Genomic DNA, 576,716 nt, shown 5'->3' with positions numbered 1-576,716 from the left:
CGTTTATACTGAAGGGTGCAAAATGACCATAAGTGGCAACGCACCCAAAAAATTAAAATCAATCAATCTCACGTGACAGATAACGATATATTATGGCACCAAAAATTGGCATTATCTTTTCTTTAACTTGTTAGTGTTACGTTTCCCAAAATTCGCGTTTTTTTAGAACATTTATCTGCCAAATATACCGAAACGTAATACTATTAAACTATTATTTTAAATTGTAGGTCACATGGTCTACGTATTTTCGTGACAGTTTGATATGTTGGAACAGATTTTTGAGGAAGTAAAAGTAGAGTGCTCCCCTGCACTTTTCCATGAAGGTGTATAGGGGTGTGGAGTTAGGGCCCCAAAATTTACTTGATCACAGCTGAAGGTAGGGGTGATGTGATTAGCACCACGCTCCTGGCTATCTTTATCCCTCAAAGTTTCCTCAAGGTACCAGCTTCATATGATGCTGGGTGGGCGCCGGAGCAGTTTGAATAGGTGGATAACATCCCTGTTCTCCCCCGCAGGGATCGACCCCGGGTCTCTCGCATAGTAGTCAGACGCCCTAACGACTGAGCTCCATTATTACTCGCTCGACAAATGCCGATGGTGCGCACTTAGCTTGATAATTCAAAATATATCTCGTGCGAAAAATACGAAGATGTGGCTCCCGTGTGACGGTAGATAAGCACTTGATCTCCTGTTAGAACCCTGCCACTTTGCTCTGTGATGGAAATGGTTTTGATAGAACTTGAAAAAATCTTGGGAAATACATAATTTAATGTGGCTGTCGGAATTATTTCATGTACGTATGACTCTATAGTTTACTCTTGAGTAAAATGTTGGAAAACTTGCATGTTCTATGTACACAAACATGGCCTAGAAAAGACAAGAATGTTGGATGTCATGGAATTTTTCTTTGTTTTAGGACATTTCTTTTTAAAAAATCACTAAAAATGCCAACAATTCGCATATTCGCATTATTTCGATATTTAGCAGGGCTGGCAGAGAAAAGTCAATTCTTGAAGAAAGATATTTGCTTTTATGATTGAATGATTCGAGTAAATATGATATTAAAATATTTACGTATTTATTATTAGTATTTTATTTCATAATATTGAACATTAACCTTACTCAGTGAGAGATTAATGACCATCTCTCATGAGTTTAAAACAGACAGGACAGTGAGTGGCGTTAATTTCATTGCAATACTAGTGTTGCAGTAAATTTGAGGTTGGGAGCATGCACTTGTCAATTTTTATAACGTTCACCAATGCAGATTTATGTTTCACTTTTTCGTGATAGTATTCAATATATATCCCATTTGGTTGGATTCTTCTTGATATCTAAGAATAGTGCAATAAGATATCTAAGAATAGTGCAATGTCATTGTAAACGTATGTTAACTTGTGCGAAACCAGTAATACGTCAGGATGATGAAAGAAAACCTTCGTAAGCACTGCTACATTAAATAAGGTGAAGTGAGCCAGAAGAGTAATAAAATTCCAGCAGTATATTTGCAGTATAAAGCTCTTCTTGTTTATGCATTCGATTTTTGTTGGATGTTGTAGTCCATGCAATTTCTGTCGCATATTGTAGTGAGATACTTTGTCGGGTGGCGATATTCAACAAAAACCGTATGTATAAATGGAACCTATTTGTTTCCATGTTCCTTCAGTTTGCCCAACAAAATGCCTTACTATGACGTACGACAACTATCTGACAGCGCAACCCGCTCTTATCCCGTCCATCTGTTGACAAGTCCCCTTACTACTCCCATACGGACAAGAAAAAAATGATAATTCAATGCATTTTCCACGTAATATTTAGAGGCTTAACCTTTACTTCCCCGATGATACCATATGGTATCATCAAAGTAAGGTCGTACTGGCCCAATGATACCATATGGTATCATGGTGCTGATTACGAAATGAATGTGCTTTTGGACCTTCATACTCTTATGTTTGGGTGGAAACTCTGACACAGGTCTGGAGCAAGCCTGGGAAATTTATATTGATGAACAACCTCTCCCCCTGTCCCCCCCCCCTCTCCGCAACATATCTATGCCACATTTCCGAACAGAGTTTCACATTTTGGCTCATTATTCAACTTGTATGGCACCCAGGAACATGAAACATGTTTCAATCTCTTTCAAAACGTCCATTCTTTGAAGAATACTAAGGCTTGTGCCTTCTCCCCAAAATAGCGGGAGAAGAGGGGGCAAACTCCAGATTTTTATGGTTTTTCCATTGAAATTCGGGGGTCGCCCCCCCCCCAAAGCCCCCTTCCTCGTTTCGGCGTTCTGAATTGTACATGGTTGCATTTTCTGATGTTTTAGCTGCAAAACAAAACTTATCCGAAGTAGATTTCTCCCATAGTGGCCGAGTTATAACAATTGTCTGAGCAATATGCAAATTACCTATTTTTCGTAAAAACAGTGTTTCACATTTTGGTCTATTATTCAACTTGTATGACACCCAAAAACATGAAACATTTTTCATTCTCTTTGTAAACGTCCATTCTTTGAAGAGAATACTAAGGTTTGTGCCTTCTCCCCAAAATAGCGGGAGAAGAAGGGGCAAACTCCAGATTTTTATATTTTTTTCATTGAAATTCGGAAGTCACACCCCCCAAGACCCTCTTCTTCGGGTCAGGCGTTCTGAATTATACACAGTTGCATGCTCTGATGTTCTAGCTGCAAAACAAAACTTATCCGAAGTAAATTGCTCCCATAGTACCAGAGTTATAACAATTTATATCCAAAAATGCAAATTACCTATTTTTCGTAAAAAAAATAATCAGATTTTGGCTAATTATTCAACTTGTATTGCACCCAAGAACATGAAACATGTTACGTTCTCTTGAGAAATTTCCATTCTTTGAAAAGAATACTAAAGTTCGCGCCCTCTCCCCAAAATAGCGGGGGAAGAAGGGGAAACCTCCAGATTTTTGTTTTTTTCCATTGGAATTCGGCGGTCGTGCCCCCAAGCCCTCTTCCTCGGTCCGGCGTTCTGAATTGTACACTGTTGCATGCTATGCTGTTTTAGCTGCAAAACAAAACTTATCCGAAGTAGATTGCTCCCATAGCGCCCGAGTTATAACAATTTTCCTCCAAAAATGCAAATTACCTATTTTTCGTAAAAAAATATCACATTTTGGAATATTATTCTATTCAACTTGTATGGAACCCAAGAACATGAAACATGTTTCATTCTCTTCAGAAATATCTATTCTTTGAAAAGAATACTGAAGTTCTCGACTTCTCCCCAAAATAGTGGGAGAAGAGGGGGCAAACTCCAGATTTTTGTATTTTTTTCATTGAAATTCGGGGGTTGCGCCCCTCAAACCCCTTCCTCGGTTTGGTGTACTGAATTGTACGCGGTTGCATGCTCCGATGTTTTAGCTCCAAAACAAAACTTATCCGAAGTAGATTCTTCCCATAGTGCCAGAGTTATAACAATTTTCCTCCAAAAATGGAAATTACCTATTTTTCTATTTTTCGTTAAAAAAATCACATTTTGGCTTAATATTCAACTTGTATGGCACCCAAGAACATGAAACATGTTTCATTCTATTGAGAAATGTCCATTATTTGATAAGAATACTAAAGGTCGTGGCTTCTCCCCAAAATAGCTGGAGAAGAGGGGGCAAACTACGGATTTTTATGTGTTTTCCATTGAAATTCGGGGGACGTGCCCCCCCAAGCCCCCCTTCCTCGGTCCGGTGTTCTGAATTGTACACGATTGCATGCGCTGATGTTTTAGCTGGAAAAAAATATCCGAAGTAGATTGCTCCCATAGTGCCCGAGTTATAACAATTTTCCTCCAAAGAGTGTTCGAATTTAAAATTCCCGCCGAGAAGCCCGGGCGAGAGAAATTTCTCTCTCTCTCCTCCAGCCATCACTGGTTTCTGGCGCCATGGTTGTGCGCGCGTAAAAGGGGCCTAAAAGTTGAGGCCGCAACGTACGAACGAGATTTCCTGTTCCCGTGCAGTGTTCCATAACGATATCTTTAAATAAATAAAATAAAATAAAATAAAAATTTTAAAAAAAGTCAATGAAGACGAAATTCCCTGACATTTCCCTGACTTTGTTTGACACCTCAAATTCCCTGACTTTTCCCGGTTTTCCAGGTTTTCCAGGTCCCCTGTCCCCCTGTGGTTGCGCCACTGCTCAAGTCACTACTTGCGCAGGGGATTGTTCTTTGTTCACTTGCTGCACACACTCCTCAGACAGAAAATACATGAAAACAGTAAGAGAACAATTGCTCATCCACGCCATATGAGAGCATACAGAAGTTAACTAATGGCGTAGTTACGATGTAATTGTTTCTACTCTACACAAATTAATTGAAAAGTATGTATAAGAATTATATTAGTTGTGCGATCCAAAGGCTGTGTGTGTACTCACGAAAAACTGCGGACGAAAGAAACCTGCGATTTCAAATAAACGTGAAGACTATTTCAGAAAGTGTTGGAGAAAATTTCATCTTTCTTATTGAACTTATAGAGATATCGATAGCCGGCAGAAACGGAAGGACATAGCATTAATATTTTTTACAGCTTTCCTAATTTGTTCTCTAAGAATCAGCAATATCATACTTTCACCATGTACAGTGGGATCCACTAGTATTGCTCGGCAAATTGTCTATGACTATTTTCATTAATTTTTCTCAAGCATCTTCAGACGGCTCGTGTCTTTATCTGTCAGTGCTGATGTCCGCTTCTGATGGGTCCCTAGTCACGTTGGCATACAAGGGGACGAAGCAGCCGATGCTGCTGCCAAGTCTGCTGATGGAGATGGCAACGTTCTCGTCCAGCTTCTGCCACCTAGTGACCTGCAAAATGTGTTTCGTTGTAGCCTTCTTGACAATTGGCAGGAAGAGTGGGATGCGGTCACCGGGAACAAGCTTCACGCTGTTAAGCCTACCATAGGTGCTTGGCGTTCCTCGTCCCGTCCCTCACGTCAAGAAGAAGTTATTCTTACCCGACTTCGCATTGGACACAGCCGTCTAACTCATCGTCACTTGTTGTAAGAGCACGACCCTCCGTTGTATCGTGTTTGTAATGTAGTTTTAAGTTTTTGGCATATTCTTGTTGAATGTGCCGATCTTGCTTACCTCCGGCAGACTTTTATCCTTTCCGGCTGTTTGTCGTCCCTGTTGGACGATGATAACATTATTATATAAAATGTTATAAGGTTTATGCGAAGAACTGGTCTCTTCCACCGTCTGTGAGGAGGCTTTTAGTTTCCTTCTGACTTTTTAATGTGTTGTGTTTGTCTGGTGCAGGTCTTTTACAACCTTGCACTTTTAAGTTTTTCCCAAGGGGCTTTTTACACCCCTTGTTTTAATCTCTTAAGGCTCGGCTGGACCTTTAGCATGTGAATGGGCGATTTTTTTCAAATTTTCCTCTCCATTCGAAAAACTTCTTGGATATTTCAAAATATGAAACATTACATCAGCTTAGAATTCCTTCTAGAGTATGGACGTGAATTTTCATGTAGTTTTCTTTCATTGTTGTCTAGATATTATCAATAGTTTAATAGACCTATGTAATCACAAAACTATTGATAATATCTAGACAACATTGAAAGAAAACTACACGAAAATTCACGTCAATGCTCTAGAAGGAATTCTAAGCTGATGTAATGTTTCATATTTTGAAATTTCCAAGAAGTTTTTCGAATGGAGAGGAAAATTTGAAAAAAAATCGCCCATTTGCATGCCAAAGGTCCAACAGAGCCTTTAAGGGGATATTTGCCCGAATATATTGAAGGGTGAAAAATGGCCTGAAGTGCCGACACATACAAAAAAATTCATTCATTCATTCTCTCACATACTATGTCTTTAAGCGATGGATTTTTATGCATGTTGGTGCAGATGTTGTCAACAACTTGTATTGAGTTTTTTTATAATTTTTGAAGCTCTTATTGGGTCCAATAAAGTGCACGAACATGGTGATAGACAATTTGCACGGTAATACTCATGGATCCCACTGTACAGCATATATTCTCTGAAGACTGTGATGTGTTAAAGGAGGGTCATTGAAATGAGCTCCCTTCGAAATAGCCTGACCCCATTACCTAAACATATTATGCTTACTTCTAGAGAGCGAATTCATACTTTCCAGCAGCCCTCACCAACAGCGTAGACGTAACGCTGTTGGCTTGTAATCGCGGGGTTCCGTTTTCGATTCCTGGTGGAGGTCCATTGCCGAATGGGCCATTTTAAATTCTAAATCCCATTCCCAATTAGCCTACTTGAGCATGAAAGTAGACGATAAAAAAAGTTAAACAAACCAACTCTCATATTCACTATAATGCTAAAAAAATAAGCATAAAATTCTCGAAAATTTTGCGCAGCAACTTTTCAAAGCATATTTTCAAAATATTTCTTATCTGTCGACAAATGACTCTTAAAATAATAGCATATACTGCGAAGATAATAATGATGATGATAATAATAATACATTATTATTTATGTATGATTATACGCGCAATTTATCCATGATAATAGGTAACGTTATAGAAAACTTAACTTGTACACACTCAGAAACAATACCGCCGTATACCCTCGACTACAGCTCTGTGCATCGTTTTCGACAACAATTTACCCGTGAATGAAAATAACAACAAAGCACATCCTAGTTCCAAGTTTTTCTCCATCGTGTTTACCGCCAATCCGTCTGCTGGAGCGCCGCCAATACATGAATCGCAGACCGCTGAATAATGCATTAATAACCAGCCATCTGTTACCATCGGATTCATGCAACCGCAAAGAAAGGATTATGGGATTGTTTCGTTTCCTGTTATTGTTTACATTCCCTAATAACGTAGTTATTAATATTTACCAATCTCCCCTCTCGGTTTAAACGTACTTGGGATGGAATCAATTTTTTTTAAAAAAGGGTCTATGGATATCATTTGACGTTCCTCTCTTCCAGTTCGTCGATATCGTTCTATTAAAATTTTATCAAAGCCGCAACTGCAGCGTACCAATGAGATTATTTATATTCGGGTTCATTCCGGAGTTCAAAAGCCAATCCGTTGGAGGTTTATTGTTGTACAAGTTATAATGGTCAGCACCGTCTGTTGACTGCGTTTATGTAATTGCGTCTTCGTAACGATTCACGTCAACAGCAACGAGTTTTGGCTAAGTCAGTTTCCAACTATCGTAAAGAAATTGACCTTGACTGTTTTTAAAGTATAAGGGTCGTTCAAGGTTGACCGAGACATTTGTGAATACAAAAAGTGGTAAATAGGTGGAGCACGATAAAACTGTCAGAGGATGTATAGTTGTCGTCCGCTTCTCAACGCCACTTTACTTCAAAGAAAGTTCCGAAAGATCAGTTTTCCCTCTAACAACCATGTGTCAAGTCCACGTGGAGTCCAGTAAATCGTCCCCTCAAACGTTTCCCACCAATTCGCGATTAACACTACCACCTGAGCGCTAGTTTCGCTTCCAATATGGCCGCTCTACGTAGGATAGATCTTTGTTTAGATTCAGTAGTATTAAGTAATAGCAGCGTGTTGTCATTCCTGGTATGGAAGAAACGTTTAAATTACGCGTTATATTTAAATATTGCGAATGCGATGTGAATTCCAGGAACTATAACGAAGGTGAAGCTGTGTTGAGAGCGAAGCATTTAATTATGATAATAAAAATAACACGGAAAACGCTCACGAAACTAATGTATACGCACTGCTTTTTTAAAGCGGTGCTGTTTCATCTGCACTGCACCTCGGTTGTAACTGCCTAACTGGGGCTCTCAGAAATGATTTGATAATAAAGCAATTCACCTGTATTGCAAAGCTTTTGCAGGAAAAAAATGAAAACATGCTGTTGCAGTTTTTCCCCAAAGAGGCAGGCTGGTTTAATAACAACACCGAATAATGATGATAATAATAATAACAATAACAACAATTTCATTGAGGCTATCTTCAGTCTTCACTGAAAATTAAGGTACTGAATGAAACAGCAACATTAGCATGTCAATTATGTTTTTCTGACTTACCTTTATGATTACGGACATTAATTCATTCTCAAAACTATTTTCATCTTTGCACTTAATCGACTTGCACCTGTTCCAAATTACATACATAATACATTGTTTTCGAAAAAAATGTTATATTCATAAAGAACAATTTAAAACTTACTATCATGGCAATAAAATCATCTTTCCGAAAGATTATTTCGAAAATAGAGTGAACAGACTGGTACATTCTTCGTAATTTCCTTGCCGCATTTCAGTTATGCCAATGTTGCCAATCAGTTGTTTTCTCTGATTTCTTTAAACATATCATTTTGTTGATTCCACGGGGTGGAAAACACATGTAAGCTTTTCACTTGTCCTGAACCACAAAACGATTTAGAGCAAAAAACTGAACAGTATACGCTACATTTTCGCATGTTCCCCATGCTTTGAACGGCTTCAACTTGGCGAAGTGAAGCGAGGTGTCGTACGTGGAGTGGTTCCTGAAAATCTCACCAGATGGCATATCGGATAATTTTAATCGCGAATAGCGTCCGTCCAAGAAATGACTTGTCGTCCACGTGGAGTAAATTCGATGTTGCCAATTCAGTATCATTAGAAATTTCTGAACGTGAGGTTGCGATTGCGGAATATAACGTCGCAGTGAATAAATGGATGTCTAGACACTGCGGGCAAAAGTGACCAGAACGCTTTTCCAGAAAACAGGTGGTGGCTCGAAGCCAGATACGTGTCCGGTCGGCTTCCTCTGGGGTTGTGTCAAAGAGACCGAACTGGCGCTGCCCCGATGTAGTTGGCGCATGCGCAGTAGTGTTAGCAACGATGGCGGCAAGCAGTGTTAGCAACAATGGCGGTAAGTAGTGTGTCTGTAGCTGTGGAGCAGCGGTGTATGATCAAATTCGTTGTGAAGCCAGCTGAAATTTTGAGAAGATTGCAAGCACAGTGTGGGACAAACGATGCACGGGCAAGAGTGTATGAACGATGTGAAGAGTTTGGCGAAGAACGCTAGTTGCTGACGAATGAACCGCATCGACACATTTGTCCGACTGGGACATGCAAGGTGTTCTTTATGTGGATATTTTTGGGAAAGAGTTATGATTAATGCCCAGTATTCCTAAACATCGATCAAGGCTGACGTACGCAATGCCATTCGAAAGAAAAAACCGGGAATATTGTCTGAAAATGTCATTCTTCACCATGACAATGCACGGCCCCACATGGTCAATTTGATAGCAACAACTCTACACTCCTGACTTAGCTTCAGTGATTATCAGATTTATTTGAACCGCTTAAAGAGCATATGAGAGGAAATAAATTGAAGACAGATGATGCACTGACAAAATATGTCCTGCAGCGTCTACGACAGCAGTCAACTTCCTTCTACACCAAAGGACTCAGAGAACTGACACAATGATGGCAGTGGTGCCTTGATGCTCAAGGGGATTCCTTTGAAAAATTCACATACTTTGGTGCTTGTAGGACTTTCCAATGTTTTCCTAGAAATATAAGTCTCGGTCAACCTTGAACGACCCTTGTATTAACGACTATTAGACAGATAACAGTAATTAAACGAACTTAAGGATTCAGTTGTTTTTTTTAATATGTTTACTTATTTTGCCAACCTCCATGACGGAGTGGTTACCACAGCGCACTATGACGTCAGGGGTCCCGGGTTCGAATCCCAGTCTCCGCATGGGTGCTTCTTGCGAATGTCCCTTCATCAATTTCACCATATCATCACTCATGCTCATCGTAGCGACACATAGGTTGGTTAATTCTAAACAATTTATGGTAAATATATGTTTTCTCTCTAGCATAAGTTTGTGGTGTACCAGTACAATCAGAATCACTGAAAAAACTTAAGCAAGTACATTTCATAAATGCTGATAAATGCATTGACTTTCTAGTATAAGTTACCAAACAGAATATTTGAAGAATTCAGCAACTCTGAAGTGTAAAACAAAGTGCAAATAGAATAGAAGCGATGATAACCAAAACATTCCCCGGTTTGAGCTGTCATCCATGGAATCGATGATAATGGAAGAACGAAAACAAATAACAATCGCAATAGCCCTCCAATACAATATAACATCTGCTCCACAGCGAACTCGCAGGCTATATCGTAATATAAAACTGTAATCCCGCACGAATTTCACACCTGGTTTCCTGAATAATGGAGTGTGGGGGAGAAAAAATTAAACACTTCACGAAAGACCGCGGGCCACGTTTCGTTTATTTCGGATTTCACAATGGAACATATGTAAACAGGCACATGGGAGCAATTATTCCACAAAATGAAATGTAAACATGCATCGAGGATTCGTTTCTCTTCGTGCTTCATGCATAACAACCTTAAATATGTTACGTAATGACGTACCACCAATATAACTGGAACCAACTGGTGCATTACTGAGTCTTGAATATTGTTCAAGATTCAAAACTAACATTTCTGCTTTAATGTTCACGGTGCACACAAAGTATTGGTAGATGTTGTAAGACTATATTTTCACCAATAATGGACAGAAATACATGATATTAGCACCATTTGAAAGAGGAATATTTGCAGTTGCACACAGACCTTAAATCCTTCGATGCGCGTGTCCAACATGTGGTAAGATAGATGTCCATGTCGTACTCCCATTATCGCCAAACCTTCTCAAGCATGTCTTGTGCGAAGTTTCCAAAGGCGGTATCAATGTACCTTCTCAATTCTGTCAGTGTCTGTGCGAGTTGAGGAACGTGAACATTGTCTTTGATGAAACCCCATAGGAAGAAATCACACACTGTGAGGGCCGGTCACCGGGGTGACCATGTGTTTTATCAGTCCCCCAAAACCTGCTGCATAAAAGTCTTTTGGCTGCTGTCCCAGACAGAGTCACACCTAACGTTCAACATCGTCATCATCCGAGAAACATTTGCTACCACCGTGAGCACACTTTTCGGAAATTGAAACGATCATGCGTTATGCTGTAGGCTAAACCATGAGAACACCCTGTCAACTCGAATCATCTTCTCCACCCGTATCATCAAACTGGATTGTGCTGCAACCTACTTACACCTTTAGAAACTGCTCACTAGTATTTTCAGCTATCGCACATCAGTTTGTGATTAATTTTACTGACTTCACCTCGTATGTTTGTGATTGTCTCTTCAGCCATTTTATCACCATTCATTCTCATATTCGCGATTAGCCAGAGTGGAAAAGCAAAGTAAAATAAAGCAAATTAATCAATATTCCTCATTATTTTTGATATGTCTAAAATGTCCTTCTAAACCGTACGTTTGGCTTACGGTCCAAGGTTTGAACCGTACGTCCGTATAGAACATGATTATTCCGCCCAAATACAACAGGCAAAAACGCTCATTTTCAATACAGGTGAACAAAAAATGGCTGAAAATGACTCTGCTTATCTATTTCGAACGACATTAAAGTGAGAGCGAAAACATAGAAGAACGCGCTGTTAACAATGTTACCAGTCTTGTGATGGAAGAAACGCATCAGCAGAGAAGGGGGAGAAACACGAAATGCCTCTTCTAAGCAAAGATCTTCCATTATCTTACATTGAGTGCGCAAGAGAGGATGCAGTCGTAAAGAGATAGTGCCTCAAGATGACATCACCTTGCATTAGCACATACGATGCGTTTCATGAAGTTGGTACAGACCAGAAATTCACAAGAAGCTGCTCTTCGAAGTAAACCGCCGTGTTCTTCTTTCCTTCCTATCCTCGTCACCACGAGTAGGTCACGGACACTGCCGGCTCGTAACGATTCAATTGAAAGTCAATGCATTCATTACAAGCTGGCGGTGTCCGTGACTGTGTAAACGTCTAGAGTATGCCGTTGTGGCTTGAGTTTTCTCCAGACCAAAGTTCAATTGTACATTTATATAGCTTGTACTTGCTCTTGTTTATGAGTCATTAAATGCGAAATCAACACAGCCTTTGACCTGACCATCTCCGATTTTCATGAAATTTGGGGAGTTGAAACTATGCATGGAACTTAGTAAATATGAAAATTTTTAGTCTCGTGCGTCTTGTAATTGTTAAATTATTCAAGGTCAAAGTTAGCATAAATTGCCCTTTTTGAGCCCGCTTAGCTATACTAAATCTGCTGTAACTCCGCCACTATTTTGCCTAGGAAGCTAAAATAAAGCTTACTGTACATGGAATTGAACAAGCTTTCCAGTGATATATAACAAGCCTACCTTTGGATAAAAATATAATTTTGTCACGTGACCTTGACCTTTGACCTTGAATATCTCAAAACATGTCATCACCAAAAATCGTGAAAAAAATATATTTGGTCCCTCATTCCATACTATAAAACATATCAAAAAATCATTCTGGGACTGCAATGGGATCAGAAGATACAAAATAATATGTGTAACTATGTGACTGATAAAAGCCCCATTACATGAACTATGAAGAGTCAAATGTCCCTTAACACCCCCTACAAAATGTGAAGGAGTTATCCTGGGTATAATTGGTCATGAAACAAATAGGTTAGGCACAGGGAGATCCCTAGCCGTGTGTGTCAAGCGCAGGTCCGGCATATTGTTGACCGCCATATTGAATTCAACGCAAAAATTTCAAAGGAAAGGGGGTGATGTGATATATCAAATGAGGCTAGAATTTCACGAGAAATGAAGTGACGAAGGATTTTCCAACGTATCTTACGCCAGCAAAAAGTTATTCACATATCTTTCACTTACGATATATGCACATTATAATGTTGTCAATGTTCCTGTGAGCACACTCGTTGACGTCTCTCACACTCGCATAGAACATTTGGTAATGTAGCATGTGCAACAACATCGCAAGCAGCAACTATGCCTTCTCTCAGATGGTCAATATCAGGGACTTTTAGTGCATGCACCATTCTCTTCAAATGTTTCTGAAGGTAAAAGTCCTCCTAAGATGTTAGATCTGGGGAATGTGCAGGCCTTTTAATACGAGATCCCCGTGTGCCCATCAATCTACCTAGAAAATTACCATGAAGAAATTGCGAAAATGTCTACATAGTGTGGTCACACTCTGTCCTGTTTCAAAACTCTCGAAAAGTGCAATATCCCGTAAGCAAGGGTGAAAAAACCTGTTCACTTAACAAGTCCAAGAACCATTTAAGGTTCCGTTGTTGAACATGGACCAACCATTTCCGTTCGCCATACATTATACCACATAATTAGCTTACCAGAAACAACCATTCGACTGAGCAAATCACAGGTATTGCATATTATTTTTATTAACTTCACCGTGAACATAAAAATTAGCCTCGTCACTGAAGAATTTTTCATTCCAAAGGAAGTGTCACGTAATTGTTTGAGATACTTTTTCCAATATTCTTCACTATTCAACTATTTGGTGAATATAGCTGATTAAAATCATATGCAATGGTGCGTATACTTCTTTCTCTCCCAAGATGTCAGCGTGATCTCGATGAGTTCCTAACACGTTAGGGGCATTCCAATGCTTTGTTTTCAGTCACATAGTTACACATATTATTTTGTATCTTCTGATCCCATTGCAGTCCCAGAATGATTTTTTGATATGTTTTATAGTATGGAATGAGGGACCAAATATATTTTTTTCACGATTTTTGGTGATGACATGTTTTGAGATATTCAAGGGCAAAGGTCAAGGTCACGTGACAAAATTATATTTTTATCCAAAGGTAGGCTTGTTATATATCACTGGAAAGCTTGTTCAATTCCATGTACAGTAAGCTTTATTTGAGCTTCCTAGGCAAAATAGTGGCGGAGTTACAGCAGATTTAGTATAGATAAGCGGGCTCAAAAAGGGTAATTTATGCTAACTTTGACCTTGAATAATTTAACAATTACAAGACGCACGAGACTAAAAATTTTCATAGTTACTAAGTTCTATGCAAAGTTTCAACTCCCCAAATTTCATGAAAATCGGAGATGGTCAGGTTAAAAATTGCACATATCTGTGTTGATTTGGCATGGAATGACTCTTATGTCAAATTCTACAGTTTTGAACTTCGCACGAAGAATGAGTTAGCACTGTACAGATGCTAGAAAAAGTTGGCCGCAGTTAAGGTACTGGGTGACCACAATTAATGTGGTGAACATTTGAACTATTGTTTTCGTCACCATTCGCTTTCCCATGGTCTCTATATACTCTCTACCAAGTTTCGCCACAATCCGATGTTTCAAATGGGCTCGAGAGGGGTCTGAATAGGGCAACTTTAATTCTGGCCACATCGTATAAAGAAATTCTGAACTTTGAATTGCCTGGCACACCCTTATAGTCAGGCAACTTGCATCACACAAAGCATTTGCACATTGCATACCGTGCCAGGATAACAGTTTTCATGCTCGAGGGTAATTCAAAAGTATTCTGAAGAATATCAAGATAGACTCTTTAAGAAAGTGCATGTGCTGAGCGTGCTATTTTAAGCGTTGCACAACGAAATATGGTTTCTTTTGAATTCGGATTATCTAATTATTTTTAAAAGTTGAAAAGGATAAAGAATACGTTAAGAATGTCGTAAATGAATGCAGATAATAAGTTTGAGGTTTGCATAAACTGATATGTACATCTCTTAAGACCGTAATGAGTATTTGTGGAAACTTATGTCGTGAAAAGATTATATCTGTTGTCAGAAGCGTTTTTTTTCTGCTCGTTTTTCTTGCACGGAAAATTTACTATGCACGTGCACGATAAAGAAAAGCGCGGAAATAAAAATATTAAGTCTAGCAAATCATAGCCTATTCAAAACATACAAATATTAACACACTAAGCATGGAGGTACGGTACAGAAAGCCAGAAAATAGCGGCGATGGGACTCGAAAAGCTGACTACGCATCACTCAATAAAAAGTCACTTTGGCAGGCGTTGATTCTCCAAAGACTGTTGCGCCACTGAGTTTAGTGAGCACGCAGGAAGGTAATTATAATGTTAGGACCAAAACCTAACCTCTGCAATCATTCATTTAACTATACAGAAGAAAACACAATTTATTAATAAGACATTCATATGCCCGTGTCAGGGCATATATGAGAAGATTCTTTATTATACGTAAGTGCAAGTCTTTTACATATTTTTGTGATTCTTTATGTCTTAAAAGTCCCATCCCTACTTATCTCCATGGTCTCTAATTTCCTTTCTGCTTCCAAGTGTCTACACTTGTTTTAGACTATTTATTAAAGCCGGACCCTGTGGCCGAGTGGTTAGCACATCGCGCTGCGACGCCAAGGGTCCCGGATTCGAATCCAGCTCGGGTTTGGTGGATGTTTGTGAATGTTCATTCATCAATTTCATCATTTCATCACTCATCCCCATCTTCGCAAATTAGAGGCACAAAACGCGAAGTCAAATAAACTAAATCAATCAATCAATAAATTTATTATATCTTCAATTCTCTTATCAGTACGATACTCAAATACCGGGTGGCGCAAAAGTCAATTTACCCATACACAAATTTCAAGTAGCTATACATACAAAATACAAGTAGATACACAAAATTCCAGTTTCAGTGGTTTTGTTCAAAATGTCCTCCATTGTTTGCAATACATTGTGTGCAACGATCAACAACAGAATTGCAAATACGATGCAGTAAACTTGTATCATTGTTGACGACATGAAAGGCATTGATATAATTGAGTCTTTCAGTGCATCCAAATCTGCCGGTGATGATGAGTATACCATATCCTTAACAATTCCCCACAAAGCAAATCGCATGGCATCAAATCACAAGAACGCGCAAGCCAATCAATGGTACCACGGCGTCCACTCTTCACATGTGTCATCTGACAACAAACAACCACACTACAAAAAGCCAGACTCTGAACTGTCGACAAAAGAATAACGAGTGCACTGTTGGCAGTGTCACACGACAATGTTACCAACCGTATACCTAAAAAATATTACTTAGCACAAGAAGCACATACACTATCGTAAAACTATTATCAATGTGCTCTTTGGCAAACTGACTTTTGCGCCACCCTGTACTTATTCGCCTGCCTTATTTCATATTTTGCATCCGCTTCAGAAATATGAAACAAGGAAGAAATTATTAAAGTTGAGACCATAGTTAGATATTCTAATTCGAATTATTCAGTGTACACGTATTTTCACAAGAAAGTGACTCTTTTGTCATTTATGAAAAGTTCGAGGCCATGTTTCAAAAATTTTGAGGTCTCTTTCTTATAATTTTAAGATCATTCTCTAGGCCATTGAAAAGTTTCAGGTCATCAATTTCCGAGCCCTACAGATGAGTTTGACCCCTCTCCTCTCGATCACACCCTCACCCCAACCATCCTACTAACGTTCGTTGTTCCCAAACAACCGCCCCATCGCCTTGCAGGCATAGTGCCGATCTACGAGCGTTAATTCGGAAGGTTTTTATATGCATATATATTGAAGAAAGGTAGCAAAAAAGATCAGACGAAGAAAAAGGAAGGAAGTAAAGATATGCTTCGTCAACGCAACTATCCAAGCTCTTTCAGGCGCCTTGCATACGTCTTTACAGCCTCCGGTGTAATTCTCTGCCTCCACGCAAGAGGGCAGCGCCATCGTGAAAACTCTCAGCGAGATATCAAGGAGAATATGCGAGTCCTCGGAAGAGACGAGTGGAACAGTGTGAAGGCTCCGAAACAAGTCGGATGCGGTTGCAACCATGCACGGAAATTTGGGAAAGTTTCCCAACTCGATAGAGTGCATTGCAAGTCGCTGTGGAACACCTTCAAGCACACGACCTGTGAACTGAGAACATGGAGGAACGTTAGAGGAATCTTTTTGGGTAACCTGGTGATAAGAGAATTTGCAGGAAGGACAAGACGACGATGGAATGACAATATGCGGAGATGCCTGGTCTGAAGTGCATTGATGTAGCCAGGAAAAGCTTTTTTGAGTATAGGCTAATCGGAAATGGACCTACATATTAAAGTGGGATCCGAACCACTATGTAGCTCCACCGAGTATCGATCCCGGGACACCTTGGTTACAAGGCAATAACGTTACCACTACGTCATCGGGGAAGTCCTTTGCCAGGGGAAGGAACAGATTGAAGACTCATATTGGTGCGGGAATCAAGGATTGCCAGAGAATTAGTTACTTCAAACGGAGAACAGTGATTTATTACAGCCCATCAAAAAATTCCCAACACCTCATAACATTCCTCACAAATTCGCATTTATGGTCCATTTGTCCATAAATTTACGCTCACACCCTGCTAATAACGAACTTACATTGACTGATTGATTGAATTACGTTCTTTTACATCGCCTTTCTGCCACTTTTGACTAATCGCGAAGATGAAGATGGGTGATGATAAAATGAAACTGATGAAGGAACACTTACAAATAACACACATGCACAATCCGAGATTCAAACACAGAACCCTTGGCGTCGCGGCCACTCCGCTACGGATATTAGCGAGAGAGAGAGACAGACAGTCAGGCACGCGGCAATCCAGTCTGTAGGAAGTAGGAACATAATTTAACATGTTGTCCCAAGTATAAAATCTTATTCAGTTTTAAGTGTTGTAAAGAAACAAAAATATGCCATTTAAAGTTCTTGTTAAAAAAAATAATGATTAAAGCATTGGTTGATTTCTATCATAGTGCGTTAGGAGGAATACATAGTAATTGGTCCCGAACACTGAAGAAACTGCAAAGATTTTAGACTTGGGACAACATGTTAAATTATATTAAACAAAAGGTAATGTCATATCCAATTTGTCAGAAGGCAAAATACACTAACATATCTCCTGCAAATGTATTAACTTCTGAAGTTATTAAGAAGCCTTTACAACGTATTTGCTGTGATATTGTGGGAGTTTTGCCTCAATCACATGGGTATAAATACATTCTAGTAGTTGTAGATTACGTAACCGATTCTATTGACCTCTGGTGGCAAAATTAACAATGATTCCATCAATCAGGCACAAATGAAACAGAAATATAACAAAATGACGGCTCCGTGTGCACTACTGTCCATACAGTGCAAAGTGGGAGATCCGGATTCGATTCCTTGGGCGGGTGACTTCAGTCTGGAATTCTTCCAGAAGGTAATCGGACCGTGGTGCTGACTACATCACCACTACACATGACCGAGATTATGAATGTGTGGGACCCTACCTCCACATCCCCCATATGGCACCATGTGCAGAGGGTAGCTTTACCTATATGTGTGTGCTTTTATCGTTACTCAGCATATGTAGAATCACCAATATCGTATCAAAAATATAGTGTATTTTCTTACAGGAAGATACACTAAAATTCGGTACTGCCTGAACTTGTGACAGGAATTAAGAACCTCTGCTCTACTCACGCTTTTTCCCTTCGTGTAAAAAGCGAGGCAAGACTTCGGAAAGACCACTGATTCCTCAACCTCTATCCAAGTCACGTCCCGCCTCTCTCGATCGAATTCTCGTTAACACCAAAGCGAAGGCAAAATACATTTTCCGTTCTCCTTAGCATAAGAGGCAAGGGAGAATTCACTTGACATCGAACTGGAAATCCCTATAAAAGAATTCTACATGAATTTTTAGGACAAAAATGCATATCGTTTTCATCAACTTCCGGTTCGTAAAGACCGTGGAAATTACTCCCACCTTCTTTTCTTCTTTCATTCCTGATCCTTTATTCTCTGAAAGCAGACGTGGGCTGAAACTGCAAGGTAAGTTGAGCCAGCTTCCACTCGCACTGAGCTTAACTCTAAAGTAAGTATAAAAAATGACAAATTTGTCGGATTTAGATCGCGTTTCTGCCACTTTTGGTTTGCGAAGATGAGGATGAATGGCGATAAGATAAAATACAGTAAACCCTTGTTAACACGAATCCCAAGGGACCGAAAAATCAAGAGTTCGTGTTTAAAAAAATTCGTGCTAACCGGGGACTCAATTTTTTTTTGTTGCAATACAGTTCTTTCTACACATTAACCATTTACAATACGTATTATGTATTTAAGTATTGCAGATAATGTAGATTTGGCAATTCCATACTGTTCAGCAATTGCCGTTTGCTCAATGCACCACGGTCTACTTCCTCTAGGATTCTCAGTTTTGTTTGCAGATCTACGCCTGTCTGCTTCCTCTTGGCCATGGCTCCCGTCCTACTGCTTGCAACTTGATGTTACAAGTACTGGCTACGTTTTAAAGAATAGAAAAACACATCTGAACACATTGTTGATCTGAATCTGTTGGCTACAATACTGTATAAGTTGATTGTTGACAAGATGATAGAGATTCTTGAGCGATTTCTTACATACCTAGCAGAGGAACGACAGAGGAACAGAAAAAAATATGAAAAAACTTTGAAAGTTCGTGTTAAATGAGATCTAATGACGCAAAGTCTTAGGCGAGTTTGTGTTATCGAGGGTTTACTGTAGATGAAATGAACAGAACACAAACACCAAAAAAGATTATACTGGCTGTAAGTCCAGATGCTAGTCGTTGGCCTCACAAATGCAGTCCAGAGTGTATGTAATGTACTACGTGGAAGCGAGGTGCACATTTTGGTGTCCAGGCTTAGATGAGACTGAGTTCAATCGTGTCAGGCAGATATCTATGGCTGTATGATACGGAGAAAAGCCGCTGAGGTTCCTATCATTGGTACGGTTAAGCGTATCGCTTATATTTGCCTCATCAAGTACTTTACCAGTTCGTCTTTCATCCTCATAGTCGCGATTAATCTAGAGAGGTAAAAGACGTGTTGATGACTGAGTGATCGTCTCACAATCCCACCATCGAAGATTCCGGATTAGAGTCCCTCCCTGGACATGGGTGTTACTTTGTGAATACCTCTGCATTAATTTCCTCTGATCTTCATTCATCCTAATCGTTGCGATTTAAAAAAAATGTCGAAATGAATTGAAGAAAATTGACGGTAAGTCTAATTTGTTAATAACCTTGCCATCTTATCATATGAATGGACAAATTCTGATCAGATATGAACGTCTAATCAGCAATACACTACTGTACTTAGCATCTAAAAGTAGTGTGGTGGTGCGGAAACCATTAAACACGCCTGAATGGTTCGCAAACCCGCAATACTCCACTGTTGTGCAGTGAAGAAGGAGTGCCAGGCTGAAGAAACATTCCTTCACATCCACTACAGTAAATTCAATACCAACTGAATAAACAAAATATTTACCTCCTCCGAGAATAAGTACTATTATGGTTTAATTAATGATTTTTTTTATTTATTTTACTTCGCTTTTCTGCCAATTTTAGCTAATTCCGAAGATGGGGATGAGTGATGATATGATGTAATTGATGAATGGACACTCACAAACACCCAACCCAAACCCGCACCGAAGGTGAGGACGCTAACAATTTCACTACGCGGGAGGAAAATTATAATTTTTATTGTTATCATTGGCTACTACTTGTAAGATTTCATACTGTGTCTCATTGGTGTGCGCAGAGAGGGAGCTGACGGGCCTACAGCCCCTCCAGAAAGTTTGATAAAATCAAAACTTTCAAATGTAAATCCATTACAAACTAGGAAAAAACGAGAGGTGTAAATCCAAATCCCCTTAAAATGACCTCAGATTACTAATTTTGTCTTCTAGTATAACTTTAATAGAGTGAAAAGCTCCAAACATACGGAAAAATTATTGTGTATCCCGCCCCCCTTGAAAGAAGCCACGTATCTACCTTTACAATTCCAGCCCTCCTCAAAAAAAGAAAAAAAAATTGTGTTCGGGCCGTGGTTTGACCTTGGGACAAAAAGCGAGAGCACTTCGGACACAAATTCACTGAATGATCAATTCGAAGGATACCATCTCTCAAGAGGAAGCACACATAACAATACTCGAGCTTTACTTAACCCTCTCAGGCAGTTAAAAGATTCCCACGGATGGAAAAAAAAGGCCAGCGAGAAGAATGAGATGTTCCCCCTCTGGCTGACCTTTTGTCTCCGCCGCTAAAAGCGCAAGACAAAACGGAGCCTCAGCAACCGGAAGTCCTTTTCTCCTCCTTCCCTCTCACGCCCTTCCAGGATAACTTACTCAATAGATGGAGAACTTGGGGCCAAAGAAGAGGAAGAAGTGGGAGCCGAAATGGAGGACAAAGACCGCGCATAAATCTCGCTTGCAGCCTTCGAAGACGGCGCGTGAACGCTCCGACAGTGTTTCCAGCACCGAATACGAGAAAAGCGCTAAAAAAATGTATTTCCGTGATTGATTGATTTCACTTCGCCTTTATTCCACTCTTGGCTAATCGAGAAGATGAGGATGAAACACACAAGGACAGCACTCAACAAGAGCCTCACTGAGGATTAGCCGGCTCCCGTGGCGGAGTGGTTAGCACATTGCGCTACGACGCCAGTGGTACCGGGTTCGAATCATGGTTTGGGCATGGATGTTTGTGTTCATCAATTTCATCACATCATCACTCATCCCCATCTTCGCAAATTAGCCAAAAGTTGCACAAAAAGCGAAGTAAAATAAAGCAAATCAACAAAAATAAATAAAACTCACGGAGGATTATGCTGACCGTCAGTCCACATAATGCGCAAAATCTGTATCCACCGAGCTTTAACAACACTACTGCTAAAATAATGAAGCCACTCACTGGTGCCTCAATGTGGGCACTGAATAATAGCAAATGAACTAAAAATTATAATATTTTAACCAAAAAAGCAAAATCTATACTAACTACATAACTATACTAACTATGTAACTCTACTATAATGATCCTAGTGTTGCTGTTGAATTTGGAGGAACAATTTGTCATTTACATGATTATAAGAGTGTATATAAACATTTCAAATCTTAACAAATATATTCATGTCAAAGTAAATAACTTATATTAGTACTTATTTAATTAAGTATGTACATAAATATAACTTAATATACTATTTAGTACAAAATACCAATTAAAAGAGGGAAACAAGCAAATAATGTACAAAAAATGAAATATACTCCAGCCTGCACCCGACGTCAGGGCCTCGCCAGTCTGCCAAATGCAGTCCAGGGTATGCTACGTGGAAGGAGGTTGACACTTTCATGGCTTCGGAAAGGGTCAGTCACCACCTACACCCCAACTGTATTTTGTACTTGAATTGTTCTTATCTAGCGTCGTCTTTCTGCTACATTTTCGCGGTGATGAGGATGAGTAATGATTATATGAAGTCCTAAACCCAGGCCGGGACTCGGTGGTGAGATCGAAACTGGGCTCAGCTAACAACAACCGAGGCAGCCATATTGAGATTACGAGCATGCAGAAGATAGCATGCTGACCACCATCCACAGGATAGCCTCTGTGACGTCAGTGTGACTGAAGCAAACACATTGGTTCATCAGACCACTCCATGCCCAGCATTCCTAATTATGTCAGTGTACGAACAGGCGCACTGTTATGTTCTTTCCCGTCGTTTCCTGTGCCATCAAAATCGTCCGAATCGAGATGCTGCCTTGCAGTACAGTTGCCACTTTTCCCGTCAGGTGTCAGTTCGAGCGTCACACGCCGCGCTCTGGGGCACAGGCGCACAGTACGGAAGCAGATTGTAGATGCCAACCAAAGATCATAATATTTTGCACCTATTTACCACTCAAAACGAAAATGTGGCATGTGATTTCTTTCCTTTTTAATTTCTACAATTTTCTAAAAACAATAAAACACTAGAAATGCTGACTGATTATAATAACACACTATAAACCAGCGTTTCCACCCTCTAACAGGGTCTTCTTCAGGCAAGGATTCAAACTAAAAAGCTTTACTTTTATAGTAGGTTATCTATCTATCTATATATATATATATATATATATATATATATATATATATATATATATATAAAATGGATGTATGTGTGTATGTGTGTGTGTTTATTTGTTCAGCAATAACTCTCGAACGCCTGGAGCGATTTCAACCAAACTTGGTACGCGTATCACTTGCAACCTGAGAAAAAATACTGTGGGGGTAAGACACCCCTGGCACCCCTAGAGGTGGAGGTGGAAAGGGGTGACATGTAAGAATAATCGAGAACCACCAATATTAAATTCCGCTCAAACAGACATCCGTGACTCTATGCAATCCGCACAACGATTGTGTTTCTCGGGTTGTCTAACATTCAGGTTGTGTTGCGAATGGAATCCATAGTTTTCGTGACAATCCCAATGCGGTTCAACTCCAAGTTCATCACCTATCGGCATGGGGGGTGAGAGGGGGTGAAAAATAAAATGCCACAAATGACCTAGATTAGTGTCGAATCCATAATTTTCGGAGTCGCTTAGCTAGTTGGTGACATTCACGATCACATTCAAAGTTAGTTACATTTTACACTATAGTTAGAATTCATTATTTTCCTGTCTAATACAAGATTGGGATAAATAAATACCCGGGCAACGCCGGCTAATCAGCTAGTTATGTAATAAAGACGGCTTTCATTTTTAGTGTTTTACTAAACACGGAAACAAGGCTTAATATAGTTACCATTCTAAAAACAGTGTTATCGATAAAATGCCCAAGTAGAATCGAGATTTAGGTCGTCTATTCATTAGATGCTGACTCTAGACAGTGAAAGTTGCAATATGGTTGCCGAGCAGAGCTACAGCGATTTGAAGTGTGCACTGGTCGAGCCTTCCACCCCTCCCGTCTCCACCTATACCGCAGATTCGAACTGTAACGTAAGGCTGATTCTGAGGGCGGAACGATGCTTTAGGTGACAGCATACGCGGCCTTTGTACGCTGACCAGAGTGCAAGAAGCCGATATCTGGTTACAAAACACAGCAGTTGGAAACATCAACGGATGAAACGCTGACTCCGTGGAATATGTTCGAGGCAAGGAATTTAAGAAGGGGAGAAAAAGCTAAGCACTTTTATCCGCAAAATGTGAATAAGTATGGAAATAGTTGCCGCATACCCCGAGAAACCACTATCCCTCTAACTTCCTCTCATATTTCACAATTTGCCTGGATTTTTTTTTCTGTTCACGGCATACTTTTACTTAAAGAATTTCCGGAATGTGACCGGTAATAATAAAACAGACGAAAGTTTCAAATTACGCCATGAATCTGCTACGGATCGAAGTAGGGAAGACAGCAGATAAATAGCACTACGTTAAGCATCGATTCCAGATATTTTTTTAAGAAACCAGAGCATATTTTCAACGTCCTTTTGTATTCTAAACGATTCTGCAAACCACACGGTTCTTATATAGAGCAAATGTGTAAGAAGATGCACACGGAGAGCTTGACGATAAGAGACCGATACTTACTGTCTGAGAGTCTCATCTAGTTCGAGGTTTAGTAAACTGGTTGGGAAATTACATGTAAATGTCTGTCAAATCACAATTGCTTCCCTGTACGTATTATTATAGACGTACCAAGGAAGAGTCTACCAAGGTACATCAGTGATTCTCAAACTGTGGTACGCGTAGCCCCAGGGGTGCATTATAGACTTGAAGGGGGTACGCGATCAACTCGGAAGAGAAATGTTGAGATTACCCATACGACAACATTTTTGCGGCAGGTGTGCATAGCAGACTTCATTGTTTCATACTGCATAGCTTTAAGACTCAATAGGAAAATAAGGCTGATTTTGTCACTGTTTCATATGTTTTGAAATAAAATACTAGTCCGAAATCTATAATAGACTAAATGTGGAGCCGAATCTCCGCTTGATAGTTTCAAGTACATAACAAGACATCAAGAAACTGCGTCAGAACATCCTTCTCACAAGAAACTCTGAGGATTTACAATAAAAACTTCAAAATTGTGCTTGACAGTTTGTTTACAAACTTATTTTTCTTCTTCACTTTTTTTAATAACTCTGGAAAAATATATCAAAATTAAAGTTTTTAATATACTTCTTAGCATTCACGTGTTTCACGTCTTTATTTTTGTAACTAATCATAATCATAAATATTGAATAAGTAGGAATACCCAATAAAATAATCAACATAGGATTCTAATGTTTGTTTAGCATCATTCCACATACAGCCCGAATACTATTTTGCTCTCTTGCAGATACACGCCTCCAACATATCAAAAATACCCCCCAATCAGGGAGCCAAAAAAAATCCCCAAAAACCACAATTTGGAGAAAACCTATGGTGGGGGTATATTAGACGTTTAGTTACGACTAAAGGGTACAATTGGAAAAAGTTTGAGAACCGTGAATCTACATGATTTTATGGGATAGGTTCTGTTTACTGTGCAGAAAGTTGTGTCTTAAGTTTGATTTGCTGAGTCTTTCTAAAGAAATATATTTGTATCTATTACTTGGAGACGAGAACGAAACGGGCATTCGTAGCCTGAAACGAGATTTAAAAAAACAACAGATATGACATCAGGTAATGTATGACATCAGGGTACAAACTATTTGAAAAACAATATATCATTTGCGTCATGTCCCCATTGAGGGGCAATTCGCACCTTAACAAACATACAAGAATGTTTCGTGAAAGCCTCAGGAGTGACACAAATACTAGCAACGCTCCATGTACTGTTGAACTTAACAGGAAGACTAGAGATTCGAGAAAGGGAAATAAAAGGTACGATTCTCGAAGGCGTCTCTTCTCTTGGATCTTTGGTTTCGGTCTGCAGGTTTGGACCGAGAGGCAATATTGGATATTGCCGGAAGATCGAAGGCAGTCAGGGCCCTCACAAGCAAAGTTACTATTGCCCGAGGAGCCTGCCACCAACCAACTGTGAACGCCGCCACCTGGCCGCCACCGCTATAGCTGCAGCCTGAGATCTTCACACGACGCCTCCTCAAGGTACTTCCCCCAATTTGAGAAAAGAATCTCTTTTGGTGGGCAACAGCACGAGTTTCAACAAATACAACAATTACAATATATTTTGATTAAGAATTACCCGTATATATCTTGCAAGCATCCATCAACTAGCACTTTCAACGTCAAATGCCCATCACTCTTCCGTAGTTTCAAATGTCAGAGTAAGCTGACCCATATGGCGGAGTGGTTAGCACAGCGTTCTACGACGCCAAGTATCTCGGGTACGAATTGCAACCTAGGCATTGCTGTTTGTGAGTGTCCCTCTATCAATTTTATATCATCATCACTCATCCTCATCGTCGCGATTAGCCAAAAGTGGCAGAGAAACGACGCTAAATAATACAAATCAAAGCAAATGCCAGTCGTGGGTGTCTGCGAATAATGGGCAAGGGACAAACCCTCTTGGATAGTGAAGAACATGCGAAACTTATACACTTCATAAAAGTCATCGAACATCAGTGGGCATACATTGTTAACAATAAGCAAAATAAGGAAAGATGCATTGCCGGAAAGCCAGAATTCGCTCCTTGGAAAATATCCTGTGGGCTGAGTTGAAGCTAGGATTTACGCGGTACTACTAGTATGAGGAAAGCCTTCGGTATCTTTGCAACTGGTAGTCGCTGTCACAAAAAAATGTAGCTGTTCGGCATGCAATTTGTTCAACGAATCGCACGAATCGATCTATGGCCCCTGTACCCAAGGCTGAAGACTAAACAATCGTAATCACCTGCGATTATCTATAATGCAGTGAGGAAAGAAAGAAAAGTAGCAATATTTCATCCGGGGACAGAAAGCTCGGACAAAAGACTGTCGGCCTAATGGCTCTAGTCACCATTTTGCCAGCAAAAGAGCAATAAGTTTCCTCTTCTCGGAAGAAAGAGAAAAGAATATTAAAGGAGCGATAGTGACAAATGACTCGAGAGAGAGATAAACCTTCATCTTGTCTGAGGCGAGGAGGAGCCGTGACAAATGAAGCGAAGTGTGGAAGGCCGTCACGTAGTGTGGAAAAATGGCATCGTTTTGTGGAGGAGTGGAAGGAGGGAACCTGAAACAATGAATTTCTCGGTGAAATTGTGGATCACCTAAAGAAAAACACAAATGGAGCTCACGTGCATGGTGCGGAGAGTTATGTGGCACCTTAAACTGTAGGAGGCTGCAGGTTTGGGTACCTCAAATTTCAACGAACGTCAAGTGGCAACGATACTGGTCTTGTACCCCTCCCTTAACACATAACGAAATAAAGAGCCCTGTATACAGTACATGAATCGAGTTTCGTAACTTTCCTTGCAGTTTCCAGTATGTAAGGTTTTTACACGTAAAAATCTAACGAGAATTCAATGATTAAAAAATCACATATATTACTGTGAATTTTGTTATATTTGTCTCCGATTGTACAAGTTCCTGTTTTTAAGAATAATAAATTCCAACTGGAATGATATTTTTAAAGACGTCGATACTTTAACTATTTCTATTTCGCTTTTCACTGAAAAAAAAATAATAACTCTACTGAGCAAGACCCATGTTTACAGGCCAAAGGTTCAAATCAGTGGAAGCTCTGATCAGACTGGTGCGTAAATTAGAATATACGTAAATGAAACCTACTTTGCCGAGAGTTCGCCGAATGATTAGACAGGTTCGTAAATTTGAATATAAATTAACCAAAGGTTGCACAGAGTTTGTCGAACAGCGTTCAAGTTCTGATTTGACTGGTGCGTTAATTTGAATATAAATTAACCAAACGTTACCCGAGTTCGCACACGATTAGACCGGTGCGTAAACTTGAATATAAATGAACATTGCACAAGGTTCTCCGACGATTACACCGGTTCGTAAATTTGAAATAAATGAACCACACATTGCACAGAGTTCGTCAAACGTTAAAGTTACAATTACACTCGTGCGTAAACTTGAATAAAAATGAACCACACATTGCACAGAGTTCGTCAAATGTTAGGTGAGCAAACCTGAATACAAATTATCTAAACTTTGCACAGTGTTCGTCGAACGATTAAGTTACGGTGCGTAAATTTGAATATAAATGAACCAAACTTTGCACAGAGTGTGCCAAATGTTAGAGTCACAGTTAGACTGGTGCGTAAATCTGAATATCAATGCAACACACTTTGTAGAACAGACCGTGGCAGAGAGATCGCGTTGATTAAAAAAGGAAAACTCCACGCTGCATACATGAATGCGAGCGATGAAAGGTGCTTCTCGTGATTGAAAACCAAAGAGATGGAAGAGAAGTGAAGGGAAACTATTTGTCTCTCTATGATGGTTTCCATGGCAATAAAGCATGGCACGTCGACCATTTATAGAGCGTTTGCCTCTGGGAGACCGAAGGATGTCCCGTGAAGAGGAGGGTATAACTGGAGACGCAGTTGATTGCGACGGAACAAGGGCAGAACAACGGAAAGAGAAATTGAGAGGAGATGAGAGTTTCACTGCCGGAGCTTGCCACGTCCCCCACTTCCTCTCTTCCACAACCGTCCCTAAAGCATCCGGTCTCTTAACATCTCTCTCTTCTTTTGATCAATACATCGTTCAAGGATCTTGTCCTTCTATCTCTTCTCCCACTTGCTCCCCGACAAATCACTTGACGCGTCCGTGTATTGAAAAATAGGATCAATCTCCTCTGGGTTGCATCTTTCGCAATTTACATATCGATGGATCACTCAGAAATTCGTGGGCACGAACGTTACTGTTGCTTGCACACGTTTGCCTGATTCATTTTTATATGCTCCGACCTGACTTTTGGGCGACAAAGATGGTTCCCCATTTAAAGACGTTTTATTTTATTATTTTTCTTAAATATGTTTCATTCATGAGTGAATATTTCTAAACGGAGACAAGGCACGAAACTTTCCATTCTAAGCAAAAAAACGGCGAAATTCAAAGTTAAAAACGTTTTACAGGATTCAAAACATTTAAAGAGATTGGTAGAGTAAAGAGTACAATTTCAGAGATAATTTAATTTGCGAAATCCATCATAATTCTGCACCTTGCAGCTTATATTTATGAATGGTATACTTTATCTTTCCTTTATTTCTCTCCGCATACATACACTCACACACACACAACCTTTCTGATTATCTTTCTCTGTCATTTTCAATCTCGTATTCTTTATTCTCTCTCTCTCTCACTTACATACACACATCATATCTGTTAATTTTATCTTACTCTCCCGCTGTCACGGCATCATCTCTGTTATTACCTCCCTCTTTCTCTCTGTCATCTGCTCTCTTTCTCTCCGCATGCATATATACGAGGACTGGGGCATAAGTCATGGTAACTATATGTTTTTTTTTTTTTTTCAAAATTAAACGGTGGTATCACAATATGATAGTATGTCACGGAAAACATGGCATCCGTAGTATGTGGACAGTGTGATGAATGGTTACCGTACAGAGGGCAGTGCTAATTCATTGTTGAGTCAACCGTCGTGCCACGGTGTGAACAGCGTGGATCAAAGTAGCCGTTCTTTGATGAATAAATGCCACAAAATGCCACAGGGAGCTTATGGAAGCTGTGGGGAATAGTGTCCTACCGTAGTATGGGCCTCTTTTGTTCCTGTAATGCTAATGTATGGTTTCTGACTTGTAAGCACATGTGGCACGATGCTATCTGTAAGGATGTTTGCTCGCTTCCCTATCCTGCACCTGGTACACATGATCTGTTGTACATACATTCCACAATACCACACATTCCCCCTGCTATTTGTATATTTCGGATTTTCGTGCCGGTCCCGCATTTTCACGAAAAAAATAGTTCACTTGATTTATGCCCCAACTCTCGTAGCATACCTATATCTATTACACTTCCATATTCCCTCTCTCTTCGATATTCCTTCCCATATATATATATATATATATATATATATATATATATATATATATATATATATATATATATATATATATCCATGAGAGTGAGTGAGTGAGTGAGTGAGTGTGTGTGTGAGAGAGAGAGAGGGAGAGCGAGAGAAGTTCTTCTCTCTGTCTTCTGGCATTCTCTCTGACCTCAACATCGTTCTCTTTTTTTCGCTCTCCAAGATGCGAAACGTAAATTCATTTATGGTTCATTCCATCTACGTCTACTCCTGAACATCACTTCTTCTTCTTCTGGTTATTAAAAATATAGGCGTTTACGCGATTCTCCCTGAATATATTTTTTTTCATCCGAAGCAAAGTGATGCGAAATCTACACAAAAACGTTTAAAAGTACACCGTTAGAGAAATTGGTTTCGGTATCCTCTTGCCGCATCTACGTACCTCTACGTCACTGGTGACGCACAAACATTACCTCCTCCACAATCCTGGAAGAGAACCGAAACCTACCCGGCCGGGGAAGAATACTCCCACAAACGATAAATTCCAAGTGACAGTTGTTCCACTTCAGAGGATATGGAAACAGACCAGAACTTACAAGGCTGCCATGGGGATCTTGAAGATGAATCACAAGGGAATGAATGGCGCTCAGCCACTCCCTGCTGCTCCATTGACTCTCTTCCCATATTTTCATGGATGGAGTGCTTCAAGGCAGTCCTGGAGAAGAACGGTTTCATGCAAGATTACTTACTCTGCGACCACCTGTAATTTCTCTCTATTCTCTGACACTGTTGTTGTAGTGTTCTTCTTCGTCCTGATGAAGGGGTATACTCTATAGATATAGAGCAACGGCAGTTTCTAGACAACAGATTGTCGGCTGTTTATATTGCAATCATATTTCAAGTGTTATGTTGTCCCCCATTCGCCAGAAGAAATGGATTCATAGCAATTGTAATGCACAGAGTTTGGTGTTAGTGCATCTCGTTGTGCCTTTTTTTTCATGTGGAAGACCTCTTCCAATTTACCTCTGTCCTGGTCCATGTCAGGAGTCACCGATATCAGAAGGAACGACGTCAATGCTGGAGCTCTATTGTTTGTGAAATGTTGATTATTCCCTTCTCTAAGTGGGTCTGATCAGTGAGGGGCGAAGAAGTTCCCAGAATTAGAAAAATCCAAGAACGTTTCACGAGAAAGAACACAGTGTCCAACAGGCGGTCTCAAATTTGTTTTCTTTCCAACAATTCTTTCATCCAAAAGTTTGATTAACTAGTAGATTCTTAATTAAATATGAAAATTTTCTTGTGTTCGTCTTCATCAATTTGACAACATTATAGCCCGAATAGTTACAAGAGGTATGTAGCAAGTGAAAAATTAATGTGACGTCATATAATTACACTGTACATTTTCGTGTCCAGAGGATACGTAATGGAAATAAGAAAGACCAATATACAGATTTGACTGCAAATTCGATTTGCAGGATTACGTAATTGAAAAAGCGTTTGAAAGACCCTACTGCAGCGATAATTCCGAAATGAACGACCATCAACGGCATTGATTCAGAAAAATACAAAGAAAGAAGTTTGGAAATAAGCTCCCTATGACAACGAGAAGGATTAAAATAAGGATTGAAACAGATTTCTCGCTTCAAAAATTATTCACTACATTCAAAACGCAGTATTTGTCAATGTACTTTACTGAATTGTGTGTGGAGAAAAAGTTGTAATTTCATGTCAGAAATAAATTTCGAAATCTCAATATTCATCACAGTTAGGAATACTCAATCAGTGACAATAAACCGTAAATGGGTATGCCATTTTTTTTTTTAGATATGGAAGTGAGTCTCTTTGGTTCTTGTTTCAACAATCGCCTTGTAATCAAGGGATGCAAAGTAGACTGACCACAGAAGTTTGAATACCACTTTGAACTGCAGATTCTGCCTCAGCGAACATCCAGCTTGACAAAAATTGGTTCTTAAAGTTCTTGGGCGAGCCAGTGATGTATATTTTGGAATAATAAAAGACCCAAATTTCGGCTATGTGGATTCCTCTAGTGATGTTAACTCAGGGATTAATATTTCAAAATAACACATCCCTCGAAATGTGCTTTCACTTGTACCAACTCAGTATCCAAAAAAGGCTTTTAGCCCTCCGCTGCTAGTCGATGTACATCGAATGCTATGTTGAAGTCTATCAACAAAATTGCTCGCATACTCTTCAAACTCCACTATGGTAGTAAGAAGTATGATGAGTTAATAGTTTTCACTGAAAGTGCCCTTGTCGTGAAAGCTTCTGGATATTGGGTGCAAGCAAACCTCACCGATGAAAAAGAATGTAAGCTACCCGCATTTTGTCCTCAGTAGCGACCAAAACATCCAGGGTGGCATGATCCGGCAAAATGCACGGTATGGTCATGCCTGGAAGCAAGAAAATGCTATTTGAATGCAGATTTTCGCACGAGGTAATGCTGATGGAGCATGTGTGCTTCCGTTCTGCATACCTGACGCACTGGTCTAGTTTGGCTCGATAAACTCCTGCCGCGTGAAGAGTGACACAGGCATTCCTCTCTCGGCTGTGGATGAGCTTTCCACAACCTGCCCTGAAGGATCAGAGGCGTTAATTGCGCAGACATCCTGCAAAAAATTGCAGGTTGGTGTTTGTGGTCAGCTGGGCATGGTGATTCTCTGAGTACTCTGTGGGAATATCCCCAGTGGCTAGGGAGAACGAGCGGGAGAAAGAATAGGCAAAAGAGAGTGAAGGATAGAAACACAGCCCGTGAGAGTCGTAGATTCCACGTTTGTTTCCAATTTTCTGAAAGTGCTCTAAAGGAAATTGCATGGTCATCTACGGTTCTAGATTACCTCGGTGGCCCAGGTTATGCCTAATAAACCTGTGGATACATCAGGCAACCATTCAATTTTGAATTGGGCATACGAATATCGTTCATTAATCGTATATTACTTCCACTGGAACCCACATATGCCCTATATCTGAGTACTACCACGAAATAACAAAATGCATGGAAAAAGAGAGAATAATAATGCAAAAGTACAATTCAGTAAAACTAACAAATAATATTTACATGGTACTTGTTTCATTAACGTCTCTTTTCTCCCACGGTGTACTATATGGAAGAGAGATTGATGCTTAAGTGTCTTCTCCAAAGGTGACCACTTACGCCCAAAATAATTTGATTTATTTACATATTTGTTATGCTGTACACAACAGACGTCTCCCTATTTTACAGTCATAATTCCATCTTACACTCATCTCATGTGAAAACATTGGCGTCATTTTCTACACTCGCAGTGGTCCAGTCGGTAGCCGATCTCTGTGTGTTAGTGACCAGTGCAGAGTGCTATGGAAAAAGGGTTCCGGGTTCGAATCATGGGAAATGCGTGGATGTTTGTCTTTGTCTGTCCTGTTGAAAATTAAGAAGGAAAAAGAGTAAAAATTGAAAACAAGAAATGATAAGACATGAAAAAGTCTGACTGATACACGGGAAATACAGGTCTGGTTTCCAAGGGTGGGTGATTTCAGGTAATGTCCTTTGCATGGAGCGCCTCTGGGGTTCACGCAGTCTAATAATAAATAGGTACCTCGAGGCAAACCTTGGCTGAAGTGGGGTAAAAGCAGTTGGACCGTGGTGCTGATCACATCACCTCCACAAATGACCAAGATTGTGAATGCGTACGGCCCCACCCACTCATCCCATGATATATTTTCACGGCACGTTGCAATGCTTTACCTTATTTTTTTTCGTACATGCGGGTACACCCTTGTACATTTGCGTAACGTTTAAGCATTCATAAAAATGCATAATACAAAATGTGTCTTAGATGGGTCTTAATTTGTTCTGTAGCTATGTAAATCACTGATGGAGACATGGTGGCAATAATTTATTCTTGTTGTTTGTTAATAATGAAATTTACATGTGTTTCTGATATTTTGCCATGCTTGTCTGTTATATAATAGAATGATTTTGATGTGTTTCTTTGATGTGTTATCGTGATAAAATGGGAGGGGTACGATATTAAAGGATACAGAAAAGACCTCCAACAGAAAGAAAGATGGCTAATATTCTTGTTACAGTTACTCTGGTGTAACTAAATGCAGTGCGTCCATTTCCTTCCGAGGTCGAGAGATCAGGAGAAGTGTGGAGGGCGGCGCTAGCGGAGATGCCGACATTTTCGACCAGTAACGTCCCGCTTATTTTTATGGACATATCTTTAGCATGCAGATATCTATATTAATATTGCAAAACGAGCACTAACCTGTGTTATAAGAGTTGTTGAAAGTGATGTCCACCTACATTCGCCTCACTTACACACGACACAAGCACTGCAATTACACAATGAAGTAGCACGGCAAGTGACCAAAAATCACACTCTTTCACACAGTACGAAATTAACACGCTCTTGGTTCAAGGTCTGTTCCTCACTCCATTCGCAGCTCTTTCCAGGGCACCTGTAGTCGCGAAGGAAAGAACAACTCAAGCTCGGAGCTTTCAGATTACAAACAATGCTTACGAAAACAATTGACTTTTAACGGTTTAGTCTGCAACTTAATCTTGATACAGTGTTGAACATTCGAAACCTCCAAACGATTCCGAGCGAGGCAAAACTCTTTCGAGGGTAAACTTAAGCGGGACATTGCTGGTCGAAAATGTCGGCATCTTCGCTAGGGCCGCCCGCAACACTTCTCCCGATCTCTCGGCCTAGCAAGGAAATGGACGCACGGTACTAAAGAAAGTAAACGTTTTTCAAACTGATATCTTCAAAGTTTGAATCTTTTCGCTCCCTTCCCCGAGAAGTCTTCATTGTACGCCAAGTAACTGAACTCGACAAGAATCGTAGCAACGCATATTATTGACACAATACATGTTCATATCTCGCAATGTTACTATCTTCGAGTAATTTCAGGTTTTTCCTTATAACCTTCACACAACTTAACTCTTGCTGTATCCGTTACACTCCTTCCACCCATCCCTTCACCCTGCGTCTACTAAAGTTTTCCCTTCGCGATTCTCGGCAAGTTTTCGAAACCCCATGCATGAATTATGATCTGGCACACTCTATTATTCACGCTAATCTCTAGTTTCACATCTTCCGTTTCATTTAAAATGGCTAATCCCTCCTCCGTTTCGGGTGCACGTGTCTGAGCAGAAATCTTCATGACGTCACAGGGGATTAGCGGGCAAGAACACGGAGGGGGATTATCTTCCTCGTCTGGTGGTGCGAATCGTCCGCGAGCAACTTAATGGATGTTAACATTTCGCTGCGTGTCCCATTACTACCGTTAATGGGACAAGATGCGGCATATTTGCATCGATCTACGTCACGACGCTAATGATCTGTATTCTGGTGGTGTTCCTCACTGAAGGTCAAAATTCGACACTGCAGGGAGTGTAAACGGGTGATGTCTACACTCTAAGGAGAATGAGCAATTAAGTGGCGGTAACCTAGTAGGCTCCACAACTAGCGGATTATAACTAAGACTGGGATTTATAAGCACTAAAAACTTGCGATATGGGCTGGCAAATAGACACCAAAAATATGAAAATAGCAACTTAGAAGGTACCAAAACAGGTGGTGTACATTAACGTATTTGTCATGTTCTTAGTCAGTTGCACATATTGACTACAATTTTCAGTAATGTACAATATTCTCCACACTTTTGTGCTGCTTTTCTGTTAATTTGGATAATCTCGATCATCATGAATGATGATAGCAGTGGCGAACACTCCCTTTGAAACAGGGGTAGCGTGAGCTTTGATTGATTCATTTTACTTCGCTTTTCTTCCACTTTTGGCTAATCGCGAAGATGAGGATGGATGGTGATAAGATGAAACTGGTGAAAGAACAAACAAAACACATACGGACAGCACAAAGAAAAACAAGTCAAACAGGAGATTATGCTGTCTGTGAATCCAGACGTCAGAGCCTCTGTACTATGTGGTAGAGAGGTTGACATTTGGGTGTTTTCTGAAAAGGTCCACCCATATCTTGCCACTGGACTCGTCCAGTCAGCGCATGCGCACTTGTGCCGATGGTCTCGACTAAAGCAGACGGACTGTAGCAAGCGGTAAAGCACAACAAATTGTTCTATACTTTCTGAAAATCTCATAAATGTCCACATAACGTTCAATATTTTTGGATATCCAATAAAACTCTTGAAATTATGCCTGTGTTAGAAGGACTGAAATTAATTTCGATGGAGGAAAATGACCGATATCTTCCATTTAAACTTTACGTGAAAATTGGTTGTATTTTGTCTCCTGTACTCTCTCGTGTTATTCACAGCGGGATCCTTTCTATCGTCTCGACATGCAAAGACACACCGCTGATCTTTAAGTTGCCGCAACGTAAATTAATTACGAAGGAGTCCCGGGTTCGAATCCCGGCCTGGGCATAGGTGTTCTATGTGGGTGTCCCTTCATCAATTTCATTCTATCATCACTCACCGCCATCGTCGCGATTAGCCAAAAAGGGAGAAACGCGACTCTAAATAACAAAAAACAAACTAATTTCGACTATGATGGCACAGATGAGAGAAACAAATACACTGAAGCATTCGTGTCTTCGTCAAGTTTCGAACCTAGGACGTCTGGCTTCATAGGATCGATACCAACCACTAAATCACGAAAGGCTGGAATTGTGAATTGTCACTCCTTAATAATTCGAAATGTAAGTGAACTCACAACACCCACACGCAAAAATTCGAAACTGAATTTCCGATGGCGCGGTTGTGGGGGGGAGGGGTGGTCCTCTGAGGCATTTGCCGTGTCGGTATCGCATCGAAGAAGCAGGCCGCAAGCATTACGCACAATGCTCCAAATTTGCGACTACATGCAAAAACCATTAAGCAACCGATTAGATTTTTTTTTCAATTACTTCTGCGTACTGTAGGCGTTAAAATGTAGTAATTCCTATCGAAGCTCCAAAAGGGTTAAATTCTCAAGGATGTAGGAAGCTTCATATATACGGTGTTATTTTCATGAGCTTAATGTTTTGTTTATAATTAACTCATTTTTATTAATAATTTTTATTTATTCTAAGTTCACTTAAATTTGTCTACACTTTTTTCTTCTAATTTGATTTGCTCTATTTTACTTCGCTTTTTGTGCCATTTTTGGCTAATTTGCGAAGATGGGGATGAGTGATGAAATGATGAAATGTATGAATGGACACTAACAAACATCCATGCCCATGCCAGGATTCGAACCCGAGACCCCTGGCATCGTAGCGCGATCTGCTAACTACTCCGCCACAGGAGCCGGCAAAATTTGTCTACACATTCCACAATTGCAGGCCCGTACCCCCCCCCCCCCCCATTTCCCTCGAACCCTGAAATATTAATGAACCTATAAAAAAAACTACAAAAATAACATGGTTGATTTTCCAAATTTGTAAAAATTTCAATTTTGTTCTTACATAAATTAATGTGTTTCTTGTGGAGAAGTCTCCAGTCTACAATATTGGGTAGTTCTAGTTTTATAATCATTGATGCAAGGCTACCAGACGTCCGATTCACCGATTTACTCAGGATCGTGTTTTCTTTTTTAATCCCTGTCCCGACTTTTTCGAACTGCAGTCGTGATGCGAAAATGTCTCTTTATTAATTTTTCTTCTAAACTAACATTTAGACATGTTATGGTAATAATAATTGCTAATACGCAACATTTATTTTATAAATATATTATTTTCTAGAATTAGCATGGATTTTCAATGGCACTCTCTTAAGAAAATGAAGGAAATTTGAAAACATTGTTTTGGTAATTTGCAGAACACAAAACTATTTGAACTATTTTGTAATCTCTCTTTCTCTCTCTCTCTCTCTCTCTCTCTCTCTATATATATATATATATATATATATATATATATATATATATATATATATATATATATATAATAATAATAATAATAACCCATAGCTCTACAGCCCATGAGGGCCTTGGCTTACCTACCGACTGCTGGTCTCCCTCCAACACTGTTCCTCCGTCACCTGTTGTAGCGTGGAGATCTTAGACCAGTATTGGAGTGTCGGGGGATCAGCCCGACGAGCCCCCAGCCGTTGCAGGTCTTCTCGATCGGGTTACGGTCACTCACTCGGAGCTTCCCAATTTCCTCACGATGGTGGGTTGCCACCGGCCCTATACGTAGGCTGAATAAATTCCGACCAGAGCCGTATTCGAACCTACGCCGTCCCGCAGCGAACGATCTCAAGACGAGTGAACGCCTTAACCCGCTCGACTACGGAGGAGGACATATATATATATAATTTCGTTTCTGGCCCCTCCCTCAAAAAAATCCTGGGTACGCGATTCATCAAAAATATATGATGAATATAATACTATTTTGTCTGAGCACATCTAGTTGACTGATTGACTTAGCTTATTTGACTTCAATTTTATGCCACTTTTGGCTAATTGCGAAGATGAGGATAAGTTATATGATAAAATTGATGAAGGGGCACTCTCAAGGAACATCCATGTCCAGGCCGGGATTCGAACCCGGGACATCTGCGCTACAGAGGTCGACTTTGGGCACCTTTGGAGAAGGCACTGAAGCTCAGACCAATTTCTCCATTTACTCGTCAACGTAAACAGCTGCTAAACTGAAGTTGTGAGGCCTTATATTATCAGCTGTACAGCTACGACAAGGGCAAAATAACACCAGAACTAACAGAAGGAATAAACTACTTTTCAGAAGTCGCGTGGGTTATGTTTACATTAACCTCGTTCTTGCAGTGAATGGAGAATTGTTTAGTGAGATATGGATGGATTTGAATATTTGAAAATTAAATCCCAAAAGATTCGAATATCGTATACAGGATTCACGTATCGGATACAAGATTTGCGACTCCTGGTGGCAATAGTAGCTATAGGGGTTGCCTTGTAATCAAATGGTCTGTGGTTCTATATCTGGTGGGGGCATATTGCAAAATGGTTCGGATCTCAATTTAAACTTTAGATGCAGTTTCGATTAGCTTATAGAGCATAAAATGGATTTACAAGCAGACAGACCTTTGGTTCAAAATTCGGATATTTGGATTCGAGTATTGGATCCAGAAGGATTCGGTATTCGTATATTGAATCCAGTAAGATTCGGGATTCGAATATTGGATACTGAAAGATTCGAGATTACAATATTGGATCTAGTTTTCGAGATCTGGATATGGATACTGAATCCAGTAATCAGGATTTGAATCCTTGGAGCACCATCAATCGTGAGAAGCACTGGCCGGTACAAGAAACTTCCAAGGAGGACTACCGTGGTCTGCTAGAACTCGATTCGTGAGTACTCGCTCCTCCCCTTCTTTCTTCCTTCTTTCTCTCCACCGAGTAAGACGTTTTCCAAGAACTCTCCGCCCATGTCCTTTCAATTCGGAAGAAAAAGTTTTGGCAACTTCTCGCCCTAAACGTAACGCGATTTCGTCCTTTCATCTTCATTTTCCCCTCAACATTTTTGCTCGGCAGGAGCTTGCTTACATTTCCGTTTCAAAGAGGGCGCTGTTTGATTTATGGAAAGGCTGAGTACAGCTTTCTTTTCATATCAATGGAAGTTAGAAATTTCTCACAAAGGAAAAGTTCACTAAATATTTGTCTTCCAACGTGGTCTCCGTCATGAATTGTCCTATCCGGTTGCAAAGGATTGCACCAGAGTTTGTTCTGACTTTCGAGGAAATTTAATATGGTAATGATCATAAAATCTCTATACTCCACAAATGTTACATGCATCTCTTGTTATCGCCTAATGTGTATCCTTGTTCCTAGGCTTTCGGAAGAATGAGCCTCGCTTGAAAGGATGTAACCAGTGATGTGCCGTAGACTATAAGTTTACGTCTACATGCGTTGTCTACACGTAATCTACGCGTAGATTACATAGGGTTGTAGTTTACATAGACTACGTAGACAATCTAAAGTGCATTAAAATTAATTTTCAAGGCTTTCATGAAAGGAAAGTGACATTTTCAACTATATTGGTTCCTAACGAAATGAAAAGAACCCTATTTACAACAAAATTTATCTTCTCTTCTATTACCAACTATGGAAGAAGATAAATAGTATGCAAAAAACAACAACAGATGGCAGTCGTGAGGCAAGAGTGGTCTTTTCCCCATAAAACACTAGAATATTTCCTATATTAGGTTTCTTCTTAGGTGAGAAATTGTTCGAATTTGGAAGAAATAGTATGAAAAGTTCTCCTCACACATCAACAACTGATACGCAGTATATTTTTTTTTATTCCGGCGCCCTTTGCTAAGTTATCACCTTTCCCCATTCTGTTTACATAGATTACGTAATCTACGTGTATAAAATAGTCTACGTGTAGAATGTAGACTATCGTTGTTTAAGCGTAGACGCACATCACTGTATGTAACTTATAATTATGTTACTCGTATATCAGCATTATTGTTATTTAACCAGGTCACAGTTAAGCAATATGTTAATATTTACTTTTAATGTGCGTTAAACTGTCCGTGAATGTGAAACGAACGAATATGGTCGTTCTTTTCTTTAAAAAAAAATAAAAAAATAAAGTGGATCTTCTCTTAAGATATTCGTGCAATGGAGCAATGAGAATCAGATCCTCCCACCCATCACCTTGTACCTAATTTTCCTTTTAAAAAATCAAGTTGATGAATACATGACTGGCAGTTATACTCTACTTTTTGGTCATACGCCCTTGCGAAATTCATGCACACACACTATTGGATAAAATCAGCAGGTTATGTCCGATCGTGAAGCGTTACTTCTTTTTAGAAGTAACTGGCTTCCACTTACTAAAGAAAAGAAGGAATTTCACTGTTGACTGCAGCGTCTCATCCTTCCGTCCGCGCCCACCGTGGTGGAATGGTTACCACAGCGCTACGTCGTCAGGGGTCTCAGGTTCGAATCGTGACTTCGGCATGGGTGTTCTTTGTGAGTGTACCTTCATTAATTCCATCATATCATACTCATTCTCATATTCCCGATTAACCAAATGTGAAAGAAAATAAACTATGGCTGAGCCGATACCGATGCCGATGTATCGGTATCGGTTCCGATACCAGCCGATACCTTTCCTGCATTTTAGTGTTTCATGGGGTCCAGAAAAGGGCCGTGGGGAGTCTAATTATCCTGGAAATTATGCAAAATTGAAACTTTCATTTTATTTTGCACAAATTATTGACGAATACTGAAAAATGATGCAAAAAAATTGGAGGATAATATTTACAGACCAATATTGATCAATATTTTGAACCAATTTCATTTATTGCAATTCCGGGTATCGGTGAAAGTATAGGCATCGGTATCGGCATCGGTTCAAAGTGGTATCGGCTCAGCCCTAAAATAAACCATATCATATCATATGATTTCGCTTTGCTGCCACTTTTGACTAATCGCGAAGATGAGGATGAGTGATGATGGTATGAGGAAAATGATCGCCAATAACACACACACACGGACAGGATACAACACAAGCGTCACAGAGGATTATACTAACTGTGAGTCCAGACGCCAGTGTCGTTAGTCTGCAAAATGCAGTCCTGGGTTGGAAGGGAGGGTGCCATTTGGGTGTCTACCAAAAGGTCATCCTATCGGATCCCGCTTTAGGTTGTAGGATCAGCTTCGATTAACCTATCTGAGCATAAAGTGAACGTGCCTGGAATGGGGTTAAAAAGAAAAGGAAACTTCGCCGCATCCATTCGTCAACCAACCCAGAAGACATGTTCACAACGAAACGCCACGAACAAGAAGGCGAACACAATCTCAAGATGAAACCGCCAGCGTTACCCCCTCCTTAACCTCCAAATGAGAAGCAAAAATAAGGCCTTCCGCGCAATTTCCATTTGCAGCGGAATTACGCGGTTCCAGGGTTGCCCGCCCCAATATCGCATTGCCGTACGGAAACCGTGGAGAGACTTGGGGCATCTGCGGTGGGGGACTGCAGCAGGACAGGGGGAGGGGAGTGTAATTTCTGGGTTTGTGATGTTGCGGCTTCCTCGGGGGTTGGATTAGATGTCTCCGTGCGGCAGAAATGTGAGGGGAAATTACGATCTCAAGGCAATCCTTACCAGAACACTCATATCCAAGACATTACTAACGATTGTATAATTAGAAGGGCAATGTTGTTTTGGCATTCCTCAAGTCGAACAGTTCGTGATTTAAGCGAATGTTTTTTCGTTTCCTACACTAACTTCCAAACGTATACAACCATAAGGAATCTTGCAGACCGAAGTGGCAAGCGACACCACGTGTCACTTGGAAACGAACCTTCAGGAAAGCAACCTTTCGCACTGAAGTAATATGAGAAACTAGCTACCAGTGTACTGCATTTGGCCACTTTCGCTCGCTCGAACTCGTTCAAGTCCCCTACCCTCGAGCGTAACGATGGAGTATAATTTTAATGTGACAATAATCGTAGACACCTTGGTAGTTTCAGCCCACAATCATCTACAGGTTGATTCAAAAGTCCCTTAACGCCCTCTATAAAATGTAAAGGAGTTAGGCTGGGTATAATTGGTCATGATAGAAACAGATAGGCCTAGGGGTGACCATATTGGCGTGTTCCAACTGGATGGCCGCCATATTGAATTCAACTCAATTTTTTTTAAACGTGAAGGGGTTGATATGTTATATCATATCAGGTTAGAATTTCGAGAGAAATTCAATGGTGAGAGATGTTTAACTTTTCTTTAATCAGAAAAAGTTATGACTGCATGATTGATTAACAAATTTCCCATTTTCCATTATCTCAAATGCATGTAGCCTTCGAGATATTTCCCATTATCCAGGATCTTGTAGCGAAAGAATCCCACTGTATATAACAGTAAGACGGTTATAATTTATCTTTCCGTTCGCGCACTGCCGTAGGTAGTTGACAGGAGCACATTAGTGATAAAATTTCCTGCATATTATTTTGTTTTTTGCTGCCTCTCCTCCTCAACACTAAGAAAAAAATGTATTTTCCATCTATCTTCTCGTGGCTGTCTTCTTCTCTTATCTTTCGCCGTCCTTTCCAGGAGTTCCGACGTAGAAAAATTAATTGCGAGCGGCCTCTTTCACTTGTTGAAGACTCTGAAAGAAATGTCCCTTGGGCATTTCCTTTTGCGGTAGGAAAAGTTAAGGAGCTAAAACTTCTGATCTTCTGTACCGCTTCTGCCAACATCCTAACATGAAAGACGCCGATGGAATATTACCGCACTCTTTTTACCGTTAACGTTGCTTGTAATTCTTTTTAAAAATCATCAAATAAAAGTGGTATCCCAAGAAAAATGAAAGTAACACCTCTTCAGTAAACTGTCGCTAAAAGTTCATAATTTTCATCGATATTACCACAAGATTTCGGTTAAAATAAGACACTTCATTAGTTCATTGTAACGAATATTGAAGGCAAAAACTAGGCTTATATCTCAAAAGGTGAAAGGGAGATTAATAATATAGTGGAACCACACGCAAAAGAGCCTGCGCAGACCCGCGACTCCTGTGCATCGTCCTCCCGCATCCTGCACCAAATCTTAAATGGCATCACTTATGAACATTTTTTGAGGAACGGGTTGGCAATATTGTTGGAGGATGTGCCTCTAGGTACATGACGTGACATGATTTACCAGCATGATGGCTGCCAAGCTCGATTCCCCGATCGATTTGACGCCTTGCGACTTTTACATTTCAAGCCACATGAAAGACTTAGTTTACAAGACACAGGTAAACTCGCAAGAAGAGCTCAGGGAAAGGATCTTAACAGCTGGTCAACACACCAAGGGCACCAACAAATCATGAGTTAAGAGAACAAATGTCCGTAAAAACCTGCGTGTCTGCATTCGTAACGGAGGTGCCCACTTTGAGCAAGACATATAATGTTCTTGAATTGTATTGTTCATTGATTCCATTCACATGAAGATGAATGAGGTATTATTTCTTGTACCCAAATGTGAATGTCAGCAACATTTGTACCTTGTTAGATAGCAGATGACACAAGGAAGTAATTTAAGTAATTTGTACGCTTCGTGTCATACCATTCTTGTTATTAATACGTTACCAAGTAAACTAAGATTGCATTTTTTATCATCACTTGTAAGTTTAGACCCACCCGTTACTTACATGTGATTGTTATTTGGGACAAACTTTTTTCCAACCATCCACTTATTTCTTAGTTATCAGGAAACACTGATATATATGCCATACAATGAGCTGTTTTCTCAATTCGTATTTTTATGTGGAAATTGTCATTTAAAAAGAAAAAACAATAGAAATTCGATTATCTCGAAAACTACTAATTTTCGGACGGGATATCATATGGTCAAATTTATCTACTTTAACCCCTTTCAGGGAATACATCTAATTACAGGTCACCCTGTATATACATAATGTGCGATGTCAAAATGTTGTATTGTATTTTATAATCTATGTACATCCACCAATGCTCCTCAGGGGTACTTTCGGTGTAAAAATTTCTCAAAAATCTCAAACACATATTGTGTGTTTCTACAGAAATAAAAATTTATAATTCTTTTGTAGAAAACCGATTGAAATGTTGTCGTTGAAATGGGATTTCATTTTGGAATATGTAGTTTTCACACAACATTCACTGCCTATACAATAATGATGTCATTATAGTATATTGATATTCCGCAAATACCTCCCACAATTTCTGGGGACGTGGCTCCACCTGGCCTCCTTCAAAATCGTCGCCAACCGACGAAACAAATCAAATATACCAACGAGACGCACCCATTCGACGATGAAGCAAAATTCGAAATAGCTTTTCCTCCAACCCGTATCGTGCCTACCTCGCTATCTCTTCGGTTTCATTGCTGGAAGCTTCACGAAATCCACGTTGGATGGCAGCACTGGCGTTGCGCCAAATTGAAGAGCGGGTGCATATAAATCGCAGACTGCGGACCCTGTTCCCGACAAAATGCGACTGGAAACTGTAGCAAGGGGTTTTTTTTATGTAAAGAGAAAATGAAGGAGGAGGGAAAGAGAGTTAGGATTTCAAGCTACATCTGCAAGGAACGTGCAGGTTACAATACCTTCAGAAAAAATGCCATTGATTGATTGATTGATCGATTTGCTTTATTTTACTTCGCTTTTTGTGCCACTTTTGGCTAATTCGCGAAGATGGGGATAAGTGATGATATGATGAATGGACACTCACAAACATCCATGCCCAGGCCGGGATTCGAACTCGGGACCCTGGCGTCGTAGCGCTATGTGCTAACCACTCCGCCACGGAGAGTGGCTGAAAAAATCCTACTCATTAAATTTAGCTCAACTTGAATCCATTTCTGAGCATGAGCTCCATATCACAATGCCCTACTTGCCACAAAACCGAAACAGTTATATATAGTATATACATATGCAAAGAAGGTTAACAGAAGTTCTTCAAAAAGTTATGATGTATGCGTAGAAGAGGCAATGCCTGTGCGTAACAGAGCTGCGGTACACAGCTGCATATAAATGTGACATTTTCGACTATAACGAACACGTGTTAAAACTGTTATGTGCAGGAACGAGGTGTAATCTCATAAGATTATGCAAACTAGTGACCTCTGGGGAGCGAAAATGTAATTTAAAGCATTTTTCCCAAACCAATTATTAAAGGTGACGATACAGGTTGTAGCATCGACGGATTTAGAGGGAGGGTCGCGAGGGTACGTGCCCATCCGAAAACAGATGACTAAAGTCGGAATCACGAACCTTACAACCCTCTGTAAAGAAACTGTCTCACTTAAAGTAACGTATCACTGCGCGTGAGCTGTTCGTGAATGGCGCAGCCATCATATGCTGTTCACTCGCACTTCACCTGACCTTGAATTTTACGTAACATGGAAAAACGTATTCCTATTTTAACTGATATATCTACACATTGAAGTATAATATAATATATTTTCGATAAGTGAATAAATACGTGTTCTTGTTGAAGAATGAACATATTTTTCTACGCCAAAAGTTCCATTTATCTGGTTAACACATCCCCTTCCCCCTCCTTTTTCAGTATGACTCTTTCAGTGAGAGAATAGTTTCAGTAAATTCAAGCCTTTTGGTTTTGTTGTTATTTTAAAAAAGTATAGATAGCATTATACAGGGTGTCCATAAATTAAGTATCTATTTTGTTGAAGTAGTGATTTTACTCGCAATGTTTTTCATGGAATATGTTCATTACACGTTACTTTTAGCATGTGCACCATCAACACCACGACAACCTTGCCATGTGCCGGCAGTGGTGCGAAAGACGTTCTGGAGCATAGCAGGTGTTACAGCGGCAGCAGCTTGTGTAATGCGGTTTTGGATCTGCTCCAATGTGGTAATGGGTTCGGTGAACACACGTCTTTTGGTAAATCCCCACACAAAGGCGTGAGGTTAGGGGAACGTGCTGTCCACGTCAGGGGTCCCCAACGGCCAATCCATCTTCCAGAAAAGTGAGTTCATCCGACCCATTATCACAATGGAGAAGATTCGAAACAGCATTACATAAGCTACTGCCGCTATAACACAGTTATACACAGTTGAAAGTAATGTGTAACGATCATATACAATGAAAAACATTGCGAGTAAAATCACTATTTCAACTAAATAGATACTTAATTTATGGACATCCTGTATAACAACGAACAAAAAATGTGCAAGCACTTTTCCTTGTAGTAAAATAATAAAACAAAGTCTAGCACCGAAACGTTAATCGGGACTAGATTTATTAGAAACTTACATAAGTTAATACCGAAAATCGAAACCGGAACTTGTTGATTACGATGCATAGGCTAACGTTTAACTGGTTTACTTATACCCCGCGACAAGTTAAGTTTGCAGCAGGTTTTATGTATTAAACCGCGCGAGAACGACGATCAGCATCTCCCGTGCGAGTCTTGCCTCAACCGCCGAGCCGTTCATATCACAGACATTGAGAAAATCGGCAGTATTGCAGCGGAACTATATTCTGCACACACGTTTGGGTCTACACTGGCGAAAAGTTGCTGCAAACTTAACTTGTCGCGGGGCTTAGATGGTTTCTCCTGAGGAAATAAATTAATCATTGGTAATAAAAATAATATAGAACTCCTATTTCACAAAAATGCACTATGCGCTGCTCCAGACTCCTTGAACAGTCTGTACAGTGCGATTTTTTGAATGCACCTCGTACATATCCAACAGGTCAGACGTGAACAGAATTGCACACAAAATGAAGTACTTTCCCAAAGACAAAATATTGACGCTGTCGCTCCATTTCATCTCCCGAGTAACTGCAGCAAAGAAAGACGTCAGTTCACGTGGCAGAAATCGCGCGTGAAGAAACATCCAGCATACTCAAATTCTCATTTCTCCGCGCCGAACCATCGCGGCGACAGGACTGCAACTTGTCACGCGGGGACGAGAGAACATGACAGGGGAGATTTGACTTTCAAAACAGGAAAGGATCACCGCCTGGCACGTCTCCCGCGGGGCGGCAAATCAGCTGTCATCTGTCTTCACTAGGCTCGCAGGTACGTAGAAGCGTTACGTTTCATCCCCTCCCTTTTGCAGGAAATTCAATGGAGGCACGCGATAAAAGATGTGATATTTGAAGCGGTTTGCTTTCGTTAAGTGATGAACATCAGGCCTACACGATTTATTTCCCTGGAATAATGGGGTAAAGATTGAAAAACCATAGGTGGAGAGAAATGTGCCTCAAAATCGGGAATTAACTCAATGCAAGGACACGCGTTAGGATTGAATATGTTTGTTAAGGTTGCGATTTTGATACGTCGGCTATTTCATACCGTTTTTCCATTTGTTGAGGTTGATCGTGACGAACAACGGTAAATATTTATTTATTTAATAGGCCGAGTCAAATTATAGTGCTCTAATTACATAGTAATTACTAAGGCTAGGATTTTTATGACCAAAAAATCACCAAAATATGCCAAATAAAATATGCTCTTATGACCTAAAATTTTACAAAATATGCACTATAATTTGAAAAATATGCCCTTATAACTGCTCTGTTTCAAACATCAATACCTAACTTATGTTGAAATATTTTCATATACAAACTATTTTCAGTTCACTTTATGTGCCCTGATGAGTTGAAATGCACAATGAATACTTTCTGTAAATTTTCAATTAAAAATGAAAAAGATTTTGCTGCAGTCCAAAAAAAAAAAACCTCGAGTGAAGATGGGAGTAAGAACGAATCCACTTGGAAAATGACTGTATATTTCTTGAAAAAACGAAAATATGCTGAATACGACCGAAAATCCAACAAAATATGCTTTATCACATAGAAATGGACAAATATGCCAAAATATGCCCTTGAAAAGCACCTTAATTCAATTAGTTTCTTCACAATATGAATTTCTATATATTCAGGTAACACATCACCCTTATCAAAAAAATATGCTGTCATAAAAATCATAGATTGACTGCAATTTTTTCCAGTAATTTGTTTTCAAGTTTGTACAAACCCATACCATAATGTTATTTTCACTTTCAAACGTATTGAAAGAGTTGAACTGACGTTTCCGCTCTCTGGCAAAGAAATGTCTTGTATTTATGGCGGGTTAGAATCCTGGTCTGGACATGGCTGTTATTTGTGAGTTTCCTTCATCAATTGTATCACATCATCACTCTAAGAGATGACCTTCCATGTAATACACCCAATTGTCAACCTCACTTCCACGTAGTACACCCTGGATTGCATTTTCCAGACGAACGAGGCTCTGGCGACTGGCCCTGGCCAGTATAATTCTATGTGTTGTCCTGTGTCTTTCCTTATGTGTGCTGAGTGCCTCTTTACAGCCTCAGCTTTTAACCGAAGTCAGAATATTGTAATATTTCAGTTACGACAAGACATTACAGTTACGTTTATTTTAGTTCTGTTAACATAAGTCAGAATATTTTAGTCTTCCAACGTTACAGTTATGTTATTAGTTACATCTTAGTTCAGGTAAAGGGCTGGATCCCGTATAAAGTGACGGATGCAAAATAGCCTAAGTCCTGACGCACCCAAAATTTTAAATTCAAAATTCAAAAAACCTCATCCTCATATGCATTCGCGATTAGCCAAAAGTGGCAGAAAAGCAAAGTAAAATAAACTAAATCAATCAATGTATTTGGGGCGCGTTTTAAAAACGGGAACATTAAATGTAACCGCTAATCACTGGCCAACAAGGGTTCGGTAACATGGATGAAAGTAGCTGATTCTTATTGTATTTTTTGCGCTCAATTCAGATATGTAGGTGAACATTTTCCACCACGTACCAGTTGTCTGTTATTTTGTCTTAAGAGGTTCCGAATGAGTGATGTTTGTGGCTTATGGAGAATATTTTGCTTGCACGTTGGCAACACTGTAAACGTCCCACAATGCCTTGACCAGTAGTTTTGGCAGGTAAACAGTTGGTGCTGTGCTGGGGCCACATCTCACAACCAAAATTGAAGGTGTTTCTAAGAAGAAACAAGTAAAATAGAATATTCAAATTGCAACTGTCCCCAGTGTGGAGCAGTGTGTTGCAATAATTAAATAAAATAATTTTTCAAAATGTCACTTAACACATAAGTAATATTAATCAGTCTTTTACAGTCACCATAGTAACGAATAATAAAACAAAATAACATCAACATTGAATAAAGTTACAACAGATTTTTCTTTGTTCTCTCCAGATTAAAACAAAACCAAATAACAAATTATAATTGCAAAATTGTCTTTGAATTAAAGAACTGTTGCAATAGCCTCCTCCTCCGGTTGAAAACCTTGACATCATACTTTGATGTAGAAAATATATTCTTCAAACTTAACATCTTCAATGTATCTTCTTCACTACTTTTACTACCTCATTGACAGCAACCTCATTCCTTTCATATCTTCTTTACAGCATCTTCAGTAGATTTCTTCTTTATTGTAATCTCTTCATTATCATTATTATTTCAAAACCGTCTTATACCCATTTAAAGGGTTATATTCTTCATGAGTGCACTTCTTCCCTTTGGAGCTATATGTGCAAATGAAGTCCTTCATTATAATGGTATACCATATTACATTCATCTTACATACATTACTTCTTATCATTCTTCCCGCGAAGCACTGTATGTTCTTCCTGGCGCTTTCCGCTTTTATTCGTGCCTTTGATACATTGAAATGTCAGACAAATAAAATACATTGCTTATGAGAGGAGACGCCAAACATAAGTTCTTCCATAAAAGACAATATAATGATTAATAGTAAATAAACAGAACAAAAATAATAAATTCATGATGTTTTACACATGATAATAAAATACACAATGTAAGCAATGAACTTTCTTGTAACAGCAATGATCAACTCACTGTTGAAATAAACTCACCTAACCTTTCAGGTGAAACAGGATTATCCGTTCTAGCATCAAAGTAATTTATCGAATTACAAGAATTATTACAAACACTGTCACTATTCTGATTAGTATTACAATTAAGTGAGTAGATAAAAAATGTGCATCCCACAACAACTTTGATTTCTTGACCAAACGACCACAAAAAGTTGAAAAACTCACTTTCTCTCCCCGTTCCGCGCCTTATTTATTGCGCTGACGATATTTCACGGGCGCAAAAAGGCAGTGATGAGTGAAAGATGAGCTCTCATCCTCTCATCCTTCTCATCTCTCTCATTCTTCTCTTATTCTCTCATCTTCCTCTCATTCTCCTCTCATCCTCTCATCTTTTTCTCATTCTCTCATTTTCTTATTCTCTTATTTTCTTATTTTTTGAAAGATGAGTGCACCTTATCGTAATTTTCCAAGTCTGGGACCAAATGTTTATATATCGTGACCTTCGTAAACCTCTCCTCTCATCTTCTCATCTTCTCATCTTCTCATTTTCTTATTTTCTTATTTTTTGAAGAATGAGTGCATCTTATCGTAATTTTCCAAGTCCGGGACCAAATGTTTATATATCGTAACCTTTGTAAACCTTTCTTCTCATTCTCTCATTCTCTCATTCTCTTATTTTTTTATTTTCTTATTCTCTCATTCTCTTATTCTCTCATTCTCTCATTCTCTTATTTTCTCATTCTCTCTACCTTTAGAATATTGTCGTCAACATTAGAAATGAAGTTGGAGTGCTGGAATCAACGGGGCCAAATGTTTATATATCGTGACCTTCGTAAACCTCTCTCTCGGGGAGGGAACGATGTACCACACATACACACACACACACACACAAACACACACACACACACACACACACACACGCGCGCGTATGTATTGTGACGCAAGCAAACAAATAATAATTGTTGTTTTTTTAGGATACCTGGCCCCTATAACCTCGCCAGGGTGCGTGGTGCCCAGCCAAGAAGTAAAAGTTTTCTAATGGCTGCGGTTATAGATTACCGCACCTCTGTAGAGTTTCACGTGTTTTATTTTTTTCCCCAAACTTCCATGAAACCCTACAGAGGACCTCCGTAATGCATGCAACGTGTACTAACGACTCTAGTGTTATTTGATGTTGTGATATTTTTGGATATAGAGTTTTATTGTGAGATATAGATAAAAATAATTATGTTTATTATAATATTTTCTTGATGAAGATGGAGAATATGTGTGTGTTACAAATAAAGTTGCATGCTTTTTTTTCTAGTGTGTGTATGTGTTTTTGATGTTTCGACAGCATCTGAAACGATAAAAAAGAAATTTTATTGTTAATTTTCACGTGTAAAAACAACAACAAATTTTTTGTGCAAATTTTCTGATTGTCTCGTGCTATAGTGCAAAAAAGATATTGTAACTGATAACTAATGAAATTGACATTTGTAACTGATCTGAACTAGTGAAGTTCGTATTGTGCTATTGTAACTGATTGTGCTAGTACAAAAAATTTCTTATTTGTGCAAGAAAAGATGTTAAAAACTTGTTAAAACTGCTCTGTGACCCTCTCATTCTTCACGTCGTAGGCGAAGGACTTCTCTGCAATCAGGATGACACTGCATAGGGTATCCTCGGGCAAGGCATCGTGGAACTCGCAGACGACCTTGATGTTGGTTCGATCGTTGACCACAACCTTCTTTCTCTTAGATGTGTTGATGACGGTCATGGGTCTCCGTGCTTTAAACTCGCTGGGCGTGTAGTACATGTCCACGCTTCCCTCGGTCACGCGTTTGTAAGCCGAGAACGCTTCGTAAAGTTTGAGGTAATCGTTTTTGGTCACGTCGAGGTTGTAATTCTCGCGCGGGAACACTTCGTTCCTACCGTTCTTCAGATAAACGTTCTTGATCTTGCAGTCGTCGAACTTGCTGGAATCTTTTTCCTGATTCTTGTCCCTCCCGGTCTGAAAAAGCACTACGACGAAATCTGGCATGTCGAACTGTATGTTGTTGAACTGTGTCGTCACGTCGAATTCCATGTGACTTCCCGACGCTATTTTCTGCACGCACTGGTAACCGTGAAAGTGAATCGGCACCTGCGGACTTTTCAAGATCTCCGCTTTGTACTTGAGGGCGTAATTCGTTTCGTATTCCACCACCGGCATTCTCAATTCCATGCTCCGGATGACGCATTTCGCAGCTTCGGGTAAAGTGTTGGCTATCGGCGTGGTGCCGTCCGGACCCAAAGTAGCGTATCGCATGAGTGCGTCGTTGTCGTTGGCCGCTCTTCGAAACGTGATCCTCAGTCCTCCCTTCCACATGATCTCCTTGTAGTCCGAGAAGAAACCCGGCAGCAGACGCATGGGAAAGAGCACCGTGTGACTTTTCGTCGATATTTTGGTCCCGGCTTCGAATCCTCCCGCCTGATAGTATGCTGCGTCCGTTTTGGATAATTTCAACGTTCCCACTGCCGTCGACGTGATGCCTGGATAATCTATTCTGTCGATAACGGTGTTATGTTTCCTCACCTCCACCTGCGAGAACAGGTGAGGCACGAAGTTGTCCACGAGTATCAAGTTTGCTGCTGCGGGAAATGCGTCTCCGTTTTCCTTCTTCACCACGTCGAATTGAAGGTAGAGGTCCGCTCTGTGAGGATGAATGAACCCGTCGCCTACGTCCAGGTCGTATTCGATCTCCCTGTTCGCTTCGTTGAGATTGGCGAACGTGCGACGGTTGGGAGGGAAAGATTGCAATTCGTAACTTTCGATTTGCTCCATTTTACATGTATGGTTATTTATTATACGTTGATCTCCACGATGGCCGTCGTAGTGGCACCTGCGAAATCCACCACGTCTATTTTCTCGTTCGTCACCACCAACTCTATGTCGTCTATGCGGTTGCGACATACTGGAAAATAGATCGGCGAAGAGGGCGTGTAGATGATCGGTTCCATGAACTCGGAACTTGGTTTGAAAGTGGCTATGATTCCCGTCTGCTTGTGACTTCCTAATAATCCGTCCGAGGATTTCGTGATCATACCTTCCGCCACGTTGCAGTGTACGTTCAGAGTCTCTATGGCCAAGAATTTAGGAATGTTGGTTGCTGTGTGCTTGATGCCAGCTTCGAGTTTTGTGTCATTCTCGAAACCTAAAAGTTCTCCCATGGTGCCCAGGTCCACGGTCTCCGTCGCGGATAGGATTTCCACTCTGTGCGTGACCGAATTTTGAGAAAGGTATGTGCCTTTGGGTAACTGAGCTTGCAAAGTGGAAAGATTGTATTGGCCTGGCGTGACGACGATGTGTTCGCTTCCGACGCTAATTTTGTTGTTGTGCTGCGTGACGTTAGGTATGAGGTACATGCTGTAGAATGCACGCAGAGCCACGGATTTAGGATAGACGATGTCGTCGTGCAGCGTGAGTTTCAAGATTGAAGATTCGCTCGTGAGATGGAACACGCCCATCCTAGTGATGCTGTTTGAGGTTCCACAATGCTTTCTGGAAATCCTCGATCGTAGGGTTATTTATTTTAGAGAGAAAGACAAGCACAGAGAGGCAGAGATGACCGCAGTTCACGTCTCCGAAATTTTGAATGCGTTCGTCGTTGTAGTATATAGAGGTTTTGTTTGTTTTCAGATAATGAATTAAATTTGTAGGTGGAACACCTCCGAAAGAATCGAAAACAAATGCTTTGTTATTGTCATCGTTTTTGTGGTAACATATCCAATGCGTGCCTGGATTTTTTTGATTGTCCAAGTTAACTACTCCACATTCTCTTCTTTTAACGCTTGAAGGTAACGAGTCGGACATGAAAACTCCTCTGAAGTATTTGATTCGTAACGGTTCGATCAGAGATTCAATGTCTCGGTTGGTGAGTGCTTCTGTTTCTTTTTTTAAACTTTCTCATTACGCCTTTTCCTCCTTTCTTCTCCATGGCCAGGTTGTGACGTTTCTGTTCCTCCAACTCGGCCTTGTTCTTCTTCGAGTCGATGACGGTTTTCGCGATGGCGGCACTTCCGCCGGCCAAACTTCCAACGGCCCCCAATGCTGCCAGGATGGCCGGGATGCTGAATATGAAACCTCCGATCTTTTGCTGTTTCCGCGAACGCTGTAATCTTTTTAATTGAGGTGTGCTGAGCAGCAATTTCATTCCATGTCCTTTCGACAAGCAAGAACGTTTCTTCTCGCGTTGTTTCTTGGTGAGTAACCCATCAAGAGCACCTAGATTTTTCAGATTGGAGTATGGTATCTGGTACACGACACCCTTGGGCTTCATGTTGATGCTCTATGGGTTATTTTTGCGGTATGTTATTTATATATATTTTGATATTTTTTCTTGTGTAGTTTTTTTACGGTATGTTATTTATATATAAATATTCTGAGATTTTTTTTTTTCACGGCCCCGCAGTCGCTACACAAATTCTATTACGTGCTTTGTTTTCTTGCCAAAAAGTTCCTTTGTCCCCTTGTACACGATTCGAGTTTTGTTCTCGATTAAAATAGATAGCTTCTCGTCCGATAACATGTTAGCGTATCGATCTGGTAAAAATAGACTGTATTGTGCGTTGAGCAACAGGCGTACCTTGGGACCATACTGGGTAGAAACGATTGAACCGGAAGTTATCGTTTAAGATTTGTCGACTTCCAATTCCCGAATTTTTACATACTCGACTGACAAATTTAGCATTTGTTTTAATGCTTGGAGCTCACTCATTTTTTCAGTTGTCATATCGAAGAAGAGAAATTTTCAGTGTGTGTTAGAGAAATTTAATTTTTTTTTCACGATGTGTGTTACTTATATATACCGAAGATTATTTTTTTTCACGATGTGTGTTATTTATATATTTTTTTTCATGATTTGTAACGAAGATTTTTTTAACAGAGGAAGAAAGTTCGTGCTTCGGAGAACGCGATGATTTGCGTGATGATTTCTTCAGTTTCCTGTTTGGACTTACGCCAATCATCAGTATATCGTCTTCTTCCCTGCCTCGCCTCGTGCAGTTCGTCCAACCTTTCGTTCAATTTCTCCCCCGCGGCCGACAGAAGAGTGTCGAGATCACCGCACCTCATTCCACTGATCTCCCGAAGACGGTCCTTGAGAACTATTTCGCATCCCATGTGAAATGCCGGCGTCGTTTTAGCTACGATCACAAGTTTATTAACATCTCCGTTAACTACCTTTTTGAATATTTTAGATAGTAGTTCGTGCGGCAAATCAGTTATGCAAGCCATGTTGTTTTTTTTTACTGGATGTTATTTATATACCCCACCCCAATTTTTGTTTTGTGTTCATGGCAATGGTGGTACCCAGTGCGGCGACCCGTTCACCCAACGATGCGTCTCTGCTCACGAATCTTTCGAAAGCTGCGTGCTCTAACTTTCTGTCTGCTTCGTGACGTGCATCCAGATCCGTCTGCGTGGTGTTGTAAGCAATGTCGTGATCTTTGCATGCCGCGTCCAACAGATTCACACCCTTGTCTCCTCTCTCCAATCTTTTCTCGAGTTTGGTACCCGGTCCGCAGTACTGGTAGCCAGGTAGATGCATCTCGAAAGGTAACTTGTTGATGATGTCGTTCACAAGGCCCTTTCCTTCGGCCACGTTCCAAAATTTAGGAGGCAGCGTGTTGATGATTTTGATGAGGTAACCTATGCCCTTGTCGTTGTTCACAATGAAGTTGGAAAGTTTCGTGCTGATCATGTCCACGATGCCAACCTTCTCGTTGTAGAAATTACGGTTGCCTGCATTCTCTTCGCCGGCTATCACCAACAATCGGTCCACGAGCTTCCTCACGTCGTCCACCCAAACGAATTCTTTGGGTAACGTGTTGTAGCGTTTGACGCCGCTGCCTGTTTTGACCTGGTTCCAAATCGGTTTGATGATATTCTTGTACTTCTCGCCGCTGCTCGATTTCACCCTATTCTGCGAGGCGTCGTTGTTCTGGTACAAGGCATCCGTCATGATCAGAATTTCCTTGTAACTTTGGTAATCTTCGTCGGTGTAATCTTTCGGCTGCTTTTTGGCGACGAGTTCCCACAGTCCCACCGTACCCGGATACCTGTTCCAACTATCCTTGTCGCCTAAATTGACTTTAATGTCGTTGCCTTCGAAGGTCACCTTCGATTTCCCAATCTTCCACACCACACCGCCGCCTTCGCTGGTTTCCATGCTGGGATACAATCCGAACACTTCATCCTTGTCGAATTTCCCCGTACTCAGGTAGTCTCGTGCCAAAGGTCCCAACTCGATTTTATCCGAAGACGTGCTGCCTATGGCTCGACGTCGTGCCGGTGCATCCTTCAGTTCGAACGGTGTCGAAGGAATGCTCGAAATAGGCGTGGGTACGGCGTAACTTTTAGCTGCGAGCGGCACTAGTTCGTTGATCAAATTTTTATTTTGTTCCGTGACACTTTTAATTTCTTTACCTAGACCACTGATGGCATCGATCACAGGTTGATCCTGACGTTTTTTCTCTTCGTAGAATCCACGATTCTCGGATTTCCAACCTTTGAAGCGTTTCGCGAGGTAATCGCGAAGCTTGAGATTTTCGTCTTCGATTTTTCGTTTCGTCATGACGTTATTTATACACGTTGTTTCTCACAACGTTGCAACGTTTAGAAAGTTGTTGATTTTGTTTCTGTATTTTCCGTCGTTGGGTTTCCTCGTCATGTCGATCGTAGCGAATCCGAAATCGTCACTGTTCCAGCAAGAAGAGCAGCGTTCCGAAAATTGATTGTAGTTCATGTCTCCGCCTACGTAGTCATCGTACGCGTGCTTGAGGTTGGTGTGATCTTGACGAAACAAACATATGAAATTAGCGTTGTCGCCTAGTAACTGTTTTGGAATTTTGGAAAACGTTTGAGCTAGGTAAAAGCAATCCATTTCTTTGTGACGACCTTGCGTGAAAAAGTTGCGAATTTCATTTTGATTTTCCAGGATGGCGTCGTCGAACACAACGACTGAATTTTCACGACAATCGTCGAGTGGTTTTATTTCCGAGGCGAACGTTGCAATGTCCAGACCATCGTACAGTTTCATCAGTTGCTGGTATTTGGATTGCTCTAAACTTTTCGAGAACACGTACAGGTGCCTATTCTTCCAATCTAACCAATTCGGTGCGAGGAGAAAATTGTCCACGAGCAGTGTCGTTTTTCCACACCCCGAAGGTCCTACGATCAGACAGCGGATGCTGTCGGGGAGCAATTCACCGTTTTTTTTCTTCCTTCCACTTTCCGAATTAGGTAAACGTTTCATAACATTCCACGTACTCATAGAATCACTTCGTTTGAATCGATCCAACTTGTTTCCGGAAGTCCCAGCCATTTCACCAAAAGTTTGTTGCCTCTCTTGCGCAAAACTTTTTCGATAAGGTACGTGTCGGGGTATTTAGTTTTAGAGAGTTCCTCCTCGTAGAAGCGCCCCAATAAAATTTCACCGCCACTGTCTTTTATTATATACGTGTGACGGTTCCCGGGTAGAACTCGAACCACGGTAAAAAGTTCAGTGCTCCAGTTTTGTGTGAAACCCCTGTCGAACGTTCGCTTCAATTTACTGACCCTCACCTGGTCTCCAATTTTGTATTTAGCTTTTTTTGTCGTGGGCGTGTACTTTGGACAGTAAACGCTAGAAATTAAACGTTGCTCGTCAGACTTGGTAACGTCAGCTGGCTTCATGCCTATCGTTCCGTGCCGTGTGTGATTATAGTTGTTAACAAGTTCCGGAAGAATGGTGACCCACTTGTAGCTTCCCTGAAGCGTGAAGCGTGACCACATGCGCGATTTCAGAGTGCGATTGAATCTTTCCACGATGCTGGCCTTGACGTCACTGAAGGTCGAGTAATGTTGAACGTTGTGTTTCCGAATAAACTTTTGGAATACGGCATTGTAAAATTCCTTCCCTTTGTCCGTGTGCAGAAACCGAGGTCGTCTGCCGCCGCTTTCGCGAAAAATTGTCTTGAATGCTTCCGTGACACACGTTCCCGTTTTCGCCTTCAAAGGTAGAGCCCATGCGAATTTCGAAAATGTGTCTATGACGGTGAGGAGGTACTTGTTGCCCTTGTTCAATTTATGTAGGTTTTTTAACTTGCCGCTACTCATTTCGACGAGGTCGCTTTCCCAGAGGTCGTCGATTCCCTTGGTTACCACAGCCAAACGTTTGTAGTTGCGGCGTGCAGGTTTATGCAATTCTTGGACGATGGCTTGCCTTGACATTCTATTTAGAGATTACGTTTGAAGAGAAGCACCAGCGTGATGGGATTCAAAGAGGGTGGCACCTCGCTCGTGTTTTGAACGATCAGCTTATCGCCGGCACTCACGTCGAAAACGGTAAGGTCTTCGTCTTCCTGTATTTCATATATGTTGCGCGTTTCGTTCCAACGCGCCAGAGGAATGTTTCCTGCTTTCTGGACACCACGATTCGATATCAAAGTCATGGTGGGAACACTAGCTTTTCTGCCGTGAGACCAGTACGAAAATTCGTTTACCTGAATCGTGCCATCGAGGAGAAACTTGTAGTACGGATGATAAGGATGCAGCATGTACAGTTTGTTACCTTCGACGAACGTGGAGATTCTCTGTTGATTGGGTACGCTGTTAATTTCGATGGCTTGCAGAGAATGGAGTTTAGCGAATTTAGTATCGATGCTAACGAGGTTGCTGTGAAGCTGACCCAGTGTGTTTTGTACGGGCACCAAATGCTCGACTATGGTATCCGTTACGGTAGAAAATGAGGGTTTGATTTTTACTTCCACGTTCAACTGCTTGTAGCTTTCGTTGAGTTCTTGCAACTTGGCACCGAAAGAGGCCAGCGTCGATTCCTGCGTTGATTCCAGCACTCCAACTTGATCTCTGATGTTGACCACAATGTTCTGAAGGTTCTCGATTTGATTCAATTTCGAGCTCTTCTCGGTAAGATCGTTCACGTTGATTCGCATCTCTGTAAACTGCGTGTGAAGGTTGGCGACGCTCTGCGAAGTGGGCAGCGTCGACACCAGCGAAGCAAGTTCGTCTCGAATCTGTTCCACGTTCGCCGTTTCCGTTTCCAATCGTTTCAGCATACGTGATATGTTCCTTTTCAAAGCGTGTAATTCTTTGGAGGTGGGGAGATTGGCCACCCTACTCTCGAGATCGCTCAACGAACTTTTGATGTCACTCGAATCTGATAGTGCCGTCACCGCCGTTTTCAATTTTTCCAAATCTTCGCTCGAAGGCACGCTCGTTCGTAACGATTCCAAGTCACCCTGTATGTTGTCCAGTACGTGATGAAAATGAGTAAGATTGGATTCGACGTTCAAGTTTTCCAAATATTGGATCTTCTGCTGAACCGTGCTTAACGTGTCCTGAATACTCGTCAACACACTTGCTTCAGCGTGAATATTTTTAATTTCTTCGTTGATCAACTCCAGAGACGCCTGAAGCGTAGCGATGGTGGTTTGAATGTGTTCGAAATCTTGATAAGCCTCCAGTTGAATTTTTATGTTCGCGACGCTTTTACCGATGACCTGCAGTTCGTCCGACGATGGTAGGTTCGTCATTGTATCTTCCAAAGTCTGCAACTTGGATTTGATTTCTTCCAACGTGCCGGTGAATTCTTCTTGTAATTTAGAAACAACAACCTGCAAGCGTTCTACATCAATATCATTCACGACGGTTTGAAGTTCAGAGAAATTCTTTTCTATTGCGGAAGTTCGCTCTTCGATTTCGAGTTTCAATTTTTCCAAATCTTCATTTTTCGATTGAAATTGCTGTAATTTGGCCAAATCATTTTGAAGCGAATCCATGCTCAACTGTATATTTTGAATGTTGTCGTAAGAAGGTACGTCGACATAATTTTTTATCAGTGTTTTCAGTTCGGAATCGATTTTCAGAATAGGATCGAGACATTGCGTTTGGAGCGTAGCGATCTCAGACTCTAAACTTTTGTTTAAGGTCTCCTGCAAAGCGATCAAATCGGTCCTCAACTTCTTAACTCGAACGTCCAGCATGAGAATCTCTTCTGCATGGTCTACACGCTTGGTGTTGCCGAAAATGTCGTTAGGCATTTTTGGTTAATGGTTATTTATAATAGAATAGACGATTCGTAATTCTACGAAGAGAGGAACGAGTTTGTCGTAATCTCCTAGGAGTTCCACGTAAAGATAATCTCCTGCAGACACATCGTACGACATGTTAGAAAGTACCTTGTCGTGCTTCATTCGAAAAATGTTTTTGCCGGTAGAAATTTTGATTTCGCCTGTGTTCTCCGGATTCACGGTGATTTGAAGTTTCCCATCGATCGGAATTTCATAGAAATGTAAATTGTTATTAAAAACATAAAACATCTTGCCCACATCGTCATTTATTTTTGTCCATATACTATTAAGATGTACAATTAGTAGACCATTGAGTTTAGATAACATGGAAGGTAAGAGGTTATTGGAATTTAGTGATGGAGTGTCCATGTTGCTTTGTTTGCGGAAACCAAAGAGATTCATTGTCCTTGTTAGTTATTTAACACGTTGTGCCTTTGCCATTCTTCAAAACAGACGGAGGAAAAGAGGGGCCCTCGGGCGATGAAAAATAAGAGTTGAATTTAATGAGCCTCGGTTTGGAGCGGGCTTAACAACATAATAACATAATAACAGCTTGCAACGTTTCATCGCCCGAGGGCCCCTCTTTTCCTCCGTCTGTTTTTTTGAAGAATAGCAAAAAACACAGCGGACTTCATGGCTATGGGGGGTTACAGTTAACACACGTCACATTTATCGCTTTTATTGTAGTGGCCCCACTCTCTCGTGTGGATTTTACAATCGAGAACACGTAACTTGTTGTCTGTTGCATCCAATGCTATTTTGGTTACGCGCGTCGTGTACAAATCATGCAATTTACTTGTAATGCGATGATCGGCGCTGAGTTGCCTTTTACTATGAAAAAGGCATTCCTTGTAGTCTTGCATGCTAAATTTGCTGGTACTTATTTTTCCCACACCCTTCGCTTTCTTGATCTCTTTTTCTTCTGCAATCTTTACACAGTACATTTTGGCACGAAGCCCCGCAAATTCGCTGATGTACTTCCCGCCAACTTCATCTTTGTATTTTCCAATCGTCATTTTGTTTTCTGCCGAATGCAAGTGATGGCCTGATGGTAAGTTGCTAAAATCAAACAGATGCTTCATCTTAGTCAGATCATGTTCGAGGCTTGGTGTTTGGATTAGAAAAATGAAGCTATCCGTGTCAATGTAACATATTTGGATGTTATCTCCATAAAAGGGTTGAAACTGATCGTAGTACGATTGGTACATGTGCAATTTTGATAGTTCAAGAACGGTGGCACCTATGGCAATCGGCTTGTTGAGCATCACTTGCTTCTTGTTCCTCTCGACGAATACTAGATTCTCGTCGAAATTGATGAAGTTTTTGAAGTAGGGGGACGCGACGATCTTTTCAAATTTCTTTTCGTCCGTGACCAACGTTGCATCGATGTAATTACGCACGTTCTCCATCGTCTTGCCGTAGATGGCGTTATTGAACAGTTTGTACAGATCCTTGTCTGCAGGCGATGTCGATTGCGCTCTGCGGCGCGTGTTCTCGGTTATGTAGGGTTCCAGCCACCTGCTCTGTCGGAACTTCAATCCTCTATGAACTTTCTTCAACTGCAAGCCGTGACTTATGTAAAATTGGAGGAGTCGGTAGTGCAGAACGTAATTCCGCTTGTTCTCCATGCTTAGTATGAGTTTTGGCTCCGATGATCCTCCAGGTGGCTTCTTTTTGGTGAGGGCTAGGGCCAATCCGTGATGTTTCTCGTGAAGCGTTTCGGGATAATCGAGATCCACTTCCAAGAAACAGCCCCATTCATTATCTTCGCTCCAGTTGAGAAAATCTTCGCAGGAGAGTTCCTCTTCGGTCATCCACGCGTAGTCGCTGATGGGAAGACACTGGGACATGGAGTGGCCGTACAGGTTGTTGACATCCCAGTAGACAATATAGGTGTTGGGCTTCGATGCATCGTAACCAGGCGTATGAGGATTGTTTGCCTGAGCATGGCGTCGGGGACATTGGACGATGCCACCGCGTATCGCACTCTCCATGAAAGCATACTGTTCCTTCTCTGCGATGAGGCCCAGTTCCACGTTGGTGTATTTCATCATCGATTCCCAAGTCAATCCCGGCGTGGTGAAGAAATACGCAGGATCCAACTTGTATATCGCGATGCATCTCTTACGAAACGATTCGAAAATATCCATCAGAAGTGTCACGTCCAATTTTAGATAAAGATCGTGATAATCGCGAAAAGTTTGGCAATTGAATGCCGTCCACACACTACGAGCGTGTTCGTAGTCCTCTTCGGAACAGACGTCCTCCGTGAGATGAGAATAAAATACCTCCCGGGGTGGAAGTTCCGTCCCGTCAAATTTCTCGAAATCGTTGACGTACTCGTAGGGGTAGACGCCCTTGCGACGCAACAGATTCAAATTCTCATCTCTCCCCGAAAAACACATTTGCTTGGTGGCCACAAGATCTTCGTCGCCAAGTTGAGATGCAAGGCTTGCGAGGCTGGAGGACAGGAAATTGTAAGAGTCCAGGATTCGCACTTCCACACTTCCTCCTTCTTGGAGAGGGATCCAAATTCTTACCGCAATATACTTCTCACTCGTTCTCGGAATGATGCTGATTCGAGAAGTTATGTTGTAGAGCTCTTTGACGAAGAGATGCGTGTCGTACTTCTCCGTGTAGTGCAGAAACACGGCAACGAAATGCGACTCCTTAATTTTAAGATTGCACGAATTACAGATGGTGCTCAGAAATAATCCATTCTGGTGGTCATGGTGGACGACCTTGTAATTTTCGGGGGTGAAAGCCTGGTTACACTCCTCGCATCTTGTCGCCGCGTCATGTCTCCGTTGTTGTTCCGTCGTGAGAGCAGGTGGAGAAACGTAAGAGCCTTTCAGGCTGGGTGCAAGTTCTCTCGCGCATTCCGCTATCTTCGTAACAAAATGTTTTGCCGCATCGGGTCCGCAATACAAGATGACATCATTTAATTTTTCTCCGTAGATGGAGAAACTGCAAGGTTCGTGGTGAAAAATTTGGATCGTGCTTGAGGTAGAGGGATCAGGGTCGCAAGACGTCATGGGAACTTGGAAGCTTTCAAAGTCGGCATAAAGGACGACGGGATGGTGGAGAAGAGCCTGGTGTTTCTGAAATTTCATCTTGGTTCCGGGTTCCGGCATGACATCTTCGGGTTCTACATTCACAGAGCCAAAACACTTGTGCTGTTCTCTCATCTTTTTACCCCCGCGAAAAATTCTCAAACACCGATCGCAAATTTCGATCTTATCGTGATTCTTGCTGATCTGTCTTCCTACTAATCCTGAGAAATTCCGTATCAAACTGTAACGGCCATCTACAAGCAAGAGTCGAATTACATTATTCTGCCTTCTCGCAGGTCTTAACACACGAATATTGCCGGAATCGTCAACCCCAAAAACAGAAATATCGATATCTTCTCCTTTTTCCTCTCTATAGTTTTTTAAAATTTGATTGATCTTATTCAGGGGCACAGGATAGGAAATTCCTCTCATCATATTCTCGTATCTTCCCTCGTATCCTCTGTAATTGGACAGGCGTTGGGGGTTAACATTATTAGCTGGGTGTAATGCGGCGATGACAGACCATAGGAAACTCTTCTGATCATTACTTTGTATGTTCAACACTGCATTTTGCTTTTTTTTTGTTTTTTGTTTTTTTTGAGCGCTGCGTAATGGTTTGAAATTGCAGACTCTAAGTTCTAACATGTGGCTGCGACCGCAAAGACTCCATCCACTTCCTCTACCTTCAAACTCTTCTTGTTTTTGTGTCAGGTGATCAAATAGCCGTGTCACTATCTCGTCAAGATCCTCGTTATTGTCATCGTGTAAGGCTTCACACCCTACGTAAAAACTAAAAGTGCTTGACTCGGACGAGACAACTTTCTCATACAGCAGGGTCAAGACGAGATGAATTTTAATTGCAACATTGACGAGGCAATCACGTAATTTATCGACTACCAGAGATTTCACATTGTTGAGGAAGATGCTCGAGTCACACTTTTCATCGCTTCCAGATTTATACGTCATGATGCGTGCACTTTTATTCAAAGCACCCTCTTCATGCGCATCATTCATGCGAGATTTTTTTGCCGGCGGGGCTACGACATCATGATCCGGTAGACGACATTTTTTCAAATGCCTAGCAATATTAGGTTTAGAAATCAAATTCCCACAGTTGCGACATGCCACTTTCCCGCAAAAACCGGAGGGACCTGGTTGCAGTTCCATTTTTTCTCTCTGTTATTTATATATTTATATACAGAGAAATTTTTTTGGGGGGGGTTGTGGTGGTGGTAGTGGAAAGCGCACTGAAACAGAAGAAAAAAAATTGAAAAAATGCTAGACATTTTTTCCTTCCACATATATATTAGACGCGAACAGTATGTATGTATGTATGTATGTATGTATGTATGTGTGTGTGCACTGTTGTAGGAGGTTAAAAATATACGACATGTAAGTGTGTGTCAATTTTTTATGACTCCTCTGAATATGTGTGTGTCAGACGTAAAACAAAAAATATTAATATATCATGAAAAAATAAAAACTTACCTTTCAAGAGAGATAGAGAGAAACTTCAAAATAAAAAACTTGTAGCTCACTAAAACTTCCACGATGATATATATGTATATATATACTGCCAGACAAACAATTAAGAATACTGAACTGTCACGATTGACGTTCACCTTTCAAGAGAGATAGAAAAACTTCAAAATAAAAACTTGTAGCTCACTAAAACTTCCACGATGATATATATGTATACTGCCAGATAAACAAATTAAAAAATACTGAACTGCCACGATTGACGTTCACTATGATAATGATGTACAAAAAAACTGGTAGGTTATATAGGAACTCCTCTCCTTTTTCTCCTTCTCTCCTTCCTACTCCACGCGACTCTCTTTGGTGAAAACACAATGAGGGCTATGGTCAATGTCCTAGCAAATAAAACCCTTGTCGACTGATTCATTCATGCTATATTTTTTTCAACAAAAAACTTTTGTGATACGCACAATATCCTGTGGGGGACAAATAACAATAAACAGGACGTTGACAGTTCCACCCATGCATGTATTGTCGATCATTTCCCCCTCGGCCTCTATTCCACGCCCCGTCAGGGTGTGGTGTGTGAAACAAACGATCCCCAGCACAAACTCAAAAAGCGGAAGATGCTGCTGTGTTTGCTTCCGCCGCATCCGCTTCTGATTCTATTGTTATCGGGGATGTGATGGATTCTTTATTCAGGACCGTGGGAAAGCTGAAAAAAATAGAATCTCTTCGGGCGGAAGAGGATGCAAGGTGAATGGGTTCGGGGAGGGGTTGCTGTGGATAGTTTGGTCCGTGATGAAAATATTACATTGAGCGACGAAACACAATTTCTCCACAGGGACAGGAAAAATTCTACCGAGCATCGCTATCCACGCGAACATTAGAAATTGCCTGAATGCCTTGGGGGCTTGGCATAGGATTATCGATTTTCGTTTTTAGAGAATAATCTATGTAAGATTCTAGCATCGAGAATAAACAACATTGATTAAATTTTTGACAACATTCGCAGTACAAATCTAAACTCGTGATGATTTCGCCGCCACCACGCACCCTTGGCGAGGTTATAGGGGCCAGGTATCCTAAAAAACAACAATTATTATTTGTTTGCTTGCGTCACAATACGGAAAATAATGAGAGGCATACGCACGCGTGTGTGTGTGTGTGTGTGTGTGTGTGTGTGTGTGTGTGTGTGTGTGTGTGTGTGTGTGTGTGTGTGTGTGTGTGTGTGTGTGTATGTGTGGTACATCGTTCCCTCCCCGAGAGAGAGGTTTACGAAGGTCACGATATATAAACATTTGGCCCCGTTGATTCCAGCACTCCAACTTCATTTCTAATGTTGACGACAATATTCTAAAGGTAGAGAGAATGAGAAAATAAGAGAATGAGAGAATGAGAGAATAAGAGAATGAGAGAATAAGAAAATAAAAAAATAAGAGAATGAGAGAATGAGAAGAAAGGTTTACAAAGGTTACGATATATAAACATTTGGTCCCGGACTTGGAAAATTACGATAAGATGCACTCATTCTTCAAAAAATAAGAAAATAAGAAAATGAGAAGATGAGAAGATGAGAAGATGAGAGGAGAGGTTTACGAAGGTCACGATATATAAACATTTGGTCCCAGACTTGGAAAATTACGATAAGGTGCACTCATCTTTCAAAAAATAAGAAAATAAGAGAATAAGAAAATGAGAGAATGAGAGAAAGATGAGAGGATGAGAGGAGAATGAGAGGAAGATGAGAGGAAGATGAGAGAATAAGAGAATAAGAGAATAAGAGAAGAATGAGAGAGATGAGAAGGATGAGAGGATGAGAACTCATCTTTCACTCATCACTGCCTTTTTGCGCCCGTGAAATATCGTCAGCGCAATAAATAAGGCGCGGAACGGGGAGAGAAAGTGAGTTTTTCAACTTTTTGTGGTCGTTTGGTCAAGAAATCAAAGTTGTTGTGGGATGCACATTTTTTATCTACTTAAGTGGATACTGACCACTATTATAAGATGAATGTTCATCAACATTTGTATTTCTTCTTGCACTAACATTTCCATTGTTATTATATCTGGATGAATAATTTTCACTCCTGAAGTTAGATCTTACAAACTGCTTTCTTAAAGGATTACGTTCAAATCTTCTGGGAGACGGGCGATGATTTACATTGATTCCTGCATTTTCAGTCTGTGTTGTAGAATCATAAGAATTGCGCTCAACATTTACTTGCCTGACGAGTATTTTGGTTTCTCGAAACTTCTCTTCTATTAGCCCTGTCATCAGAATGTGTATTATCACCGGGCAAAGATAAACTTTTATTCTTATCACTCAAATACAAATCAATAGTCCTTAATTTCTGTGTCAGTTGCTTAAGATCTGTAATGTTATGGCAGTCCACGTTCTTTGAAATTGACTCAGGTAGCTGTATGAAAATCATTCCTATTACTTCAACTTTGTTTGGAATTTCCATAAGATTGCAATAAACAGAGTACACTTTTAAAGCGTATGCTTCCAATGATAAACCTGAAGCTGGGTTGTATTTTCTAGATCGTAACAATGTCAACTGACTTTCTAATAATTCATTAGATGCAAACTGGTCCCCAGTGTGGAGCAGTTTGTTGCAATAATTAAATAAAATAATTTTTCAAAATGTCACTTAACACATGAGTATATTAATCAGTATTTTACAGTCACCATAGTAACGAATAATAAAACAAAATAACATCAACAGTCACCATAGTAACGAATAATAAAACAAAATAACATCAACATTGAATAAAGTTACAACAGATTTTTCTTTGTTCTTCTCAGATTAAAACAAAACCAAATAACAAAATATAATTGCAAAATTGTCTTTGAATTAAAGAACTGTTGCAAAATGTTCCATCAGATGTGCGACCGGTTCCGCATGGTGAACATCTACCAGTTCCTACATCCCCACGTGAATGGACAACATTTCCAACCAAAGACGAGAATTCTGACCACAGTGAAAGTGCTGAATCGGTTATGTGTGATCCTACTTATGACCCTGGGATGAACAGTGTGCCACATCTCATTAAGAAACAGGAACTAAATGACCTCTGCCTGTCCAAAGAAAAAGCTGAACTTTTAGCATCGCGTTTGCAAGAATGGCATCTACTGGCTGAAATCACTAAAGTGTCAGTTTTTAGGAAGAGAAATGAAATGTTGTCGTCACACTTTAGCATGGAATATTCTCTATGCTATTGTAATGATATTAATATTCTTATGAAAGACTTGGGACTCGCATATGATCCAAATGAATGGAGTCTATTGATTCGTCGAAGTTCATTTTGAAGGCCGTGCTATTACACAATGGAAACAAAAACAGTCAATTCCCGTAGCACATTCTGTAGGCCTACGAGAATCTTATTAAAGTATGGAAAGAATTCTCACAAGCATACAGTATGAGAAACACAAATGGCAGATATATGCAGATTTTAAGGTAATAGCATTGTTACTTGGTGTCCAAGGGGGATTCACGAAATACTCCTACTTTCTCTGTATGTTAGACAGCAGAGCAAGAGAGAGGCACTACGAAATGAAAGATTGGCCACAGAGGACAGGTGAAGATAATATCAAGTCGAAGCCATTGGTTGACCCTCAAAAAATTCTGTTGCCCCCACTTCACATTAAACTGGGACTAATGAAAAATTCCGTCAAAGCAATAGTCAAGGAAGAAGAAGGATTCAAATATCTGAGGTTGAGGGGAATTTTTCCGAAACTTAGTTAAAGGAAGGAATTTTCGGTGGGCCTGAAATCCGAAAACTGTTGAACGATACACATTTTGAAACAAGACTTTCGGCTAAGGAACTCGCAGCATGGAAATATTTTGTATCTGTGGTGAAAGGTTTCCTTGGAAAGCAACTGGTAGTTATTAGTGGAGATCCTTCTGCAAAATTACAGACATTTTGGAGGTCAAATGTCACTGAAAATCCATTCTCTCCATTCGCATCTGAACTTCTTCCCAGAAAACTTGGGCTACGTCAGTGATGAGCAAGGAGAGAGATTTCACCAGGACATTCGAGTGAAGGAAGAACGCTACCAGGGAAGATGAGATCCAGGGATGATGGAAGATTACTGCTGGTTTCTGCAGAAGGGTGACCTTACACCACACAAAAGAAAGAAGTAAAATCCCAAAAAGACGTTTGGACTTCTGTCGTCATTTCCTGTGTGACTATTCACTTTTATGTTAACTTATAAAATTATAATTATATTTATTATTTCGTATTAGTGTTTAACTGTTTTTGTATATTATCTTTTTGCATACGCTAGATGTAGAGATCAAAGAAAACAATGTAAAATGATTACTGAATGGTGTTTGTAACAGGTCAAATCTACACATAAATTATATGGCAAAGAGAAAAATGCAGATTACCGTAACAAAAAACCTTACGTACTAGGTTTTTTCCTAGTTCATATCTGCAATCAGCGTCCCAAAATTAGTATAAAACAGTACTTGCTGTCCACGATACCGAAAATTGTTTAAAATTTGTTGGCCAGTGTAATATGCACATGTTAGAATTGACTATTGCATCTTTGCTGAGAAAGAGCAAATCATTTACATGTCGGAGCGGTACAATTGAAGTTGTGCTGTGAGAGTTGATTAAGAATGGATCGAATGTTGGATATAGGTTACATGACTGCATGCTTTAAGTAATAATCAGTCTAATATTATTTTATTGTATTTAGACGTCTTTCCAGTGATGTGCGTCTACGCGTAAACAACGATTGTCTACATTCTACGTGTAGACAATGTAGACTATGTAAACTATGTAATCTACGTAATCAACGTAGACAACATGGCGCTCAGCGTTCTCCGTGCAAGACACTCGCATCATTCTAGAATCAGCAACCAGCGCAGGTGGACATAGAGAGAGTCAAGTATTAAACTGTCCAGAAATAAGTGTTTTTAAGTATTTATTTGCGTTCAATCAATTTACTAGGTATTAATTGAACTGCAAAATAAACTTGACCTGACATACCCCAAAAAATGCGATGTACATAGAATGATAAGATTTGTTTTACTTCTATTACCACCATTTTACGCGTGGAAAAATCTACTTTAAAGACAAATGCACTTTCCTATGCAGTAATAAGAGAAAAATATTTTTAGTCTTCCCTTTGGTCAGTGTAAAAATAATGTCAGTTCTCACTATGGCTGTCATGTTTTTCTTCCCGGAGTCCCTTTTCCTCGTTAGTGAAAATTCAAAAATTTTGATTACGTCCGATGGTCTTAAGTTGGTTATAGGCCCAGATTATCGACATATTTGAAGAAAAAAATACTTTCTCTTTCAAAGACTACTGTGATGTCTTTTTTCCCCTGTTGTTTGCATTGTCTACAGTAGACTATGTAAACAATAAGCCAATGTAATCTTCGTGTAGATTACGCGTAGACAACGCATGTAGACGTAAACTTATAGTCTACGGCACATCACTGCGTCTCTCTCTAACTCACTTTCTTGGGGATGAGCAGGAGGCATGCGTAAACAATAGCAATCAGTCCTGCTTTGACATCATGAATTTTCATGTCAAATCATAACTGAACTGGACTATCCTCAAATTTTATTTCCGGGTAGATAAATTTGTGTCCACTTATAAGGGCAATTACGCTGATGTACACTGGAGCTTCTCTCTCGTGATAAAATCCAGGAATTCTTTAACTAAAGGCAAGTGATAACCGAAGTGCCAACCGATTCCTTGAAGATCCCAGAGACTGGGAATAGCTAACCAAGGTGCTGCGAGGCCGATGGGAACGGCTCGGAAATTAAATAAAGGTACTCCTCGTAGGCGGCCAATCTAATTGCCAGGAAAGAGAGATAAGACCATTAAGAGATGCTTTCAAGACGAGAGGTTGGGGCGTCGCAGCCGCTGAACAGCGTGAACCGTGACGGAGTGGTTAGCACAGCGCGCTACGACCCCAGGGGTCTCTGGTTTGAATCCAGGCCTGTGCATGGGTGTTCCTTGTGTTCCTTCATCAACATCATATCACCACTCGTCCTCGGGTGTACGAGGCGACCTTCTGGTAAGGTGGCCCAAAGTCAACATCATTTCTACGTAGTACAGCCCGGTTAGTTCTTGCAGGTTAACAAGTGTCTGGCGTCTGGACTTACGGGCAGTATAATCCTCTGTAAGGTTGTGTTTTGTCCTTATACTATGCGCTGAGTGCCCCTTTACAGCCTCAGCTTTTAATGCAAGTAAGGAGACTTTAGTCCTGAGAGATAGTATAGTATAGTTTTAGTTCTTGGTTAGTAATAAAAAAAAGTAGGGAATAGTTACACATTATGTATCTGTCCTCAATTTTGTATTAGTTAAGGGGTTTATCCCCGGATTGCGTGATGGGCCAAAATATCACCCATCATCATCATCGCTGCCATTACACACAGTGGCAGAGCCGGTCCCTGTGGCGGAGTGGTTAGCACATCGCGCTACGACGCCAGGGATCGCGGGTTCGAATCCTGGCCTGGGCATGGATATTTGTGAGTGTCCATTCATGAATTTCATCATATCATCACTCATCCTCATCTTCGCAATTTAGCCAAAAGTGGCACAAAAAGCCAAGTAAAATAAAGCAAATCAAATCACAAATTGGCAGAGAAGCGACGCTGAATAACAAAAATCGAAAATAGTTTCCTGTACACAAGTGCCTTTCGGGTGTGTAATAGTATACGTCAACCTAGGGTTGTAGGGTTACCAACAACTATAGCTGGTTCCGTTCTGTCTCGAAGTAAAATCGATAAATCAGATCAATGGTACTTCTCGGTCATTTTAACAAGTGGATCTATCTGTTAGTGGTATCCGAACCAGTGAAATGTGCCCCAACCAGGAATCGAACTCGAGGTAGAGGCAAATAACGTGGAAGGGAATTTCGAAATGAAAGGAATATGACCGTAAATGGGGTATGTGAATCCGTTTTTTGGTTAACCAGGACAATATTTCTCCAGTCTTTTCACACGTTTCACCTATTTTTATTTCTAGAAAACTTTAGGCCTGTCCGGGATTTAGCCCCGTCAACCCTCTTAGTAACAAAAGCGACTCAAAATTACGGCATGTGAATTGTCAAGGCCAGACTTCGAGAAATGATTTCCGGATTTTTCTGGATCCAGTCGATTGATTGAGTTGGTGTTTTAAGTCCACTTAGTAAGGCTAACTGGGTCTTAACCTACAGTTTAAAGTGGGATCCGAAATACTATGTGCCTCCACCGGGTATCGAATCCGGGATTCCTTGATTACAAGGCGACGACACTATCACAGCAGCATCGTGGAGCACCCCCGAACAGTCGAGGAATTCCAAAGGATCGTTTCAAAAAGTACCGGTAGTTACTTCTTGGTATTCTTTGCACGTTAAGCGCTTGGAATTTCTTGAAATTAACAATTTGTTATCCAAACTGCAAAAGGAATCACTTGAGGAAAAAAAACATGTAGAATTCGAGATTATAACCGCGTGAAATTTCCAAAATTCCCGTCCCGAAAATATTCCCACCCGCGCACTCCTAATCACGGTAGTGAACATGATACTAAAGTATCTGATGAAAACGTTCTCTCGTCATTTTGTTGCACATAACATTCAATTGCTCTAACTTACAGCTTGTAATCACAGAAAACAATATTTTCACCATTCGCATTGCATGAACTTTTAAGATATCTCAAGTGAGCCAAGCGTCCCCACCCCCCTCTGCACGCGCCGTTTGCCATAGTTTGCTGATTAGTGCCCCTATAAAAAAGAGGGCACTGAACTTAGAGCGTCAGCATCCAATCTATCTTTTGCGGTTACCCTGTCTAATGTCTTGCCTTCCTTTCACCTCGTCATGAAGTGATTGGTAGAGAAAAAACTCTATCTCAGTAATGGAACCATCAACCCTGAGAGATATTGAAGCCGGCATCATCATTAGCTGCGAGGCAGAGGCGCATTAATCGTTATACTCTCCTAATCTCGTATCGCTCACTGGGTGACATCTTAGGATTCGCTGTCTCTTCTCAGGGTGATTAGATCGTAGAGTGATTACCGATCCATCACCCTTCTGCCTGCAAGAAAGGGGGCTCAAGAAATTGCTGAGGCAGGGGGAAACACTGACGGGGGAGGGGGAGTAAGCCACAGAAAAGAAAAGAAAATTGGAGAAATAAAAAGGACATGAACGACAAGATACATTTCTTGTGATAGTCTTGCATTTTGACACTTTTTTAACGTAAGTACAGGGTGCCTACAAAAACCTTCACCATTTTGACAGTGAACTTACAGTCTCTCCCAGGAGTCTAACGGCAGAGAAAGGGAGAAAGCGAGGACGAGCCCTCTCCAGTCATTACTTGCGCAGAGAACTTATTTTCGTTCGATTTCTCCACAGAGTATAAATGTAAAACTTTCGGGCAACATATAACATTTACCTATACTGCCTAGAAGGTGAGAGAAACAGAATTCATACAAATTCAGTGGCCGAGCGCGTTGAGTGGTCGGCTTTCAAAGTTCCCGGGTTCGAACCTTGGCCTGGGTATGGATGTTCTTTGTGTCAATTCGTCAATTCCATCTAGTCGCCTCATCGTTACGATTAGCAAATACTGGAAGAGAAGCGGCGCTAAATAACAAAAATACAAGTACCAACGCAGTAGACCAGCGATGGCATCTTCAAGTTCAAACCCCTATCAACAGGGCGCACAAAAGAATAAAAGGGCACTTTTCACATCAAATAGTCATTGAAACCGTTCACTGAGAGAACAAAAGATGTCATGTCACGAAACATATTAGCCCCGTCTACTTTCCTGAACTTTTTGACACTAAGTGTAGTGCAGGTGTACCCCGGTGTCAGTCTGGTGCAAGGAAATGACGTTCAACCGTGTAGACAACTAGCGGTGTTCCAGTTCAGAAGATTCAACAAATGCCCGTCTGCTGGTTTAAACGTTCTTTCGATTAGTTAACCTGTGGTAGCGTCGTCGCCTTGTAATGAAGGGGGTCCGGGTTCGATACCCGGTGGAGGCACATAGTGGTTCGGATCCCAATTTAAACTGTAGGTCTAGTCCCAATTAGCCAATCTTTGATTAAAGTGGACTTTAAACAAAAACCTGAAAACCCGAAAACTGATTAGTTAGCACGCACCACGTGACCATACACCACACATTACACCACTCCAGAACGGAGTGCAAACTGTACGGACACCAAATACACTACTTGACACCTAACCAACGAAGTAGACGAGTAGGTGTTGCACCGTGTAACCAACTAGGCAACCTCGACAATTACAAAGAGGCATGCTTGCACGGGATTCGAACCCGGAGCCCATTATTACCTTTTAGAAACTTTAAACACGTTACAAAGTATTATTTCTCAAAATGAGAGCATATTCCTTTGTTAATATAAAATCATGCTAAAAGGGGGAAGGGGTTGGTGGAGGTTATAACCTCCCTTTCGCCTAGCATTGTTTTAAAAAAAGGGGGCTCCCGAAGTAAGCTCGCCTCCACCCGCATACATTCGTGGGTATGCGCTTAATTTCCTGGTACCTTTAAATCAACCAGGACGTCAGTTTCCTGAATTTAACGGTTTTATTCTCCTTCTATTAATCTTTATGTTCAATTTAATACATAACAATAATAAGCAAAATTTTTAAAAAACTAGAGTATTCTATACATACCTTCAAATTTGTATTATTGTATTGACCCGTTTTGATGTCCTGAACAGCTCTTTTAAAAAGTATTGTTTATTTCTTTAAGGATTTTTAGTTTATTTAGTAATTAGTTTAACTGTTAATAGTGTTGAGTTACTTCTATGATAGTTTATTGTTAGTTTTACTTATCGAAGTGTTGTTATTTTTGGTATGTTATAAATAGGTAGTACAACCATTCTGGAATCCAGAATAGTTAATGGTCTGAGTAGTTAGAAAGGTAGGTTTGTGAAAGGATAGGTCTAGAGGAGGTGAAATATTGGAACTTCGTTGGGCTGTTGACCTAGCTTAAAAATAAATCTCTGTATATGTATATATAAAAATGGATGTATGTGTGTGTGTGTGTATATATATATATATATATATATATATATATATATATATATATATATATGTGTGTGTGTGTGTGTGTGTGTGTGTGTGTGTGTGTGTGTTCCGGCATAACTCTCGAACGCCTGGAGCAATTTCGACCAAACTTGGTACACACATCACTTACAATCTGGAAATAAATACTGTGAGGGTAAGACACCCCTGGCACCCCTGGGGGGGTGGGGGGTGGGAAGGGGACATGAAATTGCATTCTGTTGCGTGGCATTTTCGTGTCATGTCCTGCAAGTTATACTTCCCGCTACACAGCACGGCGAAGTCGGTTGCCTACAGAGAAGGTGCGATATTGCTATCCTGGAGCGATTTCAACCAAACTTGGTACACATATGACTTACAATCTGGAAAGAAATACTGTAGGGGTAAGACACCCCTGACACCCCGAGAGGTGGAGTTGTGAAAGGGGGTGACATGTAAAAATAATCGAAAACGACCGATATTAGTGTGGAATACATAGTTCTCGGGGTGACACTTCCAATGCCGCTCAACTCCAAGTTCATTTACGCTATAGTTAGAATTCATTATTTTCCTGTCTAATAGGAGATTGGGATAAATAAATACCCGGGCAACGCCGGGCAATCAGCTAGTCAATAAATAAAATCAAAACAGGAACGTCAAATGCAGGAACAGACGGCATATCCCCTTACGAAAATCCTCCGCACGCCACTGTGTACTCGTATAACCGTAATGAAGACGAAATCTGTCACTTTCCAATGCACCCAACTACGACATCCTTCTCCCATCCAGATACCTCGACCCGCAAATGCCTCTCCTCCCTCCCCGTGACGTCACGAAATGCGAGTATTAATATCCTGCCTTTGCACGTGAGTTTAATTGGTTGTGCAGAGGGTCCGCGGTGACGCGAGAAACCACGTGACTGAGTGAGTAATTAGCAAAAGGGAATCTGATAGGTTTGTTTGCCAGTTGCTGAAGCCGCGACGAAGACGTCGTTGTCAGCTGAGAGGAAAGGGGTATAGAGGGGGGAGGCATAATGTTATTTCAACATAGGAGACTATATCACATTTCCATCGCTGTGTTAACTTTGCGTGGACATGTCAGCACGCACCGGTGATGGCGATTTTTTTTCTCTTCCGTCGTCACGCATTCGTAATTAATGGAAGTTCATTGATTAATTGTTAGATGGCGCCAGGGTACATACAAAACCTCTTCGTTACTGTCGGCGAGGAAAACTTCAAGTAAAGTTTCTGTTTTCTTTTCCAATATTAACACCATTTTGCAAAATTGCAGACGTATAGCTCAGTTGTGATTTCATGGTCATTTGGTACATTTTGCAACGTGCCACCACTCGTAACTCCAGGGTATGGAGATCCGAATTGGAAACACACTGCTCCTTGCTCCGGCTGGTCAGTTGGAAGCACCAGTTCTCACCCAGGGATCGGGATTAAGACGATGCACATTCCTCCAGGAAGGAAACCACCGAATTGCTACACGTGACAGTAAATAAAATTCAAATACTTTATAATTAAAATGTCCAAAATCTTTAATCACGATCGATACTGATTCGCACAAGTTAAAATTATATTTTGTTGGGTCATGCACGCTCGTTGGCAGTGATAAGCAACTTATTTAACACGAGAGTCCGCGCACTGCCTTCACAGTTAATAGCAAGACCTCAACTCCCTACCTCAAGCGCGAGGCGCAGCATAACAGATTGTTTTATCTTTCAATAATGCAAACTCATAACATAAAATAACACAAAAAAACTGATAACTTATATAACACATCAATGTTAATTAGCGATAGTAAGCTAAAGTTCAGGTTGGCAACAATTAAAAATGCCAACGTGGAAGTTTCTACATCGCCAAAAACACGTAGCGTGGTTCCGCCACTCCTAACATAAACAGCCAATATGAAAACGAGGGAGAATACTTTGCTATAATATTACAATATCAAACTATATAGAGATAACTAAACTGATTTTATCAAATAATTCATATTTGCCCCTGCACATATAAATGATTAAATAAAGATTTAGTTTATAACGAAGACAAATTACTTCAATCTTGTACATTGTTGAACAAAAATCGATATTAAGAAGAAATGTATTCAATTTGTGCTTAAACAACAAAATTTGCGTAATAATCCTAGCCATTTTGGATTTGAAAAACAATGAAAACGTTGCATATATTATTTGGGATAATTATTAGCCTATAAATTCTGAATAAATGTTGCAAAAATACGCGAATAATATTATAACGTAAGATAAAACGTAAATATATACATGAATAATGAAAACAATTAAGTATAAATAATTTAATACAAGTTCTTAACTTAAAAGTATACGAATAAGATAAATGTCAATATACAACTAAAGTCTGCCTAACATGGCGGTCGTTACAATTTTATATTTTAAACTAAACTAAATTCAACCATATACAGGGTGGCGCACGATATGATCCACCATTTGTTTTTAAGTTTTTTCATTTCTTAGATGAGGAATGACGTCATGTGTGCCAACAGTAGTTGCAGTAGTCATTGGAAATACCGTGTGATGAAAACTGAAGCGTAGTGCATCCACCTGTCCCCAGGGGGCTAGAGTATACAACATGGCGGACAAAGGAAGACTTACGACGGAACAGCGATCAGCAACTGTGCTATTTTTCGCCGAAACAAAGAGCATTGTGTGGACTCAGAGGCGCTTTCGTGCACATTTCCAAACTCGGTGGTCCCCCTCTAGTAAAACGATTCACAAACTGCATGAAAAGTTTCTAGTGGAAGGAACAGTACTGGAATCAAAGCGTGATCGTCGTAAACCTGTGCGTTCGCCTGAGAATATTGAAGCCGTCCGCGTCGCTGTGCAGAAAAGTCCTGGCAAATCGACCAGAAAAGCAGCAACACAACTTGGATATCAAGACGTTCTGTTCAATGGATTCTTAAAAGTGATCTCCTCGTGTATCCGTACAAGATTACCGTGGTGCAAAAACTCACAAATGAACAGAAACAGAAGAGATTGACCTTCGCTAATTGGGCCGAGGGTAACAATGCAACACTGTACAGCGTGTGGTTTTCTGACGAGGCGCACTTCCATTTGGATGGTGTGGTTAACAAACAAAATGTGGGCTTTTGGCCAGCTGAGAATCCACGAGTGCTTCATGAAAAAGTTAGCAATGCACCGAAGGTTACGGTCTGGGCCGCTATCTCCGTAGGGTAATTGGAAATATTAGTGTTCGCTTGACTGTGGTTAAAAGTCAAAACGGTGGCCAGATTGAACATGTATTGCAGTAGTACGTTTTTCCAAAGTGTAACCTTTGTGTCATTTATGTTTCACTGGGAGATTCTTTATAATATAGCTTTTATTCAACAACAAAATGGTGGATCATTTCGTGCGCCACCCTGTATATTAATATGCAGTTACTCACAATGTTGCTCGTACAGGGCAAACGTATCGACAATTTGCTAAAGAGCATTTACATAAGGATCACGAGGTTTGGGACAACGTGATCTTGCCCGATTGAACCAAAATAAACTTGTGGCCAAACTGTGAAGGAAGGCAAATACGCAGGACAATGTTGCCAATACAACGCCTACGATAAAACATGGTGGAGGATCTATTATGATCTGGACCTGTATGTCGACTAAAGGAGTTTGGAAAATGCAAGTCATTGGTGGAATCATGGACAAACATGTCTGTAATAATATCCTGAAGAATAACGTGAAAAAAAATTGCCCAGCAAATGGGGTTGCCACGTGTGTTCACGTTCCAGCAGGATAGCGAGAGCAAACATACTGCTCAACTCAACAGGGACTGGTGATTTCGAATGTACCAAAGCAGTTGAAAACACTAGTTCAAAGTTCAGATCTGAATCCGATTGAGCATTTATGGGCATTTTAGAAGAAACGTGTCAATGAAAATGAGTGCAAGTTAAAAGACGATCTGAAGAGGACGGTAGTTTTAGAGTGGGAAGGAAGCAGCCCAGATAGTTGCAACACCTTGGTCGCTTCTATGCACAGGAAATGTCAAGCAGTTATTAAGGCCAAAGGTTATGCATCTGGCTTTTAAATGTCTCATTTTGTAATATTTTTATATTTGTTTTTCTGTTTTCATTGCAACTGTACGAACAGAAATGTAGGAACAAACGGTTGTAAATAAATCGCCATGTATGTTATAACTACATGTAGGGAGAAAATCTAATGTACTAATGCTTATTGTAATTTTTGCTTTCGTTTACTTCTCACACTTCATCCGTACGAACAACATTGTGAGTAACTGTGTAAGTAAACACTGATTTAATTCGATTAGTACTTGAACTGCCAAACCTAGCAATTTTCCATTTAGTGTGGGTAGTTGGGATGGAACAAGCTATATCCTTCTCTCATTCTCACCCATCGGGTCGACAGGTGCCTGGACTTGCCTAGTGTTTGTGGCTTCCCGGAGAATGAGACCTGCTTACAAATCGATTTCATCATATCATCACTCATCGTGATTAGCCAAAAGTGACAGAAAAGCGAAGCAAAATAAACCAAGTCAATCAACAATCATTTTCAACTTGAGTTTAAAAAGGTGACTTGGTTCTTGTCTCGGTAACGTAGTACGAAACAGATACATTCAACAAGCGTTTGGTCTAAACTTGACAACGTTGTGAGAGGTAAGGCGTGGAAACTAAAACCATCCACTGTACTTTCGAGTCACCCTGTATTCAAACAGTTTAACAAAGATGTGCATCTAGTAATGTAATTTATCCCCACGAAACGTTACACTTTATCTCCCCACTTGAATTCAGCATCTAAGTTCCGGAATCGTTTCCATAATGCACTTAAGCCTAACAGGTAATTCCATTGGGCTCTCATTCCGATAATTTATGTAGAAGATCAGAGGCACGGCGCAATTTGGCGTCGTTCACCACCAATAAATAATCAAGGAGTAATGGGGGCGCAATCTGGCACGCGGTTAATGAAGTAGGCTTCTGACTGTGAAGCCGCAGGAGTTCAAGGTATTCAAAGCTTGCACTGAGAGAGTGTGCGAAAGAAATTTAATTTCGAATAAAGGTCTTTAGTAATCCCCTAATGCATTGGCAGAATTGCTTTGATTTGCAATTCATTTGATGTTTTTAAGTCCACTTTATGCACAGACAGGCTAATCGGAGCTGGACCTACAGTTTAAAGTGGGATCAAAACCACTATGCCATGTGCCTCCACCGGGTCTCGAACCCGGAACCCCTTGATTACAAGGCGACGACGTTACCACGACAGAATTGTTATTATTATGTAACGAACCTGAGCGTTTAAGGTTTTATATTTGTAAGTTAAGATTTTTAAAATGTTTGTTGCTTCAAATAATGTGCAAGTTGTCACAGACAACTATAGTCAGATTGATACAGTTGTGGTTGGAACGTGTATATATGTTTATAAATACGTCATAATCTGTTCGTGTTGACGTCACTTTCTCATCTCAGCAGAGGAAGTGAACCCACCTGAATGTTTCTCACCTGACGACAGACTGAGTTTGGAAAACAGGTGAAGATGAAGAATCAATAAGAACTTGGAAACGGGGAGATTTCAAGAATAGATTTTCGGTTTTCGAGTTTTTTTCTTCCCGATAAGTTGAAAGTAAGCAATTAATTATGTAATTAGACTTTCGCCATATGTGAGTGAATTGCCCAACGTTAGTATTGAATGTTCTAGTGTTTTATTGGTAAGTGATTAGGAAATATAAGTGATTATAAAACTACGTTTAACTTGGAAAACAACGTTGTGTTTCTTTTCTACCCAGCAAGCCCTGATGATTTGCAAAGACTCTCATGTTCCCGACTAAAGAAGTAGCGGAATAACTTTCTGACGACTGGTGTACAACCGGGGGACGTTGCATTTATCATCATACGTTCTTTCTTCTCACTTCAGCCGACCACCGTGGTGGAGTGGTTAGCACAGCGCACTACGACGCCAGGAGTCCCGGGTTCGAATCCCAGCCTGGGCATGAGTGTTCTTTGTGAGTGTCCCTTCATGAATTTATCACATGATCACTCATGTTCGCGACTAGCCGGTAGTGGCAGGAAAGCGAAGTAAAATATATCAAATCAACCAATCAATGCTATTATAATAAATTTTATTAGGCGTTCTTTCTTGCCGCTTGTATATTTCATGTAGTAGGGGGAGTCTTGATTCTGTAGGAAAGGTTATAAGCAGGACTGGGATTTTCATGACCTTGATTTTTCTTTTTGTTAAGATCTTCATGTTATGTAATAACTAATTAAATCAAGTTTCTTCGTTAGGACGTATGCACATTGGGACAACACACAACGTAAGTCTCACAGAGCATAGTATTGGCTGTGAGTCCGTATACCAGAGCCTAGTGAAGGCTGGTTTACATTGGTCGAGTGAGCGGAAGAGTTACTGGCCTGTCTGCTCGACTCGACCTTCTGTGGCGAGTAGCTGTTTACACACTTGTTACTCGATTCCAGCAAAGTGCGATAGTAGCTGCAGCTGTTTGGTGCTCTTTTCACAGAATGAACCATCGACGTCGTTGGCGATTTCTTTTTAAAAAGTTCTGAAACAGTTCACACACTTTTTTTTTACGAGAAATGAATATATAATTCACCAGGACATGTCTGAAAAGAAAACCAATTTCCTTGATTTTCTATTCTTGATCTTTCTTGGTCGTGTAGAACGTAAATTACTTATTTTTCATTTTACTTCTACGTCAAATACATCAAGTCTCATTTCCTACACTTATAGCCTCATACGGCCGTAGTTTATTTTGTTCCATGGCATGGACATTGTACACTCACACAATACAGACTCTATACTGTTCTCAGAAAGCGTTTACATTGACCGAGTGGTTTGTCCTCTCGATGGGCTGTCCTCCGTGGACAGCCACTCGACTGTCCTGACTACTGGAGGCTCCATTGCTCTCCCCAGTTGTTTACACGGGGAGAGTAGCTCGCTCCAGCTACTCTCCCGTCTACTCGACCAATGAAAACCAGGCTTTAGTCTGCAAAATGACGTCTAGGTCGTATCTGGCCTCCTAACCTGATAACGTAGGCTTTATTAGAATTCAAACTATGAAAGAAATGCATGTAAGTTGATTAGGAGGGTTAAGTTTGGTGTCATCAGCTTTTTTGAGAAACCGATTTTCGGGATGTTTTATACACGACGCATTTCTAGCTGGCGGCTGACCTTCATGGCTATTTCTGTCCTCCAATCATCTTCGGGGGGTGTGCGGCTCGGTGGGTGGCAACAAACTCAGTTGCGAAGTGAAGGCTGTAGGGGTAACATCGGCAACATACGCTCTCCCGAAGCAACGTTGTTGCCAAGCGCGCTTCTGTTGCCAGTTGCATGCTGACCTGCGAGTGGTCGTTCTGGAAACTTCATTGCGCACGACCACGTGTGCAGTTGTGCCATTAACGCTCGTTCATGCCTGGTGCTGCCGATATCGTTGTCGGAGAACGCTCTCGTTTTGCGGCACGTTTGGCAACATGTGGTGTATCGGACGCTCATTGATTCCGTCACGCTAACAGAGATCGGTGGCTTGTGACTCGAAATTGCTCGATGTCGGTCGAAGGAAAATCAACTGATCGCTAATCCGCTGTTTCGCAGCCGCCGGCTGCAAATGTGACTAGCTCCAGGAGCTGGAAACCCACTGCGTGGAAGAGAAGTTGGCATTTGTTTTCTGGCCGGTATATCACCCCTTACACGCCGTGTGTGAGAGAGAGATAATGTGTGTATGCATATATGATATTCTTGAAGTGAACTTTATACCCCCTGAAAGCAAAAACTTTCTGTGTCATCGCTAACAATACCATATTATAATATAGTACCCTTTAAACGTATCAAAGTGTGACAGATTGTAATAAACTAAGGATTTTAAGGTGCAAAATTATGCTCTGGAAAAGGAAAAAAAAAGATACTGAAAATGTTTTCAAAAAGGTGCAAGAAGATCCTGATAAAATGCCTTTATTCAGTGCTCTCTTTCTGCGCTTTCTATATAATGCGCGAGGACCGCATAGAGAACTGTGGTTCTGCCGAATAGGTTCTGTTGAAGTTTGTGTCTTCTCTCACTGGTTTTGCTACATTATCTTGAGCACTACTTGGGATGCAATGATTATATTATATAATTTTATAGCTCTCGTTCTGCTCTACAAAATGAGACTATAGGATTTTGTGTAGCTGCTCAAGAAGAGTGAAAATCATTTATTTTTCTGTACAGTTTTTAAGAAAACATGAAAGGAAAGGAAGGAAAAAGGTGCTAAATGTGTTAATCTCACGAAAAGTGCAAATAGGTGCAACAAAGTGTGTTCACTTTACTTGATTTTATGTCCTAAAATATATGTCTCAAACGACCGGTATCAAAACACCTACATTTAAAAACCGTTTCCTAGTAATAACTAGTAAGACTCACAAGATAGAACACTTGACTGAAAAATTGATTTCCCTTTCACTGTCTTCTTTCCATTTCGCGCATACCCTGACAGCCTAACAAGACTTGGGATTTGTACTCGACTCCGCCCCCCTCACCCCATCCCCCTCCCGAAGGAGAGAAGCGGCCACTCGCAGCTGGGGGTATTACATAAATCTTCATATGGAAAACTTCAGTCGTCAATACTTGAAAACACTTACAAGTAAAGAACTGGAAAATTTTATTCAGAACATGTGTTCTCTCTGGTCTTCGCCTGGAGACTGACCCAAATGTTAAGGTAATCTATTTATTGCTTCGGGGACCCCGCCGTGCATCTTCCGACCCCCTGGAAAAGCGGAGAAGGCGCCATCCATCCAAGTGAGAGCCATCTCCCACGCAAAGTGACATTTTATTTCCTGCTAAGAGATTTATGGCCGCTCGGAAAGACGTCTTGGCTGTGTTAAGGCGCGAATCTCTCTCTCTCTCTTTCCCTCCCCCTCTGTGTGTGTGTGTGTTTATATATATATATATATATATATATATATATATATATATATATATATATATATATATATATATATATAGCAAAGAAGGAGAAAGGAAACACTCACCAGACAGTGAAAAAAATATAATTTTTGCAGACTATCCAACTTCTGGTTTTCTGGTTCAGTCTTTTTTTCTTACACCGAAGATGCAGCGATAGTCCGCGAAAATTCTAATTTTTTCACTGTCTGGTGAGTGTTTCTTTTCTCCTTCTTTGCTTTTTATTTAGCCCTTTTGGCCCTCCTTCCATTTATCCATATATATTATTCATGCCTGTTATTCAATCTATCTTTCTCGCTTCGTCCTCCCTCCGTTCTCTCTGTGCGCGTGGTCCCTTTCCCTTGGCTAATCGCGACGATGAGGATGCGTGATGAGTAGATGAAATTGATGTAGGGACTCCTATAAAGGGTCACTAACGACCAAGCCTGGAGGACTCGAATCTGGAATCTTTAGTGGACAGAACGTGAGTCGTATGCTCAAAGTGGGATTGGAATTTGTCCCGCAATGTTCCTACATAAAGTGGCCTCTAACAATTCTAGAGATAGAGACGGAGGGTGGTGCTGATCACGTCACCTCCACTAAAGATGGAGGAAATGTGGAGCCCAAGCTTCACACCCTCTATGGAACAGTGCAATGGTGTACTTTAAGTTTTTCCTTTATGAACACACGCAGAGTAGGAAAATAGTCACGTGAAGAGAATGGCTAAAATACACGTAGCCAAAACAGTAGAGTGGAGTCCTCAAAATCGGATCGACCTGCAAACCGAATCGCCCTAAGGTTTACTGTCTCCAGCGCTGAACAAATCACGTGGTGATGCATTTTACCATTCTTACTGAGTGGCCACATACCTTGTGCACACCGTACCGGACGGGTACAGTGTTCACTCTGTATTCATTGTGACAAAGCGATTCGAAACATACCGTTGACGTGAGCCATTGTGTGTGTTTACTGCTGTGAAATATTTCTGCAGTACTTGGTTAAGCTCATAAGGTAAGCATTGTTGTAATAGGTGTTGATGTTTGTGTGTTATAAATAGGAGGAATACTACATAAATACGATGTCATTGACTTGTTCATGGCCATTGTTGCTGTTGCTCGTGTAAGCGGTACTTTGCAGTTCGTATACTAGTCCTTTAAATCGAATCATAAAAAGTAGTGCAAATCGGATCACCACACAATAGCACAATATGTAAACAGAATGTATGATTAGATGTTAGAGAACAGGAAAACACGGATATATAACACACAGACACACCCCCACACACACACACACAGTATTAATAACATATAAAAGATAGATCTATAACTAGTAAAGTCGGGAATAGAAATAATAGCATTAATGGAATTCATGAAAATAACAGTGTAACAATTTTGAGCACACTAAGGTATTGTTTTATTTTTACTTGCAGGGAATCATGGCAAGGAAAAAGAACAAACCACACTTCCCTAGACCTACAAAGCAGTGGTCTGAAGTTGCAATGGCTGAGGCAGTACGTGCATGCAAGGAGAAAGACCTGCCGCTCCGAAAGGCTGTTGGTTTGTACAGTGTCCCTTATACAACACTTCAACGACGAATTTCTTCAGAGGAAGTGAAGGGATCACGGGCATCCACCCACTCTGAGCAAAGAACAAGAAAAGGAGTTGGCGGATCGGTTAATTTATCTTTCTAAACGAGGTTTTGGGCTTACCAGAAAACAAGTGAGAAAAGTTGCTTTTGAATATGCGGAACTCAATAACTTAAAACATACGTTCAACAGGGAAAAATGTGTTGCAGGAAAGAACTGGTACTATGGTTTTATGAAGAGACATAACACTTTAAAACTGAAAAAACCTCAAGGGCTGTCAAAGGCTCGTGCCATGAGCTGTTCAGAAAAGGTAGTAGGAGACTTTTACGACTTTTGAAGTGACGTGTTGCAACAGCTTAACTTGACTTCAAATCCGCAATGTATCTACAATGTGGACGAAATAGACTGCCCTTTAAATAATGTACAATCAAAAATTGTAACAGAAGCAAGTACGTGCAAGTACTTACAAGCAAGATGTAGTGTACTTTTGTGTAGTGAAAGGTGTTAGTGAAAATTTGGACAAATATGTTTGTCACTACAGTTAAATTTCAGCTACCCTATGATCCGATTTCAAGGACACGTGATCCGGTTTGCAGGCAATTTTTACAAAAAATTATTGTGTAGTTCCTTTAGTATTCAATATGTAACTTTACTAACATGCAAATGTAAAAAACAGCGTTTCGGGAACATGTGTAGCAATGATGTACCTCTCGGATGCTGTTCAGTTCGTGTCGAAATAAATGACCACTTTCGATTTTATGTGTGTTTCATTTGAAAGTGATCCGATTTTTAGGACTCCACTCTATATGGTGTAAAAATACAGGGGACAAGACCAAAAGGAAAATATAGAAATATGATGGGTGATATAATGTGGAAGTAAGAGGCAAACATTAAAAGAAGTTCCCGTCGTACCAAATAAAAACAATGTAAATTTGAAAAAGATTCTCAGGTACAATATCTCACCGTCCTAAATCCACACTTTTGAGTGCCTGTTCTGAAAGGACACCGCACCCCTTACAACCCTCCTCGCGCTACAATGAACAAAAATTCAGTATGAATTCCTTCTTAGCGAGTAGAAGACAACGTATCTGCAGCTGCTGCCATCTACACGACGTTCGAGGAAGCTCTCTCCGTGCTGCATGGTCTTAAGTTTTTCCGTCTCCGTCGCAATACGTGTCGGACGCAGATGCTCCCCCGGTCAATTGCGGAATGAATTCTTTTTCCCCGGAATCCCTCCCCCTACGTTTCCGCAAACATGTACGTGCGAGTGGCGGTGAAAGGAAGAAGACGGGAAATCGATTTTGGCAGAACTTAAGCCCCTCCTGATCACCAAACCGTGTCACGTCCTTCGGTAACTGGTAAGGGTTAATCTGAGAGTGATGCTGGAATCAGCTGTTTGACGGTGGCGGGTATTTCGGAAGTTATCCAGACGAAGAGAGGAGGATTCTGTATCAATGCCATTGTCTTATCATTCCTGCTGCGAAGAGCTCTAAGCCTATTTATCTACTTCAAGTTTCAAAAGCGCAGACTCTGTGGGGAGCAGTGGAGCAAGGCACTATCAGCCCCCACAAATTGCATCCGGGAGTGGGTGGGGGGTAGAGAACACCTTTTGTCCCGTCCCAGTAAATACTATGAGTTAGTAAGTTTTATTTTAAATTCTGTGCATGTATGTATTTGTATGTGAGAGAGAGAGAGTGAGTGAGTGTGAGAGTTAGTGGGTAAGTGTGAGAGTTAGTGAGTGAGTGTGAAAGTTCTGATTGGTTGATTTGGTGTATTTTACTTCGCTTTTCTGCCACTTCTGGCTGTAGTGCGCTGTGCTAACCACTCCGCCACGGAAGTTGGCATATAACAACATAGAATGAAGGCATATAGCAGGGTGTGGAGGTAGGGCCCTACAGAATCACAATCACATCCATTTATGAAGGTGATGTGATCAGCACCATGTTTCTGCTACCCGTACCGTATTGTAATACAATTTATTACAATATTCATATTTTTATAGCAATAATAATAAAGCTGAAGAGTGATTCACAGCATAATATTATTTTAGTGGTTAGGCTGGTGTTGGATTCTGAGATCTAACTCTACGTTTACCAAACTGTTTTTGTAATGTTATACATTATCTGGAATCACAAATTGCAGTCCGAGAAAAAAGCCACCAATTGTTTTGCCTTTTTTATCGTGTTGTTTGTGTGTTCTGTATTGTATCTGAACAAATTAATGTTATTTACCTCGGTTGCCTAATCATATGTTGGGTGTTTAACGTCGCTTTTCTGTCACTTTTAGCTTATCTCGAGTACGAGGATGCGCGTTGACATGATGAAATTAGTGAAGGGACAATCACAATGAAAAAAGAAAGGACACCTATGCTCAGGCTGGGACTCCAACCCGGAAACTTCGATGGAGAGTTCGAAAATCGATCACTTAAGGTGCTCGCCACCCAGCCGGCGAGAAGAAATCATCATATCAAGGTTTGTTTGAAGTCCACTTTATGCACAAATAGGCTAATCGGGATATGACCTACAGTTCAAAGTGGGATCCGAAGCACCGTGCAATGTGCCTCCACCGGGTATCGAACCAAGAACCCCTTGATTACAAGGCGAGGATGTTACCACTACTACATCGGCGGGGGAAAGACATAGCGATGTAACAAGCTGCAACGCCATGCTGAGAGTCTCCGGTGCGAGTCCCGTTCTGGGTCCTTTCCGTTACTCGCTTTCCCGTGACACCGAGCTTCGGAACGGCGACCACAACGAGGCAGTCACTCAGGCAAAACAATCAAGCCACTTGAAGCTCAGTTGGCACAAACTGAGGGTACAATGGGACCAGACAGGAATTTGGCGGCAAGTAATTCTGGCTTAGTGTAATTGTTCCTCCTTTTTTTTATATATGCCTTCCTCCCTACCTCTACTCGTTGCTGGCTCCCTGGCTTCAATCCATGTCCTTTATCTATGCCAATCCTGTTGTCGGGTCGGGGTAAAATAAAAGCGAGAGAGAAGAATTTTCTTGGCTAGGCGAAAAACAGGAAAACTATGACAGTTTGTGCTTGTCTTGCGTTGAAGCGCTTTTGTTTTGTTTTCCTTGGATAAATGGCCTGTTGAAACGTGCTTCTGCAGATATTTTTCATGTTGGGTACGAAAAAGGACTGGGTTTCCTCTCATAGTAACATGTCGTCATGTAGATGTTTATTTCGTTATAAACTGCAAATAATGCAATAGCGCCTTTTATTGTTTTATTATTTTCTTGCATGAGCGTTTTATACAGCTGGTCATGTATTAAACATATATTTGGCTTCGTTTCCTGGCACAGCACATTAAAAAACTTTGCAATTTCTTGGATAGAGGAAAAGGTCTAAATATGGGCCCTCCTTTTTATTTTGTCATTTTCGGAGGAAAAAATTAATATATCAAGCACCTGCCTTTAAAATGCATATCTATGAAATATATACTTAAATGTAATAGCATGCTAAAGTATAGGTCGTCTCCATTTTTTTTTAAAAAAAAAAAAGAAAGCAATTTTCAAAATACGGTAAAACAATGTATTTCAAAATTGTGGTCTAAATATGGGCTACTAGTGGCAATATAACAAAAAGCAATTAAAATTTTTAAAAACAGTCATTTATCGCTCAAACATTATAAAATTCATATTTATGAATAACCTGTTGTTTTGAAAATCATGCAGAATGGGCAAACTCGAAATTAAGAAAAACATTAAAATATTTGGTGAAAATGTGATCTCAACATTAGACCTCATGTCATAGCCCATATTTAGACCATCACGCTATTTTTTTTCATCAATTTATTTTCGCTCTCTGTGGTACATACTCTATGTGATCAGAAGTATCCGGACACAAACCTGAAAATAAAGTACAAGTTTGGGCAACCCTCCATCGGGAACACTGGCAGTCAATACAGTGTTGGCCCACCCTTGATGACAGCGTTCACTCTCACAGGCATACTTTCAATCAGGTGCCGGAAGGTTTCCTGAGGAATGGCAGCCCATTCCTCGCAGAGCGCCAAAATGAGAAGAGGTATTGATGTGGATCGGTGTGGTCTAGCACGAAGTCGGCATTCCAAAACATCCCAGAGATGTTCTATGGGTTTCAAATCAGGACTCTGAACAGGCCAGTCCATTAGTGGGACGTTGTTGTCGTCAAACAACTCCCCCATAAGCCCTGCAGTATGGACGGGTGCTCGGTCGTGTTGAAAGACACAATGGTCATCCCCCAACTGGTCTTTTACGGTAGGCAGCATGAAAGATGTTAAAATGTCAATGTAAGCTTGTGCCGTGACAATGCCATGTAAAGCAACAAGGGGGCCAAGCCCCCTCCAGGAGAAACATGACCACACTGTAACCCCGCCACCTCCAAATTTTACTGTCGGCACTATACAGGCTGGTAGATGTCGTTCACCAGGCATTCGCCACATCCACACCCTAGCATCGGATCGCCACATTATATACTGTTATTCATCACTCCCCACAACGATTTTCCACTGTTCTATGGTCCAGTTTCGACGCTTCTTGCACCACACGAGGCGGCGTTTGGCATTTGTCTGTGTGTGTTTGACTTATGGGCAGCTGCTCGGCCATGGAAACCAAGTTGCCGCACCTTGCGCCAAACAGTAATAGTGCTTGGAGCAGATCCTGATGCAGTTCGGAATTCCTGTGTGATGGTGGCGATGGATGATTGACGATAATGCTCTACGACCCTCTTCAACACTCGATGGTCTCTGGAGGTCAACATGAGAGGTTGGCCTGCAAGCTTTTGGGTTGTACACATCCCTTCACTATAACATTGGAAACAGTGGACAGAGGGATGTTTAGGAGGGTGGAAATCTCACACACAGACTTCCTACACAAGTGGCACCCAACCAACTGACCACGTTGAAAGTCTGCAAGTTCCTCAGGCCATCCCATACTGCTGTCTCACACTGTCTGCAGACTACTGAGTTCCCTGACTATGTGTTCCACGTGGTAGATGGCAGTACTGTGTCGCCCTCTATGATAAACACACGTTTCGCGGTGTGTCCGGATACTTTTGATCACATAGAGTATTTCACAAATAAATCATGGCATTATAAAAGCCCACATTTGTTTTGTGTACCGCTAATATCATAACCTATACAAAGCAGATGAGAATTCAGAAAACGCTGAGTTAAAACATACCTGCAAAAAGTTTTCGGAGGCCGCAATTCTATAATAGCGTCCAAGGCCGAAACTAACCACCACTTTCTCTTGCGAATTGGCGCCACAACCTTTGTCCTTGACAGATAACCAGTTCCCATAGCCTCTGCCAGGCTGCAAGATCCGGGAGCGCTGATAACTCCAAAATCCATATTTAAACCTTCGCCCATATTTAGACCTTCTCCTCTAGTAATTCCTAAGTTATCTGCCATTAGGATACAAAGGTGACAATCTGCAGTTTGGAATAAAAGCACGATATAGGAGATAAATGTAATTGATTGATTTGCTTTCCTTACTTCGTATTTCTGCCACTTTTGGCTAACCACGACGATGAGGATGAGTGATAATATGGTAAAATTGATGAAGGGACACTCTCACACGGAACACCCATACCCGGACCGGGAATCGAACCTGGGACCCGCGCTGTGCTTACCACTCTGCTCGTTATCAAATCGTTCCATGTATATGTGCCTACATTTTATACACCAATTAATGTTTGATTTGTGATTCCAGGCGCCAGAGACTCGCTAGTATGCAAAATGCAGTCCAGGATGCACTGCGTGGAAGAGAGATTGACATTTGTGTGTCTTAACAAAGGGTCGACCCTTACGCTCCAAATGAATAGGTTTGTCTGAGTTGGTTTGAGTTTTTGTTTTACGAGCTCGTAAGTTCACTTCATGCGCATTAAAGCTAATCGGGACTGGACCTACAGTTTAAAGTTGGATCCGAATCACCATGTGCCACCACCAGATATCGAACCCGAAATAAGTGTAAGGATCGAAAGGGGAGAGAGAATACAGCAGATAAAACAAAATGGAAGAGAAAAGAAGATGAAAGAATTAATCGACAAGATGGAGAACAAGAAAGACGAAATGCATTGGGAAGGCAAGCGACTCCTTGATTCTCACTGTGGACCACTACGATGCATTATTTTTGCCAATATACAGTCACGGACACTTCTGGGTTACGACGAGTCCATTGAAAGTCAATAGGGTTGTTACACCCGAGAAGTGTCCGTGACTGTACCGTTTATAAATAATAATAATTCGAATATACCACTTGCAAATTGCTCCTTTGGGTTTTGGCCTGGTTTCTAGGGTTTTGGAAGCACTGTCTATAATAGTGTACGGGCATTTCCTCTATACCACCATTGGCAAATCCAATGCTATCAAAGACAGACACAAGAGTAAAGTGTTCACAACAATCAAGAAACCGTACCACAAGAGAGACACAGATAACTTAGCAAATTGTTACCGCGTAGTCGATTCTTTACCTTAACGCCAATCAACTCGCCTTTGAAAGTAGTTAATTGAATGTTTCAGAAATTGTGTTTTGCCCTGCTATGTTCGTTTAGCGGAGCGTAGTACCGTAGGGCGAAGATCGCGCTGGGATAAAGGATACGAGGGAAGACACGGCGTGGAGAAATCTGTCAGAACCAAGACGTCGGCTAAAATTAAGTTTCCATCTCAAGAACGGGATTCGTGCTGACGGGGTAATTGTCTCTTGTATGCAAAACATGTTATCGTTTCGACTCGCGGCATTTCCTGGAGGGAAACTGGGAGATTTCAAACCTTTGAGGGCTTGCTTGCCTTTAGGAATAGTGTGTAGACGAAACGAGAATCTGCACAGAGATTTGTCTCGTTCTCGTTTCAACGCTACGAATAGGGCAAATGAGGTTATGACCTCCTCGAACTATGATTTTTTCTAATGTAAGCGTATATAAAAAAACCTACCAACATAACTGATGATTTTTCATATTTTCCAAGAATTTCAACTGTGTCCTAACACAAATGAATGGGTTGTTAGTGGAGAGAGGCGGGCTCAAGAAGCCTGCAGTCGGTAATATTTGGTAATTTTAGTTTTATAACCATTGTTGCAAGGTTCCCAGACGTCGAGATAGTATATTCTTTTTAATCTCTGTCCCGACTTTCTTCAAACTATACTCGTGATGCGTAAATATCAGAGATTTATTTTCTGTTGTTTTCGTTAACTTATTTTCTGTTGTTTTCGTTAACTTACATTTAGACGTGTTCTTCATTATACGAAACGTTGCTAATTATGTATGTATGTTTGTGGTATCAGTATGATGTGTATATATGTAGTATCTTATTACTATGTATATGTATCTGTATGAATGACATTCCATGTAAGCTTTCCTGTAAGTAGAGAATTGTTTGTTGGAGGTAAATTAATAAATAGGCCAAATACCCCTTTAAAGCCTCATTAGATTATATACATTAAAATATAGAACACTAGTAACATATATATAATATATATAATAAGTATTTTCATGTTCATTATGCTTGTTTACTTTTCGCCTTACATGTTGCCAACTCTTAACGATAATTTGTCCTTTCTTGCATATTAAGAACATTTGTTTTTACACATAAAATTAATATTAATTTGTATTATTCTTAACCATATCACACCAAGCACAATTGTGTCAATTAATTTGTGTATCCTTGTGTATTTGTTTTCAATCTTTTTATTATTATTATTATTTTTAGTGTGTAGACGAGCCTTTGTTCTCAATTTTGTATTTGTTCTTTTTGTGTCTTCTTTATCTTTATCTCTTTCTTCTTTGTTTGTTATTGTACAAACATTTAGTAGGTAGAATGTATTTAGTATGTACAGTATATGTATCCATCGGGGTTAGAACAGCCGCAGGCTGAACTTGGCCCTTTAATAAAGGAAAATTGAATTGAATTGAATTGAAATAATATTAACAGTGCCTTACATTTTATCATTTAAGCAATAAACTACGAAATATGTAAGTAGTTGCGTCTAAATTTCATTTCAGTATTTTAGTTACCCCAATCATCGCAACAGACTGAGTTTCTAGTGTTTTTTTTGAAAATCTGGACCACCAACCTCTCTTTCTCTCTCTCGTCGTTCCCGAAACCCATTTTCACTTAATTTGTTGCTCTCTGTCCACCCCTAGTAATATGTACACTGTTCGTGACCTCAAAGTTAGAAAGAGTTTTACTGAATTCTGGCCGCTCATGTCCACGGCTGGGCTCAAATACTTGCGGTATTTTGGCTACTGTGTCTGGCCAAGCGATAGTAAAAATAGTCCAACCCGGCCGGGATCTCTCTATCTTTTCCTCTCTCTCTCTCTCGCTCTCCTCTCTCTCTTTCTCTCTCTCTCTCTCTCTGCCTGTGTCATACACAGACTACTCTCTCTCTCTATTATCTCAGTTGCCATCACAATGAGAATTGAGTACCCCCTCCCCCCTTAGGGCCTTGCGTCCACCTTTCATCGTGGCATTCCAAGGGGAACAGCTCGTGAGCATTTTCGCTTCATCTCTCATTCAGAGGGGGTTGAGAGATAAGGTCCAAATTGACCATCTTAACCCTTGGCAGGTGGACCCCGAGTTCGGCGACAAATCATGATAATAGTGGCTACTTCATGCCAATCTCTTAATAGAACGGAGGTGACCAGAACGAATACCAACGGACATTTACCAAGGAGATATATAGAACACTCTAAGTACAGTTCCGTAGGGGAGGCGGCAGATCCAAAAATATGGAAAAAGGAGATCCGAGATGCTGCTGTTGGAGTATTATATGTGGCCACAAATGTTATGGTAATATTACAGCTACACCTACAATTGTAGAGTTGCAATATTATGGTAGAAAGTAACGGAAAAATTCAACTCACGGATAGACCCCTTCCTCCGTGACAAACAGCAACACAGTCGCTTACAGACAAAGGCTGTCACACGGTACACAGCTTGGTGTTTATTGTTTACATTCATACATTCATTTCTCAGAAGTATTCGAATAGTACTGAATTCCGCTAATTAACAGTGTTTTCAAATTTCCTTATACCAGCGCCACTGAATAGTGACGATTCATCTATCTTTAGAAAATAATATATATTTGTAAACTAAATGAAAAGTACTAGCAATAAATCTTAAAATGAATATGTCTGAATGTGGATTGATCAAAAAAGGGATATTTTCGCATCACGACTGCAGTTCGAAAAAAGTCGCGAAAAATCTTAATCAATGTTTAGAAAAACTAAAATTACTGAATATTGGAGACTTCTGAAGCCTGCATCTCTCCACAAACAAGCCATTTAATTATGCAAGGACAAGATCGTCAATGTTATTTTCGTAAGCTTTTACAGGATCGCATTAAAATATTTCATAGTTCAAGGGGAGCCATGGCCCCGTGCCCTTCTCCCTTGAGTACAGGCCACATCCGCAGCCCAAGGTTTAAGTGGCCCTCAAGTCGTGACGGTAACACCGAGGTACAGAGTGGTTTCGTACCACAGTCATTAAAGAACTTTTATTATAACCATTGTTATGATTTGTAATAGTCAAAAGATATGATACGGAAGAAACTGTGCACTGTTCATGTTAATAACAAAAACCATGCTGTAAGACTACGTTGTCTCGGAGCATAATAATTCACAATATAGTGGCGCCTCGCATAACGAACGCTTCGCACAACAAACGTCCCGCATTACGAACCGCACGTGATATCGTCACGGGCTTCATTATCTTGCACGAGCAAGCTAGTGGGGTACTGTACTTTAGACACAAGCAGCGACCTGGCTACAATTAATGTAAAAATCGATTGTTATAAATGCGCTAAAAGAAAGACTGGCCAGAGCGTAGAAAACAGAAATAACAATAAACTGAGACTCTGTACATACATAGGGCTATTGTAGTACACGTACTGTCTTTCTATACTTATAAGTGAGTAAATGCCTAGCATTTCTAACATCTGTGATGTTTTTTATATTCCCTGCAATTGTTTTTTGCGATGTTTCGCGATTCTGGACCGGGCTCGGGTTACTGACTAAAATTATTCCCGTAGTAACCTAATTCCCCATGTTCCATCAACAAAACAGCAAGAAATAATGGTTCGCGTGTAAATGAGAGAAGAAGTAATCTCTTCAAATGCAATGTTAAATGAGGAGAGGAGTAACATTAATATTACAAATTGCTCATGTTTGGGAGAAGACTAAACAATTTATGTTGCTTAATCTAATACATTTCTACTCAGCGTGCTTCACAACAAACCTCAAGGAGGGGGGTTTGTAGCGGTATCAGTGACACTTGCATTATGCAAATCGCGACATACGCATGGAGTTTATTAATCCGGTTGCATTGTTCCGGGTTTGTATAGCGCAGTACACAACACATGCGCTGTTGGTTGCATTCTTGTTTCAGTTGGGTGAATTGAAATTTCTTTTGTTATTCATATTTTTTTAGACTTCACTGGCAAATGATGCGAATGTTGTTGAGCAGTCCTGTGTAGAAATGACTGCAGTTTTCGAGTTGGCTCATCTACATCTCAGGAAGGCGCATAGGCGTCTTGAAGGATGAATGGGGTTAGTAGTCTCTAAAACAGAATCCCTGTACATTGCACCAAGCTATGAAGGCATGCTTCTTAAAAACGAAACAAAAATGTAGCTATATTTGAGGTAAAAGTGCATTCGTTTATATAATATTTCTTATTTGCATCCTTGTCAGGAGGGGTACATACAGACCACATTCCTGCATAAAATAGTCAATGGCAACCTCAGAAAATTTACTTTCGAGTGCTGTCTCGCACAACAAGAAACACTCAACTTCTTGCTTCTCAGAAGCTAAGATTATGTCCCCTGTTCTACAGGCTGCCCAGCCAATACAACAATTTAAAAAACCGAGCAGACATTTTTGAAAATCAAACACGTATAGAAGTCTGTTCAGTAAAAATATGTAAATCACTTTAACACATGTAATTTTAGTTTATGTTGTTAGTACATTCCAATGTAAAATGGCTAACAATGAATTTGAAATCTTCTGTTAAATAAATAAATGCATCAAATCTATTTGATGAACCAGAATCGTATCGACTGATGCACTAAAGTGTTTTCTTCTTACTTAGCCTTTGCCAAGAATCAGGTTTACAGTGTGACGCATATTTATATATAGTACAGGTAACGTTCAAGTTCATCAAACGATGCATTTCTTTCTATGTCGATCTGTATTTTAATGCGTCAATATTTGCGTTTTTTGATGCACCTTCCTGTATCTTTCTCGATGATGAGCTTAAACATTTGGCCTGAGATACAGACTTTATACAATTTTTGATTAAACTGATGCATATATTTTCTGTGTGTACGTTGGTCGATCTTGAAGGGGGAGCGTGCTCCCATGCCCCCTATCCAGCACCATCATTGTTGAGTGTAGAGTAAAGGTGCATAAAATCTCGAAGTCACTGGAGCTCATCCCTGCTCATATAAATTGTCTATCTTATTTTTCGTCTTTAAATATTTGGTGAGTTGAAACCTCTTGCAAAAAAACACTTTAAATTGAAATAAGGATCAGGAGAACCTTGTCGTTGTAGGAAACTTAATGAAGAAGGCGTTGAAATTCATGAAACTTACAGCCTAAAAAAACTCGTTTTTAAGCCTTTATCTTCACCAAAATGAATATAAATATTAAGAATTTTAGGATTGGTTTTAATAATTTATTAACAAAGTCAGTCTGCTTCTGACTGACTTACAAGGGTGTAAATCATGCCTAGCGTAACTCCGCCAAATTTACTCACCACCTATTAAAAACATATTACGTACTCAAATTCCTCTCGCTCAGAAACAAAAATACTTAAATACGGTAGCAAGAAGCTGTAAACATCATCAAAATTTTATTCAATGTGCTTTTAAAAAGCATATTTTTTTTAAAAAAAAAAAAGAAGTTCATACCACCTATATTTTCTACCAAAGGTCAATAATCTTTAGTTAATTTTATATTTTTTGGAAATAGAAACTGAACTCAGCTAAATGAAAATAACGATTGCCACCTTTGGATGAAAGTTATAAACTGCCTAAGTGTTGACATATCTACTGATTTCTTTTCCTTTATATAGTTTTGTTTAGTAGTATGCTGTTAAATAGGAAATTCTTCCCCTTACATTTGTTTTATCAAATACACTAATATGCTGTAGGTTATGTTTACTCCAAAATTTGGTGGGAGAAATTAGGAAACTAGAATCTTTGTTCCAATTTTTAGAATAGCTATCGTTATTGATATTTTAGAATAATAGAACAATAAATCAAATTAAATGTTTATTTATTTATTTTTATTTAATTGCTTTTCATATTATTTTGAATAATTGTAACCAGTAATTACACTGTAACATTTAAAATTGTATTTTTACAAAATAATTCCCCTTCCCCCCTTTGTGACTCCCAACTCATTCCCAATCCATTGTTTCGAGAGTGCGAAAATTTTCGAAAAATGCCACACTCTGTGGGTGTAATCGAAATAGGCCCCACTAACATTGATTGCCTCCTCCTTAAAAAAAGATCTATGGTACGCCACTACCTCGCCGAGCTTGAAACCGCTGATCTCACTTGCTTCGATGGGGCAAATCTCGACGTTTGAACAAGCCCGACGCATTGTGGGCGTTATTCTCATTTAGCTAATTGTTTCCAGCCCACCGCACGGACGGTGGTTTTCCGAATAAGCTTAAAGATTGGTGTCCGCGTTAATTGCGAAGCTACATCTCATATCCTCGCCTCCATCTCTTCGCACCGTAGCATCACAAACCATTTAACCATCCACCTCTTCCCTTTTTTATCATTTCCCTCTCTTGCCACCGTGTATTAAAATATGCGCTAAAGCGGTGGAGATATTTCCACAGAGAGAACCCACTGGAGACAAAAAGTTGGCTGAGGTCCAGCGGGGGAACGCTCTGGAAAGCTGGAGAACAAAGTAGCAACGCACTGCGCATCGCTTTACCATTGATCAAGTGGTCGGACCGCAGCCTGCTTGTGCGACCATGTGTTCAGGAAAGGATGAAACTCAGGGAAAATCAGTGTGACAACTGGTTCACCGAAAATGTTTTCTTGCCTTGCCTCTATTTAGATGCAAATTTAGCCCAGTGGAGTGCATTAATCAAATTAGCACTCGTTTATTAAACACAATAACGGTGCATAATACTTATCCGAAAAAAAAAACGTAATAAAAGGTATTCGCAAAACATGCATTGTAACTATGTACAATATCCTGTATCTCAGGAAAAGTATACTTTTCAACCCTCACAGTTTCATTTATCGTTACTTGAAAGGTTCAGTCTTAAAGTTTAAAGTACCGTTTTAAAATTTCCGTGAATCATTTTAAAGCTTTACCACATGTATCCTGAATTGTTCAACAAGAGAAACTCAGATATAATACAACGAAACAGTGTAATTTGCTAATGACTATATATATGACTATAAAACTTCCATATCAGGAGGCGAAGGCCACTAATCAAATTACCTCAATTCGCAATTGTAAGCGAAAATAGTTCTCTATCTCAGGTATTCATCATGACCAATGACAATGTTTACTTCTATTGTCTTCCCGCCAAATTATTTGCACATGCGCGAGTCAAGCAAACAATCAGCTTCAGATACCCGTTGCTGAGGTGTAACGTGATTTGTCTATCCGTTGGCGCGCTTTCCGGTGAAGTGAGAATTTGGCGGGAACAGACAAATTACACCGCACTGGCTGTAACGTTTGAGCGGGAGTCATTCCGGTAACTCACTTATCGAAATAGCGCCTGAGAAAATTCAATGTCTAAATAACCATTTAAAACAGAGAAATCAGTGCAGAAATTGAAAATGTGTGTGCTTCATCATCAATATTGCATTGCATTGCTTTTAAATGCATGTAAATATTTCACTTACCTTTCTTAATTGGTACGGCAGTCAACAAGAAGGAGTAACCTTTTTAGAACACATCACTTTTCATCCTAAGACTAACACCACCATCAGCTCCATCTATGGTGCAACTTCGGTTGTTGCCTAATAGTCCTGAAACGATAATATGAAACCAAATAAAATTAAGGATTTAAGCAAGTCATTTTTCCCCCCGGGGGACAAACGAAACTTATCTCTCCCATAATAGTGCTGCCCCCTCATAAAACACTCCTACAGTTTGAACTTGCCCTGTAACGCCCTCATAATAATCAACATGAATTATTGTGACTGAAATAAAATCATATGTGTGAAATATATATTTTAGGTTCATATTCATTTGTAAGAGAAAACAATATCCTTAGTAAACTATGTTTGTTGTAAGAAAATTCTCATCTTGTTGTTGCAACAAAAAAACTCGGGTTCACCCGGAAAACTTTGGATTTTTTAAAAGGATAATATAGTTCTAAATCTCAGTGTATTTCACTCTGACCTGCATGAGCAACAATTCTAGACTGTTCGGGATAAAGCACTTAAGTAAAAAAAAATATACAGTTTACATCAGACAGATATTTATGTTTATTCTTTTAACAGCAAACATTACAGACATGATCATCTCTGTTTAGATTGCACATGACCAATATAAAATTATACTTATAATAACATTTTCTTTAATTAATTTAATTAATTAGATGAAAGCAACAGAAAATTGCAGTTTGTGAGTTGTGTGTCTATTCCCGAACACCCTGGATTTAATCTAAATAACTTTGAAGGTTTAATGTTGCAGTTGGCAATACTGTAACGAGTCGTACAGTGTTGGTCGCTGCAGAACGCAATTTTGGCAAAAGTTCAGCAATATGTCAAGCGTATTGGGAAACTGAAAAGTGATCTACAAGCTTTGCAATCCGGGACGTCATGTTACAGGTTCGAAAGGGAGGAAGTACTAGCTTGTAGGAGAGATCAGTTACCTTTCTCTCCCCTTCCTCTCATCGTCAAAGAGTGAATGGATGGCTGGGCCGAGTTGGCGATGAATTGACAAGTGGAAATTACGAACGAGGCACGACTCAGCAGGGTGAATGATGGGCAAAAAAAGGGGCACGTCAGAAATTGCGTTTTGGCGTTCATTCTCTTTATAACAAATCCCATTTAAAGAAAACGAGTCGCTCTGCGATATCCTAATGCTGAGATTGGGTATAATTAGTGTGGTGTTTGAAAATTCTTCAATGTGGAGGAGAATCAGTGCCTTTCGAAGCATTGGGATAATATGGAGCTACCTATAGCATCCCTATGGGCGTCGGGGGGGAGGGGGGTGTTCGAACGGGTCCGTCGACTCCCCCTTTGAAATTAGCATCGTTCATTTCAAGTTACAAAAAAGCAGAAAGCTTGTTATTTAATTGTTAATAACATAAATAAAATAAATAAATCGGAGGGGGACACATGGGTCAGATCCCCGCGTCAATTTGTCTTCATCTTGACATTTGAGGGGAGGGGGTTGCCCCCTAAAACCGTTTGTTTTTTTTAGCTGAAACACAAAAACACGTATTTCTTCCTTTGGGCCCTCTCTATACACCTGCCAAGTTTCATGGAAATCGGAGGGGACACTTAGATACCTCCCTTGTCAGTACAAGACTGGGTGCTTCGCTCGATCCAGTCGACCTTCGTGGCGGAGTGATATGCACAGCGCACTACGACACCAGGGGTCCCGGGTTCAAATTCCTGCCTGGGCATGGATGTTCTATGTGAGTGTCCCTTCAACAATGTAATCATATCGTCACTCATTCTCATCTTCGCGATCAGCCAACAGTGGCAGAAAAGCGACGCTATGTAACAAAAATCATATCAAATCAAGTTTCGTTCGTTTCGTCACTTAATCAAGATTCATCCCTATTGTCGCGATTAACATGTCGAGATAGAAAACCGAAGTTAAACAAGCAAATACAAAAAATCGCACATACAGACATGTAGAGAAACATAGCACGTATATGCATCCATAGAGTGTATTTAAAAATACATTTCCTGGCCAGGCCTCGAAATCACAACTTTCACCCCCACAAGTAACAATCTTATATATATAGGAAAAATACTGTCTTTGCCCCCCCCCCCCCGCCTCTGGTTTTGGAACTCAATCGCCGCCACTGACTATGGCAATAGGGAAAAAGCAATGCTGGAACACTAAGCATAACGGTAAATCGTGTGGAAAAAATACTACTGATGATAACGATAGGAATAAAAGTAAAATAAGAACATGGAATGCACTGAGAATTTCGCACATGAATTTTATTCTCACTCCATGGAGAAATCCTTGTTCCTTCGTTTCGCAGAATATTCTGGGTTGTGTATGTTTTCCTTCTTATCTTCAGAAACATTGACCGCATTTCGCAACTGCGCTAAAACAAAACATACAACTTCCAAACATGGGTGAATTGTAAGAACCGGGTCTTCTTTGATAACTCAAGCTTAGAACAAATCTACCCTTAAGGTAAAATGAAGAGAGATCTCCCCATTCTCCACCTTCACGTTTAAATTAAGCCAGAAACTTTCCTGACCTCTCCAACTATCAACAAATCTTCACGAATATTAGTTGGGAAAGAGATTTAATAAAACCTCTCTTTCCCCAAAGAACTTTGTTAGTGTGCCAAAAGTTGAAACAAAACAGAACTTGTGAAAGTTTTTTTTATGGAACGGTTATCATCACCTGCTTTCATGCCAAGTAAAACAACGCCTTTCATGGTGGCATGGTATAGATAATTCCACGTTTTCAATGCAATTTTAGTAGCCAACCATTGCATACCACACTGTAAATTTGGTTGTAAAATAATCAGAACCCTTATCCAGCGAAACGACATTTTACCAGTTCTTGAAAGTGGATTCAGGAGACTCATCGGGGGAAGGAAGTTATCAGACTTGAGTCCCTTCGAAAATATATAATGATTTTCATAACTTACAAATTCTAATTTTGTAAATACGACACTTACATAAAAAAGTATCCAAGCTCCGAAGTGTCACATAGTCTAGAAATCTACATTTAAAGTATTTTTCCTACGCTATTTCATAGATATACTGTACTAGCGCCAAGATATCTGAAATCTTGGAAAATATTCTAACTCTTTCTTTCATCGGCGATGTTCACTCTGGCGCTGTGAAAGAAACGGCCTTACCACCCTGGTGACTTAATTAAATTGGATTTGATTGATTTGGTGTTTTAAGTCAACTTTATGCACAGTAAGGCTAATCGGGACTGGACCTAGAGTTTAAAGTTCGAAAAAATATGTGCCTCCATCGGGAATCGAACCCGGGACCCCTTGATTACAAGGCTACGAAGATACCACTGCGCCATCGGGGAACACTTGACTTCATTAAACAGAGACACTAGCGACACTGTTTCCATGCCAGGGTTTCAAATACGGTGGTGGATCTTTACTATCATATGCAATGAAGTATGAACTATTGCTGTAGAAAATGCGTTTTAAATTGTATGAGAAGTAAACAATATGCATATAAACAAAAGGCATATTAATATCCAAACTTGTCTAACAAATTAGAAAATTTCCTGCCTCTATCACTTTCTTCATTAGTAAATCCGATTTCCGGTAAATTTCTAGTATCGGACAAACGGCTCAAATTTGCTAGTTGATTTAATTTGAATATTCGTACTTACATATTCTGCATTAAGAAACATTGCTGAAGGTGGCATTTCGATTATTTCACGGAAATAAGCTCTATTTGCGACATATCGAGTAAGTTTTCTTAGTTTCTTTTTGCCTTCGGTAACACGCAAAATGGAGGTCACAGTTTCACTATCGTACTCGGCATGCAGTGTTTCCACCCCACTGCACCCAAAAATACCTACGTAGCCCCACAAACCATTGACGCATAGCCCCACGAACCATTCATACATAGCCCCACGAAACATGTCCGGTAAGGTTAGGTTAGGTAGGGTCACGTAAAGGTTACAATATTTAAAAATTTGTTTCGAAAAAAAATATGCGTAGCCCCACGAACCATTGACACATAGCCCCACAAACCATTGACATATAGCCCCACAAACCATTTGCAGAAACATGCCTTCTTCAGTTACAAAAACACGTGCTTGGAAACACTGACATGGATTACGTCATCACACACAGACTACATCCACCTGGAAGTAAATGGATGCAAGAGCTTTCGTGCATCGGTCACACATTTAAATCGAAAAATAGATGATTTACCGGTAAAATTCAATGAACGATGCGAGAAAACACTTCCCCGAACTTCCACAAGTATAAAGAAACTGCATTCGGTAAGTAATTTCTCCTGTAAATTTGAAGAAATCCGTTTGTCCGATACGAGAAATTTACCATGATTTCCTTAAATTAATAAGATATTCACGATCAATGAGAACATTGATATTATTTTATACTTTAACGATAGCAACACTCGTTATTTTATACGTAGCTAATATCTGTACAAAATATTAGATTTCACATTTTAAAGTTACAGATATACTCCTTCACTTCCCACTGTAAGCTATGAGCTAGATCTCTTAAGATAAATCACAAAATGGTTACACCAAACTTGTGCAACAACTTCTGATCGATTTTGATTAGGTTGCATATTTCAGAAATACATCGAATACGACATTTACGGAGAGGCGAACGAAAGGAATACTACTTGTCTCTAATTGTACGTACGTGGTGTTTTATGTAGTAACTGTACAGAATGTAAATTAACATGATCAAAGTTAAATATGCTTAATGGTGCAATTGTTATGTAATACAAGTACAATAAAAAGTTATTCTTGCAGTTTGTAACAACTAATTGTACACAAAGCTCAATGCTCACACAGGTTATTATCTTACCTGGAATCTACACTTAAATTTCATATCAGACAATCGTTTTAGTTTTATAGGTTACGGTCTCGAAAGAAGAGTTTAGGCTGGTACTTTTCCATTGATTTATTTATCTTGAACTGCTTTCTGTCACTTCGCGCCACGGTTAATATACCTGCACTTACACAAAGCTTTTACGTTTAGTTCCCACGCCGTGAATTTATGTGACCTCATGATCACAATGCATCACAACAACAAAAACAAAAAACAACTAAATGCTGTCTAAACACGATTCATTTTTCCGCTACTATAAGCATTAAATATTATATAATTCTCATAACCTTGTTAAATATCATTGATTCACAGTCGCATGCAGTGTAGCCAGATGCGATTTATGTTTTAATTCTATTCTAATCAATTCATAACACTAAAATGGCGGGATCGAAATAACTTCCCTCGAACTTAAAAAAAGTTTAAATTACCTATCTTCTTGCTCTTACTGTGTTTTATAAATTGAATCATGATTATGCCCAAAGAAAATAGTTTTATAAGAATACATTTCAGGTTTAAATTCTTAAGCTACGAATATTTAAATATTACATCAGACTGTTTAAACATTTTATCCTTGAATTCACTTACGCATACTGGACTATGTAGGGGGAAACGACAATATATTTAGTCACTCTTTTTATATATAAATTTATTAGTGCTTCTTAGCTTCTTGTCATACGTCCAACATTGTAGCAAGATTTTGAATTTTGGAAGAGAAGATATAACGGTAAAGGAAGGTCATAATTTACCTATTTTGGCAGTCAGTTATATCTTCGTGTCTTTTAATGCATACAATGTTGAATTGTTTCCAGGAAAGTTGAGACAACGACATATAACTCTGATTCGAGCACGATACTGAATCTGACGTAATTCAATGATGTAAAATTGAATAAAATTTCATGTATGTTAATTATTACTTTGACTTGGGCCTACTAAACAAACCTTTGGTTTGGAAATAGATATTGAAAGAAATGTATTTCAAGTTAAACTGACAAAACTGTTATTTTTTTCTGTATTTTGCACCCTGTATAGGCTAATCGTGACAATGAAGATAAATTATGATTAAATGAAAATGATGAACTGAAACTCATAAAGGAATGCCCATGACCAGGACTGGAACCTTCGGTGGAAGGGACTCCCCGATGGGGTTGGGGTCCCGCATTGGATACCCGGTGGAGGGAGGCATAGTGGTTCGGATACCACTTTAAACAATAAGGCCAGTCCCAATTAGCCTGCCTGTGAATAAAGTGGACTTAACAATTCAACAACATCAACCTTCGGTGGCGAGATGGTGAATCGACCACTTGGGGGGGGGATATTTTAAAGAATATATTTAAATAAAAACTATATTTTAATAATTACCTTACTATCCTCATCCCTTTAATCTCCTGCATTTAATATTATTACAACCTTCTATTAATATTAGTTATTCAACTATCCACGAATTAAACTCCTGAATACGACCTTGTTGTACGGTCTACATCCAGTTACCTTCCCCTGCGCTACTTTCTTGGTATTTGCATTGAAAGTATTTCACAGTGAGCATAGTATTATTCGTTTGAAGTTGGCAGGAGGCAGGATGTTCGGTGCTCGTTCATGCGCTTCAGCCTTTCATCATTGCAATGCTCCTGGCAACAATATTTACTACAAGGCGAGTAGCAGTTCCTGGCAACATTGTAACTGCCTTTGATAAATGATTGCATACTTCCTCCTGTATTGAATGGAATTCACTGTCGCAGAGAAATACTGTTCTTTGTGCCAGTTACTGGTTCATTTTAAAGCGGTGCTGCACCGAGAAAATCGCAATGGATAAAAATATTTTTTGAATATACATTAATATTTGTAGTTTTTCTATTTTCGCTTCTTAGGGTACAACTCAGTTCTTTGAAGGATGATCATATACCCAAGTTTTTCCCTGATCATTTACAGAGCATTCGTGTATTTTGTTTCTTGTAATTGCAAAGTTATTTCATTAGTGGCAACTGTAAACCTGTGAGGCGTGGTTGCATACTTGCAGGATGACAAATTTACTTTTCGAGAATCATAGTGTTGAAATCAGACGTCAAACAGAAAAATGTTGTCAAGGAAAACTATTTTATATATACACTGCAAACGTTTGTGCAATGACAAGCTGTATGTTACAGTGGCGACTTAGGGGCCGGAGCAACATGGGGGACTCCCGGGGCGCCGCCCTCGGGGCTGTTTGTTTTAGAAAGAGTTGGGTTTGTGTACATGATTGATTGAATTGTTGTTTTAAGTCCCTTTATGCACAGAAAGGCTAATCGGGACTGGACCTACAGTCCAAAGTGAGATCTGAACCGCTGTGCCTCCACCTGATCGAACCCGGGACTTCCTTTATTATAACGCGATATATACCAATACACCATCGGAAAGATCCAATTGTCTCGTCTCGGTACCAATTCTATCGACGGGCACCCCTGTATGCATTCTACCTTGGCTACCAATCACGCACCAGTGCTGCCATCTCGTGGGAAAGCAAGCGAAGTGAGTGTTCCAGAGAGATTGCAAAGAATTGAAGACCCCCTTCACCTTGCGCATGCAAAGAGTCGTGTCTACGGTTTGTCCGTGACCCAGAGTGCTGGTGCGCAAGTCCCCCCCGGCCGGGGTCGAGGTGGCGTCCGTCCAATGTCGACCCTGGGATACTGCCCAGGCAGGGCGCCAGAAAAACAACAGCCCGCAGAAAATAAACACAGGAATACTTTAAGAAGCCTTTTCGCAGGTATGTTGAGAATACTGGCCTCTCTCCTCCAAATAAAAAGCCTCCAACCCAAAATGCATCGAGGCAGGCGACCTACATTTTCTGCTCTGGAAAACACAACAAAGTAACCAACTAGAAACAGAATGCCTGTTAGCGTCACAGTGGCGAAGGTTTGCAATAACTTGCGCAGGTGATGAAGCTTCAAGTGGGCGATGGTCCTGAATCATCAATCAATTAAGCAATTACTCCTCTCCCCGACTTAAAAATTTGCAATGCAGACTGAAGCAAACATTTTTGGCACTTGCGTTTGAATGGAAGTAGTAATACAAATTCTTGGACTTGGTTGCTCCGTTTTCACATAGGGCTATAGTACTACGAACCTATGGCGAATTAAGGTACACGGGACAGGGGAAAGTAAATGAGATATTTATGTATTGAAACTTCTATGAATCTCAACCATGACTTTGGGGAAGGGGGGTAAGAGATAGAAGTTGAGAAGGGCTCATAGACGCCAACTTTGGGGTTGGGGGCAGGCACGTATCCAGAGGGGGGCTTAGGGGGCTCGAGCCCCCCCCGAAAGTTTTAGGTTTACACTAGATAAAAAGAGGTTTTTTTGATTTCTTGTGGTGTGAAATAAAATAATGTGACAATAATTTAAGGAGAGAAATAATTATCGAGGCAAGACGGAGAATGGTCCGTAACCCTGTTATTGATAATAGCACGTATCCAAGATGGGGCACAGGGGGCTAGACCCTCTACCCAGGAAATTTTTCAGTTTACGTTAGATAAAATTAGGTTTTTGGCTTCTTAAATAATGTGAAAATAATGTAAGGAGAGAAATAATTATCGAGGCAACACGGAGCATGTTTTATACCCCTGTTATAGTTAATGGCTCGAACCCCCCCCCCCTCCCTCAGGAAATTTTTCAATTTACACTAGAAAAAATTAGATTTTTGGCGTCTTGAATAATGTGAAGATAATAAATTTATAAATCTGAGAGAAATAATTATCGAGACAAAACGGAGAGTATTCTATAACCCTATTATTGTCAATAACACGTATCCAAGGTGGGAATCAGGAGGCTCGAGCACCCCTTCAGGATTTTTTTTCTGTTTACACTAGATAAAACTAGGATTTATTCTTCTTGAATAATGTGATGATAATTTAGGAGAAATAATTATCGAGACAAAATGGAGAATGTTCTATAACCCTGTTATTGTGAATAGCATGTATCCAAGCTGGGTTTGAGGTGGCTCGAGCCTCCCCCACCAAGATTTTTTTATTATTTTACTCTAGATAAAATCAGGTTTTTGGCTTTTTGAATAATGTGACGATGATTTAAGGAGATAGACAATTATCGAGGCAAGACGGAGAATGTTCTATAACCCTGTTGTTGATAATATTGCACGTACACTTTTCTTTTGCTTTCGGTGTTGTCGCAGCGCACTTGAGCACTATGTAGATACTTGTCAGCATTTGGAAGCTGCACAACAAAGGTAGCGCCACACTTAGGGCGATTCGTTGTAATTTCTAATCTCTGGAAGGCGGAAAGGGGTACGTTCTTGAATGAGAGAAGGAGTCAACTACTGGCGATATTAACGAATCGTTTTATCTGCGGAACGTTCTAGAATATAATGAGGATATAAATACGCGGATTCAATTTTTCGGTTGATCTGTACAAAGAATCGGTTAATGAGATTTCAGAGGTAAGTGTGACAATTCATACAGTCGTTAGTGATCAGATCAGTCAGCGTCCTCTGATTGCTTTATAAGATATAGTGATTCGAAAATGAAGACATTGACGACAGCAGAATTTCCGGGGCCTCAGTGTAGTGCTAGTTCGGTTCGAGGGCCGAAGAGATCAAAGGTCTCTCTCTAAAGTGAATATTTCAGCAGTATCGGATATTGGAGTGGTTTATTAAAACAGAAATAAACTGCATAGATCAACTGAAAAGCAAAGTTTTGAGTGATGATTTAGTTTTGCCAGAACTAAATTTCGTATATGCAGTCCGAGAATTTCATGATATAAAAAATACTTTTGTTTAAGCCTACTGGGTTAGAAACACATTCAAACACTTAACTACCATAAAGAGACAGCCGAAAATTTTATGAATGTCGAGAAGAGAAAGCAAGAAGATGTTGCATATGTAGACATTTTAGGCGGAAATTGCAGGCTCTACCAGGACCCAAATCAGGGCTCTACCTACTGAGCCACCTAGCCATCCTTGACGTCAACCGATTTTTCGTTAAAATGTCTACATAGTACATGTCCTGTGTATATCAAATCGTAACAAGCACAGAAAATATAGGAGAGAGAAGAAAACTGAGGAGCATTATCACCGGTTGAGGATAATTTTTTCTGTGGTCAACAAGAGCTACTGCTTCTAGGTGACAATGACAGTGGCCTAATAAGGGAGATTTCACACCCTGTCGCCTGAGGATTTCATAAATCGAAATTAGGTTTGTGCGGCCTTTTGTGTCGCTACGGTGTGAAACGTTGCTGTTGATTGGCCCATTCCAATCGACATGTATCGCGTGTCCCTTCGGTCTGAAACCTTCCTAAGTCTTGAAAATCCAAGTCACAAGGATGGAAAATTAGGGTCTTGTTAAGGTTAGCTGTGAAGGCAGGCAGACGACAGCACCCTAAAGGATCATATCCAAACCTGCAGGAAGAACGCATCTTACTTCAATCTCCAACACGATGATAAAAACTTCTGGTGAGTTGATTTTAAAAAAAATGTCCGAGATAAAGAGAGGCGTGCCCAGGATTTTCGGAAGGGAGAGGGGGAATACTGGGTCAAATGGGGTTATTACCTCACCAAACCTCCCTTGGGCACTTCACTGAAGATAAATGAGTAAGCATTTCATCATACTGGGAGACGAAACATTAGATGTGTTGGGAACGGAGGGGTTTTCACTGTGCATTAATTATGAAAAACTAAATATGCTGACCAAGGCAGTAATTTATTTTATTATAAAACATAAACTAACTTAACGTTTCAACCTTCTAGCAAGGTCTTCTTCAGACTCTGTATCAAGTACAAAAGTACAAGACTTTTGTACTTGATACAGAGTCTGAAGAAGACCTTGCTAGAAGGTTGAAACGTTAAGTTAGTTTATGTTTTATAATAAAATAAATTACTGCCTTGGTCAGCATATTTAGTTTTTCATAATCATGGAAACAAGGCTTAATGGAGTTATAATTGTGCATTAATTGTTTCGTGATCCACCTGTATTCGAGAAGACTTCCTTTGTTTCGTGCCGATATATGACAAGACAGCGGAAACTGTGACAGGCATTTTTGAACACTTGTGAGCGCTAAGGCCTGAATCTGAACAATTTGGTGGGTTTCGGCTTTTATAAGAGCTGAAAAATGGGAGGACAAGACACGTTAGTGGTGTTCAGGCTCGAATCAGAGAGAAATATTCGAGAGCTGTCTGCGTCCAGTTCGCAGCCCACAATTTGAATCTCGCGTTGTCGAGTGGATTGTCCATCCCGGGCATGTGTAACAGCTTCGTAAAAACACTCAAAGACACCATAGATGTTTTTATGCCTGATGAGAAGAAATGGACAAACCCACATACTGAGATGGTTCCGGCACACAATATTAATGCATGGAAACATAGGAGTCGAGAGGTAAAAAATGTTCCGATTTCACGTTCTGATTAAAATGATAGCCTTACAGTGGCAACGATTTAAGGGATAGTTGCTCCCCATTTTTTATTTTTTTTGTCTCAACATTATGACCTCTTAATGTTAAGCCTTGGCTACCAAGAGAAAGTAAACTTTCCTTGCAACGCCCTCCGCACCCCCCCCCCCCCCCGTTTTGGAACCCAATTGCCACCTCTGGTCTTAAACACACAATTATGAGGTTCTTACTATACCCCTTAAAAAATTGTGTTGAGCCCCCCCCCCGAAAGGATTTCCTGGATACGTGCCTGGTTGGGGGCAAGGCACTTTCTGCTCCCCCTCAAATTCACGTAGAGGGACAGATTTACACACATAAAATATTGCCAACCTTGCCCTTCCCCTAAAATTTATCTTAATTTGGCGCCTCTGGAAGAGCTCCACGGAAATCCTTCCAATTAGTATTTCTTTACTGTACAGTCAACGAATCTACTAGCACTGTGTAATTTATACAGCGCAATTTTGATTTATTAATATCAATTTTTCCAAAAATAGAAAAGTTTTCACTAAGAAGAAATAAAAACTAATTACACGGAGTAATGGAGAATTCTACTTAAAAACAATCGAATGATGTACTCGAATTGAACTTGGACAAAAAATGCTGTACAAAGAAGCTAATTACGACACTATACTCGAATGTAGAAACTCAAATCAATGCAAATAATTGGGAATTAACAACACGAAAATATCGGTTACTGTTGAAAGAAAACAAAAAACTACCTGCAGTCTGTTTAACTTTGACATAATTTTCTTTTTCAAAATGAATTATGTGGAAAATGGATTTCGAAATATATATTCCTTTATGTACGGGATAATTTAAGTGAGATTAATTTCGCGTACATACAAAGCGAAAGCTAAACTCAGCTTCATAACGGGCTATGGGACCGAACTATTGAATCGCCCTGTATTTCTAAGAACTTGCTGTATAAATATCAGCTTCATTATGTTAATTCAAATAATATTGTATTTATATTTAGTTTTCATTTCTGTTAGACTTTTACTTTTGAATTTCAGGAATTTATCTATCAAAATATGCTATCAACCTAGGTAAATCTAACATAACTCCGGATCCCATTTTCAAATTTTGTACAGTTATAATGGCCCAATATGGCATATGAGTCATTTCATACGAAATCAACACAGCCCACAACCTGACCATTTCAGATTATCGTGAAATTTGGGGAGTTGAAAGTATACATGAAACTTCTAACTGTGAAAATTTTGAGACTCGTTTGTCTTGTAATTGTCAAATTATTAAAGGTCAAAATTCTCATAAATTGTCCTTTTTGAGCCCGCTTAGCTATACTACATGTGCTGTAACTCCGCCCCTATTTACCCTAGGAAGCTCAAATAAAGCTTATTGTACATTGAATTGAGCAAGCTTTCCAGTGATGTATAACAAGCCTACCTTTGGATAAAAATGAAATTTTGTCACGTGAGCTTGACCTTTAACCTTGAATATCTCAAAACATGTCATAACCAAAAATCGTGAAAAAAATATATCTAGTCCGTCATGCCATACTCTAAAACATATCAAAAAATTGTTCTGGGACTGCAATGGGATCAGAAGATACAAAATAATATGTGTAACTATGTGACTGATAAAAGCCTCATTACATGAACTATGAAGAGTCAAATGTCCCATAACACCCCCTACAAAATGTAAAGGAGTTATCCTGGGTATAATTGGTCATGAAAGAAATAGGTTAGGCACAGAGCGATCCCTGGCTGTGTGTGTCAAGCGCAGGTCCGGCATATTGTTGGACGCCATATTGAATTCAATGCGAAACATTTTCAAAGGAAAGGGGGTGATGTGATATATCAAATCAGGCTAGAATTTCACGAGAAATTAAGTGACGAAGGTTTTTCCAACATATCTTTAACCAGCAAAAAGTTATTACTAGGGTCAACTGGGGCGAATAGGGCCACTTTTAAGAAAATCACCTAGAACTACTGTATTGAATGTTTTAATGTAGGATATTTTTACACAAATATAATGAACCATATGTCTACTACAGAGCCCACATCAAATTTTGCATTTCAAAAATATTATAATGTTATAACAAATAAAAAAAGAAAGACATGATTTGGCCCTATTCACCCTAACATGTCCGGCTGAATAGGGTCACTTGTAAGGTGAATAGGGCCACATATATAGTTTATGCATATAAACGGCACCAACCATACAAAATTATACATAATTTGGAAAATCACACAAAGTACAATATTTCAGAAAAGAATATTATAGAATGGCAAGATTTGCATGCTCTTATGTTAAGTTCTAATTTTTGGAACATTCCTTTTCATATGTTTCAGGATTGTTGAGACAACGTCCGCAAGTAAACATTCCTGCTATCAATGCCTGTTCTGCTTTCGTTACGTCATCTTCACTCCATTTCTGCTGTTTTTTACGATTATATTTCCACATCTGAAATAAAAAAAGAACGAGAAAAAATAATATTACTTTTATTTATCAACGTCAGGCCAATTACGTACGTTTCACATTTTAATCAGAAAAGTGGCCCTATTCACCCTGATTGGTAATATATAGAAAAATGAGTTGGCAACCCAGCTTTGGTTCATTTCCGATAAAGAAGGAATTCGTGACAAGTTGTTTCGGTCTTTGTTGAAGTTAAGTAAATTAAAGTTCTAAACTTTCAACAAAACAACAACGCCTAACCTGGCCTCCCTGATGGCGCAGTGGTAGCGTCGCCGCCTTGTAATCAAGGGGTCCCGGGTTCGATTCCCGGTGGAGGCACATAATGGTTCGGATCCCACTTTAAAACTGTAGGTCCAGTCCCGATTAGCCTTACTGTGCATAAAGTGGACTTAAAACAACAAATCAATCCAATCAATCCAATCCAACAACGCCTAACAAGAATGAATACATTACAGAAATATTAACAATAGGCCATATTTCATAACACTTAACTTCGATTGTTGATGAAAACTGCTGCCCAAGATAATCAGCATTCAACGTTTTTTTCAAAAAGTGCGCAGTTTTTGAAAATGCAATAACTCAGCCAAAATTGCATGAAAGCTGACATTTTTTTTTATTATTATTTTACACATTCATTACGATTTAATAATTTGAAAGTGAAAAGTGTTCGCCATATGCCCGTATGAGATTTTAAGAGTGAAAAATGATGTCTGGCATATGTCCACCTCCGTTTTGTAAGCAGGCAGTAACTCGATCTGTGAATTTCACCATGACTCTTGTGCAGACGTCTCTGTCGATTGAACCTATTACCCGTTGGATTTCCCTCTTCAATTCGGGGATTCTTTGAGGTTTGTTCATGTACACTTGTGACTTCACATAACCCCATAAAAAGAAATCACATGGGGTGAGGTCACAAGACCTCGGAGGTCACTCCTGGTCACCACGAAGTGAGATCACACGACCAGGAAACTTTTCTTGCAGTAAGGTTATTGCCTCGTTGGATGTGTGACAGGAAGCCCCGTCCTGCTGAAACCACATACTCACGGTATCCATTCATCCAGAGCAGGCCACACAAAATTTCTGATCATGTCCCGATAACGAGGACCGTTTACCGTAACTGCATTTTCGTTCCCATCTTCAAAAAAGAAGGGGCCAATCACACCTCCTGACCAAAATCTCAAACTATCCCCGAATTGAAGATGGAAATCCAACAGGTAATTGGTTCAATCGACAGAGACGTCTGCACGAGAGTCATGGTGAACTTCACAGATCGAGTTACTGCCTGCTTACAAAACGGAGGTGGACATATGCCAGACATCATTTTTCACTTTTAAATCGCATAAGAGCATATGCCGGACACTTTTAACTTTTAAATTATTAAATCGTAGTAAATGTGTAAAAAAATTTAAAAAAACAAAATGTCAACTTTCATGCAATTTTGGCTGAGTTATTGCATTTTCAAAAACTGCGCACTTTATGAAACACCCTTTATAACATGTAAGACTGATTTATGTTGTGAGTGGCCCGATTCATCTGACGGCCCTATTCGCCCCAGTTTACCCTACATGCTCGTAACCATTTTCTCCTTTTCTAGGTGTTAAAAAACAACGCCTTAGAATGTTCCTAACATGTTAAAATCACACTGACATCTCGGGAGAGACGTTTAAGCACCATTGCATATGATTTTAATCAGCGACTTCTACAAATAGTTGAATAGTGAAGAATATTGGGAAAGGTGTCTCAAACAATTTCGTGACACTTCCTTTGGAATTTTTATGTTCACGGTAAAAATGTAAAGGTAAAGTGTTCCCCTGTGCTTAGCACCACGCCATGTAGGCGTATTGAAGGCACTTTCTTGATCCGGTCGTGAGTGGGGGTGATGTGATCAGTACCACGCACCTGACCGCCTTTACCCCCCAGGGACCCATGTCATTCGACGCTGGGTGGGCGCCGGGGCCGCTTCCAACGTTAGAAAACTTCCCGGATTGACCCGCTCGAGGATCGAACCCGGGACCTTTAGCATGGTAGTCAGACGCGTTACCGACTTTTTTTTTAAAGGAAATACCCCCTACATGGAGATATCCCCCACCATTCACACTTTTTCTCACTTTTACACTTTTCAACTGTTACAGTTTCTCAGTTTCTTATAATCTGGACAAACACAAATACGAGGGTCACTATTTATATTTTGAGCCTAACAATGAAAAAACAGGAATTTGGCATTGAAAACTGCTTTATTGTTTTTCGAAGTATTCTCCTTTATGGTCAATACACTTTTGCATTCGTTCGAACCATTTGTCAAAGCAGTTTTTCCAATCTTCTTGAGACACCTCCATAATATGGTTTTTGAACGCATCAACGGCGTCTTCCGCCGACGAAAATCGTTGTCCACGCAATTTATTCTTGACATTCGGGAACAAGAAGAAGTCATTGGGTGCCAAATCAGGACTGTACGGCGGATGACCCATCAATTCGATTTTTTGACTGTTCATAAAGTCGGTTGTTGGACGAGATGTGACAGCTGGCATTGTCTTGATGAATACTGATCCGACGGCGTTTGTTTGTTTTCCGTATTTGACCGAAGACCTCTGGCAAACAAATTGTTGTGTACCATTCAGAGTTGACCGTTCTACGTTCCTCTAAAGGCACAGTTGCCACATGACCAGTTTTTCCGAAAAAACAGGCGACCATTTGTTTCGATGTGCTTCGAGCGCGAACAACTTTTGTTGGATTGAGTTCATCTTGAAACACCCATACAGTCGACTGCTGTTTACGTTCCGGCTCATATGCATATATCCATAATTCGTCACCTGTTACAATCTTATATACGTCTTTTGAAGCACCACGATTGTATTTATTGAGCATTTGTTTGCACCAATTGACGCGAGCGTCTTTTTGAGTTTTTGTCAAATTGTGTGGGATCCAACGAGAACATACCTTTCTCACAGCTAAATGATCATGTAATATTTTATATATGCTGGTGGAACTAATGCCTATGGTTGCCTCAATCTCACAGTATGTCACATGACGATCTTGCAGTATTAGGTTTTGCACAGCATCAATGTTTTCTTTAACAACAACTGATTTTGGACGACCTTCGCGAATCTCGTCGGTGAGCGAATGACGGCCACGATTAAATTCGTTATACCAGCGTTTCACAGTGGCAAAGGAAGGGGCTTCATCGCCAATTTTTGGAAGTAAGTTGATCGATGCACTCTTGTCTTGATAATCCACGTCGAAAATCGTAAAAAATCATCGCACGAAAATGTTCACGAGTTAATTCCATTTTATTGTTGTCGCGCAATCTCCAAGGCAACATAAACAACACAAATGAAGCTATTGACAAAACATTTGAAGTACGTTATGGTCAATAATGCCAGACGATTCCGTGCAAACGTCAAATCGCGCCTAACTTCAATCAGTGTTGCCAAGGCTCAAAATATAAATAGTGACCCTCGTACCCATGCCTTACCCGGGACTCGAACCCGGAACTCCTGGCGTTGTAGCGCGCTCTGCTAACCACTCCGCCACGGAGGTCGACAGACTGAGCCACCGCGGCCACGGTGAAGTTAATAAAAAGAATATGCAATACATGCGATTTGATAATCTACAGTAGACAGATCCCAGCCGAATGGTTGTTGCTGGTAAGCTAATGATGTGGTATGGTGTATGGAGAACGGGAATGGTTGCTCCATATTCAACAACGGAACCTTAAATGAGGAGGGCTTCTTGGATTTGTTAAGTGACCAGGTTTTTCATCCTTGCTTATGGGATATAGCACTTTCCAGAGTTTTGAAACAGAACAGTGTGTGACCACACTATGGGAACATTGTGGCAATTTCTTCATGTAAATTTCTAGGTACACTGATTGGCAGACGGGTATCTATTAAAAGGCTTGTACGTTCTCCAGATCTAACACCTAAGGAGGACTTTTAACTTCAGAAATATTTGAAGACAATGGAGCATGCACTAAAAGTCCGTAATATTGACCATCTCAAAGAAGGCATAGTTGCTGCTTTGCCATGATGTTGCACCTGCTACATTGCAAAATGTTCTATGTGAGTGTGAGAGACGTCAAAGACTGTGTACACAGGAACATTGACAACATATCGTAAGTGAAAGATATGCGCATATTGACACACACAGCAAGGGATCTCCCTGTACCTAACCTATTTCTTTCATAACCAGGATAACTCCTTTACATTTTGTAGGAGGTGTCTTATGTATTCCCATGAACAGAGCTCGAAATGGTGAGGGGTGCGTGGTATGGACCCCAACCCGATAGGAAAATTTTGCGCAAAGCAGTCCTCCATGTTGAACATAGGACCACCGGTGTTTAAGACTAAGAAAGTAAGATTTCTTGAATTCATCTGAAAATTTGAGTTACAGATCCCGCACCTACCTAGAACCGGCCCTGCCTGTGAACTTGTTGCATTCAATTTATTAATGTACGTAACATCCGTATTATTATTTTAAAAGACAAATAGTAACAAATACTAGGGACGTTCAATATACAAGTTTCCCTGTGCTATAAAATATTGTATAAAGCAATGCCATTAAAAAGAAGCACATGGTTGACAAGCGCCATCCTTTGTCTACAAGCAACAACAATCGATTCGTTATCAGACGTGAAGGCGCATGCGCTCAAGGGCGAAAAGTAAATGCTTGTTCGGAAAACACGGGCTCGCGTCATAAGGAGTTCAGAAGCATGGATGCTAAGGGTGTTCTGCTGATGGACTTTTTGGAGCGAGGAAGAACAATTAATGCTGACCGTTATTGTCAAACATTGGATAAACTGAAAAACGCAATTCGACATAAGCGACCAGGTCTCCTGTCAGCTGGTGTCATTCTTCTTGACGATAACGCTCGCCCCCACTCAGCAGTGCAAACACAACACAAAATTGAAGAATTGGGGTGGGAACAGCTGCCCCACCCTCCATACAGCCCCGATTTAACGAAGAGTGATTTCCATCTTTTTCCGGTGTTAAAGTCTGAATTGCAAGGTTACCGTTTCGAAACAGATGAAGAAGTGAAGCGTAATGTGAGAATAGTGCTCAATAGCCAGAGCCCTGATTTTCTTGCAAAGGGTATGAACAAATTGGTGTAACGGTGGGACAAATGCTTCAATCTCTATGGGGATTATGTGGAGAAGTGAGGAAGGATCCTCCTACACATGTATGTATAGTTTTCTAATGTATCTTAAAAATAAAAAAAATTACAGCATACGGAAACTTATATATTGAACGACCCACGTACTTAAAATACTCAAGTACTTCATGATAATAAAACACAATAGTCATATGAGCCTACGTTTTCGAGAATTGCACTTGTATTGAACACGTTTACACTTGAAAATCTCATTTGAATTGTTTTACAAATGTGACTATTGGTAAAGAGAGAGATAAAATCTTCTTTGGCGGGGATGAAATTTTACTTTTGATGTTAGGAATACGTGTGTCTATTGGCCCCGATTATTATTATTAAGCACTGGTGGAGATACAGGTTTTGGGGAACCATGATGAACTGAATAAGGTTCTTGTAAAACGTGCGTTGTAACTATTTATCGTAGTAACCTAATGTTGTTGCATGTAAAAAATCCAGCGAGAATTCAACGATCAGAAGACCACAGTTAATATTCAAGAAAAACCTAATAATAATATGGTTACATCTTGCCTAAATTGCGATGAATACTACAGAAACAGTCACGTAGAGGTTATTTTTGTAAATACGCTAGAATATTGGATTGTGACTCTACCTCGAACACTATCTGCTACGGAAGGGAGATTCTTGCAACTCCTCTGGTTAGTGGTTACGAAGATCGTTTTGCAAAATATTGTACGCATTTTTAAAATGGAGTTAATTTTATCTTATTGGTCAAAAATGTTTGTTTAATGCTCGACACATAGCAACTCCTTGATTAATCAACCACTTCTTCAATTACAAGATTACTGCCGCTGTAGCTCAGTCGTTGCCAACGGACATGGAACGCTGAATATATCGGTTCTCGTCCGATCACCGAAGTCAAGCAGTGTCTGGCTTGGTCAGTCCTTGGATGGGAGACCGCCTGCCTGGGAACACCAGGTGCAGTTGGCATTCTTCAAGTCGACTTCCGTGGATAGCACAGCGCGCTGCAATGCCAGAGGTCCCGGGTTCGAATCCCGGATAGGACTTGGATGTTTGTGTTCGTCTGAACTGATGAGAATTGAGAGAAATTAATATGTATGAATTGCATGTGTGGGGGGAAGTCTGCCGCGTAGGGGTCTTACTTTTAATTAGAGAAAAAAGTCGTTAGGGCGTCTGACTACCATGCGAAAGACCCGGGTTCGATCCCGGCGGGGGGAGAACCGGGATTTTTTCCACTTCTTCAAGCTGCTCCGGCGTCCACGAAGCGTCGTACAAAGTGGGTACCAGGAGGAAACTCTGGGGGGTTAAGGCGGCCAGGGGCGTGGTGCTGAGGGGTTAAGGCGGCCAGGGGCGTGGTGCTGATCACATCAGCCCCACCTTCGGCTGTGATCAAGAAAGTGTGGGGCCCTAACTCCACATCCCCTATATGCCTTCATGGCGTGGTGTAAAGCACAGGGTAGCACTTTACATTTACTTTTTTACTTTAAAAGATTAATGATGTTTCACGTTGACGGACCGGTTCGACACCCCTTTCCAACGGCCATTGTAAATTATCGTGTCGAAGCGATATTTGGAAGAACTCTGGCCAAGTATTCGAAAAGATCAATATCCAAAGTACATCTATTTTGAGTTTCCATGCATTATCTTCATCCCGGTAGTTTTATGATGGTGCGTCTCTTTATAGGGAGATTTGCATATAGAAAATGGCATTAGTGGACCAACTTTTGGCTTCTGCCACATGCAACTATTGGTTGTGAAAATCGATTTTGTGTTACGTAGCACTACACGAAAAACTTTTGTTAGTGAAATCAAAATATTCATTCTCTTAGTGCGCATTGATTCAGCTTAAATCTTAGGATTTTTAATGTTTTAAATTATTCCTCGTATTTTGAGAGCAGAATCTATGGTTCTTTTCTTTTTTCATGTTGCCCCGCAAGTGGGTCAGCTAGCCAAAAATGGCAGGACAAACCTTTTCTCACAGTATGCCGCCGTTGGAGCCTTGTACAAGTCGAAGACAACCGCCTGTCACTTCCACCCATCCATAATTATTATCTGTGCAGTGCATCTCATACAACAACTGCTCACGCTATACATTTCGGGAACTAAGTGGTGATGTTGGCAGCCCTGCCTTCAAGCTTCACTTAGTCCCTATTTTTGTTTAGTGTCGGCCAATTTGGCACTAGCATTGTGTGACCTTCCTTCTCGCCTTCTCCTCTTCCCCCTCCTCACTCGCTTACGTCAGCAGGTCCTAGTCTTAAGTCAACATTGGCAACGAAACACAACAAAAGTAACTCCCGTGGACACGTTAACAACAAACTATTGTCCATTCAGGGCTACCACACACGCACAACGCTGCGAAAAAGCTATTTTTGTTTGCGTCTTCTTGTAATGTTACAAGCCCCCTGCTACAGGTGAATCCCGAGTTGTCGTGGCGTGGCCAAAAGGAGGGGAAGGGGGCGGGTTTGAGGTTCCCAGATAAGGATAAAATCTGACTGCACTCGTATATCATGAAATTATAGGTGATTATCAATGTGAATTTAAACGTAACAGATCAACTACAGATCAAAATTTTCACATCAGACAGACACTTGAAAAAAAGTGGGAATATAATCAAAATGTCCATCAGCTATTCATTGACTTCAAAAAAGCATATGATTCGGTCAAAAGAGATAAATTATATAATATATTAGTCGAGTTTGGAATACCTAAGAAGCTTGTTAGTATGATAAAAGTATGCACCAGTGAAACAGAAAGTAAAATTCGTGTGGGTATTAATGTGTCTGACAAATATACAATTCATGATGGGTTAAAACAAGGAGATGCATTATCTCCAGTGCTCTTTAATTTTGCCTTAGAATATGCTGTTAGGAAGGTAAAAGAAACTAACGAAGGACTAAAATTAAATGGTATGACTCAGTTGTTAGCATATGCAGATGATGTAGGCTTATTAGGGGATGATATAAATACAATTAAGAAAAATGCTAAAATATTTTTTAAAACTGCTGAAGAGATAGGTTTGGAAGTTAACAAAGAGAAAACTAAATATATGCTTACAGGCCGAAACCAAGTGTTAGGTAATAACCAAAATCTAATTATTGATAACAACTCGTATGAACCAGTTTCCAAATTCAAATACTTAGGAGTAATATTAACAAATGAAAATGATATTAAAGAGGAAATAAAAAGTAGGCTTAATTCAGGAAATGCATGTTACTTCTCTCTTCATAAACTTTTGTCTTCTCGTTTAATATCTAAGAAACTAAAAGTTAAAATATACAAAACAGTAATTTTGCCTGTAGTATTATATGGATGTGAAACTTGGTCCCTTACATTGAAAGAGGAACACAAATTGAGAGTATTTGAAAATGAGATCCTTAGGAAAATATTTGGACCTAAAAGGGATGAGGAGACAGGTGAGTGGAGGTTACATAATTTAGAACTACATAATTTGTATTCATGTCCAGATATTATTAGAATAAGACTTAGGTGGGCAGGCTACGCGGCACGAATGGGAGAGGAAAGAGGAGTTCACAGGATTCTTGTTGGAAAACCTGATGGTAAGAGACCTATAGGAAGACCAAGACGAAGATGGAGGGACAACGTTGAGATGGACCTAAAGGAAATCGGTAGGGATGGAAAAGCGTATATAGATCTTGCTCAAGATAGGGACAGATGGAAGGCCTGTGTTGCTGCAGCCATGAACCTTCGGGTTTAAGAAGGCTAGAGAGTTAGTTAGTTAGTTGTACTCGTATATAGACATGATTCATAAATATGCTATACTTTTTCTTCTTTAAATTAACTTTTGGTATTAAGATAAAAGTTTGCCCTAGTGAGTGTTTTCAACACTTTGTAATTTAGAACTTAACCCTAGCTTGCCAATGCTACACATGAAACTAGCTTACCTAAAGGAAAATATTGGGGGGGGGGGGTCAAAGGATCATACATTTTTTTAATCACTAAAATCCAAGAAACCATTTTCTTATTGAATCACTGCTTTCCTTGTTGTTTACATAGAAGCAGTTATAATCATTACAAAAATTACCATTATTAATAATAGATAGGAACCAATTATTCCATGAGGTCGCACACATATATCTAAAAGAACATATTCAAGCCACTATCACACGGAACTGGATTTGTAGTAGGAATGCCCTAGTTGACAAGCCCCGGGACAGGTTAAGTTTGCAGCAGGTTTCGTGTTTTAATCCACGTGAAAACGGTGCTCAGCATATCCCGTGCTAGTCTTGCCTCAACCGCCGAGCTGTTCACATCACAGACAGTGAGAAATTCGGCAGCATTGCAGCGGAGCTATATTCTGCACACACTTTTGGGTCCATATATGAGAAAAGTTGCTGCCTGTCGCGGGGCTTAAAGGACATTCTTTGTACGTGTTCCAGACACTTTATTATTAGGGTAAATCAAAAAGTAAAGGCGATTTTCACATAACATCTTTATTTCCACACAAGAAGAAGAACTACACATATCACTTTTTCACATATGCCCCCTGCACGGCAATGCACTTTTCGTATCGTGCAATCAGCTTCTGCATCCCATCCGCGAAGAAGGTTTTTGGTTGGTCACGAAGCCACGTCTGCTGGACCTTGTCATCTGACCTGAACCGACGACCACACAGCTTTAAAGCCATCCATCCACTCATACACTTTTCGTTGAGTCATGGTGCTTGCTCCATACTGCGCTAACAGCTGAAGGTGGATGTCGGCCGGTTTGACTCCCACCGACCACAGAAAGCGCAATACGGCACGCTGTTCCTCGATGGTGCATTCGTGGAGTGGTGCGTCCATACGTGCAACCTTTTTGCTCCGCAACACTCGACTGAATGGGGCAGTGATGGATACTCCTACTTCCACGTCACTCCAAGTATACACGTGGTGACGTCAGACACACTCTCTCTTTGCTTATTCTTGCGAAAACACAAAATTGCCTTGCTTTTGATTTACCTAGTATTTGGGCTTTAATATATAACAGGAAATCAGGTACATTTATTTGCTTCTTCTTATTCATTTATTTCTTGTCTTTTTCGGATAATCTCCGTCCCAAAAATTCTGAGTCAATTCTCATCTCTCATGCTGAGTCCAACTTTCAGCTAATACATCACTACAGGACTTTCAAAATGTTTTTTGTTTAATAATTTTGAATTTCAAAGTTTACTTGAATAGTATGATCGGTTCCCTTCTCTATCTCATAATTTAATTTATTCTGCATTATTCATACAGAGAACCTAAACAGTTAAAATTTTCAACTTTTTAAAAGGAGTAATTTCTGTTCTCACACATATAGTTAGTATTTATTAATTTACCTTTAATCCCATTTCCAATGCCCTTCTCTATTAACTACAATTTTCCACAAGAGCTTTAAATGCCCATGCAACAATAGTAATATTGACTGCATATGTCATAATGCAGGATGGCTTGAAGCCTGCTAATTTCCTAATTACAGATTCAATAATGAAATAAAATTGATGATAGTGGATCCTCTTCAACATATATTTGATGAACTAGTGGATTTGTGACAATTATTCGTCTTGCATAAATTGAGTAGTTATTTATACAAGTCTTGGTTTATTTCGAACATCCAGATTTAGTCTTTCAATTCATTTGCTTTGAATCAATTTATCAAATGCTTGTGTAATCTATGGAGAATATATGAAGTTCAATGTACATTCATAACGTTTTTCTTGTCTCATAGTGTCTGTACTTTATCTATTATTTTACTGATGCCATTTTGTATATAATATTGAGTAAAGATATGCCTCTATGATTACTACATTCATTCTCTCCTTTTTCATACACGGGGCTCATTAATGCCACACTTCTGTGTATTGTTTCTTGTGACCATATTTCATTGTTTTTCTTATCCTTTCTATAATTAGCAGTCCAGCATTTCATATTAGCTCAACATTTATAAAATGCATTCTTGGTGCATCATCAAAATTGTTTAACATTGTAACTCTATTCCTAGATTGCAAAAGAATTGGAATCAGATTGTGTGCTAGTAGTTAGTATTTTGTTTCTTTTTTGGGAAGTATTACATCACGTGTCATGTGACCGTGGGAAAGGAAGTCTCTCGCTTTGAGTGCAGGACTCTCTTTCTCTCTTACTCTGGCAGCCTCACGCTATTCTACCTTGGATTGGTGGAATCGGTGTTTTCTGAAGTGATCGTCTCTGGACTGGTAGAATTAATAACACCTAGTCGTGCCGTAAGTTCTGTTCCCCATTCCAATAGGTGTAAATAACACAAAATGTTGTAGTACACTAAATCCTTTATTGCCAAGTGTACATTAGGGACACAGGAACGAAACAAACCATAGTCTATTCAAAGTGGCCTCCTTTGGCCTGCACACACATCTTCAATCGTTGAGGCCATGCATCAATCACAGCACGCACCACATCTTGGGGTATGGAAGCGGCTGCTTTCACTAAATCGGCCTTAAGCGACTCAATATTGCGGTGAGATTTCTTGCAGGCCTTCTCCTCTAAGTAGTCCCAAAGGCGGTAGTCCAGTGGGTTGAGATCCGGGCTTCCAGAGGGCCAATCCTCTTGCGGCTATGAAGTTGGGAACATTGTTGGCCAACCACTGCTGGTTCATCTTCGCCCTGTGTGCCGGCACGGAGTCTTGCTGGAATGTCAAATCTTCTCCAAAACATCGTTCTGGTAATTTGCAGCCTTGGTCTTGACTCCCTGTTCGCAAAAGTGCAGCTGGGTGACACCGTCGTACGACACGCCCCACCAAACCGTGACTGAAGCTGGGTGGTGGCCTCGTTGGACCCTAGGAAGTTTGTCGGCAGCTTCCCGAGAACTGTGGGCATAAATCCTGTCATTTTGCCGGTTGAATTTTTCTTGTACAGTGAAAATTTTTTCATCGGTGAAAAGGATTCGCCTGTGTTTCCCGTCCGCGTACCGCTGGAGTAACCTCTTAGCTCTTGTGGTTCGTATCTTCTTCAGAGCAGGTGTCAGCAGTTGTCCTGTGGTTCTTTTGTAAGCCCCAAGTTTAAGGTCCTCTTTGAAGATGCGGGACATCGTCCTCTTCGGTATATCCATCTCCCGTGCCGTAAGTTTCTGCTTTCGAAGAGGATTTCGACGAATTCGAGCAGCTACGGCTTTCACAGCTGCTGGCGTCCGTGAAATGCGCGGACAGCCACTTCTAGCTCTGTCATCGAGAGAGATGTCGTTGAACCGGTTGATGCACCGATACACAAATTTTTGCGTAAATTGTAATAGCTTTAGAAGACTGAAAATCTCCACCGGTGACTTGTTGCACTTATGCAATGCGATCACAGCGATCCGATTCTCCTTGCTGCCCCACTCCATGTTAACTGGACAAGTGAACGCCACAAACTAGGGACTGGTTTACGCTACAGGATGTGCACGACGTATTGGAAACACAGCTGGTCGCGGACGTCAGTCGAATGGGCCGTGTGGAGCTCGTGCACTTAGGGACAGAACTTATGGCACGACTGGGTATAATTAAGTTTAATTTAAAGATTAATTTATTCATATTACATGCATTAGTTAATTATTTTTCTTTTGAGCACTATTTGTTCATTGTGTGTTTAATACTATCATTACTCAGATGGTTATTTCCGATTTAACAGATATCTGCTAATCATGTCCCTCCGCGTTCATTTAGGTTTACAATTTCCCCCTTGCAAATTAGTAATTGACAAGATATTTTCAATATAAAAATAAAACTTAAAGCATTGAACCAACCAACCTCAAAACAAGAAAAGAACCACAATCTGATTCTGGTACACATGTTTTTAGCCTGTATAAAGTCTCGTAATTAGAATTATTAATGTTAATCAGATTTATATATGATATGTCATATAATTGATGAATCGAAATGTTCTGTGGAAATTTCCTGTTGGTAAAAGTTAAAATGTTATATATAACCAAAAGTTTTATTTGTCGAGTTCAATCAATAAACTTCTGAAAATAACATTTATTTTTCATAGGTCCCACATAAGGTCTCTAACTCTGCTAAAATATCATATATTATTATTGTCAACCCTTATCATATATAATTGTGGAGGACTCTTTTTAGATCAAATCTAAATTATATGTGATAATACTGAGGATGGTGACAACGTTTTGTTTGTTATTCCTTCATGTAATTGTAGTATGCCGATTGAACTTGAACGCCAGACCTGGTTATTGAACGTTGTTTGTTATCAGTCTGTGCATTGCTTCTCTCATGTATGTCTCAAAATCATAGCCGTTCTTCGTGACGAGACATCTTTCATTTATACCAATATGTAAGTTGTTGTGCTTGTTCTGTTATTGTGTTCCTGAATTATACACTTTTGCTTGTGTTACTAATTCTGTCTTATTCTTAACTCCATTTCTTGGATAATCGAAGAACTGAAAGAACCCGAAACTCAAAAATGTGATTTTGGTGATCTCATCGATTCAATGTGTCGCGACGTATTTATTCTTGAAGGTACTTGTGGAAGTATTTGACTGCACAGACTAATGCAAGTGATTCCCTTTCCAATTGAGTGTAGTTCCTTTCCGCAGCGGATAAAGTACCGGCCATACACATGATAGGCTTTAGCACTCCGTTTATCTTGTGTAATCTTCGAATGAACATCAGACAAAATAGAACTGATACAAGGAATGTTGGTAACAAATCAAACAATGATTCTGGTAAACCGTGTGGTAATTGTAATTCTTTTCATCCTAATGGAAAATGTCCAGCTTTCGGAGCTACTTGCAGATACTGTAAAAAGAATAATCATTTCTTAACAGCCTGCAAGAAGAGAGAATATAACAATTCTAACAAAAACAAATTGGTTTCTAGCACAAACATTGTGCTTAACACACGTATCAATGAAAGATCTATCAACGTTCCAGCTAATTCAAAACCTACGATTGTACAGTGGTATCCATGAGTATTACCGTGCAAATTGTCCATCATCATGTTCGTGCACTTTATTTGACCCACTAAGAGCTTCAAGAATTAAAAGAAAACTCAAAACAAGCTGTTGATAACTTCTGCACCAGCATACATAGAAATCCATCGCTTAAAAACACACAGGATGTACGAGAAAAATTAATGAAAATAGTAATGGACAATTTGCACGGTAATACTAATGGATCCCACTGTACCTAACAATCACAGCAATTTCAAACATATAATCCGAGAATCATCCATTGATTATTCAGATTTTAATGTGCCGTGCATTTCCATAGATCACAAATTTGCAGATATTCAAGAAGAAAAATCTAAGAGCGAATTTGTTGATTACAGCGCCGCTGGTATCCAATGTAACGCTCAGTGTCCAGAAATTTTCACTACTTTCGTTACTAAAGTAAGTGAATCTGTTTGGCATACACAGGGATCGTTGTTTATCGACTTACAGGTCAACAATTCTAAGATTCCATTCCTAGTGGATACAGGTTCTGTTATACTTTAATTGACAGTAGACAATTTGAGTCTTCATTGCGAGGTTGCACTGTCAACGTTGAAGTTATATTTCAAGGAATGAAACATAACTTAGATATGATTGTTGTAAAGACAAAATTGAATCGTTCGATTATGGGTTTGTCTTGGATTGATATTTTCATGCCTGAATGGCGAAACATTTTTGTTTCACATGTTCCTCAGATGGTTGCGACTGCTGTTGAATCATCAGCAATAAAAGAACTGGTTGCGAATCTAAGGAAAGATTTTCCTATACCTTTTGATGGTGACATGTCCAAGTCAATCAAGCGCTTCGAGATAGACTTGCCATTGAAAGACGATGCTACACCAGTGTTCAAGAGATATTACGACGTCCCGTACTCACTTAAGGAACCAGTCAAGGACGAATTACAGAAGTTGGTTAGTGACGGAGTCATTGAACCGATCAAATCATCATCGTGGGCTTCTCCTCTTGTTGTTGTTCGTAAGAAAAACGGTGAATTAAGGCTATGTGTGTCCTACAAGAACACTGTAAATCCGCAACTTAGGAAGATGGGACATCCGTTGAAGGGCTTACCTTCAGTTACGCCTATCTCTACAGGCTCAGAAGGTCCTTGTCTTCAACACGGAATTCGGGTTATTCAGACAGTTGAAGCTTCCCTTCGGAGTAAACTCTGTCAGTGTCATTTTCCAAGCCACGATGGAGCAGATATTGATGGGTGTAGACAAGGTTTCCATTTTCCAAGACGACATTTTAGTAGGAGGAGTTACTCTTGAGGAGTGCAATGATAACGCACGAAAGGTGCTGAATCTTTTCTCCGATTATGGCGTCCGCATAAATGAACAAAAGTCTGTGTTCTTTGTGCAAAATGTGAAGTATCTGGGCCATTCTCTTTCACAGGAGGGAATTCGTCCTCTGAAAGAAAACATTGATAAAATAATTCAGTGTAAGCCACCCACTAATGTTGGCGAATTGAAGTCATTTCTTGGTATGGTCACGTATTACGCTTCGTACCTGCCAAACCTAGCTGACTGTGTTGCCAGTTTATATGATTTGTTGAAGAATGGGGTGCGCTGGTCATGGACAGATGTTCATCAGAAGGAATTCCAGGATGTCAAGGATCTGCTATCTAAGGACTTAGTACGTACTGTGTATGATCCTTACAAAGACTTATACCTCATGTCGGATGCATCTCCTACCGCTACGGGAGCAGCCATAATGCACAAGATAAACGGAGTCCTAAAGCCTATCATGTGTACGGCCGGTACTTTATCCGCTGCGGAAAGGAACTACACTCAATTGGAAAGGGAATCATTTGCATTAGTCCGTGGAGTCAAATACTTTCACAAGTATCTCATTGGACGACATTTTGTTGCGTTCACCGACTCGAAACCTTTATCTCACCTGCTGGATCCTAGAAGTAACCTGCCTGCTTTAGCCATCAGCAGAATCAACAGATGGAAGTTAGTATTGGAAGAATATGACTTCAAAACTGTTTACATGCCTCATGTTGAGTTGGCTGATGCATTGTCTAGAATTTGTGTTGCAGACGATCCAGTTCATGATTATTATGATGATTTCGCATGTCAGTTGACAGCTGAGCCGGTTGTCCTTAATCTTATTGAATCTTCGGTGTTGACGCGCATATCGCAGGAATCACAACGTGATCCTGAGCTTTCTAAAGTCTTCGAATATGTTCAAGGGAGATGGCCACCATTCATCGGGAGAACAAAAGGTCATCCTCTCAGAAAAATATTCGACAGGCGATATGATGTCCACATACAGAAGGGATGTATTTTCGTGGGCAAAAGACTGGTCATACCTGAATCTTGTATCCAAAGTGTCCTAACTCTGTTGCACAAATTCCACCAGGGAACATGCAAAATGAAGGAAATAGCTCGTTCATCGTTCTTCTGGAACACGATGAACGAAGATATTGAGAGGGTTACGTCTTTGTGTGACACATGTTTGCGATACAATAACAGGTCCAACGTACCGGGTACCGCATTCGAAACGTGGCCTATTGCATCGCAGCCTTTTGAGCGTGTTCATCTTGATTTCTTCCATTTCTCAGACATGAATTTCCTGTTGCTAGTTGACGCTTATTCTCATTGGATATCGGTATGGAGAGTGAAGAATATGCAATTTGACACCATGATTGGTCATTTAGATGAATTTTCTTCATGCTTTGGATATCCGAAAACCTATGTAACTGACAATGGCCAACCATTTGCATCTTCAGAGTTCAACTCTTATTGCTCAAAGAGGAATATCAAGCTTCTTCACTCAGCTCCGTACACCCCCCAATCAAATAGTCTAGCTGAAAGGAATGTTGGGGTGGTGAAGAACTTACTCGAAAAGAACTTTTCAAATCGTTCATGCATCACGTTGAGAGAGATGGACAAGTTCGTTCTTGAGCTTTTAGGCAGATTAAGGAATACTCCAGTGCACGGGTATGGTCCAGCAGAACGTTTGCTTAAGTTCCGGCCAAGAACAGACATTTCCGCTTTTGACACGTCTAATGGTTCCCAGAATCAGCCTATTAGTCCCGTTCCGTTTATGCCGGGGGAAAAGGTACTTGTGGAACGTCACAAGAAACAATTCAGCCATGGGTCCAAGTACAAAATCGGCGAAATTGTTAAATTGATAGGCCGGAAGATGGCGAAGGTGATTGTGGATAATGACCTGATTGTTGTTCATCTCCCGAGGATCAAGAGGTATCCCGACAAGGTTGGAGAATACACCTTTGTCCGAAATCAAGGTCGACCGCGCAGAAACAACCCAATGCTTGTTAGAGAGGAGGACTATCTTCCAGTATCTGCTACTGAAGATCAAGGGGAGCCTCCAAATGCGACCTGCGACACTCAACCGGTTAGGAGGTCACAGAGACCAAGACGACCGCCTGACCGCTATGGGCAAACTCGATGAAACGGGAGTCAATTCAGCCGAAGGGGGGGGAGAGTGTCGTATGCCGATTGAACTTGAACGCCAGACCTGGTTATTGAACGTTGTTTGTTATCAGTCTGTGCATTGCTTCTCTCATGTATGTCTCAAAATCATAGCCGTTCTTCGTGACGAGACTTCTTTCATTTATACCAATATGTAAGTTATTGTGCTTGTTCTGTTATTGTGTTCCTGAATTATACACTTTTGCTTGTGTTACTAATTCTGTCTTATTCTTAACTCCATTTCTTGGATAATCGAAGAACTGAAAGAACCCGAAACTCAACAGTAGTGGTTCATCTGTTTGTGGACTCTTCTCTGTCTGTATGTTCCAACTGAATTTCTTCACTCTGAAAGAATTCTGTCAATCTTTCAAAGATTTAATTTTCTCTACCAACAATGATCCTTCATTGGATTTTATTTCTATTTCTTGGTTTGTATCTTGTGTTAAATATTTTATGTGCTTGTAAAATTTTCTACAAACCATTTTTTAAAATTTTTGTAGATATTCTATTTCATTCCTTAGTATTTGTCTTTTCTTCTTTTGGCATAACTCTATTGCTATTTTCCTCTTGTTGCTCATATAGTTCTGTTTAATTTTCTGTTCCTAAGGAGGAATTTACTTCCAGCTTCAATTGTTCTTTAATTGCATTAACTTTCTAGAAACTCTGTGAAAGGGCAATTTTACCAGGAATTAAACAGTCTCTGGAATGCTGTGCATAGCTTTACCAACTGCCGAGTCGGCTCCGCTGATTCTCTATTTATGCTGTTTACCTGTGTCAGAATTGTTCCAACCAGTGATGATAAAAACAGACCTGTTGCTTTGGAATTACAGGGGATGTCAAAGGTGGAAAGTTGTTGTCCAGCATAGAGCAAACTATGGTGCGTTTTAAACATAGATTTATTATTGTCGAAATTAGCAAAAAAATGCTAGTTCAATCAGGGTTCAAATTAATCTAATCTATATTTTATTGTTTGAAAGATGGCCAATCTGATAAACAATTTAGAACTTTTTACAGGTATTACAAGGCTCAAAACAACACTAACAAATACTATACAGTAATTCACTATCATCTCTGTTCTAGGTGCTGTAACTTTTGTTGATGAAGGCAGTGGGCCTTTGAATTGGAAAACCAATTACAATTTCAATGTGGAAATACAGAACTTCACCTGTGCACCACTATGCTGGTGCGAGACCAAAATATACATATGAATAGCAAGCATATTTTCAACTTATCTTAAACTGTCACCTCATGCTTGCCTGAACACACAAGCAGATACATGTCTACACGTGTGTTCCAAATTTGGCACATTCTTATCTTTATGTTGCTTTCTTTTCCCTTGGTTATATTATAAGAGGCAGTCAAATGAAAACGGGTCAGCCACCAAAAACGTTTATTTGAAAATGTATTACCTCAATATAGTCAATTCTGGAGAAGTCTAGTCGGCTGGTGAAGGATCCACAACTGTATCCAGTCTCACACGTCACAAGTAATTTCACTTCCCGAAATTCTTGCAGGGCAATACCAATTTCTCATAGAGCTCCATTTGAAAGCCTATTGGCACTGCATAAGACTTATAAATATCTTGACATGAGTTACAGCAGCAACTTCAACTGTAAACACTATTTAAGTCCTGCAGTTTCAAGTTATGACATTTTGAGTGTAATGCTAGTTATTAAAGTAAGACTGCTGTTACTGTATGACAGGCAAACCATTGATCCTACTCAAAATAGAAGCAGCATTTACTTTCCTGTACTGCTGGCAGTCTCTACAAAGTTAAGTGATTGTTGTCTTTCTTTTGCCAGCATTGTTGTTAAGTATTGTTTTTGTTTTTTGTGGGCTGCTTGTGGTTTTCGATAATGCCTGCTCTCTCAGCTTTGAATTGGAGATAGACATCTCACACACATCATCATTTGCTGCAAGGGCTGGGCCAGACCCGCCATTGTGCCGTGCCTGCAATGTAGTTTTAAATGTCCAGTACACCCTTCTCGAATATGTCAATATTAATTTCCTAAGTCAGAATTTTAAGCTTCCCAGTGATTCGCCATCCATGTTGGGAGATGATGACAGTGTTTTAACTAATGCTTTTTACCTTTGTGAGAACAGGGCCTTTTCCCCGGTCTCAGAGTTTTTTTAAGGGTGTCCTGAGCTTTTTAGCATATCATGCATGTCCTGTGAAGTCTCTTTAGAACCTGTATTTTTAACCTTTCTCAAGAGGCTCCTCATACCGTTTTTTTACTCAGGTAAGGATTTTAGATAAGGTGATTTCCCCCCCACATATATTGAAGGGTGGAAAATGGTGCATATGAGCCGATTCATCCTACACCTCAGTGCGAGTTGTTTTATTTGTTTTTATCAGTGCTCATAGGAATGGTTTTAATTTCTGCTTACTTTTGCTTCCTCTTTTCTCAAAGTTGCAATACAACCAAAATTTCACTTGATTCAAGATATCATCACTTTGTGCTTGAGAAATTTATTTAACACAAGTTGTGTCATGATGGGAAGCTTTTTCTTTGGAAGATAGTGTAACAGACAGCAATTTTAAATAAAAAAAAAATTTCTGTTCGGTTCGAGTTTCCTCCTGTATTGAGTCAATGAACGAATACAACATACAATGGAATATCATTTTAACCTGACAATAATCGTAGAAACATGTATGTAAATATTTATCTTGCTCATCTATTTCATTTTCATATATCACTGTGCAGTGGCGTACGCAAGGGGGGGTTTAACCCCCCCCTTGAGTTTGTGAAATATTATGAAAATTGATTTGGGGAAAAAAATTAAATGGCCAATTTATCACAGAAAAAGATCTGGGACAATACTATTACTATTATTATTACTACTACTACTAATAATAATAATAATAATTTGAATTATTATTTCCATGCAGCACGGAGAAAAGCACAGCATTCCAAACACACTCGTCTTTCAGAGTGAATGGCTTGAAAATTAATACGAATTCTTGAAAGTAAAATATGAGGTCAACTATGATTTAAAAGAGAGAAAAGTTGTTTTGTATCTCAGTTGCAACAATCTACAATACACTGGCGTACACAGGATTTTATTTTTCGGGCTGGAATAGTAAATGTGGAAAGCACATGGTTTCGTTTTGGAGGGCAGGACGCATAATAAAATATTTCGTATTTTTTGAGCTTTTCAATCTATTAAAATTGTATTCAAAGATAAAAAATGGTAATCGGGACTCACTTTAAATTAGGTTTCGCATTTACACATTTTGATTTTTTAAAGTTCTTAACGGATTTTTATTTGAAAATTTTGATTTTCTCAAAATTTCGGTACGGGCTGTAACCCCATCAGCCACCCCTCTACGTACGCCAGTGTTCAATGAACATGTATTTTTTTTGTGTGAACAATGAAAATTAACTAAAGAAAGTTCTTGGTTCGTTGTAAGCGGCTAATGTATAGACAATTGCTAGGCGGAGAAGAATAAAGTCACCAGTCCGCCTTTCCATTGTTTACCGCAGCACGTTTGAATGTCTCTCTTTAAAATGTCTCACCTTGTTGACTAGACAATTATTCAAACGACAATATGCTTAATATTGCAAAATGTTTTGTTGGTAAGAACAGCGAGACAATCCAGATGTAAATTATCGGGAACATTTATGCGGGGAAGAAGCCGGAAAAATTCCAATGTATTCTAGGAATCAAACCCGGATCTCCCGCGTGGTTGTCAGATGTTCTACCGACCAGACCATCGCAGCTCCTTGGATGAGTTCCATACCTTGATTATTTCCATTTATTTTAATATATTTTCTTGTTTTTATGGATTTTCTTCACACTTAAAATGTCTCACCTCGTTGACCACACAATTATTTCGTAACAAAGATACAAAGAAATGCTCCCAGAATTTCATAAAAATCGAATGACTAGAAAGTAATTTCGTCCTATTGCTTTCATAAATACTATATTTATGTAGATCTCTACTACTTAATAGTAGTAGTGGTATTAGTAGGATTATTAGTAGTAATTTAGCTAATTAATTAATTATGAGTATTATTATTTAATTAAAGTATTAAAAACAATGGTAATGTAAATTTGGAGAAAGTTTTAGAAATAACCCCCCCCCCCTTGATAAAATCCTGCGTATGCTACTGTCACAGTGTATTAGTTAGGTGGACTGACCTAGATTTTAAAATGAGTCCTATTGTTATAACTCATAAAACATTTGGGTATTTATGCAATGAAATAAGTATTTTGAATCTTTGTTTTCACATTGCTTTCCTGTAATTCTCGCTAATTATGATGATGAGAATGAACGATGATTGCATGAAGAGATACTTCCAAACAACACCAATGCATAGGGTGCGACTCGAAACCTGGAACTTTGGTAGCAACTTCAAAAGTTGAACAGTTAAATAGCTCAGCCACCTAGCTAACTAAATATGATGGAATAAAATATGCAAGTACATAAAAATACAAGTTCTAATCATAATTGTGTGAATGAAAAATAAACAAAACACTAAAACTGTATCGAAGTGCACATCTAAAAATGCTAATATCAAATACTTACTTTCAATATTGTTATTCTCCACCACCTCTACATACTACAAACTACCATGAAAGGAAAAATTAAGGAGAAGAAAGGCCCGATTGGAATCAAGATTGAGCACCAGTGTTAGTCAAATATATTTTTCAATAATAACCACTAGGTCTCACAATACTGGATTGGTTGACGGGATCCCTGTTTGGGTTGTATCAATCATGTATCAATGGGTAATAAGGGATGGTAAGTAAAAGTCCATTAAATAGTATTCACAGGTGGTAAGGAATACACCACCCCAAGTTTTAATATTATAGTAAGGTTTATCACCACCTGTTTCTTCAATATAAATTCAGTTTTACTTACGTTTTTTGCGAGTATAGTTCGTTCTTCAGTTATGACGTTTCGAGAGAACTTCTCTCTTCTTCAGGTTATAAGCAATTCATAGGGTCTTAGCTTTGTCAAAATATTTCTTCCATAGTCAACAGGATCAAGGATTAGGTGAAATGTGAGCGGGGAAAAAATATAGGAAGATCGATTACACACTGACAATTTAAGTTCTTAAAAGCCATCGTTACCTAAGTTAAAACCTATTTTAAAACTTATTGGTCCTCCTGCATAAATTTATAAAAACTGTAAAAACCTTTAAAATACTAAAAACCATTCACTATTTCCCAGTCAAGTTGTCCCCAACGAGCTTCCCTTGCGAAGGGTTTTTAGTTTTTAAAAATTTATACAGGAGGACCAATAAGTTTTTATAATAGGTTTTAACTTAGGTAACGATGGCTTTTAAGAACTTAAATTGTCAGTGTGTAATCGATCTTCCTATATTTTTTCCCCGCTCACATTTCACCTAATCCTTGATCCTGTTGACTATGGAAGAAATATTTTGACAAAGCTAAGACCCTATGAATTGCTTATAACCTGAAGAAGAGAGAAATTATCTCTCGAAACGTCATAACTGAAGAACGAACTATACTCGCAAAAAACGTAAGAAAAACTGAATTTATATTGTTAATCTTGTGAGTAATTCGCACATAGTAAATATGAACGTCTATTTCTTCAAACTGTTGTAGAGCATCGAGTGCAAGCTGCACACTGGTCTTTGCAGTGATCATAAAGAAAAAAAATTAAGTTCACATTGTGTTCAGACAAGCTAATTGGACGGACCTACAGTTTAAGGATATTAAGTAGTTTTGTTTAAAGTTCACTTTATGCACAGATAGACTAATCGAGACTGGACCTACAGTTTAAAGTGGGATAAGAACCACTATGTTCCTCTGCAAGGTATCGAACCTGAGACCCACCGTTTTAATCTTCAACCACTGTGCAATGTGCCTCCACCAGGGATCAAACCAAGGACTCATTGATTACAATTTCACAGTTTTATCCACTGTGTTATTGGGAAGTAATTGCAGTGATTATGACAGTCTGGGCAATGACAAGTGATTTGCTGGTAGTTTTTGGAAGGAACAGGTGTCCATTTGATGGAAGAGGAGTCCATGGAGTTTACACTAGAGATATTCAAGGTAACAGGCACCAGGGAGACAGTCAAGTCAAATGCTTTGATAGCACTGCAGCTATGCATGCGAGAGAGAGGAGAATGGATTGTGACTTGACAAGGAAATATTATGTCTGAGGTAAGTAGTACCACATTGGTTGATATTTTTGGAAAGATTACATCAGCTGATGATCAGGTGAGAGGTGCACTGCTGTCAGCTCCACGCGGAACCAAAAGCTTCACTCGGCAGAAGAGATAGCAGCACTTGCTGAAGAGCCTCTGCAAAATTCTCCCACATGAAGGATGGCCTTCAGCTGATTATAATGGTCTTCTTCCGAGATATGGAAACACACAGGAACCAACCACGTGAGCTTCACTAGAGCTATTTATCAACTTATTTCTTTTCTGGCTTTCAAGACCAGTGCCTGCTTCCTCTCTTCAAGTAGCTCCCCAATTGTCCTCGCTATGTTGGGCCAACTCATTGAAATTTTCTTTAATCAATCACAGGACCACTTGCACCAAAGCAAGATGGCTATTCATTAGGTTACACAGTCTTGGCTCACCCTGGTAGAAGTTTGATTTCAGTTATTTTACTTCGCTTTTTTTTGCCACTTTTGGCTACTTGCAAAGATGAGGATGGGTGACGATATGATGCAAGGACACTCGCAAAGAACACTCATGCCTAAGCTGGAATTCGAACCTGAGGCCCTTTTGCTTTGTAGCATGCTACACTAACCACTCCACCACAGAGGTCGGCTGACACAAATTGAAAATATCAGTATGTTTGATGGTACAGCAGTGTTCTTGGATAACTGGTAAGTCATTAAGTGGGAAGCATCAATACAGCACAAATAATTATTTTTCTCACATCAGACAACATAGAGGAGACAGCAAAACTGAATATGCACCAAATTGTTTTATTGGGGGAAATAGGGAAATACCTAATTAAAAGGTAATCACATTTCTAGGCTCTTCTATGCTGGAGTTTTACATTTGCCTACCACTGATAAATTACGGAAACAGTTAAATATACAAAATTTGTTTTTATTATCTGCACTGTAAGCAGTACATACAGGTATGATTACCTTTTCATACTCGTTATGATTTTGTGGTGTGGATGCAACATCGCCTAGGTACATCGAACCTGTAAGGGAAGAAAACAAAATTATAGAATGAACCACAACCACTTTCAACTTTAAAGTACACGTCTTAGAGTGCCGATAGAATGGTACTTTTCCACCTGTACTGTTTACTTATCAGGTTAAAGCTCGACCATGGATGTGTTGTCTACTTGTCCATCCATCCTTCTAGACTTCTCATCCTCGACACCATGCACCATTCTGGTATTTGATTATGTACTGGTGCATTTTGTACCAGTCCAATGAGTTAGTATGTGGAGGCAACGGAGCTGTTGCTGTCTTTACGATGGCAATGACTTATTCTTAATTACTACCTCCATCATTGTTTGATGCCTTGGCATCCATCATACCACACCATATCAGATGAGAGAAGCTACATCCTAGTTTCACGAGACTATTCAGTGTCTGTGCAGACTTGGTGGTGATAGTAATCTACCTAGACTTTCTCCATTCATTCTGTCTCTCCCAATTGGAAATTGCCTGCACCTTTGGTTGATCTATCTCTTACTGCCCTCCAAAAGGCAGAAATCGCAATGGTCGAAAACCAGCAGCAATTTTTAGAACTTAAATTGCAGTACCCAAATTTTTTTTAATGAGTTTTACACGAACTTTGTTGTGAACTCTGAGAGTTAGTCAGTCTTTACATCCGGCATGTTCGATATACACGGCAGAACTATATGCAGTACAAGGGCCCTGTACTTTTCACACTTTTCAAAGAGTCCTTGTATGTACTGACTCAATTAGTGTGCTCCACAGTCTGGAATCGCTGACTTTCAGGCATCCTGTAGTGTAGTGCATCCTTCAACAGTTGAGGACTAAAAGTGGTAAACATTGTAAGTGCCAAAAGCGAAAGTGTTGGGAAATCGCATCGTTCTGCACATCAGCCCGTAAGAACGTTCACACTAATGACCTCTTTACACGCCCTTTGTACTTACGAAGGCTACCAGCCACTTTTCACGTTTACCACATTATAAAGCATGGCACATTTCACAGTTTAACGTGGAAAACGGTGTTTGAATTATTTTGGCACTTACATCATTTACCAATTTTAGTCTTCGGTTCGTGTCCTTATCTGCCAGTGCCTTATTATTAATATTATATTATCTGCCGTATTTTCAGGGGAAAGGTCAGGCCATTCATACAGAAATAGCAGAAATAGTAATACTAATACAGGGTGTCCCACGAACGGCGCAACTGGGAATTAAGAGTGGCGTTACTTTGTAACCGAAACCTGTACATACATAAGTCATACACCAAATGTTAGCCCTGTCCAAGTAGATATTTTTAAACATAGAAACAACAAACGGGGTGCAGTGTTGTTCATGCAGTGTTGCCAAATTTAAGTGAAAGTGTAAATTTATTTTTCCACAAAGCATGGAAAATTGCATGTCAAACATTCGTACGGAAATTTGGACGTCAATTTCCACCTTGGGTAGGTGGACTATTTCGCCATCTATAGTTCAGAGAAGAAAACTGATCGTTTTCGCGTATAGCCAATCCTGAAATGCCTCGTAAAGGCGTACCAGTCCAAATGGGTGTTTTAAAAAAAATATGAGGTACAGTGGCAACACTGTTGATGTTTGAAGGCAACAAAAGGTGTGTTTAGTGATGGTCTATGACATGGAAATACTGGAAACAGGAAAAAAAGGAAAATGAAAATTATGGTGAAAAAAGTGTTACCTACTCCTGGCAACCATGCAATGCGATAAGAGTGCCCACCGAACGAGAACAAAAGAATCAGTTAGTTGTGTACTCAGAACTGTTTGAGCCGTGCATTTCGCATTGTTCGTAAGGGAAGATTAGAATTGTTCCGTGAAATTAAGTACTCTTTGGAAGAGAGGGTGTTCATTGTGGAACATTATTTTTGTTCAAAATTGTACGCTAGTGTAAAAACTGTGTTTCGCAAGAAATATCCGAATAACAGTGTTCCAGAAAATTCGACGATATATCGACTTGTTTCCAGATTTCGTGAAACAGGATCGGTTAATGACAAACCCTACCACAGACAACCACCAGTTTTGACACAAGGTGTGCTGCACGATGTGGAGCAGAGAATATCACAATCTCCCAGGAAATATGTTCGTAAACTTGCTGCACAGTCAGGTGTATCAAAAACAACAACTCACCTAGCGTTAAAACAATTGCACCTACGTGCATATAAGGTACAGGCTGTGCAAGAACTGAAGGAAGCAGACAAAGGTGCACGTGTAAGATACTGCCAGTGGTTTAGAAATTTTATTAGAGACAATGGTGTGAATATTTTGGATAAGGTATTTTTCACGGATGAAGCATGGTTCCACTTAAATGGATATGTCAACAGTCAAAATTCTCGACACTGGTCAAGTAACAATCCCCATTTGTTACATGAACAATCACTTCATCCACAAAAGATTGGTGTGTGGTGCGCGATTTCGCGGAGAAAAATAATCGGTCCATTCTTTTTCAACACAACAGTTGACGGAATAGTTTATCGTGAACTTATCACACAGTTTATTTCTCTGTTGGAACGTGATGAACGTGATTGTTGGTTTCAACAAGACTCCGCAACATGTCACACGTCTAATGAAACTTTAGACATGTTGGCAGAGTTTTTTGGCGATCACATTATAAGCAAAAACTTATGGCCCAGTCGCTCCCCGGATCTGACGTCTCCAGATTTTTTTCTGTGGGGTTATTTGAAACAAACAGTTTACATTAATAACCCAAGAACACTTGATGATCTAAAAATAAACATTTGCACAGCCATTAACAATATAAACCAATCAACCTTGCATAAAGTTGCTTCCAACATGATAAAACATGTTGATGAATGCCTCAGGGAAAATGGTTGTCATTTTCAACATCTTTTGTAAAGCTACACTGCCTGTTACGCGCATTGCATGGTTGCCAGGAGTAGGTAAGTAACACTTTTTTTCACCATAATTTTCATTTTCTTTTTTTCCTGTTTCCAGTATTTCCATGTCATAGACCATCACTAAACACACCTTTTGTTGCCTTCAAACATCAACAGTGTTGCCACTGTACCTCATAATTTTTAAAACACCCATTTGGACCGGTACGCCTTTACGAGGCATTTCAGGATTGGCTATACGCAAAAACGATCGGTTTTCTTCTCTGAACTATAGATGGCGAAATAGTCCACCTACCCAAGGTGGAAATTGACGTCCAAATTTCCGTACGAATGTTTGACATGCAATTTTCCATGCTTTGTGGAAAAATAAATTTACACTTTCACTTACATTTGGCAACACTGCATGAACAACACTGCACCCCGTTTGTTGTTTCTATGTTTAAAAATATCTACTTGGACAGGGCTAACATTTGGTGTATGACTTATGTATGTACAGGTTTCGGTTACAAAGTAACGCCACTCTTAATTCCCAGTTGCGCCATTCGTGGGACACCCTGTATATCAAACCCAGGACCCCTTGATTACAAGTCGACAGCAGTGACATTATCTAGGGGTGCAGAATGAAATTTAGGGGGTGTGATGTTGAAGATAACGAAAATATGAAACATACGTGCATGCTTTAGCCACTACATAAAATACGCATCAACTTTTCATGGTATCTACGATACACTGCTGGACAAAAAAAATGGACACTTAAGACACATAATATAGAATTAATTCTGATTCAAAGGCTAACTAAATGTTTCAGAAATTATTGGAAATAAGAAAACCTGAATATATTCAACAGAAAACAAATATAATGTTCCAATTGTTCAATACTTAACTGAGAGCGTCATTCATAAGTAATTGCAATTCGGATGTCAAATATTAAGGTGTTCGATTTTGTTTGTCCAGCAGTATAATATGCCAATCAAACTGACTTGCTTCACTTTTGCTTGATTGTAACACAACTACACATCTGGAAGCTTGAAAGGAACGAAGCTTGTTCAAGAAATGCCTATGACATGTACTGTGTCTGACATTCAAAGAAAGTGGTCATAGAGCGTAAAAATACAAACAAGCCACAGTCTTATTGAACTATGTACTCAAACACAAAATAAGAAAATAAAAAGAAAGAAAAAAAAATCATACTTGTTATTAAAAACACACTTTCAAACCTTTGCAATGCAAAGTTACAAGATTCAGTTATTAGTCAAATGTTCAATCCGTTACACAGGTAACAACTACTGCTGAGTGTCCAAGTTGTATGCAAAAGGTTCACTATACAACCTGAAGTTCTGCTTAACACAACGAAAGATTATGAAATTATGTCACTTTCATGTAATTATCAAGTTCCATTTTTGGACTGCTTTACTTTTCTGAAAATGTTCCATTGCTTTCATCCCACTCTATCATATGCATTCATTTACATAATACATAGCCCACCTTTCATCTGTCTCAAATCAGGATGAAATGCAAACACAGCAAATTCATCTTCCTTTAAATCACCTTCTGCCGAAACATCCTCAATGAATTGTAACATTACTTCATGAAATTTGGGCCTCTTCATAAAAAGTCTTTACAAAAGCCTGAAATGGTATGCTTACTGAACATGTTACACAGAAGTGCGTATTTAAAAAAATATATATTCATCATGTTACAACATGCATTAAATAATTTTCTGGCCAGGGCCTGATGATATCATCAAAGGAACTGAAATTTTTGTTGCATTGCAACTTGAAGACCATTACTACAAAAACATAAAACAACACACTGAGGTGTAGGCATTTATTGAAAACCACAAACAGACAACCTGAATAAACAAAACAATAAATAGTTCTTAAGAACAATACTGACGGTTTGATTTAAAATAATTCAACTTGCAACACATACCTACTTTGAATATACAATGCCAGGCCGACAGTGGTATATACTGTATACCTACTTTTGGGTCACCCACAGGGTGGTCCAAAAGTGTCATGACATACTGTTCCGCAAACTAACATTGTAGGTTTGTAATAGGGGTGGGGGAAAATATTATAAGGCATATGACGATGATGGCCGCCATCTTGAATTCAACTTCATAATTTGAAATGAGAAGGGGGTGATATGATATATCAAATCAGGCTAGAATTTCACGAGAAATGCAATGGTGAAGGTTTTTTCGACGCCTCTTTAGCCAGTAAAAAGTTATAACTGAATTATTGTACTAATTTACTCCTTTTCGAGGTTTCAGAAAAAATCATTAAAATGTCTTTAGTGCTTCAGTAACGCATCATGATCAAAAGTGGCATCTAGGGAAAGAGGTTTGCATGCCATTGCACATGATTTTAATAGGATACATGCATGAAGAGCTGCGCATTACAAATGGTTGTCTCGAACAATTACAGTGTGACGCTTCCATTGAATGAAAAGTCTTTCACAGTGACAAGGCTAATGTTTATGTTCATAGGGAAGTTCATAAAGAAAATATTCAACACTTCTTTGGACAGAAACTGTCTCACAATGTTCGCATAGTGTCCTGGTGTTCTGCCCTACTGAAGAAAATTCTGTAACTGTAAGCAAGGATGAAAAAAAAACTGCTCATTTAACAAATTCAAGTAGCCCTAACAATTTAAGGTTCCGTCAATGGAAAATAGACTAACCAATCTTGTTCCACACAGCATGCCACACCATTAACTTACCAGCACAAAGTCCAAAATTGGTTATCAGATAAAAAGCATCGAATATTTCATTCAATGGAAGCATCACACTGTGATTGTTTGAGACAACCATTTGTAATGCACAGCTCTTTGTGCATGTATCCTATTAAAATCATGTTCAATGGCATGCAAACTTCTCTCCCCGGAAGTCAGTTTGATCTCGATGCATTACTGACGCCCTAAAAACATTTTAATGCTTCTTTCTGACACCTCGAAAAGGAGCAAATTGATACAAGAATTCAGTCATCACTTTTTACTGGCTAAAGATACGTCGAAAAATCCTTCACCATTGCATTTCTTGTGAAATTCTAGGCTGATCTGATATATCATATCACTCCCTTCTCATTTAAACTTAAGAAGTTGAATTGAAGATGGTGGCAGTCATCGTCATATGCCCTATAACATTTTCCCTAACCCCTATTACAAACCTACATGTTAGTTTTGCGGAACAGTATGTCATTCAACTTTTATTCGGATGTCTCCACACTTTTGGACCTCCCTGTATATTCTTCTTTTATCTCTTTCTCTCTCTCTGGTTTTAATTATGGCAATGAGGATGAATGATGGTGAAATAGATGATACAATGTATGCTAGGGATGGGATGGATTAATAGGTACTCTATCGGTATTGGGCGATGTAGGCATATCAGAGTATCTGTAAAATTATTGATTATTTCACCGATCCGATATATGTACAAATATCTTATAACTTAGTGCAAAATTCTGCTATTTTGTTATAATTTTTATGGATAATCTCCATGCTCTACTTTTTAAAAAATAAATGACTAAATGTGCAACTAATTTTGCTCTGCAATCACCTCGAAACACACATTTATTAAGGAGGTCTATGATCCATTCAGGCTCTTCACGGACCATTTTTTTAATTTTATATCAGATCAGTAGAATATCGGTAATCAAATCAGTATTGGTAAATTTTATATTGGTACTTTATTAGTTACAGCCCATCCCTAATGTATGCCCATGATAGATCAATACATCCATAAAGTAGACTTAAAAAAACAATTCAATTCAACCATGGCTTACCCAAATTTGAAATTTAAACTTACTATATTCTTACAATTTTAAACTTACTATATTCTTACAATCTCACTCACTCACACTCTCCCTCAAACACACAAACATATATAAGAACAGTGTGCGTGTGTGAATTAAGAGAGAAAATGTGCAAGCAATAGTTCAATACTAACCTAAAAATCATGCATATTGAACCAGTCTTCTCTCTATGGTATGTATTTTCAACTGATGATGATCATTAAGAATCATGTTGTGCTTCACTTCTGTCATCAAGGTTCCGAATGACTGCTGATGTTGGTGCCTGGAGAACCTTCCGTGACAGCCTCATTGCTCCTGATACAGGATCCCTACCGAAGTACTTCACTTGCATCTCCTGGCCAAGTTCAAATCCCAGAGCGCTTGGATGCAATATCTGGAAAAGAAGAGGGTCGTAGTGATAGATCTTTTGAAGCCGAATTACAAATGATTACCTATGTAAAAAATAATAAATTTTGGCACAGCTTCAATAGCAGTGGCATTTTGGTGTTATAATGTTGAATAAAATAACAAAATCAGCTTAAAAACCTCTTATTTTAAATTATAAATCACATTCAATTGAACCAGCACCTATAATCTGTAAGCTCTCTGGCTTCAAGGTTCACTCAGAAAATATATACTTGAAATGCATGTTGAATGGAAGGTCCCTAATAGCAAATAGTGGCACTAACGAAAGGTTCCAGGTATAAGTACCTTCATGTACAATGGCATAAAGAAATAGTGTGTTTTCAACATGAAAATAAATCAAAATTCTTTACTTCAGGAGTGATATTCTAATTACCAAATTAAATGATGACTGCTTTAATATTTTAAAAATATTTCAAAGTAGCACTGGCAGATTGATATTGCAATAGAAAACTTATCCATTAATGTTAATTTCAAGGGCTGAGTCTATACAGATACCAATGTATAAAAATGCCATACAACACCTTGCAGACTAATTATCCAGAAAATTATGCAACTGCATTAATCTTAAACCAGGTTTTTTTTTTTTTGGGGGGGGGGGAATGGATTTTCAGATTAAGTGATGGCTACTATATTATTCAGATTATTTTGTGAATGAAATTACTAATATTTCAAAATAAGACTTGTCTGATTGATACAGTACAGTTGAAATGGAATATTTATACACTAGAATTTATCTATTTGGTCTAGGAATTAATTCGTGCGCCTGGACAAGAGATGGCGTAATGAGCGTATCGTCCCACAGTTCCGTGTAGCCACACATGCGTTGAAAACTCCTGTCAGCGCGAATCGTTCGTAGTATATGGCAGTTGATTGACGCGTCAACAACAGCATTTTGTAGTCAACTGAACATGGTGCAGTTCGTGCCAGATAAAGTGTTTTTGCGGGGTGTTCTGCTTCATTACTTTAACATGCAGAAAAGGGCTACCGAAAGTCATCGTATCTTGGTGGAAGTGTATGGTGACCATGTGCTAGCTGAGCGAACGTGTCAGAAGTGGTTTGCACGGTTTAGAAGTGGTGATTTCGGCCTGGATGACCAAGAGCGACCTGGACAGCCAAAAAAATTTGATGACGAAGAATTGAGAGCATTGCTCGATCAGGATCCGTGTCAAACGCAGGAAGAACTTGCAGAAGCATTAGGCGTTGATCAAACAATAGTTTCCAAACGCCTCAAAGCCATGGGAATGATTCAAAAGATGTCACATTGGGTTCCACATGAATTGAAAGACAGAGATGTTGAAAGACGAAAAACCATTTGCGAATTGCTGCTTCAAAGACAGAAAAGAAAGGGGTTTTGCATCGCATTGTTACTGGCGATGAGAAGTGGATCCATTACGAGAACCCGAAACGAAAAAAGGCCTGGGTGAAGCCAGGTGAACCAGGTCCATCACAACCGAAACGAGATATTCACTGTGCAAAGGTTATGCTGTGCATATGGTGGGATATGAAAGGTGTGGTGTACTATGAGCTGCTGCAACCGGGTGAAACTATTAATGGAGAACGTTATCGACGACAATTAATGCGTTTGAAGCAAGCTCTGGCCAGGAAACGACCAGAATGGGAGAACAGACATGATAAACTTATTTTTCAACATGATAACGCTCGCCCACATGTCACAAAACTGGTCCAAACCTATTTAGAAAATGTTGGATGGGAAGTTTTACCCCACCTGCCGTATTCACCAGACGTTGCTCCTTCGGACTACTACTTGTTCGATTGCATGAATAACGATTTGATTGGACAGCGGTTCACTTCTTCAGAAGATATCGAAAAATGGGTCTCTGACTGGATCGCTTCAAAGGATGAGGACTTCTTTCGACACGGAATCCGTAACTTGCCTGACAGATGGGTGAAAGTGGTGGCTCGCGATGGACAATATTTTTCTTAAGGTATTTATGTATTTTGTGTTTGAACTACAGCTTCAATGCATGCGTAACAACCGCACAAATTAATTCCTAGACCAAATATATTTTGAAGAATATCAAATTATTATGTTTCAAGCATCAATATTGATAGGAATCAGTAAGCGTATCAGTTCAAAGTGGTACCAGCTCAGTCCTACTTATTACTATCATGAACAATTTTAAATTGCAACGGTCTTCAATTAGTGGTTAAACTTCACATAAACAAGATAAACAATTTCAGTCCTAAACAAAACCTGTGTAAAGTCTGTTACCTTTCGTTGATCCAGTTGTGAATTATGAAGCAATGCAGGAGACATGTTAGGGTAGAGGGTCACCATAACACCAATGTCTCGAATTTCAACTATTTTGGCTGTATAGATGCCTCCGAACTCTAAAGTCGGATCTTTCTCAGCAGTCAGGAAACCTTCGATCATCTCCTTGGCTTCGTCCATAGCGGCTTGACTTGGTGCAAACATCGAGAATGTAGTATCATCAACTTGAGACACCTGTGATGGAATTAGTGTTAGTTTATTAAAAGCTCTTCTAACATAATTATTTGAAATAAATGGTTCAAAACAAAGATAAAATCTTGCAGCAAAAGTACAAGTTGAATAAAATACCTACAGACAGGCTAATAAGGACTAAGATCTTACAGAAATGTTTCCACTGAAAAACAAACAAACTCAATCTCTAGCCTTCTTAACCCCTCAAGTGTGGAATTTGTTGAACAAGTCGCTACTGGAAAATGCAGGTTTTTTTCGTCAAATTCAGTTGAACAACATTTATTGAAATAATACAAAAATATTTGCATGCATTTTTCTTTTATAAAGTTTTTATCTATACAAAGGCTTTCATATTTCACGACAAATGTAAATAATGTGCATTTCCTACTCCCTGTTCATTTCCTATCGCCTGTGCATTTCCCATTCCCTTTCCTACTCCCAGTGCATATGCTACTCCCTGTGCATTTTATCAATTTGTGAATTTCCTACTTACTGTACATTCCCTACTCCCTGCGCATTGCCTACCTCCTATTTCCTATCCCCTCTGCATTTCCCATATTCCCTTTGCATTTCCTACCACATGTGCATTTCCTACCACCTGTGCCACCCCAGCAAACCTCTTTGTGACTATATATGCCACAGTAAATCGAATATAGTTGAAAGAAACAAAGTTCATATATACGCCTTCCGCACTACAGCAGCACAATGCACACTTAAGGGGTTAAATTCGAAGGTTTATGGCTGCAGCAACACAGGCCTTCCATCTTTCCCTATTCTGGGCAAGATCAATCCAATCTTATACATCCTTACCAATTTCCTTTAGGTTCATCTCAACGTTATCTCTCAATCTTCATCTTGGCCTTCCTACAGGTCTCTTACCATCAGGTTTCAGCAACAAGAATCCTGTAAATTCTTCTTTCTCTTCCCATTCGTGCCACATGGCTTGCCCACCTAAGCCTTCTTGATTTAATTATTCTAATAATATCTGGCCAGGAATACAAATTATGCAGTTCTAAATTATGTAACCTTCTCCACTCACTTGTCTCCTCATCCCCTTTGGGTCCAAATATTTTTCTAAGGATTTTATTTTCAAATATTCTTAATTTATGTTCCTCTTTTAATGTAAGGGACCACATCCATACAATACTACAGGCAAAATTAGTGTTTTGTGTATTTCAATTTTTAGTTTCTTAGATATTACACGAGAAGATAAAAGTTTATGAAGAGAAAAGGAACATGAATTTCCTGAATTAAATGTGCTTTTTATCTCCTCTTTAATATCATTTTCATATGTTAGAATTACTCCAAGTACTTGAATTTGGAAACTGATTCTAGCAAGTTGTGGTCAATAATGAAATTTTGATTATAACCTAACACTTGCTTTTGGTCTGTAAGCATATATTTCAGGAATAATTTCTTCAGTAACTCATTCACTTATTCAAGGCATGCAAAGTTCTATTTTCAGTATAATACAATACTCTGTGTGGAAACTACTTCACTCTTCTGTATTCGCACCTATGTTACTTTTCATGCATGTTGTATGCAAGGGAGTGCAAGCATTTGCGTGTGTCTTCTCCTCCATCATCATCATTCTTCGTTTCCTGCCTCTGGCTAGGTCAGTCAGCATACAAGTCAAGCCTCTCCATTTTCTTGTTGTCTTCCACAAATCCTCTCTTTCCACGATGTTCCAATCTTGTCCTCTTCTCCTAACACTCTCCGCTAGCTGCTCTTGGTTTCCCCTTTGGGCTTACTCCCACTCACTTGTGCATTGTAAACTCTTACTAGCAGTCTTTCTGCACCCATCCTGTTCATGTATCCAAACCATCTCATCTGTGTCCTGAAGCTTCACCCCCCCCCCACCTTGTCTGTCGGATCCCCTCATTCCTTATTCTATCCCTTCTAGTCTTCCCCAATATACATCTTAAGAATTTCATCTCCACTGCCTGCATCTTTCTTTTGTCTCTCTCTGTCATTATCCAAGTCTCTGCTCCATACATAATTATTGGCACATAGTATGTGTTGTATATTAACTTCTTGCATTTCATAGGTACATCCCTGTTCCATATTAATCTTTGAATGCTTTGATAGAGTCCACCAGCCATTTGTCCTTTTCTGTTTACCTCCTCATCTATTCTTCCACTTCTCCAATGATGCATAAAAGATCAAGATTTTGGCACAAAAACTGACCACAATTCAGAGTCATAAACAGTATATAGAATGGCATTTCCGTGTTCAAATAGAATAAAATCCCAAGTTTGACTTAAAAACAATTCTATAATTACACAAAACAAAAATTTCCATTCAAATAGCACATCAAGAAGTTACCAGAGTATTATTAAGTTTAGTGCCGTGTAACGAAGTATCTCTCTCCATCTGAAATTTTGCAGCATAACCACAACATTCTGGCATTTTGCATAACTCAAACTGTGGAAAGTGTTGTGCTGGTAAATAAACTACAACCTTAGTATTTAAAAGTTTATTTCACATTTTGGACTTTATTTGATATTATTTTGTGCCAAAATATGGTAGGAAAATGTACTTCTCGCCTTTTAAAAATATTAAAAATAAATGCTACCGCGTGTAATCCCAAAATTTGTGTTCCCGTCAAAAACTAAATATACATGTACCTAGCCATTTCTTATGCTGTTTCTCTGCTTAGTTCGTATATTTATCGAGGCACTTATAATAATGAAATGAATGTAAAAAAAAGAAGAAAAAAGATAAAGGCAACATTAATTCTTGTTCTGTACCTGAACGCCAGTTTCGGCCAATAAATGCTTCAAATTTCTACCTCCAAGGCCCAGGAACTTGGATCGTTTATGAGCTGGAACTTCTAAATTATCAGAAACAGGCCAATTGTCCTTTTTCTCTTTCCTAGAAGAAAACAAGGCATCACAACTATTATACAGTAATAATTGATGGTGATTCATCAGACAGTTCACATTCTGAGAAATTATACAGGGTGGCTCAATAAGTCACTTAACACCCTCAGTACAAGGCCACTGCGGCATGGAATTTTAAATTCGCGATGACCAATCGTTATCTGGCCAAGGGGGAACCACATTGACGCCACCCACACGGTCGGCGGTCATCTTGATGTCCGCCATCTTGAATTCAACGTCAGAATTTTAAATGGGAAGGGGGTCGTGCGACATATCAAAATGGGCTAGAATTTCACGAGAAATGCAATGGTGAAGGTTTTTTCGACGTATCTTTAACCAGTAAAAAGTTATGACTGAATTCTTTTACCAATTTGCTCCTTTTCGAGGTGTTAGAAAAATGTCTTAAAATTTGTTTAGCGCTTCGGTAATGCATCGAGATCAAAGTGACGTCTATGGAGAGACGTTCGCATGCCATTGCACATTATTTTAATCGGATACATCCATGAAGAGCTGTGCATTATGAATGGTTGTCGCGAACAATTTACAGTGCGATGCTTCCATTGAATTAAAAGTCCTTCACAGTGACAAGGCTAATGTTTATGTTCATAAGGAAGTTTATAAACAGAATATTCGATGATTTTTATCTGATAACCTATTTTCGACAGATCAAAGCTGAATGGTTAGTGTTGGTAAGTTAATGGTGTGGCGTGCTGTGTGGAACACGATTGGTTAGTCAATTTTCCATCAACGGAACCTTAAATGCTTAGGGCTACTTGGATTTGTTAAATAAACAGTTTTTTTCATCCTTGCTTATGGAAGAAGGTACTTTTTACAGAGTTTTTTCAATAGGGAAGAACACCAGAACACTTATGGGAACGTTATGAACCAGTTTTTGTCCAAAGTTAGTTATCAGATGACAAGGATCACATATTCTGTTTATAAACTTCCTTATGAACATAAACATTTGCCTTGTCACTGTGAAGGACTTTTAATTCAATGGAAGCGTCACACTGTAAATTGTTCGCTACAACCATTCATAATGCACAGCTCTTCATGGATGTATCCGATTAAAATAATGTGCAATGGCATGTGAACGTCTCTCCATAGACGTCACTTTGATCTCGATGCATTACCGAAGCGCTAAACAAATTTTAAGGCATTTTTCTAACACCTCGAAAAGGAGCAAATTGGTAAAAGAGTTCAGTCATAACTTTTTACTGGTTAAAGATACGTCGAAAAAACCTTCACCATTGCATTTCTCGTGAAATTCTAGCCCATTTTGATATGTCGCACGACCCCCTTCCCATTTAAAATTCTGAAGTTGAATTCAAGATGGCGGACATCAAGATGACCGCCGACCATGTGGGTGGCGTCAATGTGGTTCCCCCTTGGCCAGATAACGATTGGTCATCGCGAATTTAAAATTCCATGCCGCAGTGGCCTTGTACTGAGGGTGTTAAGTGACTTATTGAGCCACCCTGTACATAATTGTTAGAGGCATGCACATTTCGTTTTTGACAAAAACACGAAATGTGAAGTAACACAATGTAATGTTAATTTTTCATGTTTCTGAAAGGTGTGAGGTGTATTTTCTCACCCTGTTTTGTCACGAAATCATGCGAAATGAACTGCAAAATGCGAAACAGACTCTCAAACACGAAATCTAGAGTTTATTTACCAAAGCGACACTTTCTGAAGTCAGAATTATCCTGAGAGTTACACTATTCATGGAAAATTGATTAATTCTGCTGTAAATATTTGAGAAGGAAAAATGGGCCCTTTTATACAGGAATAAACTTAATATTCTGGTAAGAACATACATGTGCTATTAGAAGGGATATGTTTATTTTGTGTAGTAAGTGGTTTTTAAATCAAATTTGGGATTATTTTCACATTTTTAAAACCAAAATGTGATTTTATATACTGTTTTTGCACGACTATAACAGCAAAATTTTATTTCATTTACTGCTTTTTAGCCTGAAATGAACTTTGTCTTTGTACCAAAATGTTGCTTTTTCATTTACCATTCACAATTCATCCGAGTATCATGGTTCATACATCTTTTTCTTCAGAATAGAACAGGCTTTCAAATGGTACCACGCACATGTGTACATCAAGTATGAGGAAAGGGAAATCAGGGATAATTCAGGAAATTTCCCTCCAAAAAATTCCTTTTGGTAATTTTGGGGCCCTCTGGACCGGCGCTGGATATAGGTACCTGATTATAATCTACCTTGAAAAGTACTATGGTCTATACGTAATGCGTCCACCAAGTTTCATTGTAATATCTTCAATAGGTATGAAGGATAAGGGAAAAATATTTCGCAATTCTGTTTCTTGTTTGACAATACTATTAGATACTAATCGGGATAATTCAGGAAATTTCCCTCCGAAAAATCCTTTTTGGTAACTTTGGGGCTCTGTGGACCAGCCCTGGATATAGGTACCAGATTATAATCTACCTTGAAAAATACTATGGTCTATACGTAATGCATCCGCCAAGTTTCATTGCATTATCTTCAATAGGTATTAGAAATAAGGGAAAAAATATTTTGCAATCCTGTTTTACAATACTATTAGAAAATCACAAACTCAAAAACCAAAAATAAATCACCAACAGTTCAAATAACGCAACACCAAAAAAATGTACATAAAGCAACTGACTAAACGCCGCACACAAACGAATTCACATTTGCACTTTGTCAGCATAACACAAAAACAGTTTACTTTCCTCAACTTCTTCTTTTTTTTCTTCTTCTTTGTCAGCACTGAAAATCGTGACTATATAAATGGTTGTTGTCTCCTCAATAGCAAAACATATTGTTGGTTCTTCAATAGCAAAACATATTTTTCACCAACAAAAAACGTATTATTCCGTTCAACACAGGTTACTTCAGTCAGAGATGTTCGCGGGCGTAATATTATGCCCAACACAGAATAAGCTATAGTGACCAAGGGCGTAATATTATGCCGAACACAGGGAAGGGGTTAAAGTCACCACACACTTCCACTTGTGTTCCTGGTACTTTATTTTACACATCATCATCATCTCAAGATTTCCGTATGTTTCTCGCATAATAACTGAATGTGCAACGGGAACTGATGCAAGTTCGATTTCATTACGACGAAGGACGCACTTCAAACTACGCTAAGTCTCCAGTGGGTAGGGTCATACTGTAGTACTCCTAGTATGAGTGCATTAGTGCATGTGCATAAAAAATGCAATTCATTCATTCATTCATTGTTTTCTGCCTAATTGGCAGGTTTTTCACTGCAATCTCCAGCTTTCCCTGTTCTCTGCCTTACGCTTCGTAATAGCATACGACCCAGTTAATTTAATATCATCCATAAGCTGATATCTCTTTCTTCCACGGACTTTTCTTCCTTCAACCATTCCCTCCAAGGCATCTCTTAGCAGGCAGTTTCTTCTTAGACAGTGTCCTAACCAGTTTCTTTTCCTCTTCTTGATGGTCTCCAGTATAGATCTTTTTTCACCAACTCTTTTCAGTACGGCTTCGTTTCTTACCTTGTCCGTCCATTTTACACGCTCCATTTTTCGCCATGTCCACATTTCAAAAGCTTCGAGTTGTTTCTCTTCATTTCTTCTCAACGTCCAGGTTTCTGCACCATATAGTGCTACACTCCACACAAAACATTTCACTAATCTCTTCCTTAGACCTATGTCCATGGGTCCACAAAAAACATTTTTTCTTCTATTGAAAGCTTCTTTTGCTATTGCGATTCTCATTTTCACTTCTTGGTTGCAGCTCATGTCACTGCTTATAGTGCATCCGAGGTACTTGAAGCTATCCACTTGCTGGATTCTTTCACTGTTTGCTCTCACATTAATATTCCTTGGTTTCCATCCTATAACCATTGCCTTTGTCTTCTTTACATTAATCTTCATCCCATACTGCTCACAGCTGCTGTTTAACTCTTCTAACATACTATTTATGGTTATTTCATCCTCAGCGAATAATGCCATGTCATCAGCAAATCTTATGCAGTTTATTCTTCTTCCTCCTAATTTGACACCTCCTGTGCCCTGGAAACAAGTTTTCACTATATCTTCTAAATAAATATTAAACAAATATTAAACAAAGTAGGCGATAGGCAGCATCCTTGTCGTACTCCTCTTCCAATTTCACAGCCTTCTGTCATTTCGTCTCCTGTTCTCACTTTAACTCGTTGATTCATGTATAAGTTGCTTAGAAGTCTTCTCTCTTTCCAATCTACACCAATTTTCTTCAGAATTTCTAAAAGTTTAACCCAATTCACTCTATCAAAGGCTTTCTCCAGGTCTACAAATACTACAAACACCTCCTTTCCTTTCTCTAAATATCTTTCCCCAATGGTCCTCAGTAAACCAATTGCATCCCTTGTACCTCTTCCTTTCCTGAAACCAAACTGTTCTTCCTCTAACTCGCCACTGACCTTCGAGTATAGGCGTCTGTTCAGAATTCTTAGAAGAATTTTTGCCGAGTGAGATATCAAACTGATTGTCCTGTACTCAGAACATTTTCTGGCATTGCTTTTCTTCTGCAGAGGTACCAAAACAGTCTCCATGAAATCTTGTGGCCAATCCCCTTTCTCATAGATTTCATTGCATAAGTGCAGTATTTCTCTTTTTCCATCTCCCAGGCATTTGATAAGTTCAACAGGAATTTCATCAGTGCCCGTTGCTTTCCCATTCCTCATTTCTTTTAGTGCTTGCTCAAATTCTTCATTCAGGATATAGTATCCTTTCTCATCGTCAGGCACGTCGTCTTCATTTTCTACATTCAGACTGTCTGGGCGATTCTCTTTCTGGTAGAGCTCTTCAACGTACTTTCCCCACACATTCGATATTCCTTTTTTGTCTGTGATTTCACATCCTTCCTCGTCTTCTATCATCCACATTGTTTTCCATTTCTTCTTTTGGAAGCCCAAGCAGTTTACTTCACGATACATCAAGTCATACCTTCCTCTTTTTTCCAGTTCTTCAATTTCTTCACATTTTTGTTTCATCCATTGTTCTTTTGCCCTGTCCGTTTCTCTTCTTAGCTGGTTATTCAGTATCTTGTAATTATGTCTTCCCTCTTCTGTATTTACATTCTTCCATTTTCTCCGTTCCTCCATTTTTTCCAGCATACTTTCAGTAATCCATGGTTTCTTTGCACTTTTCCTTTCCCTGTAGCCTATTGTTTCATCCACTGCCTTCTGTAAGCAGCTTTTTATTCCATCCCACATCTCATCCTTATTGTTACAACTAGCTTTAAACTTATTATAGTTTCCTTGGAAATGTTCTGCAAATTTTTGTCTTTCGTCTTCTTCCCTTAGCTTCTCTAAGTGGGGTTTCTTGCTCACCTGGTTTTGGGTTATCTTCTTCAATGTAAGATTGATTTCTCCTATTAGCAAGATGTGGTCTGAATTAATGTCAGCTCCTGGCAATGTCTTCGCATTTTTCAAACAATTTCGAAATCTTTCTTGTACCAGTATGTAATCTATCTGGTATCTTTTACAATCTCTTGGACATATCCAGGTGTACCTCCTTCTCTTATGTTGTTGGAACAGTGTGTTTCCAACAATTAGGAAGTTTCTTTTACAGAAATTTACCAGGCTTTCCCCTCTCTCATTTCTCTCGCCTAATCCATATCTTCCTACTGTACTTCCATCCTGCATTTCTCCTACTACAGCATTCCAATCACCCATTACGATAATGCACGAACCCTTTCTCTCTTTTTCCATCAATTCCTCTATCTTCTCATAGTTTTCCTCCACTTCTTCTTCTGACAACCCACTATGTGGCATATACACTTGAATTAACACTAAGTCTTTCTTCTTTCCTTGAAGTTTCACCATTATAATCCTGTCATCCACATAACGCACTGCTATAACTTTATGTTTCACACGTGGTCCTAGCACTATTCCCACACCACGGTTTCCTTGTTGATCACCTCCAGAATAAAACATCTTGAACTCATCACTCACTATTTCACCATTTTGTTCCCACCTCACTTCTGATATTCATCGAATTTTAAAGAAATGTGATGTGATGTGGAAAAATTATCGTCAGATCGTGATTCAGGATGCAAAAGTCATCCTAGAAAACAATACAGGATGGCTGGAATGAAACCATTGCAGGTCAGTGTTATTAGTGATTAAAAGAATAAGTTAATTTAAGGATAACAGTGTAATCTTTCTTGACATTATTCATTTCTACAGCAAGTAGATCGCAACATACCAAAGTATGAGCCTCCCCCTCGATCACTTTTTCCAGAATTTTAACACATAAATAACCCCAGTTCATTTTTTGGTTCCGTGCAACTTACTCACTATCATATATAAGCATAAAATAGAAATTAGTTAATTTACTTACGTAAAGTTAGTATATAGTTGTCGTAGACGACGTTTCAGTGGCACTGCCCCCTTCTTCAGGTCATGAAGTCGGCTATTAAGTACATACATAAAGCTTCGTCATTTAGAAAGGATCAAGGTATATGTATGGACAGGTTGAATGTTAGGATGACTTATGACTAAAACATGGTAAACTGTTTAAACTGCTAAAGTGTTAAAACCCGTAATGTTACTCTATCACAGCTTCATGTTGACAGGAACAAGTATGTTCAATTACTATTAAAAATTGTTAAAACCGGTGAGGTTACCCTAACACTGATACACGTAGACAGGAACTGGTATGATTTAAATAAAAAAAAATATGCACCGAAACGTCGTCTACAACAACTATATACTCACTTTACGTAAGTTAATTAACTAATTTTGATTTTATGCTTACGACCCCAGTTTATCAAATAGTTAAAGCTTACCTAGGTTTAGAAATTGCTGTAGACATTATGTCAATTATTTTAGACTTTGCTTCCGTAGCCTTTTGAACTGCCTCCATTACAATTTTCAAAGGGATCCCAGGGATCTTTATATCAGCTTGGAGAGCTGTGATGCCTTTCTTGGTTCCAGCTAACTTGAAATCCATGTCTCCCATGTAATCTTCTATACCCTAGAAGACAAATTCACTACTAAATGTCACTGTACATGATACTGAATGAACTTAGACACACTCTGTCAAACTCCAAACTGGCCAAACAGTTTGAAGTTGATTCAAATCATTGAAATGTGTCCCCTGATAAAAATAAAAAACAAGTTTAGTTTACAACTTTCAGGCCTTGCTTCCAATTATGAGTCTGTTTGTTACGTCCACTTTATGCACAGCTAGGCTAATCTGGACCAGACATGACATCACGACCACTATGTGCTTTCACCAGGTATTGAATCTGAGGCCCATGTATTACAAGGCTACAACATTACAACTATGCCATTGAGGAGGTTGCTTCCAATTATGATTCAGTGAAATGAAAGAAAAAGTTTGTGGTGCTGCCTGTGCCAAGATTATACAGTGAAGCTCCTGATTTTACATTCCTTTCACTTTGAAACCCTGAAAACCTTAAAATCAAGGTTCCACTGTGTATAAATATATTATTCACAGCACTTGGCATTACATTGCATTTTTAAAACTTAGTAAAACTGTGGAATCTCAGTTTTACACTTTTCGGGGATAAAGATGAAGTAACTTAATATGAGGAAAAATTAAAATTGGGGTTCTCCTGTACCGCCAGAAATGACACTGAGCTTGCACTGAGCTGACAAATGCAGCAGCATAGATAGAGGCATGCATATTTATTTTTGACAGAAACATGAAATGTGAAATATCACAATGCAATGTTCATTTTTCATGTCTTTGAAAGGTGTGAGGTGCATTTTCCTACAATGTTTTCATGCGAAATGAACTACAAAATGCGAAATAAACTCTTAACACAAAATTTAAAGTTTATTTACAGACGCGAGACTTTCTGAAGTCTGAATTATCCTGAGAGATATGCAAATCATGGAAAATTTATTAATTCTGCTGTAAATATCTGAGAAACAAAAAATGGACTCCTTTACACTGGACACAAACTTAATACTCTAATAACTGCATAAATATACTACTAGAAGGAAAGTGTTTATTTTGTGTAATAAGTGTAGTTTTGAAATCAAATTTAGGGTTATATTCACCATTTTAACACTGAAATGCCATTTTATATACTGCTTTTGATCCCGTAATGTGCCCAGTTTTCGTATCAAAATCTTGACCTTTTAAATATGTGATATGTGACACTAAACATAGATTGTGGGTGTAACAAGTGAAGGCACTGAAAAGTCAACTTCACTTCCACACAGTACACCATGTTAACTCAATGTGACAGGCCAACGAGGCTCTAGAACCTCGACTCACAGTCAGTATAATTAGAGGCATGCATATTTCGTTTTTAACGAAAACACGAAATGTGAAAGAACACATTTTAATGTTTCCGAAAGGTGTGAGCTGAATTTTCCTACCCTGTGTATTCACGAAATGATGCGAAATGAACTGCAAAATAGACTCCTAAACACAGAATTTAGAGTTTATTTACCGACGCGACACTTTCTGAAGTTTGAATTACCTTGTGAGTTATGCAATTCATAGAAAATTTATTAATTCTGCTGTAAATTTTTGAGAAGCAAAAATGGATCCCTTTATACAGGAAGAAACTTAAAACTCTGGTAACTACATAAAAGTGCTATTAGAAGGGATATGTTTATTTTGTGAAGTGTTTAAATCAAATTTATGATTATAGTCACAATTTTCAAACCATAATGTCAATTTATATACCGCTTTTGATATGATTTTTCACCGTTATAACACCGTAATTTTATTTTATTTACTGCTTTTGAACCTGAAATTGACTGTTTTTGTACAGAAATTTTGCTTTCTTATTTACCAAAAATATGTGCCTCTATGGGGTTTGTGATGTGTGGTCCATACATGTTTGTGACTGTCCGTACATCCATTTCATCTCTTCACCATTCAACCCCGTTGTCGCAATTAGTCAAAGTGGCCAAAATGCAACAACGTTAAATAAACTAATCCAAACAAGCAACAACATACATTAATACAAAAAAAAAATGTTTCAACATACCAGTATATCAGTAAGTAGCTCATAATCCTCCATGTGTTTTGTGTCTGTCCCTGAAAATTGACTAACAAGACCTATTGCAACACCAGCTGCTGGAGATGATATGGGTACCCCTGCATCCATCAGTGCTAAACTCCCTCCACACACTGATGCCATTGAAGAGGACCCTGTGAAATTAGAGAGAACAATCAAAATCTACTCATGAAAAACATAAATAATTCTTTGAACGTCAGTGACATTGGCTCCACATTAGCATGCAATGTTGACTAGTTGACTAGACATTATATATTGTCTAGTACAGTGGTTCCCAAAGTGTGGACCGCAGCACTCTGAGGTGCCATGGCTGGCTTACAGGGTGCTGCGAAATGTTCCAATATTTTCACTGAAATTATATGATTGTTCCAAATATGTGCTCATTTAGCACATTTTACACATAAAATGTTTATGAATTTGAAATATGTGTTTATATTTTAACTTCAGGCAAGCATTATAACCTCACTAACTGAGCATTGCAAGTGTTCGATAGGTAGAGAGGCATGCATATTTCATTTTTGATGAAAACACGAAATGTGAAATAACACATTGTAATGTTAATTTTTCATGTTTCTGAAAGATGTGAGGTGCATTGTCCTACCCTGTTTTGTCACGGAATGATGGCGAAATGAACTGTAAAATGCGAAATACACTCTTAAACACGAAATTAACAGTTTATATACCGATGCGACACTTTCTGAAGTCTGATGCAATTCATGGAAAATCGATTAATTAATTCTGTTGTAAATATTTAAGAAGCAAAAATGGACCACTTTATACAGGAATAAACTTAATATTCTGGTTATGATTTAATGTGCTATTAGAAGGGATATGTTTATCTTGTGTAACAGTGCAGTTTTTAAGTCAAATTTGGGATTATATTCACATTTTTATAACCAAAATGTCATTTTATATACCGCTTTTCACCGCAATAACAGCGAAATTTCATTTTATTTACTGCTTTTGAACCCAAAATTGATTGTTTTTATACCAAAATTTTGTTTTTTTATTTACCAAAAATTTGTGCCTCTATCGATAGGCCTACATTCTGACTTAGGTGCCGTGCAAAAATCTTGAAAGACACTGTGAAATGAAAGTTTGGGAACCCCTGGTCTAGTACTTTAAACTATAGTTATTCTAACATTCCACTTTTAGAGAGGACCTCTTCTCTCCTCTTCAGGTGAACACATTTCTATTTGCTGATGGTGGGGATTGAACCTATGATGGGCCTGTGACTTTACTACAAATCCGATGCTCAAACCAACTACTCCACAGTGTCCCCTTCTGTTATAGAATTGATTTCTGTATTTCCTTTTCATTGTATATGAATCAGAGGGAGGAGTACTACAGAGCATTCCCTGCCATTCGCTACGAGACTCGGCGGCAAGCGGCCCGGCATCAGCGATTGTCTTTCCCGGTGAACGGGTCCGCGACAGTCGCACGCTACAGTCTGTTTCTTTCCCTCTCCCTGCCTTCGCTCTCTTTCCCTTTCTGTTGACGTTGCAGACTGTTCCCAGTATAATCCTCCCTCGGAAGTTGTGTTGTGTCGTGGCCGTGTGTTGAAGATTGTGGCTTAATATGGCACCACAAAAGTTTATATTACAACAAAGGATTTATCTCGTCGAGTGTTACTTCGGAAAGAGGAATTGTGGAGAAGTGCGACGACGTTTTGCAACGAAATTTCCTGTGGAAAGGAAAATGGGGAAATCTAAAAAAAAAGTATACAAAGACAATCCGCACACCATCCGTGAGTTAAAAGAGAGTATTGTACGAGAAATCGGGAGAATTACAGTAGACGAACTTGCACGTGTAAATGCCAATTTCCTTCGGAGATGCCAGGAATGTGTTGCAGCAGAGGGACATCATTTTCAACACCTTCTGTAGTCAAGGTTAGTACACAATATCAAAACTGTAATTTTAATAGGCGACTCAAGTGACTGTCACGGACCCGTTCACCGGGAAAGACAAGCGCTGATGCCGGGCCGCTTGCCGCCAAGTCTCGTAGCGAATGTCAGGGAATGTTCTGTATAATACAGGTAACATATGATATTTTGGTAATTTAAATAATTCACTGAAATTAGATGAGTAACTGTAATGGTAAAATATTACTATTTGAAAAGTAATGTTTATTACTTCACTTTGCTAACTTAAGAAATTGGCCAATTTATTCACAGTAACAACACCTGGTTTATTTTTCTAACTTCCCCAACTCTGACATAAACAGTACGACTCAGAAATGATTTTCATCTCAGTCTTTCTTTCCCATATATAATATATCAAAACTGTCCATAACGTATTTGTATTTAAAATCTTCTGTATACAACATTGAAATTTTAGCAACATTTGAGCACGTTCACACTATTTACAATAGCTTACCATTTGATTCAAGCACTTCTGAAGTGAGCCTTATCGTGAATGGAAAATCATGTGGCACAATAGGTCGAAGGCCTTTCTCTGCTAGAGCTCCATGACCCAATTCCCGTCTGCCAATGGGACCAATTCTACCAACTTCTTTAGTTGCATATGGAGGAAACTCGTAATGAAGGAAGAAGTTCTTCTCCTTGACACCACTACAATAGATGAACATGTTCAAATTTACATTAACAACCTCAATCACATGCCTAAAATTAAATCTTTTCTGTGAATCAAAGACTTAATTACTTTCATATCGGCATACACATGTAATATTATGAAATGTTCACCTTGTGTATTCTTTAAACTAATCATATGAAAGCTTTGACTTTACAAGATTAGTATTGACATGAATTTTACACAATTATATTTTTTAGAGTTAGGCACTAATTATTATTTATATTTTGTATATTTCTTTACCTTGATAAAAATTATACTGTGATGTATGTAACTCAGAAAACATAAAAATATTATTTTTTCATGTAACTGTCATATTTCGGTGAGACAAACAGGCTATTTATAGTTTTATAGGAATGGTACAATTATTTGTAACTTCACCAATAAATAGATATGGTAGTATTGGTTGATACCAATTAATGCACCCTATTCCTAATAGGTACTATAAAAATGCATTATTAGCTTGAATGAACATAATTTGGATTTTGATTTGATCTTTTTTGTTTGTTTAAGTCCACTTTATGCAGAGTTCCATCCTCATGATCAAAAAAATCCTAAACCACGTCCTTATTTCCATCACGGACATATTTAATTTCTCCTTGCTTTCTCACACATTTCAGTTTTTGCTTTGGAAACTTGCTCTATACCTAAAACAAACAACGAAATCAACGTCAACAATTTTAGACCAATCAGCATCCTTCCAGCTCTGTCTAAGGCCCCAGAAGATCTTATTAGTGGACAAACTCGTGACTTCCTAGAACGAAATAACGTAATAGACCACTTTCAATCCGGGTTCCGTAGCAACCACAGCACATGCATGGCTTTTGTCAACGTAACAGACGTCAAGACTCGACCTACAGTGGTATCCAAACCACTATGCCTTTAGCACGTATCAAACCTAGACACCTTGATTACAAGGTGATGGCAACCAAAGAACATGAGACGAACTTAAAACAATAAAGCCTTTGTTTTACTGCAATCATTGAATAATTATAATGATCAATAAATATTACAACAGAATTTTCATTGATGTAAACCTTCCTTACCTCGTTAAAACTGAAACTGGATCCATCTTAAGAGCTGACTCTGGGGAATCGAGTGCAATGGTGCAGAACACTTGCGTCTGTCCTCTTTGAAACAATGCTGAACCATGCAACGGTTTAAACAAATCCACTTGACAAAATATTTGCCGAAGATCATCCAATAGTCTGCCATCACACCTAGTGTTGTACAATATACCTACATTAATAATAAAATTGGGGAGTATTACAATTACTCATTTTTTTACACTAATACAGTAGAATACAATGATTAATCGCTAACAACATAACTGAATGGTTTCAAAAATTACACTATACCAGTGTAGTAATACTATGATGCTTAATAACAATAAGAACTATGAAGAATTAATAAAATAAATATTTTTTGTAGTGACTAAACAAATCCTCAATGTTTTGACTCCTGTGATTTTTCCCACACAAATAAAAATATAAAAAATTTAAGAATTGAAAGACAACAGAAAAAAATTGTTAGGATTTCATATTTTGACACTTTTGATGTAATCTTGTTTTAAGCCATTTTATGTTCATATAGGCATATTATGACTAGACCTACAGTTTATGAACCACTGTGCATTGTCTCAATCCACTGAGAAATGTACCCAGGGCCCCTTGATTATAAGATGACAGCATAAACCTCTGTGCTATTCAGGGGCACTTTTAGGAATAGTTGACAAATATAAATGATACAGTGCATTCGTTTCGGTTCCTGACCAAGATAGCTCGTGACTGCAGAAAGGCGAGGCATGATGCAGAATGCGGCATTTTCGACCTGTGCATGCAGAAAATTGTATTTACAAGGGGGGGCTCATAAGTTCTCGGCCTGACCCCCTTCCACACATGTCATCCTGAAATCATGCATTGCATTTGAACCATTGATCTTTTGGAAGTTTAAGTGCCAGCTGGGATGATAGTATCACTAACGGTTTTTTCTTTACAGACCATTGATTGATCCATGGCACAGCCAAATGTGGAATTTACCAAAGAGGAGTTGCAAGGTGTCATGAAGTTCTTCTTCCTGCAACAGAAGCCGCCGAAGGAAATCCATGGTTGCATGCTACACACATTGGGTTGGACATGCACAAGCTTTCCGCGAAATGGGTGCCCAAACGTTTGAACGCCGATGAGAAATGCAAACGTGTGACATCTTCTAAGGTGATTTTGCGGTATGTTGCGAACTCTAAGGACGATTTTTTGAATCGGCTTGTTGCCCAGGATTAAAGTTGGTTCCACTACTTTGATCCTGAGACCAAACAGCCAGGGTGGCTACAAACAAGCAGAAATGAAATTCCCTGACTTTTCCAGGTTTTCCAGGACAAAATTTACATTTTTCCCTGACAATTACAAACTAAACTAAATCGATGTTTTTGCAAATGGAAATAATAAACTCATACAGATCTACGTATGGTTTTCTCAAGTACCAATATTATCTTCTATGAAATTACAGACCATTGATTGATCCATGGCGCAGCCAAATGTGGAATTTACCAAAGAGGAGTTGCAAGGTGTCATGAAGTTCTTCTTCCTGCAACAGAAGCCGCCGAAGGAAATCCATGGTTGCATGCTACACACATTGGGTTGGACATGCACAAGCTTTCCGCGAAATGGGTGCCCAAACGTTTGAACGCCGATGAGAAATGCAAACGTGTGACATCTTCTAAGGTGATTTTGCGGTATGTTGCGAACTCTAAGGACGATTTTTTGAATCGGCTTGTTGCCCAGGATTAAAGTTGGTTCCACTACTTTGATCCTGAGACCAAACAGCCAGGGTGGCTACAAACAAGCAGAAATGAAATTCCCTGACTTTTCCAGGTTTTCCAGGACAAAATTTACATTTTTCCCTGACAATTACAAACTAAACTAAATCGATGTTTTTGCAAATGGAAATAATAAACTCATACAGATCTACGTATGGTTTTCTCAAGTACCAATATTATCTTCTATGAAATTAACTTAATTTCACTATTCTCTATGATTTGAATTCAAACTGCAAAATAGTGAATTTGGAAAAATTATTACAATTCACAAGCTAGGGAAAGATTACAGAATTTTGTCATACGCAGTAAGTTTAAAATAAAATACTTGATTATTTTTAAAGTTACGACTAAATGAGATAAGAGTGAAGAGTGATTGATTAAGAAATACAATTTGTAATTTATCAGTCTCCATATACATTCTCGGTATTATATGTTGATATTTCCGCTGAGGTTTGGAACCCTCTGCTTGTAAGAACCATGAGTGCGGACTCATTTTTCAATGCATAAAGCTACTTCTCTCTTCTCTGTAAAGCAAACAACTTAACTCTTGCATATAAGTGAAACAATTGAATTGTACAAAATAAAATGTCATATTTCCTTACACTATCAATGGGATTTCCGCTTCAGTACAGTATATCCAAGTGAAGTACTGTGAAACTGACAACATGCAGTTATACCATTAATGCTGACGAAAGGGGTATGTAGGTATTAGAAATTTAACACAAGGAATTTATAGAATTGCATTGTATAGGTACCTGATTTAGCTAACCACACATTAAAACAGGAACAGTCTAATAATAAAAGCTTCTGAAAGTTCATATACGAGGGGCATCCTGAAAAAAGCTCCAATGGTGCCTATACGCAGCACTAGTGGTCAGAGATAGACACATACACATGCAAGCAGGAAGAAGTGGCATGTAGCTGTAATCTGGTACAGTTGCAATGCAGCCGTTTTAGGACAGTTCTACGTTAAAGATTGGAGCTCTCATACAGTCTCCTACCGACTCCGATGTAGCCTACATTGCACGCTCAGAATTTGGCACAGAGCCAGCAGCAATCATGTGAGGTGTGCAGATCGGACGTCGTGAGCAGAGGTGTTCATTTTATATCAACCTCCCCTCACCCTCCGACGTCGCAGTCGCCATCGCCCTCCACCGCCCTCACCCTCCGAGATCGCTCTCACCCTCACCTTCCGACATCGCAATTGCCTTCGCCCTCCACCGCCCTCACCCTCCGAGATCGCAATCGCCCTCGCCCTCCACCGCTCTCACCCTCCAATATCGCTCTCGCCCTCACCCTCCGACATCGCAATCGCCCTCCACCACCCTCACCCTCTGAGATCACAATCGCCCTCGCCCTCCACCACCCTCACCCTCCGACATCGCATTTGCCCTCGCCCTCCACTGCCCTCACCCTCCGACATCGCAATCGCCCTCACCCTCCGAGATTGCTCTCGCCCTCCGAGATCACTCTCGCCCTCACCCTCCACCACCCTCACCCTCCGACATCGCAATCACCCTTGCCCTCCACCACCCTCACCCTCCGACATCGCATTCGCCCTCACCCTCCAACATCGCATTCGCCCTCACCCTCCACTGCCCTCACCCTCCGACATCGCAATCGCCCTCCCCCTCCACCGCCCTCACTCTCCGACATCGCATTTGCCCTCGCCCTCCACCACCCTCACCCTCCGACATCGCATTCGCCCTCACCCTCCACCGCCATCACTCTCCGACATCGCAGTCGCCCTCCACCACCCTCACCCTCCGAGATCGTTCTCGCCCTCACCCTCCACCACCCTCACCCTCCGAGATCGCAGTCGCCCTCACCCTCCACCACCCTCACCCTCCAAGATCACTCTCGCCCTCGCCCTCCACCGCCCTTACCCTCCGAGATCACAATCGCCCTCGCCCTCCACCGCCCTCACCCTCAGAAATCGCAATCGCCCTCGACCTCCGAGATCACAGTCACCCTCGCCCTCCACAGCCCTCACCCACACAATTCTTCCGGAGGGTGAGGTCTGCCCTCACGAGGGTCGCCCTCCGGAGGGTGAACACCTCTGGTCGTGAGTGACAGTATGGTCAAACGATGGTGCAGACAATTCACGGAAGGCCAATCGAATGCGCACAACCCCATACAGCTGAGTACACACGGCCCTTTGCATCGCTTCAGGTGAGAGATCTTTGACCACTCCCTGTACAGCCCTGGTCTTGAATGTACAGACTTTCATCTCTTTGTTTAACTGAAGAGGTTTCTGGCAGGGCAAGGATTTGACAGCTACACTACGGTAGAGATAGTTCCAGTCTTTGTTGTCAGACAGACATGCCATGGGCATACAAAATTTAGTGCCATGCTACGACAAATGCCAGAACAACAGTGTTGATTATGCCGAAAATTAGGTTAGGACTCACTGTTACTAATGCAATAAATTACAACTGATATTCATGTTTTATTTATGCCTAATCAGTAGGGACCTTGATATTTTTTTTTTTTCAAATTGGTGTATTTTCTTATTTTTTATTTTTTACTATACGGTGTTATTTTTCCCAAAATTCAAGTTTTCATTTTAGCATATTTTCTGGCAAATATCTGAAATTATACCTTCATGGTGTTTTTAAACTACTGTTTCAAATTGTAAGTCACATGGCTTACTCCTCTTCGTGAGAGTTTGATATCTTGAAAGTTATTTTGGGATAGTTATTTTCTATACCCCTTTTTTAATTTTAAGGTAAGGATTTTAGATAATGGTATTTTCCCCGTATATACTGTAGGTTGCATAATGACCATAAGTGGCGACGCACCCAAAAAATTAAAATCAATCAATCTCACGTGACAGATACCGATATATTATGGCACCAAAAATTGGCATTATCTTTTTTTTTGATTTGTTAGTGTTACGTTTCCCAAAATTTGTGTTTTTGTTTTAGAACATTTATCTGCAAAATATACCGAAACTTACTTACTCCATTGTGCTTTTAAATATTATTTTAAATTGTAGGTCACATGGTCTACATATTTTCGTGATAGTTTGATATGTTGGAACAGATTTTTGAGGAAGTAAAAGTAAAGTGCTCCCCTGCACTTTTCCATGAAGGTGTATAGGGGTGTGGAGATAGGGCCCCACACTTTCTTGATCACCGCTGAAGGTGGGGGTGATGTGATCAGCACCACGCTCCTGGCTACCATTATCCCTCAAAGTTTCCTCAAGGTACCAGCTTCATATGATGCTGGGTGGGTGCCAGAGGAGTTTGAATAGGAGGAAAACATCCCGGTTCTCCCCCGCAAGGGATCGACCCCGAATCTCTTGCACAGTAGTCAAACGCCCTAACAACTGAGCTCCATTATTACTCGCTCGACAAATCCCAATGGTGCGCACCTAGCTTGGTAATTCAAAACATTTCTCATGCGACAAATACGAAGATGTGCGAAAAATCAATGCCCCTACTAATTGGAAATTACATTCTGGCCACCCTTCGTATAAATCAGTAGATGAAAAGTGAAAATTTAGCAGGGCTGGCAGAGAAAAGTCAATTCTTGAAGAAAGTGATTTGCTGTATGATTGAATGATTCGAGTAAATATGATATTAAAATATTTACGTTTTTATTATTAGTATTTTATTTCATAATATTGGACATTAACCTTACTCAGTGAGAGATTAATTACCATTTCTCACGAGTTTAAACAGACAGGACAGAGAGTGGCGTTAATTTCATTGCAATACTAGTGTTGCAGTAAATTTGAGGTTTGGGGCATGCATGCACTTGCCAATTTTTATAACGTTCACCAATGCAGATTTATGTTTCACATTTTCGTGATAGTATTCAATATATATTCCGTTTGGTTGGATTCTTCTTGATATCTAAGAATAGTGCTATGTCATTGTAAACGTATGTTAACTTGTGCAAAACCAGTAATACGTCAGGATGATGAAAGTAAACCTTCGTAAGCACTGCTACATTAAATAAGGTGAAGTGAGCCAGAAGAGTAATAAAATTCCAGCAGCATATTTGCAGTCTAAAGCTCTTCTTGTTTATGCATGTGATTTTTGTTGGATGTTGAAGTCCATGCAATTTCTGTCGCATGTAGAGAGATACTTTGTCGGGTGGCGATATTCGACAAAAATTGTATGTATCAATGGAACTTATTTGTTTCCATGTTCCTTCAGTTTGCCCAACAAAGAGAATACTAAGGTTTGCGCCTTCTCCCCAAAATAGCGGGAGAAGAGGGGGCAAACTCTAGATTTTTATGTTTTTTTTCATTGAAATTCGGTGGTTGCGCCCCCAAACCCCCCTTCCTCGGTTCTGTGTTTTGAAATGTACACGGTTGCATGCTATATGTTTTAGTTGCAAAACAAAACTTATCCGAAGCAGACTGCTCTCATATTGCCCGAGTTATAACAATTTTCCTCCAAAAATGCAAATTACCTATTTTTCGTAAGAAAAAAATATCACATTTTGGCTTATTATTCAACTTGTATGGCACCCAAGAACATGAAACATGTTTAATTCTCTTGAGAAATGTCCATTCTTCGAAAAGAAAACTAAAGTTCGCACCTTCTTCCCAAACAGCGGGAGAAGAGGGGGCAAACTCCAGATTTTTACGATTTTTTTCATTGAAATTTGGGGGTTGCGCCCCCAAACCCCCCTTCCGCAGTTCGGCGTTTTGAATTGTACACGGTTACATGCTCTGATGTTCTAGCTGCAAAACAAAACTTATCCGAAGTAGATTGCTCCCATAGTGCCAGAGTTATAACAATTTTCCTCCAAAAATACAAATTACCTATTTTTCGTAAAAAAAAAAAAAAATCACATTTTGGCTTATTTTTCAACTTGTATGGCACCCAAGAAAATGAAACATGTTTCATTCTCTTGAGAAATGTCCATTCTTTGAAAAGAATACTAAATTTCTCACCTTCTCCCCAAAATAGCGAACTCCAGATTTTTATTTTTCCATTGAAATTCGGGGTACGTCCCCCCCCCCCCAAGCCCCCTTCCTCGGCCCGGTGTTCTGTCGCATGTAGAGAGATACTTTGTCGGGTGGCGATATTCGACAAAAATTGTATGTATCAATGGAACCTATTTGTTTCCATGATCCTTCAGTTTGCCCAACAAAGAGAATACTAAGGTTTGCGCCTTCTCCCCAAAATAGTGGGAGAAGAGGGGGGCAAACTCCAGATTTTTATGTTTTTTTCATTGAAATTCGGTGGTTGCACCCGCAAACCCCCTTCCTCAGTTCGGTGTTTTGAAATGAACACGGTTGCATGCGCTGATATTTTAGCTGCAAAACAAATGTTATCCGAAGTAGATTGCTCCCATAGTGCCCGAGTTATAACAATTTTCCTCCAAAGAGTGTTCGAATTTGAAATTCCCGCCGAGAAGCCAGGGCGAGATAAATTTCTCTCTTCCTCTCTCTCTCTTCCTGCCATCACTGGTTTCTGGCACCGTGGTTGTGTTGCGCATAAGAGGGGCCTAAAATTTGAGGCGGAAACTTATGAACAAGATTTCCTGTTCCCGTGCAGAGTTCCATAACGATATGTTTAAATAAATAAGTAAAAAAAAGTGAATAAAGACGAAATTCCCTGACATTTCCCTGACTTTTTTTGACACCTCAAATTCCCTGACTTTTCCTGGTTTTCCAGGTCTGTCGCCACCCTGAACAGCAGTCATGGGAGTGGCGACACTCAGGATCTACCAGGCCAAAGAAATTCAAAGCACAGAGGTCCGCAGGCAAGGTGCTTGCCTCAATATTCTGGGATAAGGATGGTGTTTTGTTATCAGACTACCTTCCAAAGGGACAAACCATAACATCAGAGTATTACTGCAGTCTTCTGGCTAAGTTAAAGGATGCTATTAAAGAAAAGTGCCTGGGAAAGTTGAGAAGAGGTGTGTGTTGTTTCTGCAGGACAATGCTCCTGTTCACAAGGCTGAAAGAACAATGGATTTTCTGAAGTACCTAGGGTTTCAGTGGATTGACCACCCACCTTACTCACCAAACCTTTCACCCTCTGATTATTATCTCTTCCCTAGACTGAAAAAAGTTCTGAAAGGACAGAAATTTAGAAGTGATAACGAGGCTATAGCAGCTGCCGAATATTTTTTGAGGGGTTAGAGAAGTTAGAGCAACAAAGTGCCAAGTGTGTTGACCTTCGAGGAGAATATGTTGAATAGCCTGAAACTTTCGTGCCTGTAGCTAAAGTCCTTCTGGGTCGGGCCGAGAACTTATCAGTCCCCCTCGTATACTGCATAGCGAGTACTAACCTGGTTATAAGAATTTCAATTGTTTCAAAACATGTAAGTAATAATATCTTCAATGATTAACCTAATTTTATTAAGTTTGAGCATTTTTATTTCATTACGCGAAGATAATGTTGAGAAAAAATTAGAAACAAAGTTCATGGAGTACTTATGGATTAAACACTATACGCAAGTTGTCAGCACAGTTACAGTGTTGTTACTCTTGACGATTCTATGAAAGAAAATGCCATCACACTGATATGCAAAAGTTGTATGTTCAGGCACCGAGAGAGTGCACAAGCTGTCTGAAGTTCACATTGCAGGCAAATTGTTGATCGATTATCAGCACAGTTCTGTTCAATTTAGAGTGGAGGTGTAATTTTTCATGTTTAATTTAAGTACGTGTGTGCGCACTTGTTCAGTCTCATAGATTACAAGAGTGTTATCTTCTTCTGTGTAATCCCAGTGTATGTTTGTGTGTGTTTAATATGATTGTGAGACCATTAAAATGCCAACTGCAAAATTCATGTAAAAAATAAAAACAAAGAATTTTTACGTATGACACTTAAGTGAAAACCGAATCATGCAAGACGTTTGTAGGCAATTTATTATTTGTGGGGGACCCTAAAAATAGTCTATACAAACAATCCTCACGCTATAGATGAACTGAAAGCCAATATAAGAACAGAACTTACAAAAATTACGGAAGAAACTTTTGCATGTCAATCAAAATTTGATCAAAATATGCCAGGAATGTGTGAATGCAGTTGGTCATCACTTTGAACAACTCTTGTAATACAGGTTAGTACTCGCTATGCAATATACACTCCGCAGCAAAAAAGTATCACCCCCCCCCCCTAGTGATAAAATCTAATATTTTCTTTCAAGCAGTATGTTTTTTTAATTTTTGTACTTTTTTGACAATTGTACATACTGTACATAATTTTAACATTTTCAGATATTTTACTTACTCTAACAATGAAGGTAATAATGAAGAAATCAACAAAGAAAGCGGTTAGTTGATTAAATTGTTAAGCTTTATGTCCTTTATTGCCTTCTGCTATTGTTTAGTTACCTTTGTTTGGTCTGATGTATAGTTCAATTGTTACATTTGCTTAGGGATTGGTTTCATAACCTTGCTGAAAGGTTTCTTGGATCAGAAATTTTCCTTCTTGCTCACACGAAGTACAGTACATCGAAATGGGTAGAAAGCAGGGTGTTACAGATCTTAGTCCAAGAAAGCAAGGAAGGATACTTCAAATGTTAGAGGATAATGTGTTTAAGAAAGAAATTGCACGAAGACTTTATATTCGTCCAAAAACTGTCACAAATGTTGTTCGGCGGAATACAGAGGCTGGAAGTACAGACCGTAGAAAAGGCAGTGGAAGGAAACAAGTTACACTCCCAGGGATGATAGAAAAATGAAACGTCTAGCAAAAGCTGACAAGCTTTCTCGTAGACTGTCTACCCACCCATTAGCTGACATTTGGAGTGGTGAAATTGGGAAAAAGGTATCGGAACGAACAATGAGAGGAACGTGTGTGGAGTGTGAGCAAGAAGAAAGACTTCTGATCAACAACAGAACTTTCTTGATCTTTCAACAACCTTTCGTTGCTATGTGCAGTACGTATGCACAGTTGTCTATGGATGCATTACGTCATGTGGGAGGGTCGGGTTTGTGCGAGGCACATTCAGATGCTAACACGTCGCGAAAATCGGACAAGCAGGCTGTTGAATTTGTAGCGTTCGATTTATTTTTATTGTACTTTTGTACTTGTTGACTGCAATCATGATTAATTGTGCTGTAGCTAGCTATGAAAACTATAATCAGAAAGAATGAAAAAAGTAGGTACTATTCTCGAAAAGGGGGTAAATATTGTATATCATCTTTGGTCATACGATTAATTGCATTTAAGTAATTAAAATCGATTTTGAGTTCATTTCCATATTCTGCTTCATAATATTCCGAGTTCAATCAAAATATTTGTTCTGAATAGAAAAAAATGTTACCACATTAGGTCTCATTATGGATATATACTTGGCATTCATTAAAGTAGATTGTATTGTTCAAATATAGTATCAGTCACACTCTTCATTCTCTGAAGCAGACGAGATATTCAGTAAACGTGGTCTTCATATAAAACAATGAACTTCTATCACTTCAAAACAATATTTCAACATTTCCAAAGTATTTATCTTGAGTATAAAGAATGTTGTCAGACAATCGCCAAGTGTAACTATAGCCATCTCCACAGTAACATTATCCAAAACCGCATATATCTCCACGGACGCCGCCATCCTGCAAGATCCTGTGCAGACGAAACGAGTCAACTTTTCCTTGACTTCATCCGGCTGCAAGCTGTCTGAATGGCTGGACGCTTTCACTCTATAAGATGCGACGTCAACTTCTGCGCGTCGAACACTAAACGTGCAAGATCTTCAAGCAGACTTGAAGCTGTCTTGCCCTTCCACTAATTATCCCTTCAATAACTAGGTCGATTTTTTTAAATCGACGAAATTCAATATTTTATGTAATATGAAATTGATTCCAGCATGCAGAACACCCAACTAACGAATATATTTGATTCCAAAGTATGGTCCGCGTAAGTAAAAACCTGCCATTTCAGACTATTTTTGCAACTATTTATTAGTAAAAACCATTTGCATGCACACTCAAATAGCAAAAGAACATGTCGATAATAACTATCAGTTCCAAACCCAACTAACGATGTACAATTATAGCTGCTGTTGTGGAATGTCACATTGGGTGCTATATTTACTTGCGCGAAGCTTTTGGGCTGTTCTGCTTCATGGTAAGGTAACATGTGAAGGTAAAAGATGTACTTTACTTCGCAATAACACATTTCCACGAGCTAAAAACAACTGAAATGTTCATGAACAAAAAAATCTTCATAAAACACACAAAATATTTCACTTTATCAAGGGGGTACAGAATGTATGTCTACAGAATATTACAGAACGTAATATAAAATTGCACAGTAAAACTGAAAATCAGTTTTTAAATGTAATGTTTAACAGGGAGTAATAAATATTTAATTAATCTAAGCATCAGCAGAGCATAAAAACTACAAACCTTCAGGGAGATTATTTTCTAATTGATCAAAGATCCAAACAAAAACTTGTAATACGTAGAAATCAGCAAAAAATGCAGGCTCAACCAGACTCGGACATGGGTTCCTGGCATACCGTGCAATTGCTCTAATCACTGAGCTACCGAGCTGGCCTGGCCTTGCCTGATAAAAAAAATGTCAGTGTTCCGTACCTTGTACTTTTGGAGCCAAGATGGCCACCACGTTATTCTCTGGACACTAGTGCCTACTGGAAGTGAGAGTGTGAAGAGTCTGCGAGGAAGTGAAACGACGCGATGAAAGAGGTATTGCACGTTGGCTGCAAGTAATGTATATTATGCAACGAATACATCAGTTCGATGTAATCGAGTGTCTTATTTACATGTATTAGCCTACCTACAGCATCATTAACCTTCCTGGAAATGCTACAAACAGCATCCGAAAGAAAAAGAGTGTTTTCTTGTTTGATGATGGGTACGAACAGCCAGACACCTGGGTTCGAGTCCTGGTCGAGCCTGCATTTCTCGCTGAAAATTTCTACGTAGTACATCTCCTGTGTGTGCCTAATCTACAAAAACTTGCAACGATGGGGAAAAAATGAAAACAGGTATATATTAACCTGCGCTAAAAATACTTTACTTCTTTGATGGATGTCTGGTATTCTGATAGGCTACACCATTTCATTTTAGTCAAAAGTGCAAAATCTCATATAAATTGAAATGTTTTATCACTTTCTCTATGATAATTTAAGATTAGTTTCACGTATTTATACTCACCTCTTTCTGTCTTCTAATATCATTGTCCTAAACACTTCTTTACATATCCTATTGAAACTATCAGTCACAAGATTAGCATCTGGAATGCTTTCTACGAGTTTCTCTACAACGTCACTTCTAACTGCACTCACAGCTGTGTCTCTTGATAGCTTATCATGACTAAAATCCCTAAATATTTCCCTCAATCTCATCTCACTTAAAGATCTCACTGCATTTAACACATCCTCGGGAGGCAGAGGAAGCAGTTCAATTTGACGTTTCTCCTTTCCTTGCTGTTTATGCAGTTGTTGAATTGACTGAACTATTTGCTGGCATTCTTTCACTCCAGATTTGATAGCTTTTAAGAAGTCCTGCTGGAGAACCATTTCTCCAGATGCTTCCAGCATAACCACTAAACTCTGGGCCGCAGCTGTTACGACCAGATTAAGATCGCTCCGTGTCATTTCACGCCGTGTCGGATTTATGACGACTTCACCGTCAATAAGACCGACCCTAACTGCACCGACTGGGCCATGCCACGGGATATCCGACAAGCTAAGGGCAGCTGAAGCCGCATTGATGCTGACCACGTCCGGATCGTTAACGCCGTCCACAGCTAACAAATTACACATCACTTGCGTTTCATAGCAATAGCCTTCGGGAAACAGTGGTCGCAATGACCTGTCTATCAGTCTGCTGGTGAGGATTTCTCGTTCTGTTGGACCAAGTTCTCTTCGCAGGAAGTTTGTGGGGATCCTCCCAGCTGCTGCCGCCTTTTGTCTGTAATCGACAACCAAGGGGACGAAGGAGGATGGTGAAGGTTTCGTTCTGCTTACTGCTGTTACCATGACTGAGGTATTGCCTATTTCAGCCAGTGCACACCCATCTGCAAACCTTGCATATTTCCCAGATGATAACTTCAAGTTGCGTCTAGAAAGAAGAAAAAATTATAACAACAATTATGCAATTTAATTACTCAATACATGTATCATACACAGAGAATTTAGCCTTTGCATCACATAATGTAGAGGTATGTTATGGACACCAGTGACAACCAATTTTATTCTCGAGAACTTTTTTGATTAATCATAACAATAACTTATTGCCACAATTTAGAAATGGTATTAAAAACTTGCAAAACGACAATTTTTGTTCGAATCTCTCCATGGTTGAATTTTTGGTAAACACTATCCAAAATTTCTTTCTCATATAACAAGAATAACTTTCAGTTGATAAATGAATTTTTAAAAAATCTAATTTGATTCAATTTCTCCATCATTTCCTTGCACTCTTTATTTACTTATATATATATATATATATATATATATATATATATATATATATATATATATATTTTTTTTAATAAACTGGAATTGCAAGATGTAGTTTCTATGCTTCACTCTCATGTCGATTTAAGAAGAAAATTAATATATACACTAATCACTGTCAAAGTTATTTAAGTTTAGCAACATTTTAATAGAGCAAAATGGAAAAACAAGTAGTTAAAGGAATAGAAAAGAATAAAAATATGGAATTCAAATTTATTCACTTCCAACCAACATTTTCTTCCATAACATTCATAGAATCTACATGTGGTTTGCATTCAACATTGTCTAGATATTATCAATAGTTTAATAGACTTACATAGCAATGACCCTCTGCATACCTTCGAGCTCAAATTGATGTGACTTTAAAACATTTCATTTATTAATTAATACAAGATTGGATGAAAAGTAATTAATTCTTGGGCCAGGGTGACCTTCCTAAAGAAGACTACCAGTACATACAATACATTCTAATATATGGCAGACTCCTACCATATTGTGCAATATTATTCTACCATTTTTTGCAACAGTGCAAAAATTTGTACTGCCATGTTTATTATTCTGACACATGTGATACACACACATGAAAAACTATACAATGTAGTATTTATTTCTAAAAAAAAAAAGTAACTGAAATTTAGTGAATGTGAATACTTTTAAAATTTTTTTAGAACTGGATTTGAAAATTCAGGCTTAATTTCCAACCCCTAGGTGGATCTTATAAAGTCTCAAAACTAGGAAAATAAAGCCTTGCATGCTGTTCAAATAAATTACTAGTTTTATTTTTGCTTATAAAATCATAATCATTCACTAGTAATGTAATCACTTACATTCTTATCCATGCATTGAAATAAATTAAGTCACTCTGCAGTTAGACTTGCCAACCGTACCAGATTGGACGGGAGCCTCCCAGAATCGAACTCACTCTCCCAGCAAACTTTGTTATCTCCCAGAATGACGAGATTTACTATTATTTTTTTTATTGCCATCTTTTCTATAGTAGGTATTTCATTTCAAAGAACTTTGTTATGGTATTATGGCTTCAAAAGAATAATGGTCTTGTTTAATTACAAATCATGGTTGCAAGGTTGTTTTCATCAAGTTGGTTCAATTTCGTATTCACAGTAGCAAGAGCACAAACAGATAACACTGAAGGGAGCCCGCAGGATATTTTTCAGGGAGAAGCAAGAAAAGATTTTTTTTCAACTCAATTTAAAGTTATCACCCTCCAGCAACACACTCTTAACAATAAGCATAAGTGACTGTTACTGAAATAAAATTATCTAGGATGTGAAATATGTACTTTTAGGTTGACATTAATTTACCAGGAGGGGCACAGTGGCTCAAGTTTCTTCTTTTTATTGCAATTTCATCATGTTACGAATGCAATTTTAACATGGTTCGATTTAGATTCACTTCTGTTAACACATACTGAGGAGTTTTATCGATTACTTAAAATAATGTTCAATATATACTTTTGTGGTTAGGTTAGGCAGGCCAGGTTTGGTTCTCTTAGCATTAAAATTACGTCCCTAAATGCATTCTACTAAGGTTCAGACTTATTTCTACATTAATTCCCACTAGTCTATGACACTTACAGGCGGTTGTCAACGGAAAATACATTGTCCACGGGAAGCGTGCATGCTTGCGTAAGGTAATTCTTAAGTTGTTTTTTTTTAAAACACAAATAACTCTTTTCCAAATCCAAACAGTGCTCATTTCCTTAAAGAAGGTTCAAATTTTGTGTGACAATGATTGACAAAATTCTACGATAATTAGTCTTCCTGCTAGGAGAACTGAAGCTGGCAAGCCTATATTTAGTGAACAGTGTTTCTAATTTGCAAACTCTTCAACTATTATCTTGGCATCACTGTTTACAAGAGAGACAGTGCTACAGGGGGGCCAGGGTGGGCTGAAGGCCCCCAAGTTCCTTTTGTTTTATTATGATTTCATCATGCTACAAATGCAAGCTTTACATGGATAGATTTTGATTTACTTCTGTTAACACATACTGCGGAGTTTTAGCGATTACTTAAGATTTTGTTCAATATATGCTTTTGTAGTTAGGTTAACCCTTCGACATCCACATCCTCATTGCAGCACAAAAGTCCCAAGCACGGCACTCAGTGCCACCTCATCAAAACCAACGTTATTTATGTGAATTATTGATGCAAATCAAGGTTGAATTACACTAGCACTTGCTAGAAAGCAGGCGAAATATACATGAACGCAAACATGTCAATTTCGGACATATTTATCAGCTATTAAAAGAAATGTAAAAAAATAAACTAAACACATTATTTTCACTTATTTTGCAATTTCTATACGTTTCCGACAACTTTTAACTTCAGATTCGTGATTAGGAGGACTTAATTAGTGAGTATGCCAAATATGAAGAAAATCGGAGAGAGGTCCGGTCGTCTTAAGTCGTTCCCTTATTCATTTATTTATAGATTTGCTTTATTTTACTATGCTTTTTGTGCCCCTTTTGGTTAAGTTGCGAAGGCCGGGATTCGAGTCTAGGACCCCTGGCATCGTAGCATGATGTGCTAAAAACTCTGCCACGGGGGCATTCAAGTACTGAGAATGGTGAGTGACTGTTAGCAATGTTTTCTCATTCGTTACATCGTTATACCTATCCTTATTGTTGCAAGAGGGAGAAATACGACGTTAAGGAATCAAGGAGCACACAAACTACCTAATACCTGGGATTAGAGATTAAAATTGGGCCACCTCACTAGTCTAGTGGTAAGACTTCTGCCTTGTAATCCAGAGGTCCTCGGGTTCGATTCCCGGTGGAAGCATATTCATTATGTCTCTTGGTTTCCACCATAAGCTGGAGGTCTCGTTCCGATTAGCTTCTGTGCATACAATGCACCTTCATGTAAACCCAACCATGCTTGGGCAATTATTAAAGAACAAGTGTTACCTTCATAATTGAATTGGTAACGTGAGGTTGAGTGCTCTCTGTTCTGATCCTTGAGAAAAAGCCTGAAAAATGTTTGGATTTAAATGAGGTTGAAGATAATTTTTCAGCAGAACATAAAAACAGACGTATCTAGTTTTAGTTTCTTGCTGTGGATCAGTTTCTCATTTCAGCAAAAAAAAAAAAAAAAAAAAAAAATTCACGTTCTTTACGTAGCAATAGTATTACACGTAGTATTTACACGTTTATCAATAGAGTTGAGAGTGAGTGTGGTTTTTATGTTGTCTGGTACTGTTAATATGATTCAAAAGTCTGTGATATTGTTCCACTAAATAATGGCTTAGGAAAAGAAAACACTATAAACATTTTAATTTATTTGACATAGAAGATTTGTGCCTAAATGTACTTTTGTACATGATGGAAGAGTGTAACATTATAGGCATACATAGTGATTTACAGTGATCAGAACGCTACATTTTAAAAGTAGCTTTGCTACAGCTACCGCTACTTGTCCAAAAATGTAGCTTCTCTACAGCTACATTTACTAAAAAGTAGCTCGCTACGCTACTCATGTGCACTACCCGCTACTTTGCTACTTTTGCGTGACTGCATAAGAAAAAAAAACTTGAAACAAGCACATGGATAATCAAAAGAAGCCCCTGGTATGATAACTGTACTTACTGGAAAATACGATCATAGATCGTTATACGAGCGTAATTCGTTAGATGTTTGCTCTAACTTTGCAGATAGCTGGGGGGGGGGGGTGCTTCTTTGGTATAGTTAATTGAGCGACAGGTGGAGATATGCTTTATGTAAGTTTTCTGTTGGGAATGCTTCTCTGAAGGCACAGTGGAAATTTTGTCACCTTGTAATCAAAGGGCCCCAGGTTAGATACCTGGCGGAGGCACCAGTGGTTCAGATCCAGTCTGGATTAGCTTGTGTCTGTGCATAAAGTGGACTCAAAACAAAAACTAGGAAAGACACCTAGTTGGGAGGATGGATTCTCCTTCTCCTCCATTCCCCCACACTGCTCATCATTCACCATTCTTCCTCATTCTCACAATTAGCCAAAAGTGGCAGAAAGCGACTCTAGATAAGATAATAACAAAAAAAGCCATTCATCCTCATTGCCATGATTAGCAAACGGTACAGAAAAGCGACATAAAAGTAGAAGAATTGCATACATTTGGAAACTGTATATTAACTAAAGAAAATTATCGTTTCTGCAGAAAAGTCAATATCTCGTACATACTTTTTACAATACCATAAAATATATTGAGGAAAGTGGTGTGCAAACTCGAGTGTTGCAAACATATCGCAATTTTAAAATTTCTGAAAAATATTATATCGAAAATAATTGTAATTCCAGAAAGTGTATTTCTATCATTCTTGTAACAATAATTTCTTGCTGGTGAGATCCTATATGCTAACAATGATTAATGCTGAACCATTGATTGCTGGTACTATTGCTTTGTCATTGTAGTAGAGATGGATCGCTCGTTTTTGCGCTGCAAGTTGTTTTTTACACAGAGATTAATGACATTTACCTGCCTCTTACACCATGGATATCAACAGGATTTGTTCCTGGGGTGGCGCAAATGAGGCCTTTTTTTTAGGGTTGCCGCAAACGAGGCATGTTTCTCCCCAAAGTAGCGATGCAGCTAAAAAAACGTAGCCCTTAGCCAGAATATATTCATATATGCCAGTTCAGTTTAGTATTCTGGATATTAGATTTATTCTATACTAATGAAATATATTACGCAGATACCTATAATCTGTGATATCAAGATATTTATAATCTACATTATACGTATTTCCACTGTCTTTATGAACCTCCTCCAAAAGTAAGAATTATTGTCGATTTTTTTTTTAACTCTGTGGTCACTTTCAAAAGTTTCCTCATAATGCAGAGAAGAAATGTAGCTGTAGCGAAATTTTCGATACAACTACAGGAATTTTGTAGCTTCGCTACAGCTACAATTTTCAAAATGTAGCGCCGCTACAGCTACCGCTACAAATTTTGTAGCTAGCTACAGTAGCGTGCTACTTCCGACCACTGGTGATTTATCATCAGGTCTGACTGTAGAATATTTAATTGATAAAATTATACTGTAGTAAAGTAATAAGTAAATTCCTTTTAGCCGGAATTAGTTAGCAAAGGCGTATCTTGATGGGTCCAAACAAGGTTTACTTACCCACCAAAATTTCAGATGCTAAAATGACAAGGATGTTGTGTTAACCTCAGAGACATAAGGAACAAAGCAATAAAGAGTGACTTTTATGATTTCTCAAATGTGACAGATATTTAGTAAAATAGGCCTGGATACTATATTTATAGGTTGGATAAGTTTTCCATTCTGTCCCCCTCTCCCCTAAGTTAGGCCCAAGTTACCCCAATTTCAGATAGCCCCCAGAGAATTTGAAACAAAAATCTTTAGCCCCCCACTTATTTCAGGCTGGTGCCGTCAATGGTTTACAATCGGGTATGTGACTAAAAATCAAGGTAAAACTTCGACACTGTCCCAACACTTCTCACTCGTTCATTTCGTCACTTTTAACATTTGTACTTACCTATTCTGCATTGCGAAAGATTCTTCAAGGTGGTATTTTGCTTTCTTCACGAAAATAATTTGACTTTTTCACATTATGAGTAATTATTTCGGTAACGATTAGATAAGCCGGAGACACAGTTCTTGAAATTTACAGGAGAAAAGACGAGAAAGTATTTAGGAATTGAGTTCTTGTGGACTTTCTGAAGCCGCAGAAATTGTTTTTCGAATCGTGCAACTTATTTGGCCTGCAAGTAAGGTATTTTTCGTCATTCATGCATCTCCGTTGCACGATAGCTCGTGCCACCATTACCATCGACTATGTGAATCAAATGTTCTGTGCATTCGATTACGTAACCTCCTGTCAGTGCAGCAACCACGCGGTAGTTTTACAAGATGACGTGTGAGCGGGAATTTTTTTTTCCAATTTTCTATGTTTGCCTAACTTAACTGAACCTAACCTTCCGTGAATGGTTTGTGGATTAATAACAATCATTTTTCGGTTAATAAGTGTTAGTGTAACAACCACGCGGTAGTTTTACAAGATGACGTGTGAGTGGGTTTTTTTTTTTTCAATTCAATTTTCTATGTTTGCCTAACCTAACTTAACCTAACCGAACCTTCCGTGAATGGTTTGTGGATCAATTTCCACTTAAAAACCTTTTGTGAATAGTTTGTGCGGTATTTATCGGTTCATAAGTTTGGAAACACTGCACATCAGCTGACGATACACAACGTGAGTCAAGATCTGCCGCCGAATTAGCAACGACCAATAAATAATTATGATGTTAAAAATAACGCTTTTTTCATGGGAAAAAAAGTGATCCAAAGTTGAAAAATGTTCCGCTATGCATATGAGGTAAGTAGAAATAAATTTTATTTAAAAATAAACGAGTTAAATGTGTCTTCGGCTTATCTAACTGGTACCATTATTTCTCTTCCTTCTTTCGTTTGCATAAGACACAATATGGAGAGACAGCTGGACTAGCGTGGTACATCTTCATTGGGATGCAGTGTTTCCAACCTTGTCAACTGAAAAATCCCCACGAACCATTCACGGATAGCCCCAGAAACTGAAAAATCCCCACGAACCATGCACGCCGAACCATGCACGGATAGCCTCACAAACCATGCACGACAAGGTTAAGTTAGGCAAACATAGTTCAAATTGTCATCATCTTGATAAAAATGGCGTAGTTGGAAACAGTGGCAGGTAGTTACGTCATCAAACATTCGCAACATTTTGTTCACGTAGTGCAAGGAAACGAAATGTGCATCGGAGATATATTTCTGTTCAAAAATACATGATTTCCCGGTGAAATAGATTGGACGATGAAAGAAAATGGTAACACTTTACTATACCGGAGACGGATTTCTTCAAATTTACAGGAGAAAGTACTTATGGAAATCATTTTCTGTACCGTTGTGTATGTTCGGGAATGTAGTTTTGATCCATTTTAATGCGAATGCATGTGGTTTTCTACGAAAATCTATTTCCGACGTGCTATTGCTGCTGCCGCCATTTGCTTTCTGCACGAGAGAACAATACACTCTCGTATTGTCCGTATATGATAAATTGAACGAAAGGAGTGCTAATGGAACCTAACCTAACAGGCCTAACCTAACCTAGTAGGCATACCTCGTTCCCATGATGGTTCGTGGGGCTATCGTGAATTTTTGGGCTAACGTCAATGGTTTTTGGAGCTACCCTTGGATGGTTTGTTGGAAATAAGGAACAACAGTAAGTACTCGTTAATGTAAGAAATAGGCAAACAGTAAGTACTCGTTAATGTAGGAAATAGGCAAACAGTAAGTACTCGTTAATGTAAGAAATAGGCATTATTTTCGTTAGAAATTCATTATTTCACCTAAAGAAGTGTTCCGCAATGTAGAATAGTACGTTAGCAATGTAAAAAATTGCGAAATAAATCATTGATAGGTGTCTCCGGTATAGTAAAGTAGTACCAAGAAAATACCTCCACCAACTTCTAAATGCTACAGAAACTATTTCTGTAATTAGTTTCTTGTGTAAAAATGAAGAAATCCGTTATGACCATACCGAAGTTTTGCCAAATTCAAGATGCTGTATCTAGTACCGTATTGATACACATAAATGCAGCTACAGAATTATCACTGCAAATTCAAATTGGAAGTTCCGTTATGTCTGCTACTTTCATTCATTTAATTATTAGTACGGTACTATTATCGTATGAGGGAAACACCTACGAATCATATATTTCGGACTTCTTTACATTGCTAAGGTGTTATTTTCGAATGCGGAACATTTCTTAAGGCGAAATAATGCATTTCTAACTAAGATAATGTCTATTTCTTCTATTTACGAGTACTTACTTTTACTTGTTGTTTTGAATCTGTAACACATTATGGCCGTGATAGCGTACTGGTTTAGGGGACGTTCTGAGAGTGGTTTGTCAATTTATGCAGTGTTGCAACCTCGTTCACCAGAAAATATCTACTTTCGTGCCTGGATTTGAAATTATGCTAATACGTCGCAACCCATTGACGTTAGCCCCAAAAACCATTTTCCGTAAGGTTAGGTTAGGTTAGGCAAGCATAGTTAAAAAGAAATTAAAAATACGGTAACAGTAGTATAAGCCGGAGACGGATTTCTTAAAATTTACAGGAGAAAAGACGAGAAAGTACTTACGGAATTGCGTTCTTGAGGACTTTCTAAAGCCAGGGAAATTGTTTTTTAGAATCGTGCAACGTATTTTGCCTGTAAATAAAGTATTTTTCGTCAATCATGCATCTCCGTTGTACGATAGCTCGTGCCGCCATTACCGTCGACTACGTGAATCAAATGTTCCGTGCGTTCGGTTATGTAACCCCCTCACAGTGTAGCAACCACGCGGAAGTTTGACAAGATGACGTGTGAGCGGTTTTTTTTCCAATGTAAGGTAAGACTCTAGTTTACGTCCTTTTCATAAGGAATACGTGTCATATATCATTGGAAAGCTTATTTTATAAGGAATTCAACAACGTAAATCTCAAAGCGAGCAAAAATTTCCTGAAGGAGTAAATCGAGAAAAACCGATGTTGTCCGGATATGCGCAATTGAACGTACCGAGGACTTTTTTAGATGATGAAGCACATATTTAGGGGTAAAATGAGTGCTAATGGAACCTAACCTAACAGGCCTAACCTAACCTCGTAGGCATACCTCGACCCCGTGAATGGATAGTGGGGCTATCGTGAACAGAAAGTGTAAAAAGAAAAAGGTACTTACCCGAAGAGATGCCGGGTGCCGCACCGCGAACGCAAAGAAGCAATCACCCTGCAGATAAGGACGTAAAGTAGAGTCTAGCCTCAATTTTCGCTTAAAAACCTTTTGTGAATAGTTTGTTTGGTATTTATCGGTTCATAAGTTTTGAAACACTGCACATCAGCTGACGTTACTGCATATCAGCTGACGATAGACAACGCGAGTCTATATTTGCCCGCCGAATTAGCAACGACCAATAAATGATTATAATGTTAAAAATAACGCTTTTTTCATGGGAAAAAAGTGATTTCCAGCTTGAAAAATCTTCCGCTATGCATATGAGGTAAGTAGCAATGATTTTTATTTGAAAACAAACGAGTTTAATGTGTCTCCGGCTTATACTACTGTTACCAAAAATACACGACACGTGGTTCTAGTGAAAACACAGCGAGGCTGAAACACTGGCTACGGGGTTGCATCATCTTAACACACGGAACATTGCACTCTCATGCAGAAAGCAAATGGCGGGAGCAGAAACAGCATGTCGGACAGAGATTTTCGCAGAAAACAACACGCATTCACATTAAAGTGGATCAAATCTACATTCAGGAACTTCCACAACGCTAAAGAAAATGATTTCCGTAAGTACTTTCTGCTGTAAATTTGAAGAAAATTTGAAGGAATCCGTTTCCCTCGTACGATAATTTTACCATTAGTACCACTACCGGTGAAAGACAACTTACGTAGCTATTGTAGCGGAGTTAACAGCAGCAATTCTAGAAAAACTTGAACAGTTATATTGCTGACGTACTTTATTTTACACCCGTGAACTGCGAAAATGTGAAAATTAATGGCGGTTAGAAACGCAAGAAAAGAACCTAGCGCCAATTGTCACATGAGTTTACATCCCATGTTATATGTCGATTTGGATGGGTGATTATGTGAAACTTGTCGTTGAAGGGGAGAATCCAGCTAGAAAATTAAAAATTGCCCTTGCACAACAGCGTGTCCTCCAACTGGTACAGTACTCCCAATACTTTGAACATACAACTATTACTTACCCATTACTTAAAGGGACTTCGAATTCAACTGTATTTTTCGGACTATTAAGTCCTACACTGCAATAATTTCTCTGTTTATAATATAAATTTGTAAGCAGTGTTAGCTTATTTGAACGACGACTATTGATGGACAATCGTACAGTGGCCGCCATCATTGCATTTCACTCACTGTTGCCAAATCACACCAAGAAAGGCACATATGAAAGACAAAACTACTAAATTCGTTGTCCAACTCGAGAAAAAAATTATTTGTTCATTTTTCAACGAGGATAGTCTTAAATATTATCATTCACTTGATAATGAAGCAATGATACACTCACGACAGTTTGAAGGAAAGCGTTGTTATTTCCGAGTTATTGGGCGGATGTGTATTATCATTTTCTATGGTATTATACCACTGACGGCACGCTTCTCAACTTCATTGCTTGGTCAAGCCCCCCCCCCCCCCTTTCGTCTTCTGACGTAGTGCTAAAAATATTGTGCAATAATAATACATACGATATGCACAACCCTTGCTTCAGTATTTTTTATAATCGACCTCCGTGGCTAACACAGCACATTATGATGCAGGTCCGTACACAGAATTTTTTTGAGGGTGGCCAAACCGTAACCGTGATGATGATTATTTGTATTATTTATATTGTCATAAATTATTAAATAATTAATTAATAGCATTCATTAATCAATATATTTATATACAGGGTGTCCATAAAGTCTCACCCCACCCTGGGTATTGTGAGAACGGCTGTAAAAAGGAAGAAATGGCGAAACACGTATTCCATGATGTTCAGGGGGAAACGTTTTGAGGCCAACCATTCCCTACCCGCCCCCCCACAAGGGGGTAGGCTGGGGTCGACTCATTTTTTCTTCAAATAGCAAGAAGGGTCGCAGAATATGTCGTTTGAAAGGTCTTATCATAACAACAATAATGCAGCAAACATTTCCACTTTGACATGAAAAACGTTTTAAATTAATTTTACAGATAATGACACAAACATGAGATGTGCAAAATATATCGGCGATATTGGCTTCGGTTCTCGAGAAAGCATGAGCCGCGGAAGCGACAGGAAATTCACTTGTTACTGTGTAAAACAAGTATCTTACAACTTCCAGTACAAAAATCTGTGCTCCATTTATTGAAGATGAATTATGCCCTAGCAGTATAGTAGTATTTACCATAATTCAGCCACTCGGTAGAGGGTTTTCCCATTAGGGTGACAAAGCAAACCTTGTAACAGTCAATGGCTGAACACGTGAACAGCCTTGTTCATTGCGAATACATAGGTTAGTTCTGACTGGCAAGAACTTAATGTTATAGGAATGCCTTTTCTGGAATTACGATTATTTTCGTCATAATATTTTCTTCACAAATTTTAAGATAATACTTTTAGAACACACTGGTTTACACGCCAATTTCTGCAATATAAGAGGTGATACGGTATAAAAAGGTACGGTGAGTTTTTAAATTTCCTGCAGTAAATGACAGTTTTCTTCAGTAAATATATATATATTGCAAATTTTTCTATTAAGCCTACTATTCCGTCGCTTTCCGTTCACTTTGTTTAACCGCAACGACGAGAACGCATGGTTAATTTATTATGTATCATCTTTAACATCACATTTCTTCCCACTTTTGGCTAATCGCTACAATGAAGATGAATAACTGCAAGCAGTATTTGAAGTCGGGGTGCAGGAGTACACCCCCCCACACACACACAGACACACTACCACCAACTGCACAATCTAAGTATCACCCAACCTGCCATGATAAGAGACTAACTTTTTCTTCTGTCCCATCTCATTTTGAAAACATTCACTTGTCCCATCTCCTTTTATGAGACGAGACGGAACATGCCTCGTCTCGTGAGCAACACTAACATTAACAATAGAAGCATCCCCCTAGCTGTCCCCAAAGTCTCGAGCAAACATCCTCCCATGTAACAATTTCCAGTTCAATGAAATGTCACTTACAAGGAAACAGTCATGCCCAGGTCAAGAGTCAAACCTGGAACATGCGACTTCCTCAGATAAATCATGAATTTTGAATATAATAATTACAACGCCAGTTCATTCCTGGAAATTCTGAATCTGCAGTTTGGTTTGCATATATAAGCAGGATAATATTTAGTTTTCGAGGTCTGTACCGTCGAAACGAGGAGTCAAAAAAAATAATAAAAAAAATATTAAGAAAGGTTTTTTTTTTGTATTTATAATGATAAGCCTTTGGAAACGTTGTTAATTCTATATTTTTCTAGACTTGAGACGAGAACTGCCCTCCCAAACCGAGACGGATGTTTATAAATTGAGACGAGCCTGTCAATGAGACATTTACAACTCTCAACGAGAACGAGACCAAGGCTGCTATGTCTCGTCTCTATAGGATCCTTAGTGGTGAAGTTGTGAACCAACCAATTAATGCGTTCGGCGTAATGAGATGAGGCGGCTTTTTTCGGAGTACAAAATTCAAAATAATTATATCTTACCATTTCAGTATGGGATATACTTTTCTGTTCATCTTGTGTCACTACGTTTTTAAGAACCAAATTTCTTTAATATGATTCGAGGGGGAAAAAATAACTGATTTGACCGTCTCAATGCAGTTTCTTATCGCAGAAATTCCGAAACTATCAGGAAATTGCAGATATTGGTCTGCAGTCCCATCTGGTGTGTGGAATTACGAAATTTCCTTCCCATTCGTATCCCGCCCTATACGTCTCTAATTTAAGAGAATGAAATAAGTCCGAAGGAAATTTTTATGAACAAGCGGATAGAACAAGGAAACTGGTGTAATTTTAGTGAACCAAAAAAAGAGGGAGGTTGGACCCGTCGAATCCCCCTTAAATACGCCCATGGTTATACACATTATTTCCTTGTAATAATTATACATAAACTAAGTATAGATATGTACTGTGCAACTAATGTAATCTTCTCAGTGTATTTTCTCTTATGTGCACAAAAATATTTGATCATAATTTGCTCAACAGAAATAGAACACAAACTGAAAATGCGTTATGGAAAAGAAAGTTAAATAGGCTTTATAAATAAAGTGAAGAATGTGAAAATTCCTATTTTGCACTACATAGGTTACGGTAAATATCGATAAATATAAGTTTAAAAAATATTTTTGAGTGTCTGGTCAGCAACCAATTTTATAAGCAATATTTTTCGCATGGCCTGAGAACACACACGCAGCTGAACCCTTTCATTTATCTTGCACGAGCAGCACGGATATTTCATAGAAGAATGATCATTACAAAGCATAGCTTTCCTTTCTCCTATCGCTCCTTCTTCCATTATTTAAATCGGTACAGATTTGTAAAACTGTTGCACGTGTTCGCTCACCGTGGGCTACCCATCCGGAACTGGACGCTCGAAGCAGACGACAAACGAGCTCTCCCTAAGGAGTGACGTAGTAACATGGCGGCGGCATGTTTTCAGCGCAACGCTAGCCTCGCAACTTTGGAAGTCTCGTTTCTGCCTTAAACTGGACGCAGAGAAACGCGAGAACTTGCAGGGGTCATTTTTCCAGGGTGTAGTTTTTAAAATTGTTGTAACAAAAATTGAGTGGAAATGTCCATTGGCAATGGAGTGGAATAAAATGTGGAACATGACCAGCATTGGACAGGACTCCAACTCCTACAGTAGTAATCCTAGACAACAGTGGGAGCTGGAAAATTGTTCCTACACTGTAGCATGATTTGGAGATATCGTAGCAGTGTTTACAAATAAGTACACCACGCCCCAGGAAATGGCAAGCGTCCGTACACAGGACCGACATGCACAGTCGCAACTCAAGTCAAATGGTGAAGGAGGCACGTCCAGTCCGGCAGAATTAACTTGAGAGAAATGGCTGCTCTGTGAGTTATGCAACCGCGTTCGTATTGGCTAGAGTGGGGGACTTCCCTTTGTAACGGGCCAACGGAAACTCTAACGTTCAGGCGTGCGAAATGTTACCAATTGTTGAAAGGACTCACGTGCAGTGACTGGTGAACCTCTGGTGTTTTCAAATTACGGATTAAGGTGAAGAATAAACTGTTTATCCATTTATTGTGCAAGATAGAATACTTATAATCAGTGCTCGAAAAATTTTCTTCAAAGCTAGGCGCCAGGAAACCACCTACTAGCAATAGGGCGTACTACAGTATGTTTCAAAAGTCGCACAATACACACTTTAAAAATGTATATTATGAAAATCGTAAAAGATATTCACACCGGGTTTCTGCACTAAGCTTATCCTGTAGGCTATCACTGGGTTCATAAATTTATGTTAGCATTTAGCTAAATAAAAGCAATTACATTATTTTTTAAAAAAACATTGTTAATTTACTGAAAACATCTCAGAACTGATTTTCAATAATAAATACCAACTCTTAAAAACATTGTGGGATCATCTGTTGGTGTTTGACTGGTTGCAAAACAGTTGGTTTGTGAGGTACAGCAGAAGCAGGGCATTTTTATTGAAAAACCTCTTGCACATGAGTGTAAGAATGAGTAGTAAAATACTCTTCAGCGATGCACACGCACTGCTACAATGAATACGCCATGCTGAATCAATTAAAAAAGAAACAGGCAGAGTGAGCGAAGAGAATTGATTTACGATTTTTCACGTAAATGTATAGCCAATACTTAGACACATGTTGCATGCAACTGTTGGCAATATTTCGACCTACTAGTGTTGCCATATATGGAGATATGTCCCAAAACTGGCACTTTTCACTCAACTCATAAAATCGCCAATCAAAAAGTCATCAAATGTTGCACATGACCAATATTGGTCGCAAATGACAAACTGACATGCCATCAGACATCAAATGTCTAATTATGACCCTTCGATAATTTCTGACATATTTTTCTTACTCAGAAGTCCATTTCTGGAAAAAAAAAATGAATGCTGTTTTCCGTCAGTTATTAATTTATATAATTTTCTGTACGGGGTGAACCGATAATTTTAAGCATTGAAACATATCTCAATGGATAAGGCTGTATAATGCAGAAAACCCGGTGTAAATATCTCTTACGGTTTTCATTATATACATTTCCAAAGCTTGGGTTGTGCGACTTTTGAAACACTCTGTATAAGATGCTGAGCATCATGGTATTCAAAACGTCGCTAAATCATTTGAGAAAGCAGGAAATGGGGTCTTGGAGGACAGAGGGTAAGAAATTGTTACGGACTCTATGGAATGTTCACAACGTTGATAAAAAAAATAATCATTTACTAACTTACGCTGTACTGCAATTTGAACTTAGAATCATCAAAATTTCGTACATATTACAGCATGAGATCACAGTCGCCAGGCTGAAATTTATAGTCGTCATGGCAACCTGGCGACCGGGATTTTTCGAGCCCTGCTTATAATGCTTATAATTTTCTTAGCATGTCCTCTTAATACAGTGATATTTCCGTTACACAATGTAATTATTTTTCAAATCTCCCATCTCCCGTTGTCAGCTGATTGCCCGTGATTCGCGTGAGAGTCAAGCGTTCGCTGTAGGTTGGTACTCCTGCAGCGGCGCCGGCAGCCATTTCTCTCAAGTTAATTCTGCTGGACTGTAGTTACATGTACAATGTCAACTGAAGGCAAATGTGGAGGGGGCCTACAAGATGTTACAACACGTGCACCACTGAATGTCAAATTGAGCTTACCTACTATTTACAGAAGATGTTCGAAATGAGACCCATTCACTTCTTGGCAGTTGAGCGACGAGTATGAAATGCACGTCGCACATTACTGAACGTGTCTGCTGAAATGTCTCTACAGGCTGCTATTATTCTTTGTTGCAGATCAGCAAGACTACTAGGTTCTGTTTTGTACACAACAGATTTAAGGTGTCCCCAAAGGAAACAATCGTTCGGAGACAAATCAGGCGATATCGCCGGCCATTCGATGGTTCCACGATGGCCTATCCACCTATTAGGCTAATTTTCGTTCAAGTACTCACGTACGACCCTACTGTACTCTATGGTAATACAACTGTAGTGTGCAGGACATCCATCTTGATGAAAAACGATATTCAGGCACACCGTTGAAATCGACTGAGTTTTCTACAAGGTCCGTTACCAAGGGATCCACTGTGTCAGGTAGAATTTGCAGGAACAGATTACCGTTTAAATTACCATTAAGAAATAGGGGTCCAATTATGTGGTTTCCTAAAATACCTGCCCACATATTAACCTTCTCAGGTCTTTTCGTATGGCCTTCCCTCACAACATGGGGATTAACATCTACCCATACTCGCACATTGTGTTTATTAACACAGCCATTTAGGATAAAGAACACCTTACTGATAGAACTCCGTGGAATGATACTTGCTTCTTCTATTTGTCTGAGAGACATTTCAGGATTTACAGTCACACGTCCTATAACGTCCAACACTGTTGCCTCATCGATGTGAGATCGTCCTGGACGTCGTCTGTCATTGACGCTTTGCGTTTCACGGAATTTTTCACAAGGTCTGAAACATACTTATGGTCAATACTAGGGCGTTGCGGGGATACAATTCGTTAAATGGTCTAGCAGTGGCACTGTAGTATCTGCCACATTCGCCGAAAAGAAAGATAATTTCCACTTTGTCTGCGCCAGAACGCGCCCTTCCGGCACCATTCATTTTTCTCGTCGTTGCAAACACTTTAACCACCAATACGACACACACAGTGGCGTACGCAAGGGAGGGGTTACCGGGTTTAACCCCCCCCCCCTTGAGCTTTTGAAATATTATGGAAAATGTTGTAGAAAAAATTAAAAATGGCTAATTTATCACAGTCAAAGATCTGCGACAGTAATAATAATAATAATTTGAATTATTATTCCAATGTAGAATGGAGAAAAACAACATTCCAAACACAATCTAAGCGGCCACAAAGTTTGCGGCCACAAAGTTCTATTTTGCAAATCTTTTGCGAGAATTGTGAAAATTCCTTGCTTCGTCGCAGTGTGCCGACGTTATTGCAAACGTTCTTCCCGGTACTGATTTTGCATCCCCTTGTGAACTCTCAAGTGATGCTGAGTCTACATCCACATCATTAAATAATGTTGAAGAAGTGCTTTGTGAATCACCTAGAAGTGATAAATGTGTTGGAATGTCTATAAACTTACTTTTCAACGAAAACACTCAGTGGAATTTGGCAACATGTATTCTCGCAGCTCATCATCATCCTGGGTGAGTTCCATAGGTAAAGGTATTGTAAATTTCCCCGTGCATATAGCACCGTGCCATGAAGGCACATGTAGTGGTGTGCTGGGGCCCACACATTCTCGATCTCGGCCATTTTGCAGGGGATGTGATCAGCACCATGCTCCAGCAGCCTTTATCCCCCAGGATAGCTCTCAGGTACCCATTGATATGAGGCTGGGTGCGGAGACAAGGTTAGATAAATTCCAACCAATTCCTGGAATCGAACCCGGATCTCCCACGAGGTTGTCAGACTAGACCACCGCGGACCCTTGAATGAGTTTCATATTTTGATTTTTTCAATAAATTTAATATATTTGCTTGTTTATATGGATTTTCTTTACACTTAGGATGTCTCACCTATCATATACAAATAACAGTTGACTAGATAATTATTTCGTAACAAAGAAACAAAAAAAAATGTAATTTTGTTCTATTGCTTTCATAAATATATTTATGAAGATCTCGACTACTTAATGATACTAGTGATATAAGTAGTAACAGCAGCTGCATTAGTAGTATTATTAGTAGTAATTAAACTAATTAATTAATTGTAAGCATTATTAATTAACTATTATTACTAATTAATTATTATTAATTAATTAAAGTATAATAAAACGATGGTAATGTGAATTTGTAGAAAGGTTTCGAAATAACACCCCCCTTGATGAAATCCTGCGTACGCTACTGGACACACACACACACACACACACACACACACACACACACACACACACACACACACACACACACACACACACACACACACACACACAGACAGACAGACAGACAGAACATAACGGAAGATACAGGAAACACGTTAGTATAACAGTGTGAACGACACTACAACTCTTCTACGTCCAGTATTTCAAAGTCACTTCGAACTTTTGCGGTCCGGTCTGTTTGCTTACGAGAACACAAGCAGAATGGTCCTGTTGAATCTTCATCGCGGTAGTAACACTGATTATTTTGTCTGGTTCGATACTCCGTCTGCATTCTCCTTCAAACAAGTGAATGGGGCTCATTTCGAACATCTTCTGCAAATAGTAGGTAAGCTCAATTTGACTTTTAGTGGTGTACGAGTTGTAAAATCTTGTAAACCCAACCCTCTCTACATTTGCCTTCAGTTGACATTGTACATGTAACTACGTGCCTCGTTCACCATTTGACTTGACTTGCGATAGTGCATGTCGGTCCTTGTCCTCCTGGTAGCAATCTCAGGGGGCGCGATGATATGCGGTTTTGTGTACGGACGCTTGCCATCTCCGGGGGGGGGGGGGGGGTACGTATTTGTAGACACTGCTAGGATATCTCCGAATCATGCTACAGTGTAGGAACAATTTTCCAGCTCCCACTGTTGACTAGGATTACTACTGTAGGAGTTGGAGTCCTGTCCAATGCTGGTAATGTTCCACATTTGATTTCACGCCATTGTCAATTGGAGCTACGTAGAGACCCCGGATTTGCTGTATTATTGTTGTTATGATAAGACCTTTCAAACGACATATTCTTCGACCCTTCTTACTATTTGAAAAAATGAGCCGACCCCCGCCTACACTCTTGTGGTGGGCCCGGGTGGGGAATGGATGGCCTCAAAACGATTCCCCCTGAACATCATGGAATACGTGTTTCGTCATTTCTTCCTATTTACAGCCATTCTCACAATACCCAGGGTGGGGGTGAGACTTTATGGATACCCTGATATTTATAAACACACATATAAAAAAAAAATTGCTACATTTATAAAGTAGCAAATTAATTCCTTTAACAACTGATTCAACTGAAGTGAAATGTTTTTAATAAGTGTTAAATTTTATTTAATTATTGCTCTTTATTAATAAAGATAATTAAATTTTCATACTTTTATTGTGTTATGTTTCTATAATGGTGTAAATCTAAGGGTGATCCAAAAAGAACGCCGGATTTGAAGTTGCTATAAATGAAATTTATTTTTGGAAAAGAAGCACAAATCACATACCATTCTCTTCAGGAGATATTAAGGTTTAAACATGGAAAACAATATCTGGCATATGACCCCCCTACTAGCCCTACACGCAATCACTCGGTCCATGAAATTCACCATGAGCCGATCACACATTTCCCCATCAAGTGTGTCGAGGACACGTCGAATTTCTTGCTTAAGTTCCAACAAATTTCGGGGTTTGTTCTGGTAAACTTGTGACCTGGTGTACTCCCACAAGAAAAAGTCACATGGTGTCAAGTCACAAGATCGAGGTGGGAGGGTTTGGTCTCCTCGCAATGAGATTATTCTGTCCGGGAACTTCTCACGCAGCAGATTGATTGTTTCTTCTGAAGTGTGGCAAGTTGCGCCATCTTGTTGAAACCATACATTTTCGATGTTCATTTGATCCAAACGAGGCCAAAGAAAATCAGTTAGCATTGCACGGTAACGAATTCCATTCACTGTCAGAGCATTTCCTTCTTCGTCTTCAAAAAAGTAAGGACCGACCAAACCCCCACTCCAAATCCCACACCAAACCGTAACTCTCTGAGGATGCATTTCCTTTTCCTGAATTACTCTTGGGTTCTCAGATCCCTATATTCGGCAATTCTTCTTGTTTACAAACCCGTTTAAATGAAAATGAGCTTCATCGCTGAAAATGATGTGCTTTGCGAAACCCTCGTTCTCTCGTTCCCTTTCAAGGATCCAGTCAACAAATTGCCGTCGTTTTCCATGATCCGCTGGTTTCAGTTCCTGCGTTAACTGCACTTTGTACGCGTGCAAGTGCAGATCTTTAATCAAGATTATTTGCATTGATGTTGGCGCCATATGCAGTTCTTGAGCACGAACAGCAACAGAATCACGCACAACAGCAACGTTTGCTTCACTCCGGCGACTTCGAGGGCGTCCAAGGCTTTTGATGTCTTGTGTTGATCCAGTGTCTTCAAATTTCTTGATCAACCTACGAACAGTTGATTCGTTCGGTGCATGAAGATGACCAAGTATCGTACGGAGTATCCGAACAGTCACCGCGAAACTTTCACCATTCTTGTAGTGCGTTTTGACAATCAAAACTCGCTGTTCCTTACTGTACCTTTCCATGGCGTTAACAACACACACAAACAGTAGAACAACTGAAATGCTTCTCAACATAAAACCTCAATCATAACTGATAACAACAATCGCACCAACAATGCTGCCAATCAAACAAAAAAAATATGGCATCCTTTTCAAATCCGGCGTTCTTTATGGATCACCCTTTATTAATGGTCTCTCAAAAGCAAACATTTCTTTATCAGACTTGAAGCTAGAGATTTCAGCGCCCAGGACGAGAATAGATTTTCGCACCCCCTGTACCGAATTTGTAACTGGCATACTTAGACAACGAATAAATTTTAAGTACCCTCTCTTTTTCATTGAATCCGACGAAAAGAAAACTTAGCATTCATGAAATGTGACTAATAAAAGGGTAGTCGGTTCAGTTGTAGCCTACATCCCATATCATCTTCATTCAAGCAGTGTGTGTTATTGTTCAAAACTGCAAACTCGGTTGCAAATTGAAAATAACTAGGTGGAGGGACAAAATATGAGATACTTTAAGAAGACATTAGTTTCCTACTAAATTAACATGTAGCTTAAGTGCTATGTTTTATTCCCGACAAAAGGAGGTGAGAAATGGAGGAGAACTACCAGGTCGGTATAATTTCTATGTTCCAGAGGCCTAGGGTGACAATGACAACCACAACTTCGCTGCTACGGCTCAATTTCTTACTAGTCCAATTTGATATAATTTTAAAATCCTATCTATGAATGTAGAAGTACTCTTTTACTCCATGCTGTTACCAGCCCTAAAGAGAGAAGAGAGAGAGAGAATAAGAGATCTATTCAACATTCACACACATACAGAAATCATTCTTTGTTCTTCCTTCTTTGTATGTTTTTATGATATTATTCTTAGTATAGAATGTTTGAAGTCAAAACTAATTGCTTATCTTTGTTGTCATAACTCAAACTCTTACCCTCGGAAAATTTTGATGGGGTGAAAATTTTAACAGAACAAGATCTTTGGGGGGAAAGGTGGGAGATCCCCCTTCCGCCGTGGGAATTCGTACCCTGTATGTGACCACCAACGCTATGGCATGATCCTTATAATGAAGAACATGTCTGAATGTGAATTAACCAAAAACAAGGGCATTTCCTCATCAAGACTGCAGTTCGATCGAAAGTCAGAACAGGTAGTAAAAATGGTGAACTGTCCCGACCAAATTGGGACGTTTGGTACCTTCCCATACATGGTTATAAAACTAAAATTAATCGACTGCATACTTCTGGAGTCTGCCTCTCGCCAGAAACAACACGTTATTTTATGAGAGAAGGAAATAGAAACTCTTGCAAAATCTTAAAAATAGTCCGTGCTATTTTTGTAGGTTTTTATAGGTTCACATTAAAATATTTCATGGCTTGAGGGAGGGGCATAGCCCCCTTGGCCCCCCTTGGGTATGGGCCTGTTATGATGCATGGGGTCTCGGGTTCAAATCCCGGCCAGAGTATGGGTGTTATTTGTGAGTGTCTATTCATCAATTTCATCACTCATCTCATCCTCACTTTCGCGATTATCCAAAAGTGGCAGAAAAAGCGAAGTAAAATAAATCAAATCAATCGATCAGATTATTGTTGGGACCCATGTCACTCCTGCTGTCAGCAAAGGTTGACCGCAGTTGATAATGACTGTTTTATGGTGACACACATGTAACAGATGTAAAATATACAAAATCAATCAATCAGTCCACAATCAAGTTTTCCACCATGTTATCTTTCACGAGAACAGCATGGATGAAATCTACACCATGAGTTGTTAGGACATGAAATTAGTGTTTTTCCTTACAGGAAATTATTCCAAGTTAGCCGGGTGTCTGACAATTGTGCAGTCATTCCAGGGGACACCAGGTCAGAATTTTTCATTTGAGGGGGGGGGGAGAGTAAGGGTATATTTAGAGCTAAGATTACCATAAATTGGGCCTTTGTGAAAACAATTAGGGGTGTATGTGGATAAATTACTGCACCAGGGTTCCCACCTCAGTACTTTTTTTTTGTGTAACCAGCATGCACCTTGGTTCACAAAATGTCAAAAAATATTTAATTTCGCAATTTGCTTTATTTAACATCAATTTATGTGTCTATCTAAACAAATCCTTCCTAATGTAGCACAATGACTCCTTCGTTGAATAACAGGACTTGATATGAAATTATGCTACCACACTGCCTTTGCTTGTCAACACAGCAGAACATAATCAAGATATGCTGTACCAGGAAGAGAAAGAACATAGTGTACTGAAAGAAAGAACTAAAAAATACAGTTATTTCTTTTCTCTACTTTCGGAAAAATATCCCCAGTTCCCTTTGCTTACATTATGTGATTGGCACTTCATCCACCACATGCATTTTTGCACCATCATATTGAAATCTTATATTTTACTACTATGACCAGGGGTACAAAAATGCAGAGTGCCCGGTTGCTATGGTGCCTGAAAATTTTCAACTGGAGTCTGAATATTCAATTCTAGTTCTATTATTTTTAATAATTAAAGTTCAGTTAAGGACAGTGATGTGCACTGAGGAGTAGCTAGTATAGCAGAGATAGATCAATCAATCTCACATCTCTAATTATTTTCAAATCACAATATTTATTGTCTTGTTGAAACCACACTTTATATGCAACACTTTTTTTTTCATGTGCTTCTCGTCCCTCGGTGCGATCCACGGGCAAATCTGGCCTAGGTCGCTCTTCCTCCGCCTCACCAGTTCTAGGTATAGAAACGGCCGCCAGAAGGGAAAGGGAAGATTTTTGCCTCTACCTCCCTTGCCCCCTCGCCCCACACTGCAATGGTTGAAAGCACATGCTTTCAGGTCCCCTAGTCTATCTCCTATAGGATAGATAGGGGATTGGTTTCCCTTCGATTTCTTTGTAAATCCTCTAAAGAACTTACGGGGAAATTTTCTGCAGTACTTATGTTCTCTGTATTTACACAACTTTTTACACGTACAATATGTATGTATAATATGAGATGTAGTTTTATTATTTATGAAATGGGTATGTGTTATGTGCAGACAATAATGTTATGCTCTCTTTCCTTCTTACCTTTTTTTTTAAATATGGAATATATAATGATTGAATTACAAATATTTGCTCAGGCTCTCTCTCGCTCTCGTTTTAGGAGTGTTTTATTTAAATATACTAATCTTTTGGCCTGTAACAGATGTATTTATTTGTGCAAGAGAACGCATGTTCATATTGTTGTTGGTTTGGTTTATTTTACTTCGCTTTTCTGCCAAATTTGGTTATCGCGAAAATGAGGATGAGTGATGTTATGATGAAATTGATGAAGGGATCTCATACAAATAATCCAGGCCGGGATTCGAACTCCTGATGAGCGCACATTCTTGTTCCTATGTGTTGTAGTCTGCAGTGAATAATGAAATAATTTGGAATGAAAAATGTATCTCAGAACTCGAAAAGCCATATGAATATTATTGAAGAAACTACAAAACAGTGTGTGTTGTTACCTGTTTTGTTTCTGTGCATAAAGTGGACTTAAGCACCAAGTCAATCAACTGTGGGGGAGTGGTTATCACAGCGCACTACGACACCAGGAGTTCTGGGTTTGAACCTCAACCTGGGCATGGGTGTTCTTTGTGTTTGTCCCTTCATTAGTTTTTTCGTATCATCTTCGTAATTAACCAAATGTGACAAAATAGCTATGCTAAGTAACAAAAATCAAATCAAATCATTGATTGATTGCTTGATCTGGTTTATATTACTTCGCTTTTCGCCACTTTTGGCTAATCGCAAAGATGATACAATAAAACTGATGAAGGTACACACACAAAGAATACCCATGGCCAAGCTGAGATTCGAACCCAGGATCTCTGGCTTAGTAGTCAAATTAAATCGTTTTTTTTTTTTATTTTCGAATGGGGTTGGGGGTTACGTGGACTTTTTTTAGTACTCATTCATCATTTTGCAATCTTTTCCTGTTATTGACGTTCTATTTCTTAGGAATACTGGGCCCTAAAGGGGGGGGGAGGGGTATGACGCACACCAACCCCCCCCCCCCCCCCCCTTGAGCATGCCACTGATTGCTACCCCAAGTGTCGACGTCACCGCACGTCACTGGTTAAGGACATTTCCATTGCTTTTAAAGAAATAACGAGTACTGTATACGTTTTTTTTGTTTATGTGTATTTTCTGCATCACATGTATCATTAATTCAGAATAGTCAACATACAGTTATACATTTTTGTACTGTTGCTAGGTAAATTTTAAAATGCAATGATATGGTACAAGGATATTGTAGTCGGCCATATTTTAGAATGTATTGCAGTTATTTATGCTGTTACCATTAGGAAGGCCACTTTGGCACAATAATTATTTTCAGTTTGTGTAGCCCCGACTATGATAATTAGTCAGTGTTATCTGTGTGTATCTAGTTATATAATAATAATAATAATAAACACACGTAAGCAAATTACTTTTTCCACGCAACATACTTGTAACTGTCCTATTTACATCAGTGGCCTCTGCCACCATCCACATAGGAACTAGTCTCTGTGCAAAAACAAGTAATTGTAATTTGCTTACATGTAATCTTTTGTTGAAAATGAGTAATGAGGCATTTGAAGGGCAACGTAACAAAAACACACATAACTACTGTGGAGCGACTGTCAGACCGCTTGCTGAAAATATAACTCAATAAGATGAACAAACAAAGGCAAGATCTCATGACCTTGACAGCATGTAGCCAGCACCCCAACTGAAAGATACGGAGAAGAATCCACTTGTAGTTGTAGGGGTGCGAGAAATATAGTAAAAGATAAATTCTGTGCGATTTTAGACATCAATGGTAGTTACTTGACTTATTTCCTATTGCTCATAGTGGAGCATAGGGTCTCCGTGAAGCATTTCCATCTTGTCAGATTCTTCTCCAAACTCTTGACCTGCAACCACGTCTTCTCTTGTACATCTCTTGTCCTCACCTTCGTGCTCCCTGCGGGTTCCAATCCAAAGCATCCTTTTCTATTGAGCCATCCAGTTCTCTCAGCGTGTGCCCGATCCATTGCCATTTCCTCTTCTTTATTTGTTGTATGATTGGTTTCTGATTTGTGATATCCCCAAGTTTCTCATATGTAATTTTATCAGGCCACTTTATATTCATGATCCTCCTTAAGCACCTATCCACAAATGTTTGTAGTTGGTGTTCTATTTTATTTGTTTGCTTCCAAGTTTCACGGCCATACAGTAAAACAGACTTAACATTTGTTTGAAATATCCTGAACTTTGTTCTTAATCCAATTTGTTTACTTTTCCATATTGGATACAGTTGAATGAAAGCTATATTGGCTTTGCTTATTCTGTTTTTGACATCATCTTCTGCTCCTCCATTTTTGGTTATTATTGCTCCAAGATATTGAAATTTTTCCACTTCTTCGACAATTGTGTTGCCTATTTCCAATTTCTGCTTTTCGTGGCATTTGTTCTAATTTCTTTTGTTTTCTCCCCATTTATTTTTAATCTGACTACTTTTGATTTAGTTTCAATGTCTTTCAATTTGTTTTCCATATCCTTGAAGGACTGTGAAAGGAGGCAAACATCATCGGCAAATTCAAGGTCCTCGAATCTATCCGTCATTTTCCATTGTATTCCTCTTCTCTTTTTGTCCAAAGCTCTCCTCATTACATAGTCCATCACTAATAGGAACAAAGTTCATGCTAACACACATCCTTGTCTTACTCCAGTTTTATTTGTTGTTAGTTCCGATAGCTGGTTGTTGTGTATAACTTGCCTTCATATGCATTTCTTATCAGATTTAGTATTTTACTAGGCATACCTGTTTCGTGAAGAATCTTCCACATTTTGCTCCTATTTAGTAAATCTAAAGCTTTTTCGTAGTCGGTGAAGACTGTATAATAATGTTGATCTCCATTCTGCTGACTGTTCTAGTAAAATTCGGAGAGTATTTATATGATCCACACATACCTATTGGAACGAAATCCTGCCTGTTCCTTTCTTATAGCTTCTTCTATTGGTTTCTTTATTCTATTTGATAATATTCTTGCAACTACTTTACTCGGAATTGATAACAAGGTTATTCCTCTCCAGTTACTGCATTTTGTAAGATCTCCTTTCTTTGGCAATTTAATAATCAATCCTGTTTTCCATTCTTCTGGATACCTCTCTGTTGTCCAAATTTGGGATATTAAGGGATATAAGAGTGCTGCTGAAGTTTCTATATCCACCAACAAAATATCCGGTGGTATTCCATCTTTGCCTGCAGCTTTACCTTTCTTTGTTTAATTGCTAGTATAATCTCATCTAAGGAGTATTTGTGTTTACTTTCTTCAAGCCTTTAATCTCATACTTCTCACCAGTTGCTGATGCTTCTACGTTTAATAATTCTTGTAAGTAATGTTTCCATCTTTCCATTTGCTCTTTGTCTGATGTAAGTAACTTCCCATTAAGATCTTTAATCGGTTTGTTCTGCTGAATTTTCTTCCTTGCTAATTGTCTTGTTATATCGTATAGTTCTTTCAAGTTATTTCTGTTTGCAACCTCTTCTGCTTGATCTGCTAGTTCATCTACCCATTTCCTTTTATCCTGTAGAACACTTCTTTTAATATCTTGATCTTTTTGTTTGTATAAGTTTGCTATTTCTTGTTTTTGTTGTCTTGTCCTGGCATTGTTAAGTCTTTGTTTCAATCCTCTTCTTTATTTTATTTTCTTCCATTTATCAGCTGAAATCCATTCTTTCCTTTTGGGATTTTTGTAACCAATTAGTTCTTCAGTTGTTATTTTTAGTACTTTAGTCGTTCTCTCCCAAGCATCCTCTGGGTCCTGAATTTGATCTGCTTGTAGTAATTCATATCGGTTTCAGAGTTCTATTGTAAACTGTTGTTTTATTTGTGGTATTTTAAGTTTACCTATATCATATTTCCATGTTTTTTGCTGAATTTTATTACATGCTGCTTTTATTTTGAGTTTTACTTGTCCTATTAGCATGTGATAGTCACTGTAAATATCAGCACTCCGCTTATTTCTTATGTCTTGTAGACTTCCTTGCCATCTTCTACTTATTATGATATGATTTATTTGATTTTCAGTTTTTGAATCTGGAGAAACTCACGTAACCTTATGACAATTCTTATGTGGGAAGATTGTTTCGCCAATTATTAAGTTGTGGCTTTCACAAAATTCTGCTAATAATTTCCTGTTCTTAATCATTTTTCCTAATCTATGTCTTCCCATTACATTTTCCAATCCTGAATTATCGTCACCTACCTTAGCATTGAGATCTCCCATTATTATTGTGTCTTTTTTAAGTATTTTGCTAAGGGTGTCCTTCATTGCTTTATAAAAGTTTTCTTTATCTGCTTCATTTGCTTCTTCTGTGGGAGCCTAGCATTGAATAACAGATATGGGTCTTATTTTAGAATCGAATCAAGCCATGATAATTCTATCTGATATTGGTGCCCAACTCAGTAATGACTTCTTGGCTAAAGGTAACAATAAGAATCCAACTCCATTTCTATGTTCTTCCTGTTCTTTACCTGAGTAGAGAAATGTAATTTTATCACTGGTTACCTCCACAAATTCCTTCCATCTCGTTTCACTTACTCCCATGATTTCTATGTTTAGTCGTTTAGCTTCCTGTACCAGCTGCGCCAATTTACCTGCTTCCCTCAGTGTACAGACATTCCATGTAGCCATTCTCGACTTCCTCTTCAGCTCAAAAGTTGTCGTCGATCGATCAGTCTGGCTATGCTTCACTTTGGTTTCTCTAATAATTGAAATTTCGGTGAGTGGGGGTTATCAAGCCTCAGCTCCCTAGTACCCTGACGGGGCTGCCATCTAAGCCTGGGCACGTGCTGGCCTTGATGTTAGTATGTTTTATGGTGTGGTTTATTGATCTTTCTAGGCCTTTCACACCAACCTTCCTCCTTTTCAACCGGGCTTAGGATCGGCTATGGCAGATTTCATGCTAGTTAAGGGCTAACATTATTCTTCCACCCCCACTGATCACTGGATGTTAAGTACTTCCCCAAAATCTGATGTGGTCATGTTGACCTCAATTACTGGCTGGAAAAATCACCTGCACCTAAGGTTTTCATTCACCTCGAAGTCTAAAGCATAGACAAAAATATTTGCAGTGTTTACGAATTGAGCACTCGGTACAAACTCTGCTAGTCTTCAAAAGGAATACGTAGAAGCTTAAATAAATACCCATCCACACAAATGTAATATCTGCCAAATATTGACTATTGCATTTCCTACAATCCATACAACAGCATATTTAAATTATTCTTATGCAAATAGATCATCTCACTTTTCAGTCCATATCTAAAGGAAAGTCTTTTTAATTTATCAAGACTTTCTTAGAGAATTGAAGAGCCACACACATATCTAATGAAATACACCATGTGAAGGAGAACAAAAGCAAAATCAATAAAACAAAGTACTTTATTTGTATACCTTCTGATTACAATATGCCCATCTTGAAAAAAAAACTATGATGGCACAATCATCCTCACTGACACATACACAAAATCATATGCTGAAGAACAGTTAGATTAATGAAACTCTGCATGGTGAATTACAGCTAATAACAATCTACATCTGTAATTCCTTGTAGAATTTTACTAATCTGTACATTTCTACACTGGATACACAATAATAGTTCTTAGTTCATTTTATCTATGCAATCTTGATATTCTAGAAGCGCTCAAAATTATTAACATTTTGACTTACGTTCACGTAACTACCTCTACAACTTTGTAAAGGTACTTGTTGGGAGCATTATATGACAAGAACTCATGTCATCATCATGCAAGGTTGTATAAAACATTGGTTCTTTTTCCACTGATTCTGACTGGAAAACTTGTCTGTTTTTAATTCACGAATCTATAAGGGTTGATAAGTGGACTGAGCCTGTGGTTTCGGTGTATGTAGAAATAAGGAAAAAACAATTGTGTTTATTGATACACTTGTCTATTGTGCATGTTACATGTACATTGTCAGTCATATGTTTTATTCACAGGTAGACATTCGACCCTCAAACGTGAATGAGTGCAGGGATGGATTCCTCCAGATATGCACAACGGTGTGTGATTCAGTTTCTGTGTGCTGAAGGTGTGCAGTCAGCAGATTGTTCACCGGTTAAAAGCAAAGCTTCGTCCCCATACACCACACTAAACCTGCGAACAATCTCTGCTTGCACACCTTCAGCACACAGGAACTGAATCACACAACATTGTGCATATCTGGAGGAATCCATCCCTGAACTCACTCACGTTTCAGGGTCGAATGTCTACCTGTGAACAAAACATATGACTGACAATGTGATTGTAACGTGCACAATAGACAAGTGTATCAATAAACACAATCAGTTTTCCTTATTTCTACATACATCAAAACCACAGGCCCAGTCCACTTATTTTTGAAACAACCCTAATACCAAGCTGAGTTTTTTGCTATACTTCAGGCATTATTTAAATTGCCCAGTTGGATAGGGGGGAGGGAGGGAGGGATGGGGAGGAAGGGAGAGAGAGAGAGAGAGAGGGAGAGAGAGAGAGAGGGAGAGGGAGAGAGAGAGGGAGAGGGAGAGAGAGAGAGAGAGAGGGGGGGGGAGGAAATAAACATCTACTTTTCGTAACACTTAAAATATTAGCTCTGCTGCCATCATATTATTTGATTTCTCTAGATACTGGAATGATAGGATTTCTATGTAAGTAGCTGAGGGAATCACAATGAACTGAAAATAACACAATAACATTTCCTTGTTTTGTGGATGTTAAATATAGAACATCCATGTATTAATTATTCTTGATTGCATGCATCTATGTGATGGAAGAAATTGTTAATAGGTGTGGGATGTTGAGATGGAAGACTGGGTCCTGCTACGTAAAAAAAAGTATAAACACAAAAGGTATTGACTTTTCCCATCGTATAATAAAAGTTACTTTTGTAATAAAATAATAATTATATAAAGTTGTTCATACTGTTTATTGTAGTTGCTGACACACATTTCTATACACAACATTTCGACTGTGTCAAATGAAATTGTCATAATCAGTGAATAGGGATGTCAGGAATTCCATAATGTTGGTACCAGGATTGGAAACAAATTTCCCATTCCGATAAAGATTTTCAGGGACTTGAACAGTCAGGAAGTTTGAATGGACATGTATCATACATTATACATTTCAGAAATTTATTGAAAATGGGTGTTTTAATTCCAGAAATGAAAAAAAGATCACTAAAAATACATAGAATTAGGTTCTTACGATTGAAAAATCCTGAATATTTCATTGCCTGAAAATTTTCTGATTTTGTTTCCATCTCAGATTTCTTATCAGGGAGCATTATCAACTTTTTATCTCCCTTTAATCTGTGGCCAGCTTAAAATTGAGCGAATCCTTATTGATGTTCAACTACTTTTGACTTTTTAATGTAGAAAAGATATTATGTATAAAAACAGTATATACAAAAACCATGGCACAAACAGAGCATTGAGAGCCAAGTGCTTCCAACCACTTTTTTTTTTTTCATTGGGCCAGAACTACAATGAAAATTGGTATTTTTATTTATAATTATAATTTTACAATAAATCATGTGTGAAGAAAAAATAGTACAAATGGTCGCATGGAATTAGTGTGAGAGGATGACCCATGTTAAAGATACAAGTAAATGTCCTGTAGAAAGTAAGTCTCATTATGTGTAGATATTGAATGATAACCTCAATTGTAACATTTATTTTTGGATAACGTAACTTGTTAGTTACAAATTAAAACAATCACCTTGTTTTTAAACAATGCCTTACTGCTTACCTGAGTCTATGCCAAACAAACAAATAACAACAACAAACAATAAACTCAACATTATCTGAATATACTTCACTTTGAGCCTTCCAACATTCTTGAACTTAAAAATAATGGAATTACAAAGGCCTTAAAAAGCAAACATGAAAATTTAGGCATGACCATTTTTACATACCTTTACAAATAAATGTCAAATATTTTAAATACCTTCTAACTTTTACATAATTTTGAGCAACTCAGAATAACAAGTTATCTGACATACACAGATACTCCTTCTCAATTTCATGTACCGTCACTATAACTACTGGCACAAAAATATATGTTATATATGCATGAGAAACCCAGCTCTGCATAGAGGATATAACAATTAAATGAGATCCACAGCCTCTAACAACAATGCTTTCAAATAATAAGCACCATTAGGAATACCTACATTGTGATAAACCACATCCCAAAAAGGCAATGTGTTTGCACACGTTTGGTGTATCACATATCATTCTTTGATAAATCACCCAGTATTGTACAACAGATGTTTAACAATGGTATTTTTTGGTCTTGGCAAGTTCGTTAGAAATCAGTGTTGCAAACTTTAAATGAACTTCACAAGAACATACCATGTATCACATGAGCATCTTGAAGCCATTCTCTATTAAACTGTAGAGAATTATGATAGGGCACATTTTTTCAAATTTCAATTCATGAATTTCATCACATATCCTTACAAGATATTTTCGGTGCCGGGCATGTCTGAAAAATAAATGTGATAATTAGTGAAGAATAAATAAAAAGTATTTTACAATTTTAGTACCTTTCCCAAGGTTGAACCAATCCCTATGCTGATTTATCAATACATTTTTAAAATTTAATTATGAGGAATGCAAAATAATGAAAGACACTTCTGTTGTCTATTTCCTTTTAACCTGCACCATTATTGTTATGAAAGTGGATTTTGTGATTAACATTAACTATTTTAATATTCTGATTTTCGTATATGACAATGCATAGAATTGTACGTATAATGTACGAGGACGTTTAAAAAAGTTTCGAGACTAGTTAGTAACACGTTAACAGATGGCAATGCAAGGCTGCACGCACAGGCACAGGGAGCAACTACCTTCATAAGTCAGTGTGCCAAGAGACATCGTCCTGTGTACATCGTGAGCTGTCCAGCTGGTGCTCTTCAGACCACGTGTGTTACCACGTCTGCGATTTCATCATGGACAGCAAGTTAGAACAGAGAAAACGTGAAATTCTGTGTGAAACTGGGCAAATCCGCCACAGAGACACGCATGCTTCAAGAGTGGAAGAACATCACTGGAAGACGGCATGCTGACGGAGTTCTTGGCAGCAACATGGCACATGTTCAAATCACACGTGAGGATTGCCTGCACTGTTCCGTATGACACACTGACAATGGCAGCAATGTTGTGGATTGTTCTCCGATGATCCTCATGCACAAGTTGCCGAATGGTTTCGACATTTTGTTGTGCTCGTTGAAGGTTGTCCTGATCTCTCGTCGTCTTCCAGTGATGTTCTTCCACTCTTGAAGCACACGTGTCACTCAAAACACCTCGCACGACTCATTGCAGCATCGCCGTACACTTGCCGAATCATGTCAAGCATCTCTGTGGTGGATTTACCCAGTTTCACACAGAATTTCATGTTCGCTCGTTGTTCTAACTTGCTGTCCATGATGAAATCGCAGACATGGTAACGCACGTGGTCAGAAGAGCACCAGCTGCACAGCTCACGATGTATCACAGGACGATGTCTCTTGGCACACTGACTTATGAAGGTTGGTGCTCCCTTTGCCGGTGCGTGCAGCCTTGCGCTGCCATCTGTTGGCCTGTTACAGAACTAGTCTCAAAACTTTTTGATACCACCTCGTATGTACGAATCTGCTAACTACACCACTATATGATAAGTTATAAATATTTTTATTATAACTCGGTAAATGTATTATTCAAGATGTGCAGTAAATATAAATAAGGTAACTGTGCAGCTATCCCCTGTGTATTACACTGTGCCTTGAAGGCACATAGTTGCATTAATTACACATGCACAAAATTAAAGTAATGGGCACAATATATAACAACAAACATCTCTCTCTTCTGCAAGGAAAATAGCACACGAGGTTGATACAAGGCCAGTATACACAGAAGATGTCCCAGTACATGGATCACATGATGACTGCCAGGCAGCTGAATGAACTTGGACAATATGTTTTACGTGTGTATGGTGGCGATTCAATATGTACCTCACACTGCACAGTCAGGCATGACATAAAGAGAGCAATTGAGGCAGGCAGTCGCAAGCAGAGGTGGTAAGGTGGGTAAAACGTGAAGCATAATCTTGTGTTACAACTATGGCAGAAGTTTGTTGAGACCCAAAATGTATCCTGAAGATATAGGCAATGACACTCTAAGGAAGTGTTTCTCAACCGCTGGGCCCTGGCGTCAATTATATCAGACCACGAGAGTTCTGAAGTTTGCAATTTGCAGCACAATCTGGCAAACCAACTGGTAACATGGCTTCAGCAGCGATAAAGATGAAATTCTTTCTCACCAGTACGGGTGAGAAATCAAAGCTGCTGCCAGCCGTGCAGCCTCCAAATTTGAATTATATCCATGGGGCCATTCTCGAGTTAGGGCCGGAAGGGCAAAGTGGCTTGTAGTCCGATCTGGCAACCACCTGGAAAGATGGCCTTTTGTTCGAGTTTCCACTACAATAGCAGGAAATGTTTTTGTGACAGGGGTGGTGAGTGATCAATCAATCTAACCAGGGGGCATGTTGATTCCCACTTCCAACTTTGGAGGTTGATGGATGGGCACCACAATCAATTAATTTTTGAAGTACTGAAGTGGAAATATTGTGATTAATTGGAATTTTTTGACGTTAAAATGGAATATGCCAACGAGAATCAGTACTTAACAAAATTAATTTAATGATATTGTCCAGAGGAAACTAAAAGATTCCATTAGATCCAGGCATTGTCAACTAATTTAAACCAAATTTTATATTTGACAACAAGCCTAGACATAATTGAACTAATACTCTATATGACTGTGCCATAATTTATTTATTAATATTGAATTTTAAGGGTACGTATTAATACATAACACTAAAATATTAGAAAGCAATTTACAGATAAAATTGTTGGGATCGGGGCATCGACTTTGTGTGAGACTCCACGGGAAGATAGGTCCTCAAACAAAAGCAATACAATGACAGGCAAAGAAGTATGCATGCCTGGAGACCTGCAGTATGTGTCCCACTAACACAAGCTCATAACAAGAGCTGTAATGATGCTGCAAGCATATCAACTGGATTGACGAACAGTGTGCAAATCCTTTGTTCACAGACGAGATGTGATTCAGTCTACACAGTGATTCCTGATGGATTGACATCTGGAAGGCACAGGGAACATGCTTTCAGTGCTCCAACATTCAGGAAAAGACCTCTTAGGAGGAGAGAAGAATGCTAACCAGGGAAACACTTCTACATGAAACTGTTCGGCAAAATTGTCAAATTTTAACTGCTATTACCTTCCTCTGGGGTAAAGGTGATGGTGATAATCACATCACCTCAGGCATGGCTGAGAACAAGAATACATAGAGCCTTACCTCCACAGCCATTTATGTGCACTAAATAATACAGGGTGAGCATAAAGTCTTTCCCTGATTACAAACTTTTATTGTTAAAGAACTATGCTAGATACAGATATGCGGTTTGTTGGAAATGGTAGCTTAACTCATAAAGTTTTTTATCAGTACACTTCAGTACACTTCGACATGTGCTCCCTTTGTTGCCCTTAGAACGTCTAGGTGATACTCAATTTCTCTCCATGTCTTTGCCAACCAACATCTCTTCCGTCACCATCTCTATAGCATCCCGTATTCGTGTCTGAAGAGTTTGCATATCAGGAACTGGTGAACTAAACACTGTGTCCTTAACGTAACCCCCATAAAAAAAGTCAACAGGGGATATGTCCGGCGAACGTGGTGGCCATGATATGGGAATCAGAATAAGAATCAGACAAAACAAAGAAATGGAAAAAAAACTTGATGTATTGCACTACTTATTGCCATAGGTTTTACTTGCCTATCTACCGTGGAAGTTGAGATATAAATATTCATAATCAGGGAAAGACTTTATGCTCACCCTGTATATTTGCTATTATGTTGGTATAATGTCCCTCACCCTAACCATACAGTCTAAGGTGCAAGCTTTGGGCTCTGACTATGGGATATGTACAGGTTTGAGTCTCCTTGAGAAAGCATAACAACTTTTTCTGAGATTTTGGCCTGTGTATGGGACCAGTGGCTACCTACCATCGTGAGGAAATTGGGAAGTTATGAATGAGTAGCTTAACCTGGTCATAGAAAACTTACAACAACAACTGGGGGTTGTTGTAAGTTGGCAATTTGATGTGAAATACATGTGTCACATATTACTTGCGACTTGCAAATTTGGTATGAAATTTAACAATATATTTACTGCAGTAACATTGACAATTATTGTGAGAATTTAATATTGGTACCACAGGACACAGACAAATATGATCAAGATTATGCTACATTGTATTCACACAAAATGCCTACTTCTCTAGTATAGGATTGACGCTCTTCTGAAACTCTTGCTCATCTCCGTCTATTTCAAGATGGCTTGCAATTGTTTTAATAATGGTCATGTCCAAATTCAAGCCGAGAACTTCCACTCTAGCTCGGGCAGATAAATGCTGAAGAGTAGGTGATATGTGGGCCATCATCTGCAAATAAAATCAGATATTACAATGCTGAACAAGCATTATTGCATAGAATGAACACACTATTAAATTTCGTAGTAATCACCTGGCATCAAGAAAACATTTTAATTTATTTGCTGTTTTTCTGTAATGAAGAACTATGCAATTAATAATAAACTCCGTAAATGTTAATACGGATTTCATTGTTAGAGCTTAGTAACATTAATAAGTGGAGCAACAGGGAATTAAATGTCTACTTCTTTCAGTTAATGCATGTTACTTTTGTATTGGGTTGGCACCCCACACCCCCTATATGCCTTCATGGCATGGTGCTATGCACAGTGGAGCACTTTACTTTTTGAAAATTTTGCATGAAAAATAAAATGTGTTGGCAATGCGTTTTATGTTATTTGATAGAGAATTATGTGCTCTACAAAGTAGTGTGTTTTTTTATGCTGATATACTTTTTGTTCTCTTCAGGTCATTAAAATGGAGTGTCAAGTCGACAAAAAAGAGCATTTTCGACACCTTCTGCTGTTTGCGTTTAATCGAGGTGCCAAAGCCACAGAAGCTGCTCATGAGATTTGCGAAGAAGCGATGTCTCTTAGGATGGCTCAAAATTGGTTTAAGCGATTCAAAGACTGCAATTTTGACCTCAAAGACATGCATCGCACCGGACGCTCCGTTCAGTGGCTCGTTGATTTTTGTTGTTGTCGTTCAAAAGCATGCGGAACCTATGTGCCCAACTTTTGAACCTTTCCCATAGAGTGAAGGTGACGGACGCTCTATGGTACTGTGGGAGCATTACATTATCTCTGCCAATTCCCTCGTCGTTTGGCGTGGATCTTCATGAATAAGCTGATTCAGTCGCTCCTCATCGAACTGAACAGATACTCAATATTTATAAATACAAAACAACATGAAGGTTAAAATATGGAGTATTTCCGAATGTAAAATGTGTTCCTTTACACTAAAAGTGGAACACAAATTAAGGTGTTTTTGAAAGTAAGTGAGAGAAAGAGGAAAAAGAGTGAAAGTGAGTGAGTGTGTTTGGTATTTGTCTAATAATATTAGATTGATTGATTTTACATTTCATTTTACTTTGCTTCCCTTCCACATTTCGCTAATTATGAAGATGAGGATGAGTGATGATATAATGGAGTTGATGAAGGAATGCACAAAGAACATTCATTCATGTCTAACCTGAAATTTAAACCTGGGGCCCCTAGTGTTGTAGTGTGCTGTGCTAACAACTCTGCCATGGAGGTCAGCTAGTAATGTTAGAATAATTAACAAAAAAAAGGGGGCCAGGGAATTTGTTGGGGAACACATCTGGCATGCACAAGAAAGAAAAGAAGATTTTGGAGGATCCCTGTTGTGAAACCTGATGGTAAGGCACCTCAAGGAAGGTCAAGAGAAAGATGGAAGGATAATAATGAAATGAACCTACAGTAAATGGGATAGAACTGGTTTTAACTGCAACATGGACAATGGAAGGATTATTTATTCTTTTATTTATTTCTTGTTTTGGATGAAAGTTATGGTGTCAATAAGTTTTGAATTTAGGAATGTTAACTCTTTTTATATACCTAGTCTTACCATAAATACTGTCCCAAAGTTGTAAGTAAATAGACACAAAATGGTGAGAGATATTGTAATATCAGAATAACATGAGGTGCATGGATGCATTATGAACCAAAACCACAAATAATTATTCGAAATGGCCACCTTTAGCACTGACACACTTCTGAAGTCTTCGTGGCCACTCATCAATGGAATTACGCAACACATCAAGTGGAAACTCCGCAGCTGCCTTCTGAAGAGACCGCTTCAAACGGTCAATATTGGGATGTCTCTTCTTGCAAGCCATCTCCTGAAGCTTGGACCACAATTTGTAGTCCAAAGGGTTTAAGTCTGGACTGGCAGAGGGCCAATCTGACGTGGAAATGAAGTCAGGAACATTTCCCTCCAACCACTGCTGGGTAGTGCGTGCTTTGTGTGCTGGGGCTGAGTCCTGCTGGAAGCTCCAGTTCTCTCCATGAAAGATGGTGTCGGTAAGATTCTTGAATCGTTTCTCAAGCACTGTCTGCTGGTACACTTTGGCTGATGTTTTTACCCCTTTTTCACAGAAATGGAGCATGTCCTCATAGCAAATGTTCCAGACTTCATTTCCAGTTCAGATTGGCCTTCTGCAAATCCGGACCTATAACCTTTGGACTACAAATTGTGGCCCAAGCTTCAGGAGATGACTTGGAAGAAGAGACATCCCAATATTGAAAGTTTAAAGCGGTCGGTCTCTTCTGACGGCAGTTGCTCATTTTCCAGTCGATGTGTTGCGTAATTCCATTGATGAGTTGCCACGAAGAATTCAGAAGTGTGTCAATGCTAAAGGTGGCCATTTCGAATAATTATTTGTGATTTTGGTTCATAATGCATCCATGCACCTCATGTTATTCTGATATTACAATATCTCTCACCATTTTGTGTCTATTTACTTACAACTTTGGGACAGTATTTATGGTAAGACTAGGTACAATATTAATTTTGGGGCGAGAGTACACAAACAATCTAAGAATTTCAGGAGGGATACATGCTATTTAATTTTAATCTTGACAAATTTACTCCACGTGCAGAAGCTTTTGCATATCCACCTGAGGCTCGTGTAAAAGAGGAAAAGTACATAGAAATTGACTTCATCTTCATTGCAGTAGTTTTTCTCTTATTTCCTCTCTGCTTCAACACATTCAAGACAGAAAGGAAATGAATTAATATCTTTATTTACTTAAGTTTACTCTCCAAGAAGACAGGTGAATGAATCGAAGTATAGATGAAATAAACACTAAAATTACATTATTGCTGCTGCTGTTATTATTATTATTATTAAGGGTTAATCGTCTGTATTACTTTGATAGGCAACTAAGTAAGCTCCAGATTGTCTTTAACTCAGCTATCACAAGCCAAAACACTTTTGGAGCAATGAAACACAAATAATTTCTGTGATAATTATGTCCCCAGATTGAAAGATTACATCTTATATCTCCCATTATACAGAGAACCTTTATCAGCTGGGATATTTCATGCTGGGAAATTTCTCAGGATGGGAAATTGATTTTCAAAGATGACATGTACAAATACATGTAACACATAGCATAGAAACTTGAATTGAAGGGGTTTTGTTCAGACATCCTCCTTCCAATAAGCAATTACAAGAGGAAAAGGATATTTTTTACACAAAATTTCTATTTTGGTTACCAAAGTGGACCCTACTTCATTTTTTTTTTAAAAAATACATTGTTTTACAGAGATACAGTACTCATATTGGGTTACAATTCAAGTAGATTATATACAGGGCAACCTCGATTTTATGTTTCCATATTTTATATTTATCCTCATTATACATTCAATCTTGGTGGTCACGATGGAGCAAAATATTATACAATTTTTCTGAATTTACATTTTCACACAGTTTTTTTTTTTTTTCATCTTGACCCCCTGAAACATACTGCATAACACACTGATATTGTAGCCTACATAACACATAATACACTTTCTATCCAGAAAAGGAAGGAACCTGTTCCCTCAGACCTCACCGCCGTTAAATTACACCATGTTATAGTCACATGAATAGGGGATGCACATGATCCATCCATCCGTAGGAATCAATATCGTACCTGGTTTTCATGTCGCCTTTTTATATTTAAGGCCAACTTTTCAATAAGCACAAAATTTAAGTTAACGAAAGGGTTTCCAGTTGCCACAGACTGAGCCGCATCTGTGCTAGGCACCATCTTGCTGCTGTCTGATTTGGAAACAGGCACCTCATTGGCATCACTACTAATCTTTAGAAGCCGCTGCATGTAATCAACAAGCTCCGCTGTGTTCATCTTCTTCTCTTGAAACCTACAAAAACAAATTATGTCAATAAATACTGCCACTTAAAATTTTACCTGAAATGCTTTGAGAATGGTAACCCTGAAACTGCCTAACAAGAAAATTTGATAGTAACTTTCACGTTATTGCATTAAGACTACATTTTTTCAGTTGCTACCATATAAATATTCTATATGCTCTTTCTATCAACAGAAAAAGGCAGTACATACACTATAATCTGATTCCATTCATCCTATGTATTCCTAAGGTCTGCACAGAATACTAGAAAAAAATCCAAACTGAAGCGTATGTTTTTTGCATTTTTCCTAAATGTCAGAGCTGGAAGTATTGCACGTCACCAACATTTGCATCAGGTCAAGAAATACTTGTCTACAAGTGCTCTTGAGTCCTGTTGCGTCACAGATACTCAATGTGTGTCCAACTTCTTTGAGACTACGTGACAGCTCAACCCTGAAATTCAAGGACTTCCTGGGCTGACCTCAGACCTGCTGTGCAATGCACAGTGACCCAGAATGCCAAAAAAATCGGCAAAAATCAGGAGCTCGCTATTTGACCCCTAAATCAAGACAAATGTGTAAGATTAGCAATTTTATGGAATAATTCACACTTTGGGTCCATGGAATCCACATGAGATTCATTATTTTGATTTTTATACAAAACGTGCAGGGTGATCTTCTATATATGGAACCATTGGAATTTGCCATAATTTACGAAACCACGTGTCATACACCTTTCAAACTTCAGTGGAATGTTCTACAGACTTGGGAGTTTAAACCACAATATGTTCAATATGTGCCCCTTGCCTATAACGGACATGGCACAACCTGACAACAAAATTGCGCATCACTGATGATGCTAATGTGTCCTCAGAAATATTGAATATTTCTGCTTCTACGGCATTTTTCAGTTCTTTAATTGTTGTAGGGTTAGTCTGAAATACTCTGTCTTTAAGGTAACCCCAAAGAAAAAAGTTACAGGGGTCATATCCGGTGACATTGGTGGCCATTCAAACCCCTTCCCATGCACTTGGGGATAACGATTAGACAACACACAGTGATCAAACATCTTCTAAAGATAATCAAGAACTATTGTTGCCGTGTGAGGTCTCGCGCCATCTTGTTGAAACCAGCAGGTGGAAGGATCAACAACCATGCCAAACAAAAAGGGAATGGTTGCATATGGGTGCACGATTACTCTGCACAGCTCATCTGAACTTGTGCGGAATACCATTTTGTGGAATGCTAGGCTTTCGAATATGGTTCTCACCACCTTTCCCAACACTCTTCTTCCTGATAACACCAATATCAAACCTACATACTGCATTTTCTACTGTCTGTACACAAAACAAAAAAAAAAATCACCCTGTATAATCTTGACCTATTTTAATACACACTTGGAACCACAGTAAAACTGAACAATACACTTGGAAGACCAAAATCCATTTCCAGAAATACTGTAGATTAAATAATAACAAAAATAATGATAATAAGGATAATAATGATAGTAATAAAATAATAATAATAATAATAAATGTGAGAAGTATCGTTAAAATAAATTTATGCACAATAAATGTTTAAAGTCAGGAAAACAGACTTCCTATCAAATCACTTTCAAGATAAATTAGTCTTTCAAGGCATTAAATAATATTTATTCACTAGGTCCAATCTTTTTCCTTCTCATTTAAATGTACTTTGGTGATGAATGCAAGTTCCTTAGATGTATTTTCCCATCGAAGTTCTTCAGTTTATCGCCTTTTATTTCTGCCACTACTTTCTTCAAAACTGATAATCTGCTTTTGAGTGTGTATAGAGTGAAGAAAAAGCAACTACAAACACCCAAATTTTAAAAGTCGACTAAAATTATTTTTAAGAAAATTATCTTCTTTCCAGCGACAATTTTCATATCGCTAAAACACTTTGCTGCAGCACCACGATAAATCAACACTAAAGGTCTTACTTAACACTAAAGGTCTTACTTAACACAATCTTAAGTGATATTTTCAATATTTATATGAGTAGAATCTAACACGAATGAAACAAATGCTTAATTTGATCATTCTTATCTTCTTCAGATTTTTCAGGAATAATGTTTTGTGGATTTCTATGACACACCACCATCATTATCCCACAAGGACATGTGGATGGGTAAAAATGACCCAAGCAATTTTCAAATATTTTTTTCTTTCTTCTTTACCAATGAGTGCCTGAGGTTCTTCTCAGTACCTTTGCAGTAAATACTTTCGAACGTAATGTCCTTGAATCAGCTGTGAGGCTTTGTTAGTTCCCCTCACAGGGTCATAGAAACATTGGCTGTGTAAATTTCACCCACACGTCCGCTCCTGCGTTTCAGCTTGGTATTTAAACATGTTCTTTTCTCTCATTCTTATCAATTGTGAAAATACAATAAAGATGTTCAAAATTAATAGAATTAGTACAACCAATAAAGGTATTGTTAATCAAATGCTTTAATGTAATTATAATTCGGATTTACGAAGTAATTTTACTTCTGGGTAATTTTTACACAGCTGAGTCTTTGGGGAAAATTTTAGGGAGGGTGTTGATGAAAGTTTTGGGGGTGTTAAGGGTTCTTGGATTGGATTGGATTGATTTGTTGTTTTAAGTCCACTTTATGCACAGTAAGGCTAATCGGGACTGGACCTACAGTTTAAAGTGGGATCCGAACCACTATGTGCCTCCACCGGGAATCGAACCCGGGACACCTTGATTACAAGGCGACGACGCTACCACTGCGCCATCGGGGAGGCCCCTTAAGGGTTCTTGGGGACATTTGAATAAATTACTGTTACATTGCACTACTTCTATATGTATTATGCATCAGCCGATAGCAAAATTGGAGACCTCCTATTCCCCAAGCGTGCACACACGTGACCACCTTTGATTCAGGGTTGTCAGCTGACCCATTAACAACGGAGCACACATTTACAAATTAGCTAAATTTGTCAAAAATAGCAAAACTTTTCTCCCATATCGTTTTCACAATACTTTAAAGTATCCTTTGCTTTAGAAATCGTTGTGGGAAATAGCGGTGAAAGCTATGTTAACTCAAGATAACTTTTGCACTTTCAAGTCAAAAATAAAAACATTATATTTTATTGTAATCTAAATATGTGCTATATTTCTGTGCATTACTGAGAAGTTGTGAGTCTACCTAGCACAATTATATTGCCCGGCGAAAAAATAATTGCTACAACAAGTCTTAAAAATAGTTCAAAATACAGTCCGACAATTCTATTTTCACGAACCGCCATTTTGAGGCCCGAAAACAAGAACAAATAATCCATTTCAAGAAAAAATTATCTGGCAGTTTCATGCCCCATTTAGTTGTTTTCAGAAGTGTTCATGTTTTATCCCCTTCCCGAAAAGTCAAAATTTCTATTTTGGCCGACTTTTTTGGCATTCTGAATCACTGTGCAATGGTGACAAACCCTATGAAAGATGATGTAAGGTAATCTGACTGTTGACTAACTTAGTAACGGCAGTAGTAAGTAAAGTCTCTACCAAAAGAATAATGTATTCCCTTACAGCATTGCCCCAGGTCATCCGAGCTTCGCCAACCAACCTACTTTATTACCTCTCATGGAAACATCTTTATGAGATTTTACATACACAGGGTGGCTACAGAGAAGCAGAAATGAAATTCCCTGATTTTTCCAGGTTTTTCAGGACAAAATTTAGATTTTTCCCTGACAATTATACACTAAATTAATGTTTTTGCAAATGGAAATAAGAATGTCATACAGATCCAGGTATATTAAGTACCTTTATTAGCTTCCACGAAATTGACTTCATTTCTCTATGATTTGCATTCAAACTGCAAAATAGTGAATTTGGATAATTATTACCATTCGCAAGCTAGGGAGGAATTATGGGATTTTTTCATATGCAGTCAGTTTTTCAATAAAATATTCCATTATTTTTAAAGTTACGACTAAATGAGGTTAGAGTAAAGTGATCGATGCAAAAAGGAATTTTGTAATTTTTAATCTCTTTAGCCTTTCTTGTTATTATATGTTATGTTGATATTTCCATTGAGGTTTGGAACCCTCTATTTGCAACAACCATTAGTGCAGACTCATTTTTCAATGCACAAACCTACTTCTCTTTTCTATGTAAAGCAAAAAACTTAACCCTTGCACTCAAGTGAAACAATTGAATCATACTAAACAAAGTGTCTTATTTTCTTACATTATCAATAGGACTTCTCCTTCAGTACAAACATTCACAGTATATCCAAGTAAAGAAATGTGAAACTGCCAACATGCAGTTATACCATTATTACTGGCGAGAAGGGGAACACACTGTTACCAACTGCATGTTGGTATGTTGAATGTTGATAACAGCTTCCGAAAGTTTATGTATGAGCGGCATCCAGAAAAAAGTTCCAATGGCACCAGTACGCGGCACTAGTGGTCGGAACATAAGCAGGCAGGAAGAAGTGTCATGTTGCTTTAATCTGGTGCAGTAAAACACAGCCGTTTTAGGACAGTTCTAGGTTAAAGATAGTAGCTCTCATACAGTCTCCCACAGACTGCGAGGTATGTGCTGCAATCAGATTTTTGCACACTCAGAATCCGGCATAGAGTCACCAGCAATGGTGTGAGGTGTACAGACTAGACATCATGAGCAATAAATAGTATGATCAGACAATGAAGTTCAATCCAATGTGCACGACCCCATACAGATGAGTACATGCAGGCTTCTTTACATCATTTCAAGTGAGAGATCTTTGACCAATCCCTGTACAGCCCTGGCCTTGCATGTACCCACTTTCATTGCTTTGTTCAGCTGAAGAGATTTCTGGCAGGACAAGGTTTTGACAGCAGCACTCCAGTACAGATAGTCCCAGTCTTTGCTGTCAGACACATATGTCATGCGATGACTAATGCCAGAACAACAGTGGTTGATTATGCCAAAAATTAGATTGTGAGTTACTGTAACTAATGCTTTTAATTACTACTGATATTCTTGTTTTATTTATGCCTAATCGGTAGGGACCTTGATCTTTTATTTTTCTTCCAAATTGGTGTTATTCTTTTTTTATTTATTTATTTTTACTATTCAGTGTTATTTCCCCCAAATTCACATTTTAATTTTAACGCATTTTGTGGGAAATATACCTAAAATTATACTTTCGTGGTGTTTTCAAATTACTGTTTTAAATTGTAGGTCACGTGGTGTACATATTTTCGTGACAGTTTGATATGTTGGAACCGATTTTTGAGGAAGTTATTTCCCATTATTTCTCGCTCGACAAATGCCGATGTTACGACTCCCCTGTGGTGGTATGTGAGCACTCGATCACCACCAAAATTGCACCACTTAGCTCGGTGATTCAAAACACTCCTTGCGTGACAAATACTGATGATGGGGCTTCTGTGTGAACCCTGCCACTTTGCTCTGTGGTACAAATTGTTCTGGTAGAAGTTGAGAAAATCCTAGGTAATATTTGCTTGAATGTGGCTGTCTGAATTATTCCACGTACAACATGCATTATAGTTTTCTCTTGGATAAAATGTTTGAAAACTTGTGTGTTCTAGATACACAAATATGGCACATTTTGTTTCTTTAAGCCTAAAAAAGACAAAAATGCTGGATTTCGAGGTATTTTTTGTTGTTTAAGTATATTTTTAAAATTCGTGAAAAATGCCAACAATTTACATTTTATGCCAAATTCTTGTTATATCGCTATTTCAAACGGGTGAAAATGTGTCCACACATCTCACTACACATTCATAAACACTACCTCGTAGCAATTGACATTTTTCACTATTATCGTGTTTGCAAAAAATCAAGGTCCCTACTAATTGGAACTTACTTTCTGGATGCCCCTGGTATAAATCAGTAGATGAAAAGTGAGAATTTAACAGGTCTGGCAGAGAAATGTCCAACAAAATGCCATGCTACAACGTCCTACAACTATCCAACAGTGCCTCAGTGCTAATGTCCCTCCCCTCCCTCCTCCATCCATCTGTTGACTGTTCTGTCCCCTTACTACTTGCAAGGGGGGGGAGGGGGCATAAATTGCAATACGAGTGCTGAAGAAAACTTGAGATTGGGAGCATCCTGCACTTGTCAAATTTAAAAACATTTACCAATGCAGATTTCTGTTTTACTCTTTTGTGACATTATTCAACTATCCCGATTCGTTGGATTCTTCTTGTGCATAAAAGGTGCCTAAAAGTTGAGGCCGCGATTTAGCAACTAGATTTCCTGTTCCCATGCAGCGCTACATAATGACATCTTTCAAAGCAAATGCCTGGCACATTCATTGCATCGCATTAAAAAAAAAGTCAATAAAGACAAAATTCCCTGACATTTCCCTGACCTTTTTTGACCTCTCACTGACTTTTCCCAGTTTTCCAGGTCTGTCGCCACCCTGATACAATTCAGAATGCTTCCGATCCTAATTTCATTTGTACACCGAGTCTCAGTATTCAACCAACTTGGCACAACATTGATAGTAAACTGCTCAATAATGGCTCAGTCAGTCGAACACACACATTATTTAACAATATGAGGTTGAAACAATACAATAATATTAATAATAACCCATCGTGCAACAGACCATGAGGTCCAGGGCCTATCTACAGACTGCCAGCCTCACTCCTACCTCGTGGGAGATCATCCAACAGGAGATGGGATGAGGTGTGGTCAGCAGGACAAACACCCAGTCGTTGTTATAGGTTTTCGTGACGTGGTTACGCTACTCATTCGTAGCTCTCCAATTTCCTCACGATGGTGGGTGGCCACTGGCTGAAATCTCTGGTGAAAAGTTGTATGAGACTCGAACCTGCGTGCATTCCATAGCCAGAACCCAAAACTTAGACTGCACAGCCACGGTGCAGGACTATAATAATATTACATATTGTTTTTATTTAAGAAGCAAAACAATATAAGTTTAATGGCGCCAAATTATTGACAGGTCTTGTAACATGCCACCAAAATTATTAAAATATACCCAAATCAAAATCAGCATTATTAAACTTAAATATCTCACCTGTTGCCTTCCCAACTTCTAACTCGAAGTGTTCCAGATTCTGTGTCCTTCAGCATTACAATGTGTGCAACACCCAATTCTTGGCATGTTTCCTGAATATCTTCCAGAGTCTAGGGGATGAGAAGGTGCATTAAAACACATCCAATAAGACTCTAAAGGTAAAGCTTTAATGTTACGTTGAACACCCAACTTAACGAAACCCTTTGAAAAGTAAATGCTAACAGCTTTGTGTGTCTAATATCCTAGTATTTAAACAAAAATTTAAATCTCTGCCAGTTGTTTGTACATATGCAATACAAGAGAAAAAATAATACGTATCAAAAGTAAGCTACGCAAAGAAGTAAAACTTTATTGAGAAAGGTTGTTTGTCTGGATATCTTCTATATGCTGTGAAAGTTTGTCAGCATTATGTATTTCATATCCAGTTGTTGAAGGGTAGTCGTATACTCTGTTAGAGCAGCTTATTTGCCCCTAGACAATAAGTTACAAATATACATTATGATTCCTAATCATAGCTGTTAGGTTCCAATATGAAATGACAGTTTATGTATCAAAACGTATTGACAAGATTCATTGTATAACTGTTAAATTTTTCCCATTACTATAATTGTAACATTGATCAAATTACAAATAAATGACTTATGAATGGATTGTGAGTACTCTTGAAACATTAATTGCTTGTAACAATTGTACATTAGAAGAAATATGTAAAGGGTGGCCACAAATTAAGGGGGCACCTTTTGCCACTTTAACTTTTGTATTGAGCTACTATTTTTTTTTTCCTTACACACATGTAAAATCTAACTGACATAGCAGAAGAAGTGGATGTTGTTTAGAATCGCAGCAAGTTGCCTAAGTATTGAGCAGCGTGTCAAATGTGTACGTGTATTCTTCATTTTCATTTGCACATTTGCATATTTTATTCCGGTCCTCTAATTAATATGCAACCGGGTTCTAAAGTTGTTTCAGAGCATTCCGAACTGAAGTAGGGGGGTTTTAAAGTGCATATAAATGCATATTTAAGGTGTTTGTGCATATTTACTACGTAAGCGCATATAAATGAATATTACATGAAAAAATTAAATTGATAATTTTTTTTAAATATATTTGTTTACTTGGTTAATGTTTCATCTGTGGAGTGTTTCTGAGAGTAAAATTTTCAAGCACAGGTGTTCGAAAACCTCTGTTTATGCGCTGCGGGGCAGACGATCCCCACTCCCTCGCGCATACCTGGCAATGACACAGAGAACACGTGCATCCCCTCCCCCGGCCTTCTTCCTTGGCCTAGATAAGGCAATGGAGATTTTTGCTCGTAAACAGTCTGTACTCCGTTGAATTAGTGTAGTTTGCATTGTGTGAAGATGCCAAAGGAAAAATCATCGAAGATTGTTTTACTGAAACAGTGAAACAAGGTGAATCAACAGAACTATTATAAGATCTCACGCCAGAGGACATAGCTGCATTGAAATATTGTCCACTGACAAGTTGTAGTGTGGAGCGCACCTTTTCTTCATACAAGGATATACTAACTGATAAACGGAAAAATTTCACTCTAACCAATTTAGAGAGATATGTTGTAGTGCACTCAATTTACATACATTCAAAACTACTTAACGATTTTCATTATATTGTGTTTAACAACTGGAAGTAGTAAATTCAATTTAATACAAGATTTTGCAACCTTACTTGACATGAAAGCTGTTGTTACTTCATCTTTACCTTCAATGGTCACTATGTGTGTCTAGTACTTTAAAAAATAAATGTATTTCGAGGAATTTTATTTGTGCCTATATTTTTCCTTTAGTGCATAATTTGCATATTTGAGTGCATATTGATCCACACTTTATTCATTACCAATAATGTGTAGCTGAAGTTCAGCGATGAATGCTGCAGGAATGTGGACTTCTAGCACGTAAAAATAACACTATCTCAAGAATCAACAAGTTATTTGATGCAACCGGAAGTGCCTGAGACCTGAAAAATCTTGTAAGCCACGAACAGATAGAAGGAAAGACACTTATGTCTTCAAGCTTGCAATGATTTAAATGGAGCTGAAATTGATAATTAAGTGGAAAACATAAAATTGTCATTGAGGTGTCTAAGTTACTACCTTCAGAAAATAAAAAGTTGCCAATATTATAAACATGTTCTCATTGTTAAACGTAATTGATGATCAAAAGGTGCCCCCTTAATTCATGGCGAGCCTGTACATGCGAGAAATGTTTAAATTTGTGTTGCCCTAGTCTTATTGACTATTACACACTTTCTAATTCAAACTGATTCACCTTTATGTAAATCTATGATCAATTCTCTTGTTTGAATTATTTAATTATTTCTGTTTTACTGCATAATTAGCGAGTTCTATGATTAATACCTTATTAACAATCAACAGAAATTGTTTTGATCTTTTAAAGATTACTAACTCTTACAATAAAGATTACAGATGTAACTATTTAATAGTACAAACACCTCTAGCAACTAGCAACATCTAGGCCTGGTTCCCAAAGTGTGTGCTGCAGTGCCCTGGCTTACAGGCACGCCACATAAAAAGTTCCAATATTTTCACTGAATGACACTTGTTATTCTACACAGGGTCTTAGTTCTTTTTACACATAAAATGTTTCTGAATTTGAAATATGTGTTCATTTTTTAACTTAAGGCAAGCAACGTAACCACACTAACTGAGTGTTGAAAGTGTTAGATAGGCCTACATATGATTTAGGCAAAAATTTTGAAACACTAAGGGTGCCGTGAAACAAAAAAGTTTGGGAACCGCTAATCTAGGATGTGTATACACCAGTTTCAGGTATAAATAGAGCAATTTCTGTAAGTTGTGGGGACACTTTCTTGGTTACCACAAGGCTGGTAACTCAGGGGCCAACTGGAAAGTGCTTTAGCTGTACATTTTTGGGTAGAATTCGTGAAAATCACGGCAGCCACTTCTTACAAGTTTCCAAAAGGCTCTGTATTGCCAAAAGAACAGGGTTAAAAGCCTGGGTATAGTTAATAGCTAGAGGCACATATTTTTGGCAAATAAAAAAGCAAAATTTCGGTACAAAAACAGAGTTGATTTCGGGTTCAAAAGCGGTAAACAAAATGAAATTTCTGTGTTATAGCGGTGCATAATCACATCAAAAGTGGTATATAAAATGACATTTTGGTTTTGAAATTGTGAATATAATCCTAAATTTGATTAAAAAACTGCACTTATTATACAAAATAATCTTATCCCTTCTAATAGCACATTTATGTAGTTACCACAGTATTAAGTTTATTCCCATGTAAAGGGGTCTATTTTTACTTCACAAATATTTACAGCAGAATTAAAATCAATTTTCCGTGAATTGCATAACTCACAGGATACTTCAGACTTCAGAAAGTGGCACGTCTGTATATAAACTGTAAATTTCGTGTTTAAGAGTATATTTAGCATTTTGCAGTTCATTTCGCATTATTTCGTGACAAAACAGGGTAGGAAAATGCACCTCACACCTTTCAGAAACATGAAAATGAAGATTACAGCATGTTATTTCATATTTCGTGTTTTCGTCAAAAATTAAATTTGCATGCCTCTATTAATAGACTATAAACTGTGTCCAGGTAATGTCTGACAAATATATTTGTATATCTTTGCAGCTTGAATAAGAGCTTAAAAAGATAACAAATAATCTTCTATTCCAAAGAATATACGTTAAGAAATAGTGCATGTAGGGGCTTGGTCCTACATGACCTTTATAAGCCTATCTGAGAAGTCCAATTACTGGTGATTCCTGAACCAATCAGAAGCCTCCAAAGGCAGCAAGTGAATGTTAAATTACCAAGAGGCTACCATTTTATGACACAACATGGTCAAATTTTAAAGAAAATTATATCTACCTGTACAGTATCTATTATTGAACTTTTGATGCCAGCAGCCCAAAGATCTCGCACGACATGAGCCTTTTCTTTGATCATCATGCGGTGTCCCAGAGAGCACACCAGCACATCCACAGCTGACTGACGTGCTATGCTTCCATCATCCTGAAGGGCAGAAACAATCTTATCCAGAGATATGCTGATTCCAGCTGCAGACTGATTCACTTCCTTAGATACCATCCCAGTCATTTCCAGTTCCTGCCTGAAATTAAATTATTCAATTTGAATATAGATCCAAAATCCTAAAATTTTACTCCATAAGTTGTGGTCCATATACAAATAAACCACCGAGTACCAAGAACACATGACACAAAGTTGATATGTAATGGCAGCTCTACAAATCAATATGCAAAAGGGGGGGGGGGGGGAGGGGTGCTCTCCAATGATGTAGTGGTGTCATCCTGGCTGCATAAATACAGGAAACATAATGTGTTTTTGAGGCCTCGTAGCATTGAAACATAGCCTCAACAAACAAAATGTTACAAAGAACAGCTGTTAATCTTAAAGTCTTCTATGCGCTGTGAGTTTGGCAATGTGTGCAAACCCCAGAGCAAATGAATCAAAATACTTTTTCTGGAATATCGATCACGGAACAGGTTCCTCTAAATAGAATAAAGCAGCGTCAAATTCTTAGGAACAGTTGGAACATCATTAAGTATTCTAATTCGTATAGAATTAGGCCAGCCAGGAAGCCTAATTAAAATAGTAATTATTGTTTAAAGTTGGTTATTTGCATAATAATTATTCAGTACCACACTGTGCATGTGCATTCATCATAGAATGATATATTTCACACATAACATTTTAATCGAATTAATTAGCATTAGTTGTAAAAGACTTGTAATTACAAATAAGACTAGTAAATAAACCTGATAAATTGAAACAGAATCATTTTTGTGGGGGTTACATTGCTTCCCCCCCTGAAAAAATATTTCAGTCCATGCATGGAACAGCTCTGCGGTTCACCCAGCCTCCATTAAATGAGTACCTGGGGGAGAAATGGTAGCCAGATCATGGTGATGATCACACCACCACACTGATATATTCTATGTGTGGGGCCCTACCACCATATTCCTTATGTATTGTGTAATGAATACACACACACTTATTTAGGGGTTGTGGGGTAGGGTTCCAGATATTCTCGAGCTCGGTCATTTTAGAGGTGATATGATGAGCACCATGCTTCGGCTGCCTTTACACCCCCAGGATTGCCGCCAGGTACATATTTATTTGAGGCTGGGTGAGCTTCAAAGCCGCATTACGCAGGGACAAAAACGGAAAAATTCCGACCTTAGATCACACACTCCAGGAATCGAACCAGTCTCCAAATGACAGTCATCTAACAAGATAGAGTAAACTGTCCTTGCCCCCCCCCCCGTTTTGGAACCCAATCGACGCCACTGCACCCCTAAAATGTACCTTAAGGCACCCTGCAATATGAACTGTGGGAGATGTACTTTTCTTTTACTACCCCCCCCCACACACACACACACACACACATATATATATATATATATATATATATATATATATATATATATATATATATATACATATATATATATATGTATGTATGTATGTATATATATATATACAAATTTGCCCACCCCCACCAAACATATCAGTAGGGAGCAGAGGCGAAGATATAGTACAAGCAATGCAAGCACTGCTTGCATTATTCGAATATCATTTAATGTACTTAATGTTTTAGCCTTATTTCGTTTCCATCGCACTCGATTTCGCGAAAAATTACGGCCGCAAACTCCCTCCGCAGCTCTGTAGCAAGCACCAGCCTCAATGCTTGCGGCTGCTCTGCGGGAAAATAACGCACCCGAAAGAGTCACATGGCGAAGCGTGAAATTCGAGTGGAACCCGTCCACAACGCTTATACCAAAAGCTCTGCTTGCTGAGCTTGCGTTATTCCCGAAAATGGCCGAGCTCAACCGAAAGCAGAAGGATATATTGCCACCAAAACTACGAGTAAAGAATATTTGTCTTCATGAACACGTAAACAAGATCGCGAATATAAAAATAATTCTTAGTCATAAAATAACTAAAATAAGTTATTATCATTGTTCTAAATTCCATATATATCATTTTATATTACAATTTATTTTATATTTCGCGAATTGTAAAACGCGTAAAAAAATTGATATTGGGAGTTCGGGCGAGATGGTAAAGGGCGGGGGTTTGTGTTTCCAGGAAGTGAAATGTCTGCACCCCCGTGAAGAGTTTCCCCAGGGAGGGAGGGAAGATTCGACTGACCTTGGTCTGCACCCTGTGTCCAGCTCGGTCCAGCTCAAATTACGTCAAAAGTGTTGACCGCACCAGTGTTTGCAACTGCCAAATTATTTACACAGTAATTCAAATGAGCTGTTTCACAAATTTTACAACCACATTCAATAAATTGACTGCTTTTGAATAAAACTTGGGGTGAAAATAAAGCTATCTAAAAAGAACTCTCTTCTGATATTTACACAGCACAATTAAATCGTATACATTGTACACATTATGAACACAAGAACATGTTTTAAGTTTTATTATTATGACACAATTGGTGATCCAGGATTTTTTGTAGTAGTCTCCTCATTTTGTCATATTTTCCTGCCTTTGACTTTCCTTTTCTTAGGAATACTGGACCAAAGGGGGGCCAACCCTCCCCCTCCCCGCCTCTGTATGACACTTTATTACTTAAATATTATGTATATACTCTTTCTGCTGTAATGATTCTGATTCCACCGCTTAATTTCTATCTTCATACTGATATATCTTTCCTTCCCATGAGGGATAAAATTAAGGAAATAGGTTGGTATCACTTTCGGTCGTTTCAGAGATTTCCAAAGTGATCTTGCGTGGATGCTTTCCAGTTGTGGAAAGAGCATGGGAGTGTCTTCACGTTTTGAGAACCTTCAGGCCCTAAGATTTGTTGAATTGTTCGATAGCGGGAAATTTCCTATATATGCAAAGGAGTTTGGAATTTATTGTGGTGAGTACATCGTCTATTCATGTGTTTCTTTGGTTTGAAATGAAATTTTTAAAGTTTGTGTTTAACTTTTTATTTTAATGTTTGACTCCGAATGCGATTTTTTTTTTCGAAAGTAAATATGACGTTTGAGGATCATATGGTTTATTTTTAGAACCATCACTTTATTATGATATTTTGACAAATCCAGCGACCGGGCCAATGAGGCTATAAACCTTAATCCCCCTCTTGGCGTGCCATTGTACTACATGTTTTGTTGTACTGAAACATTGCTTGCCTCCTTCGTAAGACTACGCTTCGCTACTGGTAGGGAGCGGAAGTTGATGAAATGTCACCTTTCTTCTGACATCTCGGACACGATGCCCATTAAATATACACAATATTACACTTCGTCTAGAACGCAAAAAGGTATTTTTAAAGTGCATTTTTTTGCCAATTTTCAGGTTTTAGGTCATTTTCCCCGATTTTCGTAATTTTTCCGTCATTTTTCGCAATATTCGGCGTATTGTTTCGTCATATTTTGTCACTTCTTTCATTTTGGTAATATTCTTGAGTCTATTCGCCAATGTGAAATATATATATATATCGCAGGATTGCAATTTACGTGCAAAAGAAATGCTGAACTGGTGACAGTCTTTGTTGTGTCGGGTGAAACCACCAGGTGTCCGTCTGGGGCAAACTCAAATTCAAGATCAGATAAAGAGATTGCATTTTGTTCAATTTCCTTTTCATTTAAATTTTTAGCCCGAAACTAACAAATTTAATGGTCATTTTTTTTACGTCATTTTTCTAATTTTTTAGCACATTCTATATTTTTTAGGTCATCAACTTCGCTTCCTACATATCAGTCTAGCTACGTTCCAGATTCCCGCCAATTTCTTTCGCTTTCATTTCTCCCATTTGCATAAATTTCGCCTTCTGTCTGCGGCCATTTCAACGGAGAACGATTTTCAGCGGCCAGTTGTCATGTAAGCTCCCCTTTTACAATTGCGAGGGCGTCGCTGGATATTTTTAGCGAACAATCAAGGTTACAACAACATGGAGATATAAGAAACCGTGGCAATTATGGAAGCAAAGGTAACCGTTTCGGAGTTCAAAAATATTATAAGTCCGACGGGAACTCGAAAAACAATAGGGGCAAACAACAATGTAATTGCTGGGGAATTCCCATCGCAAGGGCGCAAGCGCTGAAAAGGGCAGGGCTAAAAGAATATTACGGGTTGTTCCGCCACAACAAGTGGTTAAAACGCAGAATCCGTGGGTTTCCGAAGTTATTTCTGTCTGCTGCCAAAGCGCGGGTGTTGTCACAGAGTTTGCCGAGTCCACTTGACCAGGGTGCTCCATACAACTTTATCAGAGGTAAAGGATCATTTTTTCATGTTTTTTTTATGTCCGCCATGTTTTCGCGCCTGTTTGTTTGTATGTTTATATACTTGTGCAACTTTTGTGAAAGAACCTTATCATATAAATATTTATTATGAAAGAGTCATAACGGAAAGTGTTACAGTGTAATAGTTTCGAGAAAAGATAGACTTTGATGAAACTTTGTGTGGTTACGCAGGCACCAGATGGCGTGACGGAGGGAAAATACGGAAGATTTTTTAAGTTATAACGACCTTTGGAGTTATCACAAGAACACGGATACGATTCCTGGACGGACGACCTTGTAAAGATCGAGAAGAGGGTGAGAATTAGCCTCCAAGACTCATTTTTTCGTTCGAGAGTTCGGTACGATACTTGAAAAAGATACTGAACCAAATTTACTTTACTATGCGACTAATTCGGACACACCAAGTGGATATCTACATTATTATTTACAGATAAGTCATATACTGTTCGTAGTAATTGCAATGCCAATCCATTGGCGATAATTAAGAGCTTGTGCTGCTTAGTTGCATACATTCATAACATTACGTTTTTAGAGGGTTCGATGTCCCAGAGCGCTACGACGCCAGGGATCCAGGGTCCGAATCTCGGCCTGGGCATTGTTTGTGAATGTGCTTTCATAAATTTAATCATATCCTCATTCATCCTCGTCTTCGCGATTAGCCAAAAGTGGCGGAAAGGCGAAGTAAAATACACAAAATCAATCAATTCGAGGGTTCGTAGCGTCGTAACTTGACGTCAAGCTGAAAACTTTGTGAAGTTTTTTTTTTCTTAAATGAACTCTATACGCCGTGAAAATTTGTGCTGTTATGTGCTGCTTATATGTTCAAGATGAGATCGAAATAACAACGTGACCGGCAAGGACGTATCTAGGGGGGGTCCAGGGGGTCCGGACACCCCCCCCGGAAGATTTATCAAGTACTAAAATTAAATAATGAAAAATATATTATTTTAGCCTTTGTTGTATAATTTTCTCTGAACTTATTGGAAGACAAGGATTATATTGGGATCATACGGCTTTGAAGGACAGGAAGGACGTAATTAGGGGTTTCCAGGGGTGCGCCCCCCCAAAAAAGACTTACGAAGTACTAAAATTTAGTAATGAAAATATTTACATTTGTTGCCTAATCGATTTCCTTTGAACTGTTTAGAAGGCAAGGATTATATTGGGATCATACGGCTTGACATTACAAAGAAGATTTATGTACACTACTACTCAAAATAATATGCATAAAATATTAATCAGAAACATTCTTTCTTTTCAACTACATGTAACATCATTTTTGCTATTCGATAAATATTCAATTATTCATCTATTTGACATTAATTTCATTACCAGGGCACTTGCTTTCATGTAAATTATTCCGATCTTACTACAAGTAGGCTATGTAATGAATATGCGCTGTTATATCTCTATTCTTATACAGTCTTTTTACCCATTCGTATAATAATAATATAATATTAGTTTATGTATTGTATTTAGTATTAATTTTATTATAATTATTTTAATTTAACCATTATTATTATTATTCCTGAGACACTTGGGTCGGACCCCCCCCCGAAACATATTTCTATAGATACGTGCCTGGTGACCGGTGTTTATAAATCGAGACAGGCATTTACAACTCGAGATGAGAACGAGTCTGTGTCTAGGAGCATCTTGTCTCATGTTGATAACAGTGGCGTATGCTGGTTCTAACGAGTGGGTAATCTCCGACCTTTTGATCCTCAAACTCCAAAAGTTTCCGTGCAATTTATGTCAAGCTCCATATTGGATTTAGGAATATTGTGTCGGAATGTTTGTCTTATTGCTACGACCACAATCAATTAATTCTCGTTCTTGCAGTTTACTATACCTGTAGAATTTCAAATAATAAAACAAGACAGTATTATAAAGCTATAAAAAAAGAGCCTTTGAAATATAAAATGAAAGACGTGCACTAGTGAAATAAAAACCCGCAATATTAATTTAAGTGCAAAATTCAACTTACTCCAGGACCCGATTACTTGTGCCGTAACACATCCAAAGCATGCTGTTTGTCCAGTTCACGTCAATACGTGTCTGTGCGAAAGATTGCAGCCTAACAAAGGAAGTTATGTGACTTTTGGATTTTTCATGTTTGGCACAAGTGTTGCAAAGATTACAGTATCAGCCACGCGTCAATACATTCTTTTCAGCCCCGAAAAGTAAGCACGGCCACGTTTTGTCATAATTTGCTTGCGAAAATGCCTCACATATTCCCGATTTTTGTCTTTGTGTGTAGAAATAAGTTCAAGCGATGACACTGGACTACCTGTATTAACAATTTGCAACTTCTCCTGAAAAGATCTTGTTCCAAAAGGTTTCACCAGCAAATCTTGTATCACATCCATTACCCTTTAACACAGCACTATCACGACAAACACTAACACCTAAATAAATAATAAACACGAAGCCAACGACTACACGCATTCAGTTTCACGCGCCAAACTTCTGTTGTTGTGTTCCTGGCTCAGAATGAAATTCTCTATGAATGATAAAAAAAAAATCCCTTTCCGAGCTCGAAATGACAGGTTTTTAAAAGTTCGAATCATTGCAGGTCAGAGCCAGAATTTAATTTCGGGATGGGGATCATCCCTTATTAGCAGCCGCCACATAAAGTTGAAACAGTGGGGTTAGAAGTCCCGAAGATGAATCTCACATTATTACAACGTATTATGCAAAGTGTTTAATCCTGCTAATGAAGTAAAATTAATTACCCCCATAGCTCTACAGCACCTTGGCGGGCCTTGGCTTACCTACCGACTGCTGGTCTCCCTCCCACACTGTTCCGCCGTCACCTGTTATAGCGTGGAGGTCTCAGACCAGTGTTGGGGTGACGGGTGATCAGCCCGACGAACCCCCAGCCGTTGTTGTAGGTCTTCTCGACCGGGTTACGCTCACTCACTCGGAGCTTCCCAATTTCCTCACGATGGTGGGTTGCCACCGGCCCTATACGTAGGCCGAATAAATTCCGACCAGAGCCGGATTCGAACCTACGCCGTCCCGCAGCGAACGATCTCAAGACGAGTGAACGCCTTAACCCGCTTGACTACGGAGGAGGACTAATTACCACTATACACTTTTTAAATTAGATATTTGTAGAATTTCGGGGAGGGGGGTTTCAGCCCCCCCCCCCGAGTCCTCCACCTGGTTACGTGCCTGATGTGTTTTTTCGTTTTATGTTTAATTCGTTCATCTTCATCACTATTAATCTAAACAGGCGGAATATAGCAACTTAAATTAACTAATATATATATATATATATAATTTATTTTTGATATCTTTCCCTTTAAAAATATTCAGTTCCGTGAAAGAAGTATTCTCGCTGCTTTTGAAGATTAGAGAGGAGAAACAATCACTATTTTTGTAAATACAAGGATGGGGGGAGTCAGCAAATAGGTGCTTTAATTGCTTAAGCTTTGAATTTTAATTCAGTTTGCTCCATCTTCAATATTTAAGCTTTTCCCTTTTGATAAATTTATGTTCAAGTAACAGACAAGAAGCAAATGTAAAGTGAAAATTAGCTTAGAATTGGTTTGCCCATGTTATTCAGTTTTCCTGTTCTTCGCACTCTACCAGGTATGTTTTCCCTAGTTCAGCGGAGGGAACGGTAAAGGCTCTGAAGGTTGGGAGTGCGACCGGTGGACTCTCACAAGAAGGAGCTTACCCTGGGCACGGAATCACCGCGCCTGAGAAGCAGTGTTTCCTCCCCCTCTTTCCTTTCTCCTCCCTCCTTGCCAAGGGTTGTAAGGAAAGCGGGAGGAATGACGTCAGGGTGAGATTCCCTGAAGTCATTCCACCGGCTGGAGAAAGGTTCCAGGACATTCGGCGGCAAACGATTGGAAGTATTCGCGCGCTGGAAGCAAGGAAATGTATGCATCGAAATTGTTTATTTTTTAAAAAAGAAATACAGCCGGGTCATCTGCGATTACCTAGATGACCCAGAGTATACGCCGCTGGTTGATAACTTCCCTGCAGATAGTAGAGTCCGAAATCCTGGGTTCTAGTTTGGGCCCGGGCATTTGTGTTCTTTGCGAGTGTCCATCAATTTCGCCTAATCATCACTCATCCTCATCGTCGCGATTAGCCAAAATGCGAAGAAAAACAACGCAAATAACGAAAATACGAACGACAGTGTAGGGAACGGAACTGTCACCTTGTAATCAAGTGAGACATTCCACATTAGATCGACTTCCACTTTAAACTGTAGGCCCAGTCCCTAATAGCCCATCTAAGCATAAAGTGGTTTGATTGATTTGCTTCATTTTACTTCGCTGTTTGTGCCACTTTTGGCTAATTTGCGAAGATGGGGGATGAGTGATGATATGATGAAATTGATGAATGGACACTCACAAACATCCGTGCCCAGGCCGGGATAAGCATAAAGTGGATTTCAGACTTTGACAAGCTTTACGATTTATTGTGGGACTTAAAAAAAAACACACAAGTCGGTGCAGATTATGCTGTGCATAAAAAAAACACACTTTGTCAACTATACTTTACACAGACTTGTGCCGTATTATATATATTAAAAAAAGAGCAGATTTCAAATGTTTATTTCTCACGAACTATAAAAGATAGAGACACGTGCCATACACCAATGGATAGAGAAAGGTTCAAAGTTTTATAATCCTACCTATTAGTTCCATGCAATACACGTCCTATTGTTGTAGCTATCAATTCAATAACTACAGTCCCGCAGAATTAACTTGAGACAAATGGCTGCCGGCGCCGCTGCAGGAGTACCAACCTACAACGAACGCTTGACTCTCACGCGAATCACGGGCAATCAGCTGACAACGGGAGATGGGAGCACTGTATTAAGAGGATATGCTAAGAAAATGATAAGCATTATAAGTATTGTATCTTATACAATAAATGAAACAGTTTATTCTTCACCTTTAATTCGTAATTTGAAAACACCCGAGGTCTATGCACTGCCGCTTCGCTTGCTTCACCAGTCACTGCACGTGAGTCCTTTCAACAGTTGGTAACATTTCGCGCGCCCGAACATTCGAGTTTCCGTTGGCCCGTTACAGCGGGAAGTCCCCCGCTCTAGCCAATTCGAGCGCAGTTGCATCACTTACAGAGCGGTCATTTCTCTCAAGTTAATTCTGCCGGACTGTAGGGACCAGTTAATTCGTGTGTGGCAAAAGAAGGAGTACGCGTAACGTTTCGATGTTTGTCGGGCAACACAAAGTGCTCATGTTGAGTGCATGCATTAAAACTTTCAACAATAAAAAACAATAAGAAATTAAGTTGAAAACCTGATTCGTTCCAGTGATTTGCGACCAATGTGACTTGTGTAAAATACTCGATGGCTGTAGAAACAGTGGTTACGTGGGAAAATGAAAGTGTAATTTAGCAGCACATAATATGATTCGGAAACAGGCCAAACAGTCCAAAAGCTTGTCGACTATAGCTACTATACATATTCTTGTGATAAATCTAGAATCAAAATACCGGGTGTCCCAAAAGTCGCTTGACCAAGTTATAAATATTTGTATTTATTTATTAAATTATTGTTGATTTAATAACACAAGTATTGTTTTCAAATACAAATATTTCTTTCTTGGTCATGCGACTTTTGGGGTACCCGGTATTTACTGATATTTCCCCCCCCCCCAAAAATACTAATATTAAATTTATTGCTCATTTGCTAGAGAGAAGTGGAAATACTTTGGTTTTATGAAGGATCATTCCAATAATGAAAGCGAAAAATCGACGGGTTCTGTGGCGAGACTTCTGGGATTAAAAGTTTGTGCTGAGACTTGGCTGAAAGTCGACAACCTCACGCGCTCAGCCAACGGACCGACTTATTCCCTTGGCCAGCCGCACACCGGATCGGACGAGTCATTCTTGTCGCAAACCGACTCAGGACATTAGTCTCTTATGGGAGGCGGCACACCGCATGAAACATCTAACTCTATAGTCACCTTGCGACAAAATAACGAAGGTCCGTGGAATTTGGTTTCGCGTGGAACGGCTTGCGACAAAACGATCTGCGCATGCGCGAATCCTATTTGAATAGCCCCTGTGGCTTCCGCAATAAACATTGCCGCAAGTAGCAGTATATACGAAACATATAAAGATTCAAGTCAAATCATATAAAATGATGCATTCATTCTACATACACATTGATTGTACTGTAAATAGTTACTGTTACCTGTTTCCTGAATTATAAAAGACAGACCTAGATCTGCTGCGTACATGGGAAATCTGCAATCAGATTTTAGCCAAAAAAACAACAAAAAAGTGTCGTGTTGTGTCGGCTGGCCTTTGTGTTAATGCATGAGCTGTTGAGTTTTATATCCGTTGCACGTTGCTTCGAAGTATGGTAACTAATTTTTAGGGATCTTTCAGACCGAAGCGACACGGGCACATTCAGTCGATAAGGGTCTGTTATTTGCGCATGCGCGAACAAATCGAGGCAAAACGATGCACGCTGTTGAATAAACGGGCCGATCCGAGCGACATGTGCTACTTGTAGGGAAATTTCACAACGAAAGCGACATGCGACGCAAATCGAACGCAGGCTTGGCTCGTTCCCAAACGGCATGTGTCATGCGTCGCATGTCGCTTCGGTTCGAAATGTTGCATTGATAAATGAGGGTTGATTTTCAAGACACGTGTCGCCTTGGTCTGAAAGCTCCCTTATAGTGCCTAATATCTATTTTGCCCCCCCTTTTTTTTTGTTTATTCCAGCTTTCTTTCGTTACTTTGACTCAGTGACGTTGCGGCCCCGAATGTTCTCTCTGTGGTTCTGAAATTTTGTATATAAATCCAAGAAATTCAAGAGATAGCGTTGGGATATGAAAAATCGATTCACGTAACAGATGTGGATCAACAAGGAAACAATTCGTACTGGAAATTCTTTGTGGCGAGTACTGAAAAGAAAGATACCTTTTGTTTATTTCTATCGGTGAACGTAGAAAATGTGTTTGAGTTAACCATAGTCAGCGGGCACTACAAAAAACTTCACGATTCAGTGTTCATTGTTATTTAATTCGTGGGAGGTGGTCGAAAAGTTTCCAGTAACATATCATAATGCGATGTCTGCGATAATAAGCAGTTACGCATTGACCTAGCCAGCGGAGGTCCGGTCTCCTCCGAAATGCTAAATTGGTTGATTTCATTCAGTTTACTTTGCTTTTCAGCCACTTTCGGCTAATCGCGAAGACAAGGATGAGTGATGATATGATGAAGGGACGCTCATAAGAACGCCTAGGCCAGGATTCGAACCAGGAACACATGGCGTCGTAGCGCGCTGGCACGGAGGCCGGCACAAAGATAAATACAAATCAACATTGACGTTAGCATCATACGAAGATATGTAATTGCATATAAATCCGTTCCCTGTTCACGTTTATGACATGGAAAGGAGAATTCTGGCTTGCAAGGAGTCAGTTCTGATTTAGAGGCACGGCTTGGCTCCAAACAATCCCATGGTAGGGCTATTCTCGTTTCACGACTGGCGACCAGCCAACCCTCGGCATTCAACGACACAATGATGGCACGAGGATCTTTGGTGGAACTCAACTGCTGCGGCTACTCTGCCAACAATGTCTTTTGTAAAAGAAACACGGTTCAAGGCTGATGACTGGAACGACCCGTTTCACTTTCTGCGACGGAAGCGCAAAGCTATCCCACACTTATCTCCCCGTGGTTCGAGGCGGTCATCTTTACGCACCACACGCCAGGTATTTTGTAAATGGACGGTGTAAAAAGATATTCGCAGGTGAAGCGTGTTAGGCTCTCCTCGCATTTTACACCTGCAAAACTTATCGCAGCTTAGGTTTGCATTTGGGGGGGGGGGCGGTATTGTAAAACTTGCTCGTTTATGCATTTTTAGGTTAAGTGCGATGATGGATATGAATGGTGATTAAGGTCTAGAAGAAGTAGATGAACAATCGAAACAATTTTGTATTTGTATTGTAAGGTGCACACATGCCATGAAGGCATATGGGGTGATGTGGACGTAGAGCTCCACATATTCTTGATCTCGGCCAGTTTGGATGATGTGATCAGCATCACGCCCGGCCACCTTTACCCCCAACTCGTCCGTCCATCAATGGGGAAAATGTGTAAATTTGAACGGTGCTAAGAATCAACACCATAGCAACTCGGCAAGAATCACGGCGATTTCTTATTGAACCACCCTCGTATTTTCAGAAATAAAATTTCAGTATAGTTGAGTTTCACGTGACGTCATAGTACGCGCCATGTTCGCGTGCCGAGTTATAAGCAAAGAGTAGGAAAATAAGGCCGTGTTTGAATCCCGTGCCGTCGAAGTGCTTCCGAGTATTACAGTTGCCACTTTTCCCGTCAGGTGACAGTTCGAACATCAAGCACCGCGTACCGTACGTGAGCACAATAAAGGCGCGAACATCATGATTCTTTCCGCTTATTTACTACGTAACTGAAATCGTGGCATGTGATTTCTTCTCTTATATCTTTTCCCCCCTAAAAACAGGTATATCGGTAACACTACCGACAAAATGTCCAAGAAGCAAAGAGTTTTAGATACTTTATGCAGTGAGCGTTGCCTCGACAAAGTGAAAGTTGCAATACGGCTACAGCAAAAGTTTCATACGTGCATTCTGTACAGTTTTGTTATCAGGCCAGCTGCTGGTTTTGCCTAGTGGACTGGCAAGCGCGCTGTTGACGGAAAATGCTGTGACGAACCAAACATGCCACGAAGGAAGCAAGCCTCTTGATTGGACAATTCAATTAGCATGGCGGGCATCCAGCTTTGTCACCCTCGATCGCAGTTCCGTGCTATGTAGCGTTGCTACCGAGGATTCTCGCCACGCCGAAACCTGGCACGGACTCAATTCAAATTAGACGGATACAAGTAGCGTGTGTGTTTTGGTCCTATCGCGTTACTTGTTTGTTTACTTGGAAACAAATTCTCCTCCTATCTGTTACCGCTTGGCTGGTAAGATACGATCTCCCGCCTCTAACACGCGTGAGTAAACAGGGGGACATGTGAATTATTTAACTTTTTCTCCCGCTGTGGAAAGGGGGCGGACTGGATGAGAAGAAACTTTTTCCTAAGGGACGCTATTGAAGGAATGGTCAAGGGAAAGAAGAAGAATACCAAATCATTGACATCAAAATAAATGGGTCCTACGCTGCTACAAAGCGAATGGCTGAAGATCAAACAGCATGGAGGTTGCAAGGAAAGACCTGCCCCTGGGCAGAAAACAATGAATGAATGAATTTAAACCAGACTTGCCCTACCTAAGGCCCAATTGCCACATCCGGTTCGCTCTGGATTCTTATGTGCGCCCGCCTTGTACCCATAAACTTTATTTTGAGGCAATTCGCGATTCCATGTTTCTGATATGACATTTACTGAGCAATGGCTTGTATAGGATTTTCGAAAGGGATGCGGGGGGGGGGGAGGTACGTAGTATGTCCTATATTTACCCATCTTTTCCAGCATTTAAAGTTATTTCTTTAAGGGATGCTAAGCCAAAGAGGGGGAGCTATAAAACTACCAACACCCCCCCCCCTTGGGCACGCTACTGCTGCTGGGATTTTTTGTACGTTGAGTGGCATTGCTTACTTCGGCATGTGGACGCAAATCGAGTTCAGTATTGAAGAAGTATTTGTTCCTCTATCTACAGAAGTTTAAACCCAACGACAACCAGCCAAAGCTTCCTTCACGGCACTGTAAATTTTTAGCCTGGGGAGAAATTTTTATAGGTAATACTCCAATGTTTCAAAAGAAATTTAATGGAATTTCGCTCCCACGGGAAATATCTAAAATACCACACTGCTGGTCTTGCAATAAGGATTAAATGATTGCTCATTTCAAACATCTACGACAAGGACATTCACCTTTTACTCCTAAGTTCATCAAAGGTTTATTGTAGGATTTCAGGGTTTTAAAGAGGGTGGTTGTTATACTAGAATTTGCATGCAATGGCTGAAGAAAGCCTTGGTCACAACCTCTTGACGAGCCTAGTATCACCTTATCGTAACAACTCACATATACTATGCAATATATTTAACACAGTATTGATGTTAGCAGGGTGGCCACCTCTAGAACCAAGATAAAATTCAAGTATATTCCCGGCTTTGAAGGTGAACTTTCCAAAAATTCAAGGGTACAAGTAGATGTTTTCTCTATTTCAACATTGCATATTACCGCCTCTCATCACACACACATACGAGGGTGGTTCAGCATGCTCCGCCCCTGACATAGAAGGAACCCTTGTAGGAAAACCAAATCACTGTCACTTTTCAACATAGTCCCCTGCAACATTAACACACTTTTCCAATAGGCCTTTCAGTGCTTCAATCCCAGCAGAAAAAAATTATTGTGGTTGGTCCTGCAACCAAGCATTCACAACATCCATAACCTCGGAATCACTGTCAAAATGTTTTCCACGAAGGTGTTTCTTCATGTTCGGGAACAGGTGGAAGTCACTGGGGACCAGATCTGGAAAATAAGGGGCATGAGGGACAATTTCGAACCCTGCTACATGAATTGCAGCCACCGCAACTTGGGAGGTGTGGGCGGGAGCATTGTCACAATGAAACAACACACCACGGGCGAACATTCCGCGGCGTTTCTCCTTGATGACACAGTACGTAATTCTTCAATTAGGGTTGCAAAATAAACACCTGTGATTGTCTTTCCCTGTTGGAGATAATCTATCAAAATAATTCCTCCACATCCCAGAGCACAGATGCCATCACTTTGCCCTTTGATGGTTGAACCTTGAATTTCTTTGGGGGTGGAGAATGGGGATGTTTCCATTGCATGCTTTGGTGTTCACTTTCGGGATCGAAGTGGTGAACCCACGTTTCATCCATTGTAACAAATCTCTTTAGAAACTATGGCTTGTCAGCCTTTATTGTCCGTAACAGGTCCTGACTTGTCACACAACGTGTCCTCTTTTGGTCGACCGTCAGCATTCTCGGGACCCAACGTGCAGAGATCTTTTTCATTAACAAATGATTTTGAATAATTGAATGCACACTGCCAGTTGAGATGCCACATGTGTCTGCTATATTGCGGACAGTCACTCGGCGTTCTGCCAAAATCATGTCATGCACTTTTGTAATCATTTCTGGTGTGGTCACTGTTGCACATGGGCCACCACCATGCTCATCTTCACAGGTCTGCCTACCACATTTAAATTCAGGGCACCATCTCTTCACTAGGTCATATGAGGGGCTAGAGTCTCCAAGAGTTCCCACCATATCTGCATGGATGTCTTTCGGTGTTAGATTTTTCTTGAGTAAATATTTTATCACTGCTCGGACCTCAGATTTTTCCATGTTTTTACATGTGGCTACACTTCTTACTGATCATCAATTTGTAACAAAAAGAAAAATTATTGTAAATTCTTGAAACTTTGTGGATATTAGTCTAAAGAATGAACAATGTTACATATAAAATTACAGGTCTCTACTATCACTGGAAATGGGTCAGGGGCGGAGCATGCTGAACCACCCTCGTATATAAAGTGTCTGTGTGATTCCTACGTATCCAGAATTTCTAAATCAATTCAATTAAATAGTATATATATTTAAAATATTTCGTTTAAGGTGCGGAGTTTACATGTGTCATTTCGCATACTCAGACTCGAAATATATCTGCAAACACAAGTCACAAATGTTACGGGATATACTAATCTATGAAAAATTGTTACTTTATAAGAATTTCACACTCAAATTTACCTAATCAACTTCTAGATATATTATCTTGCAATAGCCTAAAGTCTGGTCTGTCAGATTGTTCTGTAAAGGACACTAACAAAGTAAACGGATTGAGAGAATTCAGTTTCATTTTCCACACAGCTCTTTTATCCTTTCTTGATAAAAATAAAGGTTAACCTGTGAAATATGTACTTGCCTCAGGGCACTTATAAATATGTATAAATTCAATGGGATTTGGATAAAAGAAAGTTGCAATTTTTCACGTCTATGGAGAAAAATTCACACAGAATTCCTGGAGCCAATAATTCAAGCATAATTCCTGGAATTCAAGGAATTCCCAGTAAGGAGACTCCCTGGTTAGGTGTAAGGTGTAAGAACGGAAATCCTGGGGGTTGCAGTGACAAAACTGACCATTGGGATTGGGGAGAGAACAATGAGTGAATGCTTCAAAATATACTGTTACGCCAACATTACTATAGTCGTTTTCACGTTCAGAAGACACAATGGGCTCTTATGGACAATGCTTTTCTTATGGGAAATACGAGCACGCTGTTGTGAAATTTCTGGATTTACAAATTTAGCTTACGTAAAATCGGTACCTGCAGTTTTGCAGGAAATTTTGTAGAGAATACGATGGTGAGCACAAAAAAGTGGTAACTTGGTTACATATTTTTAGATAAATTAAAAACGCAAATTTTCTGTGAAAACAAAATTTTTACATTGTTTTCATTCCTAACGTTGAAACAATGCCGTAAAATTGAAGCATTCATTATGAAAAAAATTGACACGGTTTTCTAATTGTCATAGGTGATGGTGGTGCTCATAATTTATCAATACTTTAAAGCATATTCGCATTAAAAAATATTCAAATAAAGTATGTGGAGATTTTTTATATTCGTGCAGTAGAAAATGTCGTCGCTGGGCATTTTTTGTTCTGTAATTCCAAGTAAAAACTTCCAGCGACAAAGTTGTGAACAAAATAATGAAATTATTTTTTATAACCACTCAAAGGTTCCCAGAAATATTACTTCCATGCATTTGGAGTTTCTTTTTAACCCGAACCACGCGCGAAGTAAGGGGACGTTGTCTGGCCATCTTGAGCCAACTCACCGCAGCATTCCGGCTAATCACCACCAAGTTTTCGAGTTGTTATTTTATATCCATTCAGTAAAAATATTAACTTCATTCAGTTTGTTATAATAGAATTTCAATTACTTTAATTTAATAATTGACAATTATTTCCAATGCTGCTGTTGTGAGCAACATTAGAGCTGTCGCAAATACACGTTGTTTTTGTTTACATTACTGTCGACATTAATACTGAAATGAAGATCACCTTTCAGTTTCCAACGTACACATACATTCATAGACAATAATGAATTTATATATATATATATATATATATATATATATATATATATATATATATATATATATATGTAACACATTACCATATCTCAATGTTATTCTATGAAATAATTACAGAGAAAGGCGAATGAATATTAAATGTGCCTGTGTATTAAATTAAATCTACTGGGAAAATAACATGCTAATGAACTGTAATGTTCACAGTATAATATTAATATTAATAATTACATATAATTATCATTATATATATAAAATATGTAACACCTACATTGCGAAGGAAGCTCATCATTTCCCGGCGACATGAGCTAGCGCAGTATTGGCAACACTGTACGGTTTCTCCATAAGCGCCGTTGTGTCTTCTGAACATGAAAACGACTTTAGATGCCACTTCTCCTTTGTCAGAGTCTTCATCTGTTGAAAACAAAAACCGTACACAACTTCTTCCCTTCCAGTTTTATTCACACATCTCATCAAGTCTAGCCAGACAAATGTAAATGTGCCATTTAGCAAAACCGTTTTAATGGCACATTTTCTGTGGTTTCTCCAAACTATCTTTACCCACACATTGGGTTAAAAATAAAATACACAATGTAAAACTTCATTCAGCATGAAACAATAATGCTCAATGGTTCTGATATAATTTGACAATGCCATATTGCTCATAAAGTTATCAATGCTGAATTTTTGAAGCAGGACTCAAGAATAGAGTTCAATTCATACAAGTTTTCTTGAGATACCAGCCAGGTTAAGTCAGCAATTAATTTCAACATGTCAAAATAGAGTAAATGCTGCCTTATACTGGCTGGTATCCTGAGAACACTTGTTTGTATCACATCACCATGTATTTTTTACATTTATCTTAAAATATTGCTCGTCTTTTTTCAGCATGACAAGCTGCGAGTTCTGCCTCTATGGCAGAAAACCAGACATTTTAGGAAACGAACTTTGTTACAGAGTAGCATCATCATCAGACGTCGGAAGGCATCTGGTAGCTGCACGCGACCTTTCAGCTGGTGAGATAGTCTTCAAGGCTTCTCCATTAGCAGTGGGCCTCCAGACAGGCTCTATCCCTCTTTGCTTGGGCTGCTACAGGCCAGTCGATGGAAGCTTCTTATGTCCGAGCTGCGGGTGGCCGTTGTGTTCAGAGGAATGTGTGCTGTCGCTACAGCATCAGCCGGAATGTGAAGTCACCTCACGAACAGGCATGAGGGTCCAGATTCAAGACGTCACCCAACCAGATCCTCTGTACGACTGCATAACAATCATCCGTTGCCTCATGTTGAAGAAGCAGGCACCGGCACTGTGGGAACAGCTGATGTCTATGGAATCGCATACGGAGAAAAGGAAGCAATCAACTCCTCATCAACGTCGCTCCCTACTTCTCTCGTCCCTACTTCATTCACGTTTCTCCCTTTCCGATTTCACAGATGATGAAATATGCAAAGTTATTGGTATCTTGGAAGTCAATGCATATGAGATTAGGATGCCGATAACAAATGTAGAAGGAGTGTACGCAGTGGCGTGTCTACCAGAACACAGCTGCGTGCCAAACACGTTCAGGACTTTTGAAAGAGACTTGAGTCTAATCATCCGAGCTGCTGTAGACATTCCTGCTGGGGAGCACATTACGATTACGTACACCGACACTCTGTGGAGCACCACCGATCGTAGAGCTCATCTGTTTTTCTCCAAACATTTTCTTTGTTACTGTGACCGTTGTCAAGATCCCAGTGAGCTTGGTTCCTGGCTCGGAGCTCTCCACTGTAGTTCCTGTGATGATGGTTATCTTCTGCCAGTTGATCCTCTTGCCACCGACTGGGTCGGTGATTTAGAAATGTTCGGCACAAGTCGACAGCAGCAACGGCAACCAGAAGAAGACAACGGTAAGTATTGTCTTGAAAAATATTGTTCACTTGTGTCAAATCTTCAGTTCCCAAAATAATCAATGACTGTGTCTGAATATGCTAGTATTGGGAACAACATTCAATGTACATGCAACATATCTGCTGAAAGTTAGAAGCATCCATGCAACAGTACGTTATGTATCCACATAAAAACAACAGCAGGCAGAATTTGAACTGATGCTGTTGTCTTTGCTTTGCTCTTCTGCTGCTTTTGGCTAATAATGAGGATGAGTGATGATATGATAAAATTGATGAAGGGACACTCACAAGAATACCTACGCCCAGGCTGGGATCGCTGGTATCCCTGGCATTGTAGCATTGTGTTTTATATCAGCGTTGGTATTTTGATGTTCCGATATTTCAAAATGCATTATTTACATATTTTAGTATTGATTGCTCTTCATTTTATATATAATAACCCATGGTGTAACAGCTAGTCAGGGCCAGTGCCTACCTACCGACTGCCAGTCTTACTCCCACATGCCTAGGGTGACCAGACACATAGATTCAAAAAGGAGGACACAGACATATAAAAAAAGAGGACACCGCAAAAAATTGCAGCACATTTGCCATTACCATAAATTTCATAAATAGCTACGTATATAAAATGTGCTTCTTCCAACCCTATAACAACAATCTATTCCAGCCCTGGATCCCTATTTTTGCAAAACAATATTGTTCCTGTTTATAGTACTTCGTCTCCTTGGTATAGACTAGTGCAACTGTAGGTTGGAATTGATTTTCTGTGGGTGAGATACCCAACTGAAATTCGCCCCTACAAACTGCAACTTCTAGATCCACCAATGTTTTCCAATTCCAGGATTCGAACCAGGGACCTTTTTTATCGTAGCGCTGTGTGCTAACCACTCCACCACGGAGGCTTGCACTTTGGTATTTCATAAATGTAAATATTACTTAATAATCAAATTTCTCATTCCACGTTTCTGTGTCGCAAATCATGTATAACAAGGAACTGCAGTCTGGGACGAGTTGAAGGCTCATTTGGACAAAATGATAGTGGTTGAGCTCCCAGGTGGTCAATTAGCATTGATAGAATAATTATCGCGCCTCCAGAGATACGCTTTACATGTAAAATAACACCTGGTTGGTCATTATAAGTGGAAGCTTTTCTCCAAAAAAAAGGAGGACATTTACCGATTCTTAAAAAATCTGCCCGGATAGACACCTAAAAAGGAGGACATGTCCAGATAAAAGAGGACGTCTGGTCACCCTACACATGCCTCAGAAGATGTGGTCGATCATCCAACAAGTTATGTGGTGACGTATGATCAGCACAAGGAACCCCCAGTCCTTGTGCTACTCATTCAGAGCGCCCCAATTTTCTCACGATAGTGGGTGGTCACCGGTCCCATACACAGGCCGAAATCTCGAGAGAGAAGTTGCTATGCTTCTCCCGAGAGACTCAAACCTGCGACCATTCCGTAGACAGAGCTCGAAGCTTGTGCCTCAAACTGCATGAGCATGGAGTGGGACTTCAGTTTGAATACACATTGTTCAAAATTCCCATAGCTGATATCTAAAAATGAATAACAGATTACTAAAACTCCATGGCGCAAACAGCCCTGAGAATGTTTTTTTCTTCTGGAAGTTATCAACTTCTTGTTTCATTTAATTTCAGAACCAGAGGAACAAGAAAACCCTTCAGCATCGTTACAAGTGGAAGAATCAAATGAGGATGAAGAAGAAGATGCAGAGGAGAGAGATGAGAATGGAGGCTCAGAAAGTGATTCAGAACGTGAAGACTCAATATGGTTGTGCACAAACTGTCCAAATCTCGAGAGTGGGCGTGTAGTTCGGTCTATATCCCAAAGAGCAGCAGCGGCTGTGAGAGAACTTGATGAAAGTGAAGCTGCTATGGAACAGTACGAACTGGTTCTGTGCCAATATTCACCAGTGTTACATCCACACCATGCACAGCTTGTGGACATCAAGCACACACTACTGCATCTGTACAGGATCAAATATCTTGATACGGCACTGCTTCCGAGAAAAGAGGAGCTATGCAGGGATATTCTGGATGTAACTGAAAAACTGTTTCCAGGTAAAGGCTCTTTTTTTCCCCAACAAGAATTCTAAGTCATTAAAAAGTTTTGCTGCAAATAGTGTATAGAACAGACAATATTGCAGTAGCCATTTTATAAAATTTAATTGCATTATGCAATTTTGGTGAATAATAAATTCGGTATTTTCATTACCTCACAATTTAAGGATAGAAATGATAGAACTTAATTAATTCTAAAGATAATTCTTATATAAGCAATACTAAATTAGTATAATCATTCTTGTTAATTGTACCTTTTTCAATTAAATTAATCATTACGAAACAAGCAACCTGTATTTATTATTGCTGACAACATTTCAGATCTTCTCTCAAAGCTTACACCAAATCTGAAAAGTTGCCAACAATAATGAACACTGTGCTCGTTTCATACTAATTAATTTAATTAAAAACATATGTATGTACCAATGCAAAAAAATGCATACATGTCGACAGAGTACTGATATAAAACCAATTTATCAATTACCATTTCACTATACAATGGCAATTAAAATAACACTATTATGAGGGGCAATCAAAAAATAAGTGTCATGGTGTTAAGGTGATGTCGGGATGGGGACAACAATGCTGTCAGGCGTTAGTTCTTCCAATATATATTGTTTGGTTTGCATGTGATGCATGCACATTACTAGGGAGAAGTGAGCAACTACTGCACAAATCATGCTTACGTTATTACAGTGGAAGTCATCATGGTGAAGAGATGCATGTTTCAGACATGGATAAAAAATTAAGGGATTCTATTATTTGCCATTCTTAATGATAGAACAATGGTTGACAACATGTATGACACACTGATGCAACTAAAAGTTGTAATTGAGGGAAGAAGCCACACTTTCTCAGTTCTGGAGATGAGCTACTTGATGATGCAAGATTCAAAATGGCAGAAACAACAGGTCCCTTGGCAAAGTTAAATACACATACGTACAGTTCTGACATGCTGCTAAGTGAATTCCACTTTTTCCAATCTTTGTGGATAAGATTACATGGAATTTGATTGTATGCAGAGCACAGTCTTTTATGAGATGGGCTACTTCAACCTGGTACAGATAATGAAAATAGTCTTGCCATTAACATATTGTACACTTCGCAACATCTTATTTGACCCCCCTGAAAAATTTCAAAGTCTGGAATTCGTAAATTTGGCAGCATAGCGCTTCAGAGCCAACTAAGAGTAGCCAACTTTGCAACATTTCTTCTTCCTGAATGAAAACGCTCATAATTTTTTTTTTCATTCTTTCACATTCCATAAAGTAAAGTTACTCTAAAGCAGTAATAAAATATATGAGTAGACAAAAAAATGTTAAGTAGAAATACGAATGTTAAAAATAGAATTGCGGTCACATTTGAATGCAAGAAGGCAAATTTATGATGATTTTATGCGAAATGTTTAGTAAAGATACCTTGCACAACACCAAACGATTCTGCAAAGTGTGTCTTTTCCTTGGTTCTTGGCGAAAAATGGTTCGAAACTCTGGCACAATGTTGCTTCAACTGAGATTAACGTGTTTTACGGAGCTTTCTGTTAGCAATCTCCTGGAGTAGGTGGTTAGATGACAGCACTTCCGTTTTTTTACTGTTTTCGTCAAGATAGAAACATCGTAGGTTCAAATCCCACGCTTTCCTTATTATTTTTTCCTTTTTATTTACCGAGTACGAAGTGTTCTAATAACGTAATATAATATTATATGATATTACTGTAAATATTTATGCGATGCATTCTCAGTGGCGGCGATTGGGTTTGAAAACTGATGGGGCTAGGTGGAGGGAGGGGGGAGGGCAAGGACAGTTTCTTTCCCTTGGTAGATAATGTTTAGTATAGTGCTGGGTCATCTGCACCTCCACACTCCATAATCGTCGCCACTGTGCATGCCTCAAGTAATGCTTCTACTAATGTTTTTAATCTTTCAGTGATTGGCAGGATTTTAGGAAATACTTTTCCTTTCATTCAGATGTTATAAGTTAACACATATTAAGAACTTACATGTCAACTTTCTGCATCCGGAAATGCTGGACATAAATCGCATAAATATCAATGGAAGTATCCAAGAAACGTAGATAAGCATTCTCGTCCAAAGCCGTTTACTTCCCGAAAAAGATTTTGCAAAGAAGTAGGTTTGAACCTATGACCTTCCATTCCATAAGCAAACAATCCCCCTACACCACACGGTTCACGATATTTTTTATACACTCGGTTTGGATCCCACTTTAAACTGTAGGTCCAGTCCCGATTAGCCTTACTATGCATAAAGTTGACTTAAAACACCAAATCAACCAATTCATCTCCTTTCAGAGTGGGTCTTCTATGATACTGTAGTTGGCCAGCATCCGAAAATACAGTTCTGCTTCGCGTATACCAGAGTGTAATTGCATTTAATATTGTGACTAATTTTACTTTAAAACTACAGATTAAAGAGATAATAGTGTCCAGAAAAAGAACCTCAAAGTAGATCTTCACACAAAGTATTTTAATCCATTGTCAAACATTTCAGTTAAGAATAACATTATGCTTTTCCATTGACCGTATTTTCGATTCATGGTGAATTTGCTAAAAGGACCATGTCAAGAAATCTAAATATGTAAGTTTTACTAGTAAATGCATTTAAAATGCACGAAACAACAGGGGAGGAGAAAAATAAACCTCAAAAATAAGTAAAAATGCAACAAAAACTGTTAAAAATACTGACAAATAAACTAAAGGCCGAAAAATGCATAAAAAATTTAAAATAGAAAGTGTTTTCCAACTCTAACTGAAGGGAAACGGACATGATATCAGGTTTAGCATTGTTAGAAAAAAAGTTGATTTTTCATCAACTTCCGGACCCTGATTAGTAATTATGACCACTGAAAAAGTTGGAGGTAGCTTACTTAAAATTTTCTTGCTGAGGGATCGTATCGTCCCATATCTCCACTTCATAATAAAGAAAAACATCAAGTTCATATTTCGAAAATGACTTGGAGTTTTCCACCACGAAAATATGATTTTCATAGTTTGAAGTTCGTTAGTATTATCTTTCAAGGTTTCCATTGTTTTAATTTCACACATATTTTATATTTTATACGTTCCTCTCTCTTTTCATACAGTCTTTGGAAAAGAGCTGAAGTTTCTTGTCAAACATGGTCTGGTTCAAATGACTCCTTTTCGCTCTCCTGTTCCTACTTTAAACAAACAACAAAATACTTTGTAACTAAACGATTGCTTGTTCAAAACATGGAATTTTTACACAATTTACAAAATATGACAAAACGCCAATCGACATGTTCATCATTTTTCGCTTTCAGCATTTCTTGATTTTATCTGAATTCGTTTCCTCATGAAAATTGCCATGAGGAAATTATAGATATGACATTATGTGTGAATTGGTTTCTTCAAACTGGTAGCACATTTTAACATGAGCTACCTGGAGAAGAGGTAGCGTGCTTGATTCTTACGAGGGAGGTCGTAGGTTCTATTCACCACCTAGGCAGAATATTTTTCAGGAGTATATCGTTGGGTGTAAAGTTTATCCACCGTGCTAAGAAGTTAACATTGGTCTCTGTATTTCACGAGAGGAAAGGAAATAGTAAGAGAAAGCTATTTCGATGATAGGAGGAAGTCACATGCCACGTGGAATGCGCAGAATCAAGTTACATAGAGCTAAGTCTGTAATGGTGGTTTCGAATATTGCAAAGTTAGTGCGGAAAGTTTGTTATATCTGATACTCGTACTTTCTGTTCAAAGAAGACAAACATTTTAGATACAAAGCAGTGAGGAATTAACGATCATTATGAGGTTTTGAATTTTTTGTTTGTCACTCACTATTTAAATACTTATTAGTAGTTTCTTATCGAATCGGCCTTCGTCGCAATAACAATTTACTTATATTAATTAGCGATTTACTATTAGTTTTAGACGCATGGTAAGATGGTGGTGAGGGGATTGACAACAGTCATTACGAAAGAACGGACATAAAATTACCAATCTTAGCAATTTGAACTCATTAAACGCTCTCCTTTGTTACAGTACTGCACTACATCACTACTTAACATAACTGTATATATTTTTTTAGTATATCGAAATCAAATAATCAATATTTTAGGTGTCAGTGAAGAACAAACAATACATAACTTAAATAACATTACATTTTGCATCCTGAATACATATATGTGATTTGTGAATTAATCATGATGTGTGTGTTAACACAACATATGAACAATGACTAAAAATAAAAGTTTTAACTTTAAATCCTGGAAATCTCCAACATCTAAGGGGAAATATGCTCAGTGTGCATCCCTCAAGTGTGCATCGGATTCATTTTTTAAATATTCTAATATCAACGGTATCTGTTCAGCAAACAAAAAAAAAAGGAGAGGGTGGGATTCGAACCCGCGACGTTTCAAGCTTGATGAAAAACAAGGATAACAGCACCTAAACAACTGCTCTACGTTAACTTACTGACGTTATTCCTTTAAAAACATGTTGACGTTTATGAAGACTCCCACCTTCCTGCGTTTCAAGCACATTTTCTCGACAAGTCGTGTAAAATATATGTTTTTGAGAACTGTTCGATATTATGCAAGGTATTGTAAATAAAATGTCGCATAAACTCCTCACAAATTTGCTTCTCTCTGCACAAACTTGATGGCAATTTCCTCCAGGTGGAGAAAACTCTATTCAGTGTTTCAACCCCCCCCCCCCACCCAAATTTCAAGTCGAGCAAGAAGAATCGTAAATATCCTTCAAGGTTCTTTTTCCAATTTATTATTTCTGTTTGATTGTGTATTATAATAGCTGTATATAGTTTCTAAGTTGATGGAAAGTGTTAAATTGAAAACCTCTCACCGCAGCGTTTCTCGTCTAGTGGAAGGACCTACTCAAAGTTGGCTACTCTCACCTGGAGCTCAAGTGCAATGTTGCTAAGTTTACGATTTCGGGACTTAGAATTCTTTCGGGGCGGTCAAATAAGATGTTGCGAAGTGTACCTTGCCGTGACTAAAAAATGACACCACAGTTGAAGTTGCAAGACAGCCAAAGCTGTACTTGTCAGGGATACATCACAGATTGGTGATTTATCTGCATCCTTCTAACTCTCCAATACTTAGTGTAAGGACAGTTTGTCGTGAAGGGTACCCAAATGACTTACTTTCTTCATAGAACAGGCTGGAAGCAGAATTAAGAAAATCTAACGATGCTTCAATGAGAGGAGAAAATTCCCTGTTTCTCTTTCTTCTCTTCATTTGTTATTTGTGTCTATTATCATAGACATAGGTCTTTTTTTTCCTTCAATTTCGTAGTAAAATTAACGAAATTGAAACAAAAGGTGTAAATTAATTTAAAAAGGGGTGGCAACCTAAACTAAACTTGATAAAAGATAAAATCAGGAATATTTTGGCTGGCCCAAGCGATATTCTAAATAGATGGAAGAACTACTTTAATGACCTTTTAAATCTTCATGTAGGAGATAAATCAGAAGTAAATGAAGTACACACAGCAGAACCTTTAGTTCCAGAACCTAACTTGACTGAAGTTAAAGATGCTATTAAAAGGCTAAAGAATAACAAAGCACCTGGCATTGTGCCTCTTGGCTAATTTGTGAAGATGGGATGAGTGATAAAATGATGAAATTGATGAATGGACATTCACAAACAACCAAGCCCGAGCTATTCATTGATTTCAAAAAAGCATATGATTCAGTCAAAAGAGATAAATTATATAATATATTAGCCAAGTTTGGAATACCTAAGAAGCTTGTTAATATGATAAAAGTATGCACCAGTGACACAGAAAGTAAAATTCATGTGGGTATTAATGTGTGACAAATTTACAATTCATGAAGGGTTAAAACAAGGAGATGCATTATCTCTATTACTCTATAATTTTGCCGTACAATATGCTGTTAGGAAGGTAAAAGAAACTAACGAAGGACTAAAATTAAACGGTGTGACTCAGTTGTTAGCATATGCAGATGATGTAGACTTACTGGGGGTTGATGTAAATACAATTAAGAATAATGCTAAATTATTTTTCAAAGCAGCTAAAGAGATAGGTTTGGAAGTTAGCAAAGAGAAAACTAAATATATGCTTACAGGCCGAAACCAAGTGTTAGGTAATAATCAAAATCTAATTATTGATAACAACTCGTTTGAACCAGTTTCCAAATTCAAGTACTTAGGAGTAATACTAACAAATGAAAATGATATTAAAGAGGAAATAAAAAGCACGCTTAATTCAGGAAATGTATGTTACTTTTCTCTTTTGTCTTCTAGTTTAATATCTAAGAAACTAAAAGTTAAAATATACAAAACAGTAATTTTGCCTGTAATATTATATAGAAGCAAAACTTGGTCCCTTACATTGAAAGAGGAACATAAATTGAGAGTATTTGAAAATAAGATCCTTAGGAAAATATTTGGGCCTAAAAGGGATGAAGAGACAGATGAGTGGAGAAGGTTACATAATTTAGAAGTACAAAATTTGTATTCATGTCCAGATATTATTAGAATGATTAAATCAAGAAGACTTAGGTGGGCAGGCCATGTGGCATGAATGGGAGAGGAAAGAAGAGTTTACAGGATTCTTGTTTGGATACCTGATGGTAAGAGACCAGTAGGAAGACCAAGATGAAGATGGAGGGATAATGTTGAGATGGACCTAAAGGAAATTGGTAGGGATGGAAAAGAGTATATAGATCTTGCTCAGGATAGGGACAGATGGAAGGCCTGTGTTGCTGCAGCCATGAACCTTTGGGTTCAAGAAGGCTAGAGAGTTAGTTAGTTAGTTTTAATTGTTTCTTCTACTTCTTGATTTAGCTCTAGTTTCCTTATTATTTGTTTTATCTCTGGCAATGTAGTCTTTGGATCAACAAGTCAAATGATGTTTTTTAATAATTAACTCATCAAATAAATTACTCATGAACACACATATTTTTCATTCTTTTACACAGAAATCCTTCCGAACACTCACAAACCAACACAGAGTTATGTATCGCATTATGTTCATGAAGCCAAGCTTCCTGATACATTACGTGAATCCTGTATTAAATTGTATTAAAAATGTATGTCAGTCACGATTAGCTGATTTCAAGAATAGAATGCATTTCAGATAAAACTTTTTGTTTTATATTTCATTTACTGGTAGCACTGTTCACGAAATAAATCTGGAATCTCTCTCTCTCTCTCTCACACACTAACACACATGCATCATCCTAATCCTTCGCCGTTTCCTGCCTCTGGCTGGGTCGGCTTAGAAGCCAAGCCTCTCCATTTTTTCCTTGTCTTCCACCATTCCTCCGGACACACATGAATGCAATGTAATAATATGTGCAATACAAATGTGACTATATCTGGGTCAACAACATTTTTAAGCAGCATGTGCTATTCTTGCACCTTGCTAAAATCAACAAATCTAAGAATTCTTTGTCCCATTGTTGGTTAAGTCGATCGTGAACATTCAAGTTTGTTTGCATCATATTCAAACAATAAGCAGACCAAGGTGTTTTGGAGGCAGGGATCAGCATGGTACCGCAAGGAACATCAGGTTTTCCGCAAGACTATTTTCATTTTCTGTACACCAGTACAATAAATGCTCAATGACAATGGGGACAACATTGTTTTTATCTTCTTGTCCATAACGTTATTCATCACCATGCAGAATTTTCCTTCCATTAACAGAACCACATAACTTATTTTTAGACAAACCATATAGTTGTCTATGTTATGAGCCTTCTTTCTTAAGTTTGAAAATATCATTATTTACATGGTGTTTATTTATAGGAATATCACAGCTCAAGGGTACTACACTCTTTGAACTGGGATCAACTGTATATGAAATTGTAAGAAGACAGAGTGAGAATGCAGCAAACACATGTGATTTTATCCCAAAATTGCAGGTAAGAAAGATTTGTTAACTTCATTTCACTTTAAAGTCTTGTTCACAAAGACGCAGACTGTTCGGCCCCAGAAGATGTGTCTAGTTTGAGTGGACAAATGAAAACGTGAAAGGGAAAGTAGGTAGAAACATGATGAATCCATGCTGTGGATTCAAGTGCAGGATTTTGCTTGTTTCTATTCGGTTGCTTATCTTTTACAGTTTATGATTTGTTAAGGCTGTTACAATGCATTAATAATACTGTAATAACAATTTTTTTAAAAAAAATCGAAGTGAGGCATAGACAATTTTCACTAAACCTGCTTGGCCATCCTTTCTTACTTGGAGCCATCACCCCTATTTTGCCACCGAAATTGTTAGTGCATATGCACGAACATCCATGGTTGCAAGCAACTAAACCAAACACAACCTAAAGTGGTTCTGTGCACAATGGCAACCACTGTGCACGAAACCAACCTCTGATCTCCCCACAATTTACGCAAGAATATCCCCAATAGAATAGTGATAATGCAGTTGACTTTTAATCAAGGAATCCCAGATTCAATCCTGCTGGAGGTGCATTGCACACTGGTTCTGATCTCAAACTGTGGGCACAGTCCAAATTAAGAGAACCTAAAACAAGCTTTGACAGAGCAACAATTTCCACAACTTAAATTTCTATGTAATTCTATCTCCTTTCTTTTTCCTATAGTTAGATTACCTATAATTTATTTAACCCCTCAAGCCGGAATTTCAATGTCCTGGCTGCTACACTACAAGATGCATTTAAATTGGTCACTTCTCTGTGTTTATTCTGCACTGTTACAAACAGTATTTGTTTTTTGTTTCTTTTTTGTGTTTTGTGTATAACTCTGTATGCTTGGGTTTCTTCCATGGTTCGGTGTAGTTTAAAAGAGCCAATAAGATTGAACTTTCAGCCCTCCCCCTTGCGACGAGGAAGGAAGTATAAATATGGCCTCTGACAGAGGACAGGATAGTGTGTGTTTATGTACCGGATAGCAGAAGGGAGAGTGATCTTCGGTCTCCAGTAGCCTCCCATGAGAAAGAGCATCCCGAGGCAGTTCTGCTGATGCTAGCTTCCACTTGGCAGTTCTGCTGTGGGGCTCAAGTTAGAGAAATGTAAATAATATAAATTAGAGAATTATTGGAAGAATCCGAGCCTTGTTTTGTTGAATTGTAAATAAATGTATAAAGCCCATTTCTGCGAGTTTCAGCCATCACACTGCAACATTAATTCAGTAAGTTCTTGCCTGTGATTGATTCTTTGGTTCCGAGTGCTCTGGTAAGGAACGGGATGGGAACCCAGGACTAACGAGCCTATTTAGTTGTTTATTTGGGTTTTTCCTGCCAGAAGCGGCCGGTAAGGGTGGAGTGTTGTGAAACAGCACACGTTTGTCTCCTCCACAATAATGTTGAACACTTATTGATCAAAGAACAATAAGAAGCTGACTAAGACATGATTAAAGTTCTTTTGAGCCACTGACTGCCATATAAAACATATTTTTTATTCTCTGAAAATGTATCACAACTCACGGAACTGTCACATAGGATCACCGTGATTCTCTGTTGAAGATTGAGGAATTTCTGCAACTTCATACAACACAGGTAAATTCATCTTGTGCATAATATAGTTTATTTTTGGCATTGGTGGAAGCAAAATTGAAATTCCTTACGTTACTGTCTCCTAATAAGATTTTGTTCAGTTCCGCATCACTTGTCAGTTGTGGTGAACCAGCAATTGTTGACGTTTGACTTACGGTGACATCGAGGAACAAATACAGTATTTACGAATGTATAATGCGTGTGCGTGTACAATGCGTATCTGGTTTTTGGTGGGGGAAAGCAACAAACACATATATCTCATATATAATGAGCAATACAATTCAGGTTCAAGATATGACTTTCTTAGTTGTAGCTCGTAAAGCTGGTGCTATGCCAATCAAGATTGAATGACATCATACCAGTAGCAGCTAGTGGTCGGCTTTATGGGAATGCACTTCAGTCTCACGTGCAGAGGAAGTGTAGTACCACCCCTGTCAAATACTCGCACCTGTTTTTACATACAAAATGATGCTAAATGTATTGGCAATCCAAGTTGCAACCTCACTGAAAATGAGGCTATGACAGTTATATTTCATGATTTTTTAATGGATTTTTTTATAAATTTCAAATATTTCGGATATTTTCCAGCCAATCACGAGAAGAGCGATGTCATTGTGCAATATGTAATTCAGCATTCGATAACCTGACAAAATCACTCAAAACACAGAAATACTGACCTACAATATCAATACTATTCTCGATTTGCAAAATATTTTGTATAAACTTCCTCCCCCGCTCCGCTGATATTAATGAACAAGGAGAATAATAACATTGACATACACCAAAGGAGCAGATCCAACTACCACATGGAGGAAATAAGTTGTAATCTATCTATCTGTTGTTTATTTCTAATGACAGACTCATCGAACCAAGCAAATCAAGCGAAATCAAGAGAATAATAAATCTTAAAGAAAATTACAGTACTCGCTCAGTCCACACTGCCCTGCTTCGTACTTCAGAATTTTTCCTTTCTTCTGCCGTATCCATATATTACTTCAGTTGCTACAGGCTTTGTAGCTAACTTCCCTCAAAAAATTCAACAACGTTAAATATTAAGTCTCTGCTTTCACTATGTACAGTTTCCCTATACATCATGAAATCAAACACTTTGCACTGAAACAGGAACAATCTTTTGACAGCGCTAAACAATTTTGCAACGCAGTAACAGCCACACAATGCAAAACAGCTCACTGATTGATGTACGCTCCCTCTGCGCAGGTTGATAATTCGGCTACTGCACCACAGGAATCATTTATTTTGGCCAAGATGCACTAAGCAAAGGCAATACCAGACATGTTTAAAACACCAGTGTCGCTTTCAGTTGCTCCCCTCCCCTTCCCCTTCTTTCTTGCTCGGAACAGGATGAGAGTGACAATATACAATCAAAACTTCCCTTTTCTAAAAAAATCTCTCAATTGCAATGATGTATGGGTTCCTTCGACTCCGTCACACTGTCTCGAATGGAATGGGTTTGCAACACTACATTTGCTAACACACCAACTGCTGTGTTCATGGGGTTTCCTTATGATACAAATCCCCAGGCACGGGTCCCAAGCCAGAAGGCACAATCAGCATGCTCTACGTGACTGGTGCAACAGCGTCAGAGGGAACGAAACTCGCATAGTGCAAGCCACGAGTGGGCCTCGGCTTACGCAGGTTGAAATCACTGATCGCTCGCTTCTCCACCACCTCTCTCGGTGGAGTGGCGTGGGAACACTTGATGTTTTGAAGGACACGGATTTCAATGAATAAGTATAATAATAATGATTTGTATTACAGATTTATTTGGGTGTGCACGTGGAATGTGCAAATAGGGAGAAGCCGCTACTGCATCATACCTATTCAATGAGTCATTTGTTGCTATGTGTGTCAAGGACACTATCATCTTGTATATACATTCACTAACCCATGCCAGCTCCCCCCTTTCCCTCCACTGTGTTTAGCATCCCAAAGATTTCACTTCTGCAACCACATTGTTTATTCTGTAGTAGAAGAAAGCGAGATCAAAATTATCTTATGGGTTTGGAGCAGTCAGGAAGTTATTTTCTATTATTCCTCGCCTGTGACAGGAGGTGCATGCTCGAATTCTGCCAGAATGGCATGGATGTGGTATCGCAAAACTTTCCATTACAAAGTGAAAAATAATGAGATATGGCCATTTCACTTTTATAGTGTTTTTTTTTAATAATAATAATATTATTTGTAAAGAAATCCAACCTAGCAATTTGGATTTGCACCTGTTGATATACACACGTTATTCGCAGTGACATATTGAAAACATGCGTGGTTTTAATGTTGACTGTCTGCATAAAACGCACCACAGTTTATGGGGGCATTATACATGAGTAAATATGTTAGTATTTTCCTCTCCCTGTGAATCGCACTACAGTTGAAGCCTCTTACAATCAACTGGTTCAAAAAATCAACGGATGGCATTTAAGAGTAATTTTATGTGAACAATGCAGAGCACGTAAACGTGTGTCCTACTGCCATTAACACAATGTACATCCTACTGGCCTGAGAGGTTAATGAAGTATACATGCATCTTTCCTTTTACAGGAGGCAGAACAATATTTCAACGAGTGCATTTATCACCTGCAGTACCAGCCAGAGAGTCAACCGGAATACATCATCACAGAAAAAGCACACAATCAACTGCACAGTATTCGATCTTGGCTTCAGTCACTGAAAGCTGCTGTTTCGGAAGACGGGAAGGGAATGAAGAATTCATCCCCCCAGACAATTACAGCTAGCTAGCATTAGAATCAAATTTATAGTTTTATTTTTCTCACGAAGGAGAGTTAGATTTTTGGTTGAAAGTTTGATTTGACATCTCTTGTTCAATGTATACATTCACGACGTAAAACAAGTACAAATTAATTTCAAGAATCAACAATTGTTACTTGAAACTGTGACACAAGAATCCGTTGCACATACACTAATCATTAGCAAGATTAGTCGAGGTTCAATCTGAGATACTAAAATGAAGGTGATGTACATTCATGGACAGTTAAGTTGCAAATTTTATCTTGGTTTGAAGAAGAGTTTCAGGCTTAACAGGACAATTCTCTAACAAAACATGTTAGAAAGTCAAACTTTGCCTTTATCGCAATTTTCATATCGCATTCAACCTGAGAAAACAATTTACAAGCTAAGCGAGTAAATAGAGAAAAGCAATTCTATAGTTAAAATCTGTTTCTTCGCTTTTTAAGGGTGTGCAGGATCGTCAAATGTCAGTACTAGGACTGGGGTAAAAATTACCAGACTTTAGGAAATGGCTTCAAAATTTTCAGGCCATTTTGGAGAAATCATTAAGCTTTCTCCACTATACATGTTGGTAATTTCTTGGAAATGGCAGTTTTCATTCCAGAAATGCGAAGACAATCGCTTTATAGAGAAACAGTGTGTAGAATTTTGATTTTAATATGTTCAGAAAATCTTGAACACTACCTATTCTTATACAGTAGAACGTCGTTTATCCGCATTAATTGGGACTGGAGGTTATGCGGATAATGATTTTTGCGGATAATCAAACATGTGTTTATTTAACAAAGAAAAGCACATACAGTACAGGTTTATTTTATACATACAGTACATACGTATGTTCGAATACAGTACAAGAAAACAAAACACATGAGAAAATGAGAAAAATACTCTTAATATATGTACAGTATTGCCTAAATTACAGTACTGTACCTATTTTGTGTGTGCGGATAAACGACGTTCTACTGTAATAGCATTTCTCATACTGAACCAGTACGTAGTAGCTGTAATGAGTTTTATGTCTGGAGGGATTGTCGAGTCTTAAGGAGATTTCACACCAAAGCGACACATGACATGCATCGTGTGTCACTTGAGGTTTTCATCTATCAAATGTCATGTGACTATGGGGTGAAATCTCCCTTCAAAATGACAGAATTTTCTCTCATAACACTTGTAAATGGATGACAAGTAACTTTCAACTTACTTTAAACTACACTGTAACAAGTTATGTGCAACGGTGTTAGCTTCAATGTTTAAAGAATGACTACATAAGTAGTTTAATAATTAACAACTGAAATGAAACTAGTATCATTAAACATCTACTTTTTCTTTTGTATTTGATAAAAGACAGAAATAAAGACAGCAAATTGTGATCAATTTCTGCATTTCTTCGTTGATTTATACCAAATTGCTTTGCAAACTAGCACTGTTGTGTACTTAACACTGCACCAAAAACTCAAATTCTTCATTACCACTGCTGCAGTCAATGATGAATTTAACTCTATGTTAAATTTAATTCATATTGTTAAACCGATTTTATACAGATTTTTTCCAATGGAGTAATGATGTTAGTTGAACGTGGCAACACTGCACGTTCTGTCACTACCGCGATGTTCATTAAACTGAAAAACTCAATATGCTGACCAAGGCAGAAATTTATTTTATTATAAAACATAAACTAAACATAATGTTTCAACCTTCTAGCAAGGTCTTCTTCAGACTCTGTACCATGTACAAATGAAACAAGGTACAAAACAGGACGACATATATACACAAAAATTACTCCCCTCCAGACGCGAGACTATTAGAAAGTTGTTTTCCTGGAACATTCCAGCAACTGGTCTTCCCTTGTCAACTGTACATGTTCCCAAGCATCAAAAGGGGACACGTTTTGGACATTGTTAAAAAGAGAATAGGACAAGAAATTATAGGAGAATGGGATAGTGAAAGGGTAGTGAAGTCGCTGGAAACCATTTGGAATAACGGTTCCAGTAAAAATGGGGGATAAAAAAATGTTAATGAGTGAAGGACTGAATATACGTTCTAGCCTAAGCCCAGCTTTGGCTGAATTGGTTATGAATGAATGGAAAAGAAAGTGGTAGGAAAAGGAGGTGACAAAATAATTCGGTTTTGCAGTTAGTGGATGATTGTTTTGGCATATGGAAGGGAACGAAGAGACAGCTCGACATATTTGCCAAAGAAATACAAGATGAAGAAAGAGGGATATTGTTGGAACTCGAAATAGAAGAAGACAAGATAAGCTACCTAGATATATTGATGAAAAGGAAGAGAGGACAAGAAATTGAAACCGCTTGGCATCAGAAGAAGTGTGCAGCAGGGGTATTCTGCCACAAAAGAAGTGATGTAAGTGAGGTGACAAAAATACATTTTATAAAGAATATGGAGGACAGAATCAAGAAAATATGAACGAAAGAATGTAAAAAAGAAGACAAAATAAATAGCCTATGGAAACAGCTGGAAAAGAATGGCTACGAGAAGGAGGATAGACTGGACATAAACAGAAGAAGGAAGAAAAGTGGCAGGGGAGAAGAGGAAGAGAAAGAAAAAGACAGGTGGTTTGGAATAAGGAGTTTGGGGAAGACCACAGAAAAGATATGCAAAGTGCTTAGGAAAGTGGGCATTAAAACTTACAGGAAGGGAGAGAGAAGCATCTTATGAATAGCGAAGAATGCAAACAAGAAAAAGGAAAACAGAGTAGAGGAAGAGGAAGGGATTATCTACGAAGTGAAATGTAAAGAATGTCAGAGTGTGTACATAGGAGAAACGAAAAACAGGCTGAAAGACAGGTTGAAACAACATAGGGAAGATGTACGACTTAAGAGAGAGAGAAATGTGATATTTAAAGACAGGAGAGAAACAGGACATGACATAGAGTGGGATGAGGCTAAGCAGATAGGAAGGGAGAAGAGAATACTAGTGAGAAAATGGAAGGCCAAGGAAATAGAAAGGAAAGGTGAAGAAGGCACAATGAACTGGAATGGGGGACTGAAGATAAACAAAGAATGGAAGAAGGTGTTAGAAAGAGTGGAAAGGACAAGAGAAAGAGGAGAGAAGAAGGTAAAAGAATGAAGAAAGAAAGAAAAAAAGAGTGTGAGATAAAGAGTCCACTCACCTTCCAGATGAAAGGAAAAGTTTATCTAAATCGCCTGTCAGGTGAGAGTACAGTTGACAAGGGAAGACCAGCTGCTGGAATGTTCCATGAAAACTACTTTCTAATAGTCTTGCATCTGGAGGGGAGTAATTTTTGTGTATATAAAGGGTGTTTCATAAAGTGTGCAGGTTTTAAATCGCTTGTCATTTTATTGTTTGAAGGTTGGCAACACTGTTCTTATCATTTTCGTTATCTCTTATCATTGTGATTATTAATTGAGCAATTGTTTTTTTTTTTCAGATGTTCAGTTGAGTTGCCATGAAGCGGTTTACTATCGAGCAACATGTCGTTATTTTGAAAATGTATTACAGAAACGGGGAGTGCTATTCAGAGACAGTTCGTAAACTGTCGACTATGCGGTAGCTATGCATTGTTTGCTTAACGGATGTTTATTCCTTGCACCCTGTCAACAATAGAAAAGTACGGGAAATCGCAAAATCATGGTTTCCAGTTTATCCAGAGCAGGCAACTTCCCGTTTCTGTTATGTCTTCAAAATAACGATGCGTTGCTTGGTAGTGAACCGGTCCATGTCAACTCAACTGAACATCAGGGAAAAAAAAAAAACAATTGCTCAATTAATAATCGGAATGATAAGAGATAACGAAAATGATAAGAATAGTGTTGCCAACCTTCAAAAACAAGAAAATGACAAGCGATTTAAAACCTGCGCACTTTATGAAACACCCTTTGTATATCGTCCTGTTTTGTACCTTGTTTCATTTGTATATGGTACAGAGTCTGAAGAAGACCTTGTTAGAAGGTTGAAACGTTACGTTTAGTTTATGTTTTATAATAAACTAAATTTCTGCCTTGGTCAGCATGATATTTTCATATCATGGAAACAAGGCTTAATGGTGTTATAACTCATTAAACTGTGGAAATTGCAAGCTGTCACTGCAATACACGTCAACACATGTCTCTGTTGAATAAAAATGTGCATAAAATCGGTTTCGCAATGTGAATTGACAATGATTATGAGTTTTAAACAGTTGCAAAGAGCTTCTAAACAAGACCAAGATCGTATTTGTGGGACTACTCAATACTAAGAAAAAGTTGTTTCACAAAGTTGATAAGAACTCTTTTCTGGCTGATTTAAAAAATCTGAAAATTAAGAATTGTGTTTACAACCTTTCTACCTACATTGTATTTAAATTTCATCACGATAGGACCACAAGTTCATTATTTATAGAACTTCAAAGAGATCGGCTGTTTGGAAAACACCAAAAAAACTGGCACCTTTTTGTTCTCATGATGATAAAAAATTGAAAACATACTCAAAAAAAACATTGGTTACCATAGATTAATGCAGAATTGAATGAGTTCAATTTTGATGTAGTCCCCTTTTACATAGTTCCGCAGGTTAATTTCTAATTGGAGTCCAAACTCAAGTATCCATATTTTTTAATCTGATAGTAGGCAACAAACAAGCAGTAGGACAACCAGCTAGAGGTAACAGGCACCATACCAGACCTAGGCTAGATGTAACGGCGGTAAGAGAGCAAGAGCTATCAGAGTATACTTTAGAATGCCACTTCATATGGTAGTAATTAAAACCAAACACAGTCGCTAAAACAGCCCACTGAAGTCTGAGGCCTGCCAAGTAAGCTCTTCATTGGGCAGTGCATGGTCAGCCCATAAGAGTCTTATTGCTGCTGTTTTCTGGCTTTCAAAATGAGGGTCTGCTATTATTATTTCCCGGTAGCAACTAGTGTTGGGCGATATGTCGTTCAAACTATATTTTGCGAAATTGAAAAACTATCGTCCAGGTGATATCAAATAGACAATATATCATCATGATATTTTGGTCATATATATTATGTCTATTCGCCATGATGATATTCCTGGACATGATATATCGCCGATATCATTATATGGAAAAAATACCATATTGTATTGTCTGCGACAATATTTTCTTGACGATATATCACGATATCAAATTTCCGATATCATCCATCCCTAGTAACAACCCAATTGTCCTCACCAAGCTGGGTCAACAACGAAACTTTGGAGCTGCCACTAGGAATCAAACGTGGGATCATTCGCACCAAAGGCGAGAGTGCTAACCATTAGGCTACATGGGAGCTCGGTAGTAATTACAATTTGCAAAAACACAGATCACATCAAGGATAATGAAGAGACATCCTACCTGAACTTGTCCAGCATGGTATCGTATCTTCCTCCCGCAGCTATCACATCAAGCCCTGCCCTTCGGCGTTTCTTCTTCAGCTCACACACAAACTGGCACATCATCCCCGAGTACTGCTGAACATTATATACAAGTCCTGGGGTGATGACAATTGGACACTGTAAAGAAAATAAAGCATAAGTCTTCTTATGGTTTACTTACATTATATAATATTTGTCTTATACAAGGATCATTTAAAAAAAAGTAATTACATGCTCATAACTGGCTACTTCTATGATTGTGGGTGACAAGATTACTGTAATTCGTCATAATAGTCTCCTGCCGAGTATAGCACATGTTGCCAAATTTCTGGCAATTTTCTCACGCAGTCAATGGAATAGTTTTTCCATATATCATTGAGGAACTACCCTAAGGCCTGCGCTATGTCACCGATGATATTGAAGCGATGTCCACATAGGGGATCTTGTAGCTTCCGAAGAAATCATAGTCGCAAGAAAGCATGTCCAAACTATATGGAGCGCATTAGCACTCCCCAACACCACTGCTCAAGCAGTTGCCCCACTGAATTTGAAACATGGCACCTTGAGTTGTGGTGCAGCACAATCGGATGTCTCGCCAGAAGGTTGGTTGTTTCCTACAAATAGAAGGTGATTATCCAGAAAGTTACTGTAATACTCAAAGTACTGTGTGACGAAGGAAAACGATTTTGTAGTCATAGGCAAGAAGCATCACTTTAATGTTGATGGATGCTTGTTAGAACTTTCACGATCTTGGCAAATCAGTTTAGCGAACCACTTAACCACTGTAGGATATTGAAGTGCCTAATTTGCACAAGCTTGTACAAGTTTTCTGTGACACTTAACAGCATTCTTTCAAATGCAACTTAAATCTTGATGAACACAATCTGCTCTTTTTGTGAGCATATTGCTTTAGAGCACACTATTCAATATGGCTACAGTCAGCACAGAGCTGCCACCACACGTCAATCTGTGAAACTACAACATATTACACGTAGAAGCAGGAATAAACCCATTATCTGAATTCACAATTAAATGTTGCTACCAGTGACAAATAGTGGACATATTGTTGAGTAATCACTTTTTTTTTTTAATGATCCTCGTATGTACAGTTTAACCAACAACCAAACTATTTTTTATATAACATTTCACACCAATTTATGACACTATTTGTAGGACTGAGTCAATATTGACACTGATCTGTGTCAATATATCAATCTTGGTCAACTTTCAATCTTGCCAGAGCCAAAGCGGTCTAGTCAATATGGTATTTGACTCTTACGCAGAAGATCCAGGTTTGGGTGATGATTCCATGTGGAATGTACCTGCATAAACCAGTACTGGGGTTCACTCAGTCTATAATAAATGGCTACCCAGGGGAAAAGGTTTGGTTGGAAGTCCACTTTATGCACAGAAAGGCTAATCGGGACTGGACCTACAGTTTCAAGAGGGATCCGAACCATTTGTGCCTCCACCGGGTATCAAACCGAAGACCCTTTGATTACAAGGTGACACCGTTACTACTATGCAATCGAAGAGGTCCAGGTGGCTGGAGCATGGTGATGATAACATTCCTCCATGTACCTTCAGAAGATCCCAGGCTTCAAGTACCAATCTGGGCATAGGTGTTTGTGAACGTCCCTTCACAAATTTCATCTAATTAACCAAAACTGACACAAAGGACTTAAAATTCCAATAATATAAATACCAATGCAAAACCAGATCTATCGGTGCACATAATTGAACAAAAAAAAAGGGTGATTTAACCCTTAAACTATGGCTTGTTTCATGATGAAATAGGAAACTTTTCCTCATAGTATATGACTTTTAGGACATACTGTGGCTCGGAAAATGGTCGGAGATACATGTCTTGAGTTCTGCATGAGTCTTGAGGTATGTAATTAGCAATTAGTAAAGTTTAATTTAATTCTTGCTATATTTGGGGGAGGGGAATGTCCTGAAAATTGTGTATTTTTTTCCTTGCCTTTTTTTTCCATTGATTTTGACAACACTACTCTCTTCTCAATTCTTGTGTTGGGAAACACACTTTTACCAAGAGAGGACTGAAAGGACCATTTCGTACCTTCACCTCCTGGCTTGATTGATTGAGTTGGGGTATAAGGCCACTTTATGCACAGTAAGGTTAATCGGGACTAGACTTACAGCTTAAAGAGGGATCCAAACCACTATGTGCCTCCATCGGGAATCAAACATGGAACTTCTCATCCTGGCATTGCCTATATGGGGGTCCGATGCATTTAAAATTTCTTTTAAAAAAATAAGTTTTTTTCTTTCTTCTTGTTCTAACCGATTATGGGAAAATTGTTCTCTCTACTAAAGAAAATGAGTTATAATTTTTAACTCTAGCGTTCTTAGTTCCAGAAACATAAAATTTTATTTAAAAACATGCGGAAGTTTAAATGTCCTGCTGAAAACATGTCTGTAGTCATGGGTTCAGCGGCAAACACACTCCATTACTTAAGGGTGAAGAGTTTTGAGTATAACAAGGTAAGAAATGGGCCTGCTCATATGTCTGTTAAAATAACAACTGTGAATTACCTTTACACCTAGAGCTTCTGCATTACTGATGATCCCTTCCAGTTCGTGCAAAGCCTGCTTAGCAAGTGTTGCGGCTGGTCCTTTTCTCTTGGTGATTATTCGGAAGGAACTTGAGATCTTTGAAATTGGACTCTCAGTTTCAATAAGGCTGAAGAGGGCCATCATAGCTTGTTCTGTGAGGCACAGGCTTATAAGATGTGTCTGCACTTGAAACTTGGAGTACCTTTCATCCTGAAATAAGTAAACAAAATATTTAAAATATTTGAAAATATAGCGAGAGATTTTCTTAACAACTTCACTTTTATGTTTATTGCTTAATATTTGTAAATAATTGCATAAACAATTATACGATAACACATAAAGCACTTCTGGATCATTTACTGAACTCCGGAACGCTGTGCAGACAACCTCCCTTTGATGAACTGTCAAGTGTAAGAGGGAGAGGGGTGGTGATGGCAGACCTTGACAGGCAGCAACTTGAACCACATCAAGTTGTTACTCTAGATCAAGATAAAATTCAAGTATAATTCCAGGTTTAAGAAGCAAATTTTCCAAAAACTCAAGACAACGAAAATAAAAATAATAAAAATAAATTTGTACCAACATTTTACAGTAGACATTTATGACTAGTTCCTTTTTATGAATCCCTCAAGATCCAGAGCCACAGTGGTCAAGTCAGAAGGATATCTGATTGCCACACAAAATACTTCGGTTCGATTTGCAGGGTGGGTGATCTAAGGTGGGAATTTTACCGACACTGTCCCTGCATAACGTGGCTCTGGGGTTCACCCAACCTCTAATAATGGGTGCCTGTGGATCCATCCAAGATGGCTGTCAGCTGTAGAAAGCTATCGGATCGCGCTCCGCATAAGATTGGATTTTCTGTGTTCTCAGTTTATTTCTCTATTGTGGTACTTTGCACGGCTGTTAAGCTATTGCTATTGAACAGTGCCGACGGTAAAAACATTAACCCGAGTGAGTGGAAATGCAGTGAGAGGTGTTTTATTGTTCCAGCGGCAGACGTCCTCTCGATGCTTTTCTCTGCTTCGCCGAAGGAGACACGTGCAATGGACAGCGGCCAAGGTAAGCCCCCGCATCACCGGCTCTTCAACTTTCTTTTTCTTCTGCTGCTGTGTGGAGACATTAAGTTAAACCCAGGCCCGAGGCCAATGGAAAACAAATTCAGTGCATACTATCATAATGCCCAGAGCATAAAAAATAAACTTTCTGACTGCACTTCGAAATTGGGAGAATTTATGGGAGCAGGACTGTATTGCAATAACCGAAACGTGGCTCAATGACAATGTACTGGATTCCGAACTGCCTTTTTCAAAACATTTCAATATGTACAGGAAAAACCGAGGCTCAAGGGGCGGGGGAGTGATGCTTTGCATAAATAACAAATGGAATAGTGTGTTGCGAAGTGACCTGGATCGTGACTGTGAAATTCTGTGGGTTGAGGTGCTTCTCGGCAAGAAAAACAAACTTTTCATCGGTTGTTTTTACAGGCCACACAAAACTTGCCCCGTAGCAGTTTTGGAGGCTTGCTATGATTCTGTGCTGTCGGCATCTTCTATGGGCGACGTGATTCTTTTCGGAGACTTCAATCTCTCATGGCTTTACAAAAGACAAGAACGACACGTACTTCATGGATCACTTCATACGTGGCCTCAGACTTCAACAGCACAATATGTTCAATACACGAAAAGACAATAACCTGGACTACATTCTCTCGTCACTCCCTTCAGCGCACATCACCCCTTCGAGAAACCTCATCCCTTCGGACCACGAATCGCTGGACCCTGTATTCTGGCTCCCGGACCACCTGAAGAGTCAACAACCTCCCACCCCTCAACACCAATACCTTGTTTGGAGCAAAGCACCCTGGGGTGACATCCGTTCGGCGCTGGATTCCATTCCCTGGACAATCCTGGAGAGTGGAAGTATCGACGAAGCGTGTGACGTGCTGACGGATGTGATTCATGCAGTGATGAAGGATTATGTGCAACTCAAAAAAACGAAATCAAGCAAATACCCTTCCTGATTCGACTCTGAGCTCTTACTTGCCCTTGGAAACCGAAAAAAGGCCTGGGATCTCTGGAAACATTTTCCTAATGTCACTCTCTAACGTCTCTCTCCACGTCTCCAGAAGAAATGCAACACATCCTATCTTCAATGCCTCAAAATCGCGCCAATGGTCCTGATGAAATCCCTTCTATTTTCCTAAAAAACGCTGCTTCTTCTCTTGCTATTCCCTTCTCTATTTTATTAAACAGATGCTTCAATGAGGGTACATTTCCAGATTTATGTAAAAATGCTAACGTGGTGCCATTATATAAATCTGGAGACAAGTGTGCCGTTTCTTCTTATAGGCCTATTTCCCTTTTTCACCACTTTCTATCGCCTGTGAAAAGATAATAAAGGACCGACTCTACAAATTTACCTCTCCATATATAAATACAGCACAGCACGGCTTCTTACCAGGCAGCTCCTGCTTAACCAACTTAAGCATTTTATTATCTGACGCTATCAACTCTATATCTGAAAACTCTCAACTGGATGTAATATATCTGGATTTTTCGAAAGCTTTTGACTCTATAAACCACAATTTCCTGCTTCATAAATTATCCCACCGTTTCAATATTCATGGAAACTTTCTCTCTCTGCTCAAGCACTACCTCCAAAACAGACAACAAAAGTTGTTTTTTCCGGAATGTCTTCTTCTTATCAAGCTGTACTGGTGTACCTCGAGGCAGTGTTCTTGGACCTCTTCTCTTCATCCTGTACCTTGATGATCTTCCAGAAAATCTTTCCGATTCATGCAAAAACCTTCTCTTGTTCGCTGACGATTACAAAATATATAGTAAAATATCCAATTTCAGTGACATGACACTTCTGCAAAAGAATTTAGATTCTCTAATAAAGTGGTGTGAATTATGGAACTTAAAACTCAACCCTCAAAAATGTACCATCATGACCTTCTCCTTGAAGAAAAACACATTTAATACTAAATATTTCATAAAAAATAATTGTGTTCAAAGAGTTGCCGCACAAAAGGACCTGGGCATCATATTTGACGAGAAACTTTCCTTTTCTGAGCACATCTCTACAGTCACAAGGGATTCAATGCATATGCTGGGTCTTCTCTATCGTTTCACGGAAATAAACAACTTGACTGCCCTCAGCACCTTTTACAAATCTTTTGTGTCACCTAAAATTGAATACTGTTCTCCGATCTGGTCTATGGCATGCCCCTCAAATTCAGATAGACTAAATTCCGTCCTAAATTTCTTCCTGGCCATTGTTCGACACCGAATTCCGTCCACAAAACACTTGCAAAAGTCCATCCTTCTGCAAATGTTAAATATCCAAACTCCTCAAGAGAGACATAGACTGGCTGACCATATACAGAGTGTCCGAAAAGTCACGCAACCCGGTGTTTACGACCGTATAACGGAATAGCGAAACGGAATGAGAAGAAACGCTTTCTGCCAAGAGAATGCCCTGTATATTGGGAAAATTTAGAGAGACACACGTATGTAAGAACATGCATGTTTTAATAACAAATAAGCAAAGTGTTGCCAAAGGTGGAAAAAAAATATTTGCAAATCGTGTATATTGATGCACAGAACTCACTGAGGTAAATTATTGCAACATTTCACAATACCAACGAATAATTTGGATGGCCATCTAATGAATTTGACAGAAAAAGAACTTTGACGAAGTTTCAAAAACATTGCAGAAGGGAATAAATGGGCTGTTCCAAAAATCGATGTTTTCACAATATTACGAGGGACACTGGCAACACTGTTGCTGTCACGTGTCACTAACAGACGTGTTTCACCTCAGGCTATCACACTAAGGCACTTTTAACGACAAAGGAGAAAGTTGGTTATTCTCGAACATATGCAATAAATTACATACACCTTGCAACCCTGAAATGTGGGTATCACTACAAATTAAAGCAAATGTTTGAAGTGTCCACCATTTTCTTGGATACATAAGTTGGTTCGCTTGATCATGTTCTCAGATACCTTCCTGAGGGTTGCAGCACCGATATTATCAATTTCCTGTGTAATGTTTCGTTTCAGCTCCTCCAATGTTCTGGGTCTCGTTTTGTATACTTTCCCCTTTAAGTAACCCCACAGAAAAAAAATCTCCAGATGTTAAATCGGACGAGCGACTGGGCGATAAATCCTTGGATATTAGACTTGAGAGCATCTGGGAAGGCGGTTGGACAGTGGGTGCGCAGTAGCAAGGAAAGGCAGCGTTGCCAACCCTAGCTATAAGTACTGAAACCATCCGTAAATTGTAACCAGCACAACTAGGGACAGCATTCCAAGCATTATGTACCTATTCCCTTGCAACTCATTCCAAACAAATAAACAGTGCAAATTCAAAGTCTACATTGTCGGTGAGGCAAGGGACAGCTGTGTGTATTGAAATATGAAAAGGTGTGGGTAATTGGGACGTAAAGTAAAACGCGTGAAAACCTGCAGAGATAATTGCAGAGAACGTTTTGCCATTTATCTGGTCCGTGAGGCAAACACGATATCTAAAGGGCCTCCCTCATGGCGGAGTGGTAGCGTCGTTGCCTTGCAATCAAGTAGTCCCGGGTTCGATACCCTGTGGAGGTACATGGCACAGTGGTTCGGAAACCACTTTAAACTGTAGGTCCAGTCCCGATTAGCCTTACTGTGCATAAAGTGGACTGAAAATAAAAAAACAAAATATTTAAAGTTGATACTGAATATATTGGGTTCAAGACATGCTACAGGTCCCGGGTTCGATCCCCGGCCGGTTCAAATCCGGGAACTTTTCTAACCTTGGAAGCGGCCCCCGGCGCCCACCCAGCGTCGAATAACATGGGTACCTGGGGGAAACCCTGGGGGGTAAAGGCGGTCAGGGGCGTGATGCTGATCACATCACCCCCACTCACGACCGGATCAAGAAAGTGTGGGGCGTTACCCCCACACCCCCTATATGCCTTCATGGCGTGGTGCTAAGCACAGGGGAGCACTTTACCTTTACCGTTTTTCAAGACACCACGATCTTATGCAATGTTTTATAACGGCAACCATCATGTCATACAGTTATGTTAGAGTTAATGTTGTACGTATTATTATATATGTAAAATTACTATATCAATACGGTAACAATGACAATGTATGGATATTTTATTAGTGTTATTGCCATACCTATTGCCATAGTCATCCATACGCGTAATAAGAATGCTAACCAAAGAAATCGTTCCCAGTACGTAATTCTGTAATGTATTGAATTAAAAATGGAAACTACAACGAAGAACTGGAAAGTTACAGCACTTATTAGAAAATAATATACGTGTAACAGTCCAAGAATTCATTTCGATCTAAATATTTTCTGGTAAACACAACCATAACAGCAAAATAAGTGTTTGGTGTTATTATTCTTTATTATTGTTATTATTATTATTATTATTATTATTATTATTACAAACACAAATAATAAAATGTCTGATAAGCGTGAAATTCTACTACCCTTTCCAGTAGCCTACAGAATAAATTCAGTGAGCAGCGTTTGTTTCCCGTGCGAGGCTGGCAACAATGACTTGGAGCCAGTATGGTCGAATCTGCAACTGTCTTTCCGCGTGCGGACTTTTGAACGCCGTGATTTACTGTTTTGGTTGTGGCTATTGGAGTAGCAATATTTGACATATCCGTGTGCACAATGGAAGCTGAGAATAGGAAGCGTTGTGTTTTACACAAGCAAGCACGTGAGATCGTGTACAACGTGTACAATTACTTTAAAATCGAAGTCGAGCAGAAAACGATTGTGGAGGGCGAAGCTGAGTGCCATGTTGCCAGACCTCAAGAAAGGACTGCCGCGGCGTGCGGGGTAAGTTTGCGTTCGGTGCAGAGAATCGTGAGTGAGGGGAAAAAAATCTGTTCGTGCAAGTGGGACTGCTGTATTTCGATCACCAGGCAAAAATCCTCGCCGCGAAAAGCCTGTTACCTATATTGATGATTTCGATAAGAGCATATTACGCAGGGAAGTTTTGAACATGTACAGAAATGGTGAATTTCCTACATCATTGAAACTCGCAAAGAAAATGAAGGCGCAACGTAAATTTGTTGGAAGGCGATGGTCAATGCTGCGTATTCCAAAGAGCATGGGGTTTAAATAAAGAAAATGCAATGATGGACGGAAGATGTTAACGGAAAGGACGGACATCGTAGCTGCGAGAGCTGCATTCTTGCGAAATATGCATTGCATCAAACAAGAAGGAAAATCACCTGTTTTCTACCTCGATGAAATGTGGGTTAGCCAGAACCACACACAAAAAACACGTTGGCAAATGAACGATGGTACGGGTGGCCTAAAAGTTCCTGTAGGAAAGGGGAGGGGGGCATCTGATTGTTTGCCACGTTGGCTCTGCAAACACCGGCTTCCTTCCAGATTGCAAATTGATTTTCAGAGCAAAATCGAAAAGCCCATCTACCGATTACAACAATGAAATGACTGGTGCTGTTTTCAAGCAGTGGTTTGAAAAAAATTAATTCCGAACCTTCCTCCAAATTCCACTATAGTTATGAATAATGCCAGCGTACACTCTGTAGAGTTAAATAAGGCCCAACAACAAATAGCAGGAAAGCAGAAATAATATCGTGGCTGGAAAAACACAATATTCCCCACGCATCTTCGCAAACCAGAGCAGAGCTTTTACTTTTGGTCAGGGATCACAAGCCGACGTCGAAATCATACGAAGAGGATACACTTGCAAGAGGATTCGGCACCAAGTTGTGCGTCTGCCCCCGTACCATTGCCAATACAATCCCATCGAATTAATCTGGGCGCAAGTGAAATCTTACGTTGCAGAAAAGAACGGCACTTTTAAAATGGCTGATGTCGAAAAGTTGACGCACGAGGCTGTAGCGAACGTGTCGGTTTCTGCCTGGGATAAATGTGTGCAACGTGCAGAACGTATGCAAGAACAGGATTATCACCGTGAAATCTCTCGAGACAGCATCGTGGAGCCCTTTGTTATCAACCTCCAGGACTCCGACTCCGAAGACACTGAGGGTGAAAATGAATCTTCTGAATCTGAGTAAAATCGCAGTTATGTATGTTCGGTTGCCGCATTCTTATCCTATTCGTTTCTGTTTTGCATTTTCATTTGTATGTTTATAATTGTAGTATCTATGGAGACAATAATGCTTCGATTTCTTCGCTTAATATCGAACGAAATTTCATTTTTTTATTTTGGCACAAAGATCTTGTTCATCATTTCATTGCGGTGCGTGCGTGCGAAATACATACATGTGGCAACGCTCTGCGCGAAGGTAGCAGACGACCGCCTTTCCAGTTGCTCTCTAGTCTAGACGATCACCAAAAAATTCTCTCAGCATACGAAGAGATTCATTAGATGTATGGCAAGTTGCTTCATCTTGTTGTAGCCAAACATCACGTTCGTCTTCTTCCAGGAGAGCAACGAATTGCATTATGAGATCCCCGTACACAGCGGTATCCACTGTTGTCTCAAACAATAACGGTCCCACAATACGACGTCGCGATATTCCACACCATACACCCATTTTCGGAGAGTGCAAGGGTAGTTCATGCAACCGATGTGGGTTTTCTGTCGACCAATGCCTGGAATTTTGGCTGTTGACATACCTATCCAATTGAAACCACATTTCAGGGTTGCAAGGTGTATGTAATTTATAGCATATGTTCGAGAATAATCAACTTTCTCCTTTGTCGTCAAAAGTGCCTTAGTGTGATAGCCTGAGGTGAAACACGTCTGTTAGTGACACGTGACAGCAACAGTGTTGCCAGTGTCCCTCGTAATATTGTGAAAACATCGATTTTTGGAACAGTCCATTTATTCCCTTCTGCAATGTTTTTGAAACTTCGTCAAAGTTCTTTTTCTGTCAAATTCATTAGATGGCCATCCAAATTATTCGTTGGTATTGTGAAATGTTGCAATAATTTACCTCAGTGAGTTCTGTGCATCAATATACACGATTTGCAAATATTTTTTTTCCGTCTTTGGCAACACTTTGCTTATTTGTTATTAAAACATGCATGTTCTTACATATGTTTCTCTCTCTAAATTTTCCCAATATACAGGGCATTCTCTTGGCAAAAAGCATTTCTTCTCATTCCGTTTCGCTATTCCGTTATACGGTCGTAAACACCGGGTTGCGTGACTTTTCGGACACACTGTATTTCTACACAAAATAGTGAATGGCAACATCAGAAGTGACCGCCTTCTTCAGGAAATTCACTTTCGTGTGCCTGCCTGCTCAACAAGAAGCACTCTACTTTTTGCGTCTCAGAAGCCGAGATTGTGCCTCTTCCAGCGCTCTGTTCCATAGACTGCCCAGTGAATACAATAATCTAGGAAGCGAAATAGACATTTTTGAAAATCTGGACCGTTTTAGAAGAAAGTTAGCTAAAAGTATGTAAGTCTCTTAACCACATGTAATTTTTCTGTTATTTTTTTTTGTTGTATTATGTTTTTTTTTTTTTGTCCTTATGTTCTATAAAATCGTTCCAATGTAAAATGGCTAACGCTGTATTTGGAATCTTCTATTAAATAAATAAATAAATAAATAAAAAAGACAGCTGGAGCATGAGGCTGTGGCAGGATAAAGACAGCTAGAGCATGAGGCTGATCACTTCACTTTCAAAATGGCCAAGATTGTGAATCCATGGGGCCTTACCTACACATCACTCTACATGCCTTCATGGCACAGTGCAAAGAGCATGGGGAACTTAACCTTACCTTGCCTCAAGATGTTGAAAACTAACTTAATGTAAGAGTTAATGATGATCAACAACTCTTTCTCCTTTACTTCCTTGACATTCAGTCACCTCAGAATTAATTCCAGAAATTCCCTGACAGAACCTGCTCACCTACACATTGTTATTGTCAGTGCTTTTTTTCTAGCGGTACGCAACGGTACACCATATTAGCACCTTTATATATGTGATCATTTCTGAACATCATACCACAATATTTTTTAGAAATTCTTGTGAAGAACACAATAATAACACAACAAACCAACTTGAAGCGTACTGGAACCTTTCATCCCACTGCTACACTACACGTCTACGGAAAATTCACACTGAAGTGACAGGCGACACATGTTGCTCAAGGATTTCACCAAACAAGGGTTTATGCAGCCTGTCATGTCGTTGCAATGTGAAATGTTGCTGCTGATTGGCTTGTTTCCAAGCGAGACATGTTGCCTGTTGCTTGTCACTTCGGTGTGAATTCCCCCTTAGAGTTTCTAGTAAACACACAGGAGCAGTTTCACTTACCCTTGCTTCACTGAGAATAGAATAGATATCATGATATTTCTCTTCCTCAATACCGCAATGCAGTAATATGGCCTTCAGCAATGATGTATGATTAAGGCGAATGGTGCAGTTCTTCTCTCGCAGACTGGGGAACTCGTTCACCACCTCCCACACAACAGCTAACAATTCAGCCTCAGCTATTAGGCATCCTATGGGGAAAAAAATAGAAATAAATAATTTAAATTTGCAAAAACATTAATGTATTCAGTAAAGTCTTTGGAGAAAAATAATTACAGATTTCTTTGGTGCAGAATTTCTGCTTCAAAATAAAGTTCAATTTTTAAGTTATAACTCCATTAAGCCTTGTTTCCATGATTATGAAAAACTAAATATGCTGACCAAGGCAGTAATTTATTTTATTAAAAAACATAAACTAACGTAACGTTTCAACCTTCTAGCAAGGTCTTCTTCAGACTCTGTATCAAGTACAAAAGTAACCAGATACAACAAGAAGGGTAATATATATACACAAACATTACTCCCTCCAACCTATTTAGAAAGTTGTTTGGAACTTTCTAGCAGATGACTTTCACTTTCCAACTTTACTTTCACCTAAAAGGCTAAACACTTCCATATAGAATGTGGTTGGACTTTTTAATCTCACGCTCTTTTCCCTTCATTTTTCTTCCTTCTCCTCTCCTCTTTTTCTCTTGTCCTTTCCACTCTTTCCAACATCTTCTTCCATTCCTTGTTTAACTTCAGTCCCCCATTCCAGTTCATTGTGTCTTCTTCGCCTTTCTTCTCTATTTCCTTGGCTTCCTTCCATTTTCTCACTAGCATTCTCTTCTCCCTTCCTATCTGCTAGAAGGTTGAAACGTTACGTTAGTTTATGTTTTTTAATAAAATAAATTACTGCCTTGGTCAGCATATTTAGTTTTTCAATTTTTAAGATGCTCAAGACAACATATTTATTTCCAATATACACTGAAACATGCAAATACAAACCAGCAAACTTCCCAGAATTATTTTCTAGTGTAGTATATGATAACTGCATGATAAAAATTGAGAAAACAATTAGACATTCCAGGCTTCTTTTAAACAATTCATACCGCAAATCGTAGTGTGATGCAAGCTCTCATCAGATCTTGGGTATGAATCAGTTATGATGTGGTTACACTAGATGCTGTTTCATACGTGGTTGACTAATGGACATTCTGGCAATGTGGTGGTCACATTGCATCAGGATAATCATCAGTGTGCTGGTAGAGTTTGATGAACATAATATATCAAAATTGCCAACGAAATGTTACTATTGGAAAACCCTTTATTGGAAATAAATATTGGAGAATATGAATGGGGTGGGTTAATAGTGACACTTTTCTGCTACTTTTAAGTTGTCAGTGAAACCATACCAACCAGAGTAATCTGGTGCCACTCTGACCACTTATTTACAATGTGTTTTTTGTTCTGCTGTTTTCTGTCATGTAAGTTCAGCTGAAACAGATGCAATGTGACCATACCCTTTATATTTAAATTCATAGTACAAATATAGTTCATGGTTTGGAGCAGTAAACATGGTGAAGAGATTGTGTAGGTAAAGTTCTATATTTCAAAGTTGCTGTTTTGGTTGTCAGATTAATTTAGAAGGATCACTGCCTTCATTATACAGGTTGTGTTGGTCCTTCAAAATTAATTGAACAACAAAAACAGCAAACCGGAAATATGAAACTTTACCTTCAATAAACTTCAAAATATACGAAAATACTGCGTAGCTTGAAGTAAGTCTTGAAGCTTTCCTGGCAATGAATAATGAATAAATTCTCTCGGGCTATCGACCAGGTCAATTCTGGAGAATTTTCCGAGCTTTCGAGAGCTAACATCACTCTCATCTTCAGGGTAGAACTGCAGTGCTGAGTGTCAACCCAGTTAATATGTATCTGCATGTGACTGTTTCCTGTGTCGATGGTGGACCAATCAGGAGCCATGTCTGCTGCGTTCCCGCTGCCAGCTGACTATCGCTAGCCAGGCTGGATCCAGTGCGAGCCCTATGTCGCGATTCAAATTCTGAACGATCAAAGAAGCATTAGCCATCCACGGAGAAAAGCAGAATCTGAATCGCAACATAAGGCTCGAACTGGATCCAGCCTGGCTAGCAATAGTCACTCAGTACTGAACTTCTACCCTGAAGATGAGAGTGACGTTATGACCAATCAAGGATTGGGCATACATGCCCACACACAAATACCCACAGTCCCAACATAAGTGTAAAGGCCATTAGGTTAATATCAGAAAAGGCTTGTGAGAGCTATTTTCCAATACTTTCCCCCAATTAGCATCATGGGTAATGCTTACAAACCATTTTCTACACCCTTCAGATGGATAGAAAGGCTGTATTTATTAAAAAGTAACAATTTTCAAGCAGACAATAGCCATTTTGAATACAAAAAACCATGTGCTCCAAATCATATATTTGCTAAATCCCTTATTTTTTATTAAATATAAAAGATAACATTTGTGCATAGGTAAAATAATGCCTAATTATGTAAAGTAAACTCATTTTCAATTATCTGGCATAAATAAGCCAGATAAATAAATAAACCACCTTTGTTTACATTTTTCAACCACCTGATAACTCTGCCATCTGGTGGAAGGAATTGGAACCTCTACAGACAAGGAAAAGCCACATGTGACCTCAGCTAGACAATGAGAGGCTTCCAAGGCTGGGACGTCACACAGGAGGCAGTCAGGTGTCCTATTATGTTCTGAGCTGGTTTGTTAGCTGCCTGAGAGCAGGTCAGGTGTTGTGTTGCTGGCCAAAACCAGTGTGTTAATGGCTGCGTGGGCCATGAACAATGGACTTACACTGGAAATAGGCATCCAAGGACCATACAAGTTGAATATGGACCTGAGTGGGTGTTATCACGCAGGATATGGTAGCCAAGACCTCTTTTAAGGTTCTGAGTGCAATTTTCGCCAATGTGCCGAAATCTGTGTCCCATATCCAAAGTGGGAAATCCAGACTACATGGTTGGCAAGAAGGAGTCAAAGGAACATCCATGAAGAATGCACAAGCATCCATGGTTATATCCACCAATCCTTCCATGAAAAGCCTGGAAAGTGCGTTCATCACTCCCCAAAGTCATTATTACCTCAAGAAAGCAGGAATTATCCATTATTTTGTCTTGTGCGCCCCGTAAATTGCCAGGTGTCGGAATGTGGCTTGTGGTTGTGAAAAAGTGTGTGGCCCCCCCAGGTATGAAATGTATTGTGTGAAATTGGCTGACCTGTAAGTACCAAGTCTTTTGTATAATTATTTATGTGTTCTTTGTGTAACAGTGAAGATGTTCATGTTTGGTGGTGGCCATGCCACAGGTCAGGTTATGTTCTTTATTGAATAAATGTGTTGTTTAAATGTGATCGACCTGATGATATTGACGTGAACCGTAAGTCTACAAAAGCTGCCTCTACATACAGTTTTTAGAATTCAGGCTTAAGTTTGTCTGTTGGTTAACAGGTCTCCCAAGGGACGCCTGTTATTGTCCACGAAACACCACACGCAGCATAGGGTCTGCGTGTGGCAGCGTAAAGCGTTGCTCTTTTCGAATAAGTGTTGTTGTTTTTTTGATTTTTGGTTGATTTAGTATACTCCACCAAAACCTTTCCACATAACAGAGTCCCTGAATCTCTAAGAGTAGAATCATAATCTTAATAGCAATACATTAATATTCATTCAAACGTTAGCTCTCGAAAGCTGGGAAACGTTTTCAGAATTGACCTGGTCGATAGCTCGAGAGAACTTATTCAACTGCGCAGCTTATTAAAAACAATTTTCTTGCCTATGAATTGCAGTAATTCATTCCTACTATTTACAACAGCCTTTGTGAATGTTGTTAGCGAGTCATCAAGATTGATAGAAATTTTGTTTCCTTGCAAGTTACACAGAATTATTGCATATTTGTGTAAGAAGTGAGAATCAGTTACTTCATGCAAGTTGCAGTCAATAACTCTTCTACAGTTACTATAAGATTCAGAGTAAAATGAAAAAATGCACAATGTCAATATTAAAGTTGCAATGCACGTGTTTGTTTTTATTGGGTTGGTTTATTTTACTTCGTTTTTCTGCCACTTTTGGCTAATTACGAAGATGAGGACGAGTGATGGTATGAGGAAATTGATGAAGGAACACTCACAAAGAACACCCATGCCCAGGCCAGGATACAAAACCAGAGTCCTCAACATCATAGTGCACTGTGCTAACCATGCTGCCCTGGAGGTTGGTGCATGTGTTTGTATACGTACATATAACTTTCTGTACTTAGTTCCATTTGGAGCAACATACGCTGTGAGTATTACCAAATTTTAATTTTTTTGTTACTAAAATAAAAAAAGTTCAGCATGCATCAGCTGTCCAAAAATTTGCATCTAGTTATTTTGAACCATTATTTATTAGCATACAGAATAGACTATGGTTCCCTTCACTATCGTAGTTACTGTGAATTTTAAACATTTGTGAACAGATAGGCAAGTCGGGGCTGGACCTAAAGTTTAAAGGGGATCTAAACTTATGTACAATGTGCTTCCAATGGGGATATAACCCAGAACCTCTTCATTTTAAGGTGACACCATTACCAGTACACCATCGAGGAGGTCCACACTTATCAACATTTAGTTCACAATGACAATAAATCCCACATATTTCCAGTCAACAAATATTTTACACTAATATGTGAAAACAAGAAAACAAACCTGGATTTGGTGTAACGATATCAAATGCACATTCGTAGAGCTCTCGAGGATGAAATCCAAACACTTTCTTTTCACGGTACACTCTGTCCACAGAATATCTCTTCACATAGTTTATACTGTTCCAAGCAACATACCGTGCAAACGGTACCCTCAGGTCATGTGGTATTGACACTATACCACCAGAATGAGTCATGAGTTTAACACACGATTCTGTTTGTTCATAGAGCTTGTTTTTTGGCATCAAAAGTGGAGTGGAAATGCAGGTGGCTCCATGTTTCTGGAACACTTGTATCACAGCCTCTTTGGCCAACTCTTGAAGGAGATGCGGTTTTGGTATGGAAGCTCCTTTGGGAATGTTCATGTCGTATGTTATATCTTCTGCAGGAGTAACATCCTGAAAAGGAATAAATTGATTAATTTTGCTTTCTTTACTGTTCACATAATGCCAATTCATTATCAGTTACAAATAATATTATGTAAAGTGTATCTGTGATTTGATTCTTTCTTTTATTTTGGTAACACAATTAAGCTTTGTTGCCATGATAGAAAGAACACTAAATATGTGAAGTTTATATCAGTTTCCACAACTTCCATGGTTGAGGTCAGCGTGCTACATGCGCATTTATACATTCTTGTGTAGCTTATTCCAGACTGGCTTTCCTTCAATGTGGCAATGTGTAGACAGCCACAACACCACGATTTCTTCCAGAAAGATCAATGTTCAGCAAGTGCAAGAACAACAACAGCTAAGGCCAAACACAGCTCAACAGAATACCTACACAGTAATACTATAAATATTCCTAAACACTTTTAATTCTTACAATAACCAGGTACTGTTATCAGTAGGATTAGGTCCAAAGTGGCTTAGGCCTACATTAAAAATAAAAATTTGAGCGGACTGATACCAGTTTGAATTAATACCAATACTCTTAGAGTTTCCTACAAATAATAATGTTTGAAAATTGAAGCAATTAAAAATTTGCCACAGTCTTGCATTAAAGTACTCAAGAATTACGTTGGAATATTAAAATAGCCGTCATTTAATCAGAAAATCTGTTTCAGAAAATACTGGTGCAAAATAAATGAAAAATTTGAATTCTGCATAATTTTCAGGATTAGCCGCAAAAGGGCTGTATGGCATTTTTGTGGACCCTAGAAAACAACCAAACTCCAGAAGAGTATCAGCTGCTATCAGTAAACAAATTCTAACTAACACTTTCTGATACTGGTATCAGTACTACTGGCCGATACTGTACCCTTAAAACAATTTTAACAAGTCCAATGCCAGTTTCAATATTCATTTTTGGCTGATGTTCACACATTCAAAATCAGCTTTGTCACATCCATACTTTCCAGACATACCAACAACAAAACATTACTTAACTTTCAGCTTCTCTAGTAGTACACTCACCTGCTTAAAGCATGTAGCGACCAAATGCTTGTAAGCTTTGCTCTGAGGGTTTGACAATGTGTGCCTCACCATTTCTTGCAGCTCTGCTTCCTCCAGCTGTGGAGGTGGAACGTAATCGGACTGAAGCAATTCAAAAGAAGTTGGACGCAAACTTGGGTCATGATTTAAAAGCCACCTGAAAGAACAAGAAACAGCAGCTGACTAATTTTGTATAAGTTCAAAGCATAATTATATGATAATGTTGTATTAGTTTAGTGAGATTTATCAGTAAAAATACTTACAATCATGTACCTGATTTGATATTCGTATAAATGATAGGGATGGGGCAAATTAATCAGTACTTTATAAGAAACGGTATGTATTGGCATATCACCATTGATTCATCCAAATGATTGTTGTATGAAATCAGGATTTAGGAATATTCCATTACTTTTCCAGGTTTTTAAAATGTTTTATGCAATTCCCTCACTTCTCAATGACTTTTAGTCACAATTCAATTTCCCTGACTTTTCCCAGTCACAGATCAATTCCCGGTCTTTTCCATAATTATTTTGAATCACAAGAATTTTTCTGACTTTTCCCAGTTACGTGTCAATTTCCCTGACTTTTCCCAGTCACAGGCAGATTCCCTGTATTTTCATTGACTCTCTTTAGTCACAGATCAATTTCCCTGACTTTTCTGTCACAGGTTAATTTTCCTGACTTTTCCCAGTCACAGGTCAAATTTTCATCTTTTCCATGAGTCTTTTCAGTCAGATCAATTTGCCTGACTTTTCTGTTAGAGATCAATTTCCTTGACTTTTCCAGGTTCGCAGCCACATCAATGGAAAACCCTGCTATAGTAATACATTTAGAACTAATTTGAGCAATTTTAAATTGCTACAACACTTGACTCTTGGTGTCTACAGAAGCCTAATTGAAGCCTGTATGTTCACCAGTTCTGGACATGTTTGCTGTTAAAGGTTAACATGAGGTGTATCTGCAAAATTACAACATTCAAACCCTTTCACAGCCAAATAAAAAATAGTGTAATATTTACACTTTAAAATGCTACATGGGAAAACATTAACATAAATAATGACACATTACCTTACAATGTAAACTTGCTGTGGCATTATAGTTTCATCCATGTCTGTGGGCAGGATTATTTCCTTAAGGCGTAAATTGCTCAAAACTTGTACTCTTTCCATGTTTGTTTGTAGTGGATTGTAGCACATCTCAAAGAATATTATCCCCAGGCTGTATACATCAACTTTCTAGAATCAGAACAAACATTGTTTCAGAAATTACATATACAGTCAAACCCCGATATTATGTTTTTCAGGGGCCCGTAAATAAAAAACGTAAAAAGCGGGAAAGCATAAGTGAGGGGTGAAACTCAAGTGTCAGTATCAAAAATTATTTAACAACAGAAGTTATAAGGTCAAAAGCAAGACATGCTGTTTAAATCAATGACGGATCAGCGGGACCCACTTTCGAGGGTAGGGACGGTGGGTGACTGCTTCTAACTGCTGCCTATTAGGTTCAGTTTATGCATCTGATCCTGTGAGATCTCCATTCACTCTGTAAACTGGTAATTACTTGCTATTTTTGGAAGTCCTGGGTAATTGGAAGGGGGTGATGATTTATAGCTGGACGCCATACATCTTTATATACTGTAATCAAAGTGTCCTGAAGACGTGCAGAATGGTTCAGATTCCACTTTGAGCTGCATATGTATCCAGGCCCAATCAGCCCAACAGCATGAAGTGAACAAAACAAGCTTTGTCTAACTTACTCATTTTTAGACGTCACAATAAATTATCGTGACGATATATTGCTGACACGATATATATTGCCAAATTATTGTGACGATATATAGCCAGTATGACAATAAAAATATTACAATGTCATAACAACATTTGAAAATGGTTAGGCTAAATTCAAAGTTCCACATTTGTGCAATATTTATAATAAGTTAGTCATAACAGTTATTTTTGACTGGCAATATGAAAAACAAATATCTTCAATCATGTGTGTTCTTTCAGACAACAAAGATATGATATATTCAAATTTATAATTAAATTTATTCAAATTGTGTACATTTGCATTGGCTTTAAGGTTTATACACAAAGGTCAACTCTTTAAAATTGTTCAATGTTCAATGTGATGTCATACTTGGTATTTTGTATCAACATTCAAAAAATGGTAATTGTGATCAATAGATAAGTATATTGTAATATACATAGTAAAATAGCTATAACAGAGCAAATATGTACATTTACAACACAAACATTCAAGCTGTTAAGCACTTAGGGACAAAAATATAAAACAAAAACAATTGAAGATTGCACATACTAAAAAATCTGGCTTGAACTAGTAGCTCTGATACTAGTTGTCTGTGACTTGGAGATGGGGCTCAAGATGGAACAAAGATAAGTACAAATTTAGCATTATGGAATGGGGATATATTTGTACAATAATTGTTGCTTTTAAAGCATTAAACTTGGCAATGTGATAATAACTTGGATGCTTAAGTTATATAGAAGCCTTTTATGACTTGAATGAACTTTGATCATGATATAATCTGATAAAGATTCGAAAGTTGTGGAATGACACTGATATGTATAATAGATGCCATGTTGAATTGGAAGCAGTGAATAAGTATCGGTTTTCATCTTCCTTAAGGGGCTGGCTTGTGAATGTTACAGTTCCTCAAATGAGTGCTTGGAGGAAGGTCGCATAGAGTGACACTTATATGTTCTACGTTTGGAGGTGATTTGAGAAGATGATGAATTTCGAAAACTGAAGCTCAGAATTGTAGATACAAAGACTTGCTTTATCCTGGAAGGAGATAACAAAGATATATATATATATATATATATATATATATATATATATATATATATATATATATATATATATATATATTCTTATGTATAGCATTGATATCTTATAAATATTCTTGTAAACAAAGGCATAATTTGATGCCATTGTAATTTTTGTTGTTTCTAGTTTTTTCTTTCATTTTTATCAATATAATAATTATAAAGTTATCAGTATATGTAAATTTAAATTTCCTTTCCAATATAGCACCATAGCTACTACCTATTGTGCTGATACTGAGTTTGAATTATACTGACTTACATAGTTAAACTTAGATTATGAGGACTCAAATGGTACAATTATTGGATAGGAAAGAATAAGTTATTGAGTTGTGAATATTCTTGTTTCTGATATTAGTTTCAATACCTAACATTATGGAGAAGGAGATCACATTGGCTGACATTGTGATGATGCTCAAATCGCAGCAGGCAGAAATGAAAGAAGGTATCTCTGCAGTGCAAGGTCAGATGAAAGAAAGCATTGAAGCCAGTAAAGCTCAAAGTAAGGAACTTAGAGAAATTAAGGTAGATATTTCACAGTTCCGTAAGGAATGCTTAGATAGAACAGAAAAGTTAGAAAAGAAAGTTAAATTACTGGATCAAAGGATGAATGATGAGCTAGTTTATCTTGCTGCGGATATGGATAAAAAATTAGACGATACAGTTAGTAATTTATCCAAACAGTTTACTTCTCAACTGGATCAATGTCTTGAGGTTTGTGGTCAGTGTAGTGTATCACTTGGTACATTAAGTAATGATATAATTAAGTTACGAAGTGAAACCAAATATGCTCATTCAACTGAATCACAGGTTGATGTCAAATCTATTGGCATACAACATGATGAGGTTGATGAAGAAGTTAAGTCTAGCAGTGCAAGGCATATTATTATCACTCGCGTTCCAGAGAATGATGCAATTAGGAGTGATGTTGATAGTGATAAGTCAGTGGATATTAGTACAAGGCATAAGTTGCATGATGTAAATAATAAAGACAATATCAACTCTTCTTTGGAATTAGGTGTTAAGAATGCACTTCTACAAATAGAAACCAATATCATGAGTGTAGTTAATAATGCATTATCACCAGTGTCAACTCATGATATAATAGCAGTTAAAAATACAGCTAAAGCACAGAGTGACTTTACACCTCGAATGAGTTCTCACACTGTAAATCAGAGACAACATACAGTTGGGAATAAAGATGAAGTTTGTCATGGTTCACCAAAAAGTAGTCTTGTTAGACATAATATAGGAGTGAATACTGAATCTGAGATGTATAATAGTACAGATTCAGATCATGATAGAGTAAGTATGCTTAGTGGTCCATACCGAAATACAAGATTAGCATCTAAGCGTCGAAAATTGAGGAAGAACAAATCAGTTGCTAATAATAATGTTGATGACAAAATTTCATATGCACAACATGATGCTGGTCATATGAATAATGTTAGTCATTCAGTAGATGTTCCATTGACTAATTGTAATAAGAGTCAAATTAAAGTTCTCATTAAACCACAGGACTTGAGGCATTTCCCTCATTTTGATGGGATATCTTTAGAGTTTGCACCATCGGAATTCTTAGAAAAAGTAGAGGAAAACCTAGATATTTATGACATCAAAGAAAGTCAATTTTTGAAGTACATACCAAAACTTCTAACTGATTGTGCTAGAACTTGGTACTTAGAAGTAAAGAATCAGTTTACCACTTATTCTGAATTTAAAAAGGCTTTTTTGGCACATTATCAGAATGACCGCTGGAAATCAGTAAAGTTGACTCAAACTTTGAATTCTCCTTTTACAAAAGAGAGTAATGTAAGCCTGTTACAATATGCAAATAAGAACTACAAAATTTTGAAGTCTACTCAGCCTCATGCTGAAGAACCTCATTTGATAGCACAGTTAGCCTCATTATTACCACACAGGATTAGTGAACATATGGTGATCAATAATGTACGTACATTGCAACAAACGTTGCAAGTAATTGAAAATTTTCAATCTTTAAGAAATAATCCTGCACGGTTCAATGACATGAACAGAAATAATTATAATCCAAAGAATAAGGCTAGAGTAGCAAATGTTTCATGTGCTAATGATCAAAATAGAAATAAGGATAGATATTCTAGTAAATCCTATAGAAATTCTAGGACTTTTAATAAAAATAATAACAAACAATCATCTTCTGATGTTGGTAATAGAGTTCAACAGCAGCATGATAAACAATCATGTGATACAAGGGTTCAAAACACAGTTGGCAGAGAGAGCTATAACAATGGTGATGGTTATGATAAAATAGAATATTACCGATCAGATAGTGACGGTGGCCGAAGCAAAACTAGTGACGGTAGCCGTAGCAAAACTTATAGAAACTCTGCTTATACTCGAAGTTCAGCTTCTAATTGGAGACTCCGAAGCCAATAACACAAATTAAATTTTAAGAATCAAATTAAATATTTAAGTAGGCATATACATGATATTTATTTATTTATTTTGTAATGTAAAATTGGTGATCTTGTGCAGAAGTTTCTTGCCCAAGTTAAACAAGTGCAAGTTGATGTTTCTTTAGCTGCTATATCTTACATAAATGTAGTAACTGCTTGACACATCAACTTACAAGGGTGGTTGGTTGGGAGTATCTTCTAGACTGTTGGTCTAGGGAGGTATATTTGGCCACAGTACTACTGTTCATTTTGATGGACAAAAATACAATATAATATTTTGAAGTACAAGTTTGTGATTTATTTTATGCACAATTTAGTTGCATGATCACTATATTTAAGTTTATTAGACTTAAATATAACTCCGCATGTTTGTGGGAAACTTGGCATTATTATGCACAACAAAAGCAAATTTTAAAACACTTTAATAGTTCATCTATGTAACAAACTTGAATAGCTGGTGAAAGATGTTACCCAAGATGTTAGTTAAGCAGTGGTAGTGTACCAAGAATGGAAGTGCATTTAAAATGCTTATATACGAGAATTATTTTATTTGCTATTAGGGAATTGTTAAGTCAATAATTCCTGAAGATGAATTGTTTCCTTGTATATTTTATGAAGTTGACATGTAGCAGAGACATCCACTAGATGATCCAAGCTCGTCACTCATAATTCCATGCCACAGTTGCATGAAAGCATTGTGAAGTGTTCACGTAAAGGCAATAGTGAGTCCTATTGTGACACTTAATGTAGAAATATTTATTATATGAATATATATATATATATTTCTTTTTATGATGCACATGTATCTTTGGTACTTTATCAAGTTTGGATTCTTCCAATAGTAATCGTGTAGTGCTGATAGGTTAGGTATTTATGATTTCAAATACACTTATCAAGCTAAGCCACACGATGATGCTGCTATATATGATGATTGAAGGTTGACTATTTCCACATCTTAGGGGTATAAATTTATGAAGTAAAGATACATATTAAGACCAGTTACACTAGTTTTTTCAGGGAATGTAATGTTCCATTTATGTTATAATATAAATGTACTTAATTAAATAAGTGATTACTCTGAGCCACGTGTCTTATATTGATAATGATCGTAAATATCAAGTATCTTTTGAGATAACCATTCTTACCATGTTTTGGATTAAAGCTATGTTAGATATATTTTTGATGACTTCTGAAATCACACACGACTACGTTAAAAAGATTTGTCAATTAAACCTCAGAGATATGTTATTTTATCAATGCACTTGCTAGGATTGATAAAATATTTATACAGACTAGGATGGAATTTTGTTGGTATGAGGTATAGTTTAGTTGTTTTATTCTAAATGAGTAACAACATTAATTTGTGATTTATTTTGACAGCATATTAAAGGACTTTGACATGATCATATGATATCTTTGCACTTGAAGATATTATAGTAATGAGCTTTCACAAGGTATTGTCAGTGTGATGTCATTCTCTATAAGTGTGATCTATATTAAGAGTAGACACAGATTGATTAATTATTTGACAATTTCAGATAGTATTTTCTCAATTGCAAACTCAAAGCTATTCTGATAATCGATTATTTTTATTACACGCATGTATAGGTTTGACAGTGTTATGCATCTGAGATTATATATCCAATATTTATGTTCATACTTCATAAATGTATAATGCAATATTTTCTTCATCATTACAAAACATGATAATGATATCTTAACTGATAACATGTTATTTATTTTGTTGGTTTGAAGGACAAAAGATACTGCTTTGTTTCACAACCATACCCATGAGGGTTGGTTGGTTGAGTACTTCTCTTAGACTGTTGCTTAAGAGAGGTACTGTGAGTCACAGTACTTTATGCATATGTTTTCATTTGTCAGATGTCAATGTCAAATTTTTTTCATTTTTCGTGCTTCTTTCCTTGAGTCTGAAACATTAGTTCAGGTATGAAGTATTCATCTGTAGAGTTTGCCTTAAGTTGATCTTCATAATCCAACATTGGTCCTCATTCATATATCTTGATCCTTAGTTGTGATTAGCAGTGGAAAAATTCAATATAACAAATATTCTTTGTTATGTGTATTTTGGAGTGCAAAAAATGTATAATATAATGTGATAGCTTGTGAATAATAGATTTTAATGCTAAGATTTAGCTGTGGCGTAAAAACATTTACTAGAGCTCTAAGATTCCAAGAGTTGAATTGTAGGCTCCAATAGAAATAAACTTGACAAGAAGCGAAGACATGTTGATCCATGCTTAAGTCAAGTAGTAGGTTCCTTTAAAATGCTAGAATGCATTATGGCTCCAAAATGTGTTCACAAAGGGCAGAATAGGAAATTCGTGCCGTGACGCTGTGAGTTCAGGAACAACAGTTATTTGAGATTTATAATTTTGTGCGCACATCATAATTTATACATTTCTTGCATGAATTGATTTGTGATGTAAGAAATCTTAGTTTCGACACTCTGTAAATCTGAGGATGTTTGCTTTTGATGCAGGGACTTAGATTCTTGTCTTGTTAGCTGATGTTACTAGACAAATGGATGAATACACAATGGGAAACTTAGTTGGATCATAGGTAACTTACTCTACATATAGAAAATTATAATTAATATATTTTTGGCTAAATAAAGATTAATATAGAAATTATGCTCTCAGATTAAGAATGAAGTTCTTAATGGTGCTTCATTGGTTCATAATAAATAAAAATGTTATGTAGCTACATTGTTTTATGTAAAAATGGTTCATATGGAACTTCACTAGATAATAGTTGTTGGTATGTAGAACTTGATTTTGTTTTATTTGTTTTGCAACATTATTATGTACTAAAAACTCATTATGTGTAGTTGCACTGTATTGGTTCATGATGAACAAGTTCTTGTTGTATTGTTGGAAAACAAATATTCAGTTATACTCAGATGAATATAATGCTAAACATGAAAACAGATTGTAAATATAGAGGCATTATATTAATTATTATATGTTAAAAGTCTCAGTAGTGCTCAGCTCTGTTGTTGTGGGTTCGTCCCTTGTTGAGCGCCAGTATGACAATAAAAATATTACAATGTCATAACAACATTTGAAAATGGTTAGGCTAAATTCAAAGTTCCACATTTGTGCAATATTTATAATAAGTTAGTCATAACAGTTATTTTTGACTGGCAATATGAAAAACAAATATCTTCAATCATGTGTGTTCTTTCAGACAACAAAGATATGATATATTCAAATTTATAATTAAATTTATTCAAATTGTGTACATTTGCATTGGCTTTAAGGTTTATACACAAAGGTCAACTCTTTAAAATTGTTCAATGTTCAATGTGATGTCATACTTGGTATTTTGTATCAACATTCAAAAAATGGTAATTGTGATCAATAGATAAGTATATTGTAATATACATAGTAAAATAGCTATAACAGAGCAAATATGTACATTTACAACACAAACATTCAAGCTGTTAAGCACTTAGGGACAAAAATATAAAACAAAAACAATTGAAGATTGCACATACTAAAAAATCTGGCTTGAACTAGTAGCTCTGATACTAGTTGTCTGTGACTTGGAGATGGGGCTCAAGATGGAACAAAGATAAGTACAAATTTAGCATTATGGAATGGGGATATATTTGTACAATAATTGTTGCTTTTAAAGCATTAAACTTGGCAATGTGATAATAACTTGGATGCTTAAGTTATATAGAAGCCTTTTATGACTTGAATGAACTTTGATCATGATATAATCTGATAAAGATTCGAAAGTTGTGGAATGACACTGATATGTATAATAGATGCCATGTTGAATTGGAAGCAGTGAATAAGTATCGGTTTTCATCTTCCTTAAGGGGCTGGCTTGTGAATGTTACAGTTCCTCAAATGAGTGCTTGGAGGAAGGTCGCATAGAGTGACACTTATATGTTCTACGTTTGGAGGTGATTTGAGAAGATGATGAATTTCGAAAACTGAAGCTCAGAATTGTAGATACAAAGACTTGCTTTATCCTGGAAGGAGATAACAAAGATATATATATATATATATATATATATATATATATATATATATATATATATATATTCTTATGTATAGCATTGATATCTTATAAATATTCTTGTAAACAAAGGCATAATTTGATGCCATTGTAATTTTTGTTGTTTCTAGTTTTTTCTTTCATTTTTATCAATATAATAATTATAAAGTTATCAGTATATGTAAATTTAAATTTCCTTTCCAATATAGCACCATAGCTACTACCTATTGTGCTGATACTGAGTTTGAATTATACTGACTTACATAGTTAAACCAGCACGATATATATATTGCTAAAATATCGCCAACACGATATATATCACTAATATATCATCTAGTTGATATCATCTGGATGATATTTTTCAATATAGTGATACGATATATCGCCCAGCACTACTAGTGAATATACCATAGGGGGCATGACAAAGCAAATTCTCCCCTGCAAATGAGAAAAAGATGAAGGTAAAATTTTTCATGCACTTTGCACCATCCCATACGGGATGTGGGAGATGGTGTGATCAGCACCATGCTCTGGCCATCTTTACCCCACATATTCTTCGATTTTTTGCCAATTTGAAGGTGAGGTGATCAGCACCATGCTTGGGCAGCCCTCATGCTCTTTTGGCCCAATGCATTTTAATCACATTTAGATGTGCACTAAATTTGGCTGCTCTCAGAAAATATTGCCTCACATCCCGTTTATTCACTCATTTTATCCTGGCCCCATCAATTTACAACATACGAGTTATGCAATATGCATAGAGAAAACATTCTCTGCCTCACGTAGAAAAATCATTAATCCCAACCTCACCCACCCCCCTCCCCCCACACGCAATTGATATGACACGAATATATTTTTATCAGTGAGTAAAATATCGCCCTATTTGCCCATAGAAGAAAATGATCACTTTAGCTTGTGCGTTTTCAGCTTCATTCTGATAACCAAATGATATAGTGTTTGTTCGTGAAAAAACTTCAGATTAAAAATAATCGAACAACATCCAATCATATTGCCTAAGGAATCTAAAGCAAATTTCCATTGAAGAAGAAGTGCAGTTGTTATCTGGTATGGCAAATCCTTAATTTTTTCCATTTTCAACGTTGCAAACAAGAAGAACGGATAAGTTTTTACAAACAAGTCCCCCTCTTTTTTATCCTTCTCGTCAACTATGAAGAATTCAGTAAATGTGTGGTTAAAGAAGCGAATGGTGATCGAGTCTTGTTGTCAATTTTCCACTTGCGTTTTTGTGGAGGGGAAGGGTGAACAAAGACACCTCAGTCACACACATTGTGTACAAACTCTAGAAAAGGCAGCATTTAGAGAGAATCGGTTTGGTAACAGTGCGCTTGTTGTCTGAACCCACGACAGAAGGATTGACCCATTTCGTCTTCACAGGGAATGCAAGAAGTGCTGTTTTCCCCTCAAGGGAGGTATGACAAATGCAAGTTGTACCCTGCCTCTCCCCCCCTCCCTCTGCCTTGCACTGACCATGTCTCTTTGCTCCCTCCTCTCACATGAAAGTCTAACATCTGGAAGGTCGCGTGGTGAATGTAACAGCTGAGGGAGGGAGAAGTCGCGTAGTCAACAGAACAGGTTTCTGCCAAATTTTAAGACATCCTCACGGCTTGGAAAACGTATAAAGCAGGAAACGGGAGTTAGAGCGAACGTAAAATCGAGGTGAACTTCCTATTATTTAACATGGCCTTTTGCCGGGGCCTGACTGGTTGAACGTATTATGCTGGAAAACATGTAATGCGGGATTTCACTGTATAGATGCACTTTTGAACCTTAATCTTGACATTCAGCCCTATTTCCAGAACTTTCCTCAGGAGTTTATTCTAGGTAGCCAAAAACATCAAAATATTTCTTGAAAAATGAGTCGAAAGGTAAGAACTACAGCTGATCTGATTATTTTGCACCAGTGTTGTGCAGAAAAAAATGGGCTTAAACGACAGCTTTTTTATATCCCGATATAATTCTTGAATACTTTAAAGTAGAACTCTGGAAAACTGATGGCTATAACTGCAGTGGAACCTCGAATCTTCAGGGGACCAAGATGAAAAAACAGAATATGGAAAAATGTAAAATCTGGAAAAATTTTATTACATATTGCTTTATTGGCACCATGAAAATTGAATGTATAATGTGGGAAAATGTAAAATCCAGGAACATAAAATTGGGGTTCCACTGTATTAATACAAATCAATATTTTGAACAATTTTGTAGTTATTTAAATTTTCGAGTACTGGTACCAGTATTGGTGAGAAGCGGCAAGAATGTCAGTACCAGTTGAAAGTGGCATCGGCTCAGCCCTAGATAAAAGTGAAGGTTGAATAGGAGCCAGCAGTAACAATGCATGAGCAAAAAAGAAGTGGCCCATTCTTGTTTAAATGAAGTCATATGCAGCAGTAGGAAGCCACTTGCACGATCACTCAAGATAGAGCATTCTTTGGTGTGCTACTAATTTCCTAGATGGCACCTTCATATATCTTTAACCTTTGGTAAACATTCTAGCCTTTTAATTCAATTTTAATGTCTGAAATAAACTTGTGTGAAACATTCTGGAAACAAGACTAAAATGCCAAGCACCAAAACTACATGAGTACACTTTCATTTTATATTCTTCTAGTACAGTGCTTATGCAAACATTTAAGATAATGATAAATCACATGAATAAACAGTGTGACCACTAATGCACCAATTGAAAAGGCAATGTACAATTCCAGAGTGAATTTCACAAAACTTAAGTATAAATATTTTTACAGTGCACTGTATTCTGGTAAAATCTGTTTAAAAAAGTCACAAAAACTCTGCACATCGTGACCATACTGCTGTTGATATCACACAAGATAGGTGTTAAACAACATCATTTTGATCAAGACAAAGATAGGATGACACTATTACGGTAGGACTGATTTTGCCCACGATAGGGACACGTGGAAAACCTATGTTGCAGCAGCAACAAACCTTCAAGTTTAGGAATACCAGACAATTTAGTTTTTAGAAGAATGAACAACATTACGATGTATTTACCTGGTTGTAAATTGCTTTGCCAGTGCTGGTGCTAAGTTCAGGAGCAACATACAATGCAGTTCCCACTTGTCCCGTCATTGATCCATCACCTACATCATGTGAATAGGATCTAGCATCCACTACATGTGAATCACCATTTGTAGTCGTTGCCTCTTTAGCAACTGTGAGGTTTGGCCTGTTTGGGAAGAAAATTAAACTTTCATCAATCTAGATTATCCTGCAAGTTATGCAAAATTCTGCAGCAAAATGAAAATGCAAGATGAAAATTAAAACATGCCACTAGCATATGCAGGATTTTTCTTTCGGAGGAAGCTGGAACTATACAAGAGTATACCATATAGCTGCGTACTAGGCAGAAGTGAAATACACTAGAAAATACTTCATAATTACCACTTGTAACCTTAGTTTCAAAAGTTGTTTCAAGATAAAACTGGTAATCGAAAGTCATTTTAAGGGGAGTTTCCATTTCCCATTTTGGTTTCTCGTGAGTTCTTTACTTCTTTCACTTAAAGATTTTGATTTTCTCAAAATTTTCTAGCCCCATAGCTCCCCTCTGCATATGCCAGTGGTCCATGTGCAGTTCACACACACACACACACGATGGAAAATGGAGATTATGAATGCCTATCAGGAAGAATTTTTTGATTAAATAAATTTACAGTTTACAAATCAAATTTGACATTTTATTCACAACAACAACAACAAAATATTACCTTATATTCTGAATCTGAACTAAAAATGTAGTTCAATTTTGTACTGAAATTCAATTTATTTACCACAACTATGAAAACAGAAATAAAAGAAGAGGACACATGTATCAGTATGTGCTGGAAAAAGACAATAACATTACTTTGAACAAACATCAGCAGCAACAATTTAAACAAACCAATGCTTGTACTTTACCTTGGGAGAACATTTGTTGTGGCAAGTCCAAAATCACCAATCTTCACGTGATCGTTGGAATCCAAGAAAACATTAACAGGCTTCAGGTCTCTGTGTATCATGCCCTGTTGATGAATATGCACCAAGCCCTCAACTATCTCTCTGAACAGCCTCCACACTCTGTCTTCATCTTCATACAACCCATCATCAATGGCATTCCTTTTAACGAATGAGAAAGGAAATAAAACACTCAAAGTAGTTTTTTACTCTAGAGCTAAAGTAGGAATATAAAATTTATCAGTACATAATAACGTGAGATCTAATACTCTAACCTTTCCGATAATAAGGGTGTCTTATAGACATTATTAGGAATAAATAACACAAGTGAATAATATTTATTTACTTTTATCAGCTACAATCAGGTGCTAGGATGGGTACAGTTTGATTTTAATTATTTTTTTACTTTCTTGGAATTTTTTCCTATTTTATTTAAGTACACTTTATGCTCAGTTAGGCAAATTGAGGCAGCACTTAAAGTTTGGTTTGAGTTGGTGTTTTAAGTCCACTTTATGCACAGTAAGGCTAATCGGGACTGGACCTACAGTTTAAAGTGGGATCCGAACCACTTGTGCCTCCACCGGGTATCGAACCCGGGACCCCTTGATTAGAAGGCAATGACGCTACCACTGTGCCATGGGGGAGGCCCAGCACTTAAAGTGCAATGCAAATCACTGTGCAGTATGCCAACACCAGGAATTAAACATCGAGATTCCTGACAATAAAGACAGAGCATTAGCCACTATTCTATTGGAAAGGCTCTATAACAAAATCAAGTTTTCAAGAAAACTCTAGAATGGTACTTACAATTCAGGGCTTGTATAGTGTGGGCATACTACATTATTATTATTATAATTTTACTTTTTTTTTTTTGTGTATCAAAATAATGGAACACATTCAGCAATTTCTACTGTTAAAATTCCATTAATTCAGCCAATGCTGTACAGTACAGTCCGAACAATTCGAGGTGAATGGTATCTCGAATTACAAAGAACACATATACAGGGTGGCTCAATAAGTCACTTAACACCCCCAGTACAAGGCCACTGCAGCATGGAATTTGAAATTGGCGATGACCAATCGTTATCTGGCCAAGAGGGAACCACATTGACGCCACCCACACGGTCGGCGGCCATCTTGATGTCCGCCATCTTGAATTCAACTTCAGAATTTTAAATGGGAAGGGGGTCGTGCGACATATCAAAATGAGCTAGAATTTCAAGAGAAATGCAATGGTGAAGTTCATAAACAGAATATGTGACCCTTGTCATCTGATAACTAACTTTGGACAGAAACTGGTTCATAACGTTCCCATAAGTGTTCTGGTGTTCTTCCCTATTGAAAAAACTCTGTAAAAAGTACCTTCTTCCATAAGCAAGGATGAAAAAAACTGTTTATTTAACAAATCCAAGTAGCCCTAAGCATTTAAGGTTCCGTTGATGGAAAATTGACTAACCAATCGTGTTCCACACAGCACGCCACACCATTAACTTACCAACACTAACCATTCAGCTCTGATCTGTCGAAAATGGGTTATCAGATAAAAATCATCGAATATTCTGTTTATGAACTTCCTTATGAACATAAACATTAGCCTTGTCACTGTGAAGGACTTTTAATTCAATGGAAGCGTCACACTGTAAATTGTTCGCGACAACCATTCATAATGCACAGCTCTTCATGGATGTATCTGATTAAAATAATGTGCAAAGGCATGCGAACGTCTCTCCATAGACGTCACTTTGATCTCGATGCATTACCGAAGCGCTAAACAAATTTTAAGGCATTTTTTTAACACCTCGAAAAGGAGCAAATTGGTACAAGAATTCAGTCATAACTTTTTACTGGTTAAAGATACGTCGAAAAAACCTTCACCATTGCATTTCTCGTGAAATTCTAGCCCATTTTGATATGTCGCATGACCCCCTTCCCATTTAAAATTCTGAAATTGAATTCAAGATGGCGGACATCAAGATGGCCGCCGACCATGTGGGTGGCGTCAATGTGGTTCCCCCTTGGCCTGATAACGATTGGTCATCACTAAAGCCTGGATTTTTATGTAATATCAACCCCTAAAATATGTACATAAATATGTAATAAAAATGTCTGAAATATGTAAAAAATATGTAAATTCATAATGAAATATGTACTATAAATATTTATTCCAAACGTTACTTCCTATTTTTGTTACATTTTTTCCTCACAAAGGGATACGTTTATTTCAAAAAGACTTACAAAAATTGAAGTTACAATATTACAATGCTTACATTAAGTATTTTTTTATGTTCTTATAGAGCAAAAATATTAACCACAATTTGAATATATTCAATATTTTATAAACAATGTCACCAGGTACCATTTAAAATGTTCAGTAGTAAATTTTCGTTGCCCAAATTTTTCACTCAAAAAGCACTTACAAAAATTCAGGTTACCTTTAATCTTGGGGCAGGCACTGTATTTAATTATTTAACTTACAATATGTTACCAGGTACATTTCCAAATGTTCAGAAGTAAATGTTTGTCGCCGATCAGATAAGATGTTCATGTAAGCAGAGAAACTTCTCTCCACGTCACAAGAAGTAACCGGAGCGTACTTCAGGAGGTGAATGTGGTCGGGAGAAATATCATTGGGAGGGTTAACTGTTTCACCATTGAGAATGCGGCTCACTGTAAATAAGCTGACGTAACCTGGGTTTCTTTCAGTCACTGCGTCAAATTTTCTTCGAGCTTTCTCTCCCACATCTCCTCCAACAGCAGACAATTTATTTCTTGCATCCTAATATATATATCCATGGCTTCCAGGAGAGGAAGCCCAACAGTTTCAAGTTTTTTTATGCTTGTATCAATCCAACCAAAATTGCTGTTTATGTATGCCATATCGCAAGCAAGTTTGGTGTCCTTGAAGAGATTTTGAGCAGTGCGTACCGATACAGCTGAGTCCGCCGAAAATGAGTCAAGCACAGATTTCACTTCTTCAAAATGTTCGTTGTAAAACTTACTTGCCCGGATCCAAGTGCCCCATCTAGTAAGAATAGGTTCCGGAGGAAGTGGTACACCTGGCAATTGTTCCTTGTAAACTTGCACACGTTGTGGTGCCTTCAGAAACACCTTTTTCGTGGAAGAAATAAGTTGGTTGACTTCCGGGAAATTGCCTCTCACCTCCTCAGCAATGCGTTGGAGAGCATGTGCCAAGCAAGTAAAGTGGATCAAGTTAGGATAAAACACTTTAAGTGCCGTAGCAGCTTTTAACATGTATGACGCACTGTCTGTGAACATGAGAAGAACTCTTTCTTCTTGTACGCCATCCGGATACAACAATTTAAGACTGTCATTCACAAATCGTGCTATGGTGGAATGATTAGTACGCTCTAGAACTTTGCATGCAATGAGATGTGGTGTAGATGGAGAATCAGCAATTAGCGTTCCAACAATGAAATTACTTACATACCGTCCCAAAGCATCAGTTGTTTCGTCGATGGAAATCCACACATAGGAACTGCCTACTTCTGCCCTAATTGATTCTAAAGTTTCTTTGTAGGAATGTGGAAGATATCGCTTTCGAAGGGTTGACTCGTCAGGAAGTTTACGGCCACAATATTTTTCCAGAAAATCCCGGAACTTCGGTACTTGAATTTTATACCAAGGGATGTTTGCTGCAATCATTGCTTCGCACATTTCCTTGTAAAACACACTGAATGAAGAATCCTCTTGCACCTGGGTTAGTAAAGCTCGCTTCTTTTCACTCCGTAGTTGTTTGTTTTTCACATGAAGTGAAGTGCGAACATGTTGATCTAATTAAGACTTCATAGTGCACCCAACTTCTTTATCGCACACTCGACAAAAAATAACTTTACCATCCGTAGTAAATGCATCATGGACTGCTATCCAAGATCGCAACTTTTGAGGCGGAGCCATTCCAGCTTTCTACAGCTAAAACACTGTTTAAATACTGAGGCAAGCTCTTCTTAAAACTCCAATGGTTAAAATGAAAAGGCCGCCGGTTGCAAAAATCAAAACGATCACAACAATGTACGGATGAAAGGTAAGTGCCTCTCAGCGTTGTACTTGCCGCCTTCCATTGTTGGTTCTCTTCGTTCGCTGTGTGTTGCTTGCCGCTCCATGTTACAAACTGGAAACTGAAACACTGTCGAATCTTGATGTAATTGTTACGATGCGGCGAATCAACGAACTGCTATGTACGTACAACGAAGGCAAATCGCACTTTTAAGTTACTATATTTTTTTAGACCTGGAAATGGGGAGGGGAAGTGAGAAGATACTTTTTTAACTAAAAAGCCAAAAGTTCATTGGATTTTCCTCTTAAGGACTGTTTTATGTAAAAAATATTTCATATCTTAGGAATATGTAACATTTAGTAAAATATGTAAAAATATGTAATATAAAACTTCACTATGACATCTTTACTGATGTAATTCGTCAATATATTTTAATTACACGCTTGTACATATAAAGGAAAAAATATGTAATTACATAGAAATCCGGGCTTTAGTCATCACCATTTCCATGTTGCGCGCTGCAGTGGCCTTGTACTGGGGGTGTTAAGTGACTTATTGAGCCACCCTGTAGAATAACATAAGAAAAATTGGAAGAGAAGAAAGCAAACATTTTTTTTATTTGCCTTTATTTTACTTCTCTTTTTGTGCCACTTTTGGCTAATTTGCGAAGATGGGGATGAATGATGATATGATGAAATTGATGAATGGACACTCACAAACATCCATGACCAGGCCGGTATTCAAACCCAGAATCCCTGGCATCGTAGCAAACATGATGCATTGAAAAACTACAGTATGCAAAAAATCGGAAATACAGTACCATTATGAATATTGTACTTACTTTGCTCAGTACAGTAGTAACAATGATATTAGAAAGAAAATAGTTCAAAATATTTGAACTTACACCTTAAAGAAGTGTCTTCTGCTTCTGGACATTGCACTATTTCTCTTCATAAACCCACTTCTCCGAGGAATTATCGGAAGAACTCATATTTCTTTTTGCCTCGGATTATATGACACAGTGGATTATTCAGGCACTACTGTAGTTAATGATGGGCAAGCATCACTAGAAAAATTCTAGTTGTGCGAGATATGTTTCGTTGAAAGAAAATCCACATTAGAAACAGTAGGTTCTTACTTAATATACTTAAAGTAGGTACAGTACCTACTTTTCCCATGAAGCTTTCTTTGGTTCGAGCTATGAGCTACAGGTTCGCAAATGGAACTCTTCAAAATATATTGGCATGAGTCACCATGTTTTTCATTACCAATGAGATGAATTCTTACCTTAAAGTGCTTTTCTCGCAGAATTCCATTTGAATGTACATGAACTGTATCTCTGTGGTGCTTGAATCATCAGAAGTGGTTCCTTTCTCGTCCTTTTCATCCAGTGCGAGAGAATTATTCTTAGGATCAAGATTCCCCAAGTCAGAAGCAGTGCCTGAACCTTCCTTCTCGAACACAATACCATCTGAAGATTCAGAACGTGGTCTGCAAAAAAGTGAAAATTGGAATAAATCATCTTGTAATGATAATAATAGTGAGTGGTCTAAAACCAGAACAAAGCATACTATTAACTGTATGGTAAATTAAAAATTAATGAAGTATTATTTGAAATATTCAAAATGGGAAGTAAGAATGGCTCAGTTGTCTCAAAGTATGCAAGATTTGATTACCTATTAGTAGAGGCACATATTTTTGGTAAATAAAAAAGCAAAATTTTGGTACAAAAACAGAGTCGATTTCAAGTTTAAAAGCGGTAAATAAAATGAAATTTTGCTGTTATAGCGGTGAAAAAGCAGTATATAAAATTACATTTTGGTTTTGAAAATGTGAATATAATCCAAATTTTGATTTAAAAACTGTACCATTACACAAAATAAACATATCCCTTGTAATAGCACATAAAATCATTACCTGAATATTAAGTTTATTCCTGTACAAAGGAGTCCATTTTTGCTTCTCAAATGTTTGCAGCATAATTAATCAATTTTCTGTGAATTGCATAACTCACAGGTTAATTGTGACTTTAGAAAGTGTCGCATCAGTATGTAAACGGTAAATTTCGTATTTAAGAGTCTATTTCGCATCATTTCGTGACAAAACAGGGTAGGAAAATGCACCTCACACCTTCCAGAAACATGAAAAATTAGCATTACAATGAGTTATTTCACATTTCGTGTTTTTGTCAAAAACGAAATGTGCATGCCTCTACCTATTAGTTCAATGTTCAAATTGAAATTGACAATTTTGTCATAAGATGTAGCACAGAAGAGTTTTTAAGAGTGAATTTCTTCAAACAGCAACTCTGCTCAATACTGTTCACAAATCAATGTTCAATCCTGTAACTCTGGATTTCTTCATTACAATTCTTCCACAGTTGTCAGGCTTTCCAAATATTCTGAACAAATTCAACTTGTTTAAGAAAATATATTTCATTGTTGCTTTATGATCCATTATATCGGTTGATTACCTCGCTAGAGGCCCCAAACTTTTGTCTATAAAACTGCCATTTACTAGTTTGTCTTGAAATTTTGTATGCACATACTTTGAACAATGTAAAACAGGATCTAACCCCTCGCAATAGATTTGGACTCTTCCAGTGACCTTCATTTGTTTTGTTCCATGACAATGCATCTCGGTAGTGTTGGCTCGAATGTGTAGGGATTACAATGTACACAATTGAAGAGCGTGTGTTCCTCGTTCGTAAATATTGGCAAACTGATTCATTTAAAGCATGTCAAAGGGCATTTCAGACTGAATTTCGTGTGAGACGTGTACCTTCAAAGTGTTGTATCCAGAAATTGGTAAGAAAGTTAGACAGCGGGAAGTCTTGTCCCACAGCATTCAGAAGGCTGGAAAATGTCTGAAGAGACAAAACAGGATGTAAAGGAGCGATTACTGTCATCACCATCAAAATCATTGCGAAGACTTTCCCAAGAAACAAATCTCCCATATTCCACGTGTCAAAAAGCTGCAAAAAGAATCAAAACTACACACTTACCGTGTGTCATGTGTTCAAGAATTGCAAATGACAGACCATGAAAAATGTCTGCGGTTTTGTTTATGGTTTCAAAATTTTCTTAATCAGAATCCTGGGATTTTAGACCTCACTTGGTTTACGGATGAAGCATGGTTTCATCTGAGTGGCTATATACACTCTCAAAAGACACATATCGTAGCCCTGAAAGAAGCTATACGTCAAGAGATTGAAGCCATTACCGACGCCACTTTAAGAAAAGTATTCCAGAATTTGGAGAGACGTGTACAAGAGTGCTTGCATGTGGAAGGGGACCATTTTCAGCATCGGATATGAGCAGATCTTGTTTTACATTGTTCAAGGTATGTGCATACAAATTTTCAATACAAACTTTAAGTAAATGTCAGTTTTAGACAAAAGTTTGGGGTCTCTAGCGAGGGAATCAAATCATATTCACCACTTTAATTCATCAGTCAAGATTTTAACTATATATAAAATTATTTTTCATGATTGAGTTATAATTACAATAAACACTGAAACGTTTTTATTTCACTTTATGCACAGATAGGTTAATTGGGACTAGACCTACAGTTTCAAACTGTATTTGAATCACCACCAGAAATTGAACTGGGGACCACTTGTTTTCAAGGTAATAGCATTAACAATTATATGATTATGCTGTGAGCATTAAGAATGAAGAAAATACAATGTGAAGTGCCAAACTGTTGTACATTTAAATGTTATTACTGTGCACTTTAATTTATGTACAAACGGAATGCAACAAATTTAAAATTTTACCACTGTACATAGAAATAAGTACTCACAAAAACCCAATCCATACTTCATCTTCATCATCATCATCATCTGAGCTGTCATCAGAACTCACACTCTCAGGCAAAACAGCACTGCTCGATTCATAAGAAACACTCCATTCCACCTCTTTGATTGGTGGTGCTAATCTTTCGATGTCATCTCCAATTACTAACTGGAATAGAAAAAGGGTGGAAGAAAATATCTTATTATTGTCAAAGCTTGTTTTGTTCACTTCATGCTGTTGGGCTGATCAGGACTGGATACATATGGAGCTCAAAGTGGAATCTGAATCATTCTGCATGTCTTCAGGATACTTTGATTGCAGTATATAAAAATGCTTGACGTCCAGCTATAAATGATCACCTACCCCTCTAATTACCCGGGACTTCAAAAACTAACAACTAATTACCAGTTTACAGAGTAAATAGATATCCCACACAATCAAATGACCCTATTAGACTGCAGTTAGAAGCAGTCATCCACCGTCCCTACCCTACAAAAGTGGGTCCCGTTAATCCGTCATTGACTTTCACAGCAGGTCTTGCTGTTTTCCTTGGAAATTCATAATCATACTTCTATCCGGTTAAACAATTTTTGATATAATATACCCATAAAAAGTCGATGGTGTAGTCATTTCTTACTGACACTTGAGTTTCACCCCTCCCTTATGCTTTCCTGCTTTTTACGTTTCCCCGCATTTTACGTTTTTTATTGACGGGCCAATGAAAAAAGTAAAATCGGGGTTTGACTGTACCACAACCACTCAGCCAACCCACTTGTACACTGCAATGGCATATTGTCACTGAGTATCACTGAAAAAACAGTGATATGTGAATGCATAGCATGCAAGGAAACTCATACTAATGACAAAGAATCAGGTACCATATTTCTACTAGTGTCTACAAAAGTCTGTGTTGAAAGTAAATGAAAGTAAAATAAATCAAATTAATCAATGAATAACAAAATGAAGAATTTTTGCACCCAATTACAAGTTATTAGTAGAAACATTGGGTCAGTATTGGATCGTCAATTTTAGTGATATACCATACCAATGTGCCTACTTTGGCAAATACTAAGAGAGTACCGACTAATCTGTCCTCACTAAATCACTTCCTGGGAATTATTTAAACAATTTTGTACTTCAAGATCCAACGGAACTTAATTATGAACTAAATCCAAGCTTTATTCATCATAAAAGACAAACCATGCTTCTTTATTCGTTCATTACGATACTTACTGAATTAGGTTTCTTATTATTGCCAGATGCAGATGGAGTTGGAGCAACACTACTTGTGTCGACTGCAGACTCTATTTTTGCACTTTCAATCCAGGAATTGTAATACCGAACCACATTTTCATGATTCAGTCTAGAGAGCAACTTCACTTCGCGTGTAATCTTCCGATTCAGCTGTTTGTTCTTTGGGTTCAGGGGAATCCTTTTGATTGCATACATGCGACCATCTAACTTATTTTTCACCTGTTGAAATAAAATAATTAATAGTTGAAAAAATAGCAAAGAAATATAATTTATATTACAAAAAATCTTTACAGCAGTGGACATATTTTCATACAGGTATGGATAAAGTACTGATGCAAAATTTATCATTTCTTGAAGACCTGGAATGATTTCTTGACCTCCTTAGAACAGAGCTGTAGTGATTCTATAGTCATCCAACTGGTTGCCACATCTTTTGCACACCAGCATCATTCCAGGGACATTTAGATAATAATTCATAATTATTTTATAGCATGCACTTATTATCACACTATGCATAAGCAAATAAATATCTTCAGACAAGAAAAATGGTCTTTGTATTTGTTGAATTTGCACTTCAAAATAATAAAAACATAATTTATACATAGTGAGCCTAAAAGAAATGTATAGTTCTTAAATATAATTTAGGAATATTTTATAATTATTTTGTAACCAAAATTAATAATATACAAAAACAAATTACATGAAAATCAGAGAACTCTTGTGGTTATTTTATTATATTTATATGGTAGGCATACAGAAACAACACGTACTTTCAGAACATCACCAAAAGCACCTTTTCCAAGCCATTTTAATACTTCAAATTCACTTTCTACCCTTGACTGGCCTTTCAGGCTTGCTGGCAAAAACAGATGAATATCAGAATCCCTTTCTTCTTCATTTTCTTCCACACTGTCTTTCTATAATTGTTTTAAAAAAGAAGAAAAATGCAATAGTGTACAAAAATATTAACAAGAAGCATAGATGAGATTTTTAATAAACTCAGAAAATAAGTTTTCAATTATGAATTCTTCAATGTTTCAAGAAGCGTACAATGACAAGGTCACATTTATTGCAATGATAACAAGTGCAGTTTAATTATTTACTTGACTTCAGTTATTGTTATGAACTCTTGTTGTTTTAAATAATCTGTTGGTGAAATTCAAAGAGAAGTCAGTAAATAGGTCACAAATGGCTATAAAAATCTTTAAAAAATACAAATTGAAAACACATTTTGTAATTAATTTATATATCCCTTTATTTTACAACATAACCTACTAAAATTGATGCATATATATCTTGTTAATTTACCAGTAGCCCAATATCTGCAGCATACAAGTATTAGGTGTGCTACCTAGTCAAATTAACACTTTACATTCTATTTTGAGCCACTCAGTGCCTGTAAGGGGAGAAAGCCATAACATGCAGAGGCCATTGTCCCTTTATACAGGAATGCAGTGGTTGGTTTTTGCTGACAGAGCACCCTACTGTCATCCACTCTTTTTGCAGACTGGAGAAAACATAGTGGTTCGGATCCCACTTTAAACTGTAAGTCCAGTCCAATTTGCCTTTCTGTGCATAAAATAGACTTAAAACAACAATTCAATCAATCTTTTTGCAGGAGGCCAGACCTTTTGCCCTATACCTAAGCTACCTTCATGCTGGACTATGCTACTAGCTTCCACCATTATCAACTATCCTATAAATGAGCCGGCCCCTGTGGCAGAGTGGTTAGCATATCACGCCACGATGCCAGGGGTCCCAGGTTCGAATCCCGGCCTGGACATGGATGTTTGTGAGTGTCCATTCATGAATTTCATCATATCATCTCCATCTTCGCAAATTAGCCAAAAGTGGCACAAAAGTGAAGTAAAATAAAGCAAGTCAATCAATCAATCAAACTATAAATGTTCTGGACCAACTAGTGACATTCTTTCACACTATGAAGTTAGAGTACTTGTGACTATCTAAATAAAAATTTAATATTCTGAGCAAATACTGATGCTGGTGTACTGGTATTGGCCACCAACAGTGGTATCAGTATTGGTTGGAATATACCAGTATTCACCAATACCGACTGATATTTTTGTAGAATTTCGATATTTCACTGGGTCTGCCAAAATGTCATGACACCAGAGTATAAGTATCTAGAAATTATGTAAAAAATTAAAAATTGTCATATTTTGCATCGATATTGCATGAAAAATGAATTATGTGATTAAACGAGACCAATTTAAATGTTCTGTTGGAATTCTTTGAATATTTTAATGTAAAACTTGAATAAATTAATGTTGTATAATTGCAATGGAATACTTACATATTAATACCAATCAATATTCTGACCAACTTTTAATTGTTACAATTTTCAAGCATCGGCATTGATGAGAATTGGGAAGACTATCAGCATCGATATTGATACTAGTTCAAAATATCTATTATCAACCTTTCTCTACATATATATTCAAATAAATCCTACCATGTAAGTTCAGAACATGCAATACCTGATTTTCTTCTAAACTTTTCTGAGGGCTGAGTCCTCTGTCAACAGGGGTCTTCAAGAAGGGATGTTCTAGAAGTTGATCCGCCCCCAATCTGTGATGCTCATCCTTCATCAGGCACCTGAAAATACCAGTATGAAAACAGAATCAATTTGATTAACTGATATATTATTTCCACAGATATATAGTTTTTTTTATGTTGTTAATATAAAATGCAAGTTAAGCATCAATGACAAAATATTATATTTTATGATTGGTTGTCAAATTTAATTTATCATCATGTCAGAAGTATATACAGTGAAACCCCAATTTTACATTTCCACATTATACATTTTCCCGCTTAATACGTTCATCCAGTCAGGCCCCGGCAAAAGGCCATGTTAAATAATAGGACGTTCACCTCGATCTTACGTTCGCTCTAACTCCCCTTCCAAGCCGTGATGATGTCTTAAAATTTGGCACAAATCTGTTCTGTTGACTACGCGACTTCTCTCTCCCTTTTCTTGCTTTTGCAGCTGTTTCATTCACAACGCGACCTTGAACTTCCAGATTTTAGGCTTTCGTGCTAGAGGAGGGAGCGAAAAGGCATGGTCAGTGGAAGGTGGGGGGGGGGGGGGGAGAGGCAGGGTACAACTTGCATTTGTCATACCTCCCTTGAGGGACAGGAAGGGAAAACAGCACTTCTTGCATTCCCCGTGAAGACGAAATGGGCCGATCCTTCTGCCACAGGTTCAGATAACAAGCGCACTGTTGCCAAACCGATTCTCACTAAATGCTGCCTTCCCTAGAGTTTCGACACAATGTGTGTGACTGAGGTGTCTTTGTACACCCTTCCCCTCCCCAAAAACGCAAGTGGAAAATTGACAATGAGACTCGATCACCATTCGCTTCTTTGACCACACATTTACTGAATTCTTCATAGATGACGAGAACGAAAAAAAGAGGGGAACTTGTTTGTAAAAACTTTTCCTTTCTTCTTGTTTGCATCGTTGAAAACGGAAAAAAATAACGATTAGCCATACCGGATAACAACTGAATTTTTTCTTCAATGGAAATTCGTCTTAGGCAATATGATTGGATGTTGTTCAATTATTTTTAATCTGAAGTTTTTTCAGATACTATATCATTTGGTTATCAGAATGAGCTTAAAACGCACAAGCTAAAGTGATAATTTTTTTCTATGGGCAGATAGGGCGATATTTTACTCACTGACAGAAAAATATTCGTGTCAAATCAATTGTGTGGGGGGAGGGGGGCGAGGTTGGGATCAATAATTCTTCTACGTGAGGAAGAATGTTTTCTCTATGCATATTGCGTAACTCATATGCTGTAAAGTGATGGGGCCAGGAAAAATGAGTGAATAAACGAGATGTGAGGCAATATTTTCTGAGAGCAGCCAAATTTAGTGCACATCTAAATGGGATTAAAATGCATATTTGGGCCAAAAGAGCATGGGGCTGCCCAAGCATGGTGCTGATCACATCACCTTCAAATTGGCCCCAAAAAAAAAAGTCGAAGAATATGTGGGGTAAAGGCAGCCAGAGCATGGTGCATATCACACCATCTCCCACATCCCGTATGCATCACGGCATGGTGCATGTAAAAGTTTACCTTCATCTTTTTCTCATTTGCAGGGGGGCGTTTGCTTTGTCATGCTCCCTATGGTATCATCACTAGTCCATACAATATACCGCTATATTGAAAAAATATCATCCAGGCGATATCACCTAGATGATATATTGGTGATATATATCATGTTGGTGATATATAGTCACAATATTTTAGCAATATATATATCGTGGCAGCTATATATCGTCATGATATTTTGGCAATATATATCATGTCAGCGATATATTGTCATGATATTTTAGCAATATATCATCACAATATTGGGTGACATATACCATGCCAGCAATATATTGTCATATTTGGCGATATATATATCGTCATATTTGGTGGTATATCAACACAATATTTTAGCGATATATATCATGTCAGCGATATATATCGTGGAGACAATATATCGCCGTTATCACGATATGGAAAAAATATAGTATCGTATCGTCTGTGACGATATTTTCTTGATTATATATCACAATATCAAATTTCCGATATCGCCCATCCCTAATCACTAGTCTTGTAATTACTGAAAAGTGCCACCAAGTATTTCTGCCCCGATTTTCTTGCTCCTGTGGACGTGAGTACCCTTACAGGAGACAACTTAACCAATTAACATAAAGGAGAAAAGACTTTCCTCTGGCGTCTAAAATTACACAGTTGCTCTTCAACCTGAATACGCGCATTCAACGAACATAGCATACTGCAAGTGAAAAAAAAGACTCCCATCTTCCCCAACATGAGCTCATTACTAAGGCACTGTGCAGAGCTATGCAGTAATTGAAAGATTCAGCTCCTTTCTCATTTTTTAATGCCCCGCATTGGAAACCTTGCTCATATGTCTGAAGCATTGACATGAAAACATTGGAGAACCTCAAGCAGTGATCCTTCTCCCCTCCCCCTCCTTTCTTCTTTCTTCCTGCAACTTGGCTGGGAATAAGCACACTTCTGATAAGACTTGTTCAGAGCCCCTCCACCATCTGTTTGTCTCCTCCCCTCCCCCCTTTACAAACTGGTGGGAGGGGTGTTTGCGAGCAACGGGCAGCTGACAACTGGTGCCAAATGTTTCGTCTCCTGGCTCCAGAGCTATGACTCATGAAAAGGGAAGAAAAACGGCATTGTTTTGAATCTCCTCTCCAAGGTTGTTTTGTTTTGATGATTAGGAAACACAAGTACCAGACACAAAGCGAGAAGTTAGAAAAAGAAAAGCAATTTTTTTTTCTTGTTCTGCCTTCTGATAAACACCTTGAACACACCGAGCAGTGCAGGAAGGAAATGCACATGATGCTAAGAATAATACAATTGCCGCTTTTCTTCGGAACCATTCATGTGCTGAAAATAAATCCCACAATATTAAACGTTGACGGGGAAAAAAAAAACATTATTTAGGGGAAACTATTGGTGGTAAGGATTCGCCCTCCGCAAGACTTCTAAATCCAATAATAAATCGTCAATTAACATGGATGTAAATAACAATCAGTGGCGTGCAAAGGGGGTGATGAGGGTCATAATCCCCCCTCCCTCGAGCCAGTATTTCTAAAAAAAAGAAAAAGAATGTCAAAGGCAGGAAAAGATGGCAAAATGAGGGCTGACAACTATAAAAGCATACATAACCCCATTCCCCCTTTCGAAAATCCTGCTCGTGTCACTGATAATTTATTGCGACATCTAAAAATGCGTAAGTTTGCCAAATTGTTTTGTTCACTTCATGCTGTTGGGCTGATCGGGACAGGATACATATGCAGCTCAAAGTGGAGTCTGAACCATTCTGCTCGTCTTCAGGACACTTTGATTACAGTATATAAAGATGCTTGGTGTCCAGCTATAAATCATCACCCCCCCCCCCCCAATTAGCCAGGACTTCTAAAAATAGCAAGTAATTACCAGTTTACAGAGTGAACGGAGATCTCACAGGATCAGATGCATAAACTGAACCTAATAGGCGACATTTAGAAGCAGTCATCCACCGTCCCTATCTTCGAAAGTGGGTCCCGCTAATCCGTCATTGACTTTAACAGCACGTCTTGCTTTTGACCTTAGAACTTGATTACTTTCTTCCTGTTGTTAAATAATTTTTGATACAATATACCCCATAAAAAGTAGATCGTGTAGTAATTTCTTATTGACACTTGAGTTTCAACCCTCCCTTATGGTTTCCCACTTTTTAAGTTTCCAGCATTTTACGTTTTTTTATTTACAGACCCCTGAAAAACGTAAAATCAGGGTTTGACTGTACTATATTTTGTTGTATAACTGTAATTAAATAAACGAAGAATGTTCCACTGTTCTTCTTTTCCTTACGTACAACAATGTGGTATTCTATCAGTGTTGCTTTATCTTCATCACAGAAAGGAAATAAATAGCATGATGTGACTGAATGCTTTTCTTTGATAATCAATTTCAGTACCACATGCTCCGATTGGTCAAACAATCCATCTTGAAAGGATTTGTTTACAAACGTTTATAAATAACATTGATTGATTGATTGATTTTGGTGTTTTGAGTCCACTTTATGCACAGTAATGCTAATCTGGACTGGACCTACAGTTAAAAGTGGGATCCGAACCACTATGTGCCTCCACCGGGTACCGAACCCGGGACCCCTTGATTACAAGGCAACGACGCTACCACTGCGCCATCGGGGAGGCCGTTCCTAAATAAGAAATCTTGAATGTTAACCTTGAATCTAATGGGAAAAATGATGTGTTCTCAGATGTTACTTCCTTTAAGTGTGGAATTCAATGTTATTTGAGGTTCGTTTGACAATTTTAAGCTTGTACAATCACTTAAGTTTACTATACTTGCTCAGGCACTTACTTTGACAAAAAATCTTTCAGTTCTGCTGGAAGGGATGTTGGTATGTCTGGAGGAACATCTGTTATGATGCAGCCTTTGGTCAATGACAAAACTAGGATTCCAAAGCGGTAAATATCACACTTCTTACCACCCCTTCCCAAAGACGGTGGGAAAAAACTGTCCACCTTTTCTTGCACTGCTGATTGGTATATGTCGGCCAATCTCTTGTCTAAGCTGTAGTCACTTACTTTAACAACACCTGAAAAACATGAAAATATAATTAGTATCAATATATTTTTATTTTGTGATGCTTTTCTACCACTTTTGGCTAATCGTTATCATGAGGATGAGTGATGATTAGATTAAACTGATGAAGACACATTTACAATGAACATTAATGCACAGGGTGGAACTCGAACCTGGTGCAAAAAATCCCTTCTCATAGAGAAATGATAGAAGGTGTAAAAAACCAGATGATTGTAAATCATTATTTCTCATTACATACAGGGTGGATATAAATTATTGAGCACATTTAATACATGAATTAAAAAACAACACAGTATTGAAGCAATCTTTATTTTGTTGCAAATGATAAGAGTAAGAGTTTGTGTTGACATTGACCAAACATACATGGTGCCATGGTGGCACAGTAGAAAACCTCGGTACCAAGATGGCTACCGTACAAGATAAAGCTATGTGTGTTCTTTGGTTTCATGAAACCATATCTGCAATAACTGTTCAAAGATGTTTTCGCTTAAGAGTACAAGCATAATTCTCCTAGTAAAAACTCCATGAATACGTTGGTATCAGCAATTTAATCATACAGGAAGTGTTGAGTACAGTAGCGTACGCAGGATTTCGTCAAGGGGGGGGGGGGGTTATTTCTAAAACTTTCTCCAAATTCACATTACCTTTGATTTATTATACTTTAATTAAATAATAATGATCACAATTAATTAATAATACTTATAATTAATTAATTAGCTGAATTACTACTAATAATACTACTAATACCACTACTACTATTATGTAGTAGAGATCTACATAAATATACCATTTACGAAAACAATAGAAAGAAATTACTTTCTAATCATTCAATTTTTATCAAATCCTGGGAGCATTTTTTTGGTTTTGTTTTTGTTTTTTGTCTGGTCAACGAGGTGAGACATTTTAAGGGTGAAGAAAATCCATAAAACAAGAAAATATATTAAAATAAATTGAAATAATCAAAGTATGGAACTCATCCAAGAAGCTGCGGTGGTCTGGTCGGTAGAGAATCTGACAATCACGCGGGAGATCCGGATTCGATTCCCGAAATTGGTTGGAATTTTTCCGGCTTCTTCCCCGCATAAATGTCCCCGATAATTCACATCTGGATTGTCTCACTGTTCTTACCAACAAAACATTTTCCAATAGTTAAGCTTATTGTCGTTTGAATAATTGTCTAGTCAACAAGGTGAGACATTTTAAAGAGAGACATTCAAACGTGCTGCGGTAAATAATACAATGGGAAAGCAGACTGGTGACTGTATTCTTGTCCGCCTAACCTTTGTCTATACATTAGAATCTAACAACGAACCAAGAACTTTCGTTAGTTAATTCTCATTGTTCACACAAAAAAATACATGTTCGTTGAACACTGGCGTACGTAGAGGCATGGCCGATGGTTAGAGACACATACTTTTGGTAAATAAAAAAGCAAAATATCAGTATAAAAACAGAGTCAATTTCGGGTTCAAAAGCTGTTATAGCGGTGAAAAAGCTGTATATAAAATTACATTTTGGTTTTAAAAATGTGAAAATAATCCCAATTGATTTGAAAACTGCACTATTACACAAAATAAACATATCCCTTCTAATAGCACATTAAATCACTACCAGAATATTAAGTTTATTCCTGTATAGAGGAGTCCATTTTTGCTTTTCAAATATTTACAGCAAAATTAATCAATTTCCGTGAATTGCATAACACACAGGATACTTCAGACTTCAGAAAGTGTCGCGTCGGTATATAAACGGTAAATTTCGTGTTTAAGAGTCTATTTCGCATTTTGCAGTTCATTTCGCATCATTTTGTGACAAAACAGGGTAGGAAAATGCACCTCACACCTTTCAGAAACCTTAAAAATTAACATTGCAATGTGTTATTTCAAATTTCGTTTTCTTTTTGTCAAAAACGAAATATGCATGCCTCTACCGATGATGCTACAGCCCCTACCAAAATTTTGAGAAAATCAGAATTTTCAAATAAAAATCCGTTAAGAACTTTAAAAAATCAAAATGTGTAAATACGAAACCTCTTTTAAAGTGAGTCCCGATTACCATTTTTGTCTTTGAATACAATTTTAATAGACTGAAAAGCTCCAAAAATACGAAATATTTTATTATGCATCCTGCCCTCCAAAACGAAACCATGTGTTATCCACATTTACTATTCCGGCCCCTCTCCCCCCCCCCCCCAAACTGCATACGCCAGAGTATTGAAATACAAAACATTTTATTTCTCTTTTAAATCATAGTTACCCTCATATTTCACTTTCAAGAACTTGTGCTTATTTTCAAGGCATCACTCTGAAAGACGCGTGTGTTTGGAATGCTGTGCTTTTCTTCATGCTACATGGAAATAATAATTCAAATTATTATTATTATTATTAGTGGTAGTAGTAGTAGTAGTAGATGTAGTAATAGTAATAGTATTGTCCCAGATCTTTGACTGTGGTAAATTGGCCATTTAATTTTTTTTCCACAGCATTTTTCATAATATTTCACAAGCTCAAGGGGGGGGGGGTTTAAACCCCGTAACCCCCCCCTTGCGTACGCCACTGGTTGAGTATAGGAAAGGTGATACCAGACCACCAGTCTGCGGAAACATTGTGGATCAAGTGAGAGACGCTTTTACAAGCTTGGGTAAATATACTCGTTGCACATGTTGTAAGTAAAACTGTTCGACATGGTCTATTAAACACAACAAACCCAGTGAAACCCAGATGATATGTTCCCGGATTTTACATTTTCCCATACTATACAATCAATCTTGATTGTTCCAACATAGCAAAACATTACAAAAAAGTTTTACATTTTTCTGCATTTTAACTTTTTTCAGCTTGGACCTTTGAAAAACGTAAAATAGAGGTCCAATCCTTGAAATGTGCCAATAATTTATAACGACCCTGTGGTTCCTTGAGCTATTCTGTATCCTGAGTCAAAATTATAATTCCACCTCAGACGTACCTTGTACTTGAAGGTTATTTTGAACAGATATTGTAATTTTACTATGATGAAAAGCTTTTTAGTCGCCTTTCATATTCTTGAATAACTTACCAGTTCTATCAATAAAAACGCTGGTATCGCGAAGATCCTTGTGTACAACGTGATTCGCATGCAGGTACGAGAGAGCTTGGAGTATTCCTAATGAATAATGGCGCAGAAGTTCCATGTCGACAGGAAGGTTTTCGGTCAAATAATATGACAATGGTGTTCCAATGACAAACTCCTGAGAGAGAAAAAAATATAAATGTATTAACCACAATACATCATGTCAATCTGAAGTCGTGAATCATAATACAAAGACAATTAACAAGAGTAAACTTTGTTCAATTAAAAAAAAAAATCTCTAGTTTAGTAGGCATATGGAGGCAAAGTGTGGATGGAAAAATGGCTATTTCTATTAGTACTCAATTTTTTTATGGAGGCAGAAAGGAAGGAGGGGAGAGAAGGGGGAGTGAGGTATACTAAAAAAGAGAGAGAGAAAAAAACTGGAGAAAGATACCTAAAAGAGAAGAAAGGCAAATTCTATTGGCAAAGGCACAAACAGGGAAGGGAAGAAAGGAAAACTCATTCATTTATACCTCCTCTCTCTCTCACACACCTGCTTTATGAAGTGGGCAGACAGGGAAGAAAGAGGGGGAGAGAAGCAATGACAACAATATATTATACGAGAGACAGTCAAATTAAAAACCTTAATTTCTTTATTTTTCTTTTTCATCTAGTAGATTTCTGCATGTAAAGTTGCACAAGTTTGCAGCATTATAGCGACACATTGCTGATCCACATATATTTTAAAGTCTGAGTTAGTGCCTGTATACCTCAAGGAGAAGAATATTTGGAATATATGTGCAGTCACTTATGAGATACCGCGAAGGTCTTTCCACCCATCTGCGTGCGGACTGAGGCCATTGTCGAACTTCCTTCTCCATTTATAAACTGGCTGGCAAGGTAAGCATGCATAGACATTGAATTTTCATTTGCCGTGGAATGTCTACACATTTTAGACTTCCAGAGGGTAAGAAACCATTGCTCTTCGCTGGTGCATGTGAATGCAGGAGGCACAACCTTTAAAATGACAAAAATAGTGTTGTGAAACTCACTTGATCAGTGTTGCAGCCTTGAGATCATTTTGTAAATAACAGTCGATACGTCATGTAAATCTGAGCTGCTTACAGTCTGTCCTGTAATTTTTGTCAGAATTTTCATTTGACTCTCCCTCGTATATTAATACAATATTGTTGCATTCCCTTATTAAATGCAAGCAGCCAAGACTAAATAAATGAATAGTGTTATTCACGGGGAAGTAGTTCCGAGTCCACTCTATAATACCTACAGTATTAGGTAGGTATTATGTAGTATAAACTATATAGGCCTGCAGTTTAATACCTACCTGTAATATATAAATGACTAGATTATCTTTCTCTTGAACATATTTCATGTTGATACAATGTAACAAATTCGGATGGCATAGTTTTTGAAGATAGTTTAGCTCCTGCTCAACACTTGAGATCTGAAAGTACAATAAATATACATTTAGACACAATACTTAAAGACAAACCTACATATCACAAAGATAATAGATAAAGCTGTAATTTGTAATATCAAATTGACATTCTCTACAATAGAATCAAAGTTCAATAATTAACTATTCGTCATGTGAAGTAATTCACTATGATCAATGTAAACCACAACATGAGTAATGCAGTTACAATAAAAAGCTCCTTGCTTCATGTACAAGCAAAGACATTTTAGTGAACCACAAACAGGACAATAAAAAACACATTAAACATCTGTCCAAGCTTTTGACTCCCATCTTGAAGTCATCAGGGCTAGCCAAGAGATGGAGCGAGAGATGAAGCAGCAACTCCAAAGTTACTACTTACTGTGTCATCGTCCAGTGTCGACAGATGTGTGTTCCAGTTGATGTCGGAAGAAGATAAATATTTTAATTTGATTATATTCTACCAAGACAAATAAAGGTTTCCACATAAGTTATCACTGAGGTTATTCTTATTTTTAATTATGTGCACACCATGCTTTATGCCACGATCAATTTTTACTTTGGCATGTGCCAAAACAGAAAACACAATATGGTGACAATTGGTATTGGTTTCTATAACATGTTCAGCCAACCAAGACCTACTTTCTGTCTTAATGGGTCTTTTGTACTGTCCAATATACTTTCTGTTCCACTCACATTTTATACTAGAAATTCCAGAATTCTTCAAGGGATTGTTGTAGTAAGTCTTGAATTCATACAAGTTTTGCCGGACCCTGTGGCTGAGTGGTTAGCACATCGTGCTGCGACGCCAAGGGTCCCAGGTTCAAATCCCGCTCGGGCTTGGTTGTTTGTGAATGTCCATTCATCAATTTCATCATTTCATCACTCATCCCCATCTTCGCAAAGTAGCCAAGAGGTACAAAGCACAAAGTAAAATAAACTAAATCAATCAATCTATAGTCTTTCTAGATTTGTAAGCCACATTGTACTTTTGTTATTCAAGAATGCATCGAGGAGTTCTTTTGATAGGCCTAATGTATATGAAATGCCTATCCATTGTCGAGAATCATCATCTACCTTCATAGGAAGGCAATTTGAACTGTTACTTGATTTGATTGATTTGGTGTTTTAAGATTACTTTATGCACAGTAAGGCTAATAGGGACTGGACCTACAGTTTAAAGTGGGATCCGAACCACTGTGCCTCTACCGGGTATCGAACCCGGGACCCCTTGATTACAAGGCGATGGCGCTATCACTGCACCATCGGGGAGGCCCTTTGAACGGTTACTGTTGTTCAACTTTTTGTAGATTGTGATCTATGATGTCAGGTCTGTAACTGTTAAGGATGGTCTGTTCCCTTAATATTTGTAGTTCATATTGGAACACATTATTATTGGAACTTAAGTGCAAGGCTTTTCTGACAAAGTTGTTCCAAATGCTTTCTTTTTGTTCGGGTGGATAATTGATTTTGATTTGGCTATTTGACATCACTTCATCTGCCACTTTTGGCTAATTGCGAGAGTGAGAATGAATGGTGATTAGAATAAGTTGATGAACAGCTAAGCCATGGCTGGGACTCGAACCTAGGATCTCTGGCATTGTAGCATGCTGTACTAACCACTGCACAATGTAGGTTAGCAGGTGGGTGGTTCAAATTTTAGTTGCAAATCTACTGTTTCTCTAAAGATAGTAACATCAAGAACATTGAAGGTTACATAATTTTCCTTTTCAACAGAACTTCAATGGAAACGCATGCATTGTTCCAACCGTTATCAAATTCTGCAAACTCTTGTTCATCCGTGTGCATGATGAAGTTGTCAATATATCTATGGGAAATCATGTGGGGTGAGGGAGTTTTTCCAGATTTCATTTCATTGGCCACCCATGGACAAAGGGGGTTCCCCACAGCTAAACCTTCTGCTTCACGAAAGATCTTTTTTCTCCAAAGATGAAAAGTTCATTGTACAGATTTTTAAGAGATTCCAGGCACTTTTCCCTGATCAGGGGTTCAATTCTGCTTTTGATAAGTAGTTTAGTTGAATTGAATATTTTTCCCCTCAAGGCATGGTGCAGTGTGTCCGAGAAAAAATATACCAATAAAGAATTTAAATAACTCAACAACTGTTAACGATAGAAATGTCAAATAACGTTTATTTGGAAGCGGGAAGAAAGGATTTTTTTTTTTACCACCAGAAGGGAAAAAATCGTAACATAATTAAGCTTATGCGTGGCTTTGTTCGTGAGTAGTCTGTACAATGGCGCCATTTACTGTTCATCAGAAAGTTGAGTTCTGCTTTTGGTTTGCAGAATTGAAGTCTCCTGTAATGGTACACAGAAGATTCCGGCAACAATATGGACAGGAAGCACAAGAACGTCATTACATTGTTAAATGGCATAAACAATTGCTGGAAACAGGGTCTTTGTTGAGGAAGAAAGGTAGTGGTAGCAAGCGTGTGAGCGAGGATAAAGTGGTTGCAGTTCAGGAAGCTTTCCAGAGAAGCCCGTGTAAATCTGCTAGTTCTCAACTTCAAATTCCACGTTCTACTGTGCATGATATTGTACATAAAAGGTTAAGGCTTAGAGCCTACAAGTTACAGCTTTTTCAGAAACTAAAGTGCAGTGATAAACCTGCTAGGTTTGATTATGCTAGTGAAGTGCTATCACGAATTGATGATGACAATGAATTCCTGACACACGTAACATTTTCAGATGAGGCTACCTTCCACATTTCCGGAAAAGTGCATAGGCATAACTGTAGAATATGGGGTGAGCAGAATCCCCATGCAGTTGTTGAACATGAACGCGACAGCCCCAAGTTGAATGTGTGGTGTGGTTTGACACGAGATTCCGTAATTGGGCCCTTTTTCTTTGAGGAAGCTACAGTTACAGGTGCAAGTTACCTCCAAATGTTGCAACAGTATGCTGTACCTCGTATACCTCATGAGTACCTGTTTCAGCAGGTTGGGCTCCCCCCCCACATTTTGCCCGTTGTATTACTAACTTCCTTAATAACAATTTCGCTGGTAATTGGATTGGGAGGGGTGGACCCATTAAATGGCCACCATGGTCACCAGACTTAACTCCTTTGGACTTTTTCCTTTGGGGTTATGTGAAAACTATGGTTTACCAAAACCTGTGCAAGACCTCGATGCATGTGGCTCCGTCACTCATCAAATGTTGAAGAACACTTGGATGGAGGTTGAGTACCACCTTGATGTTTGTCGCGCCACCAAAGGAGCACACATTGAGATCTACCAAGGTGAATTTTTTTTTCTTGTTCTTTGGTTAAAAGAAATTCTATGATTTTCTCTTCCAAATAAACGTTATTTGACATTTCTGTCATTAACGATTGTTGAGTTATTTAAATTCTTTATTGGTATATTTTTTCTCGGACACACTGTATTTAATTTTAAAAATACAACAAAGTCAATACCATATTTTCTATTTTTCATATGCATAAAGGTTAAACCCATTACCACAACAAAGACAATACAATCCCAAAGCATGAGCCAAGCAAAAAATTTAATCAGAAAAGCATGTTAGAATGAGTGTATAACCTGACATATGGTTTCATATTCCTCAGGCAGTATTAAACAAATACAATCTACAAAGTATTTCCAATATAATAAATCTGACCACAATATACTTCTAAGATGTTTTGATGAAACTTCTCAAAAAGGTTAATGCATACAATATCAAAACATCGGAACAAGATATAGTGTAAAAGACTCAAGCAAGTTCCTCAGTACTGTGTATTAAAGATTTATGTCTACACAAAATTTAAGTAGCATGCAAGCAATTAACAAAAGCAGTCACACACGTTTAAAGAGTCTTCTATTTGAATTCTTGTTACTTAGCATCCCTCTTCTGCCACTTTGGCCGATCACAATGATGAGGATGAGTAATGATAAGATGAAATTAATAAAGGGATATTCACAGATGCCCAGGACAAGACTAACACACAAATGTTGGTGGTAAAATTGTAGTTGACCACTTAATGCACTTGGACTCATAAATGTCACACTTAAAGAGTAAAATGAACATAAATTAAATGGAAGAGTAAAGCCTTTCTCACCACCCCATTGTGGAATACTTCTTGTTTGAATAAGCGATAACTGATTCACAGAGAATAGCATACGAGTATGGGAAGTTGTGACTCGGTAGCTTACAAGAACTCCTTCTTATATGAAATATATCTTACGTTTAACATAACATAATCCTTAACGGAAAACTAAACAAATGAAACTTTATTTATAAGTTGGCTAATTAAACATGGTGTTGAGGGAAGACCACTATGTTACAGTACTAGTACTTAAAGACATTATGTTCTTAAATCTAATATATGGTAATTTTAACTCTATTTCTGTATAAAACAGCATCCATAAAGAACATACAGGGGACATATGGCAAGGTCCTGAGGAAAATTCAACATCGAAGGCAGACAAGGGTTTGCACCATAAATAAAAATTATAAATTACACGTATACTTTTCAAATTTCAAATTTCAGTAGCTCCTCCTCAATGTCTAAAATGCTAAAAATATTTCAATATTTGTTAAGAGGATTCTATAACCTTTATTTGTTTAGTGCAATGTACTTTATTATATATGGCCCTCCAAATAAGTTTAGTGAATAACAATTTTCTGTAACAAGCTTTTTCAATATCAACAGTAGCCTTCGATAAAAGATGAGGTATAAATATAATAAATTCCAACAGATACTTTATGATACCATCAGCAAATACTAATGCATCAACATCAGTATCAGCTCAATCCTAGGGGAGAAGGGGAACATAAGAACTTATATGCACTGTACATGTTTCTCTCTTGACTATGAATATCTCCTGTTAATAACGCAGTCAATTTCAAGCACTGGCATTTGGCAATAATGTACCTGCTTGTTTCACTAGCATTGTTCATTCCAACTATACTTAAATAAATGCACAACTGGTACGAAACTGTCACTCTTTGCCTTAATACTAAATATAAGAATGACTGGTTAGATGAAAGAATAAACACTCAAATTTCAATGTCGAGATTGTGTTCGGTCACCAAGACAGGTCCATCGGTAAGCCATTATTTCTTCTTTTTTTGCAGTAACTAAAAGCAATGCGTACTAATGTGTCCCTGTGCATGAAATCATCATCTTACCAGTTAATTTTTTGCAAGCAACACAGGAAGACATGCAACATTCCTTTTTCAGGGAAGCACCAAATGCAATGCCCAGAATAAACCTGAGCAGATCAAATATCTTCCCAGCTCTGATAACTTGCACAGCTGTGAACCAAAAGGAGGCTGTTACAGAAATACCCAAGCTAGTTTTTTCCAATTCAACCATCACTTGGCCCAAATTCAACATAAATAAAAAAAAAGTAATGAAAAATCATGCAACCTGAAAAATGACCAAGGACTGGCACATTCTTCGAAGACTCTGAATTCCTACTGAATGGTTACTTGGGCAGTTCCCTACAGTAACAGAGGGAGTAGAAATCTCCAAGGATGGCTGAAAACAGTTACCTGCCTGTGAGAAAGGCAGAATTAAAAGACACGCAGACAATATGTATCCAAGGTGAACAAGTGTTATAAAATATGCATAAATATAGAAGACCAAATTACACGTTTCTGCATTGCAAATTGGATATTTTTTTTTTCAATTAATTTCGACAAATCTCTGCTTTCATTCACTAAGGGTATGGCATCTGGAACGGAGATGGTAGTGTGACACTTCTTTGTTTGTTCCCAGGTGGCGGTAGTTGTACCCTTATTGAATGAAGGCAATGAGCCTTTGAAATTAATCGAAAACAAAAAATATCCAATTTGCAATGCGGAAACACGAAACTTTACGTATGTAATACTTGAACCGCATTTGCCGAATTTAACATGAGAAGATATAATGTTACTCAAAAGAACAATTACTTCAAAAATAATTTTAAAAAAGTCCCTACAGACATATAGCTGGAAATGCATATTGAAAAAGTTATACCTCTCACAAAGTAAACTAGGTACATGAAAAATGGTGAAAAAGAATAATGCAACTTTAAATATTTTGCAGCAGTCAACAACAGCATATCAGGTATTTAAGAGTAAAGAAAAATTGACAATTTTACCAATCTGGAATGCCTATATGTAATTGTGAACAAATTTTTTCCATTTAGTTATTATGATTTAAGGTAAATTATGAACACTATATTTTGATAATAGTTTCTTTTTCGAAGGCAAAACAAATATTTTGTATTTGTTATTCCTATTTTGGTTACTTCATGTCGCTACCTCTCTAGTTTAACCGAGACAATAAGAATGAGTGATGAATGGATGAAATAGACGATTGGCCAAATGTGTATCATTGCCTTACCCAGTGTTCGAATCTAGGAGCCTTAAGATTAGCATGTAACCACTCTACCAAAGAGGATTTTATATTGAATATACAAACTGTGATAACTTATGGTGTGCCAAACCAATAAAAAATGTAATTTAGTACAGAACTTGAATCTGATTCTTTATGGTAAAAAAAGGTAAAGGTAAAGTGTTCCCCTGTGCATAGCACCACGCCATGAAGGCGTATAGGGGGTGTGGGTGTAACGCCCCACACTTTCTTGATCCGGTCGTGAGTGAGGGTGATGTGATCAGCATCACGCCCCTGACCGCCTTTACCCCCCAGGGTTTCCCCCAGGTACCCATGTTATTCGACGCTTCTGTCTTATGCAAATAAACCGACTATGGGTTTACTCATGGGTAGAAACTTCCATTACAGTGTAGAAAACTTTAAATTTCCTTTTTTTTAAGAACAATAAAAAATGACAGACTGGTGAAAGTAGATTACAGATTTTTTTAGAAATATTGAATAACTAAAATTATTATAAAAACTTCCGCAATAAATTAATATTGTACTCTTGAATATAAGTACAGTAATTATTAAAGTATCCCAGAAAGAAATAATAAACCTCAATAAAATAAATATGACAAAGTTGCATATTGTAAAACTGACCTTTGTTTTGTTATTTCATGCAGTACTTTGCCTGTTTAATCTATATAGCTAGCTGTAGAGTGCATGCTCTCTTTATGAATGTACTATATCAAGAATATTATCAGCTAGAACCAAGCCCGTACTCTTTTAACTGATATCGATACTGGTGCCAATAAAACTCTTCCCAGCTCTGATAAGGATACTTTAACAACTCAAAGTTGTTCTGAGTTTAGATAGATATAAGAAAAGAAGGAAAGGAGCTGGAAGGGCAGATAAATAAGAGAACAGTAAACACAACACAAAATGAAAATTTCTATATTTTGAGGCCTGACCACATGTCGACTAGACAATAAAAGATTGCATCGTACTGCAGTGTGTAGCCAGACTATGAAATAAATTAGCAGCAAGCAATAGGCAAAAAGGTTCTGTCCCCAATGTTCGACTGTTCAATGATTGCTTGGGGGGATGGGAAATGTTGGAAATATATGGCTGGGATCGAAGAAAGTGGTGGGTTTAAGTAAGGATGGTTACTGAGCGATTAGGTTTAGTCCGAGGGCTGTAGTAGCATCCATAAAGATACTTTCCAGCACTTCCGAAAGAATGTGTTGGTTGATAAGGGTAGCCGATGGATAATTGCTAGAGGCATGTATATCTCGTTTCTGACGGAAACATGAAATGTGAAATAGCATCCTGTAATGTTCATTTTTCATGTTTTTGAAAGGTGTGAAGTGTATTTTCCTACAATGATTTTTCACTTAAGATGCGAAATAAAAATGCAAAATGCGAAATAAACCTTAAAGCACAAAATTTAGAGTTTATTTACTGATGTGTCACTATCTGAAGTCTGAATTATGCTCTGTTATGCAAATCACAGAAAACTGATTAATTCTGCTGCAAATATTTGAGAAGCAAAAATGGACTCCTTTACACAGGAATAAACTTAATATTCAGATAACTACATAAATGTACTATTAGAAGGGAAATGTCTATTTTGTGTAATAAGTGTAGATTTTCAAATCAAATTTAGAATTTTACTCACCATTTTTAACTGAAATGCCATTTTATAACTTGCTTTTGATCTCGAAATATACACAGTTTTTGTACCGCGAAAACAGTTATTGACGATAGTGTTCTGGTACTTGGAGTGGGCATCCACTGTGAAATTAAAGTTTTTAGTGGATAGATGGGTGGTTGTTGATTCTGAGGTTCACAAGGGGATGTAAAAGTCACCACAGATCTACCAGATGAGAATGTATATCAGGTTTGAGAAGTGCAAAGGGCTTTTGGGGTAGAGGGTGAAGTTGCCAACAGCAGCATGAATATGAAGGGTGGAGGAAGTTGGAAGCCAGGATGGTCTTGCACTTTTTATCTATTGCATTTATGAGCAGGGGTGCAGTGTCCATGAGTGACCTAGTGCTACTTCCCATTGCCCACCCAACCATTATACACCAACTACCCTTGTCACATTCATTTGGGAATGCTGGGAAATATCCTGCATATCAGTTATGTATGCTACCATAACCTCAGGCCCGACCCTGTGGCCGAGTGGTTAGCACATCACGCTGCGATGCCAAGGGTCCCGGGTTCGAATCCCGGTCGGGCTTGGTTGTTTGTGAATGTCCATTCATCAATTTCATCATTTCATCACTCATCCCCATCTTTGCAAATTAGCCAAGAGGCACAAAACGCGAAGTAAAATAAACTAAATCAATCAAGCAATCAATCATAACCTCAGTACTCAACCTAGCCACTCAGTGACCCACGTGCTCATCCACTCATTATCCAGAAATCAATCAAACACCGATTAAAAGTTAAAAAAAGTGAAGTTCGTCGCGTATATAGCACCGTGCCATAAACGCACATTTAGATGTATTGATCTCGCCGATTTTGGAGGTGAAGTGATCAGCACCATATTCAAGCGACCTTAAATCACCCACCCCAGGAATCAAATCCAGGTCTTCCTCTCATCAGTCAGAGGCCTTACCAACTAGACTACTATGGCTCCATGGGAATGTTAAACACAGATTAAAGTGCCATTTTGTCCAACGCCTGCTACTATCTTCTCCACATCGTCTGGTTACACTGCTATATTTTCTTTTGCAGTAAGAACGAGGCCAGGAAGTCATGACAGTAATTTTAATTTTGTGTGGTAATTGTTCAATGTCTCCTTCCACGTGTAGATGTGTGTACTCTGGAAAAGTATTGGCCTGTATCAGTGTTTAAATTTGAACCGACACTTTCAGATACCAACACCACTGGTATAAGTTATTGGTCCAGCTCTATTATCAGCTCGCTACTATGCCAGGAGTCCTGGGTTCGAATCCCAGCCTGGTATGGGTATTCCTTGTGAGTATACCTTCATCAACTACAATCCCATCTTCATGATTAGTCAAAAGTAGCACAAAAGTGAATTAAAATAAACTAAATCAATCAGTCTCTTATCAGCTAATAACTTCTCACTAATCATTTTGTCTTATTCCTAATAGTATTTACTACACAAGAAAAACATTAACAACTGCACAAGAAAGAATAAAAAAACTCATGCACATTTCCTTCATGCCCATACATCTACAAGTAATATAATAATACCTGCTTCATGTAATTTGCTATTTCACTGGAACTTGAATTTTGGTCCTTAAATGTCACTTTTTTCCCAGTCTGACGACATTTCAAAGTCCATTCCGTGATGGCCAAAAGATCACCTGTAGTTATATCCACTCCAGCATAAACTACACTACCTCTATGGCTGTGGCCTGGAAAAAGTTAATGGGAACAATAATATACCACAATCGTATATATATGCTTTAACAAGAATGGGACAACTTAATCAGTGCTCTATTGGTTTCAGCAACCCTGTAGCTAGATATTTTGGTACCCCAGGCAGGATTGGGGTTTGCATAAATAGCTGTTTGTCAAAATTTAGTTGTCAGAATTATTCAGAGTATAACATGCATCTTAATTTTGGGGGGAATTAAATTTTGGAAAAAAAAAAAACACATTACACACCCATAAATATGGTCCATTTATTTTCTAAACCCTAAAATGCAATACTGTTGGATCTTACAGGTACAGTAAAACCTCGTTAATCTGGACTAATGGGGGGATAGGTTGACCGGTTTAACGAGTCCGGATTAACTGAAATAACGTAAAAGAACAGTAGAAAGTGCATTAAAACTCCGTTTTTAGCAACAAAACAAGTTTATTATGGTGTATTTAAAGGGCATAGGCCTAAATACACTATACAGTACAATAAAATGTAAAGCAATACGACAATGCAGTACGTACATACGCGATACGGATATTATGATGATGTGCCTAGCGATTGTTGACTTCTAGTCACATGTAAAACCTTGCAATCTGCTATTTCTTTTTTTTTGCCTGTCCGGATTAAGCAAACTCAAGCTTCGGGGTCCAGATTAACGAGATTTTAGTGTATTCTGTTGTTGTTGTTGTTTTTAAACACAAAATTTGAAGAAATTTGAAAAAAAAAAGATCACAATTTACATTTGATGCCAAATTCACATTATTTCAAAATTTTTAATGTATGAAAAACATGTTTCCAACATGTCACTGCACAATTACCATTTTTCAGTGTTATTGCAAAAAATCAAGGTCCCTTGATATTACTTACCAAGGCACTTTCCCCTCTGCACATGGCGTTCACCTCTGTTGTTAAAATGAAGAACTTGTGTCCCTCTGTGTTCACAAACTGATCCATCACTGCTTTCGGAGGTGCTTTGACACCTGTAACACAAAACATAAATCAGTGCTCATTCGGTAAAAGCTGATCTAGGCATATTAGTGTTCATGAGTAATTTCCGAAAATTTTACCAATCCGATATATACAAGGTTCGCCCATAAAAAAACAGAACTTCTTTTTTAGGAGAGAAAACAAGTAAGAACCTTCAAATGACTTTATCACCTTCAAAATAATCACCAGAGAAGGCAATACACTTTGACCAGCGTTTGTCTTGGAAACACTGTTGATAGTCATTGACAGTAAGTGTTTCCAAAATACACGTAACATTTAATTTAACTTCCGCGACGTCGTCAAATCTTTGCCCTTTCATAACCATCTTAAGCTTGGGAAAAAGGAAAAAATCAGCAGGTGATAAGTCCGGAGAATATGGAGGGTGATTGATCACTGTCACTGAATGTTTAGCAGGGTATTGTTGTACAGACAATGTGATATGAGGTCGAGCATTATCGTGTAACAGAAACCATTGGCCAGAATCACAGAGGTCCTTCCTAACCTGCTTCATCCTGTTTCTGAATCGACCAAGCACTTTCTTGTAATACCACTGATTGACTGTCTGGTTTTCAGGGACAAATTCATGGTCTATCACCTCTCACCAGTGCACAAACTTTCTCCACATTGTCGTCATTCCTTGACGTTGAAGGGCATTCTGCTCTTGGTTCATCCTCGACACTTTCACGTCCAACTTTGAAACGATTGTATCAGTCATACACATGGGTTCTTGATAATTCTGCATCACCATACACTGCCCGTATAATCTGTAACGTTTTGGTAAACGATTTACCCAATTTGTAACAAAACTTTATGCTCTAAAGTTGTTTCATCTTGGTGCGCGTATTTTGTATGTCGCCTGCACATGACCTGTATCTGACGCATGCTTGCCCCGATACAGACTGCCTGTAACAGGTTGAAACATGCACTGACTGGAAGTTTAGATATAGCTCTTTGCAGTGTTGCCAGAATACAGTACCGTTTTATTTCGTTTGGGTCTTTTTTGTTGACAGTTCGGTTTCTTTATGGACAGACCTTGTACCTTGTATCTATAAATATTTTATTATTTAGTGCAATATTGTGCCATTTTGTTACAATTTTCATGGAAATAAACACAAAATCTCCAGTCTGTACTTTTTTAAAGTACATGTCTAAATATGCACTCTCTTTTCCATTGCAAAAGCTTGGTTCATCTGGTAACATACAATTATTAAGCAAGTCAATGAACCATTTGGAATTTTATATTGAATCAGCTGAATATCAGTTTTCAGTAAACTTTATATCAGTACATCAGCCCAACCCTAAAATATTTTAACCTGCAGATGAAAGCATTATTTTGACATCACCAACCTCTTTCTAGTAACTGAATTGGTTCTCAGGTACGAACGATTCCTTTCGATTGGATGCACAACGTCTTGGGTCTGGTTTTTGTCCTCTACCGCAGCATCCTCTTGCCCCCTTCCCAGAAGCTTTGACTGTTCCCGGATGCATCTGTTCTCCTCCTTCAGAACCTCCTGCTTCCTCTGCACCTCTTCTTGTATAGCTTGGCGCTGAAGAGTACGACAACTGCATGTTAGAATACAGCTGGAGCAATACCAATCCACAAGAGAATTTGAATTTGATTCCAAATTGTAAATAGGAGGAAGAATGGAGATATGAAGGGTGCAGAATAGCATCAAGTGCTGATGAATCTATAAATTTTAATCCAATCATTCATTCAACAATGAAAATAATATTAAGAAATGGCAATATTACCCAATGTCTAACACTGTTCTACTCTAAGTAATAAATACCTCATTATCTATCAGTACAAATATATTACTTGATTAATGTCCAAGGACTGAAGAAATCCACCACCTCGAACGTGGGTGGGGATAAACAGCAGGCGAGTTGTTTTCGTCTAATCACACTCAACCTTCAGCCAATGGGCACAGTTGTCATTCTGCTCATCTACTCCATGTGGAGTCTCAATCACATGACTGCAGATACACTGTTGCCGTAGTTTGCAACTTTAATGTGAAGCCTGAGGGAAGATGCTAGTCGGGGGAGGGACAAGGTGGCCTTAGAGTAGATGTGTGGCAACACTGTGTGGTGAATGTGATTGTTGCAGCTGGTGGGTGCGCTATGTGGATTTCAAAGCCCGCCGGTAGTTAATGTAGCTAGAGAGTCGACTATACCTGGTAAATATTCTTATATACAGATCATCCAGGTTATCCTAATTTTCAAGATACCTGTATTATACGGATATTTGGATTATCCAAAATGTCCAGATATCTGGACAGTTTTTATGTTTATCTGTTATACAGGATATCCACACATTCTTTTGTTCATCATGTTTGTATTTCACAGCATAAATTTTCTACAAATTCTTCATCAAATTTGTACTATCTGGATATTTGGAAATCCAGATTATCCATTGCATCTGAAATGGATATCGGATAATTTGAAATCTGGATATCCATTATCCAGATATTGTGGCCATCCCAAGATGAGACCATCAAGATTAAATGTATAGTGCAGGAAAATGTGAAATCCAAGAACCTAAAATCAAGAGTTTTACTGTAATAATTAGCTGAGAGCTGATACTGATGTATAGGAAAGTATAGGTTAGAATTTAATCACCGAAACTGGCCAATACTTTTGTGGTGTCTAAGTGTCTTGCAGAGTCCGCAAAAATGTCGTACGACACTCTCACGGAGTATGAATATCCTAGAAATTATGCAAAATGCATATTTTTTATTATTTCGACATCATCATCATGGGAAAAATGGATTTTGTGATTGGTTGATTATTTCATGTGGAATTATGAGTATTTTTAAGTAAAACTCTTGCAGATTCCAGCGATAAAGATTTGTATATTAGAAATTATAACTAGTAAGGTTATTGGCAGTGGTTTCGGTATTGGTTCAATGTGGTAGAGGGTCATCTCGAATAATTACTGTAATTTTGTTGTAAAATATACATTTTCTTCTTCTTTTAACTGTACTTGATAGGGAGTTTTTTTTAAATTTCTCTTCCCACAAGAGCCAGTCTTTCCAAAAAGAAAACCAATTCCATTTTTTCAACATTGCATCATATTGCTAACAGTAGATTGATTGATTGATTTGGTGTTTTAAGTCCACTTTACGCACAGTAAGGCTAATTGGGACTGGATCTACAGTTGGGATCCAAACCACAATGTGCCTCCACTGGGTACCAAACCCGGAACCCCTTGATTACAAGGCGACGATGCTACCACTGCGCCATCGGGGAGGCTGCTAACAGCAGACTTTGGTAAAGTATTGGCATTGGTTTAGCCGTACTTTTGATATGTATGTGGGAGAAATGAGTCAACAATGGAGATTATTTCAGGTAAGGAGTTATTTCTCCCAGTATAAAATGAAGGTTACAGAATAGCATCAAGTGCTGATGCACTCCTAAATTTTAATCCAATTATTCATTCAAGAATGAATTTTATTTTTTAAAATGGCAATATTGCCCAATGTAACATACTGTTCAACTCTAAGTAATAAATACCTGTTTTTCTGCTTTTAACTTTATTAATAGCTGTTGGTGCTGATGCTGCTCTTTCTGCCGAGTCATCATCTCTTCATAAAATGACTTGAAGCCAGGTTTGTTATTCACGTACAGGTATTTCTGCAATTGGAACAGACAATTACAGCTTACATTCAATGAACAAGTTCATTTCAGGACATAATTGACATATATAATACAATATAATTTATTACTGGGACATTCAAAAAAGTTATTCAAGGAATGGAAGAATAAATGTCAACAATGTAAACATAAACACAATTTTTGTAAATATATATTTCTTTCATAGTTTATACTCAATTACATATATGTACGTACTTTCTAGAGTGTCCATTATTTACAGGTCATTTTATAACGTTATAAGTTGCTTGTGGACTTTTAACGTCGCAGTTTCGTTTACGCTAGAACATATTTTTGGTTTTACATTTCTGATTTACACTTTAAAACTACTTAAGAAAACCCAAGGATTCTTTACTGTTTTTTCCTTTTTTTTTTTTTTGATTTATTACAAACTTTTAAAATAAACTAGCGGTTAATAAATCTTTAATTTGCCCTGGAAAGCTGGAGGGCTTTGTTTTACATAGTTAAAACTAATACAAAAATTACCTCCAGTTGCCTTAGATTAATCTTAGGTTAGTAACATAGATTAATAAACAGAAAATAAACACTTTAACCTCAATTAAAAGAATATGGTCGACCTACTTACGAAATTTACTCAGCGCTGCGCTTTCACTTTGACTGTAATCAACACTTCCGATATAAAAGTACACATCTCGAGAGCTCTCGACACTAGGGGGGGGACACTATTGGCAGAAGCTCCTTGATGTCTTCTTTCCCTCGAAGATCTTTGACGTCTATCCCTCGAAGTAATTCACCGTCGCATTCATAGTTCAAAGGTCGGACTTGGTATCTACGTCGTCATCTCGATTAGCAATTCTCAGTTCACAACTACACACTTGCAGTGTTCTTTTTACTTCTCGCGCTATACAAGTTGCCACGAGAAAACAGTCTGTATTTAAATAAAATTCCGCGCGCTCTTTTTCCAATCACGCAAACGTTCAAATGTCCGGAACACAGGTCACTGTTAACTGTTCACTAGGCAAATGACATCTACAAAAACAGTCCCCGAATATCTAACTGCAACTTACTGCCTATAGCACTATCAAATTCGCGAATTCTCCATATAAAGAGATCTCGACACCAACTGCTGCATGTAAACTTCTGCAGCCAACGCGCGAAGCAACGCGGCCTTTTACTCAAAGGCTCTACAAACACTACTCGAAAAACTTCCCCGCGTTTTTCTTTGTCCCTTTGTCTTAGCATAGTAAGGACAGTTCATTTTCCTCGAGGGGCGTTAATCTCTCTAACCTCTTTCTTCTCGGAAGAAATAAGCAGTCATCAAAATAATCTGTTATAAATGCCCCCTCCACTGAAGAGACATTAGATGGACTGATCAAGAAGAGCTAATGTCTTTTAGAGTCTATTCATCTCCCTGAATTTTTTGACCAGACCTCGCATATACATTTTTCACACTCACATTACAGTTAACTTTTTTTTTAAATTTTTTTTATTATTTTTTTTTTTTTAAATACACATAACTATGTCGATATTCCTTTATATGTAGCACAAAAATATTTATAAGGTATGATTTTCAGTTACCAAATGAGTAAATAATATTTTAATTACAATGATTTCACGTGAATTCACGACAATAAAAAATCAAATATTTACTCTTGAATTCACACATAAGCACCATGTGTATTCATTCATCTAAGCACTATTAACATTCTACAGAAACTTTCCAATATATATATATATCATATCATATATATATCATCATAGTTCACCTATCTTTATACCTTACATAAAATCAACTTTCAATCATTACCACTATACGGTCTATCAATCCAGTACAAGTAACATTAATCAATAACATTTAGTCTTGCAGGTTTTCGAATTTTTTCAACTGACTTACATAAATTTCTCTCTTACAGTTACTACAATTCCATAATTTTAAATTTTCCTCATGTTGTGATTCAAGTATTTACTAGAGCGGTTACAGGCGGGTAAATGTAGAATATTATAAAAATATTTTAATTTCTATCTTTACAAAATATCATTATATTCATGAAATTAACCTAACTGTGAGGCAACCACCAGTTTAGTATTTCTTTTTCAATAATAATATACATATTATTTTCTTTGTATGTGTTTCGTGTGTAGTTTGCACTCTTCTCTGGAGTATAAGTGATCCAGTCAAGGAGGACTCTGGCGAGAAGGTGCGGGTAGAAATTTCGTATTATAATTATATATATATATATTTTTTTTCTTGGGTTTATATTCAACATTAATCTATTCCTATTCTCCTGGGGTATTTGGGTTATAGTTAGGGATTAGTTGAGGTCCAGTACTACCAGTGTACCCTCATATACGGTCCATAACAGAATACGGGCAGCTAGATGTGGAATTTTAACATGTAGTGTAACAAAATACGCAAGAGGGCAGCACCTCGTGTGACTGACCAAAAAGGACTCTTGTTGGACACCCCCTCTGCCGGGCAGTCCAAGAACCACCCCAGGAGGGAGAAGGGGGAAGTTTTTTTTATGTTTTTTTTTTCTCTCTCTTCGAGGAGAGAGTCTACAAAAAGAAAAAAAAAGATATAACATGGCGGAATAGAAGGACATAGTAAAACAGCCTGTAGAGAGTGTGCGAGTGCGCATTGTGCAAATAGTGCGGATAAGGATTTTTTGACATGTGTAATATCGAAGCAAGGATCTTAGGAAAGGATTGGACACAGTGAAAGAATGAAGTCGCAGAAAGAAAGTGTGTAAAGAAGAGGACTGGACTAGCTTAGAAGGAATATGCAGGTGAGAGTGCAGTGAATAAGGGCCCCAACGAAAGGCGCCGGGACTTAGTTAGTGTGTGTGCATGGGGTAAACAAAACAAATAGTAGAGGCCTCTAATAACTAAGACGGAACTGTAAATACAACAAGAAGCAAAAGTATATACTTATAATGTTCACAATCATTTAATCATATTCTTTCAACAACGCAGAAATAATAAATTCAATATTTGTATAAATATTATTGTACTAATTGTTTTTTTTTTTGAACAACTTATTGTGCTCACGGCGGCGAGGTGGGGAAAGGGTTAACACCTACGTAAACTTTCATAAAGAGTCTCATGCCATCCCTTTCGCCTCTCCCCGTTGTGCGTCACATGGCGCCCAATAGCGTGGCGCGAATCCACGTAAACTGTAGAAAAAGTCAAAAGAAGGAAACAATAGATCAGTAACACAGTTTTAAATCTGAAAGGATGAAAATCAAAATGCCAGTTCCGTTGTATCTGCCATGGATCGTATGTGAGGATGCATGCTGTAGTGTAGAATAGAAAGTAAATTTTATAGATAATTTTAAATCTTTATTTCAGGACTTAAGCAATTTTATATTTTTGTGGGCTCTTTCAAAATTGTGTTGTTGTTAGTGTTTTATTTAAAGTGAGAAAAGGAATCGATTCATGACTAGCATTATGGGGAGGCGTACGCGAGATAATGTCACGTCTAGTTTTATTCCTTCTCCAAAGGGTCTTCCTAAAGACGCCACTATGGAGGGAACGCTGGGTCCAGAGAAGAGTGCTAAATGCACAGGGGCGGTTCATAAATCTGTCGGTGGTAATTCCTTGGGGGGAGGCCAGATAACTAATGAAGAAATTTTTGCCTTACTCCAAAATGTCCAGGGTACCCTGGAAGAAATGAAAAAGATCAGCAGGAAACACGGAAGAGGTTAGAAAAAAAATCAGGAAGAGCTTCAGAAAAATCATAACAATTTAAAAGACGATGTAAAACGCTTGGAAAAAGGTCACCAAGAACTAAAAGGGGAAGTGAAGAAAAATTTTAAAGATTTGTCCCAATCCAATAGGGGTATTGAGGAAAGGATGGGTCAGCTTGAGAGCGAATTCATTGAGATTAATCAGATCACTGGCTCCAGAATAGATTGCGTAAGCGACAGGGCAAATAAATTAGAGGAAAGGGTTACCACTCTCCACAATAATAGAACGGAGGATATACGCATCCACACAGGAGGTGACTGCGAGAAAACTGCAGAAAATGTAATACAAGCAGCGATGGCAGAATTCAACAACGCACTGCAGCAACAGTATGACGCATTCCATCAAGAGGTTGCTTTGTTGAGAGAGGAAGTGTCGGGCCTTAAAAGGGACATCGTATCTGTAAGAAAGGATACAGAATCGGCTATCTCCGCGGTCACTCGACGGTTAGATACTTTCATAGATAAATGTGAGAGGCAAAGTTCACGGCCAAGCTCAGTTACGCCCTCTAACAATGGCTATAATGCATACTTACATAGAGATTTGAAATTGCCCACCTATCATGGGACTGAGGATGAATTAAAAACGCACAATTACATGCAAGAAATGAGGACATATTTAGCGTTGTCTCAGGTACCATATGAGCAACAAGCTCAGGTCGCGGGGCTATCGTTGAGAAACGCGGCTGCTAATTGGTTTACTATCCACAAAGGCAATATTACGGATTACAAGGGGTTTGAAAGTTGTTTTTCTCAAGAGTACCTGAGTGAAGAGAGACTCCTGAGACTGCGTGCTGAGCTCTTTACTTCTCGATACAATCCAGCCGACGGTAAATCTTTATGTGAATATGTTATGACCCTTGTCCAGAAGAACGCAATATTACCTTCGCCGCTCGATGACAGGATGTTAGCTAAAATGGCTATAAAGCAATTGCCTGCGTACGCTCAGAGGTGCCTCATAGGGTCACCGGTCGACGCCTCTAAGCAGCTAATTAACCTTCTTAAGGAAATCCAAGAAACGTCGCATGCTGCAACTTTTCAACCAAACAGTAGAGCGAGGATGAGACAGGTAAATTCTGTGCGTGGCGGAGAAACTGATAGAGACAGACGGAATAATTATGTCAGCCCAAATACGAGTTATTCTCGCGACAATGAAAGGAATGTCAACAGGTTCGAGAGGCAACCGCCTCAGGGCCCCAGACCCTTCGCCCAGCAAGGCCGAGGAGGGGGGAGCTACGGCAGACGTAATGGGGGCAACCACGGGTCTAGGGGGGAGGAAGAGGCGCGTCGCGGACAACAGAGCTCGCGGTTCTTTTCTGCCAACAGTGTATCAGTGGGAAGGCATAATGAGGAAGACTGTCCCTCCAATAATGAAGCATGACAAAAGGGAAATATCCGAAATGCGGAAAGACACTTAGGAAACCGGACTGCGATAAATGGATCTTTTGATTTATCTGGGGAAGAAAATACAAATTATGAGGATGAATGTGAAACTAAGGTAATGCAAGTTTATACCAGAGATGCAGTAAATATTAGCCACAATAACAATGGGAATGGAGACGTTGTTTGTTCGATATTTGACCAGCTCATTCAGAATGAAAATGAAGATGCGAAAGGCGAGGTGCTAAGAATGCCCATTATTTCAGTTGGAATAGGTGGAAACCATTATCAAGCATTGGCCGACTCAGGGGCTATGGTCACTTGTTTATCAGAAGAAGTGTGGTTAGAAATAGTAAAATGGAATCCTGATATCCCTCAGTTAAGCGTAGGGAGCATCAAGGTAATATCAGCCTTCGGCAACAAAGCATCAAAGGTGATGACGCAAGCATACGTTCCGCTGTCATTTGGGGAAGTGACCACTGATGTCGTGTGTCTTGTAATTCGAAATCTAGTAAAACCAATTCTATTAGGATCAGATTTCTTGAAGGCGTGTCGAGCTGTCATTGATTATGATCGAAGTATTGTGGCGATGACAATAGAGCAACAATGTGTTGAAATTAAATTCTTGTCGCAGGAAGAGTTGCAAATAGCCGACGGGGTGCCGACCCTTTTTCTGTCTTATGAATGCAAGGAGCCTATATGTTGTTGTGACGAGGCAGAGATCAAATCGTTAAGGAGTTATGTAAATGATAGTTTAACAAAAAACATGAACTCTAAGGAAGCGAAACCTCAAGTGGCCGAGGGTACCGTGTATGTGTGCACAATGGAAGACAACATCACGAAAGCTACAAGACGACAGATTGAGGATCACGTTATGGCTACAGAAGGTCTAACCGGAGATCAACAAGCGGCGCTTCAAGATCTATTAATAGAATTTAGGGATATTTTCGATGAGAAGCCGGGGTTGGTCAAGAATTATGAACACGAGCTTGAAATTACTGATGATAGACCTTGGGGACAGAAGCTTTATCCTATACCCATGCAACATAGAGAGAAAGCTGACAAGCAAATTCAAGAAATGCTTCGTTGGGGAATAATAGAGCAGAGACCAACATGCTACCTGAATCCTCTAGTATGCGTGAAGAAACCCGGAACGAATGATGTTAGAATTTGTCTTGACGCAAGGAGAGCGAATGAAGTGCTGAAAGCACAGCATGACGCCCCGCCCACTCCAATGGAGATTTTACAGAAGTTTGAAGGTAAACGCTACATTACTTGCATTGACTTGACCTCGTTTTTCCTTCAAATACCTGTCAAGGAAGAACATCAGAAGTATCTTGGATTCATATATAATAATGTTACATATTGTTACAAGAGGATGTGTTTTGGCCTGAAAACTAGCATGGCGAGTGCAGTTCGATGCTTGAAAGCTGTACTGGGTGAAGATGTTAGAGAATACTGCGACGCATATTGTGACGATATTACTGTTGCTGAGGATGACTATGAAGAGCACTTGCGTCATTTGCGGATTGTTTTCAATAAGTTGAGGGATAGTGGACTGACGTTGAAGCTAAGAAAATGTAATTTCGCTCAAGAGGAAGTATCGTTGTTGGGAATGAAAGTATCTTCCCAGGGCATAAGAAAAGACCCAGAAAAAATGCAAACGTTGCAAGATTTCCGAAGGCCAAGAAATGTGCGGGAGCTAAAAAGTCTCCTTGGCTTCCTGAACTTCTACAGAGCATTCCAGCACGATCATGCAGAGTTGACTGTACCTTTGGTAGAACTACTGAAGAAAAATAAGAGATTTATTTGGGGATCTCGTCAGGAAGAGGCATTCGTGAGAATAAAGGAGGCATTTTTACGTGATGTGATATTGCACCAGCCGTGGCAAGATAGAGAGTACTATCTAGAATGCGATGCATGTGACAGGTCTATTTCGGCAATTTTATACCAAAGAGACGATAATGGTGAACCTCGTATAATAAGTTGCTGTAGCTGGGTTCTAAATGATTGTGAGGGCAATTACACAATTACACAGAAAGAGTTACTGAGCATTGTTTATGGCATACAAAAGAATGCATTGTACTTAACAGATACGCATTTCATAATAAGAACTGATCACAAAGCTCTGAAATTCTTGTTAAGCTGCAAACTCGCAAATGCAAAGATAACGCGCTGGATTCTTCTCTTGCAAGCTTTGGATTTCGAAATACAGTATATCAAAGGGTCGGAAAATATGGCTGATTACTTGTCAAGGTACCCTAGTGCTGTAAGAAAGGGTCCCTGTAGTGATCTGAAGGCCCCTGGAATAGTCGTGGCGGCCGTGCATTTCAACCCCCCGACAGAGCTTGTGCAATCCATGCATAGGTTGCCTAAGCTGCAGGCGGATGATCCAGTATTAGGTCATATTATAAATGAATATGGCGATAAAGGGTGTCAAGATGTAGTGAAGCAGGGGTTTCGATACACCATCAAGGATGGCATATTGTGTAGAAAGGAAGGATGCTTGCTAAAAATGTGTGTGCCCGGAAGTATTACGCGAGAAGTGATAGACTTTTATCACAAAAGAGGTCATTTTGGGGAGTGGAAAACATTCATGGCCATTTCAGAGCACTTCACATGGCGAAAAATGAGAAAACAAATCAGGCAATTTGTTTCGGAGTGTGATTTGTGCCAACGAACAAAACATCCTAATAAAGAGTTGAAAGGACCCATGCAAGCAGTGTTGGCAGAGGAGCCAGGAGTTCTAATTGCTGCCGACGTCTACGGGGCCCTGCCTAAGGCAAAATACGGCTTGCAATATTGCTTGGTTCTTTGTGATGTTTTCAGTAAATATGTTGCAATCTACGCAATGCGGAAAGTTACCACCAGTGCCATACTTAACAAAGTGTTGAATGAGTTTTTACTGCTGTGCCCAAATGTACAAACAATCATAACAGACCAGGGAACTCAATTCACGGCACATAAATGGAAGAGGACGCTAGCCGAGAGAGGTATAGAAGCTCAGTTTGTTAGCGTAAGAAACCAGAAAGCAAACCCGGTGGAAAGGGTAATGAAGGAGTTAGGGCGCCTCTTTAGAGCTTACACGAGCCACAATCACAAGCAATGGCCTTCGCACGTTCCAGATATTGCCAGATGCATCAACATGGCTACACATTCGAGCACAAAAGCATCTCCATATGAAATATTTTTCAACCGGAAACCTGATCAGGAACTCATGAAGCTGTTTCACTTGCCTCAGCTGAACGCTTCCCCTCCATATGAGTATAAACTTCTGAAAGTTAGAGAGAACATACAACTAGAAGCAGAGAGAAGAAAGAGAATATATGACAAACATCATACAATATCCTACAAACCTGGTGATCTAGTTCTCCGCAAGACCAACGTGTCCTCGGAGGTTGCAAAAGGGGTCTTTAAGAAGTTCGCCCAGCTGTACGAAGGGCCATTTTCGGTCAGAAATGTTGTAAGAGTTAATTCCTATCAGCTGTGGGACGTAAGAAACAACGAAGACGCCGGGGTTTATAACAGCAGCCATTTAAAGCCCTACGTCACGGCCCAGGAAACAGCTGGAGAAAGCCAAGGAGGGTCGAGGTGAGAAGAGCTGGTCATACAAGGGACCGTGTTGTGCCGCTGGCATTGAAAAAAAAAAAAAAGGAAAAAAGGAAAAAAAATAGGGAACAAAGTAAAGTTCACAATTTTAAACAATATTAGTGTTATAATCTTGTTCATGTGTGTAATATAATGTTGTAATATCAATTTGCATATATATTTCTAATTCGTTATTGTGGCGTAGTCTTATAGGTTGCAGGGGATAGGTCCCCCTAAAAAAAAAATAATAATAATAATAATAATAATAACATAATCATTTATTAAATTACAAGGAGTACGAAATCATACTGTAGAGGGCTTGCCCTACTGTATGATTACGTAGGGGGGATGTGAGGCAACCACCAGTTTAGTATTTCTTTTTCAATAATAATATACATATTATTTTCTTTGTATGTGTTTCGTGTGTAGTTTGCACTCTTCTCTGGAGTATAAGTGATCCAGTCAAGGAGGACTCTGGCGAGAAGGTGCGGGTAGAAATTTCGTATTATAATTATATATATATATATATTTTTTCTTGGGTTTATATTCAACATTAATCTATTCCTATTCTCCTGGGGTATTTGGGTTATAGTTAGGGATTAGTTGAGGTCCAGTACTACCAGTGTACCCTCATATACGGTCCATAACAGAATACGGGCAGCTAGATGTGGAATTTTAACATGTAGTGTAACAAAATACGCAAGAGGGCAGCACCTCGTGTGACTGACCAAAAAGGACTCTTGTTGGACACCCCCTCTGCCGGGCAGTCCAAGAACCACCCCAGGAGGGAGAAGGGGGAAGTTTTTTTTATGTTTTTTTTTCTCTCTCTTCGAGGAGAGAGTCTACAAAAAGAAAAAAAAAGATATAACATGGCGGAATAGAAGGACATAGTAAAACAGCCTGTAGAGAGTGTGCGAGTGTGCATTGTGCAAATAGTGCGGATAAGGATTTTTTGACATGTGTAATATCGAAGCAAGGATCTTAGGAAAGGATTGGACACAGTGAAAGAATGAAGTCGCAGAAAGAAAGTGTGTAAAGAAGAGGACTGGACTAGCTTAGAAGGAATATGCAGGTGAGAGTGCAGTGAATAAGGGCCCCAACGAAAGGCGCCGGGACTTAGTTAGTGTGTGTGCATGGGGTAAACAAAACAAATAGTAGAGGCCTCTAATAGTAGAGGTCTGCGGACTGGCAGACCGTCCCAAAGCACTGACTTTCTGCTGATCATTCTCTTGTGCCCTAACTTCTAATTTCTCTACTTTTTCTCCTAATCGGTCGCTTATTTCCCGAAAAGTGCGTTTAGTCTGCTCTATACTCTGATATAGGAAATCAAATCTTTCATCCTGTTCTAACTTGTTTCGTTCCATAATTTTAAGTAGTTCCCGTTTATCTCTACTCCGCTCTAGCTTATCTTCTTCCCTAAATCTAAGCTGATCCTTTCTCATGCTTAACAAAATAGATTTCAAATCACAGCTCTCATCAAAAACTACATCTTCCTTTTCTTTAAACTTGTCCACTACTTTCGAGACACCCTGTGAAATTTCATTGTCTTTTCCCTTTCTAGACGTTTCATTCTCCAGCTTATCTCGACAACGCTTACAAGAAAAAATTTCCTCAGGCTTATCTTGAAATTTTTTAAACTCCTCTTCACTCATATCTTCGCATTTTCTGTGCGACCATTTCTTACACAATGTACATTCAACAGCGCAATCAATGTCCAGTCTTTTCCCGCAGCAATCTAACACGGTATCCCAGGGAATTTCGGGGGCCTGATCCTTCTCATAAGGTGACACTCTTATACGATTCATGTTGTAGTTTCTGCCGACCTACTTCTCCCCTTTCCGATAACACAAAACAAGGAGGTGTCAGTTTTTTTTTTTTTCTTTAAGCCTAACAGCTGACGCGACTCAACTTCGCTTGACGACAGAATGTCTGGACAGGGGTGTATGTTTTCTTTGAACCAATAAGTAATAGCCGTTCCAGTGTTTCTTACATTATACAAAAATCAATGTTTACAAATAAACACACTCGACAGTTTACAAACAATGCTCGCTATTATTATTATTATAGTTCCCGGTAGTTCCGGCACCATATAACGTTATAAGTTGCTTGTGGACTTTTAACGTCGCAGTTTCGTTTACGCTAGAACATATTTTTGGTTTTACATTTCTGATTTACACTTTAAAACTACTTAAGAAAACCCAAGGATTCTTTACTGTTTTTTCCTTTTTTTTTTTTTGATTTATTACAAACTTTTAAAATAAACTAGCGGTTAATAAATCTTTAATTTGCCCTGGAAAGCTGGAGGGCTTTGTTTTACATAGTTAAAACTAATACAAAAATTACCTCCAGTTGCCTTAGATTAATCTTAGGTTAGTAACATAGATTAATAAACAGAAAATAAACACTTTAACCTCAATTAAAAGAATATGGTCGACCTACTTACGAAATTTACTCAGCGCTGCGCTTTCACTTTGACTGTAATCAACACTTCCGATATAAAAGTACACATCTCGAGAGCTCTCGACACTAGGGGGGGGGACACTATTGGCAGAAGCTCCTTGATGTCTTCTTTCCCTCGAAGATCTTTGACGTCTATCCCTCGAAGTAATTCACCGTCGCATTCATAGTTCAAAGGTCGGACTTGGTATCTACGTCGTCATCTCGATTAGCAATTCTCATTTCACAACTACACACTTGCAGTGTTCTTTTTACTTCTCGCGCTATACAAGTTGCCACGAGAAAACAGTCTGTATTTAAATAAAATTCCACGTGCTCTTTTTCCAATCACGCAAACGTTCAAATGTCCGGAACACAGGTCACTGTTAACTGTTCACTAGGCAAACAACATCTACAAAAACAGTCCCCGAATATCTAACTGCAACTTACTGCCTATAGCACTATCAAATTCGCGAATTCTTCATATAAAGAGATCTCGACACCAACTGCTGCATGTAAACTTCTGCAGTCAACGCGCGAAGCAACGCGGCCTTTTACTCAAAGGCTCTACAAACACTACTCGAAAAAGTTCCCCGCGTTTTTCTTTGTCCCTTTGTCTTAGCATAGTAAGGACAGTTCATTTTCCTCGGGGGGCGTTAATCTCTCTAACCTCTTTCTTCTCGGAACAAATAAGCAGTCATCAAAATAATCTGTTATAATTTATTACACACATAATTAATATATTCTTTAAGGTAAATAACTTCTATCCTTGATTTATACTGTGTTTATTTTATTTCCATATTTTATGTAATTTATAATATATTATATTAGTATCTCATATATATATATTTTGCACATAGTGGTAGAGATCTGAAATACTGAGTGTAAAGATAAATACGTTGTGCATTGTACTTAATACTTGAAATCTTGTATTCATGTAGGCTATTTTTGTAGATAATAGTTAGATATTTTATTCCACTCTCTTCAATTAACATGTATTATTATAACTCGGTTTGTTAACTGTTGTATACACATATAATTTAGCGTTGACATGTTTTATGTTTATTTACATTTCTGCACAATAATATTTCTTATCAAACTGTAAATTTACAAAAGCAAGAAATGTAGAACACTGTAATTGGGCATTCGCCTGTTGTGTTTAATAATAATAAATAAATAAATAAATAAATAAATAAATAGACTATGCTGCTAATCTTCTTTGGTACTTAAGATAGCGATGATTTTATGTTCATTTTATATTTATATTATAATATTTTATATTATTTCAATCAAGATTTTCGACAGATCCACAAGACAATTTTCAGGGAATGTATAATTAAGATAGCATTACTATGGAGACAGTTTTCCCACTGGCTGTGAAAAAAAGGCTCCAAAAAAATAATTGAAATTAACCTGGCTGGTTCTACACAAGCATATAAAACACTTTTAAAATTGAATAATACAGGGTGCTGCATGAAAAACTAGCCCCGTTCTGATCAGTATTCAATATGTACAGTACATTCTGCACTTATCGTAATAATGAAACATGTACTTACTGTTTACAATAGATGTTGAAAATTGTCACCATTAACCTGAAGACACATTTGCATATGGGATAACATATTTCGCATAAAATTCCTTTTCATACACAATTCTAATTGTAAACTAAACCAAACAGTAAATTAACCCATATCAAAATATATTGAATTGCACGAATTGTTTTATATTATTTAATAAATAGATTCTACTTATTAAACATGGCGTGACGCTGATCACTCACGACTGGATCAAGAAAGTGTGGGGCGTTACCCCCACGCCCCCTATATGCCTTCATGGCATGGTGCTAAGCACAGGGGAGCACTTACACTTATTAAACATACAAATAAAAATTCAATGAACATTTATTTTAGCCCACTGTTATAATTAATATGACAGATTGCAGTTCAGCATGTACATTTTGTATACTAATCGGAACAGGGCAAGTTTTTCGTGCTGCACTCTGTATATGGACAAAACAATTTGTTCCACGTTTACCATACTGCACATAGTTGTTAATGTCAATATTTTGTTGCATTCACTCAAAAAATAGGTCCTTGCTTCACCATCATGGATATTGTGTTCTCTTGCACACTTTGTTACACATGACATGATTGGCTAAGCCTCATTTTCTTTTTTGACATGGCAAGCCAAAAAATATGTTCCTCCAGACCCTTCAATAAAATATCGTATTTCAGAAAATAGAATAGCTACAATGTGGATAGAGCGGGACTGTGAATTAGTTGAGTCTTCTCGAACAGCTAACATGCAAGATTTAAGAGTATGTAAATATTCTAAGATGTTAGTCAAGTATTTACTTTATACCTAGAAACACAGTCCTTCATTGGATGATTAACAGATTCCTTATTGATAGAGGCACATATTTTTGGTAAATATAAAAGCAACATTTTGGTACAATAACCAAGTCAATTCCGGGTACAAAAGTGGTAAATAAAATAAAATTTCGCTGTTATAGCGGTGAAAAAGCAGTACATAAAATGACATCTTGGTTTTAAAAATGTGAATATAATCCCAAATTTGATTTAAAAACTGCACTTACGAGGGTCACTATTTACATTTTGAGCCTAACAATGAAAAAACAGGAATTTGGCATTGAAAACTGCTTTATTGTTTTTCGAAGTATTCTCCTTTATGGTCAATACACTTTTGCATTCATTCGAACCATTTGTCAAAGCAGTTTTTCCAATCTTCTTGAGACACCTCCATAATATGGTTTTTGAACACATCAACGGCATCTTCCGCCGACGAAAATCGTTGTCCACGCAATTTATTCTTGACATTCGGGAACAAGAAGAAGTCATTGGGTGCCAAATCAGGACTGTACGGAGGATTACCCATCAATTCGATTTTTTGACTGTTCATAAATTCGGTTGTTAGACGAGATGTGTGACAGCTGGCATTATCTTGATGACGAATGATCCGACGGCGTTTGTTTGTTTTCCGTATTTGACCGAAGACCTCTGGCAAACAAATTGTTGTGTACCATTCAGAGTTGACCGTTCTACGTTCCTCTAAAGACACAGTTGCCACATGACCAGTTTTCCCGAAAAAACAGGCGATCATTTGTTTCGATGTGCTTCGAGAACGAACAACTTTTATTGGATTGGGTTCATCTTGAAACACCCATACAGTCGACTGTAGTTTACGTTCCGGCTCATATGCATATATCCATGATTCGTCACCTGTTACAATCTTATATACGTCTTTTGAAGCACCACGATTGGATTTATTGAGCATTTGTTTGCACCAATTGACGCGAGCGTCTTTTTCAGTTTCTGTCAAATTGTGTGGGATCCAACGAGAACATACCTTTCTCACAGCTAAATGATCATGTAAGATTTTATATATGCTGGTGGAACTAATGCCTATGGTTGCCTCAATCTCACAGTATGTCACATGACGATCTTGCAGTATTAGGTTTTGCACAGCATCAATGTTTTCTTGAACAACAACTGATTTTCGACGACCTTCGCGAATCTCGTCGGTGAGCGAATGGCGGCCACGATTAAATTCGTTATACCAGCGTTTCATAGAGGCAAAGGATGGGGCTTCATCGCCAAATGTGGAAGTAAGTTGATCGATGCACTCTTGTCTTGATAATCCACGTCGAAAATCGTAAGAAATCATCGCACGAAAATGTTCACGAGTTAATTCCATTTTATTGTTGTCGCGCAATCTCCAAGGCAACATGAACAACACAAATGAAGCTATTGACAAAACATTTGAAGTACGTTATGGTCAATAATGCCAGACGATTCCGTGCAAACGTCAAATCGCGCCTAACTTCAATCAGTGTTACCAAGGCTCAAAATATAAATAGTGACCCTCGTACTACACAAAATAAACATCCCTTGTAATGGCACATGTATGTCGTTACTCGAATATTAAGTTTATAAGTATAAAGGGGTTAATTTTTGCTTCTCAAATACGTGGGTGACACTAAAAGTTTTTAGATGCGGCAACTCTGATTGCAGCAATACATTGTCTCTAGGATATGTTGAAGTTAGTAGTCTGTGAAGTGTGATAATGCTGCAGAATTTATAGTTGTTAATTGTTGTGTGCCAGAAATTAGTCAATTATTGTCGTGTGTGTACAGTAAAATGGATTTAACACGGGAGCACTTCAGAGCAATGATTTTTTACGATTTTCGAGCAGGTTTAACGCAGCAGCAATGTTATGAAAGGCTCCGAAATGCATTTCAGGAGGAAGCCCCATGCCGTGCGACTGTGTTTAATTGGTTTTTAGAATTTCGACGTGGACGTCAGAAACTCAGTCATGAATTACGTGATGGTCGTCCTGTGACAGCAACTTCTCAAGAAAACGTCGACAGAGTGCGTCGCATGATAGAGGAGGATAACCGGGTGACATATGCAGTTATTAGTGCAACACTGGGTATTGGTATGAGTCAGGTTCAAACAATCCTGCATGACCGCCTTGGTGTCAGGAAGCTCTGTGCCAGATGGATCCCACACCATCTTACTCAGGAGCAAAAGCAGGCACGGGTCACATGGTGCATGAAAATGCTGGACAAATTTAACCAAGGACAATCAAATGCAGTGTATGACATCGTAACAGGTGACGAAACTTGGGTGTACTGTTATGAACCCGAGAGCAAACGACAGTCGACGCAGTGGATCTTCCCGGATGAAGACCCACCAACAAAAGTCAGGAAGGGACGAAGTGTTGGCAAACAAATGGTTGCCACTTTCTTCAGTCGGACGGGCCATATGTCAACAGTGCCGCTACAGGGACGTCGGACCGTTAATGCTGAATGCTACACCACGGTTTGTTTACCGGAGATCGTACGGAAAGTTCGTGAAAAACGCCCAAGAAGTCGCATTATTGTGCATCAAGACAATGCGCGCAGCCATACAGCAGTACGAACAATTGAATTCTTCAAAGCCTCCAACATCGAAGAAATGACTCATCCTCCTTACAGTCCCGACCTCGCCCCTTGTGATTTCTTCCTGTTTCCTAAAATCAAGGATACATTACGAGGTTCTTCATTTCCTACTCCCGAGGAGGCAGTCACCGCCTTCGTTCAGTGCATTCAAGAGGTGCCTGCAGATGTGTGGTCCCAGTGCTTTCACACTTGGTTTGAGCGGATGAACAAGTGTATCAACTGTCATGGAGAATACTTTGAAAAATTATAGCATTCATACTTTTGGTCTCCAGTGTTTTACTTGCGCGTGTCTAAAAACTTTTAGTGTGACCTATCGTATTTACAGCAGAATTAACCAATTTTCAGTGAATTGCATAACTCTCAGGATGATTCTGACTTCAGAAAGTGTCGAGTCGGTAAAGAAACTCTAAATTTCGTATTTAAGAGTCTATTTCGCATTTTGCAGCTCATTTTGCATTATTTCGTGACAAAACAGGGTATGAAAATGGACCTCACACCTTTCAGAAACATGAGAAATTTACATTACAATAATAATGAAGAACTTTAAAAAGATATAAGATGGTAACATAACCTTTAACCCGTATCATCAACTAACACTTTCTGAACGTGACACCATGTTTGGTGCCTAAGAATACGCATTAACCTGAAGAAGGAGGCAGTCTTGACCTCTGAAACGTTGTTTTGATCGAAAAATCGTACTCACACATGTAAGTAATTGATCTTAGATCTTTTTAAAGTTCTTCATTATTTAGCTGTGAGTAATACGCACATCACAATATGTTACATTACAATGTGCTATTTCCCATTTTGTGTTTTCGTCAAAAACGAAATTTGCATGCCTCTACTTATTGATCATTATTCTTTGAAAATAAGTATTTTTGGCATTACATGTAAAACTTTTTACTTGTTTAAAACACGTTTTTTGTTCTTGATAAAAACACTCTTTTTAAATATTTAAAACAAAAAAAATGTATTATTTGTTTCTTTTTTTAAAAGAACAAATTTGGCAACCCTGGTTCCAGCTGTACAGCTTATGACATGTGGTCCCACAGCTTTAACAAAGCAGCTACACTGAGTGCACTATATTTCTACCTGCACGGTTCCAACAACCAATAGCATTTCATTCTTATAGTGGACAGAGAATAAATGCATTATATTCACATACTACATACGATCTGATCCCTTGTCATATACCTGAACTTCCTGCGCCAATTCAAAGACCATGACTTCTCCTTTGAGATCCTCTGCCCGCTTCTCTAACTGGCATTTCAATTCTGAAATTTGATTTGCAGACAATCCTTTACTCTTCTCTAAAGCTATTTCAGGCACTCTGTAACAGAGATGGGAAAGAATTCAAGATTTTTTAAAAAAAAACACTGTCAAATCATAAGTAACAAGGATAAACAAATTTAAAACTAAATTAATATTGACTTTGAGTTTTTGTATTAATTCCACTTTATTCACACATAGGCATAATCAGGACTGGACCTACAGTTTTAAGTGAGATATGAACCACTACGCAGGCGTGGATCCACGGGGAGGGTGATAGGTGTAGCGATCGACTTTCCCCAACTAACACGCTTTTATTTATATTGTTATGCCTAATATTTTCCAAGACTAAACCCTTCGGTATTTTATCAGCAAGTTTAACAGGTTTGAGAGAAGAAAAAAAAACACACACACATATTTTTAAGTTTTATTGAAGTCAACTTATGATAGGCTGATCAGATCGGAAGCACTGTGCAATATGTCTGAAAAGGGGACCGAACCCAAGACCCCTTGAAAGAATAAGTTTTCTGTTTCTTTGTTTATTCACTTTATTCCTTATCACATCGATCAGTTTACCATGACAATCGGAGGAATTAAGATAATGACAAAAAAAAAACATCTAGTCCAGCCCTGGACCCCTATTTTTGCAAAACAATACACAGACGTCTAGAACATGAAGTTAGCTTGGTTTCTGTTTGCGGTACTATGTACTGTTTGTTTATATAATACATTGCAAGTGTAAGTTAGAATTGATTCTTGGTGAAGTGAGGTACCCGACTCAATTTGCCCCTCCCAACTGTAACTTCTGGATCCGCCAATGCCACTACATGCCTCCATTGGGTATCGATCCTGGCATCCCTTGATTCCATGCCATCAGGGAGGTCAATGAGCTTAAGTTTCAAATAAAAACTGAGCATATAATAGTTCTACACTGCTATGGGTGTTAAAAGTGGAAGACAGGGTTTCTCTACTCATTCGTAGCTCTCCAATTTCTTCATAATGGTGAGTGGTCCACGATCCTCCATACACTGGTTGAAATCTCAGGAGAAAAGTATTAAGTTTTCCCCATGAGACTCAAACCAGAACGTGTCCTGTAGCCCAAGCCAAAAGTCCGATGCCTCAAGTGAGACTTTAGGCTCTTTTATACACAAATAATTAATAGGCAATTTTAAGTGGGACTAACTGTAATACTCTGAATACTACGTGGGTGACACTAAAAGTTTTTAGATGCGGCAACACTGATTGCAGCAATACATTGTCTCTAGGATATGTTGAAGTTAGTAGTCTGTGAAGTGTGATAATGCTGCAGAATTTATAGTTGTTAATTGTTGTGTGCCAGAAATTAGTCAATTATTGTCGTGTGTGTACAGTAAAATGGATTTAACACGGGAGCACTTCAGAGCAATGACTTTTTACGATTTTCGAGCAGGTTTAACGCAGCAGCAATGTTATGAAAGGCTCCGAAATGCATTTCAGGAGGAAGCCCCATGCCGTACGACTGTGTTTAATTGGTTTTTAGTATTTCGACGTGGACGTCAGAAACTCAGTGATGAATTACGTGATGGTCGTCCTGTGACAGCAACTTCTGAAGAAAATGTCGACAGAGTGCATCGCATGATACAGGAGTATAACCGGGTGACATATGCAGTTATTAGTGCAACACTGAGTATTGGTATGAGTCAGGTTCAAACGATCCTGCATGACCGCCTTGGTGTCAGGAAGCTCTGTGCCAGATGGATCCCACACCATCTTACTCAGGAACAAAAGCAGGCACGGGTCACATGGTGCATGAAAATGCTGGACAAATTTAACCAAGGACAATCAAATGCAGTGTATGACATCTTAACAGGTGACGAAACTTGGGTGTACTGTTATGAACCTGAGAGCAAACGACAGTCGACGCAGTGGATCTTCCCGGATGAAGACCCACCAACAAAAGTCAATAAGGGACAAAGTGTTGGCAAACAAATGGTTGCCACTTTCTTCAGTCGGACGGGCCATATTGCAACAGTGCCGCTACAGGGACGTCGGACCGTTAATGCTGAATGGTACACTACAGTTTGTTTACCGGAGATCGTACGGAAAGTTCGTGAAAAACGCCCAAGAAGTCGCATTATTGTGCATCAAGACAATGCGCGCAGCCATACAGCAGTACGAACAATTGAATTCTTCAAAGCCTCCAACATCGAAGAAATGACTCATCCTCCTTACAGTCCCGACCTCGCCCCTTGCTATTTCTTCCTGTTCCCTAAAATCAAGGATACATTACGAGGTTCTTCATTTCCTACTCCCGAGGAGGCAGTCACCGCCTTCGTTCAGTGCATTCAAGAGGTGCCTGCAGATGTGTGGTCCCAGTGCTTTCACACTTGGTTTGAGCGGATGAACAAATGTATCAACTGTCATGGAGAATACTTTGAAAAATTATAGCATTCATACTTTTGGTCTCCAGTGTTTTACTTGCGCATGTCTAAAAACTTTTAGTGTGACCTATCGTACTACTAATAATAATAATACTGAAACATGCTTCTGCACTGAGAGTCTAAAAATCTGTTCACAGGAACAAAACATGCAATTAGGGCAAAATCTAGACTTTATTTATTAATAATAAACCCAAGTGTTTATTCACTACTTACTCTTCTGGATATTTCTCTGAGTATGTGATATGGAGGTCTATTTGAGCATGGACATCCTGCATCCCACTGCTGCCTTGTTGGGGAGTCAATGTGATTACAATCTCCGGAGGTCTTTTCACTCGCCAAACATCCTTCTCCCGGAGGTCCTGGAACTCTCCCAGGAACATTGACTGTAGATTAATAAAAATAAAATTAAAGTATGTAACTATTAGGGATGCGTATTCAAATCCATATTTGAATCCTGGATCATCAGAGCTTTGAATTCTCTATCCGAATTCCGAATCCTGGAATCGATATCTGAATCATAAATACTGATTTGAATATCTTAATTCTGAAACTGATATACTTCCACCTTTCTATATCTTACTATATTACATCATTTGGAACAAGCATTTGTAAGGAAATTTATGTTTAGAAAATGTCATTTAAGTGATCAATGCGCACTCCTGCTACAAACAATTACTGGAAATGCTCTCCACATAGTTTAGCAGAAAATACTAAGAAACAAATTATGATGTTACAAAATAAGACAAACACAATGATACATCTATGGCTGACAATGTTTAACTTGGAACCTCTGGGTTCATAGCATGTTACAATAAACACTCCACCACGTGGGCCAGCCACAGAACATAGCATATGTAGTAAGGATACATTCCTTACATTCTGAAATATAATTGGTTCGGAGATTATACACAAGATACCATGTATATGTCCTAGCAAGTGAATCTGTTTTGTCTGTGGTAACTGCAAGAGGAGAAAACAAATGACTGTCCACCTTAGTTTGAGAATTTGTTGCAATTTTTCGCTTCTTGCTAGAACTGTACATTACGCCAGCCTCCGTGGTGGAGTGGTTACCATATTGCTCTACAACGCTAGTGGTCCCAGGTTCAAATCCTGGTCTGGGCATGGGTGTTATTTGTGAGAGTTTCTTCATCAATTTCATTATATCATAACTCATCCTCATCTTCTCAATTAGCCAAAAGTGGCAGAAATGCAAAGTAAAATAAACGAAATCAATCAATCAATCGTAGGTCATTGCTTCATTTACTTACTTTTAGCACTTGTATTTCATTTTCCTGTCTCTCTTGCGGAGTTTCCATTCTAACCGAACTATTTAGGTCTAGAGACCTACATTATGAACACCTGTAATAAAGAAGAGGCATCACAGTTTGAAAGCCTGTTATGTTCTATTTTTGGTGATCTTATGCTGAATTGACACAAGACAATGACACATACATGAATTCCCCAGAATTCAAACTGTATTTGTATTGTATGTTAGATTCTACCACTGTTTTAGCATAAGTTGTACAAGCCAATTTTTGGCATTATATTGCCCTTCAAGTATGATCAGGTGATCTGCTAGACATCTTGAAAAATGGTACTCGATTAAAAGAAAACTGAAACTTACAGAGCTGGTGCAGAAGTGACAAGATATCAAAAATTTAGAAAAAAAAATTCTTATAAGAAGATATATTCATCTCCTTGCAACCATTCCAAAGTTACTGCATACACCTGAAATGAAATCCACTATTAACTTACGACAAAATAGGCCTACCACTTCATTCGGATTATAAATAATTATTATTTGATAATTGCATCAAGTGAACTTCGAAATTATCGCTATGCTACTGCAATTGAGCCCAGCATGCACCATGTTGAAACAATAGCATCCATTCCAGAAAGTGTGATTAAAAAATTACTTTTTAGCTTAGTTCTATCCATCTGATGTAAAACTATAAAGAAGCAAAAATTGTAGTCTAAAATTTTCTATCAGAAGATAGGCTTTTCATAAGTTACAACCATTATAGAGATATTGTATATTATCCATTTAAGGAAATTCCATGTAAACTTATTTGCACAACTTTTATGTACTGAAACACATACTAACATGCAACACACCAAGAGCACGAGCAACATTTTACTCACTTTTTCAATTATTTTACTATAAAGAATTATTGTCTCTCAATTACCAGTGTCCAGGAAAATGCAGAAAATACCCTGCAACATACAAAATGTTTAAATAGATATTTTTTCCAAATTTCCCTTTAGTAAAAAGCTAGACCTAACACCTATCTCCTTACAGCCATTGGTTAGTGGTGATGTTCGTAATAGCTTACTAACTAAAAACTAACTCTCTAGCCTTCTTAAACCCGAAGGTTCATGGCTGCAGCAACACAGGCCTTCCATCTGTCCCTATCTTGAGCAAGTTCTATATACTCTTTTCCATCCCTACCGATTTCCCTTAAGTCCATCTCAACATTGTCCCTCCATCTTCGTCTTGGCCTTCCTACAGGTCTCTTACCATCAGGTTTCCCAACAAGAATCCTGTAAACTCCTCTTTCCTCTCCCATTCGTGCCACATGGCCTGCCCACCTAAGTCTTCTTGATTTAATTATTCTAATAATATCTGGACATGAATACAAATTATGTAGTTCTAAATTATGTAACCTTCTCCACTCACCTGTCTCCTCATCCCTTTTAGGTCCAAAGATTTTCCTAAGGATTTTATTTTCAAATACTCTCAATTTATGTTCCTCTTTCAATGTAAGGGACCAAGTTTCACACCCATAGGCTATAATACTACAGGCAAAATTACTGTTTTGTATATTTTAACTTTTAGTTTCTTAGATATTAAACGAGAAGACAAAAGTTTATGAAGAGAGAAGTAACATGCATTTCCTGAATTAAGCCTACTTTTTATTTCCTCTTTAATATAATTTTCATTTGTTAATATTACTCCTAAGTATTTGAATTTGGAAACTGGTTCAAACAAGTTGTTATCAATAATTAGGTTTTGATTATTACCTAACACTTGGTTTCGGCCTGTAAGCATATATTTAGTTTTCTCTTTGTTAACTTCCAAACCTATCTCTTTAGCAGTTTTGAAAAATATTTTAGCATTATTCTTAATTGTATTCAGATCATCCCCCAGTAAGTCTACATCATCTGCATATGCTAACAACTGAGTCAAGACCATTTAATTTTAGTCCTTCTTTAGTTTCTTTTACCTTCCTTACAGCATATTCTAAGGCAAAATTAAAGAGCAATGGAGATAATGCATCTCCTTGTTTTAACCCATCATGAATTGTAAATTTGTCAGACATATTATTACCCACACGAATTTTACTTTCTGTTTCACTGGTGCATATTTTTATCATACTAACAAGCTTCTTAGGTATTCCAAACTCTACTAATATATTATATAATTTATCTCTTTTGACCGAATCATATGCTTTTTTGAAATCAATGAATAGCTGATGGACATTTTGATTATATTCCCACTTTTTTTCAAGTGTCTGTCTGATGTGAAAAATTTGATCTGTAGTTGATCTGTTACGTTTAAATCCACATTGATAATCACCTATAATTTCATTAGCATATGGGGTTAGTCTTGTTAAAATAATGTTAGACAATATTTTGTATGTTGTTGAGAGTAGAGAAATTCCACGGTAATTATTGCAGTTCATTTTATCACCTTTTTTAAACACAGGAACAATTATGGATTCTTTCCACTGTTGAGGGATTTCTTCTTTATTCCATATTAAACAAATTAATTTATGAATTTGACATATTAATGAATTTCCACCATATTTAATTAACTCAGCTGGTATTAAATCAATGCCAGGTGCTTTGTTATTCTTTAGCCTTTTAATAGCATCTTTAACTTCCGTCAAGTTAGGTTCTGGAACTAAAGGTTCTGCTGTGTGGACTTCATTTACTCCTGATTTATCTCCTACATGGACATTTAAAAGGTCATTAAAGTAGTTCTTCCATCTATTTAGAATATCGCTTGGGTCAGCTAGAAAATCACCGTCTTTATCTTTTATCAAGTTTACTTTAGGATGCCACCCCTTTCTAAATTCATTTACACCTTTATATAAATCTCGGATATTTTTATTTTTGCTGTTTGTTTCAATTTCGTTAATTTTGCTTTTCAAGTAATCTCTTTTTTTACTTCTAAACGTGTGGTTAACTTCTCGCTTTATTCTATTATAATTGCTTAGATTTGTATCATCAGAGTTATTTAACCACCTAAGTCTAGCCTGATTTCTTATTTCTATTAGATTATGACATTCATTATCAAACCATGGCTTACTTTTTCTTGGTTTATGGTATCCTATACTTTCTTTAGCTGCTGATTCTATTGCATTACGTATGTGCTCCCAATTCTTATTTACGTCTGTTTCATTTATATTTTCATCATCATTTAAATCCTGCAAAACATCAAATCTATTTGACAGTTTAATTTGGTAATCTTTCTTAATTCTTTCATCAGCAAACTTTCCTGTATCAAATTTTATAACTTTTAGATTTTGTTGCTTATGATTTATCACTGAGAGTCTTTCTCTTAATTTAGCAATTACTAAATAATGGTCACTGGCACAGTCAGCACCTCTATGTGTACGAACGTCAATTATACTAGTATGCCTTCTCTTATCAATGAGAATATGATCTATCTGATTATGAGTTTTACCATCTGGAGAAGACCAGGTATATTTATGGATATCTTTATGTTTAAAAGTGGTACTTTTCACAATTAAATTCTTTGAAGTTGCAAAAGTAATCAATCTTATACCATTATCATTACTTAATTCATGAAGACTTTCTTTACCAATCGTGGGTTTAAATGTCTCTTCTTTGCCAATCTGTGCATTACAGTCACCTAACAGAATTTTCATATCATACTGAGAAAATTTATCAAAGACCTGTTCTAACTCTGTATAAAAATCATCTTTAGTATTATCATCTTTAGCTTCCGTTGGTGCATGTATGTTTATTAAAATAATTTTACACCACCTACCCTGTAAAACTGCATATGATATCCTATCATTAATAAATTCTACTGTTTTAAGAGCCGAGATAATTCTATTATTTATGAAAAAGCCTGTTCCAAAATTATGATTTTCATTACCACCATAGAAAAAAGTATAATTTTTAGTTTTACAATTCCCTTCTCCTGGCCACCTAACTTCCTGGACAGCTAGTACATCTAATTTATACTTAACTATCTCATTAACTGTACACTGAAATTCCCAAGGCCGGTAAAGGTTCAGAACATTCCAGGTGCCTAATTTAATATCCTTATTCCTAATGAAGATCTTATCCTTAGTCCAGGGACCTCCCAAAGTAGTCCCCACCAGGAGATCCAAACGGGGGACTATTTTAGCTCCGGAATATTTTACCTTGGGAACATCCATGGCCTTATATTTCTGTTTCTTGACATGTCTTTTTACAGTGCAGAGTTGTCAGCTCTAAGCCTAACCCCCAATATGAATGGAGGAACTACTACACAAGACAAACACAAACATATTAGACAGCACAATTACTACACAAGACGAACACAAACACATCAGACAGCATAACTACTACACAAGACACACACAAACACTTCATAACTATAACACAATATAAACACATACACACCACAACTACTACGCAATATAAACAACCACACAAAACACACACACACACACACACACACTCACACACACACATCATAACTATAACACAATATAAACACATACACACCACAACTACTACGCAATATAAACAAACACACAAAAAAACAACAAACAAACAAACACACACCCTAAACTGTAAAAACAAAATGGTACATCAACTATAAAGTAGGCACTTTACCTTAGTACTGTTTTTTTTCTGTTTTGTAACAGGAAACATTTTGTAATTGAACCGACGGAATGGAACAACAAGAATGCATACATGGTGATCGTGACAAGAAGGAGCACGCAATAGCTTACAGGTATCATAATTGTGTTCAGAATAGATTTCTTCATCACATAAATGTTATCCCAAATGAGACGCCTATTTTATTTTGCACGGTTGTTAGGTTATGCAGTTGGGCTCAATGCCTAGTTTCAATTATCCTACACTTTAAGTGTTTTTTAGAAGATGACATTTGTGATTAATTTAGAAGTGGAAATTAATATTTGAAACATTCTTAAAAGAACTCTAATACCTCCCCCACATATGTCGGTTTTAATGTATACTTGCCACTTACATGCGCAGAAAAAATTACTAAAAATTTAAATGGTACCAGTTTCATAGATCGGAGACACATTAAAATTGCATATTTTGCATTTTGCATGGTTCGTGCTTACCAATTGTGTATTGCAGAACATAGTTCAAGGTGGCATTATGCTTTTTACATGAAAACAAACACAATTTTTCACATCCTGAGTGCTTTTTATTATTCCTTTCTTTGCTTCCGGAACACACAATATGGCGGGCACATCTTGACTCACGTTGTGGGTATGCAGTGTCTAAACCTTCTTCATCGAAAAATACCTACTATCGTGTTTGTCACCGGTGGAAATTATACATTATGCATGGGTAGCTGACGGATAGCCCCACGAACCATACACGAATAGCCCCAAAAACCATTCACGGATAGTCCACGAACCATTCACGGATAGCCCCATGAACCATTATGCACGGTAGCTGACCGATAGCCCCAAGAACTATTCACGGATAGCCCCACGAACCATTTCCGATAAGGTTAGGTTAGGTTTGGTTACGTTAGGCAAGCATAGTAAAAAGGGGGAGGGTTGAAACACTGACAGGGGCTTACATCATCAAACGAACGCAGCATCCGGTTGTCGTAGGGCAAGCAAATGAAAGCAATGGCAATTGTGCGTCGGTGAGATATTTCTCTTGAAAAATACATGATTTCCCGGTCAAATATATTCCACGATGAAAGAAAATACCTCGACGAACGTTGTAAACCTTGGAGAAACTCATTTCCGTAAGTAGTTTCTTGTGTAAAATTGAAGAAATGTGTCTCCGATGTATGAAACTGTTACCAATTACGGTACTTATATGTACATTTTTCTTTCTCCCTATAATCAATCTATCACATTCAGCGAACTTGGTACAAGTATTATGCGTTAAATACAAGGGATGTATTCAGACGAAATGCCTTACAATTCTCTAATATGATCCCTAATCAGTCTCAAAATAAATTGTATTTTTCATTCAAATGATGACAAAAACATGATGAGAAAAACAGAGGATAATTTCATCATGCATTTCCACTTCTCAATAATTATCCAATAATATTTTGGTACCTAACTATTTTTTAGTAAATGAAGTTGTCTTGAAATATATTTGTTAGTGATTATTACCTACTGTTTACTTATGTGTGTGCATGTAACATTGCGGTACCTACCCACTTGTTCAACAAACACTAAACGTGCATAAATACACGATAAACACACGTCTGCTAACACTTATAAAAATATTCACACACACATACTTGTACTTTATACAACACGAATGTTATAATTACATAGATTTTGCAAAAACAATAATATTTCTAATGATTTCTGTTTTCCAACACAAAACTTCCACAGTTCTCTAGAACCAGTATCATAGAGTATATATATTATCATCACTAGCGTACAGTGGCGCGAATATATATGGGCCTGTGGGGCTCGAGCTCTCTCAATAATTTACCTGTTAATATTTATTTATTTTAGAAATAATCTCCCCGTGCTTAATACAACAAAATGGACAAGAACGGATAGGAGCCTCGAATTCTAATCTCGCCAAGGGTCCCGCGATATGCTGCCATATATTGACCTAAACAATTTTTATTAATATAATTTAAATTTGATAATAGTTTTGCTAACAGCCTGTGCCTGAAGATTTTGTTTCGATTCGCACTGAGATTTCAAATTTGTAAGAATTCGTACTGACTGAGTGTTTATCAAAATATTTCATAACAATTTGTTACAACTCCAATAGGGACTCCCCGATGGCGCAATGGTAGCTTCGCCGCCTTGTAGTCAAGGGGTCGAGGGTTCGATACCCGGTGGAGGCACGAGTGGTTCGGATCCCACTTTAAACTGTAGGTCCAGTTCCGATTAACCTTACTGTGCATAAAGTGGACTTAAAACACCAAATCAATCAATCCAATATGATACATTTCATTTCAGTGTCTTATAATTTTTTTTTAGCAATTGAGCGCCCCTTCAAAAATAATCTGAGTACGCCTGGCCTGTATTATTATAAAAACATTTTGTTTCATACAAAAGAAAGGCGGACAGATGTTTGGGGCTCAGTGTAATTTTATCAGTAATTTTTAAATTTGAATTAAACTTTTTTGGTGCGTCAACATTTGGTACCCATCAGATTACAAATTACTCTAGCCGTCTCTGAGAATTAAAATCTCCTTACCTATTTTAAAGAGGCGCTCAGCACAAATAAGGATAACACAGGGCAAGACCAGGGCCGGCGCTAGTCATTTTGAGGTGGAGGCAGATGCCGCTCCCTTTAGAACCCCCCATCATTATGCAGAAACGGGAAATTGAAAATCAATATTTTCCTAAGTAAAACATCAAACTATAAAGTAAATATTGAGACTTGTTACGCTATTTCAATACAATAAGCACAAAAGGATATCTCGCTAGAACACACTTAAACTTTAAAAAATGCGACACTAATTTTGTATTAATATTAAATTTTATGAAAACTCTCGCTCTCTCTCTTAAACGTATCTTAAATGTAACAAGTATTAGGAAAGAAATGAAGCCTTGACTTCATATGTTTACCGTTGTAGGTCTGTGATATATGATTGGATTTTAAAAATAATTACAAATAATAATATTCCCGGATCTCTGAGTGGGTGATCTGAGGTCTGAATTATTTCCTGCGTTGTCCTGCATTAAGCGGCTCTAGGGTTCACCCAGTCTCAAATTAATGTATACCTGGGGTAACCCTGGGAGGTAACGGCGGCCAGAGAGTGGTGCTGATCACATCACCTCCAAAAGGGCCGAGATCGAGAATGTGTGGGGTCCTACCCCCACATCAACTAAATGTGCCTTCATGACATGGTGCTAAATGCACAGGGAACTTCACCTTTACCTTTGCATGTAATATTCTTTTTCGTATAATGTTATCTTGCGTAAAATGGAAAGAAGCGTGTTTCAGACATGATTGACCGAAGATAGTATTTTTATTAGCCTTAATTTCCAAAAAAAGAAAAAAACCTTTGTTTGCCACTTGCCACGGTTACCGACAAAGTTAATAAATTCGAACTTCTACACTCACATTAGGTGCAAAATCATGACCCTTTATCAGTTTAAGGTCCCCTTTGGTGTAATTGTTTTATTATAGCCGAAAAACTTTTAGTTCATCTTTTAATTCAGTAGCCTTCATGTGTTAACCTTCCGGCAAGTTTTCTACACTTTTCAAACAAAAGATCAGATGGCATGTTTTTATGCTTACTAATATCATAACATAAATTGAAAAATTCGCTATGATGTTTAAGCTGATCAAATCTTTCTCTTAGAACTAAACTAATAGTCTAGGACCTGGTAATAAAAATCAACTTTGTACAGTTTTTGTGGATCTCCAACAGTTTCATCATACTGAAACATCATCTTCTTTCGATTTCGGCCATGTACAGTCTTGCCTATCTGTTAATCATCTATATCTAAATTCGATGCCAATTCTTTCTCATCAACAGGGGCTCACAGGTCGACGCCCCCGACGCCTCCACTAGTGGAGGGAGGGAGGGAGGCCCTGCCAGGCTGCCAAGTGGTGTCTAAGAAACTTTGAAATTTTTCATCACTCCTCCTTTTTTCAAAGCGCTGATATGTTTGCAAGAAATCATCTAACAGCATCTAACATATCGTAGATTAATGTTTTGAAGACATTTGCTCATTACATTACATGGAGTATAAAGTCATATGAGATAACTAGTGAACAGAGGAATGTAAAGCCACGTAACTGGTTTGCAATACCTTGAGCCTCATGCGCGACCATTTGGACAGTTATATTGTCGCCAATTATTTGAAGGAGCGCATCCTCAACGGAGTTAAGGCATCAAATTTGCTTTCCCAATTTGTGGCACTTGGTCTTAAAGAGGGACTACTGTGGGTCATATATTAAGTTCCAAGTTATAATAAAATATTATAACTTTCAAGTTATCCATAGGCTTATTTTTTTCTTCTCTTCAAATTTTGCCGCCCTGAAAATTTGCCGCTCTGGGCGGTGGCACGGTTTGCCCATTCCGCCGGCCCTGGGCAAGACAGCCGTACAGATTATACTGGCCGTAGGTCCAGACACCAGAGCCTCGTTAGCTTGCAAGAAAGGTTGCAAGGTTGACTTTTTGGGGCCTTTCCAGAAGGTCGCCCCTTATATGCCCACACCATAGTATGAGGACGAGTACGGAGTTCATTTGACCTTTCCTCTGATTTTGCATTTTTCCATTCTGTAATTATTTTTGTAATTTTATTTTACGTGGTTTTCCTGAAGCAGTCCTAACGACTTTCTCTCATGGAGGGCAGATGACATTTTATCACCTGGTAGTTAGGGTTGTTGAAATTTCATTGTTATAGCTTTAGACGATGGGGTGGTCGTTTAATTTAGGCGTCCAAACTTGCAAATTATTAATTTTTGTTATTAGTTTTGGATGCCTTGGTGTGTATGTGGGGAAGGGAGTGTTAGTCTAATTTTTGGTTGCCAGTGGAAGGCAATCGTCTCTTTTTAGATGCAGACGATTGCCATTTACGGAGGGTGATTGCTATAGGATAGGCAAGAAATTCTTGTAGGGAGTTAGGCTGTTGATATTAAATTGCAAATAGAAGAAATAACACTAATAATATTAATCATATGATAATTATTATTATAAACTGATAATAACAGACTATTATTTTATTGCCAATTTATCATCATCATGTCATAATATCCTTTGGAAGACTATCCTCGATACACCAGATTAGTGAATATTAGACACAATTGTTTATATTTCACATTTCATGCTGTTAATAAACTGCAATGCATAGTGATTCTGCTTTATTAATAACTTTTACACACTTCTCTCAAGAAAAATCTTTGATAGTTTTTAGTCATAAAGATTTAATTGTTTGGGATACACGTGGGCCCATCTTGGATTAAGCGCTAGAATATTTTTTAGAGTTTTGACCTAGTTGCCACATTTTACACTCAATTTTTCAAGCTAGCTCATTTCCCCCGTCAGTATTCTGCTGGAATATTATGCCTAATTAATATATATTTGATGTTATGGACTATCAAAAGTAACAAGCTTTTTGCTTTTTACTGATTCGAAATTAACCATTCCGGGGGAGGGGGGGTGGGGTCGACTGACCGGTTGCCCTCCTCCTTCGAGATGCGCATGGTGATTGCTATATTTTAAGTCGAAGAAAGATTGTCGCCATTTTTTGTTTTAGACGTATTGGGACACCATTGGTTCTCCGCATTAGTACGGCCATAGGCGTCCTGGTTTAGATAGTGGGCCCCAGGCAGAATAACATGCATGGTTCCAACCTAAATACAGAATCACAAACACATCTTGATACGCTGGAAATAATTCATTATTATTCAACTTGTCTTTCCTTCTTCTCTCTTCTCTTTTATGTATTGTGCTTTTAGTTTAGATAAACATTGTTTTTCGAAAATGTTAATAGCATAGCCTATTGTTACGAATTATAGATGCTTTCCAAATGGTATAGCTTCTAATATTAAGGTAGCAGTTTTTAATTTAGAGCTCTAGGGACAAACATCTGGTCAGTAGTTGTTATGTATTGTACAAGGTTCATTCAATAAATAACCGGAAATATTTTTTGTACAGAATCTATTATTAGAATGGAATACTACACATGATTATTATTCAACGTAGTCCCCCTCAAGTTCAATGCACCTGCGCCAGCGCTCGACAAACCTCCCAATTCCACATGAAAATATTTTTTTTGGGCGTGTGCGTAACCAGTCATGCACTGCTGCCTGGACGTCTTCATCATCCTCGAACCTTGAGCCACTAAGAGCGTCTTTAAGTGGGCCAAAAATGTGATAATCTGAAGGTGCCAGATCCGGGGAATACGGGGGGTGGGGTAAGCAGACGAACTTTAGGTCATTGATGGTAGCTAATGTGACTCTAGCAGTTTGTGGTCTCGCGTCGTCATGCAGTAACAGGACGCCACTGGACACCAGACCACGTCGCTTCTTCAAAATTGCTGGTTTTAAATTTTCACGCATAAGGTTTGCGTATGTCACACTGTTTACATTTTGACCTCTCGGCATGTAATGTTCAAGAATTGTTCCCTTATGATCCCAAAACAAAGTCAACATGACCTTACCAGCACTTCATTCAGCTCGCACCTTCTTGGGTCTTGGAGATGAAGAATGTCGCCACTCCATTGTAGCCCGCTTTGGTTCAGGTTCGTAGAAATGTACCCAACTTTCATCTTTCGTGACAATACGGTGAATAAATGCCTCCCCTTCAGCCTCGTACTGTCGCAAAAGCTCCCAGCACACATCCATGCGCCTTTCTTTCATTTCTGGTGTCAAATGTTTTGGAACCCACCTCGCACACACTTTCTTGAACACCAGTACGTCATGAACAATATGGTGGGCTGATCAGACACTAGCGTTCATCTCTGATGCAATCTCACTCACCGTAATACGCCTGTTTTCCCGTATTAACTCGTCAACTCTCGCAATGTTGTTCTCCGTGACTGCAGAGACAAAGCGTCGGAAGTTTGATACTCTCAAGAGAACAAATCAAATAATACTCCCATAAGTATAATGCATTTATCCTTGCCTCCTACGGCCATCCTGACAGTGTTGCCAAACCTGATGCGCATAAAGGAGCTAAATTTCAGCTTAAATGGAGTTAAAACTGACTTTCAAGGAGCTAGATTTACGAAGGCTGGATAAAGTGCCTCGTAGGTCGTAGGGTAATTTTAAATGTCAAAGTGGTGGGGGCGTTGCTATTACCGTTAACCTTGAAGTAATGACAATTTATTCTTAGATTTTTGGCGGAATCACCCATCTCAATAATCCACCGATGGTCGTATGAAATCGAAAATAAAGGATTCCCAGATAACAATATTATGTCTGATTGATTTGTCGTCTTAAGTCCACTTTATGCATGCACAGTAAGGCTAATCGGGACTGGACCTACAATTGAAAGCTGGATCCGAACCACTATGTGCCTCCACTGGGTATCGAACCCGGGGTCCCTTGATTACTAGGCGACGACGAGGGGTGGGGCGAAGCAGCCAAAATTTCATATACTCATGGCAAAAGTTGGTCTATGTGAGCCTGAGCCAGTGATGGCATCATATTGGGGCATGAGGGAGGGCGCCTCATTTCACAGCCAAACGAGTGCACGAAAGACCCAGATCTGGCTCCAAAAGAGCTAAGTTGGCAACACTGAATCGAAGGGAAAAGCCTGGCGGAAACTGTTCTGCTTGCCCTTATTCTGTTAATCTATCGTGTACTGCTTGATGCAGAATGACTTCGATATTTTAGCTTTTATTGTAGTTGCATGTTTTACATAAACCGTCAACGAAACATTTTGCATTACTCCAATGAAAGTTATAAACAGTGGCGAAGCGTAGAGTTCCTAGCAGGGTAGGCACAGAAGTGCGATAATTTCCATTAGTTGCTTAAATCTGTAAAAAGAAAGGGAGGGGGAGGGGGCTATGTCATGGAGAGTGGTTCAATGTCTCTCCAGACCGCTTCTTTACTTGCCAGTGGCGTGACGTTTTCAGAAGTCTTGTTACCGGCCATCAGTACGATAATTATGTCTCCTCACACCCACCAGATGTCATCGATCTAGATTTTTGTTCATTTCTGTTTTTTATTTGTTTGTATTTTTTCAACCCCTGATTTATGCACACACCTCCAGAAAGAACTACCAATCATGAGACATCGCTAAAATCCAACGAATAGTGCTCGAGCTCTGTTGTCAATTCTTCATCACTTTTTCTAAATTTATTTATTTATCTTGCAATTGAGGTGAAAAGGGCTAGAAGAACCCCATAATTTTCGGGTCAGTCTGACGTTTGAGCCGTGAGCAGACGACAGAATTCCGCAATTTCAGCGACTGTCAGTTTGGTACGTTCTACTGTTGCTAATTTAGTTTTTTTGGAGCAAGACTTCCTCGCACCGAGGAAAACACCATTATTATCTGTTGTCTAACTAAAGGAATGGTTGTAGTTAATTCCAGTCTTGGCTTTCTAGATAAATGAATTTCTGACACCTGCAACGTCCCACCTACGACAATTACCACACTCTAAACACTTCACTTAGGAGGACGGCAAAAGTTTACCCATTTGCGCTAACTTTTTGTCAGCCGTAGAACATGGACTCAGAAATATCTCAGGGCTTGCTGGGTGTAAGGAAAGACTATACCAGCTTAATATATATGTTTATTATAGTCTCAACACAAGGGTGTCCGTTTGCACACTTACACACGTGTCTTTACCTGAAACCCTTACCACGCGCGTGCATTTACTTGTACCACACACGTGCTTTTACCTGTACCACGCACGTTCTTTTACATGTACCACCTTTGGTCTCGAAGAGATAAAGGGGGGCAGGGAACATCCAATTTATTCCTCGCTGTGAGGCGCCAGGGGGAGTATGGGGACCTAATTTTATTTAGGGCCTTGGTCGCCGCTGACGTCACGGGTTCCCCTGTAAAAGAGAGTAGGTTGTGCGTAGTACCCCAACCACAGCCGGGAATTGGCCGAAACCAATCTGTACTCCCGAATAACGGGCGCAGGGTAAAGGATTAAAGGATGCCGCGACACCCCGGCGTTAGCTGGGAGTTGGCAAGCCAACCGGTGTCTCCTATGAAGGGACGGCAGGTTAGAAAAGGAAGGTCCGGGTGCTCCCAGACAAGCCGGGCAGGTAGAACCTGGGCACCTATCAGCCTAAGCGAGCGGACCAGGTAGGTAGGTTGCTGCTAGGCTCTTCTTCTTCTTCTTTCTTCTTTCTCCGTCCTTCCTTCTGGGATGGCTTCTAGTTCTCAGGCTGGGAGGCCAGTTAACTCTGGATGTTTGCCTGTTGACATCAGGGAGCCAACTGAGCTCCGGGCCTCGCTGCACTGGCTTTATACTCGCGGGGGCGGCGCATTGGTGGTGAAAATTTTAACTACAAGTACGCGTAGCTAACTCATTTTTTTACATATTGCAACCTTCTTACTGAGAAACATCCAAGAAGTGACATTAAGAAAACACTAGTGGGAAAATCACTAGTTGCACGTGTCAATATAAACTAAAACTGTGTGCATTCAGACAATACAATTGATATTGAGCCTCGCAGGACTCTTCAACGAATTTGAACAGTATAAATGACAATAAATGATAACATTTTCTGAATACAGCAACCACGCAGGGTCTAATAATAAGCGAAGCTAATAAACGTAGAGGTGGATCCGTTAGCGTTTACAGAAAACAGCGACCACGCAGGGTCAAATAATACGTAGAGGTGGATCCGTTAACACATTTAAACTAAAAGCGTACGCCTCTTAACAAAATATAATATGGCGACCACGCAGGGTCGTTAAATGTGGCGACCACGCAGGGTCGTTACATACGCCCCTCCCTCGGGCAAAAATTTTGAAGAAATTTAAATCTTACAATTTATGAAAAATTTTCATGAAACATTGATTTCAAATTCAATAGAAAAAATGACAGTAATAAGAGTCGGTTTCTCCTACACATTAGTCACTAGGTCATCTTCTTCCCCTACCACTTCTCTTCTTCGCTCCGATGAACACCTGTAGAGGCGAAGGTTGTCGAAGTTCACTCGGTCGACGGGTTGCCTGGTCCTGGGGTGAACTAACATTGCTGTGTTGTTCCGAAGATCAGTGGCTAAATAAGGTCCAATATACACTTCGAAGAGCTTAGCTATTGTTTTATTCTTCCTCGAACTAAGCTTATGATTTCGAACAAGAACCAAGTCGTCTTCGTGCAGCTCGAGCGCATGGCCTTTAGTCTTAAATTTTTGTTTGATATTTCTAGAGCGCTCTTTGGACTTGGCTAGAAACAGCTTTTGATTCCAGTTGGAGATTTGCGGGTCTACTTCGTTGATAGGCCAGTTGAAATGATCAAGGACTTCGTTAGGAACGGCTCTGTTGAAGAATAATTCTGAAGGAGCAAAGCCGCTGGCTTCAGATACCGAATTATTGAGTAGCCAACAGATTTCAGTTAAAAATTTAGACCAACTTTGATGTTCACGATGGCAGAACAATCTGAGTAACCTTACAATTTCTTGATTCATCCTTTCGATTGTATTACTGCTTGGGTGGTAGGCGGTCGTGAAGAAATATCTTATGCCTTTCTGGTCAAGGTAGTCTTTCCATAGTCCTGAAGTAAACTGGGTACCCCTGTCTGACAAGATGGCCTTAACTTTTGGAAAGTGGGAAAAGTATCCTCTCTCCATTATATTTATTATCTCTCTTGCAGTCCCTCGCCGTAAGGGATAAACTGAGACAAACTTTGTACCAACGTCTACCAGGGACAAGATATATTGGTATCCCTGAGATGAAGGTAACTTTCCAATTAAATCTATGGACAGCAGCTGGTGAGGATCCTTCTGATTTATGTGCATCTTGTTCTTAAGAATTCCTAGTTTATCCATCTTAGTCTTAGCACACGTGAGGCAATCTCTGACATGCTTAACTACATCTGCCTTCAATTTTGGCCAAAAATAACGGGCCTTAATTCGGCTTAAGGTTTTGGCTATGCCGAAATGTCCCTGCTCGTCGTGATTTTCTTTCCTAACTTTCTCCTTGAACTTTTCTGGAACACACAACTTGCACGTTACTTCATCTCCAGAACTCTTCCTGAACAAAAGATTACCATACCTTTGGTACAACTTCTTAACTTTTGTTTCTGCAGGCGAATCTTGCTCTTCCTTTTGTTCTAGGATTTTGATGATAGGCCGGCAAAAGTCATCAGCTTCTTGAGCTTCTATCCAACTTTCCACCTCCTCTATTTCATCTCGCTCCTGCCAGATGTAGTTTACATGGAAATTTCTGGTTTCTGGTTTCACGTCTTCATCTTCCGCTGGATATCTGCTAAGCACGTCAGGTACTAAGTTTTCTTTTCCTTGGATGTAAATAATCTCGAAAGAGTAGGACTGCAATCTGAGGGACCATCTAGTAAGACGGCAATTCCAGTTCTTAGAGTTTTGTAGCCAAACTTATCCACGATGGTCAGTATAAATCTTGAAATGTCTACCCTTGAAATAAATTTCAAACTTATTCACTCCAAATAAGATGGCCAAACATTCAAGCTCATGAATTGAATAATGCCTTTCATTGTTCTTTAATTTTCTACTAGCATACTGAACAACAGCTTTGTCTTCTCCTTGCTCTTGAAATAGGATGCACCCTAAACCTTTAGTTGAGGCATCGCTCTTAATGCAGAACTCTTTATCTAGATCCGGCTGCACTAACGCTGGAGTACTTACTAATTCTTCTTTTAACTGAGAAAAAGCTTCTTCTTGAGCTGGACTCCAATTCCATTTGCTAGCTTTGGAAAGCAGCTGCACCAGAGGTTCTGTCTTCACAGAGAAGTTCTTTATGAATTTTCTTCTCCAGTTTGCTAGTCCTAAAAATTTTCTAACGTCCTTTTTACTATTAGGGCGAGGGAACCTTAGAATGGCTTCATTCTTCTTTGGATCTACCTTGATCTGATCACCAGAGATTAAATGTCCGAGATACACTAGTTCTCCTTTCACAAAATTATATTTTCTTAATTTCACCTTGAGACCGACTTCTTCCAGTCTGCGAAGAACTTCTTGTATGTGTGTTAAATGAGTTGGAAAATCCGAATCAAAAATAAGGAGATCATCAATATACACCGTTAAATAACTTTCAGTCTCAGGTCCAAACACACGGTGCATAACAGATACAAAAGTAGAAACTGCATTCGATAAGCCATAGGGCATTTTTAGGAATTCATATTGACGACCTTTGTAGGAAAAGGGTGTATATTTTCTACACTCTCCTCTTAGGGGAATCTGCAAGTAACCTGAGGCCAGATCCAAACTAGTGAAGTATCGTGATCCTCGGAATCGTTGTAAAGATTCGTCAATTGGTGGGACGGAGCTCTTAGGGACCACCATGATTGCATTGAGTTGACGAAAATCCAGACAAGGCCGTACACTTCCGTCAGGCTTGTCGACCACTAATAATGGGTTCAGATACGGAGACACAGATGGTTGGATGATATTCCATGCTTTCCAGAGATCTAATTCCTTTTCCAAAGCTTTTCTTTTGGAAAGCGGTACTGGGTATGGGTGGCGGTAAACTGGTTCAGAACTTTTCAGTACGATCTCGCATTCAGCACTTTCCATGGTTCCTGGTTTCTCTGAGAATACCTCTAGATACTGCAGCAGCACACTGAATAACTCCTGTTTCTGGGAATCGAGCAAAATATTTATCGTATCGACCTTCTCTCTGAGGTCAGTGGGTTTATACATCCAATCCACTTCTTCATCTTGGATTCTTTGGATATACCGCACTATATCAATATTTAATGGATTCCCCTCGCTCTGCTCAGAAGTTTTTCCGAACGACAACGTTACAATATTTTTCCTGAAGTTGATTTCAGCCTCGTGCTGTTTCAAGAAAGGCATTCCTAACAGAAGATCAGTTCCAAATCCTTTTAAGATGAAAACCTCAGTACTGAAACTTAAACCACCAATTTCTAACTCTACACGCCTGCTTCCACATACACGCTTCTTATGACTTCCAGAGAAATCTACCAATCGCACCTCTGGAACTTTCTGGATCTGTATGCCAGGTATCTTATCTACTAACTTAGTCCAGATTGAATAATTAAGGATCGAGCATTCACTTCCAGTATCAATCACACAGGTCACTGTAAAGTCCATTAATTTAGCCTGCACTACCGGAGATCTGTATCTAATTTTGGATTCCCTTGCAGACTTCAATTCCTTTTGTAAAATGGTATCTTCAGTTTCTGTTAGCTGGAAATTTACTAGTAACACTTGGACATCTTTATCTATTAATTTGGGCCGCTCCATCGAAGTCCCTTGCCTAAACAGGAACGAAGCATTTAGACAAGGTCCTAGTTTGTCTGGCTAGACTGGGACCTTTGATTTTGATGAAACTCCCGCGCCTCCTCCTGCTCCGATGTAATGTTTTGTCTAGGAGATGGAGGTCCGCGAATCTCATTCTGCTCACCCGTAAATCGTCGTCTCGGAGGACTAGGGCTACTTCTACCCTCACGGATCCTTCTTGGGCCAGAAGATCTACGTCTTTGGTTTTGGTAAGGTCGGAAAGAGTTTCTTCTAAATTCACGCCTGCCTCCTCTTTCATTAGTGAAACGTTGAGGGCGCTTGTAATTACCTTCTGACCTCGTTTCTATGTTCCGGACTTTATAGTTCCTTGAGGGATTCTGTTCTTTTCCCTTCGGTTCATCTTTGTTCCTCCATGCATCTGGCTCATCATAGATTTCAAAATCCTTCAGGAAATGGGTTAGGTCATCTACCGTTCTGGGCGCATGTGCTAAACAAAGGTTTCGCATTCTATAAGGAAGTTGTCCGATGATCAAATTAAGTACTTCTTCCTCATTAAAGTTATCACTCAGGTTTCTATAGGCCGCATAAACGCTCCAGGCAAAGCTCTCCATACTTTCGTGGACAAGTCTGGAATATCTCCTGTTTCTCACAGCTGTTAGCTGCCGTTGTCTAGCCTTCTCAGAAGCGAATTCTTCTTTGAACCTGGCGCAAAAGTCAGCATAATTCACGAAACTATCAATATTTCCTGCAAGCCAGTGTTCAGCTTTATCAGTGAAGACTCTAGAAGCAACTCTAGCCTATAATGTTCGGGTACCTGCATAAGTTCAAAGCTGACGTTGAGCTCCCGAAGATATTTTTCAGCTGACTGAGCCTCAATGTCGCCTTTAAATTTAGGAATGTGGGCGATATCCGCCATTCTAGGCATCTTAAAATCTGGCCTTCTTCTAGGTGGCGATCCATCTGAAGTATCATCGTATCGAGGCCTCTTTCTTCCGTCAGCCTTCATTCTGTTGGCAGCGAATAGAGGTTCCTCAGCTAACCTGGGCGGCTCATAAGGAGTAGCATCCGGATTCAAATCTCTATCCGGAGTAAGAGGGCTGGAATGAACATCTGGAGTGGGTTCTGGCTGAACATTCAATCTTTGGAACTGAATCTGAAGTTCACTTACCCTCTGGACAAATGTTCCTGTCTGATCTTGCATTTCTCTTCGCAGAAATACTTCGAGCTTCCTTGTCTCTACCCTAAGAGAATTCACCTTCTCTTCAGCTGCCTGCTCTACGTCCTTCCGCAGAGTTGAGGTCATTGACTCCATCACTTCCTTCTGTTCCTGCACGACTTTCTCGATGGATTCGGTCTTGTCACCCAAGTTTTGGACAGCTTTCTCAATGGACTCCACTGTAATCTCTACTTGTCCGCGCCACTGAGATAATGGTTCCAGTCTTTCCTGAAGTACCTCTTTTACTCTCTCCTCAACCTTTGCTATCTCTTGCTGAGAAGTAAGTTGGATACTTTCTACTCCGGCCTTAAGACCTTCTATGTCAGTCCTCTGCTGGGCAAAGAGGGCTTGCAGTTCATTCCTACGCTTCTCTTCTTCTTCCTCTTTTTGTTTTTGTCTTTTGGCTTCTTCTTCCTCTTTTTCTTTCTTTCTTATTTCCTCTAGGCTCTCAATTAAAGCTCGGAGAGTTTCAAAGTCCTTTTCCCTTTTCTCTTCAATTTCTTTTCTTTCTAGCTCTCTTTTCTCTTCAATCTCTCGTTTCTCTAGCTCTCTTTTCTCTTCAATCTCTCGTTTCTCTACCTTTATTTTCTCTTCAATCTCTCGTTTCTCTAGCTCCCTTTTCTCTTCATGAAACTCTATTAGGGATCTAAGTTCCATCAGTTCCTTTGTTCTCAGCTTTTCAGCCTGAACTGCCTCTCTTTTGCGCACTTTCTCTTCCTCCTGTTTCTCTTTCTTTCTGCGCTGTTCGTCTTCAAGTCTCTCTTTCTCTCGGCGTATTTCTTCTTCAAGTCTCTCCCTCTTTCTGTCTTCCCTATCTTTCGTCAGCCATTCCAATAACCAATGGTCTGATGGAGGATTGGTCAGCGGACTTGGTTCTTGTATTGCGGTCTCCGCTACTTGAGTCTGCGGACCAGATTCACACGTCTGGCATTTAACTCCTACAGCGGGGAAGGTAGCCACATCTTTTCCATCACAGCTCCAGTGAATTTGGCGCTGGCACTGGCAACACTGGAAATGTGCTGCCTCTTCTCCCAGTTCTTCACAGCAACCATATCCAGACTGTGAATCCATGGTCTTCCTCCCTCTACTTCTCAGGTTCATACCAGTAAATTCTTGATCCATGTTTAATACAGTCCACACTTTCACTTTCACTGGACAGTCCTTTTAATGCACAGTTCGGTTTACTTCGCTTAATTGCACAGTTCTGTTGGGCCCCACGTTATGGCGCCAAAAACTTTTGCAACGTCCCACCTACGACAATTACCACACTCTAAACACTTCACTTAGGAGGACGGCAAAAGTTTACCCATTTGCGCTAACTTTTTGTCAGCCGTAGAACATGGACTCAGAAATATCTCAGGGCTTGCTGGGTGTAAGGAAAGACTATACCAGCTTAATATATATGTTTATTATAGTCTCAACACAAGGGTGTCCGTTTGCACACTTACACACGTGTCTTTACCTGAAACCCTTACCACGCGCGTGCATTTACTTGTACCACACACGTGCTTTTACCTGTACCACGCACGTTCTTTTACATGTACCACCTTTGGTCTCGAAGAGATAAAGGGGGGCAGGGAACATCCAATTTATTCCTCGCTGTGAGGCGCCAGGGGGAGTATGGGGACCTAATTTTATTTAGGGCCTTGGTCGCCGCTGACGTCACGGGTTCCCCTGTAAAAGAGAGTAGGTTGTGCGTAGTACCCCAACCACAGCCGGGAATTGGCCGAAACCAATCTGTACTCCCGAATAACGGGCGCAGGGTAAAGGATTAAAGGATGCCGCGACACCCCGGCGTTAGCTGGGAGTTGGCAAGCCAACCGGTGTCTCCTATGAAGGGACGGCAGGTTAGAAAAGGAAGGTCCGGGTGCTCCCAGACAAGCCGGGCAGGTAGAACCTGGGCACCTATCAGCCTAAGCGAGCGGACCAGGTAGGTAGGTTGCTGCTAGGCTCTTCTTCTTCTTCTTTCTTCTTTCTCCGTCCTTCCTTCTGGGATGGCTTCTAGTTCTCAGGCTGGGAGGCCAGTTAACTCTGGATGTTTGCCTGTTGACATCAGGGAGCCAACTGAGCTCCGGGCCTCGCTGCACTGGCTTTATACTCGCGGGGGCGGCGCATTGGTGGTGAAAATTTTAACTACAAGTACGCGTAGCTAACTCATTTTTTTACATATTGCAACCTTCTTACTGAGAAACATCCAAGAAGTGACATTAAGAAAACACTAGTGGGAAAATCACTAGTTGCACGTGTCAATATAAACTAAAACTGTGTGCATTCAGACAATACAATTGATATTGAGCCTCGCAGGACTCTTCAACGAATTTGAACAGTATAAATGACAATAAATGATAACATTTTCTGAATACAGCAACCACGCAGGGTCTAATAATAAGCGAAGCTAATAAACGTAGAGGTGGATCCGTTAGCGTTTACAGAAAACAGCGACCACGCAGGGTCAAATAATACGTAGAGGTGGATCCGTTAACACATTTAAACTAAAAGCGTACGCCTCTTAACAAAATATAATATGGCGACCACGCAGGGTCGTTAAATGTGGCGACCACGCAGGGTAGTTACACACCTGTATGTGCAAGTAAACATAATTTAAATGTTGAATATTTTCGTCTCATCTGTTCTGCTCTATGCTAATCGTGACAATGAGAATGTATGGAGAATGAATTAAAGATGATCAGGAAACATTGACATGACCACAATTAGTTAGGATGACGACTACGGAGCTTTCAAGAAAAAACATAGGTAAAGGTGACCTCTCTCATTCAGTGTGTATACTTCGCATCCTAGTTTGTTCTACCCCTTGTGTTAGTAGACACCTTTACGTGATAATAGAACATAGGATCCTTGTTTGGGACCCCGCAACACGACAGGTTACTATGTAACATATAAACAGGTTATAATAAATGTAGTTGCTTGAGAGAATAGAATCCCAATTTTAGGCGCAATTTAGCTCTTTTCTGCCAATCCAATGTGACAACACTGACCTGTTCCGCCAGACCTGAAACAGACGTGGCCCGCGCAATAACTCCATAACCCTTTTTGTCCTAAACCCAAATAATGACCATTGACCGCCCTCTTCTCTTGTTATCCCTTCAGAGTAAACGAAACTGCCTACCTCTTCGCTTGTGTCGGCTGCAGAAAAAAATGTCTTCTTGTAATATTTATTCAACGACAGTGTTAACGCATTAAATAACGTTTCAACAACTTTGAATTTTTTTAAATATTTTGCTGTCACTTGCCACTGCTACTTGGAAAGGAAAATATAGTTGAAAAAATTTTAGAAATTATTGTTATAAGAAAAAAACATGAAAGACCAAAAGTGGGTCCTACCTTACTGATGATTACATCTTCACTCAATTAAGAACTCGATTGTTCTTGTTGTTCTTGCATTTCAGTCCAGCACTTCTTGCATAAATCTGATCGCTGCACACGACACGAATGAAAAACAAAGCTCTACCATCACGAACCTCGCGCTCCGAGCCAAGCTCCCTTCTAGCGTCGTGAGCAGGATGCAAGTTTTCACAAAGGGGGAACGAGCGAGGTTTGGTTTGAGTTTCTGTTTTAAGTCCACTTTATGCACAGTAAGGCTAATCGGGACTGGACCTACAGTTTAAAGTGGAATCTGAACCACTTGTGCCTCCACCGGGTATCGAACCCGGGACCCCTTGATTGCAAGGCAATGACGCTACCACTGCGCCATGGGGGAGGCCCGGGAACGAGCGAGGGAATCCTCGTTCACGATAAAAATAAATTATTCTATTCCCAGTGAAAGTAAAACTACTTTGTAAATATAAGGCGTAACTAGCATTTTAATTTACATAATTTGGTATGAAGACTTACTTTACAAATATAAGTTCTTTGGACTTTCTGTTTACGCTACGCTGTTGGGTGAATCGACAAGACCATCAGCACTCTGACCAGAAAACGAAGTCAGAACTACAGTACTCCGTAATTTTCAATCTCACTTACACTTGTCGATGAAAGGAAGGAAAACATAAGTTTCGTACAAAATATGGAGAATGTTCAATGAAATAGAAGTCTCTCTGCACGAACACAGGCTAATGTTTATAAAAAATGCTGGTACACCACAAATTTCCAACCCTGGCGGAAATGCAGTGTTGCTGATATTCTGTTCGTCTCCTAGTGGGTAACACCGCGAGGCCGGCCTCAGGAGCACGTTATAAGCATACGTACAGCACTCGTAAGATTAGGCTTCCCGCATATACGACCGCAGGACGGAATGTGAAGAGAAGAGGCCCCAGCAAATGTGCCTCTTATCATAAATGAAAATTCCAAACTTTTCCATTGCATTACATATGTTTTGACGAAATAAGTAAATACACCTTTAAAAGAGTAATGGCGTGGGTAGGCCCGGCCTCCTAGCCTCATAGGACGCTTCGCCACTGAAACTGCAGATTTTGTCTCCACGATGGCGTAGTGGCTAACTTTTATAAGGCATTTGCCTTATAGTCAACGGGTAACGGCTTCGATTCCCGGTGAGGATTTTGTACAGTGATTCTGGTCCCACTTTTAAATGTAGGACCAGTCCTGATTAGCCTATCTGTGCAAAATGTAGTAGAAACTTACTTTTCTTGTAGAGTGGACATTCTTCAGATAATTGCCATTTGATTCATGAAATTATAAAGATGCAGTTTCCTTATTGAAATTACATCATGGTAACCATTAATGATACTTGCACTACTAGCCCTTCCGCTGTCACTGAGTGTACGTAGTTCTTCTAGACTAACATGAAAAATTATCATAACGAAAAACATGAAATATGAATCGAACATATTACACACATTTATTCTGTTGCCTGTTTTGCTTACTCATTACCAGACTAAAATTGTATTCATAATTTGTAATTCGAACATGAACATGAACAAAAGAAGGATTTAATACAGTAATTTTAATTTTTATTGAATCGTAACAAGGATATGCAAAAGAATCTAACAAATCATTGCTAGAATTACAGCATTTGAATACATAACATAACATCAGGTACTTCCGTGATAAAGCTTTTCTAAAAGTTATGCAATGATTACAAGAACATTAGGTGTATGTGAAGTATGTAATAAACTAACAATATAAATATACAGTCAGGAGAAAATTAGCATTGTTTAGATTGAAAAACACTCTAACACTCCTCATTTTCATGCTCCTTTCTGGCATACAACCCAAATAATGGTAAATCATAAAGGGGCAAGGAATTGTCCATTCAACAACTTTTGCTCATATCCTCTATAACTTTTAATTAGATTTAGGTTTCAGAAAAAATATTGGAAAAGTGACATGTTTCGTAGACAAATGATATTTTTCGTATAAAAGGGATGATACTCTTCTTGGAAAATGAAATTTTTCTTTGTCGAAAGAAAGAAGAGGAACTACTAATTTTTGTCTCAAGTCCACTTTATGCACTGAAAGGCTAATTGGGACTGGACCGACAGTTTAAAGTGGGATCGGAACCACTACGTGTCTCGGAACTATTAACAGGAATAGGAAAATTCGGTTCGAAAAGTTACAATCTCTTTACAGAAAAAAAATGTATTCTGGGCGGAAATGTCTACGGAAGATATGAAAAGCTTATGAAAAATGATATCAGATGATAGCTGGTCAGTCCAGATATCTGTAGCACCATTATCTACTATCGTCACAATGGCAATCCTTGCCTATTGGTAGCTGTATCTTGTTTACATTTCGCTAAGCAGCTGAAACCAACCTTCTTGGCAATAGCTACGTTCACCGAGCAAGCAACAATCTGCATTTCCTGAGGACAAAATACATAAATCCACTCCTGTCTGGTCTGCGGTGATAACAGTTCAATAATCATGCACTGATTGACCAATTCGATCACTAAGCACGTGACCCATTCAATGCAGTCGGATGTCCTTGGTGTTCAGGGTTGCCAGGGGTATTTTCTGTACGAAATCGGAATTTCAGAAGTGTAAATACCTAGGTCTGGGGGTTCGACGTGCTGACCCCACGTTACCCCATTACCGGTTGAAGAACTCCACACCTCTATAGGTAGGATTGTGGGAAGGAGACTGGCAGTCGGGAGATGGCCAAGGACCTTCAAGGGCTCTCGCGCCACGGATTATTATTATTATTATTATTAAATACCTAGGTATGTATAACTTAGCTGTGATTTAAAATGTTTATCATATGGAATCCAGTCCCTATAATAAAAGTTGTAGTGTGCACGCCATGAGTTTTACACCATTCACGATTCAATTTAGTTCTCAACTTTTACTTCGTTTTCGGCACTGATATCTCACTACATTTCACTATGTGACGGCGAATCAATTATTAAAATTGATTCACGAAATTTTAAAACACAAATACACAGCAACAGCCAATTGTGAAATGCACACAATCACAAACGCTGCTATTTTGTTTGTCACGAAACGTACTTCTATTGTAATCTGCAAGACTGCAAGAGCAGCGACTGCCAAAACGGTAGAACTGGACCAGAGATCTAGGGTTCGAGTCCCGACATGGATGTTGTTGTTGTCCCTTCATCAATTTCGTGTAGGGCCTTCCCAGTGGCGTAGTGGTAACATCTTCGCCTTGTAATTAAGGGGTCCCGGGTTCGACACCAGGTGGAGGTCTATAGTAGTTCGGATCCCACTTTAAACTGTATTTGTGTATAAAGTGAACTTAAAAACAACAATAACAACAAACAACCTCATCTAATCGCCCCTCATCCTGTCGTCGCGATTAACCAAAAAGTGGCAGAGAAGCGACGCTAAATAGCAAAGATACGTACAGGACAGAACTCTGGGAAGTCCATCTGTAAAGAATAAATAAAAGTCCAAAAACACTGCACCGGCTTAAATATGCAAGTAAAGCATTCCAATTTGCATTTAATTCAATTTTCACTTCCTCATCATCGCTAAAGCGCATAGAAATCGTTATTTTTGAAACCAACCCAGAGTAACTAATAGACACCAGAAAAATTTGTAGAATCCCGACTAAATCGAGATAACTGGCAACCCTGTTGTCATTAGCTCTAATTACAGCAGCAGGATGTTTGACAGTGCAAGGACAGAAGTTAATAACCACAGCACTGCTATTGGTTCATGCGTTTGGGATGATTCATTACAAAGATGCGTATCGCAGGCACAAGTCTCAGTTTCAACGGTTGTCTTGATGTTTCCTTGGACACATGTGTTGTTGATATCCGTTCTCATGCAACCCCTTTTCACCAACAGTTCTGAAAAAAAAAGATATTTCAATTCTTAATCTTCGTAAAAGGGTGCGATTAGATTGTCACTACACATAATGATGTAAAATAATATCGTCATAATATGAAAAAAATATGAGACATTACATTGCGCAATTTTACTTAGGAAAATGTAGCTATTTCAAAATGTTTACATGGGCATGCGGAGATCATAAATGATGACGGCACGCTTCCACAGGAAAGGACGCAATGATTTAGTTAAAAAACTTTGATATTTGGGTCAGGTCATTAACAAATCATATGTAATTATTGTGAGTCTGAGTTGTACTAACTTCGGTAGGAACGGTTGCACTATTACCAGCGGTGCAAGGAAGATAATATAATTAGTCAACAGTTTTTCGTTGGGTGTTGCGTCGCTTAATCTCTTCTAAATATTTTCGATTTACTCATTCTGGGCTCTCTTATAGTCGATGACAGAGGCACCCCCCTCCCCCGAGAATTGTGTTATTGGTACAAAAATATAAATATTAAGGAATTTCTTGGTAGATAATTTGCCCGCCCCCACCCTTTTTGGCACTCTGGCCCCCTTTTCTTCTGTAAAAATATTATATCGTTGTTACTACCAACTATGTCTCAAAGACTTGTCTAATTCCCTCAGCAAACAGTTTTACAGAAAGCTTAGTATGGACAAATATTAAACTGTGTTTTGGAAACTAAGAAGCAATGGTAAAATTACAGTGGAGGTGATCTCGGATTCGGAAGATTTTGTATTGAGGTTCGGCCATCACCGTAGAGTTAGGCTACATGCACAGCGCTATGCAAGGAAGGATATTAGGATGACCAATTCTCGTATTTCCCGGGATCTCCCGTATTAAGCTATTTTTTTATCATTTCGGCTCCCGTATTGACATTCTATTTCTCCTGTATTTTTCATTAACAACCAAGATGTGAAATTTCAATTCATTCCGAGTTCGGCGAGCCATACAAAACTTCAAGTCGACTGCAGGATCTTGCACGTTTAATCTTTGGCGAGCGGAAGTGACGTCATATCTTGCAGTAATTGATTGATGCTTAGTTCAGCACCAGCAGTGGACAAATGCATGTGGGTTAGGGCTAAGATACATGCGGATTTCTAATCTTTATTCTTTATTTTGATCTGTATGTTATATAAATTGTAAATTAATTATTTTGTTTAATATTTTCCATTCCGTGCTGGAGTGATGCCGCACTGCCAAAAAATGCACAAAATTTGTTGCGACTAAAACTCACGTAATCTCCAGTAAATTTAATGCCAAAAGTTGGAAATCTCCTTAAATTCATGGTCGAAAGTTCGTCACCGTACAGCTACAGGACAGTGGCGTGTCTAGGATTTCCGAAAGGGGGGTGGGGTTACGTATACTTTTTTGGTAGTCAGTCCTCATTTTGCTATCTCTTCCTGCTTTTGGCGATCTTTTTTAAGGAATACTAGGCCAAAGGGGGATTATGCCTCCGCCAACACCCTCTTGGGCACGCCACTGCTTCAGGCTATAGGTGTCATTCTTTTCCGGTGGTTCAAATCATGTTTAATTGTAACAAACATTAGCATTAGTATGGGACAAAAGTTGGAACTACCATACATTGTGTATTGTTGTGACAGTTCCGAGTTTCCTGGGGACAGGAATAAAAATACCATCTATTTTCACACCTCCCCCATAGAGAAAAAATGTCCCTAATCCACTTGTGTGGTCAGTAGAAGGAAAACAGGAAGAAAAGAGCAACGCCAAGGAAACTTTGCTAGGTAGGATCTGGCAAAATTGAAAATAATGGAGCTGCAAAGTCCTTGGGATGGTGAAGGAAGTCGTTCGGCGCAAGGATATCAAATTACCTCCTGTGGGGACTCGGGCGACTTTCTTGAAGCAGACGTCTTCTGGGAGGCACATCATGCGCAAACCTCCAGAAAGACTGTTGCAACCCTCAACAAAGTAACGAGATCCATGTTCGTCATACTTGATCTCGTCGTGACACCTCCAGCAAATCAGGAACTGCTTGTCACCTGCGAGAGAAAAGAAAAACAGAGGTAAACGGCAACTCTAGTTTGGACACAGTGTATATAAAAAGAAATGAGAAGCTATAGCTCGACCACTAGGAAAAAAACCTTCCGTCAAAAGCGTTCGCGCATCTTCCCTGTCGTTATCGGTGCTCGAGGCAGTGTTGCCAGGTTAGACTTGAAAAAATCGGGAGATTGTTCCTTGGGAAACCAGAAGATCTGCTACAAAATCCGATGAGGGGGAAACAATGTATTTTTATCAGGCGGTAAACGAGGCATATTACCCCGTAATAATGTTGCCCTCTCAGAAAACACCACTTGAGTTTGAAATTATCACGTTCCTACATCCCTATTATAATAATGGATGTAAATTACTGTGACTGAAATCAACTCATACGTCTGCAATTATGGGTACTTTTATGTCAACATTCAACGTGTTTTTGAGCAGGGCGTTGGAGGTTCCATAGCAATAATTTATTAAGGAATTCTCCCGAGAAATCAATAGGTCTGGCAACACTGACGTCCGCCGCGCTGAAGGCTCCTTCCCCTTGCTCTCTCCCCCACCCGCCAGCGCGATGAGGTTCTGCGCAGGTTTCTTTCCTTGTGGTTCCACTATACTGACAGGGTGCGAAATCGTTGAAAACTGGTGGGGGGGAGAAAGTTCTTAATGTACACCCCCACACACAAACATATGTGTAAATCATTCGATGTAATGTTATTAAAAGTAAAAATATATTATTATTATTAATTACACAAAGGAAATTATTTTGTTTCTTTTATACATATCAGATATAGTATAGCAGATAATTCCTTTACTGACAGGTTAATGATGTTAATAAATTATGATATAGTTGAAGTGGTTTTATTATGTGTAGGAATTTGTTTAGTTTGTGTTTATGTTGATATAAATCAATTAGATTTCATAGTTATTATTTTCTTGCATTCTTGTTTTACTTTTATTGTGCGTATTCGATATTGATGTAGATTTGTTAATGATCACTTGAGAGACAAAGCATTCAATACTCACAACTACACTAATTTGTGTGTTTTCGATATTATTTTTTGTAAAGTATATTTGAAATTAAAAGTACAAATTTCTTATCTTTTGTTTTTTGTAACAAAAACTCTCCCACCGGAAATTTTTGTTGGGGGGATTTTGAGGCCAAGATTGTTGGTGGGGGGAAATCCCCCTGTCCCCCCAGGATTTCGCACCCTGGTTACTGATAAGGTTTAGGAAGTTCACACACACACAGAGCCAAAGTTACGGGGAAGGTTACTTTGATAGTTTTGGTTTATTTTACTTCGCTTTTCTGCCACTTTTGGCTAATCGCAAAGATGAGGATGAGTGATTATATGATGAAATCGATGAAGGGACGCTCACAAAGAACACCGATGACCAGGTCTGGATTTCAACAGGAGATCCCTAGCATCGTAGCTCTCTGTGCTGACCGTTTTTTTCTTAAGTATAACTTCTAAGCGACAAATTTCCTCACCTAAACATCATATCAATTTAATTCGATTTCTTATACTTTTTCATTCAGGACTTCAGGAGAGACAAACACAAACATACATGCCTTACCCGGGATTCGAACCCGGAACCCCTGGCTTCGTAGCGCGCTGCGCTAACCAGTCCGCTACGTAGGTCGGCAGAGGTAGAGGGAGATTATAACATATTTGGCAGTTATGCATTTGAAGCACCGGAACGAGTCACAACTCTCGAAGAAGCCAATTAACCAAGCGAGCCACTGACGTCATCTCACCCAGAACCTATCGCTAATCCCCTTGCTCAGGTTCTACACGCCCACTAGGCTCGCTAGACAGACTCGCGCAGTCCGCTGTAGATGTTCCGAAAGTAATTCGACTCTACTTGTTAATCTGTGCTGTCTTGGTTACACACACACACACACACATATGATCTTTACACTATATATTTTGATCCTCGGGACGAGAACAAGACGGATGTTTAAAAATCGAGACGAGAACCAGATCGAGACCGAGAATTGTCTCGTACCATCTCTAATTGTGATATCGCAATGCTATCGATACTTCGTACACTACCCTGTGGAGAAGAGCCTTTAATTACTATATTGAAGCCGTTATAGCTGCAGCTGCTGTGAAACTAAACTTTGTTTGCTTTTGTCGCACGAGTTTCGTCTTTCATCGAAAATAGCTTTCACCAGGCGCCATCACTTTAATTGCATGTTCTCAGTGCACGGTAATGATCGTTCAGAGAAATTCTGTGCAACTTTCAACGACTTTCGAAATCTTGTTTACAAGTCTGTTCATTTTAACGTTACAGGAAAAGTTTTTTCTAGTTCTTTTCTCGTTATTACTCTATTTTTTGTTTTTGTACGAGAAATAACAAATAGTACCCGGTTTGTTATGTAATTACGCCAAGCAAAAGTAACAAATGTCGACAAATAACACTGTTAGAATCGATACATACGAATTTCATGTTACATATTTTTACATAGTTTGAGGTACATTACATGTCATCCGTTTAGAGTTCATATTTTTTACTTAAAACGTGTCATTTGTGCCATTTATGTCGTTTTCATTTGGTAATACAGATACGTTTTTGTAGCAGAGCGCACTACAACACCAGGGGTCCCGAGTTCGAATCCCGACCTGGGCATGGGTAGGCTTACCATACGTCCGGGGTTAGACCGGATAGTCCTGGTTTTTTAGTGCTGTCCGGGGTGATGTCCGGGATTGCAAAATGTCAGGTATTTTGAGAATCTGAACATGAAAATAGCTACCGGTATTGAATATTCACGACCAATTTTTAAGGTGTTTCAAAAGACTGATATATCATGTATCAATATTTCTAAAATGGTTGATTTTGCTATGTCTTTGCCTGGAACATCTGCTCCAGTTGAGAGAGAATTTGCAATTATGGGGAATATTTGGTCAGCAGAAAGAGGTAGACTTCTAGTAACCACTGTTAAACATCTGCTGAATGTTAAAATTAATTCAGAACTTTCATGTTGTGAATTTTATGATGTTTTTAAAACAAACAAGCCATTTCTGAAAAAAAGTCATGTCTAGTGAAAAGTTCAACTGAATCAACTAACAGAACAGAGAACAGAGAGGCTTCCTAAATATCAGAAAATGTATTATTCAATTAAACATTTGAAAATTATTTGATTGATTTTAGAAAATAATGTTAATATATTTTCTTGTATACTTTAATGTTCCAATAAAATGTTAAGGCTTTTAAGTCATTTCAATTCATTTTTGTAAAGAAAACTGAAATTCAGCAGTAACGAGTTGATCGCAAATATGTCCTGGGTTGGACCCCAAAAAATATAGTAAGCCTAGGTATGGGTGCTCTTTACTAGTGTCGTTTCATCAATTTCATCATATCATTACTCATCTTATCGTCGCGCTGAATAACAAAAATGAAATCAAATCAAAATAAAATTCCTCCAAACATTCGGTAACTCTTTTATGATGTGACACTGCTAAAGTGTTTTCGGTTAAAATAGGCTTTGGAAAGGGGATGCGGAAGAAAATTAAGGGGTGATGCACCCTTTCGCACCCCTTGGTACCATTCCTATACGTTACTTTGTCGATAGTTCGTTACTACCGTAGTTATATCAGTAACTGAACTGCCAATGTATTTAACATTAACCTCCAGTGTATCTCAGATACAGGTAAAGTCGGTTCGATCCTGACAGACCTGAACATTAGCAAAGGTAACCTATTCTGGGTTGAACCGTTCATACGTGGGTGAATCAAAAAGTAAGTTACACCCCCTGTAAAAAACAAACAAAACACAATAGAAAGAAAGAAATTATTGGACGAGAACGCATGAACATTTAACTTTTTTCGACTAGTCACAAAGGTGTTCCAAGCACTTGTCGTATCGTGTGACCCGTTTTACGATTCCTTGTGTGTAAAAATTCCGTCCAATTTCTTTGAACCACTTTGAGACTGCTTCCTGCACTTCCTCATCTGACGAGAAAAGCTGACCCCCTAGGTCTTGTTTGAGAGGACCGAAAAGGTGGTAGTCACAGGGTGCCAAATCGGGGCTATAGGGAGGGTGAGACCACACTTCCCACTTGAATTTCTGCAGTAAATCCTGTGTGACACCAGCTGTATGGGGGTTAACGTTGTCGTGAAGAAGAACAACCCCATCACTCAATCTTCCGGACCTTCGATTTTTAATGGCTTCTCTCAGCTTCTTTAAAGTCTCACAGTATGTTGCGGCATTGATTGTTGTTCCTCGGGGCACAAACTCACTGTAAACAACGCCATCGGAATCGAAGAAGATTGTCAGCATGACCTTTCGAACCGTTGGACAGGTTTTGGCTTTTCTTCGTGGTGGCGAATCCTTGTGTCTCCATTCCATGGATGCCCTCTTTGTCTCGGGAGTGTATTGGTGCACCCAAGACTCAACTCCTGTGATGATTTTGCTCAGAAACTGCGGACTATCCGTGGAATAACGCCGAAGAAATGACAGCGCAGCATCAAAACGTTGATTTTTGTGCCCGTCGGTTAACAAGCGCGGCACCCAGCGAGAGCACAGTTTACGATAACCCATCTGATCACGAATCAGTATACACTCACTGCCATAGGATATGTTCAGTTCACTTGCAATCTCTTTAATTTTCATGCATTCAATGATTGCATTCACACGCTCAGCGTTGTCGATAGTATTCACAGTTGCATGCCGCCCGACACGCGTTTCGTCGTTCACGTTCGATCTTCCCTCTTGGAACATCTGGCACCATTTTGCGATCATGGGGCGTGACATTGCATTCTCATCATACACCTCGACAATTTGGCGATGGATTTCACTCCGATTATGCCTTTGTGCCCACAAAAATCGGACGACGGAGCGCACTTCAATGTTGGACGCCACCTCAATACGACGCACCATACTCACACTGTGACTACTCGTATACTAAACCAGCTGAAGCACGGCTGCTTCTGGTGTGTGGAAAAAACATTCCAGACAGTGTTGCCACCAAGCGTGATTATTTTATCTCTCTTAGTACAGAAACATGGGTCGGGTGTAACTTACTTTTTGATTCACCCTAGTATCTGTGTTCGAACCAGTAATCCAACGATAGCTATATTTTGACTACCCAGAAACCACTACAGATACAAAGAAAAAACATGGCCTATCGACAAACCTATCATGCATTTACTGTAATTTACTGTAACCGATGAAATATTGATTTGGGAGTATCTGAAACATATTGCATTGCACCTCCAACTTCCTCATGTGTCCAGTTGCTTCACAGCATTTGAAAACACGATGGACTCATAAAATATTGATGCCTAGGCTGAGCTGCTGATTGAGAAGGGATGTTGAGACTCACCAGTTCCCATGGTAACAGTTGTCCTTGCACTTAAAACGACTAGTATGTGGGTGAGGCAGCCAATAGGAAGCTGGTTCATTAGCATATCTCTCTACCATCTGCAAAACAGGACGACAAAGTAATAAATAAAACATTGTAACGTGTTGATAATGCAATACGGGCACAATCTTTTCCTTTCTTAGGTTCTGATCAGCATAGGCGTCACCAGAATTTTCTGTGGGGGCCATTAGCATAAAATAGCATGAATAATAACAACATAATTATTTTTACAAACTTCTTATAAATTATTACTTATTGCAAATTTATTGTTACTGTATTCTTAGAGACAGACATGTACTAGCTGCCTCGATGGCCGGCACGTTATGTTGTCGACTTTCGATCACCCGTGTTCGAGTCCCGGGTATGGGTGTTTTGTGAATGTTTCTTCATCATTTTCAACATATCATCACTCATCCTCATCATTCATTTGATTTCATTTATTTTACTTCGCTTTTCTGCCACTTTGAGCTAATCGTGAAGATAAGAATGAGTGATGATAAAATTGACTCAGAAAGTAGACCAAAGCCAAGACCGAGATTCGAACCCGGGCCCCCTGGCGTCGTAGCGCTGTGCTACCCACTCTCCCATGGGAGTCGGTCTTTGTCGTTGAGTTTGACTGTGCTGTATACGGTATATTGTTTACATTGTATATTTCAAACCTCGAGACGAGGCCTACCCAATGAGACCCAGATAGAGGTTTATAAATGGAAGAGACGGAGACAATGCCAAGTATCATCTTCCCTCCCAGATGGCGTAGTGGTAACGTCATCGCCTTTTAATCAAGGGGTCTCGGGTGAGCACATAGCACAGTGGTTCGTTGGTTGAATTGGTGTTTTAAGTTCACTTTATGCACAGCAAAAATCTCCCAGGGATATCCATTGGATATCCATAATGTCCAGATCAGATCCATGGATATTATGGATATCCATTTCTGGATACCATTGGACGTCTATAGGACATCCAGAACTGGACATCTAAAACTCGACAAATTCTTGATATCTAATACACAGCCTAAACGTGTGTAGAACTGGTTGTAAGAAACATTGTCCAATTCCGAATATCCAATACGTCGCCAGATCTCTTCCAAAACTGAATATCCAAAACACATCCAATTCTGGATATCCAAAACATATCCAGATCTTGTCCAAAACTGGATATCCAAAATACATACAATTCTGGATATCTAATACATGTCTAGAACTGATCCAGAACTTGTTATCCAACAATGAACTTGACTAGTGCCTATTTTAAGGGGGAGCAATAAAATTAACAACAAACATTGGTGGTTGAATGTTGCATGCATCCTTTCATATCGAAATAATATCCAGATGGAATCCAAAATTAGTCCAAAAATTGTACTTTTCCATACAATATCCAAAGTACGTACAAAAAAGTCTAAATCAAAGCATAATGTCCAGATTACGTCACACTTCATGTCCAAAAGTGATCCGAAAATGTCCAAAACATATCCATTTCGGGATATATTTTGGATATCACGTATGCGAACAAATGGATATCCAGCAGATATCCAGTGGATGTATATTGGACATTCCTGGATATCTATTGTATATCCAAAACTTCAGACACAAATATCCAAAATATATCCAGTGGATATCGTTTGGACATTTGTGTGCTGTGAGGGATGTGCCTCCACCGGGTTTCGAACCAGGGACCCCTTGACTACAAGGCGACAATGGTTCGGATCGTACTTTAAACTATAGATACAGTCCCTGTTAGTCTCTCATTACATACAGTGAAATTAAAACAACAATTCTATTCCTAGTGAGGAACTAGAGTGCGCGTCAAACCTCCTGCATATGGCGATAGCCAATAGCAGCGCACTGCAGCGGTGCCATGTTGAAATCTCACACGGAAGAGATACAGCGTGGTTGAGAGAAACGTCTTGTCACAGAACGTCTTGGAACTAGGCAACGCCGCACATCTGTGATTCGCTGTTGCTGTTCAGCCGTTCAAGGCCATATGCAGGAGATTTGACGCTCACTCTAGTTTATTGAAGCCGACAGAAACAAAAAGAAAGATCACTTCCTCATCCTTTCCGGGTGAAATTCATAGGATGTAGCTAGTAGGAATTCAGACTGCCGCCAAGAAACTTCTTAGATTACCAGGCAGTGAAGTTTACGTCTGCTCAGCAGTGCCTGAAATTGCAAAGTTCGTTTATTCCTCGCGATGTAACTCGTTCTAGAAGCTTCTTTCACCTCTCACCAAGTTAAAATAAGAAGGAAGATTGAGGAATTTTACGGCGAAAGAAAAGTTACACATTCTGAAAGAAATACAGCAAATCGGGAACCTCGCTTGGTGAAGTTTGCTAGTTCGGTGTAATGATAGCCGTATTGGAGGGTGGGAGGATCGAAATGCTTCTTCACACATGCTGCAATCAAAGAACTCTCGAGGGCAACACTTTACTGAACTAGAATGAAAGTTACGTTATTACGCATACTATGCAAGAAGATTGCATTTTCCGAAATGTGTCAATCGAAAGCACTTGCACTGGTAAAATAACTTAGGGCTAGAAGTTCACGGATGGTTTGTGATTTTCTTAAAAAGTAAGTACGTATATGAGAGAGATAACTTATTTTTTGCCTGATTCATTGTTTTAAGTCCACTTTATGCTCGGTAAGGCTAATTGGGACTGGACCTACAGTTTAAAGTTGGATCCGAACCCGGGACCCCTTGATTACGCTACCACTGCACCATCGAGGATCTTTTATACATGAATCTGTAACAGAAATTGATGAAGGCTCATAAGGTAAAGTGTTCCCCTGTGCTTAGCACCACGCCATGAAGGCGTATAGGGGGTGTGGGGGTAACGCCCCACACTTTCTTGATCCGGTCGTGAGTGGGGGTGATGTAATCAGCACAACGCCCCTGGCCGCCTTTACCCCCCAGGGTTTCCCCCAGGTACCCATGTTATTCGTACAGACAAGAGATTACTTTCTATAGTGTAATGGGGAGAGGACCAAAATTAAAGAAAGCTGGAATAAGAACAAAATACCGAAAAATGAGTAATCAGGCTCGAAACAACATGAAACTACTTTAAAACATTAAAACCTATGTTTCACTGCAGGAGAACAAAAAAATAGGCAAATAGGCAACCTACTCCCTCAATTACGTGGATGAAGGGGTTCTCACAAAAAAGAAAAACACCCCTGCTAAGTCCGGGAGTCGAACCTGCTGAAGAAACCGAGAATCGGCCACCCTACGCACTCAGCCACCGAGATAGGCTACTAAAAAACTGATTCCTGGGTACGACTCTTTGTCCTGGCACATGTCCAGATCTTGTAAGTGTATGGTTGCTATATCCAGTGGCGCAGAAACGAAGGATTGGGGTACATTGAACCTCACCATTTTTTGAAGGAGGGTACAGTATTCCCTAAATCTTTCAATCTGAATCGTATCCCCTTGTTCCCCTCTCAAAGAATAAAGTTTTTAGTAGTTGAGCAGAAACTTTCTTTCATTTTCCACATTCTCTCGCCGTCGAAAGGAATTCTAACCACCGTGAGCCTATATTATTATTCCACATTGTGGTAATAGTTAGTTCGGAAAACTCTATTAGGAAGTAAAAACTATTTAAAATGAATGCAAGAAGATGGAGCCTAGAACTTCATGTGTGCGGAAAACATTCCTTAAAAATAAACGATAAAAACTATCTAGAAAAATAACCATGACATTTTACAAAATTATTTTGTGAATATTGTTTTCTATTGGCAGTACAATGCTGTGGCAACACAGAAAGCTGTGGCCTCTTTATAAATTGATGATACACACACACACACACACACACCAATAATTAATACATGGAAGTTGAACTCTGTACCCCAAATCAAAAATATCCCTACGCCACTGGCTATAGGCCAATTTCTCACACGCACGCTGAACGGGAACGTAAAAAACAGGTCTTACACACTCTAATACACGGCGGTGATATATTTCATATATTCTAATATTTTTATATTACACTACATTAAGATAAGTTTTCACCGGGCCTAAAACAAATTGTAGAATACGTCTGGCGACTCTACACAGAGGCTAGCAATGACCTCTAAACGAACTTCTCCAACAATTTTTAAAGTTATTAAATCACCTACCGTGATTTCACACACAGGGGCGGTGATTATAGGGGCGGAAGAAGTCAGTTGCCCCCACCCAACTTTCTGCCCCGCATTATGGCCTCTTAATGCTAAGCCTTGTTTACCAAGAGAAGGTTTTTGGCACCCAATCGCCGCCACTGGTCACACCTCACACGGCATTTCATATGTGTGCTGTCCTACCTTTCAAGATGAATCGCCATGGCATTATTCGAATGAGCCAATATAAGTCAGATGTTTGCGAAAGCGTGGGTGCAGGTTTACAAGCAGGGCTGTATCCCGTTATTCATAATATGCTTATCTCCTAGCGATCAGGCACAGCTTACAAGAGCTCTTTGAACGAAAAAAAAGAACAGAAGAGAATCAAATTATCAAGGTCAACATCATGCATGGATTGCCTGGCACACGAGATGCCTTATTCCAGCATTCCAGCATGAAAGGATAAACATCATCTCCCTATAGCTCTTTTCAGTTCTTAGAGTCCAGCGCAGATAATTCTGCCGTGCAATGCGCGACAGAACTAAAGAAGCAGTGTTGCTAATGGACCAGATAGAAAAATCGCTGCGGTGCGCCGATGCACAGCTGTTACGTACAACAATAAAATTAGAGAATTCAGGTCTATCTAACGTTGAGTTTTAAACGTCATGCATTATACCAGGACTAGGATTAATATGTACTAACAAGTGGCTTTGTATGTAGCTACATACATATGGACTAAAAATTCGCAAAATATGAACTAACACATAAGTAAAATTACCAAAAATGCTGCATAGAAGACTTCTTCATACGATTCCTTATTTGAGTGATTTCAAACAAAATAAAAAAATATATATATTATTTTTCATTGCATTAATGCACTGGTGGCGTTCTAACTTTTCACTCCCAAAACCCGTATACACTGGTATGGAACTGCAACGGCAGATAATAACATGCCAACGTGTTAAACCGCTACAATTGCACCATAACACTCCTCCTGAAGCAGTATTATTATTTCCTCTCTGAGATCGGCGACAGTCGGTTGCCTTTGTTGTACATTTACAAAGGATGCCGGCTTCCACAACAATAACAAGTACATATACTGCCACTAGACGATAAGCTGCGCGGCTTTTTCTTTTGTTATGAACCAGGGCCGGCGCTAGTCATTTTGCCTCCCTGGGAGGTGGCGGCAGATGCCGCTCTATTTCGACCCCCCCCCCCGATCATTACGCAGCAACGGAAAATTGAAAATCAATAAATTCCTAACTAAAACATCAAAATATAAAATAAATAATGAGACTTCTTATGCTATTTCAATACTATTCAGCGCAAAAGAATATCTCGCTCGATCACAGTTTTCAATAGGCTTATTTTTTTCTTCTCTTCAAATTTTGCCGCTCTGGGCGATGGGACGGTTCGCCCTCCCCTTCCGCCGGCCCTGCTATGAACTTGGTCACCCATCAAAGCATGGCAATTTTAACACAGAAAACAATATGTATCGCATGAAGCAGCAAAAATGACAGCCTCCTCTATGCAATTTCTACAAGAACACGTGCCGGAGCCAGAGTTGAAATGATGTTGGAGCCACATAATTTATTTATTTTGAATGATTCCAAAATTATGAAATATGAACAATTTGTTGCTGCTGTTCGCTGCTCTCTTGCCAAAATGCTTTATTGGGATGCTAACACCATGACTGGCTTCCTCCTTCATGAACTCGTGCACGTTGCTTAGAATTTCCCGAGCTTGGCTATGCAAGGTTTTTGATTTCAACTTCGACAGAACTGGAGGCATTATGGAATTTAATGTTCATTAGCAAACACACACTTTTACATACACACACGCAATACACGCACACAACGTCAAACCGGTCAAATACTTAGTATAAAATAAAAATATGGTGCTTCCAATCCAACAAAACTCACCGCCACTTTACCTGCCTTTTCCCCTTCCGTGACAGAAATAGTGCTTCATTATTACAGTTGGCAACACTAGTTACTAGCTAGCCAATGAACATGAACTGCATAAAAGAAGCAAGCACTACGCCGTGCTATATTGCCACATCAGCGTCCCTACCGAACGGTGGGAACCGCGAGCTGGAGCGCTAGTCAATTGTTTTCAATGATGTTTGCGCGAGTGTGTCCAGGAATGGAATGACAATGTGGCAACAATAGCGAAGGTTTTCGAGCAGGGTAGAACACATGATGCTAAGGGAGAGGGAGACGAAACGAAAATTCGTTTCTACGCAACGGCAAATTTACGTGTGTGGCACTCTACGTCGTGCGCTCTAGAAGCTGGCAGGGGAAGTGGGGAGCGGGGAACATGCCGCTGACCAACCAGAGAACAGACCACCTAGCGGTGGAGCCGAGAGTTACGCAGTTGCGGGAGGAAGCTGCAGCGCTAACTTCGTTCTGCACGTTGCTGTGTTGCCAATTCACCGCGTTGCTGATGATCTTTTACCCCAGTGTTGATTCCTGTTTGTTATGAGCGGAATGTAGGAATAACATACGTGGGACTAATTGTTGTCGCGTCGTGTATTGCCTAACTGCATTGTTTCTTCGATAAACGTGTATGTGGCATGTGATGTGACGTTTATTTTTTACTCTCGCTGTTCCATTGTGACGCGAACTGTGCAGCATATTGTTAGGGAAGGCAAACACAGTCAGTCTTGAGGCGTCGGGTTCCACGTCATTTGAATCACTGCGCAAACGAATCAAAAGGAACAGTATCACAAAGGCAATCGACGGTTGCGATAAAGATATAACAAGAAGAATTATCCTCGGGTATTATGTAAAGGGTGAATATCCAACACTGAACAAGTTTTCGTTGATTTGCATACACAAATAAGCTTTCAGTGGGGAGTTTCGTCGTTGTGGAGGATACTGAAGTATATGGGGTTCAAGTACAAAAAGAGCAATGACGGTAGACGATTTCTGATGGAGAGAGCCGATATACGAGTTACAGCCAGAGTAACGTTTTTGCGAAAAATGCATCTTCTAAAAAATAAGGAACCTTTGCCCTATATAGGTATTTCATTTAGATGAAACGTACATACATCAGAATTACGCTCCAACGAAAATCTGGCAAAATAAAGAGGGTACAGGGAGTTTAAAAGTGCCCGTGGGTAAAGGTCGGCGCATTATTGTTTGTCACGTAGGTTACAGTCACACTGGTTTTCTACAGGAATGTAAATTAGTTTTCAGTGGTTTTTGCAGTTTTTAGATACGCTTGACGAAAGGAACATCAAAGACGCAGTGATTGTAATGGACAATGCTAGCTACCATTCGGTACAGTTGGAAAGAATTCCTACAACGTATACACTTGATATCATACACTTATCGGTATTCTACTGACCACAAGATGGGGATAATATTCATTCTCAGGCCATACGCGAACAATGGGACGTCTGTATTTCATGGTTCTTTCGATTTCAACTCGCCTTTCCCGCTACTCTGGCAACGCTGCAGTCTCTCTCTCTAACCGGCCTGTCTCGTTGCGCTGGATAGGTCGTTTCCCCGCTCTCCACTTCACCTGCCAGCTTCTAGAGCGCTCGCCGTAACAACTGAAAAGAGCTATAGTACAGCTTGTCTTCTGCTAATGGGCGGAGTTAGAGCTTTTGCTTTGGGTAAGCCAGACTCTGGGAGAAGCATATGATGTACCTGAGGGTTATTGAATATCCCCTAGTTTATAAGGGGCCGGGGGCCTTCCCCCGGGGAAAAAACAACTTAAAAACACTTAGTTCTAGGCCTTTTAGATTTGAAAATGTTAAATTTCCTCGCTTAAGTAAACAAATATTAATTAGTATATTGGTTGTCAGTTTTAAAAGAAGCAAAACAGTACGATTATTGCATTTTGCATTTCATTATTTTTTTATTCATACAATACTCGTATTACTTTAAAGAAGTTAAGGTACAATAGTAAGCTTCAGAAATTTTAGAAAAATTAAATTGAAAAGTTATTTTCATGCCTCAGCAGTAACTGTTGACTCAGCACAAAGTCATTTTACGTTTTTCTTTCTTCAAACTGTACATATCAATCAAATCGTCTAAGACCCGCTATTGCGGCGCAAGTACCGCACATAACATCATGCCAAACGTCAAGATTTGTGGTACGGCTTCATAACAAAAATGTAGTAACTGAACTTAATCATGTGTTTTATTATTACAGTTACTTTTCTCAAAAAAATAACTCAGTTGCACTAACCGCAAATTTTAAAAGTTACTTTGAGTAATTTCTAACGTTAATTTTATTCCAGATATGAAACTCGTAGAGGATGTTGCATTTTTCTACTCATGATCATATAATTTTAATTAAACTATAATACACATAATATAAACCTTATTCTTCAAAAAGTTAGGTAAGGTACCATTTAAACAGTCGTACCAACCAACCAACAAGAGAAACACAGTGGCCGACTCGAGAACTAAAGTGGACAGTCATTTGTTTATTCCTCTACATTTGTTCCCGTGTTGCCATATTTATAAGTGCTCTTCGTTCCTTCGCTGCCAAAAATAATCAACACCGTTAACCTTTGCATTTTCTGCGTACAGTTTGCACCTTCATGATTATACGAACACTTGGGATTGAGTAAAAGTGACAAGAATGTGTTGAAGAACATCCCACATTTTGGCAACGCAGGGGCAGGATTACATGGCAAGTAGCTGATTGCATCACCCTCCCTCCACTCCCATGTGGTTGCAAATTCGACGACAGGGCCAAAAAGTTTTCCCTTTCTTGGTAAAACAGTATGTATGAAGATTACAATCTTACATTGCCTTTTATTAGCGAAACATAATTTTGTATGACACTTTTTAAACAAACAGAAAAATAACAGTTCTTTTTCCGCCACCTTGTAATGAATAAATCAGATGATGAAGATCATTATTTATTGTATTATTTTTAACGAGATTTTTGTTTCGAACAGTTTTATTATTTGAGTGTTGTTAGTAACAGTAGCTTTGGCAGGTAATTTCGTACGGATGAGTGACCAGGGTGCGAAATCACTGCAGATGAGGGGGGAGGGGGAGGAGCAGACAGACAGGAAGACACACACACACACACACACACACACACACACACACACACACACACACAATCTCTCTCTCTCTCTCTATATATATATATATATATATATATATATATATATATATATATATATATATATATATATATACACACACACATATATATATACATATATATATATATATATATATATATATATATATAATACATATATGAAGATTTTGATGTACTACTGTTGCTATGAACAATGATTTGCGTAAGGGAGGAGGGACAAATATTAAGAGACATTAAGAAGATAATAGTTTCCTGTATAAAATTCACATATACTGCTATTACGTGTCTTATTAATATACATATTTATATACTTCGTGGTTGCTAACGAAAGGCGATGAGAAATGGAGAAGAAATAAGTTGGTCTAATTTCTGTGTTCTGGTGATTGCTGGCTGAATTCAGTTTCCTAAGAGATGAGGCTCTTTGTTGTCCGTTATGTTATCGATATTATTCCAGTCAAGTATATTCGAATCCCAAACTAATTGTTTATGTTCGTTGTTAAAACAAAAACTCTTCACCCCTGGAAGAGTTTGGTGGGGGGGAAATTACAGAACAAGATCATTGGTGGGGGGAATTTCCCCCATCCCCCCCCCCGAGATTTCGCACCCTGGGTGAGTCGAAGACTGAACGAAGTGTTTTCACATCGGCTCTGCTTAGATGAGCGCAACTGCTAAGAAAATATATCTCTCTTTCGCTATTTTTTTGCCTTTTCCCTATCTGTTCCTTTTTGGTTTTTTCCTCCACACTTTCTAGCTATTTTATCTTTCATTCCCTCTCTTTCTTTCAATGTTTCCCTCTTTCCTTTCTTTCCTTCTTCTCTCTCTCTTTATCTTTCCTTCTTTTTGTCTTTGTTATGCTTCTCATTCTCATTTTTTCTCTCTTTCTTTTTCCTTTCCTAGTTTCTTTCTTTCTATCTTTTCCTTTTTGCCTGCCTCTCTCTCTCTCTCTTTTTCTCTTTCTTATAATGTATTCTCTATCTTTCCTTTCCTTCCTTTTCTCTCTATCTTTATCCTTGCATCGTTTTCTCTTTCATATTCTTCCCTTTCTTGCTTTCTCTCTTTCTATTTCTTTCCCTAATATTTCTCTCTTTCTTTCTTCCTATCTTTTTTTATCTCTGTTAATCTTTACCTATTTCTTCCTCTTTTTATCTTTCGTATCGTAGACAAATTGGGCCTGTTTCGGTCTCGTTCCGAATTGTAAAAGCCTGTCTCGTTCTCGATTATAAATTTCATTCTCGTTCTTGTCTCCGTCTCGAAATGCAAGTCTCGGGTTCATGTAAGCTAATCGGGACTGGGCCTTAAAGTGGAAACACTGTGTCATGTGCCTCAAGCAGGATCTAATCCGCGACTCTTTGATTGCAAGGCCACGGCATTACCTTTGCACCATTGGGAGGCCGAAGTCTCATCTCGAGTATCAAAATACACAGTACACACCAGTGGTTCTCAACCTTCGAGAGCCAGAGGCACGGTAAATTAGTTGTTTCTTTTTAATTCGATGCCCCGATCTTAATAATTGTACGGTAGCTCAGTCGTTAGGCGTCTGACTACCATGCGAGATGTCCGGGTTCGATCCCGGCGGAATTTTTTTCACCTGTTCAAGCGGCTCCGGCGCCCACCCAGCGTCGTATAAAGCACGATTTTACCAGCTTCGGCTGAGATCAAGAAAGTGTGAGGCCCTAACTCCACACCCCCTAAACGCCTTCATGGCGTGGTGCAAAGCACAGGAGAGAAATTTACCTTTTTTACTTGTAAATACCTTTCTATTTTTTAAAAATTTTATACGTTAAAATAATATGCACCCTTGAAATTTAATATTAATAAATAAATCAGTAAATAAACATAGAGAGTATTAGTACATTCCCAGTCAACAAGGTAACCTAATGTTACCACAACGTTGTGGCAACGTTTTCACTAATTACAATCGAAGTTATCCTTATTTGTGTTACTAAAACGTATGTTTGTTTTGCATTTGAGTCGCACTCTCATCTAGTGTACGCTGTAGGAAATATAAGCTTTGGTGGACAGTGCACACACAAATTCAGATTAAACAAAACACTCCGATCTGACGCTTGTGACGCTTATGGTGGTGACCATCCAAACTAAAGCGCATTTAGTGGAATGTTTTTCTTTGTAACGTTGATGCAACGTTATCACAACGTTGTTCCCCTACATACAACATTCATCATAAATACAACATGCATACAACGTTGTTCCCCTACATACAACATTCATAGGATGACCAGAGATACTCTTTTTAAGAGTATTATACTCTTTTTGAGGTTTATATGCTCTATACTCTTTTCAATTTGCAAAAATCCCCAAATATACTCTTTTCCTTACTATTTAATTTCATTAATTATTTTACGCTTAAAAATGCCTTAAAATCCACAGGACGGAAAACGTCAAGATGTCAACAAACAGAAGTATTTACTCCTTGACTCAAGAATTTCCTATGAACAATTTCAAGAGTCATTTTCATATTCCATCAACAAAGCAAAACATATTTCAAATTCATTGGAATTTAATGGTAATGATTAGGGCCGAGCCGATACCAATTTGAACCGATACAGTAGTAATGGCAGCACTATGTTCCTACGCGTCAGCAAAAATTTGATGCGCCTGGTGTTATGTTACATCCGGTGGTAGCGGGCCACGAGCGATTTTATTGTTGAGTCAGCAGAACGTGACTGTTGACATTGAAGACATCGGAAGCGGTGGGGGGAGGGGGGTCAATGGATTTGTCACGTTGTTTCTTGATGTATGCTAACCTAACACGTGCGTATGTTTGTGTGTGTGTGGAGGAAATGCGCGCGCAACCATTGCGTATGATTCAAAGACATGAAGAAATGATTTAAAGATGGCGCCGAAGGTGCTTTACCCCGAAAGCTTAGCGGCTAAGGTTATTGCTCTGTAAAACAAGAGGCGTCGAGGGTTCGATTCCTGGTAGAGTCAATATTGATTGATTGATAGATTGAGTTAGTTTTTTAAGTCCGTTTTATGCACGGCAAAACTAATCAGGATTGGAGCTACAGTTGAAAAGTGGTGATTCGGACCACTATGTGCCTCCACCGAGTATCGAATCTGGGACCCCTTGATTACAAGTCGACGATGTCAATATTGAATGGTCTCGATTAGCCTGTGTGTAAATAAAGGCAACAAAATGTTTGAGTTCGAAAATCGAGTTGGGTTAGTGGTTAATGTTGTCACCTGGCAATGAAGAGGTCGCGGGTTCGATTCTCTAGGTAGTTAAATTAGGCCAATTGTTTAGTCCCGCCATTATAGGTCCCCGATTAGTCCATCTGTGCATAAATAGTGTTTGAATAAAATCAATATGGCGGCGTTGGGTTAGTGGTTAATGTTGTCGCCTGGTAATGAAGAGGTCGCGGGTTCGATTCTCTAGGTAGTTAAATGAGGCCAATTGTTTTGTCCCGCCATTATAGGTCCCGATTAGTCCATCTGTGCATAAATAGTATTTGAATAAAATCAATATGGCGGCCGCGTTTTGTGTTTAGCGGCGGCGGCGGCGGCGGCGACCGGGGCGCGGCGCGGCGCGGGGCGGCGCGGCGCGGGGGCGGAGCGGCGCGGGGCGGGGCGGGGCGGCGCGGCGCGGGGCGGGGGCGGCGCGGTGCGGGGGGTGTTTTTTATTCCGCGAGATGTTTTAACCAAGTGGTTGAGGGTTCGATTCCCAATGTTGGTGAAAATTGGATATTCAATTGTATTTGTTTAAAAGTTCCGATTAGCTTTTTTGTGCACAAAGAGAAAATGAACTAATTGGAAATAGGATGTTTATGCTGTAATGAAAAGGTCCCCGGGTTCGATTCACAATGTCAAATTGGCTGATAATGATGTTTTTTTTTAAAAAAAAAAAAAAGAAGTGTGTTGAGTCCCCATTAGTATTTAGGCAATAACAGATATTAAAAATCAAAACAAAATTCCTTTTGATTACAACGCAAAGACTTTACCGCTAATGTATAAAGATAAATTAGAATCTGTTGTTTTGCCGTGTGGGGCCCCAGTACCGATTAGCTTAAATGCATAAAGAGTAGGTAAAATAAGCAAGATGGCCGTCACTATTGTTTTGTGATCAAAGAGGAGTCACAGGTTCGATTCAATCAAAGGAGGCAAGATTCTATGTTTCAATTCCATGTAAAAGTCTAAAGTTATGTTTCGATTAACCTCAATGCATAAAGAGGAATTAAACAAAAACAAACAAAATGGCGACAGATGTGATAAAAGAAAAATTGAATTAGTTTTTTATAGTGACAAGAAAAAATAGCGAATCATTGTTAGAAATAGAATGAAAATAAAGATACTTGCCTTTGCGTGTCCAGCGCTGTGCAGAAAAGCTCTCATGCTTTATCTCCGACAAGTCCACAATACACATTTTTTTTATTGTATAGTTAATTATTAATGTTGTTATTAACACAGATTCTTACCAGTGTGAAGAAAAGCTCTCATGCTTTATCTCCGACAAATTCACAATACACACTTTTTCATTATATAGTTAATTATTATTGTTGTTATTAACACCGAGTTTTACCAGTGTGAAGAAAAGCTCTCATGCTTTATCTTCGACAAGTCCACAATACACACTTTTTCATTATATAGTTAATTATTAATGTTGTTATTAACGATTGTTACCAGTAAAAATATAAACCATGAGGATTTTTAAAAGGGTGATAAGTGAAAAAAGCCAAGACATATATTTTATCCCTGTTTATTACCAATATTTACAAAATTCAAAAGAGCCGCACACACACACACACACACACACACACATACATATGTAAAATGTTTATATTGTGTCACCAGTTTATCAGCATGTTATTTAACAAGTTTTTATTCTTCAAGTTTGTTCACTCACCCACATAAGGAATTGTGTCACTATCATATCCATTTTCTGCTGCAACCACTGAATTAAAATGTTTCACTATTTTTTCCACAAGCATGTTCTCGCAAAAAACAAACACTTCTTTGGAAAGTCTTTTTCCGTCGATGTTTTGTATAGACAAAGGCTCAGGTTTTGTACATCCATGTAGATGGGAAAGCACAAACTTCTCCTTATTACATGCATGGACAGGGGAAATATCTGTGCAACCGAAACATTGTTCGCGAAGGTCGAGAATGCAAGATTCCACACAGTTTCCAAAATATGATTTCAGATACGGCGACACTGTTTCACACATAACTTTCGCATGCTCGATGCACACAAATATCTTCATAAAGTTCCGCCACGAACTTTCTGCGATGAACACTATCTCCAGGGAACCGTAAGCTGGTTTCTTCCTTATAATGATCTGACGGCGATTGTACAGTGTGGTTATCAGCAATTCATGTTGCTCACTTAGTGGGTAGGAAACACGAGGCTGCTCACCTGGAATAGCGATGTAATTGTCGATTACTGGAAACAATTCCTGAAGAGCGTGCCACTCCTGCAACTGTAGTTCAACACCGGCCGCCCCGCTTCTGTGTAGCCTGACCACAGGTTGGAAATCCAGATGAGAGGAAAGTCCGATTGAGATAACTTTTGTTTTCGAAGCATTCAAATAGTAGACGTGATCGAATAATATCGACTGGCGTATAAGACTAGTTACTTGTTTTTGTTCTTCAGGTAAATGCTGATCGCTCTCTTTCTGAAGAACCCCTTTGAAATTAGTGTACGGTTGAAATCTTTTTTTCAGCGGCATCGAAATAGAGGATTCCATGACTAAGAACTGCGAGATACTGCATGTCGCAGCGTGCAGGTATACATTTGAAGAAATGCGTGGGTGTGTTTTTGAGACGCATGCGCGCGTAGCAAACCAAGCATGTGCTGGACAAAAAAGGTGGAGGGGGCGGGGCATTACAAAGATCAATGGTGAGAGAAAAATCAGCAGAATATCATAAACGTCATATTGAGGAAATATTGGATAACAAATATTAATTAATTTAATTAAAGCATCAACCGCATTGTCGATCTGAAATTAGGTTTATAGACAGGGGGCAAAATGGAAAATATCGACGATGTTCTAGTATTGGATTGTTTCTGTATTTCCATCGGTATAATCCTCCACCACATTTGAAGCATACTGTTTTATCCTCTTTTTGAATGTAAAATAATCCTGCTTCGGACAGAGCTTCTACAAACGGGAATTCTTTTGATTGCCAGTTTCTGAAAGAGGACAATCTAGCATTGAAAGATCCCATCTCTGGATATTGCGTCATTGTTCTGTAAAGACACAAAACAAGATAAATATTATAAGTAAGCTGTTGTAAACTGTAACGCTACAAAATTATTAATATACTATTAGGACTATATGAAACTTGTATAAAATTTCAAACAGTATTTACTGTCAATATTTTCTAGTATACGTACCGAGTATTATAAATTTAATTTACGAGTCAGCAAATAAGTTGTTATAATATTGTCGTTTTTTATCGGTACTGGGAATAAAATTTGAAATTTATGCATGGGTTTACCAGAGGCTCTATGGAATAAATACAGAAAACAGTAATGCCCACAGTACACAGACCCGTAACTTTGTATCTGATGAGTGTTGTACGTATAGAATTTAGAGTTATTTTCCAAAAATCGCAAATGGTTATGCACATGTGGAGGTTTTCCGTAACTATCAAAAAACTCCCCCCGGGAGTTACTGTCTATGTAAATTGCTACCCAGTGCTTCCCGGGGCTATCTTTGGGATCTGTATTTACAATCAACGCTGCTGGTAGTTCCACATGTACAGGTAATTCATTAGCTGCGAAAACCCCAACATGATGATTGTCAAAGGCTCTATTTGATATTAACCCGTGAAGCAAATTTAAAGTCGACAGCATTGCTGGACACTAAATAGTAATATTGTGCAACTCACCTTTTTATACTTCAAACTAGACGGTACACGTCACAGTAGATTCCAGAACCAATTTGATCTGGGCCACCAAGCTGTTTATTGTTGTTGAAACAATGGAGAGCTATCTAACACAACGCTGATGCTCGGAATATGTAGACGGGGTTTACAAACGCGCATGCGTACAATGCTATCTGGCATTTGTTGTGCTGTTGTAAAATGAATTTTGTACTATAAGAAAATTGTCTGTATGTGTGTGTATGTATATATATCTATATATACAGACACACACGCATATTTATTTATTGATGAAGTGTATATATATATATATGATACAATACAATATAATATATATATATATATATGTAATTTGAAGATACAACATATCAGTAAAATCTAACAACTAGAAAAATATTCATAACATTCGACTTTTATATTATATGTAATTTAAAACATTCTTCACAGTTTGAGAAATGGAGTGCTTGTGGAAACACCCGTTCTCTGCAATATTGGCTGGTCCATCAGGATGTGGAAAGACATATTTTGTGAAGCATTTTCTCCAGTGTTTACCCCAAATGGTAAATGTAAAATTCAACAATATTTTGGTGTGCTACGGGGAATGGCAATCTGCATACAATGATTTCCCTGGTTTTGTACAATTTCGGGAAGGAATGCCTAATATTGACCAATTTGTGCCAAATTCTGGACCTCATCTTATTATTATCGATGATCAGATGAGGGAATGCGATCAAAGAGTCACAGATTTATTTACAAAAGGGTGTCATCATCGTGATATTAGTCTTTTCTTTATCACTCAAAATCTATTCCATCAGGGAAAAGGGAATAGGGATATATCTTTAAATAGTCATTATATTGTATGCTTCAAAAATCCAAGAGACAGAGCCCAAATTAATTATTTATCTAGACAAGTATACCCGGAGAATCCAAATTTTATAAAAGATGCATATTACAATGCCACCGCTGAACCCCATGGATATTTGCTGTTTGATCTGAAGCAGAACACTCCGGAAGAAGTACGTTTTCGGTCGCGGATATTTCCCGACGATGATATCAATTATGTATATATTCCTACAAAAAAAGCAAGCATAATCACTAGTCGTTTATTCTGTCATCATGGCTCCAAGAGTGAAACACGCTAAAGTGCTCCAAGTTTTGTCGGATGCTAAACCAGCACTTCGCACAGCGATATTACAAGCTGCTGATTCTTCCTTAGTTAATTCAATCTGTGAGTGTTGTTACAATGTTCTAAAAGGGAATGTTCCTCTTTCAACACCTCAGAAAACAAGATTGAGCCGGTACAAGAAGGTGATACGTAATCTCTCTGCCAAAGGACACTCTACAAAGCAGAAGAAACAGATACTAGTGCAACACGGAGGATTTTTACCTGCGTTATTAGCCCCTTTAATAGGAGGTGTGTTATCAAGTTTATTTAAGTGAAAAAGAAATCTGAACATGGAGCATGCCAAAAAAATGGTTATAATACCTCAAGAATTTATGGATAACATGAGACATCCTGTTATGTCTGCACCGTCTACATCCTTATCGCAATTGGATCAGGATATGCAAGTAATTTTGAATCTCAAAGGTCTTTCGGATGATGAAAAATGGAATCGTTACAGTATTGTGCTCCAAAAATTTCTGTCTATTACTCGAAAACAAAGAGAACCTGTGTCGCTACCGATTACAGAATCTACTGAGAAGTTGACTGATATGAAAGAAGAAATTCTAGCTGCTACACCTAGCATGTATCGTAGAAAAGCCGAACTGTTGTATGAACGTCTTTTACATAATAGTTATATTGATTGGGATAAATATGGGGCAGTTTTTATTAACAATAATAAAATTGAAGGCTCAAATATTGTCGATCTAGTATCGGATATAATTCGACCACGAAAAACAAGCAATCCTGTTGGGTGGCAACTATTCAATAGAGCTCTGGCGTTATCTAATATTCCTCAAGAATATATAGGTAACCCCCGGAGACAGGAGTTTATTCAACAGATTGTTTTTGGCAACCCCGGACGCCATGTTCCGCTGTCCGGAGCTAACCAAGAAGAGGCACAAGAATTAACAGAAGCAGAAGAAGAAGAAGAAGAAAAAGAACCAATTTCTTTTGTATCATCATTTCCAGGGCACAAACGTAAACGTACTGTTCCAGTTTGGTCAAGATACAAACCATGAGCGAAAAAATATTAGAGAATATCTGGTACAATCCATCTCATCCAGCATCCTATTCTACAGCTTCAACACTATGGAAAGCTGTAAAAAAATCCATACCATTGTCAACAATCAAACATTGGTTGACAAAGCAAACTGCATACACTTTGCATAGACCTGTAAAGCGTCGATTTCCGAGAAACTTTTATTTTGTGCATAATATCGATGACCAATGGCAGGCTGACTTGAATGACATGCAGAGTTTGCGGAATCACAACAAAGGGTACAGATATATACTCACAGTTATCGATATTTTTAGCAGGCATGCTTGGGCTGTCCCTGTAAAAAATAAAACTGGTGTATGTATAAAAAAGGCTTTCCAGCAAATTTTCAAACAAAGCAAAAGAAAACCTTTGAAATTACAAACTGACAAAGGCCGTGAGTTTACCAACAGTATTGTGCAGGAATATCTAAAAAAACAAAATGTAATTTATTTTACAACAAAGAATCCTGATATTAAAGCTAGTATTGTTGAAAGATTCAACAGAACTTTAAAGGAACGCATGTGGAAGTATTTTACTAAGCAAAGAACCAGCTGTTATGTTAATGTACTCCCAAAGCTTTTGAAAGCTTATAATCATAAAATTCACTCGAGTATTAAAATGGCACCAGCAGATGTTACTCCAGAGAAGGTTTTGAAAGTATGGCACAATATGTATGACAAAAAACTCAAATCTGATTCATCTCCACTATTGTCATTGAAGATGCCATTCAAAATAGGAGATACAGTGAGAATAACAAAAACCAAAAAACGCTTTGACAAAGGTTACATGGAAAATTGGACAAGAGAAATATTTGTGGTGGAACGTATTTTGAAAAGAAATCCTCAAGTGTATGAATTAAAAGATCTACAAGGACATAAAATCGATGGAACATTTTATACGGAAGAGTTGCAATTGGTCCGCTTACCGGATATGCATGAAATTGATAAAATCCTTGCGACCAAAGGTAAAGGAGCCAGTAAAAAGTTGTTAGTTCATTGGAAAGGTTACTCCAGATTATTTGACAGTTGGATTAGCGCATCGTTTTTGGAGTCAAAAAAAGAGAGAGAGAGGCATAAATTTTTGTAGGTATTCTCATCAGTGGTACAAATAACCTTCATAACACATCATGAGAAAAGCAAACGCTTTCTACCTTACTTTGCCTAGTAACAGTTCCATGAAATATTTCCCAAGTAATACTCTAACTAATTACACCACAAAGCTTCAGAACCGTGTGGAGTTGGACACCAACAAATGGGAGATGGCATTGGTAGAAGTGCATTATCCTTATTCAATACTAAACATTACAAGATTTAACAACTATATTCAATATAAATCTATGGATGATGTCAAATGGAACGAACTTCGAATATCCGAAGGCTATTACGCATCTATAAACAGCATTGTTGCAGAAATCAATAAATATTCTGAAACATTAAATTTTAGTCTCCGAAATCATCCTGCGTACAAACATGTGACTGTTGATATATCTACCAAGCAGAGAAACATAAATGTACGATTGTCACCTCAACTGGCACGGATATTAGGTTTTAAACCGACCGATGATCTATCAGAAGTAAAAATTGGACGCTCGCCTCCAAATGTTGTGAGAGAAATTCCTTCCCAGATGTATATTTACACAGATATTGCGGAATCACATATGGTGGGAGATGCTGTCGCCCCTCTATTACGTATTATAAACATTAATCCTATGGAACATACTTTTGGAAGTGATGGTGTGCAAATTTTCGATTCACCACATTACATCCCAGTGCAGAAACATAATTTCGAACAAATAGAAATTGACTTAAGGGATAGCACTGGTGCACACATCCCATTCTCCTTCGGACTAGTGTGTTTGAAACTTCATTTTAGACGTTGTGGTGAAAAGCTCTGATTATGAATGACCCATATTTTCAATACTACCATCAACAAGCTGGATCTGGTGTAGGTAACATATATTACGGTGCTGCCTATCAAAAAGGACATGGCATTGGAAGTTTTCTTGGAGGACTTTTTCGGTCAGCTTTGCCTCTTATCAAAAAAGGAGCGAAAGCTGTAGGGAAAGAAATGTTAAAAACAGGGGTAAATGTGTTAGGTGATGTTGTAGACAAAACACCCCTAAAACAGTCACTACAATCCAGAATTTCGGATGCCAGATCAAATCTTAAAAGAAAAGCTGAAACAAAGCTCAAGGAAATGATTGGTTCAGGTTATCAGGGGCATAAACATTTCAAAAGGAATCACTCTGCTTCGGGACAGCGAACTGGAAGGATCGCTCAGAGAAAGAAGAGATCCAGTGCCAATACAAACACCAAGAAAACAACCAAACGCAACCGTAACAAAATTAAAATAACATCAGATATTTTTGATTAGATATGGCGCTAATTAGGGAGAAATCATGTGAGTGTTTTAAAAGTGAATTGGATATTTTCTCGGTAAAACCTACTCAGACAAGCATCTTAGAACACCACACCATCGGATACAAACCTGTTAGTTCCCTGGCAGATAATGCCCCCACCGAGTTTGTAATACCTGGACATGGTGATGATTATATGGATTTAGCACACACAATGTTGAATATAGATGCCAGAATTGTAAAAGCGAATGGTCAGTTATTGCTACCCACAGATAAAACAATTGGACCTGTCAATGATTTTCTCAATGCAATGTTCAGCGAAGTACAAATCTACTTAAATAACAAACTCATCTCGTTTCCATCTCACATGCACCCATACAGGTCTTATTTTGAAAAAGCTCTGAACTATGACATATCTGCAAAATCATCTCATCTCCAAAGTGCATTGTGGTACAAGGATACAGCAGGCGCTTTTGATAACGTTTCGGAAGACAACAAAGGCTTTACAAAACGTAACCAACTAACAAAACAGAGTAAAACATTTGATATGTTTGGTTACTTGCATTCTGATATTTTCAATCAAGAGAAATTTTTGATCAATGGAGTGGAAATGCGAATAAAACTGATTCCTTCGAAAAACACTTTCTGCTTGATGGGATTAGATGACAGTGAAGGCAAAGTGGAAATTCTGGATGCTACACTATATGTGAGAAAAGTATCGGTCAGTTCATCCATCAAACTTAGTCACAATCGCATATTGCAAAAACATACAGCAAAATACCCTCTAACAAGAGTACAACTTAAAGCTGTAACTATTCCAAAAGATATTGTTTCAAAAACAATTGACAATGTGATACTTGGACGTCTTCCGAAACGATTAGTTGTGGGGTTTGTTACCAACGATGCATTCAACGGCACACTGTCTACAAACCCATTCAATTTTCAACATTTCAATTACAACTTCTTTACTTTATATGTTGATGGAGTCCAAATTCCCGGCAAACCACTTCAACCAGACTTTGAAAACAACAAGTACATAACAGCATATCACACATTATTCTCTGGAACAGGGATACACTATATGGATGAAGGAAACAATATATCGCGTGAGGAATACCCCCAGGGATACGCATTACTTGTTTTCGATATAACACCAGACGCAGCTGCAAGTGCCATATCCCACTGCAGTCTTCAACGGCAAGGGGCTGTTAGCTTGGAAGTCCACTTCAAATCGGCTTTGGAATCTACTGTGACTTGTGTTATCTACTCTGAATTTGACGCTCTCATGGAAATTAATAATCAAAGAGATATTCATCTGGATTAATTGTATAACAAGGTGAGTTGCACAATATTACTATTTAGTGTCCAGCAATGCTGTCGACTTTAAATTTGCTTCACGGGTTAATATCAAATAGAGCCTTTGACAATCATCATGTTGGGGTTTTCGCAGCTAATGAATTACCTGTACATGTGGAACTACCAGCAGCGTTGATTGTAAATACAGATCCCAAAGATAGCCCCGGGAAGCACTGGGTAGCAATTTACATAGACAGTAACTCCCGGGGGGAGTTTTTTGATAGTTACGGAAAACCTCCACATGTGCATAACCATTTGCGATTTTTGGAAAATAACTCTAAATTCTATACGTACAACACTCATCAGATACAAAGTTACGGGTCTGTGTACTGTGGGCATTACTGTTTTCTGTATTTATTCCATAGAGCCTCTGGTAAACCCATGCATAAATTTCAAATTTTATTCCCAGTACCGATAAAAAACGACAATATTATAACAACTTATTTGCTGACTCGTAAATTAAATTTATAATACTCGGTACGTATACTAGAAAATATTGACAGTAAATACTGTTTGAAATTTTATACAAGTTTCATATAGTCCTAATAGTATATTAATAATTTTGTAGCGTTACAGTTTACAACAGCTTACTTATAATATTTATCTTGTTTTGTGTCTTTACAGAACAATGACGCAATATCCAGAGATGGGATCTTTCAATGCTAGATTGTCCTCTTTCAGAAACTGGCAATCAAAAGAATTCCCGTTTGTAGAAGCTCTGTCCGAAGCAGGATTATTTTACATTCAAAAAGAGGATAAAACAGTATGCTTCAAATGTGGTGGAGGATTATACCGATGGAAATACAGAAACAATCCAATACTAGAACATCGTCGATATTTTCCATTTTGCCCCCTGTCTATAAACCTAATTTCAGATCGACAATGCGGTTGATGCTTTAATTAAATTAATTAATATTTGTTATCCAATATTTCCTCAATATGACGTTTATGATATTCTGCTGATTTTTCTCTCACCATTGATCTTTGTAATGCCCCGCCCCCTCCACCTTTTTTGTCCAGCACATGCTTGGTTTGCTACGCGCGCATGCGTCTCAAAAACACACCCACGCATTTCTTCAAATGTATACCTGCACGCTGCGACATGCAGTATCTCGCAGTTCTTAGTCATGGAATCCTCTATTTCGATGCCGCTGAAAAAAAGATTTCAACCGTACACTAATTTCAAAGGGGTTCTTCAGAAAGAGAGCGATCAGCATTTACCTGAAGAACAAAAACAAGTAACTAGTCTTATACGCCAGTCGATATTATTCGATCACGTCTACTATTTGAATGCTTCGAAAACAAAAGTTATCTCAATCGGACTTTCCTCTCATCTGGATTTCCAACCTGTGGTCAGGCTACACAGAAGCGGGGCGGCCGGTGTTGAACTACAGTTGCAGGAGTGGCACGCTCTTCAGGAATTGTTTCCAGTAATCGACAATTACATCGCTATTCCAGGTGAGCAGCCTCGTGTTTCCTACCCACTAAGTGAGCAACATGAATTGCTGATAACCACACTGTACAATCGCCGTCAGATCATTATAAGGAAGAAACCAGCTTACGGTTCCCTGGAGATAGTGTTCATCGCAGAAAGTTCGTGGCGGAACTTTATGAAGATATTTGTGTGCATCGAGCATGCGAAAGTTATGTGTGAAACAGTGTCGCCGTATCTGAAATCATATTTTGGAAACTGTGTGGAATCTTGCATTCTCGACCTTCGCGAACAATGTTTCGGTTGCACAGATATTTCCCCTGTCCATGCATGTAATAAGGAGAAGTTTGTGCTTTCCCATCTACATGGATGTACAAAACCTGAGCCTTTGTCTATACAAAACATCGACGGAAAAAGACTTTCCAAAGAAGTGTTTGTTTTTTGCGAGAACATGCTTGTGGAAAAAATAGTGAAACATTTTAATTCAGTGGTTGCAGCAGAAAATGGATATGATAGTGACACAATTCCTTATGTGGGTGAGTGAACAAACTTGAAGAATAAAAACTTGTTAAATAACATGCTGATAAACTGGTGACACAATATAAACATTTTACATATGTATGTGTGTGTGTGTGTGTGTGTGTGTGTGCGGCTCTTTTGAATTTTGTAAATATTGGTAATAAACAGGGATAAAATATATGTCTTGGCTTTTTTCACTTATCACCCTTTTAAAAATCCTCATGGTTTATATTTTTACTGGTAACAATCGTTAATAACAACATTAATAATTAACTATATAATGAAAAAGTGTGTATTGTGGACTTGTCGAAGATAAAGCATGAGAGCTTTTCTTCACACTGGTAAAACTCGGTGTTAATAACAACAATAATAATTAACTATATAATGAAAAAGTGTGTATTGTGAATTTGTCGGAGATAAAGCATGAGAGCTTTTCTTCACACTGGTAAGAATCTGTGTTAATAACAACATTAATAATTAACTATACAATAAAAAAAATGTGTATTGTGGACTTGTCGGAGATAAAGCATGAGAGCTTTTCTGCACAGCGCTGGACACGCAAAGGCAAGTATCTTTATTTTCATTCTATTTCTAACAATGATTCGCTATTTTTTCTTGTCACTATAAAAAACTAATTCAATTTTTCTTTTATCACATCTGTCGCCATTTTGTTTGTTTTTGTTTAATTCCTCTTTATGCATTGAGGTTAATCGAAACATAACTTTAGACTTTTACATGGAATTGAAACATAGAATCTTGCCTCCTTTGATTGAATCGAACCTGTGACTCCTCTTTGATCACAAAACAATAGTGACGGCCATCTTGCTTATTTTACCTACTCTTTATGCATTTAAGCTAATCGGTACTGGGGCCCCACACGGCAAAACAACAGATTCTAATTTATCTTTATACATTAGCGGTAAAGTCTTTGCGTTGTAATCAAAAGGAATTTTGTTTTGATTTTTAATATCTGTTATTGCCTAAATACTAATGGGGACTCAACACACTTCTTTTTTTTTTTTTAAAAAAAACATCATTATCAGCCAATTTGACATTGTGAATCGAACCCGGGGACCTTTTCATTACAGCATAAACATCCTATTTCCAATTAGTTCATTTTCTCTTTGTGCACAAAAAAGCTAATCGGAACTTTTAAACAAATACAATTGAATATCCAATTTTCACCAACATTGGGAATCGAACCCTCAACCACTTGGTTAAAACATCTCGCGGAATAAAAAACACCCCCCGCACCGCGCCGCCCCCGCCCCGCGCCGCGCCGCCCCGCCCCGCCCCGCGCCGCTCCGCCCCCGCGCCGCGCCGCCCCGCGCCGCGCCGCGCCCCGGTCGCCGCCGCCGCCGCCGCCGCTAAACACAAAACGCGGCCGCCATATTGATTTTATTCAAATACTATTTATGCACAGATGGACTAATCGGGACCTATAATGGCGGGACAAAACAATTGGCCTCATTTAACTACCTAGAGAATCGAACCCGCGACCTCTTCATTACCAGGCGACAACATTAACCACTAACCCAACGCCGCCATATTGATTTTATTCAAACACTATTTATGCACAGATGGACTAATCGGGGACCTATAATGGCGGGACTAAACAATTGGCCTAATTTAACTACCTAGAGAATCGAACCCGCGACCTCTTCATTGCCAGGTGACAACATTAACCACTAACCCAACTCGATTTTCGAACTCAAACATTTTGTTGCCTTTATTTACACACAGGCTAATCGAGACCATTCAATATTGACATCGTCGACTTGTAATCAAGGGGTCCCAGATTCGATACTCGGTGGAGGCACATAGTGGTCCGAATCACCACTTTTCAACTGTAGCTCCAATCCTGATTAGTTTTGCCGTGCATAAAACGGACTTAAAAAACTAACTCAATCTATCAATCAATCAATATTGACTCTACCAGGAATCGAACCCTCGACGCCTCTTGTTTTACAGAGCAATAACCTTAGCCGCTAAGCTTTCGGGGTAAAGCACCTTCGGCGCCATCTTTAAATCATTTCTTCATGTCTTTGAATCATACGCAATGGTTGCGCGCGCATTTCCTCCACACACACACAAACATACGCACGTGTTAGGTTAGCATACATCAAGAAACAACGTGACAAATCCATTGACCCCCCTCCCCCCACCGCTTCCGATGTCTTCAATGTCAACAGTCACGTTCTGCTGACTCAACAATAAAATCGCTCGTGGCCCGCTACCACCGGATGTAACATAACACCAGGCGCATCAAATTTTTGCTGACGCGTAGGAACATAGTGCTGCCATTACTACTGATACCCTTACCGATTCCCACCGATACCGATACTTGAAAATTGCAATAATTAAAATTTGTTCAAAATATTGATCAATATTGGTGTGTAAATATTCTCCTCCAATTATATGCATCAACATACCAAGAAATGTGCTTTAGAATATTCAATAATTGCATCAGAATATAAAAATAGATATTATGTAGTCACAAAATATAGTTTTTCGTGCAAAATTAGTGTAAAATAAAAAGGAAGTTTCAATTTTGCATAATTTCCAGGATAATTAGACTGTCAAGAAGTCGCGCGGGATTTTTGCGGACCCCGTGAAAGACCAAAATGCCAGAAAGTATCGGCTGGTATCGGTAGCTGAATTCCAACCGATACTTTCCGATACCGATACCACTGGTATCGGCCGATACCGATACAAAAGCCGTTGTAAAACATCTTGAAGATTGGGGGGAAAGAAAAGAATCAATGATGGGTAAGAGGAGGTCAGTGTGCAAAGATTTAGTACAGGCTGGGTCAAATTTAAAAGTGATTGTGCCTCTTATAAATTCTTGTTTACTCTGCCTGGTACAAATGTTGGTTGTGAAAGACTCTTCAGTGTTATTAAAACTTATTGGCGAGAGGAAAAAAGTACACTCCTGGTGTCAACACTCGAACTAGTAATGAAAGTGAAATTCAATGTGGACATGACCTGTGAAGAGTTTGGACTGGCAATAAAGTACAGGGAGGTTATTTCAGTCGTTCACCGCCATCGTGTCGGCCGGTCGGCGCCGCCTTCATGCAACAGGTCCCGGCAAATTGCGTTAGAGGAAGTCCGTAACAGAAACAGCATGTTTTGTAATGTTTCCACTTTTCACAATTACAGTTACAATTACAATTGAATAAGCACGTACCTTGTCGCAAGGATGCTGGAAAAGGTGTCCTCCCAAATACAAATATTTCTGGCACCTTATTTCTGACATCTAATCTTAGATTAGACATTGCTACTTTATCCTCAGTTGTCGCGAGAGCACCGGCAGCTTATCGGGGGAGTTGTCAGCCGCGAGACGGCGCTTCATACTGCACGAATGAGACAGTGTCGGCAGTGATACCAACCTTAGGGACTTTTCACTATATTTCGCCCGCGTAGATTTTGCCAAATGAAGGAAAACGTAGGGACTTTTTTCAATCTTGGAAAATAACTTTTTATTGCGCAAAGGTGCAAAGCTTACTCGCCAGTCAGCTGCACTTTCTTCGTGCTCGGTTTGGAATGAATGGATTAGTTTATCTGAATACTTTAGTGAGGAAGAGAAAAAACAACTAACCAACAAGTCTCCATCAGAATTTTGGAACATGTTATCGGTTACCGAGAACTTTCAAGGCAAGTTATTTTTTGAAAACATTTCCACTCTCGCGAAAATAGTGCTAACATTGCCACATTCTAACGCGGAAACTGAAAGAATATTTTCAATGTTACCTAAGTGATACAAAAACAAAAAAGAGAAATAAAATGGGACCAGAATTGTTAAAGACTTCAGGAAATACAGCATCACCAACCAACATCTATCTCTTCACAGCAGCAGCATGTATGACTTCAAATAACAGTAAATGACTCAACGTTATTCAATAGGGGTGTGCGGGATCCCGAAAAGTCGGGACCGGGATCGGGAAAAGAAAATTCCCTTCCCGATCCCGACTTCGGGAAATGACTTCCCGACTTTTCGGGATCCCAAGCAGTCGGGAAATACCGAATGGTCACTTTAAAAAGTCGTTAATTCTCGACGTTTTCTTCATTGTAAGTTTCTGGAACTTATCATAAATTGTAAGTTTTTATTCTAGAAATGCAAAAACAATCACTTAAAGTGAAAATGACGTGTAGAATTCGAGATTTCCTGAGCTTCGGGAAATTTCGAAAATTTCCCGACTTGGTCGGGAAATTGAAAATTTTTCCCGTTGCGAATGTCGGGATTTAAAAAAAATTCCCGTCCCGACCCAAAACATTTTGTCCCGCACACCCCTATTATTCATTAAGGCAAAAATTTACAATACCGGACCCTTCTGTAATTTCTATGCTACGTCTTATACTCACGAAATAATTAGTCGTGATGATTTATCTCAAGTTAACATGTTGGGGTGAGGTGAAAAAATTGTTCATTAACGTGTAGAAGTTGTAAAATAAGCATTTCAATTCTCGCAATGATTCTCCGTATACAAGTATGGTAGCCATATTTGTTGATATGAACAATTGACGTTCGCAATTAGTTACGCTGTCTACAGCGTTGCCACACTGTTGATTTCATACTTGGAGAGCATGGATCGTGTAAGAATGGCGGAAGAGAACAGTAAAAAAGTTGTTAATGTTGTACAGATTTTTAGGTGGAGTGTGTAGGAGGATTTCGTGGGGTAATTAATAAACTTATGGATTTCGGTATATTGCCTAAAGAAGGGGATTACATGTGACAGTGACAATCACGATGTAGAAGAACATGTGGAATGTGGACTGATTTGATTTCAGGTAAGCTTGGCAACAGTGCATCGATCGTAAAATTGCAGGATACGAAAATGGTGTCTTCGATGATGAATACGATTTTTTTATCGGTTCGTAATCACAATTAGCGCAAAACCATTCACGGATAGCCCCACTGACCATTCTCGGTAAGGTTAGGTTAAGTTAGGTTAGGCAAGGCAAACATAATTAAAATTTGGGGTCGAAAAACCAAGCACGGGTAGCCCCACAAGCCATTGACGGATAACCCCACGAACCATTCACGGTAAGGTTAGGTTAGGTTAGGATAGGATAGGATAGGCAAACATAGTTCAAATTTGGGGTCGTAGCAATATCAGGAATGTATATTTCATTTTTTAAGTATTGGAAACACAAAATCTTCCGGTAAGTAATGAGCAATCGTGCCGATCACGGACCACTCAAATTCACTTATTTTGCTATTTCTACAGGTGACCCACAAATTTTAACTTCAAATTCGTGATTAGGAGGCCTCAATTAGTGAGTATGCGAAATATTACAAAAATCGGGGAGGGGTCCTGTATTGTAAATTCGCTCCTTCATTAATTGTGGAGCACCGAGCAGAAAGATTTGGTAAGTAAATGTGTATATTTTCTCTTCTGTTTTGCATGCTAATGAGGTGTTGTTTTTTTAGACGCTTTACTTGGCGTAGGGACATTTGGTCAGTTGTAGGGAGATTTTTACTATGTCTGTAGGGACATTGCCGGAAAATGGTTAGCAACACTGTCGGCTACCAGACGTCGTGAGTGTAACGTACCCTCATGCTCACTTCTGTTTGCGTTTATCAGTACGCGTCTTTTTTATACTGTGTTATTGAGTTGGTGTGCTAGTGCTTTATTGTGTGTTAATTGTTATTCATTCATTAGTTATTCCGCTAAACAAATATAGTCTTGAACATCGAGTTTTTATGTACGATAATTACGTGAAAACGAACTCTTGCAGAAAAGTGGTCAGGCAATTACGAGAGACAGGATCTCTTGAACCTAAGAAACGTGTTGTATTGCTGTTGAAGGAGGTCATTTTCAATATATCTTATAACACACCAGGTTAGTGATCACTATTATTAATTTTAAATATCATTTTACGGTTTCGGTTCGCTTTATGCGCCGGGATGCTGTCTTCCCTTTCTGTCAACTGACGATAAAGTAGCAATGTCTAATCTAAGATTAGATGTCAGAAATAAGGTGCCAGAAATATTTGTATTTGGGAGGACACCTTTTCCAGCATCCTTGCGACAAGGTACGTGCTTATTCAATTGTAATTGTAACTGTAATTGTGAAAAGTGGAAACATTACAAAACAAGCTGTTTCTGTTACGGACTTCCTCTAACGCAATTTGCCGGGACCTGTTGCATGAAGGCGGCGCCGACCGGCCGACACGATGGCGGTGAACGACTGAAATAACCTCCCTGTACGATTTAAACATACTCAGGAAAGCAAAATCATCCCAGAAGTATGAACGATGGTGCCATTGGTGAGTAAGTATTTGTAATTAGCTAATTACATTAGACCCATAAGTAATTTGAATATGTAGAGTGTAGGCCTATTTTATAGGGGCTATAATAGAAGCAATAATAAATAGCCACCTTATTTTCGTTTTCTTTTTATGTTTTGTGCATGCGTACCTTCAACCTTTAGACTATACTCTTTTTGGTCAACAAATATCTGGTCACCCTAAACATTCATCATAAATACAACATGCATACAACGTTGTTCCCCTACATACAACATTCATCATAAATACAACATGCATACAACGTTGTGGCAACGTTAGTGTGTTGTCTGGGTTATGTACAGTACAAATGAACATTTCAATAATCTACTTAAAAACCTATTTCCGAAACAGATGAACACACTGCTTCGCTCTTCGCCCACAATGCATCACGACTCTCCCGAGCATTGAACTTCTTAACATAACGTTCGGACGAGTAATTTCACAAACTGAATTGCAGAAGTTATTTGCCCTAATTTAAACTTACAACGTTAGTGAAAAGCATGTTTTCGTATTCATGTAGGGCGTGTTCTTCCGAGAATGTACACAAACTATGTGTAAGCACATCTTGTTATACTGACAATTAAACTTGTTAATTTAAAACTTCATATATTTAGACTGCCTCATCGCCTAAAACAAGATCTACTCTCAGCGTGCAAGGGCAAATTGAAATTTGTGATTCTACTTACGTGACCGCGATCAACAGGTTTTAAGAAAAGTTGCTTCGTTGTCTTCGAAAGGATTTACAGATGATCAAAGAAAGCACGATATGACGTCAATACGCTTCGAAGAAAAGAACTGCTAATCAAAATGCCAGTATAGAGTCATTGCGTGTCACATGCAGACTTATAGTTAGAGAAAAACGAACACGATTATACCAAACGATTGAAACAACAAGAATATCTACGTCTGGAAGGAAGAGATTCTCGCTTGAGATTCCGAATTCGCTCACAGCTGAAATACAAGTGCGTTGGATGTTACAAGAGCAGTCTGACTAGTATCGTGGCGCCCTCATGCGTCCAACGCAAGAATGATCGAGTTCTTAATTGAATCGAAAATCCTGTTGAGATGGCGTGTCAGCGGGGGGATCTTGATGGGGTTTATGCCCCCAATCATTTACACAGCATTCCTAAAAATAATGTAGATGAATGAAGAATATGGTTAAATAGTAGTACTAGCCGTTATAGAAGCAGTGAAGTATTCCTTCTAATAAAGTGATATAAATTATAATGCCATAAATTTCCACTCAAATTATGCATTTTATTATCTCTACGTTTTCATTGTCTCTGCCCTATTTTCTTGCGCTAATATATTTATATTCTAATGTCTATTTATTCCTGATCACATGTATTTGTATTTTTCTTAATCAGCGTCGCTTTTCTGTCACATCTTGGCTAATAATCGTTGATACGAGGATGAAAGATGATTATATGAAATTAATGAAAGGACATTCGCAAAGAAAAGCTAGGGCTGGAACCTGGGACAGAAGAAAAGGGATTTACAACCTTAGTGACAATGAAGTTCGACCAGTCACAAATATAGGAGTGCGTTGTGAAAAAAGGAGAACACATGCATATACTGAACATATTTTATTCACCAGGCTACATGGAACAAAGGAAAACATAAATTTCCGCTGCAACGCAGCAATGTATGGTGTTCACACAAAATAAAACATTTTCGTCCATCTACACGTGACATTGAAGTTCGACCACTGTTAGAGGGGATCCTGTTTACCATGGTGTGACGCCGCCCCGTCGGCGAATAACTGTGGCAATGCGTCGGGGCATGCTGCGGACGAGTCGTTCAAGGTATTCCACATCGATGCGGTGCCATTCCTCCTGCAGGCAGGCGATAAGAGCAGCCACTGTCGTGGGTCCCCTCTGTTGCACACGTCGCTTAAGAACACGCCACACATTCTCAATGGGCGAGAGGTCGGGACTCGATGGTGGCCATGACAGAGTTCGCACGTGATGGCGAGTCAACCATTCTCTTGTCAGCCGCGCTGTATGAGGCCTGGCATTGTCGTGTTGAAAGATGAAACGCCGCCTGTGGGACAGGTGCCTTCGCGCTGTGGGAAGATGGCGCTCCAGTATGCGTGTATAGGCGTGTGCATTCACAATGCCCTCACAGACGTGTAGTGGGCCAACCCCAGATGCCGTCATGCATCCCCATACCATCACTGACGCAGGTTTCTGTACCCGACGTGCATACCATTTTGCTTCATTCTTTTCCTCCTTCCGACAAATGACTGTTTTCCGTATTTTCCGTACGCAACATTGAAAATGGATTCGTCCGTCCACAAAACCCTGTTCCACTGCCGAAATGTCCATCCCCGGTACATTCGTACCCACCGTAGTCGATTGCCTTTGTTCAACATGGAAAGGAAGGGTTTACGTTTCGCCTTGTACACTCGGTAACCGCATCGCTGTAGGTAACGGCGAATGATTCTGGTTGACACTTCAATGTGAAAGCGTTCTCGAGTCCACAGTCGTAATTCGGCCACAGAAACATGATTGTTGGTCTGGATATAGCACCTAAATATCCGTAGGTCACGCACGCTCAGCAGGCGTTTTCGACCGGGGGCCTTACCTGGCTCTGTAGTACCCGTATTTTGGTGGTGTTTGATGATGCAGTGGACGGTTGACTTCGGTAAGTTCAGTTGGCGCCCTATTTCCCGTTCACTGAGTCCATCCCGTTGCAACTCCACCACTCTTCTCACGGTGTTGTCAATAGGTTTGCCCCTGGCCATGGTGATGATGCACTGCGGTTCCTCGGTGCACAGCACGCGCTTATATACGGCGGACTCCCTTATCGTGTCCGTGACGTCATGCTTCCGTCGAATGCGCCACTATCTGGAATTTTCTATATGGGTCTGGTGCCTGGTCGAAGTTCAATGTCACGCGTATAATTCCCCGTTTTCGTTCTTTACGTGACCTTGGGTGCAACATGCTGGGATCACGATTCTTGCCTGCTCACACGCCTCCTCTTACACACATGCGTCACTTCTGCGGGTCACCCATTCCACCGCCTATGCCTCTGTGCATTTAATCACGTATTCCTTTCTGGTCGAACTTCATTGTCACCAAGGTTGTATTTGAATTAAGAAAACACATTTGGTTATGCTCTCTTTACAGTCGCAAACAAAACATATTAAAATTTGGAAATTTTGACAAAATTTGGTAATTTTGACAGCATTTTTTTGTTATCTCTAAGCAAATGTGCACGATTTCTAAAGGAATTTGATTCTGGTGAATAAAAATTTGTGTGTCCCCTACTTAAACAAATATTTGGTTTAACTATTTTATGGTTATTCCAAATATTTTTTTCACTGTATGGTGAGATCGTGAGTTCAGTACTCAACGCGCTTATTTGCTCTTTCTTTTCGATGTTTTTCGAATTATATTTCACTCAATATCTAATTTTTCATTGTTTTAATTTTCTCTAAAATTGCTGAACATGAACAAAGCAACAGCCTATGTTTTCTCCGGAATTTGAACCCAGGATTCTGCCACCGTGGCGGGCTGTGCTGACCACCGATGCGGAGGTGACACTATTCTTTTTATTTACTTTTCTAAAATTTCACTTTCCGGTGTCTTCTTCCTGCTTTTTTGTATTCCTTTTTTTTCTTATCGTTCGTACCCATGGCCATCTTATGGCAATATTCACTATTCAAACCAAAATAGCTTCGGCTCTCGTCACTTATAATGTAGACCTATTTCACTGTTTATTTGTTTCTTTTGCCTTGCTTTTCATCAATCGCAATAACAAGTATAATGGCAATTGAATTAAATAGACGAAGAGACAAATACAAATGAATACGCATCTTTGGGTCGAGCCTTGGAGAAGCTGTCCCCACACCCCTTCCCCATCCCCAAAGCAAAAAGTTTTTTTTACGTACTGCCTGAGGAGGATATACACCTTGAACTAACATTACATAACCCCAAACTACATGAAAACGTTAGTAACAACCCTCAGTCTAAAAATAAATAAAACAGCGCTGACCTCTCGTCACCAGAACATGTTAGCTTTGGGGGGAGGGGGGACGAACCTTAAGGTTAGCTGGAGGATGCTCCTAACACCCGCTTTAGACGAAAGCATTTTCCTTAGCATTTTTCTCAACATTTATGCCATGACCAAAAAGCTACCATGGCATTTCTCAAGGATAGGCTCGGTCCATATCATTTTTCGTAGCGTAACCAATCAGAAGCGACCTCATGGTCACGAGTGCAGATGTATTGGCGGTCTCGTGAGATGTAAACAACGTATCACTTCACACTTTTAAACGACGATAACTATTCAACCGAGAGGAATATCGCTTCGTATTAAATGGTTTTAGGTAGAGAAGCATGGCACTGATTAAATACATACTTTACAACGTTTACTGTACACGTATGTAATAATATTTTACTTTTTTTCAATTGTAAACACCGCGCACTCGCCATATATGGTGTGTAACTGGACGTGCCTTTCATGCTGTATATGTTATGCATTATAATCGCAAAAGCTAGCCGAAAAGTTACATGAAATGCTTGCGTGTACAGTACTATCTGGTATAAGATTTTTGGAAGCTTTTACATAACATTTATGCTAGAAAAAATGCTAAAAGAAATGCTTTCGTCTAAAGCCGGCCTAAGGCTTAACATGGTGACAATAAGACAGCTTGGGAAATGCTCTGGCCATCCCAGCCTCGGACCGGTGGAGACAGGATGTCTCACTCGTCGCACTCTTCGACGCCCGAGCCAAGGGTGAAGCGCCGCAGGGAATCGCAGTCCAGGTGTGAAGCCCCGAAAGTACGAAGTTCGTCAACCCCATATGGTTACCAGCGAAATGAGAAAGTTCCGTTTTGCACCGAAAAATATATTCGGCCAATTTTTGTCAATACTTCTCAACACTCTACTATTGCAGAGATGTTGAAAAAGGAGACAACTATACCGCCCAAGTTCGTCTGTTCTAGGAATCAACTAAAGATACATTGCCAGTCAGTCTCCGAATTCAACAAGGTTTGGCATCGTCTGCAATCCTGGACGGAAGGTCGCCCTGCCGCCATGGCTGTAGGATCAGCAGCAATGTGCTACCGCAAGGTAGCCATTCGTCACGTTCCGCTGGATCTCACCGAACGTGAAATTTACCACGCTTTACAGGCTATTGGTTTTGCCATCGACACAGTTCGACGTCTCCCTGAGAAAGACTCCACTCCAAATTCGTCCTCCCCGACTGATCGGGGTCTCAATAAGGGTCCACTCCCATTGGTCGTTGTTACTTTACAACGTGTAGAATTGTCGTACGAGGTGGTTCGACCCTCCTCGGACATTTATAATCTCGCCACCATCGCTGGATTCAAAATCCAGGTGGAAAAATTACGGCCAAACCAACTTCTACAATGCCATCGTTGTCAGAACTTTGGCCACGGACAGAGATTTTGCTATTTGTCACCTAGATGTGTCAAATGTGGAAGGGGGCACACCATTGCAGATTGCCCAACAAAATCAACGGACTTCCCAGCTAAGTGTATTAACTGTGCTGGGGCACATACAGCAAATTACAAGGGTTGTCCCGTGTATTTACGTTTATTACAGGCTTCCCGTGCTTCCGGCTCGAAGCAGAACACAAGAGCCCCCACCATCAAGGAGAAGAAGAAACTGCCCATTCCATCGACTCCAACTGCTCCAATTCAACCACTATCGATGTCGCCGTCAAACTGCATTCAACTACCTCCGATTCCAGAGCCGAGGAGCATTCAACAACATCAGAACCCAGATACCATTCCCACGTTGGCCGCATCTTCTCCCAGCCAATCACAAGTCTCCACGCCAAGACCGTCAAGGCAGAGAGCAGACAACCTAGAAGTACTACGGCGGTTGCTACATACATTGCTGGATCCCGTTCTTCTCCAGCCGCTACGGATATTGGTCGAGGGACTTCAAGGTCTTCACCGTACTAGGATTTCAGATGCCAGGCTACAACTCCTTCGGGAGCTACTGACTGCCATCTGATCTGCTTTACGTTTTGTGTTTGTGAATGTTTTTGTAATTGTAGTAGCGAGTAGAAATTATGTTGTTTTTTTGCGCGACAGTTGCGTCAGTTCCTATTTACACCTGATGTTTAAAGTAATCATTGTAACTGTAATGTTATCCATTACCGACTCCGGTTAATGTTAATAAAGACAATATGCTGGGATAGGAAATCCTGACTCCTGGCCATCAGATCAGTAGAAGCTGTTGTGCCATACAGTTGAATTTAGTTTATGTAACCCTAACTCATTTTCCAAATCATTTATCAATCATAACAAAATGGGAAAAATTAAGAAAAGGAAGCATCATTTTGAACTTTCAAACAATTAATTCTGGAAAAAGATGAATTGAAGGAGGTCAGAGAAGATGTCGATGTCTAAATAGCAGAATAGAATCCTGGCTAACACGATGGATATTACCCTTAATGACGCCAGAGTACCTTTGAGCAATCATTTAAAGTATCTAGGAATCATTATAGACCCCCAGCTAAATTTTAACCTCCAAATATATAACTATATTCGTAAAATCTATCACCATGTTTATATATTTCGAAAAATTCGTAAATATCTCATCAGAAATCTTAGTAGACATTTCTACCTTTCCCCTATTCGTCCCGTATTCGAGTATGGTGCTAGTCTTATTTTTGGCGGTAACTTAACTCATCTGAAGAAACTTGAAACAATCGAAAACAATTGCTTAAGAACCATTCACATGCACCTCCAAGAAAATAATTCCCAACAGTTGCGCAAGATTTACAACATACACATAGTTACTTCGAGAATACATTACATCTACCTGAATAAGGTGTTCCATAGTATACATAACAAATCATCTCCATTCCAAAATAGGATTAGGCTCCGTTCTGAGTTCAGTACCCGAAACATCAGATCGGCCTTACATAGGACCTAGTAATCCCCAAACCTAACAAAACCAGATTTGACCGGAAGTCCTTCTCGTACCTAGCAGCGGTAACCTGGAATTCACTACCGACCAAGCTCAAACTCAGTACCAGCGAAGCGCAGTTCTGTCTGTTTCTACGCACACATGCCTATAAATTCTAACTCCAGTAATATTTTTCCAGTGCTTACCCCACCACCACCACCACCATTCCCACCACACACTTATATTTTAAAATTTTCATCCCTGTACTTCGAACATTAATTTCATACACACTCATACCCAAACCCACATACTCTTACACTTTCCTTTCTTCTAAATGTGTATAACTCTCAAACTTTCTTTATTTCATTGCTACTATAGAACACTTTATACTGTATATTCATGTAAATTCGTCTCATTTTCCTTAGATGTAGCTTTTGTATATTTTTTACCACATAGGGCATCAAGTCATTATTTGTATTAATATTGTTCTAAATGAAATGTTGCATGGCTTAATTGTAACCCTATTGAGATAATAAATAATAATAATAACTCTGTCTGTGTGGGAGTGTGCGTCTCTTTCCATCTCTTTCTCCATTTTCTTGTCTACGGCTGTCTGTTTCTCTCTGTATTTATCTGCTTTTCCCTGTCTTTACCTTCCCTCTTCTCTTTCTGTTTCCCTGTAATTTTTCTTTTTGCCTCTTTTCTCTGTCTCTCTCCCTCTCTCTCTCTCTCTCCTTGTATCTATTTTGTTCTGGTACCAACGAATGAGTTGAGCATGTCTTGTCATTCATGAACTCCTTTCAGACGATCGAAAGGAACAGGCTTAACAATGGACACTCGCACTGTTGAAGCAAGTGTTATCTTTAAAAAGGATTTTCCCTATCGTGCCAAGACACTCTTTCAACACAACCACCCTTCCAGCTTACGAAGACAACACGAGATAGAGGTAGAAGAACGCCATAATCCTTGGTTGAATTTATTCCGTTTGGAATTAAACATGTTGTACGCAAACTATACGGTCATTAATAAAACAATGGAAATCACAGTAAAATGCGTGTCACCTTGCAATTGGGTATCCCTACTTTATAGGAATAAGTTTACTGACAATTCAGGATTTATTTTAGGGTACACCATGCAGTAAGTAGCTGTAATTGAAGACTAAAATTGGTAAATGTTGTAAGTGCCACAATAATTCTAACACCGTTTTCCACGTTAAACTGTGAAATGTGCCATGCTTTATAATGTGGTAAACGTGAAATGTGGCTATTGCCCTCTAAGTAGTTCAAAGGGCGTGTAAAGAGGTCACTACTGTGCACGTTCTTAAGGGCTGATGTGAGAAACAATGCGATTTCCCAACACTTTCACTTTTGGCACTTACAACGTTTCCCACTTTTAGTCCTCAATTGTTTCTGTATCATTCCTAAAACGAAGACCTTCATTGCTCTTCCTCGATACCGCTCTGGGAGTAATTAATATGTGTGTCTGCTTCCTGCTTAGACTTTTTTTATATGTTAGAGGTCATTGCACTCGGCCTATTCTGAATGCCTGGTGATTTTATAGCATTCTCATTTTTAACTTCTCTTGTAGTACGTATCCTTGTAATATTATATTAGTTACAATATTATTTGTTGTTCTTACCAGTACAATACCATATTACGTACAACAAAACATTTAAATTTATCTGTTTAACGAAGATGTTGGAATATTTCAACCTGATCGACAGATGGCAGCACAATCAATTCGTTGTTAAATGTTTTATCTTTATACAACCTCTTTAAATGTGCACATTGCGTTCTACTAAGTTAGATTTATATGACTGCATCTTAGTGTGACACGGCGAGACATTTCACCTTGTGTAAGTAAATATGTAGAATTTACTGTGAACTTATTAGTTTAAACAATTCATCATTTCTATACAGTCATTTATTACAAAATTTAACATATGAAAAATGTTTTCTTTTGATGATGTTTACTATGTATTTCTGCAAAGGAAATGTGCTACGTTGTATGGATATTCGCAAACTGTGTGGATACATTGGTTCTCGGTATTATTTGGTATAATAAAATAGATAATTAATGATTGGTTGGTTGGTTGATTTGGTGTTTTAAGTCCACTTTATGCACAGTAAGGATAATCGGGACTGGACCTACAGTTTAAAGATAATTAATGAAATTAATTGCTCACTAATATAATTAAAATGTTTCTTGGGTTCCGATATTAGGCTATTAGTTGAAAATCTGTCGATTGTGTTCTATTTCGTTAAATACATACACATAAATAGTTTATTTATAAAAATTAAAACAATGATACATTAAGATAATACAGCTCCATGTTTATACACAGTGATTATATAAATGAATGAAATTTATACGATTACGGATGCTATATCTTTAAATACAAGGCAACAATTCCTCTTTCCTTCCTAAATTTTATGAAATTGATCTAATTTTTAGCCATATTGTTAACAACACATGAGAAGTCGAAACTTTGCACGATTTGAAATAATTTAATCCTTCGTGTAGATTCTATAAACTGGAGTTCTAATGACAATAGCTAAATAAAATGTCTATCATATTTCTAACTTTGTTGCAGGTTCTACTAACAAAAATATTCTTAAAACTAATAAATACATACAGTATGTAACATTGTTATTCGTACACATAGAATTTCCGAGGAAAAAATGTCATATCTACTAGTAAATATAATAATTTTCATATGTACCTGGAAATTAATGTTAATGAAGGTTTCACCAACAAATGTCAATAAAAATGTAGGGTCATTTGTTCAAAGACGGCACCCCTAAGGACTTTTTCCCTTAATAACAAGAAAATATTAATTTTGAAGAAAAAGCAATTTTTTTATTAACACTATTGTTATTTAGGTTATCAGAAAATACAGGTAATATCCACTAACCAAACATCCTGTCTGCACAATAAATCAAAATTGCAGGTAGTGTAAAGTAGGCCGTTTTTACAAACATGTGTCAAAGTCGGCCCACCGTTAAAAAGTTGGCTGTGCAAAGATGGACCCCCCCCCCTTAAATGGTACTCCGATATATGAAAACTTACATTAAATGTAATAAACAAGTGAAAAAAAACGTCAGCATTCCATATTCCATGTACCCCACTATAAACCATCATTATCATCACTATAAACCATCACTATCACCACAAACAGCACATATTCCAACCTGGACTCTATCTCGCCCAAACCAGTCTTCATGGAACCAACCCTAGCAATCAATCGTTACACTTGAACCAATCCTTCCCATCACTTCATTGTAATAATAACCGCCACACTTAGAACAATGTTTTTTACTACGTTTCATTGATATTCCTTTCCCTCGATATGCATAACTCTTTTGCGCCTGAGTACGTTCCTTTTTTGACTGTTCATGTCTCCCTTTTGCTTTCTCTATGTATTCAAGGGAAGTTAACTGTTCAGAAGATGCACATCTGCGTTTCTTCTTGTGCCCAGCAGTATCAAGACGTGGTACCTTCATTATATCTGCAAACCGCACCATGCTTGCATTTCCATTCATGGTCCCACGAGATGTTGAAGGCATGGGCTCGAAGGTGGAGGTTGAGACATGTGAGTTAGCCCTAGGTCTGACTGGAGATTGAACAAGGCCAACATCGGCGTTGGGACCACTGGATGGAGTGGTTGCACCTGTGGATGAGGCTGTGAGGCTGCAGTAACCCTAGGTCTGTCAGTAGTATCAGCGATGTGGTGTACAGGGTATAGACCTGTGCTCGAGAACCCGGAAACAGCCACGTCTACACTGGCACTTTTGTTGCTTACAGCAAAAATAAAGTTCACACAATACAAAAGTACGACTTACACTAATATGGACAATTTTGTTTCTGGTCGCCAGTGCATGCTCCCGCCTAAACAATCTAATGACAGCTAATTACCTGGTTATGTTATGTGCATTCATGAAGGAGGCGAGCCTTGTAACTCTTGTACTACATATCATTGCAAGACACATATTTATTAATCTAAATTCACGACATATTCCACTAGCATAACAATATTAGTGGGGACCGTCTTACCCCACATGGCTAATGCACAGAAGGGGCCGCCTTACCCCAACGCGTATCATGCAGCGAAAACAATAAACGAGAAGCTTGTACGTTATGGAATTCAAACCAGGAAGCAGCGTTGTATGCTCCACACCTCATCTAACACACCTATAAACCTGACTTTTGTACAACTACAGATTCGCTTGTTTATCTAGAGTTTTTCATTAAGCAGAGAGTTATATCAGCCATTTTGATCGTTATACTTTTATCACTTACCTTTGTATTTACGAGTATGCAGCTGGATGCTTCATTTAAACAACATGGCGCTTATGTCACCCCATTTCAGAAAGCCTCACTGCGTGTTGGAACAGGCACCGTTAGCTCCAAATTTCGCCACGTGCGACGCTGCACAACAAAACGTTGCAGGTAGGCCGTCTTTACAAACTGGCCGTCTTTGAACAAATGACCCTATGTTCAAAGTGTATAAACAGAGCATATAATTTTTGTGAAAAGAGAAAAATACGCTGTTTCATGCAACATTGTTATTCGTACAGGCAAAAGTTTCAATCTTGCTCGCATACAGCGCCACCGCTATTCGGGCGATTTCGTGCAGTTTCCAAATTCGTAACAAGTTTGAACATGCAGGCACGCTCCCCGTCAAGCGGAATGCTGGCGTAGTTATTGTTGTAGGCCTATCGTCTATCAGCGTGTTCGAAATGGGCAAGGTGAACGAATTTAGTTCCGATCTGAAGGATGTTGTTATAAATTTGGCTCTTAGGTTATTCATTAAGAAAAATTGGACAAACAGTCAATAAATCACACTCCACAGTTCAATACATAGTAAACAAATTTAGAGAGAAAGGTTCAACACAGAATGTGCCGAGAAAACCAAAAGAGAGACGGTTGAATAAACGTGATGAACGCTTTATTTTAAAAAAGAGTTCGAGAAAACCCACGACTAAATGTTGTTCCTCAGTTACGACCGTTAGTAGAAAATGTTGCTGGCAAGACGATGCCCGATCAAACTGTCCGACGTGCCTTGTGGAAGCATGGATATCATGGCAGAATACCACGAAAGAGGCCGTATGTAAGTAAGGCGAATCGCAGGAATAGACTTTCATTCGCGAAAGAGCACATCCACAAGGACCAGGAATTTTGGGATAGTGTCATATGGTCAGACGAGTCCAAGATTAATATATACGGGTCATATGGGATAAATAGGGTCTGGAGAAAATCAAATAAAGACAATGATCACATTAACACAGTTCCAACAGTGTGGTGGGTCATGAATGATTTGGGGCTGTATGTCATCCAAAGGTGTTGGTACCATCCAGTTTATTGATGCTCCTGGGCAGGTATTAACAATTATATATTTTACATACTTCATTATATCTCCTACAACACTGTATATGTATATTTGGACATATTGAAGAACAATGTAAAGCAGAGTGCCCAAAAAATTGACATGCCGGCTATCTACATTCCAACAAGACAATGACAGTAAGCATAAGGCGCAAGTTAACATGAATTGGTTAATATGGAATGTGCCCAAACTACTACAAACGCCAGCTCAAAGTCCAGACTTAAATCCCATTGAGCATTTATGGGTAATTTTGAAGAGGCGAGTCCATAAAGCAGGCGTCAAGTCCAAACAAGAGTTGAAAACTGTTGTGCAAGCCGAGTGCAATAAAATAAGCTCTGAAACATGTCGGAAACTGGTTAATTCTATGAAGAACAGGTGTCAAGCAGTAATTAAAGCCAAAGGATACGCATCAAAGTATTAGAACTGTCAGTCAATTTGCTCTGAATATACTTTTTTTCTTTTATATTATTAAGTGTACGAATAGAAAAGTTGTACAAAAAATGGCATGTTTCTCTTTCAGTTTAATTTAATTTATTATTGTCATTGGTTATACAGAATTTGGGTAAGATTTTATGTTCCTAATGATATTAGTTATTGAATTGTAAATAAACAATTTCAAAAGAGTGTATTTCCTTTCAGATATTAAAGCATTTTCTTTGAAAATCTGTGTGTACGAATAAGAATGTTACATACTGTATACATATAGCTACAAATGTACACCTTGAAGAATCATTTGTTCATTGAGAAGTTGTAGCAGATGAATACATCGTATAGCTGATCAAAGTATTAAGAAAAGTACGAACATTAAATATTTGAGACGGGAAAACAAATTATATTATGAATAATATTTTATAATCATTCCTCTAGTTATTACTATTGTATTTATTATTGTTTATTTCCATTATTGGTGTATTTAGAATCTCACGAGCTTCAGTATCACCATTTTCATCTTAATATATCTAATTATCTTGCAATCAGAAGTCAATGTTTGCACAGAATTCGAATTTGAGAACTTCAGATGGCTTCAGAATATGGTCTTCTGAACATATTGTTATGCACTGTCTCTGTTTCTAAAGCACTTGCATGATTATATCTAATTCTTACTCAAATCTTAAACAAACGTCTGAAGCGGCTTGATGTGTGTTTTGTAATCACTTCCAGTAAGACAATCTGATAATTCTAAACATACCAAATTTTTAAGTGATGTGAACTTCCTTGGTCATTCAACATATTTCATGTTCACGGAACAGATTTTTTTTTTCAGTTAATAATGTACCTTAAGTATTGCTGTTATTATTATTTTGCAGGATTCAAGATGAACGGGGAAGTTGTTTCGAAGATGTATCCAAAGATTGTTACAATTGACCTGGTAGATTCCGACGAAGAACCACGCAACAATATATTCTCTTCACAAGAAGACAAGATTCGCTCCGAAAGTCTGACAGTGAAATACATCAGCTCGGACAGTGATAGCGATATAATTGATTTATGTACACCAGCTTGTGAAAAGAAAGATGAACAGGAAGATCCAGATTTGATGGCTTCCATCATCAGAGCCAAAGCAATGTTCCGGTACAAGATCAGAACTGGAATACACACTCCGAGCATTGCCACAAGTCTGACTCCTTCAGATGACAGCCTCGCGCCAAAGATTGGTGGATTCTTCAGGAAAAGGCACCTCAAGCTGTTTGACGAGTTGGAGAGTGTGCTACATTCGGTGCGCCGAAGGAAGGAGCAACTTCGGGCTAAAGGAAAGTCCATCGTATCACGTCCACTGATCTCTGTAACTGGACGGCCCTTGAGGAGAAACCTTCTGAAGGATTTTCTCGCTGAATCCACCGGGAAATCACCGTGTCGGGGTTCTGGTTTGCTACACCATGCTGAAGCATCCTTGTAATGATCAGCATGTGTATGGTTACTCTATGTATTCATACCCACGCGTCGTTTACCTGTCATTGTTAAGTGTTCATTAATTACCCTTTCTCTGTCTGAAGTGTTCATCTAAGTCGTTTTCGTGTTGATGAACAGGATAAGATACTTCAAACTTGTAAGCTTTCAGAACACTGTCAAGTGTTGCCTGAAATCAATTGTAATTCAGGAAATGCGAATAAAAATCTTAATGTTACAACGTGAAAGAGCAAGAATGAAATTAAAGTTGTCCATGCATTTTAGTTCCTTAGCATATTTGTTTTGTTTTCGCTATGATTCATGTTAATCCGTAATCACTAAACTGATTGTGATTATCATACATATCGTACATCCTGTAACGAGGATTCGATAGTGAGAAGTAGGTAATGATAAAAAAAGAAAAAATGCAGTTCGCTGGAGAATAAATCAACAAAGCATTTCAACCTATAAGCGTAGAAAGCATTATGCATTAAGAAATAAATGTTATCCAAATCTATCTTAAACTACGTATGTTGTTGCAAATTTGAGACTTCAACTTCAAATATTATTGTATTAGTTGACGTACCTCCGATTTGTTCCACTACACTTTTTTTAAGCTGGTTTTATTCTGCAAGTATAAAAGCAGTTGCGACTAGCATTTTTAACAAATTCGTATTATGTTTTTGCAGTGTATCATATACCTAACTCATTTCTTCCAGAATTTAAGTATCTTATCCTATTTAGATATGGCAATTTTTTCGTTACACTTGTAATTCTTTGTTTTGTTTCACTGCAATAATGCAATTGTACTTAAGATATTTAAGTTATATGAACCTAAAAATGAGTCAATATTTCAATTATCGACTGCATACTGTTACTACGTAATTAAATATATTGTTTAATATAGAGTAGAGAAAGCATAGCTACCAGTGTAGGTATATCTAAGTAAAGTGGTGCATGTTTTAATAGCATATTTATCCATGTAAAGCCAAACTGTAATTCCATATTGTACTGGAAGACTGCTAGCTTAAATGTTAAAACATTATTATTCCATAACATTTAAAGAATTTGAGAAATGTACATGTCACACTTCGTAGATATGCACATACATATTCATATAGTACAAACTTGTACTATATAATTGTACTAACTATGCTCTTTGTACGTTTGCAAATAATTTATGTATTTTTATTATTGACGTTTAATTCTTGTTGTTTTAATGTTCAACTTAATAAACAAAATGTTGAAAGAAATTGTATTTCATTCTAGTCTAGCCGGGAAGTTACTAATCTAGGGGCTGTAATCATCTCGATCTTTGAAGATGAATGGACTTCTCTGCTCTAAACAAAATGTGGTGTAAATATACAACAGAGACACGTCATTTGGCCTTTTCTCATATCATGTCTATTTATAGTTTAACCTTCTGATATCAAGAAAAGTGGTCAATGATTATATGGCGCTCTTCCTTTGACGTCATCACATGTAATACTTTAACTAACCTTGGAACAAATGAATTGCAAAAAAGAGGTAAATCCTGTTTAAAATTACACCTTGAAGGAAATGGAGTAGTTGTTTAGGAAATCAGTGCAGATTAGCAAAAAAAATCTCTGAGATGATTATGATGATGATGCAAGCTCTCATAGTGTCACTTTGTTCGTGTCTATTACACTGAATGTCTTCCTTGACTATGATTTGACCTTATCCATATATAGGTATGTGACACATATTCGCTTAGATGAATAGTAGAGCTACGTCTACGTACTATATGCACAGACAATCAGCCTTCGTTTCAAAGTATTTCATTATGTGACGTAGATACTGAGTCATGTACCTCAGTTCGGCCTGGAAATTTTAGTAAATTTCCTGTCCGACTAATGTGCTACAAAGACAGCGCCAGCGGAAATAGTCGCCTAAGCTGAGAAGGTTTCTATTTAATGTCATCTGTATCCACAGAAGATAGTAAAGACTAGATCGCAGAACCGACCAGTTGTCAAGGCTCCTGAGACAGGTATTAATTAATTAATTAATGTTCATCACAGGTGTATTAGTCAAATTTTCTTGCTGACTCCACTTTTACAAAAGTAAATAATTGTGTCACATCAGCAAAAGTTTTCAGTATATCTTTTACGCGATTCTACACATTTTATAAGTTACTACTAGTAATAAAGGGAACTTAAAGTTGACCTTGCCTCCTGTGAGATTTGAAATCACGACCCCTGGTTTACGAGACCAGTGCTCTAACCACTGAGCTAAGGAGGCACTCCTGAGTCCTGAGAGTGCTGATATAAGTCGGATTACACTGGTCTACATATGAATTTTTTTATCTGCTGACTTAGATATTTTAACTGATTCTATATAATTTGAGGTCGCTGATTTCAAATATGTAGTCAGAAAAAGTGTATCACGTCACAATTTTTCACAAATCACATTTGAAAATTTTCACAATATTATAATACTGGGCTAAACTCCAACAATTTTTCATATAGATATCTGCATATAATGAAATTATAGGACTACAAACATAGGTGGCGGAGTTGATAACAGGTATTAAGTTGCATTGTTTCACAAGTCACATTTCAAAATTTTCAGAAAATTATATCCGGCTACATTTCAACAGCACTTGCAAGGAGAATGCGACGTAGTCAGATGTCCATGCAGAGTATCACGTCACGTTGTTTACAATAATACGTTTCTATTTTCTCAATAGGGAGTTCTTAATGGACAAAATGTTTAGGAAATTCCGGCAAATTGATCAATTTGTTTCACGAGCACATACAGTCAACACTTGATGCCTGTACTTATACTAAACTTAACATACACCACAGAATAGCACAACATGCATACCTACTTAGGCAAAAAAAATGTTTCTTTGATTTTCTGGAGTAGGTGGCCTCAGAAACGTCACGCTACAAGCACCAGCAATAGTCGGCCATCATGTTTTCATTCCATCTCCTCTGATATCGGTGCTCCATGGTTTTTATGTCTTGGTGGAAGCGTTCGCCCTGTTCTTCACTTACAGCACCAAAATTGGACGGAAACACTCATATTTACTCCTAACTTTTGAAACATCACCAACAAATTTTCAACTAGAACCTCGTAGTTGTGCGCCCTGAATTTTCGAAGAAAGTTTGTAAGGACATCAGAAAAGGCACACCATGCATCTTTCTCTGTGCTGTTCATTGTTTGTAAGAATTCTTCATCTTTCATTAGCATCCTTATCTGAGGACCATCAAAAATACCTGCTTTTACTTTCTCATGCGTCAATGCAGGAAATTTTGAGCAAATGTATTTAAAGCAAGCCCTATTCTTATCTAGAGCTTTTACGTACTGCTTCATTAATCCCAACTTAATGTGCAGTGGAGGAAGTAACCCTTTCTTAGGATCAACAAGCGGCTTGTTCTGGATGTTTTTCGCCCAGACTTCAAAGCTTTTCCTGGCAGGCCACAGTCTTCGTACACAATGTTCGTTTCTTGCTCGACTGTCCCATAAACACAAAAAGTATGGATATTTCGTGAAACCTGCTTGTTGAGCCAGTAACATTGAAATGACGTTGAGATCTCCGCACACAAGCCAACTATCAATAAAAAGCCTCCATTCTTCTGCATTATACGTACATCCCATAGCTTCAATTAGTCCCTTCACAACTGTACAATAGACAAGTTCTTCGTCCTTTGAAAATATCTTAGATGCCTCTCTCTGTCCCGATACATGAAGGTTGTTCCAGACGCTAACATATTTATTTCCTTTAGTCTACACAGGTCCTGAATACTTTTATGAGGTGCCCAGGCTTTATCTTGGTCACCCAATTTAATTCCAAAATATACACTATATGCTTTCCTTACAAAGTCAGTAATATTTGTCCTTTGTTTTGGAGTTAACAATGCTCGAATAACTGATTGAAATAATATTCATTATAATATTCAATGTGCTGCCATCTTGTGACCTCTTTACGGACTACGTTGTTTCATTGCTCTAAATATACATCCCTAATATTAGATAATTTTCTATTTTCCTCCGAAACCTGGCGTGATAGAAGAAAACGGATTTCGGTTTTGGATTTACCACCCTCGAATTACTAAAGAATAACCATCAGCCTCCAGTCAGCAAAATGGACGTAGACCAGTGTTATCATTGCTACAATTGATTATTGAAGAAATATGATCTTTCCTTCAAATATTTATAGAGGTGAATCCCTCTTCTGAACACGCATCCCGCTTTGATCGTATTTTTTTAGCCCTTGGAATGATATTTTATAAATAATACTTCAATAAATTTCCCCCCGGCTGGATATTTTCCACATATTACGATGCATTCTGGATTAATGGTATGGCAAATTTTACTCTCCTGAGACACATTTCGCCCACTGAGAATGTACGTAAATGTTCTACATATGTTCAATTTTTTCAGGAGAACCCTTTAAAGTTTGACATGATATATATATATTTTTTTTATCTTGGTCACCATTGCGCTGAAAGTTTGTTATCAGTGCAAAGGCTGATATATTGAAGTCTCTCTAGAAGGAAGTAGTTGTTTTGTTAGGTATTTATGTTGTAATTAATAATTTAAATTGCAGATAGAACAATTGCACACAACACTAGTTTTGATTTGAGAGATTCTATAGATAGAACACTGCATTCTGGCCGAATCCAATCAGCTCGCGAAATCCGTCTGCTAGCGTGCTACAAAGATCCACAGCACGGTAAGTGTTGTCATCACAGTATAAAAAGAAAGTTTGCGGATAGCTTTACAGAATCAGACACGAATTTTTTTCGCGCGGTTCATGGTCATGTGCGTGGCATATGGAGCAGTCATTGTAAAGGATCAGTTGTGATCTGTTGTTCCAAGCAGTGGCGTACGTGAGGTTGGGGCTAGGAAATTGATGGGGACTACATCCCATCTCCAAATTTTGAGTTTCGGATGAAAGCAGCAAAGAACTCGGAAACAAAAGAAAACAGTGTTGAATGCAAACACCCCTTGAAATGATCTCCGATTACCATTTTTGTCTTTGAATAACTTTTAAAATGAAGGTTCAAATCGGTGATTGCAAAATATGTTATAGTTTATTCCGGCCGTACGTAGAAAGCAGCTATGTGATACAGCCCTTTACCATTCCAAAGCCCTCGGGAGAAAACCCTGCGTACGCTAACGGTTCCAAGGGAGTGTGTGTGTGTGTGTGTAGAGGGGCGTGTAATTGTAAATGCAAGAAACAACATCTACCTGTATCACGCATCTGTGAAAAGTCACGAGCCGCCGCTGCATTCGGTAGCAAAGTAAAATAAATAATTCATATTTTGGGAATATGCTTTGATTCCACTATTCAAAATTTTTGTCTGTTAACAACGAAAGTAAGAACCGAAGACCATTACTACTGCTAATCAGTTCCCACAAGTGACTGAGGTTAGAATGCAAGTGGTTTATCTCATACACGAATGTCACTTGTGGTTGGTTGAGGAAATTGTCGTAAGGCTTCATTGGCTGTTGGACTTTGCATTCTCGTGGCTGCCTCCAAATTCTGTACATGCACCAAAAAGACTCTCTAAATACAAATATTGTTCGTATGTGGGCATCCTAAATAGGCCACAGCCAAAATATCTCGATTTGTTTACAATTTGGAGATATAACATTTACATTCTCAATGGACGATTCGTCACTTGGGAGGTGAATATAGGAGGCACAGAATTGATACAGGTCGCGTTGCGTAGACCGGAAAAGACTGTCCACGTCTAGTGAGTTTATTTGATAAGGACCTGCAAACCCTTCTCTGTTCTTTGAATTTAAAATTTTGGGTGCGGCAGCACTTAGGCTATTTTGCACCCGTCACATTATAGGGGGGCCAGCCCCTTACCGTTACAAATAACAACTCTAACGTTGCATAACTAAAATCTTAAAATATTCTGACTTCTGTTAAAAGCTGAGGCTGTAAACGGCCACTCAGCACACACAAGGACAAAAACCAGGACAACACACACAAAATTATACTGGCCATAGTGCCAGTCGCCAGAGTCTCGTTCGTCTGCAAAATGCAGTCCAGGGTGGAAGGTACACCTTACAACCCACCTTTGTTCTGCACGTACTTTCAAATCGAGTCCTGGAATAGAAATGCTCAGCTAAACAAGTTCTAGTGCCTTTTAAGTGTCATTTGTCACAACGTAAACAAACATTTGAAATGAGGAGCAAAAAAATACAAGCACCGAGCCAATTGCAGTAATTTAGGTTGTGCAATCGTCACCTTATGAGTTTCCAGCGATGACCTTCCTAACGCTTTTTTTTTTTACCCCTCTTCACTTTTCTTCCTTTTGTCACGCTGGTAGCCTTCCTTTTGTTGCGCTATAAAGGCACACGAGATTTTCAAGTGTCAGAAGTTATTTGTGCAACAGAATCTTCTTGTGACATTTCGACGTTCGACAAGCGGGAGGAAGAGACGACAGGATGTTAGCGCCGAGCTTGTGTTTTGCAATTCTACTTGCTTCGAGCCACACGTACGAATATAAGCCTCCGAAAGGTGACCTTGAGTGGTGGCAAAAGGCAACATTTTATCAAGTCTATCCCAGATCTTTTCAAGACAGTGACAACGACGGTGTTGGAGATTTGAAAGGTAATCTGTTAAATATTTATTTGCAAAAACATTATGGTATGACTAACTTTTTGTAGACATATGGAGTGGCGTCGGCAGGCTCGAGCTCAGGCGTCACCAGAACCTTTTGTAAGAAGGGGGGTTAGGCCATAAAACTTGAATAGTAGAAATAATGGCGCCCGAACACCTCTCACTCGGTTATTTCGTTAATTTTAGCATTGATACTTACCTATTCTGCATTGCGGAAGATTCTTTAAGGTGAAATTATGCCTTTGTCCATAAAATAGTGTCAACTTTTCATATTACGAGTCATTATTTGTCTTCCTTGTTCCGCTTGGGTAACAGACAATATGGCATGCACTCGTCAAGGATCATCGCGCGTCGTGCTTGTGTTTTGTCAATTTGGAGTGGGTATGCAGTGTTTCCACCTACTTAACCGAAAAATACCTACTTTCATGTTCATTATGTCATAACAAACCATTGACGGATAGCCCAAAAAAAAACATTCACGATAGCCCCACAAATCATTGACGGATAGCCTCTAAAATTATTCACGATAGTCCCAAACACCATTCACGATAGCCCCAAAAACCATTCACGATAGCCCCAAAAACCATTCACTATAGCCCCAAAAACCATTGATGGATAGCCCCAAAAACCATTCACGATAGCCCCGAAAACCATTTACGATAGCCCCACGGACCATTTCCGGCAAGGTTAGGTTAGGTTGGGTTAGGTTTGGTAAGCATAGTTAAAAAAAAATCTCGTAAAAGAAAAGGCACGTTTGGAAACACTGGCGAGACCGCATGACTTCCGACGCTCGCGCCATCTGCAGGTATATAATGGAAACAACGGCATAATGTTGTCGCTTTACAGAAAATGCAAGTTCCATAAATAAAAAGTGATTATTTCTTGTTTAGCAGCATTGTCTGGTGAAGTTTTCAGTTTCCGCGAAAGAATATCGCATATTTACCGAAATAATAACAACAATAATTATTATCATGGCAATGACTAATATCATTAATAACTATTATAAATAATTGAAAATTAAACATAGTATATTATTATTATTATTATTATTATTGGCGAGACCTTGCTATTCAATCAATCAGATGAGTGAATATCTAGCACAACTGTTCTCCATTGTTTTTTAAACATTTTATACAATTAGTATACTGATATGCATAGCTATTCTATTTTTCATTAACTTTTGTGTAGCTCGTTCAAGAAAAAGCTTTGAAAACAAGAGGAAATTTTACTCAAAAAGTATATGTTGTGTGGCCTCTCGAAATTTTGAAATCTGTGGAACAATTTCGTTTAAATGGTAGAATATGAAGGCCTGGTGCTTGTATTTTGCACTGATTTTTTTTTTATCTAATGCAGTTTTTGTTGTGGTTATTCTGTTCGAATACTAGCTAACTGAACTTTATTTCCGTTAATAATAATAAAGTAACTAGCTTTCAGCTCTTTTTATAACTTTGAAAGAACGATTTCAATTTCCAGGGGAGGAGGGTTCCACGAACTGTTTCGAGCAGCCCAGAGACGCCCATGGGCTCAAGAATGAGCGAAATAGTTTCAGGTGGGCTCCGCTCTGGTTGTCGTGGCTACTAACATTCATTCTTTCAATCTCTCCCTTTGCTTTTATCTTTTTCTTACTATCTTTCTCTCTCTTTTCCGTTGTCTCAAGATTTTATCTTGCCTTTGCTCCCTCTTTCGTTCTCTATCTCCATTTCTCTTTCTGTTTCTCCTTTGTCTCCTCCCTGTGTCCACCTTCCTATTTCCATATCTCTTTCCTTCTTCCTCTGCTTCTCTTTTTCGCATGTTTATCTTTTTATCTGTCTCACCCTTTCATGGGCGGCGCCAGGTGTGTGCGACGGGGACAAGAGTTCAACACTTTCCTCCATACTCTCAGTTTTCATCTCAGTAGTACGGTAATAAGAACAAGAATAATATAACACCATTAAGCCTTGTTCCCATGATATGAAAAACTCAATATGCTGACCAAGGCAGAAATTTATTTTATTAAAAAACATAAACTAAACGTAACGTTTCAACCTTCTAGCAAGGTCTTCTTCAGACTCTGCACCAAGTACAAATGTAACAAAAATTACTCCCCTCCAGACTATTAGAAAATTGTTCTGGAACATTCTAGCAGGTGGCTTCCCTTGTCAACTGTACTTTCACCTGAAAGGCGATTTACCTAAACATTTTCTTTCATCTGGAATGCGGTTGGACTCTTTATCTCACGCTCTTTTTGCTTCATTCTTCTTCCTTCTTCTCTCCTCTTTCTCTCTTGTCCTTTCCACTCTTTCTAACACCTTCTTCCAGTCTTTGTTTATCATCAGTCCCCCATTCCAGTTCATTGTGTCTTCTTCACCTTTTTTCTTTATTTCCTTGGTCTCCTTCCATTTTCTCACTAGTATTCTCTCTCCCTTCTTATCTGCTTAGCTTCATCCCACTCTATGTTATGTCCTGTTTCTCTCGTGTTTAAATATCGCATTTCTCTCTCTCGTAAGTCGTACATCATCCCTATGTTCTTTCAACCTGTCTTTCAGCCTCTTTTTCGTTTCTCCTATGTATACACTTTGACATTCTTTACATTTCACTTAGTAGATAATCCCTTCCTCTTCCTCTACTCTGTTTTCCTTTTTCTTGTTTGCATTCTTCACTATTCTTAAGATGCTTCTCCCTCCCTTCCTGTAAGTTTTAATGCCCGCTTTCCTAAGCACTTTGCATATCTTATCTGTGGTCTTCCCCATACTCCTTATTTCAAACATCCTCTCTTTTTCTTTCTCTTCCAATTCTCCAATTATTCAAGAATAATATGTATGAAATGAATTTTACTGTATTGAATATTGCAATAGCGAGCTTCTCTCCCATTCTACACTGCGATAGAAATGCCCAATGTGTAATCCAGTGTCCATTACCCTCAGTGTAATATAGTGTACAATTACTCTTTTAAAGCCTTAATTTTCTTTATTTCACTTCCTTTTAATCATCTATATATTACTTACACAGTACTAGTACACATTAGAAAAGTATTAAAATCATACTTTTCTTGTGCATGGCAAAAAATTGCTAAAAATGCAAAAATCAATAACGCAAGTGCAAGGAAGAGTCCAATGAAACCTTAATTTGTTTTCGTTTCTTATCTAGTAGATTTCTGTATGTAGGGTTGCACAAGTTTACTGCATTTTAGAACAGACCTATTGCTGATCTACATATATTTTCAAGTTTGGTTCAGTGCCTGTATTCCTCAAGAAAATAAGTCTTTGGGGTCCACGTGCACGTGCAGTCGCTTATGAAACACTGCGAAGACGTTTTCACACATCTGCCTGCGAAATGACGCCATTGTCGAACTTTCTCCTCCATTAGTAAACTTGCTGGTGTGGTAAGCATGCACAGAGATATTGAATTGATCACTTGCAGAGAAATGTCTAAGTTTTAGGCAAAAAAACACTCGTGCAAGTGTGTAGTATGCGCCATCTTTAAAACAACAAAAAATGCCATTTTGAAGCTCACTTGATTAGTGTTGCAGCCTTGGGGTCGTTTTGTAAATAACAGTTTATACCTCATGTGAATTTCAACAGTATACAGTTTACTCTACACATTTTTATTGGAATTTTAAGGTTTTAATTTCACTCTTGTAACACAAGAGCAACCTGACTGCAAGAAAAGAAGTAATCATAATAATAACAATAACAAATTGGAATTTAATTTTCATTAACATTGAATTACTCTATGCTAACGTACACGGACTGTACATGGTTCACATATGTATAGTAGTAAATATCCACAAACGTGCCAATGAAATCTCCCCTTCCAAGTGTTAGGAAGGTGGCAGGACAAAAGTGTTTTGTTAGCGACATTCTTCTTAACTTGCAAGTTCAGGATAGCCTTTCCCTTATCAGAAGGACATCTTTGTGTTTCTTGAGAAGGAAGTGCAAATGTCATGTCACGCTGTGTTGATCACAAAGAGTCTTGCTTGGTTGAGCTAACAATTACATAAGATTTCCCTCTGCTAATTTTTACCTGATGTCTTGAATACTATATCAACTTTCCCGTAATTGACAGAGGAAAACGTATTGCGTAACTTGAGTAATAAGTTGTAATGGCTATTTTGTTATGATACCTGTTTAATTGCAATTACAATGTACAAGATCATTTCCAAGTTTCACTTAACTTCGTACCCATTAGTATAATAACACGTTTCCCATTAATTCTATTTTGCAGTACATTACACATGTAAAAATACAATGTAATACTTCTCGCAATAATTTCGTTTCTAGATACTAAAATGTTGTTGTTATTGACATGGTGTTTTAAGTCCACTTTATGCACACTAAGGCTAATCGGGATTGGACCTACAGTTTAAAGTGGGATCTGAACCACTATGTGCCTCCACCTGGTATCGATCCCGGGACCCCGTGATTACATAGATACTCAAATGTCTAACATTTCTGCGCTTCATGTAACCTTACTCATACAGTCAGTGTGCAAATTAAAGTTTTTGCTTTTGGGGGTACAAGGAAATCGGCTCTCTTACTGGAGCAAATAAAAACGCATTATTGTTACTACTAGTTGTAGTGATGCAGTGGTATTACTATTATTACTGACAATAACTCGAGGTAAATATTAAGATATTTAAAAACTGCACGATAAATCATTCATTTTTTAACCCTGCTCTTTTCTCCGTACATAAACTGTTCCACTGCTGCTCATGTTTGCCGGAAGGGGGCATCGAACGATCCATCGACCCGACATTTCATTTTTTGTTGTTTCATTCTTTTGGGGAAAAAATATATAGGGTTAAATTTTGCCAATAACAGTTTATATTATTTGTATTCATGATACAAGATGGAGGGATAATGTTGAGATGGAACTAAAGGAAATTGGTAGAGATGGAAAAGAGTATATACGAAGGCGGGCTGAAAAGTAATGCCTCCTATTTTCTTGTGACGGTGTAAAGACATTTTGGATTTTGAGCAACCATGAATAGTACTCTTCAGAATTTCCCCCCTTCTCCGCTCCAAATTTCAAACTTCTATCACCAGGGGTTGCTGAACTTGAGCGAGGAAAATGGCAGCATGTAACCATACTATGTCGGTGCACCTGAAACTGCGTGTGGTGAGCGAGTTTCTAACTGCAGAAAATGTGTCCCCCAATTAACATTCATCAGAGAATGAAGGCTTTTTATGGCAATGAATGTGTAACGTCAGTATTGTATGATTTGGGGCTGTTCATGCTCACAATGAAAACCCCTGCCGAGGAACTCTCAACGTGTGTGATAAAGAACTTCTTGAGAGTTCAGAGTTCCTCAGCAGGGGTTTTCATTCTGAGCATGAACAGCCCAAAATCATACAGTACTGACGTTACACATTCATTGCCATAAAAAGCCTTCATTCTCTGATGAATGTTAATTGGGGGACACATTTTCTGCAGTTAGAAACTCGCTCACCACACGCAGTTTCAGGTGCACCGACATAGTATGGTTACATGCTGCCATTTTCCTCGCTCTAGTTCAGCAACCCCTGGTGATAGAAGTTTGAAATTTGGAGCGGAAAAGGGGGAAATTCTGAAGAGTACAATGCATGGTTGCTCAAAATCCAAAATGTCTTTACACCGTCACAAAAAAATATCAGGCATTACTTTTCAACCCGCCCTCGTAGATCTTGCTCAGGATAGGGACAGATGGAAGGCCTGTGTTGCTGCAGCCATGAACCTTCGGATTCAAGAAGGCTAGAGAGTTAGTTAGTTAGTTGTATTGATTTCTGAAGCAGTTGTGCCGGGATGATAAGGAAAACACGTCTGACATGAAAATAATGTGTGGATCACTTATTTAAGCATATTGTATATTACGTTTAGAATCATTGTTTTGAAACAAAGAAATGGGTAACATTATTAATTTAGCAATACTTGACACTTAATCCATCTCATTTGCTAAAGTATTGATTCCTAATTTATACCCAATTCAATCATGTCAATCTTCATCGTGCTTGTCCAACAGGAAAATATTCGCTGTTCTAATGGGTTTTTTTTAATAGCTCGATTTTATTTCTATTGTTACAGGTATCGAATCGAGACTGGATTACCTCGTAGATCTTGGCGTGAAGGGGGTTTGGTTGTCGCCTATATACAAGTCGCCAATGGCAGATTTTGGGTACGATATCTCTGACTTTGCAGATGTTGACCCAACGTTTGGAACTCTTCATGATTTCAAAAGCTTAGTTTCTGCTATGAAGCAAAGAGGTAAAAGACTGTAGTTTTTAGACATATTGGTGCTAATATCGACAACTTGTTGCATTTAAATATTTATCATCTTCAATCTTAATTGTTAATTATGTACTGTCTCGTTAACATTGTGTCGAACCAGAGGGCAAACATTTACGAAACGAAAAGTAGTTTCTATTGCATTTCTTGAAATTGCGGCCCTATACTTTTGACACTCATCTTTGAGATAAATGTATTATAATATCACGAAGTTATTTATTACGTTTACATGTTGATATTATTGTTTACTATAATATTAATTAGGACTGGTAGTCGTCCATGTATTCAAATACATTTATTATTTAAAGTTAAGTCAAGGCCTGCGAATTTTATTAAACTCATCTGAAACTAAACATAACGTAACATCTCTAGCAGTTAGACACTGGCCGAGTCTATATTCATTAGAAAGTATAGGGTCGAACAATAGAGTAAACATATTACTAATAATTCCTTTTTTCGGATTTATTGCAATCATCACAAGCAGCTATCATACCCAGATGTATCCTTGACTGTACAAGAGCATCAACAACGTGTGGGTGATGGTAGGACAAGAATTATGCTCTCAGAAGGATAAGGAGAGAGAAAGAAACTATGTTTACTGATATCTTTTGATGTGTTTTTTTTATATTTACACAACTTAGTTGCAATTCTTGTAAATCCAGTGGCGGCGATTAGGGTTGATGGATTTCTTGCATTCCAGGTTTGAAGATAGTGATGGATTTTGTGCCGAACCACTCAAGCAATCGCCACGTGTGGTTCCAGAAATCGGCGAGGGGAGAAGACCCATACACATACTACTACATATGGGCCCAGCCTAGAGGTTATGCGGACAACGGTGAACCAATACCGCCAAATAATTGGGTACGTAGATAAACCATTCATTCCTCGCCATAATAGGAACAAATCTAGAATGATAAAAGGAAGAGAAGAAAGAAACATAGAAGAGTAAGGAGACAGTAATAGCAAGTTTATTTCTCGTGAAGGTATTTTACATAGAGGACCTGTCTGAAAATATACTACATGAACTTTAGGAGTTTCATAAACTCGTGTTGACCATGACAAATTGAGCTCAACGAAGAGATTACTTCATTGTGTGTTAATCCTCAGAAAATAAAATTAATTGAACCAAAAGCACCCAAGCAAATAGTGGGTTGATCTACTTGGAATGTTTTGCCTTTGAAAAGAAAACTTCATATTTAGACGTGTACTTTGCAAATCAAGGATATATAGGAACATACATCAATAATGTTACCTTCGATACACCTACAAATAAAAAATCTTAATTTAGTGCAAATTTATTTTATTGTGTTATTATTTTTATGTACATAAACGAATAATAATAGGCCTCGCCGATAGCGTAGTCTTGTAACCAAGAGGTCCCGGGTTCGATACCCGGTGGAGGCACATAGTGGTTCGAATCCCACTTTAAACTATGGTTCCAGTCCCGATTAGCCTATCTGCGAATAAAGTGGACTTAAAACCTCAACTGAAACAAACGAATACCTAACGCATATACTCCTGGTTTTGTACAAAAAATCTCTAAATCTGTAGATTCCAGGGTGCGAAATCACTGAAGATTATTGGGGGAAGGAGCAGACACACACACACACACACACAATATATATATATATAAAAATTTGTGTCACTTATTAAATAATCAAATATACAATATATCGACTGTTCTTCATTCAAAATTCGATTGCAAATTGAAGATTTTAATATACTACTAATGATATGAACAATGATTTGCGTGACTAGGGGAAAAAGTTAAGAAACATTAGGAAGATAATAGTTTCCTACATAAAATTTACATCTAAATGTTATTACATGATTTATTAATATATGTAAGTACTTTGGGGTAGCTGACGAAAGGCGATGATAAATGGAGAAGAAATAACAAGTCGGACTCGTTCAGTATTCTGTCTGGGGATTGCTGAGGTCAGGGTCATTAGAGATGAGGCTCTTTGTTGTCCGTTCTTTGTGTATGTTTTCGATATTATTCCAGTAAAGTATATTCGACTCCCAAATTAATTGTGTATGTTTGTTGGTAGAAGAAAAACTCTTTCCCCCCGGAAAAGTTTGGTGGGGGGGTTTCAGGACAATACCGTTGGTGGGGGAATTCCCTCCTGCCCCCCCCAAGATTCCGCACCCTGGTAGGTTCTATTTCAAAGGCAAAGCAGTCACCTAGTTACATACATTTATTAAAGAGGTTACTGAACCATTCAAGTTGTTTAAAGCATGCGCACTCGATAAATGACTGTTGATGAAGAGGTGACGCATTCGTAAAGTAAATTTTTAGAGCAAAAATAATTCAATTATAAATGGAATTGTATGCTGTTAACTACTGTAATTTTCGTTGTCATTTAGAGTATCTGAACAAGAAATGAGACGTCGTTGTTCGAGTTTTTCAACACAAGGACAAAGTCGCTTTTGCAAAAAGCGGTACCATTCTTTCAGTTCCTGATCGGATGCCTGGCACGAAAACACACTCCAATGTCCTTGAAGGGTATGAGGAGGAACAAAATGAGAAATTAAAAATAGGGTTAAGAAACAATATGGTGTCCGGGAGCGACAAAAAAGAAGCAAGGGCTTGATTGCTCGTGCAGAGATGATGAGAATTGCCAATTAAGAAGCCGTTAAAGCGAGTCAGTCATTACGCGATGTTCACCATATATGGACTATAGGAACTTGCGGAGTAGCCGCTGGCTCTCATCAACTAACACGCAGTTGAGAGACGTTTCGTGCCAACACTGTGTTGCTCGCAAACGAATCGACCTTTTTGTATTACCCTTGGGAACGAAATCTCTGTAAAGAATTAGCAATAATATAAACAGACATGTGCTTAGAACTATATGAATGAATGTTTTGATTCTCCATTATCGACAGCTAGGATATCTACAGTTTGAGTCGCATCCGAACCATTGTGCATTGTACTTCTATTTGGGGATCGAATCCGGGATACAACACTAGAGGTCCCAGGTTCGAATCAAGCCGTACCCAAAATTTAATTTCGGGGGGGGGACTTAATCCTTATCAGAACGGGCGTCGCCAGAGATATTTGTAGAGAGGGTCAAGCCATAGATAAAATTTGATTAGTACAAATAATAATGACAATAATAATTGTTACTTTACAATAGTAACTATTATAAGTTATTAAAATATACTAATTTCAATCCAAATTTATTGTTATTATTACAAAAATGGAAATACATTGCTACTCAATCCACCGTATCAGTGAATATTTAACACAATTATTGTCCATTATTTTTCTTATATTTTGTACAGTTAGTGTCCTGAAATCAGAGTTATTGTATTTTGTTCTTAACTTTTACACAATCGTTCAAAGAAAGGCTTTAACAGTTAGTGGTAAAATTTACTCATAGGGTTTATATTCTGATCTCACAAAGAAAACTATAAGTTTCGTAAGCTGTGGATCCATTTATTGTTTGGATTAAATGGTAGAATATATAAATATAACCTAGTTCTTCTATTAAACAATAAACTTTTTTACTGTGGTTATAACTTTTTCTGTTATTAACATTATCAATAACATTTAAATTAGACATTTGTTGGATTTCGGGTGAGGTTTCAGCCCCCTTAGCCCTCCCCCTGGCTACGTGCCTGGTTCGAATCCCTACTTGGTCACGGATGTTCTTTGCATGTCCCTTCATTAATTTCATATCATCACTCATCTTCATCTTCGTGATTAGCGAAAAGTGCAGAAATACGAAGTTAAATAAACCAAATCAATCAATCAATCAGTCGAACCTGAGACCCCTTGATTTCTAAGGGACATTTACCACCAATCCATCATGCTGCGACTTTGAATCGATACTCTTAGCGATACTGATACTTGAAAATTGTAATAATTAAAAGTTGTTGAAAATATTGATCAATATTAGTGAGTAAGAATTCTACTTCAACTATAAGCATCAACTTACCGGAATTTTTCTTTGAAATACGCGTATTCAAAAAATTACATCCGAATATTATATCGGTGAAAAATCAATGGAAACTTGGACTTTTGCATAAATTCCATGATAATTAGACTCCGCGAAAGGTTCGTGCTGCATTTCTGTGGACGCCGCGAACGATCAAAAAACCCGAAAAAGCATCGGCCGATATCCGTAAATAAAATCCCACCGATACCACTGAGTATCATCCGATATCGATACATCGGTTGATTGATTGATTGAGTTTGTGTTTTAAGTCCACTTTATGCACAGTAAGGCTAATCTGGACTGGACCTACAGTTTAAAGTGGGATCCAAACCACTATGTGCCTCTATATATGGAATCGAACCCGGGACCCCTTGATTACAATGCGACGACGACATCGGGGAGGCCCTAATAGACCCCCCACACGCACATGCATATACACATGTGTAAGTATGCATATATATATACAGGGTTATCCATTTGGGTATGGATACAATAAAACATTAATAGAAACGTAAATGTGATAGTAGGAAAATTTTCGTGTTTGTGTTTTCGTGCGTGAAACATGGGAGTTTTGCTGTAGTGTGTTGGCAACAATGAAGTTTGAACTGATTCGTTATTGTGGTTCGTGATTTTCTTGACCAACATTTCAATCGTCGTTGGTGTGGCCGTGGGGGACCAATTGCTTGGCCTCCCAACTCCCCAGATTTAACCCCTCCAGACTTCTTCGTCTGGTGTATCGTTAAAGACACTGTCTATTCACAGAAACCCACAGACATTGATGATTTGAATCTCAAAATCACACAGGCTTTCGACAGATTCACCCCAAGATGTTACACCAGACGTGGAATGAATTGAATCACCTTTATGAGTTGTGCAGAGTTCGCAATGGAGGCCATGTAGAAAACTGAAAACTGTATCAAACTGTTTGTAGTGTATAAAAATAAAAACTCCCAGCTTTCAGTCTTTTCTATACAATATTTCAGGTAATTACATTTGACAAAAAAAATTTCACATCCATTTTATTTTATCCATACCCAAACGGATCACCCTGTATATTAATTCAACCAACTAATGCGTAACTTATTTCAGATAAGTGTGTTTGGTGGATCTGCCTGGACGTATAATCAGAACAGAGGAGCATTTTATTTACATCAGTTCACAGAAGAACAACCAGACCTGAACTTCCGGAATCCTCTAGTACTACAAGAGATGTTGGTAAGCATCATTGTGTAAGATTTCATATCACACACATGAAGTGAATCTCTCGAGATATCGACCAGGCGAGTTGTAGAAGATGATACGTTAGTTATCGAAATTAACTTACCTGACCGATACCTCGACAGAGTCACTTTATTATTATGCGTCACCAGGAAATCTTGAAGATATGATGAACACGTAAGAATGGCTATATACACTTGATTTACGAACGGTTACAACGCATGATATTTTAAATTACTACGATGAGCTTCAGCATATCTTTACTTGAATTACGAACAGCTACAGTATACGCAGGGTGGAGCTGATGGGATTGCCACCAAGGATGTATTTGGGGGGGGGGGGGGGCTCGAAAAACTTACAAAATACTAAAATTAAATAATGAAAATGTACTTGTTTATCATTTGTTGTACAGTCGATGGTTATTAATTTCCTCTGAAGTTATTGGAAGGCAAGGATTATATTGGGATCATACGGCTTTGAAGGATAGTACCAAAGATTTATGCTTATTATTTATGATAATGTACATAAAATATTAATCAGGATCTTTGCTTTTCGCCAACTGGATCTAACATCCTTTTTTGTTATTCAATAAATATTCAATTCTTCATCTATTTTACATTAATTTCTTTGCCAGGGCACTTATATTTATACAAATTATACCGATCTTATTTACATGTAAGCTAGATAATGGATTGCGTGCAGTTAGATCTCTATTCTTATACTGTCTTTTTATCTATTCGTGTAATATCCACAATATAATATTAATGAATTTATATATTTCACTTAGCATTTATTTCATTTAATATAATTACAATATAATTATTTTAATTTAAACATTATTATTATTATTCCTGAGACACTTGTTCGGACCCTCCGAAATATATTTCTAGATAAGTGCCTGGTTGCAGCCCCGAAATTATGAGAAATTTAAACATTTCAAAATGAAAGCAGTATAGAACTCGGGGGAAATGAAAGTTGTAAATATAAAACGCACTTTTAAAGAACCCTCGATTACCATAACTGCCTTCGAACAACTTTTAAAACGAAGGTTCAAAATCTTATAATTACAAAATATTTTGTTGTATATCCTGCTCCCAATCGAACGTAGCAATGTAATTTTACAATATACAATTCCAACCCCCACCGAATACAAAACCCTGCGTACGCAGAGTGGGGGACTGATGGGGCTACAGCCTTCCCTTGAAATTTTGAGAAAATCAACGTTTTCAAATAAAAACAGAAAAAGGCAGAGTGGAAAATGGAAACCTCCCTTCAAATTACTTTGTCATTTTTGAGAGCAGAAAGCTTTAAATATACGAAATATCTTATTGTGTATTCCGTCCTCCTAGAAAGCAGCTATTATTTACAATTACAGACCCTTCCGAAAATAAATCCTGCGTACGCCAGTGGCTATAGTGCCCTATGTTTACTTGAATTATGAGCAGTTACAGCATATATTTACTTGAATTACGAACAGTTACAGTATATGTTGATTTGAATTACGAGCAGATACTTCATATGCTAACTTGAATTACGTTCAGTACCATTTTTGACAGCTCGACGTTGCTTCTTACTTCCAGTTTCTCAATACAGTTTCCAAAGGGCACATCAAGGCAAGAAAAAACTGTATACTTTTTAAAACATTTTAAACTTGTGTGTACATTCTGCACGTGCAGCAATTGTAACTTTCACGATGTAAACAGTGATTTTCTTTTCGCAGAATGTTCTGAGGTTTTGGCTCAACCTTGGCGTGGATGGCTTTCGAGTGGATGCCACCCCTCATCTTTTCGAAGACCCCCAACTGAGGGACGAGCCCCCCTCGTGGGATTCACATGCTGTACCCGACACTTATGGCACCCTGGATCATATTTACACAAAGGACCTGCCCGAGCTGTACGATGTCATGGCGAAATTTAGAGAAGTGTTGGATGATCATGCGGCGAATACGAACGGTATCACAAGGTATATAAAGTCATTACCTATTTCGGTAGGTTGTAGATTCGTAGTACATATAGTAGCTAGCAAAAGTTTTGCAAATCAACCCCCTCCCCCCAGCTGACCCCAAGGCTGGACCAAACATCACTCCAGCTAACATTTTCCACTTCAAGCGCTGACCGAAACAGCATGTGAATAGATCCTTGATTCTCTTGTAATGAAGGGCTCTCAAGTTCGATACCCGGTGAAGACACATTGCTCAGTGGTTCGAATCCAGTACCGACCAGTCTCCCTGTGCATAAAGTAGACTTAAAAGATGCTACGTCCCGCGTAGCGGTGCACTTCACAAGTACACTTACCTTATAAGCTCAGCAGAGCATGCTGGATAATCCCAGGGTTCGGGCTAAGTTACTGCGTTCCTTCCCCTTGGATCCACAGGTGAAGTCCAATGACAACCCACGAGGTTGTCCTCCTGATGCAGGTATCCACAAGTACGAAATACACTTTCGAAATAAAGAAAACCCGGAATATGTTCAACTTTACGTTTATTATAGACACGCACGTATATCATGTAAGACTAAAATTACAATTCAAATACTTTCGAACTGTACAGCACGAGATGCGTAAGCCTATCTTTCCCGTAATGCGAAGCACCTCTTGCTACTTCAAATCTCTCCGCGCAACTACTAACCGTTTTTCTGGAAGGCGAAAACACCTCCTCAGTTACACAGTGTTACCAGACACAATAACCTTTTAATACTAGGAAGTTTGATAAAAGCCAACAGTAATATATTAGAAATGTACAGTAATCTGGCACAGTGAATTTAGGTATGTGGTGGCAACAATGCAATGAAAAGCGCGTGATCTTCTCACACCACAAGAGTTTAAATAAATCAACAATGGATTTCAAAATATAAGAGAAACGAACGGCGTTTGCCAGAAACATGAAACAACAAATAGATATAAGGGATTTAACTCAGAAATTATTAACTTAGGCTTCACTAACTTGATTAAAATGAAACTTACAACAATCTTTAGAATATTTAAAATCAAATGAAACGATTAATGTTGAAACTATGTAAATTGCTTAAATTTGCCGCTATTCATACTTGTAGATATGTGTATAATTTTGATTATAAAGGCGGCCATATTAGAAAATTGGCTGAAGGCATTAATATATTTATGAATATATAAATGAATTATTAACTGTATAATACTAATAATAATATTATAAAACCACGAAGTAATGGCAAACTCGGGGTCATTACAATATCCCCCCTCTTCCAAATTAAAAAAATCTTTAATGAGAAAATCGAAGAAAAGTATATTTTTATATATCAAACAAATATAAAACTTGTCTGTGCCAGAAAACGTACTAACAACGAAGTATCTTAACATTGATTACACAAATGTTTTGCAACGTATTCACAATAAACAGATTATGGAGATAAGAAACCAAAGTTAGTGTACTATTCCATTCTTGTATACAAAAAAAATCATTCAAAGCATTGTTACAAAATAAGCTTCCAAAAGAATTTGAATGTGTGCAGAGAGCTTAATCTTTAGCTTGCAATACGTAATTCGTGTTTTTCTTTTGACAATCAAAATATTCTACAGTTTTAACTTACATTAGAAACATATACGATTCGTAAATACAAGCGGTTCTACAATCACAGAAAACAATTACAAAAGGAAAAGTTGTCGGCACTTTGACAACCATCGCCGAACATGAGAAAAAGTTACCAATCTAAGCATTGTTACAGTCATGCCTCAACACAAAAGAAAACAAAACCAAAAGAAAACATACAAGGAAATTACAGTCGCGAGCTTCATTCATTGTTACAGGCTTTTACAGAAAAAGCGCGTTCTTGCTTTGAAGAGAAATAAACAGATATCTTTCTTATACTCTCAGTTCTTTCTTTCTTGCATTTCAACCTAACAATGGATTCTTTTGTTCGACAGTATTGAGTAATATAAAGAACAAAACAACAATTTAATCTATAAGTTCATTTGCACTTGCGGGATTCCTTCCTTCAGTCAAAATGCATCCATTTGTGAGTTGTCGGGCAAGGGTCGGATGACTTGTGGGATCGAATGTTTGGGAGCCAAAACAATATCAATGATGAAATTAGACCACAATCGGTGATTCGTGTCGACAATAAAGGCGCAATAAAACATTTCTTGAATAACTGTCCATTCCTTCAACTGTTCTAATTTCTTGTTGAGTGCAGCACGTTTAGAGATGGGAATCGGATAAGGCTTCCGAAATACAGGAATTTGATCAATTAAATTTATTACACATTCCAGTCCTTTGACCGTTCTTGGTCTGTCAGAAAACGTCTGTTGATATTTTAAAATTAAATCTAACAGTTCCTTTCGTTCTGAAAAACTCAAAGTAATACTTTCATCGACCTTACACTTCAAATCCTCCTCACTAGCCATCCACTTGTCATACTGAACGTGGTGCACAGCCTTCCTTTGCTCATTTGCCCCCACGTTAAAAACTATATTCTGATACAAGGATGATTCATCATCGAGGCGAAGTATCAGCTGATTGGTTTGAAAGTCCACATTAGCCTTACAACAATCTTTAGAATATTTAAAAGCAAATGAAACGATTAATGTTGAAACTATGTAAATTGCTTAAATTTGCCGCTATTCATACTTGTAGATATGTGTATAATTTTGATTATAAAGGCGGCCATATTAGAAAATTGGCTGAAGGCATTAATATATTTATGAATATATATATGAATTATTAACTGTATAATACTAATAATAATAATATTATAAAACCACGAAGTAATGGCAAACTCGGGGTCATTACAAAGAAGAATTCAAGAATTCTCCCGGGATATTGACCAAGTGAGTTCTGGAGAAATTCTAAAGTTTTCGAGAGCTAACGTCACTCTTATCTTCAGGATAGAAGATGCGAATGACTTCTACCCTGAAGATAAAAGTGATGCTAGCTGTCGAAAGCTTCAAAACCTCTCTAGAACTCACTTGGTCGATAGCCGGTGAAAATCTATTCATTATTCGTCTCCAGGAAAGCTTCAAGAATTTCTTCGGTTACAACATATGTTTTCTTGAATTACAAACAGTTACATCATGTGCTTGCTTCAATAACACGCGTCTATAGCATATGTCCTTGAAGAAGACTTGTAAGACCTAGAAAAGTCAGGAAAATTAACCTATGGCTGAAAAGGCACGGAGAAGTCAGGGAATTGTGAAAATACACCCAAGAACCTGGAACAATTAGGGAAATCAAGTATTTATACTTGCCAGGATTAGGGATTAAAAATTAATAATATTTTTCATAGTTTATCTTTGTTCATTGTTTGATAAACTTTATTCTCGAATATAACGTGCATTTTAACACAAATAAACTTGGGTTCTATTAGCATGTTGAAACACCACTGAATGGTGTGGTAAAAATAATAACCCGTGGCTCTACAAGGGCCTTGGCCTATCTCCCGATTTCCAGTCTTCCTCCCACAAGAATATATATATATATATTACACATATATGAAATAAAATAGAAAATTAGCCTTTAAAACAAGCCTATTCGCATATTTTCCCCAGGAAGGGGCATGGAGGGCCACCCCAAAACTGTGTCATCACGCTTCTAGACACCGATTTAACGCACGTGAACCAGTCTTACCTGTAATTTCCAGTCGCCTACAATAATTATTGTCATGCATTTTACTCAGATGAATCTGCTTGGATAAAATATGTAATTTTTACCTGAATCTACTTCCCAAAGGGGGCTGTGTTCCCACATGCCTCCCTTCTCGGACTTGCATGAAAATATGCAGTAAAATGCAAATATACGTAGACAATTAATATGGGGAACTGCATTAAAATGACTGGGACACGAGCTGGATGTATCTATTTTAAGGACTTTTTTTCCCCGTTTCAGGGTAATGATGACCGAGGCGTACACATCTGTAGAGAACACGATGTTGTATTATGGGAACAGCTCGAGGGAAATTGCACATCTTCCATTCAATTTCTTCTTCGTGAGCAATTTGCACAGAGAATCAACAGCTCAAGATTTCTACCGAACTATTCGATTGTGGTTGGACAATATGCCGGAAGGGAAATGGGCTAATTGGGTGGTAAGTAAATTGGGAATTCTTATAAATATGCATACCCAATTGTTAAAACTAAAAGGTTTCTTAGTAAGTAAGGATTTACCCGTTTAGATGACTCATTTCGAAGCCTCGAAAAATATGTTATTTCCAGTATGCACTTGGACAAGTATCACTTTTAATAACGAAATAGTATAACTGTACATTTCAACGATATGAAATTTAAAAAAAAAAGGAAGAAGGAAAATACTTGTGTACGATATTTACTCATCTGGTTGACTGATTGAAATAGGTTATTTTAAGTCGTCGCTTTTCCGTCTCTTTTGGCTAATCCCGACGGTGAGGCTGATATGGTGAAACGGACGTGCTATAACCACTACGCCACGGAGGGAGGCTAACTCGTCTGGTATATTGATTGATTGATTTAGTTTATTTTACTTCGCGTTTTGTACCTCTTGGCTAATTTGCGAAGATGGGGATGAGTGATGAAATGAAAGGGATGAATGGATGAATGGACATTCACAAACAACCAAGCCCGAGCGGGATTCTAACCCGGCACCCTTGGCGTCGCAGCGTGATGTGCTAACCACTCGGCCACAGGGTCCGGCTTCTGGTGTATTGAGTAGAAAGGTCTCCTCAAGGAAATAATAATAACAATAAAGTGTAAATAAAATGATTAAGTAATATCATTATTAATTCATTATAATAATAATAATTGTTATCTGATTAATACTATTTGCCCGTACCCACTATTCAATTATATATCAACGATCTGACTTCCTCTAACAATAATTTTTTGGTTACACAATGTGTCTGAGAGACTGATGTGTTATGACTAGGGAGCGGAAGTTGATGAAATGTCATGTGTTTTGTGGTATTATAAACTCGATAAAGTATGAGCCCCTCTCAGGCAGATTTGGCTACACTTAAAACTAGCTCAAGATGTGCATATGAGCTTATTGCTCAAGTGTGGTACTCTGTCTAACCCAAGAGTTTTGTAAAAATGCCCTCGGGAATTTCCTGTGAAAGTATGACCCCCCTCAGATTAATTTGCCTACACTTACAAAAGCTACATCTGTGAGATTGTTGTCCATAAGCTTGTTAAAATATGGCCCTTCTTGATATTGTTTTTGCTACACTTAAAACTAAGCAAAGATGCTCATAAGAGCTTATTGCCTCTAGTGTAATACTCTGTAAAGTGTAATCTTATTAGCTACATCTACACCCACACCCACACACATACATATTTACTTCCGGTCCACTTCCGGTTTAATTTCAGAGAATTAATGTTAACCCGAATATTTTAATTGGGCACCAGGCTCAACTTGTATATCTAGTATTAAGATAATGTAATTCTTCTAGAATTGCTCTGTAACTCTCTCATTTCTTACATCATAAACATATGATTTTTCACCTATAAGAATAACACTACATATGGTGTCATCAGGGAGTGTATCGTGGAATTCACAGATAATTTTAATGTTTGTCCTGTCATTAACCACAACTTGTTTCCTTTTTGAAGTGTTGATGACAAACATGGGTCTCTGTGCTTTGAATTCATCTGGTGTATAATACATGTCAGTATTGCCAGTAGTGACCCTTTTGTATGCTGTAAATGCCTCATATAATTTAAGGAAATCATCCTTGGACATGTTTAAATTATAATTTTCTCTAAGAAACACCTCATTTCTGCCATTTTTAAGAATAACACTACATATGGTGTCATCAGGGAGTGTATCGTGGAATTCACAGATAATTTTAATGTTTGTCCTGTCATTAACCACAACTTGTTTCCTTTTTGAAGTGTTGATGACAAACATGGGTCTCTGTGCTTTGAATTCATCTGGTGTATAATACATGTCAGTATTGCCAGTAGTGACCCTTTTGTATGCTGTAAATGCCTCATATAATTTAAGGAAATCATCCTTGGACATGTTTAAATTATAATTTTCTCTAGGAAACACCTCATTTCTGCCATTTTTAAGAATAACACTACATATGGTGTCATCAGGGAGTGTATCGTGGAATTCACAGATAATTTTAATGTTTGTCCTGTCATTAACCACAACTTGTTTCCTTTTTGAAGTGTTGATGACAAACATGGGTCTCTGTGCTTTGAATTCATCTGGTGTATAATACATGTCAGTATTGCCAGTAGTGACCCTTTTGTATGCTGTAAATGCCTCATATAATTTAAGGAAATCATCCTTGGACATGTTTAAATTATAATTTTCTCTAGGAAACACCTCATTTCTGCCATTTTTAAGATATATGTTCTTGATGTTGCAGCTATCAAATTTACTTGAATTTTTTTCCTGGTTATTGTTTCTTCCAGTCTGAAACAGTACCACCACAAAATCTGGCATGTCATATTGTATACTGGAGAATGAATTTGTAGCATCAAATTCATAATAGGTACCAGTGGCAGGCTTCTGCACACATTGATATGTATAAAATTGTAAAGGTACCTGTGGATTTTTTAATATATCTGCTTTGTATTTAAGAGCATAACTGGCCTCATATTCAACAACCGGGATTCTTAGCTCCCTAGTCTGAATAATGCATTTGCCCTCATCAGGTAGGGTATTAGGCAGAGCTTCCCCTGTAGAGTTTAATGTACTGTACCTCATCAAAGCATTATTATCATTGGCAGCTCTTCTAAATGTGATTCTTAAACCACCCTTCCACATAATATCTTTGTAATCTGAGAAGAATCCTGCAACAGGCGCATGGGGAACAGCACTGTGTGGTTCTTGGTTAATATTTTATCACCAGCCTCAAATCCACCTATTTTGTAGTATGAGGCCTCGGTTTGGGATAATTTTAGTGTGGCCAAAGCAGTAGAGGTAATGCCAGGGTAATCTACTCTGTTTATAACAACACCATGTTTTCTGATCTCAATTTCAGAGAACAGATGTGGCACAAAATTGTCTACCAATCTTATGTTTGAATTTGCCGGATAATCTGTACCATCGAGCTTTACAACATCAAATTTGATGTACAGATCTGCTCTGTGATAGTGTATAAAGCCATCTCCTACATCAAGATCAACTTCAATCTCTGTGTTGGGTTGATTTAAATTTGCAAATGTCCTCCTGTTTGGGGGGAATGATTGTAGCTCATAACTCTCAATATTTTCCATTTTTTTTGTATGTATTTTTATTTAAATATTAATTTCTATGATTGCAGTTGTTGTGGCTCCAGCAAAATCAACTAATTCTTCTTTTTCATTAGTGACCATCAACTCAATGTAATCTATTCTATTATGACACACAGGAAAATATAATGTTGGTGATGGAGTGTATATGATAGGCTCCATGAATTCAGAGTTAGGTTTGAATGTTGCAATGATGCCAGTTTGTTTGTGAGTGCCTATGCCATTTGATTTGGTGATCATACCCTCGGCCACATTACAGTGAATATTCAGAGTTTCTATGGCTAAGAATTTAGGTATATTAATAGCAGTGTGTTTGATAGCTGGTTCAAGTTTTGTGTTGTTCTCAAAGCCTAACAGCTCTCCTATAGTACCCAGATCCACTGTTTCTGTAGCAGACACAATCTCTACTCTGTGAGTGACAGAATTTTGAGTTAACACTATACCTCTGGGTAACTGAGCATTTAGAGTAGATAGATTATATTGCCCTGGAGTGATGACAATTTTTTGATCACCAACTGCAATCTTATTGTTGTGGTGTGTAATATTGGGGATCAAGTACATGCCATAAAATGCTCTGAGAGCTATTGTTTTGGGATACACTATATCATCATGTAATCTGAGCTTCAATATTGAATTTTGGCTGGTGAGATGGAATACCCCCATGATGTTTCAGATACCACAAGGCCTTTTGAAAATTTTCAATTGATGGTTTATTTATTTGAGACAGATATCTAAGAACAGATAAACACAGATGTCCACAATTAACATCTTTAAAATTTTGAACACGGGCATTATTGTAATAAAGATTAGTTGATTTTAGATATTTTACTAAATTTTCAGGTGGAACACCTCCAAATGAATCAAACACAAATGCCTCATCTTTTAAATATTTAAGATAACAGATCCAGTGAGTGCCCTGATTTTTGTACTTATCCAAATTAACTATGCCACACTCTTTGTTGAGTGGTTGTTCTGGTAAAGAATCAGACATGTACACACCTCTAAAATTTTTGATGCCCAGTGGCTTGATTAAAGCTTCAATATCTTGGTTTGTAAGCGGCTCTTGTTTTTTTTAAAACGTATTCATGGCTCTCTTAACACCTTTGCCTTGTTTCTCTATGGCCAGATTATGGCGCTTCAATTCATCTAAGTCTGCCTTATTCTTCTTGGCATCCATTACTGTTTTTGTTATGGCAGCTGATCCCCCAGCCAAGCTCCCAACAGCCCCAAGTGCTGCTAAGATGGCCGGGATAGAAAATATGAAGCCACCTGTATGCAATTTTTTTCTAGATTGCTGTAATTTTTTTAATTGAGGGGTACTAAGTAATAATTTCATACCATGGACCTTGGCAAGACAAGAATTTTTTTTCTTGCGCTGCTTTTTGGTTAGAAGATTATCAATAGTTTTAAGAGATTTAAGGCCTGCATAAGGTATCTGATACATAACACCCTTGGCCTTCATTGCAGGTTTATTATATATATATTCACAACCCCCACCCCAGTTTTTGTTTGGTGTTCATAGCTATGGTGGTCCCCAATGCTGCTATTCTCTCACTTAAAGAAGCATTTTTGCTTACAAATCTACCAAATGCAGCCTCTTCTAATTTCTTGTCTGCCACATGTCTCTTGTCAAGATCAGAATGTGTGTTGTATGCTATGTCATGGTCTTTACAAGCAGCATCTAGGGGATTAACACCAGGATCACCTCTGTTTAATCTATGGTCCAAATTTGTACCGGGACCACAATACTGATATCCTGGAATGTGTAGTTCAAATGGCAGCTTGTTTATGATGTCATTAACCAGCCCCCGACCCTCAGAGATATTCCAAAATTTAGGGGGTAGAGTATTAATAATTTTTATAAGATATCCAATGCCCTTAGTGTCATTCACTATAAAATTAGACAATTTGGTGCTTATCATGTCCATAATTCCAACCTTTTCATTGTAAAAATTGTGGTTGCCAGCATTTTCCTCCCCAGCTATCACCAATAACCTATCTACAAGTTTCCTGACATCATCAACCCAGACAAATTATTTAGGCAGGGTGTTGTATTGTTTGATTCCACTGCCAGTCTTGATCTGTGACCATATGGGCTTGATTAAGTTGTTGTATTTTGCTCCACTGCTTGACTTAACTCTTTTTTGTGTGGGATCATTGTTCTGGTATAGAGCATCTGATTTTATTAATATTTCTTTGTAATGCTCATAATCTTGATCTGTATAGCTGCCAGGTCTCTTACGAGTCATCAGTTCCCACAATCCAGGTGTGCCGGGGTACTTAACAAAAGCACCTCTTTCTCCAAGATGAGATTCTGAATATACAATCAGATCATCTCCCATAAATGTTACTCTGAAATTGCCAGTTCTATGTATGATGCTACCATCACGCTCTGTGTCAGCATATAAGCCAAAAACCTCATCTTTGTTGTCTTTAGGTGTGCTTAAATATTTTTGAGCAAGAAGACCCAATTCAATAGGATCCTGAGTAGCTTCAATTCTTCGAGGAGCAACAGGACTAGGTGTATGAATACTAGAAAGTGGGGTGATTGGATAATCTAATATGTTCCTAGCAACTACAGGTACAAGCTCTGTGATCAAATTTTGATTTTGCTCTGTAACAGTTTTGATATTTTTACCTAATTCACTAATAGCATCAATAATAGGCTGTTCTGTTTGCTTGTGTTTTTCATAGATTCCTCGGTTCTCTGATTTCCATCCCTTAAATCTTTTTACAAGATAATCTCTTAATTTAAGATCATCAATAATTGGCCTTTTCATGGTTATTTATATATGTTTCAATGTCTAGAAAATTGTTAATTTTATTTCTGTATTTGCCACTATTGGGTTTCCTTGTCATATCAATTGTGACAAACCCATAACTGTCCTGGTTCCAGCACCTACTGCAAAACTTAGAAAAATCATTGTAGCTCAAGTCCCCACCTACATATTCATAATGTATGTGTTTGAGGTTGGTATGATCTTGATGAAACACACATATAAAATTGCTGTTCTCTCGGATCAGCTGCTTCGGTATTTTAGAAAAAGTCTGTGCCAGGTAGAAGCAATCAATGTTTTTGTGTCGGCCCTGCGTAAAAAAATTTCTAACCTTGTTTTGATTATCCAGTATAATGTCATCAAACACAACAACAGAATTATCGAGACATTCATGGAGTGGCTTAACATCTGATTCTAAAGTGGCTATTTCCAGTCCATCATATAGCTTCATCAGCTGCTGATATTTTAATTGTTCCAAGCTCTTAGAGAAAACATACAAGTGCCTGTTTTTCCAGTCTAACCAGTTGGGTGCCAATAAAAAATTATCAATCATTAGTGTAGTTTTACCACAAGCCGATGGCCCAACAATAAGACATCTATTATTATCAGGCAGCAGCATTCCATTTCTCTTATTCTGCTGTTCAGGCTCTGGCAGCCTTTTTATAACATCCCAGGTGTTCATAGAATCACTTTGTCTGCCTCGATCCAGCTGTGTTCTGGGAGTCCTAGCCATTTCACCAGTATCTTGTTGCCTTTTCTGCGGATGATTTTTTCTCTGAGATATGTGTCGGGCTGTTTAGTTTTGTTGAGTTCTTCTTCATAGAACCTGCCTTTGAGAATTTCTCCTCCGTGATCTTTTATTATATATGTGTATCGGGTCCCAGGTTTAACTTGAACCACTGTAAATAATTCAGTGCTCCAGCTTCTGGTAAAGCCTCTTTTGAATATGTGCTTATATTTGCTGATTCTTACTTGATCACCCACCTTGTATTTGGCTTTTCTTGTTGTTGGCTGGTATCTAGGATAATAAACAGTGCTGATCAATTTTTGTTCATCAGATGAAGTTACCTCAGAGGGTTTCATGTTGATTGTGGAATGGACCGAGTTGTTATATCTATGTAGAAGTTCTGGAAGAATATTAAGCCATTTATAATTACCTTGCAGGGTAAATTGTTTATACATATGATTTTTTTAGGGTTTTGTTGGCTCTCTCTACAATAGAGGCCTTGAGATCACTGTAACTCGAATAATGTTGTATTGAGTGGCTTTTAATAAATTGTTGGAACACAGAATTATAGAATTCTTTGCCATTATCTGTTTGCAAATAGCGCGGTGATCTTCCACTCTGATTGATGATTGTCCTGAAGGCTTCTGTAACACATTTTCCAGTCTTGGATTTGAGTGGCACAGCCCAGGCAAATTTTGAAAATGTATCTATGACAGTGAGTAGATATTTGTAGCCCTTGTTGATCTTGTCTAAGTTTTTTAGCTGTCCACTTGCCATTTCAACCAAGTCACACTGCCTTAAATCATCTATGCCTTTTGTAACAACTGGCAGTCTCTTATAATTATGTCTGGCTTGTCTGTGTAATTCATCAACAATAATTTGTCTAGACATAGTATGTAAACAAGAATATTGCAACTATAGGGTGTTCAGCAGCTGATACTACAGGATTTTCTAAATACAGTTTGTCTCCTATTTGAATATTAAATTCCAGAGAGCCATCATCTTCAGCATAAGATGTTTCTAATGTATTGGGATCTGTAAAATCCTCTAACTCTACACTGGTGATTTTTACTTTGTTATCAGCATTTGTTATTGACAAGGTAGGGTAGTGGTGTGCCTATGGTTGTAGCCAATATTTGATCTTGATTGGTCTAAGTGTGCCCCCAACAAAAAATTGGTAATAAAATTGTGCAGGGGACAGCATATATATTTTGCCACCTGGTGTAAATGGTGAATCATATTTTTTGTTGGGGATACTGTACAATTCAACAATTACTGTATGTTTAGGATTCTCGATTAGGCCAGTTATTTCTTTTTCTGCTGTAAGCAATCTACTTGTTACAGATTCAAGGTGCTCATTGATAGTCCTAACAACATCATCGTGGCCTGGCTTGATTTTTATGTCCACAGCAAGTTTTTTGTATTGTTGGACAATCTCTTGAAGCTGGGTGGCAAAAACAGACAGAGCATTTGCTTGGTTGGATTCCATGGTCCCTAGCTGTTGCTTGATGTTGGCTACAATTTGCTGTAGATTTTCAACAACTGCCAATTTTGAATTTTGAGCAGGGCATGCAGTTCATTAATATGTTGATTGGTTGGTAGAGTGGCCACTGTCTGAGTAAGTTGTTTGATCTCTGTCTGGATATTCTTGATATCTTCTGATTTCAATATGCGATTCACAGCTCTCTTAATATTTTAAAGTTCCTGTGATGTAGGCAGATTTGATACAGTATTCTGCAAAGATTCAAGTGCCAATTTCACATCATTTAATTCAGAAGCATCAGCCACACTGCGCATAGCATCTTGAAGCAGGGCTATGTCTGCCAGAGTAGGTGTTGATTGTTGTAAAATTTCAAGTTTTGTTTGGATATCATCGATCAAGTGATGAAAGTGAGATAGCTCAGATTCAGTGTTGAGGTTTTCAAGTTTTGTGATCTGTTGCTGGACACTGACAAGGGTGTCTACAATACCAGGCAAGCGGGATTCTAGAGATTCTTGTACATTTGTCAGATCACTCTGCACTGCTGCTATGGTACCCTCAAGATGGCTTATGGTACTCTGAATTTTTCCAAAATCTTCATATGTTTCAAGTTGCAGCTTGATGTTGGCAACACTCCGAGTTATAGCACTCAGAGCATCAGAAGATGGCAAGTTGTTCATAAAATTTTCAAGTGTCTCAATTTTTTCTTTAACCTCGGCTATGGCATTGTTCAAGGGGTCCAGATTAGGTATCTGTAGTGATTGAATCTGTTCCTTTAGAGTGGAAATTACTAGATCAAAATCTTCTTGTGATTTTATGCTTTTGACAATTGTTTGGAGCTGTGTCTGGACATTATTAATCTGTTCTTCTAATTGTTGTTTCAATTGCTCAGAGTTGGTAGCCTGAGTCTTAAATTTGGCTTGAAGAGCTGCTATGGCATCCTCTAAACTTTGAAAATTATCTAATGTAGCCAAGTCAGTATATTTTTTAAGCAGCAATTTGAGTTCAGAATCAATTTTAAGAAGAGGGTCCATGCATTGTGACTGTAAATTTGTAATCTCTAGTTGAAGACTGGCATTGAGTGTGGTTTGTAAAGCTTGTAAATCACTTCTTAATTTTTTGACTCTGACATCAAGCATCAGAATCTCATCACTGTGATCTTCATGCCTTGTATGGCCAAATATATCATTAGGCATTTTTATTTTAGTGGTTATTTATTATAAAATATCTAATTCTTAATTCTATAAAAAAGGTATAAGCTTGTCATAGGATCCCGGGACCTCAATGTATAAACAGTCACCAGCAGAAACAGTATATACAGTGACAGAAACCATGTTTGAGTGCTTAATCCTGTAAATATTTCTCCCTATTGAAACTTTGACATCACCCTCGGGAGTTGTAATAAATTGTAATTGACCACCTACAGGTAATTGGTAATGATTTAAATTATTGTTAAATATGTACAATGTTTTACCTGTTTCATCATCAACATCTGTAAGTATGCTGTTCAGATGAATAACACTGATCGGCATGAAAATCCTCCCACGAGGATGAAAGGGTGTACCTTATAGATTTCGAGTCGCTGATTACGAATATCGCATTGAAAAAGTTCCAGCACGTAAGGTTTTTTTTAGGGGGCATTTTCCATAAAAATTTACCGAAAAATTGTATTTTTTTAATGAAATTGTATGTTTTATGCTTGGAATGCATAATTGTGTATTTTTACCTCAATCCAAGAATTGTTACTATATCCTAGGAACATTCTTTCCCCTGCCCCCACAACCGCCCCCCCCCGAAATAGAAAAAATCCAAATACACCCCACCCACTCCAAAAAAAACAGTGAATTCTGCCACAACACACATTTTTTTGAGAATTCCAGATAAATGTCAAAACAAAAATGTGAATAATATTGCATTTTACTGCTGGAAGAAATATTTTCACGATGTCCCATGAGCCATAAGTGACTGTCTCTAAAATGAATGGTATCTTACAGTTTTAAACTATGTGTGGCAGGCTTATTTGTGCACATTGGAGTTCAACGTTTTATTTTCGTTACACTCTTCCTACACTGTCACCTCGGCTTCCTTCAAGGTAAAAGGATTCGTAATCAACTTGTGGTCATTCGTTGGCACCCCCTTGTCTAGACGACAAACAGGATGTGGCTGGAAAAAGGTGCCAAGACATCCACCTCGTTGTCCCATGATGCAGATATTTTACTTCCGAGGTGATCAAGGTGTAAGAGAGTCGCGTTACTCTGTGTCTGTTTATATCGTTAAGGAAAAATGTTTCTGCGTGAAATATTGACATTTGTGTTAAACCAACATGCCACGAACTTGCAAAAATTCGGTAGATTCATTCTGCTACATATGTGGGGAAGTGGTCTTCAAGGGGCAAATAGGACATTGTCACTGTTCCTAAAGACAGCGTACCACCTGTACTTTGGGTGTAAAGTCGGCGACCAGGATCGCGATTGGGCTCCCAAACAAAGTTGTAACTCGTGTGCAGATACTATAAAAGGAAGGTTGAAAGATGTACATAAATCGATACCATTCGCCGTACCTATGGTTTGGCACGAGCCCCGGGATCATGTTGCAGGCTGTTAATTCTGCCTGACCAATATTACAGGTTTCTCAAAAGGCACGAAGCATAAAATACAGTATCCTGACTTGGATTCCGCGAGGAGACCTGTCCCACATGATGTTGTTCTGCCTGTACCCGTACCACCAGACTCATACACACTGAGCAGTGTTTCATCCGACGAAGAACCTGCGACTTGTTAGGATGTTGCACAATCTTCGAGTACGCTTTCAGATCCCAATTACACCCCAGTGTCTGACACTAAGGAACCACATGTGACAAGTCAGGAAGAACTGAATGATCTGATCAGAGACTTAAACCTTCCGAAGACCAAGGCCCTGTTGCTTGCATCATGGCTTCAACAATGGAATCTACTTGACCGAGATGTGAATATATCGATGTACAGAAAAAGAGAGGTGAGCCTAGTTCATAATTTTACAAAGGATGGTGATTGAGTGTATTGCAGTGACATTCCGTCGCTTATGGAACAAATGAAATTTGACTACATCACTGAAGAATATAGACTGTTCGTAGATTCGTCGCGGACTAGCCTGAAGGCAGTGTTACTACACAATGGCAATCAATATCATGCCTACCCTGTTGCTCATGCTGTGCATATGAAAGAAACATGCGGAACCTACTACAGAAATTAAATTACGAACAGTTTAAGTGGTGTGTATGTGCTGACCTTAAGGTTATTGCCATCCTCACCGGTTTACAAGGAGGTTACACCAAACACTGCTGTTTCTTGTGTCATTGGGACAGTCGAGCCAAAGAGCAGTACACCATTACAAAATGGCCACCAAGGAACCAACTGGTCCCAGGAGAGATGAATGTGGCTAATGAACTTCTTGTGGATCCGGAGAAAGTATTCTTACCACCTCTCCATATAAAATTAAGTCTAATGATGGTATTTGTCAAGGCCCTGAAGCGGGATGGTGAAGCATTTACTCATATCAGAAAACTGTTCCCAAGACTTAGCGAGGCCAAGGTGAAAAAAGGTGTTTATACAGGGTCTCAAATCAGAGACGTTTTGAAGGATCCTACATTTCTTTCTAAGCTAAGTGATGTGGAACGTGAGGCTAGGGAGGCCTTTCAGTAATTTTCTCGGGAATCATAAGTCACCTAATTACAAAGACATTGTGGGCAGGTTAATTACTTCATTTCGTACCATGGGATGTAATATGTCCCTCAGGTTACATTTCCTGCATTGTCACTTGGACTTCTTCCCTCAACAGTACAGCTTGGGTGAGGTCTCCGATGAACACGGTGAAAGGTCTCATCAACAAATAGCTACCATGGAGAGGAGCTACCGTGGGAATTGGAGTGTGAATATGTTGGCCGACTCCTTTTGGAATGCGACACGCGAGACACCCTGTACAAATTACAAGAGGAGCAGGAACACCAATTGACATGCAAATGTTGAACTTTTACTCTTTATGTAGTTGTATCTGCTTGTTTTATATTGAAATTCTGATGATAGCATGCAATTTTATATGGGGGGAGAATAGCACCTTTGCGTGGTAATTGAAACCCGCCCCCACCCCTCCCTCAAAACTGGTACGTCTTGGAGAAAAACGGGTTGCGGATTCTAACTCGGGAGCTCGAAATCTATAAGAATTACCTAATTTGGTTCATGGGAGCGACAAAAAGTTTAATTTTGCCGAACAGTGTAATTAACAAACCGCTTAGTTTAGATATCAGAGATTGTATATTAGGAGAGGGTGCTGGTGTTGGCAGGTCCATAATAGCCTGTTTTTTTAACCCAAATAAGTTCATGGGCATGTTTATTTATTTCAAATCATGCTCTGTAATTGGGCATTGATTGCCACTTATCAAGTTACAATGCCCCCATGGTAGAGTATGTATGCTACATGATAAAATGCATCTCGTATCATCATCTTGGTCCAGAGCTACTTTCCTTACAACATTTGTAGTCAACAAGTGATCCTCACTCTGAATTCTGCATTCTGATATTCTGATTAAACTCTGTAATTTGAGACAATTTTTGTAATCTTTAAATTGGAGCTCTTTGTCAACAGTTACTCTGCCAATGCCCTTGGCCTTTTTGGCAACAACACCACTACATGTTTCAAAGCTGTACATCTTGGCCCTTAACCCAGCAAATGCCACAATAACATCACCAAGTGTCTCATCTTTTAACTTGCCAGGCACCTTTTTGTTGTGGGGTTGAATTTTTGTATGTTCACTGGTATCAAAATATTCAAGCAATTTAGGCTGGGACATATCTTGATAAACATCTTCTGTCTGAATATCAAGAATAAAGCTATCTGTGTCCATGTACATCAGTTTTACACAATCACCATAAAAAGGCTTCAGCACATCATAATAGAGCTCCAGCATGTGTAATTTGGCCAATTCTAATATCACAGCCCCTACATAAATAGGCTTATCAAACTTAATCTTTGTTTTTTTCATGTTGAAAAGTGCCATATTCTCATCATAAATTCTTCTATACTTGAAATTAGGCTTTGCAATCAATTTTTTGCTCCGGTGGGGTCAGTAATTAATTTAACATCAATATGTTTTCTGACATTTTCTATGGTTTTGCCATACACTGAATTGACTATCAATTTAAACAAGGTCTTATCAAATTGGCTCATTGCAGATGTTCGAAGCTCTGTGTTTGTATCAATATATGGCTTCAACCATCTTGAGTGCCTGAACCTTAAGACTTTGCCAACTTTGGTCACTTGAACACCATGATTCATGAGGAACTGGAGGTTTTTGTAATATATGACATAATCCTGTTTTGGCTCCAGAGTCATCATGAGCTTCTTCTGTTTAGAGCCAGGTGAGCACTCAACCTCAGGAATTGGAGGCAGATCAGAAAATGTGTTGTGTAAATCATCAGGAATTGTCAGATCAACCTCTAAGAACAGGCCATAGTTACTGTCATCAAAATCCTGAAGATCTTCAATATTGAAATCTTCAACCCACTCAAGCCCTGCATATGGCAGTTTATCCATCATAGCATAACCATAGAGGCTATTTGCATCTACATACAGTATATAATTTGATGGCCGTGCTGGATCATAAACAGGAATATATTTGTTGTTAGCTCTGGCATATCTCTGAGAACATTGCACCATGCCTCCTCTTATACATTGCTTCATAAACAGATACATGTCTTGATCTTGGATCAGATCCAATTGCATTTTAGTGTTTAAAAACATTGCAGACCATGCTAGGCCTGGAGCACTGTAGAAATACATTGGATCCAGTTTATAATTTTCCATGGAAGATTTTCTAAATGCCTGAAGTATATCAGCTAAGAGAGTGACATCAAGTTTTAAATAAGCCTTGTGATAATCACCAAATGTCTGGCATTTTAAATTGTTCCACATCAACTGGGCATGGTGATAATCATCATCAGTGATTCCAGATGCTCTGAGTTTGCTGTAAAATGCTTGTTGTGGTGGCAGAGAACACTCATCAAATTTAGAAAAACCTGTAACATAATCATATGGGTATACACCCTTCCGACTAATTAATTTCAGGTCCTGATTTGGAAACAAAGCACATGTGATTTTGAATTGATCATCAGATAATTGACTGGCCAGTGTAGCCAGGCTAGCAGACAGAATTCTGTAGGAATCAAGAAATCTTAAGTGAATGGGAACACCATTAACTTTAATTATCTTGCTAATAGCAATATATTTCTCATTATTTTCTGCTAAAATATTTAAATTCTGCTTGTTAAACCCCTCGTAGCTGATCAGATGATGGAAATCATAATTGGATGCACCATGGCAAAATATAGGGACAAATTTTGGTCTCTGGATCTTAATATTACAGCTATTACACAGGGCCATTAAGAATTTACCATCTGTATGAGAATGGTGTTTCACCTTGATATTTGTATCTGAAAATTCAGAATCACATACCGGGCATTTTTCTGCATTGTTGAAATCTTCAATCTGATCCTTTGTTAAAGGCAACATGGGTTTTGATTTTAATAAGACATTAGATGATATGTCATGGCACTCATTTTCTATTCTATGTTCAAATTCTTTGATGGCATCTGCTCCCATGTATAAATATTCTTTACTAACAACCCCATCCTGTACAACCACATAATAAAAACTAGAAGGTTCATGTAATTGATATGATGTAATTGAAGATTCCTCAGGATCTGGGCTACAGAATGCAAGAGGTTTGAGGTTTGACTCAAAATCACAGACTATATATGCTGGGTGTTCCAACAAGGCTTCAAATTTTTTGAATTTGGCATTTTCATTTGACCTAGGCATCACCATAAGAACAGGTTTATGATTCCCACAGTATTTCAGATGCTCAAGTAACTTGTTTTTAGCAATTTCTGCATTCACTTCCCGAACCCCATTCACCATTTTTCTACCATCAAATACAGTCAAACATCTTCTGCACAACTTGAATATTGTATTGGATTTGCCTTGTTGTTTTCTGACTAAAGCTTCAAGACTGTGTATCAGAGTGTAATGGTGTGTGTCATCCCCTTCAATTAAGAGCAGATCAATCGGAACAGCAGAATCATCATCAAGTGTACTGATTCTGAGAGGTGCTATCAAGCAATTGCCACGGCCAGTAGAACAAATAAAAACATTAATAGATAATTGTTTACCATTGATATCCCGGGCCTTTTTTTCAAATTTATCAATATTCTGAACAGACATTGGATATTCTAAGCCCTCCATTGCTTCATCAAAATCATGTTCATGTTGTTTATAATAAATTATTCTCTCAGGATTCCTTAAAACTGGATACAAAGCAGCTAAAATACACCACAGAAAACATTTCTCATCATTATTTTCTATGTTAACCACGGCTCTTTTGTTTTTAATATTGGCAGGTAATGGCAGATATGTAGATCCTTGTAGTGGGCTGAATTCAGAAATATTAATATATAACTTGTGTGGAGTTCCGCATAGGCTCCATTCTGATTCTTTTGCTGCAAATTCAGAGTGTTTAATATTCAATTGCTCTATCAAACTGCTTATTATTTTGTCTGAATTTGCATTTTAATATACAGCTACAGTTTCTGTTATGTGGGGCTGTGTAAATTTTGTGCCATTTGGCTTCTTATATTGTGTAAACAATTTGAGGGACAGCTTATAAGAGCCATTTTGTGCATTTAGAATTGCCTGCACATCAGGATTTATACTGTTCAAAAAATTCTTAAAGTCACATCTTGGCTCTGATTCAAAACAGTGATCCCTAAGTTGGCAAGCAAAACTGCTATGGATAGGTGGTGCATAGCGTGGCTGCTTTGCCGGTCTAGCATTAAGAGGTGTTTCATGCTTCCTTTTCAGACCAGATGTAGATGGCTGTGGGGGCAATGTTGATGACTGTACTGAACAAGTACCCTTATGTTTATATGTGAAATATTCCATGCTATATTTTCTATGGCATTTAGGGCATATTTTAGTGGGAGTTCTGCATTTGTCTGGATTACAATTCTTTTGGTACTTAGCCCAATTGGGGCTGGATATATTCTTATTGCATTGATTACAATATTTTTGATTTGGCATTTTTGTTGTTTATTATATAAAATTTCTTGGGATTCAAATCAAAATTCTATGCTTAATAAAAAATATCAGTTGGGTTCAGCAGTGTGCTTTGTATATTTAGTGTGTGTGTGTGTGTGTGTGTATATATGTGTGTTAATATTATTGGCTTTGGTATTTATATAAAATTTCTTGGGGTTGAAATCAAAACTCTATACTTAATAAACCTATGACAGGTTGTATAAAGCTGATAGCTTACATGCACAAAGATAGAATAAGTACAGAAGCACTGCCCTAGCACAAATGCATGTCTACACAGGCATGTCCTAGAAAAACAATGACCTAATACCATGTGTCATGTATAACAAACTGGGGCAGATATAAACCCTTTGTTCAATATATTACAAATATGATTGATATGAATAATAAAAAATTCTGTATATTAAATCAAATAGATTTGTAATTCAATTTATATAAATTTGCAATATTTTTGTTATAACTCCATTAAGCCTTGTTTCCACGATTATGAAAAACTAAATATGCTGACCAAGGCAGTAATTTATTTTATTATAAAACATAAACTAACGTAACGTTTCAACCTTCTAGCAAGGTCTTCTTCAGACTCTGTATCAAGTACAAAAGTAACCAGATACAACAAGAAGGGTAATATATATACACAAACATTACTCCCTCCAGACTATTTAGAAAGTTGTTAGGAACTTTCTAGCAGATGACTTTCACTTTCCAACTTTACTTTCACCTAAAAGGCTAAACACAATTACTTCCATATAGAATGTGGTTGGACTTTTTAATCTCACGCTCTTTTCCCTTCATTTTTCTTCCTTCTCCTCTCCTCTTTTTCTCTTGTCCTTTCCACTCTTTCCAACATCTTCTTCCATTCTTTGTTTAACTTCAGTCCCCCATTCCAGTTCATTGTGTCTTCTTCGCCTTTCTTCTCTATTTCCTTGGCTTCCTTCCATTTTCTCACTAGCATTCTCTTCTCCCTTCCTATCTGCTTAGCCTCATCCCACTCTATGTCATGTCCTGTTTCTCTCGTGTGTTTAAATATTGCATTTCTCTCTCTCTTAAGTCGTACATCATCCCTATGTTGTTTCAACCTGTCTTTCAGCCTTTTTTTCGTTTCTCCTATGTACACACTCTGACATTCTTTACATTTTACTTCGTAGATAATCCCTTCTTCTTCCTCTTCTCTGTTTTCCTTTTTCTTGTTAGCATTCCTCGCTATTCCTAAGATGCTTCTCCCTCCCTTCCTGTAAGTTTTAATTCCTGCTTTCTTAAGCACTTTGCATATCTTTTCTGTGGTCTTCCCCATACTCCTTATTCCAAACCTTCTCTCCTCTTTTTCTTTCTCTTCCAATTCTCCCCTGCCCGTTTTCTTACTTCTTCTGTTTATGTCCAGTCTATCCTGCTTCTCATAGCCATTCTTTTCCAGCTGTTTCCATAGGCTATTTATTTTGCCTTCTTTTTCACATTCTTTCATGCATATTTTCTTGATTCTGTCCTCCATATTCTTTATAAAATTTATTTTTGTCACCTCACTTACATCACTTCTTTTGTGGTAGAATATCCCTGCTGCACACTTCTTCTGATGCCAAGCGGTTTCAATTTCTTGTCCTCTTTTCCTTTTCATCAATATATCTAGATAGCTTAACTTGTCTTCTTCTTCTATTTCAAGTTCCAATAATATCCCTCTTTCTTCATCTTGAATTTCTTTGGCAAAAATGTCAAGCTGCCTCTTCGTTCCCTTCAAAATGCCAAAACAGTCGTCCACATATCTGCAAAACAGAATCATTTTGTCACCTCCCTTTTCTATCACTTTCTTTTCCCATTCATTCATAACCAATTCAGCCAATGCTGGGCTTAGACTGGAACCTATATTTAGTCCTTCACTCATTAACATTATTTTATCTCCCATTATACTGTAACCGTTATTCCAAATGGTTTCCAGCGCCTTCACTAAAGGACAAGAGAAAAAGAGGAGAGGAGAAGGAAGAAAAATGAAGGGAAAAGAGCGTGAGATTAAAAAGTCCAACCACATTCTATATGGAAGTAATTGTGTTTAGCCTTTTAGGTGAAAGTAAAGTTGGAAAGTGAAAGTCATCTGCTAGAAAGTTCCTAACAACTTTCTAAATAGTCTGGAGGGAGTAATGTTTGTGTATATATATTACCCTTCTTGTTGTATCTGGTTACTTTTGTACTTGATACAGAGTCTGAAGAAGACCTTGCTAGAAGGTTGAAACGTTACGTTAGTTTATGTTTTATAATAAAATAAATTACTGCCTTGGTCAGCATATTTAGTTTTTCAATATTTTTGTGTTTTAATTATAAGATTAAAAAATATGAGGAGCACTGCAACAACATACCCTTACTCTTCAACAACTCTCACAATACTGGCTGATATGTAATGCAAAATCTCTTTATATAGCCTAAGCACGGACCGCATTGAAAACATCTGAAACAATAAGCCAATCAGAATATGCCTCATCATCACATTATGTCATAATCAACCAATCAGAAAACAACACATGCCTAATAATTTATTGCATAATATTGGGTAATAATTTGTTGCAAAACATGATGCAATAGAAATAAACCAGAAATAGGCCACAAGTGGGCCGGAAGTGGACCGGAAGTGAACCGGAAGTGGACCGGAAGTAAATATGTGTGGGTGTGGGTGGATGTGGGTGTATGTGGGTGTAGATGTAGCTAATAAGATTAAACTTGACAGGGTATTACACTAAAAGCAAAAACAATATCAAGAAGGGCCATATTTTTAACAAGCTTATGGACAACAATCTCACAGATGTAGCTTTTGTAAGTGTAGGCAAATCAATCTGAGGGGGGTCATACTTTCACAGGAAATTCCCAAGGGCATTTTTACAAAAATCTTGGGTTAGACAGAGTACAACACTTGAGCAATAAGCTCATATGCACATCTTGAGCTAATTTTAAGTGTAGCCAAATCTGCCTGAGAGGGGCTCATACTTTATCGAGTTTATAATACCACAAAACACACTACTGGAGCGGAAGTTGATGAAATGTCATCTATTTCTGACATCTCGGACACAATGCCCATTAAATATACACAATATTACTCTTCGTCTAGAACCCAAAAAAGGAAATTTTAAATTTCATTTTTTTGCATTGTTTGCCAATTTTCAGGTTTTAGATCATTTTCCCTGATTTTCGGCATTTTCCGTAATTTTTTTCGATATTCGGTGTATTGTTTCGTCATATTTTGTCACTTTTTTCATTTTTTTAATATTCTTGTGTCTTTTGACCAAGGTGAACATAGGCCTATATACTTGTATATCTTGCAGAATTGCAATTTACGAGCAAAAGAAATGCTGAACTGGTGACAGTCTTTGTTGTGTCGTGGGAAGAAACCACCAGGTGTCCGTCTGGGGCAAACTCAGATTTAAGATCAGATAAGTAGAGGCTGGAATTACCCTGGCCAGATGGTGAAACCGGCGGGGAAATTTTTCTGGACACACCACACTACATCACAAAGCAAAGATATAGGAAATTAATGCATTTTACACCAATTCATTCAGTATATACGACTTTCTTATTAAATTGTTTTAAAACTATTCGGTTGTTTCCATTGGAAATCCTCGTTGCATATTTTAATTGAATGTGCATGTGCTATCATTTGGTGCCCTTTTTTTTTAAAGCAAGATTGCATTTTGTTTAATTGCCTTTCCATTTCAATTTTTAACTTGAAACTAACAAATTTAATGGTCACTTTTTGCATTTTTACGTCATTTTTTACCATTTATTAGGACATTCTATAGGTCATATACCTATATTTTTTAGGTCATCAACTTCCGCTCCCTAGTTAGGACCTACCAGTGATGACGTTCCATGTAAACAGTCTACACAGGCCTTGTTGATAGATGGTACTGACTAAGGCCAATGACCCGTTCACTCGCGTGAATCCCTTTCCCTTGAGCTCCTTGTACAATTCCGTTGCAGATCGGTAACCATGACAACCATCGGGTGGCCGATAGATTCGGGAGGGACTTCGTTGATAGCCTGAACATCGTCTCCCTCCTGCTGCCAGGAAGCGCCGTGACGTATTACGGCGAAGAGATCGGGATGGAGGACACGTTCATCAGCTGGGAGAACACCGTGGACCCCAGCGGGAGGAATGCGGGACACCTCAGGTACCTCCAGTTCACCAGGGACCCCGAGAGGACCCCCATGCAATGGGACGCTACTGAAAACTCAGGTACAGTACAATGCACAGATCAAGAATGGTACAGATTAAATATGAATGTCTCAAGGATACTACAGTAAAACCTCGTTAATCCGAACTAATGGGGGAGGGATAAGTTGACCGGTTTAACGAAAGTCCGGATTAACTTAAATATAGTTTTTCTTGTATGTACGCATTGCTTACATTGCAGAATTATTTTCCTGTAGTTTACGGTTATTACAAGCATAAGAAAACAGTTTTTCGTTGTGACGTTTCAGGAGAACACACGCTCCCTTCATCAGACTTTTATTTCATATATTTGTGTAACCGTAAACTACAGGAAAATAATTAACTGAAATAACCTAAAAGAACAGTAGAAAGTGCATTAAAACTCCGTTTATAGCAACAAAACACGTGTATTATGTTGTATTTAAAGGGCATAGGCCTAAATATAGTATACAGTACAGTACAAAGTCTGCGGGAAACAGAATTTCATCAGTGGTTGACTGCCTTTTCTTTTGGAAGTTCTCTTGTTGACTTCTAGCCACATTTAAAACCTTGTATTCTTCTTTTTTTGCCTTTAACCTGTGACGAGCACAATAGTTACAATGTTGTGTTATGTTGAGTTATGATGAGTTTGTAATGTGAATTTATGAACGTACGTGTTGTGTTATGTTGAGTTATGATGAGTTTGTAATGTGAATTTATGAACGTACGTGTTCAAAATGAAACAAATGACTATCGAATATAGTAAACAGTTTGTAAAAAGTTATGTACCATATCTAGGGTTACCAGATCGCTGTAAGGGAAATGTAGGACATGCTGTCCCAAAATGTAGGACATTAAGTCAAAATGTAGGACACAAAACATTCTCAATAAATAATACATATTTCTATAGAGCACGTTAGAAAGTAGTTGAAAAATTACACTTTTCAGTTTTTTAAAAAATAATTCTTAATGAATTTTTAAATGCAAAATGTCAAGACTTGCAATCATACTAATCAATGCACCTCTTACTACATGTATTAAGTGGTACTTCTCTGAGGAGACAATTTTTATCAAAATTTCAGGTTTAGTCAAACTATATTTATGTTAAAGTGGACAGTCAAACTCTTTGAAATTATAGGGACCAGACTTTATGAAAAAATAATTTCTCTCGTTAGTCTGTTGGGCTGATGGTAATAAAAGTACTCTCTGAACATTTGAATTATGACCTGTAATGTTAAACAAATATTCAGCAATTACCGTAATTTAAAATTCGAGAAGTTTAAAGTTCGAGAAGTTTCATCTTGGGTAGTCTTTAGTTCAATAACAGGGTGTCTACTAAAACAACACATCCAGAATTCTTGACTTTTTCTAGACTTTTCTAGATCTTTTTCACGTCTTTCTTAACGTTTATTTATCCGACCCGTAAAATTGGAAATTAGTAATTAAGAAAATAAATAGTTATTTATTGAAAACACCAACCAAAGGACCAGTTAAGATGAAAACTGAAGCTTTTGGTAGACGAGCAAGGCTTTGGCGTGTGGACTCAAGCCAGTATAATCTTATGTGGGGCTTGTGTTGGTTGTCCCTATATGTTTGTGACTGTCCCTTCATCCATCTTACCTTACCGTCATTCATTATCATTTTCGCGATTATCCAAAGGGACAGAAAAAAGTTAAGTAAACTAAATCAACCAATCAGTCATTATGATAGCAAAAATTCTTGACCACAAGAATAATTTATTGCCTTTGTATTGACTTCTTGACCTATTTGTTGATTTCCTTACTTTTTCTTGACTACCATGACTTTCTTGACTGGTAGACATCCTGAATAACTTTGTTCTCTATACCCCTGCTTTACAATCAAATTATATTGAATAAGAATGTTCCATCAGTATAATTCCTAAGGCAAGAGATTCTGCTCAGGCATTGAACAGTGACGTTATCAGAAAGTGGTCCCAAAACTTTGTTCATTAAGTGCTTCCGTTTTTTTAATAGCAGGACAAACCTTTTTCTTTTTGGGCAATGACCGAAACAAAATAAATTTCACCATTGAGTTTGGAAGCGCAGTCCATAGACTTGTAACTTGCATGATTTTTTTCTGTTACCTATTTTCCTAATTAATATTATGTGACGCTCAAAATGTAGGACATTTATGATATTTTTCAAATTCCTCCCGGACGCCGGACATAAGGCTAAAATGTAGGACATGTCCGGGAAAATCCGGACGTCTGGTTAAGGCCGTGTCCGGATTGGCAAGCGCTCCGTACCGTTCTCTCCCGTTGTTCTCGCGTGCCGTTGAAGTCACGTCCAAGTCGTCCGAATCTGCATGTCCCCTTGTAGTATGGTTGTCACTTTTCCCGCCAGGTGTCAGCCCGAACTTCACCCACCGCGCTCTGGGGCGCAGGCGCACCGCACGGAAGCAGAAGGCAGACGCCAAACAAACATCACAATGATTTCCACCTATTTACTACTCATATTAAAAATGTAACATGCTATTTCATCATTTATAATTTTTCTACATTCAGTATTATCGATAAAATGTTAAAGTATCACTGAGTTTTACATCGTCTAATCAGTAAATGTTGTCTGTACAAAGTGAAAGTTAGAATATGGCTGCCAAGCGCAGGGTCACAGCGAGTTCAAGCGTGCATCTGTCGCGCCTCTCTGCTCTCCCCTCCGACTCCACGTCTGCAGCGAATTCGGACAACGGAGGTTGGCTGAGTCCCCGGATGGAACGGTGCTCTAGGTGACATCTGATGCCGATTCGGACGCGGCCTAAGTTAAAAATACAAGAAATATTAATATTGGAATCTAGTTTTATGTTGATACAAATGTGTAGGTTTCAATAATTTGGCGACCCAGTTTCCAGGATTCGAATTAGTAAGTGTTTAGCTATGCGTTTTTCTTAATAATATAGTTAAATAATGACAGATAAAGGGAAAAGATCAACACGAAAAGGACAAACTATTGATGAAAGCTTGATTTCTGACAATGTGGAAATCAATGTTGAAAATTTGGGTTGTTGTAAGGATCCAGATAAAAATGCTAAGTGTATAACTTGTCGCAAATGTGGAAAGTTATATCACCATAAATGTCTACAGTTAGCAGCGTTACATTCCAGTAATTCTGATACATTTGATCAGTACTTGTGCAAAGCATGCGATCCGATGTTTAGCCAGCATGGGACTGAACACAATAAAGATACTAATTTCAATGCATTATTGGAGACAATAATTCATAAAATGGATGATGTTCAGTTGCAGCTTACAGACAGCCAAGCACAGATGAAACAGCTTACAGACAGCCAAGAGCAGATGAAACAACAGCTTACAGACACCCAAGAGCAGATGAAACAACAGCTTACAGACACCCAAGAGCAGATGAAACAACAGCTTACAGACAGCCAAGAGCATACGAAACAGCAACTCACTGATCAAATGAAAAAGTTTTCTGAAAGTCAGGAGTTAATAACAGCGACTCTTTCAGAAAGTTTCAATCAGTCTCTTGTTACGTTTCGCGCTGAACTCCGAGAAGAAATAAAACAGGTGGCTGATGCTTGCAAAATAAATACTAACGCCCTTAAAAATGAGGTTAAAAAGGAATTAAGTGGTGTACAGTCTAATATAGAATCACTTATAGCAAAGACTTCTTGTCATCAGGAACATCTCGTCGAACTAACGTCACAAGCGGAAGAACAAGCCTGCAACATAAGTGCTGTTAATATTACACTAAATGAACAACAAGTATCTATTTCTCGCTTAGAAGATGAGATTGGTGTAATTAAAACTAAAATAGGGCACATTAGTAGTACAAAAGTGTTAGCTCCTGAGAATGATAATGCACCAACCGTTGATAAAATATCTGACGTGTCTGAAGCCAATCAAGTCGATGTCAATTCTCAAACTGCACAAATTACTCCAATAACAGCTTTAACTAGAAACCATGTTAAGAGAAAGAAGAAATTTGTTTCTTTTAAAGGCAAAAATACAAACGCAACTTCATCCGATACAGATGTAACAGATTTTGGGAGTGAAGATTCGAATACTACGCATGTAAAGCAAATGTACAAGGGCAAGAGAACGAAGAGAAGCAGATTAGTTAGGGAGCGTTATCAGGCCATCAATAATGTTAATTCTAAAAAGTGTTCAAGTACTTCTTTCACTAATTCATATGTTACACGAGATTTATGTGGTTGTGATAATTCGTTACAAGGGCAATTTAACACCGGTTCTGTTCACAACTCGCCTGACAATTGCACTAGCAATGTCCATGCTTGTTTCCCGGACTGTTCAACAAATGCTACGACTACGGATTCTATTAACCGTAGCATTCATGCCTATTCCTGCCCATTAACAGTTTGCAGAAATAGTTGTGTGTTAGACAATAATTCTGAACGAATTAATGCTACATATAATCGCGGCAGAGGTTTTGGTACTGCCAGAAGTAATGTACACTTCATAAGTCCGAATAATCAGGATAGCACAGTAGTAACTACAGTACCGTTTGACCCAATGACACCCCGTCTTCAGAATTCGATGACTTCGTTGAATAACCGTACTCCACAAGCAATAGTAACTGGCTGTAATGAGACTATGCAACGCATATTAAAAGTGAGTGACTTGAACCTACTCCCAAAGTTCGGGGGAAATTTAGAGAAACAAAGTCCTAGAGACTATATTGATCAGTTAGTTTCAACATTCAATCTAATGGGAGTTCCGGAGGAATACAGGCTGAATAGTATATATAAGTGTTTTTACGGCAAAGCTTTGTTATGGTATAATTCTCATAAGAAGAGATTTTCATGTTTTCAGGATTTCGTAGGAAAGTTTTTGCATCACTATGCTTCTGAACAAGTAGTACAAGCACAATTGGCAGCTCTACGAACAAGAAAATATGATCCCAATGTTGATGAAAACTTAGCTACTTTTGCATTGAAACTCTATTCTGCCTATTCAAATTTGGAAGAAGACCCATCTGAATCTGATATGATTCAGTTAGTGTTGCGACAAATACCGAGAAATGTGTCAGAATATGTGTCATGTCATGACATACCAAGTATGGACAGACTGATATCTATTTTAGACAGAATTGATTTGGTTCATTCGGGAAAAAACAAATCTTTTAGAGTTCCAGAGGACCAGGAAGAATTTATGAGAAGAAATAAGACAACCAAATTTCTGAACAATAAATCCAAACAATCATTCAATGTTGGACAAGTTTCTGTCAAAACGCAAGATTTTCGTAAGACCAGAAATTTTACATCTTCCCAAAATACCGAACCTACAACAATTGGTGGTGCAAGTAGATTTTCGAGCAACGTTCAGCAATCAAATCCATGCTCAAATCAACAGATCCAAAATACTTTACGAACGGATGAAGGCTTTTCATCTCCGAATAGTGTTCAATCAAATACACAAAGTGGTTATAACAAACGTCCAGTAAGGAATCAACGGGGTAGATGTAATTGGAACACAGTACGAAGCAACACTGAACAATCTAAACAACAATCTCAACCTTCTTTAGCTGAACCGTGGTTAAGGCCTTCGCAGAGTATGCAGGTGAATCCATCTGTACCTTTACCTCAGTGGAATGCAAATAATTTAAATTCCATGGTGCAATATCCTACTCAACCGTGGATATTCTCTCCCTGGACTACACCATTTACTTCTTGCAGTACTACAGTAACTCAGCCAAGTATATATCCAGCGAATAACTCTTTATGGTATGGTAATAATTCCAATTTGTTAACACAACCCGGGACTAGCAGTAACGTGACCCAAAGTCAAGTACCTTCGAGTAGTGGAGTGTGCAATTTAACAGGAACGACTGCTAATACAAGTGAACACTCATCCTTAAACATGTAAGGCAGAGTAATGAGCTCCGGTTCCTCTGTCCAGTTAACTACAAGGAGCATATCCATCACTATACTCCAACATCAATTGAAGATAATGTCAATTTTCATAGCAACACATCTATTGTTCCCAACCATTCGGAAAAGGAAGTTCTTACTATAAACTTTGTACTCGATTGGTATGAAGCTGAACCAGAATGGGTAATGGACGATGACGGTGTTCTTGTTTCAAACAGAAGAGTTATTGTGTTGCCAGGTCAAATTTGTGATTTAACCATTAACTGTATTATTGATTGTGGGACTCAAGCAAATTTAATGGATTATGCAACTTGGTTAAAATTGAAAACTATTATTCCTACTGCTAGATTAGATTCAGTGGATAATGTTAAATTATTTTCTTTTGCTGGTGACAACAGATTTAGAGTTATTGGTTCTAAGAATATTAGTTTAATAATAGCTTCAGAGCACTTTCATATAGAGTTATATGTTATTAAGCAGTTACATGCCGAAGTAATATTAGGATTGCCATTTCTTTGGCGCTTCGGAGCAATAATTGATTTCAAGAAGCAAAACATCACATTATCAAGTGATAAGGGAGTTCAATCTAATTATGTTTTAGAAACGACTGACACATTCCCTTCATGTTCTTTTCAAAGTAACTTTGTAACATTTTATAAGAATTCTGAGGAAGAAGAGGATGAAAACTACTTAGCATCAGAAACCGATCTTAAAGCTACTTTAGCTGATAATAGTTTGTTAATTGCTAGTGATGAAATGTATGATTTATTTTTTAAGTTATTGTTAAGTTTCAGAACATTGTTTTCTGATAAACCAAGGCCAGCTAAAGTAGAGCCTTACGAGATTAAATTAAATACAACAGAAACAATTGTAGCTCCCATATATCCTATACCTATAGCTCGAAGAGATGATTTGGAGAAGGAACTCACTAAATGGAAGTCTTGGGGAGTCATTCAAGAATCGGCTTCACCTTATTTAAATCCGCTACATATAGTACCAAAAACTGGTGGACAGTGGCGGCCAGTGGTTGATTTTCGTCGTTTAAATAAACATGTGATATCTCCTCTAGTTCGTGTGGAACCGATTAATGAACTACTTCAGATATTCCAAGGAGCTACAGTGTTTTCAACCTTGGATTTATCATCGGGTTATTTCCAAATTCCACTTACAGAGTGCTCTTACAAGTATACAGCATTTTCATACAGAGGCCGACAGTACGTGTTTAAATTCTTGCCGTTTGGCATAACGTCAGCTGTATCTGTTTTTGTGGAAAGAATGAATCAGATTTTTAATCCATCTACAAGTTCGTTCCTCATCTGTTACATAGATGATCTTCTTATATTTTCACCTGATTTGTCTTCTCATTATGAGCAATTGAAATATGTGCTAGAGACACTTTATAACGTAAATATGTCTGTAAAATTGTCTAAGTGCAGGTTCATTAGGACTGAAATTAAATTTCTAGGACATATGATATCTGGCACCGAAATAAAAGTAGATCCAGAGAGCAATAAGGCAATCTCCGAATTTCCAATTCCAAAATGTAAGAAGGATGTTCGTCGTTTTCTGGGTTTGGCTAACTGGAGAAGAAAATTTGTGCGAAATTTTGCAACTGCTGCAGCTCCTTTGTATCAATTACTGAAAGGAAACTCAAGCTGGTGCTGGACGGAAGATCATCAGCAGTCCTTTAATAACCTAAAGAAATTAATCTTATCATCTTCATCATTAGGACAACCTGATTTTAATAAGGAATTCTGTATTAATGTTGATGGTTCTAAGATCGGCGTAGGAGCAGTACTTTGGCAACCTGATGAAGATGGAATTGTAAATGTCATTCAGTATGTCAGTCGCACTTTGAAAGGAGTTGAAACCACGTACAGTACACATGAAATAGAATGCCTTGCTATTCTTTATGCCGTGGAAAAGTTTACCGTGTATATTAGTGGAAGGCATTTTACAATCTACAGTGACCACAAATCGTTGTGCTGGCTTGAATCAGTAAGGACACTGAACCCCAGATTGAACCGATGGGCACTTAAGCTACAATCATACAACTTTACAATCGAACATGTATCTGGTTCTCAAAATCTAGTTGCTGATACGTTAAGTCGTTATCCAATTAGTAAATCACCAGTGACTACGATTAAAGAAATGTACGTAAATCACGTAATCTCTGATATAGAACCCAATTTCTGGCGAAGTGCACAAGAGAAAGATCTGCTTTGTTCGTCGTTAAGAAGAAAATTGGAATCTCAAGAAGTAAATCTGATAATTAAAAGGAAGTATTCCGTTCATGATGACATACTATTTTTCAAACCTTATGTAGATGATGATTGGAAGATAGTAGTTCCTAGTGCTTTAATTGGAGATGTTTTGTATAAACAGCATGATTTAAAGGGACATTTCGGCTATTTTAAAATTTACGATTTTTGTAAAAGGTTTTATTATTGGCCTAAAATGCGTAAAAGTATTAAGGACTATTTAAGAAACTGTCTTTCATGTGCAAGGGATAAGCAATGCACCTTTAAAATTTCAAAGGAACAATTACATGTGTATTCAACCAAACATCACTACTTACTTTCAGCCGACTTAATTGGTCCATTACCTTTGTCTAAAGGTTTCCAACATATATTAGTCATTGTAGATGTAATGAGTAAATTTGTGATGGTTTATTGTCTTCGACGTGCAACCTCAAAGGAAATAATTAACAAGTTTGGAATTTACTTTAATCATTACCCAAAGTGTAAGGTAATTCTCACCGACAATGGTTCGCAATTTAAGTCAACTGAATTTAAAAGTTATTTGGATTCTGTGAGTGTTAAACATGTGTTAATTTCACCATATGCACCTTTTGCCAATCCTGTCGAACGTTACAATAGAGAGCTGGTGAGACTATTGAGAATGTTTTGTAAGTATAACCATAAACTTTGGTTTAATTATGTGAATATTGTCATTCATCTATTGAATAATTCAAAATCGGAAACAACCGGTTTCACACCATCTGAACTTTTTATGCATGTTGATTATCACGATGAAATAATAGACAAAATAAGTTGGCCAGATGACTTGAAACATTTACCCTGGAAGACAAAGTGTATAATGGCTGAAGCATATGTAAAACAGAAAAACCAAAAGATTAAAAGGGATTTTAATGAACCTAAGCATCCGATAAAATCTGGTGACCTGGTTCTTGTTAGAAACCATCTTAAAAGCAGAGCTATTAGTGATAGCATTCACAAATTTTTCAGCTTGTATGTTGGTCCTTATCAAGTCAAGGAAGTTAAGAATAACCAAGCACATTTAATATCATTGTCGACGCCAGCAAAGGAACAAAAGCAGAACTTAACAAATCTTAAACTTTTTAATTGTACAGAAGAAAAGAGAAGAGAGCTATTGAAAGAAAAAAATGAGCAACCCAAATGATTTTTGTGTATAATGTTGGATTTATTTTCTGTGTTCTCAATTAAATATTTGTGTATATTTATGAAAGTCATAAATTTTGCTTCTTTGTATAAAGATAATATGACAAAGAAAATTGCCTAAATTATGTATGCATGGCATGCTTGAACGCAAATATTGTATTGCGTTAGTGTTTGTAGAAAGCAGTTTGTAATCGTGCCTCTTTTATTGCAAATTTTCTTCTTGTTCGACAATTTAATGTATATTGATAATTGTCTCACTCAGAAAATTTTTCCTAAGAGAGGGGATTATATTGTGACGAGCACAATAGTTACAATGTTGTGTTATGTTGAGTTATGATGAGTTTGTAATGTGAATTTATGAACGTACGTGTTGTGTTATGTTGAGTTATGATGAGTTTGTAATGTGAATTTATGAACGTACGTGTTCAAAATGAAACAAATGACTATCGAATATAGTAAACAGTTTGTAAAAAGTCATGTACCATATCTAAGTTAAAAATACAAGAACTATTAATATTGGAATCTAGTTTTATGTTGATACAAATGTGTAGGTTTCAAACCTGTCCGGATTAAGCAGAGTCCGGCTTATCGGGGTCCGGATTAACGAGGTTTTACTGTATATTATAATTATTAACCGGGATATATTTTAGCAATAAATATTTCGTTTAAAAAAACACCATGAAAGCAAATTCAAGTTTGCTGCTCTCTCTATATACAAAATTTGCGTGTTATTAATTTCTTACTTATATATACTCTCTGCTTTCCTGTCTATATTTAAATTTCATTTTCCTTCCTATCTCGCAGAATCTATTTATACTCTCTCTCTTTCTTTCTCTCTCTCTCTCTCTCTCTCGTTGACTATATATTTTACTGCTTTTTCTCCCTATTAACTCTCCCTTGTATTTTTATTTATCCTTCTTTTCACTAGATGATCTCTTCTATTTCTCTCTCTTTATCTCTTGTTGACTGTATATTTTACTGTTTCTCTCTTACTCTTTTTTCAATTTCCCATTCCTTTCTCCGTCTGATACATTCTATTTATCTTTCTCTCGTTTCCCTCATATCTCTCTCTCTCTCTCTCTCTCTCTCTCTCTCTCACTTTCCTTGCTGAGATTCTTTTATTTCTCTCTTTCAACTCTTTCTTGAGACCCTTTCATTTCCTTCTTTTATCTTCCTCTCCCATCTCTCGATTTCTTTCTTTTATTGTTTCTTCCTCGTTTTCGTTTACTTTTCTTTATTTTCACTCGTTAACTCGTTTATTTCTGTTCCCTTCTATCCTCATTTCTCTCACTCACTATCTCCTTACTGTTTTTTCTTCTCTCTTCTCTCCCTCATGTTTCTTTCCATTTCTTTCTATTCTCTACCTCGCCTCTTCTATGTCTCTCTCGCGTTCCTCTCATCTCTCTGTCTTATTCTTTTCTTAGAAATTATTTTTATTTCTTTCTCACTTCTATCTTTCTCTATCTCTCTCTCTTTCTGATTTTGTCATCTTTCTTGCTATCTTTCTGTACCTCTCTCGTTTCTTTCAAGTAAAATACAGATTTCCTGTTACAAAGATATTAGTAGTTCCAGAGGGAGTAGGGGCGGACGTCCCCTCCTGGTCTGTTCAATACCCCTCAGTAAACAAAATCTATACCAAAAATTCAATTTTTGTATGGTACGCAAATCATTTAGAAGTATATTAAATGCGACAGGCTCCCAGAAAACACCCTCCCACAGCATCCCTACTCATTTTTTTCGGCCATCCTCACCGAGTTGTTCTCTCTCCTTCCACCAGGGTTCTCCAAAGGCAGAAGAACGTGGCTTCCTGTGAATCAGAACTACCGAACTCTGAATGTGGAGGACCAGAAGACTTATGGAAGCAGTCACTTGGGGATTTACAAAAGACTTCAAGAGGCTCGGAGAAAGCGTTCTGTCCAACAGGGTACCTTATATATGGATGTTGCCAATGATACTCTGGTCTTCGCTAGGTAAGAATGTTTATATTAACACTTAAACGAAAAGAAAATACAGACATTAAAATATTACAGAGAAAAAAGAAAACAAATTCATCTGTATAAATTAGGAAAGTAATTTTCATAAAATCATACTGCTCTACGATACACACACACACACACACAAACACACAACATACTATGTGTGCTACCGGGAATCGAATCTGGAACCACTGGCACCAAAGACGAAAGCGTTAACCAATAGGTTACGCGGGAGCTAATTTGCATTATATAAAAAGGGCCTCCTCGGTGGGTTAATGGTAACGTCGTCTCCTTATAATCAAGGGGTCTCGAGTTCGATACCCGATGGAGGCACATTACGCAGTGGTTCGGATCCCACTTTAAATTGTAGGTCCAGTCCCGATTAGACTGTGCGTAAGTTGACTTGAAATCCAACTCGAACAAGCATCACATAAAGACTGAAAAGTGTGTTTGAGTGTGACAGAAGAGGAGAATCTGGAGCAATTGCGATCAAGGTAAGTAAATGCGAGCAATTGCGAATACTCTTCTCTTTAAAAGTTGCAGGATGAACAATTGCGACCGCGTTGACCGACCTTGGACGGAAATAAACTGAAATTTTCCACCCTTACCTAGTCTATTCAGGAAGAATTGCAATCCCGTCTGCAATTAATTTCCACTGCAGCGCGACTTTCAAAAGGTGTTTCCTTCATTCTTTCAGATCTAATTAACCTAACTCTTTTAGCAGCCTTTTGTCTATGACGATAAGTTTTCAAAGACAGAGATGAAGGTAAATGTTTGTTTGTATGAGCTAAAAGATGAAGGTAAATGTTTGTTTGTATGAGCTAAAAGGGGAAGATGATTTCGAAAGAAGTAAACAAACACGATGATGGGATGTTGGCATCAGTGGTGTGCCCAAGGGGGGGGGGGGTTGATGGTGGTTAGAACCCCCCCTTTGGCTCAGTATTCCTAAAAAAAGAACATCAAAGGTAGGAAAATGTGACTACAAGAAAAAGTATACATAACCCCTCCCTTTCGAAAATCCTGAGCGCGCCACTGGTTGGCATCTGGTATGGAGGAAGGGGATAGGAGTTTCAGGCACCTTTCCTAAGTTGCAATGGACCATATTAGTGGTGACGTCAACAGAAGACAACTGAGCACGATTGAGTCCAAACAAAGTTGTCACCTGGTTTTGGCGTATTCTTTAGCATTTGATTTTTCAAACCGGATAGCTTTAAGGATTGTGACAGCAGTTATAAAACAAAATTGTGATGTTTATTGTACATTCATGTAAAAATGAGCTTTCGGAGAATACGTGACTTCCGATGCAAACCACGTAACAACTTTGTTAGAACTCGATCCTGCTCAGCGACGTCACACTAATGTAGTCTTCATTGTCCAATTATCCGTGGGAAATTTCACTTTAACCGGGTTTGGTTGGTCGCAATTGTCCACGATCGCAATTGTCCGGATACCGAAGGAATGAAGGAGAGTGGGATATATGTACCGGGTGATTCATAAATAGTTGAGGGGTTACAAAAAATATGGCAAGTAAAGTATTGAAACCAGTCCAGAACGAACGAGGAACTCAAGCAGTTTTTTTGTACACCTACAAAAAGAAAGCTCTCTCTTTTTATACTAAATGTTCATTGTGTGCATCACGGGTGACACTGCACGCATCAACATGGACAACTAGTGTCTATCGCTACGATGATACGCTTCCTCAAGGCTGCGATATCACGCGGCATCCGTGAGACGAATACCCTATCTTTCATGATGAAACCCCACCAAAAGAAGTCACACGATGTAAGGTCCGGTGATCTTGGGAACCAAAACCTTGCACAAAACACTGTGAGTGATGTGGGTGATTTGAGTGTCGCCTAGCGGCAGGGATATGAACTCTCAGCTTAACAAAACATACCAGTGTTGCCACATGAATGGAAATTTCCCTTTTGAAGGGAAATTCTGGCCGAAATTTTAGCCATAAGGGAAAAGGGAATTTCGATGAAAAATAACACAATTTCAGGGAAATTTTAAGACTTCTGACTTTACATTATTACAGTTTATGTTAAGTTCCAGTTTCATATTCACATTTTTATTTTTTCTGATCCTTCTTAGATCTGCTCTCTTGAGTAGATTAAGTTTATTCTACGTCACTTTTCGGTATCTTCGGATAATTTTAACGATGATAATTAACGATTTAATGCATTCATGACCATGATTCAAACCTGGGACATCTGACCAGAAAGCGATAAAGCTGACATGTATGTGAAAAATTTGTGTAACATTTTTTATTCATACGAACATGGACCAACGAAAATTTTACTACTACTACTGCTGCTGCTACTACTACCTCTGCTAATAATAATAATAATAATAATTATTATTATTATTATTATATTTGTTTAGGTGAAGGGGAAAAATGGTCCAAAAAGGGAAATTTTGCCCCTTGCAAAGGGAAATTATGTCCTCAGATTGTGGCAACATTGGCGCAAACTGTTTTCGTTCCTCGGTCGTTCTGGACTGGTTTCACTTTCATTAACGTACGTTCAATAGTTTACTTACAATAAATGTTTGTAACCTCTCAATAATTTATGAAACACACGGTATATTTATTTTATTCTTGCCTTTGCAATAATTATAACAACTATTTCCCTGTAGGGAAATTCCTGGGTCACAGAGCTTTTACGCTGCAGTCAACATTGGAAGGAACAGGCAATTTATCGATATTCGAGAATTGAGGTCTCTGCCAGATGCAAGTGTATTCATTACAACCAGCACCTCAAAATATCGCATCGGGTGAGTACGAAATGAATTCTCTAAATATACAAACTGCTAAGACAATATTCAAGAATTGATTATAATTTTATTTTCAAAACTATTTCAGATGTTCCACAGTGAATCGTTACTTTTCGTGGTAAATTATAAATTATAATTTAGAATGTAAACACCCAGACCACTAGCTACATCATGCACTCGCATCAAGTTAATACTTGAAATTAGTTGTGCCCCATTAAATTAACATTGTTGTTAATTTTCAATTAGTATACGTACTCGTAATATTTTCAAAGTAATTACCGTACTTGCTGACGTATAAGACACGCTTTTTTCCTTTCAAAATATGTCTGAAAAACAGAGATATTGCGTCTTACACGCCGATACTAATTTTTTTATTACTTTCATTTCTGGAAATTTTCCCTGTTCTAACTTCTATCTTTCTACTTTGCGGTGTGTAACGAAGAAGATTAAAATATGTTCTTTCTTTGTTAGGTTATTCAGTGATAAAGCTTTTTCCTATAAAAAAAAAGTGTAGAAAAAGGTCTTATACGCCGGCAAATACGGTATTTTCCCTCCAAAAACATGATTCTGATAAAAAAAAAGTAAGCCCGTTGTGATGAGCGTAGAGGCACTAAATTCTATTGTGCTTTGTGTACGTATATCTATGATTTTTGTGTAACTGTTCAAATTATAAGTCATGTTTTTTATACGTTCATGGATGTAATAATACCTATCAGTGTTCAAAGTGTAAATTCATAGCTGAGGGGACGCTTGATCGAGTTTGGATCTAGATATAGGGAGTGGGAGGTTTCTATGGAACAACATAGAGACAATGCAGCGCGTGTGGCATGGATGTCCGCAGGAGTTTTTACAGGGAAGGGCAAGTAAGGTAATTTTTTCGAGGGGGGTGCAAAGGAGGCATATTTTTACCCGTAATAGTGATGGCACCTCAAAAAACACTATTTCTGTCTGAAATTATCATGTTACTTCAGCGAATTTATAATAATTAACATAAATTACTGTGACCGAAATGACATTATGTTTGAAATATATTGAAATATATAATTTTTAGGTGTACATTCATTTTCCAGGGGGGTCGTGGCTCCCTTGCCCCCCTTCCGGATGTCCAAGGCGTGTGGGGATACGTACGCATATTATCCCAGCTAATGATGCTTTTCGAAGATTTTCATAACTTTGGGGGGAGTAGCATCACCCCGCGTTCCCCCCACTTCGAGTAATGATGATAATAATTATAATGCACGTTAATTTTCAAATTGCTGTTTGCGTTATTTACTTTGAATCATAGGCGCCGAGTTTTGGGGTCAAGGACTTCTTCCTCCTCCCCAATTCAGGTAAAGGAAGAGATATTATAAATATTTAGTATAAAATATTGTTTATGCCATCCTTTCCCCCCCCAAAAAAAAACTGAAGCCCGAGAAATTTAAATAAATCGACGCGTATGTTTGAGAAAAGTGATTCTGGACACCCCTTACGCTATTGGCTTTCGAAATACTAGGTTTGAATAGGTAGATGTTCAGAGTTTAACAAGCATGTCCTCTTGGAATATACATATAAGTAAAGCATAACTTCTCTTGCAGTGACATGATCTCAACGGGCACCATAGAAGTGGAACCACGACAGGCTGTAGTTCTACAATACACTCCCTCGGGAACATCCAGGGAACATCTTGTCACAGAAAGTGGAGGGTCTGTACATGGATCTTCCCTTCTATGGACGGCGATTGCATACTTAACATATCTTGTTGCCAGCAGATAGGAGTGAAGTGTCATCATGGACGAGATCATGTTTCAGGAACAATCGGGGGCCCGTCAAGTATCTGAGGGATTATCGATGAGCAAGATTTTCGCTCGTTCAGCAGAATCATTTACTTGACGCAGTTTTCTCATTGATCAAAATATCAGTGCCTTGCCTTTGAATAATCTGTGGTCAATGTGGCTGCGTCGAGTGGACAAGATTTTGGTGTTTGAAAAGCTATTAATCACGGAAATGGAATAGTTGATGTGAACAAAACTATCGAAATTTTCATTTTCACACCCTTGCACAACTTTCCAAAACTACGGTGTATATAGACCGTGTTAAAAATGTAAACATAAACATTGGTGAGGTCTTGCCCGGTCCCCCCGGAACTTCCGGTTTAGGCCAGTCCCCGTTGTTACCAGTGCAGATTCACCGGCATTCGAAGTAAGAAATGGGCGCTTATTTTCATCAGTTGTGCGACGATAGTCAAGAAAGGTATTTGTTAAAGTTCTATTATGAACGAGTAGACGTCTAGAATCCGTCGGATGATCAACTGCAGAGCAGATTAATAAAATATGACGTGTATTTGTGGCCGCCAGTTGTATAGCATACTACATACAAGTATCTCATGTACACGCACAACGAACTCAAAACGTACGAAAGTTTAGATATATTCAATTATTTTGTAAATGGAAAAGTGAGGGAAAGATAATTCTATAAAACTAGTGATATTATTATATTATAAAGTATGCTTAAGTGAATCTTTGCCAACTTTTCTCTGCAGAAGTAATGAAATGACACATAACAAATGCTAGTAAATATAAGTGCTTTCAACGTCGCCTTTCCGCCTGAGGGATTTAGGGAAAACCTATGATATGGCATGCCACTTTCACTTGCATGAATTTACTTCAAGAAACAAGGGAGTTTTCAGACTGAAGCGACAAGCGATACAGGGATTTCGCACAGAAGCATTCGATCTAGAGCAAACCATTCACCAGCCACGCTTGCGCAAGTAACAGGCCGGGGCAACACAATGCACGGTATTGATAAAACGGCCCATTCCGAGCGACAAGCGACACCTGCAATTTGTCGTGTCTCTTTAATTCGGAAGGTGTTGTTTATTTTTGAATGTTGGTTTCCAAGAGACACGTATCGCTGCAGTCTGAAAGCTTCCTTTCGAACCAATTCCCCACGAGAAAATGCACGTGTCGCTTAGTCTGGGCTGTTGTTTTCTCAGTATCATGCATCGTGTCGCGTCGGTCTGTTGTACTCGTATGCAAGGTGAATTGTTTCCTTTAGAGTAAAGGGGCTGTTGCTTGTCGCTTCGGTGTGTAATCTCCGTGCCACTTAAAAGTGAATCCTCAGTGATCAATGAAATTTTTCGAACCGAAGCGACACGACAAGCTGCACGTGTCGCTCAGATTTCCAATGGTGTGTATTGTGCCGCCTGAGACTTGATTTCCCATGAGCGGTAAATGCTTATTTATAGACTAAATGGGCCTGTGTCGCTTGTCACTTCGGTATGAACCACTGCTGTCGCGTGTCGTTTCGGTTTGAAACCTCACTAAGAGGCGTGTTTTTCACCACAACACAATACGCAGATAAACGCCCAACCTATTCTATGGTCCAACATGTTTGTAACAAAATGCAAGTCGTACAAATCCTTTCCGGGTACCAATCCTTTCTTCGTTCTGCTTGTATCAATAGGTTTCGTCTCTCTACGTCCTCGGAAACCTACGAGAAGTGATACTTGACTCAATAAATTTGTTCCCGATCGAACTGTGGAACCATATCCTACACAATTGATACCCTATTTCCTTGTAAAAGAATCTCCACCTTGCTCTTTCATATTAACGTCCATAGCACCGTAAGCGTAACCGGATGTTCGAGGGGGACCAGACGAGTGCGCATGCTCCGCAGTAGCTCCGCCTTTAACACCGTCTATATTATATTTAATATTTATTATTTGGAATAAACAACACTTTCATTTTAAATTACAAAAATTGGAATATTACATCACCTTCTGTTACTTGAACCAGTCTATGCTTGAACTTCCTCTCTAATTACACTATATCGCAAGCTGTTCATCATAATATTTCCTCATTGGTCGCGGCTGGCCACCCCGCCATTCTCATATAGTTTTCCTCTTCTTCCCATTACCTCACGAGATCGAAACACAAAAACGCTATATTCTGTGGCTCAAACCTGTGGCGAGCAAGGTTCAAGTTCGCTCAGCGATCAAGTGAGCAGTGATGGCTTGCTCCGCGAGCGCTGTTCACTTGATCGCTGAGCGAACTTGAACCTTGCTCGCCACAGGTTTCAGCCACAGAATATAGCGTTTTTGTGTTTCGATGTCGTGAGGCAAAGGAGAAGAGGATGAAAACTGTATGATGATGTAGGGGGGGGGGGGCGATCAATGAGGAAATATTTATATTTATGATGAACGGCTTGCGATATAGTGTAATTTCAGAGGAAGTTCAAGTAACAGAAGGTGATGTAACATTACAGTTTTTATAATTGTATTAAATAGAAAGTGTTATTTGTTAATTCCAAATAATAAATATTAAATACACACCGTAGTTTTGGAAAGTTGTGCAAGTGTGGGAAAATGAAAATTTCGATAGTTTTGTTTATATCAACTATTCTATTTCCATAATTAACAGCTTTTGAAACACCGAAATCTTGTCCATTCGACGCAGCCACATTGATCACAGATTATTCAAAGGCACTGATATTTTGATCAATGAGCAAACAGAGTCAAGTAAATGATCTGTCTGCTCAACGAGCGAAAATCTTGCTTAGCGAGCGTCGATCAGATACTGGACGGGCCCCAGATCGTCCGGCTCCAATCTACATACGTCAAAAAATGTCATTTTTCATATTATTTTGTTATTAGATTTTACATAAAACATTTCGTGTGGTTAATAAAATCATGTACAATGTGGATATTTGAAACTTTCAGGTATTTTGTATACAATAATTTTTATTCACAAAATTGTGTTAATAACGTTTAAAGCATTGATAAATTATTACTTTGTCCAGCGCGCCTATACAAGACTAACAGCTTTATGTCTCAGTTTCAATTGTCAGCATGGGCGTTACCAGAAATTCTTGCGAACTAAAATCAAACAAATCTACCAATCATAAGTCAGATCATTCTTCCACATCGACGCTATTAAAAAAACACCTGTAAACAAAATTGAAATAAACAACATACAAATATGAAGAATATACATAGGCTTACCATACGTCTGGGATTAGCCCGGGCAGTAATGTTTTTTAGTGCTGTCCGGGGTGATGTCCGGGGTTTTGAGAATCTGACCTAGGCTACCGGTATTGAATATGCACGACCAAATTTTAAGGTGTTTCATGTACGTACCAACGTTTCTAAAATGGTTGAGTTTGCTATGTCTTTGCCTGGAACATATGCTCCAGTTAAGAGAGTATTTTCAATTATGGGGAATATTTGGTCTGCAGAAAGGGGTAGACTTCTAGTATCCGCTGTTAAACATCTTCTGAATGTTAAAATTAATTCAGAACTTTCATGTTGTGAATTTTGTGATGTTATTAAAATTAAAAAAAAGCCATTTCTGAAAAAAAGGGGGGTTTCCTAAACATCAGAAAATTTATTACTCAATTAAACATTTGAAAATTAATTGATTGATTTTAGAAAATAGTGTTAAATTTTTTCTTGTACAATTTATAGTTTAATGTTCCAATAAAATGTTAAGGCTTTTAAGTAATTTCAATTTTTAAAACTGAAATTCAGCAGTAACGAGTTGATCGCGAATATGTCCTGGTTTGACCCAAAAAAATATGGTATCCCAAATTTACATGCAGATTTATACTCAAAGGAGTTAGAATTAAAAGTGACAGATGAAAATTGATATGAAATTGGAAGCACTTGTTTTCAAATTTCACTGAAATTTTGATATTTTTTATACAACTTCCGTAATATAATAATCCGTCGCACAACAGCCCATGAAGGGCCTAGGCATACCTACCGACTGCCGGTCTCCCTCCCACGCTTTCCTTCGTCATCTCTAAGCGTGGAGATCTTCAACCAGTATTGGAATAGTCGGGGGGTCGGCCCGACGTATCCCCAGCCGTTATAGTAGGTCTCCGTGACCGGGTTACGCTCACTCACTCGGAGCTCCCCAATTTCCTCACGATGGTGGGTTGCCACCGGCCCTATACGTAGGCCGAATAAATTCCGACCAGAGCCGGATTCGAACCTACGCCGTCCCGCAGCGAACGATCTCAAGACGAGTGAACGCCTTAACCCGCTCGCTTAAAATTTGGTTCGTATATCTCTAGAAAACAAAAATTTCACCATGTATGACAACACTGCTAATGATGCCTGGAAGGTGTCGCCATCTGCCCGCTATTAAAATGTACTATCTACTATTGCATGTTAACGTTAACGCTCAAAGCCTCCGTGGCGCAATCGGCTAGCGCGTTCGGCTGTTAACCGAAAGGTTGGTGGTTCGAGCCCACCCGGGGGCGAAACTATTTTTTATTTTCATCTCATTTTAACATTTAACTTAACAGTCGAACGCCAAGACATGTGAAATAAGTAGAAAAATCACAGTATGCTATTATAATAATAATAATAATAATAATAATAATAATTATTATTATTATTATTATTAAAAATGTAGGGATGTCAAAATGTGTGATAATTATGTTATTTTCGAAAATTGCTGTTGTGTTTTTAAAGTTCCTGACAGCACAAAATTAATCATACTAAATTTACTCCTCAATATTTTTTATTATAAGAAGTAATTTTGATATAATGAAATTACAATGTGCCAAATTGCATTGGAAAGTTAATGATCGTGATAAACAGACGACATTAAGGACTGCAGTTGTAAGTAAAGTTAATTAGCATCAGTGGCGGCGGTTAGGGGAGGCGAAGGAGGCAATTGCCCCCCACCCACTTTTTGCCCTCGCACTATGTTAAACCTTATCTACCAAGGGAAAGTAAACTGTCCTTGCCTACCCAGTTTTGGAACCCAATCGCCGCCACTGATTAGTAGGCTATGGTGTGGTTCCGTGAGAGATGAGTTTGAATTTCCACAGAATACAAAAGCATATAAAAATTACTGCATTATTTTTCTTTCCTGGAAAATATTTGAAATCTGGTCTTGTACACATCGACGGTTGAAAGTACTGGGGTGCTGTTCGACATATTTGTCCTAGATATGTCGATAGGCATTTCCAAATTCCCTTTACTCCATTACATGTTACTATTCTATGCTCAGTGGTGCTGTCTATCTCTCCACATATGTTGCATTTATTAGTTGTTAGTCTATTGATATTATGTAAGCGTTCATTAGTTGGTATAATATCATGTACTACATTGTACCAAACACTATACACTGATGTATCCAGAAATTTCTTATTTAAATTTTTCCAGATATTTTGCCATCTGTTATTGGGAAAATGTTTTTCAATGCGGTGAGTCGGTATCTGCAACTGTTTGTGAAACAATGTACATAAGTATTGAGAGAGTTTTACGTCTTCACCTTTTGGCGGAAGCACCACATAACTGAATTCTTGCATCAAACTTCGTAGATATATCGGTCCTTTGTTCAATCTGCGTAGATCTGGCGGATTTTGGGGTGGAAATTCCTCCGTCCATAACTGTATCCATAATGATGTAATGGAATCTTCAATGCCATAGAGCGTATAGGATAATTTACTAAACATATATGTTTGCAAAAACCACACTCGTTGTATCATGTTCAACTGTCTACTTCGCATTGTATAACATTGTATGCGAATGTCTCTCGCTATATTTTGCCAATTGGATTCTAACATTTGTTCCTCGTCCCTGTGACAAATTATTCCTAATATTTTAATTTCCTGTACATATGGGATCCCTATATCTGGATATTTTTGATCCCATGTGCCAAAGGGTAGCGCCTTTGATTTTTCCATATTTATTTTGGCCCCACTAGCACGGCAGTATATATGTATCGCTGCCATCATTTTTTGCATTTGCTCGTTTGTGGTGATACAAGCAGATAGATCATCTGCGAAAGTAAACACTTGTTTTTCTTTAAAGGCGTGTATCTCATCGGGAGTAGTTTTCCTGGTATATTGCAGCAAAGGATCCAGGGTTAAAGCAAACAAGAGCATACTTAGTGGACATCCTTGCCGAATTGATCTTGTTATGCACTTTGTAAAAAAAATAGCATCACTTCATTATTTTTAGTCGTCAGCATTTCGCTCGGGAATTATCAGTTGTTTTATTGATTTAATTCGACTTGTCGATTTATTTTCCTAACAATTATATAAAACACTATATCTGTACAATATATTTTTATTATTTAAGTCATAGTTACGGACATAATGCACTTGACAGAACTAATAACAAAATTATTGCAAATATAGGTTGTGGAACGTTTTCGCACAAAGACAATTTTTACAAGTAAAAAGATTGAACAAAGGTTTTAAATGCATCATGATATGTCAATTTGTAATGATAGTAAGAGAATACATTGACTAGTACTTAGTGTGGCCACCTCTGGCCTTCCTAAGTGCTTCCAACCTTCGAGGCATGCTATGAATGAGACTTTGACAATATTCGACCTCAATTTCATTCCAAACATGTACAATTGCTGCCATAAGTTCCTCTTTTGACCTGTACGTCTGATTACCAAGTTTTTTTTTACATCATAGCTCACAGGTTTTCTATAGGATTCATGTCTGGAGAGTTGGGCGGCCACCAAAGTCTTTCAATATTCATATCATGAAACCAGTTATTCACCACCTGAGCACGGTGACAGGTTGCATTATCGTCTTGAAAAATAAAGTAGTCCAAATTCTGTCCAGAAAAATGATCTGCAATTTGTAGAACTTTCATATTCAGGATTTCCAGATATTGATCAGCCTAAAGCCTAAACGGTCCCTGTGCAAATATGCATCCTGCCAATCCCTTTTGCAGAGAAACATGCCCAAATCATAACACTGCCACAAAACTTTTGAGTTTCTAAAATACAAGATTTTGCAAGTTCTCCCTTCCGCATCCACAGTTTAACTGAGCTGTCATTCCCCAGCAATTTAAATCGTTTTTCATCAGAAAATATCACATGTTCCCAATCTGTATTATTCCATTCGCCATAACGTGTGACAAACTCACGTCTAGCTTTTGCATGTGCGTCAGTTAGTCTGGGTTTTTTACGTGAGACGTGTTTAGAAACACCCTGTTTCTTTAGTCGGGATACTACAGTAGCATGAGTAAGTTTAACTCCCACCTCATTTTGAAGTTTATGTGCAATTTGGCGTGAACTCATTTCTCTGTTCTTCAGTGCCATGTCATTTATCATACAATCCAGTCGAGGTGATGTATTTTTCTTTCTGAAACAGTGACTTCTCAGTGATGATTTTCCATGTTCTTGTTGCTTTTGCAGGCAGCGGCTAACTGTGGATTGATGCATTTGAAGTTGTCGACCAATTTCTCTCTGAGAATGACCATCCATATGCAAAGCAAGAACCATTCCTTGCTTAAGTGGCGAAATGTCACACTTTCTGCCCATTTTTTTTCTCGAGAAAACACGCTCAAATACACTACACACCACCAGAACAGTTCACAAATATGATAACGTATCCAAACTGTCAATAATGAACATGTAGTTTGCAACATAAAACACTTCACAAGTTGCACTACGAACAATCGTTTTACAGATTCCTGACAATTGATTAAAAAGCCTTGCAGCAGTAACTGATTGCAACACCCTCTAGCGGACACTCCAAACACTAAATCAACAAAATAATAACACCACACTACGCGGTGATACAATACCAATGCTTCAATCAATTGATTTCAAGTTGTGCAGGAAAGATGCATGCATGCGAAACTCAAAATTGTCAACATCCGTAATAAGAATACAGTGATGCTAATTTTCTTTTACAGAGTGTATTTATTGGGGACGACATTATCCGAAATGTTGCCTGTTGATATAAACCTTTCAAAATATGAATAAATTTATCACTGAATCCATATGCCTTTAGCACCTCAAACAGGTAGTCATGCGACACTAAATCAAACGCTTTTTTGAAACCAAACGAAAGCACACATGCATCAACTTTCTGCACCATAAAATAGGATATCAGATCGCGAATCCCTCCAACTGCACTGAATATGTTATGCTTTTTGCCAATGCATGTTTGTTTCTCACTGAGTATCCGTGGTAAAATTATCTTTTATCTATTTGCTAAGATCTTTGCCATTAATTTATAGTCACAATTTAGTAATGTTATTGGTCTGTAGTCGTCTACTTGTTTTGCGTGTGGTTTTTTCGTTATCAATATGATGATGCCTTCATTTTGTAAAACGTTTCCATTTTTAAAGGCATCTTGTATGATCTTGATTAGTTCGTATTTTATAATCTCAAAAAACTGCAAATAAAACTTGTAAGCAATACCATCTTTTCCTGTGCTTCTTTAAGGTTGCATGTTCGTAACGCTTCATATACTTCTTGTATTGTTACTTCAGTATCTAAAGGTTGTCTATCCTCTTCTTGCAAACCATTAGTTAGAGATTTCAGTAGTGTCTCTCTTGCTTCTGATTCCCCCTCCCCGGTCTGATACAGCTCCCCATAATATTCATAAAATGTTTGCATGGTTCCTGGCCGACTCACATGCGATTCTCCACCTGAATCCATAATATTGTTTATCCTGAGTGTTTTTTGTTGTTTTTGCATCTGTACATAGTGATACATCGAAGTTCTTTCATCTTGAATTAAATTCTTGGAATTGGTTCTTATTGTTATGCCTTCCATTTGTTGCCTCTGGAGTGTTAAGATTTTGGCTTTATACTGCTGTATGGCTTGGTAATTTTTGGTGACATCTTTCCCTTGACATGCCTTGTGTAAACACTGGTAATAAAAGTTGATCAATCCGTTTCTGTCTTTTGCATTTTTAATTTTGGTTTTACATATCGAATCCACCAGTCATTATAATTACTGCAATGCTTTTGTTGTTTACACCATTCGGCCCATTTTTGTGCAAATATTTCATTGATATGTGGAAGCTCTAATAACTGTATATTTAGCTTCCAATATGAAGGACCCCTGACTAGTTTTGTTTGTTCCAGGTTTATTGCCATTTTTACTGCCATATGATCAGTAAAGGGCGCCGCTGGCAATGTTTTATGGATGTTATATTTTTTATTTGATCTGTATTTGTGTATAACCTATCGATTCTCGATCCAGATTTATTAATAAAATATGTAAATATTATATCCTGTCTCTTCTGTAACCAAATATCTTTCAAATGCAATTCTTCAATTAATGTTGCAAGTGCTGGACTCTTTTGATAGGCTCCTCTACAATCGCAGGGATTCAACACCTGATTAAAATCACCCCCAAGTATTATTTTAGATTTATTTAACGGTAGCAAATATAATATGTCATGATTATAAAATTGTTCACGTGATTGTCTATTTTGATTGCCTGAAGGCGCATAAATATTTACAAAAGTATAGTTGGTAATTTCAAAGCTAATGCCTCTCCCATCTACTAACGGTTTACTTTATTAATGGTTAGGCCGTTTCTAACAAGTGTTGCTGTCCCACGGCCATTTGTACCAGTATTTACTATGGCTTCGTAACCAGGGAAGTCACACATACAAACTTCCTGCAAAAACAATACGTCTATGGAGTGCACCCTTACAAATTCTTCTAACATTTTACAGGCGAAAAGATTCCATTAATATTAATAGTACATATTCTAGTGGTATACACCATTAATAAATGAATAATGTACTACACAGTTAATAGTACTTTCCGATCTCCCCTCATAACGTTGAAAAAAATTATACAAATAACAAATGAAATATCAAATTAAATTCCCTTTTTAGGGTTTACTTCTTCTGTTCATTACTCTATTCATACCTCCTACCTCTCTCACTGATCTCCTCTTCGCTACTGTGTTCTCGCTACCTTTCGAAGTATTCTTCGTCCTTTTTTTTGCACCCATCTGCTGAGATTTTTTCCACTTTGACACTGAAGTGGCAGTTTCGTCACTTTCTTCTTCTGTATTCAATTCACTTTCCAGCTCACAGTCTTTCGATGGTCTGTTGTCCTCCTCTTTTGGGATGTTGTCCTTTGCAGCTGGGATGGGAGGAAGATCAACTGCGTTCCCTTCGTCCTGCATCTGGCCATCCTGCATTTCTTCACTTCCTTTTTCGTCTTGTTTGTCTAGGTGGGAAGTTCCCGGTTGTTTTGTGTCCATCGATAAGATTTTCTGGTTGTGTTCTCCCTTTGTGGTCGCCGTATTTACCGGTGGTAACATTTCCACCGGGCGGGTGTCACTTGGCACATTCTTTATCCCCTTATCTTTCTTTTGTTCTTTTATCACCTTTTATAGACCTTCCGACTTGTTTTGATTATTATCTGGTTGGAACTGATTCTTCACGTTCGAGGAACTCCCCTTTTCCACTATTATATCACTATAATTTCTCTCTCGGTTTTTATTCACACGAAGCGTTGTTATCTGACGACTATCACATTGCCAGCTATCGTGTCCTTCTTTTCCACACGCCCTGCACGTTCTCGGCTGTCCGTCGTATATCACATGGCACTGATGAGATTTTACTGTAATGAACGACGGAATCGGCATTTTTAGTTCCATTTTCACTATTCTCACCCCTTTGTAAACTTGATATTTAAATTTTCAGACCATGTTTCTTTGTCTATACATTCCACCTTCCCAAATTCCGTCATTTTTTCTTTCACACAGTCATCATCTAATTCTAGTGGTAAGTTAAACACTCTTACCGCTTTTCTTTCCCTCCCCGCATCACTCAAATGCACTTTTACAGATTCACCATTATCATAGCAAAAGTTTGTTTCCGGACCACATTTCTCTAACATTCGCGTCATTATTGCTTCTCTGATACATTTTACGAAAACACATAAAAAATGCGTGGGTATTTGTATTCCCAAGATCTCATCTACATGGAGTTGAAATTGTCCATGTATAAAGTCATGAATTTCTCGCGACGACGGCCTCGGTGCCAGAACGGAAAACGTATCTGGATGGTATTTTGTTTAATGATATTCATCTTTTTACTAATCTAAAGTACTTTTCCAATTCTACATACTCGGCAGCCAGCTGCACCAAACGCCACAAGCAACACACACAGGGCACTCCCGCTCGTTGTTCCCTGAAGGCAACTTTTCACTGACCTTCACGGAGCAACTAGTTTCCGCGTCCGCTCTCTGTGAAGGCTTCCACGGAACTCTCAACCACTCGGCCACCTCGTCTTAGGCTATTGCGTCTAGCACGAAGCATTGCAGAATCATTTCCTTTAACAAGATCGTTATTTAAAAATAAGTCACCGACGAGGATGGGATTCGAACCCACGCGGGCAGAGCCCATTGGATTAGCGGTCCAACGCCTTAACAACTCTTTTTTCTAAGGAAATACCCCCTACACGGAGGTATCCCCAACCACTTTTACACTTTTCCATTCTTACATTTTTCTTTGTTTCTTATCAACTGGACGAACACAAATACCCCTGCCTTACCCGGGACTCGAACCCAGAACCACTGGCGTTGTAGCGCGCTCTGCTAACCACTTCGTCACGGAGGTCGACCCATTCGGCTACCTTGTAACGAGTGCACTCACGGTCCCCGAAATGACGTGTCAATCATACCCCGGCACGGGGCCAAACGTCGTTATGTGTACGGGAAACCGGTCGTGACTCACGGTCCAGTTATCAAGTTCGGTACTGAGACGGTCATTTATTGTCATACTATTGCGAGGCGGAGATTAATACCTTGGAAAGTTACACTGTTTTGTTTACCTTTGATATGTAGATTCGAACATTCATAACACACTAATAGCATAATATCCGGTACCTGAAAAACGTCAAATAACAACACTGACGAACGGTAAAAAGTGAATATATATTGTAACAACATAAAATATTGCAATCAACAACTGTTTACAAAGCCTCCTCACTCTCACAACATTCACTCTATCTCTCTTTCACACACATGAGGTATTTTTACATGTGAAGTATGGATACAAATCATGGATCTCATTAACATATCATTCCTTTTAATTTTTAAACCTTTATGTGAATTTAGGGCATTTGTCTGCCAGCTCCTGTGCTCTTTTAAGTTAACTTAAGTGCCAGCCCTCGGAAAGCGGTTAACTAAGACAATTGGGTCGGCGTGGTTAAATCTTTCGTTCCAATGAACGTTTGCACCCAGTCGTAAGTACGACATTATACAAGTTTCTCGGACGGGGGTAATACACATCAGCCTCTCTCGTCCAATGAGAACAACTACACAATTACATAGTGATGCAAAAACTTAATTGGCTCCAGCTGCCGGAATACACTAATCAATCGTCGGCGCGAGCAAAAGTTACCTTAAAAACCACTATGCAACAAATAATACTATTTCACGCACACGACCTTGCAATAAAAACAACTACGCTTTCCACAATTAAAAGGACTCATCAGTCAACTATTGACAAATTAAATGGCGCGACGGGGCGGTCGGTTACACAAGAAATGGAGCACACTTTGACAATTTACACTAAATATTAAAGAAATGAAATGGAGCTTCTAACGCTGAATGCAGACAATTAAATTAGAACATCTGAACATGAAATAACCCCTTTTTTATAACAATACCAAAACAATTTTTAGACGCGGAAGTTAGGTTTGGGTTTTCCTGAGTAACTTTGCGAATAAGTGAGACTTCGGCGTTAACTGTACGGTGTTGATACTAACGACGCACGTTTACATGTACATGAGACCCTCTGAAGTATACTGTACCAGACTCTGCTACATGGCGCGGTCATTCATCTCTCCTGGACGCGGGACTTGCACACGGTTCCTTTGTGGCGAAATTGTCCTCCGAGGTCGATCGCGACGAAGAATAATTGCGACGATCTGGTGTACTTGCACCTCCTTAGTACTTCGGGCGTTCCTCTTGCCACTAGCGTCGGATGTACGTGGTCACGCGCCGGTTCGGAATCTCTCTGGTGACGGGCTTCGATTCGGCGTCGTCCTGGAAGCGTCGTTCTGGAGTCGTCCTTCAATCTCTCCCTCTGGCTTCGATCGGCGTCGTTCTGGAGTCGTCCTTCAATCTCTCTCTCTGGTGACGGGCTTCGATCGGCGTCGTTCTGAAAACGTCCTTCGGGCTTTGGGCAGTGTTTGGCTTTGGTGTCGTCTTTGGCGTTGGCTGACTGGCTTCATCGGAAGATGGCGATGCATCGTTGCGGGGTCAGGGAAGTCGACAGACTCCCTTCTCAATCTCCTTTAGCCGCCCATGATTATGTAGTTAACGCTTGGCAAAAAACAAATCACCGCGTAATCTTCACCAAAATAAGGCGCACACTGGTACCTCTCTATCTGCGATTCGCTCACGGTACGTAAGGAAACAAAGTTCACGGACACAAAACAATGATCACGCGAGAGTGTAGCGCGGAGATGCTCTCTCTGTGAAATCCGGGAAAAACTGTGTCTGGAATCATAGTACTGCCTATATATAAGAGATTCGAATTCTTCCGTTGAAAAGGACGCTCTAGTGGCTTGGCTTCTCTTTCAGAGGGATGCGAATGACCTGTGTCCATTGTCTTGAAACGCGGTCAAGTGCGCGTCGTCGATCCTTTCAGGCTTGGGCTCAAGCTGGTTTTCCTGGTCATCCGTGAACATGGGTTCGAACGCCTGCTGCGACTCGAGCCCGGTAGCGGCGAAAATAATCTTTCCTTATCTTCGCGTTGGTGCAAATATGGCATGTTCTAAGCGGCGGCTGTCACTCAAGAAAAACCCGTCCCCAGCTTCCGACGTCTGGCTCGGATACAAGTTTATTCACGAAATAAGATCAAACCTCACACTTTCATGTTTGTGCATAAAATGAATCAATAAACAAAAAATAATTTATATCGAACTGCGTTTCACATGTCACTAGATACCGTGACAACCTCGTCTTACGCTATTGCGTCTAGCACCAAGCATTGAAGAATCATTTCCTTCCACAAGATCGTTATTGCAAAATAAGTCACCGAAGAGGATGGGATTCGAACCCACGCGGGCAGAGCCCATTGGATTACCAGTCCAACGCCTTAACCACTCGGCCACCTTTTTTTTTTTTAATTTCACAAACAATTACAGTGTTACATCTATTTGTTTACAATCCACAATCTTGCATAAATACCTCTATTTTTTGCTTACATTTTTACCTAACTTTCCATGTTTTACATTCCTATAAATAATACATTCCTTAAATAGTTTGCATATAAATATGTACGGGCATCAGCCTCAATTTGTAAGTAAACTGACTGGAAGTATTCGCACAATGTTTGTTTACACATGATGCGTTTTGGTGTACAGGCATAATAGATGTAGTGTGCTATTACCAACTCTGTTGCTTGCAATTTTCTTAACGGGAAAAGCATAAGATCTGGGAAGAGGAGATGTTCCACTGCAAAATATGCAGGAGGTTTCCTACATATACTGCCGAGACAACGGCAGAGGAATTTCCAATTGTCTGTCATTTTAGTACAAGTTGTTAAAGTATGTCTGAGGGTATCTACTTGATCACAACTTATGCAATTAGGTTCTGCCTCTAGATTAATCCGATATGCTCTTTCTTTAGTTAATATTGTATCATGAATCACCAAGTACCATATCGAGCGCACGGGGGCTGGAATATGTTTTGCTGTTAAGTTGCGCCATACATTCGACCAGTTCACTATTCTGGGTTTGACCTTGAGCCTGTCGCACTGTTGACGATACAATAATTGCACTGTAATTGCTTCAGTCTGTATTTGTGGACTACTTATCAAAAGATACACAAATTCTAATGCCGTTGATCGGAAGTAACTTGTATCACTGTCAAATTTTGGCAGTAATACAGGTGCTATAAGTTCGATGTCTCTTAAATAGGCATGGAGTATATATCCGGTCAAGTTCGGCGTATCTTTTAGCGCTAGTTGAATATTTCTATGATTGAAGAGAGCCTGTGCTTGTATTTCAATATTCATTAGATTTAGTCCACCTGTTGTTACTGGTAAACACAAAGTGGTATAGGCCACTCTAAGTACATGGGACTGCCATATGAACTGTGTGACCAGCCGTCGTATTTCTGCTGCACTTGCTGGTGGCAGTGGTAATACTTGAGCGACATACCATACTTTTGAAAGAAGAAACACGTTGCTATAAGTCACTCTAGAGATTATGGATATATGCCTTCGCTTATCGCAAAACACTGCATGTCTTAGTCTTGATATCACTACACTATATGTTCTATTTTTCATTTCTTGTATCGTTGAACAAAACACTACCCCCAAGATTCTCACTTCATTCGCAATATCATAAGGTGAATCTTGATAGCAGTTTATTGGTTTTTTTCCTAGCTGCAAAAGTTTGGATTTTTTGTCGTTTACTTTTAACTACAGCGCCTTGAATAACGTAGTGTGGAAAACGACCCAAGAAACTGGTTCCCCGAGACGATGACAAGTAGATGGCAGTGCGATCGACACAGCGGCTAATTTTGTTATGAAAGTAATGCGGCTTAGTTAGTTTTTGGAATATATTGTTGTTCGGGAATGAAAGCATTCTGCTGCGAGCCGTCTGCGGCGCATGCGCGCGCAGCGAATAGGACTTGACTTGCTCATGTGAGCTCGGCCGTGCAACATACTACGCGCGCGTCTCCTATTATCTACGATATTAGACAGTTGTAATTACGGTTCTACATGCCAATATGTATTCTTTAGTATTATAAATATTCTAAAATCTAAATCGATGTACCGTATTATTCATCTGGTAGAACTACGCCTAAGGTAAAACAGTTAACTTAAATTACCAGAGTCTCAACGCATTATAAGTCGGTCTTTACCGCAACATATGGTCCTCCGCAAAACCGGATGAATTACGGATATCGGTAAACGACGGGACTGGTGAAAGTGCAGTTTAGTGAAGTGAAGTGATGCAGACAGTGAAAGTACAGTGAAGTTACAGAACAAAGCAGTTTTCCCGCCACTTCAGCCACGCCGCGCGAGGGGAAATTAGAGCGAGCTAGGAGAATCAACGGACAGCACGATCCAGTCACAGGGTTGCCAAGAGCAGAGGAATTATCGACGGCTGCAGATTCCATGTACGTGAGTAAATCCTTTTATTTTCCTTTTCCATGCTTGTTTGTTCATATTCCTAACCTTGCCTGAGAAAATGCCGGAAGAAAGTGAAATGCTTGAGAAGCTAGTGAGACAACGCAGTGTAATTCAAGGACAATTAACTCGGCTTCAGAACTACGTGTCCAATTATGACGAAGCAAGTGGTCATGTAAACGAAATTGTAGCCAGGCATAAGCAACTCGGCAGTGTTTGGTCAAAACTAGAGGATGTAATGGACAAGATATCCGAATTATCAGATGAGCAATCTCACGACGAGAAGAGAGCGTCACTTGAGCAAAGTTACTTCACGTTAGAAGCTAAAATGCTTTCAATAATAGACAAAGACTCGACGAGAAAGAATAACACATGTAAGCCTGAAACTAAATCTCCAATCAAGCTCCCAGATGTAACTTTACCAACGTTTGACGGAAACTACACTCAATTTTCATCTTTTCAAGATATTTTTGTAGCCCTCATAGAAAAAAATGAAACCTTGTCGGACATACAAAGATTGCAGTATTTACGGCTTTCGTTAAAGGGTGATGCATTACAAACGATCGAGAATTTGCAACTCACAGGTGCTAATTACAAGGTCGCCTGGGACTTGATTCAGCGCAAATACAATAATCCAAAGTTAATAGCCGCTGCTTACGTAAATGACATTTTGAATGTAACTTCAGTCACTAAGGAAAGTGTAACAGAATTAAGAAAGTTCACGACTACGATTAGAAGTTCTATAGAAGCATTAAGAAACATTCAGGGAGACGCGGACCTAATTGATATTTTTCTCGTTCAGTATCTTTCAGCTAAATTGGACAAATGTACGAGAAGAGACTTTGAGAAACAATCAAGCAATACAGAATTCAGTACTATCGAAGAATTGCTTATATTCTTAGAAGCTAAGTGCAACTATCTACAGAAATTCGAAGCGAATGAACCTTCGACATCAACGAAGTCGTTTTCAAGGTCACCAGCTGTTAGTAACGTCAGGTCAAGAACGCCACAAGCATCTAACACGTATTTTACTGCATCGGGTAAAAGCTGCATCTATTGCAAGGATGCCTCTCCTTTTCATCCTTTATTCAGATGCCAGTCATTTTTTAAATTGACGAATAAACAGAAATATAAATTCCTGCATGAGAACCGCATATGCACGAACTGTTTGCGTTTTGCTAATCACACAGTGTTAAATTGTAAAGCCGGCTCTTGCAGGTACTGTAGGTTGCGTCATCACACGAGTTTGCACGAAGAAAGGGGTGGCGAGCGCCTTGTACCTCCCCTCCTTCCAGGAAGATCAGCTGCGAACGAAGCAAGCAGTGTTTCCAACCCTCAAGTCGGAGAGGGAACCAGTTCATCGTATTCAGTAAAGAATAAGAACCAGAATGTTTTGCTGGCTACTGCCTGTGTTCTAGCAAAGGACAAAGATGGAAAATACTTGCCCTGCCGCATCTTATTGGACCCGGGGTCTCAAGTGAGCCTCATTAGTATGGATATGGTACAACGTCTTGGGTTACGAAGACAGAGACAAAATACGTTGATACAGGGAATAAGTTCCAACACTGTAAATTCACCTTTTGCTGTGAATGTGGAATTAAAATCAAGATTCAATGAATTTACTGTAGAGGCACAATGTTCTGCCTTGAAAAATATTACGGAACGTTTGCCTGCAGAAAAAATGGATATTTCAACGTGGGAGATACCTACAGATATTGACATTGCGGATGAAAACTTCAATGTTCCTGGAAAGATTGACATTTTAATTTCTGCAAGTGTATTTTTCGATATCCTACTGCCAGAGAAGATGTCGAAGCAAGGACCTTATCCTACGTTACAAAATACACAGTTTGGCTGGATTGTAGTGGGCAACACTCCAGGAACAACGTCACATCCAAGCAGATCATTCTTTATACAGGGTGAGCCGTTAGAAATCCTTTTACATCGTTTCTGGTCGGTGGAAGATTTGTCGGAAGAAATTATGTCGCCTAAAGAAAAGAAAATGGAAGCACATTTTCGCCAAACTACAGAAAGGAATGAAGATGGCACTTACACGGTACGCTTGCCTTTGACGGAAGATAGATCAGCATTAGGGGAATCTTTGGAATATGCACACTCCAGATTTTTAGTTAGAACACCGACTAGAGAGAGAACGGGAATTGAAAGAAGAATATGTGGAATTTATGAGCGAGTACGAGAGATTACACCACATGCAAGCAGTGCAGGAAGTGCGAGAGGCGCCAGCAACGGGAGACATCCGATATTTCATCCCCCATCACCCAGTTGTGAATATAGCCAGCTCCACGACGAAAGTACGAGTCGTATTCGACGGTTCAGCAAAAACGACCAGTGGCAGGTCACTCAATTGCCTACAAAGTGCAGGACCGGTTCTACAAGAGGATCTGTTCGGGTTACTGCTTCGCTTCAGGACTCATATAATCGCTCTGAAATCTGATATTGAGAAGATGTATAGGATGATTCATATGCACCCTTCTGATAGGAAACTACAGTGTATATTATGGAGAAAATCTCACGACGAACCACTGATGATCTACGAATTGAACACTGTAACTTATGGCCTGACATCTAGCTCATATCTATCAACTAAATGCCTACAGCAACTAGCGACAGACGAAATGCACAACTATCCACAAGCTGCTGAAATACTGAAGAGAGACTTTTATATAGATGACTTGCTGTCAGGGCAAGAAGACGAGAATCAAACCATTAATCTACGTAAAGAACTGTCAGCATTATTATCGGCAGGAGGATTTAAGCTACGAAAATGGGCATCCAATTCTGCAAGAGTAATGGAAACTATACCTTTAGAGCTACGGGAAGTTAAAGACACGATTCTGTTTAACGACGACAGTACAAAAACTCTAGGTCTCAATTGGAATACCACCGCTGACACTCTTTGCATATTAACAGACGGAGATTCAGCGCTAGCGCCAGAACGCAATACTGAGTTGGCTACACTCGTACCGGCGAAGAAACATCATCTTACAACCTACCCCCTACGCAGCGATCCAGTACACGAGAAAGCAGACACCAACGCTTGTTGTGTAAACAATCACCCAGCTATCAACAATGAAAGAAACGGTAAGGCTGCTGGCTGCAGCAAACCTCCTTACGATAAACAAAGCTTTTCGACGATACGTGCAAAGAAAGAAAACAATTTGGCCTGCTACGATTTGAACGTTCAAGAAACATTAAGCAAGCGCAGGGTTGCCAGTCAAATCGCGCAACTCTTCGATCCGCTCGGAATTATTGGGCCTGTTATTGCACTGTTTAAACAGTTTCTACAGAAACTATGGAAATTAAATGTATCCTGGGACGACGAGTTACCTTCAGATGTATTAAACGAATGGAAGACTTTACAAGCACAAATATGCCACATTTCAGACATAAGGTTCCACGATGTATTTTACCTAAACGGAAGATTATAAACATTCAAATCCACGGGTTTTCTGACGCGTCTGAGAGAATGTACGGCGCGTGCATTTACGTCAGAACTGTAACTGCAGGAGGAGAAGTTAATTCACGGTTATTGTGCAGCAAGGGGAAAGTTGCACCGATTAAGAAAATAACTTTACCTCGTCTTGAGCTGTGCGCAGCACTTATCTTGGCAAAATTAGTTAATAAAGTGATACCTTTATTGAATCTCCAAATAAACAAGGTATATTTATATACAGACTCGCAGATTGTTTTGGCATGGATCGCAAAGGACCCAGAGACATGGAAACCCTTTGTGGCAAATAGAGTGGCTCAAATACAGGAATACACGCAGGTGTGTGATTGGCGGCCTGTAAGGTCAAAGGAGAATCCTGCTGATATGTTATCGAGAGGAGTCGAACCCCTGAAGCTAAAGGGAAACTCACTTTGGTTCCAAGGACCAGCATTTCTAAGCCAATCAGATCAAGATCCGAATTTGGCCCTCAACGACATCCGTTTTGGAATGAATCCACCTACAGAAGTACCAGAACGAAGGAAGGTGAAAATAACCTCATTGGTAACTACGCACAAATCAGATGAAATTCTTACGCGATTCTCTAACCTTTTGAGAATGATAAGAGTTATGGCGGCACTTTGTCATATTTTCATTGATAATTGCAAGGGGCCCACGAAGAGAAATGTTTGTACTTCGAAACTGAATGCCAAGGATTTGCAACGAGCCACAGATACGTGCATTAAAGTAACGCAAGCCTTATTCTACGCGAAGGAAATAGAAGACTTGACTCACGAGAGAGAAGTTTCTCCGAACAGTGGAATAAAGGATCTGTATCCATTTCTCGACGCCGATTCCATTATTCGCGTGGGCGGACGTTTACAAGAAAGCGATCTCGCTTTTGAGGCTAAACATCAGATAATCTTGCCTCCTAAGGCCCATCTTACACGGCTGTTAATTGAATACGAACATCACAGATTACTGCATGCTGGAACACAGTTACTACTTTCCTCTATCAGACAAAAATATTGGATCGTCCGGGGAAGACAAATAGTTAAGCACATCCTACACTATTGTATTAAATGCCATAGACTTAAATCAGAAGCTAGTAAACAACTGATGGGACATCTACCGGAGCACAGAATCCGAGCCGCTTATCCATTCATGTACAGTGGCGTAGACTACGCGGGGCCTATAAAGATAAAGACTGGAGCGCCAAGGAGCAAATCGACGAGAAAATGTTTCATTGCACTTTTTGTGTGTTTCTCAACGAAGGCTGTACACGTTGAAATTCTTACAGATTTAACAACTGAAGCATTTTTAGCTGCATTGAAAAGATTTATATCTCGAAGAGGAAAATGTGCAGCCATTTACAGTGACAACGCCAGTACCTTTCGAGGTGCACACAGAGAACTTCAGGAACTACGCAATATGTTTGAATCTACCCAGTTTCAAGATGTCATTCAGGACTACGCAGCAAATGAGCATTTTGAATGGAAATTCATACCGCCAAGAGCGCCAAATTTCGGTGGACTCTGGGAAGCGGCGATTAAGTCGCTAAAACATCATCTACGAAGAGTGATGGGAAGCACCATACTAACCTACGAAGAGTTAAGTACCTTACTTTGCCAGATTGAAGCAATATTAAATTCAAGACCACTTTGCATTTTACCCGACGAATCAGATTACCAGATATTAACTCCAGGGCATTTTCTCATTGGCAGACCCATAACCACCTTCCCAGAACCTGACCTTACCCTCATACCTGACAATAGACTCAGCAGATACCAGCTGATACAGAAGATGAGAAGATCCATTTGGAAGCAGTGGAATAAAGAATACCTCCATTCACTTCAACAACGCCAGAAGTGGACATCCTCCACGAAGAACTTATCTCCAGGGACAGTTGTACTGCTGAAGGAGGACGACGTACCCCCACTACAGTGGAAACTAGCTAAGGTGGAAGCGGTGCATCCTGGGAACGATGGACTAGTGCGTGTAGTGACAGTGAAAACGAAAGACGGAGTTTTTAGAAGAGGTGTCAGTAAAATTGTGCTCCTCCCCATAGGTAAAGACGGAGATTAGTTGAATTATGTTCATTCAACCGGGGGGAGTATGTTCGGGAATGAAAGCATTCTGCTGCGAGCCGTCTGCGGCGCATGCGCGCGCAGCGAATAGGACTTGACTTGCTCATGTGAGCTCGGCCGTGCAACATACTACGCGCGCGTCTCCTATTATCTACGATATTAGACAGTTGTAATTACGGTTCTACATACCAATATGTATTCTTTAGTATTATAAATATTCTAAAATCTAAATCGATGTACCGTATTATTCATCTGGTAGAACTACGCCTAAGGTAAAACAGTTAACTTAAATTACCAGAGTCTCAACGCATTATAAGTCGGTCTTTACCGCAACAATTGTGTAGATTTGTTTCTCTAGAAAGGCGGTAAGTGAATTGATGGAAACAGTTATATTTGTGGAGTGATTTGCAGTCACGAAATGGTATTAATTTACACAGAAAAGTAACATAAATACGTTTTATGTGCAACGCAACACGAGCATCAACATATCGCATGTGAGGCTGGATGTCAAACGTTGAATTGTGTACACAAGTTTATTTTTGTATACTAATAAAATTGAAATAGTGTCATGAAGGGGAAAAAATGTTTCGTGGCGTACATATTATGAAGTCATTTTCCCGAAATGCAGATATTCGAAAGAATTTAATTTCATATTCCATGGAGTTGAAATAGCCGATTACGATGTACAGTGTCTCTCAAAAGTTTTAGGACAACAACATTTTAAACTAGGCAACCCAATTTACACAAGGCGTTGGTGGGTTGCGTGTAGAGTTAGGCTCAATTTCAGGGTTGCCATATACACAATAGATATTTATAAAATACGCGAAAGAAAGAAGAACAAGTAATATTGTATAAAATTATTAAAAATATCACTATTATATCGCAAGTGACAAAATACTTTCTGAAAGAAAAAAAAAGGTTTTCTAGTATTTCATCGCTGATGAGTCTACAGAAAGGAAAGGAGGTGAGACAAAACGAAAGGTGACAAAGGAGAGGAGGAAGAGAAAGCGAAAGGAGAAGAGGAAAAGTAGAGGAGAGAAGAAAGATAGGATAGACGACGAGAGGAGATGTAGTGAGGAGAATGGAAAAATATTCTAGGACAGATGAGGAAAATGGAGCAAAGAAGAGAGAAGAGAATATGAGAAGAGGGGAGTGGAGAGTAAAGTAAAGGAGAGAAAAAGAGAAGAACGAAAAGAAGGGGAGAAGAGTGCAGTGGAGTCGGAAATCTAAGACAGGAGATACGAGGAGTGGAGATGAGTGGGATGGAGATAAGATGCGAGAAAAGTAGGGAAGGCGATATGAGATAAAAGCAGAGCGAGCAGAAGGAGGGAGAGAAGAAGGAGAAGGAGAAGAGAAGAACAGAAGGGACTGAAGAGAAGAGGTAGTTGCAGAAAATATCGTCTCAGCGTCAAGAATTGATGCATTGGTCAAATTATCGACATGAAACATTCAATAACATTTTGAAATGTATTGGAGAATGTATTAGATCGGTTCGAAATGCCTTTTGGCTTAGTTCAGAGCAAGGTAAAATCTTCCATGTAAGATCTTTGATTTTACCTGCGATTATACCACTAAAAACATGAATGTAATTTGAATATTTATAAGAATTATCCAATTTTTGTCAACTTCTCGGTTCGTTCAAATGGAGATTTTGTAATTTAACATTTTCCCTCCCCCCATCGTTAATTCCAAACTGATTCATTCCGTTTAACACGGCGTGGACAATGAACACACTGGGATAGGTCTAAAACTTACGAAAATTTTCTGCCACCGGAAAGGTTTGAACCTACGACCATCAGATTGAAAGTCCTGAACGGTAAAAACTACCCTACAAGCTTTCGCTCCTGAAAGTAAGTAGAAGGAGCTACCCAATGTGAAATGTAGATGCAACTCTTCTCCTACATGTAATGTGCAAACAATACCAAAGAAAACGAAGGTAGTACGACTCGGCGAAAACATTTAATGGAGAATTGCACATGATGAAAACTTTTCATTCGATATTTGCGGAGGTATCCTTGCATTGAACTCGAGTGGGAAAAGGGGTAAAATTAGTATGTCCTGAAATGCCACAAATATAAATAGTTATTTCATTAATATTTGTCAATGTCTTTGAAGCAGTACACAATTATCGCTAGAGTATCATAATTCACGATCGTATACATGAAAATATCCCTTTGAATGTGTGTCAATTCACACAACAGACACTGTACAGTGTCTCTCAAAAGTTTTAGGACAACGACATTTTAAACTAGGCAACCCAATTTACACAAGGCGTTGGTGGGTTGCGTGTAGAGTTAGGCTCAATTTCAGGGTTGCCACATTTACAATAGATATTTATAAAATACGCGAAAGAAATAAAAACAAGTAATATTGTACAAAATTATTAAAAATATCACTATTATATCGCAAGTGACAAAATTCTTTCTGAAAGAAAAAAAAATAGGTTTTCTAGTATTTCATCGCTGATGAGTCTACAGAAAGGAAAAGAGGTGAGAGAAAACGAAAGGTGACAAAGGAGAGGAGAAAGAGAAAGCGAGAGGAGAAGAGGAAAAGTAGAGGATAGACGAGGAGAGGAGATGTAGTGAGGAGAATGGAAGAAGATTATAGGAGAGATGAGGAAAATGGAGCAAAGAAGATAAAAGAGGAGACGAGAAGAGGGAGTGGAGAGTGAAGTAAAGGAGAGAAAAAGAGAAGAACGAAAAGAAGAGGAGAAGAGTGTAATGGAGTCGGAAATCTAAGACAGGAGATACGAGGAGTGGAGATGAGTGGAATGGAGGTAAGATGCGAGAAAAGTAGGGAAGGCGATATGAGATAAAAGCAGAGCGAGCAGAAGGAGGGGAGAGAAGAAGGAGAATGCGAAGACAAGAACAGAAGGGACTGAAGAGAAGAGGTAGTTGCAGAAAATATCGTCTCAGCGTCAAGAATTGAAACATTGGTCAAATTATCGACATGAAACATTCAATAACATTTTGAAATGTATTGGAGAATGTATTAGATCGGTTCGAAATGCCTTTTGGCTTAGTTCAGAGCAAGGTAAAATCTTCCATGTAAGATCTTTGATTTTACCTGCGATTATACCACTAAAAACATGAATGTAATTTGAATATTTATAAGAATTATCCAATTTTTGTCAACTTCTCGGATCGTTGAAATGGAGATTTTGTAATTTAACATTTTCCCTCCCCCCATCGTTAATTCCAAACTGAATCATTCCGTTTAACACGGCGTGGACAATGAACACACTGGGATAGGTCTAAAACATTGCAGATGGCAATGGCCGAGAAGCTGCACGCCTTTATCGCGGACGGTATCCGGAGAGGCGACAACCCGACAGCAGGTTGTTTTCGAACGTGCACCGTACCCTTGGTGAATCGGGTGTGTTACGTGCAGGCCATCATGTCGGTCACCCAAGACATGTGCGCACCGCGGCGGTCGAGGAGGACGTACTTGCTCGCGTTGACGACACACCGTCCACTAGCACCCGTAGCATTGCACGTGCAGTGGGAGTATCACAGTCGACAGTGTGGCGTGTCCTTCATGATGATCTGCTGTATCCCTATCATCCACAGCGAGTCCACGCGTTGCAGGCTGGGGATTACCCACGACGTGTGGAATTCTGTCAACGACTGTTGCAGTTTTGTACCGACGATCTCCGTTTTTTGCGCCATGTGCTTTTCACGGACGAGGCAACATTCACCCGTGAGGGCATCTTCAATTGGCGAAACAGCCATGTGTGGGATTATGAAAATCCACATGCAGCAGTCGAGGTGCACCATCAGACCCAGTTTGCAGTGAATATCTGGGCAGGTATCATCGATGAACAGATTATCTATCCATACCTGCTGCCACCACGTTTAAATGGCCGCCTCTATCGCACCTTTCTTGCATCAGTCCTTCCAGAGCTGCTAGAAGATGTACCCCTCAACGTGCGACATCGTATGTGGTTTCAATTGGATGGAGCGCCTGCACATTTTGATGGCACAGTGCGAACCCTTTTGCACCGTACCTACCCACAGCGCTGGATCGGCAGAGAGGGCCCCGTCCCCTGGCCCGCCCGTTCGCCTGACCTCACACCAATGGATTTCTTCTTGTGGGGCCATGTGAAAACACTCGTCTACGAGACCCCGGTGCCTGACAAGGAAACATTGGTAGCGCGGATACTTGCAGCATCGGCCGAGGTGTGTACCATGCCAGGGATTTTTGATAGGGTTCGCCAGAATTTCCTGCGACGCTGCAATGCCTGCATTGAATGTGGTGGTCGTCAATTTGAGCAACTTTTGTAACAACGTCAGTCCGGGGTACGACTACGTACTACGTACTATTCCTATCTGTAAGTGCACCTTTGCGTGGCAATAAACCTCCTGTGCCCGTAGGTGCTGTGTTTGTCCTGCTGGCGCACGACCTCTGTGTGACATCACCTCGGTGCTGCTACGGGGAATCCCTCGTCCCGCATTTGTTGTCTCCTTGACAGGTACATTCCCCGTCCGGTCCTCTTTCTCTTTTGTTGAACCTTGCTTTGTTCTTGCTGCGGTGTCTCCCCACTGTGTTTGGGGACTCCCCACGTGCTGCATGTGTTTGTTTCCCGCTGTGCAATTGTTACTTCATGCTTCATTGCTTCTTTTGTCCCTACCGTTGTCGATCGCTACCCTTTCCCTTCACTTGTCTTGCGGGACACTCCTATTTCCTTTGTGGAACCCCATGCGCATGCGTTGCGCAGCTGCCGCCTAGTGTTTTTCGGATGGGCGACTTTGGTGTTCCTTTTGACTTCGATTGTTCCGCCTTTCTATCTTCACTGGTACTGGCTGTACAGAGGTGTGAAGTTCATTTTCACACGTTTTCGGCGTTGTCTAGCTCCTCACGGAGGCATCTCTCGGCAAAGTGGAAGGGGAACTTTCGTCTCTATTTCATGGGAGGTATCTGTGGTTTTCGTTTGTACTATACCTTTAGAATCACCCTGTAGATTCGGTAAGTAAGAAATTTTCCGATATAAAAGATTGTTTTATTCACTAGAACATGTGAACCTTATATTTCTGTCACGATTGAAGAGATTTAAGTAAATAACAGAAAAGATAAGGTCTCCATCATGTTCAAACTGCTGCGTACAGATGGCGCTGAAGTGGTAGTTTTGTTAATACCGGTGCATTTTCTTTCTTTTATGACTAGTATGGAAGATTTCGTGGTGAAACAAAGATCACATGTTCTTCCCGCATGTGAAGAAATGAAAACATTTCGTGCCTTCAGAGAGTAGTGCTTATCATTAAAAGTTTTGAAGTGGCGTTTCGTCGCAATATACTCCGTGGTGCAGATTTCAGCCAACACTGTTGTCGATATTTCACGCCGTCTTTTCTAACGATATGATCAATACAAGTGCGTCGAAATCGTGAAAGTTAAACCAAGTTACCAGAGAATAAAGAATCCAGTACATGTTGGAAGAAGGAAACATCGGAAAAAACTGAAAGGTAAGTCTTATATTTAAATGCTTGTTGCTTAATCCATCAAAAGTAAAACGTTTGCAACATGCAAGAGTGATACAGAATGTATGATTTATTTATATGTTGAGGAAATACCTTCCGATGTAATTTCTGTGAGAATATCGCTTCAACGTCTCAACCTTTACAACGCAGCACGCATTTTTCCTTACAAACGAAGTTCATAATTCTTTGCAATTGTAAAATCAGAAGAGTGTTATATTAGGCATAATGCAGATATTACAGTTTTGTGAGTATTACTAGAGCATGAAATACCTTGATATAGATTATATTCTGGCGTTAAATCGATATTGCACAAAATGCTCTACTATCGTTCTTGGGAGATTATTTTCGTATTTCACTGGTGCTATTCAAATGTACGCACATCGGAATTTGTATTACAAATCAGTCGTTCATTATAGTTTCACTTTGACCTTGTACTACAAGGTTGGAACGAGTTGTTTCTGACCTGTTTTGAACAAGATTTTTCTCTTTTATGTTTTTGAAACTTGAACACAGTTCATAAAGCTCGCAAATGTTAAATGCATTAAGTAGGTTAAGCTGTTAGGTTGGATTGGAATAGATTTATTGTGAGATCCCCGAATTTTGTGCAAGTTTTGGACAACGTTCTGTTATCTTCTTTCACAGAATCAGGTCAGAAAACCGGTTTTGTAAGCTGTATAAAACATTTGGTTTTCTCGTTCTTTCATAATTTTGAACGCCTTGTAATGGTAGCGCAACATTTCCAATAAGTTCAAGCTTTATGTATTTAAAGTGTAAAAGTACACCCTAGCAGCTAAAAGAGTAAAGTCCTAACAGTCTACCAAACAATAGTTTCCGTGTTTACTGAGAATTTACAAATTAGTATAGATTAGTAAATATCAAAAGTTCACATATTTTACAACTGCAAGGCCAATTATTTATTTGTGAGTAAGATTGAGTGATTTTCAGAGAAATCATAATTTGTCCAGATTATGTTTCGAATATTTGATTCAATAACCTACTGAAGTCAAAGTCCTATTCAAAGGCGTGCGCACGGGGGGGGGGCAAGGAGGGGGGGCTCACGGACGTTCGCAGATTTTTTCCACATAGGGACAAGCAAGATATTTTTTCCGTGGGGCATATTACCCCGATAATAGTGCTGCCCCCTCAAAAACACCACTTGATTTTGAAATTATCGCATACTTGCGTCCCTCCATTACATACGTAATAATTAATTTAAATTACTATGACTGAAATCAAATTATACGTGTGAAATATAAACTTTTAGGTAGATATTCGTTTTCGAAGAGGGAGGTGTGGTAATCCTTGCCCCCTTCTAGACGTTCCTTGCCCCTACATTATTATACTTTCAACTAGAAATTTAGTGTAGAGAAATCTTATGACTTATTAAACGATATTGGTTGCAGTGGCGCGACCACATGGGGGCAGAGGGGCATTGCCTTATCACAACCTTGGACGGAAATCAATTCTAGGAGGGCAAACATTGAATTAAGAGAAAGTAAAACTAGCAGAAATTAAGATTAGCAGGACAATAGGATACTCAAAATGGAATTAATTTTCACGTCTTTCTATCATCATATTTTCCAGACGGCCAGGAGCACTTGTAGGGTGGCACAGAGGGGGAATTGCCCCCTCGACTTCAAATTTTATATACAAATAAAAATACATTTCGTAAAATTTTCTTGCTCGGTTCGCTCGCCATATCTGCTTTTCTTACAGTCTTGTCAAGTTCATAGTCATAGCTAGGGGACGGCGGTAGTTGTCCCTGGACGCTGAACAATCTGAATGAGAAAAATTGTAAAAGAGAACGCCATGGCGTCCCGTGATTTTTTTTGCGCCATATTAAATCAATACAGTTTTCACTTTGCAAAAATTTGGATCGTGAAATCTTCATGCTCGCTTCGCTCGCAATTTATTTTCTGTAGTGCATTGTAAATTACCAGAGACAGTGTAAGAACAATTAAGTACCTCAGACAGTAGCTCCTGTAACAGCTTGGTTTAGAGGAAAAGGAGCGCGCATATTTCAGAGACAATTTATAACATTTTTGCTATTGGTTTGTTATGGGGCGGATGAATTGATTATGTAATAAAGTAAAGGTAAAGTAAAGTGCTCCCCCCTGTGCATAGCACCACGCCATGAAGGCGTATAGGGGGTGTGGGGGTAACGCCCCACACTTTCTTGATCCGGTCGTTAGTGGGGGTGATGTGATCAGCATCACGCCCCTGACCGCCTTTACCCCCCAGGGTTTCCCCCAGGTACCCATGTTATTCGACGCTGGGTGGGCGCCGGGGCCGCTTCCATCGTTAGAAAAGTTCCCGGAATTGAACCGGCCGGGGATCGAACCCGGGACCTTTAGCATGGTAGTCAGACGCGTTACTGACTGAGCCACCGCGGCCAACCTTGATTATGTAATGTATATAAATAATATGTCATATACACACACACACACACATATACCCATCAATGCAATAGAACTAAAACAGTGAGATAAAGTGAAGTTTTTCTTTCCCGACTAAACTTTCAGGCTTTTGCCCCCCCCCTAATCAGAGGGTCTGCGCACGACTATAGTCATATTTAACATGCACTGTAAAGATAGATCTGAGTCACTGAAGTGAGCTGATACCGTGAATCAAACCTTTTATAATTCTGTTATAAAAGGACCACTTCGTTAACCATTATGGTGCAGTTTAGATCAATTATATTCACATCCACTTACACAACATCTCTAAGTTGTTTTCATTTTATTATTAACTCAACTTGTCTGTGGTTGTAACAATGTAATGAAAATTATTTTTTTCATCTTTGTTAAGTTCATAGTCTCATACACCATATTAACAATATTTTTATTTGCTCCTTTTGCAGATGAACATTTGAGAATCTGTTTGATGTGTCTTCTAAGAATACCTTGAAATTTGTAAAAAGGTCAACAGATTTGACTAACAATGGCAACCCAATACCGTGGAAGTTTGTGGATATGCTTCTATGGAATCAAAATCGTCTGTGTGGATTGTTTGAACTGTACACAATTTGCACATACATGGTTGGATGGTGATGGTTTACAAGATATCAAGAGTCCAATATACTCAAGAAATGATGTTGCAAGACTTCTTAATATCTGGTTGCAAGTAGTCAGCAATTGGGAACGGTATATTTGAGAAACTGTAAATAATGGGAATGGTATAACTTGTTTGTCTTGTCTGTCAAGTTATAGCACACATTCCTTGAAATTTTTGCTAGTTCCAATTTTGAAGGGTATTTGCCCACAATCTTAGGATATGCATTGCTTTCTGAATGGAATGATGATTGCAAGACAGCAAGAAGCATACGCATCTATGAGAGAACCACATAATGTTGCAGGATGGGCAAGAAGGAGAATGAATTTACATTGAAAGAAAAATGTTAATGTGAATTTATACGTGTATCCCGAATATATAGTTTTAGTAGTCCCTTCATGCAATGATTTTTGAATGATTTGAATTTTATTCTAATGGTAATTATTACCATATTGTATCTTAGAAAACGTCTCTCACAATTCTTATCTGAGTATCTTATCTAAGATATCGACAGTGTGTGGAAAGTTACTTTTCAAAAGTAATTCAAAGTTAATCACTTGAGAAATTAATTCAGTTATAATTACTGTAGCTTTAAAACGTATCTAATTTAGTTACTATTACAATTACTTTATTCTAGAAAACCCCAGCTGAACACGAATCCGATGACCTCCATCAGTTCTAGTTCCTGGCCTTTCACTCCATTCTCTCACATAGCTGAGATTTTTTCAGCTGTGGGTTTTCTTTAAGAGCATGATAAACTCAAGATCGCGCAGTACTGATGTCTAACACATTCATCCCCATAATATTCCCTCGGTCTCAGATGAATGTCAATTTGTAGCACATTTTCTGCGATTATAAACTCGATCACGGCACGCTACTTCAGGCGCTTCACCAACATTGCATGGTTACATGCCGCCATTTTCCTTGCAATAGTTCAACACCCCCTGGCGATAGAAGTTTGAAACCTTCAATGGAGAAGGTGGAAAGTCTTATAAGTGCAATGTATGGTTGCTCAAAATCCAAAATGCGTTTACAAGGTAACAAAGAAAATAAAAACATAGGAAGCGTTACTTTTCAGCACGCCCTCGTATATATACTTTATTGCAGAGACATTTCAGGATTGTAGTGTTGTTCATTGACATTCCAAATTACAGTTTGCAGAATTTCAACACAAAATGTTAATAAGAAATGAAATTAGGCATGCCATATTTAATGCAAAATGTTGAATTTTTCACGATTTTGTATCTCCTAAACCAATTAAATCTCAAACTCAAAATTTTTACTGAACTTACTTATCCTGAAGTACTGTATTGTGTTCAAATTTCAGATTTTTAAACAACTGCCCACCAGAGATATTTAACCCTGAACTTGGATTTTTTGAACAAAAAGTACATGTTTATGACCCTGTAGAAAAACAAATATTAAAGTCTCAAGCTTCGAATAATTTTGACGTACTCTATTGGTACACAGGTACTTGCGCAAAAAAATTCAAGTGTCAAGCAAACTGCCTTCCCCCTCAAAAAAATGTCCGAAAATGTCATTTTGAGCGATTAAAATATACAATTTTAACCTTAAAATTTATTATGAAGGAATAATATTTAGAAAATTACACCGAAATATAATTGTAGCCTATAACGTGCTTAACATCACAGACTTTGTCTCATTGTTGTAGGACTTACCAGAGCTGAGAAAAAAAAGTTGCCGCTGATGCTTACGAATGGAGAAAATGACGCGCGCCATTATAAAAAAATGCCCGCCATTTTCAAATCGGTGATAGTAAAAATAAAATAAGAGTGGTTCTGAACTGTCAATATATGAGGCTCGCACCGCTCAAAAAATAAACTTTTTTAAAAATGGTCAAGCAACCAGGTTGTGTGATAGTAGTTATGTTCCCGGATATAGTCCGATAAATCAATTGATTGGAAAAGATCGATGAAAGATCAATTGATGATAAAGGGCAGTGGACAAGCAAGCATTGTTTGTATTTGGAGAGAGGCCAGAAATGGGCGGGGTTTGAGATATGTGGATGGGTTTTGATTGGTTTGTGGGGTATGGGGAGATGGTGGCGTGGGCTGGTGAGTGAGAGTGTTGCCCGAGAAAGGTGAAAGGTTACAGATGAGCGGTTGGAATGACGAAAGCAGGATGTGAGTGTGGGACTGTTGGGTGATATGGAAGTGGGGTAGAACAAAGGAGGTATTGTGGACGGTGTAAAGGTTGGAGATAAAGTTCGTTGTATGTTTCCGGGAGATGTTTGTGCGTGTTTATCGATAGTGGCGTCATTGTATGTGTGGTCGGTATAGGGTAACGACCGTATAGGGTAACGACCGATGGAGGGAGAAGTGAAAAAGGAAAAAGTTGTGGAGAAACAGGGAGTAAATAAAGTAAATAGAAAAAAAGTACAATTTGCGGAAGGGGATAGTGTGTATAGTATTCCGGGGTGGGAAGAGGATAGGAGGGGTACGTGGGCGTTGGACGCTTTGCGCGAGAGGATGCGCAGAGAAAATAGGTGCGTGATAAGCAGGGAGGATGAGGTATATAAGGACAATTGATCTGTTTATGTTTACATCACAGTGAGCACCCTGTGTGACCATCGTCTTCTTCCAGAGATCCAGAGACTACCTTTCAGAGTCGATTTCGAAGTGATTTACCAGGTATATAACGGTATCCGGAGGTAAGTATAAAAATGGGTATAGTATCGTGGATGATGAAATTTATTGGAGGAATGATCGGGATGACTTCATCTCCTGATCGATCAGAGAAACCGGTAACTAGACAGAGTTCTCGTCCGTTACCGACTCCTCCACAATCACCACGATCATCGATACGGTCAGGAATGTTGTCGAAAAAAAAGACATATTTGAATGTCCCTAAATATTTTACGGAGAATGAATTTCGAAAGGTGTGGGAAGAAAAGAACGCTGCCCAACACGGGTACGAAAAAATTAAACGTTATAGAAAGAACAGTATCGATGATGCAATCGACTCCTGCCACTCTATCCGTGTACCGGCGAAATGCCCTCTGCATGTTTCGGATTTCTTCCTGCACATCGGCGTTAGCCATATACAGAAGGAAGGCCTCTAAAAGAGCCAAAACCCGATTGTTCTAAAACAAAAATGTATAACTGTAATCAAGGTGTACGTGCGATATATCTAACATATTTTCTTTATATTTTCAGATATGGCATCCCTACCATTTGAATTCAATGTATTGCATGGGAATCTTAAAGATGCAGAACATTCCGGGGAACGAAGGAATCTGTGGAGCAAGGTCCAAGCTCGCCAAGTGGAGAGACAGATCGCATGCTACATAGATTTCTGCGAGGAGAACGGGTTAGCAGAGAACCTGATGAAGAACCTGGAGGAGGTCTGCCGTGATATGGAAGTCCAAATCGACACGCTCACTAAAATGTTTAGTTACATATCAGAAAAAAAGAACACGTCCCCAGTATTTGGGGATTTTTTGGAAAATGTAAAACAGGCACAGTATGTGCCATCTCATTTATCCCTTCGTGTATGTTTCGAAATGATGGAGGTTTTCAAAAATATTAGAAAACAAAAAACTGAGGAGACAAAAAAGAACGATGAAAAGGAGATGGAGAGTAAAATGTCAGAACTTCTAAAGAAAAGAAAATTGGACAAATAAATACTAACACCACTAATACACTAACACTTTGTCCGATTTTCGTTTGTCTACACCCGAAAAATTAAATGAGAAAGTGTATAGGTGATTTAGTAAATGAAATGTATATATTTTAAAATATAACTAGATGGATATGAAATGTTTGTAATAAAATATAATCAGAAAATATGTTATTTTTATATTAATATGAAATACCTGTATGTTAATTACGTTTTTCTCATAATACATTGGTGACATAGCTGTTTTATAATCAGAGTTCCGGATCTGCTATTCCATAAAAATGGTTCGAATCCGATTTTACTATGGTGACATGTCTCATAATTAAGGTCCCGGGTTCGACACCTGGTAAAAATACACAGCAATTCGAACTCTTGATTTTGATTGGTTGTTTAAAGTCCACTTTATGCACATTAAGGCTAATCGGAACTAGACCTACAGTTTAAAGTGGGATCCGAAATGTGCCTCCACCGGGAATCGAATCCGGGATCCTTGATTACAAGACGATGACGTTACCACTGTGTCATCGGGGAGGTCTAACAATTCGAACCCCGGTGTAAACTGGAGGTCTAGTTGTGATTAGTCTCTTTACATAAAATAAGTTAGAAACAGACAAACATGCAAATTACTTACCAAGTTTCCGTTCTCCATTTCTGTTCTGTTACAGACGATAAATGTGAAGAAAGACTGCTATAAATATTCCATATATTGACGGTATAGTTTGATCCAAATTTTGTAACATCCTCCGTGTATCATTTAAAGGTTAGCGGTCAAATTATAATTGGGAATCAAGAAACATATTTTACAAGTTGTTTTGACATTCTAAAGGTTATAGAGGTCACGTAGCAATTAGTGGGAAACATATTTTACAAGCTGTTTTGACGTTCTCTGAAAGTATCTCTATGTATCATTCTAAAGGTTAGAGGTTACGTAGCAATTCACAGTCTCGAGAAGAATTTCACAGTGATTCTCTGTTACATTTGAGAGTATTGAGAAATAATGAAGGAGTCGATAAACTCTCGAGTCTTTTTCATTCTCCGGTGTTTATAAATTCTGTGTTTCAATATCTCGGTAGACGTAGTAATGTTTAAAAGTTAAGGATGCAATTGTAATCAACAGTTTTGAGATGAGGGTTAAAGGTTTACAAGAAGAATAAACCCTAAGGAGGTTATTTGCGGTCGATCTTTTACGAAACTACACAGAACAGACACTTTAAAAATATGGAACCGGGTTTTGTGTCAAATGATATTTATTGAAAACCTGGGGCCGGCCCGGGCCCTTAAAAATGATGAACAAGGTCTGGTAAAGTTATCACTGCATGTTAAAACCAGGGCCGGTCCGGACCCTTGGGAAATGGTGAATAACCATCGCAACGTTATTTCTGTATGTATATCGAAAACCAGGGCCGGCCCGGGCCCCCTAGGAAATGATGAATAACGATTGTTGAAGTTATCACTGCATGTTAAAACCAGGGCCGGTCCGGACCCTTGGGAAATGGTGAATAACCATCGTAACGTTATTTCTGTATGTATATCGAAAACCAGGGCCGGCCCGGGCCCCTAGGAAATGATGAATAACGATTGTTGAAGTTATCACTGCATGTTAAAACCAGGGCCGGTCCGGACCCTTGGGAAATGGTGAATAACCATCGTAACGTTATTTCTGTATGTATATCGAAAACCAGGGCCGGCCGGGCCCCCTAGGAAATGATGAATAACGATTGTTGAAGTTATCACTGCATGTTAAAACCAGGGCCGGTCCGGACCCTTAGGAAATGGTGAATAACCGTCGTAATGTTATTTCTGTATGTATATCGAAAACCAGGGCCGGCCGGACCCCTAGGAAATGATGAATAACGATTGTTGAAGTTATCACTGCATGTTAAAACCAGGGCCGGTCCGGACCCTTGGGAAATGGTGAATAACCATCGTAATGTTATTTCTGTATGTATATTGAAAACCAGGGCCGGCCCGGGCCCTTTGGAAAATGGTGAATGACCTTTGACCCCGACCTTTGATTTTTTTTTTTGAACTTTTTTTTTGAACTTTTTTTTAACCTTTTTTTTTTTTGAACTTTTTTTTTGAACTTTTTTTTTTGAACTTTTTTTTTTGAACTTTTTTTTTGAACTTTTTTTTTGAACTTTTTTTTTTTTTTTTGAATTTTTGGCAAATTTCCAAATCGTTATATCTCCGTGCCTAATTGAGATAGAAGGATGATCGATAGGTCGTTGAACTCGGAATGAAATCCTCTTTCTATCGGAAAAGATTTCATCATTCTAGGATCAACAGTTTCCTATTTCCTTTATTACCAAACGAAGACTCCCCTTCCGACCACTCTACTAAAAGGTCTCGATGTGCAGATTCCGAATCTGTAACGGTTTTCAGGCTAACTCAATCAGCAACACGACTATGTCTCTTTGAAATGTTTACGTTTTCTGAAATTTTGCCAAGTTTTAGGTTATCAGGCAATTTGACCTCTACAATTGTTGTTCTATTTTATTAGAAATATCTTTTCATTATCGAAGACTTTAACCTTGTTTATAGATAAGAACCAGGAAACCGTTACACATTTCTAGAAAGTTTACAATACAACCAGGAAACCGTTAGATAAATCATTAAAACAAAAGGGGCCGTAGATACCGGAAAGATTGTTACTTATTTCCTGGAAACCTATAAATCAGACAGTAAAACCGTTAGAATCAGTATTGTGATGCTGAGGTATATAACATAGACACCCTCTTTCGTGAGTAGTTTCTGGAATACTATTATCCTCCTATCATGGACTTACAGTTATCTGCTGACGAATTGTTAGTGTTATATCGTAACGGGTATTACAAAACAGCTGACCAGTTACGAAAACTACTGGCGTACATTGCACAAAGGATAATTGAAGGAGAGACTGTCTCTTTAGTTGAAGAGTATGATCAATTACTACGGGCAGTAACAACAACAACAGCAACACCCGAACTTTTCGGAAAAGGAGTATCATCGCCACCGAATATTCACACATCCGATACTGCATCATCTCAAGGAACTTCAAGGAATGCCGTATCCAGACCAGACCCGGAACCTCTACCTGGACCGTCTTGGAGAGAGGACCCCTTACCGACAGTTGAACAGTCACCTCAGAATATTTCTGAATCACATAGAAGAGGTAAGAAAAGAAAACGTGATACAATACCTCGTGAACACATAGGAAATATATTGTTACACAATATTCAGGAACGTGAATACCCTAAATTTCGTTCCAAGGGACAACGTGTGGAATTCAGTTTCTCACATCCTCCAGAAAATGTTGACCCTCACAGTTGGATTCGTCAAGGTGTTGAAAACCTTCTCACCTATGTGAAAAAGAATGCTAAGGACGGAGATAAAATAGGTTTAACACTATCTAACATATCCGACCCAAATGTAAAAGATATTTATATCGGATGGCATAGAAGTGATCAGTTACATAGTGATATGGTATGGACAGTTATGCATAAAATACTACAAAGTGCAAAAACATTTTCAAGTACAGACCGTCTAATTTTACGGGCTGACCGTGTTGATATACCTGTCGGAGGAGGAGGAGACGGTAAGCGTGCCTATTGTTTACCAAATTATATCCTAAGTACACTGAAGAGAAGTGTTGTCAGTGTACCAAATAGAAAACAACCTCTTTGTTTAGCTGAAGCTTTGGTTATAGGGAGAGCCTATGTAGATAAAGATCCATCGTATACACAATACAGAAAAAATAGAAATCTTCTTAGACCTGTTTTTGAACTAATGCGAAAGGCAGGTGTAAATCTAACAGACAATACGTGTGTCGGAAGTGGAATTCCTGAACTCAAAAAATTTCAGCAAGTTCTTACAGAATATAAAATCACTGTGTACAATAACCTTCGTGATGTTAAAGATATTCTTTTTGAAGGAGAGGTCGAGAATGTCTCCAAATACATATATCTTCTATACGACAGTACTCGGCAGCATTACGATGTTATTGTGAACCGTGTTGGAGCTTTTGCAGCAAAACAGGAATGCCAGGGATGTAACGAACTTATATTTTGTAAACCACATATTCATCAGTGCAAACAAATGTGTTCCATGTGCCGCGCAATCCCTCCATGCGTACCTGAAACAGGAGTTTATAAAACATGCCAAACATGTCACAGGATTTTCAAAAATGAGAAATGTTTTACAAATCATGTTTCTACACTATTTCGAAACGGTACAGTATGTAGTGAAATCCAACAGTGTCCTCGATGTTTTAGAATTGTTCTCACAAATAATTCGTATGAGAAAGTACATAGGTGTAACATGAAATACTGTACTGTCTGTAACTGTGTGAAACCTATAAATCATATGTGTTACATGTCCATTCCAAAAGCTAAACAGAATTCGAAATTTCTATTTGTGTTTTATGATTTCGAATGTTATACTGATATTCCGTACTGCGATAAAGAAAAAACTTTTCTTCATGTTCCGAATCTAATCGTGGTACAAACAGCCTGCCATGCATGTCATAACGAAGAGGATTTAACAGTTTCGTGTTCTGTCTGTGGTACAAGACAGTTTATATTCTGGGATGATCCTGTAGAAACATTTCTCTCCTATCTCGAACTGCAACATAAGTTTTCCAATATAACTATTTGTGCACACAATGCACGAGGTTATGATTGCACGTTTATATTGAGAAAAATGTTGGAAAAAGGGATGAAACCTCGTATAATCTTGGATGGAACCAAAATCATCAGTATGACGTACCAAAATCTCTACTTTATCGACAGTCTTAATTATGTTCAAACGAATCTTGCAGGGTTTTCAAAACTGTTCGGTCTTCCAGTGCAGAAAGGATATTATCCGCATTTGTGGAACACATACAAAAATCGAAATTACATAGGACCTACACCTCCTCCTTCTGCATACGGATATGAATATATGAAAACAATTGAAGATCAGACAAATTTCATGTCTTGGTATGATACTGAATGCAAAAAAAATATGCCTTTCAACAACAAAACAGAACTACTCCAATATTGTATTAAAGATGTTACTCTGTTAAGACAAGGATGTCTGAAACTGAGACAGAATTTTCTGGATATATGTAAAATAGATATTTTTAGGAATTGTATCACTATAGCATCAGCGTGTTCATTAATTTACAGACATAAATTTATGCCCGCTGACACTATAGGAATAATTCCTAAAGGAGGTTACCATCATGCAGATAAAATGTCAAAATTTGCGTTGAAATGGTTGACCTATGTTGAAGAACAAAATCACATAATACTTCTCCACGGCGGACGTACTCGTGAAAAATATGTTTTAGGAGGACGTTATAAAGTAGATGGATATCACGAGGAGACAAATACAGTGTACGAAGCGCTTGGTTGCTTCTGGCACGGCTGCAGACGATGCATATCAACAAACAGGGATATGTATCCTAAAGATATCACGGAAGATGAAAACACCCAGGAAAATGACGGTCAAACCAATAGTGACATGCTAAACACTGCAGCTTTTAGATACGAAACAACATGTCGTAAACTTGCAGCTTTACGTTCTGAAGGTTACCATGTTGTCACAATGTGGGAATGCGATTTTGATAGAATATTAAAAACTGATCCTGAACTCGATAGACATCTATCTACACACCCTATTGTCTGCTGTATTCCTTTAAATCCGAGAGATGCCTTATATGGCGGAAGAGTTGAAACAGTAAGAACTTATTACAGAATCAAGGAAAATGAGAAATTACAATACAACGACTTTACAAGTTTGTACCCTTATGTGAACAAATATTGTACCTATCCTGTAAGGCATCCTACCATATTTTTAGGAAATTCTATTCCTCCAGTCGATGAAGTTTTAAACATGGAAGGACTTGTTAAATGTACAATTCTACCCCCTACAACCCTTCTACACCCTGTTTTACCCTCCAAAATAAATGGAAAACTGATGTTTGTATTATGTAAAGAATGTGCTATCACACTAAAATGTGAAGGTATTTGTGAACATTCAGATGAACAGCGTGCACTTTCAGGAACTTGGGTTATCGCAGAAGTACGTAAAGCTTGCAGTTTAGGTTACAGAATGTTGGAGATGTCGGAAGTGTGGAAATATGAAACATCTATGTACAATCCTGTTACACAAACTGGAGGACTGTTTGCTGAGTATGTCAACACATTTTTGAAAATAAAACAGGAAGCCAGTGGGTGGCCTACTTGGTGTCAAAACAGAATGGATAAAGAAAAATACCTACAGGACTATTTTGATAAAGAGGGGATTCTATTGGAGGAAGACAATATTGAGATCAATCCTGGAAAACGTACTTTGGCTAAACTTTGTCTTAATTCTTTATGGGGCAAATTTTGTCAACGAGATAACCTTTCCCAAACATCTATTATCAAGGAGTCGAAAGATTTCCTCGATAAAATGACCGATCCTAATATAATTATCGGAGGAGTTATATTTATCAATCAGGATACTGTTATAGTAAACTGGAAATATGTTGAAGAGGCAATCACCCTGAACAGAAAAGTAAACGTTCCTATTGCAGCTTTTACGACATGTCATGCTCGTTTGAAACTGTATGAACTTCTTGAAAAATTGGATGACAGGGTATGTTATTGTGACACAGATTCGGTGATTTACATAGATAGTCCTGAAATGGAATATCATCCCCGAACAGGTGATAAATTAGGGGATCTCACCGATGAATTAAGTGATTTCGGTCCCGATGCAATTTGTGAAGAGTTTGTCTCAACAGGACCAAAAAGTTACAGTATGAAAATTAAAAAACCTCTTTCTGAACCCCGATATATCTGTAAAGTTAAAGGGATCACTTTAAACACTTCCACATCAAAATTGGTCAACTTTGATACTATGTGTGATATGATGAACAATGAAAAATCTGACGTTACAGTAGAAAATATCTTTAGAATTAGAAGAACAAAACAGTTTCAAGTTATCAGTACAAATGAAAAGAAATTGTTTCAGCCAGTATTAATGAAACGTTTTTTTGACCACCGACATTTATCATTTCCTTTCGGATACCGTACAGATTAGGTTATAAATATGTCTGTAATCCTAATCTGTAATAGGTATTGTAATAGGTTTTAGGTCCAAAGTTCAAATTTTTGTTTCAGTATTTTTTATATTGTATACTTGTATTATATAATCTTGTACAAAATAAATATAAAATGTAGTAATAGTCTGGTAAACCGTCATTTTCTTTCAAGTTCCTGGATACAAATCTGTAAAATTTTTGCTTAATATAAAATGTTTCCTAAACTTATCCATCCTTTTACAATGATGGTTTGTGGAGCATCAGGAAGTGGAAAAACTACTTTTGTAACAAAACTTGTCAATTCTATTTTTTCTTTTGTCGAAAAACCTGTTAAAAAAATAGTGTGGTGTTACGATCAGGAAAATAGTATCCCAAAAAATATTGGTGATGTTGAATATCATAAAGGAATTGTTAATTGGCAATCATGGAACGGAAAAACTCCTACCCTTATAGTGCTAGATGATCTTATGATGGTTGCTGAAGGAGAAAAAGTTGCAGATCTTTTTACGAAAGGTAGTCACCACAAAAATATTTCAGTTGTTTTTATAACACAGAATCTTTTTCACCAAGGAAAAAATTGTAGAGATATTTCTTTGAACGTAAAACATTTTGTTATATTTAAAAATCCACGAGATATGAACCAATTTACTGTGTTTGCACGACAACTTCAACCTCATCGCATGAAGGAACTTGAAAAAGTATATATAGATGCAACAATAGAACCTCACAGTTATTTGTATATTGATCTTTCCCAGTCAACACCGGATCCTTTACGTTATCAAACAGATATTTTTAATACAGATCATTCAACCATATATCTTCCTCAGGAATGCCTGAAACCTCGAGATGAAGAAAACGAGGAAGAGACGTACCAACTTACGTTCTAAACAGAATATCTCTTTTAAAACACATTCACCTTTTTTGCACATATTGAAAAATTCCCCAACAAAAGTTCGTAAAACATTATTGAAAAGTGCTCCCAAAAAAACAATCCGTTTTATCAGTGAATGTTGTCTGAATGTTTTAAAAGGCAATATAAAACTTCGGCCGTCTGTAAAGCATCGTCTAACACCTTACAAAACTGTTTTACGTAGACTTGTAAAACCTAAAGTAAATATCGAGAAACGAAGAAAAATTCTTGTTCAAAGAGGAGGGTTTCTACCCCTACTTTTAGGATCTCTATTATCAGGTCTTCTAGGAACTCTCATTCCACATTAATAATGACACCTGTTTACAAAAAAATGATTGTTCTTTCACCAGAACAATTGACACGTATTCGCGGTTCCGAACAGTCTATAAATCAAAAATTATCTGTTCTGGATAAAAAAATGAACGAAATTTTTAAAATGAAAAATATACCAGATGACCAAAAATGGCGTCTTTATAGAAAAGAATTGGATGAGTATTTATGGTTGAGTCGAAAATCGAAAGAACCATTAGAGATTCCTATTATCCAGGATAATGGTGATTCTAGTATTTCACCAGGATCAACATATTTTCCTCCAAACCTGGTAGAAACATTACCACGTAATACAAGACAGCAGTTAGAAAATATTATTGATGAGTATCAATCTACAGCCCAACGTCTAATCGAAAAAGATCAGGAAAAAACGCTTCCGGAACCGAGATCTTTAAATTTTTCATCGTCATCATCACCAACGGAGATTCCTGGTCCGTCTCGTAAACGAAAACCTGCGAAAAAAAAGAAGAAAAATGTTGTCTTACGTGTTTCCAGAAAAACTTCACCATTTTTGAGAACACCTGATGCATACAAACTCGTTCCTTTAAGAAAAAGTCGTAGACAGAGAGACCAATCATGGGAGTCCCTAAAGTAAAACATGATAAAATTCTTGCTAGAATATATTACGATCCTCAACACAGAGCCTCATTTTCATCTGTGGATCGTTTATGGAAAGCTGTACGAGATAGGAATATATCTCGTGATACAGTAAAAAATTGGTTAATGCACCAGGAAACATACACTCTCCACAAAAGTGCACGAAAAAGGTTTCCTCGAAACCATTACAATGTATGGAACATAGATATGCTCTGGGAAGCCGATCTTAACGATATGACATCGATACAAAAACATAACGACGGATTTAAATATCTCCTAACAGTGATCGATGTATTTTCAAAATATGCTTATGCATTACCCCTAAAAAATAAAACAAGTAATTCTGTAACCGAAGCTTTCAGAACCATTTTTGAACAAAGCAAAAGAAAACCTGCCACATTACAGACAGATCAAGGAACAGAATTTACGAATTCTGTGTTCCAGAATTTTCTGAAAAATGAACAAGTAGACTTTTCGATCGCAATTAACCACCCTGTAAAAGCAAGTATAGTGGAACGTTTTAACCGAACGTTAAAAGAACGAACGTGGAAATATTTTACAGCAAAACAGACGTTACATAGATATTTTACCTCAACTTCTTGAAGGTTACAATACTGCGATCCATCGTTCCATAGGAATGGCACCTCAAGATGTAAACGAAACTAATGTTTACACAGTGTGGAAACATCTCAATAGACACAACAACCGTATCTCACACACAATTTCAGATTTGAAAGTTGGGGACATTGTGCGAATTTCTGTTGTTAAAGGACATTTCGAAAAAGGATACGAACAATCGTGGTCACGAGAACTTTTTAAGATTCATTCCGTCGTTCAACGGCAGCCGGTACCTGTTTACATATTGGACGACTTAAATGGTGAACCTGTAAAAGGAACATTTTACAAACAGGAGGTTCAGAAAGTATATTCGAATCCTGACGAAGAGTATAAAATTGATAAAATTTTAAAAACACGAGGTAAAGGTAAAAATTTAGAATACCTTGTTCGTTGGCTGGGTTATCCCTCCAGTTTTGATTCATGGATCAAGGCATCATCGCTAAAACCGATAGCAGACAACTAAACCTCAATATATATCGAAATATATCACCATTTCGAATCAGTGAGTTCTTCTTGTTCAGTCAGAATGGATGATAATTTCTACATCTACCTCCCATCGTCTTCATCAGAAAAATACTTTTCAAACAACACATTAACTCATTTTACTGTAAAATTGGCAAAACGTATCGATCTGCCTCCAGATTTGTGGGAAGTCGGTTTAGCAGAATTATGTCATTCAACTCTTTATGATAACGTTCTGGAAACAGATTCAGGACAACTAACATTTCCTGTTCGAACATATACAAATGTTGACGACTTGATTTCGTCGATCGTAACTTCCCTTCCCGATAATCGAGAAATACGAAAATCTGTGCTTTACAAATTCTGGCATCTTCTGGCTGACCCGCAATGAAGTTCATTCGAGTCATCTGTTTCTACAGATAACACACTATATATTAACGATCAACCGTTTTATTTTCCTGCAGCTACTTATACAATAGATGATCTTATTTATTTCCTGAAAACCAACCCTGCAAATGTAGCTATTCCTACTCATCTTCGATTCTATTTTAAAGCTGCCGTATATAAACACTTGTCCGAAACAGGAATGCTCGACCCTGAACCCGATGCCTCTGTAGACAATACAATAACACCGATAGATTTAACAGACGACTATGCTAAATTTCGATATGATATATTAAAATCTATCTACTCTTCGCACGTAATATCTAATAACGTTGTCGATAAAAATCCTTACATATTTGTATATTCAGATATTGTAAAACAACAGTTGGTCGGTGAAGAAATGATACGTCTTTTACGTCTTACTCGAAAACAATGTTCAGAAGTAGATACCACATGTACGATACCTGTAGCTCATCACACATTCAATCCGATTCACTATGTTTCTCTGGATAAAAGTTCTTTTGAAACAATAGAAATTACTTTAAACGATCAAAAAGGAAATTTTTTACCTTTAAGAAACGGTTCCGTTCCTACTATCGCTGTTTTACATTTTCGTAAAAAAACAAAATCCTTTTAAAAAACCGACATAACACTATTTTCTCAGTCTATATTGGTAAACGAATGAGTCATCATGAATTCGCAAGCAGAATATTACACAACCCAAATACATGGAGGAATCGGACCCATTTTTCGTTCTAACAGAATTCAGAAAGGAAGAGGATTAGGTTCTCTTTTTGCTGGACTTTTCAGAATGGTGAAACCTCTTCTCTGGAGTGGTGCAAAAGCTATCGGAAAAGAAGCTTTAAAAACTGGTGCTAATATTGTTACAGATATTGCAACAAGTCAGCAAACCCCGAAAACTATTGTTCGTCAGCGAATACGTGAAGCCGGTCAGAATCTTAAAACTAGAGCACAACAAAAAATCGATTCTCTGACAGGTTCGGGTATAAGAAGAAGAATTGCAAGAAAAAATACCCATTCGGTGTTAAAACGTTCAGGTACCCGTACTAGAACCTCGAGAATCAAGAAAAAACGTACATCCGTAAAACGTCGAAAAACATCATCGAAATCTAGGAAAACACGTAAAAGAAAAATCAGACAAAATATCAAACTCAGAGATATTTTTACATCATGATACAGAACAGCACCTGGGTAATTTCACAGTTCGACCTTTTTCAGAAAAAACATACTATTCCGTACAAACCTATTGTTTCCTTCGATAACCAGAATGTAACTTCGTTTCTCGAACCTTTCTATCTTCGCTTACAGCGGCCGCCCGATAATTTTTTTTGCTGGACTCTTCAGAATGATAAAACCTTTTCTCTGGAACAATACAAAAACTATCGAACAAAAAGCTTTAAAAACTGGTGCTAATATTGTTACCGAGATTGCAACAAGTCAGCAGACTCCAAAAACTATTGTTCGTCAGCGAATACGTGAAGCTGGTCAGAATCTTAAAACTAGAGCACTACAAAAATCGATTCTCTGACAGGTTCGAGTATAAGAAGAAGAATTACAAGAAAAAATACTCATTCGATGTTAAAACATTCAGGTACCCGTGTTAGAACCTCGAGGATCAGAAAAATCAAACAGACTATCAAAGTCAAAAATATTTTTACACAATGATGCAGGACAACACGTGTATGATTTCACAGTTCGATCTTTTTCGGAAAAAACCTATTCAACAAAATGTCGAAAAAACCTACACTGTTACCTACAAACCTATTGCATCCATCGATAACCAGAACGTGATACCATTTCTCATACCTGCAACAGCAACAGATTTTCTGGATCTTGCATCTGTTTATCTTCGTTTACAGGTGGAGATGGTTAAACAAGATGGGAGTCGTATGAGTGCTTTGCCGACCGATAATGCAACCACAAAAAATTGTGGGGTAGTAAATTATCTCCTCAATACTATATTTTCACAATGTAACGTTGCTATCAACGGTATATCTGTAACAAATGCTGACAACAATTATGCATACAAATCGATTTTTGAGGTACTTCTCAATTACGGTACTGATGCTGCAAATACACATCTTACTAATGCTTTATGGTACCTGGACACACCTGGAAACCAAGATAAAATCACAACCAATAACGAAGGTTTCACCACCCGAAAAAATTTTTTCCAGTACGTTCCGTCATCAGGAAATCCTATGGAAGTAACAGCCGAAATGGAACTTATGGGAAAACTCCACATAGATTTTTTCAATCAGCCTAAATATCTACTCAATGGTGTGGAAGTACGTATCGAACTTATCAAGTCACGTGATGCTTTTTATATCTGGGGAGATCAAGATTCACCTAGCGTACAAATAAAAATTTTAAAAGCTGCTCTCGAAATAAATCACGTCATTCATACTCCTAGTACCAGTTTGGCTATAGACAGAGCACTTTCTTACGCTCCTGCACATTATCCGTTCACAAGAAGTATTATCAAGGCATACTCTTACGTTGCAGGAACGCAGCAGATTTCTATCGACAATGCTTTTCAAGGTCCTTTTCCGAATGTTATTCTTTTTACTATGGTATCCACCGCCAGCTTTCTCGGAGACAGTAAAAAAAATCCGTTCGACTTTAGAAGTTTTAACCTATCTTCTTTCCATCTTGTAAAAAATGGAGAGCTCACACCTTCTGAACCTTTACGAATCAGTACAGGAGGAAATAGCGGTTTAGTAACACGTGCCTACCAAACTCTTTTTTCCGGCACAGGTATCCATCACAATAATTATGGACATCAGATAACAAGGAAGATGTTTGAAAACGGATCATTTTTTCTAATTTACGGCATTACACCAGATTTTTCAGGAAACGATACACACATCAGTCTACAGGAACAAGGTACCTTAGGAGTAGAAATGCAGTTTTCTCCACAACTGTCGGAAAATGTTACCTGTCTTCTCTATGCTGAATTCGAAGTGGCCTTGGATATGACAAAAGACAGAGGTGCTATCCTTCACTAATAAATCTAACAATTTTACTCTATAAATTTGGTGTATTCCTGTTTTCTGCCACAGAAACCTACCTGTATCGTAATAGAAAAAGACTATCGTGTTTGTGTACTTTATTATAAACGTATCCGACATGAACACATCACAGATCAGACATATTTTATCTCACAATTGTTCCACCAAAACAATTTTTTGTGGTGTTTACCCGAGAGATCTTCTGCCTCGAACGTTCTCCACCCCTGCTTTGATAATCGCAAACACGGATACTTCCGATTCCGAAGGAACACACTGGGTTGCTTTCTATTTCGACAAAAACAATAAGGCAGAATATTTTGATTCATACGGTTTCCACCCCTATTACCCAGAATTCATAACATTCTTGAACCGTCATTCCTCTATTTGGACTCACAATAATACCCCCTTACAAGGAATATTTGCTACAACTTGCGGACATTACTGTTGTGTATATGCTTATTATAAAGCACATCACGTCACAACCAGGGATTTCATCCGGATATTCCCACCGGGTGTCAGTAAAGATGAATATATTTTACACCGTTTTCGTCAGATCTTCAAATGTTTACCGCATTCAAAGTGTCCTAAAGGAGCACAAGTGTGTCGTTCCATCAAACCAGTTCGGGAGTGTATAAGGTGATTTCTATATAAAATATGTATGATGATTCTGCTCACTCTCAGTATCATCTTGACACCTTTAGTGAAAACATCATGGAACCGGTCAAAAATTCTACAATGGAAAAACATGATCAGCTTCTAGACCGTATTACTCATAAGGATGGTGTTTCTAGATGTAGAAAACGTAGACGTCTGCCCCCTACCAAAATTGAGATTCCTGTTATAAAAACTGAACCGATCGAGAGTGAACCGGATGTGACAAAGGATTGTGATTTCATGAAAATACGTCAAAAAAACAGTTCTTCCCAAAATAAAACCGAATGTTCGGAACTGCACAACATAGATGTCTGTTTGGATCTTTATCTTGCAAATATATACTTTCTGAACACAGAAAAAACCAAATATGTAGCAGTAGGATTCGAAAAACAAACACCTTTCAATCTGGTATGGGAGTTTTCGCAACAAGGAAGATTACCCGTACGAATTAATTCTTCACAGATTAGAGAATTGTGTGTTTTGAAATCTGATGTACTTAATTACATCGAAACAGGTCGACGATTTAATTATCTCGTCACAGGGAATGTTACTGTCAGTGCTGTAAACTTTTTCGGAAAACGTTGTATTTCCATGTATCAACATTCCTCACCGGATGCTTTTATTTTTACACCCCCGGAACTACATTTATTTTTTTGTGAACTTTTCACACCCTTAAGAAAATTAACGAACGAACGTTATCATAAATTACAGCCACATATACAGACTTTTGTGCATTGTATCGAAAAGAATATGTTTTCAGAAAGAAAAGAAGTACCGGAAAACCTGATAAGCCATTTTCACGTTCTCTGGTACAACGAATTGATGATTGAAATATATCTTCAACACAATCTTGGACATTCATTGATATTATAAATAATTTTATTATCCATTATGTATTTTTACTGTAAATGTATATCTTTATATGTATATTATTAAATTGTAAGTAAAACATTTGAAAAAAAGGTTAAACATTTTTTATTTTTCTCTATTACAGTAGAAATGGTACATTTTCCAAACATTTTCAACTGCACAGGTTTTGTTCACATTTTTTGATTCACTATGTTCTCTACATTTCTTTTTCTCTACCGAAAGTTTCACACTCTCCAATTTTGGACACCCAAATTCTTCAATATTATCTACGGTTAACGTACTCATACGTTTTTCTCCGATACATTTTTCCAACCATTTAGTTTTTTCAGTACCTTTAACATACACATTTTCATTTACAAGTACAGAATATAAAAGATCTCCTAACTTCTCATACGGTACCCAACCATTTTCCCAGGAGAGTCCGTGTTTGTTTGCTCGGAGCCAATAATTCACACGACGATATTTTTCACTTAACAAATGTAGACCGTATGGAGGTTTTACTAAATAATCAAATGTACATTCAAAAGGAGACTTCAATATTCCGACTTCTTTCCACACAAATTCACCGTCTTTTCCTCGTAAACCTTGAACGTCCAAAAAACATACATCCATTGTTCAACAGGTAAAAACTGTCAATGTATTTTTAATAGATCCACGACATATAGCACACTTATCGAGTTGTGAGGCACAGGATCGACAACTGACAAAATGTCTGCACGGGAGAAACAATATATCGCAAACATTCAAAAAACAGATTTTACAAATCATTACAGAATCTGCATTTTTTTCAATAACTTTGTTTGCAGACTTTTCTCTATTAGCACAATATTTACATTCGACCTTATAATGTAGTAATGCAACACTTTGTATAAAACTACAATGGGGCACTGCTGCCAGATGTCTTATAACAGGACAATCTTCCGGTGTCCAATCACAAAAGCCATAAAAACAATATGAACACAGTACTCTATCACCGTGGCCTGAATAGTAACATCCTGCAGTCACTAACTCTTCAGGTGTCTGTTGTAATCCTACAGGCCACTTTTCGTAAGTTTTGTATCGAGAATCGACTGATAGGTAGTTATTACAATGCCCCGAAAATCGGTAGCAGGGGTAACTGAACACTTTCATAAATCAGCCAAAGAAAAACAATCTGATACAATAGGTGATGGGGTTCCAGGTATTGGTGATAACGGTACCGGCACAGTATCTTCTACATCACTATCAAACAGGGCTCTGGAAAAACCAAGACGATTCGAAGATAACACTGGAAAACAGGGGTGTCCTTCTAATTTACGTAGTAGAGAACGGTTGCAGGTAGTACACCACAAAATAGTTTTGTTCACTAACACGGCAAGCCACTCTTTCACTCTTTGTTTTAAAGCTTCAGCAATCTCATCTTCATCCTTCCTCTGAATGAGTTCACACGAACATTTGTGACTGGGAAATCCTGTTCTCTCATCCGTAAACTTTTTTCTTTCCACTATCTCCTTCAACGTCTCGCAGGAATGATGGACTGCTTCTCCCGATCTATTGAACAGGTAACATCCGCACCATGGAGCTTCACGTAGTGCTACGTACATAAACGGGAACTGTTTCAACACTCGCTGTACAGCCTCACGATCGGTATCGATATCGCCGCAGGATTCTATGACTTCCCAAAACTCTTCGTAACTTATCTCGTAGAAATTCAGAGCTTTCTCCGGAAACGTTATGTAATACTCTGCCATTGTGACACACTCTCGTTCTTTTTATACCGTCTACATATATATACCCTTCTTCCTATTACGTCATTTTCCTTAAACATGTCCAAATAAATACTTTTTGTATTCTTAAATTAATACAACGATCTTTGAATCAAATGAGTCAGCAACATTTTCCCGGCTTCTCAAAGACAGGTTGTTGACCTCTATACTGAATGCGTCATTAAATTCGAAAACCTAAATCAACCTCTGTACCGAAAAACAGACATAATAAAATAAAAAACAACAGTAAAACATTCCCCATCCGTTATCTATACCCTTTTAACCTCTATCTCAAACTCCACACATTTTTGGAACCCTGCCAAATAATAACCATATCTGCTTGTTCACTCGAACATTAACCCGAGCCGGGAATTTCCGGTCACGTGACTTTCACGTGATTTTGGCGGGAAATTCTCAGAATCGACCCGAATCAACAATTTCCTATCACGTGATTTTCACGTGATTCACACAACATTTTCTAAACCTCAACCTCTTATCTATAACCTTTCACCTTTCTCAGACAACATTTTAATCATCATTCAACTGACTCAGTAATTTCCTGTTGAAATCAAGCTCGGGAATTTCCCGTTCCGGGGTCAAAAAACTCTTCAACCAATCAAAACTCAAAACACCTATGACGTCATCATCTCCTCATCCAAACAACCAATCAAATCTCTCACCCATATCTCAAACCCCGCCCATTTCTGGCCTCCATCCAAAAATAAACAATGCTTGCTTGTCCACAGCCCTTTATCATCAATTGATCTTTCATCGATCTTTTCCAATCAATTGATTTATCGGACTATATCCGGGAACATAACTACTGTGATTTCATATGGATTGACCCAACTAAGTTAATATATTTTATATGTAAATACAGAGGTAATAAAATCCACATCTTTTACTTAAAGATGAAAAATAATATTTTATTGTATTTTTGTTGAGCAAACAATATATTATTCAGAATTACTGTTGAACTGTGGTATACCAATGAGGATTGTTGGAGATTATATAGCCTTATGTCGAAATGATTCTAATTAAAATACACTTGGAATAGATACATTCTGGTTCTTGGCAATAAATAAGATTGTTCTCATGGTCTCACGATTTCAGTAATCACTAATTCATCCATTCTTTCAGGCGAGGATATGATTCAACAAATTGTAAAAATGGAACAGAAGAAAATTCCTTTCTATGCAAAAAAAAATAGTAATTGTACACTTCTGTTCACATCAATTGGTACATACTTCAACTGTTCGACCCTATAAAGAGTGACACTTTATGTGAACAGGAGTGTACAACTAACTTCGAAGTTAGTTACTGGTTAGGTGGAAAAATAACTGAATTTCAGGTACTAATTTCATAAAGTAAGTAGTTTACAGTTAATGTTACTCGAAAATGTTACTGTTACTTCCAAAGACAGCTGCAGAACAAACCAGTATAATTCGTGAAGAACTGTGAAACAGGACTTTGGACATTGTGCGGAGGCAACTTGTGTAAAATTGTACTTAATTATTTTGAAACGAACAAACACTTGCTGCTCGTTTACCTTTATTCCCGGTTTTCAAATAAAGGCCTCCCCGATGGCGTGGTGGTAAAGTCGTCGCCTTGTAGCTACTCAAGAGGTTCGATACATGGTGGAGGCGCATTGCACAGTGGTTCGGATCCCACTTTAAACTGTAGGTCCAGTCCTGATTAGTCTATCTTTGCATAGAAAGGACTTAAAACATCAATTCAAGGTTTTCAAATAAATAATTTTCTTAAAGTATAGTAATTTGAGCTTTAATTTCCATTGTAACACTGTTAAGTCTTGTTTTCATGTCATTAAAATGTTGACGAAGGAAAGCTTTTATAGTATAAAAAATATACATAAAGACGTAACGTTTCCACCCTCTAACAGGATCTTCTTGAGACGAATATTCACAATTGACAATAAGCAAAGATTATTTGGTCTTATAATCATCCAGAGAAAATGGAACACTTTTTTGTATCAATTGGAATTCTGCAAGAAAATTACATTAAGAAACTGAAATTTACGGTCTTGTGGAAAAATTAACATTAATACTTTTAAGCATTTATCAACAATGTTTATAATTGAAAAAAATGAAAACGTGTTTTATCTTTAATTTCATTTTACTAATACAGGGTGCGGAAAATAATATCTTGCAGATGGCATTTCAACAATGAAAGCACGGTGCGTTGCGTTGCGTTCTACCCAAGAATATTTTGAACGGTCGCTCCATACACAAGAAAAGAACTTCGCTGGAGCAAGCGAACGAAAGCAAGTCTCTGCGCAAGTAGTGACGCGAGACGGCTCTACCAATGAACACGTGAGAGGGAACGGGATTGCGCGGAACGGCGGAAAGCTGCTGTAGTTACCAGCTTTCGCAGCATCGTGTACTGCTTCGCTCTGCCCACTCGATTCCCCCCCCCCCTTTCTCTGCCGCTATGTGCAGCCTTGCTGCAGCAGAGATAGTTGGGACAGAGTATAAAGTCTCCAATCAAAAGTAGAAAGTACTGTCATACAAAATGAAGTGTATAGTCAACGCAGGCACGTATCCAGAAATTCCTTTCGGGGCGAGGGAGGACAATATATTTTTAAGTGGTATAGATAGAACCTCACAGGTGCATATTTAAGGCCAGTGGTGCCCTTTGGTGGCAAAGCGGGGAGGGGGGGCAAGGAAAGTTTACTTTCTCTTGGTAGACAAGCAAATGTCCCCTAAATAGTAGCCACCGTTTAAGGCTGCCATTTTTATCACGTGTTTGTCCGTTTCTTCTCATCAGGCATCAAAACATCTTTGGTGTCTTTGAATGTCTTCACGAAGCTGTTATACAATTGATGGACAATCCACTCGACGATGCGAGATTCAAACTGTGGGCTGTGAACTGGATGCACACAGTTCTCGAATATTTCTCCCTGATTCGAGCCTGAACACCACTAATGTGTCTTGTCTTCCCATGTATTCAGCTCTTATAAAAGCTGAAACCCACCAAATTGTTCATATTCAGGCCTAAGCACTCGCAAGTGTTCAAAATTGTCCGTCACACAGCTTCCGCACATGGCCGTATTTAGAGAGGGGGTTTCTAGGGTTCAACCCCCCCCCGAAACTTCTGACATTTTGGATTAGTGGAAGTTCAGAAACCAAAATCTGTAACTCATTTTCAATTTTTTTTTCGAACCATCACAAAAATACAAGGAGACAATGTTGAAACGATCGAGCTAGAATTTTCATACATTTGGAATTCTGAAACTTAAGTGAAACAGGATTTATTCTCGGAATCGTAGCCCACCCGCGACCACTCCATTTTCACTTCTGCTGTCCTCTTTCCAGTGTTGTTCCTGCGTCACAAGGAATATAGACTGAACATTTCCAACTTTTAAATTGCCTTTCCGAAAAAGTCGAAAATCCCCCTTGATAGGAGTTCAAACCTAGGATCTCCAGTTTCCTAGCGCATTTTGTTCGCGATTGAGGTTACAATCCATGCACCAGGCTGTTTTTAAAAGAATAACTGGTTCCACACTTTTCCAAATGTCAAAAATTTAGTTTTAAGGTCAAACAACAAAAACATTATGACTAAAATTTCCATGTAACTTTTAAAGCTTTTTTTTAAAGTTATCTAAAATATAATAACAAAGTATAATAATTGTGCATTTCAGTACACACTGTATGAAACGTTAAAAAAAAATGTGCTGGATATTCAATCATCTGCTGGATTGAGTAAGCCCCCCTCATGGATATAATAATAATAATAATAATAATTATTATTATTATTATTATTATTATATTATGGAATAAATTTGTTTTTTTATTATTAAATTTTAATACATATTGTATAATTATTGTTGTTATTTCTATTATTCAAATTTCTGGCGACGCCCATGGGAACAATGAATGAACCCCCCCCGGAAAATGTTTCCTGCCTACGACCATGCTTCCGCAGTCTTGTCATAATATACTATCAGCACGAAACACAGGAAGTCTTCTCGAACACAGCTGGATCGAGAAACAATTAATGCACAGTGAAAACCCTTTCGTTCCCAACACATCTAATGTTTCGACTTCCAATATGATAAAATGCTCACTCATTTATCTCCAGTGGCGTGATGGAGGTCATAACCCTCCTTTGGCCCTGTATTGCTAAAAAAAAAAAAGGAACGTCAAAGGCAGAGAAAGATGGTAATATGAAGACTGACTACCGAGAAAAAGTATACGTAACACTCCCCCCCCCCCCCCCATCCCTTCGAAAATCCTGGGTATGCCAGTAGAGCAACCGCACGACATGCCAGAGACCCTGGTGCGGGTCCTGGCACAGCCTGAAAATTCCGCTAAAATATCTACATATCCAACATTTTCCTGCTTTCTCTTCTCGACATTCATATAATTTTCGGCTGTCCCATTGTAGTGGTTAAGTTTTTGAGTGTGGGTCGAACCCAGTTGGCTTAAATAAAAGTCATTTTTATCCCATGAAAGTCTCGGACTGCAAACACGAAATTTGGCCCGGGCACAAATAAAATTACAGTTGATCTGTGCAACTTATTTATGTCTTAATAAACCGCCCCAATATCCGGTACTCCTGAAATATTCACTTTAGACCTTCGATCTCTTCGGCTCATGCCCCGAACTAGCACTACACTGAGGCTCCTAGAGTTCCACAAACGTCAATATTTTCAACTTTGGACACGAACTAGAAGTAGACTTAGGTAGTTTACGGGAAATTGACTGAATAGTCGTCTTCATTTTCGAATTACTAACAGATTCTGTTGTACTGATCAACCGGGAAATTGAAGCCGGGTATTTACGTCTTCATTATATTCTAGAATGTTCCGCAGGTAAAACGTTTCGTTAATATTACCAGTGGTTCGACTCCACCTCTTATTTAAGAACGTTTCCTTTCCCACTTTCCAAAGAATAAATAATACAAAGAATCGTCCTACTCGTGGCACGCTTTGTTGTGCAGCTTCCAAATGATGACAAATCTTTACACAATGGTCGCGCTCGCTACGACAACAACAATGAAAACGCAAGAAACGTTTACGTGCAATATTGTCAATAAAAGGGTTATAGAACATTCTCTGTCTTGCCTCGATAATTACTCTCCTTAAATTATCGTCACATTATTCAAGAAGCCAAAAAACTAATTTATCCAGTGTAAACTGATAAGATTTCCTGCGGGGGCTCGGCCCTCTGATCTCCAACTTGGATACGTGCTATGATCAATAATATGGTTATGGAACATTCTCTACCTTGCCCTGATAATTATTTCTCTCCTTAAATTATCGTCGCATCTTTCAAGAAACCAAAAACCTAATTTTATGTAGTGTAAACTGAAAGATTTCCCTTGGAAGGGGCTCGACCCCCCCCCCCTGATCCCCATCTTGGATACATGCTATTATCAATAACATGGTTATAGAACATTTTCTGTCTTGCCTAGATAATTATTACTCTCCTTAAATTATCGTCACATTATTCAAGAAGCCAAAAACCTACTTTATCTAGTGTAAACTGAAACATTTCCTGGGGGATCGACTCCCCTTATCCCCACATTGGACACGTGGTATTATCAATTACAGGGTTGTAGAAAAATTTACCTTTGCCTCTATAATTATTTCTCTCCTTAAATTTTCGTCACATTATATTATTTCAGACACACAAGAAACCAAAAAGCCTCATTTTATCTAGTGTATACCGCAAACTTTCGGGGTGGGCTCTAGCCCCCTGAGCCCCCCTTGGATACGTGCCTGAGTCAACGCAGCATTTGCTTCAAACTTATTCACAAAATTTTTCAATTATTTCAATTACTGTCCTCACTTGGTGAGTTTCGTGTTTGAATTAACTACACTTATTATTGTATTTTCTTCTCTGCGTTCTGAATATTAAAATAAATACTGAACATAAAACAACAAATTTTATATTAATATTTTACTACACTCATTATTGCATTTTCTTCTCTGCGTTCTAAATATTAAAACAAATACTTAATATAAAACAACGGATTTTATATTAATATTTCGACTATTACTACCCTCCACTGATGATATATTGCTTATTTCTGTAAGACGAACATATAACTAAAATCTCATGATTATCAATTTCCCTGATTTACTACTTTTTTTAATTCACTAACTCACCTTTAACCAATATGGCGTCATCTCACATCCAGTACCCTAATCGACCTACCTGTATGTATATACCTTGGTTATATTTACGCGGATATCTGGCAACATGGCCCTCGGTTGCCATGACAAACGGTGCTGCCATCTGTTATCGAAAAATTACCACAAAATTGCCTTTAGTACGGCCTTAAAGCTATATCTAAATGGACACCTAAATGATCACTGAAACAGTTTGGAAGTACCTCTATTTTTGTGGAATGCGAGAAGGGTTCTTTTTTTACATAAAACCTATCTAGTCTACTAGCCGTATTTGTTCTAATGTATGTATATCCTTTTTCGCTAGGGTGTTTTCTTTGCCACACATCTATTAGTAGGGCTACCATACGTCCTGGTTTTCCCGGACATGTCCTCTTTTCGGACCCTGAAATTTGCGTCCGGGCGGGTTTTTACTTTGTGTTAAAATGTCCGGGTTTTTACTTTTATCCAATCATCATAGGTCAGAGATCACGAAGTTACAACTTCTCGAATCATTAAACGTCTGATGTTGGCAGTACTGGACGATGTGCAAAGCGTTAGTCGTTTGTTGTTACAGTTTCAAGTTCCGGTCGATGTGATTTCCGCGTCATTCGTTTGTTCGTGTTTCGAAGTGGAAGTTAGAGTTTGCGAACACGGTGTAGGTTACTAATATACCTAAAAGAAAGTGCAAGTTTACTAATGAGTTACAAGAAAAGTATTCATGTTTTAGACGTGGTAGAGACGATTTTGAAGACGAGTGTATGGTTTGTAAACCCGGTACGTATGTGTGTGTGGCAAACAAAGGAGGCCTAGACTTGCAAGCACACGTGGAGTGCGAAAAGCACAAAAGAGCCGTCAGAGGTGAAGCTTCATCTACAAAACTGAGTCAGTTTTTCACGAAACCTGGCAGTGAACATGAAGATAAAGTAAGTGCTGCAGAAGGTTCTTTCGCGTTTCATACTGTTTCGTGTTTGTGAATAAATTGATGGTGTGTGTGGCTTTCGAAGAAAATGTCCTCTTTTTAGCATTTCCAAATATGGTAGCCCTACTATTAGGTCAAACCCAGACACTAAAGTTTTTAAACTTGGTGAAGTATTAAACCCAGGGGTTTGATCCTCTCGCCTTAACATACAGTTAAAGTCTTCCGTGCACAATATAAGTTGTCTATTTCCGCCTAGGGCTGTAGCTACTTGAGTATTGAAAAATTCCTCTCTCTCTTTTCGTGCGTCACTGCCAGACGGAGCATAAATATTGCATATCCACACGTCACCCACATTTACACAAATAATTCGACCTGATGGATGGGATAGTACATTTGATACTGTAATACTATTTCTAACTATAATTGCCGTTCCCGTTGAATTATGATTACTATTATTATATACTACATAATCAAACCCAATATCCAGATTTTGTATACCTGTAACGAGTGCACTCACGGTCCCCGAAATGACGTGTCAATCATACCCCGGCACGGGGCCAAACGTCGTTATGTGTACGGGAAACCGATCGTGACTCACGGTCCAGTTATCAAGTTCGGTACTGAGACGGTCGTTTATTGTCATACTATTGCGAGGCGGAGATTAATACCTTGAAAAGTTACACTGTTTTGTTTACCTTTGATATGTGGATTCGAACAATCATAAAACACTAATAGCATAATATCTGGTACCTGAAAAACGTCAAATAACAACACTGACGAACGGTAAAAAAGTGAATATATATTGTAACAACAAAAAAATATTGCAATCAACAACTGTTTACAAAGCCTCCTCACTCTCACAACATTCACTCTATCTCTCTTTCACACACATGAGGTATTTTTACATGTGAAGTATGGGTACAAATCATGGACCTCATTAACATATCATTCCTTTTAATTTTTAAACCTTTATGTGAATTTAGGGCATTTGTCTGCCAGCTCCTGTGCTCTTTTAAATTAACTTAAGTGCCAGCCCCTCGGAAAGCGGTAAACTAAGACAATTGGGTCGGCGTGGTTAAATCTTTCGTTCCAATGAACGTTTGCACCCAGTCGTAAGCACGACATTATACAAGTTTCTCGGACGGGGGTATTACACACAAGCCTCTCTCGTCCAATGAGAACAACTACTCAATTACATAGTGATGCAAAAACTTAATTGGCTCCAGCTGCCGGAATACACTAATCAATCGTCGGCGCGAGCAAAAATTACCTTAAAAACCACTATGCAACAAATAATACTATTTCACGCACACGACCTTGCAATAAAAACAACTACGCTTTCCACAATTAAAAAGGACTCATCAGTCAACTATTGACAAATTAAATGGCGTGACGGGGCGGTCGGTTACACAAGAAATGGAGCACACTTTGACAATTTATACTAAATATTAAAGAAATGAAATGGAGCTTCTAACCCTGAATGCAGACAATTAAATTTGAACATCTGAACATGAAATTACCCTTTTTTATAACAATACCAAAACAATTTTTAGACGCGGAAGTTAGGTTTGGGTTTTCCTGAGTAACTTTGCAAATAAGTGAGACTTCGGCGTTAACTGTACGGTGTTGATACTAACGACGCACGTTTACATGTACATGGGACCCTCTGAAGTATACTGTACCAGACTCTGCTACATGGCGCGGTCATTCATCTCTCCTGGACGCGGGACTTGCACACGGTTCCTTTGTGGCGAAATTGTCCTCCGAGGTCGATCGCGACGAAGAATAATTGCGACGATCTGGTGTACTTGCACCTCCTTAGTACTTCGGGCGTTCCTCTTGCCACTAGCGTCGGATGTACGTGGTCACGCGCCGGTCAGGAATCTCTCCAGTGTCGGGCATCAATTGGACGTCGATCTGCCATCATCTCTCTCTGGTGCCGGGCTTCGTTTGGAAACGTCGATCTGGAGACATCCTTCGGGCTTTGGGCAGTGTTTGGCTTTGATGTCGTCTTTGGCGTTGGCTGACTGGCTTCATCGGAAGATGGCGATGCATCGTTGCGGGGTCAGGGAAGTCGACAGACTCCCTTCTCAATCTCCTTTAGCCGCCCATGATTATGTAGTTAACGCTTGGCAAAAAACAAATCACCGCGTAATCTTCACCAAAATAAGGCGCACACTGGTACCTCTCTATCTGCGATTCGCTCACGGTACGTAAGGAAACAAAGTTCACGGACACAAAACAATGATCACGCGAGAGTGTAGCGCGGAGATGCTCTCTCTATGAAATCCGGGTAAAAACTGTGTCTGGAATCATAGTACTGCCTATATATAAGAGATTCGAATTCTTCCGTTGAACAGGACGCTCTAGTGGCTTGGCTTCTGTTTCAGAGGGGATGCGAATGACCTGTGTCCATTGTCTTGAAACGCGCGGTCAGCAGCGCGTCTTCGATCCTTGCAGGCTTGAGCTCCAGCTGGTTTTCCTGGTCATCCGTGAACATGGGTTCGAACGCCTGCTGCGACTCAAGCCCGGTAGCGGCGAAAATAATCCTTCCATTTATCTGTGTTGGTGCAAATATGTCATGTTCTAAGCGGCGGCTGTCACTCAAGAAAAACTCGTCCCCAACTCCAGACGTCTGGCTCGGATACAAGTTTATTCACAAAATAAATCAAACCTCACACTTTCATGTTTGTGCATAAAATGAATCAATAAACAAAAAATAATTTATATCGAACTGCGTTTCACATGTCACTAGATACCGTGACATACCTAGTTCTTGAATACATACGATATCTAAATTATAAGAACGTATATAGTCTATGAGAGCTTTTCGTTTAAGTTCAGATGAAAGTTTGTTGATATTTATTGTAGCCACGTGGTAAATTATTTCCTGTTCCATATGCTTGCTTTGCATTAATGTTTTATAACACTCGCTTGAGTTGTCAGAACTTAAGTTATTGATTACAGATATTAGAAATAGACACCATAGAACAGACACTACTACCATTACTACTATCTATATACTTTGTCAAAGTTACTTATTATCCTGTGTACTATCACCGGTACCTGTGTCCACTGTTGTATTTACTGCCGGTTTCCTTGCCTTATTTCGTTTGGGGTGAGGTCGCTTCGACGCGGTCGGCGATCTCGACGTACTGCGTTTCTTCTGGCGATGCTCAAAGGTGTCTTGGCGACGGCGCTGAAGTTGCCATTCCGCTTCCTTAGCCTGTGAGGACTTCAAAGTCCCGGCATCTATGGACGTAAGCATCTCATTGTTCGCACCTTCCATCTTCAATGTAGGATCCATCATCTCAGGGGTGGATATCCCTTGATCTGGCTTCGGCGTGCCGTCGGACGAATCGACCGACGTGTCGGCATGCTGCTCGAGCTCCACGTTCACTGGTTCCAGTATTGGGGTGTCTTCTGCATTCTGGTTCTGGTCTGTCGACTCCTCCGTTATCACTTCCATTTCACTTGCGTCGACGGTATCACTCAGGGGTTCAACTGGTAGCTGTTCTGTCTGTTTTGGGGGAGAGTTCGAGGTCGAAGCGCGATTCAAGTTATCGGTGTCGGTCTCGGTGTGCTGCGCAGATAGGTTCGTAAATGTTGCCGACATCACTGGTTCAATGGCATCGATCTGATTGGGCCCAAATCTGGCGACATTAGCATACAGGGTGGAATTCTTCACAGGCTCAACAGGACGTCGTTGGGGGCACTTCCCAGCCACGTGTCCCCCCAAATCGCAGATAGCACAGGTGCGTTCCTGACCAAGATACGCCTTCCAAAACCGTTGTCCACATATTGTAACATGAGGGAATCTCGTGACGTAATGAGATTTTCAGGATTTTTTGTCCCATTCGAAATTTATAAATATGATCTCCCGTGTACACTTCGTCCAGAATTTTGTCCATAATTTTGCCATATTGGCTCAAAACTGAACGTATGTCGTCATCTTTGAGTTCCTCGGATACAACATGTATCCGGACCGTCACATAGTCCATACCTGCCCACGTCATGTCAACACTATATTCGTCGGTATCGTCGTGATATTTAACACAGCCATTTGAGTTCTGTATCAAACGTTCACCAAGCACTCGCGAAGTTAATTTCAGGAACACACACTTATGAAATAAATCAATTTCTATACTCACTACTTGTTCTGGCTTTAGCTGCAACGTGTCGTTAATCCAACGATGTAAGTCTAAGGTCGAAGGTCTAGTTGCAACATTTCGAAAGTTTAATTTCAGGGTATTAATTCGCCGAAGCACCATTCTACTAACTGCTTCTATTCAACAGGACACAAAAGTTGCCACGCGAATGGAAAGTAACCGCTTATGCAGGAGCAGCGCGCACGTCTGCTCACTCACGCGTTCCATGCGAGACTCACCACTCGGCCACATCGTCTTACGCTATTGTGTTTAGCACGAAGCATTCAAGAATCATTTCCTTGAACAAGATCGTTATTGCAAAATAAGTCACCGACGAGGATGGGATTCGAACCCACGCGGGCAGAGCCCATTGGATTAGCAGTCCAACGCCTTAACCACTCGGCCACCTCGTCTTACGCTATTGTGTTTAGCACGAAGCATTCAAGAATCATTTCCTTTAACAAGATCGTTATTGCAAAGTAAGTCACCGACGAGGATGGGATTCGAACCCACGCGGGCAGAGCCCATTGGATTAGCAGTCCAACGCCTTAACCACTCGGTCACCTCGTCTTACGCTATAGTGTTTAGCACGAAGCATTCAAGAATCATTTCCGATGTTCATTTGTATCCACCTCTGCACATTGTCTACACTCATTTGTTGGTAGTCTTTTTATTTCATTTAGTCGAACATTTGTTGGAACTAGATCATGCACCAGGGTATACCACAAACTCCGTATGTCCGTGTCAAGGAAGGGCTTGTGGAGATTTTGCCATACATTTGACCAAATAACATTAGGTTTTTTTTTCTCTATTCGACTCTGCTGCAAAATTAGTTGTCGTTGAAATGTTCATACAAATATTTTGACAGAGTATTCTCCTTCAAATCCATGGGAAACTCCACATAACTCCATTCTTGTACACTTCGCAACATCTTATTTGACCGCCCCGAAAGAATTCTAAGTCCTGAAATCGTAAACTTAGCAACATTGCACTTCGGCTCCAGGTGAGAGTAGCCAACTTTGAGTAGGTCCTTCCACTAGACGAAAAACGCTGCGGTGAAAGGTTTTCAATTTAACACTTTCCATGAACTTAGAAACTATAAACCGCTATTATAATACACAATCAAACAGAAATAAGAAATTTGGAAAAAGAACCTTGAGGGATATTTACGATTCTGCTTGCTCGACTTGAAATTTGGGTGGGGGGGGGTTGAAACACTGAATAGAGTTTTTCTCCACCTGGTGGAAATTGCCATCAAGTTTGTGCAGAAAGAAGCAAATTTGTGAAGAGTTTATGTGACATTTTATTTACATTACCTTGCATAATATCGAACAGTTCTCAAAAACATAATATTTTACACAACTTATCGAGAAAATGTGCTTGAAACACGGGAAGGTGGGAGTCTTCATAAACGTCAACATGTTTTAAGGGTATGACGTCATCAAGTTAACGTAGAGCAATTGGTTAGGTGTTACTGTCCTTATTTTTCGTCAAGCGTGAAAGGTCGCGGGTTCAAATCCCACCCTCTCCTCTTTTTTTTTGTTTGCTTGTTTGCTGAACAGATACCGTTGATATTAGAATATTTAAAAAATGGATCCGATGCACACTTGAGGGACGTCCCTTCTGTGCATATTTCCCCTTAGAAGTTGGAGATTTCCAGGATTTAAAGTTAAAACTTTTCTTTTTAGTTATTGTTCATATGTTGTGTTAACACACACATCATGATTAATTCACAAATCACATATATGTATTCAGGATGCAAAATGTAATGTTATTTAAGTTATGTATTGTTTGTTCTTCACTGACACTTAAAATATTGATTATTTGATTTCGATATACTAAGAAAAGATATAAAGTTATTCTTCTTTGTAGCTAATCAGTGGTGATTTATTCATTCTAGTGTTTTGGACTTTTAACCACTGTTATTTTTTAAAAAAAATATTTACCTACGTTTCGGAGGCTGGATCTGCCTCCGTCTTCAGGGTAGCGTGTAGTCTGTTATGTCACATAAATGGTTGCCTAGGAGGATTATTCTTGGTGGCCTAGGCTCCACCGCGTCTGTAGTCACAAGGACCTCTATATACAAAAAATTGCCAGGTAAGATTATGAGTGGCCCAGGCTCCACTTTGTCAAATGACCACGTCAAGGTCACGACCAAGGCTTCGTGTGGCACCGTTAGGTTTCCACCTTGATCTCCGAGGACTGGACCACCCGGATTGCATGTTGACGTAAAGCGGGGTTGGTGTGCAATGTGTATGAATAGTCTATAGAGACTATGCGTGAGATCTTATGTGTGTGGAGGGATAGTGTCCGAATTGTGAACTCTGGTCCCGTTGTTGTTAGTGATTTTTGTAGTTTGTGTTTTTGTAGTGATGTAGTGCAGTACTGTAACGAAGGAGAGCGTATAATGAGTTCAAATTGCTAAGATTGGTAATTTTATGTCCGTTCCTTCGTAATGACTCTTGTCAATCCCCTCACCACCATCTTACCATGCGTCTAAAACTAATAGTAAATCGCTAATTAACATAAGTAAATGGTTATTGCGACGGAGGCCGATTCGATAAGAAACTACTAATAAGTATTTATATGGTGAGTGACAAACAAAAAATTCAAAACCTCATAATGATCGTTAATTCCTCACTGCTTTGTATCTAAAATGTTTGTCTTCTTTGAACAGAAAGTACGAGTATCAGATATAACAAACTTTCCACACTAACTTTGCAATATTCGAAACCACCATTACAGACTTAGCTCTACGTAACTTGATTCTGCTCATTCCACGTGGCATGTGACTTCCTCCTATCATCGAAATAACTTCCTCTTACTATTTCCTTTCCTCTCGTGAAATACAGAGACCAATGTTAACTCCTTAGAACGGTGGATAAACTTTACACCCAACGATAAACTCCTGAAAAAAATCCTGCCTAGTTGGAGAATCGAACCTACAACCTCCCTCGTGAAAATCAAGCACGCTACCTCTTCTCATGTTAAAATTTGCTACCAGTTTGAAGAAACCAATTCACATATAATGTCATATCTATAATTTCCTCATGGCAATTTTCATGAGGAAACAAATTCAGATAAAATCTAGAAACGCTGAAAGGGAAAAATGATGAACATGTCTATTGGCGTTTTGTCATATTTTGTAAATTGTGTCAAAATTCCGTGTGTTTTGAACTAGCAATTGTTTAGTTACGAAGTATTTTGTTGTTTGTTTAAAGTAGGAACGGGAGAGCGAAAAGGAGTCATTTGAACCAGACCCCGTTTGCCAAGAAACTTCAGCTTTTTTCCAAAGACTGTATGAAAAGAGAGAGGAAAGGGATATTCAATGTATGAAATATAAAATATTTGTGAAATTAAAACAATGGAAACCTTGAAAGATAATACTAACGAACTTCAAACTATGAAAAACATATTTTCGTGGTGGAAAACTCCAAGTCATTTTCGAAATATGAACTTGATTTTTTTCTGTATTATAAAGTGGAGATATGGACGATACGATCCCTCAGCAAGAAAATTTTAAGTAAGCTACCTCCAACTTTTTCAATGGTCATAATTACTAATTAGGGTCCGGAAGTTGATGAAAAATCAACTTTTTTTCCTGACCCTTAAAAACAATGCTAAACCTGATATCATGTCCGTTTCCCTTCAGTTAGAGCCGGAAAACACTTTCTATTTTACATTTTTTTTCATTTTTCGGCCATTTTTGGCTTTTAGTTTATTTGTCAATATTTTTAACAGTTTTTGTTGTATTTTTACTTATTTTTGAGGTTTATTTTTCTCCTCCTCTGTTGTTTCGTGCATTTTATATGCATTTACTAGTCGTTTTAGCAAATTCACCATGAATCGAAAATACGGTCAATGGAAAAGCATAATATTATTCTTAACTGAAACGTTTGGCAATGGATTAAAACACTTTGTGTGAAGATATACTTTGAGGTTCTTTTTCTGGACACTATTATCGCTTTAATCTGTAGTTTTAAAGTAAAATTAGTCACAATATTAAATGCAATTACACTCTGGTGTACGCGAAGCAGAACTGTATTTTCGGATGCTGGCCGACTACAGTATCATAGAAGGCCCGCTCTGAAAGGTGATGAATTGGTTGATTTGGTGTTTTAAGTCAACTTTATACATAGTAAGGCTAATCGGGACTGGACCTACAGTTTAAAGTGGGATCCGAACCGAGTGCATAAAATAACGTGAACCGTGTGGTATAGGGGGGTCGTTTGCTTATGGAATGGAAAAGCATGGGTTCAAACCTACTTCTTTGCAAAATCTTTTTCGGGAAGTAAACGGCTTATCTACGTTTCTTGGATATTTCCGTTGATATTTATGCGATTTAAGTCCAGCATTTCCGGATGCAGAAAGTTGACATGTAAGTTCTTAATATGTGTTAACTTATAACAGCTGAATGAAAGGAAAAGCATTTCCTAAAATCCTGACAATCACTGAAAGATTAAAAACATTAGTAGAAGCATTACTTGAGGCATGCACAGTGGCGACGATTATGGAGTGTGGAGGTGCAGATGACCCAGCACTACACTAAACATTATCTACCAAGGGAAAGAAACTGTCCTTGCCCCCCTCCCCCCCACCTTGCCCCATCAGTTTTGAAACCCAATCGCCGCCACTGAGTATGCATCGCATAAATATTTACAGTAATATCATATAATATTATATTACGTTATTAGAACACTTCGTACTCGGTAAATAAAAAGGAAAAAATATTAAGGAAAGGGTGGGATTTGAACCTACGATGTTCCGATCTTGACGAAAACAGTAAAAAATCGAAAGTGCTGTCATCTAACCAACTACTCCAGGAGATTACTAAAAGAAGTAAAGCAGGTTAATCTCAGTTGAAGCAACGTTGTGCCGGAGTTTCGAACCATTTCTCGCCAAAAACCAAGGAAAAGACACACTTTGCAGAATCGTTTGGTGTTGTGCAAGGTATCTTTACTAAAAATTTCGCATAAAATCATCATAAATTTGCCTTCTTGCATTTAAATGTGACCGCAATTCTTTCCAGATGGATGAGAACGAGTTCAGTGTTTCACAATGCACATAAATTTCCCTATTTTCAAATTCAAAACGAAGAATCTTGAAATATTTTCATCATTCGTATTTCTACTTAACATTTTTTTGTCTAATCATATATTTTATTACTGCTTTAGGGTATCTTTAATTTATGGAATGTGAAAGAATGAAAAAAAATCACGAGCGTTTTCATTCAGGAAGAAGAAATGTTGCAAAGTTGGCTACTCTTAGTTGGCTCAGAAGCGCTATGCTGTCAAATTTACGAATTCCGGACTTTGAAATTTTTCAGGGCGGTCAAATAAGATGTTGCGAAGTGTACAAAGATTCGTACATACATAGGGTTCTTTGTTAGTCGAGACAAGTTGGGTGGATTTTGCGGTGGAAACGTATCGGTAAATATACGCAACCACATTGATGTAATCGACCTTTCAATTAAGTACAATTTATAATTTCTAGCTAAAAATAGGGACTTACATTTATTTTCAATATTCCATAGTTCTAGACCACCTGTCATTTGTGTTTGGCACATGATCGGGAATGGTACCCGAAAAAAATGTCCGTACCACATGAACCATCCCACAGCAGACTTTATTTGTCGGAGATATTGCTGTGTGATTGGCAACACTTGAGCGACATAATTTAATTTACTAAAAATAAAAGTGTGTAGGAACCAAACACGCTGAATTAAATTGAGTTGTCTTCCTCTCATTTGATAGCACTGTAACCTGATTTCGCTTACAATTTTTGTCCAGTTTAGATCCAGCATTCTGGATTCGTTCGTATGAAAAGTAATGCCCAATATTTTGAGTTCGTTTACATATTTTATCCCTATGTCCGGATTGTCTTGCTTCCAGTTGCCAACAGGTAAAGCCTTTGATTTTGTCATGTTAACTTCCGCTCCACTGGCAGAACAATACAAACACATTGCATTTAGTATATTTTGGAGCTGGTTCGTTGTTGTTACACAAGCTGATAAATCGTCTGCGAATGTAAACACTTGCGTTTCAAGGAAAGCACTCGCTGCCAGTGGGACTCGGCACTGAATGTATCGAAGTAGCGGGTCCAAGGTCAAAGCGAAGAGAAGCATACTCAAGGGGCACCCCTGGCGAATGGATCTCGTCACGTGTATTGCAGGAGTCACGAATCCATTGATAAGAAGACGGGAGGTTGCCTTTCTATAGAAACTTTGCAAAACAGATATAAAGGCTTCACTGAAGCGATAGGCTCGAAGTACTTCAAACAAATATTGGTGAATTACAAGATCAAAAGCTTTTGTAAAATCTAAGGATAGTATACAAGCTGCGGTTTGTTGCATTTCATAATAATACATTATATCACGTATACCCGCCACCATAGAAAATATATTTTGAGTTTTACTGACACATGTTTGCCGTGAACTGAGTAAGGAAGATAATATAGGTTTCAGTCTATTAGCCAAAACTTTGGCCATAATCTTATAGTCACAGTTTAACAAAGTAATGGGCCTAAAGTCAGTCATTACACTCGGACGCGTTTTTTTGGCAATCAGTACAATTATACCTTCATTTTGAAGCACGCATTCGTTTCGAAATGCATCTTGTATTATCTTGACCAATTCATGTTTCATAATATCAAAAAAACGTATATAAAATTGGTAGCCTATGCCATCGTTGCCAGGAGTGCGCTTAACGTTACAAGTACGCAGTGCTTCATACACCTCATCGACAGTGACGTCACTGTCTAACAAAGTTCTGTCTTCGTCCGTCAAAAAATTATTTACCGAAGTGAGCAATTGTTGTACAGCCAATTGATCTACTTCTTTACCAGTATACAAATTATTATAATAATTGTAAAATGCTTGTGATATACCTTGTTGACTTCTATGTGTATCTTCGTCGGAATCGACAATGTTGTTTATCAAAAGAGCTCTCTTTTGTTTTTGTGTTTGTACATAATGAAATAGGGAGGTTCGTTCATCTTGCAAGGATGACGCATGAGTAGTTCTTATCTTTATACCCTCCAAGTGATGCCGTTGCAACGTAAGGATTTGTGCTTTGTATTTTTGTATCTGTGGATAATGTTCGGTGACATCAGGTCGCATACATAACTCATGTAAAAATTTGTAATAGAAGTTCAACATTAAGTTCCGGTCACGTGCACTCTCTTTCCCTATCCATTGAAAATAGGATTTAATTCGAGGTTTTACGTATTTTACCCACCACGTATTGTAATCAGTATAGTGTTTTTGTTGCCGGCACCAATACTTCCATTTTTCTTCAAACATATCATTAACATTAGGCTGTTGAAGTAGGGCAGAGTTCATTTTCCAATAGGACGGACCCCAAACTAATTTAGATTCTTGTAGATTAATACTCATTCTGATTGCTATATGATCTGAAAAAGGTACCGGCAAAGCATCTATTGTCGTCACATATTTTATAGTACGACCAAGTGTTTAGAATCTGTCCAGTCTAGAACCTGCTTTGTTATTGAAATAGGTAAACACTATATCCTTTCGTTTTTCGGTCCAGATGTCCTTCAGCTGTAAATCGCTGATTAAGGTCGTTAATGCTAAACTATTTTGAAACTTTCCTATACAATCACATGATCGCAGCACTTGATTAAAATCACCACCTAGGATGATACACGAATCATTATTTGGAAGTAAGTATACTATCTCATTCTGGTAAAATTGTTCTCTTTTCCATCTGTTTTGCTGTCCGGAGGGGGCGTAGATATTAACAAAAGTATAACGTTGACTTTGAAAACTAATTCCCCTCCCATCGACTAATTTCTTTACATTTTTTATTTCTATACCACTTTTGATTAAAATTGCCGTCCCTCTCCCGCTTGTCCCCAAGTTTACAATAGCTTCGTACCCATACAGGAAGTTAAAATCTACAATAAAGACTTCCTGCAAGTATAAAATGTCAATCGACTGGATTCGGACAAAGTCCTCAAGCAATTTGCATTTCACTGGCGTCAAGATCCCATTGATATTAAGGGTACAAAGACGAGTGCTGTAATTCATGCACAATAAGATATTATAAAAAACTGTATATAAGAATACCACGTAAATGTGCATTTTTGGTGCTCAATTACACTAAAGTAAGTATTAGTCCTAAGTGTTTTCAGAATGATGATAATCGTTCATGTGCATGACACAATTTACATTATTTTTTCTACCTGTTATTATATAGATATTCATCTTGTAACTCTCTAACATGTAATATATAACATTACACTGTATACACTAGGAAGTACACAAATTTATGTCGTGCACTACACCCGTAAATCACTCTCATCTCAAAACATAAACAAACATTTCTCCTTACACTAATTACCTAATGGAGGGGGAGGGAAAGGCGATCTGAACCCACATCTAATTAACATTTCACTTTTGTTGGGTCTTCCTGCTGTGCATGACGGACTGCTGGCTTAGAGACATCCTTGTGCATTTCTTTTTCTTACCTTCTGTTACCGCTTTCAGTCGTGAACTGGTGCGTTTTTTTCTATTTCGTTGACCTTTGTCCATAACTTGCTTATCATCTGTGGATTCCTCTTCGGTTTGGGAGTCATCTCCTGATACCATTTTTTGCGATTGTGACGAGGGAAGGGGGGGAGCAATTTTAGGTTGGTCATGTTGTTCACTCACGTTTCCTTCTGCTAGTTTCAAGGTCGTTGTGGGCGAGGAAGTGCCTGGCAGGGAAAGCTCATCACCTGCCTGGCTCTTTTCACCTTCCGATATACAACTGTTTGCGGGGAGGGGAGGGGCCATCTTATCACTAATCGAGGCTTCAGGCGTGACCTGGTACTTACTCGAAAGTTCCTCGCGTTCAACTTCTGCGACCCATGACGAAGTTTGACCTTCTGTTGTTAACAAATGGGAAGTTTCTTTCCTGCTCTCTCTGATGAAACTTTGTTCGTCGGAGGATCCAGTGGCGTCTGTGCGGCACCTTCGGGTTCTTTTACATCTGGGTTCTTTGGGGATTCTTTCATTTCTATGTCCAGGGTTGTCTTGGGTACTTGAAAGCTTGTAGGCTGGTATGGCAGTTGTTGTTCTGCTGCATCAATATTGATTGGTGATCGGTGGATGGCTTCCGCATATGTTGAGGCTGTCCTTCTTCCTGGTTTTCTACGCTTATCACAACAATTTGAGAGATGTTCTGTAGATTCACATATCCTGCACGTAATCTTTTGACCATAGTACGTTACCCAATATCGATCACCTTTGATAGCGATGTACGATGGAATTGGTTTTTTAAGCGTCATGCGAATTCGCTTTGTACCGGTACGCGTAGGGTATATATGTTCATCCGTGTACTTTTCATCATCAACATATTTCACATCACCATATGTTGTCGGTGTCTGTTGTAGAACGTCCATTAGAAGTTCCATAGGAACTACATGTACATTCACAATTACACTATTTTGATCCGCCCATTCCAGCTTTACCTCATGCTCCCCATTGTCATCAGTGTATACTAATGTGCCTCCCGATCGTAATATTATCTGCTCGCCTAACACTCGCGATATTAACTTTATAAACACACACTTACAATATTGATCGATTTCAATACTAAGCACTTGATCTTCTGTTAGTGACAAATTCTGCTGTATCCACCGATGCAGTTGTATCGATGTCGGTTTTTGTCGCACATTCGTGAAGACCAATTTCACAGTATTCACTCGCTGTACAGACATGGTTCAGAAAACAGAAGGTAGACTTAACCGGAATTTCACTCGCTTGCACGTAAATGCTCAACACGGACCGCACGTAGAGACGATGCACCGCGTGCCAGTGCTGGCAGCGAACTATGCCCACTCGGTCACCTCGTATTACGCTATTGTGTTTAGCACGAAGCATTCAAGAATCACCTTCCACAAGATCGTTTTTGCAAAATAAGTCAACGACGAGGATGGGATTCGAACCCACGCGGTCAGAGCCCATTGGATTAGCAGTCCAACGCCTTAACCACTCGGCCACCTCGTCTTACACTATCTGGTTTAGCACGCAGCATTGAAGAAACATTTCCTTTCACAAAATCGTTATTGAAAAATAAGCCACCGACGAGGATGGGATTCGAACCCACGCGGACAGAGCCCATTGGATTAGCAGTCCAACGCCTTAACCACTTTTTTTTTTTTATTATTATTAAAAGGAAAGCCCCTATGCGGAAGCTTCCCCCATCACACTTCATTCACTCATATCATTTCATTCATATTTCAATTTCAAGACTTTTCAGGACAGACAATCACAAACATATATGGCCGAGCCGGGAATCGAACCCGGGACCCCTGCCGTCGTAGCGCGATGTGCTAAACACTCCGCCAAAGGGGCCGCCCCGGCCACCTCGTCTTACGCTATTGTGTTTAGCACAAAGCATTCAAGAAGCATTTCCTTTCACAAGATGGTTATTGCAAAATAAGTCACCGACGAGGATGGGATTCGAACCCACGCGGGCAGAGCCATTGGATTAGCAGTCCAACGCCTTAACCACTCGGCCACCTCGTCTTACACTATTTGGTTTAGCACGCAGCATTGAAGAAACATTTCCTTTCACAAGATCGTTATTGCAAAATTAGTAACCGACGAGGATGGGATTCGAACCCACGCGGGCAGAGCCCATTGCATTAGCAGTCCACCGCCTTAACCACTCGGCCACCTCGTCTTAGGCTATTATGTTTAGCACGAAGCATTCAAGAATCATATCCTTCCACAAGATCGTTATTGCAAAATAAGTAACCGACGAGGATGGGATTCGAACCCACGCGGACAGAGCCCATTGGATTAGCAGTCCAACGCCTTAACCACTCGGCCACCTCGTCTTACGCTATTGTGTTTAGCACGAAGCATTCAAGAATCATATCCTTCCACAAGATCGTTATTGCAAAATAAGTCATCGACGAGGATGGGATTCGAACCCACGCGGGCAGAGCCCATTGGATTAGCAGTCCAACGCCTTAACCACTTTTTTTTTTTTTTTTTTTTTTTTTTTTTTTTTTTTTTTTTTTTTTTTTTTTTTTTTTTTACAAACATCCATGCCCGGGCCGGGATTCGAACCCAGGACCCCTTGCGTCGTAGCGCGATGTGCTAACCACTCCGCCACGGGGGCCGACGACCACTCGGCCACCTCGTCTTACACTATTTGGTTTAGCACGCAGCATTGAAGAAACATTTCCTTTCACAAGATCGTTATTGAAAAATAAGCCACCGACGAGGATGGGATTCGAACCCACGCGGGCAGAGCCCATTGGATTAGCAGTCCAACGCCTTATCCACTTTTTTTTTTTTTTTTTTTTATATAAAAGGAAAGCCCCTATGCGGAAGCTTCCCCCATCACACTTCATTCACTCATATCATTTCATTCATATTTCAATTTCAAGACTTTTCAGGACAGACAATCACAAACATCCATGGCCGAGCCGGGAATCGAACCCGGGACCCCTGGCGTCGTAGCGCGATGTGCTAACCACTCCGCCACAGGGGCCGCCCTAACCACTCGGTCACCTCGTCTTACGCTATAGTGTTTCGCACGAAGCATTCAAGAATCATATCCTTTCACAAGATCGTTATTGCAAAATAAGTCATCGACGAGGATGGGATTCGAACCCACGCGGGCAGACCCCATTGGATTAGCAGTCCAACGCCTTAACCACTCGGCCACCTCGTCTTACACTATTTGGTTTAGCACGCAGCATTGAAGAAACATTTCCTTTCACAAGATCGTTATTGAAAAATAAGCCACCGACAAGGATGGGATTCGAACCCACGCGGGCAGAGCCCATTGGATTAGCAGTCCAACGCCTTTTTTTTTTTTAATTTTTTTTTTAAAGGGAAGCCCCTATGCGGAAACTTCCCCCATCACACTTCATTCACTCATATCATTTCATTCATATTTCAATTTCAAGAATTTTCAGGACAGACAATCACAAACATCCATGGCCGAGCCGGGAATCGAACCCGGGACCCCTGGCTTCGTAGCGCGATGTGCTAAACACTCCGCCACAGGGGCCGCACGCCTTAACCACTCGGCCACCTCGTCTTACGCTATTGTGTTTAGCACGAAGCATTCAAGAATCATATCCTTTCACAAGATCGTTATTGAAAAATAAGTCACCGACGAGGATCGGATTCGAACCCACGCAGGCAGAGCCCATTGGATTAGCAGTCCAACGCCTTAACCACTCTTTTTTTTTATTATTGTCTGATTCTGATATACAAGTTATGGAATTACATTGTTTTTGACATAAGTGTATTATTGCTATTACAATTTGTATTTCTATCTGGATAACCTTTACATTTGTGTTTGACCTAAATTAAGTATAAAGCACTAATAAGAAATTTGCATACCATTTCTTCCTTGCTTGGAGAGGAATTTTTTCATATTGTTCTTGCAAGAAGATACTGAATTGTTTCTGAAAACTGCTCTCGTCATTGTGAAATATATATAATAAGTATTCTGTTATCAACCATTGTACTGCTCGTTGTTTTGTTGGTGGAAAAAATTGAAGTCAGGAAAAACTATATCTGAATCCGTAAACTTTGTTACTGAGGTGCGGCAATACGACTGAGCATTGTTCGCAATTTGTTCCATGCCGTGGAGGAGTTGCGACACTTTGTTATCCTGTGGGCTAAAGAGTCAGGCACGTTGCATGATATACAGTTAGGAGAGTCACTGATTCCATATTGGTATGTCCTATCTCTTGTCACTATAACACGATGAACCACTTTGTACCATATTGATTAGCCAGCTTTTGAAAGGTGTTGGGCGGAGACATTTTCCCATATTTGTGGCCAATTATGTGTATTGAAATCCTTCACTATTCGTAGTACTGTGTGCTTGAAACTATTGATTTCACTATATAACTTTTTAACAGATGGTGTAATTGTCTCATGTCGTAATAACTGGTAGCATACCTGTAAAGCGATGTCCTTATAAAACAAAAACCTTTTGGGGATACTTTGGATATATATGGAAGCTTCTAATGGAATGTTCCGTATTATCGTCTGTACACATGCTTGGGTCGTTGACTCGTGCAGTGAGAAAGCTGTTTGAAGGCCAGTCTGTACAAACAATGCTCTTGCCTGTGTGTTCACGTGTATTAGTGCCAACACACCAGTCTTCTCTGATAACGTGACCTCATTTATTGCCACCCGGAAAAATGTATCGTGCCACAAAAAGCAGTCACAGCTTTGTTGACCTTGGCTAAGTGCTGTGTTTTGAAGGGTAGGATTTTTGCTACATACCAAAGTTTAGAGAGAGCAAAAACGTTGATAAATCTTACTCGTGCTTTTAAACTCAGAGAGCGCATCTTGTTCACTCTGAGGACGTAGATTGCCCTCTCGCACGTGAGTTTACTCTTGGCTTCGATCGTTTCCTCGATATTTGCATAGAAGTTTATACCTAAAACTTTTATTTTCTTGTCTACAGGGATCGCCGTATTGTTTGTGAAAGGATTCTCCGTGCCAAGGGGCATCAGGAATGACTTTCGATTGTTTAATTTTAACACTGTACAGATCTCTTTCATCCTTGAGAAAAATCGTGATGTCGTCCATGAAACTGCCAACTTGTGTTGTGGTGGAAGCCATAGAAATGCCCTGTAAATGATGTTGGATACTAAACAAAAAGGGGGCTATTGTGAGAACGTACAATGTGCTACTCAAGGGACTACCTTGTTGTACACCCCGTCGCATTTTAAAACTTGTCAAGAAACCATTTATTTTGAGTTTTAGCAGCATATGATTATATAATGTTTTTATCCAATTAAGAAAAGTGTCTCCGAAGCCATATGCTTCTAAGACATTGTACAGATATTCGTGGCTCCCTCTGTCATATGCTTGTGAAAAGTCTAAAGATAGAATTGCCTCTGATGCATTCTTATTTTGTTTGGTAATAATTACGTCTCTTATCGTTTGTAGCAAGTGATGTATACTTTGAGACGTATTACAAGCGAACTGTAAATTGCCAATAAGTTTAACCATATATTTTTTTAAACGCTGATTTATGCACCTACTTATAAGTTTGATGTCACTGCTCAATATGGAAATTGGCCTAAAATCTGTGACGAAATTTGGATTTGACTTTTTGGGAACTAACACTATAACTCCCGTGCTACTGGTCTTCCCTATTGTCCCTGATGTCAACACTTCGTTGACCCATTCCGTTAATTCATCTCCTATTAGATCCCAGAAACATTGATAGAATTCTGATGGTAATCCATCTTCGGCTGTAGTTTTATTCCTCGGAGCTTTGAATACTGCATCATGAACCTCCTTTTTACTAAACGGTTGTGTGAGATCAGTTCTTTCATTTTCTGTCAGTGATGCAGGGAGGTAGTTCAAAAAATTGCATTGCGTTTCTGTTGGATTAAAGGCTTGACCAAGAAGATTTTTATAGTATTGCAAAAACCTGTCGTGTATACTATGAGGGCTGGTAACAACTTCACCGGAATCTAAAGTTAATTTATGAATAACGTGACTCCTGGCGTGTTTATGTTCTTGAAGAATGTGACTTAGTGTGGCTTGCTCGTCTGGATCTTTAGGAAGAATCTTGCTCTTTATTATTGCTGCAGATTTTCGTTTCCTATGTATAGCAAGTAATTGCGCTTTTATGTCATTTGCATAGGGACGATCGAAATTACCTTGCAGTGCTATACGATGGAGATCATTCAAGACTGCATACAAAAAATTATATTTGTTTCTTTGATCTCTACTAACCTCTGCACTGAAGAATTTACTGACCTGACGAAATTTAGGCTTAACTCGAGTTTCCCACCACTCGATTAGGGTCTTTTGCACTGGCCGAGAGGCCTTCAGTTCGTTCCACGTTTCCCTGATTAGCTGGACATAACTGCCATTGCGTAATAATGTGCTATTTAAAAGCCAGTATCCGCTACCTTGTCGGGGTTTGATCAAATCTAAATTAATTTTAAGAATTGGAACACTATGGTCACTAAAGCATACTGGAAAATTTTGAACACTAAATATGTATTCCTGAAATCTGGGTGCGACATAAAACCTATCGATCCTTGACGCACTATTGGAGGTGATATGTGTGTAACCTTGACTTTCGCCATTGGTGTGTATCCAAGCGTCACGCAGTTGTAACCCCTGCGTTAATTCATAGAGCGCACGTGAGAAGTTGTATCCTGGATTTTGATCTTGTGAACGAATTACGCAGTTAAAATCTCCCATTAGTATAGTGTCTAGTGTGTGGGATGTCAACTCGGGCCCTACAACTGTTGAAAAAAAATCTTCTCTTTCCCGTCTGTTTTGGCTTCCTGACGGAGCATACACATTACAGAGAAACACTGAGCCTAATTTGGCACTTATTTGTCTGCCTGTGGGATGGGGCACTACATTACGTAAATCCAAGTGTCGCCTACATGCTATGGCAGTCCCTTGTGCAAAAGGAGTAAAATTGTTGTGTACTTTAAACATGCTCAGTACAGAAAAATCGTCTATGGCTACCTCTTGTAAGAGGGCCACATCAATAGACGATTTAATGAGAAAGTCATTGAGAGCAATTAGTTTGGTCTTACTTCGCATTTGATTCAAATTTATAGATGCCAAGGTAAATGTTTGCATGATCATAACTGTCCACAAAAGAAAACTAAACTTACTTACTTTCTTCAACATTACTAAACTCTAATTTCTGCCTAGAATGCATTAACTATGCTTTCCACTAAATAAATCTGGGGTAAGTTTGTTACTCGTCGAAGGTTTCTCTTTAGTTACATTTGCTGAATTACTTGTTAAACTAACCTTTGAAACATCTTGTTTTGGGGTACCAGGTTCTACTCTAAATTCGTTATGAACTATTGTGGAACTTACGCATTCATTATTTTTCTTCTTCTTTCTACGTAGCACCATGGACTCTTCCGCCACTGACCGTAACCTTGATACAGATCTTGACCGTGATTTCCTAGGAAAGGTAACTACGGGGAATTCTGCCTCCGCGAACAAAGCACTTGGGGGTGGGGGCGGGGGTATGTGATGCATCTCGTCCGAAGTGTTCAATGTTGGCTGCTCCATCTCTTCCCTTCCTGTTGGTGCATTCTTCACACTAACTTCCTGTCTGGTACCTGTCTCCTCGTCGGTGATTCTGGGGCTATCCGTGTTCCCTCCATTGTTATCTCCTGACGCAGGGACGTCTGCAACTGGTGGAGCTGAATCTCTTGGTTTAGTTCGTACGGGTAGCACAGTTGGTTCATATACCATCGGGACGTTGTCAGCGGGTATATTAACCGGCCCCCGGCGGGTCTGGTTTCCAGAGGATCAACGCTTAGGACACTGAGCGACTACGTGACCCTCTTCGGAGCACGCGATGCAGGTACGAACCTGCCCAGGGTATGTTACCCAATAGGAGTCTCCATTCATGTTTACATATGAGGGTATGGGTTTACGTAGTACCATTTTGATCAAGACACGTCCAGTTCGAGTGGGGTAAATGTGATCTGCAGAGTATGTCTCGTCTTCGATTTTCAACACTTCCCCATAAGACCTCATGACACGACTTATCACTTCTGCACTTAATTCAGTTGGGACTACATGGATTCTAACAATTACATGTCGCTGGTGGGCCCATTCTACTTCAACCTTATGGTCACCATCTACGTCACTATAAATTACCTCAGCACCAAAATCATTTAGTAACCGTTCTCCTACCACTTTTGACGCAAATTTCACGTACAACCACTTACGAAAGTAATCTATTTCAAAACTGAGCACTTGGTTCGTAGGCACTTGGTAGACATCATGAAACCATCGATGAAAATCCAATGACGTAGGTCGCGTTTTGACATCAATGAAAACAAATTTCAAGGTGTTTTCTCTTTCTGTATTCATCGTGAACTATTTCATCGTATCTTCACTGGCTCACGGTAATTGTAGCCAAAACCTCGCTTGCACTCCAAGAGGGAAAAAACAAGAACTAACACAACACTAGCAAACCGTATACGGCCCTAGCTAACTCGGACAGTTCGATCACTAAGCCTTCTCAAGCGAAGAGCGGAGTTCGCTACGAACTGCTTCCTGCACGATTTGCAGGCAGACTGACTGGCCACCTCGCCTTACGCTATTGTGTTTAGCTCAAAGCATTCAAGAATCATATCCTTCCACAAGATCGTTATTGAAAAATAAGTCATCGACGAGGATGGGATTCGAACCCACACGGGCAGAGCCCATTGGATTAGCAGTCCAAACGCCTTAACCACTCGGCCACCTCGTCTTACGCTATTGTGTTTAGCACGAAGCATTCAAGAATCATATCCTTCCACAAGATCGTTATTGAAAAATAAGTCATCGACGAGGATGGGATTCGAACCCACGCGGGCAGAGCCCATTGGATTAGCAGTCCAACGCCTTAACCATTCCGCCACCTCGTCTTACGCTATTGTGTTTAGCACGAAGCATTCAAGAATCATATCCTTCCACAAGATCGTTATTGCAAAATAAGTCACCGACGAGGATGGGATTCGAACCCACGCAGGCAGAGCCCATTGGATTAGCAGTCCAACGCCTTAACCACTCGGCCACCTCGTCTTACAGTATTTGGTTTAGCACGCAGCATTCAAGAATCATATCCTTCCACAAGATCGTTATTGCAAAATAAGTCACCGACGAGGATGGGATTCGAACCCTCGCAGGCAGAGCCCATTGGATTAGCAGTCCAACGCCTTAACCACTCGGTCACCTCGTCTTACACTATTTGGTTTAGCACGCAGCATTGAAGAAACATTTCCTTTCTCAAGATCGTTATTGAAAAATAAGCCACCGACGAGGATGGGATTCGAACTCACGCGGGCAGAGCCCATTGGATTAGCAGTCCAACGCCTTAACCACTTTTTTTTTTTAAAAAAAAAAAAGAGGAAATACCCATCCACGGAGGTATTCCCCACCATTCACTCTTTTTCTCACTTTTACACTTCCTACATTTTCTTTGTTTCTTATCAACTGGAAGAACACAAATATCCATGCCTTACCCGGGAATCGAACCCAGAACACCTGGCGTTGTAGCGCGCTCTGCTAACCACTTTTTTTTCCCTACACGGAGGTATACCCCACCATTCACTCTTTTTATCACTTTTACACTTTTCAATTCTTACATTTTTCTTTGTTTCTTATCAACTGGACGAACACAAATACCCATGCCTTACCCGGGACTCGAACCCAGAACCCCTGGCGTTGCAGCGCGCTGTGCTAACCACTCCGCCACGGAGGTCGACTCACTTCGCCACGGAGGTCGACACCACCTTGTCTTACACTATTTGGTTTAGCACACAGCATTGAAGAAACATTTCCTTTCACAAGATCGTTATTGAAAAATAAGTCATCGACGAGGATGGTTTAGCAGTCCAACGCCTTAATTACCTCGTCTTACATTATTTGGTTTAGCACGCAGCATTGAAGAATCATTTCCTTTCACATGATCGTTATTGAAAAATAAGTCAGCGACGAGGATGGGATTCGAACCCACGCGGGCAGAGCCCATTGGATTAGCAGTCCAAAGCCTTAACCACTCGGCCACCTTTTTTTTATATATATTTTTTTATTGTCTCATTCTGATATACAAGTTATGGAATTACATTGTTTTTGACATAAGTGTATTACTGCTTTTAAAATTTGTATTTCTATCTGGTTAACCTTTACATATTTGTTTGACCTAAATTAAGTATAATGCACTAATAAGAAATTTTCATACCATTTCTTCCTTGCTTGGAGAGGAATTTTTTCATATTGTTTTTGCAAGAAGATACTGAATTGTTTCTGAAAACTGGTCTCGTCGTTGTGAAATATATATAATAAGTATTCTGTTATCAACCATTGTACTGCTCGTTGTTTTGTTGGTGGAAAAAAATTGAAATCAGGAAAAACTATATCTGTATCCGTAAACTTTGTTAATGAGGTGCAGCATATACGACTGAGCATTGTTCGCAATTTGTTCCATGCCGTGGAGGAGTTGCGACACTTCGTTATCCTGTGGGCTAAGGAGTCAGGCACGTTGCATGATATACAGTTAGGAGAGTCACTGATTCCATATTGGTATATCCTATCTCTTGTCACTATAACACGATGAACCACTTTGTACTATATTGATTGGCCAGTATTTGAAAGGTGTTGGGCGGAGACATTTTCTCATATTTGTGGCCAATTATGTGTATTGAAATCCCTGACTATTCGTAGTACTGTGTGCTTGAAACTATTGATTTCACTATATAACTTTTTAACAGATGGTGTAATTGTCTCATGTCGTAATAACTGGTAGCATACCTGTAAAGCTATGTCCTTATAAAACAAAAACCTTTTGGGGATACTTTGGATATATATGGAAGCTTCTAATGGAATGTTCCGTATTATCGTCTGTACACATGCTTGGGTCGTTGACTCGTGCAGTGAGAAAGCTGTTTGAAGGCCAGTCTGTACAAACAATGCTCTTGCCTGTGTGTTCACGTGTATTAGTGCCAACACACCTGTCTTCTCTGATAACGTGACCTCATTTATTGCCACCCGGAAAAATGTATCGTGCCACAAAAAGCAGTCACAGCTTTGTTGACCTTGGCTAAGTGCTGTGTTTTGAAGGGTAGGATTTTTGCTACATACCAAAGTTTAGAGAGAGCAAAAACGTTGATAAATCTTACTCGTGCTTTTAAACTCAGAGAGCGCATCTTGTTCACTCTGAGGACGTAGATTGCCCTCTCGCACGTGAGTTTACTCTTGGCTTCGATCGTTTCATCGATATTTGCATAGAAGTTTATACCTAAAACTTTTATTTTCTTGTCTACAGGGATCTCCGAATTGTTTGTGAAAGGATTCTCCGTGCCAAGGGTCATCAGGAATGACTTTCGGTTGTTTAGTTTTGCTCCTGATGTGAGCTCAAAAGTATGTATTTGGCTTTTAACGCTGTACAGATCTCTATCGTCCTTGAGAAAAATCGTGACGTCGTCCATGACTCTGCCAACTTGTATTGTGGTGGAAGCCATTGAAATGCCCTGTAAATGATGCTGGATACTAAACAAAAAGGGGGCTATTGTGAGGACGTACAATGTGCTACTCAAGGGACTACCTTGTAGTACACCTCGTCGCATTTTAAAACTTGTTGTCAAGAAACCTTTTATTTTGAGTTTTAGCAGCATATGATTATATAATGTTTTTATCCAATTAATAAAAGTGTCTCCGAAGCCATATGCTTCTATGACTTTGTACAGATATTCGTGACTCGCTCTGTCATATGCTTGAGAAAAGTCTAAAGATAGAATTTCCTCTGATGCATTCTTATTTTGTTTGGTGAGAATTACGTCTCTTATCGTTTGCAGCAAGTGATGTATACTTTGAGACGTATTACAAGCGAACTGTAAATTGCCAATAAGTTTAACCATATATTTTTTTAAACGCTGATTTACGCACCTACTTATAAGTTTGATGTCACTACTCAATATTGAAATTGGCCTAAAATCTGTGACGAACTTTGGATTTGCCTTTTTGGGAACTAACACTATAACTCCCGTGCTACTGGTCTTCCCTATTGTCCCTGTTGTCAACACTTCGTTGACCCATTCCGTTAATTCGTCTCCTATTAGATCCCAGAAACATTGATAGAATTCTGATGGTAATCCATCTTCGGCTGTAGTTTTATTCCTCGGAGCTTTGAATACTGCATCATGAACCTCCTTTTTACTAAACGGTTGTGTGAGATCAGTTCTTTCATTTTCTGTCAGTGATGCAGGGAGGTAGTTCAAAAAATTGCATTGCGTTTCTGTTGGATTAAAGGCTTGACCAAGAAGATTTTTATAGTATTGCAAAAACCTGTCGTGTATACTATGAGGGCTGGTAACAACTTCACCGGAATCTAAAGTTAATTTATGAATAACGTGACTCCTGGCGTGTTTATGTTCTTGAAGAATGTGACTTAGTGTGGCTTGCTCGTCTGGGTCTATAGGAAGAATCTTGCTCTTTATTATTGCTGCAGATTTTCGTTTCCTATGTATAGCAAGTAATTGCCCTTTTATTTCATTTGCATAGGGACGATCGAAATTACCTTGCAGTGCTAAACGATGGAGATCATTCAAGACTGCATACAAAAAATTATATTTGTTTCTTTGATCTCTACTAACCTCTGCACTGAAGAATTTACTGACCTGACGAAATTTAGGCTTAACTCGAGTTTCCCACCACTCGATTAGGGTCTTTTGCACTGGCCGAGAGGCCTTCAGTTCGTTCCACGTTTCCCTGATTAGCTGGACATAACTACCATTGCGTAATAATGTGCTATTTAAAATCCAGTATCCGCTACCTTGTCGGAGTTTGATCAAATCTAAATTTATTTTGAGAATTGGAACACTATGATCACTAAAGCATACTGGAAAATTCTGAACACTAATTATGTATTCCTGAAATCTTGGTGCGACATAAAACCTATCGATCCTTGACGCACTATTGGAGGTGATATGTGTGTAACCTTGACTTTCGCCATTGATGTGTATCCAAGCGTCACGCAGTTGTAACCCCTGCGTTAATTCATAGAGCGCACGTGAGAAGTTGTATCCTGGATTTTGATCTTGTGAACGAATTACGCAGTTAAAATCTCCCACTAGTATAGTGTCTAGTGTGTGGGATGTCAACTCGGGCCCTACAACTGTTGAAAAAAAATCTTCTCTTTCCCGTCTGTTTTGGCTTCCTGACGGAGCATACACATTACAGAGAAACACTGAGCCTAATTTGGCAGTTATTTGTCTGCCCGAGGGATGGGGCACTACATTACGTAAATCCAAGTGTCGCCTACATGCTATGGCAGTCCCTTGTGCAAAGGGAGTAAAATTGTTGTATACTTTAAACATGCTCAGTACAGAAAAATCGTCTATGGCTACCTCTTGTAAGAGGGCCACATCAATAGACGATTTAATGAGAAAGTCATTGAGAGCAATTATTTTGGTCTTACTTCGCATTTGATTCAAATTTATAGATGCCAAGGTAAATGTTTGCATGATTAGAACTGTCCACAAAAGAAAACTAAACTTACTTACATTCTTCAACATTACTAAACTCTAATTTCTGCCTAGAATGCATTAACTATGCTTTCCACTAAATAAATCTGGGGTAAGTTTGTTACTCGTCGAAGGTTTCTCTTTAGTTACATTTGCTGAATTACTTGTTAAACTAACCTTTGAAACATCTTGTTTTGGGGTACCAGGTTCTACTCTAAATTCGTTATGAACTATTGTGGAACTTACGCATTCATTATTTTTCTTCTTCTTTCTACGTAGCACCATGGACTCTTCCTCCACTGACCGTAACCTTGATACAGATCTTGACCGTGATTTCCTAGGAAAGGTAACTACGGGGAATTCTGCCTCCGCGAACAAAGCACTTGGGGGTGGGGGCGGGGGTATGTGATGCATCTCGTCCGAAGTGTTCAATGTTGGCTGCTCCATCTCTTCCCTTCCTGTTGGTGCATTCTTCACACTAACTTCCTGTCTGGTACCTGTCTCCTCGTCGGTGATTCTGGGGCTATCCGTGTTCCTTCCATTGTTATCTCCTGACGCAGGGACGTCTGCAACTGGTGGAGCTGAATCTCTTGGGGTCCGTACGGGTAGCACAGTTGGTTCATATACCATCGGGACATTGTCAGCGGGTATATTAACCGGCCCCCGGCGGGGCTGGTTTCCAGACGATCGACGCTTAGGACACTGTGCGACTACGTGATCCTCTTCGGAGCACGCGATGCAGGTACGAACCTACCCAGGGTATGTTACCCAATAGGAGTCTCCATTCATGTTTACATATGAGGGTATGGGTTTACGTAGTACCATTTTGATCAAGACTCGTCCAGTTCGAGTGGGGTAAATGTGATCTGCAGAGTATGTCTCGTCTTCGATTTTCAACACTTCCCCATAAGACCTCATGACACGACTTATCACTTCTGCACTTAATTCAGTTGGGACTACATGGATTCTAACAATTACATGTCGCTGGTGGGCCCATTCTACTTCAACCTTATGGTCACCATCTACGTCACTATAAATTACCTCAGCACCAAAATCATTTAGTAACCGTTCTCCTACCACTTTTGACGCAAATTTCACGTACAACCACTTACGAAAGTAATCTATTTCAAAACTGAGCACTTGGTTCGTAGGCACTTGGTAGACATCATGAAACCATCGATGAAAATCCAATGACGTAGGTCGCGTTTTGACATCAATGAAAACAAATTTCAAGGTGTTTTCTCTTTGTGTATTCATCGTGAACTATTTCATCGTATCTTCACTGGCTCACGGTAATTGTAGCCAAAACCTCGCTTGCACTCCAAGAGGGAAAAAACAAGAACTAACACAACACTAGCAAACCGTATACGGCCCTAGCTAACTCGGACAGTTCGATCACTAAGCCTTCTCAAGCGAAGAGCGGAGCTCGCTACGAACTGCTTCCTGCACGATTTGCAGGCAGACTGACTGGCCACCTCGTCTTACGCTATTGTGTTTAGCACAAAGCATTCAAGAATCATATCCTTCCACAAGATCGTTATTGCAAAATAAGTCATCGACGAGGATGGGATTCGAACCCACGCGGGGAGAGCCCATTGGATTAGCAGTCCAACGCCTTAACCATTCGGCCACCTCGTCTTACGCTATTGTGTTTAGCACGAAGCATTCAAGAATCATATCCTTCCACAAGATCGTTATTGAAAAATAAGTCATCGACGAGGATGGGATTCGAACCCACGCGGGCAGAGCCCATTGGATTAGCAGTCCAACGCCTTAACCATTCCGCCACCTCGTCTTACGCTATTGTGTTTAGCACGAAGCATTCAAGAATTATATCCTTCCACAAGATCGTTATTGAAAAATAAGTCACCAACGAGAATCGGATTCGAACCCACGCAGGCAGAGCCCATTGGATTAGCAGTCCAACGCCTTAACCACTCTTTTTTTTTTATTATTGTCTGATTCTGATATACAAGTTATGGAATTACATTGTTTTTGACATAAGTGTATTATTGCTATTACAATTTGTATTTCTATCTGGATAACCTTTACATTTGTGTTTGACCTAAATTAAGTATAAAGCACTAATAAGAAATTTGCATACCTTTTCTTCCTTGCTTGGAGAGGAATTTTTTCATATTGTTCTTGTAAGAAGATACTGAATTGTTTCTGAAAACTGCTCTCGTCATTGTGAAATATATATAATAAGTATTCTGTTATCAACCATTGTACTGCTCGTTGTTTTGTTGGTGGAAAAAAAATTGAAGTCAGGAAAAACTATATCTGAATCCGTAAACTTTGTTACTGAGGTGCGGCATATACGACTGAGCATTGTTCGCAATTTGTTCCACGCCGTGGAGGAGTTGCGACACTTTGTTATCCTGTGGGCTAAAGAGTCAGGCACGTTGCATGATATACAGTTAGGAGAGTCACTGATTCCATATTGGTATGTCCTATCTCTTGTCACTATAACACGATGAACCACTTTGTACCATATTGATTGGCCAGCTTTTGAAAGGTGTTGGGCGGAGACATTTTCCCATATTTGTGGCCAATTATGTGTATTGAAATCCTTCACTATTCGTAGTACTGTGTGCTTGAAACTATTGATTTCACTATATAACTTTTTAACAGATGGTGTAATTGTCTCATGTCGTAATAACTGGTAGCATACCTGTAAAGCGATGTCCTTATAAAACAAAAACCTTTTGGGGATACTTTGGATATCGAAGGGAGCTTGTAATGGAATGTTTTGTATTATCGTCTGTATACA

General features: G+C 38.7%; 10 protein-coding genes and 19 non-coding genes across 31 annotated transcripts in view; 6 read left to right on the top strand and 23 right to left on the bottom strand.

The window, feature by feature from the left end:
* Calx (sodium/calcium exchanger 3) overlaps positions 1-103,800 on the bottom strand; it is a 647,992-nt gene extending 544,192 nt beyond the window's left edge. The window contains exons 1-2 of the mRNA XM_083137851.1: positions 103,607-103,800; positions 98,760-98,885 (exon numbers count right to left, since the gene is read on the bottom strand). The gene's annotated coding sequence lies outside the window, so the exon portion shown is untranslated. The remainder of the gene's footprint in view (positions 1-98,759; positions 98,886-103,606) is intronic.
* A 20,441-nt stretch (positions 103,801-124,241) lies between these two features.
* Positions 124,242-124,925, bottom strand: LOC146000179 (uncharacterized). The gene has a single exon (XM_083137520.1). It carries the CDS (start codon positions 124,923-124,925, stop codon positions 124,242-124,244), a length of 684 nt encoding a protein of 227 aa, XP_082993646.1.
* Positions 124,926-136,967: 12,042 nt separating this feature from the next.
* PNPase (polyribonucleotide nucleotidyltransferase 1) lies at positions 136,968-185,269 on the bottom strand. The gene is made up of 10 exons (XM_083137847.1): positions 185,113-185,269; positions 174,050-174,958; positions 162,182-162,355; positions 160,923-161,116; positions 158,517-158,680; positions 156,330-156,517; positions 149,392-149,515; positions 146,411-146,644; positions 143,907-144,145; positions 136,968-137,112 (listed from the first exon to the last, which is right to left on the bottom strand). Exons 1-9 carry the CDS (start codon positions 185,265-185,267, stop codon positions 143,972-143,974), a joined length of 2,316 nt encoding a protein of 771 aa, XP_082993973.1. The 5' UTR covers positions 185,268-185,269; the 3' UTR covers positions 136,968-137,112; positions 143,907-143,971.
* A 19,545-nt stretch (positions 185,270-204,814) lies between these two features.
* Gcn2 (eukaryotic translation initiation factor 2 alpha kinase Gcn2) lies at positions 204,815-358,298 on the bottom strand. 3 transcript variants are annotated; one of them, XM_083137842.1, is made up of 30 exons: positions 358,244-358,298; positions 352,110-352,200; positions 351,055-351,224; positions 348,347-348,482; positions 330,947-331,066; positions 328,781-328,980; positions 327,314-327,426; positions 326,272-326,435; positions 322,111-322,239; positions 316,609-316,728; positions 315,273-315,444; positions 311,973-312,210; positions 307,542-307,659; positions 305,814-305,960; positions 305,023-305,262; positions 303,797-303,957; positions 301,280-301,483; positions 295,942-296,139; positions 295,039-295,213; positions 283,761-283,927; positions 282,672-282,846; positions 281,261-281,654; positions 276,536-276,723; positions 267,227-267,457; positions 264,651-264,808; positions 225,645-225,885; positions 221,769-221,878; positions 214,532-214,760; positions 210,718-210,884; positions 204,815-206,863 (listed from the first exon to the last, which is right to left on the bottom strand). In XM_083137842.1, exons 2-30 carry the CDS (start codon positions 352,155-352,157, stop codon positions 206,737-206,739), a joined length of 5,040 nt encoding a protein of 1,679 aa, XP_082993968.1. In that variant the 5' UTR covers positions 352,158-352,200; positions 358,244-358,298; the 3' UTR covers positions 204,815-206,736. The 3 variants fall into 3 exon arrangements, with proteins under 3 accessions (XP_082993968.1, XP_082993970.1, XP_082993971.1); XM_083137844.1 differs by lacking the exon at positions 358,244-358,298 and adding an exon at positions 352,984-353,055; XM_083137845.1 differs by lacking the exon at positions 322,111-322,239.
* Positions 237,679-260,140, top strand: LOC146000329 (uncharacterized). Its single transcript, XM_083137846.1, has 5 exons — positions 237,679-237,774; positions 244,004-245,001; positions 246,662-247,084; positions 254,852-254,967; positions 259,128-260,140. Exons 2-5 carry the CDS (start codon positions 244,005-244,007, stop codon positions 259,323-259,325), a joined length of 1,734 nt encoding a protein of 577 aa, XP_082993972.1. The 5' UTR covers positions 237,679-237,774; position 244,004; the 3' UTR covers positions 259,326-260,140.
* TRNAR-UCU (transfer RNA arginine (anticodon UCU)) lies at positions 296,550-296,624 on the bottom strand. The gene has a single exon. It is a non-coding gene; the product is annotated as a tRNA-Arg (tRNA).
* Positions 358,299-374,747: 16,449 nt separating the features above from the next.
* On the bottom strand, positions 374,748-374,822 carry TRNAA-UGC (transfer RNA alanine (anticodon UGC)). The gene has a single exon. It is a non-coding gene; the product is annotated as a tRNA-Ala (tRNA).
* A 1,198-nt stretch (positions 374,823-376,020) lies between these two features.
* LOC145999972 (uncharacterized) lies at positions 376,021-416,833 on the bottom strand. Its single transcript, XM_083137267.1, has 4 exons — positions 416,540-416,833; positions 385,653-385,750; positions 380,161-380,328; positions 376,021-378,326 (listed from the first exon to the last, which is right to left on the bottom strand). Exons 2-4 carry the CDS (start codon positions 385,735-385,737, stop codon positions 378,127-378,129), a joined length of 453 nt encoding a protein of 150 aa, XP_082993393.1. The 5' UTR covers positions 385,738-385,750; positions 416,540-416,833; the 3' UTR covers positions 376,021-378,126.
* Positions 416,834-424,530: 7,697 nt separating this feature from the next.
* Positions 424,531-430,828, top strand: LOC145999971 (uncharacterized). Its single transcript, XM_083137266.1, has 2 exons — positions 424,531-424,598; positions 429,437-430,828. Exon 2 carries the CDS (start codon positions 429,445-429,447, stop codon positions 430,024-430,026), a length of 582 nt encoding a protein of 193 aa, XP_082993392.1. The 5' UTR covers positions 424,531-424,598; positions 429,437-429,444; the 3' UTR covers positions 430,027-430,828.
* A 1,374-nt stretch (positions 430,829-432,202) lies between these two features.
* TRNAT-CGU (transfer RNA threonine (anticodon CGU)) lies at positions 432,203-432,275 on the bottom strand. The gene has a single exon. It is a non-coding gene; the product is annotated as a tRNA-Thr (tRNA).
* Positions 432,276-436,315: 4,040 nt separating this feature from the next.
* On the top strand, positions 436,316-492,614 carry LOC146000327 (maltase A1-like). Its single transcript, XM_083137841.1, has 10 exons — positions 436,316-436,611; positions 442,660-442,839; positions 443,561-443,721; positions 447,891-448,016; positions 449,740-449,981; positions 453,874-454,072; positions 474,268-474,523; positions 485,546-485,738; positions 488,382-488,519; positions 490,097-492,614. The coding sequence occupies exons 1-10, from the start codon at positions 436,446-436,448 to the stop codon at positions 490,272-490,274; spliced, it is 1,839 nt and encodes a 612-aa protein (XP_082993967.1). The 5' UTR covers positions 436,316-436,445; the 3' UTR covers positions 490,275-492,614.
* A 2,074-nt stretch (positions 492,615-494,688) lies between these two features.
* On the top strand, positions 494,689-494,762 carry TRNAN-GUU (transfer RNA asparagine (anticodon GUU)). The gene has a single exon. It is a non-coding gene; the product is annotated as a tRNA-Asn (tRNA).
* A 9,527-nt stretch (positions 494,763-504,289) lies between these two features.
* On the bottom strand, positions 504,290-504,371 carry TRNAT-GGU (transfer RNA threonine (anticodon GGU)). Its single transcript has one exon. It is a non-coding gene; the product is annotated as a tRNA-Thr (tRNA).
* A 2,082-nt stretch (positions 504,372-506,453) lies between these two features.
* On the top strand, positions 506,454-508,847 carry LOC146000178 (uncharacterized). The gene has a single exon (XM_083137519.1). It carries the CDS (start codon positions 506,454-506,456, stop codon positions 508,845-508,847), a length of 2,394 nt encoding a protein of 797 aa, XP_082993645.1.
* Positions 508,848-509,028: 181 nt separating this feature from the next.
* Positions 509,029-511,925, top strand: LOC146000177 (uncharacterized). The gene is made up of 2 exons (XM_083137517.1): positions 509,029-509,494; positions 510,088-511,925. Exons 1-2 carry the CDS (start codon positions 509,029-509,031, stop codon positions 511,923-511,925), a joined length of 2,304 nt encoding a protein of 767 aa, XP_082993643.1.
* Positions 511,926-552,272: 40,347 nt separating this feature from the next.
* Positions 552,273-552,354, bottom strand: TRNAS-GCU (transfer RNA serine (anticodon GCU)). The gene has a single exon. It is a non-coding gene; the product is annotated as a tRNA-Ser (tRNA).
* Positions 552,355-552,429: 75 nt separating this feature from the next.
* Positions 552,430-552,511, bottom strand: TRNAS-GCU (transfer RNA serine (anticodon GCU)). The gene has a single exon. It is a non-coding gene; the product is annotated as a tRNA-Ser (tRNA).
* Positions 552,512-561,868: 9,357 nt separating this feature from the next.
* On the bottom strand, positions 561,869-561,950 carry TRNAS-GCU (transfer RNA serine (anticodon GCU)). The gene has a single exon. It is a non-coding gene; the product is annotated as a tRNA-Ser (tRNA).
* A 441-nt stretch (positions 561,951-562,391) lies between these two features.
* Positions 562,392-562,472, bottom strand: TRNAS-GCU (transfer RNA serine (anticodon GCU)). The gene has a single exon. It is a non-coding gene; the product is annotated as a tRNA-Ser (tRNA).
* A 75-nt stretch (positions 562,473-562,547) lies between these two features.
* On the bottom strand, positions 562,548-562,629 carry TRNAS-GCU (transfer RNA serine (anticodon GCU)). The gene has a single exon. It is a non-coding gene; the product is annotated as a tRNA-Ser (tRNA).
* A 75-nt stretch (positions 562,630-562,704) lies between these two features.
* On the bottom strand, positions 562,705-562,786 carry TRNAS-GCU (transfer RNA serine (anticodon GCU)). Its single transcript has one exon. It is a non-coding gene; the product is annotated as a tRNA-Ser (tRNA).
* A 763-nt stretch (positions 562,787-563,549) lies between these two features.
* On the bottom strand, positions 563,550-563,631 carry TRNAS-GCU (transfer RNA serine (anticodon GCU)). The gene has a single exon. It is a non-coding gene; the product is annotated as a tRNA-Ser (tRNA).
* Positions 563,632-569,107: 5,476 nt separating this feature from the next.
* On the bottom strand, positions 569,108-569,190 carry TRNAS-GCU (transfer RNA serine (anticodon GCU)). The gene has a single exon. It is a non-coding gene; the product is annotated as a tRNA-Ser (tRNA).
* A 75-nt stretch (positions 569,191-569,265) lies between these two features.
* Positions 569,266-569,347, bottom strand: TRNAS-GCU (transfer RNA serine (anticodon GCU)). Its single transcript has one exon. It is a non-coding gene; the product is annotated as a tRNA-Ser (tRNA).
* A 75-nt stretch (positions 569,348-569,422) lies between these two features.
* TRNAS-GCU (transfer RNA serine (anticodon GCU)) lies at positions 569,423-569,504 on the bottom strand. The gene has a single exon. It is a non-coding gene; the product is annotated as a tRNA-Ser (tRNA).
* Positions 569,505-569,579: 75 nt separating this feature from the next.
* On the bottom strand, positions 569,580-569,661 carry TRNAS-GCU (transfer RNA serine (anticodon GCU)). The gene has a single exon. It is a non-coding gene; the product is annotated as a tRNA-Ser (tRNA).
* A 752-nt stretch (positions 569,662-570,413) lies between these two features.
* On the bottom strand, positions 570,414-570,495 carry TRNAS-GCU (transfer RNA serine (anticodon GCU)). The gene has a single exon. It is a non-coding gene; the product is annotated as a tRNA-Ser (tRNA).
* A 5,004-nt stretch (positions 570,496-575,499) lies between these two features.
* TRNAS-GCU (transfer RNA serine (anticodon GCU)) lies at positions 575,500-575,581 on the bottom strand. Its single transcript has one exon. It is a non-coding gene; the product is annotated as a tRNA-Ser (tRNA).
* Positions 575,582-575,656: 75 nt separating this feature from the next.
* TRNAS-GCU (transfer RNA serine (anticodon GCU)) lies at positions 575,657-575,738 on the bottom strand. Its single transcript has one exon. It is a non-coding gene; the product is annotated as a tRNA-Ser (tRNA).
* Positions 575,739-576,716: the final 978 nt, after the last annotated feature.

Source organism: Lepisma saccharinum, chromosome 16, assembly GCF_977018435.1.
Source record: "Lepisma saccharinum chromosome 16, izLepSacc3.1, whole genome shotgun sequence".
Classification (NCBI taxonomy): Eukaryota; Metazoa; Arthropoda; class Insecta; order Zygentoma; family Lepismatidae; genus Lepisma; species Lepisma saccharinum.
The sequence above is the reverse complement of the archived record's forward strand: the minus strand, read 5'-3'. Positions and strand labels throughout refer to the sequence as shown.

Coding starts and splice junctions, on each gene's coding strand:
- LOC146000329 (XM_083137846.1), top strand. CDS start 244,005: ATGACAAGCTGCGAGTTCTGCCTCTATGGCAGAAAACCAGACATTTTA. Junction 245,002..246,661: donor GCAACCAGAAGAAGACAACG/GTAAGTATTGTC, acceptor ATTTAATTTCAG/AACCAGAGGAACAAGAAAAC. Junction 247,085..254,851: donor AACTGAAAAACTGTTTCCAG/GTAAAGGCTCTT, acceptor GTTTATTTATAG/GAATATCACAGCTCAAGGGT.
- LOC145999972 (XM_083137267.1), bottom strand. CDS start 385,737: ATGCTAATGAACCAGCTTCCTATTGGCTGCCTCACCCACATACTAGTC. Junction 380,329..385,652: donor AACTGTTACCATGGGAACTG/GTGAGTCTCAAC, acceptor TTTCTCTCGCAG/GTGACAAGCAGTTCCTGATT. Junction 378,327..380,160: donor CGCCCGAGTCCCCACAGGAG/GTAATTTGATAT, acceptor TTTTTTTTTCAG/AACTGTTGGTGAAAAGGGGT.
- LOC145999971 (XM_083137266.1), top strand. CDS start 429,445: ATGAACGGGGAAGTTGTTTCGAAGATGTATCCAAAGATTGTTACAATT.
- LOC146000177 (XM_083137517.1), top strand. CDS start 509,029: ATGCACAACTATCCACAAGCTGCTGAAATACTGAAGAGAGACTTTTAT. Junction 509,495..510,087: donor TATCAACAATGAAAGAAACG/GTAAGGCTGCTG, acceptor ATTTATATACAG/ACTCGCAGATTGTTTTGGCA.
- LOC146000327 (XM_083137841.1), top strand. CDS start 436,446: ATGTTAGCGCCGAGCTTGTGTTTTGCAATTCTACTTGCTTCGAGCCAC. Junction 442,840..443,560: donor TTCTGCTATGAAGCAAAGAG/GTAAAAGACTGT, acceptor CTTGCATTCCAG/GTTTGAAGATAGTGATGGAT. Junction 443,722..447,890: donor CAATACCGCCAAATAATTGG/GTACGTAGATAA, acceptor AACTTATTTCAG/ATAAGTGTGTTTGGTGGATC.
- LOC146000178 (XM_083137519.1), top strand. CDS start 506,454: ATGCCGGAAGAAAGTGAAATGCTTGAGAAGCTAGTGAGACAACGCAGT.
- LOC146000179 (XM_083137520.1), bottom strand. CDS start 124,925: ATGGAGTGGGGCAGCAAGGAGAATCGGATCGCTGTGATCGCATTGCAT.
- PNPase (XM_083137847.1), bottom strand. CDS start 185,267: ATGATGGCGGCCACTGTACGATTGTCCATCAATAGTCGTCGTTCAAAT. Junction 146,645..149,391: donor TGGCCGAAACTGGCGTTCAG/GTACAGAACAAG, acceptor ATTCCATCACAG/GTGTCTCAAGTTGATGATAC. Junction 144,146..146,410: donor CACAACTGGATCAACGAAAG/GTAACAGACTTT, acceptor CTTCTTTTCCAG/ATATTGCATCCAAGCGCTCT.
- Gcn2 (XM_083137842.1), bottom strand. CDS start 352,157: ATGGAAACTCCGCAAGAGAGACAGGAAAATGAAATACAAGTGCTAAAA. Junction 307,660..311,972: donor CTGAAAGATTTTTTGTCAAA/GTAAGTGCCTGA, acceptor TGGTATTTTCAG/GTGCCTGATGAAGGATGAGC. Junction 301,484..303,796: donor GAAGTATGGATTGGGTTTTT/GTGAGTACTTAT, acceptor ACTTTTTTGCAG/ACCACGTTCTGAATCTTCAG.